The following is a 576,716-nucleotide window of genomic DNA, read 5'->3' as shown; positions in this document are numbered from 1 at the left end:
GGCTCACTGCAACCTCTGCTTTCTAGGTTCAAGAGGTTCTCGTGCCATAGCCTCCTAAGTAGCCGGGATTACAGGCGCGTGCCACCATGCCCAGCTAATTTTTGTATTTTTAATAGAGACGGGGTTTTGCCATGTTGGTCAGGCTGGTCTCGAATTCCTGACCTCAGGTGATCCACCCACCTCAGCTTCCCAAACACTTTCTTCACTCTGACCATTGGGAACCCACTGTCCTTTCTTTCTGGGCTCTCTCACTCTCTTGGCAAGTTCCTAATGAGTCAGCCTTTCCTTCAGCTGATCCCTGAATGCACTTCTTTCCTAACTGACCAGGTCTCTCAACTGGCATTCTCTTTCATAACTCCCTTTACAGTGTCTTCAACCTGGATCAAATTAGCATTCTTTCCAGGCCCCAATTTCCTGTTCTCTTCTTTGCTCTTCCTATTCCTGGTAACTTAAGCAGTCATGAAACGATCTGTTGATCTTAATTGCCACCCCGGTGTCCCTCCCAGACACCACAGAGGATGGGCAGATGTGTCTGTCTCCTGCACTTGACAAAGACCTTATCTTCTTTTTGTGTCAGCCCAGTGCCTAACTTTCAGAAGATGCTCTATACCTAACTTTTGGAAGATGCTCTATATTTGCTGAATGAATAAATGAATGAAGAAATAATTTCTGCCTTCAACAGGCTTACCATCTAGTTGGACAGATAGGTACAGCATGTCTTTCTCATTGGACATCACTGGGGGATTAAAAAAATTCTAGACAAGTGAATTTCCCAGATAAATGAAATTTATTCCTTTAAATATCTAATTATATTTCTTAGACATTTTAGATGAGAAAATTTAACTTCTTTTTTTAATTTCTTCTTATATCAGTTAGGACTCTTTATGTTCCCAGTAGTAGAAAACTTAATTGAAACTGGCTTTAATAATAAGAGAATTTTCTTATCTGAAAGCATTGGGTTCGCACTTAGAGGTGTGGATTGTTTCAGAGCCCAGACAATCTCATCAGGATGTAGTTGTTGTTGTTTTTTTCCCCTCTCCATCTCTGGTCTTTTCTTGCTAAATGTTTGCTTCATTCTCAGACAGGTTTCCCTTTGAAGTACAAAATGGTGCCAGCGGCTCCCAGGGCTACCCTCTGCCTTATTCATATTCAGTAGGAAGAGAAGAGGATCTCTGTTAGCTTTCATAAAAGGAAGAGGCTTGTCTTTACCTGCAGACTCAGGTAAACCAGTCCCTGACTGGTTTACATACCCATCTCTGAACCGATTGGTAGTAAGGAAATTGGAATACTGTGCTTTTTTTTTCCTTTCCTTTTTTTTCTTTTTCTTTTTTTTTTTTTTTTGGAGATGGAGTCTTGCTCTGTTGCCCAGGCTGGAGTGCAATGGCGAGATCTCCGCTTACTACAACCTCCACCTCTCGAGTTCAAGTGATTCTCCTGCCTCAGCCTCCCAAGTAGCTGGGACTACAGGCGCCTGCCACCATGCCTGGCTAATTCTTTGGACCAATCTAACCCACTCCTGGGGGTGGCATCAATCACACTCAATCAGCAGGGCTGACATGGGAAGGCTGGAGAGAGAAGGGGAAACAGATGCTGGAGAGCAACCAACCAGTATCTACTACCTCCTTCTCTTCCTTTCTCTCTTTCTTTATCATCTTCTCTACCTCTCCCCTCTATGAAAAGTTCTGTGCTAGGAGTAGAGGCTATAAACATGAGAATATATTCCCTGCCCCTGAGGTCCTCCTGGGTCAGTCAACGGGTAACATGTAAGAATGTAATTATAGCAATGGTAAAATGCTAATAATTGAGAAATGGGAACACAGCAGAGAGGTGGACAGTATTATTGTCCTGGGGAGGTCAAAGAAGGCTTTCCAAAACTGTTAGAACTTGAGCTGATTTTGTAGATTGCCTAAGAGGTAACCAAATAGTCAAGAACAGACACAGCATTCCTTTCAGAGGGAACAGAAAATCCCAATGCAAGTAGATGTGAAAGATGGAGGTGAACTCCAAGTGGTTCTGTATGGCTGTAAGAGAGGTGATAGGGCCTGGTGAGACAGGAAGGAACTAAGACAGACTGTTTGTCAGACACGCTACCGGGCATGGTAAACGCACCACCCTGTTTAGTTCTTACAATGACCCGATGTGTTCTGTAATGGATAAGCCACTGTTAATTCCTACAATGACCTGATGTATTCTGTCATGGATAAACCACTTCACAGCTGTCACTCCTCCTTAGTCCACTTGGCGTCATTCTCCACTCTCTATCCCCTGCCGCACCACCCCCCCCCCCCACCCCCCAACGTCTCTAAGTATAGAAAAGATGAAAGTGGCAGAAACAGATTTTTTTTTAGGGGAAAAGCAACAAAAACAGAAGAAATATAATCCCTGGACAGGCTGTTCTCTGTGAGAAGACGTGACTTCTCAGGCACTTGTCATGTGGGAGTCGCTGTGGTGAGGTTAAAGGGGATGCGAGTATAACCAGCTGCAACAGGGAAAGCTGGTGAGAAGGTTCTGTTAGGACGGAAGGGTAAGAGGCTCCCAAGAATGGAGTGCTAGAGCAGAGGACAGGGCAAGTGATTTAATGCATTTCTGTGAACTGAATTTTTGGACCCTGTATTCATTATATGCACCTAAGTATTGCAAAACTTGGCCTAAAATAATATAAATATTTATCTCACACAGTTTCAGTGGGTCAGGGGTTTGGTAGTAGCTTAGCTGGGAGGTTCTGGCTCAGAGTCCATCATGCAGTGAGGTATTGGCCAGGCTTGACTAGGCTGACAAGAGCCACTTTCATGATGACCTACCCACATGGCTGTGGGCAAGAGGCCTCAGTTCCCCACCACGTGGATCTCTCCACTGAGCATCCTCATGGCATGGTAACTTGCATCCCCCCACCCCCCCGCGCCCAGATTGAGTAATCCAGGAAATAGCAAGATGGATGTGGCAATGTCAGAAGTCACACACAGTCATTTTAGCAATATCCAACTAGTAACACAAGTCAGACCTCTCTGGTGTTGGGGGAAGGGACCTATATAAGAGTATGAATACCAGGAAGTGAGAATCACTGGGGGCCTTGGAGGCCAGCCGTCACAGAGATCCTTAAATGTTTGAGGAAGACCTGAAGAAAGAATTAAAACTTTTCATTATAGGCCACATTCATTAAATGCTTTGCTGCACGGAAACTGAACAATTTTGACTTCTGTCTTTATGCGCTCATTTTGGTGCCTTTAAAACCTATTTTACAGATGGAAAATATTAGTCTATGTCAATAACCATTAAGGAGTGGCTGACCTTGGTCCACCCAAATCCGAAACCCACATAGCTTCCACAGGGTGAGACTAAAGATAGGAAAATATGTTAAGAGGCTCTGCAGTGACAGTCCGTAGTTAAACAGTAAGTGGATTGCAGAACCAGGATGTGATCCCAGTTATTTCTTGCCCTCTAGTCCAAACTCATTCTATTGTTCTGGACAATAGAGTTTCTAAATTTCTCTTTCTCTCACTGTTTGTATTCATTTATTCAATGAATATTTTAGAAGCATAAAAACATTAACTTCTTCAAAGGAAAGGATTCTTTCTTATTAATGTTGCTATTCAAACATCAAAAACAATGTCTTGAACATAGTAGGTAATCAATATATCTTATTTTTTTATTGCTTTAATTTTATTATTAATGATTCATTACCTTGGGCAATGTATCAGTCATGGTTGTCAGGAAAATAGAAGTTACTGTAGGCATTTCAGGTTGGAAGCGAATTTAGTATGAGGAGATAGAGGCTTACACAATCCTTGGAAGGGCTGGGGAGCAATGATTGGGAAGACTGCTGCTCACTACCAAGGAATCTGTTTACCAGGAATCCTGGCAAAGCCGCTACCAGGACCTAGGCTACCCGCAGCACCTAGTGATGATTCTCAGGATGGTACCTAGAAACCCCGCAGCTGCCTCCAGAAAACAACGTCTTCCCCTTATTCATCTTCCAAATGTCATCTGAATATCTCTCATTGGCAGAGCCCCTGCTGGAAGGGACTCTGGGAAATCTAATTTCTAGGTTTTCAGTGTCTGTGGTACAAAAGACAGTGATGGGGAACATACTGACCGTCAAAAGACATTATCTGGTGTAGGGATTGACACTCAGATTCTTATGGCTAATCTTAAAGGGAACTTGCATTTGCTTATTATGATACGATATTCTTTGGAGGGCTAACAATTCACGTGACAGATAGTTAAGATCTTCAAAAGAATTATTAGTCTTGTCTTTAATAACATTAACTATTAACAGTAATTATTATTCATAGTGACAACAACAGCATAAGTCAATCAGTATGATCATGAGTTTTAGAATTCTAGAAACCTAGGTGTGAATGTCTGATCTGTGACTTTGGGGAAGTTGTTTAGCCTCCTGACCAGGATAAAGATTTCTCACTGGGATGGAGATAATAGAATCTTCCTTGTAGGCTTGTGGTGAGAATTAAATTAAGTAAAACCTATAAAATACCCAGGAGATACTTAAGAGGTGGGGGCTCTTTTTATTCAATACCAATCACAAAATACTTCAACATACATGATGACATGTGACTAGCCCAATTGGGAGGGGAAACATGAGGAGGAAGAGAAGAGTAAGAGACATGAATTCAAGGAAGGGTCTAGAAGGTTAGAGAGAAAGGCCGAGATGCAGGACCCCAGGTGAAGGGCTACAGTGGGGGTGGCCTGGCAGGCCCCAGGAGAACACTAGGCTTGGAGTTGGCATAACCATCATCTTGTCAACAGCCTCCTTCCTGCTGTCTCTGTTTAAATTGGAGGACAGGAAATAAAAACAAGTGCTGAGTCTATAAAGGCTCTGAATGCTAACATCTGAATGATGACCAAAGATTTAGATACTTTTTTTTTTGCCAAATATTAAAACAATAATGTAAACACTGAGGCTTTTCTTGGGCCCCGGCTCCAGCCCCGGAGGCTTCTGTGGCTCCATTTATAACTAACAGATGAAGAGCAGAGACTGTGGGCTTTGCTAGGCCCATTAACTTGGTCTAATTATTGGAAAATGTTTTTTTCCCAGTGATTAATCACAGATGAAATATTTCAACTCACTTCATGATTTTTTCCCTTACTGTTTCCGGAGCAAACATACTCACACACTTCTCTGTTCCTGTCCTTTGCTTTGGGAACAGACACTCCATCACGCACATCTCGGGCAGTCTTGGAGAAGCACCATGCTGCCCCCAAGGAGAGCAGGAATTCAGGGCCACACTTCTGAGAGGGCTACATCCTGGTCTTCAGCACCCCCAAAGCCACCCATTTCGGTGTCCTTAGTTTTTGATATGGGAACTCGATGTTTTCTCAATCAAGTCCAAGCATTTGTAGAAATAACTTTTGCAATTTGTATTAATTTTTAACACATTCTAACTTAAAGTAATGTGTTTGTTATACACATTTGGATTTAAGTCAGTTTCCTTTGCAACTAGGCTGCAACCCCTGATCCTGAATAGAAATTGAGGAGCTGGTGCTTTTCATCACAGCTCTGCCTCTTGTTAACTGTGTAGTTATCTATGTCACTTCTGTAGGCTTCAGTTTTGTCTTCTGTGAACATGGAATAACCTCCCCTATTTCTCGGAGTTGTTATGGATATTAAATAGGTAACATATAAAGCACACAGCATGGTATTTGACAAATAGAAAATGCTTAGTAAATAATTATCATCATAGCTAACCAGCATTAGTCCCAACATCATACAATTAGTAAAAGGCAGAATCAAAATTTGATCATATACATCAACCTAAGACATTTCTGTACAGCAAAGGAAACAATCAACAAAACAAAAAGGCAAACCATGGAATGGGAGAAAATGTTTGCAAACCATAGATCGATTAGGGGTTAATGTCCAAAATATATTAGGTACTCATACAACTCAATAGTAAAAAAAAAAAAAAAGTTTTTTAATGGGAGAAGAACCTGAACAGACATTTTTCAAAAAAAGATACACAAATGACCTACAGATTTATGAAAAAGCATTCAACATCATTAATCATCAGGGAAATGCAAATCAAGACCACAATGAGATACCACCTCACACCTGTTAGGATGACTGTTCTCAAAAGTCAAAGGGTAATAAGGGTTGACAAGGATGTAGAGAAAAAGGAAACATTTATACACTGGTTGATGAGAATGGTGATTCGTATAGCCATTATGGAAAACAGTAGAGAGGTTCCGCAAAAAATGAAAAGTAGAATTACCATGAGATTGATCTGGCAATCTCATTCCTGTGTATATAACCAAAGAAAATAAGATCACTACCCCAAAGAGATATCTGCACTCCCATGTTTATTGCAGCATTATTCACAATAGCCAAGATATGAAGACAACCTAAGTTTTCATTGGTGGATGATTAAAGAAAATGTGTATAGATCATGGAATATTTTTCAGTCTTAAAAATGTCGCCATTTGCGACAACATGGATAAAGCTGGAGAACATTATGCTAAGTGAAATAAGCCAGATGCAGAAAGACAAACACCTTATAATCTTGCAAATGTAGAATCTAAAAAAGTTGAACTCATAGAAGCAGAGAGTAGAAGCATGGTTATTAGGAGTCAGGGGGTGGGGAAAATAGGGAGATGTTGGTCAAAGTGTAAAAACTTTCAGTCATAACATGAATAAGTTCTGGAGACCTAATGTCCAGTATGATGACTATGGTTAGTAATAATGTATTATATACTCAAAATTTGCTAAGGGAATAGATCTTAAGAATTCTCACCATGCACACACAGAAATGGTAACTCTGTAAAGTGATAGATATGTTAATTAGCCTGATTGTGGCAATGATTTTACAATGTATGCATGTATCAAAACATCACAATGTGTACCTTAAATATATACATTTTTTTTTCTCTTTGAGACAGAGTCTTGCTCTGTTGCCCAGGCTGGAGTGCAGTGGCATGATCTTGGCTCACTGCAACCTCTGCCTCCTGGGTTCAAGTGATTTTCGTACCTCAGCTTACCAAGTAGCTGGGATTACAGGCGTGAGCCACCACGCCCAGCCTACAATTTTTATCTGTCAATTATACCTCAATAAATCTGGAAAAACAAAACAAATGATATACACACATACATGCATAATATGCAGCTGAGGAAATAGATCCATACAGGGAAGTAGATATCACTCTGTTAAAAATACTTATTGCTTGAAGGTGGGATAATAACAATTTTGTTTGATGGATTTTCAGATCTTCTATAATGTAAATAAAATAGTTATAAATAAGAAAGAAGCAAAAAAAGATTTGACCCCAGACAAGACTACGAAACCCTCTGCCCTTTCTACACAGAATTCTGCCTTCCAGCTGGGTGAAAGATTCAAGACTTGTTTCTTTGCTTTACATACTTGCCAGCCAGAAAAAGAACAAAGACTCGGTTATTTTCATCCAACAGGTGAGGTTGGGGGATAAACCAGACTCCAAAGAGCAATGAAAGGAAGCCCGTGATAAGAGGCCAAATAAGAGGAAAAGGAAGTACCAGGGTAGCACAGAGATGAGGGGAGGCTTAAATTAGGTTTAACTTGAGATTTGATAAGCAGACAGGAGGGAGCAAGGGGCTTCTTGTTTGCACTTATTCCCTTAATTGACGGACATCCTGGAGCCAAATCTTTCTCTTGAACTACGGTTGCAGACTTAGGTTGAAGTCCTGGCTTTGCACTTACCAGGTATGTGAACTTGGGGCATCACTTCACCTCAATCTGGGTCTCGGTATCCAGTTTAATAAAAAGAGGGAGTTAGACTCCCCTCAACTTCAGCTTGTCCTGGGAGAATGTAGTGCTATTTTCATGGTCCCACGACATTTTATAGGGTTATCTTGTTTTACTCTGGGTTTGTTGATTCTAAGTAAGAGAAACCCAATCAAAATCAGTTTAGAGGTCAGGTGCAGTGACTCATGCCTATAATCCCAGCACTTAGGACAGCCGAGGTGGGAGGATCACTTGAGCCCAGGAGTTTGAGACCAACCCTGGCACAGTAGCAAGTCCCTGTCTCTATAAAAAAAAAAAAAAAAAATTAGCCAGGCAGGCATGGTGGCACATGCCTGTTGTCTCAGCTACTCTGGAGGCTGAGGTGGGAGATCACTTGAGCCTAGGTGGTCGAGGGTACGGTGAGCAGTGATCACGTCACTGCATTCCAGTATGGGTGACAGAGCGAGACTGTCTAAAAAAAAATGTTTAGAGAGGTGAGGGGAAGTATATATTACATGACTCTAGGAATATATACCTCACTTTTACCCAAGAACAGAAAAACATTCTGGCTTCATAACTGGAAAAGCCCAAGGAGAATTCTCTCTCTCTCTCTGTTTGGCTCTATAGTTGCTGTTTCTTGCTACATGTCTGCTTGCCTCTCATTTCTCTTTGCAAACAAGATCTCTCTGCTTGTTCTTTAATATACAAAGCCTCAAAACATGCAGCCCACCCACAAAAAAACAACCCTGCCTTGGTTCCCATACTTCACAGATGCATCTCCTACCACTCACTAACTCAATTTGTGCCCCAATTCCACAGTCTTGGGAGGGAAATATGATTGGCCCACCCATGACCAGGGGAAGATGCTTGGTCTGACCATCTGTGAGTAATGATCCCACAGTGGAGGCTAGTCCCTGTCCTTTGGCAGAGTGCAGTAGGGGTAGGATGGGAAAACCATTCTGGTACTCATCCTTTCCTGGCGTTGGATCAACTTCAGTTCCATTGCTCCCACACCACACTGTGAGTTCCTCCTTCATCTTTGCATCTCCTGTGCCCAGCAGAGGGTCTCAGAAATCATAATACTTGTGAAACTGAAAGGATACAAAATAAAAACAACATTGAATGTCCACATAGCTCTTTACAGTTTACACTGCAGTCTTCATATGCATGATCTCATTGGACTCTCATAGAACTGCAAGAAGTAGGTATTATTATTACTCTCGGTTTACATCTGAGGAAAATAAAGCTAGCTCAAAGTCACATTACAATTAAGTGGTGGAATCAGGACTCAACTCTCAATATCATGGCTTGAAATCCCAGCATCCAACTAGATGGTACTAAGGATTCTCTGGTCCTAACATCAACCAATACCAGGACATTTATATCATTGTGTTTAAAAAACAAAAAACAAAAAACTCCACATTCCCATTTTTCTTGGTAATTATTTCCATCTCCCAATGTTAGCTTTGTTTCATTATATGGCCAATAAGATGTTGCACTTCTAAAAAGCATACCGCATTGGATCTCCTTTTATTCTCGAAGATATATTTCACTTGAAAATGGGGAGAATGGAGAGGAATTAAGACCCTCACAATAAAAAAGAGGAAGGCTCATGAAGAGTGGTCTGGCTAGTCTTTAATGAGAAGCATCAGACTCCACTATTGAGGCCATCTGGGGTGGGGGCTGGGAATCTGACTGAGGTTTCCAGTGTAACTGTAGTCACAGGCAGTCCCAGGCATCTGCATGGGTAGCCCTCTACTATTGAAATGTCAGGAATGCCTTTTATTTCATTGACTGGTATAGGCCATGTCTTTGGCTGACTTGGTAGTGTTTGAGTAAATCCTGACCAAGGCTTTCAGCTTTCATCCCTGGGGCACTGCTGCCTGGAGAATCGAATTCTTTCAGAGGTACTGCCTTTTTTTTTTTTTTTTTTTTTTTTTTTTTTTTTTTTTGAGACGGAGTCTCCCTCTTTCGCCCAGGCCGGACTGCAGTGGCGCTATCTCGGCTCACTGCAAGCTCCGCCTCCCGGGTTCACACCATTCTCCTGCCTCAGCCTCCTGAGTAGCTGGGACTACAGGCGCCCGCCACCAGGCCCGGCTAATATTTTTTGTATTTTTAGTAGAGATGGGGTTTCACCGTGTTAGCCAAGATGGTCTCGATCTCCTGACCTTGTGATCCGCCCGCCTCGGCCTCCCAAAGTGCTGGGATTACAGGCGTGAGCCACCATGCCCGGCCAGTTACTGCCTTTTAAGAGCAATAATACACATATTATTATTTATTGATTACCTTGTAATGTGTCAGGCAGGTAGTAAACAATTTATCTAATAATATTCATTTAATTTTCCTCACAACCCCATGAGATAGAGTAATATAGTCCCCATTTTATAGTCCCCATTCAGGGTCACTGAGATCTGCAAAAATAGAGCAAGATCCCACAGCTAATAAGTAGCAGAACTGTCATTTAATCAGTTAACCCAGATTTGGTTGGCCCCAAAGTGAATGCTCTTAACCATTGGGTTCAGGGTCTCCTAAGCCTGGAGTGGACATGTGGAGCAAAAGTTAGCTATGAACCCAATTTTACCTATTCCAAAACCTGTGCTTCAAAGAGAACACTCTGCTTTTATATGCTTTATAAATTTAGGTTCTACATAACATTGTTTTTTTAAAGCTTCAAAGCAAAAACTGTAATAATTGTTGTATTAAGCTGCTCTCGCATTGCTGTAAAGAAGTACCCAAGGCTGGGTAATTTATAAGGAAAAGAGGTATAATTGGCTTGTGGCTCTCATGCTCTACAGGATCTGCTTCTGGTGGGGCCCTCAGAAGCTTACAATCATGGCAGAAGGCAAAGCCAGTACAGACGTGTCACATGGAGAGAGTGGGAGTGAGAGAGAAGGGGAGGTGCCATACACTTTTAAACAACCAGAGCTCAGGTGAACTCAGAGTGAGAACTCATTCATCACCCAGGGATGGCACAAAGTCATTCATGAGGAATCTGCCCCCATAATCTGAACACTTCCCACCAGACCCCACCTCCAACACTGGGGATTACAATTCAACATGAGATTTGGAGGGGACAAATATCCAAACCATATCGATTGTGATAATGACTTTGAAATGTACTCCACTCCATTGTCATTCAGAATTCCTCCCAGTTGTTTCTCACCACCACATCCACCTATTTCCCTTCTTCCCAGGCATCCGGCTAGACCACCTGTCCCCACCTTCCATGTGCTTGAGTGGCCATGTGACTGAGTGCTGGCAGGTGGCCTCTCCAAATTGTTCTCTCTGAGGCAGAGAGAATGCTGTGTGCCACATCGGGCCCAGTGCTTCGCTTTCTCTCTTCCCTGTCTGCTGGCTGGATATCTGCCCCCAGGAGGACCTCAGAAGCCACATGTTGACAATGGCAGAGCCTCCATCAGTCTGGGTCCCTGAAAGATTCCATGAGGCAGAACACCCATCGTCATGCCCTCTACCAATTCAACTTTGCTAGAGTCAATGAAATTTCCTAGTTAATCCACAGCATACTCTCCCCCTCCTGCTGGAACTTGTTTATAAATAAAAGGCTCGTGTTTGAACCAGGCCTTGCTTCACAACGAGGCTCACACCATAATATTCTGAAACCTGGTCCAAGACCTCATTTACCTGTATGTAGTGATTAGCAACCTTTGGCTGCCACCATCCCAACTCTGTTATCACCCTAATTATTTGTTTTCTACTTATAGCCAAATTGATAACTGTGAAGCATTCTCTCCACTCTTGCTTAGAAGACAGCTTAAATTGATTTAGCCATTTTCTTCCTGCCTTTTGGCCACATGGTTCTCCCTCTTTTGTTTATGTCTAATTTTTCCATCCTCAGAGCTCTAGAGTAAGACTGTGCCAGAGAGGATCCCATTATTTTAAAGATTTCGCAGAGAAGTTTAAGATTCAATAGTCCACGTCTCTCATTTTACTGATGACAAAAGAGAGGCCCAGGAAGATAGTCACTTGCTATGGACATACAATAGTTAGTGACAGAAGTGGTGCTAGAACCCAGGGCCAGGGCTAGGGTAGGGTGAGCAAGGCACCCAGGATGTACAGTTCAGGGAGGCACTCACTCTCAGCTGCTAACCCTGGGTTCATGACCGAGAGCCCTCTGTGACGTTCTTTTCTGTAAGGAATAGCCATGTCTACAGCTGAGTAGTGTCCTCAGACTGCTTCTCACTCCTAAAAACTCAGGAGCAAAGAAACTTCTCTTTATTTTGAATTGTCACTGTCTGTTTTAGTTCATGCTAATGTAACTCCCTTGGAAACTTTGTACAAGAGTATAGCACACTCCATTAGACAAAAACTACACTCAACATTCTTTGCAAGGCAGACCTTTCTTTCTTGGCTTACTCATAGATATTTTGAGATTAGGCTTCTGTGACACTGTATCCTGAAGACCTGAATAGAACAAACCCTGGTGTGCCTGAATAAGAGAGAACTTCTGCCTGTCTTTAAGGTGGAACATCCATCTTTTCCTGCCCTTGGAACTTATGCTACCAGGAACTTATGGAACTTATGCTACCAGCTCTCCTTGTTCTCAGGCCTTCAGATTTGGAGTGGAACTTACAACATTGGCTCTCTTGGTTCTCAGGTTTTGGGACTCAGATTGTAACTACACCATTAGCTCTCCTGGGTCTCCAGCTTGCCGACTGAAGCTCTTGGGACTTCTCAACCTCCATATTTATGTGAGCCAATTCCTTATAATAAAGTTCTTTCCATATATACATATGCATTTTCATGTTATATGTTTTATAGCATATAAAACATATGGACTTGGTTGGTGCATGCACATTTATACATGTTTGGGTGTGCATATGCATATTCCTGTATATTCTTTTGGTTCTGTTCCCTGGAGAATACTGACTAATACTTCCAGTATTCCTGGAGCTGTGGGATGGGTACAGGGAATCATCATAATGCTTAACATTGATCAAGTGATTACACCCCAGGCAATGTTCTAAGTGGCTTACTTCTATTAACTTATTTAATTACCATAACAGTTCTACGATGTAGGCATTTTTATTGTAGCCAGTTAAAAAAGATGAATTGGAGATACAGAGTGGGTAAGTAACTTGCCCAAGGACACACAGCCACCAATGAAAGGTCTGAGTTTGCACCCAGGTGATCTGACTGTAGAATTTGAGATGTAACCACTATGCTTTACTGACTTTCTAAAAAGGAAAAGAAGTGGTGGGGAAATGAGCAAGACAGGGAGGAGCTAACGGATGGATACAAGAGAGGTCTTCAACGCCCAGATCATAACGAATTTTATGAGTGTCTGCAAAGTTCACATAACCCGTTTAAGTGTTTCTTTCAAACAGAGACTCTCAGGATCTATGTATGTGCACATTTTACCCCTCTCCCCTGGACCAGTTGGTTGAACTGGATCCAACTTGGGCCAATAGTAATCTTTTAGGAATTTGGAATTAGGACTGAGAAGTTCTGGATTGGTCTGGACAGGACTGTTAGAACTAAAGGGAGTATATTCAGGAATGGTGGGAGCCACGTTCTGCCCACCTGTGGCCTTGAGACACCTGGCCTTGACAGAAAAAGAACTATAAGTGCAGGGGAGAGCAGGGAAGATTGACGATGAGTCTCCTTCTGTTCTAGGTCCCAGCAGATCCCTGCATTCCAGCCTTCAGCTCTGTGAGGGCCTTCCAATTCCCCCTTTTCCTTCTTATATTAGGGCGCATTGATACGTGGCACTTGCTCCAAACTCCTAGGGATTTTGTACACCCAGAGCATGAGCTTAAACTGTATTTGAAGGTGACAGGGGCCCTCAGAACGATTTAAAAACAGGTAAGAGAAAGAGGGGACAAAACTGTCTTGTCTGTACCAAAGGGTGGAGATTACAGGGAGGCCAATCTGGACTCATAAAAAAGAAGAACTCCCTAAATTAATGCTGTCCAAAAACAGAATAACTTGATTCCTGAATTGTAAGATTCCCTGGCACTTTCTTGGTGCAAGCCCAGAATAATCAACCATGTGACAGAGGAAATTCAAGCTTCAGGAGGAGCAGGAGTGACCAGGGATGACGTCTGGTGTGGCTTCCACACTGAGGTTTTGTGATCCTGTGACTCTGGACTGAGGCCTGGACAGTTTTCAGCCGGCTCTTTGTTTCTGGTGAGGAAGGCATGCCTGGTGTAGAACACACAGTTGTACCAGCTGCCTATGCATGAGAGGGGCTGTGAGAAGATGCTGGCTGCATGGGCCCTGCACTGTCAGTGTGGAGGCAGGAGCCAGGGCCTTTCTTGTTTCAATAAACAGTGTTTCTTCCTCCCACCTGCCATGATGAGCTGGCCAGTTCCGTGGGCATGTTAATGAGCTTCTCTCTGGTGACCGAGACACAGCATACGACACAGCTCCTCTGGCCCCTGAAGGACAATTAAGTCCCAGTAGTGTCTGAGAGCCTGATGGCTGGCTTCTGGGACTCCACACACTCTTGCATACATATTCTCCTTCTCTCCATCCCCACAAATATTGTAGCTGTCTCAGGTTCTAAAAGCAATAATGACTTCTTAGTAAAGACATTCTGAAAAACCTAAAGAAAATAGAAATGATTCAAAATCCTACCGCTCAGAAATAGCTAGTACTCACTTTTTGGTGAACCCAAGGCCCCTCTCTCACACACATCTCTCATTTAATGATCTCATCCTTGGAGCTGTTGTGTAACCTGCTTTTTCACTTAATCACCTCTCCCAGACATGTTGTTATATGTCGATAAACACAGACAGCCCTGATGCTCCTCACTTCCCCCTCTTCTCGCTTCCTGATGGTTTTCCTGCTTCATGTGGATTGCCTGTCTAGCCCAGCCAGCCAAACAGGCTTCCTTCCCTGAGACATCAATAATTGAACAAAAGCCTCCACAGACTCGGGGCTGGGCACCAAGGCACCCGCCCACTGCCCAGAGGCTGCTCAACCCTTCTCTGCCACAACCTTCCTGCTGAGGCTTTGCAGAGACCGGCTGCCAGAAAATCACAGTGAAAGAAAGTGACAACAGAAATTTCTTTTGGCTCCTTGGCTGCCTTGTCTTGCTCCTTCTTTATGGAATTCCTGGTTTGTCTCTAATTATCTAGCACCCAGAGCTTCAGAGCAAAGCCATGCTTCCAACCACTTGTCAAGGGAATGTAGACACTATAGAAAATGGATGAACGTGGCTTTGGACCCATAGACGCTTGGCAGATGAGAGCTGTGGCTCCTCAGCAGGAGGAAGGGTGCCTGATTCACAGGGGAGATGCCTGATGGCGGGTGGGGGGCTGCTGTTGGCATCCCCACTGGAACGTTTGTCCTAATGGGGGCCTGGCTCCCTCATCAGTGGCTTGTCCCAAAACAACAACCAGTGTTCCCAAACCTATACTTCCTCTTTGGATTTTTGTTTTTCATCTAGTTGGAGGGAATAAAAATAGCCCATGATTTCTCAAGCTTGACACTATTGATATTTGGACTGCATAATTCTTTGTTGTGAGGGGCTATTGTATGCATTACATGACACTTAGAAGCATCCTGGTGTCTATCCACTAGATGCCAATAGTATGTCCCTCGGTGTAACAATCAAAAATATCTCCAGACATTTGCCAAATGTCCCTGGCAAGCAATGTCACCCCCGATTGAGAACCACTGGGATAGAGGTTAACAGGGTGAGCATTGCAGCCAGACCAGTCTGAGTCCAGGTACTGGCACTGACCCTTGCTTAACTGTGTGACCTTAGCAAGGTTATGTGAACAGTTTTGGTCCTCAATTTCCTCATCTTTACAATGGGGGAAGCAACTATATCTACCACAAGGGGTTGATGAGAGGATTAAATATTATGAGGGAAGTTCATTGCTTAACAAGAGACTCAGGCCAGGTGCAGTGGCTCACGCCTGTAATCCCAGCACTTTGGGAGGCTGAGGTGGGTGGATTACGAGGTCAGGAGTTCAAGACCAGCCTGGCCAAGATGGTGAAACCCCATCTGTACTGAAAATACAAAAAAATTAGCTGGGCATGGTGGCAGGTGCCTGTAGTCCCAGCTACTCTGGAAGCTGAGGCAGAGAATTGCTTGAACCCAGCAGGCAGAGGTTGCCGTGAGCTGAGATTGCGCCACTGCACTCCAGCCTGGGCGACAGAGCGAGACTCTGTCTCAAAAAAAAAAAAAAACCAACAACAACAAACAACGACAAGAGTCTTAAGGAATTATCCTATTTTGTTTTCAAAGTAATTGTTTGAGGTGGTTAATAACAATATCCCCATTTTTCAGAAGAGAAAATTGAAACTTAGGGACATTGGATGACTTCCATAATTAGTAAGTGGCCTATGATGTTAATTCCTAGAGAAAAGGAACTTCCCGACCACGCCTGGAATAGGTTACTGATATGCTGAGATACCAATTTTCTAAACTTAGGGGTGGCTGGCAGAGGCTGGTGTGCCAGACCCATGAACTAGTTATCTCAGTTTACCCAGCGTACTTCATAGATGTCATCATTTTCTCTGTATGCCAGATTGTACATGAAAGCCTTTTGTACTCCAAGGCATTGTGCAAATGCAAGCTGTTATTATGGTACAGACCTGTCCCTCTGAGAATGTAAATACACCAGGACAGGTGTCTTTACTCTGTAGAAATTGGACCTTATTGACCTTGAAAATCCTTTTTACTGCTTAGGATTTTATGGATCCAACATCTTACAAGTGAGGATGCTGAGAACCAGTGTTGATGATGGGGAAAAGGAAAGAAAGGCTGAGAGTAGCCAGAGCTGACGAGTTGGGAAGGGGCTAAGACCCCAAGACAAACAACAGGACAGAGTGCTTCCACAGATGTTCTGATGGGAGGCTGCTTCCTTTCTGAAGATAGGTCTCTCTTCTGCTCCATCCCAAACTTCCAGAATCAAGACTCAATTTTGGCCAGGTGTGGTGGCTCATGCCTGTTATCTCAGCACTTTGGGAGGCTGAGGCGGGCGGATCACCCGAGTTCAGGAGTTCAAGACCAGCCTGACCAACATGGTGAAACCCCATCTCTACAAAAAAATACAAAAATTAGCTGGGTATGGTGGCACATACCTGTAGTCCCAGCTACTTGGGAGGCTGAGGCAGAAGAATCGCTAGAACCTAGGAGGTGGAGGTTCCAGTGAGCCGAGATCAGGCCACTGCACTCCAGCCTGGGTGACAGAACAGGGCTCCGTTTCAAAAACACAAAAAGGATTCAATTGTGGGTGAACAGAGAAATGAATAGATAAGTGGTAAACACAGCAAAATGTTAATAATAGCATCTAAGTGGTGGGTGTATGGGTGTTCATTGTAATGTTATTTCACTTTACTGTATGTTTGAATTTTTTATATTAATAATAAAAAGGATTTCATCTCTGGTAGAATCAAATATAAAGTAAACAAGAGAAAGTATCCAGAGGCCAGAGACCCTGTCTGAGGGTATGTACAGGCATCAAGACCTCCTCTTCTTACTCTGAACCAATGAACTCCTGGGCAAGTGCTGCTGGGCTGTGGCTCCCCCCACTTCATTGCCATGTCTGTGGTCATGGAGTATAGGGGTGGCGTGGCAAGGGGCAGAGGAGAGGACAAAGCAAAAACTCATTGGGTCATGCTCCCAAATGCTACAATTTTTTATTTTTATTTTTTTGAGATGGAGTCTTGCTCTGTCATCCAGGCTGGAGTGCAGCGGCGTGATCTCGGCTCACTGCAACCTCCGCCTCCCAGGTTCAAGGAATTCTCCTGCCTCAGCCTCCTGAGTAGCTGGGATTAGGTGCCCACCACCATGTCCAGCTAATTTTATTTTTGTATTTTTAGTAGAGACGGGGTTTCACCCTGTTGGCCAGGCTGGTCTCCAACTCCTGACCTCAGGTGATTTGCCTGCTTTAGCCTCCCAAAGTGCTAGGATTACAGGCATGAGCCACCGCACCCGGCCAACTATGATTTGATTACTATGCTGTCTCATTTCTCCTTGCCCCTGTCTGCCTTCCCTCCCCCTGGAAGACACTTGCTCACTATGTGAGTGTGGAAAATCACAATCTCTCTGTGCCTCATTTTCCTTATCTATAAGATGACAATTCCTGCTTAATGTTGTTTTGAAAATGAGAAAATAATGTAGCTCTTCGTGATGTCTAGCACCAAGTACATTCTCAATTAATGGAAGCTATTAATATTATCATCACTATTATATTTCCCTATTATCCTTCAGCCCTTGTTTATAGACACCCAAATTTCCATATAATTGAAAGAATGGTTTACTTACATATAGAATTCTTTTTTTTTTTTTTTTATGCGGAGTCTCACTCTGTCACCCAGGCTGGAGTGCAGTGGCATGATCTTGGCTCACTGAAGCTTCCACCTCCCAGGCTCAAGCAATTCTCCTGCCTCAGCCTCCTGAGTAGCTGGAATTACAGGCGCGTACTACCACATTGGCTAATTTTTGTATTTTTAGTAGAGACGAGGTTTTGCCTTGTTGGCCAGGCTGGTCTCAAACTCCTGACCTCAAGTGATCCATCCACCTCAGCCTCCCAAAGTGCTGGGATTACAAGCGTGGGCCACCGTGCCTGTCCCATGTAGAATTTTTGACACTGGGAGGCACTGGCTGGCTGGCTGCTAAGTGCTATGGTAGCATTATCAGTCTCTCAGAAATTTATTTATATTAGTCAAGCTCAAAGAAGGCTGAAATATAAACCCAAATGTCAATTTGTTGATTTACTGAGAGAAATATAGCTGTCTCCCTTGTACAATAAAAAGAGAGAGAGAAAGAAATATAGATCAAAGGGTCTAAGGTCTAAGGTCTCTTAGCCATTTTCTAACTAAGAGAAGGGCTTTCCTGATTTATATAGTGATGAGTTGGTTTAACATAAGAATGGATGGTTGATTTGCAGTTTAAGAGAACAAATTTTTTTCCTACAACAATCATGCTAGGAGATTAATGAACAATAAGATGCTTATCAGCTTTCCAGCTTTTGTGGTCATTCCATGTTTTATAGTTGGAAGTTACTTTCCTGTTAGGTTAAACAGGAAGTCTGAAATGAAGAGTCTTAGAAGAATTTTTTGAAATCTTGAATATCTTTAGAATCTTCTTTTTTTTTTTTTTTTTTTTTTTTTAAAACATGGTCTCACCCTGTTGCCCAGGCTGGAGTGCAGTGGTGTGATCATGGCTCACTGCAGCCTCAACCTCCTGAGCTCAGGGAATCCTCTTGCCTCGGCCTCCAGAGTAGCAGGGCCACAGTTGTGTACTACCACACTCAGCTCATTTTTAAAATTTTTGTAGAGATTGGGTCTCTCCACGTTGCCTAGCCTGGTCTCCAACTACTGGGCTCAAGCAATCTTCCCACCTTGGCCTCCCAAAGTGCTTAGATTACAGGCATGAGCCACTGCAACCAGCCCTAGAAGCTTCTTGATACTTCTTGATAATGTAATATTTTTAAAAGTCATATTTATTTAAATGTATCATTCTAAATCTATCATTTACTATGTGGGTAGTATAGGCACATGATTAAAAAATCGAAAGTATAAATGGCATAGCAATCATGGGTCTCCTTTCTACCTGTGTAGAAGTCACCCACTCTCCCTTCTTCCGGGAAATCACTTCTGTTAGTTTTTTTTACCCATTCTTTCAGAGATATTTCATGCACACACAAGTAAACAGGCTATATTACAGTTAAATACATCCTCTTGCCCACCTGTCTAGACTCTGGGTCCTTGTGCTTCTGAGGACTCTGAAATGTAAATGTCTTCCAGCTGCCTTTCCTTATCTCACCGAGGAGGGAACTGACTAGCCCATTACTGTGAATGGTCATGGTACCTGTGTCAACAAGATGATTTCCTCTCAAGCCTTCCGATTAAATGCAATTGTGCCTTATGGCCTATATTTTCATTTAATTTTAGTGAAGGCTGAAAGAAAGATTTTAAGTTTATAATTTATGTTTCCACATACTGATATCAGACACAACAACATGCGACTTTGATTTTGAAGTGAGCAAAGAAAGAAATCAGCTTTCATTTTATTGGTGCTAAGTCAAGTTCCTCACACAGAAGGTGTATTGATTAAAGTATGCCGATTTTGCCAGGCACAGTGGCTCACGCCTGTAACCCTAGCACTTTGGGAGGCTGAGGCGGGTAGATCACCTGAGGTCAGGAGTTCGAGACCAGCCTGGCCAACATGGTGAAACCCCACTAAAAATACAAAAAAATTAGCCGGGTGTGGTGGCGGATGCCTGTAATCCCAGCCGCTCGGGAGGCTGAGGCAGGAGAATTGCTTGAACCCTGGGGGCAGAGGTTGCAGTGAGCCAAGATCACACCACTGCACCCCAGCCTGGGTGACAGAGTAAGACTCTGTCTCAAAAAAAAAAAAATTGCTGATTTTATAGTCTGTTTCTTAGAGAAAAATCTGATCTACTTTTTTTAAGGGTACAACCTAGTTAATTCCAAGTACTTTTTACACTATTATTTTTTATTTTGAACATATTATGAATATTTGTTTAAATATATTTTTAATGATGCAATGTCATAAACTCTGGTCTATTGTAGGGGAGACCATCTGAGACAAGATAGAAGTGGTAGGCTGTGTTTTCCACAGACGGTCAGCACAGTGTCTCCCATCCCACATGCTGCTTTACGACATGACCTTGCTATGCCCCCCATCAAGAGGTAGAGCCTCTCACTTAGAATCTGAGCTGGTCTATGAGTCAGTTACTAGTAACTAGTAGAATGCAGCAGAAGTGGTACTGTGTAATTTCCAAGGCTAAGTCAAAACACATCCTGTATCTTCCCCCTGGCTTTCTTAGGCTTCTCCTTGAGTAAGCCTTAACAAGAGCCTTGAGACCTCTGTGCTGGAGAGGCCACATGTAGACACTTCAGCTGACAATCACAGATGTGTCTAGTCTTCTAGCCATCCCCACTATGGCACCAAGCATGTTAATGAAACAGTCTCACACTCTTCAGACTAGCCCATCTGCCAGCTGAGTACTGCAGCCAGGGAGCAGAGGAGTGACCCAGCCATGCCCCACTGAAATACTTTGCCCACAGAATCCATAAGGTGTAATAAAGTGGATAATGTTTTAATCCTCTAAACTTTGAGTTTGTCCCACAGCACCAGTAACTGGAACGAGGAGCTTGGGGAACATTACAATTTTAAGAAACATTCAACTAATATAGTGTCATCTATATGTTGGGCACTATAAAAATTCTGGGGATTACAGCAAACAGTCAGATGAGACCCCTATTTGCAAGGAGCTTCTAGATCACTTAATGTAAGTCGACTTGCAGATAAGATAAATACAACCAAATAATTTTATAGGTGCTGTGGTAGAAATATATATGAAATAATATTGGGGGGCATAAAGTAGGAATGGGAAACAAGTCACTCATTCTAGAAGTTTTGCTACCTTTTCTTTCTTCTTTCTTTCTTCTTTCTCTTTCTTTCTTTCTTTTCTTTCTTTCTTTTTCTTCCTTTCTTTCTTTTTTTCTTTCTTTCCCTCCCTCCCTCCCTTCTTCTCTTCTCTTCTCTTCTTTCTCTTTTTCTTTTTCCTTTTCTTGACAAAATCTCACTTTTTACTCAGGCCTGAGTTCAGTGGCGTGATCTCAGCTCACTGCAACTTCCACCTCCCAGGTTCAAGTGAGTCTCCTGCCTCAGCCTCCCGAGTAGCTGGCATTACAGGTGCCCACCACGATGTCCAGCTAATTTTTGTATTTTTAGTAGAGATGGAGTTTCACCATGTTGGCCAGACTGATCTCGAACTCCTGACCTCAAGTGTGATCCACCAGCCTCGGCCTCCCAAGGTGCTGGGATTGCAGGCGTGAGCCACTGCACCCAGCTGCTACCTACTATTTCTTCTAGTCCTCAGCTTCTGACAAGAAAATGTTGACTAGAGGTAGGAATAGAAAACATCCTTGTCTCATTTCTAATCTCAGAGGAAAAGTTTTAAATACTGTAGAGGATGAGGTTTTTGTTTTCATTTTTGTTTTATGAATACCATATCAAACTAAGGAAATCCCCTCTATTTCTTAATATATTTAATCTTGAATGAGTATTGAATTTTGCCAAATGCTTTTTCTGTATTTATATGTATGATATGATTTTTTTCCTTTATTCTGTTAATGTAATGAATTACATTGATTTTCAATATTAAACCACCTTCACAATCCTGGAATAAATCTGATTTGATAATGACATACTTTTAATATGTTGCTGGATTTGATCTGCTAACATTTTAAGATTTTTTATATTTATGTTCAGGAGAGAGATTGGCCTGAATTTTCCTATCTTATAAGTAATGTTCTTGTAGTTGTTTATCTCAAGGCTATGTTGGCATCATAAGATGAGTTGGAAAGTATTCCCCTTTATTATTGTTATATAGGAAACTTGGTGCAAAATGGGATAATTTCTTCCTTTAATAATTGAAGAATTTACCAGTGAAGCCAGCTGGGCCTGTATATTTAATTGTGAGAATGTTTCTAAGTAAAAAATTAATTTCTTTATTAGGAATAGAACTATTCAGATTTTTTATTTCCTCTTGTGCCAGTTTGCTAGGCTGTGTTTTTCAAAGATGTCGGCCATTTTATTTAAAATGTCTACTTTGTTGGCATCAAGTACTTATCATATTATCTTTTTAATGTCTACTGAATTTGTAATGATCCCCTTTTCATTTCAGATTTTGTAATTTGTCTTTTTCTTTTCTTGATCACATTGCTAAAGGTTTTCAAAGAATATTTGGTTTTCTTGATTTTCTCTATTTTGCATTTGTTTTCTATTTAATCCATTCTCTGATTATTATTATTGTCTTCTATTTTCTTTAGGTTTACTTTGTTGTGTTTTTATATTCTTTTTTATTATTATTATACTTTAAGTTCTAGTGTACATGTGCACAACATGCAGGTTTGTTACATAGGTATACATGTGCCATGTTGGTTTGCTGCACCCATCACCTCGTCATTTACATTAGGTATTTCTCCTAATGCTATCCCTCTCCCAGCCCCTTTATATTCTTAAAGTTAAAAATTAGATTATTGATTGTTTTCACCCTTTATTTCTAATATATGCATTTCAGGCTCTAATAATATCTCAGCAATAGCTGCAAACTGGGTACAGAAATTATCTCAACCTGGCTACAGAAATTAGCCAGGCATGGTGGCGCACTCCTGTAATCCCAGCTACTCAGGAGGCTGAGGTGGGAGGGTCGCTTGAGCCCAGGAGGCAGAGGTTGCAGTGAGCTAAGATTGCACCACTGCACCCCAGCCTGGGCGACAGAGTGAGACACTGTCTCAGAAAAAAACTTCAATTCAATTTCTTCCTGCTTCAATCTTGGGAGTTTGTGTGTTTCCAGAAACCTATCCATGTCCTAGTTTGTGCACATAGAGATGTTCATAGTAGTCTCTGAGGATCATTTGTATATCTGTAGTATCAGTTGTAATGTCACCTTTGTCATTTCTGATCGTGCTTATTTGGATCTTCCCTGTTTTTTTCTTGATTAATTTAGCTACCAGTTTTTCAATCTTGTTTGTGCTTTCAAATAACCGACTTTCTTTTTCAAAGATTCTATGTTTTTTTGTTTGTTTGTTTTTGTTTTTGTTTTTTTGGTCTCAATTTCATTTCATATTGCTCTGGTCTTAGTTCTTTTCTTCTGCTAGGTTTGCATTTAGTTTGTTCTTGTTTTTCTAGCTCCTTTAGGTGCAACATTAGGTTGTTAATTTTTTCTTTCTTTTTTATGTAGGCATCTAGCACCATAAACTTTCCTCTTAACCCTGCTGTTGTTATATCCCAAAGGTTTTGGTATGTTGTGTCTCTACTTTCATTTGTTTCAAGGAATTGTTTGATTTCTGCCTTAATTTCATTGTTTCCCCAAAAATCATTCAAGAGCAAGTTGTTTAGTTTCCATGTATTTGTGTGGTTTTGAGAGTTCCTCTTGGCATTAATTTCTAATTTTATTTCACTGCAGTCGAGAGAAGATGTTTGAGATGATTTCAATCTTATTGAATTTATTGGGATTTGCTTTATGACCAAACGTGGTCAATCTTAGAGAATGTTCTATGTGCAGATGAGAAGAATTTATCTTCTTTGATTGTTGGGTGGATAATTCTATAGATGTCTGTTTATTAGGTCTATTTGGTAAAGTGCTGAATTCAAGTCCAGAGTTTGTTAGTTTTCTGCCTTGATGATCTGTCTAATGGTGTTGGTGGAATGTTAAAGTCCTCCACTATTATATGGCTATCTCTTTTCTTAGGTCTAGTCTTATTTGTTTTATAAATCTTGGTGCTCTGATGTTGGGTGCACACATATTTAGAATAGTTAAATCTCCTTGGACCAGGCACAGTGACTCACGTCTGTAATCCCAGCACTTTGCGGGGCTAATGCTGGAGGGTAGCTTAAGCCCAGGAGCTTGAGACCAGCCTAGACAACATAGTGAGATCTCATCTCTACAAATAATTTAAAAAAATTTTCTGGGCATGCTGTCCTGTGCCTGTGGTCTCAGCTACTAGGAGGCTTAGGTTGGAAGATCACTTGAGCCTGGGTAGTTAAGGCTGCAGTGAACTGTGATTCTGCCACTGCACTCCAGCCTGGGCAACAGAGACTCCATTTCAAATAAAAAATCTTTTTGTTGCATTGAACTCTTTATTATTACATAATGCCCTTCTTTGTCTTTTTTTTTTTTTTAAACTGTTGTTGGTTTACATCATTCTCAGCAAACTATCACAAGGACAGAAAACCAAACACTGCATGTTCTCACTCATAGGTGGGAATTGAACAATGAGAACACTTGGACACAGGAAGGGGAACATCACACACCAGGGCCTGTTGTGGGGTGGGGGAAGCGGGGAGGGATAGCATTAGGAGATATACCTAATGCAAATGACGAGTTAATGGGTGCAGCACACCAACATGGCACATGTATACATACGTAACAAACCTGCACGTTGTGCATATGTACCCTAGAACTTAAAGTATAATAAAAAATATATATATAAATAAAATAAACTATTGTTTGTTTAAAATCTGTTTTATCTGACACAGGAATAGAAACCTTTGTTCTCTTTTGTTTTCTATTTGCATGATAAAACTTTCTCCATCTCTTTACTTTGAGCCTATGGATGTAATTACATGTGAGATGAGTCTCTTAAAGGCAGCAGAAGATTCCACCTTGTTTTTTTCTAATTGGGTTTGTCACTCTATGTCTTTTAAGTGGAGCATTTTGGCCATTTATGTTCTAGGTTAATATTTATATGTGAGGTTTTGTTCCTGTCATAGTGTTGATAGCTAGTTGCTTTGTAGTCTTAATTGTGTAATTGCTTTATAGGGTCTGTGGGCTTTGTATTTATGTGTGCTTTTATGGCAGCAAGTATTATTTATTTGTTTCCATGTTTAGAACTTCTTTGAGCATTTCATATAGGACTGGTCTGGTAGTGACAAATTTTCTTAGTGTTTGCTTGCCTGGAAAAGACTTTATTTCTTCTTCATTTATGAAGCTCAGTTTATGAAGCTTCATTTATGAAGCTTAGGGATATGAAATTCTTGGCTGGCATTTTTTTTTTAAAGAAAGCTAAAAATATGCCCCCAATCTCCTCTGGCTTGTAAGGTTTCTGCTGAGAAGTCTGCTGTTAGTCTGATGGGATTTCCTTTTCATGTCATTTGGCCCTTTTCTCTAGCTGCCTTTAAGAGTTTTTCTTTTGCATTGACTTTGGATAGTCTGATGACTATATGTCTTGGGGATGGTCATCTTGAATAGTATCTCACAGAAGCTCTCTGAATTTCTCATATCCAGATGTTGATCTCTCTAGCAAGATTAGGGAAATTTTCCTGAATTATTCCCTCAAATATGTTCTCCAAGTTGCTTTTTCTTCTCTCTCAGGAATACCATTAAGTTATAGGTTCAGTCACTTTATATAATCCCATATTTCTCAAAGGCTTTGTCCTTTTAAAAATTATTTTTGTCTTACTGGGTTAATTTGAAAGACTGATCTTCAAGTTCTGAAATTCTTTCTTCTGCTTGGTCTAGTCTATTGCTCTAGCTTCAAACTGTACTTTGAAATTCCTATAGTAAGCTTTTCAATTACAGACACTTTATTTGTTTTTTCTTAATATAGCTATCTCGTCTTTCATAATCTGAATAATTTTTCTGATTTCTTTGTATTGGGCTTCAATTTTGTGTTGGATCTTGTTGACTTTCCTTGTAATCCATATTTTGAATTCTTTTTCTGTCATCTCAGACATTTCAGTCTGGTGAGGATTCATTGCTAGAGAGGTAGTGTGATCCTTTGGAGGTATTGAATCACTCTGGCTTTTTATACAGTTTGAGTTCTTGCATAGATTCCTTTTCACCTGAGGAAGCTGCCACTTCTTATCTCTGAATTTGCTATCATTTGATTGGGCTTTTAAAATTTTTAAATTATTTCTTCCCTTCAGGGTATGACTAAGGTGTATATTGTATATGGTGTATGTTGTATGGTGTGTGCTTGTTTGGCTTTGCTTCTGGTTGTTTTCAGAGAGCCAAGGCTCTGTATGTGTTCCTTTCTCAGATGCTGCTTGTAGCAATGTATTTGATGTAAGGGCTGACACACTATCTCCTGCAGGGTTGAGGGTGTAGAGGTCTCAGGAGGCTTATCTCATGGATTAGCACAAAGCCCTTGTGATAGCAGGCTTTTTTGTTTGGTGGTGCAGTTCAGGCTGCAGTCCAGACACTTAACAGTAAGAGCTAGCATGAAGGCCAGTGCTGAGTGGAAGCACCTGTTCTGACTAGGGTGGTAGGAAGGGATGATGATGGGGTGCACTAAGGTCTCAGGGTAAGGATGAGGGATGCACCAGCTCTTTGTCCTGAGCTGGTAGGAACACGATCTGCTTTCCTATTATGACACTGTCACAGGGCTCATGACCTGTTTATAAAGGCTTTGTCTTTTGATTCCCAGCTGCAATGTGGCCAGGAGCCATGGGTACACGACTCTGAGGGCTACTACTAATATGGGGCTTGGGGCAGAGCCTCTTCCTCCAGGGCTCACAACTCTGTAGTCTGTCCTCTGTTGTTGGGGTACTGCTGCTTTATGTACGGAGTGGGAGTTGGGCTTCATTCTTCATGGAAGTCCAGGCAGACATTTCAGCAGGGGTGGAGCCACGCAAAAAGTGTGGAAAGTGCTTTCTTTGAGTGCATGTTCACTGTCCCCAGCAGGAAGAACCACTGCTGCACCCACAATAGCGTATGGGGGTGGAGGCAGGAGATGACCCCGCCCTGCATCTGTTCCTGGACTTTGGTATTGCCACCTTCAGTGGTTGGTGTTGCGTTCACATTTCCTTTGTTTCAAGGGGGCTTTGGTGAGCTGCACTCCTTCCTCCCTTAGGGACAGCGCACACCAAAGGTTAGATCTCCACGGGTCCCACAACTCCCCAGGGCCCTGCCATGCTTGCCAAAGTCAGAGCAGGTTGCGGGGTATGTTTGTGGGGAATCTGGTGGTGTGGTGGCTTAAGGGTTTAAAATCCCCAGGTGGGGCAGTGGCACCACCACTATAGCACCTACCATCTCAGTTTGGGTCTGAGGGGTGTGTGAACCCACCAGAGTGGGCTGGACACCTGGTTCTGCCCTTGGGAAATCCTCAAATTGCCACTGACAGTATTGCCCTGGGTCATGAGGGCACAGGGGCTCCCCAACAGTTTAGCAGTCAGCAGAATGTCAGAGGAGTGAGGGGAACAGAGAAGAGAAGCACTCCCATCTACCCTTTCCATGTGGCTTTGAGCTCCTCAGGTGTTAATTCCCATAGACACGTGAACCCAACTTTTACTTCTTCAGTCTCATGACATTGTTGGAAGCTCTGTTGTATTCTCTTTCTATGTTTAGCTGTCTTCCACCCATCTTCTTAGCCTCTCAACTCACTCTTCAATATTTAGCAAATAGGAAAAAGTCCTGATCAATTGTCAGGTTCAAGTCAGTAATATTTCCTTCTTTCTAGGATCTTGATCCTTCATATCCTGGATGCCTCTTCAACTCTTATGGCTTCATGAATATTTTTTAATATAGCTTTTTTTTCCTTATCTTGATTGTGTTGCTGCAAGTTACTCCATTATAACCACAGTTAATTTAATTTTAATTGTAGAAAGATTCCACATACATGACTCATGTATTCCCTCATAAAGCCATCTATTAGTTCTGTCTTACAATAAAACCTCAAATATATACACAGAAATCTTAGATTCTCAGATTACCAGAATGAACTTGGATATAACCAAAGAGGTTCAAATAACTAGACACTATAAATGTTACCTAAGATGGGAAGTCTTAATAATACAGTTCCAAAAATGGCTCTGATGGTTTTAGGGCAAATTCTTTAAAAAAATCCATAAGGGGTAAAATTTTACCCATGAAAATTAATCTCACTTTACAGAGCAGTAAGTGAAAGAAAGAGGATTAGCCCAGTGCCTGATGTATGTGTGCCTAAAAATGTTTATAAAATAAATAAAAGAAAACGGGTTGGAGCTGACAAGCTTGTAAAGGGGATTCTGATACTGAAAAACCACAATGCTTGAGTTCTGCCAAAATTAAAAAAGAAACTGATAAGGACTGTGAAGATGATGATTCCTTTGAGTGAAAGAACAAGCTACTTTGATCTTTCATTCAGTGAATAATTTTACGGAAGGATGGTCATATTACTCTACACAAAAGTCATGCAACTGAAATTTCTCTCTACTTTTATGAGGAAAAAAATGGCAAGATAGCAACCAGATGGTAAGAAAAACAGGTTTAACAAACCTCAGATTAGCACTTAAATAACTCAGAATATAGATTCAACTGCTTTGACAGACCTAAAATAACATGCTTTCGATTACATAGATCAGGAGTCAGCAAACCATGGTTTTGGGAACAAATCTGGCCCACCACCTGTTTTTGTAAATAAATTTTTATTGGAATATAGCCACACCCGTTCTTTTATGAATCGTCTGTAGCTGTTGTAGAGGTGGTAGCTGTGATAGAGATTGTGTGGGCTGCAAAGCCTAAAATATTTACCATCTGATCTTTTACAGAAAATAGTTGCCAACCCCTGGTATAGCCATTTCTCTTTTGTGTAAACCTAGGAGCAGTTATAGGGGCTCTTCTTTGTGAAGTCCTCAGGGCCCCAGGATCTTTCTATCTCTTAACCTTCTGTAAGATGTTGCTTTTGTCTTCATAGTCCAGGCTCACCATGAGGTCTGCATGACGTTCCAGTCAATCTACATCTACAGTGTAATAAGCAAAATGGTCTTCCAGTTAAAAAAAAAGGTTAAACTAAGTTCAATATATCCTGTTTATTAAGGTAGAAAAGCAACATATTTTAAAAATACTTCCATTTTTAATTCTCTGTGCCTAAAGGGGAAACTGATCTTATATACCTCTCCCTCCAAGCATCATGGGTAAAGGATGTGTTGCAGTATAAAAGCTGGAGAAAGGATGTTCCTTGGAATCAGACAGAGATCAAGCTGAATTTCTCAACTTTGTCCCTAAGGAAGTCAATATTTTTTTTTTTTTTTTGAGACAGAGTTTCACTCTTGTTGCCCAGGCTGGAGTGCAATGGCGTGATCTCGGCTCACTGCAACCTCTGCCAAGCGATTCTCCTGCCTCAGCCTCCTGAGTAGCTTGGATTACAGGTGTGTGCTACCATGCCCAGCTAATTTTGTACTTTTAGTAGAGATGAGGTTTCTCCATGTTGGTCAGTCTGGTCTCAAACTCCTGACCTCAGGTGATCCACCCACCTCAGCCTCCCAAAGTGCTAGGATTACAGGCGTGAGCCACCGTGCCCGGCCGAAGGCCAATTTTTTAAGCCCTCTGTGCTTCAGTTTCTTTGTCTCTAAAAATAGGTTGCTGAGTGAGATAGTTTGGATATTTGCCCCACCTACATTTCATGTTGAAATTCAATCCACAGTGTTGGAGGTGGGGCCTGCTTGGAGGTGATTTGATAATGGAGGTAGACTTCTTATGAATGGTTTAGCACCACCCACTTGGTGCTGTGACTTCTCACAAGATCTGGCTGTTTGAAAGTGCAGCACCTTGCCTTCTCTTTGTCTTGTGCCTGCTTTCACTGTGTGATGTGCCTGCTCCCCCTCTGCTTTCTGCCCCTGTCATGATTGTAAGTTTCCTGAGGCCTCCCCAGAAGCTGAGCAGATGCCAGCATCATGCTTCCTGTACAACCTGCAGAACCATAAGCCAATTAAACCTCTTTTCTTTATAGATTACCCAGTCTCAAGTATTTCTTTATAGCAATGCGAGAACAGACTAATACACTGAGTAAGTAGTTTTGAAGAGTAAATCAGATGTATATGCTGTGCTGGTGGGTTCTCTATAGCTGTTGGCTTCTTTTCTTTTCACGAGTTTTTTACTTGTGCCAATACGAAGTTGATCCTTGGAAATGTTAAGCAGACTGAAATCTCATTGGTTCCCATCCATAGAAACATACCAGGCCCTGCACATATGCATATATTTATTATAACAACTTTGTGTAAATCTCATTTATGTATAAATAATTTGTGAAGAGCCTAACTGGGAAGTACATCTTTCTGCAGACACTAACACTCAAGAAGCCTATGACCATTCTTGGGTAGTGGGGCATTTGTATTGGAGAGCATCATTGTATACTCTATTTGAAAAGCCTATAATTAATATCTTAAACTATATAATATAGTGTGACAGGCTTCTTTTGTGTTAACAAGAAGTTACTCAGTAATTCATTTCCTAGTCCTCTTACTGGAAATCATGATAAAATAATGTGGTTTTAATAAGGCTCTAATATGCTTTTCCAAGGGAATTCTGCAGTGCTTTAACAATTATCATACCATGACTTTAAGGCACTATTGCTTCAGGAATGAGTATAGCTTGTTACCAAAGGAGATGACATGTTCAGGGCCAGGAATGGGAAGTCTCAAACATGTTATACATAGTTGCTGTGGAATATAGAGATTTAATTGATGAATGCTTAGAACAAAGACAAATCTGAGATTCTAGCACGTGAGATGAAACAATGGTTCCCCCTCCCTGAAAACTACTGTTCACTAAGGAAGAAATAAAACAAAGAAAAATATTAATGCTTTCAGCACTAATTGCTTTCAATGTAGTAACTAACCTATTTCAGGTGCTTAATAATATTCCTCTGCTCTTTGGGGACCTTTGTTCATCTTAATGGGACTAATTTTGTTTTGATGTTAATTGTCCTTTAATATTTTGTTTAATTGTGCAATATGTCTCTAGGTTTTTTGAAAAAGGGAGAGAATTAATTCTAAGCAGAAAGCCAAACAAACAAATGCATATGACTCATTTTCCCTGAAAACATCTGAGTATTGTTCTGTATATGACTAACTAGACTTATCCTTCAATGAGCCAAGTATTTTTCTTATACACACATTATAAAATTTAGCAACAAGGAGGATAAGTGACCACCAACATTGATTTAATTCGATAAACATTATTTAAGCACCTATTCAGTGAAGACAGAACAAGATGCAGCACATGAGGATACAAAGGTAGATAAATGGTTCTGTAATCTCATAGTATGATAGAGACAAATGCATACAAAAATGGTATTGATATATGGGCACCTATGAAAATATAATAACTTTCATTTCAATTATGCTTTTATGGTTCATGATATGGTTTGGCTCTGTGTCCCTACCCAAATCTCATCTTGAATTGTAATCCTCATGTGTTAAGGAGAAACCTGGTGGGAAGTAATTAGATCATGTGGTGGCTTCCCCCATACTGTTGTTCTCATGAAATCTGATGCTTTAAAAGTGCTTGGCATTTCCCCTGCCCGCCCCCACCCCGTCCACCACCAACACACTGCCACCACGTAATATGTACCCTGCTTCCCCTTCCCCTTTTGCCATGATTGTAAGTTTCCTGAGGCCTCCATAGCCATGCAGAACTGTGAGTCAATTAAACCTCTTTTCTTCATAAATTCCCAAGTATCATGTAGTATCTTTACAGCAGTGTGAGAACGAACTAATACAGTTTACAAAGGACTTTTATGTTCCATTCTTATTCATTTAGATCCCACAAAAATCCATGAAGTATATGAAGATTGTTATCTCAGTTTTACAGAACATTGTGGTTCAGAGTTTTTGACTACCCTAAGATTATATAACAAATAAGAAGGAGAGTCAGGCTCCAAGTCTTTCACTCAATTCTTTGTATTATTCTGCTTTTTGTATATAACATGAAAGGACAGGGCATTAGTGAGTTCTCTTTAAGTAATGCTATGGACTGAATTTTTGTTTCTCCAAAATTCATGTGTTGAAGCCCTAATTTCCAATGTGATGGTATTTCGAAGTGGGACATTTGGGACCCACTGGGAACCTTTGGGAGATAATTAAGTTTGTCTCCATGAGGGTAAAGCCCCATGATAGGATTCATGCCCTTATAAAAGAAGAAGAGACCAGAGCCCTCTCTCTCCACCATGTGAGGATACAGCAAGAAGGTGGCCATCTATGAACTAGGAAGAGGGTCCTCAGCAGGTGCCTAATCTGTCAGCACTTTGATCTTGGATTTCCCAGCATCGAGGACTATGAGAATAAATGCCTGTTATTCAAGCCATACAGTCTATGGTATTTTGCTACAGCAGCCCAAACTCACTAAAGCAAATGTTAAGTCCAAGAACATATGCATTTGTCCTGTCAGGGAAGGCTGACCTGCTTATGTCACATCCAAATCATTTTACCGGCTTCTCAAGCCCTGGATGAAGTCCAAGTTCCTGGACCTAGTAGATGAGGTCTTCCATCTCTGGTGGTTTTTGCCAGAAACTTTGGCTTTATGTTTGCCATTCTCATCCTTGAGCTCCCACAGTACATTGGCACTTGCAGTTCCTCATGCACTTCACATAGTTTCTCACCTTTGCCTAAGTTGTCTTCTCTGCCTGAAATGTATTTTTGTCCTATTTAACCAGACAACCTCCTATCATCTTTAAGACTTGGCTATTCTACTTCCTATTGGAAGCTTTACAGACTGTACCAGAATCAATTAGGTTTTCCTCCTCTATGTTTCCATAATATGCTAATTGTATTTTCCTCATTTTAGTATACTCATGTTTATGAGCCTCTTTCCTTTCTTAAACTGTAAGTCAAATGAGGGCAGGAACTAGGTTTTATTTTTCTCTGGCACCTCTCACATAGAAAGTGCTGAGGGCTGTACAAATGACCAGGTTCATTAAAAACATAATCACCCCTGAAGTGAGGCTCAGGACAGTATATGACAGACCATTATAGGTCTTATATATTTTAAGGGTTGCAATTGGTAGATAAGAGAAGTTGCTCACTGGTTACATCAGTCTGTCTGCCATCCCCCTTAGTCTGGACTGGAAGATGTAGTAAAGACAGAATACAGTAAAATCTTCCTAGTAAAGAAGAGGCAACTAAATAGCGATAGTCTGAAATGTTGAAATAAGCAAATTATACTTTTATTAAAAGAGAATAGTAATATTATAAAAAGTTTAAATCAAAGATGCTTTATTCCTAGAAGCAGATAATTAGAGGTAGATAAAACACAAACAATTGTCTAGGTCAGTCCTAAGGTGTAATTATTACACACACACACACACTCACACATGATACTGAATTTCACTACTAATGCAAACAATGAGAATAAGAGTAACATAGTAATCCTATTACTACATTTCTCTATTCCAGCAGTTACCCTTCCTTTCTCCTAGTTGGACAATTAGTACCTTTTCCTTTTATTTTTTCCTACTTCATTGAGAAAAGGGGTGTTGTACTAATAGTAGCACCTAGAACCCTGACTCCCCTGTTCAGGAATGGGGGTCGATTGTGCCACTTGCGTCACCAGGCAACCCAAAGAGAAACTCTGAGGCCATCTGGCCCACCATATTTTTCATCTTCTCCCAAACTTACCATGACCCAAGCTAAACTTCATTTCTCCCCAATTCCCAACCTGTTCCTCCTGCAATCCCTATCTCAGTAAACAAAAATTCTATCTTTTTAGTTGTTCAGGTCAAAAACCTTGGGGTCATTCTTGACTTGCCTATTTTTCTCATATCCTATATCCAAACCATTAGAAATCTTGTAAATTCTGCATTCAAAATATCTGACCACTGTCCTCATCTTCACTGCTACTACCCTGGTTGAAGCCATTACCATCCTTCCCTTAGATTTTTACACTAGTCTCCTAACTCAACTCACAGCTTTGCCTCTGCAGCCTATTCACTACCCAGCAGCTGGAGGGATCCTTTAAACTATGTCAGATCATGTCCTACCTCAGCTCAAAACATTCCAAAGGTTTTCATTTCACTTGTTTAAAATTTAAAAATGTACAGGGTTTTTACATGACCTCCTGCCACTGACCTCACTGTGTTCATTCTGCCTCAGCCATGTGGGCCTTCTCCTTGTTCTATTATAAAACACATGAATAGACTCCTGCCCCATGGTTTTCTTTCCTGCTCTTCTCTAGGCCAGGAAGGCTCTTCCCATAGACATATGCTTGGACCATTCTTTTTCTTCAGGTTTCTGTTCAAGTGTCTAAGATGAGAGAGGCGTCCTGTGCACAGTCTGCTAAGCTCCAGCCCTCTTTCCCTGAATTTCCTATCACTCTATTTTGTATAGTTAAAATAAGGGATAATCAAAGTATGATTTCACAAATCACAAAGAGTATTGCCATACAAAGATATTTTGTTTCTTTTTGAATCACCTAAAGAAGGGAAGAATAATGAGAACAAATCTAGAGGGAATACACTTGATAGATGACGTACATTAACCACAGAGTGAGTTCCAATTTTGTTAGAGCCCAGTTATTAGTCTAGTTGCTCAATTAGGATAGAAGCAGGGCCTCTGTGGAAAGCAAAGTCTAAGTGAAATTTGAGGCATACTGTCAAAGGACAGGTTCTCAAGAGAGATGACTTGACCAACACAGGAGAGATCCATGAAGGCACCTAAGGTCTCGCGATGCTAGAGGGCAGTGCTAGTGTCAGCTGAGGAGGCTTTAAGCTCAAAGGCTAACTAAGCACGGCCTTGTTACAGCCTGAGCCAGCAATCTTGAAGAAGTGACTGATAGAGTGTATACTGCCACAGGCTGAGCATTCAATGTCTGCCAAGCTCTTGAGTTTATATGTATTTTGGAGTCAGTAATTCATGGATGAGTTAAGGTCAGTAACTAATGGATGAGGTCTGATAATGTGTGACATAACATTGTCAAGGGGAAGGAGATTACACTTCAAATTCTTATCATAGCAAAACTTGTCACTCATGTAGCAAACTATGTAAGTGTTTGGAACAATTTCAAAGCTTATCTAGTTGTATTTTTCTTTATAACTCTTATTACCACCTGATCTGTTATATACACAGTATATATTTGTTATTACATTTATTACCTTTTACCTCTAAAACAAAATTAATATCTGTGTGGAAACAAACTTAGTATTTTACCCTGAAGTATCTGGAGGAACTAAAATGTACCTGGCACTTGGTAGGCACTCAGTACATATGTGTTGATTGAATAAATGAATGAATAAATGAACATATTACTTATCATACTGCAAAAATTGAAAAGATTAATAATACTTCATAATGGTGAGGATATGGAGAACTAGGATTATACTCCGTTGGAGGATGAATTATTTTAGATAGCTAATTGACACTTGGAAATATCCATCAAAATAAAACATAAATATTCCCTTTGCTCCAGCAACCGAATTTCTAGGAGTTTCCACCATAACAGTACTAGTTTACAAAGAAATATGGCCACACAATAGTTACAGAAGTATTTTAATGCCCATCAATAGGGAATTAGTTAAATAGATTTTGTTGTATTGGAAAACGGTTTTGAAAGCAAACAAGGCAGATCTCTATGTTAATGCTGCCTGGGATCTGGTGTTGAGGAAAAAAATAGTAGGTTGTAGAAGTACATGAATAGAATGGTCCTTCTTATTTTTTTCAAAGAGAACATTACATAGATTTACATGTACACATGCTTACACACATTAGATGGTAGGATGTCATCAGCTTGGACTGGTGATTATCTCTGAGGGGCGTGGGAGGGTGATTTTGCTCTCTGATTTGAGCACTTCTCAGCTATTTGAGTTTTTTCATCATTATTTTAAATGATGGAAATTAAACATTTTTACTTTATTTAAAAATTATTTTTCAATGCCAAGTTTCTCAGAAAGCCTAAAAGAGCAATAAAGATCGATATGAGGACTTGGTTTGAATATTGGCTCTGTAACTTACTAGCCATGTGACCTTTAGCTATCAATTTAATCTCTCTTGAAATCACATCCATTACTTGACAAGGAGGCAGGCAGCATATGACTCCCACCTGGTTGTACAATGGGGAACCTTTTTGGACACTGAACCACACTAAGGAATAGTAGATAACTGAATAGATGAGCTTTTGGAGAGGAGGTTAGCTTAATGCTGTTTCATGTCATTTGATATTGACATTAATAGGCTCCATAAAGCTTCTTCCCTTTTTATCCAGGATGTGAACCAGACATCTTTAAGATTGCAGCAGTTAATTTTATCCATTCAAGCTTCCCAATCAATGCTTTTACTTGGAAAATATTTATGCTTAGGATGCTGAAAAGCTTTCTCCGCAGTCAGGTCCCTAAGGCATTCTAATATCACTTTTTAGAGTTGAGTGCTGAGACCTTGGGCCCTTGAAGTGAGAAACAATAAATAATAATGACTACAGAACTTGGCAAATATAAAGCTCTAGGCAAAGTTGTAGAAAGAGTACTCAAGCGTGCAGAATAAACAAGATAATATATATAACTTTCTCAGTTTTTGATCCTAAAAATTAGAAGTAAAAACAGCAGCTGTAATTTTGAACGTTCAACAATCACATTGCAAGCATTTTGTATATCAACTGTCATTGCTTATTAGTGCACATTTCCTTTTCTTTTCAGTCTCTGTCTCTCTATTTCCATTTGCACTCTCCAACCTCATCCTGTAAAGCCCTGTTTACCCTCAGAATCAACTGCTGAGCTCTCTCTCTCAAGGTCCTCGCTGGTATCAATTTTCCATGTACCCCCAGAAGATTCAACTTTCCACATCACTAATTTCAACATGTCTGTCTTCTGCTTAAGTGTTTCCTAAGAGATGCAGAATAAAGTTTAACTTTGTAAAATTGGTACTCAAGGCTTCTTCTGTAATCTGTTTCCCTCATTTTGTCATAAGAGAAAGTAGAGTACGTGGTGTTTAGAGACCTGGGTTCAAGCTTCAACTATGATTAGCTTGTTTGGATTTCTTGATCTCTTTTAGCTTCAATTGTCTCATCCCTTTGTAAAATGAGATTTATAATAATGCCTATCTCTCAACGTTATTGTGAGGATCAAATGAATCCATGCTTGTGAAAGCACTCTAGACAGTAGGCACTGTAAAATACAATAATAGTAATAGCATTTATTGAATACTTGTATGAATCCAAACCTCACAGCAACCTAGAAGACTTATTACCATTTCCATTTTATAACAAATGAGGTACACTTGGGTTAAATAAGGCATCCTGGTTACACAGTCAGGCAGTGGCACAGCTAGAAGTCAAACCCAGGCGTGTGGCCCAGAGCCCATGCTCTCACCACTCTGTGGCACGGCCACTGGACGTGATGACTGCCCCTTCCTGACAAAGAGACATTCATTCAGGCTCCCATGCCAGTTAGTTCTCTGTTCTCAATCTTTTGGAGCATACACACTCATTAGATGGATCTATTAATAATTCCTCTGTTTTCCAGCATTCAACAAGATAGATGGTGCTCAATGATCATTTCTTGAATAAGTGAGTGTTATCTAATTCCGTATTCTTCAAACTTACCCATTTATAAGACTCACCCTGGGCACTTGTTAAAAATACACATTTCTTGCCCATTAAAGCCACAATGAGGTATCACCCCTCTCACCTCTCACAATGGCTACAATTAAGAAGACTGAAGATAACAAATGTTGACAAGGATGTGGAGAAAAGAAAATCCTTGTATACTGTTGGAGGGAATAGAAATTAGTACAGCGATTAGGGAAAACAGTATGGAGTTTCCTCAAAACGCTAAAAATAGAACCACCATGTAATCCAGGAATTCCTGGGTATATATTTAAAGGATATGAAATCAGTTTGTTGAGGAGATCTGCACTCCGATGTTCATTACAGCACTAGCCACAATAGCCAAGATTTAAAATCAACCTAAGTGTTTATCAAGGGATGAATGAATGAAGAAAATGTGGGATACATACACAATGGAATACCATTCAGCCTTAAAAAAGAAAGAAATCTTGTCATTTAAAACAACATAAACGGACATAAAGAACATAAGTGAAGGCTGGGCATGGTGGCTCAAGCCTGTACAGCACTTTGGCACGCCAAGGCGGGTGGATCACCAGATGTCAGGAGTTTGAGACCAGCCTGGCCAGCATGGTGAAACCCCATCTCTACTAAAAATACAAAGATTAGCCAGGGGTGGTGGCACATGCCTGTAATTCCAGATACTTGGGAGGCTGAGGCAGGAGAATCACTTGAACCTGGGAGGCAGAGGTTGCAGCGAGCAGAAATCGTGCCACTGCACTCCAGCCTGGGCAACGAGAGTGAAACTCTGTCTCAAAAAAAAGAAAAGAAAAGAAAAGAAAAGAAAAGTGAAATAAGCCAGGCACAGAAAGTCAAATGCTGCATGATCTCATTTTCATGGCAATCTAAAAAAGCTGAACTCAGAAGCTGAGAGCGGAATGGCAGTCACCAGATGCTAGGGGTTGGGGGCACCTGAGGGGATGTGGATCAAAAGGTACAGAACTTCAGGTAGAGAGGGGGACTAAGTTCAAGAAATCTATCGTACATCATGGTGACTATAGTTACTGACATATTTTGTCTACTTGAAAATTGCCAAGTGATTAGATTTTAAGTGTTCTCACCACAAAAAAAAAATGATAAATATGTGAGGAAATGCATATGTTAATTAGCTTGATTTAGCCATTCCACAATGTATACATATACCAAAATGCCATTCCATATGCAATAAATATATATAATTTATTTGTCATTTTTAGAAAAATAAAAGTATGCATTTCTGTGCTCTATGTGAGACCAGCTGTGAATCGGTAACTCTGGAGGTGGGTGGAATTAGATAAATCTAGTGTTTTATAAGTTCCTCAGGTGATTCTTTTAATCAGGTAAGGCTGGCAAGTACCAGTCTAATTCAATACATCTGAACCTCCCGGGAAGCTTTTCAAACCAGGCAAACCCATTTTTATCTCCATCTGCCTTCAGAGATTCTGAGTAAGTCTAGAATATGTATTGAAAAAACTTCTTAGGTGATTCTTATGCTTCCCTTTCCCATCCCTTCCTCAGTTAAAAACCCATTTCTACTTGTTTCACGTATAATATATACACTGTGGTCCACAACTTCACACTTCCACCCCAAAAGAGACTGAAATATGGATGCTTTGGGAGGCCAAGGCGGGCGGATCACGAGGTCAGGAGATCGAGACCATCCTGGCTAACACGGTGAAACCCTGTCTCTACTAAAAAATACAAAAAATTAGCCGGGCATGGTGGTGGAGCCTGTAGTCCCAGCTACTCGGGAGGCTGAGGCAGGAGAACGGCGTGAACCCGGGAGGCGGAGCTTGCAGTGAGCCAAGATGGCGCCACTGCACTCCAGCCTGGGCGACAGAGCGAGACTCCGTCGCAAAAAAAGAAAAAAGAAAAAGAAAAAGAAAATGAAATATGGATGGTAAGCTCTGTGTCTTATAATTTTGAATCCAACACATGCCAAGGACATAATGGCATAATGGTTGTTCAGTTGAATTAAAATTTCTGTTTTATTTCCTTATCCATCCCTGGGTTCAAGTTTAAACTATGATTAGCTTGTTTGGATTTCTTATTTACTCATTTTATAACTTAGTTACTCATTTTCTGCCTAACTACCTGGCCATGTGTCCAATATTTTGGTTTAATTCACTTGTGTCTTTTGCCACTTAGCTATCTCCCTGCCCTGGAATCCATAGTCAGTGCCTTCAAAACCCACCCTCATTGGAATCCTACATTATTTCGATTTGCACACCCTAATAATTCAGGCCATTCATTGACCCTCAATGCCAATAAGCCTCTGCGCTTGTCCTTCTTTTTTAAAAATATAATTTATTTGTTTTAATAAAAGTAGAGATGGAGTCTTGCTATGTTGCCCAGGCTGGCCTTGAACTCCTGGGCATAAGTGATCTTCCTGCCTTGGCCTCCTAAAGTGCTGGGATTACAGGCATGAGCTACTGCACCTGGCCATTGCCCTTCTTAATGATATATACCCAACAAGGTTTGTTCTGCTATAAATGAATCATGGATCACCCTATGATATGATCAAACACACGGAGTGCTCATGCAGAAAACATCTCCCCAACAGACCTGCCCAGGTGTCTAGAATTTCTAATACGATGCCTGTACATCTCTCCAGAACAATGCGAACATGACATGGGAGCATATTAACATCCTCATGAACACACTAGTTTATCCAGGCAGCTGAGAAGAAGGCCTAAGTGTAAAACATGGCTCTAGTCAGATGGCCTGTCTGGCACATAGGCAGAGACTCTAATAGGCACTACTCTGAGATACAAGCATTCATGACCCAAGAAGGACACAGAAAAGGGCAGAGATATTTGGTCAAGTTGAAAAAGGAAGACCCAAAACTTAGCTTGCCATGTAACACTTTCTGAGAATTAGAAATCTAACACTTTCTAGTCATTTGATTTATATAATTTCTAACTCCACAAACTCTCTTAATCTGATGATTTTAAGATGCCCATTCTTATTGCTGCTCATTTAGTTTTTTTCATCCTCTCATTCACTGTCTCAGACCCACTCTTATTTCTTTTCCTTGTCTCTAAAATCTTTTAAACATGCTCTTTTCCCTCAGGATTTTCCTGATTTTTACTTCTCCAACTCTCCTTGAATGTGAGATGTTGTTGGTAAAGAAAAAAAAAAAGACAGGGAAAAAAGATTTCAAGTTGGAATTCATTATTTGTCTGCTCTACTATTGTGTGTGTGTGTGTGTGCATGTGTGAGAAACTTTGAGACAGAGAGAAAAAGGAAACAGACAGAAAGGTTAATTGATTCTGTATTTTCCTTAAAGAGAATTAGAAGTTCACTGTGTTATGTAATTATATAATATAATTGGATTTATTTTTTTCTTTCACTTTTTTCTTTTCTTTTTGTCCCTCCCTTTTCCTTAAGTTGCTTTGAATTACAATAAAGGCTAAACAATCTGCCTTTGTATGCAATTTGTGCACAAGCTGCCAAGCTGGCTGCCAGGTTTAGTCCTGATGTGATCAAAAATGGTTGGGTTACAAAGCCACTGAAAAAACCGGTTTTCTACAGGAAATAGAAATTTATTAAAATCAGGCCTCCCCAAATGCCCTGGCTGTTAGGCTGGCAGCCTGCCAGGTCAGCAGGGCTGGAAGAGAAGGAGATGAGCAGATGTGATCGTGCAGCCCCTACTCAAGCCAGGCGGGAGGCGGGAAGCACTGCAGGGTCCTAGAGAAGCAACTGTCATACAAACAAAAGAATCTCCATCAAGAACACCAGAATTGTGGTTTCCCAATCCCTGACATTTTTAGGTGTTCTGGGGTGTGCCATTTGGATTCTGGCCATTCATGGGCTCCCAAATTATATTTCAAAATCTCTGATTTTTCCCAGCAGAATAAAATGTTAATACCCTTACAGGGTCTTGGGTTCTAACGTCAACAAAGATCCTTAACTTCTTTGAGCCTCAGTTACCTCATCTCTACATGGGGAATAATACCTACCCCATGAATTGTGAACTTAAATGAAATAACAACTGAGAACTGATAAGTATTGCCATTGTTATCTCCTTCCACCACAGGATGGGCTATCCCAGGCAACTGGCTGCCTCTCATTAACCACTGGTTTGGACGCTGCTTTGGTTCAGGGCACAAGGCCTAAAGAGGCACTGGCCTGGCTCTCCTGGGTTTCTTCTGACACTGTGATAACAGCTGACACTTACTCAGGGCTTACTTGAATTTGGACCAGCAATTGCTCTAGGTGCTTTAGAACTATTAATTCATTTAATCCTCACATAAAACTTCTTAGTGGTTACTACTCTTATCAGATTAGGAACCAGGACACAGAGAGTTGTTGCCCACCCAACGGCCAGTGTTTGGTGGTGTTCAGAGGGGAGTCCAGGCAGTGTGGCTCCAGAGCTGTGCACTTGAATGCAGTGCTGTAGAACCCAAACTCTTTCTTGTTGAAAGAAGGAAGTTTTTAATGTGTACTTTTCAGAGCATTACCATCTAATGCAGTGCTGGGGATTTGGGAAACAGATAAAAGACAGATACTGCAGGAGTAATAAGGGATTGGGGAGGAGACGCAGCTCAGATTGTTCCAGGGTGGGGAGCAAGCACATCTTGCGATCAGACTTTCACTGGGATGAAGTGCCTTGGCAAAAGTCTAGGGGTCAGAGCCCACTACATTTCCCCAGGCCTGGTCTCTTCCCCACTTCCCAAGCTTCCCGCCTAGCTCCACTCCTCTTAAGTTTTCTGAGCAGCCTTTGTGCCTAATTCTCTTGCCTCCTCTTTCCACCATCTTCACACACAATAATTCTAGCTAACATTTATTGAACCTGATACTGTGTGAAGCACTTTATATGCATTTTATTATTTAACTCCAATAATGACGCTGTGAAATATTATTCTTTTCTCCATTTTACAATGAGGGAGGTAAGGCTCAGAAAGCCTCTGTAATTTGTCTAGGATCACATCACATAGCTTGGCGCACGGGTCTGAACTGAATCTGGCTGAATCCAGAACCCAGCTTTTTCCATTTGGATTCAGATTAAAATGGATATTAAGTTTGGCCCTGGCAGGAAAAAATAGTCAGTCAGCCTGTCTGTGGGGATCTCAACTTATTAGCAATATCTTTTCCCATTCAAAATGTCTTAATCCTTTATTTTAGTAAATGGGTCCATCATCCCTCATGTCAACCAGAATCCCTGACTCCTCTCTCCTGGAGTCCAATTCATCACCAAGTCTTCTACGCAACCTGGAATCCATCCGCTTTTTGTCTTCTCTCTGCTCTGCCCTTGGCAGGTCTCCATCACTTCTCATGTGGTTCCTGTCTCAAGCATGGTCTGGCCCCTGCCTCTTTCTCTTACCTCATTTCTCTTATCTCTTGCCCATCAATTCTGCAATGCAGTTATAGCCAACTATTTTCAGGTCTTCTCAGGTGTTGTGTCCCCTCACCTGTGTCTGGTAGGTTGCAAGGCAAGCTGTTCCCTTGGCCCATGCACTCTTCCCCAATTCCCTTTATTGCCCAGTTAACTCCATTTATTATTCAGAGCTCAGATTAAATGCTGCTTCATGCAGGGAGCTTTTCCTGAGCTCTTAAATCTGGATTAAGTGTCCTCCTGCCCCCATGACTCCCAACCCAGCTTGAACTTCACCCATCACACCACTTCACTTTATTCCAACTCAATAAATATTTATTGAATATGTACATAAATGAGTGAATAAACAAAAGAATGAGCCGATGGTCCCTTGTCCCCTTCAAAGTCACTGCTGTTGGTCAGGAGTGAGAAAGTAAAACCTAGACTTGAAGTTCCTGAAGAATAAAAATGGAGTATCCGCTCTTCTGTTTGTTCTCTGCTATGACTGCCATATTCTCCAATTTACAAACACATTGATTCAAACACCAAAAATGTATGAGGCCAATCCCTTATCCTACCTCAGTTCCAGCCAACCGTAGCTGGGAATGGTGATCACTGCATCAGATGAGCAATATTTACTCTGCTACACTTCCTCTTATTAAATCATAACACCAGAAAAAAAGATTAAGCAACAAAAAAGAACAAAAATACTTGTATACACCAATGAGAACACATAGAATGATTCTGCCTCCACCACGAAAGCACCGTTGTCACTGCCTTCTCTTCTCTGCTGTCCATGTAGATGCATTACAAAGGGACTTGAAGGCCACATTTAAATAATTATTGAGTAGCTAGTACATGTCAGACACTGGTGAAGGTGCAAGGGCTACAGCACTGAGGAAAACAGAATTCCAGTCTGTATGGAACATAAATTCTAGAGCCAGGAGAAATGAAGGCAGATCTCCAAATATGGTTATTATGATCAATTTTTTAAAAAAAGATCTATACACATTAAAAATTAGAAGTGTCTTACTTTTTACCAAATAGACAAAGAACCTGTCTTGGCATAACATTTGGGGGCAAGTTGCTTCTAGTTATCTAGGACAGGCCTATCCTTTCACAATTCACATTGCATAGTAATGATCTATTATTATTATTATTATTTTTTAAATTTATCAAAATGTTTATAAATGTTTAAATGTTCTTTTTTTCTTTTTTTTTTAATTATTATTATACTTTAAGTTTTAGGGTACATGTGCACAATGTGCAGGTTAGTTACATATGTATACATGTGCCATGCTGGTGTGCTGCACCCATTAACTCGTCATTTAGCATTAGGTATATCTCCTAATGCTATCCCTCCCCCCTCCCCCCACCCCACAACAGTCCCCAGAGTGTGATGTTCCCCTTCCTGTGTCCATGTGTTCTCATTGTTCAATTCCCATCTATGAGTGAGAACATGCGGTGTTTGGTTTTTTGTCCTTGCGATAGCTTATTGAGAATTATGATTTCCAATTTCATCCATGTCCCTACAAAGGACATGAACTCATCATTTTTTATGGCTGCATAGTATTCCATGGTGTATATGTGCCACATTTTCTTAATCCAGTCTATCATTGTTGGACATTTGGGTTGGTTCCAAGTCTTTGCTATTGTGAATAGTGCCGCAATAAACATACGTGTGCATGTGTCTTTATAGCAGCATGATTTATAGTTCTTTGGGTATATACCCAGTAATGGGATGGCTGGGTCAAATGGTATTTCTAGTTCTAGATCCCTGAGGAATCGCCACACTGACTTCCACAATGGTTGAACTAGTTTACAGTCCCACCAACAGTGTAAAAGCCTTCCTATTTCTCCACATCCTCTCCAGCACCTGTTGTTTCCTGACTTTTTAATGATTGCCATTCTAACTGGTGTGAGATGGTATCTCATTGTGGTTTTGATTTGCATTTCTCTGATGGCCAGTGATGATGAGCATTTTTTCATGTGTCTTTTGGCTGCATAAATGTCTTCTTTTGAGAAGTGTCTGTTCATATCCTTTGCCCACTTATTGATGGGGTTGTTTGTTTTTTTCTTGTAAATTTGTTTGAGTTCTTTGTAGATTCTGGATATTAGCCCTTTGTCAGATGAGTAGGTTGCGAAAATTTTCTCCCATTTTGTAGGTTGCCTGTTCACTCTGATGGTAGTTTCTTTTGCTGTGCAGAAGCTCTTTAGTTTAATTAGATCCCATTTGTCAATTTTGGCTTTCATTGCCGTTGCTTTTGGTGTTTTAGACATGAAGTCCTTGCCCATGCCTATGTCCTGAATGGTAATGCCTAGGTTTTCTTCTAGGGTTTTTATGGTTTTAGGTCTAATGTTTAAGTCTTTAATCCATCTTGAATTAATTTTTGTATAAGGTGTAAGGAAGGGATCCAGTTTCAGCTTTCTACATATGGCTAGCCAGTTTTCCCAGCACCATTTATTAAATAGGGAATCCTTTCCCCATTGCTTGTTTTTCTCAGGTTTGTCAAAGATCAGATAGTTGTAGATATGCGGCGTTATTTCTGAGGGCTCTGTTCTGTTCCATTCATCTATATCTCTGTTTTGGTACCAGTATCATGCTGTTTTGGTTACTGTAGCCTTGTAGTATAGTTTGAAGTCAGGTAGCGTGATGCCTCCAGCTTTGTTCTTTTGGCTTAGGATTGACTTGGCGATGTGGGCTCTTTTTTGATTCCATATGAACTTTAAAGTAGTTTTTTCCAATTCTGTGAAGAAAGTCATTGGTAGCTTGATGGGGATGGCATTGAATCTATAAATTACCTTGGGCAGTATAGCCATTTTCACGATATTGATTCTTCCTACCCATGAGCATGGAATGTTCTTCCATTTGTTTGTATCCTCTTTTATTTCCTTGAGCAGTGGTTTGTAGTTCTCCTTGAAGAGGTCCTTCACGTCCCTTGTAAGTTGGATTCCTAAGTATTTTATTCTCTTTGAAGCAATTGTGATGGGAGTTCACTCATGATTTGGCTCTCTGTTTGTCTGTTATTGGTGTATAAGAATGCTTGTGATTTTTGTACATTGATTTTGTATCCTGAGACTTTGCCGAAGTTGCTTATCAGCTTAAGGAGATTTTGGGCTGAGACAATGGGGTTTTCTAGATATACAATCATGTCATCTGCAAACAGGGACAATTTGACTTCCTCTTTTCCTAATTGATTACCCTTTATTTCCTTCTTCTGCCTAATTGCCCTGGCCAGAACTTCCAACACTATGTTGAATAGGAGTGGTGAGAGAGGGCATCCCTGTCTTGTGCCAGTTTTCAAAGGGAATGCTTCCAGTTTTTGCCCATTCAGTATGATATTGGCTGTGGTTTTGTCATAGATAGCTCTTATTATTTTGAGATACGTCCCATAAATACCTAATTTATTGAGAGTTTTTAGCATGAAGGGTTGTTGAATTTTGTCAAAGGCCTTTTCTGCATCTATTGAGATAATCATGTGGCTTTTGTCTTTGGTTCTGTTTATATGCTGGATTACATTTATTGATTTGCGTATATTGAACCAGCCTTGCATCCCAGGGATGAAGCCCACTTGATCGTGGTGGATAAGCTTTTTGATGTGCTGCTGGATTCGGTTTGCCAGTATTTTATTGAGGATTTTTGCATCAATGTTCATCAAGGATATTGGTCTAAAATTCTCTTTTTTGGTTGTGTCTCTGCCAGGCTTTGGTATCAGGATGATGCTGGCCTCATAAAATGAGTCAGGGAGGATTCCCTCTTTTTCTATTGATTGGAATAGTTTCAGAAGGAATGGTACCATTTCCTCCTTGTACCTCTGGTAGAATTCGGCTGTGAATCCATCTGGTCCTGGAGTCTTTTTGGTTGGTAAGCTATTGATTATTGCCACAATTTCAGATCCTGTTATTGATTTATTCAGAGATTCAACTTTTTCCTGGTTTAGTCTTGGGAGAGTGTATGTGTCGAGGAATTTATCCATTTCTTCTAGATTTTCTAGTTTATTTGCATAGAGGTGTTTGTAGTATTCTCTGATGGTAGTTTGTATTTCTGTGGGATCGGTGGTGATATCCCCTTTATCATTTTTTATTGCATCTATTTGATTCTTCTCTCTTTTTTTCTTTATTAGTCTTGCTAGCGGTCTATCAATTTTGTTGATCCTTTCAAAAAACCAGCTCCTGGATTCATTAATTTTTTGAAGGGTTTTTTGTGTCTCTATTTCCTTCAGTTCTGCTCTGATTTTAGTTATTTCTTGCCTTCTGCTAGCTTTTGAAGTGTTTGCTCTTGCTTTTCTAGTTCTTTTAATTGTGATGTTAGGGTGTCAATTTTGGATCTTTCCTGCTTTCTCTTGTGGGCATTTAGTGCTATAAATTTCCCTCTACACACTGCTTTGAATGTGTACCAGAGATTCTGGTATGTTGTGTCTTTGTTCTCATTGGTTTCAAAGAACATCTTTATTTCTGCCTTCATTTCTTTATGTACCCAGTAGTCATTCAGGAGCAGGTTGTTCAGTTCCCATGTAGTTGAGCGGTTTTGAGTGAGTTTCTGAATCCTGAGTTCTAATTTGATTGCACTGTGTTCTAAGAGACAGTTTGTTATAATTTCTGTTCTTTTACATTTGCTGAGGAGAGCTTTACTTCCAAGTATGTGGTCAATTTTGGAATAGGTGTGGTGTGGTGCTGAAAAAATTGTATATTCTGTTGATTTGGGGTGGAGAGTTCTGTAGATGTCTATTAGGTCCACTTGGTGCAGAGCTGAGTTCAATTCCTGGGTATCCTTGTTAACTTTCTGTCTCATTGATCTGTCTAATGTTGACAGTGGGGTGTTAAAATCTCCCATTATTATTGTGTGGGAGTCTAAGTCTCTTTGTAGGTCACTAAGGACTTGCTTTATGAATCTGGGTGCTCCTGTATTTGGTGCATCTATATTTAGGATAGTTAGCTCTTCTTGTTGAATTGATCCCTTTACCATTATGTAATGGCCTTCTTTGTCTCTTTTGATCTTTGTTGGTTTAAAGTCTGTTTTATCAGAGACTAGGATTGCAACCCCTGCCTTTTTTTGTTTTCCATTTGCTTGGTAGATCTTCCTCCATCCTTTTATTTTGAGCCTATGTGTGTCTCTGCACATGAGATGGGTTTCCTGAACACAGCACACTGATGGGTCTTAACTCTTTATCCACTTTGCCAGTCTGTGTCTTTTAATTGGAGCATTTAGTCCATTTACATTTAAAGTTAATATCGTTATGTGTGAATTTGATCCTGTCATTATGATGTTAGCTGGTTATTTTGCTCGTTAGTTGATGCAGCTTCTTCCTAGTCTTGATGGTCTTTACATTTTGGCATGATTTTGCAGCAGCTGGTACCGGTTGTGCCTTTCCATGTTTAGTGCTTCCTTCAGGAGCTCTTTTAGGGCAGGCCTGGTGGTGATAAAATCTCTCAGCATTTGCTTGTCTGTAAAGTATTTTATTTCTCCTTCACTTGTGAAGCTTAGTTTGGCTGGATATGAAATTCTGGGTTGAAAATTCTTTTCTTTAAGAATGTTGAATATTGGCCCCCACTCTCTTCTGGCTTGTAGAGTTTCTGCCGAGAGATCCGCTGTTAGTCTGATGGGCTTCCCTTTGTGGGTAACCCGACCTTTCTCTCTGGCTGCCCTTAACATTTTTTCCTTCATTTCAACTTTGGTGAATCTGACAATTATGCGTCTTGGAGTTGCTCTTCTTGAGGAGTATCTTTGTGGCGTTCTCTGTATTTCCTGAATCTGAATGTTGGCCTGCCTTGCTAGATTGGGGAAGTTCTCCTGGATAATATCCTGCAGAGTGTTTTCCAACTTGGTTCCATTCTCCCTGTCACTTTCAGGTACACCAATCAGACGCAGATTTGGTCTTTTCACATAGTCCCATATTTCTTGGAGGCTTTGTTCATTTCTTTTTATTCTTTTTTCTCTAAACTTCCCTTCTCGCTTCATTTCATTCATTTCATCTTCCATCACCGATACCCTTTCTTCCAGTTGATCGCATCGGCTCCTGAGGCTTCTGCATTCTTCATGTAGTTCTCAAGCCTTGGCTTCCAGCTCCATGAGCTCCTTTAAGCACTTCTCTGTATTGGTTATTCTAGTTATACATTTGTCTAAATTTTTTTCAAAGTTTTCAACTTCTTTGCCTTTGGTTTGAATTTCCTTCTGTAGCTTGGAGTAGTTTGATCGTTTGAAGCCTTCTTCTCTCAACTCGTCAAAGTCATTCTCCATCCAGCTTTGTTCCGTTGCTGGTGAGGAACTGCGTTCCTTTGGAGGAGGAGAGGCGCTCTGCTTTTTAGAGTTTCCAGTTTTTCTGCTCTGTTTTTTCCCCATCTTTGTGGTTTTATCTACTTTTGGTCTTTGATGGTGGTGGTGTACAGATGGGTTTTTGGTGTGGATGTCCTTTCTGTTTGTTAGTTTTCCTTCTAACAGACAGGACCCTCAGCTGCAGGTCTGTTGGAGTTTGCTAGAGGTCCACTCCAGACCCTGTTTGCCTGGGTATCAGCAGCAGTGTCTGCAGAACCGTGGATTTTCGTGATCCGTGAATGCTGCTGTCTGATCGTTCCTCTGGAAGTTTTGTCTCAGAGGAGTACCTGGCCGTGTGAGGTGTCAGTCTGCCCCTACTGGGGGGTGCCTCCCAGTTAGGCTGCTCGGGGGTCAGGGGTCAGGGACCCACTTGAGGAAGCCGTCTGCCCGTTCTCAGATCTCCAGCTGCGTGCTGGGAGAACCACTGCTCTCTTCAAAGCTGTCAGACAGGGACATTTAAGTCTGCAGAGGTTACTGCTGTCTTTTTGTTTGTCTGTGCCCTGCCCCCAGAGGTGGAGCCTACAGAGACAGGCAGGCCTCCTTGAGCTGTGGTAGGCTCCACCCAGTTGGAGCTTCCAGGCTGCTTTGTTTACCTAAGCAAGCCTGGGCAATGGCGGGCGCCCCTCCCCCAGCCTCACTGCCACCTTGCAGTTTGATCTCAGACTGCTGTGCTAGCAGTCAGCGAGACTCCGTGGGCGTAGGACCCTCCGAGCCAGGTGCGGGATATAATCTCCTGGTGCGCCATTTCCTAAGCCCGTTGGAAAAGCACCATATTCGGGTGGGAGTGACCCGATTTTCCAGGTGCTGTCTGTCACCCCTTTCCTTGACCAGGAAAGGGAACTCCCTGATTCCTTGTGCTTCCCAAGAGAGGCAATGCCTTGCCCTGCTTCGGCTGGTGCACAGTGCACTGCACCCACTGTCCTGCACCCACTGTCTGGCACTCCCAAGTGAGATGAACCTGGTACCTCAGATGGAAATGCAGAAATCACCCGTCTTCTGCCTCGCTCACGCTGGGAGCTATAGACCGGAGCTGTTCCTATTCAGCCATCTTGGCTCCTCCCCCCGTAATGATCTATTATTGAAGTATCTCCTGGACTATCCCTATTGCCTAGTACAAGGCCTGGCACATAAATGAACAACTGGAGACTTTTTTTCACCCTAGTAGTAGAGAGAGGTTTATATTGATTTATCTATGTTTTCTGTACTAGATTGCAAAAGTAACCAAAATTCTTAACTCCTCCTTGCATTTATGTCCTTGGTAATATGGCTTTGTGGTCCTTCCTTAAAGAGTTTTCCTATAAAGACTCGATTCACCCTCCCCTCAAGTCTAGTCTGGACCTGTTTTGGCCAATAATTTAGCAGAAGTAATGATGTGCCAGTTCTGAACCCAGGCCTCAAGAGACCTTGAATATTTCCTCTCTCCCTCTGGATACCAGTCCAGTTGCCCCATGACCAAGCCTGTGCTAGTCTGTTGAAGGATGAAAGACCAAGACGAACAAAGACAAGCTGTCCCAGTTGAGTCCCCCTAGACCAGACAGACTTCAGCTAAGCTGGATGCTGACTGCAGATACATGGACGAGCCCCACTGCTACAATCTGAGAAGCTGACTCTGACCCAAATTGCTGATATGAAGGATTGTGAGTTAAATAAATGGCTGTTGTTCGAGCCACAAAGTTTGAGGGTGCTTTGTTACATAGCAAAAGTTAGCTTTTGTGATCAATAAATCCACTGCCATGCCCTTATAGATGTTAGGATGGATTAATGAGGATTTGTGTGTATCTAAAACCAGAGAACCCTTGTTCACAGAAAGATTGTACTTACGACTTAACTTTAGAACAAACTGAATGTGGGGAAAATTCAGATTTGGGGAAAATCGTGAGCTGGTTTTTTGAAGCATAGAAATTAATGTTTTTCTTTAAATTCACATGATCTCTTTTTAAACTGAAAGACAAATTGAGTTTGGAAGATTCCATCTACTTGGATCTAAGTTTCCCAAGCTTTGTAATAAAATTCAGACTAAAAAAAAGTCCAAATCTTTTATTCATAATTAATTGTGTATTTTTTTTTTTTTTTTTTTTGCCAGAAGGAGACAGGATATCATTTAGATGCTCAAACCAAACTCCTGGGGTGCTCCTGGTTCACATCCATTTAAGCTTTCTTGAGAGCCTAAGAACATTCTTTAGATTTCCTTTGATATGGCTCTCTTCTCACTTTTGGCCAAATTAATAAAATTCACATATTCAACCCCAAGTTAAAGATAAAAAAGAAGTATTGAACTTTTCTGATTCTTTCTTTGTGAAAATTAAATGTTTTACATGGGAAAATGGCACAGGACTTAAAATTTTATCGATCAGGCTATCAACTGGGGGTCCCCAGGTCTAGAGGAACTGGATACTTAAGTCTCAGAATGTTCTTATTGACAGAGTGAAATCAGCTGTGCAACTCAGAGCTTTTCTAACATGGCGAAGTCTTGAATGTTGAATCTTATTCCCCACCAAACCCCCAGGTCCAGAGCACTATAGTTTACTGCCCCTAGATATTAACCAAATTGCTCTTGATCATAGAGCTCCTGTTCTCCCAGGCCCTGTCTAGGTCTCTTGGATTCTAGACCTGCATCTTACGTTGAAGGCTGACATTAGGCCATCTCTTTCTGGGGCCACCTGGACTGACCAGCCTGACTGCTGCTACCTGTGTTCCAATGCGTTATGACCTAAGAACATCCTAGTTTATGAGGTGTTAATGGACTGTTTACACCATTGAAGCCTACAAATTCTGAAATGCAGCGTGGGCCTAATCATCCCACAGTTCATTTATTCTAACCTATTTTAAGACTGGGAAGAAAGTACTTAAAGGAAAACCCGGGATTAGGTCCCTTTTATGTTGATTAATTTCACAGAAAACCTTAGAAACCCCTGTCCTAGCCCACCCAGAATATTTGGTCACCTAACCAAGATGTACATGCCTAGAATTCTCTGTCTCCCATCCTCTTCAAAGTGAGTCAGACATTTCTGCAAGTGCAAAAATACAATAATGTAAAATATTATTTTTAAAAATATATAAAATTATCCTTTCTCTCACTTATCAATTATTAATGCATATTAAAATGTGGTAAAGGCTACTGTAAACTACCCATTGAATCATCAATGAATGACTAAATGAGTATGGATAAACTATATTATTAACAGAACCGACTTTTAAAAATTTTGCTACCAGTTTGGTTTCTAGCATTGAGGACACTGAGTCACCCTTTGCTCTAGAACAGAAGTAGCAGCCAGCATCACTTCCCTTCCCTCTTCTTCCCTTCCTCCTATCTTGAACAAACAGATGAAGTCTGGAACTGTATCAGCCATTTTTTTTTTTTTTTTTTTTTGTAAGACAGTCTTACTCTGTTGCCCAGGCTAGAGTGCAGTGGTGTATGATCATAACTTACTGCAACCTAGAGCTCTTGGGCTCAAGCTATCCTCCTGCCTCACCTTCCTGAGGTGCACACCACCATGCCCGGCTAACTGTAAAAAATTTTTTTAGTAGAAACAGGATCTCACTATGTTGCCTAGGTTGGTCTCAAACTCCTGGGCTCAAGCAATCCTTCTGCCTCGGTCTTCCAAGGTGCTGGGATTACAGGTGTGAGCCACTATGCCCAGCCTTCTAGCAGCCATCTTGTAATCAAGAAGCAAAAGGCATGGAGACAAAAGCCAACATCCTAAAAATGGTAGCGAGGAAAGAGAAAAAGCTTGGTCTTTGATGGCTTCATTGCCCAACTAGCTGAACCAATGCCAGCAACTGCCCACCTAAGGGCTCCTTATTTTGTGGAAAAAAAAAAGAGTCTCTACCTCTTTAATCCTCTAGTAGGTCTTTTGTTATTTGCCATGGAACGTAGGAAAAAGTTGACTCATATGACACAATATGAGAACTCAGAGTTATTTAAACAATTTTGAACACTAAAGTAATATCATCTTATTAGTAGCCCTCACTGGTGACATTGAGGTTTATTTTAGACATATTCTAAGTTAATTATTGTACATACACTTACTTAATGAGAACAATATCTTAGTTATGAAGTTTTACTTAAAAATGGATGGCAACTTGTGAACACATCTAGTATATACAATTTTCTCCTCTATAGAAAACATTTTTTTTATATCGGTGAAGGATTGTTAACATGAGCTAGTTATTGAGACATGCAAAAAGCCTCAGGAGATCAGGATGGATGTTGTAATTGTATTTGTTGAAACAGAATTCAACTTGTAAATATAATTACCCTTGGCTGTTCAAGTGATCACTTTTCATTTAGATTCCAGTCTGGTCCTTAGAACTTGAAAGTGAGATGAAGAGTCGGGGAGAGGGTTTGAACATTGAGAGGCCATAACAAAGAATGAAAAGGTCTGGGGTTGGTTAGTACAGATCGCAGAAGGGTATAGAACATTTAAAATTAGCCTTCAGATCTATTAAGGGATATTGCTCAGAAAATGAGAGCCAGCTGCACTCCATCTTTTATGATGAAAACCCCAAATCAAGTGGGCTTATACTTTTGCATCTAGGAATCAGATTAACCAAAAAGAACTCTCTTCTGGGAGGTGGTTAAATACTGGAGTTGAATATTTAGATAAGGTTTGAGATCTCACCCTCTGGAGAGAGTGGCTTAAATTTAACTCTGGGTCTCTGTATATTCTTAGTTAACTGCCAAATAACAGAGAGGCACAGGATCCCCCTTCATCTCCCAGCCAACACCATTGCTACCATCTCCTCGTTAGGGGCACCCATGGCCTGTAAGGGAGCAGCAGGGAGGCAAAGGAGGTCTAGGTGGCAGGCAGGCCCCAGAGAGCCTTCTAACTGTCAACCCCTAGGGAAGTCCCTCCCTCCCTCAGGTAGGAGAGGCAGCAGTTCTCAGTGGATGCACTGATGTCTGGAAGTCATTAAACAAAACTCAGGCTCATTCTCATCTACAAGAGGGTGGTTTCTGTGTGGTCCTGCCTGAAGCCAGTGGTGAGGACTGACTGATTTCTCCAGGTTGGCTCTATGATTTTATCAACGTGAGTAATTTGTAAGCTCTGGGCTATTTTTCTTTTAGTAAATCTTTCCTAGTACTGAGTAAACATCTTCCTTGGGAGGGAAAACAAAGTATTCCGCTCTTATAAAGTGGTCATGTGCCATACGAGCCTTTAAAAGCATAAGGAGGCTTGGTGCCTGGCTTCCAGTGAAGTGTCTCTTAAGACTGAAGTGCATGAAATAGCTAACTGGCGCCATCTGGAGGGGAAGTGGAGTCTAAACAACAACGCAAGTTTAAAAAACATTGACAATGACGTAAATGCAAAATTTTATAATATTTATTTTATTTACTTTTATTTTTATTTTATACTTTTAAGACGGAGTCCTGCTTTGTCGCCCAGTTTGGAGTGCAGTGGCGCGGTCTCTGCCCACTGCAACCTCCGCTTCCCGGGTTCAAGCGAATCTCGTGCCCCAGGCCTCCCTAGCAGCTGGGACTACAAGAATGCGCCACCACTCCCGGCTAATTCAGAACATTTTAAAAAATGAAATTCCCTGCTTCTCTCTTCTCCTCTCTTTTCAGAATCCATCCAGACTGATCACAAGGGGGCTGGGGCCTCGCGTTCCTATAGAACCTTAACTTCAGATCTGACGTCATATCCAGTGGAGGGTATGCGTCAGTTGTGGAGTTTTACTATACATGACACACTCCGTTATCAAATGGCACGATTTGGCATGCCATGTTAATCATATTTGAAATTAATCTCAGAATTACATTGTCTCAAAGTGTCATCCACTAATCATCTTCATCAGAATCAGCTGGTTTTTTTGTTTTTTTTTTTTTTGACGGAGTCTCCCTCTGTCGCCCAGGCTGGAGTGCAGTGGCGCGATCTCGGCTCACTGCAAGCTCCGCTTCCCGGGTTCACGCTATTCTGCTTCAGCCTCCCAAGTAGCTGGGACTACAGGCACCCGCCACCATGCCCGGCTAATTTTTTGTATCTTTAGTAGAGACGGGGTTTCACCGTGTTAGCCAGGATGGTCTCGATCTCCTGACCTCATGATCCGCCCGCCTCGGCCTCCCAAAGTTTTGGGATTACAGGCGTGAGCCACCACGCCTGGCCAGCTGGGGTAATTTTTAAAACTGCAGGTTTATAGACTTCAGTTCAGGCCCCCTGAATCTGAATTTCTTTCATAGTGCATGGGATCAATTAACTAAATAGAAGTAAATTTTGTTTTTTATTTGATCAAACACAAATATAGTGCTTACTATAGGCCAGGTGCTATTATTAGAACTTCATAAATATTAATGTATTGATGCATTTATTTGGTTTTTCTCAACAACCATAGAAACCTAGGTGTGTTTGTTCTGTTTTGTTTTGTTTTTTTTTTTTTTTGAGACAAGGTCTTGCTCTGTTGCCCAGAGTGGAGTGCAGTGACATGATCACAGATCACTGCAGCCTCGATCTCCCAGGCTCAAGCAATCCTCCCACCACAGCCTCCTGAGTAGCTAGGACTATGGGCATGTGCCACCAGAAAGCTCTACTACACATATCTGGTCTCTTGACACTTTCCTGGCTAGCTAAATATTTAGCTAAATATTGAACCCGGAAGGCAGATCAATAAATCTGACTGAGAAAAATGAGTGAATACTGGTGAGGCAAGCAGAGTTGGGGGTCAAAGGCAGAGACATATTTTAGAATAGGAGAGACCAAAGCACATGTGTAGGTTGAGACAATATGGCAAAAAGAGACAGAGAAAATAAAGTTATAAGAATACGAGGAGATAGGTCAAGGTTTAAGAGAAAATGGCACGTACTCTGGGATAAAACAGAAGAGAAACATTAGTAAATAGCGACATCTCATTCCTTGAATATGGAGGAAACAAGACAAGAAACTAGGCAGATGTAGGTCCATGTATAGATCCCGCTACTTGGGGTCATGTCCAGCCTCTGAAGCTTTTAATTGCTCCCCTCCTATCCCAACCTCTTTCTGACCCATTCTCTGCCTGCAAAAACTTGTGTCCAGTAGCCTAACAACTGTGGGAGTGTGACACCATTGATTGGCATATGGCAATGAACACCCCTAACTTTGGTAACTTTGTTCTAAAGGAGTAGCACTCAAAAAAGTCAAAGCAACATCTTTACTGATTTGTACTTATATTTCTAATTTGTACTTGCAGTGAGTGGGTGAGAACAACTTAAAAAAAATGAAATCCAAGTTCTGAGAGTCTTCCAAAATTGCTCCACAACGCTGGGCTATGGCGGAGGCTGTTTATTTTTTGAATCTGATAATGTTCTGCTTAATCTTCTGAAGTATTTGTATTGAGAGTATTGGTCCAGGAGATCAGATCTTCCACTTCCTCTTCCCTGGGCTCATCTGTGTCATTTTCATATAATGAAGTGTCACTCTTCCACCCCTCCTCTTCTGTTTCATAAATGTCTGTGATGCTATTTATTGCAGTTGGTGACTCAAGAAAAATTTCATCTGTGGTGGGAATTATAAAAAATAGAAATTTAATAGACATAATAAGAAAAACAATAAAAAGAGAAGTGTTCCTGCATTTGTAGGATAATGCCAAAGACCATCTGAATGAATGTGAGCAACCTTTTATACACTTTCTAAACTTCATGTTTTGTAAGTAACTTTATTTGTCAAAAATCATTCTTTCCATTTTGCTCAATCTTTTGATGCTTTGTTAGTTCATTCATTTAGCATATATATTTACTGGGTCTCTGCTAAGGGCCAGTTGATGTGCAAGGGAAAAGCTGCTTTGGGAGCACAGGGAGGGAATCACTGTGTCTAAGTGAAAACTGAGTCGGACTTTGAAACAGGAAGACCAGTTTGTTAGACAGAGAAGGGAGGTCAGAACATGTTAGATAGAAGAAACAGCACACATCGTATAAGCACAAAGGTATGAGAGGACTTGACAGGGTTAGGGGTGATCAGAATGGATTCTCCCGCGCTTCCACTGTGCCAGGTGCGGTGCTAACCCGTCGACAGCTATAATATTATTTAACTCAGACACAACCCTTGTGATGGGCAGGTATTATTATTCTTATTTTACAGATGAGGAAACTGAGGCTGAGCAACCTATAGTAACTTGATCAAAGATATCCAGCTAATAACAAGACTCGTCCCAGATCTGTCTATCCAAAAACACAATGTTATAGTATACAGAAAGTTTCGTGGAGCTGGAAGGGAGGCTGAAGCCAGATCAGGAAAGCCTCATATGTCATGCAAAGGACTTTCATCTTTATCTTATAGGCCTTGTAAACAGGGAAATAAACTGATTATACTTTTCAAAAGGAGAATATAGATATAATGTCTATATTTCTAGATGTATATTTCTACACAGCATGGGGACCTTGCTTTCTGGGGATGAACTCTAGCTGGTACTATTTATGTTCTGTTAACTCTAAAATCTCACTGCATTCTCTTCCCTTTTTCCTAGTTGTCACCGGATTCACTGCTGATTATGGGTTCCAGGACAAATTTTGTTTGCCTCATATGTTTATTTCCCTCACACATGAAATAAACCCTGTAATATTTGCTGTCTTCTAATGTTATAGACATGGGCTACAAGTGACTTGTTTTCCTTCTGTCTTTGGTTTATAGAAAGATACACAGACAGACCGGGCATGGTGGCTTACACCTGTAATCCCAGCATTTTGGGAAGCCAAGGCAGGTGGATCCCTTGAGGTCACGGGTTCGAGACCAGCCTGCCCAACATGGTGAAACCCTGTCTCTACTAAAATACAAAAATTAGCCGGGTGTGGTGGCAGGAGCCTGTAATCTCAGCTGCTCTGGAGGCTGAGGCAGGAGACTCACTTGAACCCGGAAGGCAGAGGTTGCAGTGAGCTGAGATTGACCCACTGCACTCCAGCCTGGGTGACAGAGTGAGACTCCCTCTCAAAACAAAACAAAGAGAGAAAGATACACAGAGAGATGTGAGTTTACACAGTCACCATTATCCTATGGTTATCCTGAGGCCCACAGTGATTTTTAATTTTTTGTACTTTCGGTACTAATATTTAGTTGTAATTAATTTAAAACTAAATTCTGTCTGTGCCTTGAGAAAAGCATCTATTTATTTTCCATGAACATATTATTGATGGACTAACTCCAGTTCTTTCTAACCATGCTTGGGCCTTTCTGACTCCACATGCTTTTGATTACAAGAAATATAAAGCCAAGTCAACCCAGTTTAAACAATAGGAGAGTGTTTTATCTCACATAAGAGAAAAGCCAGAGTGGAGAGCAAGACTGAATGTTTTCAGTGACTCCACAATGTCACGAAGGACACAGCTCTTCTTACTGCTTGCTTTGCTAACTGAGGTGTTGTCTTCATCTTCAGGTGCATAGCAAGAGAGCTACGGCCATTCTAGTAACCACACCGGACACAGCAACATCCAGGGGAAAAAGCGATCTTCTCACCAAGATCTCATTTTTAAGAGTGGACGGCAAAACCATCCCCTGAAGTGCCCAGCATATTTCCCCTCAAGCAGGATCCTGTCACATGCCATTTCTTTTATTTTAATTTAATTTAATTTTTTTTTTGAGGCAGGGTTTCACTCCCATTGTCCAGGCTGGAGTGCGGTGGCGTGCTTTCAGCTCACTGCAACCTCTGCCTCCTGGGATCAAGTGATTCTCTCACCTCAGCCTCCCAAGTAACTGGGACTATAGGCATTCACCACCATGCCCAGCTAATTTTTTTTTTAGTAGGGATGGGGTTTTACCATGTTGGCCAGGCTGGTCTCAAACTCCTGACCTCAGGTGATCCACCCACCTTGGCCTCCCAAAGTGTTGGGATTACAGGCGTGAGCCACTGCGCCCCGCCCCATTTCTAAACTAGTTACTGGGAAGGGAAATGGGATCACCATGATTGGCTGACGTGAGTTGCTGGCGTGGAATGAAAGTTGGGAATCAACCACCTTGACTATTTGCCTTCTTAGTTCCTGCCCTGTTAAAAACTCCCAGGAAGCATAAAAAGAAACCTGGCTAGATCAGCAGACTATAATGCAAAATAAATATAGAAATGTTTCTTTAGAACATAAAAAACAATATTATTTTGAATTTCTCTCCTCCAGGAAATCTTAAGCATTATAAATCTCTCTGAGACACCTTGGATTTGGTGGTTGGAATCAGTAATAAAGGTGGGGATTTTGTTACTATGTTAACAAAATAAGTTATGGAAGCACAAATTCTAACTGCCTTATATTTTCCATGCCTTTCTTGGGTTGGATCATGGAAACTCTGCCTCTGATAATTTATTTTTAATCTGAAAATAGTTTAGCTAATAAAGATATTAAAATCTGTGCTGACTGATGGGCTTTGATGATTGCCAAATGGTTTATTTCTATTCAGTCCTGTTTTCAGCCTGGGTTCAGTTAGGAAAACAGAGCCACTACAAGTAATACAAGAGTGAGAGTCTAACACAGGAATGTGGGATTATCCAGCTGTGGGAGGACCCAGGGGAGTGAAGATCTGGAAGCTACAGCTGGAGAATTGAAAAAAGAGTCGTGACCCACTTTAGTCTGATGCACTGACACGAGTGGGAAACCAGGAGCTCATAGAGTACAAGAGGCTGCACACATTTAGCCACCCAAAGTGGGACAAAAACAATGAGTTCATGGGGATATTTGTGCAGCCACCATGTCTGTGAAGTGAGGCTGTGGAGAGATGTGTGAAAATGCCATATCTGAGGAACCCGCCATGCCTGATATGAACAACTTCCCAAGCATAATGTCCTCAACTTCCCTCCCACCTGCCAAATCTCTGGTGAGTTTCTCCCACTGGCAAACTATGACATGCCATCCTTCTCTGCAAAAGAGGGACACACAATTCTTTCCTTTTCTGAGTCATACTTCCCTTTGATATCCTATATAAGTTCATTCTCGCTACATAATAACTCTCTTGCTACATAATAAACAACCACAAAATCTTAGTGACATACAGCAATAAGTATTTGTTTTGGTCACATGTCAGCAGGTCAATAGGTGGTTGGCTTCTTTGGCTGGGGAATGGCTGGGAAACGTGGGTGGGCAAGCTCAGATCTATGCCTTGAATCTTTCTCTGTGATCAGAGGGCCAGTCCAGGCACGCTCTGGTGATGATGGCAGAAGAGAAAAAGAGCAAGCCAAATCATGCAAACCCTTTCCAAACCCTGGGGGCACACTGCACCCACTAATATTCCACTGATGAAAACAGGTCACAGGGAAAAGCTCAAAGTCAAGGCACAAGGAAACATGTTTTGTTCATGTAGGTGGAGCAGGAATTAATATTTCTGAACAATAATCAAATTTACCACAACCTCTCAGGTATAGTTTCTTCCAGAGTAGACAGAAAGGAGTCTATTCCATGATTAAAGAGGACAAGGCTCAGCACTGGAGCGCTAACCAGTTTCTGGACATTAAACTTAAAATGTTGTCTCTTCCAACTTGCCTTTTCCCCACTTATCATGGGTTTTCACCTTTTTTTCCCCCAAATCACAAGGCAGATAAAAACATGACAATTTTACTTCATCCTACTATTTACTTACTCATTGATAGCTACTGTATGCCAACCACTGTGCTGTGGAAGACTGGGAGGTGAGCAGTCCCTTCCCTCAAGAATCTCACTCTTTTTCAAAGGAGACAGGCAGTAAAGAGAGTAATAACACAGCATGTGTGCCGGACAGACTCCAAGATGGCCCCTAGAATCCCTGCATCCTGGTATTTACACCTGAGTGTAAACTCCTCCTTTCTGAGTGTGGATAGGACCCATGACTTCTAACCAATAAAATAGGATGCAAGTGATAAGGTCTCACTCACATGATTATGTTACATCACATATGACTCCATCTTGCTATCAGACTTGCTCTAAAGACTCTTGCTGGATAAAGTAGGAGGCCAGGCTGGGAGAGCCCATATGGCAAGGAACTGTGTGCAGCCCTCAGCAGCTGAGGGAGGCCTCCCACATATACCCAGCCAGAAGCCAGGGCCCTCATTCCTAAAGACAGAAGAAAATGGATTCTGTCGACAACCTCACTGGGCTGGGAAGCAGATTCCTCCCCCATTCAAACCACTAGGATGAGAATGCAGCCCAGCCAAAGCCTTGATTGCAGCTTTCTGAGACCTTAAGCAGAGGATTCAGCTAAGCTGTGCCTGTACTCCAGGCCCACAGAAACAGTAAAATAATAAATGTGTGTTGTTTTAAACCATTCAATGTGTGCTAATTTGTGACACAGCAATAGAAAACAAATAGAGCATGATACGGCTATGGTAGAAGTGCTATGATAACCCACAAAGAAAGTTTCCTAAAAAAGGTAATACCCGAACTGAATCTCAAAGGATGCATAGGCATTAGAAAGTAAAGAAGGGGAGAGAAGAGCATTTAGAGTAGGGGTATGAGAAAACACAGTGTACTGCTCAAATTTTTTTATGAAATGAGGTAGGGAACAAACAATCATGACCCACTAGCTTAGTGTAGCATTTAGGTTGTGAAGGGGAGAGGGAGGGAATGTCACTGCAAAGACAGAGACAAGTATTAGAGCATTAAGGATTTTCTGTGTCAAAGAGTCTAAATTTTATCCTGAAGGAAAATGGGAAACAAAGTATTTTAGACCTGGTAAAAACATAAGCAGAGCTGAGCTATAGAGACATAGCTTTGTCACCAGTCTGACAAAGCATAGACAAAAATTACTGTAATCACATCAACTTAACCAACTGATCTCTTCCACTGGTGAACATGGTGGGGATGTTGAAAGACAGAGATTGCAGAGGGGAGTAGGGAAATCATGGAGAAAGCAAAGAGCAAGGCTGGAGAAGGCAACATTTCCTACCTCACAGGTACCCTGAAATCTGGAAGAAGGGAGAGTTGAATGGAGAAGGCTGAGGCTGATAATACAGAGGAGGAAATCTGCGTGGCACACCAAACAATTAGGAGGGAGAGAGGTGGATACTGAGCAGGGAAAAGAAACTTGGAGATACGGGGGCAGGGCCCTTGGAGAATCACTGAATGAAGGTGATTGCCTGTGCCTGGCATTTATATGCTGTTATGTTTAGTGGCCAGGTGACAGGAAAAAACAGTAACTATTTTTTTTTGTACTTTTCAGTTCACAAAGAAATTGTCTATACATGGAGTCACTTAGTCATAAGAATCCTGTGAGTAAGGGCAGATTTTTAGCAACTAGGATTTGTTGAACATCTTCCACATACACAGTACTAGCTAAGGATGAAAAAAACTAAGTTCAGAGGTTGAGTGACCTTTCCATAGTAGCACAGAACTGGAATCTGAACCTAAGTTCTCTATCCCCAAATGTCATGCTTTCCCCTCTATACCAGCTGACTTCCATGGTAAGTTACCAGCTCTCCCGGCTGAAGACTCACTCTCAACCTATCCCAACAAGTAAATGGTAATTTTTAAAAGAGCACGAAAAACAACTCAGCATTGTTTCTTTCTTTTCAACCATATTGCATATACCTTTGAATATACAATGAGTTTTAGGGATCAGTTTATTAGTGCTCTGTGTGTTTTGGCTGCTTTTTCATATTTTGAAACTTAGCCTTAAAATTTCAAATTGTATATCAACCTATTAAAGGGTAGTAAGCTTGAAAATATAAGTAACTCAATTCTGTCAAAGTTCCAATTCCTATGTGACTAATTTACCAAATTAATTTGGAAAGTCAGAAAAAGTTAAAGCAACCTTAAAAGGAGAACACAAGGATTAGCCCTCATATATTCCAACTTACTTAAATGGAAAAAAGTTTAAAGTTATGCATATTATGCATAATATGTTATTTATAAAAGCAAAACAAATAGAGTGAATCGATTTACTTAGAGTTGGGCAGAGCTTAATTTCTTCCATTGAGTGAGTGACTTCATGAGGCATTCTTTTTCTAGCAAGCCAACACTTGATAACGGAATACCTAGAAAGAGAAAAAGAAAACTAAATTCCCAAATGAATTTTGGTAAGGGTATATTTACTTCTGAGAAAAATAAGTGAAACAAATGAAATGAAACATAAAAGTAGAACAATAGGCTTTGAATATGGAACCATTCTGAGTCTTGACTAATTTAATGGTAAAGTAAAATTATTTCAATATGTGCTTTCCAACAGAATAGAAGTTGGAAAAGCAAATGAATATGACATGTTTACTACTTATGTCATAGTAAAAAACATCATAGTAAAAGTAATAAAAACATCATGTGGTATAGCAAGGTATATTAGTTTCCTTGGGCCACCTTAACAAATGACCACAAACTTGGTGACTTAAAATAACAGAAATGTATTCTCTCATAGTTCTGGAAGCTAGATGTTGGGGATCAAGGTGGCAGCAGGGCCTCCCTCCCTCGGAAAGCCCTAGGGAAGAATCTTCTATTGCCTCTTCCTAGCTTCTGCTGGCTGTCAGCAATCCTTTACATTGTATGGCTTATAGCTGCATCACTCCAGTCTCTGCTTCCAATGTCACATGACCTTTTCCGTGTGGGTCTCTGTAGTTCTGCTCTCTTATAAGGACAACAGTCATTGGACTCAGGGTCCACCTAAATCTAGTATAGCCTCATCTTAACTAATTACTATTTATATCTGCAAAGACCCTATTTTGAAATAAGGTCATATGCTGAGGTTCTGGGGGGACAGGTGTTTGTTTTGTGGGGACATGATTCAACCCACTACACAGGGGAGAAATTCTATCAGAAAAATTAATGACTCATCCTGGATAAAACAACAGGCTTATGGGAGACATCAATGAGCCCAAGTCAAGCTATTAGAGCATTTCCTTGGAGAAAGAGTTTACATATGGAAATCAAAAATTTTACAAAATTTTTTTGGGGGACGACTACTTTTTGGGGTACATAATGAAAAGAAAACTTTTGGCAACAAAGTTTTCTTGAAGAAAAGTAGGTGGCATAGAAATGTTTTTGTCAAAAACAAGAAATGGGGAAAGGATTCCCTATTTAATAAATGGTGCTGGGAAAACTGGCTAGCCATATGTAGAAAGCTGAAACTGGATCCCTTCCTTACATCTTATACAAAAATTAATTCAAGATGAATTAAAGACTTAAATGTTAGACCTAAAACCATAAAAACCCTAGAAGAAAATCTAGGCAATACCATTCAGGACATAGGCATGGGCAAGGACTTCATGACTAAAACACCAAAAGCAACGGCAACAAAAGCCAAACTTGACAAATGGGATCTAATTAAACTAAAGAGCTTCTGCACAGCAAAAGAAACTACCATCAGAGTGAACAGGCAACCTACAGAATGGGAGAACATTTTTGCAACCTACCCATCTGACAAAGGGGTAATGCCCAGAATCTACAAAGAACTTAAACAAATTTATAAGAAAAAAACAAACAACCCCGTCAAAAAGTGGGCAAAGGATATGAACAGACACTTCTCAAAAGAAGACATTTATGCAGCCAACAGACACTTAAAAAAATGCTCATCATCACTGGCCATCAGAGAAATGCAAATCAAAACCACAATGAGATACCATCTCACGCCAGTTAGAATGACGATCATTAAAAAGTCAGGAAACAACAGATGTTGGAGAGGATGTGGGGAAATAGAAACGCTTTTACACTGTTGGTGGGAGTGTAAACTAGTTCAACCATTGTGGAAGACAGTGTGGCGATTCCTCAAGGATCTAGAACTAGAAATACCATTTGATCCAGCAATCCCATTACTGGGTATATACCCAAAGGATTGTAAATCATGCTACTATAAAGACACAGGCACACATATGTTTATTGTGGCACTATTCACAATAGCAAAGACTTGGAACCAACCCAAATGTCCATCTATGATAGACTGGATTAAGAAAATGTGGCACATATATACCATGGAATACTATGCAACCATAAAAAAGGATGAGTTCATGTCCTTTGCAGGGACATGGATGAAGCTGGAAACTATCATTCTGAGCAAACTGTCACAAGGACAGAAAACCAAACACTGCATGTTCTCACTCATAGCTGGGAACTGAACAATGAGAACAACTGGACACGGGGCGGGGAACATCACACAAGGGGACCTGTCTTGGGGTGGGGGGATGGGGGAGGGATAGCATTAAGAGAAATACCTAATGTAAATGACGAGTTAATGGGTGCAGCAAAACAACACGGCACATGTATACCTATGTAACAAACCTGCACGTTGTGCACATGTACACTAGAACTTAAAGTATAAAAAAAAAAGAAACGTTTTTGTCACACAAGTGTACCTCACTTATACAATACTACCAGAAAGTTCATTCATTTAATAAATATTCATTGAACACCAACCTTGTGCCAGACACTATTTTAGGAGCTAATAATATAGGAAGAACAAGACAGACAAGGTCTCTGACTTCATGGAAGAGACAAAAATGAATAAATATAAAAATCAAGATAAATCAGTAGTGATACATGCTATAGTGAAAATAAAGCCTCCAATAAAATGTGTGAAAGTAGTGAGAACAGACATCCTTGCCTTGTTCCTGACATTCAGGGCAAACATTCAGTTTTTTTAGCATTATATATGATGTTGGCTATAGTTATGGAAATAAATATGCTTTATCAGGTTGAGGAAGTTCTTTCCTATTCTTAATTTACTGAGAGTTTTTTTTTTCAATGTGTGAAAATCTCCTTTATCTTTTATTTTAAAACTCTCTCCCATCTTTGAGAGATTTTAATTTTAATTTTATTTGAAAAGTTTATTGGGGTGAAATTCACATAACATATAATTAGTCTTTTTTATCTTCAACTTTTATTTTAAGTTCAGGGGTACATGTACAAGATGTGCAGGTTTGTTACATAGGTAAACGTGTGCCATGGTGGATTACTGCACAGATCATCCCATCACCTATGTACTAAGCCCAGCATCCATTAGCTATTCTTCCTGATGCTCTCCATCCCCCAACACACCCCCCTCACCAACAGGCCTCAGTGTGTGTTGTTCCCTGTCATGTGTCCATGAGCTCTCATCATTCAGCTCCCACTTCTAGGTGAGAACATATGGTGTTTGGTTTTCTGTTCCTGTGTTAGTTTGCTGAGGATAATGGCTTCCGACTCCATCCATGACCCTGCAAAGGACATGATCTCGTTCTTTTTTGTGGCTGCATAGTATTCCATGGTGTGTATGTACCACATTTTCTTTTTCCAGTCTATCATTGAAGGGCATTTGGGTTGATTCCATGTCTTTGCTCTTGTGAATAGTGCTGCAATGAACATAGGCATGCATGTGTCCTTATAACAGAATGATTTATATTCCTTTGGGTATATACCCAGGATTTGAACTGCTGAGTCAAATAGTATTTCTGCCTCTAGGTCTTTGAGGAATCACCACACTGTCTTCCACAATGGTTGAACTAATTTACACACCCACCAACAGTGTAAAAGTGTTCCTTTTTTTCTGCAAACTTGCCAGCATCTGTTGTTTTTTGACTTTTTAATAATCGCCATTCTGACTGGCATGAGCTGTGGTTTTGATTATCTCATTGTGGTTTTGATTTACATTTCTCTAATGATCAGTCAAGTTGAGCTTTTTTCCATATGTTTGTTGGCTGCATGTATATCTTCTTTTGAGAAGCTTCTGTTCATGTCCTTTGCCCATTTTTTAATGGTTTTTTTTTTCCTGTAAATTTGTTTAAGTCCCTTGTAGATGCTGGATAGACATCAGATGGATAGATGGCAAAATTTTTCTCCCTTTCTTTAGGTTGTCTGTTCACTCTGATGGTAGTTTCCTTTGCTGTGCAGAAGCTCTTTCATTAGATCCCATTTGTCAATTTTTGTTTTTGTTGCAATTGCTTTTGGCATTTTCATCATGAAATCTTTGCCCGTGCCTATGTCCTGAATGGTATTGCCTAGATTTTCATCTAGGGTTTTTATAGTTTTGGGTTTTACATTTAAGTCTCTAATCCATCTTGAGCTAATTTTTGTGTAAGGTGGAAGGAAGGGGTCCACTTTCAATTTTCTGCATATGGCTAGCTAGTTTTCCCAGCACCATTTATTAAATAGGGAATTCTTTCCCCATTGCTTGTTTTTGTCAGGTTTGTTGAAGATCAGACAGTTGTAGGTGTGTGGTCTTATTTCTGAGTTCTCTATTCTGTTCCATTGGTCTATGTCTCTGTTCTTGTACTAGTATCATGCTGTTTTGGTTACAGTAACCTTGCAGTGTAGTTTGAAGTTGGGTAGCATGATGCCTCCAGCTTTGTTCTTTTTGCTTAGGATTGTCTTGGCTACTTGGGTTCTTTTTTGGTCCATACATATTTTAAAATAGTTTCTTCTAATTCTGTGAAGAATGTCAATGGTAGTTTAATGGGAATAGCATTGAATCTATAAATCACTTTGGGCAGTATGGCCATTTTCACAATATTGATTCTGTCTATCCATGAGCATGGAATGTTTTTCCATTTGTTTGTGTCCTCTGATTTTTTTGAACAGTGGTTTGTGGTTCTCTGTGAAGAGGTCCTTCACTTCCCTTGTTAGCTGTATTCCTAGTATTTTATTCTTTTTGTAGCAATTGTGAATGGGAGTTCATTCATGATTTGACTCTCTGCTTGCCTGTTGATTGGTGTATAGGAATAATAGCAATTTTTGCACATTGATTTTGTATCCTGAGACTTCGCTGAAGTTGCTTATCAGCTTAAGAAGCTTTTGGGCTGAGACCATGGGGTTTTCTAGACATAGGATCATGGTATCGGCAAACAAAGATAATTTGAAGATAACTCCCTCTCTTCCTATTTGAATACCCTTTATTTCTTTCTCTTGCCTAATTGCCCTGGCCAGAACTTCCAATACTATGTTGAATAGGAGCGGTGAGAGAGGGCATCCTTGTCTTGTGATGGTTTTCAAGGGGAATGCTTCCAGCTTTTGCCTATTCAGTAGTTCTGTTTATGTGATGAATCACATTTATTGATTTGTGTATGTTGAGCCAACCTTGCACCCTAAGGATGAAGCCAACTTGATTGTGGTGGATAAGTTTTTTGATGTGCTGCTAGATTCAGTTGGCCAGTATTTTATTGAGGATTTTTGCATCAATGTTCATCAGGGACATTGGCCTGAAGTTTTCTTGTTTCTTGTTGTATCTCTGCCAGGTTTTGGTATCAGGATGATGCTGACTTCATAAAATGAGTTAAGGAGGAGTCTCTTCTTTTCAATTTTTTTTGGAATAGTTTCAGTAGAAATGGTACCAGCTCTTCTCTGTACCTCTGGTAGAATTCAGCTGTGAATCTGTCTGGTTCTGAGCTTTTTTTTTGGTTGGTAGGCTATTATTGCCTCAATTTCAGAACTCATTATTGGTCAATTCAGGGATTCGATTTCTTCCCGGTTCAGTCTTGGGAAGGTGTGTGTGTCCAGAAATTTATCCATTTCTTCTAGATTTTCCAGTTTATGTGCACAGGGGTGTTTATAGTATTCTCTGGTTGTTGTTTGTATTTCTGTGGGGTCAGTGGTGATATCTCCCTTATCATTTCTGACTGTGTTTATTTGATTCTACTCTCTTTTCTTCTTTATTAATCTAGCTAGTGGTCTATTTTATTAATTTTTTTTCAAAAACACAGCTCCTGAATTTGTTGATTTTTTAAGGGTTTTTTGTGTCTCTATCTCATTCAGTTCCACTCTGATCTTGGTTATTTCTTGTCTTCTATTAGCTTTGGGGTTTGTTTGCTCTTGGTTCTCTAGTTCTTTTAGTTGTGATGTTAGATTGTTAACAAGATCTTTCTAGCTTTTTGATGTGGGCATTTAGTGCTATAAATTTCCCTCTCAACACCACTTTAGCTGTATCCCAGAGACTCTGGTACATCATCTCTTGGTTCTTATTTCTTTCAAGTAACTTCTTGATTTCTCCCTTAATTTCTTTATTTACCCAGGAGTCATTCAAGAGCATGTTGTTCAATTTCAGGAGCAGGTTGCTCAATTTCCATTTAGTTGTATAATTTTGAGTGAATTTCTTAATCTTGAGTTCTAATTTGATTGTGCTGTGGTCTGAAAGTCTGTTATGACTTCAGTTCTTTTGCATTTGCTGAGTGTTTTACTTCTGATTATGCAATGAATTTTAAAGTAAGTGCTGTGTGGCAATGAGAACAATGTATATTTTGTTGTTTTTGGGTGGAGAGTTGTGTAGATATCTATTAGGTCCACCTGACCCAGAGCTGAATTCAGGTATTGAATATGTTTGTTATTTTTCTGTCTTGATGATATGTCTAATATTGCCAGTGGGGTGTTAAAGTCTCCCACTATTACTGTGTGGGAGTCTAAGTCTCTTTGTAGGCCTCTAAGAACTTGCTTTATGAATCTTGGTGCTCCTGTATTAGGTGGATATATATTTAGGATAATTAGCTCTTGTTGTCAAATTGAACCCTTTACCATTGTGTAATGCCCTTCTTTGTCTTTTGATCTTTGTTGGTTTAAAGTCTGTTTTCAGAAACTAGGATTGCAACCCCTGCCTTTTTCTGTTTTCCATTTGCTTGGTAAATTTTCCTCCATCCCTTTATTTTGAGCCTATGTGTATCCGTACATGTGAGATGGGTCTCTCGAAGACAGCATACCAATGGGTCTTGGCTCCTTATTCAGCTTGCCACTCTATGTCTTCTATTTGGGGCGTTTAGCACATTTGCATTTAAGATTAGTATTGTTATGTGTGATTTTGATCCTGTCATCATGATGCTAGCTGGTTATTTTGCAGACTTGTTTATGTGGTTGCTTCATAGTGTCACTGGTCTGTGTACTTCAGTATGTTTTTGTAGTGGCTGGTAATGATTTTTCCTTTCCATATTTAGTGCTTTCTTCAGGAGTTCTTGCAAGGCAGGCCTGGTGGTGATGAATTCCCTCAGCATTTGCTTTTCTGAAAAGGATCTTGTTTCTCCTTCACTTACGAAGGTTAGTTTAGGCAGATATGAAATTCTGGGTTGGAAATTCTTTTCTTTAAAAATGTTGAATATTGGTCCCCAATCTCTTCCAGTTTGTAGGGTTTCTGCTGAGAGGTCCACTGTTAGTCTGATGGGCTTCCCTACAGGTGCCTTGGCCTTTCTCTCTGTCTTCCCTGAACATTTTTTCCTTCATTTCGACCTTGGAGAATCTGATGATTATGTGTCTTGGGGTTGATCTTCCTGTGGAGTATCTTACTGGGGTTCTCTGGATTTCCTGAATTTGAATATTTGCCTGTCTTGCCAGGTTGGGGAAATTCTCCTGGATGATATCCTGAAGTATGTTTTCCAACTTGCTTCCATTCTCCTCATCTCTTTCAGTTACCCCAATCAGTTGTAGGTTTGGTGTCCCTACATAATCCCATATATCTCAGAGTTTTTGTTCATTCCTTTTTGTTCTTTTTTCTCTATTCTTATCTGCCTATCTTATTTCAGAAAGATAGACTTCAAGCTCTGAAATTCTACCCTCCACTTGATCTATTCTGCTATTGATACTTGTGATTGCGTTGTGAAGTTCTAAAGTTGTGTTTTTCAGCTCCATCAGGTTGTTTATGTTCCTCTCTAAACTGGATATTCTGGTTATCATCTTCTGTATTGTTTTATCATGATTCTCAGCTTCTTTGCGTTGGTTTACAACCTGTTCCTTTAGCTCAGTGAAGTTTGTTATAACCCACCTTCTGAAGCCTACTTCTGTCAATTCAACCATCTCAGCCTCAGCCCAGTTCTGTACCCTTGCTGGAAAGGTGTTGCAGTCATTTGGAGGAGAATAGACATGCTGGCTTTTTGAGTTTTCAGCATTTTTGTATTGACTTTTTCTCATCTTTATGGGCTCATCTACCTTTAATCTTTGAGGTTGCTGACCTTTGAATGAGGTTTTTGTGGGGTCTTTGTTGTTGTTGTTGTTTTCTGTTTGTTTGTTTTTCTTTTAACAGGTAGGCCACTGACTGTTAGCAAATGTAGGGCTGCTATGGTTTGCTGGGGGTCCACTCCAGAACCTAGTTGCCTCTGCTTTTCCTGTACTTGGAAGTATCACCAGTGCGGGCTGCAAAACAGCAAAGATGGCAGCCTGTTCCTTTCTCTGGAAGCTCCATCCTAGAGGGATACTGACCTATTGCTGTCCCAAACACTCCTGTAGGAGGTGACTGGAGACCCCTATTGGAAGGTCTCTCCCAGTCAGGAGGAACAGGATCAAGGACCCACTTATAGAAGCCATCTGGCTGCTTTTTAGTAGAGAAGATGTGCTGCATTGAGGGGGACCCTTCCTCGTCCAGACCACCTGGCCTCTCCAGAGCCAGCAGGCTGGAACAACTGAGTCAACTGAACCACAGAGATGGTGGCCACCCCTCCCCTCAGGAGCTCCATCCCAGGGTGAGATCAGAGTTCTGTCCATATAAGCCTGGCTAGAGTGACTGAAGGCCCCCTACAGGAGGTAGTGAAAAGGAATGGACTGGGATCTCGCTTAAAGAAGCAGTCTGGGCACAGTCTGGCAAAGCAGGTGTGTTGTGTTGGTGGGGAGACCCCTCCTCGTCTGGAATGCCTGGACTCTCCAGAGCTGGCAGGCTGGAATGCTGAGTCAACAGAACTGCAGAAATGGTGACCACATTTTCCCCCAGGAACTCCCTTCTGTCTTAAGCAGACTCAGCCTATTGCTGCTGGTTGGCTGGAGCTCCAAGCTAGCGGGCCCCAACTTGTGAGGTGCTGTGAAAGTGGGACCCTCAGGATGGTGCTGCTTGGCTCTCTGGATTCAGCCCCCTTCCTAGGGGAATGTATGGGTGGATCTGGTGCCTCACTGGAGGATTTTAGGACCAGATTATGTAAAACACCTGAGTCTCTGCTAAGATTACACACAGCTCTGTATATTGGACCCAAGGCCCTGGTAGCAGGGGCTCATGAGGGGATCTCCTGATCCACGAGTTGCAAAGATCCGTGGGAGAAGCATGGTTTCCTGGGCAGGGTCACACACTCACTCACTGCCTCCCTTGTCTTGGGGTGGGGATTTTGTTGGCGTCATGCTGCTCCTGGGTGGGCTCTCACCTCACCCTGCTTTTCTTTGCTCTCCATGGGTTGAACTGATTGCCTAGTCAGTCCCAATGTGAGAACCTGGATACTTCACTTGAACATGCCAAATTCACTCCCTGTTCTGAGTTTTCTCTTTTTTAAATCAGAAATGGATACAGAATTTCTTTTCATCTATTGAGAGGATCATATAGTTCTTCTTTCTTATACTAATTTACATTATTCGAAATTTTCAAATGTTAAACCAATGTTACATTTCTAGTATAAACTCCATATAGTCATGATGAATTATCATAATTATTTACAATTATTTATCATAATTAATCCTGACCAAGTATAGTTTATATCAGGAATGTAACCTTGATTTAACATTCAAAAAAACTAACACATTTTAAAACTATATTATATATGTTATATATATATTTAGATTAAATATACTAAAATTTTTGCATCTGTGTCTGTGAGGCATATTTATCTGTAGTTTTCTTTTTTTGGGGGGGCGGGGAAGGATTCCCTATTTATTGATTTATTTATTTTTTATTATACTTTAAGTTTTAGGGTACATGTGCACAACCTGCAGGTTGGTTACATATGTATACATGTGCCATGTTGGTGTGCTGCACCCATTAACTCGTCATTTAACATTAGGTGTATCTCCTAATGCTATACCTCCCCCCTCCCCCCACCCCACGACAGGCCTTGGTGTGTGATGTTCCCCTTCCTGTGTCCATGTGTTCTCATTGTTCAATTCCCACCTATGAGTGAGAACATATGGTGTTTGGTTTTTTGTCCTTGCAATAGTTTGCTGAGAATGATGGTTTCCAGCTTCATCCATGTCCCTACAAAGGACATGAACTCATCATTTTTTATGGCTGCATAGTATTCCATGGTGTATATGTGCCACATTTTCTTAATCCAGTCTATCATTGTTGGACATTTGGCTTGGTTCCAAGTCTTGGCTATTGTGAATAGTGCCACACTAAACATATGTGTGCATGTGTCTTTATAGCAGCATGATTTATAATCCTTTGGGTATATACCCGGTAATGGGATGGCTGGGCCAAATGGTATTTCCAGTTCTTGATTTGTAGTTTTCGTATACTGTCTTTGGTTTTGTTATTGAGGTAATGCTGACCCTGTAACGTGCTGGGAAGTGTTTCCTTCTTTTTTCTGAGTTTGTGTATATTCATGTTTTCCTTAAATGTGTGGGAAAATTCTCCAGTGAAGCCATCTGGGTTTAAAGTTGTCTTTGTGTGAAGGCTTTTAACTATAAATTCCTTTATTAGATACAGGATTACTCAGGTTGTTCATTTCTTTTTAAGTGAGGCTTGGTAGATGTTGCCTTTCAAGAAATGTGTTCATTTCAACTATGTGGTTGGATTTATTGGTCAAAAAACGTTTTTATTTTACCTTCATTTTAGAGAGAGCTTTTCACTGGTTATAAAATTCTATGTTTAATAATTTCTTTCAAGCACTCTGAAGTTGTCATTTATTATATTTTGACTTGCAAGGCTTCTGACATGAAGTTTTTGGCTATTCTTATCGTTGCTCCTTTATGTGTAACATGTGGGGTTTCTTTTTCTCCTTTGCTACTTTTAAGATTTTTCTCTTCATTTCTGAGTTTCAACAATTTGATTATGATGTGCTTTGGTATGGCTTCTTTATATTTCTGTTTCTTGGGATTCATTGAACTTCTTGGTCTGTGAATTTGCAGACTTCATCAAATTGGGAAAATTTTCAGTCATAATTATTTCTTCAAATATTTTTTCTCTCCCTTCCTCTGGAACACCATTTATATGTATCTTCTACCACTTGATATTGTCCCACAGCTCACTGAGGCTCTTTCGTTTCTTTTCAGTCTTTTTTTCTATCTTTTTTTAAAGAGATTATATTGCTACACTTTCAAGTTCATGGGTCATTTCTTCTGCAGTGTCTAACTTGCTGTTCTTCCCATTAAGTATATATATTTTTAAATATTTGATTTATTTTTATCTCTAGATATTCCACTGGTATATCTTCCATTTCTTTCATCATATTCATGTTTTTCTTTAGATAATTCAGTATATTTTATAAGATGTATAGTAGCTGCTTTAAAGTCTGTATCTGTTAATTCTATCCTCTCTATCACTTATGGATCTATTTGTATTGATGTAATTTCTTTTGGTTGTGGGTCATATTTTTCTGCTTATTTGTATGACTGGTGATTTTTTTTTTTTTTTTTTTTTGAGACAGAGTCTCACTCTGTCACCCAGGCTGGAGTGCAATGGCATGATCTCGGCTCACTGCAACCTCCGCCTCCCAGGTTCAAGCGATTCTCCTGCTTCAGCCTCCTGAGTAGCTAGGATTACAGGTGCCCACCACTGCGCCTGGCTAATTTTTTGTATTTTTAATAGAGACAGGGTTTTGCCATGTTGGCCAGGCTGGTTTCAAACTCCTGACCTCAGGTGATCTGTCCGCCTTGTCCTCCCAAAGTGCTGGGATAACTAACAGGCGTGAGCCACCGCGCCTGGCTGACTGGTGATTTTTCAATGGGTTGCTGGACATTGTAAATTTTAGGTTATTAGGTGCTAAATTTTGTTATGTTTCTTTAAATCTGATTGTTCTTCATTCTGGCTCACAGTTCAGTTTTTTGTGAAAATCAGTTTGATACCTAATATGGCCCCACTATAAAGCACAGCTCTTCTAAATTTTAGTCAATGTCTGTTAAATTATAGTGTCTCTCCACTCTAGCTGGCAGGATTTCCAGCTCTTTGTGAGGCTTGTGTAAGTTTAAAAAAACCGTTAGGATTTTATTTTCCTCAGGGCAAATATGACTTTAGAAAACAACATAACTTGATTTATACCTTTTCTTCCCTATTGACAAATCTTTGTCTTCAAAAAATTGTATAAGCAGTATTTCCTTCTTTATTCAACCATTTGCCTTTATATAATTAAAATGACAAACTATAAAAACAAAAATTTTTAATGTCACTAAAATATGCAAATCAAATGACTGTGAAGTAAAATGTCATAATATTAAGTAAAAAAAAAAAACAAGTAAAATGAAAAACCCTAATGCTTGTTCATTTTTAAGTTTCTCACATAGATTGGGGCACCACAAATTGTAACATGTTCTTGAAAAGGAGCTTTACATGTATAATAAGAAGAATAAAACTTACTGTATCCTTCCATTAGTAATTTGACTTTTGGTAACATTTTCTAAAGGAACTTTTTTGCTTCCTTCTCATTCCTGCCTTCTTCTGATAAAATGCAATCTCATATGACTCTGGGGAATATAGCCCTTCCCGCCTCAACCCTGCTCAGACAGAGAACCTGAGCAGGACCTAAGCCAACCCATGTATCGTATTTCTCTGGTCACAGGGAGGGGGACTGAGGGGAGAGAAAGAGGGACAGGAGAGGGAGCAAGGCCGTAGAGGGAGAGCGAACCCATTAAAATGTGGGAGCAGAACACCAAAGAAGGAGTTCTCCTAGGAAAAAAAATCATATGTATTTGTGACTCATATTAAAACTGTCTTAGTTCGTTTAGTGTTGCTACAAATACCTGGGAGTGGGTAATTTATAAGGAAAACAGGTTTATTTAGCTCACAATTCTGCTGGCTGGAAGACTGGGCATCTGGTGAAAGCTGTTTCCACTCATGGCAGAGGTAAAGGGGAGCCGGTGTGTGCAGAGGTCACAGGCGAGAGAGGAGGCAAGAGAGGGAGGGGAAATGTCAAGCTAATTTTTTTTTTTTTTTTTTTGTGAGACAGGTCTTGCTCTGTCACCCAGGCTGGAGTGCAGTGGCACAACCATGGTTCACTGCAGCCTCGACCTACTGGGCTCAAATGTTCCTCTCACCTCAGCCTCCCACTTAGCTAGGACCACAGGCATGTGCCATTATGCCTGGCTAAGTTTTTAATTTTTTGTAGAGATGAGGTCTCACTATATTGCTCAGGCTGGTCTCAAATACTGGCTTCAAGCATTCTTCTTGCCTTGGCCTCCCAAAGTGCTGGGATTACAGGCTTGAGCCTCCATTCCCAGCTGCCAAGCTCTTTTTAACAACTAGCACTCCCGGGAACTAATGGAGAACTTACTTATCCGCCATACTCCTCCACCCTCCTTCCCTGCCCAAGGGAAGGCATTAGTCTCTTCATAAGGGATCTGCCCCCATGACCCAAACACCTCCTATTTTCCAACACTGGGATCAAATATCAACATAAGATTTGGGGAACATCTAAACTAGCACCATATATGTTTGTGACTCATATTAAAATTCCGCTTTTTCAGGAGAGAGGAAGGGAGAAGCCCTAAGCCATGGTGTTTATAGTAGGGGTGGTTCCACTGGATTTTGTGCTACAACCAGAAATCCATGGTAACTTTTTGAGGCTACATTGGAGAGAGAAATTGATGGAATGAATTATATCCATAAGAGGGAACCAATAAAGAATACTGAATTCATAAAAATCAGCTGAAAGAACGGAGTGTGTTTATTCTAAAAAAGAGATGTAAGAGGAGGTAGGAGAAAGACATAACTATCTTCTGAGACTTCAAGGGCAATTTCACAAAGCAGAAATGGCCTTATTTGTGTTGTTTCCAAAGACAAGTGGCAATAGTTTCTTTTCTGCCCTAATAGCCTCCTTTGAATCCTGCCTTCCACCAATCCCCAAGGCCATCCCCAGGTCCTCAGTGTCTGACATGGTGCCTGCTTGATTTAAGGAAAAAAGCGTGGCTTGTGGTATCTGGCAGGCCTGCATTTGAATTTCAGCTTTGTTACTAAGTATATAACCTTAGGGAATTTTCTTTAACCTTTTCTGCACATCTTCTTTATGAAATGGAGCTAATTTCCCATTTCTGGAATGGTTGACTATCAAAAGGTGTTAGATACAAGCTAGAACTGAAGAAGATTAGAGCTATTTAATGCTTCTTGAATTACCAAGCTTCCTATCTCTAAAAACATCCAAGCAGAGACTAAATAGTTGCTTGGCAAAAGTCATTTTTTCCTAAAGGATTTTCCTCCCTTTGTTTATAATTTTTCCCACGTGTGTATTTAAAAATACAGGCAGTGTCCATTCTAATGCTAATTCACTTGTTAACCACAAGATGGCAGTCAAGGTTTAATTTTAGGGAATAAAGCTAGCACTCCTTAAAAAATGCATTAAATACATAATTAAGTAAACTTATAAAAAACATGTTTAAATTCAATAACCCTGAAAGGACAACACGAACATATATTAAAAGAATCTACTCAGCATGAACGTTTTCCATATAAAGGGGATCAAACATAGGTATACCAAAAGAAAGATTACTTATCTTTTGTGAGTTAAAACATGCTCACAAAATCAGACACCAAAGAAATGTAGAAAAAATATGTATTAGTCTCTTAATTTAAAAGACAGGACAACTAAGTCCAGAGTGGGATTTACAGATATAAGAAAGTTTTTTTATTGGTATTTGATATTGCACAGATGTTCTTTTTTTACATATAAGAAAAAAAAGAACTAACATTGTTTAATAATAGAATTTAATATTGAGAAAAAACACAACTTTTTCACAAAATGTACACTTGATTGTGCTTGCGATTGGATAGGCAATATTTTTACACTTACCTGAACAATTTAAACTTTTATTAAGTACATATTAGTAGGCAAGAAAGAAACAGTTTAGTTTTAATTTGCAAATAAAATTTATGTTTATCAGTAACCTCAGGAAAACTCGCTAATCTCTGTGCCTCCATTTCTCTCACTGGTAAACTAGAGATAATATCCATCTCCACCTTTACGGAATGTCTGGGGCGTCAGGGGTTGGGGGATGGGTCTTAGGAGCGGTTATCCATTGAAAAGGAGGTTAGGAATCAGGTCTTGGGCTGTCAACAAGGCAAGCAAAGTGGTCTGACTTGGAGTACAGGTTGATTTGTTGTGGCTTTGAAGGAGGCTGATGGGTATTATTGTGGGTTACACTTACACGTGTGACTGTCAACTCCACAGGATGGCCAACATGAATTAGGAAATGAAGGGAGAACGCCGGGCATACAGGAAGTACTCAGCCATGTTAGTTCCGGTTCCCTCTATACCTACTCGGTATAAACAAGAAGCAATATTCTTTTCTAAAGCTACACCGAATGTAAACCACCACCAGGACTGATAAGTTTTATTTAGACAACTTGCTAGCTGCCAAAGCTTAGAATACTGATAAAGATTTTTCTGTTGTCACAGAAGCAATCATTAGCTAGAGTATGGCACAAACATAGTTTTATATGTGCACAACCAAGAACACTCGAAAGAACAGCTTTCATTGCTTTCTGATTTTATATCTTTTACTATTTCTCTGGAGAACTTAAATACAAACTACTGATTAGATTACAGATTCGTATCCTTTAACGGAAAGAAAGCACTTTCATGAATACAAAAGACACTCAAGCCAATAGGAAAGAAAAAAGGCTTTAGAAAGGAACACCAAACCAAATAATTGATTAATGAATATTTATGAGCTGCTTATAATGACAATGTTTCTATTAATAGTAACAAAGACTTGCCAAATTAGAGATTTTGCATAAAATATTCATGAAAGCCATTTACATTTCCAGTTTTCAATCACTGTTTCCAACTACACCTTAGAACTCCCAAAATAGAATCCTAAATCTTTACATTAGAATGAACCTTAAAAGTTTGCAACTCAATTTTATTTTTCTAAAATGAACTTTCTTCACATTTAATCCTAATACTAATTGAGAAAACAGGGTGAGGATGCGTTTTTCAACTAACATTAATTGAGTGCCTACTATTTGCCAGGCACCATGCTAGGTACAGAGAATGCAAAGGGACACAAACATCCCTGCCCTGGTCCCTCTTCATGAACAGATGAATTTCCACATCACACATGCTGAAAGACATGGGAACAGAGAATATGGAGAGAGAGGATGGGGTAACTGTGAATGCCTGAGCTTGTCAGTGACTGTCTCTACAAAAAGACATTTGGGCCAGCTCTTCACAACATCTTTGTGAAGCACTTCACCAGGCAGAAGAAATGATGGAGGTGGAGTAGAGAAGGAAAAGGAACCAGAGGCATATAGGAACTACAATAAATGTAGTTATGATAGGTGTTGTTTTCTAACCTGAGAAAAGACAAATTTTACATGTTTCCAACAGATTGTTTTTATTCTCTGAAAAGTAGGGTGGCATGAACTTTCATCTCCTCCTCTCCCCAGGAACTAAAATTTATTGAATGCCTATGTGTGATGCTATATTAATTTTTATTTTATATATGTAACAGATATATAATATACACATTTTTATATAATTTTTATTTATATCTCGAATGAAATCATATATATAAAATAATAAGCGTCAAATGCAAAACAACTTTGCAAGATAGGTAAGGTTATCTCCATTTAACAGATAAAAAAACAAGTTCAGAGTGGTTAAGAATTTCTCCAACATCTGTTTGACTCTGAAGCTCATGCTCTTCCCCTATGCTGCTTCCAAAGAAAGATTTTTCATCTGCAAATTGAATGAGGGCCACAGTAAAGTTTTAAAAGCATGAATAATAGCGAACTTTATGAGTGCTTGCCATGCACCAGATACTGTTTGAAGCATTTTACATATATTAATTTATTTAATCCTCACACCTTCCCTGGGAGGTAGGTACACTTATTACTGCCACTTAACAGATAAATCTGAGGCACAAAAAAAATCAGTGACCTTGCTCAAGGTCACAGAGCTGGTAATTGGCAGAGCCAGAATTCAAATCCAGACAGTCTGGCTCCAGTGCCCCTGCGCTTAAGAGCTCCACATTCCACTTTTTAACTGACAAAATCCTAGCTCTACACCAGCAGCAAAGACCTTGCTGATCCGAGGCAGAAGGTACAACGTGGTAAGGAGGTCTTAGGTCCCCAAATAATAGTGAGAAAAAAGAATTCAGTGTGGCTTAAGAATAAGGTATTGATTGATGAGGGGAGGGAAGGAAGTAGCAGGAGAGACAGGTTTCTCTTTTTCTTCAATGCTATGCAAATACAGGGTTCTCAATTTACATTTCCTGTTTTTTTGAAACAGGAAATTTCAGCGTAAGGAAAGCATTTTCGAATATTAAAAACTGAGAGATGCTTAATATGGCATGCACAATATAGACCAATTACTCATGTGCATAGATCCCCAAACATTTTCTACTTGATTCTCTATGAATTGTCCTCTTTATCATACCCCATGTATTTTGATGAACACAAGACTTTTGATAATTATTTGAAGAGAAGTTGAATTTTGCCATTCTTTAGATTTTTTAGATTTTACTATACCTCTAACATTTGCATAGTCAATATTTATGCCACAATAAAATGCAGATAAATATAATATCTTTTTAAAACTGCATTTAAATAGTGGAGTTTTTGACTAATCAACACCAGCGTTTTGAAGCAGCAAATATCACTTGATCTAAATATATTCTCATCAACCACCAGATGGCATAAGGTGTGAGGGTTTTATTCTGACAGGGTCACTATGCACATGATAATTTGACCTGTAACTTTGAAATAATGTATTTGGAAAAATGTTCCAGCACTCAAACAGCTCACAATTATTTTAGCCATATGTAGAAGTGGATGGATAAATTGAAAATGACACGGTTCTACTTTTTCTAAATTTTTGGGTTCTGCAGGATGTTGGCATTACATAATGAATCGATGATCAAACAAATAAAACAGTTCTGTTAAAGGAAATAAAAAAGGAAGTCACGTCAAAGAAAAATTAACCTTATATTCTAAGTAGGTTTCTTCAACTCTAAAAGAAACTTAAAACATGCCTTCAGGAAAAAAACATGCTTATACTCCTTCAAATTTTGCTGGATAAAAAACTTTCTACTTCCTGTAATTTATCCTGAAAGCAGAAAAGTATATCAAATGCAAAAGCTTTTCTCTACTTTAGCTTGAAAGAAAGTTGTTACAGAATCAACAGAAGAAAGAAAATCCAACTGAAAAACTCAGTCTGAACTATATGATGTTAAAGGATAGGGAATTACATTTTAATATACTCAATTTAAAAAAATATATTCAATTCCTCAGTTGCTTCAGAAATTCAAAATACAGCACGTTATCTTTATTCATCGTGTATTTCCATCTAGAAAAGAGGGCACTTGGTTAACAGTAAACTGAAGAGCTAAAAATTGAGATAAATGAGATAAACACAAAAAATAGGATCTTTAATTCCCCTACCTTTATGGTCACACACTCAGAGTACCTTGGAATGAGCACACCAGAAAAAATGACTAGCACAACACAGCCAATACCACAGAACTGAAATGGCATCTTTGTTGTAACATGATGAAGCAGAAAAACTGCCTTCAGGGGTCAAAAGACCAAAGATGAGATTAAGGTTCCTTCCTTAATGTGGTCTAAGAGTCAATGATTTCTAAAGATATAATAATTTATGTTTGTATTTTACTATATCCTTCTTCATTAGATTTAATATATTTGGTCTTGAATGAGAAATCTGTGGGAGAAGAAACAATGTTTGGAGCTACAAAAAGGATGAAAAGCTAATTGATGATATATAGTTTTTTGCTTTTCTTTTTTTTAAAAAAAAAGCTATTTCTAAGTCACATGTTGATAAGGATGATGGAAATGAGAGTAAGAGAAATAATGGGAAGGATATTACGAGATTTCTTCACTGCAGATCATGTCCTATCTCCATCTTTGGCAGCAAATATGTAGCAAAGATATTTCCTACCTGGGTTCATATGAAAGCAAGAAATGATCATTTCTTTTATTCTTGTTCTTATACTGAGAAAAGGGTATAAGTTGTTATTTCCAAGGGTTTCTTCTGTTATTTCCAAGTTGGATAGTAGAAAGTGGAATAATAGACAATTCAAGTTAATGTACACATTCAAGGCACTTCATATTTCTTACTTTAAATTCCATTCTTTCTGATGCTGTAGATCCATTTTCTTCCATTTGTAATACTGTCCAATGAAATTTGGAACTTTGAGCACTGAAATTAGAATATTAAAAAAAGAAGCTATACATACATTCTTTAATAATAGTTAATAGTTAAAAGTTAAAAATCATTCACTTCTCATTAACTTGATATGTGGCAATAACATGCACTATATAATTCAAGTCATATTACAATCCTTAGAAACTTTCCAAATTACTTGCTTTTATTGGAACATCATAATATTAGATATTGTTTGAAATAGATTATGACTTGGAAGTTATTTTCATTATAATGAAAAACATTATATATCCTTTATCATGTTAAATAAAATTTATAGGAGACCATTGTTTTGGACTGAGCACCTACCTTAGGCATTAACAGACCAAACAAAATGGAGTTACTCATGCTAAGTGTCATGCAATAAAACTGAAACTTTAAGGAAGCAGGACAATCTTAAGCAGATCAGTTTTTTCAAAAGAAGAGATTCACAGCCACCAGTCAGAAGGGGCCCAGTCAACTTGAAGTGGCATGATAAGGAAGTCCCTGTGCTTTAACCCTTACAAGGAAAGTAACTGAAGTGCCTTATGTTAACCAATCCAATTTTTGTATTATTCTGTTTTCTTATTCCTGCTCTAGTTACCTTATAAAAACTAACTGTTCTGCTATGCTCAGTAGATCACTTATCTGTTTTTAAGATGAGATGCTGCCTGATTCATGAATCACTAATGCAAGCCAATTAGATCTTTAAATTTATTGAAATATAGCCTGGCCAATGTGGTGAAACCCCATCTCCACTAAAAATACAAAAATTAGCCAGGCGTGGTGGGACACACCCGTAATCCCAGCTACTCAGTAGTCAGAGGTTGCAGTGAGCTGAGATTGCGCCACTGCACTCCAGCCTGTGTGACAGAGTGAGACCCTGTCTCAAAAATAAATAAATAAAAATTTAAAAAGAGAAATTTTGTTTTGAGCAACAATAATGAAGAAAGTATTAAAATAACTCATATAAAACCAAGACATCATAGTTTAACAAAATTCTAATTCAGCACTTCAAGTAGAAAATTAGAATTTTGAAGTTGGAAATGACATTAAAGACCTTGCTTGATCCTTCACAAAGCAAGAATCTCCAACAGATGATCATCCAGGTTCTGAATGAATTACTTGCAAACTACAGAAAACACACCACTTTGTAGTTGGGAGACTGCCCATTCCATTGGCAGATAAGGGTTACAATGTCCTTCCTTAATCTGACTGCTGTGAGTTTCCACTGGTCTTAGTTCTAACCTCTGGAGCAATACTAAGTTCATCCCTCTCCCACAAGAGAGAGCCCTCTAATAGCTCACAGGGAAGCCTCAGTTCTTTTAACTTGTTCTTAGGATATGATTTTCTAGAAACTTAACCATCCTTAATGCCCTGGTGATAAACTCTTTTGATGTTCCTATTAAAGTTAGTGTCCCAAACTGGATCAGGACCTTGAATTGGTTTGAAGCAAAGATGCAAATGGGCTTACTACCTCCCTTGCTCTGTGGACTATCAATTCAGCTCAGACCTGCATTAGTATTTTCTGGAACTCATATTACATCACCACTGGCTCTTAAGTTTGTGGTTAATTACAAGCCTATACCTTCAATCAAATTCATATAAGATTTATTAAAAACCTACTATGATTAACAACAGGTGCTGGAGAGGATGTGGAGAAATAGGAACACTTTTACACTGTTGGTGGGACTGTAAACTAGTTCAACCATTGTGGAAAACAGTGTGGTGATTCCTCAAGGGTCTAGAACTAGAAATACCACTTGACCCAGCCATCCCATTACTGGGTGTATACCCCAAAGGATTATAAATCATGCTGCTATAAAGACACATGCACACGTATGTTTACTGTGGCACTATTCACAATAGCCAAGACTTGGAACCAACCCAAATGTCCACCAATGATAGACTGGATTAAGAAAATGTGACACATATACACCATGGAATACTATGCAGCCATAAAAAATGATGAGTTCATGTACTTTGTAGGGACACGGATGAAGCTGGAAACCATCATTCTCAGCAAACTATCACAAGGACAGAAAACCAAACACCGCATGTTCTCACTTACAGGTGGGAATTGAACAATGAGAACACTTGGACACAGGAAGGGGAACATCACACACCAAGGCCTGTCGTGGGGTGGGGGGAGGGGGGAGGGATAGCATTAGGAGATATACCTAATGTAAATGATAAGTTAATGGGTGCAGCACACCAACAGGCAAATGTATGCATATGTAACAAACCTGCACGTTGTGCACATCTACCCTAGAACTTAAAGTATAATAATAATTAAAAAAAACCCTACTATGTTTAAGGCACTGGTAATTTTTACATGAAATATTATTAAGCCAGATCATATGCTCATATATACTTTATCTATTTTCCTATTTCTTATTATTGTTCTGAGCTTAGCTTACAGTCGAACTATTTAACCAGCTAGATGCTCTCCACCAGTCTTGTCCTTGTCTGGGGCTTTCTTCTTCTTCTTCTTCTTCTTCTTCTTCTTCTTTCTTCTTCTTCTTCTTCTTCTTCTTCTTCTTCTTCTTCTTCTTCTTCTTCTTCTTCTTCTTCTTCCTCTTCCTCTTCCTCTTCCTCTTCCTCTTCTTCTTCTTCTTCTTCTTTTTGAGATGGGGGTCTCACTTTGTCACCCAGGCTGGAGTGCAGTGGCATGATCATCGCTCACTGCCACCTCCAGTTCCTGAGCTCAAGGGATCTTCCCACTCAAGCCTCCCAAGTAGCTGGGACTATAGGCACATGCCACCATGCCTGGCTAATTTTTAACTTTTTCGTAGAGATGGGGTCTCCCTATTTTGCCCAGGGTGATCTCAAATTCCTGGGCTCAAGAAATCCTCCTGCTTTGGCCTCCCAAAGTGTTGGGATTACAGATGTGAACCACTGTGCCCAGCCTGGCGCTTTCTTCTTAATAATGATGAACTTACCCCTTTTAGCTTGATGACATTTGCCATTGATAGAAAAAAAAATTTTTAACTGAATAGTTTCCTTTTTTACATGATTTTCACCAGTAATATTTTTGTCTGTTCCTTAATTTTCTTGCTTCAAACACATGTAAGCACACATACATACATATTCTTACAGACGTTATTAATACTTTTTATTGGTATTTGGATATATGCTCCTCCCTTCCATTAAAGAAGTAAATCTTAGCTCCCCAGAGTTCTTGTGAGGTCTCATTATTTCCTTTAGATGATTATAATAATTAACATTAGCAGATTTTTCTTTTTTATCTTTTCTTTTTTTTTTTTTTAAGATAGTCTCACTCTGTCACCCAGGCTGGAGTGCAGTGGTGCAATCTTGGCTCACTGCAACCTCCATCTTCCAGGTTCAAGTGATTCTCATGCCTCAGCCAGTGAGCAGCTGGAATTATAGGCATGCGCCACCATGCCGGGCTAATTTTTGTATTTTTAGTAGAGATGGGGTTTCGCCATGTTGGCCAGGCTGGTCTCAAACTCCTGGCCTCAACTGATCCACCTGTCTTGGCCTCCCAAAGTGCTGGGATTACAAGTGTAAGCCCGCTGTGTCCAGCCAGAATTTTTATTATATGCTAGGCACATGTAAAATAGATATGGTTACCATTAGAATACCCACTGTACAGATGGTCAAACAGACATAGAGAGGTTGAGTAATGTCTTCTCATTGGGACTCTTCATTACTCTTAGCCAAAATTTAAAATTTAATCTCTCACGAATGCTATTTCCTTTTGAGGTTTCTATTTAAGGATAATTCATATCTTTTCTTAAACTTTTTGAAATTGCCTTTCCTCATTTTATATTTGAATATGTATGGCTGTCTCTTCCTTATATATTATGAAACCCCAAATGACACGGTCATCTTTCCTGAATAGTCCTATTAGTTTTATATCATTGACTCATTTTCTTCATTGCTTTCTCCATCATCTGAGAGATGAAAATGCCACAGTACTTTGTACAAATTTTAACACATCTCATATTTTATCCCCATGGTTTTTTTTCACTCATCTGTCTCTTACCACTTGTCTGTAAACTCCTTGAAGAGCTTAGCACAATGTGTCTTCTTATCTCCCACACACAGCCAATTGTCTAGATATAGAAGGTGCTCAACGAATGACACTGATCGGAGAGAAACAATGAAAGAATGAGGACAGGAGAGAGACAGAGAGAAGAAAGGAACCATGTAATTTTAGCAGAAGTTTTGCACGTTGAAATTCCTTCATCACTACGATATCTTGCATTTGTGGCAATTTTGTAATCTGTGGTAGGAAAGCATCCTCTATTGCATCCACAGTATAGTTCTTCTTGCTTTTCTGTTGTGCCTTCTGCAGCTTCCAGGGCATTGCTTCTACTCTGCTTTTTTTTTTTTTTTTTTCTATGATACATCTCTTGTCCAACATCTGTACGGGTTGCCCTGAATTTTTTTTTTCCACTGCTAGGATGGTCACATCCAAAAAAACCAATAGTACCAACTTGCCTCAGCATGTTCTATTTTCACACATGCTAACCATAGAGCAACATAAAGGAGGATAGAATATTTTTGTCAATCAATAGAAATGAAAACCAAAGTACAAACAGTTAAGTGACTACCTTAAATTCACTTACCTGCACATGGCAAAACTGATACAGGGCTAAGGAGTTTCTAACTTCTGACATCATGCTTTTCCCACTAGGACCTTCCCAGCCTTGGTTGCACATTGTAGTCACCTGGGGAGCTTTAAAAACTACTACTGCCTGGTCCTACTCCCAGAGATCCTGATGTAATTGGTCTTGGGTGTGCCATCTATATTGAAAGTTTTACAAGCTCCTCAGGTGGTTCTCATGAGCAGTCAAGACTGAGAACCACTGCATTAGAGTCAGATGATACTGCTTCTTGCATCTAAATGTGTTTTGGAGACACTTGCCCTTATTGCTGGCTTAACGACTCAAAGAATAAAAGTCTCCTAGGGTGAAGCAAACATCCCCATCATGCTTCAGGCTGTTTGGTCTGTCTTGATGACAGCAAACAAACATCAGGAAGCCTAGGCTCAGTATTAAAGAGTACACTGGTCTGGAGGAATTCTTTTCCTCTAACATAAACATTTCCTTATGGGGATCATATTCTGTCATTAAGGCTCTGTTGCCCACAACCATATATATGTATTGGTTTGTTCTCTGCCAAACCTTTTACTTGCCATTCTATAGCAGTGGAGAGAGAACAGTGGATCCTTGGTACATTTTCCATACGATTGCCTATGCTTATGAACTAAAAATTATAATTATTTACAAATATGCTGCATGTACTTCCGAGTTTGAATTTAAATCTCATACATACAGAGATAAAAATTTGATGTCATATTACGGAGGCAGTAGAGTATCAGAGAAAGAGCAACAAATGTGGAGTGAGAAGATGTGGTTCCAGTCTCTGGACCACAGCCTACCGAATTAATTGAGAACACACTTATTGAGAACTTATTGTTCACTTATTGAGAACTCACTATATGCTGGGCACTGTTTTAAGTGCTTCAACCCTATAAAGTATGTGCTGTGATTATTCTTATTTTATGGATGAGAAAACTGGGACACAGAGAGGTTAAGAAACTTAACCAAAGTCACACAGCCAGTAAATGGCAGACCCAGGATGAAACTCTGGTAAATCTGACTCCAGGATGTACATTCTTTACCAACATATGATATTCTCCCTCACATGTGTAACCTTAGGTAAATTACTTAGCTTTTCTGTCTTAGTTTTCTCATCTTCAAACAAAGTAATAATAATAATAATGCCTGGCACGTAGGGTTGATATACCACCGTGCACGACATATATTAGGTGCTTAATAATGTTGGTTGAATAATTGAATAAAAGAATGATAGATTGAGATGGCTAAAAATATATAGGAGCATACTTCATAAACTGCATTATACAAGAATAAACTTACTATTATGATGATGCCAACGACTATGTATAGATTTGTGGCACAAGATAGGGAAAAGAGTTAATACCCCAAATCAAAATTTAACTACTTACCACTACTCATAAAAGATAAAGCTCTTAAAAATATGCACAAGAGTTTAATAATCTTTCTAATGCTAAGAATGTAACTGTAGAAAATGAAGTTATTAGAAGTTTCTCTTTTATTTCTGAGTTGTTGAAGAAGCATTCTATAATCTAAAAGCTTCATCTTTATTATTGCCAGGAAATTAGGCCATTAAAAAAAGATAGTGTTGGATCTCATCCAGCTGAACTATCAAAAGATAAAATGGCCAGCAGCACATGTAAAGTTTACATTTAATTTTTTTAAATTAAGTGCTGGTTATTATTCAAGGAAACTCTTGAAACATTCTTATAACAATTCCCTAGAAGAAGAAGAGGCAGGGTGATTGTGAAATCATGCACCAAGTGCTAGATTCAAAGTCTCAGAAATTCATCTGGGCTAGAGATAACAATGGCCAGTTATTACCTTTACAAACAGGGATGAATCACATACTAGGTTAGTGAAAGATGTAGAAACAACAAAATTAAACATTTTGGGGCCAAACTCTTTTTGAAGAAGAAACTGTGGTCAGTGGTGCCTTATTATTTCCTTCCATTTTTTAATTATTCTTTATTGCAAGACAATTATTCCCAAATCTCCTTAAGTTTTGGCACATGCTTCTATTTTTTTTTCCTCTAGCAGTTTGGAGTTTCCAAGTGGCCCTATATATTTACATGTTATTCTAGAAAGCACCCTCCTGTAACAATCTGTTTTTTGGTGGAAGGAGTTTGACTCTGAGTGGTTCCCTAGAGTGTGCCAATTAATGTCTCTCAACACAGTGTTTGTGTAATTAAGGGTTATTGCCCCTGCAGCCTATATGAGCTGCTCAGTGCCTCATACATAGTAGGTACACACAGCAGATGTGTTTGCTGAATTGACTAGGCAGCACTCAACAACAAATCTTTGACCTGAATTAACCATTCAGGTACTCTGGTATCAAAAATAATCAATATTTTATACTGATAGAGCTGCTAAAGATTGTATATCTTGATGTACCTTAAATTGTTTTGACCTATGAGTGAGGATGGTGATATATAATCACAAAATAATTAATAGCCAACCTCCTGAAAGAACATGTGATTTCTTAAAAGTTATTGATCTAATTTACCTTTTAAGGATATTTATTAAGCTTAGTACTATTTTTTGCCCTCATTTGTACCTTAAAACTTGATACTATTTTTCACTATAGGAAACTATCATAATGATGAGATGAAATATAAAGAGACTTCAAATTAAGGCAATGGTCATGGGGGTGTAGTAGAGTGGAAGCATTCATAATGTTGCAGCAGATAAAAATCAACAAGGCTTAATGAGAGAGATAAAGAGATGTAGGAAACATCTAAGATTCTGGCTTTGGTAAGAAAATGTAAAATTAGTGATCTACCACTAACCAAGAGAGGGAATAAAGGAAGAAAGATAGATTTGGGGGCAAGATGATGAATTCACTTTGAGATATCTTGAATATGAGATGCCTATAATACACATAGGTGAGATGTCCCCTGCACAGTTATAAATATGCATGGAAAATTCAGAAGAGGGATCTGGCTAGAGATGCAGCTTTAGGAATCGCTGGACTGTAAGCAAATGAAAACCATGGTAGTGGAAGAGGTCTTTCAGAGAGAGTAAGTAGAGAGGACTGAATGAAGAAGATATTGCCAAGGGAAGAGGCAGCAGTGTGCTTAGGAAGGGAGATGAAAAGCCATGGATGTATGGTATCATGTAAATCAAGGAGAGCACAGCTAATGGGAGTGCAAGTAAGAAGAGGACTAAAACGTAATCACTGCATCTGGGAATTCAGAAGTCTCTGCTACTGCAGAATGCACCATTTTAGAAGGATGGCTGAAGCAAAGTCGTATTTCAGTAAGTGTATGCAGACTGGACAACCTACTTTCATCCAGATAATGAAATAGTACTCTAAAGATCCAGTTAAATGGAACCGGAAAGTTGTCCAGCTCTCTCAATCTGTCTTTTTAGCTCCTGATGTATGATGGTAACAGATGATTTTTCCTTTTAGATTGATATAATTGAACAGCCCTATGTTCTTATGTTTTCTTGTTGAATTTCTACCTAATATTTCTTGTGGCTTAGAGGAGAAATAAAAAGGTTCTCTCTGGTGTGAAAGCTTTTCTCTGGGGTAAAGGAAGTAAAGTAAACCTCATAAGATTGGGAACTTTTCTGTTATTCCTCCAATTGACTATCTTTCTTTCTGGCTTTTAATCAGACTTCAGTCCAGGGCTCTATACAAAAGAACTTTGTATTCTTCTTTGAGAGGCTGAGGCGGGAGGATTGCTTTAGGCCAGGAGTTCCAAACCAGCCTGGACAACATAGTGAGACCCCATCTCTAAAAAGTAAAAATAAGGCCGGGTGTGGTGGCTCACGCCTGTAATCCCAGCACTTTGGGAGGCTGAGGCAGGCGGATCACGAGGTCAGGAGATCAAGACCATCCTGGCTAACACACTGAAACCCCGTCTCTATTAAAAATACAAAAAATTAGCTGGGCGTGGTGGCAGACACCTGTAGTCCCAGCTACTCGAGAGGCTGAGGCAGGAGAATGGCGTGAACCTGGGAGGCGGAGCTTGTAGTGAGCTGAGATTGCGTCACTGCACTCCAGCCTGGGCAACAGAGCCAGACTCCATCTCGAAAAAAAAAAAAAGTAAAAATAAAAAATTAGCCATGCATAGTGGCTTTTGCCTATAATCCTAGCTACTCAGGAGGCTGAAGCAGGAAGATCGCTTGAGTTCAGGAGTTTGAGGCTGCAGTTAGCTATTATTGTGCCACTGCACTCCAGCCTGGATGACAGAGTTAGACTCTGTCTCCAAGACAAAAAGTTAAAATTATTTTTTTTTGAAAAAAAGAACTAAAGTAATAGTTGTTGAATGAATAGTATATAGAGCCTACAGAGAAGTTTATCACTCTTACATAGCAGATGTGTGTCAATTAGTCTTTGAAACCAAGATAAATGTTAACAGATTAACATATACCAAAAGGACATAGGATAAGGATAGTTCACCTTACATGGAGTTCTGTAGTATTCTGTGGCTTTTGATGTAGCTATTCTGGACCATGTCTGGTAGTAATCACTAAATGAGGTTGTTTTAATTGGTCTGAAAATATAAATAAAAATCAGACGATGGGCAGTTTGTAAATTTTCTTTTTAAAATTATTGTACTGCTATATGGACTGTTCACATAATATCTTGTCACAAGATATTAAACTGACTTGCAAATTGTAACATGCATTTTTAACAATTGTATCCAATATACTGATTCCACCAATAATGAATACAAATAACGAAAAAGAAAATGTTCAAATCATATTTCAATGATAAATGTAAATATGGACCCACATGTATATTATAAAAAGAAAAATACAGGTTTAAGACATCTGCCTTTCATGACTAACATTAAAAAAGAACTCTAAGCAAAGCGTTATACCTGTCAATTTCTCATTCTATAAGAAACAATAAACATTTTTCTTGAACTTCAATGCCAAATTCTAGTAAAAAACCCTTATTTCTTATAATGGGGACAGAATACAAGTATTAGAATTGAGATTAGTTTAGTTTTTACAGAGAATCTGGCTATTTTCAAAGAGGGGAAAAACAGCTCTTTTCTAATACTCCTGGGTGCTACTTTCCCCTCCCTGTGCTAATATTAGTATGTCCTAATGGAGAGCAAAGATTGTTATAAGGTGTTAAATGAAAACTATAAAGCAGTCCCTTAAATAACTGCATTTCCAGGCATTTTTCCACAAACTTGCAGAGATTCTCAACACTCTATAAACAAAACATTACTTAAGCATATTTTTTCAGACATGTGAAATCACTAATTAACTGGCTTAAACAGCTGCTTAGACATCCAGTGCAATATGCCTTATGCCTGTTTTCCAATTGAAGTTCTTAGCTCTTTAGAAGAAGAAGCAAGTTTTCAGTCAGAACAAGTATATTAGCATTAGTTTTTAAAGGTAAATCATAGGTACCTTAAATTAAGTATTTGACTCAACTTTTAAATTAATGAGGCATTATCTAAATGTGTTAATTCATTCATTTATTTAAATAACAATTATGCACACCTAAGACTAACATTTTTCGAAAGTGTTGTTACTTTTACAATCACACTTAAGTAGAAATTTGAAACTTGAGGAAGATAAATTAATCATTACTATTATTGCTTCCAGAGCCGCATGCTGTGCTGTAGATGACTAAATGATATACTAAACTAACATGAATTTGCCAATGAAATGTCTCAGCATTTGGCAACAGAGGTAACAAAATGAAAGGCTGCATTATATCTCCTGCATGAAAAAGCTTGTGATCAATTTGCTGTCACAGATCATTTAGCAGACAACAATGACTCAAGAGGAAGGAAACTGTCAACACACTGTCTCGTGAAAAAAAATACACCATCTTCAGGCACAATCGTCTCCATTGTTTTTTGTCTGTTTGACCACGACCCATGACCTTTTCCCTTCCCAGGGTGTCCTGTTCAATTTCAAACTGTTAGCCTTCAGGGGCTTTCTGTTTTTTCCTCCATAATAATTAAAAATATTACCCTAAAAGGTATAACTTTAGTGTGGTTTGAATATACAAAGCAAAATGTCTTACACATTTGGGAGTATCTGAATTTTCAATTCTATAAAGGAAACAGCCCCTTAAAAAAAGAGAACTGTAACTATATTTTACTATTATTCAGATAAAGTAAGCTTACAGGGATACATGCAGCATAAAAATACATGTGTTTATAGTTTCAACCAATGATGGGAATTTACTGAGTATTATCATTGACGTCATGAATACAAAAAAGTAGAAGACATAATTTTAAACTGAACATTAGAGTTTGTTATCCTGTTGGAAAAAATAAGATATATACCTGGACTAGTGAATTGAACAGCTTTATATATTAACGCGATAAAGTGTTATATGGTTTAACGGAGACATTTGGAGAATACAAGAACAGATACTTCTCTCCTCTGGCAGTGGCAATAAGCAAAGAAGTCGGAGGAGGGAGATGTAATTTTTTTTCAGTCGTCAGGGAAAGAGTCATTTGGGATACAGGTCTGGAAAAAAAAAATAAGGGGGCACTGTAGGCCAAGGGAAGAGTAATAGTAATTGCTCAGATGGGAGAGAGCATGGCGTGCACATATGTACACACAGAGGATGTTGGGGGAAGAAATTATAGAACAATTGACTAGAATGGAGACTTCATATTCACAGGAGTTGGAATTGATAAGTGAAACTGGGCAGTGCAGGGTCCTCAAATTTAGGCAGAGAACGGTTTAAAGTTGATTCCGTAATCTTGATCTTGATTTGTTGGGTAATAGACAGCCATCAGTAGTTCTCGAATAAGGCAAGTAAATTATGAAATCCATGTTGGAGCAAGACTTTTCCTTGAAAGTAATAAGCAGGGTGGAGTATAGAAGGGAGATTAAATGCCAGGGGACCAGATAGGAAACAAACGCAGTAATTCAGGGATTAACTACTGAGAGCTAATAGCAGAGTGGCAGCAAATGTTATGAAAGGGAGGAGATGAGTTGAAGGCAATGCTAAAAAATTGACTGGACTGGTTGGTTGCCTGATAGGGTGTGAAAAGTGAAGGAATATTACAGTCAAATATTCTTCTAAAGCCCAGAAATCTGGTTCGTTTTGCTGTTAATAGAAAGCATCAAGAGAAACTGAAGTAAAATACGAGTTTAATTTTAGATATAGATTTCAGGTGCTGTTAGTACAGACAAGTCAAAATGATCTTCAGGAGTGTGATTAAGACACTGAGATTAGAAATAAGAGATTTGGGTCAAATCAACAAAATCATTGATAGAGGAAGCTACTAGAGAAAACCACCTCCAAAAAAGTTAGTAAGTATTTTGAAAAGAAAGAGCAGAAACCAACTTGTAATTAAGAGGAGCCAATGAAAGAAAGAAAGGTTCATTAGGGGAAGAAGAAAATCATGGCAGTGCTATTTCAAGGAAGCAACATCCCAGCCACAACGAAAGCCTAACAATTAAACCCCTAAATATCTCTGGTTGGAACCTTCCTGTCCATCATGACCTAGTTGTTTAGTATCATGGATACTCAGGGTCTGGAATCAGCTGGCCTGGGTTAAAACCCTCCGGCACTTCTACTTGTTAAGTGTGTGGCTCTGGAGCAAGTTATCTAACCTCTCCAGGTCTGTTTCCCCATCTATAAAATCAGGAGATAAAACTTTCTCAAGTGGTTGTTTTGAGCACTCAGTGAAATCATGCATGAAAAGAGCCAAGTTTAGCGCCTCTTCAGCACTTAGGTGTCAGCTGGTCTCCATTGCCTTGATAAGTACCTCATCATTTCTCTCCTATTAACTCTAAACAGCTTCCTTGTAGTTTTTCTACCCCTAGCTCTCCCTATTCTAGGTTATCATACCTCTGCTTGAAAACCATATTTGGTACTGAGGCGAGAGGATCACCTGAGGTCAGGAGTTCGAGACCAGCCTGGCCAACATGGTGAAACCCCGTCTCTATTAAAAATACAAAAATTAGGCCAGGCGCAGTGGCTCACGCCTGCAATCTGAGCACTTTGGGAAGCTGAGGCGGGCAGATCATGAGGTCAGGAGATCGCGACCATCCTGGCCAACATGGTGAAACCCTGTCTCTACTAAAAATACAAAAATAAGCTGAGCATGATGGCGTGTGCCTGTAATCCCAGCTACTCAGGAGGCTGAGACAGGAAAATTGCTTGAACCAGGGAGTCAGAGGTTGCCGTGAGCTGAGATCGCGCCACTACAATCCAGCCTGGAGACAGAGCGAGATTCTGTACTCAAAAAAAAAAAAAAAAAAAAAAATTACCTGGGCAAGGTGGCACGTGCCTGTAATCCCAGCCACTCAGGAGGCTGAGGCAGGAGAATCGCTTGAACCCAGAGGCAGAGGTTGCAGTGAGCTGAGATTATACCACTGCACTCCAACCTGGGCGACAGAGCAAGACTCTGTCTTAAAAAAAAAAAAAAAAAAAAAGAGAGAGAGAGAGAAAGAAAAGAAAAAGAAAACCATATTTGGTTATGTAATTCTATATGAAAACATCTAAATACTTTCAAATAGAACTTGAAGCTCTTCACCATCTGGCCATTTCCATCCTTTTCTTCTGTTATCCATCCCCACATCCAGAGGCTCCATCACACAGAATTTCTTACTAATCCAAGCACACCATGGTATTACACTCCTCCTTCTGTGAAAGCTGTTCTAGAGACTCCTGTCTCCTCTGTGCCTGTCAAACTCTTACTCATCAAAGTTTGGGTCCAGTAAAAATATTTTGCTTATGAAGGTTGTCACAGTGGACATTGTGGTTGCCTCCTCAACAGCTCTTGCATTCTTCCCCCGTTATGTAGATACCATACACTCTGATGGGACTGACCACACCTCTGGCTCTAAATTAGAGCCTGATGGGTTCAGGGCTGTCTGACCATGGTGCCTAATTCAGGAACACGAATTTGACCTAAAAAGATCCAATTAGAGCAAAGTTATAGTCGTTTTCTAGTACATCTTAATATCTAGGGGTATCTATGCTGTAACTTTGTTCTTCAAAATTGCTTTCTCATTCTATGTCCTTTGTGCTTTTAGATATATATTTAGAGCTTGCTTACAAATTTCCAGAAAAAAAACAACTGCTAAGATTTTGATTGAGACTGAATTTAATCTACAGTTTAATTTGGGAAGAATTGACAATATAATAATATTGAGTTTTTCCCAAGCCACAAACATTGGATATTTCTACTTCTTTAAGTCTTTTAAATTTTCTCTCAGAAATATTTGTGGTTTTCAGTATACATGTCTTGTACATGTTTCATTACATTTTGATGCTGTTGTAAATGGTATTTTATTATCATTTTTTTTTTTGTGAGATGAAGTTTTGTTCTTGTTGCCTAGGCTGGAGTGCAATGGTGTGATCTTGGCTCACTGCAGCAACCTCTGCCTCCCAGGTTCAAGTGATTCTCCTGCCTCAGCCTCCCGAGTAGCTGGGACCACAGGCATGTGCCACCCATGCCCGGCTAATTTTGTATTTTTAGTAGAGACAGGGTTTCTGCATGTTGGTTAGGCTGGTCTCAAACTCCCGACCTCAGATGATCTGCCCACCTTGGCCTCCCAAAGTGGTGGGATTACAGGCATGAGCCATGGCGCCTGGCCGTAAGTGGTATTTTTAAAATTTCAATTTCTATCTGTTGATTATGAGTATATAGAAACATAGTTAATTTTTAATCTTAACTTTGATCTTATACCATGAGTCTTTGCTAAATTCACTAATTAATTTTCAAGTTTTTTTATATTCATTTGGATTTCACTATGCACATAATCATGTTATCTATGAATAAAGACAATTTGCTTCATCCTTTCCAAACCTTAAAATTTTTATTTATTTTCCTTGCCTCATTGCACTGGCTAGAACCTCCAGTACAATGTTGAATAGAAGTGGTGGTAGTAGACATACTTACCTTATTCCAAAACTCAGGAGAAAAGCATTAAACATTTCACATTTTAGTATGAGGTTGGCTGTTGGACTTTTGTAGATTCCTATTACTGAAATAAGGGAATTTCTGTTTCAGTTTGCTAAGAATTTTTATCATGAATGGGTGTTAAATTTTAACAAATACTTTTGCTGGATTCACTGAGATAATTTTACGGCTTTTCCCTTTATTTGGCTAGTAAATGTGTTAAACAAATTGATGTTTGAATATTAAACCAACCTTGCTTTCTTATAATCAGACCCATTTGGTCATTGTTATCCCAATGTGGATTCAATTCGGTAATATTTTGATTAGAGTTTATGCATCTATGCTAATAAAAGGTATTGACCTATAATTTCCTTTCGTGTAGTAATCTCAGATTTTAGAATCTGAGTTTGGAGGTTTGGAAATGTAGACATTTTCTCTACTCACTGAAAAGGTTTGAATACCTTTTTTTTTTTTTTAAGTTTTATTTTGAAACAACTTTAGAAATATAAGAGAGTTGTAAAGATAATTGAATATCTTTTTCTTCTTTTAAGAGATGGGTCTCAATATATTGCCCAGGCTGGTCTTGAAATCCTGGGCTCAAGCAATCCTTCCACCTTGGCCAAATAGCTGGGATTACAGGCCCAAGCCATCTCACCTGGCTTGAATAGCTTTTTAAAATAAATTTTATTGCAGCATAATTTACACTCAATAAAATGCACACGTTTTAAGTGTACAGATTGATGAGTTTTGATACAAAAGTGTACATCTGCATAAGCATTACCTCATACAAGATGTAGAGTATTTTCATTATTCCAGAAAGTTTCCTACTGCCCCTTCCCAGTCAATCTCCCTTGACATTCTGGGCAATCACCGATCGGATTAATCTGACAGATTAGTTTTGCCTGTCCTAGAACTTCATATAAATTGAATCACATAGTATGTACTCTTTTGTTACTGTGGTTTTTTTCACTCAACATAATGCCTGCATACTTATTCCCTATTGTTGCATGTATCAATAATTAATTCATTTTTATTTGCTGATAGTATTCTATATATTAATAAAGCACAATTTATTTATGCATTCAACTGTTGATGGACATTTTGGTTGTTTCTAGTTTGCGATATTATAAATAAAGCTGCTACGAACATTTGTGTACAACTCTTCCTGTGAACATATATTTTTCATTTCTTTTAGGTATATACTTAGGAGTAGAATTACTGGATTACAGGAAAGGTAATGTTTGACATTATAAGAAACTTAAACTGTTTCAAACTGGTTGTGGGCATGTAAAGTGATAAAACAAGATATGCAGCAATGTACGAAAGCTCCAATTACTCCATATCTTTACCAACAAATGGAATTATTCATCTTAATTTGAGTCAATGATGTCTTCTTTCAATCTTCTCCATCTCAGTAAATGACAGCAGAACCCACCCAGTTCAACCCCAAATCTAGTAATTACCCTTGGTCCCACTTTTTCTCACAACTCACATCGAATCAGTAATTCTCCTTCGGCGCAAGCCTTGAATCCACTCATTTCTCCTCCTCCATACCTATGCCCAAACCCTTGACCGAACCACCATTGTCTTGCCCCTGATCAACCAAAATAACCTAATAACTCTTCTCTTTGCTTCCACCTTAGATCCTTCACAAACTATTGCCCTCATGGCAGTTAAAAGTACTCCTTTTAAAAGTTAAATCTGATTCTGTCTCTCCTTTTCCTAAAAGCTGTTCAACAGTGTCCCAATTTCCTTACCTGGTATAATAAAATTAATCTAAATTCCTTACACGGTTTATAAAGTCCTAAGTGATTTGGCCCAGCCTACTTCTCTTACCTCCAGCTACCTCTCTTCTCTTTTCCCCCTTGCTGTGTTCTAGCAACAGCAGCCTTCTTACTGATTCTCTCACAGCATACAAATACTAAATTTAGGGTCTTCACATTACTCTCCCAATTTTTTACTCATTTTTCCTTTCAATTTCACAAATCTTGATTTTTCAAGATAATACCATTTACAAGTTTACTTCATAATGGTTCTCGAGTTATCTTTGACTAAAGTTATTATAATTACTTTCTATGTACTTAACTCATTTAATCTTCATAGTAATTCTATGAAATCAGTACCATTATTACTAGCATTTAATATATAAAGAAACTGAGACACAGAGAAATTAACTTTTCTTAGTCACATAGTAAATGGAAGAATTGGGATTCTCTCACTTGCTATTCTAGAAATGCCTTTCAGTTGTGTGTGTGTGTGTGTGTGTGTGTGTGTGTGTGATAATATCCTATACAGTATTTTATAAGGCACTCTTTTCATTTATTTTTTATTGTGGCAAAACACATAACTTTATCATCTTAACCATTTCTAAGTGTACAGTTCAGTAGTGTTAAGTGTAGTTACATTGCTGTGCAAGAGATCTCTAGAACTTTTTAATCTTGCAACACTGAATTTCTGTGTCCAACTTTTCACTTAATTTTTTTTTTTTTTTTGACACAGAGTCTCGCTCTGTTGCCCAGGCTGGAGTGCAATGGCGCAATCTCGGCTCACTGCAACCTCCACCTCCCGGGTTCAAGCGATTCTCCTGACTCAGCCTCCTGAGTAGCTGGGATTACAGGCACGCGCCACCATGCCCAACTAATTTTTGTATTTTTAGTAGAGACGGGGTTTCATCATGTTGACCAGGCTGGTTTTAAACTGCTGACCTCAGGTGATCCACCCGCCTCGGCCTCCCAGAGTGCTGGGATTACAGGCAAGAGCCACTGCACCCGGCCCGCTTACTTTTAATGTTAGCAACTATGTCTCCAGAATCATACCCAAAGGCTGCTTTTTGGACATTATTGCCTAAACCAATGTTTACTTAATCAGTTTTGTTGGACATTCTGTTTTCAATTTCTCATGATGTATAATTCTATGATGAACATTTTTGGAATCTCTATATATTTGTTTAAATATATCTATAAAGATAAATTTCTAGAAGTGGAAATGCTGTGTCAAAGGCATGCATTTGTCTTAGGATTTTTAATATGAAATGCAAAAGTTACACTCTTCTGTCTGTATCCCTCAAGTTTTGTCTCGTGCCTGCCCCTTTAAATGATTTAGCCACTCGCATACAGGTGTATATTTAGCATGTTCACCATCTATGTTTCATTTTCATCTCCTCTCATGATTACCGAGCAACCAATCCTCCCCTCCCTTTCCTCTTCTAGTTTTTATCTCAGCTCCTGATAATCTTATTTTGGTTGCCCCTGGCATTCATGATTCATTTTAACTTTTTATTTAGGTTGTCAAAATGCATTCCCCTGTGTCAGGCTGTTGGAAAGATGTCCTGCTGTAGCTCCATTCCTGTTGAATGTGCTGTTCCCTCTGCCTAGGATCCCCTGGCCCCATAGTCTATCAGTGAATCCCCATTCTGCCTCTAGAAGCCACTTTGGCATCACCTCCTATGAAAACTTGTCTTTATATGTTCGTCTCCCAATCCCTGCCAAGCCTGAGTAAGATGTTTCTCCCTCTGTGCTCCCCCAGCATCTTGATCTTACGTCTGTCATAGCACTTACTATATTATATTTATGTACTACAACAATAAACAGTCATGGCCCAATAAAATGCTGATTGCATTTAAAAGAGGCAGTTCCACTTAAAAGAGGCCCCAGAGATGGATGACTTAGTGAAAAACTGAAGGCCTCTGAAGGAAGCCTAGAAAAAATAAAAACCACAGGGGAAAGTTTCTGCTAAATATGACTCATTTTAGATATGATTCAATCTGCCCTCAGCATTCTTCCCTTAGCCACGATCTTGATACCTTCCCTGTGGTCTTCCAACTACATTCTCTGGTGGCAAATACTGTCTACATTGACCTAATGGATCGACAGGCCTACTTCTTGCACTGTCTCCCTTTCAGAAGAGGAACATCTTCTGATACTGTGCAACAATTAATACAAAATAAAACAAATAATTTGTATTTATGGAATGGGGAAAAAAGAAGAGGGCTTCCAATGCTAGAATATAAATCTCGTGAGGTTAGGGATGACATATTAATCAGGTGTGTATCCTCACACTGGGGCACAATGCCTGGTATACAACATATGCTCAGTGAATTCATTCTAAGTACGTGGATGACTACAGTACATTCTAAGTACATTCTAAGTACTAGCTGTTCTCCCAAGGGCTGAAAACCTGTCTGTAAGTGGTATCCTATAGACCACTGCAAACATCCCAGATGACTAGCACAAGTTCAAGTCACCTTCAATTCCTGAACATCAACTAGATTCCCCCAACTATACTGTACCCAGTTGAATAGACCTTGCCTAAGTTTTGCTATGTCTTTTAGAAACCGGGGGTCCAACTGCCTGGATATATCTTTGGAATACATTTCTACAGCCAGGCCAGTTCTTCCAGCTCATGAAGTAATGCAAAGTTCTAAGCATATGGCACTAGACACACAATATTAACAGCAGCATCTTTCTTTGAATAATTTCTGCAAGATCTTATTGTGAATGCATTATTTAAAAACTAAGAACTAGACATAACTGAGCTCTGTTTCAGAGCAACTGTACCAGGGGCTAACATTAGAATTCACAGACACACAACGAAGTGCAGCCTGATACACAGCATGAGTCTAGCGTATCATTGAAATCTAGACTGCATTGCCTCAAATAAGTATTACCTAAAGGCTTCTCTAGGAAGTTCAGGCTGGCACAAGGTGAATACCACAAATCAGACCTGATTCTAGCATCATTTATCCTTGGTTTGGCTCAGAGGACCTGCTGAAGCTGAGACCACAGAAGGTCTTCTGCTCTGTTCTTACTGCCTTATTAGTAAACACGGGCACTGTATCTTTATGAACTGCAAATAACTATACCATAAAGAGTAATAACTTTTGATATCTAAGGACATTCATGTTTTAGGTGATAAAACCACCTTTATGCATTGAATATTTATCATAGGCCTATTTTATGCCAGGATGGTCAACCACATTGACACATTTAAGGGGTGGCAATGTCCTCTATTGAATACCAACTTAGTGTACCATTAACTAGATTATGCTTACCTTTCTGCAATTTTTCAACATTTTTTCATGAAGATAAGCCACTTAAGTTTTTGTGTTTTTTTTTTTTTTTTTTGAGATGGAGTCTCTCTCTGTCGCCCAGGCTGGAGTGCAGTGGCACCATCTCGGCTTGGCTCACTGCAAGCTCTGCCTCCTGGGTTCACACCATTCTCCTGCCTCAGCCTCCCGAGTAGCTGGGACTACAGGTGGCTGTCACCACGCTCGGCTAATTTTTTTGTATTTTTTAGTAGAGACAGGTTTCACCATGTTAGCCAGGATGGTCTCGATCTTCTGACCTCCTGATCCACCCGCCTTGGCCTCCCAAAGTGCTGGGATTACAGGCGTGAGCCACTGCTCTCGGCCATAAGTTATCTAATTTTACTCAACTTTTATACAGAGCTAGTCAAGGAAATATGAGCTAAAGTAAACACTGTTACAACACTAGTTAATTGGCTGTTTTCTAAATCTGATTGACTATCAAGATAAAGCTGATGGAAATGCTCAAGAAATTAAATGCCGCCGAACCGTATGTGTGTTTCTAGGCCTATACCTTGTTCAGGTGTTCAAGATGAACTGATGCCACATTTACAGACTGTCTCCCAAAAGGTACAATGGCTTCAGCCCTAACTCTTACCATTTTTATCTAGACCTTATCTTCTCCTAAATTGCTTGAATTTTTGTGATCTATAATGATCTGTGCTGATTTTGTTGACAATACATTCTTCTCTTTTCAAAAATATAAAAAAGGCAAGATCGGCCGGGCACAGTGGCTCACGTCTGTAATCCCAGCACTTTGGGAGGCCGAGGCGGGTGGATCACCTGAGGTCAGGAGTTCAAGACTAGCCTGACCAACATGGTGAAACCCCATCTCTACTAAAAATACAAAAAATTAGCCGGGTGTGGTGGAAGGTGCCTATAATTGCAGCTACTTGGGAGGCTGAGGCAGGAGAATCGCTTGAACCGTGGAGGCTGAGGTTGTGGTGAGCTGAGATTGCGCCATTGCATTCCAGCCTGGGCGACAAGAGCAAAACTCCATCTCAGAAGAAAAAAGCGAGATCATGTAGTTACATTTAATTTTAATTCAACTAGAAAGAATTCAAAATTTTCCATGTTCTTTCTGAAAACAATATTTTAAAAAGATATTATAAGATGTTTCTAAATTAAAAACAAACATTTAATTATGATGAAAAACATAAAGAGTTTAAATAAATAGTCCTTTTGGTAAATAAATCGACATAAATTGTATAAAGAAAAACTTACCTGATACATTTACGTGGGTCTTTAGGTAACTCCTGGCTGTCATCTTTCACTATAAAGAAAAAATATGAAAGGATTCTGGTTTACTTGGAGATTGAATATATGGCTTTATGTGCACTATTTCCAAAGCCTCAATAAAATGGTAATAAAGGAATAAAAATAAGATATAAAATCTCAAGGAGAGCAAAAGAAAGATGACAAGAAAATTTTTCAAGATAGAAAGCAGATGTCAAGTGGTAACTGTCTTAGCAGGCCATAGAAATTTGAAAAAAAAAACTGCTTGATGAGAGGAGACCAACGAAAAGCAAATGGATTCGCACTTCAGAACCTGTGAAACAGTTCAGGAATTGAATGTGCCAGATACCTCTGGAAGGAGGGGTAAGAGGGAGAGCACAGACAAAAAACTTATACCCTCATCTTGTGCAATCACATGATGACCACTGCTCACGCAAGAAGGAAGATATTTAACCTCTGGAAAAACTGGGCCAGAGAGACTCAGGACTGGAGGACAGTAGAAACAAAACAGGATGGAGTAAGAAACTGAAAATGGAATAAATCATATCGAACAGACAAGATTCCTGATTCTCTCCCCTCGTCCAGCTGTCAGAGTATTAGCAGTGCTCTCTCTCTCTCTTGCTTGCACTTGCTCTCTCTCTCTCTCTCTCTCTCCACAAGCCTGGCAGATTCCTCTCAGGAGAAATAGTTAAGTCTAATGAAATGGCCAGGTTCTCACTGAATAATTCTACAATGAAATAAAACTGTCAACAAGCCCAGCCTGTATTCAGAACTTCCAGTCTTTTTAATAGTCCATTCATCATATGTCCATCATAAGAATGGATAGTCAAAGATCACTAGACATTTGAGCAAGGTCAATACCATAAAAGAGAACAATCCTAACCACAAAAAAAGAGAAAAATAGGAAACAGAAACATTTTTCTCAAAATCTTCCAGAATATACAACGAACAAAGAGATGGATAATAGGAGAAATTTGGTTTTAAAAAATTAGAGGATTGGCTGCACGCAGTGGCTCATGCCTGTAATCCCAGCACTTTGGGAGGCCAAGGCAGGCAGATTATGAGGTCAGGAGATCGAGACCATCCTGGTTAACATGGTGAAACCTCATCTCTACTAAAAAAATACAAAAAAATTAGCCAGGTGTGGTGGCGGGCGCCTGTAGTCCCAGCTACTTGGGAGGCTGAGGCAGGAGAATGGCGTGAACCCAGGAGGTGGAGCTTGCAGTGAGCCCAGATTGCCGCACCACTGCACTCCAGCCTGGCAGCCTGGGAGACAGAGTGAGACTCCGTCTAAAAAAAAAAAAAAAAATTAGAGGATCAGATCAATAGACCCAACATTCAAATCAGAGCAGATCTAGAAGAGTCAATAGGGAAAATGAAGAGAGAAGAAATTATAAAAGATATCACATAAGAAAGTTTTCCAGAACTGAATGATTAGAGATTGAGATTTCAATAGCTTATCAAATGTCCTATGTAATGTGGAGGCAGGGAAGGGGAGGATACACAAAGAAATATTATCAAAAATTTCAAATCACTGGGAATAAAAAGAAGGTTTAAAAAGCTTCCAGAAAAAAAAAGAATAAATCACATGTGAAAAATTGGACATCGGAATGAAATTAGACTTCTCAAGAGCAACACTAGAAACTAAAATGTAGTAAAGTATTTACGATTTGGAAAGAAAACTATTTCCAAACTAAAATTTAACCAAACTATGAGCATATGACAGTAACGTAATTACATTTTTAGGCATGCAAAGTTATAAAAGGTTTAGCTCCCAGGTACTAGGAAGCTCCTAGAAGATGTACTCCAACAAAACAAAGGAGCAAAACCAACCACAAGGAAAATGGGGATTGAGCAGCAAGCAGGAGCTCCAACCCAGCAGGCACCAAAAAGGCCATCCCAGCACACCTGCAAGAGAACTGCCAATTCAGAAATGGAGAGGAAGGATAGAGTGCCACAGGAAAGAGGGCTCCCAAAACAAAACAGACTCGATGCTGACTGAATACCTAGTAGCTGTTTTATAGCTTTGTCAGAAAGTTTAGAAGAAGAAAAGATAGTACACACATAAAAAACAAAGGAATGTAAAATCAGACCTTTTGTACAAGAAAAGAAAGATAATCATTTATGGTTTATCTGTGGCAAGTATTTATAAAGTCATATTAATGTAACCAAATCATATTAGGAGGATGGGGGAGAGGAAATGTGGGTAGCAATAGTAGTATAAAAGCAAAATCTTTGTATTTTATAAGATGAAGTCTATAAATAATATCTAAAACCGAAAAGCCTAGAAATATTAGTATAGAATCAACTTAGAAATGTGGTGGTAAATGCCAGAGGAAACAGCTAAATGTGTTGAAAGCTATTGTTGCCTCTGGCAGGCAGCACTCAGGGATAGAGGACATATTTCATTAAAAACTGATTCCTATTATTTGTCCTCTAAAACTATCAACATATATTTCTTTGATAGAAAATAAATATTTAACATTTCTCGTTAAAACTAGCAACTTAGAAACTTTGCCGAAAAGTTACTGGACTATCTGGTATAATGAAATACAAACAGGAAAAAAGAGGTACGTAACTCGAGCAAATAGATCCACACTCTACCCTGCTGTTAAACTCAGTTTTTTAGTATCTTATGACATTTTTAAGTAACAGAATATCTGTAACAAAACTGTAATCATCAACAACAAAACTGGTTCTGAATGATGGTGCTAAAAAAGCTCATGTTCTTGAACAAGTAAGCAATGCTACTGGACTAAATTTTGTGTTCCCCCGACACCCACAAAGTATATTTCTCAGGGGAAGGGGTATACTTACACCTAACCAAAGAAGTATACTCACTTTAAAAAGAAACGGCAACCTGGAATCCTATGAGACACCACCTGCTTCAATTGTAGAGACAATTTGCTTTAAAATTGCTCTATTATTAAAAGGATTTTTTTAAACCCAGTGAACAAACTGGGAACTTGAATTGGAGAAGAATCAAATGTCTGTCACAACATTTTCTTAATCACAAGCAGAATATGATGTATTTGTAGAATTATCAGGTTTTTAAAAAGTATATCACACAAATTAGTATTACAATCTCCCTAATATTTCTATATTCTCCTTTATTCTAGTATTATGACTCAATGTCAATTATAGCTTATTTAGATGAGCATCTGAAATGTATTAGATGATCCTCCTTTTTTATCAAAAACTATAGGAATATACTTGGCTAAGAAAAAATAATTACCTCAGGCTTAGCTACCATCACTCAGCTTTACTCTTTTTATACTCTTGTATTTTTCTTCAACCAAAGGTTTTAAAAATGACACAAAACTTACATTTTAAAAAATCAAAGCAACTATGACAAACAGAAGATAAATATTACTTGATAATATAACTACATAGAAATCAACATTCACAAGGATGAACTGAAAAAAGGGGCAGATAATTGCTCATATGAAACCTATGAAAGCTCATAACAAATTAGAAAGTAAGTAGCAATACTCAGAATCTATGAGGCAAACAGTTGTTATACATTGTCTCCAGACCTTCCTCCTCTGAGTTTTCATAAACTAGTTGAACAATAGGTTGGAAGGTATTGAAAAGGCCCCCTTATCCAATTCTTGGCGCCAGAGCTTTTTATCAAAGAAGCTCTTTGATAACATCTCTGAAAAATGGTCATTTAGCTCTATCAAATAAACACTAGATACAAAGAATACCTTTAGTAATAGAGAGTTTACTAACTGCCAGCCTGGCCTTGTCCATTCTTTTAAGCAACTTGAATTATTTCAAACAATTCTTCCTCATGTTTGGCCAACTGGGACCTGGATGGACTTTACCATTAAGAATGGCACAACTATAGAGTCATTTGCTTTTAGGAAAGATCAGCTGGGCACCCAACTGGCTAGATAATCGTTTGTTCAAACTGGTACACTGCAAGTGAAAGGAGGTACTGGGAATAATTATACCAGGACTTTCCCAGGCAGTCTGGGGTATGTGAGTCCTCTAAGAAAGGAAAAGGGGCCAGGCCACAAGGAAAGGAGGCTGTCAGGAAATGGGAAGGTCATCAGACCTCCACACTGGGTTTGAGCTTAGAGCTTGGTCTTCTTGTCAATACACTGAGGCAAAGACCTAGCTATTCAGGGTAGGCAAACATAACAAATGTTGGGGAAAAGTTTGGGTAATGAGCGACATTTACATGTCTGCATATCACATACCAGGCTTAGACTTAGGACAATAAAATTAATTCCAGACAACTGATCACGGAGTAAAGTCCCTGATACATTTAAGGTATGTACTGACACGAGGCAGGGCCAAGCCTGCGTATGTGAACTTCAGTTCTGCTACAACCCAGCAGGCCCGGGAAAGTATGACTGACGTGTAACTTCAGTGTTTGTCCTATGTTAGTTTTCTGAAGCAACCCAGAAGAAATCTTTTTCCATAGGAAATCCCTTCGAATATTTGAAAACAGCTTTTACAACTGCCCTTTATCTTTTCTTCTGTTGGCTAAATATATACAGTTTCTTCAGCCTTTAGAAATGTGAGGTTCCAAGTGGAGCCTACTGGTATTCCAGATGAAAGCCCACCAAGCCAGAGAAGGGTAAAATGAGTATATAACACATACTTAGAAGAAGGGAATTTTCTATTACTGCTTCACCTTAAGCTTGTGATCAAATAGCTCCCCCAAGAACTTTGTCGTAGAATAAAGTTCTATGGTACTGGAAAAGATGCTTGATCAACACCATTTGATTTGTATCAGACCCAAAAACCCTGTGGAGGAGGAGCAATTGAACTTGGTCACAATTATACAGACCTAGCTAATGGACTGGGAGTCCTGGAAGGGAAACAGAAAAAGAAGCAATGTAAATCTGAGAGAAAAAGTACTATAAGAAATCAAGGCCTGTTGATTGGGAAGGTAATGATACCAGCTACTATGCAAGGTTGCTGTGTGCTACCAGAAGAAGGTGGGGCAGGATATAAAGGAAATAACTATGTCAGTAGGAGCCCAGCTCTCAGCTGTGGGAAACCCTTCTGTGCACAAGAAGCCAGAAGCAGTGCTCTACTACCTGGAGAGAAAGAGAGAGAGAGCGCACAGGGGCAATGGAGGCAATGGAGTTAGGAGTCATAACGAGGCTGCTGGCAGGATACCAAGGGTATCAGGAAAACACTGCTCAGTGGAGCAGAAAGACTGAAGAGCTTCAGGCTCTATTTCCACATGGATTCTTAGAAGGAATTCCTGGGGAGGGAACTCTCCGGAAAAAAATCATTGACATCTTGCTAATCAAGAAGAAAAGTGGTACAAATCAGTAAGATCTGGAGTACTGCAGGTGAAGTCTGGGAAATGTCCATTACAGATTGAAGAGTCAAAATTAGATGTCATACCTTTATGATGGGTGGACTAGTTTCATTTGGCACCATCCATGCATATGACCATAATATTTAAAGATACGGAGCTTGAGATCTTTGATGATCTTTAAAAAAGGATCACACTGATTGGTTTCACAAAGAGTTACAGTAGGAGAGATCTTAATACCATTCATTACTGAAAATGGATACAGAAAATATTTCAAATATTCCCTTATATAACAGTTATTTCCTAGATCACTATGCTATAAATGTTTAAAGTATAATTGATAATTGCCAAATAACAAAAAGTAGGTACTTCTTTTTTTTTTTGAGACAGAGTTTCACTCTCGTTGCCCGGGCTAGAGTGCAATGGCATGATCTCGGCTCACCGCAACTTCTGCCTCCCAGGTTCAAGTGATTCTCCTGCCTCAGGCTCCCGAGTAGGTGGGATTACTGGCATGTGCCACTACGCCCAGCTAATTCTGTATTTTAGTAGAGACAGGGTTTCTCCATGTTGGTCAGGCTGGTCTCGAACTCCGGACCTCAGATGATCCACCCACCTGAGCCTCCCAAAGTGTTGGGATTACAGGCGTGAGCCACTGCACCTAACAAAAGTAGATACTTCTTACTTTGTAATGGCCTGTTGAAAAGTCTTAGAATTGTTCTGTACAGAGATTCATCTTTAACCAGTATTCTGGCTGCTTCCAAATTCACTGGATTCTCTAGCACTGGATTAGAAAGCATAACCTATAGGAAAACACAGACAACATATAATTTCAGAAGTAAACTTTTTTTAGAGCAAAACGACAAACCAATATATACAACTTTCAATAAGCATGTATTAAATGCTTACTATGTATGGATCTGGAAATAGATTAAAAAATAACATGAGACATAGTCTGTACTCTCAAGAAACCTAACCTTAGGCTCATGAATGTACGGTATAAAACTGTGATAGATCAAAAAGCAAGTTACAAGTTCCTTTCTGTAACTTGTTCCTTCCTAGCATATACATTTACATTGAATTTAAATTAAGATTATAAAAATTTTAGTTGATGGTGGTTAGTGTATTTAAAATTCAAAATATTTTAACCAACATTTCAAGTACACTTCCCTTGAATAACAGTGTGATAATTGAAAATGTATCTAATTTGTTATCAAGAAAGAAGTAGTTAGTCATTATGGTCTCAACTTGTATTGCCCATCACTGTAGGCACAGTCACAGGTGGTTATTTACATTTAAAATAATTAAAATTAAATAAAATTAAAAATTCAGCTCCCTAGTCACAGTGGTAACATTTCAAGTGCTCAGTAGCCACATATGACTAGTAGGTACTGTATTGAACGGTGAGATATATTGGACATTTCCATCAATGCAGAAAGTGCTACTGCGCAGCACTGACCTTCAAAGGAATACTGAATAGCTATTAAAATATTGATTATAACCATATGGAAGTTACTTGAGAGACAATGTTAAGTGAAAAAGAAACAGGCTGTATAGTTTACATACTCACGTGCCACATAACAATGTTTCACTCAACAACAGACGGCATATATCATGGTGGTCCCATAAGATAATAATACCAAATTTTTACTGTACTTTTTCTATATTTAGATACACAAATATTTACCATTGTGTTACAATGGCCTATAGTGTTTAGTACAGTAACATGTTGTATAGGTTTGTAGCCTAGGAGCAACAGGCTATAACATAGCCTTCGTATGTATTAAGCTATACCATCTTGGTTTGTGTAAGTACGCTCCATGATTTTCAAACAACGATGAAATGTGTAACAACTCATTTCTCAGAATGTATCCTTGTTGCTAAGCACATGGCAATATACATACCATAATAGCAATAATGTAAAAATTCAGGTTCATTCATTCATTCATTTTATTTAATATCTACCAAATGTCAGCATTGTCTTTGGTATGCTCCAGGAAATCAAGGATGAATTAGACCTGTTTCCTGATTTTGGGGAGCTTGCAGTCCAATAGGGGAAGACAGATAAGTAAGCAGTGTGTGCTTTATAGTATTAGTGTTCTAACAGAAATCTGCTCAGGGTACTGTTGGGTGTGTAGCAAAGGAAGCTCCCCCAAAACCAAAGCTATTAATTCTCCCTAGGAAAATAAATCAGAAAAGGTATCCTAGAGGACGATTCATTTGTTCCAACTCTTACAACAACATGAACAACTGCTTGCTGGACAGACTGAGGAAGAGAAGAGGAGAAAATGAGTTGCCAGGCAGAGGGGAACTGGAGACTGACCATTTCTAAGGTAACTTTAGAACTCTATGAATGTTTTTTTTATCTGAATTGACCCAAGCAATGTGAGTGCAGAAAAGCATGAAGATATAAGTATGAGCAGGATTGCCTGGTGTGTTAGGGAGAGTCTAGGTGTGAGGATTAGATATGCAACAGAACTAGAGCTTACACCTGTGGAGAAGGTGGGATCCACTGAAAGATTTTAAACTGAAAAACAGGAGAAAAGAGCAGAAAGCTCTTTCCTAGTAACAGTAAAGTTAAGGGTTTTCTTTATAATTGTCAGTGATTTTCTTTTCCTTCCCATTATCTTAAAAATCTTTTGTAATGTGGGCATATTTGTTTTATTAATGTTTTCGAAAAATAAAAAGACAAAATTGTGTTATCTACTGGCTTTCCATGATATATTTGGCAACACTTTGGTGTCACTTTGCATTACTCTTTAATAGTAAGAACAATCATAATGTTAACTAACTAGAGGTTCAGCATCCTAAATCTGAAAATCTGAAATCCTAAATACCCCAGAATTCAAAACTTTTTGAGGACCGACATGATGTGCAAAGGAAATGCTCACTGGAGTATTTCAGATTTCAAATTTTCAAATTTGGGATGCTCAAATGGTAAGTATATGTAATGCAAATATTCAAAAATTGGAAAAATTTCCAATTCCTAAGCATTTCAGATAAGAAATACTCGACCTGTATTAACTATTGAGTTATTTTCTTGGACCAGGCACAGTTCCGAATTCTTTACACACATTAATTAATTTCCTCCTCACAGGTTACATGAGGTAACAACAGCCCCATTTTACTGATGAAGAAATTGAGACATTGAGAAGTGGAAAAATTTGTCCAATGATAGATACAAAGGTATCAAGTGGCAGAACCAGGATGTGAAGCCAAGCAAGCTAACTCAGAGCCCCACATTTTCCTTTTATCAAATTATTCTGCAATTCAAAATTTTCACCAGTTCATTCTGGTTTGCCCTTACTCATTACATTTTGGGATCATTTTGCTATTCTTAGGGCAGACTCTAGTTTAGGTGGATGAGATCAGAATATGTCTCAGTTTAAAGGAATCCAAAGGATTAACCCCAGATTTCTGCATATCACACTCACTCACTCCCTTAAATTTTTTGCTCAAATGTCTCCTTCCTAGAACACAACCTCACACAAGTAGATCCTCAATACATATTTGTAGAATGAATGAATGAACTGAACATTGAATCTTTCCTAAAGATTATATTTTACTTAGTATGCTAAGATGACTAGCCAGGAAAGTATTATTTTATTTATTTTCAAATACAAGAAATAGAAGAAATGCAATTTATATTATAATTCTATATTTAAAAACTCAATTATGCCAGAGTATTTTATATTCCAAGTATTCTAGATAATCAAAATGTAATTATTTATCTTCAGATATTATTGGTGATAAGTAGGTCATGGATAGATTATTGCTAAGCTAGCTCTAAGAGGTCAAAGCAAGTTCACTGAAATAATTCATTTTAGCATTAGATGAGAAAGGAGGCATTTTTAAGGACCAGAAATAACACAACACTGGGTGGATGTGGTGGCTCTTGCCTGTAATTCCAGCATTTTGGGAGGCTGAGGTGGGAGGATTGCTTGAGCCCAGGAGTTTGAGGCCAACCTGAGCAACATAGTGAGACCCCGTCTCTACAGAAAATTTAAAAAATTAGCCATCCATGGTAGGGCATGCCGGTGGTCCCAGCTACTTGAGGGGCTGAGGTGGGAGGATCACTTGAGCCCAGGAGGTTGAGGCTGCAGTGAGCCAGGATTGTGCCGTTGCACTCTAGCCTGGGTGACAGAGCAAGATCCTGTCTCAAAAAGAAAAAAAGAAAAGAAAAGAAATAGCACAACACTGAGGTATGCTTCTAAGGACCATGGGTCCAGTGGGTAAAGGTGGCATCTGAGAAACAGGCATCTGAGGAGAGGAGAAAATCCTTGGTATAAATTGTTCACTGGGTTTGATGTGAACACTATTGGGACAGAAAGTAGCTAACTAGCACTGTCAGAAACAAAAAACAAAAGTGAACATTTTAAGTTGTAGTCATTCGATCCACCTCTCTCAGGAAGGCAAGGTCCATAAATGAAGAAAGATCTAAAAGGCTTGCTCAACATCAGGAAGTGAAGTTAGGAACCAAAAGAAAACCTAAGGTTATATTTTCAGAATTGAAACCATCTAAATAATTATTTTATTCTTTTATAAGATATGCATTCTTTGGTCTTGAGGGGCCTTAACTATCAATTTCACTTTAAATAATAGTTTTTATAATTTAAGTAAGTTCCACTTTGTAGCCTTCATATAGAAGTATGGATTTAAATAAACTTCTCAAATTCTTTAAACACTTAAATATGCATTGTATATTTTAATCCTTGTAGTTTGAATAATTAGGGTAATTAAAAGTATTAAAGAGAGGATTATATGAAATCCATTCTTACCTGTAGGGCAAGTAAGATGCTGCTCAATGTATAGTTTGTATTCCACTTCTCAGGGTTGTCCAAAAAGTCTATACAGGGCTGACCAGTGTGTGGGTCTACTGTATTAAAATAATACATTAATATTTGCATTTATAATAAATTATTATTTAAAACTTACAAACATCAAAATGATAAGCCAGAAAAATTATCTGCATTTACTCTTCCTTTTTCCTAGTTCTTCTCTCTGTACTGAGAAGCACTATACCCATCCCTGGTTCCCACCCATTACCATGTTGTTTTAGCTGAATACATAGGTGCCCCTACAGTTTTTCCTATCCTCTCCTTTAGCAAGATGTGGCCTTGTGACTAAGTTTTTGTTGTGGGACATAAGGATAAGTGTGCAATTTCTGAGTCTTTTTTTAAAGGAAGCTGGCTTTCCTTCTTTTCTTCCCCCTTCCCCCAGACTGGAAATGGTGACAAACAGTAAATGCCTTAGTCCCAGAAATGGAATCTTCACATTGAGGATGGGCACAACCTCCCTCCAGCGTTGTCCTGTTATGTTAAGTTGGAAAGATGTACAGGAGCTTGGCATATGCCCTAACACAGTTAAGTAATTTAGTGTTTGAAAAAATAATAGAGTTAAATAAGAAAAATAAAACTGTAGAATGACTAGAAGAAACTTAAAATGACTATTTGATTTTCTTTTGGGAAAGGATCATCTAAGATGAAAGACAACTGCAAAAGCCTCAAAGGACAAGATTAATAGATCTTAAATATAAATTTATTTTAAATCATAAAAATCTCTAAATCCCAGATGTGAAAAAACAGCATAAACAAAGTTGAAAATTAATGACAAATTAGAGGAAATATTTGCAACATCTAGGACAATGTGATAGCACTGTCAATTGTATCATACGAGTCACAAAATAAGAATCAACAAAGGTGGGAAATGTTTACTTCTCAAGTATTCAAAGAAGTGCTTATTAAAATAATAGCAAGACTCTTACCAAATTGGCAAAAAAATTTTCTTCAAAGTTTCAATGGCCAGAATTGGAAGGTGCTAAAATAAGAACTTTATATGTACTTTTTGGTAGGAGTACAAATACCACCGAAAGGCAATTTGGCTTTTTATATAAAGACTTAAAACTGTACATAGCCATCTTTTGCGGGGCGGGCGGGGGCGGGGGTTGAAAGCTAGTAAATAACCCTTCTCTCCCCTCAAGTTCATATGTAATTATAAAATAGATCAAAGTATTGAAAGGTGGAAGTAAAAACATCAGCTTCATTGCACATAAGACTGAAATGGAGAACGCACTTGATGAATGGCTTTAATCAGGCTCCACAAAAGTCCCCCTGATTTAAACTTAACTCCCAAACCGAAGGCCTGCCTAAGTTTCCTGCCTGGAGCAAAAGAGACTATACCCAGTATGGTCAGAAGGAGAGAGTGTTGAGCAAGTTCTGGGCCACATATGCTCAATTCTTTCCTTCATCTCCCTAATCAGATAAGTGACTTCTAGGAGGAGTGATGGGGGAAAAAAAAAGAGCAGTCACAAGTTTTCCTATACCTTCCCCCTCCTAGAGACTAAAGTTCCCTCTACTTTATGGAAGTGGGAGGGATGAGGACTAGGGGATAAGAGTACCTCCCCCCATTGAATTTAATCCAATAATTCTAACTATTTTAAACAAATAAAGGCACACGTATGTAATTAATTTTGTGTTATAGATACCAAAAATAGGTTTTAATTACAATAAAATAATGTACTTGGGAAAAAAACATAAAAAATCTAATGTAAAATATGAATGTTCCCCTGCCTACTAATTCTACTATTCAAGACCAATATTACCAGTTGGTCTATACAAATATACACACAAACACATATATGTATACACACCCATATGTGTGTGTTTATTAAATGGGAATATATTTTACATTTTATTGTTCAATGTATTTTTTCACTTAACAATGTATTTTCAACATATTTCTGGACACAAATATTTATTCAAAAAATATCTGAATACCTACTATATGCCACGCAGTGAAGATTCTAAGGATATAGCAATGATCTAGACCTAAAAGGTTCGTAGACCTTCCTCGTTCTGTTTAGAAGCAATACACGTAACTGTAGGATATTTCACTTAAAATTCCTGTGTTAATGGAGATTGAAGTTATTTCCATTTTTCCTATTTCTAACATTGCTGTTGGGAATAAACATCTTTTTTTTTTTTTTTTTTTTTTTTTTTTTTTTTTTTTTTTTTTGAGACAGCGTCTTGTTCTGTTGCCCAGGCTGGAGTGCAATGGCACAATCATGGCTCACTGCAGCCTCGACCTCCTGGGCTCAAGCAATCCTCCTACCTCAGACCTGAAGTAGCTGGGACTACAGGCACATGCTACCATGCCAAGCTAATTTTTTTATTTTCTGTAGAGACAGGTCTCACTATGTTGCCCAGGCTGGTGTCAAACTCCTGGACCCAAGCAATACTCCCCACTGACCACCCAAAGTACTGGGATAACAGGCATAAGCCACTGAGCCTGGTGGGAATAAACGTCTTTAAATATAACACACTCTTGCACACTTGTGCTAATATTTCTACAGAATAGTTTATAAACATGGTATTACGGGAATTTAGGGATATATGCATTTTATACCTGATTAGAAACTGTCACACTACTTCCTCAAAAGGTCATGATTATATCAGAGGAACAATGTCTGCCCATGCCTACTAAATATGTATGTTATATTTTGACATTTTATGAATATGTGATAAATAACAATACTTTTTGTTTTAATTTGCTTTTATTTTCTTAGTAGTGAGATTGATAATCTTTTTATGTTTATTTTTGTTGTTTATTCTGTCCAGTGTTTGTTTATAGCCTTTCTCCATTTTTTAATTGCTTTATGTTCTTTTTATATTGATTGACAAGTGTTCTTCATATGGTATACATATTCTGTTACATGCATTGCAAATATTTTCCCTCAGTTTGCAAAAGTCAGTGTCTTTGACCTCTGAGTATAATGTCCTGGGCCGTAGAGAAGTTTTAACAGGTTTTGCAGTTTAATGTGTCATATTTTCCATACAGTTACTGGGTTTTATCATGCTGAGAAACGTCTTCCTCACCAAGCCCATAAAAATTCTATTAGATTTCCTTCTTTTCCAGCATTTAAAATTTTTAGATTTTTGATCCTTCAGGAATTGGTTTTGTGTATAACTTTAAGTAGCAATCTAACTTACCTTTTATTTAAAAAAAGTTAATCTGTCCAGTGCATCGTTTTTTTATAATAATGAAAAATTAGATCCAACTAAAATATTGAACAATACAGAAATGGTTAAGTGTATTGTTGAACCATTTAAGATGATCTTTTGAAGACTGTTTAATAATGCAGAAAAAAGACATATAGTTTTAAAATTAAAAACCTAGGCCAGGCGCAGTGGTTCACAGCTGTAATCCCAGCATTTTGGGAGGCCAAAGTGGGCGGATGGTCAGGAGTTCAAGACCAGCTTGGCCAACATGGTGAAACCCCATCTCTGCTAAAAATACAAAAACTAGCCAGGTGTGGTGGCGCATGCCTGTAGTCCCAGCTACTGGGGAGGCTGAGGCAGGAGAATCGATTGAACCTGGGAGGTGAAGGTTGCAGTGAGCCGAGATCACACCACTGCATTCCAGCCTGGGCGACAGAGAGAGACTCTGTCTCAAAAAAAACACCATAAAATAAATAAAATCAAAAACCTAGAGGCAAAACTTCATGCATAATACCTCAACTGTATAGAAAAAATTCATACTTAGAAAAAAGGAAAATAAATTTGGCAAAATGTTGACAGTATTTTCTCTTTGCATTAGGATTTAAGGTGATTGCTAATTTTTTCCAGCCTTTTCATATTTTCCCCAATGAGAGTTCTTACTTTTAGAATCATAATAAAGTTCTTAAAAAGAAACATGATTATTATAAGAAACAAGGATAATAGGGACAAAGCCTCTAATGATAAAAATGTCATTTAGTTCTTACCATTTGGATGAAACGGAATTGTTATAAATTTCACAACTGGAGGAGCATAGTTGTACTCCGATGTAAAATGTATTGTCAGTTGGAAGACTAAACCTATAATATAGAAATAAACATTTTTACTAAAGTGTCATGTTTATTGATTAACTGTAACCTGATTAACACTGGAGTTTCTCCCTATGGTTTAGTCTTTCCACAGTTTTATTTTTAAGTAAATTGATTCATAGAGTGCACCGACTCCTCTGGATAGTATAACAGACACTTCACAATCTATTATAATCATACGTTTTCAGTCTCTTTCCCACTAGTCCTTTCCATCTACTACCTTTGTCGCCCTAACATCCACCCCCTCTGTTGTATCTCGTATTGACTGAACTCATGTTCCCAAAATCTGCTACACCCTTTCTTGTCTACAAGTCTTTGCTGTGCTGTTTACTCTGCCCGAATTTCCTTATCCTTCTTCTGAACCTGGCAGATTCTTCAGGACTCAACTCAAATGTGATCTCCTTGGGAAGACATTCCTGACTCCCTCAGGCATAATTAACTAATCCTCTTCCTCTTTAGCATTCTGTTCAAAATCCATAATAATGTATATTTTATTGTAATTATCAGCTGATGTGTTTGTCTCCCCTACCTCACTCAAGGAATCTATCTTATTAATCCATAATTGAAAGAAAACATGAGCATTAAAGTTTATAGTGGCTTAGTGTTCTTGAGATTTTTTGATTTATGAAAATTTGGGGGAAAATCATAAAGGAAAAAATGAGAAGTAACTGTGGGGTTTTGAAGCCAATAGGAATTTTGATAGTTATTCCCTGATCTCACGGAAGGCAGACGATATTCTCTCAATTGATATGCTCTATTGTGTCTGCTTCTTAAAAATGTAATAAAATTAAGATTTGGCATAAAGAAAAATACCCCAAATTTCCATCTATGTTGACACATGGCAAAAAAGTCATAAATAAAAAAAATGGGAATATTTTTAGAATTTTAGACAACTGGTATAATGCAAACTTATGCATATGAAGAAGAATTTCAGGAAATTTATATAATGCGACCTTATCCTACATAAAAAGAGGATGGGCTAATAATGGTATAAAGACTTTTTTAAAAAATAGATTGGTTTTGAAAATACAAACCCTGCCAAACTGAATTCTGTAGACCTTCAATTTCAACTTCCCATTCCATCATATCTTCACTTACAGGCTTAGCAGTGATACCCTTGAAGTTAAAAACAAAATTAAATCAGAAAAAACTTATTAAGTATTTATTGAAGTTTTGAAAATCATATACCAGGTCACACTGAATTCTAAAAACTCTAAATTTTCTTTCCTTGATAAGTTTATTTATTTGCTGCTCTGGGGAAGTGTTACATGTCTTATTTCACGGAAGTTAATATAGATCCCAGAAAACATATGCAATAGTAATTAAAAATAAATCATAAGTGTGGAAATCACAAGTGGGACTAGAGAGTCAAGATTAGAATGTGTGGCTTATATACTGTTTGTGTAAATCAATAACCAATTTAATATTCAAATTTTAAAAGAAAGAAATAGTTGGAAAGTGCATGTTTCTTCAAAACATTTTAGAGCTATATGAATGCTATATGAAAGGCATGAAGTGGGAACATTTTCATTAAGAAAAAATCCAAAATTACACTTGTATATAAAAGCAAAGTTTTCCTATACTTGAGGAGTTGTTCCAATGGAGGGACAAGAATGTATTTCATAGAAAACCTTATGAATTACGTTAAGTAACACACTTACAAACACATAAAAACACTTCTGAGCATCCACATAGTTATTAAGTATGTTAGTGCTTGTCTGGGTGAGCCCTGTCTCTCTATTATCTATATTTACATATTCCTTCATTGGATTCTCTTTCAACAGAGAACTACAGAGCTCAGGATGAGCAGAAACAATATCAAATGTTAGGTCCATGCCCCAGGAATGTTCGCTGTTGGACTCCATAATTGTTCCTAACATCTCCAGTGAATGCAGTACTTTTATAGCAGAGGTAAAAAATGAACAATGCCACTGAACTACACCTGAAGCAACTGTGGGAAGCACTCTATACCTTTCATGGACAGCTTTCTTTCTGTTCTTTCTCTTAAGCACTCCCTCTTCGCCCCCTCTTCCATTTTTCATTTTCCGTAAATCAGCCTGTGGCAGCCATGGACATTGATAACCTCATTGGTGGCGTTTAAGCCCAAGGACATTGCTTCTTTTGTGTTAAAACTATAAAGGGAAGGCATTTATGTGTCATGCTGGTAAAAGTACACTAGACAGTAAGCAGTGGAACACAGGAATTAAGAACTAGGGCTTTGAAGTCCAAAAACCCTGTAATGGAATCATGGGGCAAAATCTTTACAGAATATTTCTGAGGCTTAGGTTTTTGGTAAGTAAAATGAAATACTACTTATTGTATAGTATTATAATTAATGAGCATAAGCCTGCACCTACTAGTCACTAACTACATGACAGACCCTGATATTCAGTGCCTAGATCCACATAAATTACTCTGCATAATATGTTCAATATTGTTAAGCATTATTATTTTGAAGTAATAATAATTGTTATTAATATGAAACACATTACTTCAGTGAAATGGATTTATTAAATAACAATACTGTAGTGGCAAATCAGGTTTAACTAAATTACTACTTATAGAATAAAATGGGTTAAACTGCCTCTTAAAAATTATTGCACAATGAAACACATCTCTCCACGTGCCCAGTACTTACCTTATAATTGTTCTCCTTGAGATCACAGAAGTCTCTGTGCAGCAAGAGGTAAGCTCTGCCGTGCATGATAGGCAGCGGAGGGTCTGACACTTGTCCCCAAATGCCTCAGGTTTACTCTGAGGCAGATGTTTGAAGTTATGGGTCACTTTCCCACACTTAGTAAACTGATATAAGTTACTTGCTTTCTAGAACCTCAGAACGGTACCAAGATAAGCGGCTTCTAAAGTTGGGATATAACAATGACTTTTTCTCCTGACTCCTCTAAACGAGAACTTCCCGAAGGAAGACTTGGGCACTTCCTCATCTGCGGCGTTTCACTGCAGTGCCGGCTCACAGCCCAGTCTCAAGACAAACTTGGATGAGTAACGGAGACAAGCCCATGTCGTCGGCGCGTGAGTGGGAGTGAGAGGTGTACGCCTATCAGGGTCCTAGCAGGTTGTCTTCGCTTCACAGGTGCAACCCCGCAGCCACGCACCGGAGGAAGCAAATCGGTTGCCAACCAACAGGCCCCCGTGGGGCCGCCGAGAGACGGAGGCAGGGGGTTGGCCGCTCTCACCCAATCAGCGACAGGGGGCAGGCCTCTTGCTATCTCCACAGCCAATCCTACAACAGTTTCCCCTTTGAAAGGCCAATGAGATTCGTGGTCAAGGCAACACCACGCCTTCTCAGGCCACGAACATGGACTGTACAAAACTAGTGTAGAGGATGGGGTGAGGTCCCAGGACCCAGCATGTAAGTCACAGAAGCCGTCCCACGAAGTCTTTCTTCGAAATTATCCTTCCTTTTTCTTTGACTATCAAAAGATATAGTAAGTGACTGGTAGGTACAGGTCTGCATAACAATATCTTAACTTACATGGCGAGTTACCATTCACAGTAGTGTGCATGCTATTATGTCATCAAACCCTACAATCACCCTGGGAAAGTGCTCCAGGAACAGGGAACTGCTTAAAATTTCTCTGATTCCCATCTCTTCCCGCACAGTTTCGCACCTGCTGTTCCTTCTACCTAGGAGTTTACCACATTCCTTCCACCCCTTCAGCCCTCATTTCCCCTTCACTCACTCATCCTTCAGATTTTAACGACTCTTTAAGGGATCCTTTCTTTTGTGATCCCACAGGACCTTCTATTTGCCTCCTAGTTAACATTTGCCATACGGCATCACAATTGTCTATTGTCTTCACCAGAGTGGGAACTACTGAAAGACACGGTTCCATTGCCAGCGCCAACTACAAAGCCTGGCATCTTTGTTCAGAATACTTTCTTTTTTTACTTTTTACTTACTAATTTTATAGAATCCGGATGTTCATTTAGTCCATTCATTTTACAAATATTTATTAAATACTTTTTTTTTACTTGAAAGATTCAAATGAAGTAAATGTCTTTATGGCTCCAATATACAATAAACAAGTATGCAAAACAAAAATCATGATTTCAGATGGTGATAAACGTTATGTGGACAATAATAAAACAGTACCATGATAGAGATTGGGGTAGGTCATTAAGGATTAGAAATGGTAGTCAGGAAATGCCTCTGTAAGGAATGGGGTTTTGAACTCATACATGAAAGATGAGAAGGAGCCTGCTACATGAAATATTGAGGGCAGAGAGTTCTAGGAAGAGGAAAACAAGATATTTTTGAGTCAGGAAAGAGCTTGTCTTGAAAAGGGAACAAGGGAAGGTCAGGGAGGTTGTGGAGGAGCCTGGGAGGGGTGTGATAAAGATGGGCACTATACAGTAGGAAGTTTGGGCTTTATTTGAATAGCTATGGGAATCCATTTAATGGGTTTAAACAGGAGAGTGTCATGCTCTGATTTATTTATTTATTTATTTATTTATTTATTTATTTTATTGATCATTCTTGGGTGTTTCTCGCAGAGGGGGATTTGGCAGGGTCATAGGACAATAGTGGAGGGAAGGTCAGCAGATAAACAAGTGAACAAAGGTCTCTGGTTTTCCTAGGCAGAGGACCCTGTGGCCTTCCGCAGTGTTTGTGTCCCTGGGTACTTAAGATTAGGGAGTGGTGATGACTCTTAACGAGCATGCTGCCTTCAAGCATCTGTTTAACAAAGCACATCTTGCACCGCCCTTAATCCATTTAACCCTGAGTGGACACAGCACATGTTTCAGAGAGCACAGGGTTGGGGGTAAGGTCACAGATCAACAGGATCCCAAGGCAAAAGAATTTTTCTTAGTACAGAACAAAATGAAAAGTCTCCCATGTCTACTTCTATCCACACAGACCCGGCAACCATCCGATTTCTCAATTTTTTCCCCACCCTTCCCGCCTTTCTATTCCACAAAACCGCCATTGTCATCATGGCCCGTTCTCAATGAGCCGCTGGGCACACCTCCCAGACGGGGTCGTGGCCGGGCAGAGGGGCTCCTCACTTCCCAGTAGGGGCGGCCGGGCAGAAGCGCCCCTCACCTCCCGGACGGGGCGGCTGGCCGGGCAGGGGGCTGACCCCCTCTCCCCCCTCCCGGACGGGGCGGCTGGCCGGGCGGGGGGCTGACCCCCCCACCTCCCTCCCGGACGGGGCGGCTGGCCGGGCAGAGGGGCTCCTCACTTCCCAGTAGGGGCGGCCGGGCAGAGGCGCCCCTCACCTCCCGGACGGGGCAGCTGGCCAGGCGGGGGGCTGACCCCCCCACCTCCCTCCCGGACGGGGCGGCTGTCTGGGCGGGGGGCTGACCCCCCCACCTCCCTCCTGGACGGGGCGACTGGCCGGGCAGAGGGGCTCCTCACTTCCCAGAGGGGGCGGCTGGCCGGGCGGGGGGCTGACCCCCCCCACCTCCCTCCCGGACGGGGTGGCTGCCGGGCGGAGACGCTCCTCACTTCCCAGACGGGGTGGCTGCCGGACGGAGGGGCTCCTCACTTCTCAGACGGGGCGGTTGCCAGGCAGAGGGTTTCCTCACTTCTCAGACGGGGCGGCCGGGCAGAGACGCTCCTCACCTCCCAGACAGGGCGGCGGGGCAGAGGTGCTCCCCACATCTCAGATGATGGGCGGCCGGGCAGAGACGCTCCTCACTTCCTAGATGGGATGGCGGCCGGGAAGAGGCGCTCCTCACTTCCTAGATGGGATGGCGGCGGGGAAAAGGCGCTCCTCGCTTCCTAGATGGGATGGCGGCCGGGCAGAGACGCTCCTCACTTTCCAGACTGGGCAGCCAGGCAGAGGGGCTCCTCACATCCCAGACGATGGGCGGCCAAGCAGAGACGCTCCTCACTTCCCAGACGGGGTGGCGGCCGGGCAGAGGCTGCAATCTCGGCTCTTTGGGAGGCCAAGGCAGGCGGCTGGGAGGTGGTTGTAGCGAGCCGAGATCACGCCACTGCACTCCAGCCTGGGCACCATTGAGCACTGAGTGAACGAGACTCCGTCTGCAATCCCGGCACCTCGGGAGGCCGAGGCTGGCGGATCACTCGCGGTTAGGAGCTGGAGACCAGCCCGGCCAACACAGCGAAACCCCGTCTCCACCAAAAAAATACGAAAACCAGTCAGGCGTGGCGGCGCGCGCCTGCAATCGCAGGCACTCGGCAGGCTGAGGCAGGAGAATCAGGCAGGGAGGTTGCAGTGAGCCGAGATGGCAGCAGTACAGTCCAGCTTTGGCTTGGCATCAGAGGGAGACCGTGGAAGGAGACCGTGGAGAGAGGGAGAGGGAGAGGGAGAGGGAGAGGGAGAGGGAGAGGGAGAGGGAGAGGGAGAGCATGCTCTGATTTATATTTACTTGATTACTCTGGCTGCTCTACGAAGAATGAATTGTTGGGGGGGACCACTTGGAAGGATCCCACAGTAAATTTCACCTCCAGGTATGGTAGCTTAGAAATCACCAACAACATATTCACTGTACTAAAATGCTGACACAATAAAATGCTATTATTCTATGTTTCCTAAAACTAAATAGAAAGGATTTTTTTCCTGTGAAAACATCAACAGGATCTGGGATTGAATATTTTGGCCCTTCTTTCCAGCCCATCAGATTTCAACATGGGCTTGCATAGGATTGGAAATATCAGGTGAAAGTGAGTAAAGGGCTACTTCAGTGAGAAGGGAATAGGCCCAATTTGGAGATCGTAACTAGGTTTGTCCATATCACTGTGGTCCCACAATCCTTTCTCCCACCCTAATGGATTATTGTGATAATGAATTCAGAATCTTTTGTATTTAAAAAATATATTTATTTATTTATCATGGAAAACATGATATTTTGAAATATGTATATGTTATGGAACGGCTAAATTGAGCTAATTAACATAAGCATTACCTCATATGTTGAGGAAACCTAAAATCTATTCTTATCTATTTTCAAAGATACAACATATTTTTATTAACTGTAGTCATCATGTCATACAATAAGAATCCTCCATCTTTTGTTTAGAATTTCATTCTAGGGAAAATTTTGTTAAAGTAAAAGAAAGATAAAAGTAAGTAAGGTAAAAGAAAATTAAGGTAAAGAAAAACATTTTTTGTTGTGAATTTTTAGAAGATGGCATTTATATGATACTTTAGCACAATGAAAATCAAGTTGGAAGATATTCATATGACTCCCCCCACAACAAACCTATATTACTAGCTTTGACCTCTTCTTGGGACTTCTGACTAGTATACCTACTAATTTATATCCAAATGCCTGGTTGTCACCCAGCTGTCTTGTCCCAAACACATTTCAAACTCAAATGTCCAAAAATCAACTCATTACTGTTTCTCTCAACCAAGCTTCTGTCCCAGTTGGAAATTTGAAGTCATCTCTGACTCCTCCTCGTCCTCATGACTCCTCCTCTTCCTCATGACTCACAAGACATGCTGTTGTCTTAGCTTCTTCTCAAGCCTTACCAATAATGCTCAATTTCATAACCTTGTCATCTCTTGCCTAGATACAGAACATCTTTGTATTGTACTCCCTGACTCCAGACTTGCTTGTCATGAAACGTGATAGTAATGTATTTAAACTAACATGTGATCATGAAATTCTCTACTTAAAATACTTTGAGGGATTCCCCTTCATCCCAACGTATCCCATCTTCAACATGTGGATTTACTTCCAGGGATGTAGGTGGGATGGCTGAAATCACAGGCAACTTTATATGTGTCCGTCTCTACATTTGTATGTGTATGCAAATGAACTTTTTTTTTTTACTTGATAAACCACACACTACAGAATTAAATCTAAGTTTCTTAACATGGAAAGCAGAGCATTCCATAATATTTTCCTATTTATGCCTACTTTTATTGACACTCACTCTGCTTCATACTTGAGGTACCCGCTCCATTAAACTGCATTATCTTTTTCCTGTATGTACCCATCTTGCCTAGGCTCATCATCTTTTCTCCCTGACCTTTCTTCCTCTTTTTAAATCTAATTAAAAACTGTTAGCACATCCTGAAAGAGATAAATGCCTCCTTGGAGCCATCCTGAACTGCCAGAATGGGTTGTGTTCTCATTTGACCTGGGTTCACCTTTGTATATTATCACCACATTATTTTGAAACTATTTGTTTATGGGGTTTTCTCACTCACTAGAATATAATTTCTTAAGGCCATGGAGACCTGTTTATTCATCGCTGCATTCCCAGCACCAAGCACCTGGCTCAGAGGTGGTATCAGTATATTCTGATTGAATTGAACTTAGCAGAATAGAAAGTTTTGGGGCCAGGAGAGTGACCTTCCATGAAAGAACTAGGCATAAGCAAAGGAAGAGGGTTGCAGAGATGTGAAAAGCTGGGTGATGTAGAGAAGCTCAGCCAGCTCCATGACACATAGGAGGCTAAAGTCTGAAGGACAGTGACAGAGTAGACAATGAATCAGAAGCACCCCTGAGAGCAAGAGCCACCAGAGCAGAAGGGGCTGCAGAGCTTCAGCCAAGGCACCTTTTATAAGCAAAATCCCCAGGACGCCAAAAAGGAAGGGAAAGACACTTATAAAGGTCCCACACCCGGAGGGGCTGAGGAGACAAACAGGTTAAGGTTTCCAGAAATATTTTGGGAATGAATTTTTTGAGAAATAAAAAGCTTCCTGCCAATGTGAGGGTTTGGTACTGTTGTGTTTGGAGATGCTAACTAAACAAGATCACAGATATACTCACTGGCTGGCCAGCATCTTGTATTTTTTCTATCTTTTTGTTTTTTAGAGAGTTTTCCTCTGTTGCTTAGGCTGGAGTGCCTTGGCGCAGTCATAGCATATCTTATCCTGTGCATGCATGTGTGCGTGTGTGCATGTGTGCGTGTGTGTGTGTGTGTGTGTGTGTGTGTGTGTACCTAGCATCTAGCATCTGTGTAGCAACTGGATAGGTTTGCCTCCTACAATTAATATTATAGCAGCAGGAGCTGAAAACTAATAGCATCAGCTGTTCAGCCATCTGAGTCACTCAAAATTGGAAATTTATAAGGAGAGGCCCATCTGAAAATATTTTCTCTGCATGGGATCACCTTCCATTTATTACAACAAATGTCAGTTTTAGTAAACTTTTCACATACATGATATTATTGCTGTCATAATCTTCTTGTCACTTCTCACTCCTGAGCGTTGTCTTTCTCTGCCTTGTTCATCAGCTTTGTTGTGTTTGGTTGTGAGTTAGACAAACCAACTCAACTGGGAAAATAAATCCCCATCTTCAGTTCTTCCACTGCGTTAATTTATTAGTAAGTCTGTTGATAAATAGAATGTGCCTTCAAGGCAGACCTGGGTTCTGTTCTGTGTCTTATTAACCCGTAAAGATAGTCTTGAAGAAGTTACTTAGCTTCCCTGTGCCTACAATGTTCTCACCTGTAATTTGCGGCCAATAGTAATACTTACTTTGCAGGATCATTATGAGGATTAAAAGATATAATCCCTGCCAATGACTCAGTCACACCTGGCATAGAGTAAGTAATAGCCAACACCTGCACTTTCCGTGTGCTGAGCATGCTGTTCTAAGTGCTCTATGGGAATTAATTTCATCCTCACTAATAACTCTGTACAGTAGGTACTCTTAAGATTCTAATTTACAGATGAGGAAAACCAAGGCACAGAGACACTGGATGATTTGCCCAAGGTTGCACAGCTGGAATGCAACAGAGCCAGGATGCAAACCTGAGTCCATACTTTTAGCCACTAAGCTACTCTGCCTCACAAGTATCTCATGTTCTACTAAGTGAGCTCTCCGGCCTTCAGTAAATTATTGCTACTCTCAATAGTTGTGAGAATATTTTTGTCCGGCTGTTATTTTTGTTTTTGTTAACTATTGTGGCTGCATTTCTACCTGCTGTTAAAACGTAAACCCAAGAAAGCCAGACCACTGCTGTATAAAATAGTGCCCATCCGTGGCTGGCCTTCTCCCAGGCTGGCTGGACCCCAGGGCCTGGCCCTGCCTGAGCCTCCTGTGCCAATACTGTGACTTAGAAACAATGTTAGTGCTGGGCAGCTCTACGTCCCTCCCCGTGCTGCCTGTGCCAGCCCCAGGCTGCTGGCAAGCAGAGGCCAGACCAGGGCCAGTCTGGGTACCCTGCCCCTCAGCTGGCCCTGCCCAGCCACCCAGCCACCCTGGATATGGCTCTGTCCCTCTGCCACACCCCAGGCCCTGTGAGGAGTCCCCAAGAGGAGCCCACTGTACCGTGGGGTTAATAACCTCTGCTGCCTGCCTGGGTATCTGGGCCTGGCCACCAGCCGTGTTCTTCATGTGTTGATTTTATTTGACCCCTGGAGTGGTGGGTCTCATCCTTCTCATCTTGGCAGAGAGCGGCAGAGGGCTGCCTCACTGCAAACCCTCCCTTCAGTGTCAGTGATGGTTGTCCTTGTCTCAGAATAACCAGGGGCCAGCCAGTGTCTGACCAAGGTCAAGGGGCAAGTGGAGGGGCGGCAGGGATGGCTCTGAAGCCAGAAATGCCTTAAACTGCAAAGCCCCATCCCCTCTCCAGCCCCAGCCCAGTCCCCTTAGGAGCAGGATCAGATAAAGAAGGCTGTGGGGAGGCTGGGCACCGCATTACTAACTCCAGTACATTTCCATGTTGATCCCTGTGAAACAAAGTCTGAAAACTTAAAAAAATTAAAACAGTGCCCAAATACATATCTGTTAACTAAATGTGTATCCTATCTTCTCTTTTAGATTGTAAATCCCTTGAGAACTGAGTTTGACCTCTGCAACTTATGAATACACTTATCATACGCTGTATGTAGCTCAGAAAATACCAACTATTATTATTTATAAAAATAATTTTAAGATGTTAACTTTTAGTAAATTTGTACCTTTAAGGGAAAGTAGATTTAATTAAGTCCTACTATATGTTTTCTTGGACTTTCTCTCCCAGTCCTTCCACCTAAAAATAGAACTACAAGTTTGAAAAGAAAAATCTTGCATTGTATTTTTATGGTAGGCAGGATTCTAAGATGACCTCCAGGATCCCTACTTGCTGTACAATCCTCAGGACTGTGAAGATGATGGATTTTACTGCTGTGATTAAGTTATATGGCGCATTCGACTTGAAGAAAGGGAGATTATTCTGGGTAAGCCTGACCTAATCAGGTGAGCCCTTAAATGGGACTAGGCCCTTCCTGAAGTCAGTGACTCAAAGCATGAGAGGGATTCCGTGTAAGGGAGACTGTCTGTTTCTAGCTTGGAAATGGAAGGGGCCACATGGCAAGGAATGTCGGTAGCCTGCAAGCGCTGAGAGTGACCACTGGCTGACAGCCAGCAAGAGAATTGGGGCCTTAGTCCTAGAGTTCCAAGGAACTGAATTTTGCCACAACCACATGAGCTAGGAAAAGGACCTGAATTCCAGATCACAGCAGAACCCAGCCAATACCTTGTAAGACCCTGCACAGAGAATCTAGTCAAGCCATGCCCAGATCAGACTGACAGAGTGAGCCAGGCAAGTGAGCAAGGCAAGGCAACTGACAGTGTAACTATTTCCCTTTTGTAATGTTACTGAGGCTGACTCCAGCTTTAACAACCAGGCATCCTCTCCCCTCTATGTAAAAATAATTCTTTCCCTCAGGACTCAAACAGATGTTTTCATTTTACTTAAACCGAAAGACTGTTTTCCTCCTCCACCAGGAATATGTAGCAGTACAAAGTGCTAACGTCGTGTGGATTTGAACCCCCATCCTCGAGAGCAAAAGAAGGCTGGGGATTGCCAAATGTCAACTGAGCTGTGAGAAGTGTTTTAAATCATATTTTGACGTAGGTTATGCTGTTAACTAGAAAATGAAGTGCAGCACACATGCTTCTAGTAACTCTAGTTTCAAATCCTATGATCTCTTCTTTGTCTTGAAGACCTTTTGATGTGAGTTCCCAATATTGAGTTTCTCTGCTTTTAATAATCTTATATTCCTTCCTCAATATAAATGTCATGAAAAATACTGAATGCTAATCTTCAAAGATCAAACAGGAAGAAGGAGGTGGGCAGCATAGTTCACTGACTTGAATTCCTGAAATTTCTCATTTAAACATTTTATTTTAGCTTATAAAAGCCTTGGCTCAAGAAATGCTTGGTTCCTCTTTTTAAAGTTGGAGTTGTGCACTCCCCCACATTTTCAGAAGTGTGTTAATTACAAAATAATTAGGCCTCTCTCTGTAAGGCACCTGACATGCAGGGGCCACTTAATCATTATTTGTATCTGTATTTGTGTTTACGGGGAGGAATTCAGAATCAATACTTACTGGTTTTTAGTTTGCTGTCTCTGCTTTAGCTAGGGTGACCAACACTCTTGGTTTGCCTGAGACAAAGAACTTTTCAGTGCTAAAACTGGGACAGTCCCTGGCAAACCAGCAGGGACTAACTTGGGCATCAAGGACCTTTTCAGAGTGGGAATTGTGTAAACAACTCGGCAAGAGCTGTTAACTTGTTTTGGGAGCTTGGTATTTAAAGGCACCCAATTTGGTTTCCGTGGCAGGCTGGTGCCCAAAGCCCGTGATCAATGTTATAAAAAATCTTGCTCAGAATTGTGTTAGGAGATGATTCTAGAGGTGTCTAGAAGGTGTCTAGAGGTGTCTAGAAGGAAAGCAGTGCCTGCTTGTGTGCTTTACATGCACTGAAGTGTTTTAGAAAAATCAGCTCTCCATTCATTTCCCCACATGAGAATCTCAATTGTTGAGCGATGCTGCATTCAATAACATCTATTTGTGACTATTCAGTGTGTGTATACAGGTGTTTAAAAGATGTAATTATTCTAGGCTCCTTTCATATATATCAGTTTAATATACCTTTTTACAGTGCTCTCAGTTGCCCCCAAGGGTAAACATGGAATTGGACGATGGAGAGACTTTGAGATGGCAATCATCTTGGAAGAGGGGGTTTAAGGGATGACATATGGTTTAGGGATGGCTTAGGGATGTGTCTTGAAGCTGTTTTACTTAGTTTATGTTTATTAGGGGTGGTCTGAAGGGAGACGATAGAACTGAATGAGGAGCTGGCTAACCCCACCCCCACCTCCTTAGCACCAATCTTCTGGGTGTTCTATGTGATGGCATATACATTAATAATTAAATGGAATATTTTGTTCTCTGTCTACCATACTAGAAAATATGTATCCCTTAGTAAAAGTTGTTTAAAACACATTGAATAATAACAATCTTACCACTCTTTGAGCACCTACTATGTGCCCAGATACCTCTCATATACTCACATATATTCTCATTAAATGCTCATACAAATTCGGAGAGATAAATATTATAGACAAAAATGATAAAATTAGATAGATATTGTGTTTTTAGAGGACTTTATGTCAGGTGCTCTTCTATTCAGATTACATGAATTATCTTGTCTAAATCTCATAACAATTCTGTAAAACAGATACTTTTTCAGGTGAAGAAACAGCAGTTCAGTAACTTGTCTGAGTTCACATGGTTACCAAGGTACGAAGGGGATATTTAAGCCAGACAATCTGACATCAGAACTCTTGGTGTTCAGAATGGTGTAAATGCTATATTTACACCATTTGATGCATAAGAAAATAGAGATTGCCTTACTTGCTCAATCAGCTAGCTCACCTTCCAGTGCAGCTGAAAAATACATGCTGTATGCTTGCATTCTCTTTGTCCAAGTCCCAGGAAGGAGGAGGAACTACAGATTACAGTGCTGTACGCTACGTGTCAGGGATTTATAGGAGATTTTCAAGGTAGCTTTTCTGGTACATTCTGGAATGGTCCTGAGAAGTTATAATTTTTAGGTTCTCCCCCAGACAATTGTGATAATAACCTGGTTTGACAACTATTGCCCCAGCACAGGGATGGCTAATAAGTTTTATTTCTAGTGCCATTTCTGAGTGGTAGGTTGTTCAGGCAACTATGTTGAAAATTTTAAGGCTAAGTCTGAGTTCAGTTGGGAAGAGCACCAATTAGTGATGTCTGCCATGAATTTGAGGAAAGAGAAGGACATGGGTGCCCTGGTGTCAGGTTCTAACTGAGGTCTGAGGGGAGTCAGTGGGTGAGTGGTAGGTAGCTGGAAAAACACTAGAGGAATTGTAGACAGTTTTGACATGGCTTTACTCTCTCTCTGGGCACAAGCGAGCCATATATACAGCGTTAGCAGGGTAATTGTATGTTTTACAGACAATAGTCCCTCCAAGCCAAGCACAAGCTCACATGGGTGATCACCTAATATGCCTCATGCGGTGTGGTTACATAATGTGCAGGGTTGTACGCCTGCGCTCCAAACCCACTGAGTCATGCTGCGCTAGAAGGCCGCCTTGGCCTACTTCTGAGTAAAGCACAGCCACTTCCCTTACACTCCACCAGCTAGGCTCAGGGCATCCTCTGGGCAGGGACACATGCCCATAGGGCGGAGCCCTGAATCCATAGCTCAAACAACAATACAGAGAGCAATAGCTCACTACTAGGATCCCAGTTATGCTACTTATGACTGTTAGGGCCCAGCATAGGCCAGAGCCCAGGAATACCCACCATAACTTCAGTGGAGTGACATGTATTATGTTTACACAGGCCATGACAGGTACCCATCCCGCAGTGGTGTTACCCCAGTGTTGCTGTATGCACCGCGGTGCCTGGGCTAGGGGTACTACATGTTCCCCCACTAGCCAGCCCCACCCATCATAAACACTACAGGCCAGCCAGGGGTGTGTGTGCCATGGGTCTTGCAGTGTCTTTTGTCCAAAGCTTGCTGCATTGCGTTCCAGGTGTCAGCCATGGGACCCCAAGTCTCCAGCCATGTCCAGTTCTCTGCAGACACTGAATGCATGTGCCAAGGCAAGCTGTCCACAACTGCTGCTGGAAGAGTGGTGCAGAGCCAACAGTTGGAAATATTGGTCACCTCAGCCTACGTGTGGGCCCAGTTCATGATGCAGTTGGAGCATGTTAACCTGTGGTTGAAATGACAGAGCAGGCATAGGTACTAACAGAGGTAAATCACGTCTCTCAAGCAAAATACAGGCTAACCTTTCATCCCTGGATAACAATGCAGCCAACAAGGGATTTTGCCCTGGATGATGGTACCACACCTTCTCAGCTCCCCATGGTTCTTTTGAGTCCTGTATCTGTGCCAAAGTCACAGGGGAACTCATAATAGGTCACACAAGCAATACATATATTCCCTGGAGGAGGGTGCCTTCCCTGGCCATTCCCCTACAAACAGTCAACTGCAGGGGCCATGTATTGAATACCCAAGGAGTGACATGCAAGTCATAGTGTATGCCCTACCCCCAGGGAGCTACGATGGCCAACCACTGGCAGTGGGGGGCTTGGAGGGTCCATGGCCACAGCCAGGTTTTCTGTTCCCCTGCCTTCAAGGGTGTTGGGGCTAGTAACAACAGGTTACTGTTCATCCCCATACCTGGTTGGAGGAGGTCACCCTTGGTATGTATCTGCAACCGGATGGGGATGGTGGCCCAGTGTAACAAAGCCACCATCAGAACTGGGCCAACTTTCTGTGGCTGTTAATTCAAGGATTGAAGTACCAGGTCCAGCCTGGAACTCCAGCCCCACAAAGACAGGGGTGTGACATGCAAGCATAACCCATTCTTTAAGAGCCTCTTATACCACTCAATTATATGTGCAGCTTGCGGGTTATATAGTACATGGAATCCCCACTTTATGTCCACTTGTTATGCCCATTTTTGTGCCTGTTATCCAGTGATATGTGTTCTCTTATCACTCTCGACAGCCAGAGGGTGATCATACAGGGCATATAAGTGTTGCAGGGCCTGGATGGTGTTCTGTTGGTTGGCCACTCTGCAAGCATAGGTGAACAACAGGCTCATGACTGTGTCCACAGCTGTTAACACATGCATATACCCTTGCAACTTCAGCAGCAGCCTAATGTAATCTACTTGCCACTTGGTTAAGGGCACTCACCCTATTGTCGTTTGTTGTGTAATATTGGGCCCCTGCCTCCATTTAGGGTGTGCCTGAGCATATGCCAGGCATTTCTGACAAGCCTCTCAAATGCCTTGCTTGGGCAGGAATAGACCCCAATGCTTATTGACCCGTTGCATCAGTTCACCCCCCGGCTTGTCCCAGTTTCCAGTGTAGCCACAAGGCCACATCTCATGTTGGTGCTGACTAACCATCGGATCTTAACCAAGGTATCTGCCTCATCATTGCCGGGGGTAGTGAAAGGCATATGGCCTGAGACATGATAAAGAGTTACCTCTTTCTGATGACCCATTTCCCAAAGGTCTTGCCACATGACTTGGCCCCAAATGGGTCAGTGGCTGACTAACCCCTTTTGTATTTTCCAGGTAGTTAACCATAAGGTTAAGCCTTGATAGACTGCCCAGCTACCGATACAGATAACTATAGGTGTCACCTCCTTGGTGATCACCATCCATACTACTCTAAGTTCAGCCCATTGGCTACTTTGTCCATACCTGGTTTCAAACCATACGGTGTCAGTACTAGGTTGGACTGCAACAGAAGTCCAGGCAGCAGTAGCACCTCGGCTAGACCCATCTGTGTACCATGTCCCATCGGGAATAGGGGGACACCCTTAAACAGTGAAAGCTCAGGGTTTAGGGGCACCTCAGGCCCCATGGCCTTATCTTACATTAGGACTACAGGTTCAGGTTTTAAGACCTCTTGCAACTCTGCTGCTAAGGGACTTGTACTCAGCGTTCTCCACTGCTCCAAGTAGGCACCCCACTTTGGCAAAGTGGATGTCTGAGCCATCCCAGTCCAGGAGGTCATTACCCATGAATGTACCCATCCTGCTATTAGGTAAGTCATCTGCATGATGACTGCAGCCCATCCTGTCACACTCTCACAAGCCTGAAAGGCGGCATACACAGCTGCTAGCTGTTTCTTTATCAAGGAATACCAGAGCTCAACTCCCTTCCATAGTTAGGACTAAAAGCCTACTGGCGTTCTCAAGCACTCCACGTGCTGCCACAGGCCCCAGCTGAAGCCATCTGTGGTCACATGCATACCAACTCAAACAGGCACCCCTGGTCAACTACCTGTAGGGCTTGTGCCTGCTGAATAGCCCATTTGGCTGCCAGGAAGGTGGTCTCAGCTGCATCATCCCAATCCCAAGTAGGTCCCTTTTTTATTAACCATGCAACCGTTTTATCATCCAAGCTAAATGGGGCACAGATGTCCAACAATATCCCATAACAATGTCCCACAAAAGTTTACAGCTGCTTCACCGTGGTGGGCCAGGGATATGCCTGAATCTTATCAATAATAGCCTCTGGGATGGCCTTTGTCTTACCCAACCAGATAACTCCCAAGAATCTGGCAGATAATCCAGGCCCTTGGACCTTGGATTCATTGACAGCCCAACCACATGCTGCCAAATGTTGCCACAAGAGGGGCATCACCGCTTCTAAATCTGCAAGAGAATCAGAGGTTAACCTAATATCAGTAATATAATGCAATAGGCAGACCCCTTCTGACATTGTCAGGTGGCTAAATCCGTGGCAACTAGACCATGACATATGGTGAGGCTATGCACATAGCCCTGTGGCAACACTGTAAAAGTCCACTGTTGCCCTTTCCACAAGAAGGTGAACTGTTCTGGTTCTCTGGAGCGATTTCTATGGAGAAAAATGCATTGGCCAAGTCCACTACATAGTGGTACTGTCCCAGTTCCATCGTCAAATGGTCCATGAAATCCATGATTGATGGTACAGCTGCATGCAAAGGGGGTGTTAATTTATGCAGTTCCTGATAGTCCACCGCCATCTGCCAAGTTCCATCAGGCTTTCTAACTGGCCACACTGGAGAATTGTAGGGGCTGTGGGTGCCATGCACTATCTGCACCTCCTCCCGCATCTTAATTGTCTCAGTTATCTCTGTATGCCCACCCAGCAAATGGTATTGACGGGTGGAAGTAACCCATTGGGGTTGTGGTAGGACCTGAGGCTGGTGATGTGTATGTCCACGCAGCACTGGCTTCACCACATGCACTCAGAGTCTGAATTCCGCGGCCATACTTTGTAACACCAGGCCATGTAAAATGTCCACCCCCAGAATGTATTCAGATGTGGGAGAGATACACACAGTATGTAAACGGAGAGCCAAACGGCCAATGCCAAGGTGCAGAGATACAGGTTTCACTTTCACTGACCAGCCTCCATAACCATCAATGTAAAAAGGTTTGCCCAGAGACTTATTTGGGTTCCTATAAACAAGGCTGCCATTGGCGCCAGTATCCACCAGTGCTGGCACCCGCTGTCCGTTGGATCGCTAATTCCACATGTGGCCTCTGGTTGTTTAGTGTCCCCCCAGGCTGGGCACCTTGGCCAGTTCCCTAATCGAAGAGAAAAGCCTCTACATTTCTGCCTGGTTGCAGCAAGTAGTCTTTAAGCTGAAGCGCCTGGGCAGGACTGGGTCACACAGCAATGTCCTTCTCCCCCTTGGACATTTTCTGGAATTGCTGCTCCGGAGACAACTGTCTCCACAAAGTTAAGAGTCCTTCATTGGGCTGCTTATGGATTTTCCCTCAGTCAACCCTGGCCAAAATCAAATCTATCCACATCTGTGTGTGTCACTCATTGGGGCCCTTTTCTCCCATGGTGGGGCACCCTTCAGGTGGAGCATCTTCCCCTTCTTTATGGCACAGACCCCTCAGTCCTGCGGATGGTCTTCAGCTTGCCTGAGACCTGCCATAGCAGTGGTCACTTCATGTACGCTGCGCTCTATGTACCGAGTGAAGACAGCAGCTAGGAAGCCAAAGGCACTCAGTGGGGCAGAACTCTATAAGAGATCCCTCATGTGGGAGGTGAAACTTTCATCATCTGGCCCCTGGGTATTCAGGCCAAACATAGCCTGCTGCATACCCATCTCCCAGATGACTTGCACCAAATCGGTATACGACTGCCATTTACTCATGGTTTTGGGTATTTCACCGGCATCATTCCACACAGTCCATATGGCTGCCCTTAGCCACTCAGTCAGGGTGTGGTCACCTTGCCCTTGTGGTGTGGTCACCTATTTACTTGCAGCTGCTGATGGAGGGAGGGGTGAGTCATGATACAGACCAGCTTTTCCATCTCAGACGTGGAATAGGAGATACTACCTGCTCCCTCATTCCACAAACAAAGCATCCATGTGGGCAGAGTTTGCCCTGGATGCTGTGGCACTGCTTGCCTAATTCCTGCAGCTCAGTTGGGGTACAAGCAGTATATGAAGTATGTTGTGTTACGGTGGGGGGGTCCCTGAGCCTGCCCTTGGGGCCGCAATGGCTCTTCATGATCTACCTTCTGATGAACCACTGGGCAAGCCCACAACGGAGGTTCTTCCTCCTTGGTATCAGACTAAGTGGGGGGTCTCCAGCCGAGACAACAGACCAGGCCTGGATTCACAGCAGCCTTGAATTACTTTTCCAAGCTCTGTAGCCAGCCTTCAAATGCCCCGCCTGCACCTAGAAGTCCCCATTCACGGCAGCTTCTAACTCTTTTTCTGAGCTGTGTAGCCGGGTGTTAGGTGACCCACCTGTGCCTGGAGTGCCCTGACCTGTGCTGCATCCCTCAGGGACTGGGTGTGTACTTCTTGTAGCACAGTCAAAAATGCCCATCCAACTCTGCGGGCAAAAGCTTGCTCCTTCTTGGTGTTCTGTGCTTCCACTGCTTCAGCACCTTCTCCATGCTCGTGGCAGACCCATCTACTGCCACCCAGGTTTCCTTCCACTGGAGCCTGTCTGAGCAGCACAGCTGCCACCGGGTACCACAACCCATGTTGCGGCCACATGGCCGACCCAGAATCAGAGGGGACAAAAGGCTCACTCACCTCAGGATCCTGTTTGTGACGCCAATTATCAGGTTCTAATTGAAGTCCGAGGGGAGTTGGTGGGTGAGTGGCAGGTAGCTGGAAAAACACTCGAGGAATTTTAGAGTTTCGACATGGCTTTACTCTCTTTCTGGGCATGAGTGAGCTGTATGTACAGCGTTAGCAGTGTAGTTAGATATTTTACAGACAATAGCGGCTCTGAGCCAAGCACGAGCTCACATGGGTAATCACCTAATGCGCCTCACGTAGCATGGTTACATAACATGCGGGGCTGTGCACCAGTGCTCCAAACCTGCTGATTCATGCTGTACCAGAAGGCCACCTCAACCTACCCCTGACTAAAGCACAGCCATTTCCCTTCCACCTGGGTTTGCTACACAGCCTCTATTCACTCAGGGATTCAGCTGCCTGGGGGATCATATTATTGTTCCCAACTATTCACTTCCTTTCCTGCAAGAAGATTCTATATTCCTGCTTATGACTATGCAACTGTCTGTACCTCTCCGCAGGCGGAGATATGTCCATGTCCTGCAGTCAGGTTTGGCCTCAGAATTTGTGTTGACTGAGAGGATGTGACATCTGACTTGTCTGCACAGAAGTTTTTGAGTGCTTGTGTTTCAGTTCTGCTCTTGCTGTTTTCCTCTGTCATGAGAACACTTTGTCCTTCAGAGACCTGGAGACAGGGCCACTGCAGCAGACCAACTCTGCTGATAGACATGAGTGAGAAATAATCATTTGCTCTTGAAAGGCAAGCCACTGAGATTTTGGAGTTATTGCTGCAGCCAAGCTGACCAATACAATCAACATTGGCCAATTTGGAATTGATCTGTTTGAAATCGATCAGTTAAAGTCAATTCCAGTGAACTCTGGAATGAAAAATAAGTCCTAAACTGTCATTTTGTCTGAATATTAGTTTTAGTCTGATTAGACTGACTCTTGGTAAACTACCTAGGTTATGCCATTAGGGAGTTTCAGTCCCTTTTAAGTGATTTTAATGCATGTAGACCCAAAAGAAGCCTTTCAGGGAATTGTGTTAAAATAGGCCCAAATGATAACTAGACTAATTTTTTTCTAATGCCCAAGGATTGCAGTAGGTAAGGAGCACCTGCCATAGGATAAGGTCTGTCCTGGACCTATTTCTGATGCAAGGTCCGTATGCCCGTACGGTTGGGCAGAGCTTAAGCATTAATCTATGGCTTTGTGTAGGTAGTTCTGTTGTTTTGTGTGTGTTTGGATTTACAATTGGGAGCACAAGTCCATGAAGATTGACATTTAAAACTGCTTTCCTTCAAATTGAATATTCTCTGAATTATCTTTATTTCAGGATGTCAAGATACTGTCCTTTTTCAAAGTGTAAGTAACGTCCCATCTAATTTTAAAGAGGGGCCTTTCTCTTAAGCATTATTAGATAAGAATTCAGTTCAGTAACACACAGCATAATGACATTCCAGTCAACAACAGGCCACATTTAAAACGGTAGTCCCAAAAGATACTAATGGAGCTGAAAAATTCCTATCACCTAGTGATGTCATGGCCATCGTAACATTGTGAGTGCAATGCATTACTCACATTTGTGGTGATGCTGGTATAAACAAAAGTACTGTGCTGCCAGTCGCATAAAAGTATAGCACATACAATTATGTATAGTACATAATACTTGATAATAATAAACAAGTGTTAGTGGCTTATGTACTTGCTGTACTATACTTTTGATTGTTATTTTAGATTGTACTCCTTCTACTTATTAAAAACAAAAAGTTAACTGTAAACAGCCTCAGGCAGATCCCTCAGGAGGAATTCCGGAAGAAGGCACTGTTAAAGGAGATGACAGCTCCATGTGTACTATCGTCCTTGAAGATCTTCCAGTGGGACAAGATGTGGGGGTGGAAGACAGCGATACTGATGATCCTAATCCTGTGTAGGCCTAGGCTAGTGTCTGTTTGTATCTCAGTATTTTTTTTTTTTTTTTTTTTGAGACGGAGTCTCGCTCTTTTGCTCAGGCCAGAGTGCAGTGGCGCTATCTCGGCTCACTGCAAGCTCCGCCTCCCGGGTTCATGCCATTCTCCTGCCTCAGCCTCCCGAGTAGCTGGGACTACAGGCGTCCGCCACCACACCTGGCTAATTTTTTTGTATTTTTAGTAGAGACGGGGTTTCACCGTGTTAGCCAGGATGGTCTCAATCTCCTGACCTCATGATCCGCCGGCCTCGGCCTCCCAAAGTGCTGGGATTACAGGTGTGAGCCACTGCGCCTGGCCTTGTATCTCAGTTTTTAACAAAGAAGTTTAAAAAGTAAATTAAAAAAACTAAAAATAGAAAAAAGCTTATAAAGATATAAAAAATATTTTTGTGCAGCTGTACATGTTTGAAGCTAAGTGTTATTACAAGAGTCAAAAAGTTAAAATAAAAAGTTCATAAATCAAAAGGTTAATTTATGATTGAAGAATTTTTAAATAAATTTAGTGTAGTTTAAGTGTACAGTGTTTATAAAGTCTACAGTAGTGTACAATACCCACCACTCACTCACTGACTCACCCAGAGCAACTTCCAGTTTTACAAGCTCCATTCATGATAAGTGCTTAGATTCACAAATACTTGCCATTGTATTACAGTTGCCTACAGTATTCAGTACTGTAACATGCTGTACAGGTTTGTAGCTTGGGAGCAGTATGCCATACTCTATGTAGCCTAGGTTTGTAGCAGTCTGTACTGTGTGTGTAATTGTACACCATAATGTTTGCACCGTGACGAAATCACCTAAGGACATTTCTCAGAATGTATCCCCTTCGTTAAGTAATGCATGACTGTATTTACTAACATAGTCATTTGGTAAGGTATCTTGCCAATCCCGGTCAGCAAATGTTATGGTACTCATTTGTGAGTAAGCAATTCATACGTGCTTAAGATTCAACTAGTCATAAATATGTCAGCAGACCTTCTCCCTCTATATGTCTATATTTTTAAGCCTTCCCAGCCTAATTTCCCAGAGGATTACATTGACCTTGAGTGCTTTGATGGTTTGTAAGACTCTCCTTTTCTTGAGCTAACAGCGTCCTATTACCATTGGCATTTACGGTAACAAACTTCAATGCAGTCATATTTTGGCTGCAAAAACCCTTTCTTGTGTGTGCTCCCTTGTTCTTTCTCCGCTAATCTGGCACTTCCTCTTTAGCATTAGAGCTATTGGCTGAAAAAAATGCGTATAAATTAAGAAGAGTATGAACTGCACCCCAGAACCTCCCTTGGATCCCTCTTTCTGTCCTTCCTCAGAGCTTTCAGCCCTTTAAAGGCAGAGGAGAGCAAAGTCCGGGCAGAAGAGCACTCATGGCCAGCCAGGGACTGATGATGGATTCCAGCTGGCCAAGGAAAACAGCAGAACAAGCCACAGGTGTCTGCATCCAGCCAGCTGGGTCAGGGCATCACAGGAAGTGCAAGGGAGGGAGGGGAGCCCCTGCAGCAGCTTCCTGCTTGATGCTTACTAGGGCTGAGCCTATCCCTCCTCCCAAAGACCAGCCTATCCTTGACCTTATCTTTGTTAAGTTGCAACATAGAAGGGATTTTTGTTTTGTTTTGTTTTGTCAATCATCAGTTCATGGGTCAAAAAAACGCGTACTAAGAGACCAACTTCTTTGAGTTTGTCCATATGAAGGAAAAAGCATTTGGCCACTATCCAAGAATTTAGGTCTCAGGTGAACTGGATGAGGAATATCTTCTTGACAAAGACTACATGTTGTCAGTTTTCTATCCAAGGGAACAACTTCAAAAAATATAGCTAATTGTCAAATGGCTAACACAAACAGCTTTTAGTGCTGAATTTTACAGTAAAACTTGATTTTCTTTAAAGGGGAATAAAGGGGCTAAAATGTTATTAAATGCTTACGTGCACATTACTAAGAATGTAATGATCGGCCTGGCGCGGTGTCTCATGCCTGTAATCCCAGCACTTTGGGAGGCTGAGGCGGGCAGATCACAAGGTCAGGAGATCGAGACCATCATGGCTAACACGGTGAAACCCCATCTCTACTAAAAATATAAAAAATTAGCCGGGCGCGGTGGTGAGTGCCTATAGTCCCAGCTACTCGGGAGGCTGAGGCAGGAGAATGGCGTGAACCCGGGAGGCTGAGCTTGCAGTGAGCTGAGATGGCGCCAGTGGACTCCAGCCTGGGTGACAGAGTGAGACTCCATCTCAAACAAACAAACAAACAAACAAAAGAATGTAATGATCACCCACCCCCGTGCCTTTAAATTAAGTCAGTTCTTGATCTTTAGAGTATATCAGAATCATGTGAGGCTTGCTAAAACACAAATTTCTGGGTCTCATCCCCAGGATTTCCTCTTTAGCATTTGAGCTATTAGCTGAAAAAAAAAAAATGCTGTCTAAATTAAGAGGATGAACTTCACCCCTAGCATCTCCCGTGGATCCCTTGATTTAGTACTTCAAAGTAGGGCTTGATAATTTGCATTTCTAACCAGTTCCAGGGTGCCGCTGTTTCTTTGCTCTGGGAACCACACTTTGAGAAGTACTGGGATAGGTAATCATCTTAGAAGATGTGTGGATAAAAGAGCTCCTCTTTATTCAGTATTGTAGTAGGCATTATGGGAAGGTGATGCTAGGAGTTTGCAGATGTTGGTGATTAGGGAATTAAGGGAATCTCAGAGTTGAAGGGATTGGGGATGGCAGGAGGGTCAAGAGCTGGGAGATAAAAGAAGGAAATGGGGGTAAAAGGCAGGCTGAGGAATTCAAGTGAGAGGGAGAAACCCAGCCTGACACGGATCTCACTGCCATGTGAAGGGATTGCTTTATTGAGTTTGATTGTTGAGGTGGTGACAAGAGCTGTACCTAAAACAGATGGATAAGGCCCTAAAGGTTTTATTGTATTCCTTTCTGTGTTAAATAGCAGATATGGACAACTTCTTTGAACTTTCATTATGGTACTCATTTTCCTTGACCATGTGTATTAATTGCCAGATGAGGAACTCTTTCTTTTGGGCAAATAAGGTCATAAAGATAAGTTGTGACAATTAAATGGCCCCATTTATTTTATCAGTATGTTTGGAAGCTAAGTTGGGCATGATAAGATGTACACAGCCTCTTCTTCTTTAGAGTCCAAAGAGGTGACTTTTGATATCTAAGATTATATGGAAATATTAAGGCAGAAAATGATGCAACTATATTCTTAAAATCAAATATTTTTTATATTCCATTGGTTGTAACTATTCAATATATTATTTTGATTTTAAAAATTCAAAGCTTGCCATATATAGGTGGATAGTATTCAGTTATGAAATCATTAGGATTCCCCTCTCCACCTATGGTTGCTAGCAAAATAATGCCCAAGTCTGTTTTAAAAGCCTACTGAAAAAAAAAAATTTAATGAAATAACAGCAAATAGGAATTGTGATTCCTCTTTCTATAAAATGTAAATGTTAAAATCCCCAAATACCTCTATGACAGCAATATTCAGGAAATAATATTTTATAGTAAACATTTTTAATAAACAGCAGCATAAAATAATCAGTGTTTAATATCATCTCTGGTGTGTGAAATACAAATGCATATATCCTTAATATAAAATAGCCTTTTTGTCATTACAATTCAATGCTTGCCTATTTGAAATGCCCATAATAACAAATCAAACATTAAGTAATACAGTGATTAAATGCATGCAGTGAAAATAAGGAAAGATATGGTAAGGTGAGATATCTGAAAATTGCCATTATATATTTGAAGAAAATCTATATCAAGTTAAAAACAAAGGAAACAAGAAAAACAGACCAGATATAAAAATGCAAAGATATATTTTCACTTCTGTGACACAAACCATAAGCATAGTTTTGTGCAAAAAAGGAGAAAAAGATCTGAAAATAAAGTCATCTTACAAAACATTGTCAACAAAGGAAAAGATATTTTTCAGCTTGTGAAAAAAATACTATTTTAATACAAAAGAGACTGTGTTATATAGTATCACAGTGCGATTATAAAATACATTATTACAAGTGGTTTTGAAATTTCATTTGCTCACTTTAATGTTTTCAGTTATTATAAAATGTTTAAAATAAATGTTATAGTTCTTTATAAAAAACTAACTTGAATTTACTTTTTAACCATAATAATGTTTTACCAGAGTAGGTATTTTACTGGCTCATGGAATGCTAATTTCCCTTTAAGGGACTCCTAGAAAAACTCAAGATTCACTGAAATTGTGTACTTAAAATAATAAATATTCTTGGAAAACAATTGATTGTCATATGATATACAAAATTGTGGTTTGAAGCTTCATCATTAAACAGTTGCATAGCAACAAAAGGATACAAATATTCTCCTCTACCTAAAGTTAAGAAATGTAACTTCTGAATCAGCTTATTTATGCCACAAAAATATGTTTTAATTTATCTCCCAGAAATCTGGATATAACCAATTCTTCTAGTTCACAGTACCTATAAGTTCATGTTTGTTATTTGAAGACTCAGGTTTGGGAAAATTGCAATGCATTTTGGTAAACATATTTTCTTGATTTCTCATGCTAGTTGTATTTTTTAAAAATGAAAACATCAATGTGTTTTTCATTCTCTTACATTCTCCTCATCAAATATCATTTCCAGGAATTACTTTTATATCCCGTAAGTCTCTTTAGAAGTCTCTTATACCTTTAAAGTAAAAATGAGACTTTGAGACATTGTTCTTAGAATAAAGGAGTTTTTTTTTAACAAGAGAAAAATCAAAAGTAAAATTACTTTCTATATAGAACTTGAAACGCATAAGAATTCTAAACTTGGCAAAAGATGGTCGGCAGGTAAATGCCATGAGCTGCACATTTGAAACCTCCCACTAAGGCAAAAATGGTCATGTTACTTCGGTTTGCTAGTTTAAAGAATTCAGTTCTTGGTAACTTTTGAAATGAGAACTCAGTACTTGTTTTTTAGGAAGACCATCATATTTTGCAAAATAGAATTAATTGCCTTTGGATTCCAACTGACTGTATGAATACATTGTTGTAATTCTTGGGGCGGGAATCAAATCTGTGAACATTTCCAGCACAGAAAAAAAGGGAAAGAAACTTTAAAATTACTAGACATTTGTATCATGATGGAGTTTCCTACTTCCCTAGAGCCCATTGACCATAAGCACTCCAATGCCTCGGACAACTTGTAAACAGGGAGTTGCAAGGGGTGGGCGTGCTCATCTGTAGCCACACACTTATTTTTCAGTGTTACTGGTTCCAGAAAACTCCTATGGGGGCTGTCCCCATGGGAACCCTTTTTCCTTTCCCACAGATGCTGATCTAGGCTGTGGGGCCATTTTCCTGGCTGTGCTTCCTTTGGCGCCTCATTCCTAATCCAGCAAAGAGAACTATCAACCAACAATCAATTCTAGCATCCACATCTAGCCTTCTTATGGTCTGATGCGCTGTGTTATTCCAAGGGCAGTGTAAACACACTGTGAGAAACTGTGGGAAAGACCCTCATGATCAGAGGAGGATTCACAAAAAGGCACACTCTACACCTTCCCAAAGAAGCACAACGACATAAAAGGCTTCAGGGCTTGTTATACTTCCCTTATGGCTCATTTCCCTCCAGGGTTTCAAATTTGGCCTGAAGTTTCTTCATGGATTCTGAACATCATTTCCATAAGAACATGCACAGAGTCTAAATTCAATCAATATAATTCCTGAACATCTGTCCTGAAGAAAAGACAGCAGGTAGACAAATGCTATGGTATATATACATCTGGGGGAGAGACCAGTCATGGTGACTGAAGGCTAAAACACAAAGCACCATTTGACTTTTGGTTTTATATTTAATCACAAGGTTCTTTTCCTCTTCACTGGTTTGCAGCTTTCAGTGCTCGAAACCACATGTTCCAATCCCAATGCCATGTCATGCACTCCAATGGAGTGCACATCCCACAATGTTTTTGTTTGCTTGTTTTTTTTTTTTTTTTTTTTTTCTGGCCGAGTGTCTGTCCTGCTTGGTAAGACACAGTGAAACTTCACAGAAGGTACTTGTTGCGATGTCTGCTAAATGAGAACCTTACTTTAATAAAAACATTTGAATATAAATCTTTTCTACGGCCGTCTAGTTTGTCCTGTATACCACATTTACAAAAGTTGTGCATTTTACAGTTCTGCAGAAATCATAGATTCGGTGTGTCCATGAATATTGGCGTCTCCTAGTAAAGATGCTTGCTTTGAGTCAATTTTGTAGGGTTTTTGAGATTTGTTGCCAAAAACGGTGATACCCATTCCACCAGGATGATTTGGAATTGACATGTGTGGTAGTAAAGGAATATTTGCTTCCTGATTGGATCCTGATGAGGGCAAGCTAGTCACATGGCCAGTGCTAGTCGACCCACTGGCACTGCTTGGGGACCGACTCTTGGGAGGTGGGCAGTGCTGAATCACTCTGGGAGGACCTGTTGGCTGGTAGTGGGCAGCTGGAAACGCTGCATATCCAGGAGGTATTGGGTATCCATTGATGGGAATGAATCGCTGGTTCTGAGGTATTGGCGGGCCAATGAAACCAGCAATCTGGCCCTGTGGTGTAATACCCTGGCTCGGGAACATGTAATTAGGATATCTGGGGTTACTGAGATTACTCACTGGGCTGGCACTGAGGGAGGTTGTCTGTGTGGTGGCATTTCCCCCTGAAGGAGTAGTAGAGCTTGTGTGACTTGAGAGTCCCTCCCAGGACCGAAGCCGGACGTGAATATCTTTAAATCTTGGTCTCCTAGAAGGAATCTCATTCCAGCACTCTGTCATGAGGCTGTACATTCTGGGTGGGCAGTCTTCAGAGCATGGTAAGAGCTGCCGTTTTCTCACCATCTCAATCACTTCCTGGTTACTGAATCCATAATATGGCTGGAGTCCAAAACTGAAAATCTCCCACAAGACAACCCCAAAGGACCAGATATCTGAATCAGAAGAGAATTTGCCATACATGATGGCTTCAGGGGGCATCCAGCGAATGGGCAGCAAGGACTTACTCTGGACCCTGTAGTAATCAGCGGAGTAAATTTCTCTGGAAAGCCCCAAGTCTGAAATCTTTACATGAAGTTGCTCTCCGATTAAAATATTGCGAGCTGCAAGGTCCTTGTGGACAAAGAAGTGACTAGACAGGTATTCCATGCCAGCTGCAATCTGAATTGCAATGTGCAGAAAATCTCCGTGGTCCAGGCTGGATTTCACAGTCCCATCTTCATCACTGCTGCAGCCAACATCAGAGTGTGGGGATCTCATGATGAGGAACTCATGGAGATCCCCCTGATTAATATACTCAAAAAGCATGCACACAGGTTGTTCCTGAGTGACGGCACCTAGAAGGCAGACAATATTGGGGTGGTGCAGTTCTGCCATTAGGGAGGCTTCTTGTTGAAATTCCGTCCATTGCTGGGGGTTGTTATAGTCTTTCAAGGTCTTGATAGCAACCAGCTGAGCATGGTCCATGCCTGGGAGATAGAGATGGCCTTTATAGATTTTTCCAAAGGCACACTCACCCAATTCTTCCATAAAGCGTACAGCAGAAAGAGGTAGCTCTTTAGCCTTGCTCTGTATGAAAGAGAGGAAAAACGTGGTTTAAAACATATCTTCAGGCAAGACAGCTTTGCATCCGAAAGGAGGGACGGGGCATATAGAAAAAGGTTCTATAAACAAATTCAATAAAATATTGTAGGTCTATATATCTTTCAAATCGTTGGCTGCAACTCAGGGGAGGTGCCATAGACAACTTTCCATCACTACCCTATCCCTTTCCCTCAACCCAGCCACAAAATGGTTTTTTGCTGTTGTCTAGAGTCTTGGTACTCAAACTGTGGTCTGGGGACCAGCAACATCAGCATCACCCAAACTTACTGCAAATGCAGACTCTTGGGCCCACCTCAGACCTACTGAATCTGCATGTGCATTTAACAAGACCCCAGTGGTTTCTGTGAAGATTAGGGTGTCAGAAGCACTACCACAGAGGCTACAGCCTGGTACTCAGAGCATTTGTAATCTGGTCCTAACTCACTTTCCTGACATGATCCCTTGCTACTTCTCTGTGTGATGGCATCACTTTAGTTAAATAGGTTTTCTCAATGTCCACTCCTGAAACCATTTACATTCTTGCCTAATACTTTTGTTCCTCCAATGTTCTGCCATTCTTCGAATATTTATTGTGCTAAAAGAGAAACCAAAACAAAAGATTGTCCTTCTGAAGTACTCACAATAGAGATGGGAAGGTCTGAAATGCGGTCTTCTCCATTGATTAAATCCTTTGTTTTCTAAAAAGCCTGTTTCAGGCCCCACTTCCCGCAAAACCTTCCCTGACCACTATGGTCATTTCTTTGCTAGACTCTTTTGCCTTTACTGTGAATGCCACCACATACACAAAGCAGTGTGGTGGCTGGTTACACAAGTGGCCTCCATAGCCAGTCTGAGTTGGAATCCTGCCTTCTCCACTTACCAGCTGTGTGACCCCAGATACAACATTTAACTTTTGCCTCAATTCCTTCATCTATAAAATGGGATGATAATAATTGTACTTACCATGTTATTGCAAACTTTTAATGAGTTAATGTTTGTAAAGCACTCAGACCTATGAGTTAAAGTTTGTAAAGCACTCAGACCTATGTCTGGCCCATGGTAAGTACTATTTAACTTTTTGTTATTATTATCAACTTGATGTTTCTGTTCTTTTTATGCATGTATTTTGTCCTCACAACGAGATTTCAAGGGAAATCTTATTGGAAGCACTGCCCTTCATACCAACGTATATCCCTAGGTCTTCGCAAGTGGGTTGTTTATTAATTGACCTTAAGACAGACAGGTGAAGGCATTAGCTCACAATGAAAATAAGTATTGAATCATGACATTTGATCTTGGCAAGTAAATGTCTATAATGTTATATGTTTTTACTATTTTAAAATGTACCTCAAATTTAGTCTGATGTTTCATTTAATTTGTTAGAAAAGAAAGTAATAAAAACAATGCATTTTACATACAACTGATTTTTCAAATAATCCCCATCCTTCAAATCCTTATTTTTTAAAAAAGAATACTACCCTGAAAATTCTAACTGAAACTGACAATGTTGAAATACATATGAAATCCAGAGCTCTCTGTACAGAGTTTAAAACAACAGTTTAGATAATTTGGTAAAAAAGTTCTCTTATCCAAACTCTACTAATTTAGAATTCATGATGATTAGATTTGTTCTAGGCTGATATTTTCCAGGGCAAAATGCCCACTAACCTAATTGTAAGTGTAAATAAACTTGCAGCAAAATACTCACTTAAAAGGACAAATTGGGATTGGGGATTTTGGAACATTAATTATTCTATGCAAATAAACTGTCTCATTATAAATTGGTCTTATTTGTTCATCAAAGCAGATTTTGTGAGGTTTATATTTGGAAATGAGTTTTAGAAAGTTTACTTGTGCTGAAAGTAATGGTAATTTGTTGCTTTAAACTTTCAGTAAATTAAATCTTATTGATCTAGTTCTATTCAATATAGTATTGTTTGTAATAGCAAAATATTATCAATGACCTCCATGTCCCTATAGAGAATATATTAAATCAATTACAGTGGAGCTAGTAAATAGAATATTCCACATTTGAAAAAAAAGAATGAGGACGTTTCGTATGTACTGGTATGGGAAGGTCTGCAAAATCCTTTGCTCAGCTAAAAATAAAAAGCAACAGAACAGTTAATGCTGGATGCTGCTTTTGTGTAAGAGAGAAGGAGAAAAAGAACACATGAAACATATTTCTTTGTATAAGAATAAAGAAACTACGAAAGGATACTTGGGAAATAGATAGCAGTGATTATTGGGGGTATGGAAGTAGAAACTAGAAAAAGGGGGGCAGAGGTTCTGCTTTTCTATGCTTTAAAATTTTTCAACCAGGTGAATATATTAAATTAAATAACTATTTAATTTATTAAATTACTATTTTTTTAAATTAAATAACTATTTTTTTAAAAAAAAAAAAACAATAGGCGAATCTTCCCATCTTACTGAACTAGGAAATATCTTTTGCAATTGTAAGTCCATCCACCATTTTTCCTTTTGCTTTTAGGGTCTGTATTCTTGTGGGAGCTTGTAGAATTCCTTTGAGAGAGCAAGGTGTGGGTGATGAGAAAGGTAACCAGTTGAGCCAACCCTACTTTTTTTGTCTTGTAGCACTCAGATGATTTTACTTTTGCTGGCAAGAGTAACTCAAGGTGAATTTTTCCTGCATGACATTAAGATTGGAGATTTCCATGAGAACTTTTCCTAATGATGTAAATAAATCCAGTTTAGGTGAAGGTCCCTTGAATGGCAAAGTAGACATCACTTACTTTTTGACAAAAATAAGATCTCTACGCTTTTGGAGACAGAGAACTTTAAGGGACTGAGTACTAAAACTTCTTTGTGGAAAATGGGAATTAGGAAGTAAACTCATGGAATATTAGGCTGGTATAATGAGGAGTTAGAAACCCAATACCCTCTCCTCCTTCACTGCTTGAAAAGTATCCATAGGCAGTATGGCATAATTCAAACTAAGTGAGCTTTGGACTCCTATAAATCTGGGTTTGCATCTTGAATCTGCTGCTTTTTATGAATAATAGTTAATACTTACATAGCACTTACTTTGTGCCAGATAATGTTCTAAGCACTTAGCAAATATTAACTTATTTAACACCATGATCCTGTGGCATAGGTCTTATAATATTAATCACTGACCTTGGGTGAATTTCTTAACTTTTCTGAACCTCTGTTTCCATATCTATGAACTAATGTACTATCTAGCTTGAGCTGTTGCAGTAGGAATTAAATACAACGATGTATGAACGTAATTCCCACCTAATAAGTGCCCTTTAAATCATTCTTATTATCCTTATTAGGAAAGTCATCCAGGAAGTAAAGTAATGCAAATGATTTAGATCCATTTAAGCCTTAAGTAGTTGCAGAGTGTTTAACTTTCTTCCTGTTAATCTTTCTCTGTTCTCCTGTAGTTGCTAGTTAAAAAAAAAAAATCCTTTAAAAATGACAGGGAATTTGTTTTGGAGCTTGAGGGTGGGTGAGAAGTTGAGTGGCCTGTAGCTGGCTCCTCTGAGATGTGAATGAAGGTGAAGGCAACAAGAACTCGTGTGGAAGAGTGGATGGTAGCAGATGGGTAAAGGAAGCAAGCCAGCCAAACTTCTGGAGGTGGGAAAAGAGGAAGAGGTGGACAGGACCTTGGCATCAGCCCTACACATGGCCTTGGGGCTTCGTGGCTAAGAAGGCCAGCTGCATTCCCCTCCACTGAGGTAAGCAAATTTGTTCTCATATACTTGCCTTTGGAAACAGAACGCCTAATTTTGCTATTTTACAGATGGAGAAAGGGGCTAAAGAAAGTATCAAGAATTTTCAGGAGAGCCGAAAGAGCCACACTTGCAACTCCAAGGCTCTCTGTTTTTCGGCCCCAGCATTCTGTTTGAAACCAGAGAAGCCTGCTGGCCAGCAATCCCAGATTGAAGCCGAATGTCTCTGGAGGCTCAGCCTGAGAGGCCTGCCACCTCACAGAGCTAGGTTAGCCTTCAGTATGTGGTCACTCTATGGAATTATAATTGTTCTTCCTCCCTGTTCAGACACATGAAAGAAAGTAGATTTTACCCCAAAGTGTATCTTGTCCTATCTCACCAATATCCAGTGGGCCATATAGCATATAATCCCAAGTCTTCTCCAAGGAGTCATTTACTAGAGCTACTGAAAACTAAATTTGGGGGGTTTGCTTTGCAAAGAGGCATGGAAAGCATCTAAAATGGCAGAGTCCACAAAATCTTCCCTTCGAACACCTGTGCAGCTGCCAGCAAAGAAGTGCCCAGAAAAAAAATGCTCCTAGCTTGGTTTCAGGGGAACAATTTCCACAGTGATTTGCATTTTTAAGGTGCTCAAGTTACTTGGTACAAATGAATCCTAACTATAGACTCATTTTCAAATTTTACATAAATCCTGAACTAGTTAAAAAATCATAAAAACCCTTAAAGAAGCAGTCAGTAGACTGTACGGTGATGGCAGGAAATTAGCTGTATTGTTGAGGAACAGATGGTTTACATTATACAAACCCTTTAGGCTAAACTTGTTTAGGTCTGGCATATTGTAAATTATATTTTAGTAATGAAAGTGAAATGACCTCTGCTTGACCTCAAGTGGAGTTTGTCTGTTTGAACCAATGTGGTGGAAAACTATGAAAGAAAATGAAGTCATAAAGTTTTGGCAGTTCAATTTTGGCTCATTTCAAGTTAAGGGGTTATAAATCTGTTTAGTTTTTGTTTGACAAGTATTTGTCATACAGGGATGTACAAAATGTAAAGAAGTGTAAAATACACATGAGGCATGGTGCCAAAGTAAACCAAGTACAAAGGAAAACTGGAATGAATAGGGTCCCGGGCTCCTATCTCTTTATCACTCCCTCCATTAGTTGAAGGACAAGATGGCCTCGGTTTATTATATGCTGTAAGGCAATTAAGTACCTTAAAACTGAAACAGGCTTTCAGTTTCAATGTTAACATTTTTACTTCTCAAAGTAAACACACATCTGCCTTTAAAAAATTATATAAAATTATTATATGAAATAAAAGTTGATGCAGAAGTTAATACATTGTTCCAAGATGCTTCTTTCTTTAGAAATTTTTGAAAAGCAACAGTATTAGAGTTTAAATGAACTCTTTACGGAAGGAAAATTAAGGAAAAACATTTTAGATGCGAGTCATTTAGATGTGAGTCAGATGGGAAAATTGTAGTACTTTCTAAACTGCTGATAAGAGAGACCAGGCTGATACTGGTGGCTTTTTTCACCTTAGTCATGACTGCTAAGTGGGGATGTGGGGGAACTTTTAGATCTCTTAACTTTAGATATGAAAGCAATGAACTATGAGTAGCGTTTTTAAAAACTGTAATTACCTTGGTGGCTGTAGATGGATAAAGAGGGCAGACTCAGTGGCTTTATCTCTTTCCATCTTTGGGAAGTTATACCTTAGGTGACAATACATTTGAAATGACTCCTGGTGAAGCAGCCTACTACTAACCTATTTCCTGCTTACTTTAAGGAAGTGATTACCATAGGATATGCGGTGAGGATTTTGCAATAGCTGCCAACATTTGTATGCAACATGAAGCCTGCTCTGTCACTTTTTGCCTTGAACATAATGTCATATAATTGCTCTACTTTTGAGTCTAACTTGAAGTAGACACACAGATGAAAAACAGAGCTACATTAGGGTGCAGGGAATCGAGCCCAGGGTGGTTCTCTGGGACAGAAACGGGGCTTTAACAACAGTAGGTGCTGAAACAGGATCCATATTCATAAGTCAGCTCCAAACCTCCCCCTGTGGTCCCTTTCACTCAAGGCCAGTTAATTCCCCATGTTCTAATGTCCCAAGACTGACTGCTGCCCTTTTTCAAATCTATGCTATTCTTTTGAAGCTGATTCTGGCTGGACACAAGTGTCTACAGAAGAATAGCAGGTTTCACATGGCATTTGTGCTTGCCTCATGATATGGTTTGGCTGTGTCCCCACTCACATCTCATCTTGAATTCCCACATGTTGTGGGAGGGACCTGGTGGGAGGTAATTGAGTCAGGGGGCAGATCTTTCCCATGCTGTTCTTGTGATAGTGACTAAGTCTCATGAGATCTGATGGTTCTATAAGGGGGAGTTTCCCTGCATAAGCTCTCTCTGTGCCTGCTGCCATCCACGTAAGATGTGACTTGCTCCTCCTTGCCTTCCGTCATGATTGTGAGGCGCTCCCAGCCATGTGGAACTGTAAGTCCATTAAGCCTCTTTTTCTTCCCAGTCTCAGGTGTGTCTTTATCAGCAGTGTGAAAATGGACTAATATTGTAAATTGGTACCAGTAGAGTGGGGTGCTGCTGAAAAGATACCCGAAAATGTGGAAGTGACTTTGGAACTGGGTAACAGGCAGAGGTTGGAACAGTTTGGAGGGCTTAGAAGAAGACAGGAAAATGTGGGAAAGTTTGGAACTCCCTGGAGACTTGTTGAATGGCTTTGACCAAAATGCTGATAATGATAAGGACAATGAAATCCAGACTTAGGTGGTCTCAGATGGAGATGAGGAACTTGTTGGGAACTGAAGCAGAGGTGACTCTTGTTATGTTTTAGCAAAGAGACTGGCGGCATTTTTCCCCTGCCCTAGAGATTTGTGGAACTTTGAACTTGAGAGAGATGATTTAGGGTATTTGGCGGAAGAAATTTCTAAGCAGCAAAGCATTCAAGAGGTGATTTGGGTGCTGTTAAAGGCATTCAGTTTTAAAAGGAAAACAGAACAAAAGCTTGGAATATTTGCAGCCTGACAATGCAATAGAAAATAAAATCCCATTTTTTGAGGAGAAATTCAAGCTGGCTGCAGAAATTTGCATAAGTAATGAGAAGCCAAATGTTAATCACCAAGATAATGGGGAAAATGTCTCCAAGGCATGTCAGAGGTCTTCACGGCAGCCCCTCCCATCACCCAGAGGTTTAGGAGGAGAAAATGGTTTTGTGGGCTGGGACCAGGGTCCCTCTGCTGTGTGCAGTCTAGGTACTTAGTGCCCTGTGTCCCAGCCACTCCAGCTATGACTAAAAGGGGTCAAGGTACAGCTCGTGCTGTGGCTTCAGAGGTTGGAGGTCCCAAGGCTTGGCAGCTTCCATGTGGTGTTGAGCCTGCAGGTGCACAGAAGTCAAGAATTGAGGTTTGGGAATCTCCACCTAGATTTCAGAGGATGTATGGAAATGCCTGGATGCCCAGGCAGAAGTTTGCTGCAGGGGTGAGGCCCTCATGGAGAACCTCTGCTAGGGCAGTGTAGAAGGGAAATGTGGGGTTGGAGCCTCCATAACAAGTCCCTAATGGGGCACTGCCTAGTGGACCTGTGAGAAGAGAGCCACTGTCCTCCAGACCCCAGAATGGTAGACCCACCAACAGCTTGCACTGTGAGTCTGGAAAAGTCCCAGACACTCAATGCCAGCCCATGAAAGCAGCCAGGAGGGGTACTCTACCCTGCAAAGGTGCAGAGGTGTCTGATGCACTGCTTGCATCAGAGTCACCTGGATGTGAGACATGGAGTCAAAGGAGATCATTTTGGAGCCTTAAGATTTGACTGCCCTGCTGGATTTTGGACTTGCATGGGGCCTGTAGCCCCTTTGTTTTTTGGCCAATTTCTCCCATTTGGAATGGCTGTATTTACCCAATGCCTGTACCCCCACTGTATCTGGGAAGTAACTAACTTGCTTTTGATTTTACAGGCTCATAGGCAGAAGGGACTTGCGTTGTCTTGGATGAGACTTTGGACTGTGGACTTCTGAGTTAATGCCGAAATGAGTTGAGACTTTGGGGGACTTTTGGGAGGGGATGATTGGTTTTAAAATGTAAGGAAATGAGATTTGAAAGGGACCAGGGGTCAAATGATATGGTTTGGCAGTGTCCCCACCCAAATCTCATCTTGAATTCCCATATGGTGTGGGAGGGACCCAGTGGGAGGTTATTGAATCATGGGGGCAGGTCTTTCCCATGCTGTTCTCGTGATAGTGAATAAGTCTCATGAGAGCTGATGGTTCTATAAGGGGGAGTTTCCCCGCACAAGCTCTCTCTTTGTCTGCTGCCATCCACATAAGATGTGACTTGGTCCTCCTTGCCTTCTGCCATGATTGTGAGGCCTCCCCAGCCATGTGGAACTGTAAGTCCATTAAACCTCTTTTTCTTTCCATTCTCAGGTATGTCTTTATCAGCAGTGTTCAAACAGACTAATACACCCCATCAGAGGAATGATGAGCAGACCCTGGCCCTACTAAAATTAGAGGAGTATTTTTGGTAATAGGAGGGCTATCCCAGGTCCTTTTTCTCTTTGGAAGCACAGTTTTCTCTGAGATTGGTATTCCCTATGGGCTGACTTGCTTCCTGAATCTCAAGTACTGACCAGCATAGTCTACATCAGAGCAGGCATCAGTGCCACTTGTTAAAGCACAGATTGCTGGGATTGCTGGGCTCCACCTCAAGAGTTCCTATGTGGGTCTGAGATTGTCCATTTCTGACAGTTCTCAGTTGAGGAGACTCCTGCTGGCCTAGAGGCCTCACTTTGAGAGCCCCTGGAATAAATGGATGTAGTTTTCTGGATCAGTCAATTCCTTAGTGATCTGGGTCCCTTCTCTCTGCATGATGAATGACCACAATGTGTCTGATGAACCTAGTTGGGCAATTTAAACTTATCCAACTGAGAGAAAACAATACTCTTGCTTGAAAAGATGCTTTGGAAATATCAGGTAGAGAAAAATATAAGAACCATTAACCAGCATTTATTAGGTTTATATACTACATGACTACTTGTAGTCATAGCTTGGGCCATATCACCAGTTTCCTTTAGTTTCAATTAGAGCCAATCATTTAGGATATATTTTAATAGCTAGTTGCATCAGTCAGTCAACTGATACTGTATATACAATATACTGAAGAATATACATACAGACTACTATATGAGGGGCCATGAAAGAACCATGAAGAGAGAAGACATGGCTCCTATCCTAGATATCTGTAATCTGAATTTAACAATACCTACCATTTATTAAATATCTGCCATGTGCCAGACACTGAGATCCTAATAATGGCTATGATTTTTTGAATGCTTATATGTTAGGCTGTAAGTACTTTACACATATTAGCTCCTTTCATCCTCACACTAACCCCATGAGATTGGTAACTATGACTCACACCTATTTTACAAATGGAAAAACCAAAGAACAGGTCAGTTAAGTGGTCTCACAGCTGGTAGGTGGTCAATTCAGACACCAGAGCCTGCCTTGCTAATGACCACACTATACTCCTTGTCTGCTCTCGGACATAAAGTGCTTAATGCATCAACCCATTTAATCCTTATCACAATTCTGTGAGATTCATATTACGACTGCCCCCATTTTATGGATAAGGACATAAGGCATTCAGTGGTTAAGTAGCCTGCCTAAAGAAGCACAACTATTAAGTGGTGATGCCAAGATTCAAATCCAAGAATGTCTGACACCAAAGTTGCAGAGCTTTCTGGGAAGAGGAGGCAGACTTTCCATCTGATCCTCAAAGGACTCTACATTTTAAAAGCATGAGGACCATTGATGCAAAAGTGAAATGCTCAAGGTATAAGAGCTCTCTGGTTTTTGAGTTAGACCTCACTCCGTTGATGCTCTGTTGTCTCTGCTAGCTAGTTGACTGGGATAGATGAACAAAACCTGTCCATGGCAACCTTCACCTGAATTGAGCATGAGAGCCCTGGAGAGTATATAGATGTAAGATTTCTTAGTACCTAGACTTGGCTGTTGACATGGATCTGCTTGACTCCAAAACCTATTTTCCTTTCTTGTGCATTTTACTGGTTCTTAGGTAAACAGTGTTAGAATTATGAAACAATTGACTCTACTCATAAATGGAAATGATTACATTTTAAAAGCTTAGAGGCCACAGCCATTTTGTTTTGGGAGGTTATGGACATTTTCAAAGACTACAGCTGGATTAAGTGCCTTCTGGCTTATGCAATCAAGTTCTAGAGGGAGTTTCAACCAATATTTTGCCACACTTGCTTGGAGTTCAGCTGCATTTCTCTGGAAGTGATTTAACTTCAGAAGCATTTCTTTTCTCTATAACGTAACTTTCTGATAGTTAGCTTGAATGTTTGGTGGTGAGCAGGGTTGATTCTGTGGTTGAGTTACTTTATAATGCCAATGGGAGAGGTTCTATTCTGCCTGGAAATAGACAGAACAGATGCCAGTAATTTTAATGTCAGCTTGAGCCATCACGTGCTCATAACTTGGGCTCATATATTTCAGTCAGCCTGAAAATAAAGGCAGTAGAGGCAAATAGAAAAGCACTGGGCTCTGCACCTGAGCAGACCTGGGTTCAAGTTTGGCTCTGTCACTTAATAATTTGTGACTTTGGGCCAATTCTGAATCTGAAGCCTCAGTTTTCTCATCCTAAAAATCAGACTTAAATTAGTACCTACTTCATAGGGTTATTACAAAGATTCTATTGAGATATTGAAGTACTTTAGTCCGTTTATGATGCCAATTTATAATATAGTCATTTATAGGACTTGTTTTTCCCAGAAGTAGAGTTTCTATAGACATTGGTTTAAGCTGAGGTTATGTACCGGGCAGCCTCCCAGCCCTCACTGTCAGACCTTCTCCACCCTGATGGATTTTATCCAGGATGTGAGCAGGGTGTGGGGCAGGAGAATGTATGCTAACAGGATGGACACAAGGAATACGAGAGCTGTCCAAAGAGCTACCTCTATAATCTTTGCTGGGATTCTCTTGCCTGTGTCCTCACCCCAGTTAATGCTGTGCATTGCTGGATCCTATAGCTTCCTCCCCAGCCCACAGTATCCTATGTTTGCACAGCATTTGCTTCATTAATCTATGTTTGCACAGCATTTGCTTCATTAAAAGAGCTGTAGTCAAAACACTGCTCAAAGAAATCAGAGATGACACAAACAAATGAAAAAACATTCCATGCTCATAGATTGGAAGAATCAATATCATTAAAATGGCCATACTGCCCAAAGCAATTTACAGATTAAATGCTATTCCTACTCAACTACCATTGATATTCTTCACAGAACTAGAGAAAACTATTTAAAAATTCACATGGAACTAAAAAAGAGCCCAAATAGCCAAGAAAAAAGAACAAAGCTGGAGGCATCATGCTAGCTGACTTCAAACTATACTACAGGGCTACAGTAACCAAAAGAGCATGGTACTGGTGCAGAAACAGACACATAGAACAATGGAACAGAATAGAGAACTCGGAAATTAGATTGCACACCTACAACTACCTGATCTTTAACAAACCTGACAAAAGCAAGCAGTGGGGAAAGAATTCCCTAGTAAAATAAATGGTTCTGGGATAACTGGCTAGCTATATGCAGAAGATTGAAACTGGACCCTTTCCTTATACTATGTACAAAAATTAATTCAAGATGGATGAAAGACTTAAATGTAAAACCCTAGTGGCTCATGCCTGTAATCCCAGCACTTTGGGAGGCCAAGGCAGGTGAATCACTTGAGGCCAGGAGTTTGAGACCAGCCTGGGAAATATGGCAAAACCTCATCTCTATGAAGAAAGACAAAAATTAGCCACGTGTGGTGGTACATGCCTGTAGTCCCAGCTACTCAGGAGGCTGAGGCATGATAATTGCTTAAACCCAGGAGGTGGAGGTTGCAGTGAGCTGAGATCACACCACTGCACTTCAGCCTGGGTGACAAAGCGAGATTCCATCTCAAAAAAAAAAAAAAAAAAAAAGTAAAACCCGAAATTATAAAAATCCTGGAAGACAACATAGGCAATACCATTCAGGATATAGGCACAGGCAAAGATTTCATGACGAAGACACCAAAAGCAATCAAAACCAGAGCAAAAATTGACAAATGGGATCTTATTAAACTAAAGAGTTTCTGCACAGCAAAAGAAACTATCAACAGAGTAACACAACCTACAGAATGGGAGAAAAATTTTGCAAACTATGCATCCGGTGAAAGTCTTATATCCAGCATTTCTAAGGAATTTAAAGAAAAACAACCCCATAAAAAGGACATGAACAGACACTTTTCAAAAGAAGACATACGTGTGGCCAACAAACATATGAAAAAAAGCTCAACATCACTGATTATTAGAGAAATGCAAATCAAAACCACAATGAGACACCATCTCACACCAGTCAGAATGGCCATTATTAAAAGGTCAAAAAACAACAGATTCTGGCGAGGTTGCAGAGAAAAAGGAACGCTTATACACTGTTGATGGGAGTGTAAATTAGTTCAGCCATTGTGGAAACCTAAAATATCTAAAGACAGAAATAGCATTTGACCTAGCAATTTAAATCCTGGGTATATACCCAAAGGAATATAACTGATTTTATTATAAGGACACATGCACATATACGTTCACTGCAGCACTATTCACAACAGCAAAGACATGGAATCAACCTAAAGGCCCATCAGTGATAGACTGGATAAAGAAAATGTGGTACATACAATATACTCCATGGAATACTATGTGGACATAAAAAAGAATAAGATCACATCCTTTGCAGGGACATGGATGGAGCTGGAGACCATTATCCTTAGCAAAGTAACACAGGAACAGAAAACTAAGTACCGCATGTTCTCACTTTTAAGTGAGAGCTAAATGTTGTTCTCATAGACACACAGAGGGGAACAACACACCCTGGGGCCTTTCAGAGGGTGGAGCTTGGGAGGAGGGAGAGGATCAGGAAAAATAACTAATGAGTACTGGGCTTAATACCTGGGTGATCAAATAATCTGTACAACAAACTCCCATGACACAAGTTTACCTACATAACAAACCTGCCCTTGTACACCTTAACTTAAAATAAAAGTTAAAAAAAAGATCTGTACTCATCAGTTATAACAATAATAGTAATTTCTGGTTATTAAGTACCTGTGAGGTGCCAGACATGCTATCTCAAAGTGTAAAAAATATCCCTTTTAAGTACTATTCTTATCCTTGCCTTATGGATGAGAAAATAAAAGGTTCAGAGAAGTTAGTTATTTGCTTAAGATCTTGTGGCCAGTTGACAGCAGAGCCAAGATTTGTAATCATATCTCTTTGTCTCTACACTCTTGCTCTTTGAAGTGTATCAGACTACTTTCCAGAAATAAACTAAGAGAAAAGTGTGGCTGGAAAGGTAAGCTAGGCCCCGATAGTATGGACTTTTGGGTGGCAGGATTTTGGTGGCAAGAATTTTATAACTTGAAACTGGGCCTTCCAGGTTGGGAAATCATTACACTCAAGGGGGAGCTAGAGCAATGCCAGAGGATGAAATCAGCTCAAGAGAATGAGAGAGGAAAAGAATGTCAGAGGATGCTCCCATTAAGGGAATTAAAAGAACTAGTGAAGGAAGTGTGGGAAGCAGATAGGAGGAAAGTCAAGGGGAAAAAAAAATATATTTCAGGATGGTGGTTAAGAATATCAAAGGCTCCAGAGAAATTAAAGGGGAGGAAGACTTGGCAAAGGTCACTGGATTAAATAACATCACTGGTGCTTCCCAAGAGGCCCATGTTAATAGAATGGTGAGCTCAGAAGTGTTGGGAGACAATAGCTTTAAGGAGTGAGTGGAAAAATTATCGAGGATATTTTAGCATGAAGTGTGGTGACATTTGGTAAGAACAGCAAATTAAAAAGGGTAGCCAGACTCCAGCAGGGCTTTTAGATGGAAGCATGTTGCTGGCAAAAGGGACAGGGCCAGAGAATGTAATCAAATTTCAGTATATTCAGCAACTACTTTGGCTGGAAAGGAAAACGGAGAGATGAATTGTCTGGAAGTGAAAAAGGAGAGAAGCTGGCAAGAGATGAGGGTAAATTGAGAAGTAAAACACAGCCATCAGCTTTGGAAAGCTGGGCCAGTCTTGCTTTCTTTCCCCTGCGATGTTCCTTACATCAGCCAGGAGCTGCAGGAGTTCGACTCATGGGGGCTGTCCAGGCTTTGGCTGCATCTCACACCCCTGGCCTGCCTTGACTCTTCCTCGCCCCCATTCTCAGACTCCTCCATCTTTTTTTCTTTTTTTGAGATGAGTCTCACTCTGTTGCCTAGGCTGGAGTGCAGTGGCATGATCTTAGCTCACTGCAGCCTCAAATTCCCAGGCTCAAGTAATCCTCCCACCTCAGCCTCCCGAGTAGCTCTGAGTATAGAGATGCACCACCATGCCTGGCGAATTGTGTGTGTGTGTGTGTGTGTGTGTGTGTGTGTGTGTGTGTGTGTTTGTAGAGATGGGGTTTCCCCATGTTGCCCAGGCTGGTCTTGAACTCCTGGGCTCAAGCGATCTGTCCAGCTTGGTTTCCTCAAATGCTGAGATTACAGGTGTGAGCAACCATGCCCCTCAGACTCCTCCATCTTTTAACCTCTCTGTCTGCCTAACCTCCAGGCAGGTGAGGAGCCAGGAGGCCTGGGCTGAATGGGACCCATCCTGTTCTTGAAGGGGAGACTCTGCCCCCTCCCTGCTCCCACAGTAGCACATACCACAGCTTCTCTCCCTTACCCAAGCAAGCTTACAGAATGCTGTTTTCCAGAGTCATACCTGGCAGGGGATGTAGGGGCAAGGGAAGGAGAAGCAAAGGAAAAGAAACAGAGAAGGGAATTTAGAGTTTCCAGGCTCCTCTGAGAAGGTTCAATTTCTGCTGTACTAAAAGAAGAAAAAACAACCTCACTCAGATTGTAAAATTTGTAATGCAATATAGAAAATCCTGCTTAGTTTAGGCAACACTACAGTACTCGTTAGAGGATTGAATGGCTTCAAATCTTTGGCTAAACAAAATAACAGGAAAATAAACAGTCTTATACTTGAATGCAGTCTACTTCTTCTCCTGAACAGCTGAGAAAATTGAACTGCAAAAAGCTAGATGGCTTCTCAGAGTCACAGAGCAGTTGGCATGGGAGCCAGGACATCTCCATCTTCCTGATTGTTCGGCGTTAAGGTGCCTCTCTGGTCCACTGGCTTCCTTTGCCCACAGATCAGAAGGAAACTCATGGCTCATCAAAAGCTTTTACTTCCAACTGCACTGTCCTACCTCTCTGGGGACCCAAGCCGGGCCTCGTCAGCCAGTCTGTCGGCAGCTCCCTATTGTCCTCTCTCAAGGGTATCAGTTTCTAATCTCCCACAGGAGCCTCTTCTTCTCAATCCAAACACTCAGGAGAATTTTAGCGGCTCAGCAAGTGAAGAGAGATGGAAGCAGAGAGTTTAAACCCTGAAGGGCACATTCATTTGGATAAATAAGAACCCTAGAGTCTCTGACTTTTGAATTGGCCAAGGGGAAAAAAGAATAAGGCTAGGGCAGACTGGCTTCTATCCTTCATTCCTTTTTCATCCTCGCCTCCAAATATTCTTTTGATTTTGCTCTGGTGGAGTGTTTGTTTTCAGGACTTTTCTTTGTTTCTTTCTTATGTGTGTCCTTTCCTTTTAGATTTTATAGGTACATGTAATATTTATGTGTCAGTGACCTTCCAAAGCAGTTTTAGAGATTTTCTGTTTACATTTAGGAATTTTCTTTAAGGTCTACAGAGTCCTTTGTGCTTTTTCCAGGAAAGGCACTCAGTAAGAACCAAAACAAACAATTGAATAACTCAAATTTGATCGGAGCCAAGTCCCTTAGAAGTGTAAGAAAAAAAAAAGTTAGCATTTGTTTTTGTTGTTTCCTTTCCCCTCCCCAACCCATTCAAATATTTAAGCCATTTCTACTTCTCTGGTTCAGGAGTTTAAGGCTAAGCTCTAAGCCTCATAGTGGACAAATCTTGACACTGGGAGATTTAGCAAGGCACACCTCAGAAATGATCCAGAAACTATGAAAACAATGTTTACTTCACCCAGTCTCTGGGAAAACTCATGCCAGTATATTTCACATTTGTCTCTGACCATGAAGGATGGGGAACTATTATTGCTCTAGCCAAATTGTACATGTCCCTGGCAGGGCTAGGGCTACATCATTCAGAGACTGCCATGCAGGCCCCTTAAATATTTGTCAGAAGCCAGGAGAATGCCTGTGGTTACTCTGAAGCACAAACTGACCAAATGGGATCACACTCAGTTGCTTGCCTAACCCTCCCTCCTCCTTCCCAACTTGATCTGTTCTGTGAAAAAGTTATCACGGATTCTGCAAGAGCAAGGGCCAGCTCTATTTAGAAAAGGTGAAAGATCCTGTATTCACATTTTATTGCTTCTAATAACTAGCTCTTGGACCTTGGGGAAGTTACTTAGTCTGTTTGTGTCTCAATTACCCTGGTTGTACAATAGTAATAATAATACCTGCCTTATATAATAGCTGTGAGGATTAAGTGTGATAATGGATGTAAAAGCTCCTGGTATTGTTCTTGACAGTTTGTATTCATCGATATATATATTAGCCTTTTTTCTATTTATGCCACAAAGCTCTCTGGAATTTCTGTTGGAGATCATGTGATATAAAACAAACCTCCACTAAAAATGTAATTCAATTGCAGATTAAGGCTAACCCACAAAATTGATAATTTCTAAAAATGGAAATGATTCTTCCATGGTTCCTGCCCTGGCAATGAGGAGTACATCTTTCCAGGATGGTGGCTACTGCACCAAACTGCCGTCTGCTGTAACCAAAATGATCTAGGTCTCTCCCCCGCCCAGAGTTCTGGTGTTTCTAAGACTTCTCAACATTTACCAACAGAAATGAAAGGGAAAGAGTCTCATGGAACAATGACTCTTACACTAGAAGCTTGAAGTCATGAGCTAGGTAAAAGTATCTGCCAGGTCAACTAGGTGAATGTGTAGCAATATTAACCCCCATCCATTTGCTTTCACTACTTTTATAGTAGCACTAAGTAGTAAGGATTAAATGTGATATTATATAAAATGCTATAATATATGTAAATCAGCTAGCTAGAAGCTGGGATGTCAAAAGAGTTGAATCCCTACCCTGCCCATCCTCCAGGCTACTGTGTGAACTCTATGGTCTTCAGGATTTGTAGGGTTTTTTTTTTGTTGTTTGCTTGTTTTTAATGATAAAAATTCACACTCAGCAAGAGATCAGTGGTTTTGCTGAATACAGAATATATACACTGAATTTTTAGCATTTAAGGAATTCCAAATCCTATTAATAAATATGACTTTATAATAGCAAAAATCTTTTCAAGATTTTTTAGATAAAAAAAATTTAAACAGTAAAGCAGAAAAAAAAATGAGGGCTCTGTGTCAGCCCAATTACGCTACTCCATTTATTAGATAAGAGGATTAGTTAATTTGAGTGTGAAGACTTTTTTTTCCTAAAATTTTATTAAAAGTGATGCTTCTCCTCTTTATGAGGATCAAAAGAATAATACAGTTACTAGTCCACAGGGAAGATAAATATTTGTTGAATGAATGAATGTTCTTATGGAATTGGAATAATTAGAAAAAAAAACAGGCTGTTAGATGCAAGAGTCTTAAATTATTTAAATGAAATCTTTTTGCTGAGAGGCCTGGGATTGTGGTGCTGGCTTTCCTGAAAGAAAGACTCTGTTGTATTTTAGTTCCAAGATGCAGTGCAGGGGCTCCATTTAAGGTAAGGGCCAGTGACCCTGGGTTCCTTGCCAGGACCTCGAGCAACTCAAACGTTGAAAGATGTGGATGAAAAGCAAAAGGGAAGGGGTTGATTTAGCTCAAAGTGGGGAAGGCTAAGGTTGGTTATCATAAAACAGCATTCGAAGACTATTGGAAGGACAACACTTCCTTAAAATATACTTAAGCCAAAGAAAAAGGGATGTAAGTTAGGCATACAAAGGATTTTTTTTAAATCGTGGTAAAAAAACACAACAAAATTTACTATCTTAATCATTTTTAAGTATATAGTACAGTGGTTTTAACTATTTGCATATTATGCAACGAAAAGGTTCTTGACAGTGAAGTTTGTGAACAATGATGGATCTTGTTCTCTCTTGCAATTTGGATGGAAAAGTATGAAATTTCCTCTTTGAAATTTTGAAAAATTGCTCACGTTCTGAGTCCTGACGGGCTGGTCAGGATGATTTCTTAGGGATCACTTCTAGCCCAATGACTCTATGGCAAGGCAGTGATATGGCTGGCTCAACACTGAAGTAGACATACTGATGAAAGTGTCTTGGTTTAGATAGAGGTAGGTAGTTCGTCTTTGCATTTGGTTAAAATGAACCTTAGCACTTATAAAACTCTGATTCCATATCATTCGATTTCCAAGCTTGGGAGGGTTATAACATGGTGCTTTAACTTGAAGCCCACGGAACAAATGTAGCTCTGTACTGCTAACATTACCTTGGGTTTATATGCATTCAGCATTGACATCTCTACATTTTGACCTCTGACGTGTTTTGGTTGCCTCTGGACTGGTGCCGACGATGACTTCTGGTTATTCCGACAGACGCAAATGAAGAAGAAGAGTAAAGCAATGGCCAGGGGAATGGCCACACTTGGCACTAGTATGTACAGGATTTCCATTTTATTCTTCTCCTTGGAATCCTTTGAATCTGGGTGCAGAAATGAAAAAGAGCAAAAGTTATACTCTTTAAAGTAACATGCATAATATTACATTGCATAGTTTAAAATGAACCACCTCTTCTATTCTTTTATACACACAAATCCACTGTGAGAAGAAAGGAATCCACTGCTTATTACCATTTGTTTCCATCAAACCTTCAACATAATTTATTGAAGTTTAAAAGTTTAAAGTTCAAATGTTTAAAAACTGCAGAGGGACATTATGAAGACTTTGTACGTGTGTGGGTCCTCCTCTGATGTTGCCTCTCTTTAGTGGCAGACCTACATTTCTCTAACACCTTAAAAGTTAAACGCCACGTGAATGGACTGTATACATCCAAGAGCCTTAATGTGGACCACAGGGCTCTTCTTCCATTGGCTGCCAGCCCAGATCAGCCCCCACAAGATGGTGTTCTAGAAATCATGACCTTGTCTTGGCTGGTTTGGACTTATGGGGCCAAGCCTGCATCTTCCAGAATCAACATTACTAAGGAATCCTGGTCCCAGTGTCCAAAAAGCCACTGGCCTGAGAATATGGGGGCCTGAAGTCAGGGTCAGTTTGATCTTTGATCAGCTGTGTGACCTTGAACAAATATTCACGTCTCTGGGCCTCATTTTTTACCTCTGCAAAAGTGAAGTGTCTGTTTTGGATGGTGTCTATAATTCCTTCCAGCATGGCAGCACTGTATAATCTGACACTTTATTGAAACCCCAGAATTCTTAAATGGTTTCATATGAGCCCAATAATTATGAGTGCTAACACTTTGAAGTATATTTTTGAAATCTTATATCCCATTGCTTGGAAAAGAATATAATATGTGTAGAACACGAGACATACTTGTCTTTTTATCAGTTTGAGCCTAACCATTGAAACCAAATACTTAGGCATATATTGTCATTAATGAATTATTTGACTGGTAAAACAAACACAGAATTATGGGATAGTAATTAGAGGGGTTACATAATGACATGCCCTGATAACGAAGATCAGCTATCTTTAAGAAAACTCAAAGTGTGAAAACTCAAATTGACACAAAATTCAGAGATGATTATTTACCTTACAAAAGAATTAACCATGCATTCATTCAATTACCCTTCCACTCATTCAGTAAGTCAATAAACAAAAGCTACTGCATGTCAGGCACTATTGTAGGTACTGGGAATACAAAATTAGGTATGACATGTCCTCTGCCCTTAAGGAGCTCATCGTCTGGTAAGGAAAATAGAAGAAAGATAATGACATGTCCTGTAAATGCTAAACTGGAAGTATAAAGATAGTGATGAAAAGACCCAAAAGGTCCTTTAAATGATGAGTTACCCTAGTACATGTAAATGAGAATAAACCATATGTAGTTTTTACTTGTACACACCTTGTTTGGGAACTGTTTGGCAGGTGAGATATGGCATATCAGTTATTCAAAAGGAATACCAAAACCTGGTTTTGGGACTGTGCCCTGTGAGTTAGCCCTCAGAAGAGCCTGGAGAGGGGTTAAATCTGGTTACAGAGTAGAATAAAAATAATACGAATTTTAGGCTGGGTGCAGTGGGTCATGTCTGTAATCCCAGCACTTTGGGAGGCTGAGGCAGGCAGGTTGCTTGAGCCTAGGAATTTGAGACCAGCCTAGGCAACATGGCGAAACCCCATCTCTACAAAAAATTAAAAAAATTAGCCAGGCATGGTGGTGCATGTCTGTAGTCCTGGCTACTTGAGAGGCTGAGGCGGAAGGATTACCTGAGCCCAGAAGGTTGAGGCTGCAGTGAGCTGTGATTGCGCCACTGCACTCCAGCCTGGGTGACAGAGTGAGACCTTGTCTCAAAAAAACAAAACAAAACGCAATTTTAATATTTATCAAATATTTTCTACTGGTGCAAAATCATGTTAGCTATTATTACTATGGACCAGGTGCTTTTCATAAACTCATTTTATGTCACAACCAACTCTATAAGGTAGATGACATCCTTATCCTAATTTTTATAGGTGAAGATGCTGGAAGACAGAGTGGTTAAGTAAGTTGCCCAAGGACATGCTGCTAGTAAGTCAAAAGCTGGGATTCCATCGTCGGTCTTGCTTTTTGCCCACCATTCTAGCTACTACACTTCACTGCCAATAATTGGAGAATTTTGCCCCTATTTTCTCATAGTAGGGTTCCTCTTGTTTCATGGAGGTAGGAAGGATGAGGGTGATCTGAAAGGAAGGGAATAACACTGAAGTTTTGCCAAATGTGATGCTTTTGAAATCCCTGCTTTTTTTTTTTTTTTTTTTTTGAGACGGAGTCTCGCTCTGTCACCAGGCTGGAGTGCAATGGTGCGATCTCGGCTCACTGCAACGTCCGCCTCCCGGGTTCAAGCGATTCACCTGCCTCAGCCCCCTGAGTAGCTGGGACTACAGGCACGTGCCACCACGCCCAGCTAATTTTTGTATTTTTAGTAGAGACAGGGTTTCACCATGTTGGCCAGGATGGTCTCGATCTCTTGACCTCGTGATCCGCCTGCCTCGGCCTCCCAAAGTGCTGGGATTACAGAAAATCCCTGCTTTATACACTGTTACAGGTAAATATATAACCCAGGCATCACTGGAGGCCGTCGTAGTCAGTGCTGGTTGCACCAGTAATGATTGTGTCTACATGCCTATAGATAGACAGAAAGGAATCACCTGAGTAGAAGACGGTCTGCCACAGGGCACCAAGTCAGAAACCTCTGAATAATGCCTTTTCATTATCTACGTGACCTTCAGTAGGCCCTTTGCCACTCCAAGCAAACTCATCTGTAAAATGGGAGTAATACCTACTTCACAGAATTGCTGTAAGCAACAAATCTATTCTAGTACCAGTTACCACTCAATGTTTACCCTTTACCCTTAGACTAGAGGGGGATTCACAGGTAAAAGTTTTGGGCTAGATAATCTTAAGCAAGAAACAATCTCTCTGATCTCCATTTCCTCATTTATTCAATGGAATAAATACGATTGGTAGAGCAGGAATAATAGTCCCTGCTCTACCAATCTTATTTGGTTCACCTGAGAATCAAATGAGATAATGTTCATGAAAGAACCTTGGATAATTGAAAATTGCCATACAGTTGTTGGATGTTATGGTTATTATTAACATTATAAACCATTTTCATATTTCTCAGTACCCTAGGGGGGTAAAGTCTCTGTTGTTATTCTTGGTTTTTCAGTGAAATCATTTTGAGGGTAATGATTACAAAAGCGATGAGGCTAATTTAGTACTAACGCAATGCTAGTCATTTTTCCAGGCCAGATTTTTAGCAACAAGAGAAAGTAGGGCCTCACCTGCCTGGCAAACAAAGGAGTCTATTCTGTATTCATGCCCTATCAGATTATTCATGGAAGGTCTTCTATTGTAAACGAGGGTCTGGGACAAATCCCCCTGTAGGTCTGCAGGAGAACAAACTTCAAGAAGCTGAATCCTTTAAACAGTCAAGCTTGGCTCCTTCTGATTACACTGAGGATATGCTAACAAGCACAAGGGGCCCAGTGTCTTTTTGCCAAGTGAAATAATCAAGGAGAACAATACATGGTCATGTTGGAAGTGACAGAAACACATTCAGGCCCATTGTAAGTCTTCCATACAAAGTGCTTCCTTCCCTACACAGCTCTCTGCATTTGGCCAGAAGGGGATTCAGTCTCTGCTGGCTCTGAAAATCTTCTATAAAAATATTCCATAGAACAATGAGCCTTCCAAATGAAAAATTAGAAAACTAATATCTGCCTAGGTTCTTTTTGAAGTCCGAGCATTTGTATTCCTCATTTTAACCCGGAAGGCACATTGGTGTTATCTTGACTTTACACACAGAGAAATTAAGACCGAGAAAGGAAAAATAACTTGTCAAAGCTACAAAGTAGCAAAGTCTGGGTTGGAATGCAAGCCTGTCTACCTTCAGTGCTTCTAGTAAATTATATTACTAATCAAAATTACCCTAAAACATTATATATATAATTGTTTTTCATCATTCTCCTTAAGAGTCCGAAGTTCTCTTTCAATGAAGACTAATATCTGGTGGGAATCATACTATTTTAAGAAAATCACTTTGGAACAATGGACATTATTCTTACTAGTCATTTTAAAGGGTAATGGACACCTCCAATGCATTACAGAGAAAATCGGCTGGAAATTAGAATGTTGAAGATTTTTAATACTTTGGAATAACTGTTTAAAAGTGAAATGCACATATTAGTTACATCAAGTTAAATACTTGAGATTTTTGAAACCAACCACTTAGTCCAGATCACATGATTAATTTCCTTTTAAAAATCAAACAATTTGGTATCACAGTTCACATCTGACATTCCTATTTTATTTTTACAATGATATTCAATACTTTGATTAGTAATTAAATATAATGGAGAAAATACTCCTTTCTTTCCCTGAAGCTTAAAGCAAAGTAATCATGATTTCTTATTAAAGAGGTACTTTTAATAAAGTGAAACATCATCTGGGATATTACTTTGAGTTAAAACAAGAAAAGGCTCTGGTTTTAAATATGGCAAAGGTGGGAAGAAATCTTACAGAACCTTAGAATTCAAGGGAAATTAAACAAGTTTAAATTATAACCTTGACTGAAAAAAATTTAAAAACCATAGAAAACAAACAGGAATCACTACCAATTTATTACTTGAAAACTATAAAATAAGCAGGTTGGTAGCACATAGGGGCCTGCACCAGTGATTTAGGCATATGCCTGGAAGGCGAGAGAGAGAGGTAATTAGGCCTTCAGTTGGCAGGCTGGGCCCAGGCATTCACTCTCTTGACTTGATGATGGAAATACTAAGTAGATGATCTATTGCCTTATGTATTCTCAAATGAATTCTTTAAAAAAAAATGCTGAATAGGCCATATACATTGATTAAAATTTTCCCTGCAGAAAAGGTTTTAACTACAATAAGTTAGGGAGAGCAACTCATTTGTGAGCATTTGGGAAAAATCTTAGTAACTGGAATCCACACAAGTTCACTAAAAGTTTCTGTAAACTCTCAGGGCCTCAGTTTCCTCCTCTATAAAAGAATTGGGCTAATCTTTTTTAATAATTAAAAAATGTTTAATTGTAAAAAATACCGTAAAATTTACCATCTTAACCATTTTTAATTTTACATTTCAATAATGTTACATATATTTATTCTTGTTGTGCAACCAATCTCCAGAACTTTTTCATGCTGCAAAACTAAAACTCTATGCCCATTGAATAACTCCCCATTTCCCCCCTTCCCCCAGCCCTGACAACCACCATGGTACTTTCTGTTTCTGATTTTGACTATTTTAGGTACTGCATATAAGTGGATCATTCAGTATCTATCTTTCTGTGACTGGTGTATTTTACTTAGTCTAATGTCCTCTAGGTTCATGATGCTGTACCATGTGACAGGATTTCCTTCTTTTTATGACTGAATAATATTCCATTGTTTGCATATACCATGTTTTCTTTATCCATTCATCCACTGATGGACATTTGGGTTGCTTCTGCCTTAAACGGCTATCATGAATAATGCTGCAGTGAACATGGGTGTACAAATATTTTGAGACCCCGACTTCAATTCTTTTGGATTAAATACTCAGAAATGGGATTGCTGCATCAGATGGTAATTCTATTTTTAATTTTTTTTAGGAACTTCCATTCTGTTTTCCATAGCAGCTGCACCATTTTACATTCCTATCAACAGATCACAATGGTTCCAATTTCTTCACACTTGCTATTTTTTTAATAGTGCATTCTAATGGGTGTGAAATGGTATCTCACTGGAGTTTTGATTTGCATTTCTCTAATTATTAGTGATATTGAACATCTTTTCATATGCTTTTGGCCATTTGTATATCTTCTTTGGAGGAATGTCTATTCAAGTCCTTTGCCCACTTTTTAATCGGGCCAATCTTTAACTGACAAAATTCTATAGGTTGTATAAAATTAAATCTCTTTCATTTTGATGAGATTATTAGTGACAGACTAAGCACATTTAAACTTTAGCAAAACATTTGATCAAATGACTCAAGTGACTTATGACATTCTTATGGACAAGATGAAAGGTTGAATAATAATATCATCAGATGTATTTGTAATTCATCATCTGCCTTTATTTAATAGTGTTAATCAGTCAATCAACATCAAATTGTAAAGGGCTATGCTTGAGGAATCCTGCCTGCTCAACATTATCATTGATGATATGTTTATCAAACTTGAAATGGCCAGAATCTAGGAAAGATACCTAACTGTTTAATTATGGAATAAAATTTTAGAGGATCGTACTCGACAGGCTAATATAATGAATCCAAACCAGAAGCTGAAATTTTAAAAATAAATATTATAAGTTGCTTTAAGGTTAAAGATCTTGTTTATAAAATCCATGATTAGACAAATCTACTAAATAATTGTTGATGTAACCAAACCCTAAAAACAAACAAAAGATTACTAATAAGTTTTACTGAAGATTTAAAGGCTCAGATGAACCCAGCAACAGCATGATGCAATTGCTCAAAAAATTTTACATATGGCACTTATAGCAACATAGTAGTATTCATTGGCAATACTGGGTAATGATCAAGAACATCGTGGTCCTCTTCTACCTGCTCTGGTTAAAAAGCACTGAAAGGTGTCTTCTAAGAGCCACATTTTTAAGGAGGGCTCTAAAGGACTAGGAAACACCTAGAGGAGAAGAATGGGGAAGGAAATGTAGGAGGACCCATGTGATCTTTAGGCCAAAGAGAAAATCAAATGAAGGATGTGACATATGTCTTCAAATTTGTGTAAGAAATTATCCAGAAGTTAAAATTTGGATCCAGTCCATAGACTTGTTCTTTATTAGGTTTTTTAAAAAATTGGAATCAGTGGCCAACATTTAAAAAAAATCAGATTTTGCATACGAGTTTTGGTTTCTAGCTTACAAAGGCAGAACTTTTGAGCAGTTGGAATCATTCCATAATCACTTTGAAGTGGAAGGATTTCTCTGTCTCTGGAGATGTCTGGCAATGTTCAAGTAGAGGCTGGATGATTTCTATGGTTGCTCCCAAGGTTCTCTGATTTTATAAATTCAGTTGAAATAACTTATTTAGGCCCTTACTGAACTTTTTTTTTTTTTTGAGACGGAGTGTCGCTCTGTCACCGAGGCTGGAGTGCAGTGGTGCAATCTCAGCTCGCTGTAACCTCCCCTCTGGGGTTCAAGCAATTCTCCTGCCTCAGCCTCCTGAGTAGCTGGGATTACAGGCACCCTCCACCACACCCGGCTAATTTTTTTTTTTTTTTTGTATTTTTAGTAGAGATGGGGTTTCACCATGTTGGCCAGGCTGGTTTTGAACTCCTGACCTTAAATGATCTGCCCGCCTCGGCCTCCCAAAGTGCTAGGATTACAGGCATAAGCCACCGAGCCCAGCCCATTTCTTTCTTGAAACAATTTATTTAAAGCTGACTCTTATGAAGCGATTTAAAGTCAGTGATGACATTTCCCCTGAGTATCCTCAGCCCACCAGATCCAGTCTCAGTCCTTTCTGACCAGCTCCTTGCTGAGGCCAACCTCTACTGATAGTGTCAATGGATACCTTTGACCTGTGGCTTCCAGTTAGGTTGAACCTATGGGAGTCATTTGCCAGAGATGAAAGGCAGGAGAAGAGTATGGGTTGAAACCCTTGTTCCTCTGGCTTCCTCCTTGCTGGGTTGCTGAGGGTTGACTATATCCCTCTACCAAAGGCCACAGCATGTGCTGGACAGCCCTCTCTTCAGTCTCAGCTATATTCTGCAAGGTAAGGTAACTGATCTAGGATGGTAATACCTCCCATTCATGTTAGCCCCAGGTCTCGCACCTTTCCTTAATGGTTTCTCCTAATTCTGCCAATGCCTCCCTAAATAATTACATTATAACATTTCCCTTAGTCTATCGGCTTGTGCCATGTGTTTCCTGCCAGAAGCTTAACCAAAAAACAGTTTGTTACAAAGCCAGTGGCAACAATCATTGTGGTATTATATCAGATTTCTGTCAGCAAAGGTTAAGACACCAACAAGCACTTCTTACTGGCATGGTGGTGAGCCCAAAAAGTTCAGAGGTTTCAGAAGCTTATTGCTAGAGCAGCTTACACACTGGGTAAATGACTCAATATATACTAGGAACAACAACAAAAAAACCTTTGAGAGAAATTATTTTATGGTTAAAAATGTTCATGGAACATGACTTAGCTATAAGTTTTGGGTCACTATTGTTCTTTACTTTGTTGTTGAAAATGTATAGAGACTGGAAATGAAAGCACATCTTGAAAATCTCTGCAGTATAAAAATAACTCTTCCAGAAAGCTTCAAACTATATAAAACAGTGCTATACTTCTTCCTCCTTTACCCCCTCCACCATCCAATTCACTGTAACGTTCAATTTTATTTTGAAGAAATGGCTGAAAGACAAATTGCCTTACAACAGGTCTTCTATGAAATATGGGAGAAGGCTGCTGACAGAGCAAGTTAAAAATGGCAGTGTTCACAATCTGGAAAACATCTGCCTTGCCCCGAACTGTAAACCACCACGTTGCAGAATATGGTTTGTGACAAACTGGAGCCCAGGGTGGGTGTTTGTAAGATTATAGGACAAGTCAAGGCTATTCAGGCACAAAACTGGGCAATGCGCCCTTTGGCAAATTGTTGCAAGCCAGTGACTTAAAAGGAAATACAAAAGCAATAGGCCAGGTATGAAAACTCCAAATGGAGCCAAATGGTTCACCACTTTTCTTATCATGGATACTCTTTGGTGAAGCTGGTTTAGGAGTAAAAACAATACTGCTGCTTGGAACTTTTATTTGGTAGAGGGAGAAACCTTTACTTAGAGGAGAAACAGACATGCTGGCATGGCTAGGAGAAGAAATGTGACCTCAGGATTTGATCAAGGGTAAAACAAAGGCCCATGGTTTAAATATAAAAATACCAATACGATTGAGATTCTGCCTTCCCATACAAATCAAGAAAGAAACAAATAGGGGATCTAAATGAGAGACAGAGAGAAAGAGAGAGAGAGAACATAAGTCTTGTGGTATTAATAAAATACAACCAAAGTAAAATGGACAGATTGTTGCAAAAGGAGTTCTCAGAGGTATTGACAGTTTCCACAGCTACACCCCCAGAGCTGCATAGAAAAGCAATGATAAAGGGCTACAGTGAAATGGTGAACCTAGGCAGTGTGCCTAGATGCCAGTTAGAAAGAACTTAGGCAAAATGCTTCTTTCTCAATTTAGTTTACACCCAACCCAAGATATTTGACTTGGAAGGTGACCACAACAAAAGGTGAAAGCATAGTGAATGAAGCTTTGCAGGCAGAGAAGATGGCCAACTTTGAGGACTGGAGGAGACATGGGGCTTCCAGAAAGAGAGGAGATGGGACTTAATGGGAGAAGGGCACACCCTGTGAGATGTGGGTGGAGCTGCTGGGGAGCTAATCTATATCAGGGCTGCATCTAAGAGGAGCACAGTAGGGTCTCTCAGAGTAGATATCTTTGTGGCTGGGGGCTTCATTCCTATATCCCTGGAGCTGCAAATAAGAATATCAATGGGCAGCATCCCAAAGACCCAGAGAGATCATAATGATCAAAGGGAAAGGGAAAATAATAAAGGAATGTGTGTTCCTCTGAAATAATCAGGACTCTATTGTTTAAGCAGTTATGGCATGGTAGATGGAGGAATGGATATGAAATTCTATGGAATTGGTTTGAATCTCGGCTTCAGTAAAAACAACATTGCCTGTTTTTCCTTTAGGAAAATGGAGATGACACCTTTATCTTGTGTTTACCGTGTGGATTAAACCAATTAATTCAACACATTTTATTGAGCACCAACTAAGTCCTAGGCTAGATGCCGGCACAGATATCTTAGCACAGTATTCAACAAGCAGTAGTCATCATTAAAATGCCACGCACATAAGAGCAGACATAAAACTGGGAACTATATGACAATACTTAATGTGATTCATATTTTTTTTTCCATCTGATTCCTTCATTAGATTGTAGGCTACACAAGGGCATGGTCTGATTTAGCTTGTTCACAGGGTCTGAGACACAGTAGAAGCTCAACATATATTGGTTTCTGTGAGTGAATGAATAAATAATTAGTAATTCTAATTGTTAGATGCCTGTGACATGAAAGAAAAGACATGGAGGATGAGAAGCCAGGTCTTGCCCAAACCAACTTTTGTCTTTTTTTTCACTTTCTCTAAGCACTGTCTGGGCATATGCATATAATCCTAGCCAAGCCAATTCCCAGAATTTACAACAGCCATATTTGATTGTACTTAATTTTATATTCTGCTCTGGAGTGAAGGTTCACAGATAAAACAATCTGCAGCAGACTGTTCTCAAGCGCCTTTATTAGAGAAAGTACAACAAACGTTCACATTTTCTATTTAATTAGGCCTATGCTTCTTTTAGCTCTACTTAGTTGAAACTAAAACAAAAGTTATCAGTAGGAAAATGAGAAACCCCATGGAGATTCTGAAATCTCCTTAACTTTGAGTTAGCTAAAGAATGCAGGAATTTTCCTATGAGACTCTGTCTCATTCAGGATGGAGGAGAAAAAGGGCTCATTTCAAATCTGCCCCACTAGCTTACAACTCACTGTAAAATGAAGTTATTCTCAAGTTTTATCTGTTTACACACACAAAAACACATACACAACATACATGCATAAACCACAGTTTAAAAGGCTGAGTACAGATGTGAGTCCTGGGTCCACTTCTTATTAACCATGTGACCTCGGACACATGTTACTTAACCTCTCCAAGTCTCAGTTTTCTTTCTTGGGTATAATAAAACCTACTCCTAGGGGGATAGAACTATTTAAACATGAGATAATGCCTAAAAGTGTCAGCAGAGTTTTCAGCTCATTGTAAGCATACAATAAATGATAATTACTATTGAATATTATTGTTATTCTATAGTTTACAATTGTACAGTGTAGAAAAGAGTTCCTCAACCCCAACATTCGACATTTTGGGCTAGATGATTCATTGTGTGGGCTGTTCTGGGTACTGCAGTGTATTTAGCAACATCCCTGACCTCTACACAACAGTTGCCAGTAGCATCCCCCAACCCCACCCACTTGTGATAACCAAAATCTCTCCAGAAATTGCCAAATGTTCCCTGGAAGATGAAATTGCCCCTGGTTGAGAATCACTGGTGTAGAACAAAGAGCAGTGGTCCTAGAGATAGGAGACCTGGTTTCCATGAATTCATTTGTGATCTTAGGTAAGCCTTCTCACTTCTCTGGGCCTTGATTTTCTCATATGGTAAAACAGGGCTGGAAATTCCTACTTGATCTTTCATGGTTTTGTGACAATGAAATGAGAAAAAAAAATCAAATGCCCCAAAGGAGTTATAAAAATAGGATTCCATGATGATCAGTTTGTTAGAGGTGGGCTGAGGGCGACTGGGAGAAGACACGCATACCCCTGAGCACAGCTGATGCTGACCTACTGTCTTCTCAGGAATCCCACCTGGGAGCTACTGGCCCTCCAGCAGCTTATTGATCATATGTCAAGGCTTCCCTGTTCCTTTAATGGATATATTCGTGGCTTGGCTTGAAGAATTCAAGAGGAACTGCTTTGTTTTAAAATAAAATGAAAATGTTCTTTAAAAAAAAATCTAAGTGGTGAAAACTGCCTTGTCATCTCTATATTTAACTTTCATCTAAATTCATCTCTCATGTGACTAGTATTAACCAGTCCTCAGGATTTTCACTGTGTCCTCTGCACATATATTCAGAAAAGAAATATTCCAAGGGTTTTCAACATTGCTATACTGATTAATACTAAGATAATAACACACTGAGTAATACTATGATAGAGTTCTTCATCAGCACGGGAAGATTTTGATGTCATATCATATAATGGAAATCGGCATGATGTAATCCAGAGGTGGAACCAATCATCATGCTTGTATTTATTTCAGAAAAATCTTCAAATGAGAGATAGCAGAGTGTCTGGTAAAAGAACATGAGCTTTGAGTTTGGTCAGAGCTCTATGCAGACAGTGGTTGGCTGTGTGATTTAGACAAGTCCTGTAGCCCCTTTGAACCTCAGTGAAATATGTTAATCATACCTACCCCACAGCATGGTTGTGAATTTTAAATGGAGATGAATATGTAAAGCACCAGGCACCATGCAGGCACATAGTAGGTATCCTGTAGATGTAAGTGATCTCCCTCTTTCTACTCAGTCTGAAAGACCTTTCGAAGGTTTCTTTCATCCCTCCTAGCATGGGTTTGATCTGGATGCTGCAGGAAGGGCATCGAAATGAAAACGAGTACTTTAGGTATAATTTGTAATCCTTGCTTAAACTAATCGTAATAGAGCTTGAGTCCTTGAATCAGAGTATCAATATGTCTTCCAGCTTCTGGACAAATTACTTCCCTACTTCTGATAGGCATTGGTTGGAAATTAAGGGTCAGAAGTCACCCAAAGAACAATAGTGTTTACCTAGGGTGGAACAAATAATGCTTTTCTTTTCTTTCTTTCTTTTTTCTTCTTGAGACTGAGTCTCGCTCTATCGCCCAGGCTGGAGTGCAGTGGTGCGATCTCGGCTCACTGCAACCTCCGCCTCCCAAGTTCAAGCGATTCTCATGCCTCAGCCTCCCAACTAGCTGGGATTACAGGTGCATGCCACCACACCTGGCTAATTTTTGTATTTTTGGTAGAGACGGGGTTTCACCATGTTGGCCAGGCTGGTCTTGAACTCCTGACCTCAAGTGATCTGCCTGCCACGGCCTCCCAAAGTGCTGAGATTACAGGCGTGAGCCACCAAGCCCAGCCCATTTCTTTCTTAAAACAATTCATTTAAAGCTGGGCATGGTGGTGCATGCCTGTAGTCCCAGGTACTCAGGAGGCCAAGGCAGAAAGATTTATTGGGCCCAGGAGTTAGAGACCAGCCTGGGCAACGTAGCAAGATCCTGTCTCAAAAAACAAAGAAACAAAACAAACCAGTTCATTTGGTTTCCTCTGTACATCAACCAATAACCCGAAGTAGCACAGAAGAGTAGCAAGAAGATGAGCTTGGAATCAGACAGACCTTCCATTTACTAGCTGGATGACCCTGGGGCTTTCTCAGCCTCAGCTTCTGTATCAGCAAAAATAGGGTTAATAATACCTGTCAGAGTATGAGGATGAGGATAAAGAAAGCATGTGAAAACCCTAGCACTGTGCCTGGTGCGTGGAAGGTGCTTAGTAAGTACTGCTTTTATCCTGGACTCTCTTGCAGACTCTCATACCTTACCTGGTTTAGGAGAAGGAATGGGGCAACTAAGTAAATCTATGTTTTGTTTTTATTCCTTTCTTATCACTGTTGAAAATAACACGGAAAATGTCATAAATGAAGTGCAAACCATTACAAAATACAGAATAATTTTCCTTGAAATGATCAACAATGGCTCTGCAAGAGGTTACTTTGTAATACGTATGAAAGTATATTAAAGCCCATATGAAGGTGTATGAAACCCGGCAACACAAAGGGGGTGTGGTGATCTTTCTAAAATTTGTTGTGTTCAACTTTCCGTAAAACCATTTTGCAAGTAAAGTCACTATAATAACAAGTAACAGGTAGGAACAAAATTATAGAATAAGGGTCTCTCAAATTTTCATCACTAGGGTTCTTTTCAATATTTTTAAAACTTTTTCTTATGGATTTCTTTAGTAATTTTTTAAGCCCTTCCCCTTCTTTGTTCCATAACATTTGTGCTAACTTCTATTGTATCATACATACTGCATTGTAACTGACATACCTCAAAAGCATGAATCATTTTATTCCTCTTATAACCTCCCTACTCCATGGTGGGCTCTCAAACAATATTTGCTGAGCTGAGAGCAAGCATTTATTTACATATGTTGACTATGTGATAATTCGAATCGATTTATCTTTATATATTGACTATATAATAATAGATAATGTGTACTGAACATTTACTATGTTCGGACATCATAGGGTTTTTCAGTTAACAACTAATTTATTCTCACAATAAATCCTAAGTGTATATCATTATTTTCTCATTTTACTGATAAGAAAAATGAGATTAGAAGGGGCTAAGAGCACACAGCTATTTCATTGAAGACCTGGGATTCAAACCCAGGCACTTAAACATGAGAACCCATGTCCTTACCTATTACAATAAACTGCTTTTACTACAAACTATATATTTATTGTTTACCTGTTATTGTTGCCATTAAGCAGATTCATTTTGCTCTCTAGAGAGAGAGTATGCTTAGTGGAAAGAGCCAACAGGTTTGGGAATCCGGCTGACCTGAGTTAAAATCATGATTCAGTCACTGATAGCTGAGTGTCTTTGAGCAAACCTCTTAATTCTTACTGAGTGTCAGTTTTCTTATCCATAACATGAGGATGATAGAAGCTGGATATGAAGATTGAATGAGGTGACAGAGGTAAGGTGTCTCACATAGGATCTGGCACATGGTAGCCACTCAGTTAGATCATTATTACATTAGGAACTGAGGCTACTGCCCCTGACCCAGAGTCTAAAGCTAGCTTTCATTGTCTTGCACTGACATTTCCTTCTCTTTTGTTAAGTAGATATGCTCCTCTTTCCTTCAGGTGTCATGGCCTTACATGCCATCTGTATGCCAACATTTCCTTCGTATCCATCTCATCCCAGACCCTGACTTGAACTTCAGTCTGTGATATAAAACTGCCTCCTCAGTATCTCTTTTTGGATTTCTAAAAGGCATCTCAAACTCAGCATGAACAAAAACTCTTGATTCCAGCTCCCACTAAATTTATTCCTCCTATAGTTTTCTCCGTCTCAGCAAAAGGCAATTCCATGGAGAAGCTCCGGAGTCACTCTTGATTCCTTCCATCATTTATATCCCACATCTGATCCATCAGTGACTCCTCTTGTCTCCAATTTCAACACATATCCAGAATCTGCCCACGTGTCCCTCCGTCTTCCACTCCTCCTCCTGTCAAGGCCACTTTATCTCTCCCCTGCATTCCTGCAGTAGCTTCCCAACTGATCTCCTTGCTTTTGCTCTTGCATCCTTCCCACAGGCTAGTCTCAACCCAGCAGCCCAGGTGAGCCTTCAAACATATAAGTCAGGTCATGTCACCCTTCTGCTCAAAACCCTCTCATGCTTTCCCAACTCATTCAGCGTCAAAGCTTAAGTCCTCCAATGGCCTACACAGCTTTACATGATTGGGTCCTGTTACTTTCCCGACCTAATCTTCTGCTACTCTCCCTTTTGCTTGTTCCGCCTCCATGACTCCTTGCTTCTTTGTGGATGTGCTATGCCTACTCCCTCCTTAGGGTCCCTGGCGTCTCCCCATGCTCGGATGAGTAAGTACTTGGCACTTAGTAGGTACTCAACAAATATTCTGAATGAATGGCTTGAATAATCATCTGGTTAAACACCGAGCTCACTTTGTATTGTGGGTCCCATGACTATTGCTCTTGTTTGCCCACCCTCCTACCCTGTAGCTTTTGCTTTTCCAGCAGTGACATCCTGACTCTCCCACTATGCCTGGGAAACTTGGCATTATCTATGATATCTATGAGAACTAGGATCAGGAAGATGAATTAGTTCCAAAATAGTTCCTAACTCCAGGTTTCACCAACATTTTCTTTTTTTTTTTTTCTTTTTTTTGGTAGAGATGGAGTCTCACTATGTTGCCTGGGCTGGTCTTGAACCCCTGGGCTCAAATGATCCTCCTGCCTCGGCCTTCCTAGAGTGTTGGGATTACAGGTATAAGCCACCATGCTTGGCCCATTTTCATTATTTTCTCCAAACATTTTCTAGAAAAAGGAACAGTTAACTGACTCAGGAATTCCATTTTCTTACTAGATACCTATATGCTTCTTCTGCAGTATTAACAGACATAACGAAGGACACAGTTTACCCACAGATTGTCCTGGATGACCGAGTAATGGTTGTAGATTCATCCTGCCTTGTGGTGTTCTTAAGGCATACAGAAAACAATTTCTTCCTGCTTCCAATATTCCTTTTTTTGCTGAAAAGGTCCACTTGGACGCAGACCATTCTGGGTAACATCTTTTTCTATAAAAATCAATGTGATAAACTGTCTCAACTGTGCCTCTGAAGGGCTGGGTCCCTGTTACATCCATGAGTGCAATGGCTGCAGGTATAAAGGCAGTTGACTTCTTGAGAACGTGTTTTGGTACCTTACGAGGTGTTTTATGTAGAAACGGCAAGGTTTACCCTAAAACCAGATTGAGATCAAGCAAATACTGTCCATTTTCTTTGCCCCCCTTATAGGATTCTCCTAAATAAGAGGGGTAGGATAGGGATCTTTAAAGATGATTGAATACATTAGGGGCAATGACTTCTATTTACCGCACGCTGGGATGTCACACAGATCAGACTTAAAGTTTTCATCCAAGGTGAAGCACCAGGGAGCTTCCTTTTGATTCCCTGGGTTGCGGCAGTAGGAATGGCCTCCATTCAGCTCTGGGAAACGAAGGGCGGTGAAAGTGTGTGTGTGGGGATACTGGGAATTCCATGGCTGGCACTGGCGCCCTGATTTGGTCACACTGACGGTCCCCCGGTAGTCCACACCTGTGCTGTTATAACACTTGTGATCTGAAAAACACACAAAAACCCAAACAATTAGAAAGAAACATAGGAGATGCTGGAGCTCTCCTCTAGCCAGCAGTTTCTGGAGGGGAGGGCAGGTAATTAACCTCGTGGCCACAGCTTCCCTGCTGGTCAGGGGCCATGCAGGACAGTCTCCCTGCTTTGCTGGGCTTGGACCCAGGGCCTGCCTTGCAGTTACATTCCTGGGAGGATTTAAAGCTTTTGCTTCAGGAATAAAATCAGTCTTCCAAAAGTATTTCTAACATTGAACACAGAAGAAATCGGAACTGGGGTGGGACCTGGGGGCACAGAAGTAATTTCCTAGTGAATGGTTCAAGGAAGGTTCAAGCCAAACTTTTCCTTCCATTCTGACTGACAGCCTTAGACATGAAATCATGTAATAAGGAATCTAGTTGGTATTGTAATTCACAGAACATGCTTATCAGAGGCTGTGCATTCTGGGTTTCTAACAAAAGTGGGGGCTATCTCTGTGCTGATGGGGTCGGCACCCTTGAGAAGCAGATCCCATTAAGAAGACCTCGCACGTGGCCAGAGGGGCTTAAAAGCACTGCAGAATCTACACAGTCGAACTGAACTGGAGTTTGGAGGAGTAATGACAATAATAATAATGTTGCTACTGAGCCCTTACCATGTGTTAAGCATTTTAGATGCACTCATTTACTTAACTCACAAAATAGTATTAACGATCAAAAGGAAACTGAAAAATTGCCGGTGAGATTAATTCTAGATGAAAGGGAAATGTACACTGAAATAGTCTTTTGCGTGGTGCTGCTGATGGGGTAGGGGATGGAGGCAAACCCATCTATATCTTTAAAATGGCGGTATGATATGGTTTGGGTCTGTGTCCCCACCAAATCTCATGTTGAATTGCAATCCCCAGGGTTGGAGGTGGGGCCTGGTGGGAGGTGACTGGATCACGGAAGCAGGGTTCTTGTGAATGGTTTAGCACAAACCCCCCGTGGTACTGTCCTTGGGATAGTAAGTTCTCATTCTCATGGCCGTTTAAAAGCATGTGGCACTTCCCCACTCACTCTCTTGCTCCTGCCATGTAAGAAGCTTGCTCTCCGTTCACCTTCTGCAGAAGCTGCTATACTCCCTGTACAGCCTGCAGAACCACACGTGAGCCAATTGAACTTCCTTTTTTTATCAATTACCCTGTCTCAGGTATTTCTTTATAGCAATGTGAGAATGTACTGATACATGCTATAATACACTTACCATTACATGTACCATTAGTGCATTTATTTAGTTCTTTCACAATATTGTACAACCTTCACCACTATAGGTTCTAGAACACTTATATTACCCTAAGAGGAAACCCCATATCTATTAAACAATCACTCTCCACTACCCCTAGCCTGGCCCCTGGTAACCGCTAATCTGAATTCTGTCTATATGGATTTATCTATTCTGGAAATTTCATATAAATGGATCATACAATGGTGTCTGGCTTCTTTTACTTAGTATAATGTTTTCCAGGTTCATCCAGGTTTGTAGCACGTATCTGTATTTCATTCCTTTTTATGGATAAATAATGTTTCACTGTCTGGATATACCACAATTTGTTTAACCGCTCCTCTACTGATGGCATTTGGGTCATTTCCACCTTTTGGCTATTGTAAATAGTGTTGTTATAAACATTCTCATATGAGTTTTTGTTTGAACATCTGTTTTCAGTTCTTTTGATTACATACTCAGGAGTAGAATTGCTAGGTCATATAGTAATTCTATGTTTAAGTTATTGAGAAACCAGCTCCAATATTTTAAAATTATTGTCTTCATGAAGCTTCTTGAAGATAACTATGTCTAATCCACCACTGAATGCTCAGGCACAGTACTCAGCCCATTGGAAAATAATTTGATTAACAGTATGAAAATCACTATGGGTCAAGGTCCAGTTTTCCCTGTGCCAACAGGTTGCTGACCCTTAGAAGAGCACAGAAGGTCAGGGGCTACCACTTACTTTTATTTATAGGATCTGCCATGGGAATTCCAATCCGGATACAGTTCGCAGCTTCTGGGCTCTCTGGCTGGGGGAGATCTTCACAGTTTGGCAGTTTCAGCCTCATCAGAATCATGGGATTTGATCTTGCAAAAATGTACTCTGTTTGACACAGGACATTCTCCAGGATTTCACATTCATCGCGACACAAGTCACGGGGCTTTGGGACGGATGAAGTTTCATCGCAGTACGGGAAGGCATAGTGGCACAGGGAAGGAATGGCGAACTGAGAACACTTATCAGATAAGTGACTGGAAGTGCCAATCATAGTGAAGGCAGCTGGAAAACAAACACAATTATTAACTCCCAGAGGCCAGGGTTTATCTTCTTTGGTTATCTAGTCAACGGATATCAGATATAAACACACATTGCAAGGAATCCGCCGTGCTGAAACAGACAAGGCCCAGAGAAGGAGATTCATTTCAGATGTCTAAGCAGCTTACTTTCACTGGCTTGAAAAAAACCATTTTGACTACAAAGTTAATAAAACAGGATTAAATTACATATGTACCATTTCCTAATAAAAAAATTAATTAAGTTAAAGTACAATATATTTTTCATTTTTTACTACAAAGCAATCGAACTTTGTGTTTCATCTGGTGCTTTTTATTAGTTTTGTGAGGCTTCTAAAACATTTGACAGCTGTAGGGACAGAACTTGTTTCCGCAGTGGCTGAGCCTGAGCACAGGATCCAGTTCTGTGTCTTGCTGGACGGCAAGAGTTGCTGGATGACTTAGGGTAACTTGCTTAATTTCTTTGTGGCTGGAATACTTTCTACTCCATCTTCTGAAAATGAGGCAACTCACTTGGAAGTTCTCAAAGAGCACAGTACAATTGTTCCAATGTGTATCATCGAATATTAGTGGTTCCTTAGCTTAATCTCTTACTAGTAGGGTAAGATGCACAAAAAGCGCACCAGCCTACCTTTGAATACCGCTATTGACAAGGAGCTTACACCTCACAAGGAAACCTAGGAGGTTGCTGATACATTATTTCCCCAAGTATGTTGCTCAGAACATTAATCATGTGAAATAGAATAGTGCTTGAGAAACAAGCCAACAAGTTTGGGAAACGCTGGGATAAACAAAGGTAAATGAATTTAAAAAAAAACTTTCCACCAGGCTGATACCCATTAGAAATCTCCAAGAGAGGATTTTTATAAATAGGTTACCAATTATTTACATCAAAACTTCCACTTTTTTTTTTTTTTTTTTTTTTTTTTTGAGACAGTCTCACTCTGTCGCCCAGGCTGGAGTGCAGGGTTACGCTCTCAGCTCAGTGCAACTTCTGCCTTCCAGTTTCAAGGGATTCTCATGCCTCAGCCTCCCACATAGCTGGGACTACAGGCATGTGCCACCACACCCAGCTGATATTTGTATTGTTTTTTAGTAGAGATGTGGTTTTGCTATGTAGGCCGGGCTGGTCTCGAACTCCTGGCCTCAAGTGATCTGCCCACCTCAGCTTCCCAAAGTGCTGGGATTACAGGAGTGAGCCACTGTGCCTGGCCCAAAATGTCTACTTGCTTTTGTGGATATTCAGTTAAAAGTACATTAAGGCATTCTTACATTAGGTTGAAATGGGTGTTTAACAGCTCCTCCCTGTCAGTCTTACTGCTCTTTGAAATTTCAGAATTCTCTTCCTGTTGAAATGAGGGCTTCAGAAAATGGCAACTACCTATTCCTACAGTTGCTTCTTTTGGTTGGTTAAAAAGTCCTCCAGGAGGCTGATGCAGGAGAATGGCATGAACCTAGGAAGCAGAGCTTGCAGTGAGCCGAGATCGCGCCACTGCATTCCAGCCTGGGTGACAGAGCGAGACTCCATCTCAAAAAAAAAAAAAAAAAGTCCTCCTCCCTCTTCCCCCCAGCCTCCTCTCAGTTCCTTCACATTCCTCATAGCACATAGCTTCCACATAGCTTCTGGGCCTTTTGCTGTTCTATGTTTCTGCCTTGGGTTTGTTCTTACCTCTCCTAGACCCTAGGGTTGCCAGATAAAGAAAAAGACAACGGTTACATTTTAATTTCAGATAAATATTTATGACATACTTATACTAAAAAATTATTCGTTGTTTATCTGAAATTCAAATGTTACTGGGTATCCTGAATTTTTATTTGCTAGATATGGCAACCTCATTAGAATGTCATGAAGACAATGTGAATGGATTGCAAAGGATACGTGACACAGAGGCATCATAACTACACTAATGGAAGGGGACAAAGCTGCTGTAACCACCAGAACGATGCGTGCAAAATCCTATGAGGCAGCCTATGCTACTTTAACTCATGTGTGCTAGTAAGTGCTTCGCTATTAGATTTCTATCAAAAGGATACTTTCAATTAAGAAAAATGAAGAGTGAAATATTGAAAGCTAGAGCAAGAAGAGACCAATGGTCATCTTGCTTCATCACTCATTTCACAGATGAAGAAGGGGACTTTTTGGGAAAGTAAGCGATTTCCCCAAAGTTCACTGTCATAATAGTTCTGGGATGAGTGTCCAGAACTCTAAACTCTAAATTCATCCCCTCTCAGTCGACATCATGTTGCTTCTAAACAGTAAGCTCTGTGAGGGCAGAGACGTACCTGGCTTATTTACACACCATCACCTCTCCCATTCAGATTCAGTTCCTGGTACGGTGAAAGCACTTAATAATATTTATTGAGTGTTTGAATGAATGTGAGATTTCACAAAGCTTCCTTTTCCTCTAAGAGCAACCTTCAATAAATTACTTTAATGTAAATTCCAGAGCACAGAGATCATGTCTCATGCTTTTTTATGGTCCTGCTCCCAACCTCCATGCTGAGCTTAATCCTTTGTCAAGAGAGGAGCTCAATAAAACTTTTGGCGAGAAAAATAGTTATTCAAGGGACAAATATAATTTCATTGGTGCTACCTACCTGTGATCTGATTTTCTATTTCCCCTTGCATGTGCAAAGACTCCATATAGACGGTGCGGTTGCCAATAAATCTTGCACATGCAATCCCTCTGTATGGCTGACAGAATCCATCTTCTTCATACTCATCTCTGAAAGAAAGCATAGACAGACATTAGCTGATGCACCACATACATACAGGGCACAGCAAGCTCTGACTGCGCGATACCCTAAATAGTCACTAGGGGGCACAGTTGGGCACAATATACAAAAGACTGGGCTAAGGAATTGGGCTTTTGCTCAGTTCTTAAAACATCTGTTGGTCACATTGGTCAAGTTTCCTACACCCCCAGAAAGTCATCCTGAAGCACAAAATCATCCTTAAATATGGGAGAAAATGCTTTTATTTTCGCAGCTGGTGGTGGGCTGGAAGATGATGTAGTTATAGGAGTAAAGAGGAAATGAGTTGGAAATCTGGGCACATGTTCTACAGTTTTTTGTTTTTTAAGCACAGATTATTTCTGCTTCATTTGCTACAAAGGCGTGGGCGAACAGATCCACTCCAACTGACACGTCAATTAGGGGGATCCATGGGGTGAGAAGCTGGGTGCAGCTGGAAAGAAACCCGAGGGTAGCCCAGTTAGGTGACTCTTCACTGCTGAACCTCCATTATCTCTACCCTGCCCAAAGAGGACCAGGGCAAACCATAGTCTGGAGAGTTTGAATTGAGTCACTAAATCCAAGGAAATCTAGAGAAAATGTCCATGGAAAGTTTGCTTTCATGCTTCTCTACAATTTAAAAAAATAGTCTTATTAAAATTTTGCGGCCTCAAAATTATAAGACTTTTTTTATAAGGAGGGGTAATAGATTTCATCTTGAAGACAGAGGGACACCAGAAATGACATGATTCATGTGCCAGGTAAAAGGACTGGAGATCTAAGGCTGGAGATGAAGACCCAAGATGGCAGGCTCAACCTGAAAGGGCAGAGGCTACCATCTCCCACGAGGGCCTACGATGAGCACAAGATCCCTCGAGTGCAGAACATCCAGCTGTTTCTCAAAGGCAGACCATAGCCAAACCAAAGTCTGCCTGCCACGTGTATAAGTTGACTTCAACCCTGGATGCTCCTCCTCAATATATCATCTCAAAAAAAAAAAAAAAAATACACCGTTTTTCCCCTTTGGTTTCTTCTAAGTAAAAATCCCTCAGAGCAAAGTCAGGAGAACAAAATTCTCTTCCTGAGTTTAACATTTGGGCATCCTTAGGCAAGCTGTCTGAGCCCTCTGAGCCACAATTTTCTCATCTACAAGTTGGACACAGTAACTGACTTCTCTGCCCTACATGGGAAAGTCATTATGATCCCATCAGATAATGTAAAAGCTTTTTTAAATTGTAGAGATAATATATGGCTATTCTTAAAGTATTTACAATGACCAAAGGGACATTTATTTAAAAGACAGTTATTTACTAAGCTCCCACATCGTAAGAGGCACTGCGGTTAGTGCTGTGGTGCTCACTTCCCAGCTTGAAGGTCTAGCGTAGGAGTCTAGAAAGTCAAAGTATAGGAGCAAACCAAGTGGAAAAATCACCTGATAGGACACTAATTTTCTGCTTCTCTCTACTCCCATTCATTAAAAGAATCATTTTAAAGGTGAAAGTGGGGGAAGTATCTTCAGTTTAGTACTGAAAATAGTTTGTGTTGCAAAGCTCTTAAAAACTTAACCTTTAAATACACATACAAATGAATATATCATATACCTGACATAAAGACATTGAAATTTTACTGTTGCACAATCCTGCAAGCACTCCACATGTTTACTTTCATAAATCCTAGAGTAATGCTGAAGCCTTTTTGGCTTAAATTTTACTTGGGTTGTAAAATTAACCCAACTTTTATTGGGTAACTAATACCATAAACCTATGGGGAGAAAGAAGGTTCTTGATGACCCACACTTGGATCTTGGAAACCTAAGTACAGAGACCAGAATACACCCCCATGCCACCCCCCTGCTATTACAGATGATGCTTTTCTATCCCTAGGCATTAGCAGAGCCCTGGATTTTTAAGGTGTCATTATGAGAACACTTCTTTCTCCCCCACATTAAACTCTCAAGGCTTCAATTTATATCTCTTGGGAGGACAAAACCCTGGAATTACCCCCAGATATAAATCCCCAACCTACTGGGAGTTCCCATATTTTATGTGTGAGGCTTAGGCTAAACTTCTTACCACCTTTCCAGTTCAAGACTCTTAAAAAGACTCTTTGAATACTTTTTTTCAGAATAAAATGGAATGCAATTCCTTGGCTGCACATTTCTTATCAAAGGCTTAGAACTGCAGGTGTATTAAATTTTTGACTATTCCCAGAATTCCTACTATCCTGTTCAGTCTCCTGGGAGACAGATTTTTTAAAAAAGAACACAAAAAAACCCCAAAACCAGTATGTACTGTTATCTGCTGGGGAGTGGTTCTGTCTTGGCTCCTTATGAGAATCGCCTTGGCAGCACACTGGGAGGCCGAGACGGGTGGATCATCTGAGGTCAGGAGTTCAAGACCAGCCTAGTCAACATGGTGAAACCCCATCTCTACTAAAAATACAAAAATTAGTTGGGTGTGGTGGCAGGTGCCTGTAATCCCAGCTAGTCAGGGGGCTGAGGTAGGAGAATCACTTGAACCCAGGAGGTGGAGGTTGCAGTGAGCCAAGATCATGCCACTTCACTCCAGCCTGGGTGACAGAGTGAGACTCCATCTCAAAAAAAAAAAAAAAAAAGAATGAAAGAATCTCCTTGAGAAGCTTTAGGAAATACGAATGCCCAGGCCCCACCTTAGACCTATTAAATCATAGTCTCTGGGGATGAGGCTTAGGTATCTATGCTTAAAGAAACCTATCAGGTGATTTGAATGTGGTTGAGAACCACAACACTGAAAAAAACCAAACATGTATTAAGTGTCTGCTGCTCTGGGCTGGGTACTGTGTTAGGTGCTTTCTTCAAAGCAGCCCCTGATGAGCTATTATCCTTATTTTACGAGAGAGAAACTCAAATTCAGAGAAGTTAAGTAACTTGCTCAAATTCACAAAGTCAGTCTGTGGTGGAGCTAGGATTTAAACTGAAACTCAAGATGAGGCCACTATCCCATGTTGTTAGATCTGTAACTATGTTCTGCGTTTCAATACTACTCTTAGTTAAATCAGCCTACTCGAGAAAGAGACCTTATAACGAGTCTTGATTCTGTATCAGATACTGCTAAGTTTTATATACTTACAAAACAGATACTAAGTCATTTTATCCCAACAACAATCTTATAAAAAAAGGTAAAGATGTAATTATTCCTGTTCTACAGATGAGAAAAGTGAGACTCAGAAAGCATAGAGAACTTATCCAAAGTTACGCAGCAAGTAGAAGAGCTAGATTTGCTCTAAATAGTGTTTCTAACCACACTCTATAACTTCTTTCCAAGTGGCTTGGCAATGGAGTTTTTGCACTGCTTAGAGGGGCTTTCTGCTGTGGAGAAGCTTTGGTGCATTCTGGGTGGTAAAAGGTTTTCTTTTAAACATAAAGTCAAAAACACATTTCTTTCTTTTCCATTTTTCCCCACTGGCTTTGGCTGGAGGGGAACAAATGCTCCTCCAGCATTAATCAGCTTTATGCTTTTTTCCAGCTCACACTTCTTTCATCATTGATGTCTTCCTGCCTTACTCCATGCTCAGCAAATTAAAAACATGAAGCAAGTGGCAAGGTAGCAAAAGTGCAAGGGCACTTGCAGTGAGCGTGCCCAAGGCTGCATTCAATGGAGAAGAAAAGTGCATTGTGAAAGGGCAAATGGAATTTGGCCATTCATCACAGTGGCTGGCACCAGCGTGCGCCGCTGCCTCACCATGATGTCAAGGTGCAGGGGTGCTTTGTGATGGGAGCTCATGTTTCTCATAAAGGTAATTGAGTTACCATGTTGCCAGCCTCTACAACCTGCCATATTCTCTGCCATGGGATTGGGAAACGCAAATGTGGTCTGTAATCCACCTCCAGGGTCTCCTCCTTCTCCAGGGCAAGGAGCTTATGAAGGATATTTGAAGAGTGCTAAGAGGGATCGTGGAACAGTGCGGCAGCAAAAGGAGTGCCCATCTAGGAACCACTGCAGAGCAAGGAAAGGAAATGCTGTTCTGCAGAGACTTCATAATCTAGTTCTTGCCAGTTTTTCCAGCTTCCTTCCCTGCCAGACAAGCCTACAAGCCTGATGGTATTAGTCATGTGGATGATCTTGCTAGTCTCAAACCACAGGATGCACTTCGATGCGGACATGGCTTGACCCATGCTCATCCTTAGGGCTGGCATGCCCTCCACCCCCTCGTTCTCCTTGTGAATGTTCTCATCTTTCAGACCCAAATGCCCCTACCTTCCCTGGAAAGTTAGTCACTCACTAACCCCACCCATTCCCAGTACTTTCATCAAACCATTCCACAGATTTCCAGTTTCATATACTATTTTATCTGTTTAGCGCCCACCTTACCACTGACAGGCCAATAGAACTAGAAGAGATGAGGAGACTATCCCAGGGTAGCCCACCAAAGTGGACCCTTCTCCATACCAGGAGTATCCTCTAATTGGAAGCGATTTTCTTCCTCATCAGAATATACAGGGCATGGGCAGACATAGCTGAACCGATCGGTACTGACAAATTTGGTCCTAAAATATTCTTTTTGGGGATAATTTCAGTTAAAATGCCTATCTCTCTCTCTTTTTTTTTTTTTTTTTTTTTTTTGAGATGGAGTCTCGCTCCCATTGCGCAGGCTGGAGTGCAGTGGCGCGATCTCAGCTCACTGAAACCTCCACCTCCTGGGTTCAAGCGATTCTCCTTCCTCAGCCTCCTGAGTAGCTGGGATTAGAGGCGTGTGCTACCATGCCTGGCTAATTTTTGTATTTTTAGTAGAGACAGGGTTTCACCATGTTGGCCAGGCTGGTCTTGAACTCCTGACCTCAGATGATCCACCTGCCTTGGCTTCCCAAAGTGCTAGGATTACAGGTGTGAGCCACCACGCCGGGTCTCCTACCTCTTCTTAATGAGAAGAGAATGGATGCAGAGGGACTTTCCTGACTGTAAAATCTCACTTAAACCAAAGAATTGAAAACAGGTACTCAAACACACACTTGTACACAAATGTGCAGAGCAGCACTATTCACAATAGTCCAAAGGTGGGAACAACTCAGGTGTTCATCAACAGATGAATGGATAGACAAAAGGTGGTAGATACATACAATAGACTATATTATTCAGCCATGAAAAATGAATGAGGTACTGAAACAGGTTACGATGTGGGAGAGCCTCAAAAACATGCTAAGTGAAATAAGCTGAACAAAAAGGGCACATATTGTATGATCCCATTTATATGAAATATTTAAAATAGGTAAGTCTTTAGAGAAAAGCAGATCGGTGGTTGCTAGGGGCTGGGGACAGGGAGGAATAAGAAGTAACTGCTTAGCGGGCAAGGAATTTTATTTTGGGATGATGAAAATGTTTTGGAAGTAGACAGATGTGGCGGTTATACAACATTATGAATATACTAACTACTATTGACTTATTCATTTTAATATGGTTAATTCTGGCTGGGTGCAGTGGCTCATGCCTATAATCCCCGCACTTTAGGAGATCAAGGTTGGGAGGATTGCTTGAGGCCTGGAGTTCAAGACCAGCCCGGACAACATAGTGAGACTCTGTGTCTACAAAATTAAAAATGAAAAAATTAGCAGGGCATGGTGGCACACACATGTAGTCCTATCTATTCAGGGGGCTGAGGCAGGAGGATTGCTTGAGTCCAGGAGTTTGAGGCTGTAGTTAGCCATGATCACATCACTGCACTCCAGCCTGGGTGACAGAGCAAGACCATCTCTTTAAAACATAACGATAACAAAATAAATAATAAAATAAAATGGTGAACTCTATGTTATGTGAATTCCACCTTAATTAAAAAAAAAATATCATTTACACAAGGGCCAAGGTAGAGGGACCTTGGGAGAGGGCCAATGGTTGCAAATTCAGGCCTCAAGGTGGGGGAGGTCGTGGGGGTAGCTTTGTAAGTCACTTCCAAGCAGACTAAACTGATATAAGCATGAGCAGTTTACTCAGTATCAGCAGGTTCTTTTGTTCTGATTCTCATGGCTCTTCAAATGGAATGCCGGGGACAGTGACTTGGCAATCCCACAGCATGGCAGCCTCATAGGGACAGAGAGCAGTGAAATAAATAGCCCAACACCTCTGACCTCTGAATTTATCCCCCCAGCCCCTTTCATACACCCTGTTTTGAGCCATGGAGAGGAAATCACATCAAGATGGCTGCCCCTAAAACCCTTGAAGGAAAGTCATCACACAGCTCAAAGAGATGGACGGTCCATAGGTTTGCTCAGTGAGCAGTTTATTAAAGTGGGAGTTATTTTCTGTCATATGGATAGCAATTTCTCTTTACCCAAGCAAACACAACTTACTAATGCTTTCCCAAAAGACCATCATGGCCATGAATAAATGGAAAACATCCCTTTTTAAAACTTGTGAATCGGGCCACCTATTAGCAGATCTGGTTAAAAGCATGGCCACATAATGGCTCTAGTAACCTCGAGCTGAGTGTGAAGCTTCCCACTTCAGAGGCAGCGTTCTTCTCCCTTGGGAGGGGCAAACAGATCTCTCAAGGTAAAATTAGCCCTGGCTTTTAATAAAAATGGGGCTACATTATAAAATTAAGGATCCAAGTAAAAGATGCAGAATTATTCCAATGTAGACAGAAGATCAGAGACATAGAAACTTTAAGAACAGATTATAATTGGAGGTGGTCTGAAAAGTTACCTCCTATTCCAACCTACCTCCTTCCTCTTCTGGAGGAGACTTCAAGCCTGGAAGCAACCTTAGTTAACTGCTAACCAGGAGGAGGGGGCATCACTTAAATCTTATCAGCCCTAGCTGCACACACCTTGAAATGATGGCCCTGGGAGAGGGAGCATCTCTGGACAGGTATAGGCAGAGACAAGGAAAGGGATGGCTGGGGAGGGTGAGGATCCAGGAAGGGGAGCTGTCGGGAGCACCAAAAGCAGACTTCACCTCAGGCTGGCTGTGGTCAAGAGATTACAGGTTAAATATGTGATCCTGAAGTTATCTCACAAACTCTGCTTTCTAAAGACCGGTCTGAAAGTGAGCATCAAAAAGTACATGTTAACATACTTGACCTTTAAGGTCAGTTTTGAAAGGGAGCCAATCAAGGCATGTCAACCCAGAGGGCCAACGACTCACAGAGAAGCCTTAAATCTATAGGGTTGAGAATTCAGCTAACCCTTACATCCCTTTTTCTTTTATTGGAATGCCTTTGTAAGCATAAGCAATTTTGAGGTGACTGTGTCGAATATCACATGCTGGTTCCCACATCTGGTCAGTGACAATTTGGTTAACATTTATTCGCTTAGCTAAAGAGTCCCTCGACCTGTTTCATACCACCTTTTTTTCTTTAAAAAATTAAATCAAAATTTTGAAGTTTTTTTCCCTTGGCTATTAAAACAAACAGATGAATAACGTTCTGTCATAGTTTCCAGAGCAGCACGGAAGAGTTACTTGTGTCCAACTCAGAAAAGGGAAGGTATTGGCTTTGCTTCATAGTGATGTTTGGAAACACAAGGGTTTGCATTTCACTTGGAACAGGAGCAGAATTACCCAGGCTTGTATCTCACAAACGTAATTTGAGGGAAAATTATGTGTGTAATATATTTTATTCCTATTTAAACACACATTTGAAATGATAGGACTGCACTAGTACAGTATTTGCAAGAATACAGAAGACTGCTAATCAAAAGAATGAGTGATTTTTTACTGTCTTCAATTTACTGAGGTTTTCATGATAGGGCGGCCTTGCACCTCTAAGAATGCTTTGGTTGTTTTTACTTTTCCTCTGTTAAGGGCCTGCTTTGCCCCCAAGGTTAGGCTGAAGCTGGAAATGCATAGGTGACACTTGGAGTCCCCGAGTTCAGCGCCCCCAAGTTCTTATTAGAGACCCCTTGGATGTGCTTTGAAAGTTCTCCAAATATCAGGCATTCAAACCACCCCCTAAAATTGCCTATTAAGAATAATGGGACTTTAGAATAATATGAAATTCACACATACCAATCTAGGCAGATTTTCTACCACAAGTGTTACTGGAATTGCTTTGATTTTTTTTTTCTTTCCTTTTATGCCTTTGGGCATGGATTGAAAAAGAGAAGGTTTGTGGAAAGAGTGGTAAATGGAATTCAGGGACATCTTAGAAGGGTTTTAATTTCATCTTACTACTCAGAAGTGGGGTGAAACCCAATCCCCAATTCTTGCTTTTCTGTCTCATCTCAGCTTTGTTTCCCATTCCTTCTGCTGATGGTGGTTAAAAAAAGACTACTGGCCTCCGTAAAAAGCAATGGTGAGTTTAATGCCTCTCTGTACCCTCAACTCCAGCACCCACCCAAAGGCAATACAGAGATGCCCATGTCACAGGTAGAATCTTACAAATTTTTATAATGGCAGAAGCAGCAATTCACATTAAAATAATGATTAATTTGTAATGCACAGATTTGTCCTGTTCCTCCTCTGTTTCAATCTTCCTAAAGGCTTCCCTTGTCATGCTAAGTAAAACTGGCATCTTTACAATATCCTTACATCATCTTCTCCTGCCTCACCTTGCCTCTCTGACCTCATGCCCTGCCACTTCCCCCCGACACTTACTTGATTATTACCTCTTGTGTTAATATTTAGTCTCATCAGGCATACTCTGTATTGATATATTCAATTGTTTATTGTTTATAAACAAACTTCATGGGACTAGGAACTTTGCTTTGGTCACTACTATGTCCCTAATGGCCAGAATAGTGCCTATTCAGTGTCAAGTTGTTGATACTTAATAAATAAACGTTCAATAAGTGAATTAAATCTCTCCCACTTTTTATTTTAATTTCTGTGTGGTGGCATCCTCTAGCAATCTGAAATGTGTAGTCAATCTCTCTACTTCCCCACCCCAGCCACCCAACCTCTCCATGCATTTTTCTTTATTTTTTGAGACAGGATCTCACTCTGTCACCTAGGCTGGAGTGCGGTGGTGAGACCACAGCTCACTGCAGCCTCAAACTTCCAGGCTTAAGTGATTCTCCTGCCTTAGCCTCCTGAGTAGCTGTAACTACAGGCTTGTGCCACCATGCTTGGCTAGTTTTTTTACTTTTTTTTTTTTTTTTTTTGTAGAGACAGGGTCTTGCTATGTTGCCCAGGCTGGTCTTGAACTCCTGGACTCAAGCAATCCTCCCACCTTGATCTCCCTAAGTGCTGAGATTACAGGCATGAGCCACCATACCTGGCCTCCCCATGCATTTAGTTTTGCTAAATGGAAGAAATAATGAGAAGAGGAAGAGGGGCAGCTTCTAAGAGTAGCAACCTTGAAAACTAAATTTGCTTCCAAAGGAATTCTTGAATTTGACCACTTTCTTCCCTCATGGCTCAGGTCCCACCACCTGTCAGCTGCCCCTCACTGAGAGCCCTGCCTCCAACCTTCCACTCTTCCAATCCATCCTCCAAAGGCTGCAAAAGGCCATCTAAGGTGGAAATCTGTGTGATTGCTGAGGCTGATGTTCTTCACAAGCCATCTGGCCGTTCTTGGGTCCACAGTAAGTGAATACTTGTTATTAGAATGCCTGTATGAGATTGGAAGCTCACGAGCATCTCAGCTAATTTGGTTTTCAAGTTAAGATGGTTTATTCTTTTTCTCCTCTTCATTTCTTCTTCCTACCATTATGCCCTATTGAGATTTTATTCTATGCTCAACAGTATTCTAGGCCTCGAGGTAGACATCAAAAAAATTACCTTTGAATTTCAGCATGGATATAATTTGTGATCATACATGTTTATGAAAATACTACATTGCCCCAAACCAGAAGCAACCAAGAGAGAGGAGACAGAGAAAGAGACAGACACACACAGCGGAAAGACAAAGAGAGAAAGAGGAGAGAGAGACAGAGAGAGAGAGAGACAGAGAGAGAGAGAGACAGAGAGAGGAGACAGAGAAAGAGACAGACACACACAGAGGAAAGAGAAAGAGGAGAGAGACAGAGAGAGACAGAGAAAGAGAGAGAGATGAAAGCTTACTATACGCCTACCTTGTACCAGGAACCCCTCAAGGTAGGTAGCATTATCTCCATTTTATAGTTGAAGAATTAGGTCCAGAGATTAAGTCTCTTTCCCAAAAGCTTAGGTCTTGCTCCAAATTTCTTGCAGTGTCCATTATAAGAAATATATAATAAAGCCAAGAGCTTTGAAATGTGTACATATATGATTTAGTGAAAAAGAGACAACACAAAACAGTATTTGCACAAATAACACCGCCATGTAAAGTGTGGAAGGAGTTTAGATGGAAACAGTTCGATTTTATTGGATTATTCATCCTCAAAATTGCCCAAGTGCTTAACAGTGATACAATAGTTAGGTTAAAATATTGAGGAAACAAACTTGAAAAAAGGTGCTAGGTTTTGTTCTACACTGCCTAGACTCAGCAGAAGGGAGAGAATTTGTAAGCAATGGCTGAAGAAGGATTTTTAGAGGAGAAGAAGAGGGTGGAAGATGTGGGAGGTACCTAAAGCCAGAAAGATAATGAACAGAAAAAGATCCCTCCCAGGCAGCCTGGCTGGATTCAAGGTCCCTCCATCCAACAAGGACTGTTCTCACTTCCTAGATATGGCCAGGAAAAATGCCAGCCAAGTACATTTCAAGTTTCTCTAGGGCATTCCCTAACTGAAGCATGATGCTGGGACTGAACTTGGCATTGCTGAGTGGAAAAGTCACCGGACTGGAAATGAGAAGACCAGGGTCTTGGTCCCACTTTGGCTGCCAACAAGGTTATTTCCATACAACCTTGGATAGGTCACTTACCTTCTTTGTCCTCACTTACTCCATTTGTATAATATGGAAGTTGAACTGTATAATATGTTCTTTCCAATTCTAACCTTTTATGGTTACTCTAGTGTAAGCTCTCAAAATATCCCACCAAGATGGCTGCAGGAGTCTCCTAACTGGTCTCTCTACCTCCATTCTTGGCCTGTAAATTGATCTTTCCTGTTGCCATAGAATGATGAGCTAATAGGTAGATTGCATTATCTCTTTCTCACAAATGTTCAGTGACTCTCTATTGTATAAAGTCCACTGGCAACAGTCCTAGCACATTAACAGCAATCACAAGGTCCCTATATAACTGCCCCATGGACATCTTCAGCCCAGTCTCCTGCATTGCCCCTCTTGGTTCTCAGGTCCTGGTATTAAAGAACAGCTTATAGTTTCTGAACATATCACACTGGCACTGATGTTTGTGCCTTGGCTATTTCCCTTCCAGGAAATCCATTCTCATTTTTCTTCACCTGGCTCTCTGTCCCTCATCCTTCCAGTTTCGGTTCAGTCTTATCTCCTTTAAGATGCTTTCCTGAAACTTTCAGATTAGTTCATGAGAAAATATGTTCTCTCTAGCATCCTTCACTGTATAATTATTATTTGTTGAGAAGTCTGTTCCTCTACCAGGCAGAATGTTCCAGAAATACAGCAACTGTTCTTACTTTTCCATGTAGTAGTAATGCAACCCCAGTCTCACTCCCAGCAGAGTCTAGTACATATAACTTGGTTTGTAGAAGGCACCAAATAAATGTTTATAAAAGCGCACTCTATGTTTCTCTGCTATGGCTACACAGACCTCCTACAGATTCCAACACCTTCAGCCTTTAGCAAGCCCTCATTTGAATACAATCCCAAAGGTGGAACAAGGCAAGTTCCATCCCTATTTCTTAAGTGCACTAGGCGAACTCCCCATAAGCCCTGCAACTTTAGTCTTTTAGTTTCGGGGCTGGCGGGTCCAAGGCAGGCTCATGGCTCCCCACCTCTCCCACTGATTAACCAGAAATGAAAAGGCTTCACAATCCCTGGGCCCAGGTTGCTGTTATGTGGGGCTCGTAGTACGGAATCGTATCTGACTCCATGAGAGTATTTGAAGCTTTACTAAACACCCCTAACCTATCAACTCCCAGCTTTGTAGTCATTTCCAGTTGGAATGTTTTTAGACTGCAAAAAGACAGGTTTGTGAAAAGACATAAACATCTTTGGTGAGAGGTGACATACGTTTTCTCCTAGTGAAAGCAAGACACTCCTGTAGATTCTGCAGTTTTTGGATACTGCACAAAATACATCTCTTAGGCAATTAATCTCCTGGCAGGCTTTGAGTGAAGCAATTACCCCATGTTTTTCTTTGTCATTGTTCGAAAGTTTAACAGTGCATCTATCTACTTTATTTGAGTCTGGAAAGCCAAAGCCCGCCTTAAAACCTCTACAGCAAACATACGTAAAAACGTTTAGTGTTCACACATTTGATTAATATATTGACAAATTTTTTCATTAGAACATTAAACCCTTCACTTTATTCATCTTAAATGCTTTCCAGGAGAGTGACTTCCCCCATTAGAATGACTCCTAGTAACTCAATACAAACTTTGCAAGCAAGAGACCATGGAACATGGTAGTCTATTGTGCTCACATTCTGTGGTGAGGCAGCTGTAACTGGTTATGAACCAGTGCTGGAAATAGTATTTGGAGCTTTCTTGGCAGATTTCTTACATCGTTATTCAATATGAACTGCAAATCATATGCTCATAGTTATGAAAATGTCAGAAACTCCTAGTGTTCATGCTTTGTTTGACAAAGCTATTTTCGAGTAGTGTTGGAAGGCAGAGGCATCCAGCACTTGGGATGCAGAAGGAAAGAACCCCTTCCCACCCCTGGCAGTTTTTGAGAAGTTGGTAATTTGCTCCTATATGACAAGAGCTCAACTCTGAACTGATGGACGTACGTTTCACATAGTCTTGATTAGTCCAGGATGTGTGTCAGGGCTACTAGAGGTCTGGAAGGAAATGCAAGAAACTTGTGCACTTCTTGCTCAGTTTGGTCAAATGAGCTTCAGACCAGGGTCAGCAAACTATTTGACTCTGAATCCTAGGGGCAGCTGAGCAATGCTCCCCATGGAAGGAGCAGGAAAAAACCGGGCCTAGAAGGAAAGGAGAGAATAGACAGTGAAGAAAAGAAAAAGGGGCAGATGGAGACAGAGAGGGAAGGAGAAAGGGAAGAAGGGAGAAAAAGAAAGGCAAAGCTTGAGATCAGTCTAATATCTAACAATAATACAATAAATGTGCATGATTTAATTTATAATTTAAATTTAGACTTTCATCACATTCTTATAAGATACCCCAGGGCATTCTCATTCCACCCTTTTAAAAATAATACTTGTTGTGGTAATTTTGAAGAATAGAAGCACAAAGAAGGGAATTAAAATCATCTACATCCACAAACCACAGATAATTAAGGTTAATATGTAGCATATATTCTGTACACATACATATAAACACACAAATTATTTTTGCAAATTGGAATTATACTAGACATAGTTTTTTCTTTTTAATGTAATATGTATTTTCCACATTATGAAGTATTCTTCTAAAATATTACTTTTAGTGACCACAATTACACAGTTACCATTATATTCAACTTATCATTATTTATAAAAATGTTGAGATAAACATCCTTGTAGATAGATCCTTATATACTGCTATGATTATTTTTCTAGGCTCAAAACAATAAGTGGAATTATTTTGGGGTAAAAGGTATGCACATTTTCAGGGTTTTTACATGAATTTATAAATATCTTTTAAGAAAACTGTTATGACTTATATTTCTACCATCAATGGGGAAGAGTATCTATTTTTCTGCACTCAATGCCTACAAGTGCCTGTTAAAGTACCTGCTAGGTAAAATCACTTTAAGATCATACCTCGTTTTTTATCCTTAGTAAAGTTAAACATCTTTTTCATATGTTCACCTTTGTAAAACTTTTGTACTAGTTATTACATGAACTGTTTGTACATTTTTAGCACTTTTTCTGTCCATTCTATGTTTATATTAGTATTCTTTATTAGATGAAAACACTGAGGTTTTATGAGATTAACCAACTTTCCCAAGATCACACAGCTAGTTAAGTGGCAAAAATGGGATTCAAATTTGGGTTTTCTAAGTTGGCTTCATGTCATGCCAGGCACAGTGTTCTTTTCTAAATTCCAAGAATAATGATGTCCTTAAATCCAACATGTCAAAGACAAATCCACTAAATGCCAAAATGAATAAAACCCCGGGAACTTACAATAGTATAACAAGACATAGTGTCCCTCCATGAGGATCAAACATTGTTTTGGTCTTTGATTATACTCACCAAACTATGCTTGGAATATTTGCAGAGACATAGAGGTAGCCTATTAACCAGTTCTATAATGTGTTTTATTTAAATGATCTCTGGTGTCCCTTCCAGAGTGGCAGGCTTAAAGCAAATCTGGATGGGAGACCATGTGAGGAGAGATACTGAGGAAGGAAGGGGAGGCTTGCTGTTGTTAATCAAGATGGTGCATCAGTTGGTAGTGTATTCTACTGGATCAGTGAGGGAATGTAGCTATCAAAAACCTGAGTGACATTAGGGGCACTTGTGACTAGGATGTATTCTCTGAAATGAGGGAGGAGCCATTCTTTCTTCCCTCTTACTGGTCAAACTTCAACTTCACCCGGAGCATCAGGCACCACTGTGGACACCAGATGTCATCAGGGCTATACATCAGTGATCATTCATTAAAAGCAAAAAGACTAGGTTGGGGAAGAGAACTAAAATGATGTCGCAAGAGGAATCATTGAAGGAGCTAGAGATGTGAGCCTGGAGAGGAGAAGATTCCAGGGAAATGAGAACATCGTTCAAATGCTTGAAGGACAGCTCTGTGTCCTCTACCAGACAGATGTGCTCTTTAAGCACCTTCTCCAGTTCCTCATCTCCAGTATCCTAGCATATGGGGGTCAGCCAGAACACAGATATTTATTGGTGGCCTACTGACAGCCCACTCCTCCCACTCTTGGGGCCACAGCAGTGGACAAGGCAGAACGCCCTGTCTTACAGAGCATGCATCCTAAGGGTTTCCAGTACATGACTGCTGAAGGATCGATGAATACATAAGTGGATGCCTCAAAGATTAAACATCAAAATGGGGAACCACAGAGGAACATTTGGATTGAGAGGGTAAACCAATGATACCCTCAGAAATGATGGAAGAACAGTGGAAATGCCAGTCCCCAGAAAGCTGAAGTCAAGAGGTCTGAAGAGAAAGGGCCAATTAGTTCCTTCTTCCCCATCCTCACATCACATAGTTACATTTTAATGAAAGTTCCACCTGGTTAAATTGCATTGATGACTCCTACTGTTTTTAGGATACAGTGTAAATTCCTTAACCTGACTCATAAGCTAGCTCACAAATTGGATCTTGACTGTATTTCCAGCCTCAACATCTCGGGTTCAGACAAAACAAAGAGAATCAGATAGAAAATTCCTGCTTGGAGTCAACTAAATGCAGGCTAAGTGAGGCTAAGGGGAGCAGCCTTCAATGAATTTTACTGGTTCCTTCAACTAGCACTAATTGAGCACCTGGTTGGTGGCCAGGTTGTGGCAGCTGGTGCAGGTTCTGGTGCTCAAAGAGCTCACAGTTTAAAGAGGAAGAAGTAGCTAACCATAATGAAATGCCATAAGGTCTACTACCTGGTGAGGGCTGCCTCTCCAAGGGTAGAAGTCAGGAAGAAATGGAAGGAAAAGAGGCAGAGGTAGATCTATTGGTTCATTCTGCAGATACTGAGTGCTTGCTATGAGTAGCCACTATTTTAGGTGCCAGGGCTCAGTGGTGTACCAAGGGCTGGGCAACAGAGCAGTCTGCTCTGGTGCAGCCAATATTGGATGCAGACTCTGTGGATAATATAAAAACAATAATGAGACCAATTATGTTAGTCCACTTTTATTACCGTTATGCACCGGCAATTCAAACAATGTTGTTTAAAATACTCTTCCCCGCCAGGGTGCATATTCCCACTGCCCAGCCCTTGGTACACCACTGCTGGGTCTACTACATTGAACAAAACATCCCAAAATCCCTGCCCTCATGGCAGTTTACATTCCGGGGGAGGGACAGTGGTGGAGACTTCTAGTTGTCCATCAAGATCTGCTCTTCTCTCCCAATTTTAATAGTAGAACTCCTTACATTAACTGACCACCAGCTGGAGACCACAGCTAGATATGGTCATGTGACTATGTTCTGATCAAGGAGGTGTTTACCTTCTGATCAAGGTGTACCACCTCTGGGTCAGGTCCTTACCAAAATAAAGAAACAGGAGGATGGAAGGAAGGAAGGAAGGAAGGAAGGAGGAAAGGAGGAAAGCAGGGGAGGAGGAGGGAGGGAGGAAGGAAGAAAGGAAGGAAGGGAGGGACAGGGAAAGAAAGAGAGGAGACAGGAAGGAAGGGAAGGGAAAGAAGAAAAGAAAGAAGATAGGGCTGAGCAAAAAAAAAAAAAAAAAAAAAAAAAAAAAAAAAAAAAAAGGGGTATCTCCCTGACTGGAGTGTGGCCATGAAGAGAAATGCTGAAGAAGTCATCCAGAACAAGGTAAACACTACAGGTTGAGGCTGGCAGAGGGATAAGATAGACTGAGGCTGGATGTTAATGTGAACACTGGGAACAGAGATACCCTTCCAGCTATGGAGAGCCTCCTCTAGACTGGAGGGAAATCCATTTCTACCTTGATTAAGCCATTCTCCATCCATCCATCCACCCATCCATCCATTTATTACACCAACTTAGACTGAACCCTAAATAATACTGGGAGGTAGACTATAAACAAATAAAGGAAATATATAGTCTGGCAGGTGTTAAGTGTATGCAGGAAAATGAAGTGGGGTGGAGGAGAGTGAGTGTTGCTGGGTCAAGGAGGCTGCAGTGCCATTGTTACCATTAGACCTACATGGTCCAGTATGGTAGCAACTAGCCACACGTGCCTGCTTTTGAGCATTTGAATGTGGTGGGCTCAAACTGAGATGTGTGGTAAGTGTAAAATACACTCTGGATTTCAAAGACTTAGTACCAAAGAAAAAAAAAAGAGTAAAATATCTCATTCATATTTTTATATTTATTACACATTAAAATGAAAATATTTTGGATCTTTGGGTTAAAAATAGCTTATTAAAATTACTTTCATTCATTTTTACTTTTTAAAATGTAGCTCTTAAAAACTGAAGATGACGTATGTGGTTCCACTGGACAATGCTGCTTTAGGCTCCCCGTAGCAATTCCTCACTGTGCCCCCACACAGCGCTCTCCATGAACCTACTGCCTCCTTTGTATTGTTGACTCCCTAGGCCTCCCCCAACTCCAGGCTTTCCATGGTCCTGTTCATGGGAAAGAATCCTGCTCTCTGGATATTAGACTTTATTAATAATAATCATCATCAGCCAGTAGGTTCCTTTAAAGACTCAGCAAAGGGAGTTCCCTACGTGGAGGCCCAGTGCACATTGCGTCTTTGGAGAACAGTCGAGAACCACCAAAAGGTTTTGCTTCTCAAAAATAACACACCATTTCCTGACTGGACTGCCACAATACACACATTTCCACCATTGAAAGTTCACCTTTTCTTAAAAGTTTTTATTTCTAGAAGACCCCTTTTTAAGAAAGTGGCATTTGAAAATCTCTAAGTCACAGCATCCAAGAGCAAGGGCTTTGGAATCAAATAAACCAGAGTTCAAATCCTAGCTCTGCCCTTTCTTACCCATGTGGCCTTAAATAATTACTTAGCCATTTAAGCATCCATTTCTTCATTTCCAAAGTCAGGATATTATCACCTACACCTTACATGGCTGTCCTGACCTACTATGGTTCCACCTTTAACACATGTGCCATGGATATAGGTCAGCTCAGATTATAGACTATAGGCCCCCAGCCATCACTTTTTTTTTTTTTTTTTTTTTTTGAGACGGAGCCTCGCTCTGTCACCCAGGCTGGAGTGCAATGGCGCAGTCTGGGCTCACTGCAACCTCCACCTCCTGGGTTCAAGTGATTCTCCTGCCTCAGCCTCCCAAGTAACTGGGATTACAGGCGCCTGCCACCACGCCTGGCTAATTTTCGTATTTTTAGTAGAGACGAGGTTTCACCATGTTGGCCAGGCCAGTCTGGAACTGCTGACCTCATGATCTTTCTGCCTCAGCCTCCCAAAGTGCTGGGATTACAGGCATGAGCCACTGTACCTGGCTGCCAGCCATCACTTTTAAAAAGCTGTTGAGAATCGTGAATAAGGATAAAAAAATACAACTATGGGGGTATATACTTTCCCTTCCACTGCCTCTCAGAAAAATTCAACTGGGGGGAGTGGGCTGAAAAAGGCAGTAAAAGGGGGACCACATTCCCCCAGAGGATAAACAATAAACGCCAAAATTCCTGTTGTGCACGTATAGCATTCTACTGGGAGGCCAAGGGGTCAGGATTATGTGTGAAAAAAATTAATTGAAATGGCTCTTTAAGAAGCAAGAAAAACAAGGCAACCCCATCATGTCCTCAGTGAAATGTCCTTTTCACATTGGCCCTTGGGTTACGCCAGCCAGAGATGACCTGTCAAGGTGAGGCTGGCTGACACACGATGAAGTGTTTCATTAATACTGTCAAACCATGACAACATTTATGGTCCACGTGCTGGACTTTCACGTGTCACCTAGACATGAAATCTTTTAAAATTTCCATAGCCCAGAACAGTTGAAATATCAACAGCTTTTATCTATGAGTCACATGGAGGAGAAAGTGCTATATATGCATTATCTCATTTCACTCTCACTGTGACACTGGGCTTGTTAACTGGGTGTTGTTAACTCTGATTTACCGAGGCCTAAAAAGCCTCCTCATTTTCCCCTTGATCTGAGCATCAGAACGAGCATTAGGATCAGGTCCATCTAATTCTTTTTTTTTTTTTTTTTTTTTTTTTTTTTGAGATGGAGTCTCGCTCTGTAGCTCAGGCTGGAGTGCAGTGGCGCAATCTTGGCTCACTGCTACCTCTGCCTCCCGAGTCCCGGTTCAAGCAATTCTCCTGACTCAGCCTCCGGAGTAGCTGGGATTACAGGCATGCACCACCATGCCCAGCTAATTTTTGTATTTTTAGTAGAGATGGGGTTTCACCGTGTTGGCCAGGCTGGTCTTGAACTCCTGACCTCATGATCTGCCTGCCTCGGCCTCCCAAAGTGCTGGGATTACAGGCGTGAGCCACAGCACCCGGCCAGGTCCATCTAATTCTTAACCATTTTGCTATACTGCTAAATACAGAAAGGCCAGGCTTACAATGTTTACATTTATTATGAATTATTAATGACTTATAAACTGAATGGGATCTTGCTTGAATGTTTTAATTATTATTATTATTTTGAGACAGGGTCTCATGCTGTCACCCAGGCAGGAGTGCTGTGGCACAATCACAGCTCACTGCAACCTTGACCTACTGGGCTTGGGTGATCCTCCCACCTTAGCCTCCCGGGTAGCTGGGACCATAAGTGCCACCACTAAACCCAGCAATTTTTGTGTGTTTTTTCTGTAGAGAAAAGGTTTCACCATGTTGCCCAGGCTGGTCTCAAATCCCTGGGCTCAAGTGATCTCCCCGCCTTGAACTCCCAAAGTGTTGGGATTACAGGCATGGGCCAAGGTACCCAGTCCCTGTTTTAATTATTTGTATGAAGACAAAATGCGTGAACTGATCTCCTTGACTAGGAAGTAGATGGTGATCATGTTTGTGACTGAGAATGTCTTGTGGGAGCTGCCTAATATTTGTACAGGAGAACCAGTGTGGTGTTGTGGAAAGAGGACAAGGCTGGAGGAAGGCAGGCACTGTCAGCCTGATAGGGTGATGTTGGGGCATTTTTAAAGCCTCTGTGAGTCTCAGTTTACTCATCAATGAAATGGGAATACTTACTTCCACAGTGCCTGTATCACAGGGTTTTTGTATGATAATGCATGTGAAAATGCTTTTGTGAGCTACAAAATCCTACATGAACACAACAGACAAATCAGGTGTGTGGCATGCAGCAGGTGATGTGAGAAAAAGGCAAATACTGGCAGATCAAACTTCTTACATAAGCTAGAGTAATTTCAGAAAATGTGATTTTTATCATTCTTCCCCCGCTCACTGGTTTGAGAGAAAAAAAAATACTTTTTTTCTTAACCCAAGCCAAATTGAAAATTGAAGCAATGAATAACATTACAAAGTGGGCTCCTGCATACAAAGAATTTTCCATATATTATCTCTATTTGATCCTCAAAATCATGCTAAGAGGAAGATATTTCAAAGATGAGGAAAATGAGGTCGAAGAGATCAAATAGGCTTTATTTGATAACTTGGTGATTAATTGGCCAGATGGGGACTCAATACCAGGTCTGTTATGTCTTTTCCTCTTTACTAAGTTTCCTCTGAGTTGAACTCCCATTCTCCCACACCCCTCTATCCCCTGCCCCAAAAATGTTTAGCAGAAGACAAAGTAACATCATTGACCAATCACTGGTTTTCTTAGTCAATCAGGACTTGGTTGAGGACATATTTATTTTATAGCACTACATAGAGGGTTCAAAAGGCAGGTTAGACTTGATTTCTTCCCTCAAGGAGCATGTAACGTTTCTGGAGAGACAAGATATAAAATGTTGAAATAACATTTCATATGTTATTTCATATGAGAGGCCATGTGTTAAATCATATACCATGGAATCTAAGTGTAACACATTCAGTGCAGGAAAATCCACCGTAGGCTGGGGTGGTCAGGGATAACTTCCTGGAGAAGGCGGAACTTGAGTTTCCTCTCAAAGTCATGGCAGAATGGAAGCCAGGGCCAGATCCCGAGTCCCAGCCAAGTGTTGTCTCACTACACGGATTGGTGCCAAAGGGAAGAGTAGATTATACATTTAAAACGCCCTTTTCCTTTCAATATACCCAGCTCTTCAAGCTGCTGGATGTAATTCCCAGCAAGCAGAGGCAATCTGTGAATGTTTGTTATCTAATAGATTCCTTCTTATGTTAGTTGAAATAACCATCACAATATCAGTAAAATCATCAAGGACAAGGCTTCAGAACAACATATTCCTTTCGTAAAAGAGCTATACTTTTTGAGGTAATACTCATTTAAAAAGGGGTATTCTTTTATGTGGCTTTCCCAAGAATGCAGCCTGGCAATTTAAAAGTCCAAGTAGTAAAGCTTCCCCTTTGGAAACCTCCTTTATATCTAACATGTGCACATTCGCCAGGCATAATGTTAAAAATATTGTGACACAAAATCACCGCCCCATCCTTTCAAGTTTGATGCAGCCAGTTTAATGTTCAATATCACTGTTCGCAGAAATGCTTTTTGATCTGAGGAGATATGAGACACAGCCATCCCACAGCTGGAATGTAAGGATTCTATAGAAGAGCATGGATTAACTTGAAAGTGCGGTGGAACGGGATGGTCTCATCTCATTAGTGACCAAGAGTTCACGAGAAACTTCCATTTGTTTCAACACATTGTAAATCTGGGTCCCCAGTGCCAAACTCTGTATCTGGCATAAAGCAAGTACTCAAGAGATAAATACTGAATCAATGAAGAGCTACGATCTTTCATGATCCGGCACTTTATAATGCTTTTAGAATCCTTATTCTAACCATAATCATGTTGACCATTTATTGGCAGGTGTGTATTAAGCACTTTATAAATATGATCTTATTTGTTCCATACAAGAATCATGCAGAGGCAGGTATTACTCCTCCCATTTAATAGATGAGGAAACTGAGGTTTAGAGAATGAAGCAATTTCCCCAAGTTCACATCCAGTTCCACACAATGCCTAAGCTCATGCTGCCACCCTCTGTTTACAATGCCGCTCAACCTTCAGGTGCATCAGGCAGGAATAGAGATAGAGCAAAAGCAGATGATAATAGCAGTATTAATAAAATAAATATATATTGAGTGCTTATTCTTTTTAAGTGATATATATATATACACATATATATACTTTATCTTATTTATTTATCGTTACAACCATAAGAGGTAAGTTCTATTTACCCTCTTATACAGATGAGTAAACTGAGGCATATATAAGAATTTAAGAAATGCACTTTGGGAGGCTAGGGTGGGAGAATTGCTTAAAGCCAGCAGTTCAAGACCAGCCTGGGCAATAAGACAAGACCTGTCTCTACAAAATAAATAAATAAATAAATAAAAATTAAAAATTAGCCAGGCATGGTGGCATGTGCCTGTAGCCCCAGCTCTTCGGGAGGCTGAGGCAAGAGGATCCCTTGAGCTCAGGAGTTCAAGGCTGCAGTGAGCTATGATTGCACCACTGCACTCCATCCTGGGCAACAGAGCAAGTTATAAAAATAAAAATAAAGAAATGTGTCCAGGGTCACCTAGTTAGTAAATGGTGGAGCAAGGTACCAGATGTGAAACTGTACATATTACTTAAAATCACTTCAATGAAAAAATCCCAACCTAACTGGGCACGTGCCTGTAGTCCCAGCTACTCGGGAGGCTGAGGTAGGGGGATTGCTTGAGTCCAAGAGGTAGACGCTGCAGTGAGCCATGATCGCACCACTGCAATCCAGCCTGGTGACAGAGTGAGACCTCGTCTCAAAAACAAGCAAACAAACAACCATCTTATTTTTACCTATTTTACCTCTACTTAACCAAAATTGGACTATAACAATATAAAAGGCAAACAAGTCTTGTTAACTGACTATTCCAGTTAATGGAGGATTTATCACATATCTGATGATGTCCTGAGCCTTGGCTTACCTCCCTGTGTAAAGAGGAGGTGGGACAAGATAAGGCTGATTCATGGTCCCTGCTAGGAATGCACTTGGATGGCCCTATGATTCCCTCATCGTTCACCACTTCTCAGTGGTACTGAAAGGCAGTTGATACCCGTTTGAATTGTGTCAATCAGAAAAGGCAATGTGCCGGGTTTGTTAATGCCAACCTAAACAACTTCTCAGTTGTTCTGTCAGCACTGTCAATACCCTGGGCCCTGTTGTGGAGCAGAAAAAAAAATGCTTAAGCATGTCTCCCTCACCCTTTCTTTAAAGGTGCTGCAGGGCTGTGGAGCCGGGGTTCTTTCAGTACTACCTGTATCAGGAAGCCAGCTTTGTTGTTCACACCTGCCCTGGGCACCTTTGCATAGTCAACTACTGAGTCTCTCTCCCATCAGTCACTCCTTTAGAAACTGCTCTCTCTCTTCTAAAATTAAGCCTTTGAGCTTTTGCTTCTCAACATTTCATACTGATAGTATCAAAAGGGCATTAACTTTCTAAGAAGCGACATATTAAGCTGAAGAATTCCGATGGTGTGATTTCAATGACCTAACTGCATGTCAGTCATGTTGCACGTTGAGATGGCCTCAAGCAGCTCTAAGAGGGCAGCAATTGTGCAAGAAGCTGACACTTCCAGCTTCAGTCATCAGCTTGGGCTTTCTACTCTCTACCCCTGGTAGGTGAGGCTCATCTTGGCCCCAAGTTCACCGGTCATGGTCCCACATATAGAAGGAGTTAAAGGCAGAGGCACAATTCAGGGGCAGAGGGAGAAAATGGACTGAGTTCCCATGCCAGGAGTCATGCCAAGCACTTTAAAATTTATCCTTTTAATCCACATATATCACCACGAGTAAGAGTGTTTTTATCTTCATTTTATAAATGGGGGCAGGGAGGCGATTGTTAAATGTTAAAGTTGGGCCTCCAACCCAGATCTGTCAGATTCCAAAAGAAAAATCCTTGGATCTGTTTAAACTTTATGCTTTCTTTTTTCTTTCTTTCTTTTTTTTTTTTTTAGGACGAAACACTGGAACTCTCCAGAATAAATTGGTACCTGGGTCTCTTCTGAAGTGAGCTGCTCTTAGGAGCTTCAAATGAGGGTCTTTGAAGCCACATGAAAATTGATGAGTGGTTGTAACATCCAAGCTACCAAATCAGACACACTTGTAATTGTTCCCAATGTGAGTTTTCACCCCAAAGTTCTCTTGTCTCTCTCCCTCATTTTTCCCGAGTACATGGGGGAGAAAGTCATGATGAGGGGATGATCTGCCTTCCAGTTTAAAATCATAAGAATGGCTTGGAAACTTAAGAGCAGTGAGATTCTGGACCATTAACGACCACACTAACTTGCAGCTTCCTCATCTGTACAATGGGGCTAATGACTCAACGGCTATCTCTTCGGCCTACTGCAGAATATAGGGATGGTACCTGTGAAGCCCTTTGTAAACTGCAGAGTGCTATGTCTACTTTCACTGATTCACTCTTTCCATAGATATGGTGTGCCTCTTTGTGAAATGCACGGTGTTAGGCTATTTAGTGAAAACCAATGAAGAAAATACAATCTCTTCCCTTAATGTATGCACATTCTTGAATAGAAAAGACATTTACAGAAATAACTATAAAAGAGTGTAGAAGAGAAGAAAACAGGCACCAGAACAAAGAGAAACAAAAGATGCAGGTTGAGGGGCACCTGAGAGCAGGGTTAAGTGAGGGGATTCAGAAAAACGGAAGAAAGTAGCTTAGGTAAGAGCAGTCTGGAAGATTAAATCTATGGAAGGTGGCAACTGTTTCATTAAATTATGCATTCTTTCATCTATTACCAATTTATCACATGCTTATTATGTACTGGCTACTGTGCAAATTAGTGCGGCAATGTGGAGAGGTGAAATAGGGAATGCTGGCAGGCTGTCCATAGGGAAATGTCCAATGGGAGGCTGGAAATGCAGGTCTTGCATTCGGGAAAAGAGTCAGGGTTGGCTGATAAATTTCAGTCATCCTTATAGAACTGCCAGTTGAACCTATAAGAATTGATGAGCACACTGGGTATGCAGGTGAGATTAGATGGTGAGGGAAGGAGGAAGGGCAGGGACAGAAACTTGTGGGGGAATCCACAAATATGAGGTTGAAAGAGGAAGAGAAGTCAACAAAGCACACTAAAAAGAGTCTCAAAGAGGTGGGAAAAAAGGGTGAAAGATGCTATGAAAGGGTAACCAGCTGCATCCTATTCTACAAAGTTCACTGGTGACTGAGAAGAAACCACTGGGCGTATCAATTAAGACACTGTTAGGGCTCTATGAGTCAGCATACAGATCTCCCAAGTCCAGGACAAGTTACTACAATCATCTGATTCGTGGCCACTAGTAATCATGATAGAATGCCTGGGTTGGAATTCTAGGCCTGCCACTTACTAGCTATGTGACTTGGACAAGTTAACTTTTTTTTTCTGTGCCCCAGTTGGAGATAATACCTTTACTGCTTCATGTGGTTATGATGAGGATCTGATAAACATCACAATAGCACTTACCCAATAGTACACACACAATAGCACATCACAATAGCACTCACCCACAATGGAACTTAGAACAATTATTGATATATGATCAGCTCTCAGTATGTGTAAACTATGACATGCAGGCCAATTCACCTAGAAAGGCCTATTTTCAAAAGCTCATGTCCTCTGAATTGAGGAACCACAGATCAGATCAGCCTCTTCAACCCCCCGCGAGGCTCCCATTCATGTAAGACACCCATGGCTTTGTAATGGCACCCAACGCTCTGGGCTGGCATGAAAATTGTGTGACTCACATCATGTGCCTCCCCAAGAAGGTGAGGCTGTTGCTGCAAAGCTGACTAGTTTGTGGAATGTAAGGACTTTTCATTGATTAGCTTTGGGGAAACCACTGTAAGCAAGTCTTAAACATCATCACATTTGATTGGTTTATAAGTTGTGGCAAGTGAACCCAGGTCTAACACTTAGGAACAAGGGAGAAAAAAAGGAAGATTTTGTTACTTGTAATCAGCTTTTTACTCCACAGATTTTCTGTGAGTTGGGTTCAAAACATTTAATTCCACTTTTTCCCTCTATGTGGCACCTCATTTGTTACCAGGATTTTACAGACGGAGACACAGAAATGTGAAATGAATAGCCCAAGGCTATCTTCTCCCACTACTCCCAGCCCTACCCTCCAGTGTGTAATTGTGGAGCCACGGACAATGTACCAAGGCAGCAAACATCACTGGCTTGAAGATGACTAGTAGCTGTGGTCAGCTTGCTGGGGACCCATGCTCCTGAGGGTTCTTAAGAAGTGTGGGAGGACTCCTAAAGCTGTTGTTGAAATCAGTTTAGATTATGGGACTAGGAACCCGAGGAAGCTAAATTTACTTTACAAGTCAACTGGATTAGCACTAAAGTAATTTTCCTTGTGTAAACCCAATTTTAGGTAATGGATGAGCTAAACTTGGAGCAGGGGGCTGAGACACAGATTTCCTGTGCTGTCGAGCTATTGCAGATCTCAGCAGATAACAAAGCTATTATCCTGGCAGAAATGGAAGCATCCTCAAATCCTGTCAGATGGCAGCATGGACAAAAATTACAAGCAAATGTATTTTTAAGCTGATGCACTTTCTTAAGTCTGGCTCCTAAAAGCAAAACATGCTCTTCTAGGAGAAGTTTTAGTAAAAACATAAGAATGCTGCTGGTAAGGAAATCTCTAGGTGATGCCAGGGACTGACAACAGAGGATTTCTGATAGAAGAAAGAGACAAGGATTTGGACCAAGTTTCTGAATGGAATCATTGTACTTTCTTTTTTTTTTTCTTCCTTCTCCCTCCCCGCTTCACCCCCGACCTCTAGAGTTTCTTAGCAGGCATTTTGGAGGAAAAGATTTGGATCAGAAATTCAGAAATTACCTGGGCTCACAAATATATGGTATGAAAGTATTTTTTAAATGGTTTCAAGTTAAAGGTCTTTACTCCACTGCTCCTAACAGAGTCCCTTAATTTCCTACCTACTCTCAGCCCCTCCAGCACCATCCTGCATTCTGCTTCCAAGATACATGAGCTTTCTGAAGAGCTGGTGAGAATGCTGAAACTTCCTGGCCTTGGTTTCCCATCTGGTAAAATGAGGAAGACCAAAGCTTAACTCTCACAAGGAATATGCAGGTAATGAACACTGTATGATTTAAGAGACCCTTGTGATATATTGAGTACTAACTTTGAAATTACAAACAGAAACAACCCTCCTTTGTTATCCTGTTTTTTAGGCAGGAAGCAAGCAGAAGAAAGATGAGGATGGGAATTAGATGGCTTGCGTTTTAATCTCAGCTGTGATACTTACCAGCTGCCTGTCCTCAGGGTTCAATGTTCAATTGACCTGAATGCAAAACCCAGCTCTATATCTGATAGGCTGTGTGACCTTAGAAAAGTTACTTGCTGCCTCTTACCTTCAGATTCCTCATCATCAAATGGAGAAGGAAGTACTTGCCTCTAGTGGTCTTCCTTCCCACTTTACAATACACTTATGCACATAAAATCTAGTTAAAACAGACAATATGAATAAAAGAATAATTTGATTTTAGAATAGGCATAGGAGAAAAGTGAGCTGCCTTCATTGCTTTGAATATTAGAAGGATTTATCCACTGATTCTAACTGCACTTGTTCATCAACTCCACGAATATTTGATTAAGAGTTATGTTCCTATTGTACATATGGACAATACCTGGCCTCATGGAACAGATAGTGCTATGTGATATGGACAAAGACAGGGAGACTGAGTGTGCAGAGGAGGTCATGTGACCTTTACTGGAGGGATATAGCAAAGGCTTCCTAGAGGAAGTGATGTCTAAATTGACAGGGTTAGCTCTGGTCTGAGTTGTGTCTGTTGGTAGGGCTAATTAATAAGACATTCGGACATCAGAAGCCCCCAAAAGACAACAAATTCCTGCCCATCCCACCCTACCATATAATAAAAGGAAGGCAGGAGGGCCTGAATGAGGTAACTCACACCTATAATCCCAGCACTTTGGAAGGCAGAGCGGAGGACTGCTTGAGCCCACGAGTTTGAGACCAGTCTAGGCAACAAAGTGAGACCCTGTTCTCTACAAAAAAATACAAAAATTAGCTGGGCATGCTGGTGTGTGTCTGTAGTCCAAGCTACTTGGGAGGCTGATGCACGAGGATTGGTTGAACCTGGGAGGTTGAGGTCGCAGTGAGCCGAGATTGTGATTTTTCAGAAAGGATAAGTAACTTTGCCTACAGGGCTCTTCTATAGCACAAGGAAGATTCTATGTGTGAAAGTGCTATCTAGGCACTGTGCACCACATCATAAGTGCAGGAATGGAGCTCAGGGCTTGAGTCAAAAAGATGTGATTTGAGCCCAAACTCTGCCACCTGCTCAGAGTGCTCAGAAAATACCCTGGAGAAGTTACTTATCCTTTCTGAACCTCATTTTCTTCACTTATAATTCCAGCTACAGCAGCCTCATAAGACTGTGAAGATTAAAATTAATAGGAAATGTGTAATTTTTAAGTAAACTTTAATGTAAGCTGTTTTCATGCCAATCTTGTGCATCGGAGCTGATCTATAAGGTCTAGAAGATTTGGCTACCTCTGCTCTGATAAAACTCAGAACAATAGTTGATGCCATGTCTCTCAAACTGGGGTGTCTGTAAGACACACCTAGAGGATGGACTAAAGATGCAGATTGCCAGGAACCACCCCCAGAGATCTAAGCCGGGGGTTTGTATCAGAAGTACCTGTGGAGCTTCTTTTGCATTCCGATTCCTGGCCCAAGCTCTAGAGACTGTGATTCAGTAGCTCTGGGGTGTGTCCAAGATACCTGTGGCCCTTTAAATAAATCATTTTCCCTGGGTTTTCTGGAGATTTGGATTTAGTAGGACTAGGACAGGGTCCTAAACATTATTTTTAACAATCCCCCAAGGGATGCTTACGACCCTGTAAGGGTGACCCATATAACAGAAGCTTGTTGAAACTTGTTGCCAAATGACTTTCTTCTGTATCTCTCTACACATAATCTCCAGAATACAGAATGTCCCTTTGAGACTTCATCTCTCTGACTTTTCCATTTTAGACTGTCATTGCTGAACACTCTTTTGCTAACTTTTTGTTGTAGAATGTTGTATTGGTGTGTGTGTGTGTTATGTGATGGGTGGAGTGGAGGCTCACTCAACCTGACTTGCCTAGGCACTGGGAGCCCCATAGTGATTCCCACGGCCAGCTCTGCCCTTGTCACTTAACTCTTTATCCCAGAAGTGGAGTGTTGAATACACCCAGCAATTTGAATGTTCTGGTTAATTGAGATTTTTAAAGACCACAGTGACTTCACATTTTGTGTCCTAGCACTTAAAGCTAAACAGTGATTTTTTTTTTTTTTTTTTTTTTTTTTTTTTTTTTTTTTAGATGGAGTCTCACTCTGTCGCCCATGCTGGAGTAAAGTGGTGTGATCTCGGCTCACTGCAACCTCTGCCTCCCAGGTTCAAGTGATTATCCTGGCTTAGCCTCCCTAGTAGCTGGGATTACAGGCATGTACCACCATGCCTGGCTAATTTTTGTATTTTTAGTAGAGATGGGGTTTCACCATGTTGGCTAGGCTGGTCTTGAACTCCTGACCTCAGGCCATCCACCCACCTTGGTCTCCCAAAGTGCTGAGATTACAGGCATGAGCCACCATGCCCAGCCTAAACAGTGATTTAAACACACACACACACACACACACACACACACACACACACAACAAGAAAACAAAAAAATCCAGATGTTAAAAATATGCTGCCCAGATCAAGACCAAAATTTATACATCCATATAAAATAATTAAACATGTCATTTATTCACCAGTAAAATGATTATGATTTAATGCAGAGCCAAACTCTGACCACCGATGCTGAATATTTATGGCTGGCTCCCTCAGAACACAGAGGTAGCTGCAGAAATATGCTCTTATTCTACCCTACCTTCACTTGATGAATGATTATTTTACTTAGAGTGAGTGAGACTGAATTTGAAAATACGTCAGAGGTGAGGCCCAGTAAAATTCTATTTATAAATAGGGGTTATTGTAATCAGCTCTAAGTGGGCTTAAAATAGAAATCTAAAAAGTGAATTGTTAAAAAAAAAAACCAATACAATCTTTACTAATCAGAAAAGCACTCAATTTCTGGCACTTTAATGTGCATTCTGAAAATCTATTAACAAAGCTTGACTTAAAAAAAAGACCCCTAGTTCCCTTATTTAAACTTGTGAAAAGAAAGAAAAAAACACAAAGGTGAAACATAATAGGTACTGCATAATGATCACAAGGATGGAACAGCAAAGACGATGAAAAAGGAATTTATGATGATTACCCTGTGAAAACTCTCTGAAGCACATAAAGCTTTTTAATCACCTAAACTAGCTATCATTGCTCATAATAATTCTCACATTTGTATAGCACTTGACAGAGAGCTTTGTGGTTAAGAGAGTCTGAGGCTTAGAGCCAGACATTCTAAGTTCAAATGCTGGCTCTGCTACTTACTGACCACCTGCACTCAAGTAAATTACACAACCTCTCAGTGCCTCACTTTTGTCGTCTGCAAAATGGGGGCAACAACTACTGAAAAGGTTATTCTAAAAATTAAATGAGATAATACGTGTAGAGCACTTAATATAACGCCCAGTACATAACACACATAATAAATTGTACCTCTGACTATTATTATTACTCTATGATCATTTCAACAATCATGTGAGGAAAGTGTTATCATCCTTGTTTTACAGATGAGGAAACCGAAGCTCTTGGGGTAACACGACTTGTGAAACTGCATGCTACTCCTCAGTGGCAGGGTGGGGACTCTGGACAGAGGAACTGGCAAGGTCTTCTAGACCTTTGACGTGCATAAACTGGCAGGTTTACAGAATAACGAGGAAAACAAAGTGAAACAAAAGACTGTACCCGTGTGCTAAGAATTTATTACCCGCACATCAAAAAACTTATCCATCACGATCAAGCTGGCTTCATCCCTGGGATGCAAAGCTGGCTCAGCATATGCAAATCAATAAACATAATCCGTCACATAAACAGAACCAAAGACAAAAACCACATGGTTATCTCAGTAGATGCAGAAAAGGCCTTTGATAAAATTCAACATCCCTTCATGTTAAAAACTCAATAAACTAGATATTGATGGAACATATCTCAAAATAAAAGAGCTGTTTATGACAAACCCACAGCCAATATCATATTGAATGGGCAAAAGCTGGAAGCATTCCCTTTGAATACTAGTACAAGGTAAGGATGCCCTCTTCTCACCACTCTATTCAACATAGTATTGAAGTTTTGGCCAGGGCAATCGGGCAAGAGAAAGACAAAAAGCATATTCTAATAGGAAGAGAGAGAGTCAAATTGTCTCTATTTGCAGACAACATGATTGTATATTTAGAAAACCCCATCATCTCACCCCAAAAACTCCTTAAGCTGGTGAGCAACTTCAGCAAAGTCTCAGGATACAAAATCAATGTGCTAAAATCACAAGCATTCCTTTACACCAACAATAGACAAGCAGGGAGCCAAATCATGAATGAAGTCCCATTCACAATTGCTACAAAGAGAATAAAATACCTAGGAATACAGCTAACAAGGGATGTGAAGGACCTTTTCAAGGAGAACTACAAACTACTGCTCAAGGAAATAAGAGAGGACACAAACAAATGGAAAAACATTCCATCCTCATGGATAGGAAGAATCAATATCATGAAAATGGCCATACTGTCCAACGTAATTTATAGATTCAATGCTATCCTCATCAAGCTACCATTGACGTTCTTCACAGAATTAGAAAAAAAACTACTTTAAATTTCATATGGAATCAAAGAAGACCCTGTATAGCTAAGACAAGCCTAAGCAAAAAGAACAAAGCTGGAGGCATCAAGCTACCTGACTTCAAACTATACTACAGGCTACAGTAACCAAAACAGCATGGTACTGGTACCAAAACAAACATATAGACCAATGGAACAGAACAGAGACCTCAGAAATAACACCACACATCTAAAACCATCTGATCTTTGACAAACCTGACAAAAACAAGCGATCGGGAAATGATCTCCTATTCATTAAATGTTTCTGGGAAAACTGTCTAGCCACGTGCAGAAAACTGAAACTGGATCACCCTTCCTTATACCTTATACAAAAATTAACTTAGGATGGATTAAAGACTTAAATGTAAAGCCCCAAACCATAAAAACCCTAGAAGAAAACCTAGGCAATACCATTCAGGACATAGGCATGGGCAAAGACTTCATAATGAAAACGCCAAAAGCAATTGCAGCAAAAGCCATAATTGACAAATGGGATGTAATTAAACTAAAGAGCTTCTGCACAGCAAAAGAAGCTATCATCAGAGTGAACAGGCAACCTACAGAATGGGAGAAAAATTTTGCGATCTATCCATCCAACAAAGGTCTAATATCCAGCATCTATAAGGAACTTAAACAAATTGACAAGAAAAAAATAACCCCATCAAAAAGTGGGTGAAAAATATGAACAGACACTTCTCAAAAGAAGACATTTACATGGCCAAGAAACATGAAAAAAGCTCAATATCACTGATCATTAGAGAAATGCAAATCAAAATCACAATGAGATACCATCTCACACCAGTCAGAATGGCGATTATTAAAAAGTCAAGAAACAATAGATGCTAGTGAGGTTGTGGAGAAATAGGAACACTTTTATACTGTTAATGGGAACGTAAATTAGTTCAACCATTGTGGAAGACAGTACAGCAATTCCTCAAGGACCTAGAACCAGAAATAACATTTGACCCAGCAGCCCCATTACTGGGTATATGCCCAAAGGAATATAAAATATTCTACTATAAAGACACATGCACACATATGTTTATTGCAGCACTATTTACAATAGCAAAGACATGGAACTAACCCAAATGCCCATCAATGATAGACTGGATAAAGAAAATGTGGTACATATACACCATGGAATACTATGCAGCCATAAAAAGGAATGAGATCATGCCCTTTGCAGGGTCATGGATGAAGCTGGAAGCCATCATTCTCAGCAAACTATCACAAGAACAGAAAACCAAACACCACATGTTCTCACTCATAAGTGGCAGCTGAACCATGATAACACATGGACACAGGGAGGGGAACAGCACACACCAGGGCCTATTGAAGGGTGGGGGTGAGGGGAGGGAACTTAGAGGACGGGTCAATAGGTGCAGCAAACCACCATGGCACATGTATGCCTGTGTAACAAATCTGCGTGTTCTATACATGTATCCCGGAACTTAAAGTAAAATAAAAAAAAAAAAGAATTTATTACCCATGAGGGGACAGGATGTATATGACTTCATGCTATATTGATTAGTAGAGGACTGGGCACACTTGTGATTTTCCTTTGGACTCATCAGCATCCTCCTTGCAAAGTCCTGTCACACATGGCTTTAAGTAAAAATAATAATGATAATAAATTAAAAACCACCTACAAGAGGACAGCTGAGTGTGGTAGAGACAGCTGCCCACAGCACCTAGGGTGTGGATAAGAACCCTGACTCTTCTATGTACTAGTTTTAGGATCTTGAACAAGTTGCTTCACCCCTCTAAGCCTGAGTTTCTTCATCTATAATAGGGGATAATAATAGTAAAGATGTTTTAAGAAATGTCCTAAGGGTAATATAAGATAACATAGATATATAGCCTAGTGCAGAGTTTCTCAATCTCAGCGCTATTGACGTTTGGGGCTGGAGAGTTGTTTGTTGGAGCGAGCTGGCCTGTGCACTGTACGATATTTAGCAGCATCTCTGGCCTTAACCTACTAGATGCTCATATAATACCTTTCCAGTTGTGATAACCAAAAATGTTTGTAGACATTGCAAAGTGTTCCCTGGAAGGCAAAATCCCCCTCACTAGAGAACTGCTGACCTTGCCCAAAGCCTGGCACAAATGGGTGGTCAATGAATGTTAATTCTTTCCCTCCTTTTAGATAGAAACCTTTTTTTTTTAAGGTGAAGTGAGACACAACTAACTTGGAGTCATGTTAATTCAGATAATGGGAGAACTGAAATCTATATTTTCAGTAATACAGAAAAATTAACAGTGTCCACAGTTATTTAGAGAACACTGTGTATTCACTTATGAAAACATACTACTTATAAGGACTCATTTGAAAGTCATTCACATTCAGTTAATATACTAAGTTCTCAAAGCCTCAGAAAACACCTTTAAATCACCAACCATTTCAGGCAAATTTTAATTGATAATTGCAGTTAAATATATTGAAATGGCAATTATATATTTTTTAAGAAACAAAGCAACTATTTCTGACTTTGTCCTCTACTGCAGATTAACTTTCCCTTTAAATAAGCAGCTTAATGAAGTTTTGTTTCACTCACATATCTAGAGGATATTTTATAAATGTTGCATTGAGATTTTCTAGTTCCTTACTTTTTTTTTTTTGCATTTGAACTTTTTTTTAAATTTTATTATTATTATACTTTAAGTTTTAGGGTACATGTGCACAACGTGCCATCCCCATCAAGCTACCAATGACTTTCTTCACAGAATTGGAAAATACTACTTTAAAGTTCATATGGAACCAAAAAAGAGCCCACATCGCCAAGTCAGTCCTTACTAACTTCTTAAGCAGGAAATTCTTTTCCATAGCGAACCTAACATCTTCCTGCTGCTTTTTTAGCCTGTTTCCTATTGTTCAAACTTCAGTGGAAAATGAGACCAGATGTTCATAAGAAGAGCCTCATTCTTGTGTACCTGGAGTTTGTAAGTAACACCAGGCCTGGCCTGGGACTTCCTCATCTGGACCAATGATTCTCAACAGGGGGGTGATTGTCATCCCAGGGGACAGCTGGCGCTGTCTGGAGACACTTTTGGTTGTCGAAATTGGGGAGAAAGGGGTTGCTGGCATCCAGTGCGTGGAGGCCAGGGATGCTGCTAAGCAGCCTGTAATACACAGGGCAGCCCCTACAACAAGGAATTATTATCCAGGTTCAAGTGTCAAGGTTAAAAAAATCCTGCCCTAGACCATGGCTCGGAGATGAATTGAGCAGATTAACAATGAAGGAACTGTTTTAAAAAAGCGAAGGCGATCAAACCCTACTTGTCTGGCTTTGAGATAGATACCTGTTGCATTCTTCAGGAAGATTTTTCTAAGCCCACCTTTGTGCATATTCCCATCACAGCACTTGTATCACCAGCACAATGCTGGCATACAGTGGACATTTATAAAAGACAGGTGAATAAAAGCACAGCTATGAGGCCCAACAATGAATCTCCAGGGTTCCTTAACCTCCCTCTCTGGACACATCAATGTAAGCTCTGAGGGACTGAGAGGGACTTCTCTTTGTGAGAAGAAAGGAAGTGGGTGTGAAGGAGCTGGGTTTGCTTGTCTCACCCTTCCACTGTCTACACCAGGAGTTGAAGTTTATTTTCCCTCTTTGCCTCACACTGACAGGGATAGAGGCAATAGATTTGGTTTCATTTACCATTTCACTTAATCGCCTGAAATGTAAAAACCGCACAAACAGATCTGATTCCATACTTTCCACGCTCCTTCTTGTGGTGCTGCTAAGCGGAGCTGTTAAAACAAACAGGAGAAATGTGGAGGTCAGGGTTCTGCTACCTACTTCTAGTCTACTTAGCTATTGGTGCCTCTGTCTCTCATTCTCTCCAGACCTCTCCCCAGCCCTATTTGCACCTCTTGAGAGCAGGACCTTCTTTTTCTCATCACCTGAATACAGGAAGTGTTATAGTTATTAATGGGGACCAGCTCTTAATGTTTGACCAATAACTATATAGCATACACCTAAAAGCAGGAGTCTGTAACAAGTTGAAAGGAGATGACAATTGATCTTAAAGCATTACCCAAGCAATTTCTAAGATGCCTTTTTATTCCTTGATTCTGCCAAACATGATTCTGTCACAAAGCTTTTAGGTTAGCTGTCCCGTTTGCCTGGAATTATCTGCCTCTCTCTCAGATAAACGTATGGCTCACTCTCTCACTTCATTCAAGCCTTTGCCCAAATGCCACCTTATCGGAGAGGCCTCCTCTAATCAACCCATGTAAAGTAGCAACCTCTACCACATCACTCTCTTTCTACTCATTGTGATTTCTGTCTCTTCTTAAGCATCCTTGGGTTCCCCCTCAAGAATGTAAGCTCCACAAGCAATAGAGCAGAATTTGTGCCTGTTTCACTGTCATATCCTTCGTTCTTAGAACAGGAGCTGGCTCACAGTAGGTGCTCAGTAAATATCTGTGGGCTGAAGGAAAATCTCAGGGCCCTTCTTCGTCAGGAGCTTGTACCATTATGTCTCTACCTCCTCCCCAACCCACCACGCATGATGGGTTATTTAGTGCATTAGTTAATCCCTCCTCTCTTAATCAATTCCACATGTCCATATCTGGTTATTACTTAGTGTTTATCAAAACAGCTTAACTATGGGCTCCCAAAGACTCCTTAGGAATGAGACAGGACCATGGTGAACAGAGACTCCCCTGTTCCCTACCCCGTGGCACTATTAGCCTCTCCACGGCCTCAGGCATGGAGTCCCTTGATGTCCCAGTTTAAGGTTTTTACTCTACTGTGGGCATAAAACTCTTCCCTGTTTACTTTCTGCACAGAGCAGCTCAACGGCTTTTTTAGAACCATTGTAGAAGGTAAAAGTAAAAATTTCTACCCATAAAACCATGTAAAATACCCTCATGATTTCATCTGTGACCCTGAACCTTTCTTTTTCTCCAAATCCCTTTTATTTTTGTAAAAGAATGCACTACGTGCCAGCATCTGGCTTGTAAAAATAAATACAGTGACTGGCTTTCCCAAGTAACTTGGCCTAATCATCCAGTGCTCCTGAAAAGACCCGTCTCCTGAGATGCAGCAATCTTATGAACGATCTATTCCATGGTCCAGGCACAGAGGGGGCACTTACATGGGTTGAATTACACACCCCAGAGTATCTGCATTTAGAATGAGGACTAACTCTTGACTCCTATAGAATTAGATGTTTTCCTGTGGTGGGTAGATTGCTAATGCTTGATATTCCCTTAAAACACATTTGTTACGACTCAGCTATGTGTAGGCTTGATCATTTGAGGGCAGGCACTAGTAGGGGTTTGATATATTCCCAGATGAGTTTTACATCTTTTACTTAAAAACAAAATGAAGGCTTGGAGTATTTATCAAAATTAAGTGATGCTGATATAAAGTAAATAGATATCACTATCTTTAAATCAAGGTATCAATTATTAACATTTGGGGATATTACTGATAGGCTTATTTTGTTTGCTTATTTCTTGAGACAAGGTCTTTCTCTGTCACCTAGGCTGGAGTGCAGTGGTGTGATCACAGCTCACTGCAGCCTCAACCTCCTGGGTTCAAGCGATCCTCCCACCTGTGCCTCCTGAGTAGCTGGGACTATATGAACACACTGCTATGCCTAGCTTATTTTTTATTTTTTATTTTTAGTAGAGATGAGGTCTTGCCATGTTGCCCAGGCTGGTCTCAAACTCCTGGTCTCAAGCTATCCTTCCAGCTCAGCTTTCCAAAGTGCTGGGATTACAGACACGAGCCACCACACATGGTCAACTTTTTTTTAAAAAAAATACCAAATCAATAAAGTCAACTGAATTGAATTTAACTCAACATCTATTGTGTATGATTTGTAATATTTTTAAATTTTTCCAAAATTTTAAAATAGCCAGTTAGCTGAAAAATAAACTCAACTTTTTGAGACAGAGTCTCACTCTGTTGCCCAGGCTGGACTGCAGTGGTGTGATCTTGGCTCACTGCAACCTCCACCTCCTGGGTTTAAGCAATTCTCCTGCCTCAGCCTCCTGAGTAGCTGGGACTACAGGCACGCGCCACCACGTCCAGCTAATTTTTGTATTTTTTAGTAGAGATGGGTTTTCACCATATTGGCCAGCTGGTCTTGGACTCTTGACCTTGTGATCCACCTGCCTCGGCCTCCCAAAGTGCTGGGATTACAGGCGTGAGCCACTGCACCCGGCCTATTTGATCTTTATTTTCAACAATAAACCCACAAACTTAGTTAAGCAAAATGAGCATGTGTTACTTGAAATTTTAATTATTTTACAAATAACTGTTAACTAAATTTACTGTCGGAAAAAGACATTACTCAATCTGCAAACTTTAAAGCATTAGGTCAGGCAACTAATTTATTTTTATCATTATTTCTTTATTTACAGCCAACTAGAAAATATAAACATTTTATTTTTGCTTTTATAGTTTCCATTTGGAACACAAATGCTCTGGAGCAGAATGTTCCTCTGGCGGCCTCTGATGAGTTCAGATGCTCCGATGACTTTTGTTATCCTTCTCACACCACCGTGACAAGTATAATAGCAGGTGGCATTGACTGAGCACTTAGCAGCTATTCATATTTACTGAGGGCTTCCTATGGACCAGGCACTGTGCTTTGCAACAAACCAGCATATTGGAAGGATCGCCAGAACTGAACACAGATTTAACATATCAATCTGTGGGGCTTTGGCAAGATTCTTCACCACTCTGAGGCTCAATTGCCTGATCCCTGATGTGGAGGTAGTATTAACAGTCTTGCCTGCCTCGGGGAGTTGTTTGTGATGACATGCACTGTGAGCAGGATATGGCTCCATGGTGGGAGTATACGCTAATGTGTAAGATTACAGGTTCACTCCTCAGCAGCCCCACTTTATAATCCCAGAAGAAGGCCTGCGAGAACACAATCTCTGCTTCACTTCCTGGTGTATCTCCAGCACTGGGGCCCGCCAGTAAACATTTCCTGATGACATGAATAACATGTGTGAAAGTGCTTTATGAACTGTAAAACAGGGCAAAATTCCATTATATTATTGATAACATTAAATTTCCTTCAGCAACTTATTTCACCCATAGCCCCGATATTTATTTTTCATCATTGTTGGGGCAACTATTTATTTAGTACTGAGAAAATTATTTCAGGCTGATGAAGTCCTGAAGTCTAAAAGGATCTATTTCAGTTCTTTATCAATATCACAGAGCTGATTCTGCCCCACAGTCAGCTGGGATGAAAGAAGAGGCCTGTAGTACCTTGGGGAACAGTAATCCCCTCTGGCTGGACTATGCAGGACTGATCCTGAAGAATCCCAAAGCCCTGGAACCACTATAAACAGGGAGGTGTGACTGACAACTGTGACAACATGGGACAAATTACACAGACTCATACCAAAGCCAGGTCTGCACCTAGCAAAGTGCTTTAAGTTCTGGGCTGCACTGGAGCCCTAGTTTGTGCTTAAGCTTAGTTTGCCTGAGAATTCTGGCATGTGGAGGGGCAGCAGAGGTGAGCCAGTGAGAGTCTTAAGAGAGACCGCGGAACCTCCAAGACCAGACCTCACACTAGGGGCCAAGTCAGAAACATGCTTTTCTATTTGCTGCAAGCACAAATGAAGACCTTGTGGTACCTGAACTGCACAGCCCGGGCCCCTTCTTCCCCATTTCAGAGGGGGTTTGGGACTGAGTTGGCAGGGAGCCTACCTCTGGGTGGGGACTCAGTGCATCTAAAAGCACAAATACTTGTGATAAGGGTCTTTCACCCTCACTTCTCACTCACAGCACAAGCCTCCAGATCCAGTAAATCAGGGGCTTTCACTTTATTTCATCACTGCCCTGGAGTCTCCTCAAATTACCTGGAACGAATTTGAAAGGGCTGAAGTTCCTGTCGAGTGGCAGAAATATTGATTTGTGACAAGCACATGATCCAGGCTGAGGGTTAAATATAGGGGAGTGTGAGGCAGATGCTAAGTCTTACAGATGAGTAGCAATTGTGTGTAAATTGACGGAGAACGCAGCCTTTTGCATAAATTTGTCCATGGACTAGCACTTACTATTCAGCAACTGCCAATCCTTCATCTCTCAAATCCTTCAATCTCTGAAACAAAACCCACCTAAATTCTCAAATTGTCCACCACAGCTCACCCTCCAGAGGTTCTGGAGCTTGAGGAACATGACAGCTGGGTTTAGGAAAACCACTTTTCACTGAATGAGAACACTGGGTTTGGAAATCTGGCTTCCAGTCCTGGCTCTGCCATAACCAGCTCCAGAAATGTAGGCAATTTGCTTCACCTTATTCTTTTTTTTTCCCTTGGTAAAATGGAAATAATTATACCTAGGACAAAATAACTTTGTTCTAGGTAAAGAAAGCATTGTCTCAAGGCCTTATATATATATATACTATATGAAATATGTATATATGTATGTATTTCAAAAATGCATAAATACAATCTTGTCTGTGATAAACAGAATAAAGGCCCCTAAAAATGTGAATGTCCTAATCCCCAGAGCATTTGAATATGTTACATGGCAAGTGGGAATTAAGGCTGCAGATGGCATTAAGATCAGTAATCAGCTGACCTCAAAATAAGGAGATTCTCCTGAATTTTTTGGGTGGGTCCAGTGGAATATAAACATCCTTTAAATATGGAGGAAAGAGGCAGAAAGTCAGAATGTTACAATGATGCAGTGTTCAGAAGGATTCCACTGTCTGTTGCTGACTGAATTTGGAAGAGGGCTGCTAGCCAAGAAATGCAAGTCACCTCTAAAGCCTGGAAATGACAAAAAAAAAATGGATTCTCCCCTTGAGCCTCCAAAAGGAACCTTAATTTTAGGCCAGTGAGGCCCATTTTGGACTTCTGACTTTCAAAACTGTAAGACAGTCAACAAGTTTGTGCTACTTTTTTAGAGTAGCCATTAAAAAATTAATTTAGCAAATGAGGAAACTAACATACCACCCATAAGACTGTACCATTGTCATCATTGTTTACATTGTCAGAATCCTTGACATCATCATCATTATCATCATCAAGACTTTATTTCATGGCTATTATTAAAAAAAAAAAAACAGATGCTGGTGAGGTTGTGGAGAAAAAAAGGAATGCGTATACACTGTTGGTGGGAGTGTAAATTAGTTCAACCACTGTGGAAGACAGTATGGTGATTCCTCAAAGACCTAAAGACAGAAATACCATTAGACTCAGCAATTCCATTACTAGGTATATACCCAAAGGAATATAAATCATTCTATTATAAAGACATGTGCATGAGTATGTTCATTACAGCACTATTCACAATAGCAAAGTCATGGAATCAACCCAAATACCCATCAATGATAGACTGGACAAAGAAAATGTGGCATGTATAATATACTCCATGGAATACAATGCAGCCATAAAAAAGAATGAGATCATATTCTTTGCAGGGCCATGGACGGAGCTGGAGGCCATTATCCTTAGCAAACCAATGCAGGAACAGAAAAGCAGATACCACATGTTCTCACTTGTAAGTAGGAGCTAAATGATGAGAACACATGGACACATGGAGGAGAACAACACACAGTGGGGCCTATTGGAGGGTGGAGAGTGGGAGGAGGGAGAGGATCAGGAAAAATAACTAATGTATACTAGGCTTAATATCTGGCTGACGAAATAATCTGTACAACAAACCCCATGACACACATTTACCTATGTAAAAACCCTGCACATCCTGCACAAGTACCCCTGAAATTTAAAGTAAAAAATTAAAAAAAAAAGACTTTATTTCAAATACATCCTGGGAATGAGATTTCAAGCAATGTATAATTTTGCCAAAATTTTCAGAAACCAAATCAGATGGTATCTCATGGAGTGAGTGACAAAGGGATTTTATCTTTAAGAATGATATCATATTGTTTCTATGCAAACACTGATGGTATTGTTCACATTATTTATTTATTTTACAAACCCTTTGTTCCTAGTACAAAAGTATACTTCAGAGCAAATTATTTTAGAATAGTATTAAGAGGTTTATTTAGAATATCTTTGTTAACATAGCTAAAAGATCTAAGGACTAATCTTGGCTCTACCAATTATAAACTTCATAATTTATAGCCTATCACTTTACTTCTTTGGCCACGGTCTCTCTTTCTGTAAAACATTTCATGTTTGAACTAGATACTCTTCCTTAGATCACTTCCAGTTTTAAGAATGTTGAGTTTAATTTCTTGTTTTATATAATGGGAGACCATGACCTAGAGGAAGTAAGTTTTATGTCTAATTTCTAATAATTCAGATATTTTTGGGGTAAGCTTTTACAATTGAAGTATAATATACATACATAATTCTGCACAAATGATAACTATAGAATTCAATTAATTTTTGCAAAGTGAACACAGCTCTGTAACTACCACCTAAATAAAGATATCAAATGTTATGGCACCCAGGAACCTCCCCTATGACTTTCCTGGTCATTCCCTTCAAGAGGTAACTATTATTTTGATTTCTATCACAAATGGGAATTAACATGGCATTCACCCATGTTGCTGCCTGTAACTATAATTCATTACTTTTTGTTGCTGTATATTATTTTGCTGTATGAATACATAGTACCATAATTATCTATCTTATTGCTAGTAGAAATTTGGGCTATTACCATTTGGAGACCATAATAACTTAGATTTCTCTTCTCAAGTTAATGTTTGTAAAATATAAAGCATTTTGTTCTATTTAATTGAACTTAGTATCCCTGGCTTATTTATTTTGAACGTTCCTATTTTACATTTTCTGTCCAGCAGGGAGAAGTCTAAGAGACAAAATCAATAAGGCTAGAGAAGATTGGCTTTCTCTGGATACTGTACCTTATCCATGTGAACAGGAGATTTTATAGTGACTTGTTTCAGTATAAACAAAGAGGACTGGAATAACTGATTGCTGAGGACTCCAATCATGGCAGCACTGTATGATATGAATGTAAAATAAGCATGACTGACTGCAACAAGAAGGCAGCCTGAATCTACCTGAAGAATCCTCAGGCCATCCGATTTGATGATATAGTCAGTAGGATTGTTTGGTTTGCTAGTAACATAAATTCAAAGCTTCAGGAAGGAGACTGGGCACAGCGGCTCATGCCTGTAATCCCAGCACTTTGGGAGGCCAAGGCGAGTGGATCATTTGAGGCCAGCAGTTCTAGACCAGCCTGGCCAATATGGTGAAACGCCGTCTCTACTAAAAATACAAAAATCAGCTGGGCATGGTGGCACATGCTTATAATCCCATCTACTCAGGAGGCTGAGGCATAAGAATCGCTTGAACCCAAGAGGTGGAGGTTGCAGTGAGCCAAGATTGTGCCACTATACTCCAGCCTGGGTGACAGAGCAAGACTCTGTCTCAAACAAAACAAAACAAAACAAAACAAAACAAAACAAAAACAACAAAACACACACACACAAACACCAAAGCTTCAGGAAAAAAAAGGCAGACTAAATTATATGGTAAGTAGGCTGTTTCATTGAACTGAAATGCAAAAGTAAACCGGAGATGTAAGTTGTCACAAGATCTCTCTTCTTGGTTCTCTTTCCACTGCTCAATCCATACAGTGAGTAAAATTTTACGTCTTAACTCTCTCCTGCTCCTCATTCCTAGCTTGGCCCACTCAAGACCAGACTTGAATTAAACATCAAAATCATGGTTTCTAGAGCCCCAGTTTCTGGATGAGATAGGGTAGAGGAATGACAGAGAATGATTCCCAGAGAAAGGGGTGTTGTTTGTTAAAGGCAAAACATGCTTGCAATAGACATAGAAAACTTTGGAGAGGGACAGTCTATGGTAGTTATTTAAGAAGAGTTACTTAGTATTTCATGAATTATGAGTCAGACTTTTTGAGTCAAACTTATGTTAAGAGAGGGTTTCATTTATGACAAGCAATAGTTGGCATTGTTTAATCCTGTGGTATAGTAGAAAGAACAGCTTTGAAATTTGATAGGCCTAGCTTTCAATGTAAGTTCTGCCACTTCTGGCTGAGTTTCACTGGATAAGTGATTTAACCTTTCTGTAAAATGGGCATAATAATAATGCCCACCTTGTAAAGTTGCTTTGAGAATTAAAGACAGATGTACAAGAATTGAGCACACTGGTACATAATTTTTTCTTCCTGCCCTTTTCCAGGGTTCAAAGGTGAAGTGGCATAATAAATTAGAGAGGGGTGGAGAGGAAGATTAAACCAGATTTAGAAGTGTTGCAGTCTGGCACTGAGATCTCTAGCTGTGGGGTCTTAGGCAAGTTACCGTATCTCACTGTTTTTCAGTTTCCTGACAAACAAAAAAAAAGAGGTTCAGGACCGGGGGTTTCTATTGCTTTTGGGAGGCCAAGGGTTCCCTAGAAGTGCTTAGGTATTGCTGAGTGTGTGTGTGTGTGGTAGGAGGTAGTATGGGGGGAGGATAAATAGCAAGGAAAGTACCATTTGGTAGAATTTCTCCTACCTCCCACCCCTCTTTTAAAAATCTGTTTTATAAATTGAGGTTTTGTGTCAGATTTGTATTGGGGAAAGAAAAGGTTTGCTGTTTAAAAAATTAAAAAGCATCTTGAAAAATACCAGATGAGATGCTCTCTCAAGTCTTTCTTGCTCTAAAACATGAGGCTCTGCTAAATGCCTTCCATTGTTAAGGCCGAGCTACCCCCAGAGCCAGAGGCAGCCTGGACATTTTCAGCAACCCATTAAGTCATCTATTCTGGGACAGCAGGAAAAACAAACCCTACAAAGGGCAGTGGCTAAAACAGAAAGAGAGAGAGACTCATCCAGCTTGTCCAGAAAACAAACCCAACACATCCTCTCAAGATGCATCCTTAATATAATATAGGAAATGTCATCAGGACCATAAAGTTGTCTCTTTCAAAGTGGATGAACAACCCGGCGTTGCTTAGATGACAGCTTAGGGTTTCCCGGCTTCAACAGAGGACAGCTCAAGAGCCCAAAGCTGTCCTAAGTGGTCACCCTTACTAAAACAGTTGGCCCTGTGTGGTAACTGTGAAAACATCTATGTCTGTCATAAGCCCCACCGATGATGGATGAGTCTAAACAGAAGATATTCACAGGGGAATAAGGGATCTAGCTTGGGCATTTTGTGCTCTGTTGAGCTAGGTAGGAAGCAGAATGAAAAGCAGATTATTCTCTTGATAAGAAATGCATTCTTAGAGCAACAACCACACGAGGAAAAGAAAGGCTCCATTATTTCTGTAAAGGAAGATCACACACAGATAATTTATATATTGAAGTCAGGTATGCTGGAAGGCACCTTAAAGATAATCCAGTCTGGTAGTTTTCAAACTTTTTTGGAGTAGGTTTTCTAGCAGAAAGCTTAAAAATGGGATACATTCAAAAAGTTTCACCAGAACATTAATTCAGGTTGAAGTAGGAATGAGGGACTCAGCCCTGCCTGATCTATGCAACCACCTCCTTCTCTACCATAACATCCCTTGTAGGACAGACTCTCAAGACACCTCCATGAATCTTTGAGGGCTCCCAGGAACAGTTTAAAAATCACTCATTAGTCCTACCTTCCCTATTTACAGATGACAAAACTAAGCACAGAGAGGCCAAGTGATCTGCCCAGAATTCCAGGCATACTGAAAAGGGAGACCAAAGCTAAAGCCAGGCCTCCTGATGTCAAGCTCAGTGTTCTCATTATTATATAACATGGGATCATTCCCAGAAGATTTTTGAAACCACCTGCGGTCACCTCTTAGGAGTCACATAGTTGGATATAAACTGCTTAAAGTCTCTGTGAAGTTTCTTTCTTTGCTTGTCTAAAGAATTTCTGGAAGGAAGGAAGGAATGGAAGAAGGGAGGAAGGGAGGTAGGGAGGCATGCAGGGAGGAAGGGAGGGAGGGAGGGAGGGAGGGAGGGAAGAATTACATCTCAGCTCCAAAAGCATGGGCAACTACCGCCACCCACCATAAACCCACACCCAAAATTGTAATAAGTAATTTGAAAGGGGAGAAGAAATGATATCAAAATGGCTATTTGTTCACTGAATAAAATGACTTCAACAAGTCTTGAAAGAAACACATGGTCAAAAGCCCCATCCATCCCTTGATCTGTCCATCCAACTAGTAGACACTGCTCATACCCATCGCTTCCTGCAGGGATATGGAGGTGAATGATCTTTGAGAAACTCAGTTTTGAGGAGAAAAGGCATGGCTTCATGCTAAATCTTATGTTGGGAACAGAGTAGGAGAAGAGACACATGGAGAAGAAAGGAAGCAAGGGCAGGGAAGGGGAGAAGAGGGAAGAAGAGAATATAATGGTGGCTGTGGTTAGTTGGGGAGTGTGGTGTGGAGTGAGAAGGAAGAATACCAGGTGGGCATTATGTGTGAGAGGGTAGGACATGAGAAGAAGTATTCCCATGGCTCAGAATGGGACACATGCCCAGGAACACCAAAGACCAGACTGGCTACCAGCAGGCTAAGGATGATTTTCGGGATCCCAGGGTACAATGGGATCAAAGATTGTCATTTCTTTTTCCTCTACATCAGCAACCTCACTTATTACATGTGATTACAAATATACTGAATCTTTGATAAATTAAAAAGGGGTTCTTAGGCTCCTCATGGTATATAATCCTAGGATTACAGTATTTCATCAGCTGTTTAGATTTGTTAATGTGAAATGTGAAAGAAACATGTTATTGTTTTAAGGCTGGGCACAATCTGTATTTCTACTCTAGTCAGACCTTTCCCACACTTATCCCATGATGCTAAACTGTGACTGGCCGGGGTATGGAGGAAACACCACCAGCTCATCCTTAATATTTTTTTTAAAAAAAGCATTTGTGGGTTAGATGCACTTGCACATGTGAGAATGGACTGCATGTTGCAGTGGGTTTGGGGATTAAGAGATAGGCTTCAGATCCAGACAGATGGGTATTTGAATCCTAGCTGCCTCTAACCATCTACAGGATCTTTAAAAAAGTATTTAACTTTTCTGATTCTCAAGAGAGGCTGATAACAATAAAGATACCAAACTATTAGGGCTGCTTTGAGGATTACTTGAATTATACATTAAAAAATGTCCATGATGACAATAGGCCCATGCTGAGTGTGGGAAGTGGAATGTTAGGGCCTCTAGACAGAACTGAGTTCTCTAAGCTCTGAAATCAGGAAAAGGAAATCCACCAGGGAAAAAAGGGCAACTTTAGTAATGCTGGTAAACTAAATAGCTTCCCTCCCCATCTCCCACCTATCTCTAGGCCTGGGAATAAGACATCACATTGATTTTCACTGAGGAAAACCATCCCAGCCATTTGCTTATCACCAGGACAACTTATTTTTTGTTTCTTCCTCTGTGTAATCAAGAGCAAACAAAATCCAGATTCTAGTCTGTAACAATGGCCACGTGGGGTCGGAACTAATTTCCTCTTGGAAACATTGAGCTTTTGGGTCATTTCCCTGTACTCTGATGACAGCATATCCCAATATGTTTATTTGTTTATCTTTAATTGTTGCTGTATGTACACTTGACAGCAATTGAAGGTGCTTACGTACTAAGCAGAGCATCAAAGAGTTTTTTTACAATTAAGGCAGCTTAGAATCCATGGGATATTTGACATAATCCATGTTTCAATGCATCAACTAATGTTCATCCAAATCTGACTTTTGAGATCCTCTGCTTTTCTTAATAATATTTATGAACACAATTATGTTTTTTTCCCAAGGCCTGTCACATGACTCACTGTCAGTGTTCCTTGAATGAACCATGAGACACCCCAGACTTGGAATAAATGCAATTGATCTGGACATTGAGAAGACAATAGGCTTTTTCTCTTCAATATGCAGAAGACTTCTGTATTAATCTGTTCTCATGCTGCTAATAAAGACACACCCAAGACTGGGTAATTTATAAAGAAAAAGAGGTTTAATGGACTCACAGTTCCAAGTGGCTAGGGAGGTCTCATAATCATGGTGGAAGATGAAAGGCACATCTTACATGGAGGCAGGCAAGAGGGAATGAGAACCAAGTGTCTTACATGGTGGCAGGCAAAAGGGAATGAGAACCTCATAAAACCATCAGATTTCATGAGACTTATTCATTATGACGAGAACAGTATGGGGGAAACTGCCCCGACGATTCAATTATCTCCCACCAGGTCTCTGCCACAACACGTGAGAATTACGGGAGCTACAATTCAGGATGAGATTTGGGTAGGGAAACAACCAAACCGTATCATCTTCTTACATTTCCCCTGTTCCACTGTGAATAACAAACCTTTTCCTGCATTCAAAAACTTTAAGTTTTGGCCAAATTTTCACATATTCTTTCCTCACTTATGAAAAGTATAGATATAGACACAGAGATGTGTCTCAGTTATTATTAACATTTTCAGAGAAGATGAAAAAGGAGTTCAATGTGTCCTTTCCAGCCACTTTATTCCCCAGTTAATGTCCCTCAACAGAGCTTATTTACACGAACAGTTCTTAATGTACTGCTTTGAGGCCTGGCGCGGTGGCTCACCCTTATAAAGCCAGCAATTTGGGAGGCTGAGGTGGGTGTATCACTTGAGCCCAGGAGTTCAAGGCCAGCTTGGGCAACATGGCAAATCCCTGACTCTACCAAAAATACGAAAAATTAGCTGGGCATTGTGGCATGTGCCTGTAGTCCCAGCTACTGGGGAGGCTGAGGTGGGAGGATCATCTGAGCCTGGGAAGTTGAGTCTGCAGTGAGCCATGATTATGCCACTACACTCCAGCCTGAGACACAGAGTGAGACCATGTCTCAAAAAAAAAAATACTGGTTCGATTATTTTACTATTATTGTCAAATCTTGCTAAAATAATAATCATTAGCTGAGAAAATAAAATAGCATTCTGAAGGTGAAACACATTACAATTTTGTATATAATAATTTCTCACCATCTTTGGAGTAATGCTCCTAAAATACCAATAAAAGTATTATAATAATATTTAATAACAATGAAAATATATTTTTATTATTTAAAGTATAGTAAAAAAAATTCTTAAAAAAATCACTGTGTCCAGAACAAACCAGATTTGTCATTTTAAAGCCCTGCTCTGGCAGGTAGGTGATACTTTCTCAGTTCTGCAGAAAACACTGTGGAGACTGATTCTCCCACAAGAATTATATTCTGCAGTCTGTATTGCTTTCCAAGGATTTCAAAACAACCCTTCATGTCTTGAGGTATACTGTCTTTTGCATAAGAATTATTTTTATGTCATTTAATTTATGGTTTGTATGCTTCTCCTAATTGTCAGATACTAAGGGTCATATTTCTCTGGGCCTGATTTAATTATTTATGTCACTCAGGACACTTGGTTACAAATGGTGGGATCAGAACTGGAGCTAGTTTAAGCAATAAAAGGATATTTATTAGCTCGCTAGCCCCGACCCCCCCGCCCCATGCATGGGAAAAGTGGAGCTGGCTCAGGGAAGACTAGATCCAAAGAATCAGATAATGCTATTTTTCATTTCCAGATCTTTCATGGCCATGGGCATTTTCAGATTTATATTGCAATTGCACACCTAAAAAATGCAGGAGAGCAATTTTGGCAGCTCTATATTAGAAAACATTTGTGGAAGAATTAGAATTTGCCTGGTTTTGTCATCTGCCTATCCTTGGACCAGTCTCTGTGGCAAGAATGTGAAGCACTGTGGTTGGCACCTGGTAAGACTCTAATAGTTACTCCTCAAAAGTAAGAAGAGCTATTCTGGACATACATAGCAATAATATCCATGATCCCTTTATGAGAAGGTGTATAATTATAGATCTTCCTTTTTGGATTATTCTATAGATTGTCTCATGCTCAATAGTACTGAAAAGCAATAATTGGTGTCAAATTCTTTTGAGCAAAGAGACTGAACTAAAATGTGCCCACAGGAAAAAGATCATGAATTTTAACTTTGGCATACAAATTTTAAGCCTTGTTATCTCAAAACCACAACTGGCAGAAATGTAGCTTGGTGTGTGTCACTCTTCCAGCAATCCCCAACGAAAGCAGGAGCCTTGCATCAAATAAACACAAGCATCCACAGGCCACCCAGTGTACTGGCCTTTCTCTGATGGTACTCACCAGTTGAGTCATTATCTACATAGAGAAACCCAGCAAAAGCCTAGTTATACATGTAACTCATTTGTTATCCAAATCTTCACATTCAGAAATTATCAGTTCCTTGTCGACAGACTGACTGATGAAAGTTCCAAAAGGATTAGGATTCATTTTCTTTAAAATTTTTTTGGTTTTCATTTTCAAAAACTCTTGTCATGCTGCAGGGCTCCCCTCCCTACATTTTTGTTTCTTTTTGCCCAGACCTTGGAAACTGTCTGCAGTTTCAGGGAGCACTGCTTTATATTAACACTACTGCTTATCACAAGACAATAATAAATACACTTCTGTGTAGATTGAAGAATGTAAATGAAGATTAAGCCCACATTACTTAAAGTGGAAACTATGCCATCAAAACAGAAATAAATGGTTCAGCTCCACCTAGTTACCAGGGTCCCTGGTGGCTCCAGTGTGGTTCTGATTTTCAGCAACTGGGCCATGCTCTGGCCTTGGTCTGCCATCTTTTCTCAGAATGAATGCCAACCGCATTGGCAGAACACAATCGCCATCCATTGTGTTCGTACTTACGTTTTGTATAAGCCAGTTATTACAAACAGGTGTGAACCTTCCACTACCCTCCTCATGCTAGTCAATCTCTGATTTGTCACCTTTCTAGGAACACAGGGATTCCTTTGAAAATTATTCTATTGAAAAAAGATAGCATTTTAAGAAGACCACAAAATAGAGGGTGGGGCAGGAGCCAAGATGCCACATGAATTTTACTATGAAGGTCTGAGTGATTGGAGTGACTGGATGAATCAATGGCTGGTATTAAATTCACCTTATGTATCATGTATATCATATCATAGGGTCTTTTGATATTCTCTATATGTTTCAGGTGGGCAAAGATTCCCTCACTGCTCAGGCTCAAGTACATGGTATACAGAAATTGGGCTTTTGAATTCAGCCACTGGCAGAATCCTAGCTTTTCTTCTTACTGACTCTAAGAACTCGGGCAAGTTTCTCAGCCCTCATAAGCCACAATTTCCTCAACTGTAAAATGGGTCTTATAGTTGGGTGGTGTCAGCACTAATGAGACAATATAAACATAACATTTGACAAAGCTCAATAACAGAAGCTGCAATAGCTAAGCTCTAAATAAAACCCCAAATGATCTTAAGATCACAGTAATAAAGATGTTCTACAGGAGAAAAAAAGCACTTATTTAATGGGTTGTGCTGGGTAGACTGTGAAAAAGAGAAATATTAGACAACAGCCCTGCCTTCACCAGGCTCATCATCTAGCTGGGGGAGCCAAAGGTAACACACCATACTCAAAGGTAATGTGCAATACTCAACAGCAAAATAAAATATCAAATTACAGATGCTGACTGTGCATGTGAAAGTAGGTTAGAAGAGAGGATGGTTATTGGAAGTTAGACTAGTGCTTCCTAAACTATAGGCCTTGTGATGGCAGGAACATTGTCAGTTGTGTCCAGGGCTCTATCCTCAACAACTAGACCAGCACCCGGCTCTTAGTGCATGGCCAATAACTATCTATTGAGTAAATGGATGAACAAATGAATTATTTGAATAACTAGTTGAAAAGACCTGGACTTGGAATATAAAGACGGGTTTGAACCTCTGCTTCATAGCTCTGTCGCCATAGATAACTTTCTTAACTTCTCTGAACCTCAGTTGCTTTGTCTGTAAAATGGTTGTATCATCCTTGCCCACTCCATTAGGTTGTCATACAAATAGACAACACATTTTGTGTGAAAGGAACTGATCCACAGCAGGCATTTGAAAAATGGCAGTAAAAATGCAGTTGTTAGGTGGAACTGGAAGCTTTAGAATGGGTAGAAATTTGGACAGGTGGAAAGGAGCAATTTTAAGACTGCATTCACCCATATGTCCCTTAACTTGGGTTCCAAGACTAATAACGGCATCCAGGGAATAAGGGATGGATGGCTGTTTTTCTTTCCCGCCATGATAACCAACGGCACATGCCCCGTTGCTGTTAACAAGATCAGTAAACTTGCCACATTCAGAAATCGACAATTAACCCCTTTTACAACACTTAAAGTCACAGGCCTTTCTGTTTTATATGGCCAAGCAGGCTGCTGAGCACATGGTTTTTATTATTGCCCTCCCCCAACTTAAAAAAAAACTAATAATAATTTAGCACCTTATAGAACCTGTCCCTTTCTTAATGATTTTGCAGGGAAGCTCTGTGCACTGCAGCTGTCTTTGCAAGGGCCACCTCCAGGTCTGCCCTCCTTGCTGCTTGGGGAAACTATATTATCTTTAGTCCTGCTTACCTTTCTAAATGTTTTATGGTTTACAGCTGTGGTGAAAAGCATTTTGGGGTCGGCAGAGATTTATTCCCCTTTTTAATGTTTTTACTAGGCTGAATAAACACATTCTCAAAGAATGAAACCTCTGGCCATGTTGGGAATATGGAAAGCTGGGCAACACTCTGTAATGGCAGCTCTCTTGTGACTGACACTTGCTTATAACAACGAATGCCATTGTTGGCTCTGCATGGGACTGTGGTCAGAAGCCCCTCAGTGGGTTCCATAGCACCCAACGCACGAGCCACTCTGTCACAATCCTACCTAAAACCACCTTCCTCTTTGCAGGATCCCATTAACACCTGTAGGAAAACGCTGCCTTTTAATGACTCTGGAAAGTCTGGAAGGTTGAGAATGCATAATTGATGCTATTGCTTTGGCACTTTTACATCCAGCATGTGCTCATTTAAATATTTTTGGCAAATGAGTTCAGATAAAGTGAGTCTTTCTCCCAAATTCAAACCAACCCTTAATTTTTATGAGGTTTGTAAAACTTCAGCAAAATGATTTCTTAAAAAGGAAAAAGAAAATTATTTCCTTAAGCATGCTCACTCCGTTGATTTTGGCCAAGACTGCTTGTAGAATTACTAGTATGCTATGAGAAAGATTATTCATAAAATTATTTGAAACTGGATGGAATCAGAAAGTATTATAAATCTCTTCTCATGACATTCCTGCAAACTCTGCCAGGGCTGGAATAAAACAGGCCTGGAAGCCAACAGCTAGCACACACCTGCACAGCCCACTGCAGGGCAAAAGCTGGCCTGTCGCGTTGACCTTCTCAAGGCATCCCCAAATTATACTTCAAAGTCAGCAGAATAAAGAGCTTTGTCTGTTGAAGGAGTTTGGGGGGTAATTAACAGGCATAAGTCATACTTGCAGACATAGACATATCAACTGGCAGCTTTGAAGAAACTGATGTGGCCAGCTCATTCCTTTCCAGTTTCAGTGCATTTCTCTTCACAAGACCAGGATGAGTCCTCTCCATAAAGAGCCACTTCTGGCTAAGACTAATGAGAAATGCCATGGATTTTGTCATTCAGCTCCTTTCAGGCTACTGCCCTTTGATCTGCTCTAACTGTAGAGTTGCATACCCAAGATAGCACAAGGTTGAATATATTATATTAATGAAACAATAATTTCAATGGGAAAAATACTTAAGAGCTTACAGACTTGCAGTAATCGTGATTTTTTCTGTAGAATATCAATAATAAAGTTTCCTTGATAGCTGTAAGTGTTGAGAGACCTGGACAGAGTTATAACGCCTAAAGACCACTGTACAAATCCAGTCTTTGAGTATCCAGAACGTTTGCTTCAGAGAGCATTTCTTCTCCAGTCAACCTAGTTCTGACATAGAGCATTGTGGTTCTTGGATATTTTTATCATCTTTATCACCCATTGTTATGATAAAGTACAGTGCCATTCAAACAAAGCAAATAAGTAGCTATATACTAGTTCCTTTTCTATGATTGTTGATAATTACAAAAGTGGACTGCGTAAAGCCAGTTTGTTTCTCTGAACACTTGAGTTATAGTTGAACTAGGAAAATTCAAGATGTAAGAGAAATGCCAGGACCTTATTAGTTCTTTCTTACCAATTAGAGTCACAGTCCTTTGGACCAGTACTTGACAGAGATCCAACTTCATGCATTTAAGGCAAGATTTTCCTTTGCCCCATCACATTTCTTAAGGAATAACAGTATGCTCACCAGCCATTCCTGATCATCTCCACTCTCTTTACACATTTTCCCCATCTCATTCTCTTATTCTTAGAGGTTGGTCTTGTTACTTTTGTACCAGGAACACATTCTAAGCGTGAGGTTCTTCACTCTCACCCCTTATATCTCTGTCATTTCTGCCATCTTCTTGTTGCCACGTTCCAGAAAAGAGGTTTCTCTCTTCCGTTTAAAATCTAACCCCTCCCTCTGGCCTCAGTAGCTTTTCTCTTCCCACTGCTTTCAGCATTTTAATTCTACAATGGTTGTTTTTTTTTTTTTCTCTCTCTCTCTCTAGCACCTTTAAAGCCCTCTTCTGGAAATGGTTAGGTGTTCCTAAAACACACACACTCAATCTTGGAAATTATTACTCTAATTAGCTCAATTTCCCTCCTCTCATTCATGGACAAACATTTTCAATGTGAGGTCTACTGTCATTACCTCCAGCTATTTCCCACTATGTTTCTTTTTCATTCCTGTAAACTTGGCACCTATTCTCATTCTTTCCCTGAAATAATCACTTGATGGCCAGCCAGCCACACTGTCAGTCTCTAAATACAAGACCTCAGTCCCTACTCAGATTTTCTTTGATGACATCTGCGCTGATTATCACCTGTTCCTAAAAAGCTCTCTCTCTATTTCATGTTCTATGATCCTACACTTCCCAGAGTTTCCTTCTACTTTTTCAATAACTTCCCCCCACCATCCTGAATTCTCTTCCCAATTACAAGACTAACTGTACTCTTTCCCAATTATGACTGTAACATAAGATTCAAACCTTGTCCTCCACTCCTCCCTCTAATTATGCTATTAGGGAGACTCTTGAGATTCAGTTATCCCTCAATCCTGATTGCTTTCAAGAACTGTACTATTTTCCTTCCACAATAATTTCTTTTGGATATGTAACCATCACTTGTGTTGGTTCTGGTCCTCTGGAAAGCAGATACCAAGATGGAATTCAAAGTGCAAGAGATTTACTGGGGGCAGTGTTTGTGGAAGAGAAAGAGGGAGAGAGAGAAGAGCAGGCAGGGAGAGCATTCAGACCATGATACAGACTTGATATCTGAGAAAGAAGAGTGGGAAGAAGGGAGATTGAATGGGAAGAGCTTAAACCAAGGTCAGCCCTCAGAATCTGGGTCAGCCTAGTGGGGAGCCCACGTGCAAGGACTGCCTACTTACTAGAGGAGGCTCGCATGGGCAGAGAGGATCAGCTCTAATGCTGCTTCTAAGCTTAGTCATGGCTGAGAGCTGCCTGGGCAGAGGGTGACCTCAGCTTGCATGGTATGGCCGATCCCCAAGGGGCTGCAGCTGGGGACTTTCAGATAACTGCACTTCTTAGAGCAGTTATTTTCTTGAAGAGAGATCTCAAACCCAACTCATACAAGACTAAGCCTAACCTCTTCCCCACTCCTACCATATATGCATCTCTTTCAACTATCCCATTGCTTTCCTTGATATCAGCATTCTTCCATATTCCAAACTAGAGAGGTTTAAGTAATATTTGGCTTTTCCATTACCCTCATCTTGTACATGTAATTTACAACCCTTAATTTATTTTAAAATGCCTATCAGCTTTATCATTCCCTTGCATGTCCCAACGCCACCATGGTAATCCATATAGGTTATTATCTCATATGGATTACTGCCACGAACTTATTCCCTTCTCTGGCTTGTCTTCCTCATCCATTCCCTAAATGTCAGTATTTCCCAGGGTTCAAGCCTTGGCTCTCATCTCTTCTCACTCTACAGGCTCATCCTAGGTGATCTTATCCAGTAATCAATCTCTACTAAAACATCTATGACTCCAAAATTTTATCTCTGGCCCCAGTTCTGTCTACAGCTGTAAATCAGTGTTTCTCAATCTTGAGAGTTATATGCTCTGCTTTTAAAGGGAAAAGAATTATTGTATACCTCAGCTTTATTTTTATTAAAAACGTTATAAACATACTAACATAAAACAAAGTATAAACTCTTGGTAATAGTTTGGTTTCCCTCCAGACTTTTTTCTATACATATTTTATAGAATTGAGATCATACTATAAGCATATAAATGTGTGTTTGTGTATGTGTGTGGGGGGTGTTATATTTTGCCGCTTTTTTTTTTTTTTTGACAGTGTCTCGCGCTGTCACCTAGGCTGGAGTGCAACGGTGCAATCATGGCTCACTGCAGCCTCGATCTCCCAGGCTCAAGCAATCCCCCCATCTCAACCTGCTGAGTAGCTGGCACCACAGGCATGGGCCACCAAACCTGGCTAATTTTTTTATTTTTTGTAGAGTCTCCCTATGTTGCTCAGGCTGGTCTCGAACTCCTGAGCCCAAGCAATCCTCCCACCTCAGCCTCCTAAAGTGCTGGGATTATAGGTGTGAGCCACCAAGCCCGGCCTGCTTCTTATTCTTGACATTAGAGCACAAGCATTTTTCACAGCCAATGAAACTCTTCATGTATATTATTTTTTCATGGGTACATAATGTTCCATTCTATAAATGTGTCATATTTAATCTATTTCACAATATGTCTAACATTAAATAATGAAGCAATAAGTAACTTTGTACATAAAATTATGTCCGTATTTGAGAGTACTTTTTCAATACAGGTTCCCAGAAATTGGAAGGTCGATGTCTTCATTTCAGAGATAAGAAAACCTAGGTTCTAAGAGTTTGAATGATTTCCCTATGACTGCTCAGCCTGAAAAACATAAGGGATGAGAAGGGAAATCTCAGCCTTGGGCTATTTCTGTTGGAGCAGGCTATCAATGCTGAGTCATGAAGTGTAGTAAGGGAGGCTTTCCTAGGATTCTTCAGGGGTAGGGGATCTTAGAGCTACAAAGGCCTAATTTATGATCTGGCTAACTGAAAACTTCAGCCTAATTTGGGACACAGAGGTGTAGGTACATGTTAGCATGTGCTGTGTGGGGATTCTCAGAGGGTCATAAGAGTAACCTAGTCAGGTACCATTTTCTCAGTCTGTATTTGTGCCAAAGTCACAGTTGCTTTCATACCACCGTCTTGGTCTTATCCTGGCTTGGAAAGGCTACAGGGGCCCTTCATGGCTGAGCTCTACTGTCCAATCTTTTAAAGACAGTGTGAGCTCCTACTCAAAAGCAAATGAAGGGCACCATGTGGCTGTATCTGTAGCTTGTCCTCCATCCGTACTCTTGGCCCAGAGTTGCTGCCATTGGGAAATGTCTGATGTTTTTTCTCTGCAAGCTGTGGCATCTCTGCCTTTATCCAGGGAGGGATGTGTTTCTTGTTTGGACCCTAACCAAAAGTGACTTTTCTGGTCAAAGGGAGTTTAAAATGTCCTTCTTATTGCTACAGCATGAAGAACGGGATGGGTGGGGGTAGAGTTCACAGAGACAGAGTATTCAACCACACAACAGTTCTTAAATTAGAAAATAAAAGTAGGCATCTGGGGTTTTACAGAGTGTATTGGTGGCAGCTGATTTAGAAGGAAGACTTAAAAACAGACCATGGTCTCTTAACCTCAGCACTATTGTCATTTTGGGCTGGCTGATTCTTTGTTGAGAGCGGCTGTCCTGTGCGCTGTAGGGCTTTGAGCAGCATCCCTGCCTTCTACCCACCAGATGCCAGCAGCATCCCTCTCCAGTCATGACAATCAAAAATATCTCTAGATATTGTCAAATGCCCTCTGAGGGTCAAAATCACCCTCAGTTGAGAACCACTGAAATAGTCTCATAGGTTCCAAAAAAGAAAGCAACCAATCCCAAATGCAGGGGGCAAATGAAAAGAAAGGTACAGGGCATGAAAGATGCGCAAACATCTTTCATGATGAGAAGAGGACTCCAAATCAGGTAAGAACAGAGGCTCCTCCTTTAGTCATCCCAGCTAAGGGTCCTCTCCAGATCCACAATGAGAAGGGATGGGCATTCTGCCTTAATTATAGAAAGAAGCCCTCTCCATAGTAAGTATTATATACACATCATGCCTGTTAACTCAATAATACCATGTGTATTTTTCTCAAACTAGAGCATGGCTTCTGCTAATCTTAACAAAAATCCTCCTGGAATAAAAAAAAAAATCAAGATTGTTTCCACAGTTCTTAAACTGCATAAATCTTACTGAAAATTCCAATCAAGGCCAGATACGGTGGCTCATGCTTATAATCCCAGCACTTTGGGAGGCCGAGGAGGGCAGATCACTTGAGGTCAGGAGTTCAAGACCAGCCTGGCCAACATGGTGAAACCCCGTTTCTACTAAAAATATAAAAACTAGCTGGGCGTGGTTGCAGGTGCCTGTAATCCCAGCTAATCCCAGCTACTTGGAAGGCTGAGGTGGGAGAATTGCTTGAACCTGGGAGGTGGAGGTTGCAGTGAGCCGAGACTGCGCCACTGTACTCCAGCCTGGCAACAAAGCGAGACTCTGTCTCCAAAAAAGAAAAAAAAAAAATCCCAATCAAGATTCTCTTGCTCAGACAGTGGGACAACCTGCAAGAATGCCAAAATTGGCTGCTATCTATTTCAATGCTCCATATATTAAGTATCTATGATATGTTAGTATTAAAAAAGATAGAAGAAGCCATCTAATTAAGCATACCAAATTTCCAGCACAACATCCTTGGCAGATGATTGAAATCCTTCAAGAGGCAGATTATTCCATTGCTGGATAGTGCTACTTACTTACACATTTTAATGTTTTTAATGTACACTTACTTACATGTTTTAATGTTTAATGTTTGGGGGTAGAGAATCTGTCTCCTAGGAATGACCACTTGTTGGACCTCGTTCTGTCTCCTGAAGCTGCATGGAATAGGTCCATGCCCTCATTCAGATGTCTGAACCTGAAATCACCTATTAAGTCTTCCCTTCATTACCTTTCGCCACTCTAATCAACGATTCTCAGCACACTCAACTATTTTCACATGCCATCCATCACCTTTCTCTCTAGCAGTCATTTTCCTCCTCCTCCTTTGAACACTCCTTCCTCGAAATCAAGAGTTTGTGTTATCAGCACCTCATCATCGTACTCAACAATGACTCCAAACTTTTACTCCTTTCACCAAGGCCTCTATAATACTCTGTCACCTCTCACTCTCCTTGTTGGACTTGCCTTTAACCTCAGAGACATCAGGCGTCATGCAGGTACAACTCTTAAGATCGTATCTTTTCCTTCTGCCCCCTCTTACCTGTGTTCTGCCTCCCAACACCTATTCTTAGAATGTGTCTATGTCTTTGGTTCTCTTCTTATCTTTCTTCCAATCAGAGGAGGGTGAGGTCCTGTCTCCACTAGTCACTCTCTGTCCGGCATTTTTAGTTTCTCCCTCTCATTGTTCCCTTCTCATAGCCTACCCTAGGAATAGGCTCTGCATCTCAAAAGTGAACCAACAAACGTGGCCATCCCTCCTTCTAACTGAAGCACTATCCTACCGAGTCTCCTTCCTCGACATCTTAGCTCTGCTTACAGTCTTCCACATTTGAAGCTTCATCCCACTTAGTTCTCACTTCACTGCAATCACTATTCTCACACGAGGCCCTGCATATTCCCTTTGCTCCACACATACCAAAGATCTGCAGTTCTCCAAACAGATCATTTTTGTTTCCTGTGCCCGCAATGATCTCCCCTGCTTGTCTAGTTGGCAAACTCCTATTCTTTTTCCAAGACCCTCACATGCCATTTTCTTTGCATGGCCTTTCCCAGAGAGATAGGAAGAGAATCAAACTACTATTATAGCTGTGTTTTAAGAATTAAATGAGATAATACACACTAAGTGCTTAGCACAGTGAGTGGCACACAGCAAATGCTTGATCAACTGTAGCAATGGTTATTATTGGCCCCTTATGTAGACTGTTTCTGCTTCTCCAGGTTTTTGTTATAGTGTCCAGATATTATGTTCTATTTGTCTTAGCAGGTGACAGTTTATTTGCCAGTACACCAGAGAGTTAAGGGCAGGGACATCATCTTTTCACCTCCATGTCCCTCACATTGAGCATCACATTGAGCACATAGTAGGAACTCAATTAATAGCTGATGAATGAGCAAATGACTGCATCAACATAAGGCAATGATTGTGTATTGTAATTAGCAAGGACATGCTGGTTCTACGCTGATGGCTCTGGCCTTTTCAGCAGTGATATCACATTTAAAACCTCTGACTTATCTTCATGAAATTAGAAATGGTTTAGAATGCCAAAGGCAGACAGAATGTTCCCTGAGGCTGCCTCCCCAGTGGGGAGAACCACCGTGCTGGATCTTGGGGTCTTGAGTGAACCCTTGGCTGGGCTTGGTGCTGTCTGTCCTTTGTGGGCCAGGGTTGCCCCGAGCAGCCAGCCTCTTTGAGTTCAGCTGTGGGCCAGACGCTAAAGGTGGAACAAAAGCGGCATTGATGCCCCACTCACAAAGCAGGCCCTTGGGCAAGGATCAGAGGACGTGCCTGCTTCTCTCTTCCCAGACACAGAGCTCAGCTCCACCTCTGCCTTCAGGGCCTGGGGTAAAGTCAGCCACTGAGGTTCAGGTGGAAAGGATACGTGAGGGTGTGAAAGCCCTCAAAAGAACGTTGCTTGGTAGTTAAGAAATGGAGATGAATCAGTGGACATTTCATTCTGATGACAGAGTTGAACATTGTTTTAAGTATCCAATGGAGTGATCAGAGCCAAAGAGCCATGCTCCAACCTTTTTATCAAAGAACCTTTAAAAACCTTACATCTCCCTGCCCTCAAGAACATATACTTGAAATGTTTTTTGTCTCATATATAAATTTGCAGTTTCTATGGGAAAATTATTTATCTATTGAACCATACTATGTGCCAGATACTTTGCCTCCGTACTATGTGCTTTGCATATTGTGTCTTTTTCCCCTATAACAGCCATATGAGGAGGGTATATTTTTTCTATATGAGGAAACTGAGGCTCAGGTAGTTTAAATACCTTATTTTAGACCAAACATCTTATAAATACCTGTATTAGTTAATCAGTTTTCCAACGTCACACAGCTTTTAAAATAATCTCAATTAACTAATAGCTAAGTAAAAAAGTAACTGTTCCTCTTACCATTATTAATATAAAAAATACTGCTGTAAGATATGTTAACCAAAATTTGTTAAAATTAGCATATAAATATATCAAAATATAATTGCCAAGGAAAGCTTATAACTTGCATGATAATAAATTTTATTTTTACTTAATTGATGTTATTCGAGACAGAAACAAAGAAATGTGTTACTCTGGTTATCCTGTGCTGCTGTTTAAAAACAGTAAGACATTTGAAATATGGTAAATAGTCTGTGGACTTCCACTACACCACACTATGAGGTCTGACACTTCCAGAATTGTACCACTATTTGTAAACTGGTTTTTAATGCACTGCACAAATGGCTGCATGCCAATTTTGTTCTTGGTGGCATTCTCTAAATTGAGGCAAGTTTCTTTCTATCAGGAAGGCATGCAGAGGTCTTTCCTTTGACCTGGATGCTTATCTGGAGAAAACACAATTTTAGGATTTCCTCAAGCTGTTTGTATAATCCCTGAAGGTGCAGATCATAAAGATTTCAAAGGCATTGTAGGACCTGAAGAAGAAATGAAAAGGTCACCTTTGCCCTTAGCTTTGTGTGTCCATCCACCAGGGAATCTATGGGCAAGGCTTACTGGTGACTCCAGGTGTGTACAGAAGGGTCCAATTTCAAAGTACTTGGGGAACTCTTGCTCTAAGACCCAAATAAGAGGTTGGGGCTTTGATTTGCAACAGAAAGACAGCCTCAAATTGTTTTGCAGATTCCTTGCTACTCCAAGAAATAAGATTCAGTGAGATCAGGAGAATAACCTCCAGCTAAAAGGTAGTGGGATTCTTCTTCCTCTGTCAGCAAGAAGGGTAGGAGAACTGAGCTGACAGGAAGACCCACAGTAACACCTCTTGATAGGTGAGGCACAGAATATCACACTGGAGGAAACCCACTGCTGGAAAAGTGACAATCATACTTTCCTGTGGTCACTTATCAAGCCAGCATAATCTGCAATTTGTCAAAGGCCTTTCCTGACTTGGGTGTCATTCATTCTCACCACATTCTGAAAAGGTGTGGGCAGAACCATAATTTGAACTCAAAGAGATGGTGCACTGAAACGTGAACTCTTAGAGCCATTAAGCGTAAAGGTGTGGAGTGTAGCATTACTTATACATGTTTTTAAAAGATGAAGCAAGAGCAAGTTGATACACTTAAAGTGATTTTAGGAGAACATATACATTAGGAATGAGGGACAGGGAGATCTTGTTACTTATAAAGATGCCTGAGATACAGTGTTAAGTGAAAAAATAAGGATGCAACTGCATATACACGGTTATTGCAATCACAGGGAAAATGTATAGGACAGTGACTGGAGGCATTCATAGGAGCTAACATTGATGGTGTATTATGTGTCAGATGCTCCATACAGCATGAATTATCACTCTTAAACCTTGCCAAAAACAAAACAAAAAACCCCTATGAAGAAGCTTCTAGAAACATCGTATAAGGACAGATGAGGAAACTAAGGCTGAGAGAAGATAAAGTAACTTGCCCCAGATCACACTGTGGTGATCTGGTGGGCCTAAAAGCAGATAATCTTAACCCCCTCTATATTAGAAAAACATGGTTCTGTTGTGGTTAGTGAAGTTATATGTACATTTTTTTTACTCTATTCTCTAGATGTTCTGAAGTGTAATTTTATTAAATTTAAAACATTTTAGGGTGTGTATTAAGAAATTAGAACTTGAATATTCAGATTATGTATTCAGCTCTCATTGGACAGTAAATGTCTGATAAGCTTATTGTTTGATCAAGCACAGGAATGACAAGGTTACCCCAAATCGGATTCAGCCAACATTTTTAAAGCACTGGCTATTGGGAGGATTAAATGAGATAAGGTATGTCAGGAGCTTAGCACAGTGCCTCGGGAACACTAATAAGCACTCAACAGATATTATCTACTATTATTATCATGTGCCAGGTACTATCCTAAGGGCTCCCACGTAGGTTATCTCATTTTATCCTCACAAACACTGAATGTCAGGTTATTATTTATCTTCATTGTGCAGATGGAAAAAAATTGAGATTTGGAGGTTAAGTAACTCCCCCATTGTTGCTCAGTTATTAAGTGGCGGAGCCAAGGTTAGTGCCCTGCCTGCACCTGTGCCAGTCTCTAACACAGGTAAGGCATAGAGTCATATACTTGCCCAAACTGGTAGCACAATCTGGTGTGGATTTTCCCCACCCATACATAAGTCCACACTGGGGAACTATCCAGGTAAGTTCAAACTTCTCATCCTGGGATTCCAAGTCCTCTGGCATTTTCCCTGCCTCTATTTGTCAAAACCCACTTTTCATTTCTTGTCCACAGATCTTCATTTTAACTGAGTTCTCCCTCCCTCTGTGCCTTGCACAGAGTTCTGCATTCTCTTGGTCTCACCTAATCCTCTCCATCCTTTAAGATCAGTTCAAGTTCAGCCTCTGCCAGGAAGCCCACCCACCCACATCAACCTCTCCCTCTCTTGACTTCCCACAGAGTTTAGTTTCTATCTAATTATACTTCATGCCATTTAATCCCTTAAATAGTTAATGTAGCTACTCCACCTTGCAGAAGCTGAAAAAGAAAAATGAGGGTTGAGGGGTAAAGGTGTTTATAGGCTTATGTAACTGACAAGTCCAGTGACTTTGGGGCACGGTTGGATACCCAAATACACTAACTGGGCTGGCTTGGTCATGTGGCCACCCTGATTTAGGTAAGGGTCAGCTCCACCTAGACAGAATGGGCATGAGGTGGTTTTCCGCAAAGGAAAAGCAAGCAGTTCTTGTAAAAAGAAGAATAAATGGACATTGGGCAAGCAAGCACAGCAGATGTCCCTGACCTTATTGAATTAAATTCCTCAGCACTTTAATAATAACTGTCCTTCACTGGTCAGGCACCAGACTGTAACCCCGTTAAGAACTGCCAAGCAGCAACAGAGGTCTTATTAACCTCATCTCCACTGAAGTGAGCCAGGCCCCAGGGCAGAGCTACAAAGGGGAGCTTACAAATCTCTGACACAGCATTTTAATGCCACAGGGGATTTTTTTTTCCTTTCCCACACATTGTGTTAACCCTTCGGGAACAGGGGGGAAACCCAGTGTAGAGCCCATTAGTGGCTTTCCTTCAGAGCTCTTCAAAGAGGCCCCATCATTTGCCAACATGATTTTTCTTAATATTGTGCAGATGGCAGGCTAATCCATCTTCAAATGATCTAATTGCATCTAACTTTCTCTGAAGAAACATTGCATGGAGTTGCGATGTCTTAATTGTGGGGTGTATGCAGAGTGTCTCCAAGATTACAGAGCCAAGCACTCAAACCAAAGCTGGGGAATTTCTAGTGGAAACTCTCAGGGGAAGAAAACAGAAGGTGAAGATTGGCAAACTGGTAAGCTTCATCATGTCCAGTTCTTAGGGCCCAGTCTTCAAAAAATTGAAGTCATGCTTTCACATACTGGCTGCGAATTTCCACTCAGGGCTTGTAGAGGCTCCCCTGTGCCTTCAAAGCCTTACACTTGCATTTACCATGGAGAAAAATGGGTAAAATAAAGGAGCACATGGAGCAGGAAGGGGCACACAGAGGAGTAGTTGGATCTTCTGACTGATTGGGCAAGAATGAGGACCCCCAAGTGGCTAGTATTTTCTCAGGGGTTCACTGACCTTCCACTCTCTTAGCCCAGATACCTTCACACACCTTACAAAAGGCCTAAATAAATAAAACAAATTTACATAGAGGAGGGAAGCTAAGCAAAGTAGGGGTTCAGGGTGGTGAGACTGGAGATGAAGCCTGGAATTTCAATGCTTCTGCATAGGTGAGAGAGGAGCACACAGAAGTGGGTGAGGCTACCATGAATACCAAAGGCTCTCTTGCAGTTAGCATTTCCTTTAAATCTTGTTTATTTTATTTATCTTGTTTTTTCATCACAACTACTCTAGTAGGGGTTGAATTCTTATCTGAATTTACATTTGGGAAAAACCAGGCTCCCAGCTAAGGTCTCTGCTACAAGCTGGTGTCTAGCAGAGGTGGAATCCAGACGTTGGGATCTGTGTGTTTGGAACTCAGAGTAGGATACTATCCACGAAGCCCCTCCCTCAGACATGCCATGGAGCTAGTTGGAAGCTGGGTCAGGATCATATACCAGTTGCCAGCACCCCTGAGGTTCCTGGCATGTGTGGGTACAGATAACCCCGGCTCTCCCATTCCCTGGCAGACCTGTGGGAACTATTATTTTTACTAGGATGACGTCATGTATTAAACACTAGCGTGGTTTCTGTCAACAACAGGCTTTGAGGTCTTTGTTCTCCTCTCCCCACAAACATATTTATATTGGCCCCAGTAAACAATATCCTGCTTTTCATTTGCCTTCACAATCCCTTATGTCTCATCTGGTACACAATACATGGGAAATCAGGCTGTCAGGGAACTGGCAGTAAACCTAAGGCACTTTGTTAATTCCACCGTCAAGCCCCTACTGCAGTGAGAACTGATAGAGCTTATTTGGGTCCCTGCACCAGAGTTCTTCTTTCCTCTTAGTCCAGAGCCCTCAAAGAGGCTCTGAGGGCCATTTACACACAGCAGCTCTTAAAGAAGCCATAGGAAGCAGGCCCTTAGTAATAGCAAACTTCTATCAAGGACTTGTCATATGCCAGGCATCATGCAAAGTGAATGACACAAATTATCTCTCATGATCCTTGCAATTCTTTGCATAGATGCTATTGTTATTCCTATCTTTATAAAAGAAAAAACTTCACAGGTTATTCTGCAACCTCAGAAGTTTCTCGGCTCTAAGACAAGAAGCACTGGTGTTTTCCGTTGCTCATTCAGTGTTTAGATATTAATCAAGGCCCTCTTTGTGCCAGGGGTAGTTCTCCTGTTTGGAGAACTAAACCATGGACCACAACATAGTGTAACATAGGGAAGCACCACGGTGGCGGGAGAGCAGAGGAAGGGAATCCCTTTCAGGCTGAGCTCTGGCAACTGAGAGAGAGGAGAGAACACCCTCCTTATTGGCTCTTCCCTCTCTCCTAGAACATGGCTAATTGCTTCATCCCACAGAACCCTGCTTCTCCATCATTGCTGAAGGCTATAGCTATTCTAAGAGACCAAGATTATAGAGGAATAGAAAATGGTAGACTTATTCTGTCTTCATGCTGTGAAAATCAGAGACACATCCACATCCTTCTCCCCGCAGTTGCCACTCATTCCTGATGATGGGAAAATCCAGATGAGGATGAAACCCATAAATACTTCTTCAAAAGCCACCAAGGTTTGTGTGTGTGTGTGTGTCTGTGTGTGTGTGTGTGTCTGTGTGGGTGGTGGGGCGGGGGGGAGTGGACCAGAACGGGACATGAGTTGATCACCGCCTCTGTTCTAAGCAGTTAGGCATTTTGGATGCAGATTCCATTTATCCTGTTTATTTATATAATTTAAACCTTCACACCTGCCTCCTCTTCAAGCCATCTCAAATCCTCTTACTTCTTTACAACTCACCTACCCCGACCTGGTCCAAGTCATCAAACCACCTATTTTCACATCTAGACTAGTGCAAAAACTTCCTTATTGCTCTTCCAGCTCCTGCTCATACTCTCGTCCACCCTCCGCACAGATGCCAGAGTGCTCTTCCCATTGTAAATGAGGACACATCACCTCTTTAGCTGAAACCCTCCCATGGCTTCCATGGCTCTTGGAATGAAGCCCAAACACTGGCTTGCACAGCTAAGTAACGCGTAGCTCCTGCTCGCCTTTCTAACCTGAAGTCATACTTCCCACAACTCGCTCATCCAATTTGGCCACGCTGGCCTTCTTTCTGTTCCATGATCGTGACAAAACCATTTTCCATGTCATGGTCTTTGTTCTTGCTGTTATTTTGCCTAGAATAATCTTTCTTTCCCTTGCTCTCTGCAAGCCTGGCTCACTCTGTTCCTCAGAGGTCAGCTCAAATGTCAGCCCCTTGGCAGAAAACCTTTACTCACCAAGCTGTTAAAGTTGCCCATTTCCTACCCCCAGACATTACTCTCTGACACATTAGACTTTCTTCTTCCTATCTTATTTATTGGTCTCCATGTTTATCGTCCATTTCTCCTGATAGAACCAAGTTCTATGAGCACAAAGAGTTTGCCTGGTATTGTTCACCACTATATCCGTGAAGCCTTGGCCTGGCACACAGTGGCTGCTCCATCACTATTTTTTGAATGAGCAAATGAACCCCCACAAGGATTCCTGAGATGAATATCATTTCCATTTTGCAGATGAAAAAACTAAAGCATAGGCCAGGTGTGGTGGCTCACACCTATAATCCCAGCACTTTGGGAGGCTGAGGTGCGAGGATGGTTTGAGGCAAGGAATTCGAGACCAGCCTGGGCAATATGGTGGGATCCCATCTCTATAAAAAATAAAAAAAAATTTTAACTGGGTGTGGTGGTGCACGCCTGTAGACCTAGCTACTTGGGACAATTACTTGAGCCCAGGAGGGTCAGGCTGCAGTAAGCCATGATTGCACCACTGCACTCCAGCCTAGGTGACAGAATGAGACCCTCTCTCAAAAAACAAAACAAAAAACTGAAGCTTAAAGGTGGGACAAGATTCAAATCCAGGTATGCATGGCTTCAATGCCAGGCCTCATTGCTATGCCAGGAAGTCTCTCAAGGTCATCAAAACACAAGGAAGACACAGGTCACAACATGGATGAACCTTGAACACATTATGCTAAGTGAAAGAAGCCAAACACAAAAGGCCACATACTGTGTATGATTCCATTTATATGAATTGTCATTTGGATCCTGGACATAGGCAGGATCATTTGCCTATATGAAATGTCCAGAGTAGACAAAACCGTAGAGACAGAAAGTAGATTAGTGGTTGCTAGGGGCTGGGAGTGGGAAAAGATGGGGAGTGACCACTTAATGGGTACAGGAGGAATTTTTGGAGTAATAAAAATGTTCTACAACTAGACAGTGGTAAGGATCATACCACACTGTGAATGTACTAAGTGCCACTGAACTGTGCACTTTAAAACGGCTAAAATTGTATATTTTATGTCATGTATAGTTTACCACAATAATAATAATAAAAATAAAGGGAGATTTCCCAGGAAAGCCAGGTACCCACACCTACTTGGAGACTGGGCCAGGAGTTGTGGCCTCCCTGGCTCCTCTGCAGCGCTGGCTGCCTTCTCCCATTGTCATGAACCTCTGCAGGGATCTGCCTGCTAGAGTGGTGGGCTGTTTCAAAATTAACCCTAATCTAAAAGAATAACATTTTACTTTGCAACTTCGTGGTGTTTCTTTTTGCAATTTACCCTTTCTCTTTAATCACGATGATCACCCAATCACACACATGAACACGTGTACACACACACACACACACACACATTTAACCCAAGAGGAAATGTAGTCTGCTGAATGCTGCTTTGAAATCCTATCAGACTGCTGCTCCTGTTTTCTGAATTTCTATTTTTAGCCCTAAACAGAAAATTGATTCAAACATGTACTATTGTGGAGAAGTTACGAGTTCTGTAGTGTTTGAGGCAAGGAAAGTCTCTCCGAAACAAAAAAGTAATGGAAAAAAGAGACGGGAAGAAGATATGCCACAAATTTCATAATGGATCATCACAAAAAAGTTTGTTGTGCAAAAAGAATTTTAAAGATAATAAAGTGGACAATAATAAAGAGACCCTTTTCAGCAAATACACAGTGATTTTGATTTTTTTTTTAAAGTTCCCCCCGCCACCAGTTAAAAAAAATTGATGAAATTGGTCACCTGAAATTAGAATTAAATAAATGTCCTACAAAAAAAAGTCTACACAATTTTAACAGAATCTGTGCTTGCAACTTTGTACAGCTATAAAACCACTTTCAGATACAGAGATGGTAAAAGAAATAATTATTTTAGCTATTATTTAGCTTATAGAATATAAAAATAAAATCAATTGATTAAAATTTTGAAAAATTGCAGAAACTTTTCTTCAGTTTTTGATGAGGCATGACATACAAGAGAAACTTGAAAAGATATATTTTGGGTATGTTTACTTTAAAGGACTTCCAAATTCACAAAGAAATGTCAATTTGCAGCCTGTAAAACGGAACTTGTGGAGTACTTTATAATCTCCTACATCTGTCAAAGAATTTCAGTTAGGTATGAAAAAAAAATTTCTATCACAATGGATGGTACTCTAGCCATTAGGTCAAAAAACTAGACTTAGTGGAATTGTAAAACAATACTGATGGTTCCCTTATTGCTTTGTTGTACTTTGTGATACAAACTGAAAATATATGTGCTCAGTTTTCTGAGACAGACTTTATAAATTAAGGTATCATGGATACAGTCGTTAAAATCATTTCATATATATGTGCAAATAGAATCATTGACAGTTTGCAGAGATGTTGAAAAAAATCAAAGGCAATGGATTTAATGATCTTATATTCTTTGCCAGTGCTTGCTGATTGACTGTAGAATAGTTTTACAAAGATTTACTGCACTGCTAACTCCACCTCAAGACTTTCTTGAAATGGAAGGATGGTTGCCAAATAATAATCAAAGTAAAAAAAAATGGCAATATGATTTACATTTTTGCACTGATACTATGTTGCATATGAACAAACTTAATATGCAGCTCCAGGAAAAGGAAAAGCTTATTGTAACCTAGCTAGACAGATATAAGAATGTATGTTGGAACTGAGGCTTTTCACAATACAAATAAACAATCATGACGTTTTTAGACATTTAACACGGATCAATATGCTGAAGATTTTAATTGTAATTGACAGCATTTTGTAAATTGCCTGCATAAACTGCAAGAAAAATTTAAATGTTTTGTTGACATTGATAAATTCAGTGTTGCTTTTCAATTTATGCAATATCCCTTTGAATTTGATATAAATAATACTGAGTTGATACAAGATATAGTGAATCACTTTGGGAGGCCAAGGTGGGCAGGTCACGAGGTCAGGAGATCGAGACCATCCTGGCTAACACAGTGAAACCCCGTCTCTACTAAAAATACAAAAAATTACCCGGGCGCGGTGGCAGGCGCCTGTAGTCCCAGCTACTCAGGAGGCTGAGGCAGGAGAATGGTTTGAACCCGGGAGGCGGAGCTTGCAGTGAGCCGAGGTCACACCACTGCACTCTAGCCTCGGTGACAGAGCGAGACTCCGTCTCAAAAAAAAAAAAAAAAAAAAGAATTTATTTAACTTGGATAGAAATAGTTTGAAAAATGATACATTGTGGTTCAAAGTCAATTCAATTATTCTAAAAATGATGAACCAATTTTGTCAATGTGGATGCAAAAATGAAAGAAAAATAATGTTTTGGTATTTGATTCAGTTACTAGAAAATTGAGTATATTTGAAATAACTTGGGAATGTGAACCTATGTTTTTAATTATTCATTTTATAAAATATAAGTACAGATCAAGTATGGCTTTTTTTTTTTTTTTTTTTTTTTTGAGACGGAGGCTCGCTCTGTCGCCCAGGCTGGAGTGCTGGGATTACAGGTGTGAGCCACCGCGACAGGCCTCCTTTTTATTTTATTTTATTTTTTTGTGAGACAGGGTCTCCCTCTGTTGCCCAGGCTGGAGTACAGTAGTGCAATTTTGGCTCACTGAACCTCTGCCTCCTGGGCTCATGATCCTCCCACATCAGCCTCCCAAATAGCTGGGACTACGGGCATGTGCCACCATGCCAGGCTAATTTTTGTATTTTTATTAGAGACTAGGTTTCGCCACATTGCCCAGGCTGGTCTCCAACTCCTGGGCTCAAGTGATCCACCCACCTCAGTCTCCCAAAGTGCTGGGATAACAGGCGTGAGCCACTGCGCCTGGCCTCAAGTATTTCCATGAAAATTTAGCATCTGAATTAAGATGTCCTGTAAATATAAACTACAGGTACACACTGGAGTTTGAAGACTTAGAAAAAAAAATATGAGATATTCCATTATAATAATTATTATACAATGTACATGTATATCAAAATACTACATTGTATACCTGAATTATATATAATTGTTACTTGTCAATTATATCTGAATAAAGCGGGTAATAATTTTATATTGATTTCATGTTGAAATAATATTTTGGATATGTTGGGTTAAATAAAATATATATTAAAATTAATTTTATGTTTCTTTTAACTTTTTAAAATGTATCTTAAGGCTAGTCCAAGTGCCATCGTGTTTACAACTGATTGATCACAAGCAATTGCAAATTTCTTTGTTCCTTCTCCACTCTCACTGCTTCATTTGACTAGCCTTTAAAAAATGTGGCTTAAAAGTGAGTTTAGGCTGGGCGTGGTGGCTCTCGCCTGTAATCCCAGCACTTTGGGAGGCCGAGGTAGGTGGATCACGAGGTCAGATCGAGACCATCCCGGCTAACACGGTGAAACCCCGTCTCTACTAAAAATACAAAAAATTAGTCAGGCATGGTGGTGGGCGCCTGTAGTCCCAGCTACTTGGGAGGCTGAGGCAGGAGAATGGCGTGAACTTGGGAGGTGGAGCTTGCAGTGAGCCAAGATGGCGCCACTGCACTCCAGCCAGGGCGACAGAGGGAGATTCCATATCAAAAAAAAAAAAAAAAAGTGAGTTTAAAATTACATATGTGCCCTGTATGATGTTTCTAGTGGACAGCATTGCTGCTCTAGAGACACAGATAAGTATCACAGCACTCATCATGTTATATTTTAACGGCCTTGAGAGAAAGTTGGGGTTTCATGTAAGCACATAGGACAGCTACCCAGCAGTCTTAGAATAATGAGTAGAAGACAAGGACATCAGAAGCTGGCCACAAAAATACCAGGCCATCCACTGAAGTAATAGACATTTGTAATGACTGAACCATGATAACTTTTCTGTTATCTATGGAACACGTCCCATCCCAGTGGCAAGTATTTATACCTGGATGACTTTACCATTGTTCAAGTTCTAGGAGTGGGTTCCTGACTTACATACTAAGCAAGGCCAAGCGGGTTGAAAGGCACAGGGTGATCCCAGCTGGCCTGAATTGACCCCAGACTAATCTTCAGAACCACTAACTATCGGCAATCACTATGAAATGTATTTACTAAAGATAAATGATGCTCTGAAACTATGAGTCTTCAAGTTGTTTGGGGTAGGATGTATGAGTCAGTTAGCATTATTTAGTAATAATAACTGGATGGTATGATTTGCACCTGGTTTCAGTGGAGTCCTGGGGCTTCAATCACTGAAGTGTATGTCACACAGCTGGAATGTGCCCATGTGATCAGCTCACTATAAGTGACCTCCACTACTGGACTTCTTGGAACTGAGGTTCTGCACATGTATGCCAGTAAACCTTCAAGACCTGGAGATAGAGTGCCCTGTGCAACCCAGTTTTAGGAGGATAAAGAAGCCTGTATCTGATATCTCTGGGACCCCTGCATTACCTATCTGTCTTCTGCTGTTGCTGTACTGTTTCCCTTGTCTGTAATAAAACTACCCCATGAGGATAAACCATTTGAGTGTTGTGAGTCCTTTCAGCAATCAAACACTTAAGGTGACTAAATTTGTAATTCAGGTAAGAGTTCATCAACTGATCATCTCCCCACAATAAGGACAGCTGGTATAGCAGACTGGCCAAAGTCTGAGCTCTGGAGTCCACCTGCATGGGCTCAAATCAAAGCTTCATCCTTTGCTGAGTCTCCTTGTGTGAGTAAATGGGGAAGTAATAGTCTATTAGTTTTTGTGCAAAGTTTTATAAAAAGGCCTGGCACAGAGTAGCACTTAGTAAGTGTTTGCCACAGTTAGCAAATTCTGTCTTTGGAGGCCCAGGAAGCAAATATCTAGAAGTTTACTGTCTCCATTTTCAGCCTTCAAAAGTTCATAAATATTGAGGTCTAGATCAGAGCACCCCTCTACACAATTAAAAAGTGCTTGTTATGATAAAGGGCAAGGGTATGATGATTTATCAATTTTTTATTTTTCTAGATAGAAAACAAAAATACCAGGGTATCTAGTCAAAGCTATTAGATGGCTCTAAGATCAAAGGAGAAAAGAAAAAATATTCTGAAAATTACAGACAGTACTATAAATAAAAGAGGTCTGCTTATTCTTGTTCCTTTTTAGTTTCTCTTGGGGAGTTTTACTCCCTTCAAAGTTTGTCCACCAACTTAGCCAAATGTACCACCATGTCTGCCCCCTCAGCCTTGACCTTTGCTCCAGGCCTCAGTTCCACAATCCAAACTGTCCACTGAATGTTCTACCTGAAGGTTGGGCAGGAATTGCAGCTTTGAATGCTTTGTCTTCTCCCCAGCCTGTTTCTTCAAGGCTGTCTGCAGGCTCGGCTTTCTAGTGGCATGGAAATCAATCTGGGGTATGAGTGCTGTTGCTGCACCTATTTGTCTTCAGATCCGTTCCTTGCCCGTTTCCTGCTTGGGTCAGCATCTGCAAGGCAGATGACCTCTGCAGGCTGTGATTCTCAGGCTCCCTGTGTCATATAGTTTCTTGCAGCATTCCCCTAATGGGAGAAACTGGCTGGCATTTGAAAGTGTGAAGGAAGACAGCAGCCAAGTTGTTTCTCCCATTTCTTTTTGCTTTGGGTGATAACCCCAGCAGTGGAAGCATCTTCTCATGACTCCAGTGCCCACAGAACAGACATGCCACCATTCCAGCCTCCAAAGATGACCCCAAACCTAGGCTCTGGTAATATTACCCCTTCTATTTTTCCCTCCAACCTAAGTGTAGCTGGGGCTTCTGTCTGTTGCTGATGCTGCATCACAATTTCTTGTTTGCTTTTTTGGCAAACTTCATCACCTGTGTAACCAATTCCCTATGTTAAATTCTCTGTGTTAAATAGTCCAGAATTTGTTCTGCTTTCCTGATTGGATCCTGATGATGCTGTAGGCATGTTGCCATCCAGGCACAGTTTCTGCTGCTGCAACTCCTTTGGTGTCTACAATATGGTGCTGGGGCAGAGAGAGAGAGAGAAAGGTAGAGCTGGGCTAATGCAAGTTCCTTTCAGGTGAGAAGGGGGATGGGAGAGGGTCCTATCTGGTTGCATGGACATGACATCACTTGGGGTGATTTGATAAAATATCATGACTGGGTACCACTCTGAGAGATTCTGATTTAACTTATCTAGGGTGTAGCCCAGGTACAGGTAATTTATAAAGCTCCCTGGGTGAGTCTAAGGTGGAGATGGAGTTGAGAAGCACTGCCCTAGATAATGAGAACCCAGCTGTTGTTGCTTCTGGAGCATGTGTGACTGTGTGAATGAGTGTGTTTGTGTGTGTATGGGAGAGAGAGAGAGAGACAGAGAAAGAGACATAGAGAGGACAGCAACAGATGATCTTTAATTTTTAAAAATAATTTTTTAAAAAAGAGGAGAGCAATTAGATAAAATTGTCAACACTGACACTGAAAAAAGCCAGAGGCTTAACAAAGAAGGAAGAAACCTGCACATTCCACTGAAGAAGTTGGAGGGGATTAGGATATGCCATCCCACATTATGATTCACTGGCATATTCACTATTTTGGGCTGAAGGCAACTGAGAAACAAAAGATTTAGGAAGGGCTGTCTTCCTCCTTTCTATCAAAAGTCAGGGCATACATTTCCTGTGAGAAAGATCTCCTCCCTAAACCACGAAGAAGAAAACATTCATACCACAGAAGATAATGAGTTGACGATGAGAGGAATCTGTACAAACAAACCTTGCTAACATAACACTTTTTTTCCATTAGTTTCCTCCATGCATTTTCTAGTCACTTTCCCACAATTTACCACCCTATCCCAAACCTCTTTTTCCTTTGCCTGATCATGTCTCCACAATTTATCATTCTTGGTTACAATGGTATATGAGCCCCTGGGTCTAACCATATCTTTGGGGTTTCACTTCTTTCTAAGAAACCCCCTGTGTCATGTAAAAATATTAACATCAAATAAAATGTGTATGTTTTTTCTTTTGTTAATCTGTCTTTTCAAAATTCATTTCATAGGCTCCAGCCACAGAACCTAAGAGGGTAGGGGAGTGTCTTTCCTACCCTACAAAGTCGAAGGCTAATTACATACAATATTTATGTGAAGAACTGATCATTATGCTTAGCCACCCTTTAACATCATCAAGATTATTCATAACATTTCATTAGCTATGTTTGTTGTGAGGTTCAGTTGTTTCCCTCAAAAAGCTCTATGAGTGTACAAGACGTGATGAATCAATAATGGACCTGCATTCACAAGTCACACATGCAAAGCCAGAAATCTTGTTTTTCTTATCAGCCTTCTGGGCCTACCAGTCAGGCAAAAAGGTCAGTGCTTTAAAAACACCCACATGGGCCGGGCACAGTGGCTCATGCCTGTAATCCCAGCACTTTGGGAGGTCGAGGTGGGCAGATTACGAGGTCAGGAGTTCGAGACCATCCTGGCTAACACGGTGAAACCCCATCTCTACTAAAAATACAAAAAATTAGCCAGGCATGGTGGCGGGCGCCTGTAGTCCCAGCTACCCGGGAGGCTGAGGCAGGAGAATGGCATGAACCCGGGAGGTGGAGCTTGCAGTGAGCCAAGATTGTGCCACTGCACTACAGCCTGGGCAACAGAGCAAGACTCCATCTAAAACAACAACAACAACAATAACAACAAAAACAACAAAAAACACCCACATGAAGACATTAAGAGGCTGAATCCACCACTGCACTGCCTCCTGCTACAATCCTTTCATTCAATTCAAAACACAGGCAGTCACCCAACATAGCAGGAGCCTAGTGAAGAAATATGGCAAGAAAATTCTGTTCTATTCAACAGGAGGCAAGTAGAGTCTGCTACTGACCAGCAAAAGGAGCAGTAACTTCCTCTGCACCCAGGAGCGCACAATATCACAGCCACTTCAGAATTTGAGGGAGAGTTTCCAGGTGAGAGTTCCCTGTAAAAATCTTTCACACTGTTTGAAAGTAACTAGATAAGATCTTGTTTAGAATGCACAGGATAGAAGCGCCTGACAGATAAAAGAGGGTGATTAACACCTCAGGGTACAGAAAGAGAATCTAGGAGCAAGTTGCATGAAATTCACAGCAATGAAAAGATCTTACTATAACAGAGGAAATGTTGAGTTTCAGTTAGTCATCAAATGTAGATAGAAAAAAAATCATAAAAGACATTAAGCCCAAGTGCTTCACTTTGCAAATAAAGAAACTTGGGACCCAGAGAAAGTAAGCAATTTGCCCAGGGTCACTGGCTAGTGAACTAGCAAATTACACAGAAAGAACTAGCATCTGGCCAGGCACCTCTTCTCTAAACCCCTGCTTCTCTAAGTGTGTGAACCAGCAGCACCAGCACCCCCTGGGAAAGTGTAAGAAATGCAGTCCCAGGCCCACTCCCAGACCTGCTCTTTTAGAATTTGCATTTTAATAACAACCCCAGGTGATCTATATGCACATTACAACTTGAGAAGCACTGCTTTAAACTACACTTTGATTTCTCTGGGGTTTTTGGTTCACCTACAGCTAGGGTTGGAATAGTCATTTTCTCCATTCCTTGAGCACCACTTGTTCTGGAACCTATTGTAGAAGCTGATATTAAAACTTATAAATATAGGAAGGGAAAGTGTAAATGATGTAGAATGAGGACTTTTGACTGGTTTTGTTCCCGACACCCATTTCTGTGACTTAAAAACAGCTAATCAAAAGACCTGGAACACAGAAAAAAACTTGGTAAAAATGTGTTGAACAAATAAAAAGCCTTGTAATATGTGAAGAAAAGCTTTCAGGACACAGACTTCCAACATTCAATTTAACACACATTTGTTAGGCATCTACTATGTGCTAGCTGCTGTGCTAAGTGGGAGATACATTCATTACTAACAGACTGAGAAACAGATAGACTGAGAAACTCACAGCCTGGTGAACAAGCTCTCAGAAAGTGTACTCCTAGAAGGCAAGGGTGTATCTTCACCCTTCTCCCTTTAAATGTACCCTGCACACAAAGATACCCCTTGCCAATATTCACAAGCACTGTTTTAATTGGAAACTTTCCAGGCTTTATTCATACAGTGGGGATTGTTGAGTGATGGGGGTGGATTGGTACATAAGAGCTTGGCTTCTCAAACTTCTGTACATTTTACTCGCTCCCCCACTAGATTAGAAATCCTTCTTATCTAATCTCTCCACACATTCCCTCCATCTGCTCCTTCTCTGCAGAGTGCTGAGTCTAGGATGGTTTGATGAAGAGATGGAGGTTAGCTGCTTTACTGGAGCAATGGCCCTCTGTGTGCTGGCCCAGCTGCCAAGTGACTTCCTGGTCTCCTCTCTACAAGATGCCTCCCCCCTGAACTGCTTGAGTAGCCGTGTTGAAAGTTATCCTTGAGTTTATCTTGGGTTGGATATTACATTATCACTTCTTGAGTTGGGCTAGCACCCAGCTACACTTCTTCACTATGGCTAACACTTGGAAATGGATAAAAGAGGAAAATAGTTCATCAAAAGCTGGTCACTTTGTTCTCTGCAGAAAGGAGACTTCAGCCAAAGGCCAATGAGAGAAAAGGAAATAAAGGCTTCAAGGTCTCTGGTTGGGGTTCACAGCTGGAAATATTATCCAACAGAAGAACTCTGGCTGGAAAGAAGGAACAGCCTCTTTGCTCAGATAGCATTGATGATGATACTGTTAGTAATATTATCAAGCTCCTAATATGCATCAGGTACAGTGCTAGCTACTATATATGCATCATCTTATTATGTCATTTAATCTTTTCAACAATGCTATGAGATAGATTTTTTTTTACCATGCCCTTTTTATAGACTGATTCTGCAGGAGACCACAGAAGATAAAAGAAAAGAAAGAAAGAAAGAAAACTTAAATTCATTCAATGCTAATTATACACCAAGTCCCATGTTAGGATTTCTCATATGTCATAAGATAGGTGAGGGAGTGGATATATAGGAAAAAAAAAACTAACGCTTGTTAAGAATGGAATTTTATGGCATTTTAATTTGCCGTTCTCATTTTCCTCTCTCAAGTTCTGTGGTAACCGTGAAAACTAGCACCCCAGCAGTCACTAGAGGAGGCAGGATGAATTTGGACCTCCTCAGTTAACCTAGTGATCAGTTAATGACTGGACAGAGGTTTCCTTAAACCTCTTGGCAAAGGGTAGGAGACTTACTGGTTTAAGGAAATTTCTGTCCAATCATTAACTAGTTACTAGGCTAACTGAGTAGAGACATCTCTTTTTTTTTTTTTTTTTTAAGATGGAGTCTCGCTGTGTCACCCAGGCTGGAATGTAGTGGAATGATCTCGGTTCACTGCAACCTCTGGCTCCCAGGTTCAAGATATTCTCCTGCCTCAGCCTCCTGAGTAGCTGGGATTACAGGCGCATGCCACCATGCCTGGCTAATTTTTGTATTTTTAGTAGAGACAGGGTTTCACCATGTTGGTCAGGCTGGCCTCGAACTCCTGACTTCATGATCCAGCTGCCCTGGCTTCCCAAAGTGCTGGGATTATAGGCATGAGCCACCGCACCTGGCTGAGACTTCTCTCTTTAAAGGGAGTACATGACAGAAAATACAGACTATACAGAATTAATTCAGGAAATTCACCAAACAAACGGCAAAAACAACACACAGCAACATCAGAGGAGAGGCAATCTGATTTCCACAGTTGTCACAATACTCTATTTCAATATCCAGTTTTCAACGAAAGTTAGTTCTTTGCCAACAAAATTGGCAAATCTTTAGTTAGACTAGCTAGTCTGACAAAGGAAAAAAAAAGACACAAATTATTAAAATTAGGAATAAAAAAGGGACTATCATTAATGATGTTACAGAAATTAAAAGAATGATAAAGGAATAAAATAACTTAGATAATCTCAATGAAATGGAAAAATTTCTAGAAAGACATAAACTACCAAAACTGACTCAAGAAGAAACAGAAAATTTAAATAGACCTATAACAAGTAAGAAAGTTGAATTAGTAATTTTAAAACTTCCCATGATGAAAATTCAGGCCCAGATTACTTTTCTGGTGATTATACCAAACATTTAAATAAAAATCCTTTACAAACTCTTCTTAAAAAATGGAAGAAAAAGGAATACTTCCCAATATATTCTGAGGCCAATATTACCCTTATATCAGAACTAGACAAAGCTATCACAAGAAATGCAAAGCACAGACCAATATATTTTATAAACATGGACTCAAAAATCCTCAACAAAATACCAGCAAGCTGAATCCAGCAAAAGATAAGAAGAAATTATATACCATGGCCAAGTAGGAATTATTCTAATACAAGCTTGGTTTAACATGCAAAAATCAATTAATGTGATATATCACATTAATATAATAAAGGACAAAAAAAAACCCACCACGATCATCTAAATGGACACACAAAGAGCACTTGAGAAAATCCAATAGCTTTTCATAGTAAAAAACATAGAAGAAAATAGGAATAATAGGGAATTTTCTCAATCTAATAAGTGGCATCTATGGAAAAACGCAGCTAACATCATATTCAATGGTGAAAGACTGAAATCTTTTCACTAAAGATAAGGTAAAAAAAAAACAGGATGTCCACTCTCACCACTTCTATTCAACATTGTACTGAGGGTTCTAGCCAGGGCAATAAAGCAAGAAAAATAAGTAAATGGCACCCAAATTGAAAAGAAAAAAGTAAAACAATCTCTTTTTGCAGATGACACAAGCTTGTAGATAGAAAATCCTAAAGAATTCACAAAAAAACTGCTAGAGCTAAGAAGCAAGTTAGCAAGGGTATAGGATATAAGATCAATATACAAAAATTAATTGTATCTCTATGTAGTAGCAATGAATAAACTGAGATGATATTAAGAAAAAATTCCATTTCCAATAGCATGAAAGATAATCAAATACTTAAGAATAAACTTAAGAAAAGAGAGCAAGACTTGCACACCAAAATCTACAAAACATCATTTAGAGAAGTTAAATAAATGGAAAGACATCCCATGTTCATGGATTAGATGACTTAATACTGTTGAGACAGCAGTACTCCCCAAATTAATCTACAGATTTAATGCCATCCTTATCAATATTCCAGCTGACTTTTTGGTGGCATAAATTAATAAGCTGACCCTAAAATTCATATGGAAATGCAAAGCACTCAGAATAACAACAACAACAAAAGTCTTGAAAAAGAACAATATAGAAAGAGGTGATGACTAGTTTTACATATCAACTGGCAAGGTACAGTCCTGAGTTATTCAAACACTAGTCTAGGTGTTGCTGTGAAAGTACTTTATAAATTTTATTAACATCTACAATCAACTGACTGGTTGTAGGAGGTCATCCTCAATAGTTTGGGTGGGCCTGATCCAATCAGATGAAAGGCCTTAAGAGGTATCTCTGAGGAAGAAGAAATTCTACCTGTGGACTATGGCATGAGCAACTGCCCAAAAGTTCCCAGCCTGTGCCTCCTGGCTCCCTGCCCTAAGGATTTTAGCAAATTCTTTGTAATATATCTCTTTATATATGTATACATACACAATTTTACTGGTTTTGTTTCTCCAGTGGAATACTAATACAGAGTACTCATATTTCCTGATTTCAAAACTTACTACAAACCTATAGTAATCAAGACTATGTAGAACTGAATAGGGATAGACACATAGACACATGTTTAATTGGTTTAACAGAGTGCCAAGACAATTCAATGGGTAAAGAATGGTCTTTTCATCAAATGATATTGGAACAACAGGATATCCACATGCAAAAGAATGAACCTGGACTCCCACCTCACACACTGTATACAAAAATTAATTCAAGATGGACCAAAAACCTAAATGTAAGAGCTAAAACTGTAAATAAAAACTTTTAGGAAAAAAACAGAGGAGTAAATCTTTGTACGCTTGCATCAGGCGATGGTTTTCAAAATCACAACCAACCAAAGAATGGGTAATAAATTGAATGTCATCAAAATGAAAAACTTTTGTGTTTCAAAGAACACTATCAAGAAAATGAAAAGACAATCCATAGAATGAAAATATTTGCAAATCATATATCTAATAAGGGTATATACCCAAAATAAGTAACTCTTACACCTCAAGAATAAAAAGACAATTAATTCAATTTAAAAAATGGGTAAAAAGTTTGAACAAACATTTCCCCAAAGAAAACATAAATGGCCAATATGCACATGAAAAGATGCTCAACATCATGAGTCATTAGGAAAATGCAAATCAAAACCACAATGAGATACCATTTCACACTCACGAGGATGGCTATAATAATGTTTGTTTTTTTTTTTTTTGGAGATAGAGTCTTGCTCTGCTGGCCAGGCTGGACTGCAATGGCATGATCTCAGCTCATTGCAACCTCTGCCTCCTGGGTTCAAGTGATTCTCCTGCCTCAGCCTCTCGAGTAGCTGGGATTACAGATGCTCGCCACCACACCTGGCTAATTTTTTGTATTTTTAGTAGATACGGGGTTTCACCATGTTGGCCAGGCTGGTCTCAAACTCCAGATCTCAGGTGATCCACCCGCCTTGGCCTCCCAAAGTGCTGCAATTACAGGCATGAACCACTGCGCCCGGCTGGCTATAATAAATTTTAAATAAATAAATAAATAAATAATTTTTAAATAAGGAAAATAAGTGTTGGAGAGCATGTGGAGAAATTGGAACCCATATACTATCCTTCTGCAAATACAAAATGCTGCAGCCTCTTTGGAAAACAGTTTTGCAGTTCCTCAAAAAGTTAAACATAGAATTACCATATAACCCAGGAATTCTATTTCTAGGTATATACCCAAGAGAATTGAAAACACATACCCCACAATGCACATGAATGGTCATGGCAGCATTATTCAGAATAAGCAAAAAGTAGAAGCAACCCAAATGTCCATCAACAGAAAAATGGATAAACGAAATGTGGTATAGCCATGCATGGACTGTTATTCAGCCATAAAAAGGATGAAGCACCGATGCATGCTATAATTTATATGAACCTCAACATCCTTATGCTAAGTGAAAGAAGGCAAACACAAAAGGACAAATATTGTCGGATTCTACTTATATGAAATGTCTAGAATAGGCAAATTCATAGGGATAGGAAGTAAATTAGAAGCTACTATAGCTGGGAGAAGTTTCTTTTTGAGATGATGAAAATGTTCTAAAATAAGATAGTAGTGAGAGTTGCAAAATTTTGTGAATATAGTAAAAAGACTGAGTCGCACACTTTAAAACAGTGAATTTTATGGTTAACTGTATCTTAATAAAACTGTTATTAAAAAAAGAGAGAAAGGTCCTGGCCCTGGGCCTACATACAAAAAATACACAGGGAATATATGTAATGAGAGTAAAGAGTACGCATGGAACCCTTTGCCTCTTGGGATCTGGCAATGAGTGCTCGCACAATGTAATCAAAACCTTAGACATCTATTTTTGTGACCAGCACTGTTCTGGCCCAGGGAACATTTCTCTACATGTCTTGCCCTCTGTCCTTGGAATAGAAGGTGACCACAACTGCATACTGTCAAAGTTTTGTGTATTGTGACACTGCCAGTGGAGGAGATGGACTCTTCTTAGAGCCTAGGAGAAACTACACTGGCAGAGCCACTTCAGCAGGAGAAAAGATAAATTAACCAATGTGTCAAATTCTTCTCTCAGTTTGAATGCAAAATATTCTTGCACAACAAACTATCATTCCCAATATTACCAAACATCTATTTTCATTATATTCCAACCAGCGCTTCTGAAAGCTCTCACACATTAGAATAACATTTGCAAGAGTTTTGCATGGCTGAGAAAAACTTTGCAATATCAAGTGTTATGGGTTGAACCATGTCCTCCCAAATATGTATCTTGAAGTCCTAATTTCCAGGTACCTTGGAATGTGATCTTATTTGGAAATAGGTCTTTACAGAGGTAATCAAGTTAAAATGAGGTCGTCACGGTGGATCCCAATACAGTATGACTGGTGTCCTTATGAAAAGGGGAAATTAAGGGCTACACATATAGGAAGACTATCATGTGAACACCAAGGCAGAGGTTGGGGAGATGCATCTATAAGCCAATGAATACGGAAAAATTCTGACACACTTCTGGAAAGGAGAAATCTTTCCTCATAGCCATAAGAAAGAACCAACCCCATGAACACATTGATCTCATACTTCTAGCCTCCAGAACTATGAGATACTAAATTTCTATTGTTTTTGCCATGCAGTTTGTGATACTTTCCAGCAGCCCAAGAAAATTAACACATTAAACAAGTCATATTATTCTTAAATTTGTACAAACCTAGGATAATGTATGAAGTATGATACTGATTTATATGATTAAATTGTAATATTTTGTAATATATTCTACAATAATGATTATTTGTCATATATGATTCCATTTCTGTGTTTGAACATGGCATGTATAATTCTTAGTTCATTTCCAAATTTAAGTATCACTTTAGGAATTTTATTGATAACTATAGCTGCCACTGGCTCCAGGGAGTGAAGTTTCTCCAAATTAAAATTAGTTTTACAGTGTAAGAATTACAACCAGGCATGTTGGCTGGCACCTGTAGTCCCAGCTACTCGGGAGGCTGAGGTGGGAGGATTGCTTGAATGCAGAGGCAGGGGTTGCAGTGAGCCAAGGTCATGCCACTGAACTCCAGCCTGGATGACAGAGCCAGAACCTGTCCAAAAAAAAAAGCAAGAATGACAAGGACTTAAGAAATTTGTTCAGGCCAGGTGCAGTACTTCAAGCCTGCAATCCCAGCACTTTGGGAGGCCAAGGTAGGTGGGTTGCTTGAGGCCAGGAGTTCGAGACCAGCCCGGCCAACATGGAGAAACCCCATCTCTGTAAAACATACAAAAATTTGCCAGGCACGGTAGTGCGTGCCTGTGGTCCCAGGTACTCAGAAGGCTGAGGTGAGAGGATGGCTTGAGCCCAGTAGGCAGAGGTTGCAGTGACCCAAGATCATACACCACTGCACTCCAGCCTGGGTGATAGAGCCAGACCTTGTTTCAAAATAAAATAAAATAAAATAAAACAAAAAGAAAAACAAATTTGTCTAATTTAGCGATGTTATCAATAGAATATACACTGTAAAAATCTTGCATAAAACAACTTAGGTAGTCATTTTCCTGAAAGGAAGGCAAACAAATTTTTATGGAACTAATATATAACAATCTATGAATTATATATGATATCTTTGGCCCATGAACAAAACATCCAGACATGCATAACAATGATTAAAATAGCCATTTTTCATAGTTCCTGGCTCTTAATCATTTAAAACACACCACAACTTTCTATGTATTTTAAAATTTTAACGTTAAAAAGGTATATTTGACACTGTGGGAAGATAGAACATATTTTATTCAACAATGTTGCTAGCTTGATTTATAACTTTTAAATATTTAGACATATGGTATGTGAACCTCTGCTTGTACTCATGCCCCAGGTCCTATAAGTGTTAGGGGTAGCCAGGACCCAGCAATGACAGAAGAAATGAAGCCTAAATCTATGAACGGAAACCAAACGAAAATATCAAGCTTGTTCCTACTGTAAACTAAAATATCATTCTGAAAGCTTCATGTGGAAACCTGATGCAGTCCCTCAGAGGAAGTGACAAGTGCCTTTCTGGGCCATAGTCCCAAGGGTCCCTACAAGCCCTTCCCAGGCAGGAGTTGTGTAGCCCTGTTGCCTCAGTGGACCTCAGCTCTCACCAGGTTTCATATGTCTAATGTATTTCACAGTCCTTACGTTCTGAATGTTAGAGTTGGGTCATAGATGCTCCTTTTATTTCTTTTGCAGTAACTCTGTGCCACTTTCAAATAAACAGAGCAATTTATAACTGTATTTCATTCCTCTTTTGGAAATAGTAGTGTACAATTTGACAAACAACCTTTAGAGGGACCTCAATGTTATGATATTCCCCATGGCTATCATTTTGTTATCTTCTGCCTGTCCCCTTGGAGAGAAGGTTGGCTGCCTATTGAGGGCTACTCCGAAGCTAGGCATGGGAACCAGCATTCTTTCTGGGAGTTAGTCTCAGGAAGTGAAGAACTCCTAGAGACAGGGGAAGTGGTGGCAATTAAGAGAAGAGATAAAGAGCAGGATGCATCACTGGGAAAGAAAAAAAAAAGGTACCAAAATGCCAACTAGGAATGCCAAAAACAGAATGGAGATGTAACTGCAAAAGGCCCCATGGGATTTCCAATTTGAATTGTATTTTATTGTAACTCCCTGCAAGCAAACATGGTAACTATACATTTCATGCTATTACCGACTAATGTAATAGATAATCTGACAGCTAATATAAAACAGAGATGCGTGATATCAAAGGATACTTTTTAGCTGTGGTTGAGCATCTTTAAGGAACTTCAATACCCTCTCCATAGATATCGGTTCACAACAGGGGTATAAAATCTTTGTATAAAATTAAAAACCACGAGAGACCTAGACTGGGTTCATCAGAAGGACAGCAGTGAAGAATGAAAACTTCAAGAAGAACATAGAAGGATATAATCATAATTTTGATAATAAAAAGAACTCTAATGCAAATACAACAGGCTGAAAGTCAACAACACAGTACTTAATAGTAAAGGCAGATTAGTGAACCACATTAATCAGCCTGGGATATAGATTATCAGCCACATTTGAAACACAGATTAACAGGAACAAATAAGGTACCAGGGTGGGAGACATTTTTACAAGTAACAAAAGTTTTCATCTTTGTTTAACTAAGACTTCAAAAGGATTCCACATATAACCAATGGTGAGACCATTGAAAAAAAAAAAAAAAAAGCAGATTAGCATCAAGAAATGCAAGGCAGAGTGACCAAATTTCTGACCTGTTTTAAGATCAATCAGCATTTTCTACCTGGGCAAGTAGAATGCAATTAGCACTTGAGTGATTTTAAAGACTCTTTTACAGTTGCCTTTAACTGGCTGATGAAATAGCAGAACTGTGTGGCTGAAGGCCAATGTTTATTTTTACCCATTACCTATTTCATTAATGGGATTGTGGGCCACTGGGCCTCCAGGCACACACAAATGTATTAAAATACCCCACACTGTAATTAAGTGGCACAGAGGGGATTGGAGCAAATTAAGTGGCTGTTATATTTGCCATAGGTGTAGTCTAGATCAAACATTTTGATGCTCTTGTGGCAGAGCCACAAAAATTTTATTTCAAAAGTCTACAGAGTATTGAGGATTTTTTTTTGTAGAGTAAGAGTTTTAATAAGTGGGTCCTTCCCCCAAAATAAAAATATAGATAAAGAAAAATGCCCCAAGTAGATACTCTTAAAGTGAAAGATGAGAATCCTTTAGCCAGAACAAATGACAAACGCATCAACAATAGCATTAGTGAAAGAAATTGGACCTTTAGACTCCATTAACGAGGGACTCAAAATGAATCAAACTTCCATGCAACTCTCAGTCCAAGCTTGGGACTTTCTTTCCCAGTGTAAGTTAGAACTTCAGCTTTTTTATTTTATTTTATTTTATTTTATTTTATTTTATTTTATTTTTTATTTTTGAGACGGAGTCTCACTCTGCTGCCCAGGCTGGAGTGCAGTGGCGCCATCTGGGCTCACTGCAAGCTCCGCCTCCCGGGTTCACGCCATTCTCCTGCCTCAGCCTCCCGAGTAGCTGGGACTACAGGCGCCCACCACGACGCACGGCTAATTTTTTGTATTTTTAGTAGAGACGGGTTTCACCATGTTAGCCAGGATGGTCTCAATCTCCTGACCTCGTGATCCACCCACCTCGGCCTCCCAAAGTGCTGGGATTACAGGCATGAGCCACCGCGCCCAGCCAGAACTTCTGCTTTTGAGTTCTTTAAAGGGAATAAAAAATAAAGTGATTACCTAATTGTTGCCCTGATCAATAATGAATTCATCAAAAATGCTTGCAGAAACATAGACCCTGAGAGTAAAGGTTCCTATGCCAGCACTATATCATTTTTTGTTTGATTTTACCAAATCAATCCATTGTTGCCACTAAATGTTAGATTCCTTCTAAAACAGTAAATGGAAGATTTTTGCTTTGATCATTCAGAATCAACATTACTACACTTGAGAATTCTGCCAATGGTGGTCTCCTGTGAATCTTTAGAGCAGAGAACAAGCAAAATGGAATGAGGGCAGGGCAAAATGGAATGACATCTGGAAGCCAGTATTTTGGCTTAAGAAGAGGACAACATTGCTTTTGCCCTAGAAAACCACGGAGAAACACTTAGAAATGACAAGAAAGGAGATAAAAGTACTTACGAGTATCCTGGACTTGCAGTGGGAGGGGGGCCTGAAGAAATGAAAGAAAAACAAAAGAAACAGTCAGTCTAGGTTATTGGAGGGTGAGTATGGATACAGTCAAATCATTACAAATTAAAGTTCTCAACCACCCAGAGGTAGTATTTATTTTTCTGGAATTTATTGTTTTGCTCTATTCCCCCAACCATCTCTATGAAAAAAAAAAAAAATACCAGTGAGAACGTGTCTATGTCTCACAATTCAGGGCCTGAAAATGCTAAGACAAGTGCTAAAAAAAGAGTTAATCGAGTAAGCATCTTCAAACTATGCAGGGAGTTTCCAATGGGCTGAGTGGTTGCATGAAGGTGTTGATTGCAACAGTGAGTGGGGCTTCCTTCTAGTCCTTGATGGCAGGAAAAGGGCCATGCACGCTGCGAACATTTCCAACTTCTTGGACAAGAAGCATCCTTGTTGAAAAGAGCTCAACGGCACGATGGTTTCAATTAGGGGCTCTGAGGTCAGAAAGATCCGGACCTCATTCCTGCTCTGCTGTTTACTAGCTGGGTAACATGGTAACTAACTGCTGGGCCTTAGTTTACTTATTTGTAAAATGGGTACAACCATACCAGGTTTAGGGTTGTGGGCACAGAGTACATTCTCACTAAGTGTGCATTCCTTCCTTCCTGTCCCTGTGGACTCTAGCCATCCTACCACATTGGGCTGAGGGCCAAAGTCCATCCCCAGTAGGGGTCTGCTTACCAAACTTGACAAACAAGACTCCAGTGGAAGAAACCACCTCCTTGCCGTTTGTTGCCACGCACTGGAAGTAGCCTGTGTCTGTGGTGTCGAGGTTTCTAATCCGCAGCCGAGAGCCATAGATGGTGGACCGAAAGGAGAGCCTCCGGGGCTCCTGGACCACAGGAGCATCATTTTTGAACCAGCGGATGGTGGGAGGTGGATTCCCAGAGACTTTGCAGTGCAGTTCTGCTGTCTGGCCCAGAGACGTGGTGATGTTATTCATTGGTTCATCGAGGGTCAGGTAAGAATCTGTGAGCACAGAGAGGAGGCAGGTGAGAGGGGCAGACAGCTTGAGAGGGCTTCCAAGCAGCCAAATCCCCTCCAGTGTACCCTTGGGATCACAGAGAGGCTGAGCAGGAGAGGCAGGTGAGACAGACAAGGAAAGAAACAATCACATTGATTAAGACCAGAGGACTGCTAAATAACCACCCATAGAGCCTGCTGCTTGGAAGAAAATTTGTCACTAATCAGAGTATAGAACCCAAAGTCTCCAAAAGACTACATGGATAAGCTTTTGTGCTTCAGATCAAAAAATCATATACACTCCTTGTTCCAAATTCCAGCATAGCAAAAGAGAGAAAATAAAGTTCACCTCAAATCTCCCCACCCAAAAATAACACCATTTTTAACATCCTGGCAAACATCCTTCCAGTTTGCTCACTTTTGATAAGAAAGAAAGCATCAAAAATTGGAAAAGTAGGAGCAACACATTCATATCCACATGGCACAAGATCAGAAAGGATGCCTGAAACTTTCATGTTACTGACAATATAAGGTTATGAAGGCCAGGTCAGAGGCAGACAGAGTAATAAAGCAATGGACATTTCCATAATATTACTGATATCAACCATAACATGTTACAATATGTAATTATTTTGATCACATATATATAGATTAATTCATATACAATACTGTGCAATATACAGATCTTAGTTATACAGTTCTATGAGTACAGGCAAATGCATATACTCATGTAACAAATGTCCCTATCTTGATAGAACATCAACAACCCAGAAAGTACCCCCACAATCTTTTGTAGTTGGTCCCTGCTCCCAACCACTCCCTCCCACCCCACCTTGAAGCAACTAAGGTTCTAATTTCTATTACCATAGGTTAATTTTGCCTGTTTCAGAACTTCATATAAATGGAATCATGCTGCATGTATATTTTGCTTTGGCTCCTCTTAAGATTTATTGCACTATGAATTTTAATAACAAAATAAGTTTTATTTAAGCTTATTCTTCAATCAAGTATTTAAACATCAATATTAATATTAGTTGTAGAATCCAATTGCAGATAAAATTATTTATTTATTTTTAATTAAGTTTGATTTCTTTTAAAAACGTGCTCTGTTATTCATGGGTAGGGAGCTTTCTTTGGTTTCATTTTTCCTAAGCACCCCTTCTTGGATAGATCCCCTGCCATACTTTCTCATTGTCCTATGTCCTTCCGTAGGTCCAAGTCTGGGGTAACTTGTTCAGCAGAGCTATCAGCCCCATAAGGGCAGGGATGGGAATGTTCTGGTCATCACTGCATCCTCAGTGTATACTACTGTCTAGCAGTGTTATCCACCAGAACTTTCTGCAATGATGGAAATGTTCTATAATCTGCACTGTCTGATTGATAGCCACTAGTCACACAGGGCTTACTGAATGCATGAAACATGGCTGGAGCAACTGAAAACTGAATTTTTAAATTTAAATAGCCACATGTGGCTAGTGGCTACTGTACTGGACAGCACAGGTAGAACGCCACAAATTTGTTGAATTTAATGGAAGTTTATTGAAAAGTAACATTTTTCTGAGCTATTTAACCGGGTAATTTAATTGCCCAAATGTCTGTAAAATGAGTTCATAAATGCTAAAAATAATTGATTCATTATTTGCTTTAATTTCCGTCCCCCCAAATTCAGAAGGAACATTGTTAATGTCTGGGCAGCCTCACAGGAGTGTGTCTCACATATGAATGGCATTTATCACATGTGCAGTAGGAAACAGATTAAGCATGACTACTGCATTACCATAATGACACTTTCCATCTCACTTAAGCCAATGAATAATTATCCTTCACAACAGATTCATGAGCCCATAAATGATCTTGCTAATGCTTTGCTTCCTAACATTTATATTTTGATCTCTATCTTTGGGCATGTTTCTCCAATCTATATACATCTATACTCAATCCACGAATGTGTTTGCTCATGGATATAAGCACATATGTTCCTAAGATGTTTGAGGTATGCCCAGAAAGGAGGGAGACTAATTAGCAGATGGCTCTATGGAGCCATTATCATGCCTTTATAGCCCCATATCATTCATTGAGAATAGATAACTATGTACCCTTTGTGGAGAGAAACTTAGAGATAGCAATCACATAACAATGCCACTATAAGCATAGTGATTAATACTGCATTGGACAGGTTCTGGAATTTGATTGGCTGGGTTTGAATTCAGGTCAGCCCCTTGCCTATCTGTGTGACTTTGGGCAAGTTACTTAACCTCTTTGTACCTCAGTTTAACCAACGGAAAAACCAAAATAATAAACAGGGCTCCATCTGAGGGAACTGTTAGAAGAGGATTAAAATGAAAGTGAGTGACATCTGGGAAGCACTTCAACCAGTGTTTGGCAAAAAGTAAGCACTCAAAAATGTTAATTAATGTTGTTACTATTGTTTTTATAACAATAACTTCTGTATACCACTTTTCACATGACAAAATGTTTTCACAGCCTCTGTCTCCTGTTATCCTCTAACAATCTAGAGAAGTAAGAAAGGCACATTAATTACTATGATTTCCAGTGCAGATGAGGAAGTCATGTCTCAGAGATTAGCAGACTTGCCCCATGGTTACTCAGGAAACTGCCCAAAGCTTCCATCACTAATGGCCTTTAATCCTCAGGCTCAGCCAAGCACCTAAAGAAAGTCCATTTGAGGCAGCTGGCCAGTTCTGGACCAATAATGGACTATTTTGAAATCCTACTATATGCTAGGGCTTTACTTTAGTATTCACCTGTATGCTAACTTTGCAAGGGAGAAGTCATTATCACTGTTTTACAATGAGGAAACCTAGGATCAGAGTGGTTTAGTGACTTGCCGGAGGCCTTGTGGCAGAACTGAGGTCCAATTTACATCTCTCTGGCTGCCAAGCCCAAATCTTTTCACTCCACCAGTCTGCTTTGGTACCATGAGACCCATTGAGGGCTGAGATTTGGTACCATGAGACCCATGGAGAGTTGGAATATCTCCCTAAACCAAGGTGGGCCGTGGACACACATATACCCACAGGGTTGTGCTCTTCCCCTAACTTCAGCCAAGACTGTCTGGTTAATGGGCCTAAGCTTTAGCCATGGGTGCTGGCTGATGTTCTTTCTGGTTTCCCTCCAGAGGCCAGGCACCTCACCTGATCTGCTCTATAAAATATCTATCTAAAAACAACATGAGGGTTGCAGGGCACCTTGAAATCAGTGTAGTAGATGACCCAAGCAGTGTGTTTCCAGAGAGAACAAAAGAAATGTAAATAGATCTTTGTGTTTACTGAACAAAGGAGCCTTGCCACAAACAGGGAATTTGGTTTTAACTTTTCACTGACGAAGAAGAAGTTTCAAATTTGTTGGCCATCTGTAGCTGCTTACTTAGTAAGCAGAACGAGAACACCTGGGCATCCCAGCAAAGGTGTCCAGTCCAGAGGGAATTCACACTAGACTCAAGTAGCAGTTCTGCCACTCTCTAGCGATGTGTGTCAGACCATCACTTCACCTCCCTGGGCTTTGGATTCATAATCTGGGCCTTTGGGGTTGGGTCTGCTTCTTCTGAGACAGTTTGTGTTTCTATATGGGCAGCTGCAGAACAACTGGATGACAGGCAGCAGGTGTCCAGTGAGCTTGAATGCCAGACAAAGCAATCTGGCTTTTATGTGTAAACCTGGCTGTTTGTACCTTTTTCAATGGTTTGATTCAGTAGCTCTGATGATATGTGCTTGAGCTATGGAAGATTTCTCATCTTTTTTTCCCTTCTTCCCTAGACTGCAAATGTCAAGATGGCAGATGGTAAGTGGGAGGTAGGGTATAGTCTGGCTTAAGGGAAAAGTTCCAGTCCCACTGAATCCACCTCTAGCTCTGTGTCCCTGAACAAATGATGCCTTCCAGTGCTAATACTAGTAATAATGATGATGATGACACTGACAACAATAATGATTTCATAATGATGGTGGTAATACCTAACACCTAAATGGTATTTATCATCATGACAGTTATTGTTATGAACATTTTACACATGGAAAACAGAGAGGGTAAGGCACAGAGAGGGTAAGAAAGTTGTCCAAGATCACACAGACAGTAAGTAGAAGTGAGATTTTAAACAAATTATTTTGGCTCCAGAGTCCATGCTGTAGGATAGAAGTTCTCAAATTCTTTGGTCTCAGGACTCCTAGATAATCCTTAAAATATTGATGCCACTGAGGGGAGAAAGTTTTAAAATATTTGTTTATTAACCTATTTAAAAATAAAAACAATCCCATTGCTTAACATAAATATTTTAATAAAATATTTAGTAAAATAATATTTTCCACACGCGTATACCAAAAATAGTGAGAAAAGTGGCATTTTTTTTTTATTATTGAATATCTATTATTGTCTTAAAACCAGACAGCTGAAGCCTCCTGTTTCAGCATTCAATCTGTTGAGGTATGTTGTTTTAGTTGAAGAAAATCTGGCTTCGCACAGTTGGAAAAGGGAAGGGTTTTTAATAGTCTTTCAGATAATTTAGGATATTCTTCTTTGATACTACACCAAAATTCGATAGGTGGTAGTTTCTTAAACGTTGGTTGCAATGTGAAATCTGAAATCATATCAATAAACTTTTCATAATCTATTAAATTATAATGGATTGATTTATCTTGTACTTTGAATGGTTATTCTACCTACATACGATTTTGTAACATCATGCATTGCCTGTTTAGAGAACACTGGTTTACTGAGTTACGTTCGTTTTCAAAATGTGGACACCCTTACTTATCTAATATAGAAAATTCAAATGCATTAATATCACCACCAGTGCCATCAGTTATGATTGGGAAGAAGTTGTCAAGCTCGTGATGGTGGCTAAAAGTTTCGCAAAATTCTAACTTTTTCTGGAAAGTTCAAATTTTATTATTGGCAATTAATACTACTGTTTCCTTCAAGCGGCAGGTTCATTTTCCTCATTTTAAAGAATATTCAAGAATAACTAACCATAATTTTTCTGTCGGTCATTCTTTAAAGTAAAAGTGGCTAGTTCAGCTCAGAACTCAAATGCTTTTCTTTGAGACAGTCATAGTACTTGGCAGGAGTACTTTACGTATACTGCCCATCTGCCATATGAAATATTAAAAATCTATGTATTCAAGGGTCAAGATTTAATACAATTAATAATTTTTACTGCTCCATGGAAGATATTCTTAAGTGCAATTGGCTTTTTTTTTCTTTTCAACTACAAGTATATGGCAGTGGAATGTACAGTGACCACTAGTTTGGTACCGTTGGTGCCATTGTCTGAATTTGTTTGAGCAGTTTCACCCACCATTGCTTTTGCACAATTAGGATGGGTAAACCGCAGTTCAGAGGACTTAACAGCCTATCCCAGAGTTCACAGCTAATAAAAGGCAAAGCCAGGATTTGGACACCAAGCCCAGCGCTGTTTCCATCACACTCCATAGCTGCCCTTTCCCAGCCCTCAGGGTCCTAGACTGGTGTAAGGCTTTCAGAACAAAATGGGTTAGCTCAGGCCCTGAACGGTATGAGTCAGAGAGCAGAGTGGCTTGGATGGCATGTTTTCTATTTCCGAACAAGCAGTTTGGGGCTTTGGGGCAATCCCAAGCGATTGTGTCAGATCTGGGCAAAAGTTTAGGACTCTGAATTAAAAAGGATTTGTTACCTTTACAATGTAGGAAAATGAAATGCCAGTATCCTTTTAGTGCCACCATCTTCTCCCATTAACAATGGAAAGTGATGATCATAGCTAACATTTTTCTGAGCATTTACAAAATGCCAGGCACTATTCTGAGCATCTTACACACTTTAATTTAAACTTGACAACAATCCTATGAGGTAGACTCTAAAACTGACCACATTTTAGAGATAAGGAAACTGAGACACAGAGAAGTTAAGGAATTTCCCAAAGTCACACAGCCAGAAAGCGGCAGAGCCAGGACCCAAACCCACGCCTTTGAACAGCAGAGACCATATTATGTTCTGATGCAATCAGATTCCCAATCAATCCAACCTGTAGTCTTTCATTGTCCTTTGCACCACTCATAACCTGAACTAAAAAATATTCTTGCCTTTTTATGAGTCCATCAAGCATGTGACAATACCCACTGGTACTGAAAACAACTAAATCACCACTAGTTGCTTATGACGTAACTGGAAGTCATCATTGAGAATGAGCTTTTTAAATACAGTGCAGGCATGGTCTGTACTGAGGCTTAATGAACCAGAAAAAGCAAACTGCAAGAAAAAAGTTATTTTATGACCTCTCTGGGAATTGAGACTCTATTTCCTCCTTTTTACATTTTTTGTATTCCCCTCAGCACTTCATGTGTTATTGTGAACTTCATAGGCATTTAATAAACGCTGGTTGATGAAGTAAATGGAAGGCTCAAGTGAATTTTAGGCAAATTAGCTTTGGAGACACCCCATTTATTATTTACCCACTTGACAAGATGTCACATCCACAAATCCACAAATCCTTCCCAACATTTATTACTTAATTTTCAAAGTGCCCCCATCTCTCCTCAGGGAGGAAGGTGGGGCCAAGTGTTATATTCCCATTTTGACAGGTGAGAGAAACTGAGATATAAAGAGTTGAGCAGTCCATTGCCATGGCAACCCAGCCAGTCAGCCGAGGAGCCAGTCACAATTAGGTTTAGGGCCTGGGTCTTGGTATCAAAAGAGGCACATGCCAAAATCCTAGCCTCCCACATGACTGATGCTTTTCAGAAGAGGGAGGAGGTTCCCAACATGAAATGAAATGCTTAGCTAAACATAAAGGAAGGCTGCCAAACACAGTTAGGTCATCGCATTTGACTTGGAGAGAACATTCTGTTCACGCTATCAACCTGCATTCACTTTCAGCACACTTCACCATAAATACTTCTGACTCACTATCTCGGGAAATATTTTTTATCTTAATAAACTCAATGCAAAGCATAATCTAAATCAGCTTGCACATTCTTGAGTTCAAGCCACAAGCTGAGTTTAATAAAATCAGCCGAAAATAGCGGGGGACTTCTGAATAACCACAGTTCATTATCTGATACAGGGCTGCTGGGAAGTCCTGAACACACAGAGCTGAAGGTAAAAGCAGGAGGTGGGTAACCTGAAGGTATGAAGGGACCGAAACCATCGGATGACCCCACCTGCTGGATCTTAGTTCTCACCGGACATCTCACTGGAGGCACTGCTTATAATAATAGACTGCGTCACACCAACCAAGAGCATGGGCTCTGGAGCTAGACTGCTTGGCTTCATATCTGAGCATCACCTTTTACTTGCTGTGATTTAACCTCTCTAAGCCTCAGTTTCCTCAAATGTGAAATGGGCTAATAATGATACCTACCCATTAGGGATGTTGTGGGGGTTAAAGGATTTAATCCATCTCTGGAATATCAAAAGTATTCCAGAAAAAAATACTGATACCTGGGTCCCACCCTTAGAGATTCTAATTTAATTGTTCGAGGATGGAATCCAGACATGAGCATTTTTAAAAGCCCTTCTCCAAATGATTCTCCTGTGTAGTGAATAAGAGAACACCTGGCTACAGTAACTATCACTACCATTTCCTGACCCCTGATTCTTGCCTGGCTTCCTGTTAAACCCTGTAATTAACTTATTCCTCAAAAATCCTCAGGAGTATTCTCCACTACAATCCCTTGTTTACAAGAAGAAACCAATGCTGAGACATTAAGTGTGTTGCCTAAGGTCACATAACTGATAAAGAGTGAAACCGCACCTCCAACCCAACCCTTCCTCTTGCACTCCCCAGTATCCAAACCTCTGCCCCAGGTTAAGTACCGAGGTGGCACAATGAAGATAAACATTTTCTGGGTGAATGAACCTGCTGGAAACCAGGGGATATGATGGTTAAAAGTGAAAAGAAAAGAAGTGCTGTGCTGGGCTGGGTGCTGGCCGAACACATTTTCTTGAAAACACAAGGACTAATGCATCAAGCTGAGCTTGGGCTATTGACTACAGAGTAGTAAGAGTGGGTTTAAAGAGTATCCACTGGACCAAAGACAACAAATGGCCAATAATGTGCCTCCTTTTTGGGGAGAGAACACACACACATTAAGAATGGTTCTGCAAATATGCACTTAGAGCAAAACCCCCTATAAATCAGGGTTAATGGGGAAAGACAGCCACCTTTATAGTTCTTTCCTTAGGAAGCCCAGTTAGCATGTGGTGCCACTCAAAGGAGTTTAAGAAAACTTGCACTTTGCTACTTAGAGGCTTATTTTAATGAATAGGTCTTTTTTACAAATAGACAAATTGTATGTAAATGCACTCTTAAAAGCTCAGGGAAACTACTTTTTCCTTTTAAGAAAAGATCTCTACCAAATTAGAGTGGCTGGTCTCCAGCATTTAGATTGTTTTATGTCTCAGGTATAATTAATAAAGGTGGGAGAAGAAGGGAAAAACATATATTAGGCACTGATTCTATCAGGCATTTTACATGTATTATTGCATTTTGTCATCACCAGAACCCTGTATATATACATAGGATTTTCCAGCCCCATTTTAAGGAAGATACCAAGGTTTATAGAGGTCTTAGCATAGCTAGACTGTACACAGGTTGGACTGGAACTCAGTTCCATTGACACTCTTCTCCTGTCCCTACTGCCAATCTGCATTTTATAACATACTGTCATTAAGAACTTTTCCCACTATTAATTGACTTGAGACCATCCAGATAAAACCTCCTTCCCACACCAAAGGTGCTATGATTTTTACCAGTCTTTATTTTTACCCCAGGAGCAGGTTATTTAATGGGATCCTTAGTAACCACAAATTAGGTTACTCTAAGAGACCTTTTGCTGATTATAAGCTTTTGTGGATATATGGTCTGAATGTTTGTGGCCCCCTAAAATGTATATGTTGAATGCTCAGGGTGAAGAGGTGGGGCCTTGGGAAGTGATTAGGTCATGAGGATGGTACCTTCACGAATGGGATTAGTCCCCTTATAAAATAGACCCCAGGGACATCCCCTGCCTCTCCTACCATGTGAGGACACAATGAGAAGACAGCTGTCTGTGAACCAGGAAATGAGCCCTCAACAGGGAGAACCTGACCATGCTGGTGTCCTGATCTTGAACTTCCAGCCTCCAGAACTGTAAGAAATAAGTTTCTGTTGTTTTATAAGCCACCCAGTCTATGGTAGTTTATTATAGCAGCTGAACAGACATAGAAAGTGTATTTTTGTATCTATTTTACCTCAAATTTTCAAGTGTTTTTATTATGAGAAGGTATCATTTTGTTACTTTATATTTATCATATGTGCACTTTTCACTTAAATTTCTAAGTGGGAATACTTAGAATTTATGAGCAGAAACAAACTTAACCATCAGGGAAATGACTTGATTTTTATATAATATGACCAAAGTCTTTTAACTAGAATTTTGAATACAAAGTTTCTGGCTTGAGAATTGGTCCTTGAGTTTTGGTGAAATATTCCCAATCTTGTTTCTAACTTTCTCAGCCTCATCCATCCCAATTTTAAAATGCTAAATTTTTAAAAACTAAACCCCCATCTTTAGCTGAATGCTAGGATGATAAGTAAATCTATAGTCCTAACAACTCTTTAGGTTTAGGGTACATCTACATTCCAAGAAGTCACTTGAAGCTTTTCCCATCCCTGTAAAACCAAACCAAATAATAATAACAAAACCACCAGCTATTACTTTGCTTCACTATAACTTAGTAAGGGCCTAACTTAAAAACAACAACAAAAAAGCAAAGTTTCTGACCCCGGGGCTTAAGCTTTATAGGTCACATTGCAGCCTAAAGACTGCATTCTCCTTTGTGGTTGAATTATAAACCTTTGAAAAATGCTGACAGACCTTAACTATAGCAGGACAGGATGAGTGGGTCCACGTAATGAACTTTTACATGACTGGAGATAGAATCTAGAAAGCCAAGCCTGAAATACATTTCTGGTTTGGGCTTTGGGCCAACACAAACAGAACACATCATAAGTCATCTCTGTGATTTCAGTACCATGCACAGGAGATGCCTCAGCATCAACACGACACATGATCCTCACTGTGGAAGCTTTTGGCTGCTTCTATGTCATGCAAATGCAACAGTTGTGCTTTCAGCTCTGGTAGAGAGCCCTGTGCTAGGAAGAACTAGGCCACATTCAGGTCATTCAAAGACAAAGTCCGTGTGTATTTTCACTACCCTGGCCTGACTCTTAGGCAGTGGCTTGCCCAGTCATAATAAATTCTCAAGCATTTGATGGCTCTAAGTGGAGCCTAGGTGGCTTTCAAAATAAAAGTTTGTCATTCTGGCCCATGAATTTCTATTCCTCTGGGGATCCATAAAGTCATACAATCTCAGTATTCTAAAGTCACATCTTGGTTAAACAGGACCAGAATCCCTTTGTGTGCCAGTCAGCATTCCAACTCAGTTCCACCAAGGCTGACACTCCAGTTTCATGTTTTCCCAGAATGTAAACTTCAAGGAGCACAAAAGGGCACACAAGCCATTCTTTCTCCCTTTCTCCATTCATTATGCAAGATCTGTATTTCAAAATTTAAAAGAATCTGCTGACTTGACCACAACTCAAGGTCTCCTGTTAGCAGGGCAGTGCAATGGTGAAGGCCCTGTCACTTGAATGTTCTCTCTCATGAATGGGGCGGTTTTGCCTTGAAATTTTGAACCAGATTCCTCAACAATTAGAAATTATCTGCTCTACTGCTTTTCAAGAAAACAGAAAAGCACTGAGAAATCTGGAGATGAAGACTGAAGGAGCTACTATTTTCTTTGTAGCAAGAGACAAAAATCAATTCAACACACAAGGCCGTGAACTTTGAGGATGGGACCATGCCTTTTTCATTTGCTGTGGCTCCTTAAACTGATCACAGGCTTGCTAAAGATAGACGTGTAAAATGCTAGATGAAGAGATGAACGGATCTATTTTTATTTTGCTATCTATTATAAATAGATAAACAAAAACCTAAGAGCCTGCACTCAAAGATCACTCATCCTGGCTACACAGTCATGCAGGTAAAGAGATAATCATGATAAAGTGTGATCTGGGTATGTTCAGGGTGGTAAAGAACCCTAGAAAGGGGAAACTTAACCCATTTTCCAGGCCAGAGGTGTCAGAGAAGGGTTTCCAAAGGAGGTAACACCTTGCAATCGGTGGAATTTTTTTAAAAAGAGGTGATGCGGCCTCTGTCCTTCAGGAGCCCCTTAAGATCTGGAAGGAAAGCAGAGCTATTCTAGGGATCTAATTTGGAAGTACAAGTCAGAGTGAGAGCAAAAGCCAAGTGTGTGGTCAAGATGCTGAGTGTTGAAGGCATTCACAAGATAGGGTGGAGAAAGGGAGGCTGAGATCAAAACAGGCTGGCCAAGGTTACTGAGGTGGTGGCAGAGAGGCCAGATGGTTCCCTGACTTTTATCAGGCAGAGTGGGCAAGACCCAGTGTGGAGTGGAGAGGCGGAGAAACCCCAGACTTCCTGTCCTCTTGCTGGAATGTGCAGGCATTTAGGGGAGGCGAGGAGTAGACAGGAGAGGGGAAACAGAAGATAAATAAGCAAATACTTATTAAATACTTGTGCGGACATGGAGGGGGGACCTGTCCCATCTCTCCTTGGCCTCGCAAAACAGTGATACAAAAGAAACATATGAAAATAATCAGAACAAGGAAAGAGGTAAGGAAAGGGCTGTTTTATGCTCAGGAGGGGGTGAACCTGTCCAGCTCTAGAAATCAGGGAAGGTGTGAGAGAGTAGGGGGTGCTTGCATTGGGCCTTGATGGAGAGCAAGGCTGCAGAGGGGAGAGGAAGGGCAGAAGCTGTGCAGTTGTTTTGGGGAGAGTGTGGCACACAAACCAGATGCCACCCTTGGTGACATGTACCATGCATATCTGCTGAGGACTCCACAGTGCACTTCTCACAGCTTCCCCACTTCACTGTGTTTCTGACATTAGGTCAGAAATTATTAGCATTTTTGGTAGGAAAGTTCCTCCTCCAGCAGGATTGCTAGCACATGGTAGCGTGTTTAACATCCTAAACCCCTATTCAATAAATGTCAACTGCACACCCTCATCATGGTGACAACTAAAAACAGAACCACTCATATATGACTACATTGAGGAACCCCAAGGCATCTTTTCATCACGGTCTTATTAACCATAGAGCCTAGCCAGTTCCCAGCACACAAGAATTGCATGATAAAACAAGGCCCTGATCCACCTTGCCTGCCCATGCTAACTCCTAGGCCACTAAAGTCCATAGTTAGCAAATTCTGTGAGTAACTGCAGCTCGGGCTAGCAAACTAGTTGCAATGGATGTAGCTGTCAGTGAAGCCAGAAACTATCAGTTGTCTGAAAATCATGGCTTCCAGCTGAAATGAAAGCTCCCTGAAAAGTGTTCATTTTTTCATATTTCTCATGCAGGAAGACATATCAAGCAGAGATGTAGAAAACTATCTGCAAATTGTTTGATGCTCCTTCTATGAGAAGGTGGAGTCTGTGTGCCCTTTCCTTGCACCTGGCAGGACCTCTGTGATCGTGTCTTTCTTGCATGTGGCAGGACCTCTGAGAACAGAATGTTGCAGAAGTGACACTGTGTGAGAGACTTCAGAGTCAGGTTTAAAAAAACTTGAGGCAATCCCTCTGGGAGCCTTCAGTCACCAGTTACCCTGAGGCCACCACATGGAGAGTGCTTGGAGAGAATAAAGAGAAGCTCTTGGACATCTCTTGTGCAAACAACACTTGTGTGTGAAACAGCCCCAGCTGTTCCAGACTCCAGCTGTTTTTGTCTTCTCAGTCGAGACACCAGACATGTGAATGACAAAGTCTTTAAGATGACCCTAGACCCAGCCACCATCTGACTGCAACCACATGAGAGACTCTGCACAAGAATCATCTAGCTGATCCCAGTCAACTCTCAGAACCAGGAGAGAGAATAATAATACATGATTGTTGCTGGAAGCTACTATGTTTGTTGTGGTTTGTTACCTAGCAGGAGCTAACTGATACACAGCTCTCACTTGAGATTCTAAGGAGTGAAGTAAATTCTCTAGAAAAGCAGACATTTATTGGAGAAGTATCTTGTGACAGATTCCGTGCTAGGAAGTAAAAGCAATGACTTACACACAGTCCCTGGTTTCAAGGATCTCCCAGGGGAGATTCAATATGAACATGGATTATCACAAATATTAGGAAAGAATAGACCCAAGAGGCACAGAGAATACATGATGGGAGTATATTCTGGGAGACTCCTGGATGAACTCGCTGTGATCGTGGGCTAGCAAAGTTAGTAAAGTGCCCTCCAGATGGGAAACCCCAGGGAATGAAGTAAAAATAAACATAAAGAACTTTGGTCCTTCCACACTGTGAGTTTGTTGAGGACAAAAAACATGTACCCCAGTACCTGTCATGTAGCAGAATCTTGCTCAGTTTATATTTACTGGATGGATGGGTGGATGGATGGATGGATGGCACTAGGGAGCCAGCCTAGAAAGAACATTGGCTGGCCTGAGGACCAGAAGGCTAGGGATCGAGTCCTAGCTGTGTGACCCTGGGTAAATCACTTATTTTACCTGTCTATAGTCTTCAGTTTCCATATCTGTCTAATGTGAGGATAAGGCTAGGAGATCTCTGAGGTTTGTTCCCAACTCAAACCTTCTAGGGTACCAAAGGGCAAGTATGAACATCCATCTATGTGTTTACTTGGCCATCTCTATAATCAAATACACACCAGAGAGGTATCAATCTGTCTTTGTTAAGACTCTTTGATTACATGCAACAGGAACTAACTCAAGCCAGTGTAAGAGGGTGAGGAAAAGCAGACGAGGTGGATGGGGAATTTAACACAGGATGCAAGGGTTTCTTGTGAAACTCTGGCAAGATGTCTGGCCAGGTTTCGGGAGGAACGAGAACCAAGAACTGGAAAGCTGCCGGGAACCAGATCAGGAATCTCCCTCCACCCCCAGACTCTAATTCTCTTTATGAATCTGCTTAAATCTCTCTTTGAAAACCAGCTTTCTTGGCTTTTCTATGCACACAGTAGAAGATCAACACTCTATGGCCCCCAGATTGATCTCTTGGCACTAACAGCAACTGACAAACACTAACAGGCTACCTCTGAGTTCCAATTGCAAATTCCTGGGAAAGAGACTCTGGCGTAACCTGGGCCAGGTGTCCTCTCCCTGGTCCAATCAACTCTCACCAGAAGGACAGGGTTATAAATTCAAACATGGCTGCTGAAGGCCCCTCATGATGGGTCGTGAAAGCAGCTATCAGACAACAGAGGGCTATTATGAGGTAGGCAGCCTCCCTGAAAGGTATCGCATATAAAGTCCAAGAAAATGAAATAAACAATTTTTGTATGGATTATTGATAAGGACAAACATTGTCTAACTTAAGCTTCCTCTTCGTGTGCAATGGAACCCTTTCCAAAGCCACTTTAGAAACTCTGACAAACTTGAGGAAAATCAGTTAATTTTCAAATTCATCTAGGTTGCACACAAGCATCACTATTTTCTAGCACCTTTAGGATGATCTCACAAACATTATGATGATGGAGACTCATGAGGGGGCCTTGTGCTCTGGACTGCTAGTGTGTGCCACAGCCTCCTTTCTCATCACTTTACCAAAAGATGTGATTTGAAAAACATATGAAAATATTGCCACTGAACTCCCACACCAATTCCTGAAGAGCTACTGAGGATTTTGGTGTCACTTTAGAAGTCACTCTATTTGTGAATAGCCCAGCAAGAGAATCAGGTCAAGCTATTAGGGAGAGTCTATGGAAAGGTAGGTATCTACCTCGAGATTAATGATACTGAATAAAGGAAAAGCAGTTATTTTTGACATTTTGACCATCACTTTAGGGTCTGGTTCTTATTAGTTCCATTTCTTCCTTTTAAAAGGCTTATTTATTTATATATTTTAATGGAAAATGTCAGGAAATTTGGAACAGAAACTTACAATAAAACACATCCCCTGACCCTCTGATCTATCAATCTTTCAAATAAACAAGAATACTTACAGAAGCCTGGAAGAAGGCACTTCTTGGTAGTTACCTGATATTAGCCACCATAATGGTCATTATCTAGCAATTGTTTTTTGGGAAATGGAGTAGAATGGAGAGAATAGGAAGGAAAGAGAATGCAGATGAGTGAGTGAGAGAGAGTATGAGAGAGAAAGAGGGGGGACTCAATAATTCATTTTTGCTATAAATGCTTAAAAAACTTACAGGTGCCAAACAAGACACCCTCGTTCATATTTTTTCTCCAATCATTCCATTTTGGAAGCTACATTATTCACAAATGAGACATTCAAGAAACAAAAATTCTGAAATAAAAATGGGCACACCACCAGTGGAAAAGCAAACAAAAGCAGCTAATGTACTGTGGCTAAAAAAATTTTCAAACAAAGTGGCAGTAATTTACTGCCCTTGCTCTTAGCTAGACCCCATGAACATAATCAGAACCCCCAGGACTGATGGGAAAGTGTGATTTACAGTAAGTCTCAGGATAATAAAAAAAAAAAAAAATGAAAAAGCAAATTGTGCATGAACATGAAAGCTGTATTTCTTCCATTTTCAGCAATGGAATCAAATTTCCAGCCAGAATTTCAGGGTAAAATTAGAAGTCTTCAAGAAGTAAACTATGAGCCAACCAGCATCCCTACTTGGACACTGCTCCAGCTGCCTGAATGACGTAACTAACATTTAGAGATAACAGTGAATAGAAAGACACACACGACACCATCTGAATCACAGTAAAGAGATGGGTGGACCTGGGTTTGAGTCCTGGCTGTGTCACTTGTTCTCATGTATCCTTGAGCAAATTATTTCACATCTCCAAGCTCTAGTATTACCTGTTGCTTCAGACTGTTACACGGATTAAATGAGATAAAGTGTATAAAGCACTTAGGAAAGTGTTTGGCACATGCAAGTCTCAATAAATTTCATTATACATTTTAAATACAAATAGTACATTTTGATAAATGAGTTAGTGTTCTTAAGGTACTTAGAACAGTACCTGGTGCACAGTGAAGTTCTATATAAGGGTTTGTCATTATTATTACTATATAGTAAAACCTCCATTAATCAGGATGTCTAGACAATGAGGTAACTAAGTTAACTTATTTTCATGCTTAAAACCTCTAAACCACTTCAAGTTTTTGAAAATCCTTTTAAAATGTGTTAGTCTCTTTTCTAAGATTAGTAAGTAAAATATGTTAAGTATCAACTTAGAACTTTTACACAGGATCATGCATGGCTCCAGGAATACATGTCAGAAGTCCTGGGTTCTAGTACCACTCTGTTACTTGTCAGCAGTGTAACTCTGAGCCTCAGTTTACTCATCTGTGAAATAAAAGATCAGTTATGCTTTTCTCCCAGTTTTGGTGACTGTCAGATGCAACCACGTATATGCAATTATTTTGAAAACAACAAAATTAAGGTGAATTAAAAATAGCATAAATTTGTTATTATCATTCTTTAGAATACGATATCCTGTTTCTGGGGATGCATGTGCATAGGGGTATGGAGATTCCAGATTATACCAAGGACGTTGCACTTTCTGAAAACTGTGGTAAAATATACGTGACAAAACGTACAATTTTAATTATTTTTAAGTGTTTAGCTCAGTGGCATTAAGTACAATCATATTGTTATGCAACCATCACCACCATCCATCCCAAAACTTTTTTCATCTTCTCAAACTGAAACCTCGTGCCCACTAAAGACTAACTCCCCATTCTCCTTTCCTCCCAATCCCTGGCAACCACCATCTTACTTTCTGTCTATCAATTTCACTACTCTAGGTACCTCATATAAGTGGTGTCATACAGAATATTGTTTTTTAAAAAAAGTCTCTTGTTTATTTTCTTACCTTTTCCATCTTTGACTTTAAAAGTTGAGTACAAAAAGCAGTGGAAATTGAGAATTTCCTTTTGTGGGTCCTAAATCCTTGAGGCTTACAATAGGACTGTGATTAAGAAGAAACAAACATACACTTCCCTGATAGCATCCTCCAAGCTCTGATGGGGCTGACTGCTTGGTCTGGTCTCCATTGCAATCTTAGGATACTTTTGAGAAGCTATGATGTTATAAGGCTGTGCAGTGAGGACCAGGGGATGGAGTCTGGTCCCACCTCTGCCACAAAGTACTCTTGATATTGTGTGAACCATTCTTTTCTTTGGGTCATGTCTGTTAAGCTTCAGGCACAATGGGCTACATTATTCCAAAGTAGTGTCAACTTCATATTCAAGTGTTTTGATGGTATTTATTCCTTGCAAGACACTGCAAAATATAATTCTCTTCCTCCCCCAATCTCCATGCAGGAACAACATATTTTGCTTTTTGCATTTTTTTTTTTTTTTTTTTTTTTGAGACGGAGTCTCACTTTGCCAACTGGGCTGGACTGCAGTGGCACAATCTCGGCTCACTGCAAGCTCCTCCTCCCGGGTTCACACCATTCTCCTGCCTCAGCCTCCTGAGTAGCTGGGACTACAGGCACCCACCACCATGCCCGGCTAATTTTTTTATGTTTAGTAGAGACGGGGTTTCACTGTGGTAGCCAGGATGGTCTCGATCTCCTGACCTCATGATCCGCCCGCCTCAGCCTCCCAAAGTGCTGGGATTACAGGCATGAGCCACCGCGCCCGGCCATATTTTGTATAATGAAAATGGAAGAGGAGGAAGATACCTGTGATATTTTTCCTAGGAAAAGAAACCAGGGGGTAATATTGAACTGGTTTTGGATGTTACTGGCAGTTGATTCAGTGTTGTCATCTTTCTTCTGACCAGAAAAAAAAAAAGAGTTTCATAGCACAAGCCAAAATGTTATAGTGCATGCACACGCACACACAAACACACACACACAAAAGCAAAAGCTGTGTTCAAATTCAAGGCTATGCCTTCACAAGAAAAAAGAAATAATGAGTTAAACCATCTGAATTTAGAAGACAGAAATACGTGATCATTTTTAAGTTATCTCTGAAGTCACACATACACCAGCTCCAGGATTCTAAGATCCAATTCTGTTGAGTAGAAAAAGCAATATAGTCAAATATAAGATGCCACAGACAAAAAGGGTTATGTATTTTGGAATGAGCAACTATCCTTAACATTCATAAACTTCCCAACTGGGATCCATTTGTATGAAGAGACTCTTCTGGTCTGATAAGAGCCTGGCTTTGGGAAAAAGAACAAGATGACCCAAATTCTTTTGGGGGAGACATTTTCACACATGAATCATCCAAGAAAAATGGCAGCTACATCAGAACATTGGCTGCCTGCCCCAGAAGCTGACCCTGGGGGGCTCAGGCTGCTGGGACCCACCTTCAGCATGGAATGTACTCAGGATAGCAAGGCTAAGTACCTCATCCATCTGACTTCTACAGTCGTGGACAACTCATGCATATTACCATTTTCTTCCCCAGACAGTGTAGCCTTTGGTTGAAAAATACAGCCTCTACTGGTCAGAACCAAGTCAATTTTGTTAGTATGGATATTTCCAAGCTGTGTCCTCCAAACAGCTTCATAAATACTAACTGACAGAAGCTGGGCGTGGTGGCTCATGCCTATAATCCCAGCATTTTGGGAGGCAGAGGCGGGCGGGTTGCTCAAGTCCAAGAGTTCAGGACCAGCCTGGGAAACATGGCAAAACTCTGTCTCTACAAAAATTAGGCAGGCATGGTGGTGTGTGCCTGGAATCCCAGCTACTCAGGAGGCTGAAGTGGGAAGATCGATTGAGGCCAGGAAATTGAGGCTGCAGTGAGCTGTGATCATGTCTGGGCGAAGAGTGAGATCCTGTCTCAAAACACACATACATATGTACACACACATACATACACACACACACCCCTAATTCACTGGACCAACATACATGAAACAATGTAAAGATAATTTGTAATAATCTAAATATAAGTTTTCTAATATATATTACCCACAAAGGGATGGGAGAAGTTAGGTTTTATAGGTCTATTTCCATTAAGTCTATGTCAGGGATAGAGAATTCCTGAGTCAGAAGACTTTAGAGATGAAAGAAAACTAAAATATTAGTTATACCAACACCCCCAGAGCATTCTCGATATAGCATTCCTGAAAACTGGTCATGCAGATGGCTTCAATTCCTCTAGAGAAAGGGAGATTACTTCTCCATGAAGGAATGAGTGACGGAGGTAGGCTACATGATCTTATATCAGATCTTTACACTTTTTGGAAATGTGGTTTTCTCATCTATAAAAGATGGGAACTATTTTATAGGACCATGTGGAAGTGGAAATTGTAAAGCAGCAGTTTAGCAACTGATTATCAATGAGTGTTAGTTTCCTTCACCTTTTTGTTATTTATTAAAAAGTTCTTCCATAAACTGGGCAGAAGTGTGCTTCTTTGTAACTTTTACCTGGTGGTCTCAGTCTAAACCCCTCAAGCAACATTTTTTCTGTCTTCTGTAAGGCATCACTTCCAACACTTGGAGATGGGCACAAGCATTTCTCTTATCTAGCCTACACCCACCCAATTGCCTCCATCATTCTTTAGAGCTAATGAAAAACTCAAGTCATAAATGTTATGGAGTACCAATAAAATTGGGAGCAAACTGGGAGCATATTAAGGCAGAGTCCCTAACTTCAAGGAGCTTAAGTATATAATGTAGTTTGGGTAAAATAGGGGCTCAATCAAAATACAGTCAAAAAAATCATTATTGAGTAGGTGAAAGGGCAACTAAATTTGACTGGAAAACCAGAGAAGGCTTCATGGGAAATGACATTTGAGTTGGGTAATGAATAATTGGAAAGATTTTAAAAGACAGAAAGCTTATGCTGGGAAAACAGCATAAGCAAAACCATGGAGAAATGAAAATACATGTGATGTTTTAAGAAAGGTACAATGGACTGAACTGTGTTCCTCCAAAATTTATATTGGAGTTAGGGTTGAAGCCCTAACCCCGATGTGACTGTATTTGGAGACAGGGTTTTTAGGAGATGACATTTAATGAGGTAATCAGGGTGGGGTCTTAATCTGATAAGATTGGTGGCCTCATAAAAATATAAGGACCTCTCTCTCTGTCAGTCTGTCTCTCTCTGCCATGTAAGGGCAGAGCAAGACGCCAGTGGCCATCTGTAAGGCAGAAAGAGAGCCCTTACCAGAAACTGATTCCTGCTGGACCTTGATCTTGGACTTTCCAGCCTCCAGAACTGTAATACAATACATTTCTGTTGTTTAAGTCACACAGCATGTGGTACTTTGTTATGGCAGCCCTAGCAGACTAATACGAAGGGCAATTACGAGGAGAATCAATGGGTAAAGACCAAGGAAGAGAGTCAGAGGGTATATTGACCAATGGGGTAGAATAAGAAAATGTAAATGGTCAGGCTTAGGAGACAGAGAAACCAATGTTCAAATCTGTTTTGCTGCTTGATTAGTTACATGACCTGAGGTTACTCAACCTCTCTGAGCTCAGATTTCTTCTTTGTTAATGGTAGAAGGAGATAATATATGCAAGGTACCATTCACAGGTATGATTCACAGGTACTATTCACAGAAGGATGGTAGGTTAAGTACCTTCCACCCAGCATGTGGAAGGTACTCTATAAATGTTAACAAATATTATTTTTATTAATATAAATATACGATAATTAATGATCATAAAACTAGTACTGAAACAAGACATAAGAGTGATATAGGATGTTCAATGATCTGAATACACCTTAAAAATTCCTCTGGGGCTTGTTTTGGCAGCACATATACTAAAATCAGAACAATAAAGAGAAGATTAGCATGGCCCCTGGGCAAAGATGACAGGCAAATTCATGAAGTGTTCCATATTTTTAAAACAATGAATAAGACTTAGTATTGATAGCACAACAGGGGTATTATAGGCAATAATAATTTAACTGTACATTTTAAATAACTAAAAGAGTATAACTGGATTATTTGTAACACAAAGGATAAATGCTTAAGGGAATAGATAACCAATTTTCCATGGTATGATTATTATGCATTGCACACCTGTACCAAAATATCTCAAAAACTCCATAAATATATACACCTACTATGTATCTAAAAAATTTTTTTTAAGTCCTCTTAGAATGGTGCATATTTTTTCTTCTTAGCATTTCTGGATGGCAATTGCATCTTCTAGAATGCCAAGAACAAAAATCTAATTGTGAATGAGAAAACACTGCTTTCAGAAAAACAGCAGCAACTGTGAGAGAAAATATGCATGCAATATTGGCATTCATGTGGGCTAAAGAGAGGAGATGTGGGTCATGGCCAGATGTGTCCTTGATCTGCTTCCTATTTAGCAAACGCCCATGCATCCTGTAATACCCAACTCAAATGTCACCTCCACAAAGTCTTACCCAAACTTCCCCAAACCTATTATGTGCCCAATTCATTTGATCTGTTTCTTCCACTAGACTGTGAGCATCTTGAGGACAGATGCATATTACTTATTTATGCACCTACCACAGTAACTGGCACATAGCTCATCAAATGCTTGTTGAGTGAATTAATGTGACAAAATGGGAATGCTGACCTTAAAGTTCAGAGAAACAGGAAGATGCTGAAATCAGTGAAAAGAATTTTTTTAAAAAATCTAAACTACATGCATTTGTAAGAGAAGAGAGGCAGTTCTCCACACTGGCAACAAGACAAGGTATAATCATGATAGAGGCTCTGTCTACATTGTTTTCCTGCCAACAGCCATATCAACATCTTAGATAGGAACTAAATTAAGGCCAGGCGCAGTGGCTCACACCTGTAATCCCAGCATTTTGGGAGGCCGAGGCAGGAAGATCATGAGGTCAGGAGATCAAGACTATCCTGGCCAACATGGTGAAACCCTATCTCTACTAAAAATACAAAAATTAGCTGGATGTGGTGGCAGGTGCCTGTAATCCCAGATACTCAGGAGGCTGAGGCAGGAGAATCACTTGAACCTGGGAGGCAGAGATTGCAGTGAGCTGAGACCAAGCCACTGCATTCCAGCCTGGCAACAGAGTGAGACTCTTTCAAAAAAAAAAAAAGAAAAAGAACGAAATTAATATCATACACAAAGTTGGGATGTTATGAGCATGCAAAATGATAGCATCAAATAATATGACAAATCTAACATGTTGAAATATAATAGGAATAGCTTCTAGTGAGTGCTGGGACACAAAACACCGATTATACAATGAGAGATGAGAATTAAACAATGAGTATGAGAAAAGGGAGATGCAAGTGAATGGTAAAAACCGCAAGAAACTCACAGGAGATTTAGTTAATTGCCATTGATTAAAAGTCAACAATAAGTTAATAAGTTGATGTTATGGAGCAGCAGATAATTTAGGTTGAGAAATAAAAGCATAAAATGAATTAGCAGAAAAAAAGTGCAAAATGAAGTGGCAGCACAAAGTATTCTGTGCTCACTCCAGGAGCCCACCTTTTATGAGGGAAGGATCTGGAAAACAAGCTAGGAAGGGGATAATGAAATGAATGGAAACTTTAGTCAGAGAAAGAAGAGATTCTGTGGGCAATAACATCATAATGAAAATGCACTATCAGAGCTCTGCATGATCTCCTGTAATTCTCAAATCAACCTCATGAGGTTTAGGTGTCCATATACCAGGTCCTCTACCTAAAAACAGACAAGGTCTGAAAGGCTATTTGTCATTTTATCCAAAGTTCAAAGGAACACTGGAACTAATGAGGACACATCTATGTAACAATAAGTTTCATAACAGATTGTTGGTATTAATATATTATGACACTGATTTTGATCCTTCTTGCTTCTTTTCAAAGTATTTACAATTTTATCTAGAGATATTGATATGGTTGGGGTCCCCACCCAAATGTCATCTGGAATTGTAATCCCCATAATCCCCATGTGTTGAGGGAGGGACCCAGTGGCAGGTGATTGGATCATGGGAGAGGTTCCCCATGCTGTTCTTCTGATAATGAAGGAGTTCTCATGAGATCTGATGGTTTTATAAGTGTTTGACAGTTTCCCGTTCACACACTCTCTCTCACATGCCGCCATGTAAGACATGCCTGCTTCCCCTTCAGCCATGATTGTAAACTTTCTGAGGCCTCCGCAGCCATGTGGAACCGTGAGTCAATTAAACCTCCTTTCTTTATAAATTACCAAGCCCAGGGCAGTTCTTTATAGCAGCGTGAAAATGGACTAGTACAGATATATTTTGGCTTTCTTTATTAAGCATAAATTATACTACAAGATACTGCTTTGAATACAGCATACACAGTTTAGAAGCATAGAACTAAAGGAAAACTTGAGTCATAATCAAGTCTAAAATGACCACACATAACTGCTAAATAAAATAGCATTGATGCCCACTTGCTCCAGCATTTAGCTTTGTCTGTCTCAAAGTTAGAATGTGTAATAATAGTAATTTTTGAACCCCCATTTCATAGATGATAAAACTATAGCTCAAAGTGATCAAGTAATTTACCCAAAGCCATACAGCTACTGAGTATAAGATTAGAAACTCAGGCCAATCTTACTGCAAAGTCCAGAGAACAGCCCCCAGCCACTTTCTGAGCAGAAGAGGGAATAAAACACAGAAGAGTGAGAATGAAGACAAGTTGGCTCAACATAAGAAAGGCCTACCTAATTTTAGAGTTTCTCAAAAAGAAGAATAGGTTATTCTTGTGTAATGTCACTTAAGAAAGTGTTGAGCTAGAAGGAAACGCCACTTAAAAAATTATTTCCATACCTTTTGGGGGAACAGGTGGTATTTGGTTACATGAGTAAGTGCTTTAGTGGTGATTTGAGATATTTTGGTGCACCCATCACCTAAGCAGTAAACATTGAACCCAATTAGTAGTCTTTTATCCCTCACCCACCTCCCACCCTTTCCCCCAAGTCTCCAGAGTCCATTGTATCATTCTTATGCCTTTGCATTCTCATAGCTTAGCTCCCACTTATGAGTGAGAACATACAAGGTTTAGTTTTCCATTCCTGTGTTACTTCACTTTGAATAACAGTCCCCATTTCCATCCAGGTTGCTTCAAATGTCATTAATTCATTCCTTTTTATGGCTGAGAAGTATTCTATCATATATATATGTGTATATGTGTGTATATATATATGTACATATGTGTGTATATGTGTATGTATATATACATATATATATATCTCACAATTTCTTTATACACTCATTGATTGATGGGCATTTGGACTGATACCACATTTTTTGCAACAGCAAATTGTGCTGCTATAAATATGTGTGTGTAAGTATCCTTTTTGTATAATGACTTCTTTTCCTCTGGGTAATGGGATTGCTGGATCAAATGGTAGTTCTATTTTTAGTTTTTTAAGGAATCTCCATGCTGTTTTTTCCATAGTGGTTGTACTAGTTTATACTCCCACCAGTAGTACAGAAGCGAGGAACCACCACTTATCAGGCTTCTGGAAGACGGGAATCACGTTATCAGCCAGGAGCTCACATTATACGACTTCTAGAGGTCATTCAACTTGGAGATTCCCTGAGTCTAGGTTGTGGAGAAAAGTTGTCTCTGGCACCAGACTAATCTGCTGCCCTTCCTAGGGGTGGAAATATTGCTCAATTTGATTCAGACTGAAAAGGAAGTGATTACTTATAACACCTTAAAGAAAATATAAGTGACTGTTTTGATCATCTTGGAGAATGGAAGGCTTTTCTAAGCATGACACCAAAGATTGATAGATTCAATTTCATAAAAATAAAATTTTTCCATGTTAAAATATACATGCAAACAAAATTAAAAGTTAAACTAGAAAAAATGCAGATTTCAAACAAAAGATCAGTATCTTAATAGTAGAATGAGAAAAATTAATATGTTAGAGATAAACTGGCTACTAAACATAAAAAATTCAACCTTAGTTATCAAAGAAATGGAATTTAAAATAACAATGACATACCATTTTTTTGCTTTTAAAATTGACAACAACCAAGAAAATGACAATACTTAGTTTGAGTGAAGGTAAGTAGTAGTAGAATAGGACATTCTCCTGCACTGTTGCTAGGGATGTAAATATGCAGAGAGATTTAAGAGAACACTGTGTAGTAGGTACCTCCATGAGGCCAGGTACTGTCCTGGGCCCTTTAAGGCATTTATCATCACCCTACTATTTATAACACAAAGCTAGAATAATTCTAACTTTTCAACAATAGGTGATAATAGGTTCAGTAAATTACTGAATACCTCTACAATGGAACACATTTGTTTTTGTTTTTTTTGTTTTTTGTTTTTTGTTTTTGAGATGGAGTCTCACTCTGTCTCCCAGGCTGGAGTGCAGTGGTGCAATCTCGGCTCACTGCAACCTCCGTCTCCCAGGTTCCAGTGATTCTCCTGCCTCAGCCTCCCAAGTAGCTGGGATTACAGGTGCATGCCACCATGCCCTACTAATTTTTGTATTTTTAGTACAGACAGGGTTTCACCATGTTGGCCAGGTTGGTCTCGAAATCCTGACCTTAGGTGATCCATTTGCCTCAGCCTCTCAAAGTGCTGGGATTACAGGCATGAGCCACTGCGCCCAGCTCCCATTTGTATTAGTCCATTTTCACACTGCTATAAAGAATTACCTGAGACTGGATAATTTATAAAGAAAAGAGATTTAATTGACTCACATTTCCACATGGCCGGGGAAACCTCAGGAAACTTAGAATCATGGCAGAAGGTGAAGGAGAAGCAAGCACTTTCTTTACAAGGTGACAGGAGAGAAAGAGAGAGAGGAACTGCCACACACTTTTAAACCAACACATCTCATGAGAACTCACTCACTATCACAAGAACAGCATGGGGAAAACCGCGCCCATGATCCAATCACCTCCTACCATGTCCCTCCCTTGACACGTGGGGATTACAATTTGGATTACAATTCAAGATAAGATTTGGGTGGGGACACAGAGCCAAACCATATCAACATTTAATATGGCCAATAAAAATGATGTTAAAAATATTTAATGACACAGAAAGATGCTTGCGAATTTGTTTCTAAGGGACAAATGTTGTTTACAAAAGAGAATGGCTCAATATGATTCCTTTTCAGTAAATATATCTGTAAAAATATATGCATTAAAAAGACAAACAGTATCTGTTAGCAGTAACATAATTTTGGCTTCATTTTACTTTCTAGATTTTCTACAATAAATAAATATGTTTAGATATTGCAAGAGCTAGTTTTTTGTTTTGTTTTGTTTTGTTTTTAAAGGAAGAAAATTATTTAAGGATAAGGGCAATAAACAGTACAGGTGACACATCAGGCCCACCTTACCTTAAAAGAGCTGAACAGCTGGGAGCCATCTCTCTTCCTGCTATTAGTCTCCTGCCTCAACTGGCCCTGGGAAAGAGGACCCAAGCTGTTTAGCTGGATTCTGAGGTGGTCTTTCAAGGTTTCCCCAGGTCTTCTCCAAATTCCTCTCTCAGTAGGATGAGGGCTGCTGAGAGCTAAGAAGGCACTGTCTAGCTAGTCTGGGTGGACTGGAGGGATGGGCTACAGTGAGCTCCTCTGACTCGATGCAGGATGCTAGCATCCTTCTGTTACTCAGCACCACTGCAAGGGCAGTATCTCAAGGTCTACCCAGGGTTTACCTGCGATCCAGCACAAAAGTCTGATTCTACTATCTTCAGCAGTATTTGATTCCTATTGGGAATCCTTAGCAGAAAAATGCCTGTCACCAGTAGAAAGGCTTTCCCTGAGCTCGTGTCTTCAATAGATGATCGCATTATTAGAGTTTTCCATTACCTCAACATTTCTCCTAGCCCCAGCCCAAACATTCCTTTTTATATAAATAAATGTTATTATAAAGTAAAAACAAAAACAAAACCCCCACAAACAAAAAACAGCAATGTCAACATCAACAGAAAGCATGGCCTCTAAATAGACACTTTACCAAGATTTCACCCCTTATGCTCACAGTTCTTTTAACACAGATGCTTGGTAAGCAGAGATAATTTCAGATCACCTACTGTTTCTTGATGTAAAAATAAAGAGACATATATTCAAGTCAATTTACATTTTACGAAGCACAACATTATCATATTAGGATCTGGGAATGACTTCGTGTAGACATTTTTACCCTTGTGTGACAACTGAGGACACAAGAAGTCCAGAGAGGTTTAGTGAATGGCCTGGGGTTACCTTATTAGTGGACATGCCAGGGCTCTTACGGGGAAATGGGGCTGTAGCACTAAGTAAAAACAGTTAGCGTTGCAATGTTAAATTCATTTTTGTAGCCCTCAGAGACCTGGCAGTACAGAAGAATAGCAAGACCAAAGCTCTTCATTGTGACTGTTTTGTTTATTTAGAGTTTTCTTATTTTTGTTTTATTTTGGCAAAAGTCACTTAACACAAAATTAACTGTTTTAAAGTGAACAATTTAGTGGCATTTAATATACTGACAATGTTGTACAACCACCATTTCTATCTAATTGGAAAACAGATCTGGCAGCCCAAAAGGAAAGTGTGTACCTATAAAGCAATTGCTCCCTTCTCCCACTCTAGCCAGCCCCTGGCAACCAATTCAACTTCTGCCTCTATGCATTTACCTCTTCTGAATATTTCACATGAATGAAATCATACACGTGACCTTTTAGGTCTGGCTTCTTTCACTCAGCATAGTGTTTTTGAGATTTATCCATGTTATGGCATGTATCAGAACTTCATTCCTTTTTATGGCCAAATAATATTCCATTGTATGTCTGTACCACTCTTTGTTTACCAGTCATCCCACTGATGGACATTTAGGCTGCTTCCATCTTTTGGCTATTGTGAGTAATACAGCTATGAATATGTGCGTACCTGCATTTGTTTGAATACCTGTTTTCAATTCTTTGGGGGTATATATGAGTTTTACAATTTTTATGTCTTCTACTTATTTTTTATCTGACTATAAGAGTATAGGATATTTATTAAAGAAAGTATGAAAATCAAAGAAAAAAGACAAATAAGAAAAACCACCTAAGGGTAATCAAGAATATCCCCTTCCAGAAAGGATATCCTACCAGCAAAAAGCCTTCTAAGCCTGTTCCTTCTTTCCTCCCTATACACACAGATTATTATTTTAGAAATAAATAGTCACTGAGAACATGGACTTGGTAGCCAGGAAAGCCTGGATTTGAATTCTGGCTCTGCCATTTACTAGCTGCGTCACTTTACCTTGAACTTGTTTTCCTGCCTGTGAAATGAACATAATAGTACCTACCTTGCAGAGTTTTTATGGCACATTAAATGGTGCTCAGGAAGTGTCAGGTATAATAGTACTTCCCACACAGGGATTTGCTAACTCCACCAGAAAGTGAGGTTCATGAGACAGGAATTTTGTATTTTCACCTCTGTATCAGCACAGTGCCTGCCACATGACTGGTACTCCATAAATACCTGTTGAATGTATAAGTGAATGTAACTATTGAGGACATTGGGGTTGAAATTAGAGTCCTAGGAAGGATCTTTGGGAAGAATTCAGGTCTCTGAGTTCAGAAGACAAGTAAAGACCATGGATAGAAAAATCTTGTAAGTCAGTTTTAATTCTATACAACCATAGTCCAACGGCCAGAGTTCGTCTGGTCTGACTTTGGGCCCACAGATAATGAAATCATGAGTTATTTGCAGCAATTAGGGCAGAGGCTAGGAGGCCTCTGAGGTATGCGGGGATTTGAACTTCCTAAGCTGCTAGATCAACTAAGGCTTGGGGCATTTTTTTTTTTTAAGCAAATAAGCATTTGACAGAATAAACCCAGACAAAGAGATACTTAAGCATGAAGCCTTGACAGAAACTTCCCTGAAGTAATATAGCTTGGAACTAAAGAGATGATTAGTGAGCTTCTCATGACCCTACAGGAAATCTTGCTTGGTACAGGAACACAACATTTTCGAAGTTTGTCTAAAAGAAGTTTTCACACACTCCACTGCCTCATAATAATGTCTGCAACGGGTTGCAGAGCTCGCCGTCTGCTGAATTCTTTACTGCCTTTCTTCTTTTGTGGGTCTTTATCCCCAAATAATCTGTTTGTGGACCAACTTCTGCAAGCTCAGGAGGGCTAAAGTGGAGCTGTAAGCCCTCAAACCCTCAGTAAACAGGCCAGAGGGAATGAAGAGCTGACCTCTACCTCAGCCATTAGCTGGGCCTACCTAGGATGGATCTGATCCTATATTCCAGGATAAGTCTTATTTTTTCATTCATCTCCTTTGCAGCACCTATCATTGCTGGAATTAAATGATTTTCAGTATTTCTGTGTATGTGAAAAACCTTGTCTAAAGTTTTTCTCTTCCACTAAATTGTAGAGTATCCAAAGGGAAGAATGTTTCTGCCTTTTTCATTTTTGTATCTTCAGCCAGTACAGGCCTCGTCCATGGTAGGCACTGAATAAACATTTGTTGAATAAATGAACCTAAGACATTTTATTACAAAGTTCAATTCAGCTTAAAGGCAACATAATATATTGATTAAGAACATGGGTTTGAATTCTGGGTTCACTGCTTTGTGACGTAGGGCAAGTTGCTTAAATCTCTCTTAGTTTCCTGATGTTACTTTAACAAATTATCACAAACTTAGTGGCTTAAAGCATCAGCAATTTATTCTTTCACATTTCTGGAGGCTAGAAGTACAAAATCCAGCAGAGCCACACTCTTTCTGGTGGCCCTGGAGTGGAATTCATTCCTTGTCTCTTAGTTTCTGAGGGCCCTGGCATTCTTGAGCTTGTGGCTGCATCACGTGATCTCTGCTTTCATTTTCACATTGCTTCCTCCTCTGTGGGTCCATCTAAAAACTCCCTCTGTCTCTGTCTTATAAGGACACTTGTAGGCATTTAGGCTTCTGGGGATAATGACGGATAATCTCATCTCAAGATCCTTAATTTAATTACATGTGCAAAACCCCTTTTCCAAATAAAGAAAAATTCACAGGTTCCAGAGTTTAGGACATGGACACATCTTTTGCAGGCAGGATGTCACTATTCAAAATACGACTTTTCCCTAAGGCTCAGTTTTTCATCTGTAAATCTGTCACAGTATCTCAGAATTTTTATGAGGATTAAATGTGACAATCCATGTAAATCACTTAACATGGTTCTTGGCATATCATAAGCCCTCGATAGATGGTAGCTATTAATAATTGGTATTATTTCATGAGAAAGGGAGGTGTTACTCCCGATGTCCATAAGGAACAAGTGATGGAGTTATGCCAACACATTCAGATATTTTAAAAATATATCAATATCACTATCAATCTACCCTTTTCTGTATTTATTTTATGAGTTCTGGGGCTTGTGCTTAGCCGTCTCACATATGTCATTACATTCTGTACTTACAACAACACTTGAAGGCTGGTATTCTCCCCATTTTACAGATGGGGGAAAAAATCCAGATCTTAATATTCAAGAATCTGGAGTTAGCCACAGAGCTTAAATATAAACCAAGGACTTCTCACTCCAAGCCCAGGTCTTGTCTACATTACCTCAGAAAATTGAGGACAGAAATTGACAAAGTGCCAAGCACCTATACTTGTATTAATCACTTGTTAGAATATCATGAAGAGTCAAACTACAAGGCAGGTTAGCCTAGAAGAACTCTAAAGCAGTGATTCTCAAACTTTGTTGCACACTAGAATCACCTGGAGACCTTTTAAACCTCTCAAATCACAGGCTATACACCAGACCAATAAAATAAGAATGAGGGGAGGAGGAGAACAGACCCAGGCATTAGTAATTTTTAAAATTCCCCAGGTGATACCAATTACAGCTGAGGTTAAGAATTACTGCTCTATCACTGGTCCTCAAACTTTAGTGGGCATCAGAGTCACCTGGAAGATGGTAACAATGGAGGGGAATAGGGTCTAGCCTGATTCAACGAACCCGGGTCTCTCCAAGTGACTCTAACACCCACCAAAGCTTGAGGACAGCTACTCTAAAGTAACTTTCGGCTCCCGTATTCTGATTTTCACCACTCATTCATTTCTCTCTTTATTCAAACAACTGCACTAGATGTTGGAGAGATAAGGATGCATAAAGAAGACATGACTTCTGATCTCAAGAAGTTCACAGCTTGACACGCTGTTCTTTTCTCTCTCAAAGCCCTCTCCATACTGCTTTTCCTGGTCAACCTCTCTTTGAATGGGAGACACATGAGGGCCTTGCTTGAAATGACGAAGATCTTCAATAAAATTTCTTGCATGAGGAAAGAAGAAGAATGGGGAGAAGAAGAGGAAGAACATACATGCAAACAAGCATCACCTGGCATGGGGAGGAACAAGGTGTGATCATCAGTGGGAGAAGGTGGAGTCAGGGAAGTCTTCTTGGAAGTGGTGAAGTGTGAGCTGGGTCTTTAACAATGACAAAAGGTTGGGGGAGGGTGTTCTCATCAGAGCAAATAGTAAGGTTTGCACAGATGCTTGAAATAGGATGTTGTGTTTTAGAGCACAACAAGCAAAGGTGGAGAAGGAGAAGCAGGAAACTGAGGGAGGAGCCCCATGGTAAAGCACTTTGTATAATCTCCGTTTCCCCTCCCTTTAGCCAAGCAGACCTTTTAAGTCCGAAAGTCCCAGCAAGTCTTTAGATAAGGTTAACCAAAGCTGTGGGCCCAGGGCTAGGAAAGACTTCCATGATCCCTGTGAGCAGGACCCTAGTCCATAGGTTTCTGGAAGTACCTTGAGGCCAAACTGTAAAGCCATTTTTGAAGTGGGTGCAACAGGAGGAGATAGGCTTAAATCCAAACTAAAAGACACACAGGCAAGGAAAAAACAGCCTGGGAAAAAGCCAGACACTCTTTCTCTGTGACTGCCTTATTATTTATGAGTCCAGAAATGTGCCTCGTCTTAGCCAGTAATTACTGAAAATAGTACCAAGGGAGTAAGGAATCTGAGACTCAAGATATAAGGTAGATAAGCTCTCTCCTCATTCTAAATGGTAAAAACAGGAGCACAAACACTTCCAAGCTTGCTCGGTTGCTCACCTGCCTGGGCTGGGGCAGCGGTTGCTGGGAGGATGGAGGTGGGGTTCTATGCTGCTCACACAGCCATCTGCAGAGCACCCACAGGGCCTCGTTCCTCTAGGCTGAATGCCCCCCTAACAGCACAGATGGGGAGATGAGGAATGATGGGAGGGCTTGGGTGCCAAGAGCTGGAATAACCGGCTGGAAAGACCCCTACATGGTGAGGAAGACCCTTTCTGCTCCATTGATGGCTGGATGGCAGGGGGGCTGATGGCAAATCTCTCCCCTTTGAGCAGGTTTTGAAGAATCAAGATGGACCATAAACGGTCATTTTCCCTCTATTTCCGGATAGAATTCCATATCCCTCATCTTGCCAATGCCTTTCCCTAAAGTGAATAGACTTGTCAAAAAGGATTAATACCGGTCTTAGAGAGAGAGAGCTGCTTGGTCAAAGGGAACTGATTTTCATGTTGCATGCTTCTATACTGGGTGTAAGCAAAGGGAATAAGAGCTGGTTGCCAGCAAAGGGATACAGGAGATATACAGCAGGCAAGAAGCTCCCCGCATATATCCAAATCCCTGCTCTCCTATCAGGAAGGTGTTCCTGGCTGAGTGTGGTGGCTCATGCTTGTAATCCCAGCACTTTGGGGGGCCGAGGGGGCAGATTGCTTGAGCCTAAAAGTTCAAGACAAGCCTGGGAAACATGGTGAGACCCCGTCTCTAAATACAAAAATTAGCTGGACATGGTGCACCTGTGGTCCCAGCGACTTGGAGGCTGAAGTGGGAGGATTGCTTGAGACTGAGAGATGGAGGCTGCAACGAGCCATGATCACATCACTGGACTCCAGCCTGGGCGACAGAATAAGATCTTGTCTCAAAAGAAAAAAAAAATAATAATCCCTATGTGTTTTTCGCCTTTTAACCCACAATATTTTTCTCCACAGATGAGAAATTACTCCAGATATTGCTTGTCTCTAATCATATTAGTGGTCAATTTGTAATCTAGTTATAATAATGATCAGACTATAATCAGTAATGATAATCCCTTACACATAAAATCTTTATATATATATATATAATTATATTTTAAGTTCTAGGGTACATAAAGCATTATATACACACACACAAACAAAATCAGTGTTTAGAAACATTTCTTTTTATAAAAAGTAGTTCCTAGAATTTTAAAGCTGGAATGGATATGAGAGCATTTCCTTTTGCTGCAAGGAGGAAACAGGTTACATTTACCTAAGGTTCCAGCAATTGTTTCCTGAGAGCAGCATTATCTAATAGAAATAAACTGTGAACCACAAATGTAAGTGAGAAGTGTAATTTTAAACTGTCTGCTAGCCACATTAAAAGGGATCAGGTACTATAAATTAATTTTAATGTATTTTACTAATTCAATATATGAAAATATCATTTCAACATGTAATCAATGTAAAAATTATTAGTAAGATATTTTCTTTTCTATATTAAGGCCTTGAGATCCAGTGTGTTTTACACTGATGCTACCCCTCACTTTGGACTGTCCACATTTCACATTCTCAATAGACATAGGTGGGTAGTGGCTACTATACTGGTTCACGCAGCATTGGAGTCTCAAAATGGGTAATGCAGCCAGAACAAGGATTGATGCCTCCCTTTCAACAGGTGAAAACCCTGAGGCCCAGAGCTTAAATAGGTCATTGACCTGGTGATGGAGCTGAGCTGGAACTAGAACCTAGATTCCTTGTTAAAGTGCTGTTTCCTCAAATCATGCTGCCCTCCCCTTGGGAAACAGAAGGGAGTTGGTGGGGAGGGGGCGGTCAAGAGAACTACCAGTAGTGAGCACCTATATATGCTAGAGACTGTGATGAGATTTATATTTTATTTAATTCATACACCAGCCCTTTCAAGTACATATCACTCCTCTATTTTCCATATGAGGTTAGAGAGGCTCTAAGTGTTTTAGTAGTTGATAATGGCAAGGTGACAACCTTTAAAGAAAATGGTGCTATCAATATTAGAAAGATGTTGCTTACGACCCCAACCAGCTACCAGTTTTGAAGCTGGAACACAAGGATGGATAAGCTCTCAGACACCCCAGTCCTAGGAAGACTGTTCATCAGCTTGCCACGTGCCAAGAGCCAAGGCAAGATCCAGTCTATCCTTACAATACCACCTTCAACCCATAGCTCCAAATATATACAATTAAAGCACAAGAAAACGACTCAGTCACCCCATTCTGACTAGCTAAGCATCAAGCTCTAAGCTATAGGCCAGTCAATACCATTTAAATAGACCATGTGCCAAGGACAAATCAAGTAACAGAGTGGGGACAAGAGGGAGCAAACCACTCCTGAGCTAGAGAACCTGGTCATAGGCCTTGATGGTGAAGCTTCGAGGGAAGAGGCAGGCCAGGGGGCTGAGTCTAAGATGTATCTGTATGTTGTGACCGAGCAAGCAGCTATCCTATCACAACATGGGCATGAATCCCATAGACATGCTAGTTGGCTAGGAAAACCACCTTAGGTAATTGATATGGTTTGAGTGTCTTAACCCAAATCTCATCTTGAATTGTGTCTCCCACAATTCCTATGTGACGTGGGAGGAACCTGGTGGGAGCTGATTGAACTATGGGGGCAGGTCTTTCTTGTGTTGTTCACGTGATAGTGAATGAGTTTCATGAGATCTGATGGTTTTAAAAACAGGAGTTTCTCTGCACAAGCTCTCTCTTTGCCTGCCACCATCCATGTAGGACTTGACTTGTTCCTCCTTGCCTTCTCCTATGATTGTGAGGCCTCCTCAGCCATGTGGGAATGTAAGTCCATTAAACCTCTTTTTCTTCCCAGTCTCGGGTATGTCTTTATCTGTAGCATGAAAATGGATTAATACAGTAACAGATACATATATCTCCATCCACAGGTGAGCAAAAGGAAGCTCAGAGTCATAGTAACTTTAGAGCCCATGTTTATAAGACCCACACTGCACACTTCCCTGCTAAAGCTCCAACCTGGTAAAGAAAGCCATTTGAAAAGGCAAACCAGGACAAAATGTGTATATATATATATATATATATATATATATATATAGTGTGCGTATGTGTATATATATATATAGTCTGTCAGCACAGAGAACTATTTGCAGTTGGAAACAGGCCTCAGTATTTTTTTTTTTTTAAGTAGTAGGTTCCCTCCATTTCTGCTGCCTATGGGAGCAATTTCCAGCCCCTTCTCCAAAAGAAACATTTGGCTTTCTATAGAGAACCTCTGAAACCTCTTGTGACTGAGTATGGTAGAAGGGGAAATAGGCCCTTATCACACCCACCCCAACACTCTTATGGGGAAGCTGAGGTTGAGCCCCTGTAGATCCATTTATTTTAGGCAGTATTTGGTTCTGAAGCAGTTGTTTCAGAAATTACCCCCTTGACCCATCAATAGTAGCTTTCAGCGGCTCTTCCAGGGTGGCCTTGTCTCTTTTAAATTTCATTTCCTGTTGGAAAGGATAGACAGGTAACTGGTTAATGCCAGTGACTGGACTCATGTAACAGAACACTGGGACCTGAGTGTGGCTGGGGAGCTGCTGTGGGACTGACAGGTGGAACACAGCAGCTGGGTGAAGAGGAAGGCATTAAAGCCCACCAAGAGATGGATTGTATTTTACTGCTTCTCCACGTGAGGGAACTTGCCCCACAGGAGGAGGGGATATGAATGCACTCAGTTGTCACAACAGACATGGTCCTTGGACCTGGCCCTGAGGCCTTGGTGGGAATCCTGGCACTTCCCCTCCATCAAATCCTTTAGCCCAAATGAGCCTCTGTTGCCTATCTGTTCTATTGCAAAGGGTGGTGTGAATTCAAATGATGCGTGCAACCTGCTTAGCAGGTGCCTCACGCCTGGTAGGCATTTACACACCATAACTGGGATTTGAACCCAAATAATTTAATGCCATGTTTCCTACTGCATGTTACCTACTGCATGGTGTTAGACAATAGATAAGGCAAACCCTGACTTTAAAGAGGCAGGCACGAAATAGATAATTTCAATACACCGAGGTAAGGATTCTGATCAAGATAGACATAGGCTAATACGGTACCCCATAATTTGGAGCACTGTTGATGTCATGGTCAAAGGGGTTGATGGAAGGATTTGTTAATCATCTGTCTCTTCCTCCAGGAGGTTCCAACAAGGAAGGAATACCACCTGTGTTATTCAGAAGTATGTCCATTAGGGGCACTGCGGGGAAATGGGGAAGGAGGGAATGTTCAAGGTGTGCTTAAGTAAAAGAGGGGTTAGCCAAGTGAAGAACAAACCCAGTCAGAGGAAGCTGCATGAACAAAGGTATAGAGGCTGGAAAGAGAATGGTATGTTTAGGGAATCGGAGGCAGATTATTGAAATAAATTGAATATTGAGTATGGGGACAGGAGGTAAGATAAGAAGAGTCAGTAGGGGTAAGACCATGGAGAATCTTGTGTTGCCAAGCTAAGAAGTATGTCACTTGTATGAATGAACACTAAAGTGTGGAAGGCCAGAAAGGGATGATTTATCAGAATCTAAGATGTCTACCCCAACCCTAAAATATGCCTGCCTTACCAGACTGTTGAAGTACGCATGATATTTTAATATCAAGCCCAAAGTAATAACCATATTAACCCAAAACAGCTATCACTTCTTACTCTCCAATGAGTTTATCAGATTTGCTGGCCAGGTGAATTTTCACAACAGCCCTATGCAGTAGGTGCTTTTCTTACCTCATCTTACAAATGAGAAGACCAAAGCAGATAGGTTGAGAGGCTTGCTAAAAGTCACACAGGAAACGCATAGTGGAGTCAAGATTCAAACCTAGTCAGTCACCCTGGCTCAAGTCCATTTTCTAAACCACCGTATTATCTCAAATCTGTCTCCCAGATCACTACTATTCTTGACCTGAGTGTATCACTTTAAGACCATTTGATAAACTTCTAATTTCCATAGCTCTATTCTTCAATTATATAATTTTGATTTAGTTATTTTGAAATATGCCTTTTTTGTCATATTATCTTGCATTTGCCCCATGGTTTCTACTTTTTCACCATGAAACGTTTTAAACATATATACTCTCTCAAATTGGTCCACTGTGTTTAGTTTCTAAGGTATGAGCTTTTCCATGTGTTTTGTCTGCTAACCCTTACTAATGGTGGCTTTCTTCCCCTCCCTTGTATGCATTATAATTTTTTAAAGTAAGCTCAACATCAGCAGGAGTTTGCCATTGTTGTTTTGTGGTTTTCATTTTTAAAATTTTGTCTTTGGTGGAAAACCTTCATGCATGAGGATGTTGAGACATTTTTAAGAGCTGGTTTTAGGTTTGCTGCTGTCAGTGTCTCCTAGTTTAATCAATTCCAGGCCAAGTTTTTATGTTACCATCTTGGTTTGTGGCTTGTGCAATACCTGAGAAGAACCTCAACCCCACTCCCACATGTAGTACAGGCTGAGGTTTTGATTTCTCCTGGGTGATCCCAATGGCCCAAGGTGCTTCATAGATTTCTGTATCACATCCTCAGCAGAATTTTCCTTATTTCATACTTAGGCCAGTCATTCTTCATTCATATCCTAACGCAGGGAGTTTGTTTCCTGTGGCTCCAACTCTTATCCCCATGGGATACCAAAACTCTAGGCCTTAGAGAGTACCCATAGTTTTCAAATTATCATGGACTCTTTTGCTTAATTCCTCCTCAAAGATCATTGTACTAGTATTGAACTTGTTCTTCATTTCTGGAACCTAGGGATTTCACCTCTTTGTGTACCAGCTTGGCAATGGATTATTTTCTTCATTGTATATTTCACTAGTATCTCTCTGTGATTGGAAGAAGTGTCTCTTGAAAGCTCAATCTACCAAATTGACCAGAAGGCTTTGATTATGCATTTAGCTATCAGTCTTTCCAAATAGTCTCTGAGTTCATGGAGGACAGGGGCCTTTGCCTGGTTTATCTTTATATCCTAATTTTCATAGAGTTCCTAGACCAGAGTAGGAATCGATAAGGTTTTGATCAACAAATGATCTTCCTCTCTCATTCAAAATGGAAATTAAAGAATATACACTAATTACCTTCTAGAGAAAGATGATGCCAAGCATCCTCGTACCTCCAGAAAGCCATCCATACTCTCTGGAAGTCTGTGTTGAACAAATAAAGGAGTCTGGGGCCTGCCTTTATCCTTCCCTTCAGCCAGCAGGTTCATACTATTGACACCACTACTTTCTTAATGGGCAACTACTACTAATTACAGTGCTGGTCTGGTAGAAATTCCAAGTCTGGCAGGCTGGGTTCTAGACTGCTGGCTCTGCTGCCTTTCTTAGCACACATTGATGCTTTTCTATTGCCATAACTGGAATCTGATCAATAACATGCAGTGTGCAATGATATAATTTTTCTGTTGGCACCATAAGGAACTTGCAGAATAAGTTCACAAAAAAGCACCCAGCACAGTGCCTGGCACAGAGCAGGTACTAAGTTAATGTTCAGGGTCTTTTATTTCTTCTTTTCCATTAAACATATTCTATAAATATTTGTTGAAAATCTGCTTTCTAGGCATTGTGGTTGATGCTGGAGGTGGAGAGGAGTAACATGGAGTGCCTGATTTAATATTTAATAGAAAAATAATGTCAGGTCAAATTTGGCAATAGAAAAAATATTCTAAATGTCCTTTGATTTAAGGTGAAAAGACATCTCACTTCATTCCACCATCCTAAAGTGCCTAGTAAAGTATAACCAGCAAAATAACTTCACCCATTGCTGTTTTATAAAATAAACTTATCTCTTCTCAGAGAGGAAATACAACTTACAGTGAATGTATTAGTAGATGTATTAGTTTGTTCTCATGCTGCTATAAAGAACTGCCCAAGACTGGGTAATTTATAAAGGAAAGAGGTTTAATTGACTCACAGTTCTACATGGCTGGGGAGGTCTCAGGAAAGTTACAATCATGACAGAAGGCACCTCTTCACAGGGCGGCAGGGGAGAGAATGAGTGCCCAGCGAAGGAGGAAGCCCCTTATAAAACCATCAGATCTCATGAGAACTAACTCATTATTATGAGAACAGGATGGGGGAAACCACCCTCATGATTCAATTATCTCCACCTGGTCCCTCTCACAACACGTAGGGATTATGGGAACTACAATTCAAGATGAGATTTGGGTGGGGACACAACCAAACTATGTCAGTAGACAATAGAGAGCTAATCATAAAAGACCATTTATGACAATGACTTTTGAGCTCCCTTTACCACTGTAATCTCAGAACCTTGAATCATGCCTGAACTAAAGTAGAAACTCAGTAAGTTTGCTGAATGTATTTGCACACAAATATGTATGGCTATGGCTTCTCACCAGGTAAGATGTGACTCATCATTCCACACACATTTATTGAGAATTTCCTACAAATAAGAGTTTGTGCTAGATTTTGTGATGGAGACCAAAAAAAAAAAAAAGTAAGATAGAAACCCTCCTACAAGGAACTTCTAAGCTTAAGGGTGAGATAAGTATATAAATCACCATAACATCATATAGAAAATGTGAAGAGAAGAACAGAGAAGAAAGAGAGCTATGGGAGTTTCAAAGAGGGAAAGGCCACTTCCAGCTGGAGGGATTAGACAAGACTGGATAATGTAAATTTTATGCTTGGTCTTGAGGGAGAAGTAATTTGTTGCCTTGCAAAAGGGGGAGAATGAGTATTGGCAAAGAAGAGAAGGCAATCCAGGTGAAAAGGTGAGAGCAGAGAGGCAGAAAAGCACAGGATGTATAAGAAGAAATCGAAATTTGGCTGGAAATGCATAAAGGGGAATAAAGATAACTAAGGCTAGAAAGGTAGATTGAGCCAGACTGCAGAGGTTTTGAATGTGTCCTGATGTACCACTCCAGGACATAGGGTCTTTATAAAATACCCAATGCTTAACATATGGCGGGGCTTAATTAATGCTAAACAACAATCTCCTAGCAGAAACCTGTTCCCCACGTGCACAAAGGAAGCTGCCATCCTTATGCACAGGCAATTACAAACATTCCAGATACTCGGTCCTGAACCCTGCAAGCACATCAAATGCTCATCGTGAAAGGTCACCGAGCAAACAGCTCTGATGAATCCTGGCTTGGGCTGAATCAAATCCCCTAAATAAGATCCACTAGATGTAGTGTCAGAAAGGTCAGAAATGACCCTATTTCACATCTTGAAGCATTTTTACCATGTGGAACATTTTAGAGGAAGAAGAAAAAGGAACGAGGGGGGGAAAGAAACTCTCCAGAAATAATAGAATCCCAAGTAATTCAATGTTAAATGATCACAAAGTAAGCTGGGGATTTATTTTGGCCCCCACCTCCTTGCAGTGATCTGAAAAACAGTTGATTTCAAAGAAGGTCATGCCAGGATTAAAAACAGTTCCACACCTCTTTCCTCGCCTCCCCTGTGTGCCCCCACTGTGTACCTTTGTTGAGTTCACTTGAGATGTTCCATGATGAGGTAGGCACTAATTCAGCACTGACTGACAGCTCTGTTTCTGAAAAGAAAAAGAAGGGAAGGGAGAAAGACAAGGGCAATATTAAATATAGTAATTTATAGGCTGTTAGAAGCATTAGAGGAGATTTCCAAAGGGCCTGCCTTTGGAGAGAGACCACGGCAATCCCATAGCTTATTAGACTGGAATGGTGGCTCTAGATGCCAGTAGAGGCGCCTGCATTTTAGATGCCATCCAAATGAACAATCTATTGGCCAGATTTGAAGATTTTTACTTCAAAACACTGGCTTGAAAATTAAAATGTAAAATATTACATTAACCCTCTCAACATCACTTACCACCAGAGAAATGCAAATCAAAACCACAATGAGATGCCATCTCATACTAGTCAGAATGGCTATCATTAAAAAGTCACGCTGGGCACAGTGGCTCACACCTGTAATACCAGCACTTTGGGAGGCCGAGGCAGGTGGATCACAAGGTCAGGAGTTCGAGACCAGCCTGACCAACATGATGAAACCCCGTCTCTACTAAAAATACAAAAATTAGCCCTGCCTGGTGGCATGCACCTGTAATCCCAGCTACTCAGGAGGCTGAGGCAGGAGAATCGCTTGAACCTGGGAGGCGGAGGTTGCAGTGAGCTGAAATGGTGCCACTGAAATCCAGCCTGGCTGACATAGCGAGACTCCATCTCAAAAAAAACAAAAAAAGTCAAAAAATAACAGATGCTGGCAAGGATGCAGAGAAAACGGAATGCTAATACACTGTTGGGGGAATGTAAATTAGTTCCACCACTGTGGAAAACAGTTGGGAGATTTCTCAAAGAGCTAAAAATAGACCTACCATTCAACCCAGCAATCACATTACAAGGTATATACCCCAAAGAAAATAAATTATTCTACCAAAAAGACACCTGCATCATATGTTCATCACAGCACTATTCATAATAGCGAAGACATGGAATCAACCTAGGTGCCCATCAACAGAGGACTGGATAAAGAGAATGTGGTACATATATACCATGGAATACTATGTAGCCATAAAAATAATGAAATCATGTCCTTTGTAGCAACATGGATGCAGATGGAGGCCATTAGCCTAAGTGAATTAACAGAGAAGCAGAAAACCAAATATCATGTGTTCTCACTTATAAGTGGGAGTAAAATCATAGGTACCATGGATAGGAGCAATAGACACTGGAATTACAAAAGGATAGAGGGAGTGGGGCAAGGGTTGAAAAACTACCTATTGGGTAGTATGTTCACTATCTGGGTGATGGGATCAATGGAAGCCCAAACCTCAGGATCATGCAATATACTCTCACAACAAGCCTGTACATGTACCCTCTGAATCTAAAATAAAAATGGAAATTGCAAAAAAAAAAAAAAAAGAACAAGGGCAAAATACACCTCGCCCCTAAAATACTACATTAACAAGAAAACAAATCTGCAGAAATGACCACACATAATCAAACATAAACTCCTTTTCTTGTTGAAAGACCAGTCTTAGACTAATAAATTTAATAGCCTTCCTAAGGAAGAACAACATTGCTCCTGTAACTAATTTCACTGGTCGTGTTTGGAATTGTTACCATTTCTGTGAATAGAGAAATTCGTTTCTCTACATTGGAATTTTAGGTCAAGACAAATGAAAGCTAAGTATTTGAATATAGAGAGTCATTTGTGGTAAATAACTTAAAATATAATTTTCAAAGCCATCATGAATCAAAGCAAACATACAAATCAATAATCTAAAGGACATAATACACTATGAAGTACTTATGGACTGTTAGAAGTACTTACGGGCTGTTAAAACTCTTTAATAATAGACTGTAATATACAAATAATCTTGGTTGTTGTTCTTGTTTTTTGAAAATTTAATCCACGCTACTAATATATTGTAATGGGGTTATACTAACCTCCCCTCAGGCTATGTCTACACACACACACACACACACACACACACACACTCAGAACATTACTAGAGAATATTAGGGCTGGACAGGACCTTAGAGGACCCAGGGTCATTAGCTATAAGGCATACAAGTTGTCAATCCCTCCTACTTCAATCCAGTGTAGGCATCTTTAATCAATTATGGCTCTGTTTACCTGTTAAGCCTGGGATCTGTCGTAGAGTCCTTTAAGCACAGTGCTCTAGGTAGCCACTAAAAATTGATCTGAGATAGAATGCAGGATGAACTTTATTAAGTGGAAGAATTGCAATTCAAACCCAGGTCTCTTTGACTCTAGCACTCCACACCTTCTGGCAGCCCATGCTGACCAGTACTCAAGCCTGTAAAACCTGGCTTTTTTTTTTCACCTTACCTCTGGCCTCACCTTTTCACAGAGATAAGCACATTTTTCGTATTTCCATATTTACTGATGGTGACTGTCTGCCAAATGGCCACATGTCATCGTCACTGACTAAGCTTGAACAAGAACAGGATGTTGACTCACTGAGACCTTGCAAAGGCATACTTCTAGTTTATCTCCCTGCCACAGCAGAGACAAAAGGATTGTTTGGTTTGTGCAGACCTCCTTGGCTTACCTCTTTCCTAGTCCTAGAAGCAGGTGGGAAAGAAGTAGATGAACCACACATACCCTCCCCACCTACAGTGGCCCTGGTTTCCTCCAACGTCCTGAGCCAAAAATAGCATAGACTCTTTCAAGGGGACCAGATGTCAGATAGGCAGTATGGCAGGGATCTTAATTCCAAAATATGAAAACAAAAAGAAAATTTTACCCAAGTAGGAGAAATGCTTACTACAAAGCCACAGTGGAAAGCAGTGCTTCTGTTATCAACCTCTTGTTTGGGGAACGGGTATTTCGTGCAGGTGCTTTCCCCAGAAGAGCTAATTGTCTACATTTCAGGGCCCTCCACATATGACTCCAACCCCAACTCCAGTCTGAGCCCCATGCTGCTGCCACCCACTTTGGCTCTTTCAATAATGACAGCCCTTGTTTTCAGTAGTATGGACTGCTGCGGTTCACCTATGAAAAGGCTCATCAAACACCCCGACACCCAGACTTCAGGGAGCTTGGGAATAGAAGGTTGGCAGCCAAGGCGGCATTTCAGGGAAGGAAGCATAGGTTGGAAAGTGGTGGGATTAAAATGAACCTTGACAGCATTTACATGCAATATTTTCATAGCTTCATCTTACTGCTGCTCACAGCCAGAAATATAGTTTCATTTTACAGTGTTAATTTTATAGACAGTTAGCTATATGTCACTTGGTTTTTCCAAGCTGAGTTGAATTGCTGATTGAATATAATTTGGGACCAATGACAAATGAATAGATTCTTGGCACTGCTAACACTGAAATTGTTCCCCACGTGTCCCTGGACACTAATTACCACTCAGTTCTTGGGCTGTAGCAAAGATAATTTCAATTCGCAAGCTCATTAAGTGATTGTGCTGATTCTGGGGAGTTTTGTTCTCAACTTCAAGATCCATTCCTTTAGATAACCACGTGTTCAGCTTCTCAGATAAAATGATAATAAAAACAGATAAAATATTTTAAAATATGAATAACTTCCCTGAAAAATAATATCTTCCAAGGCCATATTTTTTTAAAATAAAGGCTGATTATTTTATGTAGAAAGTTGAATATTAATAATCTCCCCTCACAAAGTGATGTTTAATAAGCTTTTTTTCTTCACTGAAAGGAAAACTGAAGTTTAAGTGAGAAAAATCAAGCACATCTCAGCTGAACTCCATCAATTCCATGGCCACCAGTGGCTTCAGAGAGAGACACGGCCACAAGTTTTGACCCTGTAGGATCTCCACTGATGGATTCCTATTCGCCTCACCACTGGCAAAAGCATGAGACATTTCCAGGTATATTTACCACCAGCCTGGCAGCCTCTCTTCACCAAAAGCATTATGGTAATAGCAAATGTGTATGTGCCATTTAGAAGACAGTAGACTATTTAATGGAAATACACACCAGATTTTAACACTACTATCTGACACTTATTAATTTTGTGATCATGAGAAAGTTACTGAACATCATTTAACTTCTATTTTCTCATCCATAAAATGGGAGCAGCAAAGGACTGAGGTAATGATTAACTAATGGACCAAAAGACTCCTGTACAGTGTCCAGCATAGAGACTCAAGGGCTTTCATACCTCTCCTTTGTCTAGTAAGGCAGACAGTGGCCATCCTCTGCATGGATGTACTTGGTTAGCTACTAAGTCACTGTCTGTATTTGAAATAACACATTTACCATGCTCTTAGAAAGACACTGCATTTCACATGCCTCACTAATCCAAGCCAGTCTTTTCATTTTGTGAGGTTTTCCTGAATTGGTCACCAGTTCTCTAAGAACATAAGTGTTTTTATATGGTTTTATCCAATTTGAGCAAACCAAGCATGTTTTAGAAAACTCCAACCCTTATCTTTCTCGACCTCTTTTAGGAGGGCAAACCTCAAAAGCTATTCTCCTCCCGATTTGATCAATAGGGGCTATTATCTTTGCAGTTTCTCGGAGGATTGACTTTTTGGCACTGATTCTGCAAACCATAAGGTTTTGGTATTTAAGCCTCAACAGTGGGAGTGTTATTTGGAAGGAAGGAAAAAGTAAGCCTTGAATCCTCCTCATTGATAAAAGCCTGTGCTCTCCGAAAGGATTACTGGTTCATCTCAGCAGTTGGCAGGTAAAGACCCAACATTCACAGGATGTGGAGGCCCTTCCAAGAAGCTCCCAGCCATGCCACATCCTGTATCCCCGATTCAGTGATGCGTGAGGTTACACAGGCATGCGCATACTCACAAGACCAGCGGCCAGCCCAGTAGCTGCAAAGGCTGAATGCAAGAGAAGCAAGTGGCTACCCCACTGCCTTTCTTGACCACTCACTGAGTCCTAGAATGTTATAACTGGGTGGGCCCTCAAGGCCCAAGACATATTTATCAAATTATATTCTTTGGATCCATGGGATTTTTTGGAGCTATTTATAGAGGAACATAAGAGGATTTGGGGTTCCAGAGGACAAGAGTACAGGCTCTAGACCCTCCTTCAAAAGGAACAACTCTACTTTTATCTATTTTATATATTGTTGTGTTTACAGGTACTGTGGAAAATGCCCCAATGTTTTAAACAATTGTTTAAAACATTATGTCATACAATCTCCTCATTTTTCAGAGGAAGCAAGTGAGGCCCCTGGTAGGGAAGTGGCTTCGCCAAAATCACAGAAGTTCTAAGATAGAGCCAGACTTTAGAGGTGGCTCAAAAGGAAATACATGCTGACTTCTCACTGAGCTGCATGTTCTGCCGTGTATAGCCATAAGATGTGGTATGTATTCTCAGAGGCCGAGCTTTGAGAGACACTCAAGGAATTTCCAAGCAGCCAGGGTCAGTCACATAGAAGGGGCACACTTTCTTCCTATGGTAAAAGAAGGCCTCCACTTGTGATCATTTGGAGGGTGGCGGGAAAACAGTCAAAGATGCTGATGGCTTTGAGACTGTTGGTTTTCAGTGTTACTTTAGATGTTGTTTGGTGAAGGCTTTTAGCCCTGTTTCTTTCCTCTCCCTAGTGCCTCAATGGAGACGCCCATAGCCAGGTAAATCACCTCAACCAAAGGCGCCTGTTTGGAAAAGTAAGAGTCTGCTGTAACTTAAAAGGACAGGCAGGCTACATTCCCCAGTAGTGCAAGGTCAGTCAACCTGAGCCATGCTCTAGCCCTAGGCTCACAATTGCCCCACATCTGGGGTCCTGAAGGAGGGGGCCTCTCCACACTAGGGACTCGGCTGACTTACTGAGGAGAGAGAAAATTTGGAGTTTTCTTCATCCTATATGGGATAGTCAGGACTGGAAAGTACTATGCTCAATGTCTACAAGGATCTTCTAGTCCTCAGTGACCTCAAATTTGGATTTCTGATGCAATCTCTAAATGAAGTTATCAATATAGTCACAAAGAAAGAAGATGGCACAATCCTGCAACTTTAAACCCCTGCTCAATTACCCAGTCACACTACCTATATTGCAGTACGAAATCACTTTTTAACCATGTAATTACATTGTAATCAGCATAATTCTTATATATGTGATGAATCCATTACTTTGTTGAAGAAAAATTCATAATATATCAAAATTTGTGCTATTATTTGTATTGTTATATGGTGAGATCTGCAGGAAAAAAAAGAAAAAGAAAAAAAAGGAAGGAAAAGGTGCCTAGGTTTTGTCAAAGTCCAAAAGACTCTGCTTGTGCTCAGAGATCTTCTCAACCGTCAACAGTCTATAAGGTAGGTACCTTTATTATCTTCATTTTATGATTGATGAACCTGAGGCAGAATGAAGGCAGCTGCCCAATCAGCTTGTCAGGGTAGGGAGGGGGATCATCATCAAATCCAGGAAGACTGAGGGCAAAGCCAGAGCATCTTCAACTGTGCCACATGGGGGATGGGGGAAGGAGCTGAGAGACATAACCACTTGCTCCCTGGCTTAAACCCCCTTCAGCCCCAGAGGTCCCCTGTGGAACTCTAAGCTCTGCAGTACATAGCTGGAGAACCAATACCAGAGGCCAAGCTCCTCAACGATCAATGTTTGTTTCACCAATTCTAAAATCCCCAAAGGATGGCACAGCACAAGGTGAGGAGAGGAAATACTTCTTGAATCACACTTAAATGCCTTTTTTTTTCCTCTTTGGAGATGCTGTTCCTTTTTTAAAATCTATTAAATTCAACCTATAGACCACATGCAGTTCTTGTATTTAAAGAAACTATGCTACAAAAAGCACCACAATGACACACATCTTTAAAGTGAATAAAAATAGACTGTATTCTTGAAAACTATATTACTTTAAAACTATCATACTTGGGCTCTCTTCCATGGAACTATAGAGATTGACTTATTCATTCATTATATATGCATATGTATTAGCACTTTCTATGTGTAAGAACTCGGATGAAAAAGCTCGAACCAGGCCGGGCGCAATGGCTCACGCCTGTAATCCCAGCACTTTAGGAGGCTAGGATCACAAGGTCAGGAGATCGAGATCATCCTGGCCAACATGGTGAAACCCCGTCTCTACTGAAAATACAAAAATTAGCTGGGCGTGGTGGTGCATGCCTGTAATCCCAGCTACTCGGGAGGCTGAGGCAGGAGAATCGCTTGAACCAGGGAGTCAGAGGTTGCAGCGAGCCAAGACTGTGCCACTGCACTCCAGCCTGGTGACAGAGCGAGACTCCGTCTCAAAAAAAAAAAAAAAAAAAAAGGTTGAACTGGTCCCTAACACCTTCTAAAACCTTACAGTCTGGTGGGAGAGGAGTACATGACCACAAACAGGCAATTATAAACAGCGTGATGGGGTTAACAATAAGACCTGACAAAAACAGCCTCCCTGTCCCCTAGCCACCACCCCCACCACAACGAGACTAAAAACTTGAAGAGTACTGAATAAAATGTCACAAGGAAATATATGATGCATAGCTGAGATGGAAAGAAAAGGAAATTCTTGGTGCCAAAAAGGATAACACAAAGTGGACGCCGATGCTGAAGGTGCCTATGAATATGGGCCCTGTGGACTGGGGCCTGCAGTTTTAATGTTCATTTAATAATCCAAGATGTAGCCCTAGGCCAGAGCGAAATCTGAGCTCCCTGCCTAAAGTCTTTACTAGAGCCTGGGAGAGCCGCCCTACCTGTGGGAAGGTGCTGGAAATACTTCTCCTAACAGTCCAGAGAAGCTGCTAGGACTCTTGAAAGTCCATTCAGGACTTGGGTGGGGTTGAGGGAAACGTCTCCATAAGACATCAAAAGCTGTGTAAAGACCAGAGAGATTCTGCACCCTTCACCCAGTTTCTCCCAATAGTTAACAGCTCACAGAATTATGGTATAATGTCAAAGCCAGGAATTTGACATTGTTAAAATATGTATATATAGTTCTGCCATTTCATTGCAAGCGTAGATTCGAGTAACCACTACCACAGTCAAGATAAAACAATTTTGTCACCACAAAGATTTCCTGTGTGCAACCCCTTTGCAGTCCTACCCATCTCCCTCCTCCCAACCATTCCTGACCACTGGCAACCACTAATCTGTTCTCCATTGCTATAATTTTGTTGTTTCAGGAATGTTGTATAAACAGACTCATTTAGTATGTGACCTTTTAAAAACTGGCTTCTTTTACTCAGCATAATGCCCTTGAGATTCATCTACTTTGTTGCATGTATCAATCGTTTGTTTGTTTTTATTGCTGTGTAGAGTATTCCATGGTATGGACATGCCACATTTTGTTTAACCATTCGCTGCAAACATTTGGTGGTTTCCATTTTCTGGCTGTTACAAATAAAGCTGTCATGAACCCATGCATAGACTTCTGTGCTAAATTATTCATTCCTGTAAAAAGGAAACTGCATTTAGAAGGAAGAGTTGTATGTAAGAAGCAATAATAAGCAAATACATTGGGAAATGTGTTTAATATTTTAAAATAAGCCATGGCTCTAAAAGTAAATATGTGATAAGAGGTAAATATGTGATCAGAGGTACAACAGAGGTAGGCACAGGGTTCTAAGACATCACTGAGGAAGAATACATATTCCCGTTTGGGGAGGAGGAATCCCAAAGGGCAGGAAGGTGGTCCTTTGAAAGATTGTTCTGGGTTAAGAGGAGACCTATGTATTAGAAAGACCATGGCACATTGGAGGAAGTGCAAATAACTCAGTAATGGTCTCACTCCACTACAGCCATAGCAACTTTTTCCAATCCAGGGCCTTCTAGTTCTTTTTGTCGTTATTTGTTTTGTTTGTTAAAGACAAGAAAGAAACATCCCAACTAGTTACTAAGGAGGCAGGATCTCCTTAGGGACAGTGGAAAGTCCTAAAATAAATTTCAAAATGGTTCATATCTTGCTTTTCCCCAAGGAGAAGTTCAAATGAGTGGACCCAAAGTTAACACTCCCTCATTCATCCATGGTGCCACTGGAGACTCAATGGATGCTTAATACAATAAAATAATTTGTTTATTTCTGGCCTCAGAAGAAGCTGGCAAAGACAGAGTATAAAAGGGAGGAGGCATGCTGCAGAATGCTTCGCTCAGAAACTGGTCTCAGCTCCCTACAGAGGTTCCATTTCATTTCCTTTCAGTAGCTGTGGACATCTCGGGTTTCCAATGACATCAACAAACTTTACTCTTTTTTTCCTATTTCCACTTGACTGCCCTTCCTTAAACATGCTTCCCCCAAAAAGTGCCTCCAGGCAATTTTTTCTTCTTACTCATCTTTCTGTGTCATCTGTCTTTGTCTTATGGAGTTTGCCATTTCATTTTCCCCTTTGTATGGCCCACGTACATTTTCATTTCATATTTTATAATCCATTTTATAATAAAAATCTATTACCTACTAATTGTCTCTGGCCAATTCAAAGTCACATGCCACTCAAAAGAAACAAGAGACACAAGGAAGATGCTTTCACAGCTGCAATTCCATGACAGACTGAGAGTTTGTTCTTGACTCTTTAAAAACAAGTGAAGTCTTGGTTAAGTCCTATACACAATGGGAATGAAGTTATACTGGGTGTTTCCTAAAGCCATAGTATATTAGCAGACAGTTTAGAAAACTATATTGCCACAAGGAGCTACACAACTCCTTATGTTCATTTGGAGTTTAATGATATTAAATTCATTTGTTTGTTCATTGATTTATCCATCCATCCATCCATCTAACAAATATTTATTGAGCACCTATTCTGTTCCAGACTAGCTAAGTGCTAGCCAGGTGCTAGGATATAATGGTGAACAAAATTGAGACAGTTCTTTACTTCATGGAGCTCATTTTCTGGTAGGAACACAGAGAAGCAAACAAAAAATTAAAGTATAATATGATAAATGCTGCAATAGGGGCCTGGGAAGGACAAAGGGCTTAGCACAGTTCTGGAGGATCTTGTCCTGACCAAAGATTTTGGTGATGAGGCTTATGTGGCTTATGGCAAACCAGATATTTAGATAGACATGGAATCCTGGATAATCTAATTTCTTCCTTTGAATAAAACAGAATTTTCCACCACAACTAAACAGTGAGCTGAGACCTGGTGAGGATAGCACCTCCCCAAGAAAGACTCCGATCTTCATAGAAAAGATGGTCTACAGTGGGTACATCTTCACCTGTCATAATCACGTATCTGTCTTTGCCTGCAAACTTGGATACTCAAAGGAGCCTTCTATTGGAAACAGAGAATGCCTCCCTCAGTTTTAGTGATTTGGCCTTGGCCATGTATACGTCTGTATTTCTGTATTAGTCTGTTTTCATGCTGCTGATAAAGACATACCCGAGACTGGGAAGAAAAACAGGTTTAATGGACTCACAATTCCACGTGGCTGGAGAGGCCTCGCAATCATGGAGGAAGGCGAAAGGTACTTCTTACAGTATGGCGTTGGCAAGAGAGGATGAGAGAGAAGCAAAAGTGGAAATCCCTTATAAAACCATCAGCTCTTGTGAGACTTAGTCACTACCACAAGAACAGTACAGGGGAAACCGTCCCCACGATTCAATTATCTCCCACTGGGTCCCTCAACACATGGAAATTATGAGAGTACAATTCAAGATGAGATTTGGGTGGGGACACAGAGCTAAACCATATCAACCTCCTAAATTGATTCTTCAATCAGAACTGAGTCTTTCTGGCTTTTATTTCCCTAGCAACATAAATATCTGCTGGGAATGGAGGGTTAGCCTAATGTACTTGTCTAAGACGTTCTAAACTTTCAGTTCCTTTTGTCTTTCTAGTTTACACTTAGCCCCTGAAAAAGATAAAATAATTGTCCATTCAACATGGTACTAGGTACAGGTTACATTATTTCTGCTCCAACCTGTGTGTTTAGAGACCAATGGCAAAATAGAATATGTAAAACAGAATATGTTGATGCACAAATTGCATCTCCTTGAAAGATTATAACACTGATATCAATAAAAATATTTTTCATGTTGGGACCTCAAACAGAAGGATGCTTCTGATTCACACTATGTTCAAATCACAGCAAAACAACCATGTAATTTAATAGGAAAGAAAATAAACCCCCTAATTCAATGATACTCAGTTTACTATTGAAAAGACAAAAAAAAAAAACCTTAAATTACCCTAATTTTCTACTTTACAATTTTCCACTTAATTTTATGTTCCTTTGGCCACCAGTGAGTATGTGTTCTTCCTTTCATTCTTCTCAGACAGTAAACTTCTTGAGAGGGAGGGTCATGTCTCATGCTTTCTTTGTGTCCTGCCTGACTACTAAATGATCCTGGAATAGGTTAGATGGGAGGCAGTTCAGCACAAGGATGAAAGGTGTCAGCTTTGTGTTGTTCAAACACAAATCCCAGCTCTGTTACACACCAGCTTAAAATTACTTCATACCTCTAAGACTCAGTTCCTCATTCATAAAATGGGCATAATAGTAATGACCTTGCAGGACTGTTATGAGGCTTAACTGGGATAATATTTGGAGATGACTTCAATGTCCAGCAGATGGTAAACTTTTAGCGAAGTAGCAGTTCTCACAATTGGGTAAAGACTTTTAAAAAAAAAAAACACTAATCATAGATACAGAAACTAACCATAGATACAGCCTGAAGAGTGTTTAATGTAATGATTCCCAAACTCAGCTGGGGAGCATGTTAAAAAAAATAATGATTTTTCGACCCCTGTCTCTAAACTATTGAATCTCCCTAGGTGAGTCTTAACATAACCTGCAGCCTAGCACCGATCCTCTACAAACCACCAGGGTAAGGAAACCCAGATAATATGTCTGTAAAAATAACTGAAAAACACAAAAAGCTTTAAATGAACTGAGAACTTTAATGTAATTTAAGAGTCTAGGGGAAAGGGAGTTAGCCAATTAAAATGTTACTTTTGCTTTTGTCATAAAATTTCAGTGTGGGCAGCAACCTCAACATTGAGACAGCTCAATGAATATTAACCAACAACAAAACTGGTACCTCTTGAACGTCTTTCAAAGCCAAATATTTAGGTCTAACTTGAAGGTTCTCTTAATTGGTTGACCACTGAATTAGACAACTATACTTTTACATAGAAAATTATTTTCCTGCAAAAAGCAGTGTGTAGTATTGTCTTAGCCTTTCTCTATTTTACATAGGATTTCAATGGCTGTGATGTCTGTGGAGCCCTCCATTATAAATGGGCAAATTGGGCAAGCCCTAAAAACGTGCAGCCATCCTACTCTAGGCATAGATGGGGAGAAAAACAAACCCCTTTTCAGCCTTGATTCTCAGCCACTTAAAGCATTTACAAAGAGAAGCCCACTTTGGCTGCAGTTGAGAAAGCTATTAAGATTCCAAGCACCTTACAGTAATACAAGTACCTTGTATTTAGGTAGCACTTTTCCTTTCAAGAAAGTCCGTACACAGAACAGACATTAGCTCATGACTCCACATGCAAAGGATCAAGGCCTGAGATAATCATACCCTGGTTGGACTTGAAGAAACCCAGACTCGGGCAGAGAACTTGCCTAAGGTCCCCTGACATGTCACCAACTGCCAGAACATAGCCATGATCTCTCCTCACCCAATCCTGGCTCCACTCAGGCTCTCTACTGCACTGCTGGTAAAGTCCCTTTCCCAGTTTTTGTTTTTGTCTAACCCCCTCTAGCGCACTGTTAATTCAATTATTTCAAAGCTCCAAACTGTGAGGCGTGAAAGGGGGGAAAAAAAGAACTATTTTCAGAAAAATATATTAAAAGTGTGATTTATACCTTCTGGCTGTCCCTGGAAATCAAGTGTTTAAGTTCATGGGATTGAGGGACTCCTGGATTAGTGGAAATTATCTTAATCAGAGAGATAAATTTAAGAGGATTACTATCATCCTGCAAGACAGTAAGATGGTTTTGCTCCAGCCATATTAGCCTGGGCGTGTAGAATCTGGATGGCTGGCAATGTTCAAATACTTAATTCACCTGAAATTGCACCAGTTTAAAATGTTTCGCCTGTCTGGACTGGGTTTCCTGCACCATGTCATTACTGATAGCCTGGGGAGATCAATAATCAAAGTTAAATCGAGGAAAACATTAGCAGAGCATAAGTTGGGACGAGAATCTCTTCCCAGAGCCTTTTAGTTTAATTTCTCCCTCTTCTGAAACCCCACAGTATTTTATCTGTTCCACTCTTAAGAGACTTTGCACTTTGTAAGGTGATCTACAGTTTCTTTGGGGGTACATCTTTTTAATAAGATTGTATGCTTCTTGAGGCTGGGGATGAGATTTTACTTTCTTCTACGTTACTCACAGTATCTCACAGTATCAATGTTGCACCAAACTCATAGTAGGTAGTCAATAGACGTTTTCTGAATGCATAGGTGATATGATAGCTGCATGCTCCCTATATTATCACATTTATTCCTATAAGGTAGTGTAGTAGACTATAAAATGCCCACAATTTATTCCTCCCTGTATCCACATCTTTTTGTATCTCCTCCAATGAAGAGGTGGAGTGTATTTCTGTACCATTGAATCTAGACTTGCTTTGGCTAATAGCATGTGCCGAGATCACCTTGGCTCAGTCCAGATCAGAGAACCGCCTAACCAATCTTTTTTGATAATAGCTATAATAATAAATAATAGCTCATTTATTCTTCAGCTAAATAAATGCTCATTGTTTTAAGACACTATATTTTGGGGTAATTTGTTATATAGAATTATTTGTGGGTAATACATGTCCATTTACAGATGAGAACTCTAAGGCTCAATGAGGTTAAGAACTAATCTAAAGCCATAGATTGACAAAGCCAAGATTTGAAATCCAGTCTTTCTGATTGCAAAGCCCATAATCATTCCACTAAATAAGCTGACCAGATTTCAAAAATCCTTGTGCATTCAGAAATAAGTTTGAGAAACTGAAGGCAAAAGACAAATGGAGGGAGGAACTTACTTTCATTGTTGTGAAGCGCTACGGAGAACTGCCTATTAGAGTCATCTTAGTCTGACAGGGTCTTGTGTTGGCAGCTCATTTAATCAAATTTGAGAGAGGCAAAAGTACAGGAGGTCTCTTTCAAACAATGATCCGGGAAGAATGATATTCTCACATCCAAAAGTACAGAGTTCAGCTAATAACAACTGCTATTTAAGCTTGGTGAGTTTGTCATTCCCTAATCCAGTATGTATTTTTTCATTATCTTATTAGAAAAAAAAATAATTTTCCATGTAATTAATTTTGCAACTCCTTTTCATTAGCCATCAACCTGCCAAGACTGTTCTGGCTTTTACATCTGATGGAAACAGTTTGACTTGGTTGCCGGGTGTCAATATCTACATCCAAAATGAAATGGCATTCCACCTGCAGCTTTTATAAACAACCTAGCTGTTTGTCGCTGCCTGCATAGGAACTTTCACAAAAATGCAAGACCACCTTTGGATTTGCCAAAGATCTGCCCATATGTGGAAAGGGAGGGCTCTCCCTCCTCCCACAGCTATCAGCATTTCAGGAGGCCTTTCCAGTCAACTGCAATGAACAGGAACGACCAAAGCTACTGTGCACTTGATGGATGAGGCAGCCTGTCTGATCCTGTGTATCTCCTTCTGAGATGGGCAACTTGATCTCTGGCTGATAAGAGGATGCTCAGAGGTGGTGTATACTTTTCCCATATGGAATGTGGTCATCCATTTTCAGTCAGGGATGACGGAGGTATTTGGGGGAATTTGCTGTGGCTGGTGGAAGCACTTGGGAGAGAGAAGCAATGCAATGAGTTTCACTTTACTACCTCTCCCTTAAGTTCATGTCACCGTCCCACACTGTGAGCTATTCCACTAGGAGGACCCTCTTCTTCAGGCCTTTCCCCACAAGCCTTCTCCATTGTCTGCATTTTTTCTGACCTGCTGCTTCAAGGTCCTTGTAGTGTGAAGACCTTTTCAAAGTTTGACACAAAAATCTATAAGCCTTTAAAAAGGTAATAAATTTGACCGTATTAACCATTTATGACTAGTGTTCCATTATTGGAAGGCTAAGCACGTGAGAGTTATTGATATCCTACTGCTCAAGGTCCCCGCCGAGGTCTGATTGCAAAAATTCAAAAAATTGCTACTTAGGCATAAATGGGTTATTAATATCAAAAGACATATGTCAAACTAGGGAGACAAAATTATTGCAGCTCAAAAGGCAAAGGGCTACAATATAGTAAGCAAAATTTCCTACCAATCAGAAAGAAAAAAAATCCAAGGAGGAAATAGATAAGTGGACAAAGGATATGAGTGCACAATTTACAGATAAGGAAATGTAAGTGGTCTTTAAACATATCAAACATGATAACCTGACTGATAATATAAAAAATGTTATATAAAACTTCAATGAGATGTTATTTCTCCCCAATCAGATTGGAAATATGAAGAGTTTGATAACTCACTATACTGAAAGGGATATGAACAATCAGGAACCCTTATATCAAAAGCAGCATAAATTGGTACAACTTGACAATATCTATGAAAGTTTAAAATGTTAATAACTGTGTGTACATCAATTCCACTTCTAGGAATTTAATCTGACAGATGCCCTCAAACATACATGAAATGATATTGTTACAACATTTTCATGGCAGTATTGTCTATAATATAAAATGATTGGAAACAACCTACTTGTCCAGCAATAGCAGACTACCTAAATAAATTATGGCTATCCAAAATTCACAATGAAATACAATGCAGCTGTTATAAAAAAACAAGGAAACTGTATGCACTGTATTTGGAACAATCACCAAAATAAATCATTAGGTTTAAAAATAAAAGCAAAGTACTCATAGTGTGTATACAACAATATAATTTATGCAAAAACAAAAATGTGCTTGTGTGTTCTTATACACAGATACATATGGAATGTATAATATGCATTATGTATGCATACTCTTACATGTATAAATATACATCTTTATAAAATATCTATAAAAGAGATGCCCCAAAATTGGGAACAGTGTCTACACCAGAGAAGGGGAACTGGTGGTTTCAAGTCAGGGGCAAGCAGGATGTTTTACTGTACATCTTTTTGCACTCTTAAAATTCTATACCATGTGCAAAATGGGAGAATTTTTATTAAAAAGAGTTCAATTCTCAAAGATTCCTCTGTCAAATGACAAGTGTTTCTTCTGAGGTATGCCCGGAGTTTTACGGGACTCCATAGAAAGAGCACCTCATAAGAGCGAGTAGGAGGGCAACAGAAATGAACATCTCAGGTTGCCAAGGGATACTGACTTTTGAGTTGAGTTTTAAGGATGAGTAGACATTAGAAATGTAGACAAAAGATTTTTCTGCCCCAGGGAGCCATACTAATTTGGGGAACTGTAAACAGTCACTTAGGTATCGCTGCATGTCCATATTTGTATATTTTGAGTACTGATCTTTAAATCCTTCGTGTTGGACACTTATTAGGTATCTAATATTTGCTGACTCTGACTGGCAGGCAGAAAAAGACATGGGTTAAGAGATGCAGAATCTACCCTAATGGCTCACAAATTCATAAGGGGTAGTTGTGACAGTAATGAGCAGGAAGAAGAGGCAGGAAGAAGAGGAGGAGGAGAACTTCAGCAAAGTCTACACTCATTAGCAGAGCAATCATACTAATAACATGCTATCTATCCATGAGAGTTTGCAAAGCACATTTATACATTTTCACAAACATTTGCTGATGTGTTATTATCTTCATTTTGGTGGTGACAAAACCAAGGATTAGAGGGTGATGTGCCAAATGTCACTGCTAAAAAGATGCCAAATTAAACTTGAACCAATAGTTCTTTCCCCTGTTCACCAGTGGCTTCTGTTTAAACTACCAGTAACTCAAGCCTTTTACTAGGATGTGTCTATACAGTCCATCTCTTTAAGCACAAATACCCTGAGCAGAAGTCTGCATTAAATAATTAACCTGGCCTGACACGGTGGCTCACGCCTGTAATCCCAGCACTTTGAGAGGCCAAGGCGGGTGGATCATGAGGTCAGGAGTTCAAGACCATCCTGGCCAACATGGTGAAACCTCATCCCTACCAAAAATACAAAAATTAACTGGGCGTGGTGGTGTGTGCCTGTAATCCCAGCTACTCGGGAGGCTGAGGCAGGAGAATCGCTTGAACCAGGGAGTCGGAAGTTGCAGTGAGCCGAGATTGCACCACTGCACTCCACCAGCCTGGCGACAGAGCAAGACTCCATCTCAAAAAATAAATAAATAAATAAATATAATAATAATAATAATAATTAACCTATTCCACAGATATTTGTTCCATTCTCTGCTATTTAATGTATCACACAGTACTAACAGACTCTGACATATACAAGGGTTGTCGGGTTTTTTTAAGTTCATAAAATAAAAACATGTATCAAAAGAAATTCTTCCCAAAAGTTACAATGTTAAAATATAAGGTCAGGGATTTTGGTCACACTAGACAGACATTACTACAGGTGTTTACATTCTCCTTTCCTATTCGTCACATTATGTTCTCCACACTGAATCATGAAATGTGAGTGGTAGAGTTAGTCAAGCGAGACAGGTGACAGAAGAGAGAAGGGTCATTGCATTTCATGACAACCACATTAGTGATGTTATACTGGCTTCTACAACACCCTTAAAGGTTAATAGCTACCTTCTTTGTTGCAAAGACACCTCTAGGCCTTTCTTTCTTCTCCTTAAAGAAACCCAACAGCATTAACTTCTGATGTTTTCCAACTTCCCCAGGTGGCAGATCACAAATAATTAATGTAAGAAAAGTGAAGTCTACCACACAGATAAACCAAACATAGCCCAAATTAGACCTGGAAGACAACAGGCCCATATGGGTGAAGAAGACCTGCCTCTTTCTGTCTTTCCTTGGAAATTGGTTATTTTTCTACGCCACCAAGTAATGCCTTTGTTGGGGTCTCACCAGGCAGTGTGGCATCATTCCAAATGCATATATGGCAAACAGGCAAACTAAGAAGGGACCACTTTGCCTTGACTTTGCAAAATAAGATCTGCATATCAGCAATCTGGCAACTGCACATATCTGAAAAATGGCTGTGATCTATAATATTTTTACAGCTTGTCAGTGTTCTGAGTGGTTAATGTAGAAGTCACAAAACTCATGCCATAAAGCTCATGTATGTCCATCATAAGTAAATCTACCAGTCCTTTACTAAAGATAGGGCTTTTAGGCTGGGCACGGTGGCTCAGTCTATAATTCTAGCACTTTGGGAGGCCAAGTCAGAAGGATCTTTTGGGGCCAGGAGTTCAAGACCAGCTTAGATAGCATAGTGAGACCCTGACTCTACAAAAAAGCAAAACAAAACAAAACAAAACAAAAAACAAACAAACAAAAAACCCTGGCATGGTGTCATGCACCTGTGGTCCAAGCTATTCAGGAGCCTGAGGCAGGAGGATCACTTGAACCCAGGAGTTCAAGGTTATAGTGAGCTGTTATTGCACCATTGCACTCCAGTCTAATAAATAAACAATTTTTAAAAGACAGAGTTTTTCATTTATACATAGTTTTAATATGCCTTTCAACTATAATAGTGCCTTATATTAGGAGGATTCTGGGTACTCTATTAAAATGCCAAGAAATGAGTTACTCCTCCCTCTCCTTCACTTTTTGTTTTGTTTTTGTTCTATTTTTAAAGAAAGGAAGAGAATCTGGCTTTTACCTTTTTTTAATGTAAACACATAACATGTGTTTGGGAGGATAATACATGAGGAACTAGGTTTTCAAACACACAGTGGAGGAGCTGGGACAGAGCACCATTCAAATATTTTATCTTTGACAAAATTACAACTTCCCTTCTCAGGAATAGAGGTTTGGGATTTTTGTTTTTAAAGGTAAAAAGGTTCATAATAAAACTGAAAAGTCTTCTTGGATGTCAACGAGCTCATAAAGAAAAGACATTTAGATGAGTTAGGCATGTAAATCCAGAATTCTTTCAACTGCTTGGGAACTTTCAGAAACAGCACTGGTATTTCTAAGGCACTCTATTCACCCTCCTAAGGGCAAATTTAGAAACTGATAATTTCGCTTGGCATTGAAGAGTCCAGGAATTACAGGACAGGGTGGGGTGGAGTGAAGCCCTCCCTACACTTTCATGTCTGAAGACCCACGTTCAAAGTGCTCCTTGGAGTTCCAGCCAAAATACTCTCCCACTCTAGCCTTCTCTTCCTGGGCAAGTCTTTAGGTATTCCCTTCAGCAACAGAAAAGGCTCAAACTCTAGCCAATGCCCTCTGTGGTTTTTGTGATTGTGTCAGAAGACACAGCTCCATGTCTCAGAGCGAAACTGAATTTTATTTCAAAAGTACAGCCTTCATGCCTGCTGGGTGCTAGTGGGACCATGAGGAAGGTACACGGGAACAGGTAGTCCTTGGTCTCTCTTAAGGAGCTGACAGGAGAGAAAAAACAAAATGGAGAAAATTTGAAATTATAATTGATCCTAAACTCAATGAAAGCAAGTGCTTTAGACATCAAGCACTCTGAGCAATGAGGAAGGGGAGAGGTTGAGTAAGAGATGGAAGCCATGGCCAAGGGCTCAATGTGTTGAACTGATTGAGAGACGCATATCCATGCATCTGTTCTTTCATGTGGACATCACAGTTTGGCAGGAAAGCCAAAATAAGGGGAGAGATGGTGTGATTTCCAATTATCCTATTCTACTAGACTGTAGTCCAGAATTGACTGATATACATGATGAGAGATCTAGAAACCACATCATTTAAGAAACAGTTGAAGGAAACCAGAGTGTTCGACCAAAGCAAGAGAAGACTAGTGAATACTTGATAGCTGCCTTCAAATATCAGACAGGTGACATGTGGGAGGGGGATATTATTTATCATGTGACATTGTAAAGAGCAGAGTCAGGAATGATGAATTAAAGGCAACTGTTACACAAGCTACAGGAGTTACACCAAAGTAGGTTTTAATTCAAAATGAAGAAGTCAGTCTAACATCAGAGTAGCCCTAAATTTAATGGACTAATCAATGACCACGAAAAAAACGAGAGCAAATATTCACTGATAGCCTCCTATTTTCAGATGGTGAACTAAGTATTTTTACATGAATTTTCTCATTTCATCCTCATAATTTTATAAAATTAATATTATCCATTACCCACATTTTCCAAAAAAACCCCTCAGGCTCAGAGAGAATAAATAATTTGTTCAAATTCCCACACCTAGTATGTGGCTGAGCCAGGTTTCAAAGCCAAAGTCCATGCCATTACAACGCTAAAGAGTTTAAAAAAAAAAAAAAACAAAAACAGAAAATGACAAGTGTTGGCAAAAATGTGGAGAAACTGGAATGCTTATGCACTGCTCGTAGGAATGTAAAATGGTACAGCCACTGTGGAAAACAATATGGCAGTTCCACAAAAAATTAAAAATAAAATTTCCATGTAATCTAGGAATTCCACTTCTGGAATTGCTTTTGGGAATATATACACAAAAGAATTGAAAGTAGGGACTCAAATATGCACACCCATACTCATGGCAGCATTTATAACAACCAAAAGGTAGAAGCAACCCAAATGTATATTGACAGATGAATGGATAAACAAAATGTGCATGTGCATACAATGTAATATTATTCAGCCTTAAAAAGGAAGAAAATTCTAGCACATGCTCTAACATGGATGAATCTTGACAATTATGATAACTGAAATAGGCCAGTCACAAAGGACAAATACTATATGATTCCACTTAAATGTGGCACATAGACTAGTCAAAATCATAGGGACAGAAAGTAGAATGATGGTTGCCAGGAGGCAGAGGCAGGGTGGGGTGGAATCGAGAGTTAGTGTTTAATGGGTCAGAGTTCTAGTTGGAGGAGATGAAAAATTTCTGGCATTGGATGGTGGTAATGATTACACAACAATGTGAAATGTACTTAACGCAGCTGAACTGCACACCTAAAATGGTTAAAAAGTAATTTTATGTTACATATGTTTAACCACAATTTTTTCTGAAAAAGGAGTGAGTTGCCCATGGCTAAAAGTATTCTAGAAGAGACTAGATGTCCATATGTCAGAGATACCAAGGAAGAAGTTATTTTCCAAGAAGGGGCTGGATTAAATGAATTCTGAGATCTCTTCCGACTTTAAAATTGTATGACAAGATAAGCACTTCATCAATTACGGAAGTAAAAAATTGTTTTATTTTTCCATAAAAATACAGACTACCTTTTATCCTGGAGCTTCCCAGCCTGGACCCTGAGACAGCTGGGTCCTGGAGTTGATTTACAATCAGATTCTCTCATTGTTTGTAAAGCACATTTCCAGAAAACCATTTTCAGTTCCATTTTAATGAGGAACAATTTGTTATTTTTTTTGGAAACTCCTGACTTCCATTGTTATAGAAAAGATACAAGAAAAGAAAATCTAGGTCTTGCAGTTCAAGAATTAATGAAGGCCCTGAAACAATTATGCCTTAAATATACAGAGGTCTTCTTAATGTAAATAGACTGTATTTCACAGCAAATCTTCTTAGAATAAGGAATCCATTTCAGCATGACAGAGTGGGCAATGCAGCAGGGCTACAGTCTGTACTCAATTTGCTATTTTACTTCCATTGACGTTGACTAATGTACAAATAGCCTGGCTTAAAGGATCTGGGAAACACTAGGTCACAGTGTGAAATATATGCTAATATAGCACAATTTATATAAAAATAGAGGAATGTAAATAGCTAACTGAAGCCAGAGGTAGTTGCTCCAGCCAAGTGGCGACTGAGGAACATTGATAATGCAAAGAGAATGTTGTTCTCGTTAAAACTTCTGAGAACAATACCCTCAGGTTTTCTTCCAGCTTCAATGCAATGATAAATTAAAACTGAATTTCTGCTGCTCTCTGAAAGCATGCATGTGTCTCTGCATTATGATTAGAATGACATGTTTAAATAATCTAACTTAAAAGTCACTATGATACAAAGATTAACATTCCCAGATCCCACAATTGAGGAGCTAACAGTACAGTGAAGATAAGCTGACAGCCCATATACCTTGAAAAAAGACCAAGTGCGTTAAGTTGGCAGGCAGTGTGACAGAGTGGAATAAGCACGGGTTAAAGACAATTGCTGTTTATTTAGTGCTTATGGGTCAGGCATGAAGATTTCACATGCATTATCTCATTTAATCCTCATGATGTGGGTTAAGAACCAGTACAACATGGAATATAATTCAGGCATTAATAAATTCCACTGACATAATTCTGCAGCAAAACTATGGCTGAGTCATCTATTAGCCCATTCCTGGGGTCAGGCAGCCTCTACTTGTTTCTGTAGGCTCTAATTGCTTGGATCTGTGTGACAGCATTCAAGGGAAAAGAGCAGAGGCAGAAACAACAGAAAAGCTATTGATGGATTCTGGGTAATTGAGGCAAAAAACCCAAAATTTAAGACCTAAAGTTGAAGTTGAAAATTACATGTCATTTATTAGATGTTGTGGGTTTGGTTCTCTGCTGCTGCCCACCTCCCATGCCACAATCCCCCATCATATGGTCACACTTCTTTTCTTTCCTTTTTTCTTTTTTTTTTTTGAGACAGGGTCTCACTCTGTCACCCAGGCTGGAGTGAGTCAAATATGGCTTGTTGCCGCCATGACCTCCTGGGCTCAAGTGATCCTCCTGCCTTAGCCTTCAGAGTAATTGGGACCACAGGTACACACCACCAAGTCTGGCTAATTAAAAAAAAATTTTCTGTGTAGAGAGAGTCTCCACCATGTTGACTAGACTGATCTTGAATTCCTGGGCTCAAGGGATCCTCTCACCTCCACCTCCCAAAGTGTTGGGATTACAGGCGTGAGCCACCACGCCCAGCCTGGTGACACTTTTCTAAGAACTCCTGGGTTAGAACCTTTGCTGGGCATCTCCTGCACATATAATAAAGTTTGAAGTCCTCAGCAGAGCATGCTTTACAACCTCCTTTCCCATAATTCCAGCCATGCTAAATGACAGCTCACCATTCCAAACACACCTGCCCTTTCGATCCGTGATTCTCTTTCTTGGGATGCCCATTTTCATTCCTCTTCCCTTTCTTTCTATTCATCCTTTATGTCAAAATGAGAACAGGAATTATATCTGCTTTATATGCTACTGCAATCTCAGTGAAAGGAATATAGTTTGTATTGAATAAGTGTTTATTGACTATAGGAACAAGAGAAATACAGAAAGACATAAATGAATTTTTAAAAGGGAGGTAGAGGGAGGGCAAATTATCTCCTCTTGCTTATGGTCTTTGATTCTTCTAAGCAGACATCATTCCCTTCTCTGTGCTATGCAGAACCTAGTCATGCACCCCTCTATACCATTTTTCAAGTTTATCTGCATATTTCTAAGTTTTTTTCCATCTAGACTTTCAGTATCCCAAAAGCAAGGACTATGTCTATCTAGGTGGCCAGTGCTTTGCTCAGTGCCTGGCAGTGAACAAGAAATGATTGAACAGACCTTTCTGAAGGCCTTGTAACATCCCACTTAAAGCCAGCACTTGGATAGTCCAGGTTGAGTATCCCTTATCCAAAAATCTTGCAATTAGAAGTGTTTTAGATTTTGGATTTTTTCAGATTTTAGAATATTTGCATACAAACAATGAGATATCTTAGGGATGGGACCTAAATCTAAACACAAAATTTATTTTTTATACACACATTATACACATAGTATAAAGGTAATCTTACTTTATATATATATAAAATAATAATAATTATTATTTTTTAAAGAGACAGGGTCTTTCTGTGTTGCCCAGAGTGGTCTCAAACTCCTGGACTCAAGTGATTCTCCTGCCTCAGCCTCCCAAAGTGCTGGGATTACATACATGTGTGAACCACCATGCCTGGCCCCTATATTTTTAATAATTTTGTGTATGAAACAAAGTTTTGACTCCAACCCATCACATGAGGTCAGGTGTGGAATTTTCCACCTGTGGCATCATGTTGGTGCTCAAATGTTTTAGGTTTTGGAGCATTTAGAATTTTTTGATTAGGGATGGGCAATCGGTGGTGATTTGGAAATTCGAATTAACATTTGGATTAGGTTCCTGAAACTCAAATTTGGCAGGATAGGTAAACAAATATCTGACAAAACAATGTCTGAGGCAGAATGCTTTCTGTTGTGGAGAATCAGCCCAGTTTGTTGCATTGAAGCTCTTACTCCTTAGAAAAGCTCAAGAGGTTTTCACTCAGAAGCTGTTTATACGTACTTTTCACAAGCTTCGTTATCAGATTTCCTAGTCTGGAGTTGACTAGACACAACAAATTGAGATCAGGAAAGGAGATGGAGGCAGATAAACTGGGAACTACTCAGGAGAAAGTGCGGAGACCCAGGGACTCAAAAAATTTAACAGCTTAGAGCAATTAGTCCAGAGTTCAACACACCCTGGGTATGTAGTAATATATATGACAGCACCATCCAAAAACTCACAATGAAGTCCAAGCAGTATTGTGAAAAGACAGCCCTCCTTCGGAAGACAGAGGTGCGTGGGTAATCCATTAGGAAAGATTTCCATTAAACAACAAACTGTTTGGCATTTAATGAGAAATGCTTCGATTAGTTGGAAAATTCACTTGGGTGGAACAGTTAATGAGCTGACAATGCCAGATAAATAATGTGTTACTATGGAAACCAAAGAGACTTCATATTGTATATCTGTCCATGTTCAGCTATCCAACGCATGGAATAGGACCAAAAGAAACACCAGAATGAAAATACATATTGAGTCAGGATCCTAAATGCAATTCCAGGAGACTGCATTCCCAGGCATCCCCAAATCAACTTCTAAAGGCTGCACGAGCCCTTAAATGGCACTCTGCAAAGAACTCTTTTGAGAGCTTGTGTTTGGTACAAAGAAGGTCAACATAAAGTTAATAGTAGCAGCTAGCTTGCACAGCCTAATAACATTTACAGGACTAGTATCTAATGTGCAATTAGCCAGGGACATTTCCCTGCCTGAGCCACAAAGCCATCACTATGCACTTAATATAATCCTATTCCACGTGGCACCCTCCCAAGGATGGACAAACCACAAGCTTTAAATGTGAATGGCTGTGGTCTGGCTTGTGGGGTAGAGGAGACAAATATTTTATTGGGGGAGGGCAGTATACAGGCACCAGTGCTCTGTTTCTCCTTGACCAGACCCCTTCCACTGCACAGTCTCCCTTATAAGCTTTCTTAAATTCAAGTTTCCCAGAGAAGTCTGGGTACGCTTCAGGAGAAAATATTACCAACATTCCTAGCTCCTACCATTCAGCCACCTTCTCATTCTTCCTTATTTAGAGCCCATTTTGTCCCAGGCAATAAGCTAGGTAATTCCACATAGATTATCTCATTTCTGTGGCAAAACTAGGAAAGGCATGTTTCAACTTGGTCTTCATGAACTATCAGGCACATAGAAAAAAAGTACAGTATGTTAATAAACAGGTCGAGGTGTGTTTAGAAAGGGTTATGTGTGCCTTGCTAAGAGAAAGGAAGGGAAGTAACATTTAGTAAGTACTCACTGTAAGCCACACCAGGTGTGGGGTACTTTGCGTCCCTTTGCATCTTATTTGATCTGGCAAGGAAGCATTATTTAGTAGATAAGGAAACTGTGGCTCTGAGAAATTTACCTTATCTCAAAATCATTCAGCTCATTGATGACAGAGCCAAGATTCAGATCTGTGCCTGTTAGGTTCTGAAGTCAAAACTTACTCCACTCAACCGCAATATTAAAGAATGAGGACATTGTCCTTTTGGACAATGAGGCGCTAAAGGCAGTTTTAATGCTGTGAACTGATGTGATGTCATCCTAAATCAACCCAGTTAGAAACCAGACCATTCTGGAGGGATTGCAGGGTACCAGCCACACTCCTGCCTTACCGAATGTTTCTAAAACCTTAAAATCTGGTTCAAAGCAGCTTCAAGAATAGCCCTAAGTGGGCTGAGTAACACTGACTCACTCCAGAACCCTGAAAAGGTGTGGAAAGTCCAGCCTGAAGTTTCTCAGCCATCACTTCTAGAGGGGTCCCGCTTCCCCTATTGCCCATCTCTCAGCAGCATAGGCACAGCTGAAACACTAGACAGTCCTCCCCATTCTCAAGACCAATCAGATCCAGGGCAGAGGACTTGCTGCTAGCTGCCAGGCTTTGGCAACTTGGGAAAGTAGTAAAGAATAAAAAAGTCTTAAAGAGCAATTCAGATGATCACACTGAGTCTTCCGGACTTCCGTTTCCATATCTGTAAAATGCGGAGGGGGAGAGTGAGAAAATCTCTCCCTGAGAGTTGTTATGATGATTAAAGAGATAATGTATATAAAGTATGGAGCATCATACCTGGCACATTGGAGGACCTTAGTTATTACAGCTGAAGTCAGTTTCTTTACCATTTTATTCTTATGTTGTTTGCAAATATTTTGTGTGCTTAAGAAAGCATAATAATAGCATGAGGTAACATTTACAGAGTACATACTATATATGGCAGGTGCAGTTCCAATTGCTCATTTAATCATCACAACAGCCTTTACAAGGTCGGTGCTATTACTACTCCCATTTTACCAACAAGAAAACTAAAGCACAGACAGATTAAATTATTTTCCAGGTTATATATCTAGTAGACCAGGAGTCTGGTTGGATAGCCAGTGTTCTTCACACTACTCCACTGGTTAAAATTACTGCTATTATTTTCTGTTATTATTATTACCGCTCCCTTTAGTACCAAAGGGATTCCCATTCAACTCCTTGAAAGCTACTCTTAGGAATATTCTAATGTATTGAAAGCATATATCTTAAACTCCCAGAGTCTGTAAGGGCATTTAATTATTTGACACTTAATGCGGTCTCTTCAATTTAACTTGACTATTTAAAGACCACTTGAGCTTGCTCCAAGTTTGCTGAGCCTACCCAGAAAACAAAACCTTACTAATGGCTTTGGTTTTGTGGACTTGATAAACATTCTTGGAATGATGAAAGGATCACATATGGTGTTATCTTATTGAATAATGGTTTGGTGTGTCTTCTCTTAAATGAAATGTTTGAGCAGTGTTTTTGTAGGCCCGTGATACATTAGAATAATACCATATATTTACATAGCGCTTTGCAATTTTCAAAGTGCTTTCCCAATTACTGTCTTATTTGATCCTCACCGCAGGCTTGCAAAGCAAGCAGGGCAACTGTTATTACCATCCCCATTTTATAGGCAATGTGGTCAAGTAGAGAGTAAGCCAGGCTTTGAAGGAACACAAAATAGCATTCTGTTCTCTGCTCCTCAATGTTCTAGCTGGGCGACCTTGAACTCGTTTCTTAACCTTTCCAAGCTTCAGTTTCTTCATCTGCCAATTGGGGATAATAATTTGTAAGGTTCTGCAGAGGATCAAATGAGATCATCTACATAAAGCAACTAGAATGGTGCTTGTTGCCAATTATTAGTAGTAGTATTTTATTATTTATTTTATTTTTATTTTTTATATTATTTGTTACTAGGACAAAACAGCCTTAAAAAGAGAAAACAAAAAGGGAGGCAAGCGAGAGCAACAAGCATTAACAACAAATTGGGCTGAGTGGGCTTGATTCACTTTTGAGCACTGCTTGCAAAAAGAAGAAGGGAGTATGTGACTCCAGTTGGATGGACTTTGAAGAGTATCAGAGTAAGAGAAACTAATATGGACTCACTGTGACAGCCCAGGAATCCCCTTTTCTATGCCAGGACTTCTGCTCTCTAGGAGCAAACTTAAACCGCTAGGCCAGGCCATCCTTCTTCTCCTGCCTTCCCAACACATCCTCCTACCCATGTGGACCAGCTGAACCTTCCAGCCCAGCCAAAGGATCCCAGGACACCAGCTCTCAAGACATCATGAAGCAGCCTTGACTCACTGCAGTCTGGCAGGATCCATGTCCTGATATATAATAGAATGCACTCCCTTCTTACCTGAGGGGATATTTCATAAGATAACATAGGCTTTCTCTCCAGGCAAGAAGAGAGAACAACCTCATCAAGGAAACCCTGCCCTTAAAATGGGCACCAATCTGGGCCTTGGGGACATTCCACTTAGCCCCACCTGGGAAGCTTCAGCCTTCCTGGGCTTCCACCCCAATGCCACCCTGTCTCAGGACAGACTTGGCTACTGCATTTGGGATGGAACCACTGTGAGGACAGGGCAGGAGCTGAGGAGGCTGTTAGACTGGGTCATTTTCTGGCTCTATTCTTGGCTAAGTTGCTTAACCTGTTTGACTTTGGTCTCTCTGCCAGCAAAATGCAAGGTTGTGTGAAAATGGAATGAGATCACGGATGCCAACCTTCAAGCACTGTACCTCCTACAGAGTAGGTAAACAAATGGTGGGGACAGATTTCATTATTACTATTACTACCGTTGTTGTTATGAACAACATCAAACTGATTCAGGTTTCTCCAATCTGGCAGCATGAGTGATTCAGACAAAGGTATATTTTTTCTTCCAGTAATTCCCAGAATCAAAAGTCTTATCTGTGCTCCTTGCACAAAGTGCTAAGAGGATCAGAACAGCTTTATGGAGCTTTTCCGTCTGTGCTGTCTCCTGAAAACTTAGCCTGCAGAGCTATGTAATGGAGAGGATTAGGTTTGTGGCAAGTACAGCCCCAGAGACAAGTGCCCTTGGAGGGGCAAGTGCTCCTTGGCCCTTTTACACAGGCCCAGTGTGACTAGGGCCATCCCTACCTCCTTCCCTTCCACAGCCATGTGGCTAAGGCCATCTTCCATCCCCTGTGGCTAAACCCAAGCCCTATTTTCTAAGGTTAACATAAACCATTGAGATGCCTGTAGACAGATGGAAAAGAAGGAGATTGAAAGCAACCTTGCAGATAACAGAGGAGGTATATGTCTATCCAGGCCTGACCTGACAATTACCTTGCTCCCAAAATGATGCCATTTACAGAAGGTTTAGCTAATGATAGGTATAAAGCCAATGGTAGTACTTTTCTAAAGTAAGTCCTCAAACTCGGAAAGCAGGATGTTTGGAGAATTTCTTCCCTGGTCCCAGGCAGGAGCACAAAAATGAACAGCAGTAATTTACATTCACACAGGCCTTAAATCACTGTATTGTGTGGATCAAATATCTCAATGAGGTGGGGTCATGACAATGTCACTGAAGAGAAGAATCTACATCAAGAATATCCATGGCGTCTCATTTCCTCAAGAGATCACCCACTACCTTCATAACCCTGGGCTAGTTCCTTGAACCCCTCAGGCCTCAAATTCCTCCAATCTGGCAGCATGAGTTAGATGGATAAGGTACCTCATCCATATAACAGAAAAATCAATACCAAATATATATATATATATGTTATATATTTTTTATAAATATATTTTTTTCTCATAAAGTTGGATCCTTAGTGCACGGAGTTGACTTAATCACTCTCCTCTGTTCATAGCACATTATCATCATTGGTCCATGAAAGACCTCTCTCTCCTTCTCATTTATTCCCTTTAATCCACATTACTTTCCTATACCACATGCAGCTATTCCACAGTGTTTGATGTGTATGCTTTTGTTCCCAAATAGTCTGGCAGATGTGCATTGTTGTTTTGTGCATATGTATTTTATTTTCATAACTAGAATTGTGTTTTAGATCTTTCTATTTGTTACCTTTTTCACCAAGCACTACGTTTTCAGATTCATCCATGTGGTTTTGAGCATATCTACTCCATCATTTCTAACTGCTGTATACTATTTATGATGGCCTTTCATCATGTGCCCTTTCCAGGCCACTGAGTCATTCCTTGCCCAGCTCTGTGCCCCTAAGGCTGATCTCTACAGACACATCACCCAGAGCCCCATGCCCACTGGCTTCTGGTTGTGTTTGACCAATGAGGGACACCCAAAGAAGACTGAAGGCCAGAAGAAAGAGGTCGGGTTTCAGGCTACCACCCTGGCCCCTCACCTATCCCTCCCTCTCTGCCTTATTGAGCATTTGGCAGTAGGTCTATTCCTTTATGGCCACAGCTTCTGGCAGGATGGCCCTCTTCTATGGCTCCAGTCTCACTGGATTCCAATTGCATCATTCTCTCCCCTTACCCTTCAAGCCTAGTTCCTAGTCCCTGGGTGCCTGTCTCTGCTGATTCCTTAACTTTGTTTACCATCGTAAGCAGCACCTTCATTAAATTCTTTTCAGTTGAACTCTTCTGAGCATACCATCTCTTTCTTCTTTGGAAGTTTATTTGATACAGTACCCCCGAGTCAGCAGCCATTAAATTTTACCTATATAATTTCACAGGGATGGTGCAATGGTTAGTTTTATGCATCAACTTGGCTGGGCCCAGATATGTGGTCAAACATTATTCTTGACATTTCTATGAGAGTGCTTTAGGATGAGATTAAAATGTAAATGGGTAGGTTCTGAATAAAGATTGCCCTCCATAATGTGGGTGGTCCTCATCTAATCAGTTAAAGGCCTGAATAGAACAAAAGGCTGACCTCCCCAGCGCAAGAGGGAATTACTCCAGCAGATGGCCTTCAGACTTGAACTACAACATTCACTCTTTCCCAGGTCTTCGGCCTGACAGCCTTTGGACTTGAAACTACAGCATCGGCCCTTTCCTGGTCTCCAACCTGCCAGCGCACCCCACAGACTTCAGATTTTCCAGGCTCCATAAGTGCATGAGCCAATTCCTGGTAATAAATCTCTTTATATATATTGGTTCTGTTTCTCTGGAGAACCTTGACTAATACAGATGTGTGTTCAGATTGTCTCCAATTCCCAGCTATCACCAACAATGCTGTGATGAACATGCTTATACATGTTCTCTTATAGAACCATATGAGGATTTCTTTGATTTATATAACCAGAAGTGAAATTTCTGGATCATAGAAGGATATAGCTACTTTTAATTTTACAAAGCATAACGCTATAACAAAACTACAACATGTTACAATTATTTACAAAGTGTTTACCATGTGCTGCCCACTATATTTGGGAATTGCAGACAGAATAATCTACAAAATAAATGTGATCCCAGCCCATACTGAATTTTCAGCAGAAAAGAACATAAATGATCTGTCACACAGGAAGTGTTCAATAAAAGTATAATTATTGTCAAAACCAAAATTATCCACACCACACAGCTTACTGAATACATTAATATGACTACCTTAATGACCATGACTTTACTCTTACAGAAAATTATTGTCTAGGAAGATAAAAGTTGTAAACAATCTCCTGAAACAAATCATTTAATAAACATCAAACTGATAACTTTTCCATAGATAACATGAATTTCCCGTTTACTTTCCTCTTCTCCTTCCCGGATGCAGAAATAAAAGAGGTCATTTGAGATTAAATCAAAATTCCTGGGTTCTAATCTTAGTTGGGCTACTAACCAGATAACCTCTAGTGTGCACCCGCCATGGATGGACAAATAACCTCCAAGGCCTCAGTAGTCTCATGGATAAAAGGAGGGGCCTGTTGTTGATGGTCCCTAAGGCACTCCCAACACTAAATAGTACGAAAATCTGTGCAGACTATCGTGATCAACAAAATTGGCAGTTTCTTAGGAGGTTGAACTTAAGTGCTCTTATAAAGATCTAAGATATGGAATAGAAGATACAAATATTTTCCTTCTACAAAAAAGGTAAAACATTTTGGTATAGATGTGCATGCCACCACTATTCAGCCTGAGGGGATGATGTGGATCATACTAAGTCAAATTGTGTCTCTCTGGCTCTATGCATTTCCTGAAGTAACATCAGAATTTTGATTCTTAAAGTTGGCCACTTTTCTCCCTCTGAAAAGTGAAACAGGAACAAGCAAGGCACAATCACATGGTGATGACGAGGCACCACAGAGGAAGATGCTTAAGTATGCCATAGCATTTGCCATGTGCCTGGCACTGTTCTAAGCTGCATGAACTTCTCTGATTTTTAGAATAATCCTACAAGGTCAGTACTATAATCATTTCCATTTTACTGATGAGGAAATTCAGTGCAGACAGGTAATTTTCCAGAGCTGCTGAGTGACAGCCAACTCACTACAGGTTGAGCATCCCTAACCCAAAAATCCAAAATCCAAAATGCTCCAAAACCCAAAACTTTTGGAGCGCCAACATGAAACCACAGGTGAAAAATTCCACACCCGACTTCATGTGATAGGTCACAGTCAAAATGCAGTCAAAATTTTGTTTCAGGCACAAAATTACTAAAAAATATTGTATAAATATTCAAGCTATGTGTGTAAGGTGTTGATATGGTTTGCCTGTGTCCTCACCCAAATCTCATCTTGAACTGTAGTTCCCATAATTCCCCATGTGTCATGGGAGGGACCCAATGGGAGGTAAATGAATCATGGGGGGCAATTACCTCCATGCTGTTCTCGTGATAGTGAGTGAGTTCCCATGAGATCTGATGGTTTTATAAGGGGCTTTCCCCCCACTTCACTCTCATTCTTCTCCTTGCTGCCATTATGTGAAGAAGAACATGTTTGCTTTCCCTTCTGCCATGATTCTAAGTTTCCTGAGGCTTCCCCAGATATGCGGAACTGTGAGTCAATTAAATCTCTTTTCTTTATAAATTACCCAGTCTGGGGTATGTCTTTATTAGCAGTGTGAGAATGGACTAATATAGGTGTATATGAAACATAATGAATTTTGTGTTTAGACCCATGTCCTGTGTCCTAGATATCTCACCATATATATGCAAATATTCCAAAATCCAAAAAATTCTGAACTCCAAAACACTTCTGGCCCAAGATTTTTGGATAAGGGATACTCAACCTGTAGTTTCATTTTCCTATATCCATTTGAAGGTGCTAATGAGCAATATGACCAAGTGACTGACAAAAGGAGGAAGAAAAAAGATGACACCGACAAACCAGGGATCTAGATTCTCCTTATGCTAGAAATTTCTCCAAAATGGTGGAAAGTTGGTTATGGTTTTATAGTACATAACAGTGTATATCTAGTTAATGAATGATGTTGACACTGGACTAGAAAGATGTGGACCACATTAGGTCAAATTATGTTTCTCTGGCATTACCTGGAGCAATATTGGAATTTTGATTCCTAAAGTTGGCCAATTTTCTCCCTCTGAGCATCAACAGTTTTCTGAAATCACCACTTTCATGCTTAAACATATAGAGAGATGGCTGTGGGGTAGCAGAAAGCAGAGTGCAAAAAGCATTATGAGATTTGCATTCAAGCCTAAATGCAATCCTTTCCTGGCTGTGCTTCCTCAGGTCGGCCTTTCCTACTTTTCTGTGGTTAAGTTTCTTCACTGGGAATGTAAGAGAATTAGACAAGATCACCCAACCAGAACTCACACTCCATGACATTACCTTTTGCTAGCTTTACCACTAGTGTATCACAGGGGTATCTAGTTTTTGTGCATGCTGTTAGTTAACTTAAAAATGCATGTCTTGGCTCTCTAAAGGACTGTAAATTCCTTGAGGGCAAAAGCTCTACCATAGACTTTGTTTTTGAAACCATATAAAATACATTTTTTCAAATTCCCCACAGCACTATTAGCCCAGTGAATGATCAAAAATACTTTCCAAATGAATGAATGTACCCACGAAAGTCGTGATTTACTCTTCAGCCAACAAATGCCGTCTGTTTTAGCAATCCCCAGCATGAATTTTGGAAAATGCAGGGTGCTGGATGTAGACTGAAATGATGGGAGCCTCTCTCCCCTCTCCCAATCACAGGTCTCTAATATTGACAAGATGTCACCCGCCAAGGAAGTGCCTGAAAGAGCTCAGCTTTAGCAGATTGTATAGCATAAACCTCAGACAGGATCACGGGAGCTCAAAGCCAGGGAGAAATTACATAACGCTCAGAAATTTGCTTTGGCACAGGGTGGGGACACTGTGGCACCGCTTCGTGTGTGTTCAGCAATTTCAGCATCCCATGATTTTTCTGTTTTATACTTCCGGGCATGAAAAAGAAAGGTTTCCGCATAACTGCTTAACTGGAAGACAGCTGACCCAAAGAAAAGTTGATTTCTGAGAGCTCATCCAGGCAGCTAATTATGCCATCTCAGTTATTAATTCAGTTTTTTAAAGACTGAAGAGCTCCCATATAAAAAAAATCCAGGTTTCATTGCTATTTCTAAGGCAGAAAGAAATAGACATAACTTAATCATGAATCTCTTCAGTCCAGTGCCAGCATGATTCTATTAACAAGATATATCGTACCATCGAACTATAGTACTATAAAAACATAATCAACTTTTATTCGTTTGGGAGATATTTTGAGCTTGAAGAGAATCCAAATTCCTTGCTCCAGTATCCTCTTTTTTCCTCTTCCTTCTGCCAGCCATTTGGTTTTACTGCTCGTTAGCACCTCCAAAGAACGTGAGAAGATGAAACCTGTAAGTTGGGCCACTGTAGAGCAGTTCTGGCCAATTGCCTACTGGGCAAAAGTGATATTTAATCTATGCTCTGACTGTTCTCAGTTTATTATAGATAATTTAAAAAAAGCTCCAATACAAAGACGTTGGGAGAAAACCTGTAAGTCTTTGAGTGCAATCCCACTTTACAGATTATAAAACTGAGGCACAATGAGGCAAAATGTCTTGTCAGAGATCACATCGATAGCTAAAGGCAGAGGTGGAACCCAAGTTCTGCACTGTCCCCCTCATACCTCAGTAAATGTAGTGAAAACATAACTCAGAGAAAGATATGAGAAATAAGAGTTGGTAGCCGGTGGTGATGGTGTGCACCTATATAGTTCTAGCTACTCAGGAGGCTGAGGCAGGAGGATTGCTTGAGCCCAGGAGTGTGCGGTTACAGTGGGCTACGATCATACCACTGCACTCCAGCCTGGGCAACAGCGCAAGATCCTATCTCTAAAAACAATAAAAAAGAAAAAAAAGGGTTTACATTTCTAACAAGTTTTAAAGGAGATTCAAGTAATGTCCACATTAAAAACTCATATTGGAGGCTGAGGCAGAAGAATTGCTTGAACCTGGGAAGCGAAGGTTGCATTGAGCTGAGATTGCGCCACTGCACTCCAGCCTGCGTGACAGGGGACTCTGTCTCAAAACAACAACAATGAAAAACACCTCATATTGAATTAATACTTCAGAAAGATTAGAGTAATATTTATATTCAATAATATTTCTTGACCACCTATTAAGTGTTCTTTTATTTTTTTTCTCATATGCTTTTCACCACAGCCTAGCTGAATTTGTTTTAATATTTCCATTTTGCTAAGAATGAAGCTAAAACTCAGAGAGATAGAGATTTGCTCAAGGCCACACAGCTAGTAAGAATTTAATTCAAGGTTTAAACCCAAATTCTTTGACTCAGTACAGAGCTTTTCCACTCATCTCAATGCTTTGCAAACTTGAATTTTCCCCATTCTACCCTCACAATGTTTGTTACCAGAATTAGTATTTATTTAATATTTCCCTTTAAATTGATTCACTATTTTTATTTAAATACATTTAGCCTTTACTTAAGCAATAATGTTGATGAACTTATGAGTGTTTAGTGGGTTTATTACACATATGAGTTTTATATGTAAGTTAAACACATAACTTTGAAATCTTTTTTAAAAAATGTCTCCGTGTAGCACCCAAAATAATTGCAAACAGTGATATCTACTCCACACTTAGAAAAACCAGTGTCTCATAGGCATGTTGTAAGAAATAAATACATAGCACTTAGAATACTTAGGGTTCTGTGTTCATTATTATCATTAGTTACAGGTTTCTAATCTTCACATATATCAGAATCTGCTGTGATTCTTGTTAAGATGCATATTCCCAGACCCCACCCCTAGATCTGGGATGAAGTTCAGGGATTGGGTTTTTTTTAACAAACATCCAGCAAGTCTGTTGCTGATGCCCCTAAAATTGTATTTTGAGCCACCCTGTGTCCCAATATTGGGGACTCTATGACTAGTCCCTGAAGCAGGAGTCACTTAGCACAACTATCTCCAGTCATATTTTACATGAGTGTTCTATTAATTTATAGTCACCAAATCACAAAGCTGAAGAGAAAATTCCAAACAGATTGTCACGGATTCTGTTTTCTGAGGTCTTCTTTACAAATCTCTATCTTCCCACTGGGACTGGGTAGAGGTATGGAGAGGGTAGATAAGTTCACTCTCTGCAGGCATCGCATTATCGTGGGTGGAACTTCCCAAAGCAGCAGTCATAAATATGCTCTGGGCAGCCCAGGGGGAGCGTTTGATCTTCTGCCCAGAGATCTCTGCTTGTCATCTGCTCAACCTCATTCATCGCAATAAAGACAAGGAGCTAAATTAGAGGGTGAGATCCAGTGTCGAGGATCTCTGCGAAGGAGACAGGGCAGTCACCACCCCTGACAGCAGGGAAAGAACGGGAGACAAGCTAGGAGGGCAGGGGCAAAGAGGTGGAGTATTGCTGCAAAGCCAAGACAGGCCTGCAGGTGGGTGAGACCCACATGGGGGCTAACAAGGAGAAGGAGAGAAGCAGCAGCCTGCCCTTCCTGAGCACTGGCTCCCTGCCTCAGAAGCGTGGGCACCACTGGCTGCATGGTTGGCTCAATCCTCAGCATTTCAAGGAGGTTAGTGGTAACCATGAGCCATGTATTGTTTAGCTGTTCAATTAAAAAATAAAAACAAATTAGTTGGCAACATTGACTATAAAGAAACTGTATAGTAAGTCTGGACTTCCAGCTTTTCTTGAAAAAATGGAAAATCTCAAAACACTAGGCCCATATTCCAACATGGCAATGATTAACTGGAATTAAGTTGTGGTCGCTTCCATTAGACAGTATTGATGTCCAGTTAGCAAGAGTCCCCATTACTTTTCAGTGGGTCATGCCCAACCTTCTTAACTCATTTTTACCTGCCCTGGTTGGGATTTGAGCTTATGAATCGTATGCCACCCACCTTACTAAGTAAAACAAAAATGTCCACATCCCTTCTTTCCTTCTTTTCTTCCACAAATATCTATGTTTGCTTAATGCTAGTACCCAAGACCTAACTAACACCTCATAGATACAATAAATGTAAGTTGAATAAATAAATAAAAAAACCTTACTGAGCCTAAAGCTGTGCTAGGCACTGCAGGGAGATACAAACTTGAGCAAGACATGACATAAGACTTCAAGGAGGGAGCCTGGGGCAGAGAAAAAATGCACCAAAGTTGGAGTCTGACTTAACTTTGCCTAAAACTTTGTGTTTTAGGCAAATCACGTAACCTCTCTGAGCCCTGGGTTCCTCATCGGAAAAGTGAGGATGAAAATGCTACATTCCTCATGGGGCTGTTTTAAGGTCTAAATAAAAGGATGGATGTGAAAACTTTAAGTATTTGAGAGCCCAGGTTAGATGGCAAATTCCTATAAGCACAACAAATATAGAAAGGGAAAACAGGCATGAGACGTAGGCATAGTGCAAAGGAAAAGAACACAGCCAGTAGAGTGCTAAGAAAAAACTTCAGGAATGAAATGGCTTTTAATCTGGGCCTCTTTAGGATTAGGTCTTACTCAGATAGGGTGAGAAAATTCTAAGCAAAAGAAAGGGTAAGTGTGGAACGGTATACAGTGGAAAGGTGGGTTTGATCAAGGCTGGAGAATAGCCCATGAATGCCAGGCTAGGGTCTGAGAACCTGATAACACACAATATACTGCTCTCCAACTGCTGGCATGAGCAAGACCGAGGACAAGGGCTTTATCATCTGCTGACTTTCCTGGAGCCTGAGCCAACTCCTCCTACTCATACCCATCAGGTAGATAAAAGGCCGTGATTCCGGTGACCACACACACTGCCAGACAGACCATTCCAGATCCTCCCTTTATAAGCATCCCCATTAGATTGTAGACAATGAAGGGCTTTAAACCAATCTGGGCAGCAATCTTTAAACTTGGCCCAACTTTTACAAGATTTATGAAAACCTTTCAAGTGGGGTTTTGCAGATGATTTATTTTTATCTTTCTGAGTAATACATATATATATTAAAGCCCATAATGAGATGAAAGAACTGGTAGGTATCTACCAGATATCTACAGCTCAATCAGTAGTTGAGCTAACCTGGTACTTAATCAAAGCACTCTAAGACCAGCTTGAGTAAATATTAACAAGATTATTTTAATTACAAAAATACTAATCAAAAAGTGGACTAAGCACACTTAGTGCTTATTGTGGGCCAAGCCTTGTTCTAAGTGTGTTACACATATATTAACTCCTTTAATCCTTATAATAGCTTATGGGTTAAGTAATATTATTAATATCCTCCTTGTATAAATGAGGAAAGTGAGGCCTAAGGGGTTTAAATAATTTGCCCAAGGTCATATACCTAATGAGTGAAAGGGTTGTGGTTTGCTCTCAGGTAGTCAGAATTCAGAGTCCACTTTTTAGCCACTGTGCTATACTGTCTCTCATGAACAGCATGAACATCTATCTAGGAAATAAGGATGTGATCACAGAGGGCTTAGAGGGGACTGACCCCCATCTGTACTGGCTGGGTCCTCCAGCAACCAGGGATACTGTCTGAGTGAGAGGAAGCCCTGCAATTGCAAATGCCTTATTAGCCAGGCTCGCTTTTGCTTTTGACAACCAGAGAAACATAGAAGGTTAGAGCTAAAGATTTTTTAGAGTTCATAGAGGGAGGCAGCAAGGGTGGTGACCATGGAATCAGACTGCCTGCATTGGTTCCACCACTTCTGCTCTGTGCCCTGAAGCTGGTTGCTTAACTTCTCTGGATCTCAGCTTTCTCATCTGTACAATGGAAATAATTATACTTTGCTCATAGCGTTGTTGGGAGGATCAAAATAATTCATGTAAAGTAGTTAGAAGGCGCCTGGCAGAAGACGCTGTCAGTGAATGTTAACTATTATTCTTACTTAGGCATTTTTCTCCTTTCTAATCAGAATCTTAGACAGCAGCCCATGTATGATTCCTTTTATACCAATGTATTTTTTTAAGTGCGGTTGATCTTAGGGTTCAGTGGCATGAACTACACAATGTGAGTTTGCCAGAGAGGTTGAAGAGCTTCCTAAAGGAAGCAAGAGTTATAACCAGAGTTTGGTCCAAGGAAGGACCAAGAGAACAAAACAATTGGTGTGTTATTATTATTACTGTGTAACCTTACTTTTATGTCCAGACTAATGTCATCCGGAGAAACAAAAATTTATCTTTTAATCAATATTTATTAAGTACCTACAATTACATATTACTGGGCTAGATTCTAGAAACACAAAAAGTGGTGGCCTCTGCCCTCACCAAGCCCATGGTCTTCTGGTGATAGCAAGGAGACCAAGCAGTGTCTTAATGGTGATGATGGAGGAGGTACAGGGTCTATGGCAACAGGAAGTAGAGGTGTCCAACCTAGACTTGGGAATTCGATAAAGATTTCCTGGAGGAAGTAGTGTCTGATTCAATATCTAAAGAATGAAATGGGGTGGTTCAGATAAATGAGGGAAGGAGTGGGGGAGGAAGACGCAAGGGAGAGAACATTCTAAACAGAGGTAACAGCATGCATGAAGATATAAAGGTCATAAGGTAAAATGAGTATGATATGGATAAAAGAAAGTAATGATTTATGACTAAAGTCTTAAGATTTGAGGAAAAAGAGGGCAGGTAATTAGACTGGAGAACTCAGGAGTGCCATATTAAAGAGAAAGGGCAGTGGGCAGCCAGGCAGGAGGCACTGTGCAGAGGAGTCATGTGATCAGAGTTACAAGGAGACAGATTCATCTGTCTGGAATGTGAAAGGGAGAAAGACAGGTGGCAGGGAAACCTCAAGAGAGGTAGTGGTTAGATTAAAAAGAAGGGGACTGAAATGAATGAGATCAACACGGGAGGGGGAATCCACAGAACTGGACGGTTCATCACACATGGAGGGGTGGAAAACACATGGAAGAGCGGAGATTTCTGGCTCGGACACTGGATGGACAATGGGGCCATTCATGGGGACAGGAAACACAGGAGAAGCCAGTTTGCAGGGAAGAGAAGTGGAGATGACACCAAACTCAGTTTTGAACAAGCCAACTTATACACAGTTGTTAGACTGCCAAGGGGAACTATCCAGCTGACTACCAGTGCTATGAGTCCATAGCTCAGGAGGGCACCCCAGCCTAGACTTATAGATGGCCAATCCTTCCTCAGTAAGCAGTATCTGCAAGGACAGGAGAGCCTGAAACTCTCAAGTGAGATTGCACAATGTGAGAGAAGGCCTGAGACCAAACTGGGAAGAACCAAAGAATTCAAGGAAAAGACAAAGAAAACAAGAGTTGCAACGAAGTGAAATATCTTGTCTGCATCTCCTTCCAACCCCAATGGGCATTAATCTTTATGACAGCAAGTCTTCCATCTTCTTCATTCTTTTATTCCCAGCACCTGGCACAAAAAGCAGCAACTCAGTAAATATTTTGTGAGTGAATGAGTAAACTGTCCAAGGTCACACAATCAGAAACTGGCATAACTACAGTAGTCTGGATGATTTCAGATAGGATTTCTTCTCCCACACCCCCCTGCAGGCTTAGAGAATCCAGGATTTGGAGTAAAGTGATACTGAGGGTTTGCTGCATTAATAGCATTCCAAGGAAGCTCCTATTTAATGCTCTCCATCACAAAACACTTAGTGGGAAATTAAATTCATTCATTTTATTATTTCCTGGGTCTGCACTCCCTTCTATAAACATTGAACTCTGTGTTGAACAAATTCCTGCACATTTAGACATATGCTGGCTGTGCTGCTGTGGTCATTGGCAGAAAAGTTTACAGGGTGACCTTCTCTTTCCGCCTTTAACCGTAGTGCCATGGACATGGAGCCCAGCCAGACAGTCCAACAGATGCTATAGTTAGGACCTTTCAAAGAAGGTCCTGATGCCAAGCATGAAACTAGTGGGTGTATACAATAAACTCGGGGGCAGAATAGTTTGATCCATCTCACTGTTTTCTGTCAAGGTATTTCCCACGCAGTGAAGAAACCTGCATTGACATTTTTGGTGTTTATTACCAGGATTGTCTATATTTCAGATGAGGTTTGAACTTTTAAATATAATTTTTCTCATACGAAAAATAATACTCATTGTAAAAAAAAACAGAAAGAGAAGTGTTAATAAGAGAATAAAAATATTTCATGATCCACTATCCAGTAATAACCATTATCATTTGGGGTTATTTCCTCTACTTTTTATATCTACTGTTCTAAATAGCTGAGGTGGAACAAAATATCTTTGTATATGGCTCTTTAGTATAAATATTCTTATCAAGTTTATATAATCATTCTCCTATTGCTGAGCATTTTATTTTGTATTCTGCTTGTCAGTACTGTAAATAAAATTGTTATAGTCACTTTATCCATAAATCGTTATCTACATTCCAGGCTATTTCGCTAGAACATATTCCTAAAAGTGGATGACTAGCTTCGGATACAACTATTTAACATTCTTGGATCTGACAGAAAAAATTCTTACCATCTATCTGTAAATTATAAACAGATGCAGAAGTATGCACAGGCATATGCACACAGACAACCCCACCAGTTTCCATAGGCCTTAAAGGAAACAAAATGTAAGAAGGAATTTGTGTATCTATTGTAAGAAGAACTTCCCAAACTAATTTCACTTTCCAGGATAAAAAACATGTGTAAAACTATACTTCATCCTCACATGAATGTTTATGCATAAAGTGTTCCAGCACACCACCAGTCAACAGAAACCCAAATGCCCCAAGGTGACATCAAGTTTCAGAGCCAGGAGGAACTCAGGAGATCCTAGAGTCCAAGCTCCCCCTCCAATTCTATGATTGAGGAAGCTGGGGCCCTGAGGGCAAACTCTGATTTTATCACTGACTTTAGTGATAAAGTCACACAAATAGTACATGGCAGAATTAGGACTGGGGCAGGTCACTTTAGAGCAGTTCAGTGCCAACGGAACATCTTCTAAATGCCAGGTACTGTATTCGATGCTGGAAATAGAGGTGAACCCAACAGGGTTGATGATGGTGGTAGGGATAGAGGAGGAGAACTCCTAAGATGAGTGGAGGCCAGGGGTGGTGGCATGCACCTGTAGTCCCAGCTACTCAGGAGACTGAGGCAGGAGGATCGATGGAGCCTAGGAGTTCAAAGGCCAGCCTGAGCATCATAGCGAGAATCCATTTCCAAATTTAAAAAAGTAAGAGGAGCCAGTAAAGGAAACTGTGTATTTTTTTTATGTTATAGGATAGTATCTTTAATATGTCACCCTTCACCTTGTATGCAGGAATGTTTTTTCTCAGTCTGGGTTCTCATGATGTCATTTCTCCAGAAGGAATGAAAAATTCTTATACTTATTCCCACAATTGGATACAGAATCTATCCAACAAGTTGCATAAAATGATGGAATAATAACAACCACCACAATTGCTAGCATTTATTGAGTGCTTATTATGTGCCAAGCACCATTCTAAATCTTTTACTTACAGTAATTCCTTTCATTTGAGCTTCTCCTAAATCATATCAAGTCCCCTTAAGAACTAATTTTAGAAAATCCCAAACCTGGTGGGCTCAAATAACTAAATTTGATTGAGTTTAAGAGTCCAGTCTGATGAGGCAGCACCTAACCAAAGTAGAATGCAAGCATATAAGCAGAGGAAATAAGGGTCATTGAAAAACAAGAGTGAAGGCCTCCTAGTAAGGTGATATCATTTGGTACAGGAAATTGATCTGAAGTAAGAGCTTTTCAAGCGATTGGTTCAATGCTTGGTCATTTTCCAGTAAAGAAGATGAGCCTCACCATATGCAATGCCAGTTCCCTCAGTTGAAAGGAAAGCTAAAACTTGACTGCCCTGAAACAGTATTTTCAGAGGCAGCCAAACAAACAGAAAAAGTAATTACAAAAAGACAAAACAAAGAAACAGGAAGCTCTAAGTTAAGACTGCTTAGTTGAGATGGGACAGAACTGTACTTAACAGCCTGAATGAGAGTTGAGGGTAAAACATTTGGGCATAATTCCATAAGAGACCCATTCAGCCTTTCCTTAACTTCTGTTGTAAAAACTCACCTTAGACTAGGTAACACTTTGTAGTTTCCAGATAGATCATACTTCTAGTACCAGATTACCCAGCAGGAAATTATACAAACCTTGCCATCTGTTTATCTCTGTACAAAACTCAAAAGCGTCCATCTACAATGAATGGTTCTCATTAAAAGCCATGGTGGTGACTATGTCGACATGCCGAGCTGGGATGTGCCCTGCCATCTGTGAGGAATCCACGCGGGAGACCCAGGAGGCACAGCCAACACTCCAGGAAGGGGATTCCGACTGTCGCTTTGACAGCTCTGAGTAACTGAACCAAGAGAGCGGCATCTCCAATTGCTGAGCATATTATGCCTGTCTCCTTGTTTGACAACTTCCGAGGGAACTAACTGGTTTTAACCACATTGGCGAAATTACATGATAGAACATAAAGATAAGAATGATAACGAACCATGAGTGGCAGGTGTTCAGCATTTGCCCTGTGTCAGGCACTACACCCAAGCTCTAACATCGGATTTAATCCTCATAACAATCCTACAAGGGGTTACTATCAGTAACAGTCCTATCCCCACTTTAAAGGGGAATAAACTGAGGCTTAGAGAGGTTTAGTGACTTGTATAAGATCACACAGTTAGTGAATAGAGGAGCCAGGTTTACCTGACTCCACAGTCCTTGCGGTATTCATTGATAGCACCACTGCCTCCCATGACGTTTATTTAGTTCAAGATCACCCCAAGCTTGTTCGTTACTTTGTCAACTAATCTGAAACTAAATAGTCTCCAAAAAAGGGCTATCCTCTTTAAAGCAATAAATCTCATCAAAACTGAGTCCCTAGACCAGGAAATAAAAGTGTAGAATTATACTGATTGAGGTGATAACAGCACAATAGAATAAAATAATGCTTTAAACACTTTCAATTCTCGGAGGCAACAACATGCAACTACGCAAGTCCCTGGTGGAAAGAGCCCTTCCACTGTCTTTATGGGATTTTGGAAACTCAGGGTTTAATTTTTCTTCCTTTAAAGAAAATATTACAAATTGTGGTCAGTTTGCTAAGACAGGTTTAACAAGTTGGTTTTTTTCCTAAGCAAATGTAATGTCTGGGGAGATGTTAAATGCAGAAACACTATTACTAAAGTTTCCAACGACAACACTCTTCATCGTAGTAACCAGTTAGTACTGGCAACTTTTGCCATGAGCAAGTGCCGAGAAGCAAGGTGGTCTCACTCTTCTGGTCCAGCCTCAATGAGGATGGATTGTAAATACACACATCTAAAGTAACCAAAGAAGGCGGGCCAGTTTAGTGTGGAGCTTTGGAGTCATATAGAGCTGGATTTGAGCTCTGCCATTTACCAGCTGTGTTAACGTTGGGCAAATTTCTTAACTTCTCTGAATCTCAGTTTTTTCATCTGTAAAATACAGATGATGATACTTCATGGAGTTCTTAGAATGAAATGATAGTATGTAAAGTGCATGCCATATTTAAAAGTGTTCAACAAACAATCATAATACTAGAACTTTCTTTTTATTTCCTTGTACCTGTTGAGAGATAAGGCCATAAGGAAAGTTGAACACAGACTTCACACCTAAGCAAACTCTTAGCACATCCCTTGCCTAGGTTTTCAACTGCGAAGCATCTTAAGGCCCAGCTTAGAAACTCATCCTCAGTTCTCAAAAAGTTGCTGAAGCTTCAGGTCATGCCTCTGGCCCACATAACCAGGTGCTCAGACACAGTAGGTGAAATGTGACAGCACACATCCAGAAACCAAGAATCACAACTTAAATCAGACCACCACGTGTTAATATCAGCACATGGTGTGCCATCAAAACTGCCCCACTGCTGAGGGTATGGGCTTTCTTTGAAAAGCCCAACTAATTTCATACAAACTGATAAAGTGGCATATTAATCTACTATCACCTCAGAATTAGGAAGGGAAATAAATTCGTCAGAACCCTCGAAGATCAACTGTAAGCTCCGAGTGGGGAAGGGAATGTGATTTATTTATTTTTGTTTATTTTTGTTTTCACTACTCCTGGCACAGTTCTAGACATACAATAAGATTTGTATAAATATTTGATGAAGAATTGGTGGAATGGGTAAGTTGAATTCAGACTGCTATGTCAGTTTTTATATAAACACACATATACATATGTAGGTATATGTATGAAGAAAGAGGATAGAATTGATTTTATTTATCCCAGGGAAGCCAACAAGACACTGAACTCTTGCTATGAAACCCAACCCAAAGCAGGTATAGAAACACAGTGCAGTTTGGGCGAATTCCATTTAATAAGCATTTGCTGTGTGCCTGCTAAGGGAAGTGGGATCTGGTAGCAAAGAGCTGTGAACTCTGTCAGAAGACTTAGGTGGCTATATGCCCCTAAAGAAATCAAATAATACCTCTGAATCTCAGTTTCCTCACTTGTCAAATAAGGATGATCATATCTTACAGAGTAGCTGTTAAAGTCAAAAGAGATTACATACCTGAACACTTCCTAAGTGTCCCAGTTAGGACTAGGCTCAGCTACATGTATCCAAAAAGTTAAAATTAAAGTAAGTAGTATAAATGGAAGTGTGTCTTTTGCTCAAAAAAATATAAGACTGATACAGTAGCTTCACGGTCAGAAAAGGCCAGATTTCTTCTATCTTACTGCTCTGCCATCCTTAGAAAGACGGATGCTGGTACCCCAGGCAGTGCGTCTGCATTCTAGACAGCAGGAAGGATGGAGAGGAGAGCAGCGGGGAGGGGCTGAAGGTTCTTCCTCTTCACCTTTTAGGAGTCTTTCTTGGGGTTCCAGAAAACACTTCTACTTGGATCTTCTTGGTGAGGACTTAGTCATATGACCACACCTATCCGTAAAGGAGCCTGGGAAATGTAGCTTTTCTTACACTGGAAAGCAAAGTACTCATCTACAAATCAGAATTCTTTTTTTTCTTCCTTTCTTTTTGTTTTGTTTTTTTTTTTGTTTTGTTTTGTTTTTTTGAGACAGAGTCTTGCTCTGTCACCCAGGCTGGAGTGCATTGGCAGGATATGGGCTCACTGCAACTTCCACCTCCCAGGTTCAAGCGATTCTCTTGCCTCAGCCTCCCAAGTAGCTGGGATTACAGGTGTGCACCACCATGCCTGGCTAATTTTTGTATTTTTTAGTAGAGATGGGGTTTCACCATGTTGGTCAGGCTGGTATCAAACTCCCGACCTCAGGTGATCCACCCACCTCGGCCTCCTAAAGTGTTGGGATTAAAGGCATGAGCCACTGCGCCCAGCCCAGAATTATTTTTCTAAAAGAGAAATAGATATTAGGAGAAAAAAAATAGCACTCTTTGTCACATATGGCACATTAAGTTACTATCATGAAATAATTTATTAATTAAAGCACTTGTTAAGAAAACAGTATTAAAGTTCAAACCTTACTAGGTATCAGATACTGATATAGAGATTAAGGGTGTAAAGATAACAGATGTCATCTATAACTGAGAAACTCACTGTCTAGTGTACACCAGGCACTATCGTCTATCTAGTCAACCAACCCGAACAAGAAGGAAGTCCTAATACTTCTCATATCTGTCCCTTCTTCTCCAATCTCTACCCTATATGTCCAAGTTCCAGCCTTCACCTGGTCTTGAGAACCATCTTGCCTGGTCTACTGAACAGCTCCTGAATTTTCTCCTTCCCCTCAGAGGTGCCCTTCACGCAGTTACCAGTCGGCCTCCTGCTTAAAATCCACGGGTGTATCCCATCACATCCAGATGGAACCCACATTCCTTCACTTGCTATACACTGTGTGGCCCCACTGACCTCACCTAGCATCATCTCCCATCAGACCCACCTTTGACTTTCCCACAGGTAGCTCAGCCTCCATCGTGACACTCTCCACTCCCGGCTCTGCTCACATTTGACCCTGCCTGAGGCACTCTCCCCGCTCCCTCATCTGATGGATGTCTGATCATTATTTGAGATGCAGTTAAATCATCACCAACTCCAGGGAGGCTTTTCTCAGTCCTCTTCTCCTCCTTCTGCAGTTAGGGGCAGACACCTACCCTCTCCCACTCCCTTAGCAGTTCTGTACTTACATCTCCAGGTACTTAACATCTCCAGATTGCAGTGAACCATTTGTCATTTTTCTTTTCTAGCTTATGTCTTTCATCTCCGTATTCTCAGTGCTTGGCACATTGTAATAACATTCATTTCTTCGTTCACTTATTCAAGAGGAGCTCTGTTAACAAGTTAGATCCATCTCCTATTCTTACAGACCTTATAATCTTTTTAAAAATAATTTTATTTCATTTATTTTTTGAGACAGTCTCACTCTGTCACCCAAGGTGGAGTCCAGTGGTGCAATCTCAGCTCACAGCAACCTCTGCCTCCTGGGCTCAAGCAATCCTTGAACCTCAGCCTCCCAAGTAGCTGGGACTATAGATGCACCCTAACATGCCCAGATAACTTTTGTATTTTTAGTAGACATGGGGTTTTGCCATGTTGCCCAGGCTGGTCTTGAACTCCTGGGCTCAACGGATCCTCCTGCCTGGGCCTCTCAAAGTGCTGGGTAATTTTATTTTTTAAATTTTTAAATGACACATAATAATTGTACATATTTATGAGATAAATGTCCTATTTCAATATATGTACACAATGCATAGTGATCAAATCAGGGTAGTTGGAATATCCATCATCTTAAACATTTGTCATTTATTTGGGTTTGGAACATTCAGTTTCTCTCTTCTAGTTATTTTGAAATGTACACTAAGCTGTTCTTAACTATGATCACCCTACTGTGCTGTCGAAAACTAGAACTTATTCCTCCTATCTAACCGTAATTTCATATCCATTAACTGTAATTTCATATCCCTCTCCACTCTCCCCTACCCTTCCCAGCCTCTGGTAACCACGATTCTACTCTCTGCTTCTAAGAGATCAACTTTTTTTAGCTTCCACATATGAGTGAGAACATGCGGTATTTGTCTTTCTGTGCTTGGCATATTCTACTTAATATAATGTCCTCCAGGCTCACCCATGTTGCCACAAATGACAAGATTTGATTATATTTACGTCTGAGTAATATTCCATTGTGTATATGTACCACATTTTCATTATTCATTCATCCATTGATGGACACTTAGGTTGATTCCATATTATGACTACTGTGAATACTGCAGCAATAAACATAGGAATGCAGACATCTCTTTAATGTACTGATTTTGTTTCCTTTGGATATGTACCCAGTAACAGGATTATTGGATCATATGGAAGTTCTAGTTTTAGTTTTGTGAGGAATCTCCATACTGTTTTCCATAATGGCTGTACTAATTTATATCTCCACCAACAGTGTATGGGTTCCCCGTTTTCCACATCCTTGCCAGTATTTGTTGTTTTTTTGTTCCAGACCTTATAATATTAAAGGAGCTTAAGGGGAGTTTAAAAAAAAAGAGGGAATGTCAAAAAGGAGGAAAGGATGAATGGAGGGAAGAAGGAAAGGGAAAAAGAGAAAGAAAAAAGAAAGGAAAGGTAAGAAAGAAAAGAAAATGCTAGTTCAGCCCTCTGGTACATCAAATTGCTTATCCTCATGACAGTCCCTAAAACATTTGAAAGCTGTTGTCATAGTCATGTTAATTCTCCTGTTTCCTAATTTAAAAAATATTTTCAGACTCCCTCCTCAACACATTCTCTAATACCACTTCTACACTTACTCTCTTCTTTCAAAATCACCTTACTTTCCAAGGTTGGTTCTCCTAATAATAAACATTTCTCCTCAAAAACCTAATCCTTTTTGTATTTTTTTAGAAAAATGAAATTTAAGCATATCAGTAATTGGCAATGAATGGAAAGGCTGAGAGTTCAAAGTTTTAAATCAGCCTTTTGAGGGGCTCTATAACACAGGACCCTTTTAAGGAGCCTTGACAGGAATGTTAATTACTTAAGCAAAGTCCGGCATGACACACACTTACACAAGTGTCTGGTCAAACTTGAGCAACAAATGTAACCTGAGGTCTCCGGCTCATCTTTCTGCTAAACAGAGCTCCAGGATTCAAACAGGATTAGTGCCAAGGACCTGTTCCTATTCAAAAATAAACCATTATAGAAAGCCCAGCATTTTATTCAAGTGGCTGATGATGTCTCATGAGTCCCTTCAGCTGCACAAACTAAGACCTTCTCCCTTGACGGTCTTGACCACAGAGCTGCTGTTGGGAACTTTAATATAACAGCAATTCCAAGCATGCTCGTGCTTCGACGAAGTAAGGAGATACCTTCATCACAACACGGCTGTGGGAAGGTCTCCCGTTCCCAAAAGATCTCCCCACCAGAGGGAAAATTCTTTTATTCTCTCTGTAGATCTAAGTACTGAAAGTTGTCATTCATTCTCTTTCATTCAACAATGAGTAACAACGTTTCTTTTAGATGTAAGAGGTTGTGTGGTAAATTTACTGTCCTGCCCTGGAAAAGTGCAGGGTCTACCTGGGGGAAATGGGCTTGTGTGTTAACTCTGATGACCCAGTGTGATACATGCTGTCACAGCAGTGCATTTGGGGGACTCTGTGACATCAAAAGCGGATAGTGATGCTAAGGGATTAGAGAGGCCTTCTCGTGGGAGGTGATGCTCAAAATGGGTCATTTAAAATGAGCAGAGAACGCTGGGAATGGGCTGCAGAAGAAGTGAAGGGATGAGGAGGACACTCCAGGTTGAAGGGGCTGCTGGTGCAAGTGTCTGGACTTATTGAAGGACATGAAGAATCCAAGGCAGGGGATTTGGCACAGCTGGAGGGTAAGGACTTGGAAGGGTAAGGAGGGCAATGGGAACTGGAGCTGGAATGGGAAGCCAGTGAATCCTAGCTCCTTAGCTCATGTTGATTCGGGTAGCAAGCCGGCTGTCTAACTGTGCCCAGCAAAGATGGTGCACACAACAGATAAGTTTTGAAGAAGAGGTTGAGAAAAAGAAACTTTAAACATGTGATATGCTTCTACATTATGGCCAAATGCTACACTGGGGTTCCCTGATCATTCAGGAGGCAAGATCCTTAGAAGGAAGGAGGAAGAAACCCAGACGATGGGGGAGGGTGAGGAAATCAACTGAAGCCATTGCACATCTCTGCTCTGAGTAGCAACTATTACCCATATGTCAGCACTCGGTGAAAGGAGAAATCCAAACCATGGATCAAATCACAAGAGACAGTTACTGCTAGCTGTCTACCCAGTATCATCTTGATATGGTTTGGCTGTGTCCCCACCCAAATCTTATCTTGTTCCCCTAATCCCCACGTGTCATTGGAGGGACCTAGTGGGACGTAATTGAATCATGGGGGTGGTTACCCTCCTGCTCTTCTCATGACAGTGAGTGAGTTCTCACAAGATCTGATGGTTTTATAAGGGGCTTTTCCCCCTTTTGTTCATTCTTCTTCTCCTTGCTGCTTGTGAAGAAGGACATGTTTGCTTCCCCTTCAGTCATGATTGTAAGTTTCCTGAGGCCTCCTAAGCCATGCTGAACTGTGAGTCAATTAAATCTCTTTCCTTTATAAATTACCGAGTCTCGGGTATGTCTTTATTAGCAGTGTGAGAACAGACTAATACACAACTCTTCCCTTATTCTTTACTAACAGATCTCTAGTTTTATTCAGGATGGCACTGTGCCTAGGTACAGGTAGATGTGGGCATGTGACCAAGTTCTGTTCAGTGAGATGCAAAAAGAAGTGTTATGTGGGATGCTGTGAAAGCTCCTAAAAAGGCAGACAGATAGCTGACACATGCTTCATTTGTCCTTTACCCTTTTACTTTTCCCTGCCTGGAATGTTGATGTGATGGATGGAGTGCCAGCAGCTATTTTGTGGTCCTAAGGGTAAAAACTACATACTACGGACATAGGTGTAGCAGAAAGATATGATTTCATAGATCCACTATATGAGCATTGGACTGCCACCTACATCCAGACCTCTTTTATGTAAGAGGATAAAACTTTAAATTGTGGAAGCTACCATATTCAGGATTTATCCTAACTGATCAACCACGTAATTTGACCCTCCTTCCCTTCCTCTTGGCAAAGAGAAATAATTTACAATTCTTTCTAAATATGTTCTCCTCTCACTTGGGACTCAGAGTATGCACTTAAGGAAGACATATGCACCTGGGGAATTGAAAATTTAACTGCCATTATTGCTGCTTCTTCCCCCGAAACCATAATCCTATGTTCTCGTTGTCAAATTGTTAAGCAAAGGATTACAGGCATACAGGAGGCATGGAGAGTATCTGCGGGACTCACAAAAAAGAATAAGTTAACTGTCATACTATTGATTGTACACTAGGTGACAAGTAAGGAAATTTGCAAAGGAAGAGGAAAGAAAACATAGGCAGAGGGCATAAAGTATTTTTCAGACATACTTGCATAATAATAAATAATTCATGTCAGTAAGAAAATGAGTAAATAAAATTTGATATAGCTATATGACAAAATTCTATACAGCTGTTAGAAAGAATGAGGAATTGTGGTAAGTGCTGCAATGGAAAGGTCATTAAGAGTTATTGAGGCAGGGTGCAGTGGCTCATGCCTGTAGTCCCAGCACTTTGAGAGGCCGAGGCAGGCAGATTATGAGATCAGAAGTTTGAGACCAGCCTGGCCAACATGGTGAAACCCCATCTCTACTAAAGATACAAAAAATTAGCTGGGTGTGGTGGCATGAGCCTATAATCCCAGCTACTCGGGAGGCTGAGGCAGGAGAATCATTTGAACCCCGGAGGCGGAAGTTGCAGTGAGCTGAGATTGCACCATTGCACTCCAGCCTGGGCAACAGGGTGAGACTCTGTCTCCAAAAAAAAAAAAAACAAAAAACAAACAAAAAAAGGGTTATCAATTGGTTAAAGAGCAAGTTACAAAACACTATGTAGACAAACGTTAGATGAATGAATGGCCAGATCAACTGACAGACAGACTGACAGACTTCATGCAGTGGAGATCATGTTTTGAAGATATGCAACCCATGTGCTTTCCATTCCCTTCCCAGCAGCCACTCTCCCACTCCCTCAGGGAAGGTGGGACAATGAGGGCAGGAGGAGAATAGGATGCAAGGGGGGGTCCTCATCCTCTGTTGTTGGGGCAACAGGAGAAGGAAAAAGAAGAGGTTTGCTTGTTGGCATCATGGATTCGCATCTCCCACATGGGAATGAAATTCCAGAAAGATGAAGAGGGTCAGAGTTATGTTTGTTAAGAGAAAGCTGCTTGGAGCATGTACCCTACTTCCCACTAGGAATTCCTCGGGGGACAGAGGGACCCCCATACCCAAAGATCCTGCAGTTGCATGAAATTACAACGACATAGTAACACTGGCAGTTGAGCACATTCAGGCTGCAGGAAGGTACTCCAAGGCTACCACTGTTCTCAGGAAAATGCAGAAGGAGCCGATGGTGATAGGAGATGTTTGCTACATTTGTCATTGCATATAATCTCTACCAGGAGAACTGCCTACAAGTTCACCAGCCATAGACTTCCTTAACAGACACCAGCCCAAGACGCCCAGCCAGACCTGAAGCAGAGGATGTCAAGTCCAGATGCCAGGGCTTAAATTCAACTCTATTACCCACTTCTATTGGCCCTCCCCAACTAGGAAGGAGGTAGCACTTGGGGAAAAGTAGTTAATTAATAAAATAGATGCTACATTTTCTTAGCATATCTGCAAGGTAGTGTTTTCAACTCCATTACATTAAAGTTTCAGAAGGATATCCAAGTAACCATTTTGAAGTTTAAGAAATAGGACTGAGAATTAGGGGAAAAGTGGGAGAAGACTTATTTCTTTATACTCTTCAGTCAGGTTCGAATTCTTTCACTACAGGCATCTATTGCTTTCAAAATATTTAAAAACTTAAGTTTTAAAAATGTCTTTCTCAACAGAGTTGGTTCCACAAGCATTTTCCACAAGGCATCACAATGTTTGTGAGTGATTCACAAAGTAAATCAATGCCAGTATTAAGGACCCCTCAGACACACTGAATTAGTGGGAATTAAGGGAATTTGGGCCACTGCCTTGGGTCCAGCTGATAATAAATAACAGCCAATGTTTCTTAAATGCTTACAATGTGCTATGTACTATGTCAAGCCCTTCACCTGCGTTAACTCACTCACTCCTCAATGACCCTACGAGTTAGCTTCCAGGGCTTGGGTAAGAATCTGGGATTGTTGCTCTTGGGGCCACTGGTTCCATCCACTTTCCTCTTCAGCTTCCTGAGGGCTGAGCTCTGCTGATCAGTGACTCCCTGGCCTCTTTAGAAATGAGCTCTGCTGGGACTGATCAGCTGAGGAGGACCAGCCACCCAGCTAGAGCGATACAGAAGAAATGTATTCAGAGACAGGGACTCACTGTGGGACTCAGACTAGTTGCCCACTCAATGCCTGTGAAACATCCGTGACAGTTCCTTTTCCTAACATCCAGTGTGTGTGTAAGCTCAGAGGCCTCAAACCCATCTCATCTGATCTCCAGACTGCACATGCTCTAACAGGGCTGGGAGCACCAGAACTACCACCACCTACATGGGCCTCATCCCCATGGGCTGAGGCCAGCAGAGCGAGTCACCAGGTGCAGGGAGTGCTGCAGCTGCCCTTCTGCCTTCTCTTCCCATATAAGTACTCAACGGACACATCTTTGCAGAGATAATTATGGGTCACGCACAAAGGCCTAGGACTCAGATGGCCTTCAAAACTAGGCTCAGAGGCCTTCTAGCCGAGAGAGCCCCTGAGTCACACTTGCTTGGCAATGTACTTGGGATAACGGTAAAAATGGAAACTGCTACGGTGGTGGGGGAAAGCTAGAGGGTGGAAGGAAGGATCCTGGAAGGCCATGCCATTCCCAGTTTCATTCCAGGTCTATTAAGGATTGTGAGCTGTGCTAAGTTCTCTTCTGGTCCTGGGGGATAAATGAAACTTTGGCATTTTTAGTTTCCCTTCAAAAGAAGAAGAATAAGAAGAAAAGAAACACAAAAACAGGAAGCAGCTGGATTTATTTCTCCAACTTTGATTTACGCCCCCTTTCAGCTCAAAATCATTATTTTTAAATTAATAATTTAACTGTCTCTCCTGAGAAAAACGAGGGATAACTTATCTGTTCTTAAAAAGAAAATAAGTCCAAAGGGCAAAGAATCTGCCCCCTTTGAAATAATTCTCTCCAGAAAAGCTATAAATAAGATTTCTGATTCAAAATTGAGATAAGGTTATCTGAGGGAGATGGGGAAAAAAACTGCCAAAGAAAAAATTTATGCTTATATTAGCAAACTCCCCAAAAGGATTAGGTCCTTGTAGTTAAGAGGATTTTTTTAAAGCTTCTTCCTAATTAGGAAAAAAAGTAAAATTAATATCTGTAAACCCCTTCAGACATTTGAACTTAATTTCACGTAACCTGGCTGGCCCTTGGAGTTTCCAAGGTCCTTGTGTTTGCCAAACCTCTCTAGCCTAATCCACGTCCACTGCCTCTAATTGTCTATGCCTTAACCTCTGCAGTCCAGACTTTGCTTGTCACCACCCAATATGTTACTAATCACCAAATGGAATTCTCTTGCATTTTGCAGGATCAGACACAGCTAACCACTGCTCCATCCCACAACCCACACCATCCCATTTTGCCTACTTGTCTATCTTCCATGTTTTTCGTTAACTTCTTAGGTCTTTCTCCATTGCCATAATGGAATCCAACTAATTACAGTCGTCCCTTGGTATCTTGGGGGATTGGTTCCAGGACCCCCAACAGATACCAAAATCCAAGGATGATCAAGTCCCTGACATAAAATGGCATACTATTTGGACATCACCTATGCACACGCTCCCATATACTTTAAGTCATCTCCAGGTTACTTATAATACATAATACAATGTTAATTTCATGTAAATAGCTGTTATACTGTATTGTTTAGGAAGTAATGACAAGAAAAAAATGCCTGTACAGACACAATGTTTTTTCCAATAATTTTGATCCCAGGTTGGTTGAATCCATGGATGCAAAAACCCATGGATACTGAGGGCAGACCATACTTCTGTCACACTCTTTTTCTCCATGTTCTCATCCAATCTCAGGTCTTTATTTAACACTGCTTATGGCAGAGATTGCTAGCTGTCCTGAATATCTGTTCTTCCCTCTTCCAAAATAATAGAACTGTAGCTAAGAATCAGGCCTCTTGGAATAAAGTATACATTGTCCAGCCTCCCTTGCAGCTAGGTGTGACCATATGACCAAGTCTGGCCTGCAGAATGTGAGAAGTTGGGTTTGCAGTATCTAGGTTGTGCCCTCAAATGAGCTGGGTGTGCCCTCACTTTTTCCCATCTCCCCCTCCCTGGGAGTGGAATGTAGGCACACTGACGTGCCACCTTGGCCCATTCAAATGAGGGCTACCAATTAGTAAAAGTGGAGCAAAAGGACAAGGATCCAAAGCCCTGCATGGATTACTCTGACATCTCTCTTACATATGTCACTGTTATCTGGGAGTCTTTGTTATAGCAACCAAGTTTGTATCCTGACTAGTATGCCATCACAGTGATATTAAAATCAATGTGTCTGCTTAGCCCAGGTCTCACTCCTGCAAACCACTGTATTCTCCAAATCTAGAGACTCTCTCCACTTGGCTGCTGCCCCAGATTCAACCTAAAGTGTGACTCCTTCCCCAGTCTACTTTCTTCCCAATTTTCCTTCTTGTTTGGGCATCTAGTTCCACATTTTCTCTGCTGAAGACCTTCATATTATCTTCACATTATCATCTTATCCTTCAGGACCCAAGTCCTATTCAAGATGTTCTTCCAAGCCTCTCAAAACTATCTCCTGCCCTACAAACCTCACCCTTGCCCTAATGAAGGCCCTTACTGTGGGAAATCTGTGCTGCCACAGTAACAACTTTCTGCCTACAGTACTCTCCATCTACTGCAACCCAGTAGGCGCCACCATTTATTGAGCACCTACTAGGTGCCAAGCACTGGGTTGGACACTGTATGCACATTCTCTCTAATCACAAGCACCACTAGGGTAGGCATGTTACAACAGTCCCCCTTTATCCACAGTTTCACTTTCTACTGTTTCAGTTACATGTGGTACAGTATAACAATCTTTTGAGAGAGAGGGATCATGACTGTATTCACACGACTTTTATTACGGTATATTAATATAATTGTCCTATCTTACTAGTTATTATTGTTGTCATAGGTACACATGTGTAGGAAACATAGTAAATATAGGGCTCAGTGTTATCCATGGTTTTTGGCATCCAGTGGGCATCTTGGAACATATCCCACACAGATAAGAGGGGACTGCTGGTATTATTATTCTATAGACAAGGAAACTGAGGTTCTAAGAGATTAAATAAAAGCTGCCCAAGATGACACAAGTAGTAAGTGGTAGGAACAGAGTGTGAACACAGGAATATACAAGTTCCATTCTGCCACTTGGCACATTGGAGTATTCATAAACAATTGCTAAGTGGATGAATGGATGAATGAGTGAATGCCTCCCCACACTCACTCTTGACCACCTTTCTAAATCACACCTTTCATTATGTAATTTTCATTCTCCCAGGACAGAGCCAAGGATTAATGCCCCATAATTTTCATTGATCCCCATCCCCTTAGTAACCCCAAATAGGATACCATCCAAGTAAAAACAGTGTGTTTGCTATGCAGTGTAGCTTTAGGGCAAGACCTCAAAACTTTACCACTGCCCTTTCCCAAAACCACCCTCAAGTAAATACACAACCTAGGTAAAATCTTTTGCTTGCTAGCTCTAAGACAGATCCTCTACCCCTTCCATCACCCCTACCCTCCACCTGAGAGCTATCCTTAAATTGCTCCTAGACAGAAATTTTGGAGTCCCCACTATTCTCAGGGCACTCAGGTATTCACATTAGTAAATATCAAATTCCCCTGGCCTGGCTTCAAGGCTCTCCATGCTTCAGGCAAAGGTACCTTTGCAACCTCATCCCCAGCACTCTCCCTCAGAGAACTCCAGCTCCAGGCAGCACTGGTCTGTCAAAGGCCCTCAGACAGGTTACCTTTCCTAGCTCCATGCCTGGGGCCCTGCAGTGGCTGCCACTGGCCTTCTTTCTATGCTGAACTCTGCCCACTGGATACTTCCAGGCCCATCTTAAAGTCAGCTGTGAGGCCTCTGATGTCCCATGCTCTCTCCTTCCCTAGACTTCTAGAGCACTGGCTGTCCAAAGGCTGCCCACAGCTCATAGAATGAAATCCAAATTCCTTACCTAGGTCCTCCATCACCTAGTTCTGCTTTTCTCAATTTCTAGGACCTTCCTCGAAAAGGCCCAGCATGTTCCTGTTTGGGGGCCTTTCTATTTGCTATTCCACCACCTGGAGTATTCTTCCCCCATATGGCCCACTCTCTCACCTCCTCCAGATCTCAGCTCAGACCAGAACTGTGAGAGCCCTTCCTTTCCCATCCCTTACAAAACAGCTACACTTTACCACCCCATCGTACCCTAACCCTATATCCCCCCTTGACCTATTTCATTTTTAACCATTGTCACCTGGGACATTATATAGGTATTTGTTTATTTTCTGTTTCTCTTTACTAGAATGGATGCTCCACTAGGACAGGGACCTTATTTTTTTCATAGTAGTGCCTGGCACTCAGTAAATTGATATTTAATAAATGAACCAATGAATGAATGAATCTACTATTAAACTCCATCTTAAGCACAGCTCGTCTACACCAATTTTCTTTTTTCTTAAGGCTCTTAGACTACACCAAGCTTGTTCCCTACTTCAGCATATTTGTACTTCTGGTTCTCAGGGGCAGATCCAGGTTTTATGGGGTCTAAAGCTTCTATAACTAGGTGTGGGTAGGCAGAGTGGGCAGCATGTGGGCTGGTGGTGAGGGGGGGGTGTCTTTAAGAGAAATTACAAATGCAAAATAGCTAAGGCCCCTCCTAGGCCCCTGGAGAGGCATAAAGGGTGGAGCCCAGAACGTCATCTTCATGGCTCCCTGGGAAATCCTCCCACACACATTCCTATTCCCTTTGCCTCTGTGTGAGAGATCATTCTCTCTCAGGTCTCCTGATGGCACCTGCTGTGCCAGCCAGGCCTCCGTTCAAAGTTGTCCCCTCCTCAGAGACGAGTTCTCCCCAGCCCCCCTCTTTTACCCTATTTTCCTCATATCACTTTCATTGACTGACATGATCTGTATTAGTATTTCATTTAGTTGCTTATTATCTGTCTTTACCACAAGAACGTCAGCTCTTAAGGGACTTTGGTGCAACAGTGTAGGGTGCCTGGAACAATGCCTGCCTCATAGTCATGCTCTAAAAAGCTTTGCTGCAAAAGAAAACAAGCCCAACAGCCACCTCCCACATTCTCTGAAAACCCAAATGATAAATTAGATCCTGGTAAAGAAATTAACTGTCCTCTTTACCTCCCTTCTCTGTGACCTCTGAGGTGAGCCATGGTCATTCTTTTGCTAACAACCACAGACAAGGAACCACTTACTGGCTCTTGCAGAGCTCCTTCTACTTCAGCCAATCCCCAAAGAGAACTTCCTGCTCCTAAAGGATGAAAAGTTCAGGGCTTTATTTCACATGTTATTTTTGAATTTGCTAGGATTTTCTAGTAAATGTAGTAAAGAGTATTGTTCGATGAAGGTTTTTGGTTGTATTTTCATCATCCTTTCCCATGATGAGTGGTAATCTCACCTGTGTAGGTGTATAGCTTTGATGAAATTTCAATGTCATTTTCTGCTCCCTTCACTGTGGTATCAAAATAGTTTAACTCTTGCAGGGAATCTCTCATGTATTCCCCTTAAAAGTGTTTGATAGCTCACTGGCTCCCAAATCTGGCTGCCCTTGCATTCACCTGTGGTGCTTGTTAAAAACAAACATTTGGGGAACTTGCCCTAGGTCTGTCAGAGGCCTTGGAACCAGAGTGACTCCATCTTGAATAGGCATTGGGTAAAATGAGGCTGAAAGCTCCTGCCCTGTATTCCCAGGAGGTTAAGCATTCAGAGTCACAGGATGACATTGGAGGTTGGCACAAAATACAGGTCACAAAAACCCTGCTACTAAAACAGGATGCAGTAAAGAAGGCAGCCAAAACCAAGATGGCGATGAAAGTGACCTCTGGTCGTCCTCACTGGTCATTATATGTGAATTATAATGCATTACCATACTTAAACTCCCACCAGCACCACAGCAGTTTACAAATGCCATGGCAACATCTGGAAGTTACCCTATATGGTCTGAAAGGAAGAATTCCCAGAAAACTCATGAATAATCCACCCCTAATATATCATATGATCAAGAAATAACCGTTAAAAACAGCCAAACAGCAGCCCTGGGGCTGCTCTGCCTATGGAGTGGTCATTCTTTTATTCCTTTAATTTCCTAATAAACTTGCTTTCACTTTAATCTGTGGACTTGCCTCGAATTCTGTCTTGCGCAAGATCCAAGAATCCTCTCATGGGGCCTGGATTGGGGCTGCTTTCTGGTAACTGGTCCACTTAATCAGAATCTCCAGAGGCTATCAGGACATTCCCTGTGTTTAACAAGCACCTCAGGTGATTCTGATGTTTAGCCAACTTTGGAAACTGCGGTGATTCTAACAGATTTGGATGAGAAAGGAATCTTCAAGATACTTACAAAACGAAGGTCAAGACAACTGGACCAACCCAGAAAACACAAGTATGTTTACGAATGTCGTCTAATGAAAAATGAAAACATTCACCCCACCTCCACCCCACACAAACCATTTTCCTTGATTTGTACAAGTTAGGGCACTGGCTGGACAGGGGCATTCAAGAAGGAAAAACTACTGAAGTCTCAAGTTCCCGGGCTACCCCCTTTGAGAAACTTAAGCATGTCTGAAAATGGCATGAAACCTTTTCAATTTTGAGACAATCAAGCAGGAGACTGAAGGAGTAAATTACTAAGCCCTTTGCACCTGGAGGAATTATGGCACTTTCCAGACACATTCTGTGAATGTGGGCCAGCTCCTGGAGGAGTGAAGCAGAAAGAAAATAGCACCCGTAAAAAGGAAACCCTCCAGGTAAGCTTGGGAAAGCTGCTGGAACACTCTAAGCCTCTGTTTCTTAATTCACAAAATGGGCAGAAAACCAGGCTATCTCACAGAATGAAATAAGTTCAGGTTTCTACAGAAACATTATTCAAATGTGGCTGTTCTCCTGCCTATCCCAAGCCAGGCTCAAATCTTCCACCTTAATGGAAGCTTACCCCATTACCTCCACTCAGGCAAAAACCTTTCCTTCTCTGGGGGGTGGGGAATGGAGTGGGAAAAAAGAAAGTCATTGGTAAGAAGGTAAGGAGCAATAGGTAATCAGGAAAAATCACCTGATGAAATTGAATTCGGACCTGATTTCGTCTATTTTAGCCTTTCCTTTTTTCTTTTCCATGTCCCCGACTTGCCCTAACCCCTTTCTGTGCAAGCACTCACTCCTGCCTTCTTTATATGGAATGGTTCAGATGCCTGAGCGGGGCTTGAGGAAAGTACACCTGGCTCACTGCAGTTCTGCACAGCACACTGGAGCACATGTAGGGTAGCTCATTAAGCATATTGTACAATGTCACAGAACATATCATGAGTTATAATGTCATAGCAATGAAAAATTTACTGTGTGTCTTAGTTCAGGCTGGCATAACAGAATATCATAGACCGTGTGGCTTATACACAACAGAAACTTAAATCTCACAGTTTTGGAGCCTGGGAAGTCTAAGATCAAGGCACCAGCAGAGGCAGATTCAGAGTCCAGTAAGGCCTCGCTTCCTGGTTCATACAGGGCTTTCTTTTTGCTGTAAATCTCATGGCAGAAAGAATAAGGGAGCTTTCTGGGCCTTCTTTTATAAGGACACTAATCCAATTCAGAAGGGCTTTGTCCTCATGACCTAATCACCTTCCAAAGGCCCCATCTCCTAATACCATCATATTGGGGGTTAGGGTTTCAATATAAGAATCCGTGGCAGCAGAGAGTGGACACAAACATTCAGTCAGCATTATGTATGTTCACTGGTTTCCAAACTTCATGGCCATCTTCTTTACTGAACATCTACTAGGCATTAGGGTTGGTACTGGGAATATGGTGGTGAGCAAATGAGACAAAAATATCTGGCTTATACCCTCTGGAAGTATCAGATTTCCCATAATATTATCAATATCAGTTATCAGGAAAAGAAACTCTCTTCTTTCCATTGAACTTTATAGTTAAGTATAGCAATCTCCAAATGTTTGTAAATCAGTAAAAAAAAAAAAAAAATTGGACCACAAACCTCTATTATATATGTATATTTATTTATTCAGAACTTACATACATGAAGTTCTGTACTATTATAGTATCTATTGTAAAACATCTACATAAAATAGAAATGTGTAGAGGATAAGATAATTTCTTTTCATTGTTTGTTTGTTTTATTATCTCAGGGGATCAACTTGCACAGGTCTAGAACAGTGTGGACTGGCTAAATCAATTTTAAATTCCACGTCAGTAACTTACTACCTGTGTGACCTTGGCCAAGTGATCTAACGATTCTGTGCGGCAGTTTTCTCTGTAAAGTGGAGAAAACAGCAGTACCCAATGCAGTGTTACTGACAGGGTAAAAATGAGATAATTTAGGTAAAGTATTTATTCCTGGCATATTATAAACACTCATAATGACAGCAACTATTAGCAACATAATATTATTATTACTAAGTGGTATCTGTTCACCAGCATGATTTCAGAAGACAGATTGTGTGTCTCCTAATATGAAATCCTAAAGGGTGGAGGATAGGCTTCATTGGTATCAGGTATCAGGAGGGCCAAGGGTTCAAGACCCAACTGGGGATCATATTCTCCACTGTAACAGATGCAGGTAGGACATTATGTCATGTGGTATATGTTCCCATTATAAATCTTCTTGCTTTAGCCCCCAGGAAGGTCTTCTAGCTGACACCAGCTCACACAGGTCTCAGCTATCACCTCCCGCCGGCCACCCCACCTCCTTCACAGTAAGCCCTCTTGGTTGATGGGGAGCCTGCAGTGGAGCTGGCTGGTACATACATTACAGGTTATTAAAGGGCATGGAAAAATGCTCAGGCTTCAATGCAGACCCAAGAGCAGTTTTCAAATTTCCCTGTTTGGATGGGAATGCTTTAACACTGAAGTATGTTTTCCTTGGCAGAGGTACCCTCCATTAGATGCAATTTCTTCCTGACATTTCAAGAATTGTTTTATGTCTGTGTTCTCTATAAGGAGTATCCATGGAGGTCAGAACGGAAATTATAGTTCTAAGAATGCCATATTAGCATAGATGGTAATGCATAAGCCCCAAGCTAAATATCCCCATTCTGGCTAGCCTGCCAGTGCGATGATTAACAAGTTGGGCTGCCATACAGGGGACTGTACTGGGCGCGCTCCCGGACTGCTGCTCCTGGGCCAACATGGGCAACGTGTGTTTAGTCTATCAGAGTATTTACTCAGGACGCCAATCACCGTGGAACCGAGACAGCAGTCTGAGAGAGGACTCCCTGAATCCCCTGGAGAACACGGGTCAGGAGAAGTAGATCTATTTTTTCACAAGATTCCTTTCCCAGCCTAATGTAGCCTCCACTGGCAGGAAGGATTTGGTATGCTGGTGAATCATGGTAGCTTCAGGCAAACCTGACTGTGAAAGGTATGGCTTCAGAAGGGTCAGAGGTCTGGTGAAGCCTTACTCCCTCCGTTAGGAGCCAGGCATGTGGTGGTATCCACCACCTCAACCCTTGACAAGATCACGTCTGGCATTAGGATATCCTTTGTACCAGTTTTTCTGTCTTGGATCCAACATGCCTTGAGGAAGCAAGGATGACCTGTGCCTGTCACAGATATACAGAGCCTGGATGTAGAAGAAAGAGGCCATGATTTAGAATCTAAATACCTGAATTCAAATCCTACCTCTGACCCTTAATAGTCATATAAATCATCTCACCCCTCTGAGCCTCTGTTACTTCCTTTATATAGTGGAAATTATATCTTTCTTCAAAGATTGCCTTAAAAATTACATGACAAAAACAAAAGTTGAGGTATATGCTCAATTAGTATATGTTGAAAATTGATTTAGCCATTCCACACTGTACCTATATATCAAAACATATGTTGTACACCACAAAAACATTTTTTTAACTTGAATACATTCGATTCTGTGCCACTGTCAAACAAAGTTAGAGGCAATATAGCATAAATTAAGCAGACACAAAACTGGTTAAACAGACATTGGGGAAAAACGCTGGGGGAGGTTTTCAGAGATAGTTATATCTGGAAGATGTTCTCTTCCTGCCCAAATTTATACCCAAACCTTCTAGTCCCCTTGGCAGTAAAGCAGAGAGGAGGAACCAATAGCTATTTGATTAGGTTGAATATTATAGTGTGTGTGTCCTGAGAGAGAACTATGAGCCTCAAGCACCTGCCCAGAGCCACACACCAGCCAACAGAAGCAGTACCAAGCCAGGGATAAAGAAATGTCACAGAGGATGTGTCTGGGCTATGACAGCCAAACTTTAATGAGTGCAGGAGAGAAGCTGAGAATTCTCTGTAGCTGAAACAAACTTACTTCTGATAGCACAATTGCCTAGGAGGACCAGGAAGCATGGAAGAAAAGATCCGGCAGAACAAGAGGGAGATGATTCCTCTATGATCTGGCCTGGGGGCTCCCCAGTTCTCCAAAGTAGAGGGACTAAAATTATCACTAGCACCATGTTGCAGCTAGAGCAACCTATGAACTGCACCTTCTTGTATTTTTGCTAAGAATCTATTTAGTAAACTATATGTAATTCAATTGACAATATGTCTTGAATTTGTTTAACAAATCTCATGTGAGGAATAAAGTATAATGTTTAAGATCTATCACTTCAGAGATTAGAATGCAGAAGAGAAGGCAAGGCTCTAAGTCACCCAATTAAGGGCCAAATAAGTGTAGAACCAGGACAACCCTGCTGGGTATGTTTGATGTAGCAAGTAAAGGTATAAAAGGGAGGGAGAGTGGGAAAGTCGATCCAGGCAACAGTAGACTGATTCTGGTACTAGAAGGAAACAACATTAAACAATGGGTGAGCCTGCTCCCCAGAAATAGGCCATCTCTTCATCAGTGTTTTTCAAACTATAGGTCAGGGGACTGTACAACAGATCATTAAATCAATTCCATGGCTCTGCACCCACATAAAATGAAAGAAATGAAATGGACTAGTTTAAACTGCAATGAAATGGAAAATAATAAAAAATATTAGAGTGAATCACACACAGAAAATATTGTTCCGTGAAAGCTGTATTTACATGGGACTGAGTGTATTTACATGTTATTGCATGTGTATACCGAGATATGATCTTTTTTAGTTTAACAGTCAAAAAAGTTTTAAGTCCACTGCCTTATAGACCCTTAACAAGTCTCCAAGTGACACCGTTTGAAAACTACAGAGGACCATACTAATGTGGGTCGTTTTAACCTTTTCCCATAATTTGCATTCTCAGGCCTTCCAATATATTATCGCCTGGATGTTCGATGATTTTCAACCCTTCTTCCACAATATAATCTCCTGGGATATAAAAAATTACCAAAGCCCAGGTCACCCTGGATTCTAACTGGTCTGGGTGGGGCCTGACAAAAGGTATTTTTTTAACACTTCCCCAGGTAATTTTAATATGCAAGAGAGGTTGAGAGACACTGAATTAGGTCATTTTATCCTTATAACACCCCTGTGGGAAAAGCAGAGAAGAGATGATTATCCCAACTTTTCAGACAAGGAAATTAAGGCCCAAGGCAATTAGGAGATTTGGCCAAGGATGTATCCATGATGTCAGTGTCAGAGCTGGGTGAGAAGCCAGGTCTCCTGACTCTGCATCCAGAGCACCCTCATCCCATGAACCACACTCACAATTTTATCCAACATCTTTCCATTTAAAACAAGGAGACCACTGAGAGGATAGAAGAAAAATGATTAGAATTTCAGCATTTCTTTGCACAATCATTCTCAGAAATGCATCAACAAATACAAGTTCCTCCTTACTGGAATAACGAAATAGACCACTTAAGTAAATCAAACCATTTGACATAGGCTAAGAGAGCTATTGATACTAGTTTGCCTGTCTCCAAGGAACAAAATACTGAAAGGCAAGGGCTTAAAATGAATGAAAATGTATCCAATGCACAATCAAATGAAAATGCTGTGGGCCCATGGCCAGGGATTATCTGCCGATTGGATCTCTTTCCGCACCCTAAATTTAACCAGCTGGGATTCTTTTTTTTCTTCTTCCTTTTTTTGTGAAGTGTCATCTTTTTCAACCTTCTGAAAGGAAGAGATTTTCCTTTTAATGGGAAATCTGTATTTCATCATAAAGATGAACACAACGTGCTTGGTTTAGCCAATCTCCTGGGAAGTAGGTTCTTTGTGTATCAAATGCTTGGCATAAAAGACTCACATTCCAGCAAGTTTATTTCAGGCATGAGAGACTAGAAGCATATATCTGTGGAATTTAAGGTATAATCTCACCTCCATTCCCAACATGCTAATAATACTTTATATTCCTAGATCATTCAACTGCTTTCACAAATCAATATAATCTCTAAATTTCCAAGCAATGAATGAAGTCTCCAAAATGCAATGAGTAAATGAAGGTGATGCTATGTTGTGTATGTGTGTGTATGTGTGTGTGCCTGTGTGCAGAAAAGACAGAGACGAAAGAATAAACTCTGGTATTTACAGTGATTATGTCTGAGCTGTATTATTGGTTTCTCTCTTTTCTTTTTGTTTGCATTATCATAACTTTTCTATAACAAATACTTAGTACTTTGCATCTTAGAAGAAAATTATTTTAATGGGAAAAGAACAATAATAAATCACAAGTGAAAATTAGGAATGCCTCTACCTATAATCAAATGACAAAGTCAAGGTTCTCTCTGCAAATGTGACCAGCCAGCTTGGTGGCGGGGAGCAGTTAACCACATGGCTCCACCTCCAGCCTGCAGAGACAGAGCTCTCACCCGGTATCTGCTCTGCTAATGCCAGCAGTTACCAGATGAGCTTTTTTCCCTTCCTGGGCCTGGGGAGAATGGCTCTCCAGGAAGGACTTGGAGACCACACTGGTGAGGGACCAGTGGAGCTGGGTTCCTCTACGGACTTCCTAAAGAGCAAGGCTGTGAAGCACAGGGGCTTGCCCTGAGCTGTATCCAAGCTGAGACCAATTGCTCTAACCTGGGAAGGGTAATTTGAGTTTGGGTGTCGGTGCCTGGGCTGAGGTTTAGCCTTCCCTTGGGCTTCACTCAAGGATTGCTACAGAGGAGCAACCATTCCCACAGTTCAACAAGCAGCCTTGGGATCATCTCTCAGGCTGAGTGAGTTGTGGCACAATGGGAGTCTGAAGTTTGAAAAGATAAAGGAATCCAGGAAGGAGGTGTCATCTGTGTACCTATTCATTCATTCAATATGTCCTGAGTAGCTCATAGGCATGGCTGCTGCACTTAATCTTTTTTTTTTTTTTTTTTTTTTTTAAAGACAGGGTTTTGCTCTGTTGCTCAGGCTGGAGTGCAGCGGTGGTGTAATCACAGCTTGCTGCAGTCTCTACCTCCTGGGCTCAAGTGATCCTCCCACTTCAGCCTCCTGAGTAGCTGGGACAATCGTCACGCTCCACCATGCCTGGCTAATTTTATTATTTTTTGTAGAGATAGAGTCTCACTGTATTGCCCAGGCTGCTCTCGAACTCCTGGGCTCATATGATCTTCTGGCCTCAGCTTCCCAATCTGCTGGAATTACAGGCATAAGCCACCATGCCAAGCCAACTTTATCATTTATTTTGCAGATTACACAAAATGCCCAGCGGTGGGGAAGAGTAGGAGGTAGAATATAGCTTCGTTGCCAAGCTGTGCCTCCTAAAAGAGAAATGTAACCCTCCAAGGACAGGGTGTCTTTTCTTCACATACTGGTATCTGCTGCACAGCTCTCCTCCCTGCAAAGCTTTTTCTAAAAGGAACCGCCTTTTTCTAAATTTCACCAAAGTGAGAGACGGGCTAGCAATGGCCCTACTCCTAAGGCCATGCATCATACAGAGCAATAAGGACACAAAGATGAAAATGGCGTGGCTCTTGCCCTTAAGAAAATCTAAGTGGAGGCACTTAAGTAAAATAAGTCATCACAAATATGAAAAAAAAATGGTACATAAAAATCATAATAGACACTAAAGAGGAGAAACACCTGGTTAAAAGTAGTATTAACATTATACACAAGGAAATGTTCAGAAGGAAAGATAAGAACAAAAAGACAAAGGAGAAGGAGAAGAATCATGACCATTTGTTAAATACCTCTTCTCTGCCAGGATTGTTTTTATCAAACATGGGAACCAAGGCTCAGAAAAGCTGAATGTAGAGACTGAAGAAAGAGTGAAGATTCTAGGTCAGGTCCTTTTAGTTGCAGAGCCCTTACACTTTCTAAACACTCTTTCCCACCATTCATTCTATAGACATTTATCAGGTCTGCACCAGACCGTGCCAGGCAGGGTGCTGGGCACAGGAGAAAAAGGTTTCACTGGAGGGCTCTGGCTGAGAGCATAAACTGAGAGTAGAATGCCTGAATTTGAATCTTCACTCTGCCTCCCCTTCTTGCCACGGTTTCCTCCTCTGTAAAATGGAGATAATTTTGTAAGGGTTAAATGAGATAACGCATGTAAAGTACTTAGAACAGTGTCTGGCACCCGGAGGCTCATGAGTACTATTCAAGCTGGAGTACTATGTAAGTGTCAGATATGATTATTACTTTTTAAGGCTAGCCAAGATGTTATTATTAATGGTACTGGTAGTAGTAGTATCATCTCCTCATGGTTTATAAACACAAGTGTCTAATACATAGAAGGGAACAAAGCCTTATGATCCATACAAAGCCCTGGAGGTATGGAAGGGTTTAGATGAAAATGTCACAGCTATGTCTACACATCTTTGCAGTTAGAATACCTGTCATGCACACAACCCTATAATGCAAAAAGAACTGATATTATGTTATCCCCACTTGAAAGGCAAGGAAACTGAGGGTTAGAAAGGCTCAGTGACTTGTCCAAAGTAAGACAGCTAAGTGGTGGCAGACAGCCGGGCTCCATTTATTTACTGTACTCCAATACTTAAAAAACCTTTTACTTTGAAATTATTTCAAACTTAGAGAACAATCCAGACAACGCCAGAGTAATCCAGACAACTCCTATATATCCTTTATCTACCCAGACTTGTGAATTTCAACATTTCAGCACAGCTGTATCATTCTGTGTGTGTATTTATTTTTTCTGAACTACAGATGAATAAGTTGCATATACCATATCCCTTTGCCCCTTAATATTTCAGTATGTATTTTTAAATATATGTGTATAATATTTATATATATCTAATCCAGAGGCCATATCCCAGTTTTTTCAATTGTTTCAATAATGTACTTCAGAGCATTTGTTTTTTCTACCCTCCAGCACAAAACCCAGTCCAGGGTTACCCATTGCATTTAGTGACCATGTCTCTTTAGTCTCCTTTAACTTAGAACAGTTCCTCAGCCTTTGCTTTTCATGACATTGGCCTATGACAAATACAGGACAGTTATTATGTGGAATGTTCTTCACTCAGTTTGCTTGATATTTCCTCCTGATTAAATTCGGGTTACGCAGTGTTGGTCAGAATACTACACAAATGATGCTGTGCCCTTCCCAGTGCATCACGTACCTGCATCTGGACACCTGGATGCCTTGTGATGTCCATCTGCTTCTCATTCATGATATTAACCTGATCATCTGGCTGAGATGTTGTCCATTTTTTCCACTGTATAGTTACCATTTGCCCAGTCTTAGCCAATAAGCAATATGTGGGGAGATACTTTAAACCCATACAAATATCCTGTTCCTTATCAACCCCTCTCTCTCTAGATTTAACATCCATTGATGATTTTTGCCCAACAATTCTAGGGTTGCAAAATGATGACTTTACAAATTCACTACTTCCTCCACATATATCACATGTCACATATGTCAGTTGGCATTACACTGTTAAGGAAGAGCCCTTTCCTTTCCTTCACATTATCTATCTATCTATCTATCTATCTATCTATCTATCTATCTATCTGTCTGTCTATCTATCTGTCTATCTATCTATCTACGTACTTACCTACCTGTCACCGAATAGACTTGTGGCTTCATATTTTATTCAATGCCTTATAATCCATTGCTGTCCTTATCTATTCCATCACTCAAAGTGTCCCAGATTTGGCCAGCAGAAGACCTTCAAGCTGGTTTCTCTCTGTCTTCTTGACATCACTGATCATGTTTGTATACTTTCTGGTACAACAAAGTGCTCCAGGCTTAATTTGTACCTTCCCTGCCCAAACCATGGAATTAGCCTTTTTACTTGAGGACCCCTGGTTCTTTAGAGTGGTCTGACACTCTTAACACTTCTCGGTCTGGCATGTAGCTGTTGCTCAAATGACTGAATGAATAAAAACCTGCCTTCCCTGTGTGGCTCATGAGTCACTACAGAGCCAGAAAATCATCATCCAACTCTTCCTAAAAGATGGATGGATCACAACAGTGCACTTTCAGACACTCCTGTATACAGGATACTCAGGTCCAACTCCTAACTTCCTCCCTTCCCACTCATGTTTCTTCCTTCACAAGAAAATGAGTGTAGAAACCCGTTGAATGAATTATCCTTGGTAACTGAGAAAGTACTTGGGGAAGTCAATCTCTCTAAACTTCAGGGATCCTTGTAGCAGGCTTGTCTGTGGTGACAGGTTTAGGAAAGAAAGCTGAATGCATTAACTCAAAACGTGCAGGAAAGAGAAGGAGAAATGGAGCCAACATTAAGTACTAGATCCTCCAAGGACATTCTTTCTAATCTTTGTAACACCCCTCCATGGTAGGTGTTTTCATCCCTAATTTTGCATGTTTCAGAGAGGTATAATGTTCCCTATTCGAGGTAACACAGCTGGCGAACTGTAAAATCAGAATCCAAATCCAAAGCACATACTTTGAAATATACTGTAGAAGCCCATTTGTATTTCGTTTAACTTACATTGTTTTTTGTGAATAACATTGTTTTTGATATGCCTGGAAATTTTTTCATTAAAATAGAATGTAGAATGTGTTCTCCAAAAGTATTTATTTAAGTTTTGTTTCTCTAGATTTCAGGAAAATAAGCAAAATTTTTACTTCTTAGGGGCTATATACCTGGCATACCACCCTCTCGAAAAAATAGTCCATACTCCTGTATTCCTTAACTTTGCTGCACATTAGGATCACCTAGGACCCTCAAAATATGCTCTCGTCCCCAAATATCTGATTTCATTGGCTTAAAGCTGACCTGGGCATGGGGATTTTTAAAAGATGCCTACACAATTCTAATGTGCAGCAAAGGTTGGAAACCACTGCCAGCCACAATGAAAAGAATCTGGGAAAGACAACTGCTTCTCAATTGGTTCAGAAACTTAAGGAGTGATTTGGGCATTCTGGAAATCAACCTGATCCTTCTTCCTTCAGACAATGACCCAGGGTATTATATGAAATGAATTTAAAGCAGAAATTTGCTCCTTAGTAAAATTCCAATTTTTATTTTTATTCATTTATTTATTGAGACAGGGTCTCCCTCCGTCACCCAAGCTGCAGTGCGGTGGCACAATCACTGCTCACTTCAGCCTCCACCTCCTGGGCCCCAGCAATCCTCTCACCTCAGCCTCCCAAGTAGCTGGGACTACAGGCATGTGCCACCACACCTATTTGTTTTATTTTGTTTTGTTGTAGAGACAGGGTCTCCCTATGTTGTTCAGGGTGGTGTTGACCTCCCAGGCTGAAGTGATCCTTCTGCCTTGGCCTCCCAAAGTGCTAGGTTTATGGGCACAAGCCACTGCACCCAGGCTAAATTCCAAATTTTAAAAATTAAAACAAAAAAATTACAAGGACAAACAAAAATTTGAAACCTACCTTAGTGAAAGATGTGATTAATATCATGGGCTTCACGGAGATTTCATTGAACAGCAATCCGATCAGTATTTGTGAAGCAACTCCCCCTGCAAGGCACTGGGAATACAGTGGGGAGCAAGTGGGCACACTCAGGCCTCAAGGGACCTTGAGTAAAAAGGTAATGGCCATAAATGGTGCTCAGTGTGGGGAAAGTCACTAAGGGGAGGTGCAGGGGGCTCTGGAGCACCAAGCCAGATACAGTCATCCTTCAGTATCATGGGAGATTAGTTCCAGGATCCCCTCAGATACCAAAATCTATGGATGCTCAAGACCGTGATATAAAATGGCTTAGTATTTGCATATAACCTATGCATATCCTCCTGTATACTTTAAATCATCTCCAGATTACTTATAATACCTAATAAAATGTAAGTGCTGTGTAAATAGATTCTATACTCTATTGTCTAGGGAATAATGAGAAGAAAAAATTCTGCTCATATAAAGCACAGACACATTTTTTTTCTGATATTTTCCATTTGACTTTGGTTGAATCCATGGATCCAGAACCCACGGATATGGGAGGCCAACTCTATATTCTCTGGGGGATATCAAAGAAGGCTTCCCTGAGGATGTAAAATCTCAGCTGAGACTGGAAACAGAAGAGGGAGCCAGGATTTGGAAGGAGGGCTAGGGAGAATCTGGTGGTGTTTAGGCAGAAGAGCACTGTAGTAGACCAACTGTGAACCTTCTGAATGTGTGATCAAGTCTAAATGCCTGTCTACACGGGCTCTACAGCAACAGGAAATATATTAACACTGGAACAAGTAACTAATCAACATCTACAGACTCAGTAGTTTCCTCCTTTGCAATCCATGTCACATGAACACTAAAAACACACTAATGAAATATTAACTTCCTCTATGACATATTTCTTCTTGCCTCTAGGTTCAGAAAACTCTCATTTCCCAAAACCACCTGCACCTTCAGGCTCTGATTTACAACTGTACTGCCAATGTGGCTCCTTCCTTTCTCTATTCAACGTTAGGACCACTCACTTCTCTGAGCCAGCCATGCCCAAGATGGCTATCCAGAGCAGCTTGCACTAGAAGATGAGATGTGGTCACCACACATGTATAAATGATTCAGCCATATAATTAAAAAAAAAAACAACTTCAATGACATCTGCAGAAGTTAGAAGGATGTCTGCGCTCTAAAGTGGGCAATAGAGATTATGCAATGAACTCACTGCAGAATGTAGAAGGGTCCATCTTGCAGTGTTGGTACCTGAAAGGGCATTCCTAGAGTGGAAGAAGAGCAAGTCCACAAACCTGCTGAAGTTCAGATCTCAATTCAGAACAGGGAGTGGCAATGGGTCTGGGATGGCAGTAAAAGGACGGCCCAGGGCCACTGAACATTCCATCCAGAAGCACTGCCGGCTCACTGAGAAGTGCAAAGCATTGTGCTAAACCTCAGTCACTAAGAGATAGAAAGATGAATGAGACATGACCCCTGGCCTGGAGGAGCTTATAGTCAAGTGAAGGAAGCCGAAAATTAATAACATCTTGGCCCAATTCCTTGGCCAATTATCAGACATCTCCTAATTGATATGTTTCTCAACCATATCATTGGCTTCTAGCTCTAAAAACTATCAAAGCTCCAGACAGGAAACACACTGGACACATAATAAAAACTGGGCTATTGATGAGATAAAGTTGTCTACTGGCTGATTGCCTCATTGAGTCAACAAATGGCCCTGTGTTTGGTAATGGCAATATGAAGAGGCCTAAATCAGAGACGGCCCCTGCCCTCAGGGAATTTATATTCACCACTGTACATTTGCTCAGTACTTTGCAAATGTTCAGAGGACTCTTATACATAGAACTTCATTTGTTCCTGATAGCAACTTTACAAGGAGCTAAGGAAAGTGCTCAGAAGGGTAACATCACCTGCCCCAGATCTCTAGCTAAAAATGGCATCGGCAGGATGTGTTATTCCAAGGCCAGTTCCCAGATCACTACATTGTGTGGTGTGTGACTTGAATGTAGACAAGGAAGGAAAGAAGGAAGAAGAAATATAATGGTGTCAAGTTAAATTTCTTTCTCTCCAATTAACTTCAACTTTCCCATAACATGCGTTAAAAAATAATTCTTAACTTAGTCATATATTCCTTAAATGCTGGAAGGTTAGCATTCCAGCAAAACCTTCAAGCATTTAAGGTAAGGGTGTTTTAGAAAACAGTCATTATTCCCCCCAAAGCATGCATTTTTTATGAAATACCACAATGACTGTTCTGTGGGAGAAGAGGAGAGACTTCAGAAAGCAGCTGAATCTAAGGTCTCCACCTTTTCACTTTAGAGCACCCCTTGCTTAGCTTTGATAAACCAAGGCAGAAAACGAATAGATTGCAAGTGCTCCGTGATAATGTGTTTGGAACCAATAGATCTTCTTCACTTATTTCTGGACAATAAGAGGTCAGCTGGAAAGCACCAATAGTAGAGTTCTTCATAGCAACTCATGACATAAAAGACAACTAATGGTAAGGCTGAAGGCATTAATCCTTTCTCCATAACGGTCTTTCAATCAGCAGGTAATGCCACTGGGATGCCAGTGTGTACTTAAATGGACTTTCCCATTTTATTCCTGGTTAATCTCCCTTTCACCCTCTCAGAAATGCCAGCAACATCCAACTTGGGATTTTTACCAAAGCTTTCATAATTTGAAGGACTTTTTTTTCTCCTTTACATTTGAAACCACAGCTACCTCATAAATAACTCCTTTTATCACAAGTGTGGATGTTCCTGTAATGCTACCTGCAATATGTCAAACGTTTCAAAAGTTATCTAATGTGCTAGACAGAAACTGCTTTTGACCTCTGGGTTAACCAAAGTTAACCAACAAATGTGACTGCTTTAAAGGCTCCTTCCTGCTCCAGCTGCTGTTTCAAGCTATAAATTACTGCCACTCAGGGCAGTGACAAGACAGGGTAGCAGGACTTTTTCTGACACTGTACAGTTTGTGATTAAATATAGTCTTGGTTTCCTTTCTCAGTAATCAAGTATGTGGACATTATATATAATCCTAAGAGGCCTTCTTGGTAAACTACCCACAGAATTTAAAAACCATGTGGTAAATGATTAGAGGGAGGTTGTGTTTTAATAACTTTTTGGGGTTTCCGTTAGAGAAATTTGATTTTACTTAGTTCAGCACACCTAGGCCTGATCTGTGCCACCCTCTACAATTAACCTGACCATTTCACTCTGTCTCTGACTTCCCATTAGCTGTACCTTGGCACAGGCTGTGCCCTCTGCTGGTAAACAGGACCTGGTCCTCAGCAGTTGCAGAACTGCATCTTAGCTCATCTGATGCTGACCAATGATCTCCTGGGCTTGCAGAACTAAGCTATAAGCATAAAGTTCATACAGCTCCCTCCATTCTGTTTTCCTAACCAAAGGCTGAAAATTAACTCTTGCTGTCCAGGAGCAGGGACATTAGTTTTTGTTTCTTTGGTGGTGGTGTTGGCAGGGGAGGGAGGTTGGGCAATGAATTACTGAACCATATTTTACACTGCAACAAAAAACCAACAGGCTACTTTTCAACATTTGGTTTACAATCATTCTCCCCTCTACCCAAAAAAAAAAAAAAAAAATTCTCCCAAATCAAACAGAGCTGGAGATGGATGGCAGATTGCTAAATTCTTGCAGAGTCAAAATGTAAAAGAAGCATGATAAATTGTTACTTGGCTCCCTCATCCTTCCTTTGAAAAAATAATTTACAATGTGGGATGGGTTAACTCCCCTTCACATCATCTAAATCCTCAGAAAATCTATGGCAGGCTCAGTCTGAAAGGCCAATTTGACCCCACAGACCTGTCTCTTACAGGATCTTCTCAGGCCCAGACATTAGACGTAAGCTGTCTGTCCCTCAAGACCCTGATATCTCAAAAGCCAAAATTGTAAAATATACTTTTTTAAAAAAAGGAAACCCTGACAAAGCCAACCCAAATGTTTTCTTTCTGTTAAATTTAAATAAGTGTTAAATTAGATTCCGCCTTGCAGTCCTTGCAAGTCCAAGTCACGGGGTAAGAATTTGGTAAACAGTTTTATCTGTCAAAACCATCCCACAGGATCCATTTAGGAAATAAATGAAGTTGAGGGTAAAATGTGGCCTTTGTGTCAATGATAGCACCTAATATTTGTTATATGCTTACTACAGGAGCCAGGTACTATGCTGAAGATTGTATGGGTCTGATACCATTTTGATCCACACAGCAAGTCCATGAGGTTGGTGTCACCAGCATCATGCCCATCTAACAGATGAGCAAACTGAGCCTTAATGAGTGTAAGTCTCTTGTCCAAAGTCACACAGAGGGTGACTGGTATGGCTCGGTTCAAACCAGGGGGGTCTAGCTCAGAGCCAGGCCCTTACTGGGAAGCTCAAGGCCTCTTGCTCCATACCGGCCACCCAGGTCCATACCAGTGGAGTTCACCTACAGGATCTTGACCTCGTTCTTATCATCAAATCCCTTATGTTCACCATAGGGGATTTACCATGAGGGATGTTTATCACTGCTTTATTGCTCTCCCTGACATACCTCCTCACCACCACCAACAACCCAAACTGAATCCTGCACCTGCAAAGCAGCAGCTAGCTGGAGGCCAAATCTGAGACAGAGCCCAGCTCCCAAGCCTTGGTGCTCCCATCAGCCCTCACCCTGCTTCTCTGTACTTCCTTATTCACTGTGGCTCATTGTGCAGAAGCTGTACTGACCCCACATCCAGACACGAAGGTGCGGAACTTGCTCTGGGTCTTGTATGTTCAGTCCAGGCAGAGGGCATGTCTCACCTGGGATGTGTATGTTCAACACTGCATGACATTTGCTGGTGGGAACACAGGCTTTATAGTCACAGCTCTGCCTACAGATCCCAACTTCACCAATTAGCTGGGTGACCTTGGTTTTCTCATTGAACCTCTCAAGGCCCTAATTTCTTCATTTAAATTACAGGCATAGTAAAGATTTTCAGAATTGTTGCAATTAGATAAAACGTACAAAGCAGTTGGTGTTCAATAAATGTTAGTATCTCTGCCCAAGAAATGGCAAGATCTTAATGGTCTCTTAACCCTTCTGCGATGGAGTTAGAAAACTTACGAAAGAGAGCAAAGCAACCATGCTTATTCATTCAGCAAATACTTATTGAGCACCTATTATATGCCAGACATTTGATTGAGGGTTTCATACTCCTACTGGGCTATTTAAGCCCACTTCTGGGGATGTAAAGGGACACTGATTAAGCTCCTGCCTAGTACCATGCAAGTAACATGGAGAATCTCAATGACTGTCACAACCATCTGAGGCCAGAATTATTAACCCTGTTTTACATATAAGGAAATGAAACGCACTGTGAAAGGTCCAGAAGCTTGGCCAAGGTCCCACAGCTATAAGATGCAGCAGGCACCACTACTATGCTGCCCTGTCTCTCAAGTTCCATCAGATGCCAGATGGATAATCCTTTCTCAGGACTCTTGGTCATTTTCCATTTGATCCCTCCACAGTGTTTAATTTAGGGAAAATTAAAAAGAGGGTCAGTTCTTATAATTTTCAACACAAGTCAATTAAGGCTGGCAAGATCCCTGGGCTCAATCTCAGGCCTTGCAACTGGGAAGGGAAGAGGCATCTTTCAGGACTCTTGGCAATTATTACAGAGATAAAGGGCTGTCAGACAGGTGGGCAAAGAAGGCTCAGAACTGTCACCACCCACTCTACCAGCTCTGGCCCTACACCTGCCATTCTACCACCCAGTTCCAGTCTTCAAGCTCCAGGTAAAAATCAGTGGAATGAATACCAAGCAAGCTGGGAGAATACCCATACACTGCCTCTCCTCTACAGCAAGAGCAACAGGATCAGCTGGATGCAGGTTCAAATCCTGCCTCTGTCACTTACTGGCTAAAGGAGTCACCTACCTCCTCTGGGACTGTTTTCCCTTCTATAAAGCAGGGAAAATAATGATAGATCATGATAACATCACTTGAGGACATCTGAGAATCAGGTAAGGTAATGTGTGTAAACTGCAGTTCCTTCTAAATGGGAAGAACCATCAGGGGCATCATTCTTCCTTGGCTTTGGGGGCAGTAGAAATGCTACCGACCAAGCCAGGATGGTAGAGAATTTACATGATGATGACTCTCATTGGTAGGCCTCACTTCTCATACAGCACCCAACAGCCTTTTTCTAGTTCAGAAGATGGGCTGAAGGAAGGGAGGCCGGGCTATTCTTGCCGAGACCTGAGTGCTGCCTTTTTTCCTCATTTTCCACCCAAGCAGAGGTCCCCTCTTTCTGCACACAATGGGACTCCATCAACCCACTTCCTCTCCATTCCCACTCAGCTGGGGCCCCCATAGGCCAGCCAAGAATCCTATCTATCACCCCTGCACCTTTTCCACCTCTTCCTCCCATGCCAGGCAACCTCCCCTTCACTCATTCTCCTCAGGTCTATTGAGCATCTTGCTACAGGCCAGTAACTGAGGTTAATAATACTGGCTTTATGTATTCGATGGCTCAGTGCCAGCCCCTGAGCTAGGTACTTTATAAATATTATCTAATTTAATCCTCACTGCAAGCATGTAAGGTAGGCATTATTATGAGTACATAATATGAGTATAGCAGTTTCCCCTCATCCAAAGGGGGTACGTTCCTAGACCCCAGTGGATGCCTGAAATCATGTATAGTACAGAACCCTATATATACAATTTTCCCCTATACACACATACCTGTGATAAAGTATCATTTATAAATTAGGAACAGTAAGAGATTAACAATAATAACTAATAATAAAACAGAACATAGTAATATGCCAGCATCACTACTCTTGCACTTTGAGGCCATTATTAAATAAAATAAGAGTTACTCAAACACAAGCACTGTGATACCAAGATGAGTATACACTGTGAGGATCTATCTGATAACCCAGATGGCTATGAAGTGACTAATAGGCTCTAGAAATTGTAGACAGCTTAGATACGCAGGACAAAGGAAGGATGCAGGTCCCAGGCAGAACTAAGCAGGAAGGCGTGAGATTTCACCATACTACTTGGGACAGCATGTAATTTTAAACCTAGAAGTTGTTTATTTCTGGAATCTTCCATTTAATATTTTTGGACCACAGTTGACTGAGGGTAACTGAAACCCTGGAAAGCAAAACCTTGGATAAAGGAAGACTACTGTACTCGAGGTTCTGAGATGTGGTCACTGGCCCACTGCCACAGAGAAGCTGGGATTCGAACCCATTTTGTCTGACCTCAGAGCTACGTACACCTCTTTCCACTGTTCTACACAACCTCTAAGCACTTCTGCTTATATTGTCTGTGATTTACTTTATTTTACTTTATGTTTTGAGACAGAGTCTCACTCTGTCACCCAGGTTGGAGTATGGTAGCGCCATCTCGGCTCACTGCAACCTCCGCCTCCCAGGTTCAAGTGATTCTCGTGCCTCAGCCTCCAGAGTAGCTGGGATTACAGGCACCCACCACCATGCCCAGCTAATTTTTGTCTTTTTAGTGGAGATGGGGTTTTGCTATGCTGACCAGACTGGTCTCAAACTCCTGACCTCAACTGATCCGCCTTTCTTGGCCTCCCCAGGTGTTGGGATCACAGGCGTAAGCTGAGCCACTGCATCCGGCCTTCTGTGATTTACTTTAAAGCTCTTGAGTACTGATATTGAGATGAACATGTGTGTTTCTAAGTTAAATTTAATCTAACTCTGAGGATGGATAGTTAACATTTGTGTAGCCTAAATAGGGACCTACATCCCTGCCATAGTTATTAACATTTCAAGTACACTAATTAGGAATTCACACATGTGAATAGAAGTTGGTAAGAATATAAAGGAGGAAACTGTAACCACTTCACATATTGCTATCTAAATCTGCATTTGAGGAGTCATTAATGAGGATCAGTTAATATGGGGCATTAGAAATAATTTTTCATTCATAAAATGAGCGATGGTCAGGAAATATGATTGGCTTACAACATCATATGGGCATCTCCACTCTAGCATGAACAAGAGGAGTCGTACCTAGGTCCAAACTTCTGTAAGGTCTTGTGTGTCCCACCCAGTAAGTCTACCACCTGATGCAGCTGGAAGACTGGCCAACCCTGATATCAGAATATTATGCTTGTCTTATCCTGAATTTTTTATGCAAGGATGGTTCATGGGGCTCAAGGACAGAAAGAAGGAATTACTTGGAGCCTAAAGAAAAGAGATTTACGATGATTTTTATGCTTGCTGGCTAATAAATGCTTGTACTTGTGAATAATTTAGCCTATGACTTGCTTTCATTGTAACTTGGGTTGCTGGGGAGGAAATGTGGTTCCCAAACCCACCAGAAAGAACCTGACCACTGTTGAACAGATAATGACTTTAGTCAGTTCACAGCAGAGTCCAATAAGCCGGAATCCCTGCCTTTAAAGTAAGAGAGAGGAGAACCCATTAAACAATGAAAACACATGGACTCAGGGAAGGGAACATCACACACTGGGGCCTGTCAGCGGGTGGGGGGCTAGAGGAGGGATAGCATTAGGAGAAATATCTAATGTAGATGACGGGTTCATGGGTGCAGCAAACAACCATGGCATGTGTATACTTATGTAACAAACCTGCACGTTCTGCACATGTATCCCAGAACTTAAATAATAATAATAATAAAAAAAAGTCCTAACACTCTGTCTACAGACTCACAGTGAGAGGCAGATTAATCTAGTTGTTAAGAGACCAGGTTCTGGGCCAGATTGCTGGATCTGAATTCTAGCATGAGTTACCCAAAACCTCCTTGTGCCTCTAGTCTCTTCATTTATAATCTGTTAATTATACTTCCTCCTAAGGCAGGATGATCACATGAGCTACTGAAGGAAAAAGCATACTGAACAAAAGAAAGCCTTTAGTAAATGTTAGTTATCATTACAGCAGAGAAGGAATAAGAACTGCTTTTCAAGAGGTACTCAGTGTTAGCTATTATTATTTACCATTTACATTTATTTACCATTTTGACCAATAAGCATACACTGCATCCCCAAGTACTAGAAGCTATGGAGATAAATAAGAACTATATAACATCCCTCTAGGCTGCTTTTCCATGGTCTCTGCCCTCAAGGGGCTCCTAATCTAATATGTGAGTCAGAGAAGCAGACAATCACATCTCCAATAAGGTAAAAGGCAAAGTTTTATGAAAGCAACCGAGAGAGAGAGAGAGAGAACTGAAACTCTGCTAGGAGAACTCTGGGAAAGCTTCCTAGGGGAGGTGATATTTGAGATGGGATTTAAAGAATAAATGGGATTTGGCCAGGGTAAACATGCTCACACATACGTGTCTATTTCCCAGCTTGCTTGTAACATTGCAAAATTCCCCAAGGTCAGGAATCATGACTTATCACACCAGCAATCCCAGTCCTCTACAGGATAGATGTCCAATATTCAGTGCTTACTGATGGGCAAAGGAAGCAAACATTATATTAAACAAGAAAAGGGAAGAAAGAGAAAACACACAGCAAAGCGGATTGTGGAGTCTGGAAAGGGTGGAAGCCCCATATCCCTGAGGCAGGAAGTGTCAATCTGCCTATTTGTGTGTTTGCTAGTATAAACTGTAACGGCTCTTTAAATACTAATCCTTTTCATCTGGGATGCCCCAGCTGGGTTAAATTTCCAAACCTCTCCCTCTGACTTTTATGAGCTTCGGCCTGTAACAGGGCCTGACAGAGGGCACACTGTGTCCTTTCATTGTTAGGATAAGGTAAAGAGCAGTCCGCAGCACAGCCCAGATCTTGGCCTCTCTAGAGGGTTATCCCAAGGACTCACTGAGCACTAAGTGCCAGGCACTGTTCTAAGAGCTTTATTTGTATTAACCCATTTATTCCTTGAAACAATTCTAGTAGGTAGATGCCATTAACATCCTTATTTTACAGATGAGAACAGGGAAGCTAGTCTTGTGATGACAAAGTCCCACAGCTAGTAATGGCAGAATTAGGATTCAAACACCACAGCCATGACCTAGGAGAGACTGAGAGCAGGTTTTTCAGGATGCAAGCCTATATAAGCTAAGTCTTATCACCACATTAGTGAAAGGTGTGCTATGTTTATAATTTGAGAATTTTGTGGGATACTGGGCATATCTGCTCCTCTTACCCTAATAACCATATTAGCGTCTTGCGTCTGCATAGGAGGCACTTCTGCCACGCCTGCTGTAAAATGACTAAGTTGCTAATAAAAGTAATGCTTCTCACTGTGACTGGTGCCAACCCCAGTCTCTGAGTGCCAATGGCCTCTTGGCTTTTCCCACCAACTTTTCTGGATGGCTCTAAGCAGACAAACCACCCAGACTGCTGCAAATGTTACTTGGAGAAGAGCACATGCCAGGAGCAACAAGAAAAGGGCCCACCCTCATTGCAGTTGGAGCTTTCCTAAGTAAATCCGTCCTCCAAAATAAGTTAATTACTCCTACCCAGGATTCTTATGGAGCTTGCGATTGCCAAGTGCTTCAAGATCAATTTCATGAGCATTTCCCCGACTCCCTGTATAAGATGGAATTGGCCATTTGACAAACGGTTTTGGTGACTTCCATGAGGACAAGGATGCAGGTACTCAGAGCAGCCTCACGGTTCAAAACCACGCAGTTGCCAGCATGCCAAATCATTAGGCTGGCTGGCAAAAAAAAAAAAAAAAAGGGAACCCCTTACATTTTGGTTTCTCACTTGTCAGTGGATCGCAAAGGACTATGGATAGTGAGATATTTTGTTAGGATTGAAAAGAGCATCAACCAAATTTTAACTCCTAAAAATCCAGAACAGGCCTAGTCGTTGAGGAAACAAAAGAAGCAAGATGGAATGTCCTGAAACTTAAATTCCTCATGATTGCAATGGAGTGGGTACACCTCTAGTTGTCTGAAAAGGGATGGGGCTTTGAGTCATGGATACATGGGCCTAACCCACCAATTACTAGTGGTGTGAATATGAACAATTCACCTTATTTCCATGAGCCACAGGTTCCTCGTCTAAAATGAGGATATCAACATCCCCCCAGGACTGCTGCTAGTTCAGAGAGGCTACTCTATTTTTTTTTTTTTTTTAAGAAAAAGAGGGAATCCTCTCTAACTCATTTTATGAGGCCAGCATCATTCTGATACCAAAGCCAGGCAGAGACACAACAAAAAAAGAGAATTTTAGACCAATATCCTTGATGAACATTGATGCAAAAATCCTCAATAAAATACTGGCAAAACAAATCCAGCAGCACATCAAAAAGCTTATCCACCATGATCAAGTGGGCTTCATCCCTGGGATGCAAGGCTGGTTCAATATACGCAAATCAATAAATGTAATCCAGCATATAAACAGAGCCAAAGACAAAAACCACATGATTATCTCAATAGATGCAGAAAAAGCCTTTGACAAAATTCAACAACCCTTCATGCTAAAAACTCTCAATAAATTAGGTATTGATGGGACGTATTTCAAAATAATAAGAGCTATCTATGACAAAACCACAGCCAATATCATACTGAATGGACAAAAACTGGAAGCATTCCCTTTGAAAACTGGCACAAGACAGGGATGCCCTCTCTCACCACTCCTATTCAACATAGTGTTGGAAGTTCTGGCCAGGGCAATCAGGCAGGAGAAGGAAATAAAGGGTATTCAATTAGGAAAAGAGGAAGTCAAATTGTCCCTGTTTGCAGACGACATGATTGTATATCTAGAAAACCCCATTGTCTCAGCCCAAAATCTCCTTAAGCTGATAAGCAACTTCAGCAAAGTCTCAGGATACAAAATCAATGTACAAAAATCACAAGCATTCTTATACATCAACAACAGACAAACAGAGAGCCAAATCATGACTGAACTCCCATTCACAATTGCTTCAAAGAGAATAAAATACCTAGGAATCCAACTTACAAGGGATGTGAAGGACCTCTTCAAGGAGAACTACAAACCACTGCTCAAGGAAATAAAAGAGGATACAAACAAATGGAAGAACATTCCATGCTCATGGGTAGGAAGAATCAATATCATGAAAATGGCCATACTGCCCAAGGTAATTTACAGATTCAATGCCATCCCCATCAAGCTACCAATGCCTTTCTTCACAGAATTGGAAAAAACTACTTTAAAGTTCATATGGAACCAAAAAAGAGCCCGCATCGCCAAGTCAATCCTAAGCTGAAAGAACAAAGCTGGAGGCATCACACTACCTGACTTCAAACTATACTACAAGGCTACAGTAACAGCATGGTACTGGTACCAAAACAGAGATATAGATCAATGGAACAGAACAGAGCCCTCAGAAATAACGCCACATATCTACAACTATCTGATCTTTGACAAACCTGAGAAAAACAAGCAATGGGGAAAGGATTCCCTATTTAATAAATGGTGCTGGGAAAACTGGCTAGCCATATGTAGAAAGCTGAAACTGGATCCCTTCCTTACACCTTATACAAAAATCAATTCAAGATGGATTAAAGACTTAAACGTTAGACCTAAAACCATAAAAACCCTAGAAGAAAACCTAGGCATTACCATTCAGGACTTAGGCATGGACAAGGACTTCATGTCTAAAACACCAAAAGCAATGGCAACAAAAGACAAAATTGACAAATGGGATCTAATTAAACTAAAGAGCTTCTGCACAGCAAAAGAAACTGCCATCAGAGTGAACAGGCAACCTACAGAATGGGAGAAAATTTTCGCAACCTACTCATCTGACAAAGGGCTAATATCCAGAATCTACAATGAACTCAAACAAATTTACAAGAAAAAAACAAACAACCCCATCAAAAAGTGGGCGATGGACATGAACAGACACTTCTCAAAAGAAGACATTTATGCAGCCAAAAAACACATGAAAAAATGCTCATCATCACTGGCCATCAGAGAAATGCAAATCAAAACCACAATGAGATACCATCTCACACCAGTTAGAATGGCAATCATTAAAAAGTCAGGAAACAACAGGTGCTGGAGAGGATGTGGAGAAATAGGAAAACTTTTACACTGTTGGTGGGACTGTAAACTAGTTCAACCATTGTGGAAGTCAGTGTGGCGATTCCTCAGGGATCTAGAACTGGAAATACCATTTGGCCCAGCCATCCCATTACTGGGTATATACCCAAAGGACTATAAATCATGCTGCTATAAAGACACATGCACACGTATGTTTATTGCGGCATTATTCACGATAGCAAAAACTTGGAACCAACCCAAATGTCCAACAATGATAGACTGGATTAAGAAAATGTGGCACATATACACCATGGAATACTATGCAGCCATAAAAAATGATGAGTTCATGTCCTTTGTAGGGACATGGATGAAATTGGAAATCATCATTCTCAGTAAACTATCGCAAGAACAAAAAACCAGACACCGCATATTCTCACTCATAGGTGAGAATTGAACAATGAGATCACATGGACACAGGAAGGGGAATATCACACTCTGGGGACTGTTGTGGGGTGGGGGGAAGGGGGAGGGATAGCATTGGGAGATATACCTAATGCTAGATGATGAGTTAGTGGGTGCAGCGCACCAGCATGGCACATGTATACATATGTAACTAACCTGCACAATGTGCACATGTACCCTAAAACTTAAAGTATAATAATAAAAAAATAAAAAATAAAAAATAAAGAAAGAAAAAGGTGTCATCTGGGTGGAGGAAGTTTTTTCTTAAAAAAAAAAAAAAAAAAAAAAAAGCATCCCCTTTGCTGGTCCAATCCGCAAAACCTTCCACCGTTCTCAAGGGCTGATGAGAAAATGTGGACAGGGTCAGGCATTCTCCAGATTTAGATTAGATGTCACTCCTTTAGAGATGACTCCCTGATCCTCCAGAAGAGGGCCTCCTACAAAATGCTCCCAGGCCCTCCTGTGCTGCTCTCTTGTTAAATACTTGTTTCAATGGAAAATTCTTGCACTCAGTGCCAGTCTTCACTGTCAAACTTTAAGCTCGGTAAAGGCAGAGCCAGGTCTTTCATGGTTAGTTGCTATGAGCCCAGAGTTCAGCACATAGAGCAGCACACAGTGAGCTCTTTTCAAATAACTGAACGAGTGAATGAAAGTATCGGGAGGCAGTAGGCTGTATGAGATGGTCTCTCACCATACCGCAATGCTCTGAAGACGAGTGATTCTTCCACCCACCCCTTCCCATCAGGCCTGTCCATGGCCACTGGATCCCAAACCTCGGCTTGAATATAGACATTGAAAGACTTCCCTCTTATTTTTAAAAATTCATTTCTACTTATTTTTAATATATAATAAAAAATGTATTCATTCAATCAATCAATATTTGCTGAGTGCCTCTTATACAGCAGACACTGGTTAGAACTAGTGCTGTAACCCTGGCCAGAGTTACCTTCTAGTGGGTGGAGATAAACTGTCAACAAATACATGAGAAAACTTCAAGTAGTGCTGAGTACATGAAGAAAATTAAAACACTGTAATGTGTTAGAAAGTCACTGGGGGAGAGAATGTGGTGAGTTTCTACGGAGAGGTCAGGTGGTTCTCTAAATGAAAACCTAAACCCATGCTATCTGCATCTGGAATAACCTGCACAAAGTGAACTGTTAACCAGATACCAGAGGTTGCTAGCTTTATAGTCTTATGAAATGGAAGAACCCCGTGTTTAGAGCTACAAAATTTCCAGCTATGCAAAGATCTTGGAGAATAGCATTCCAGGCAAAGGGGACAAACAGCACATGCAAAGGTCCTCAGGCCCCCTGGTTTTGGTGCATCCAAGGAAGAAAAAGAAGGCCGTCATGACCGAGGCACAGTGAGCTGGGTATCGAGGGGCATCCAGTGGAGGTGGGTAAGTGGGCAGGGACCACAGCAGGTGGCAGTTTGCAGGGTAAGGGGTACAGATTGATTCAAAGTGCAATTGGAAACCGCTGAAGAGTTTTACAAAAGCGAATGAATGATCTGGTTTATATTTTAATAAAATCACTCTAGATGCTCTGTCAAGTGGGAGTACAAGCAGAAGACCAGGTAAGAAGCTAGTATAGTAATCTAGGCTAGAGGTGAAGCTGATTTAGACTAAGGTGGTAGCTAGACACAATATAGATAGGCTTAAGGCATAATTTAGAAGTGTCAGAATTTGTGATGACTTCTGAGAGGAGAGGGAAAGAGAAAAATTAAGGATGATGTAATCCAGAAGAAAGTAAGCTACAACAATCCTCTTTGCCTGGGTACCTACTGTGATCTGGCACCACTGGCTCAATTAACCCTCACAACTCAGAGAACGGAGTACTATCCTTATTCCCACTTGCAGGTGAAAAACTGAGACTCAAAGACATTGAGTAACCAGCCCAAACCAACAGGACCTTGCGTCTCCAGTGTCAATCACCTTTTCAAGATTCCACATGGCCTGGGATCCTGTTCCAGAGTTACAAGGAAGTTTGCAGAAAGTTTTGGGGGGGAACCCAGCACTCTGTGGGTATATTAAATGCTTTCTGAGCCAAGAGGGGCTGAAGTGCCACGCTGGGAAGCCCAAGGGCAGGTGTCACACGCAATCTGTTTTACATCAGTCGCCCAGGGTTATTTCAGCCCCGTGATCTCACATGCCCCGTGACATGATGGGATGTGACAGGGCCAACCCAGGAGGCCCTACCAACAGCACAGGAAGCTGGCAGTTGTTTTCATTATTACTATCATTAGAATCAAGTAGCTCTTTTCCACTGAGAGCCACTGCTAATTTCTTAGCCGGATGGTCACTAACACTGGTTAATCCATGTAATACAGGGGAATATGGAAACAACCCTCAGAGTTGGAGCTGGAAAAACCAAGACTAAAGTCCACTTAGTCCTAAACACTTGGAATAGTTAGGCTGTGTATAAGTCTCTTAACCCTCTAAGTCTCTAGTTTCCTCTTCTCTAAAATATGGGTAACAAAACCATCAACATCACAGCACTACATGAGGATTACCTGGATAAGCTGTGTTAAAGCTCATCATCATCATCATCAATACTAAAAAGAAAAAGCCTGCTGTCTTCAGTTGCCGCTCTCCTCTATTCCTAGGAAAAGTGAGCTGTAGAACTCTTTATGAAATTCTGCAAATTAAGAATTCAAAGAATTCTGGAACAATTCTCCAATTCTGTTGCAAAGAGACGGATGTTTGGCACAAAATCCTGGGCTTCGACATAAACTCATGCTATCTACCTCTGGAATAACCTGCACAAAGTGAACTGTTAACCAGATACCAGAGGTTGCTAACTTTATAGTCTTATGAAAAGGAGAGAATCACGTGTTTTGACCTACTAAATTGAAAAGACTTACCTTTTACAAAGAGAAACAAAACCAAACCCCAGGCAAGTGAGCCTGTCTGAGCTTTAGGTGCCTCATCTATGAAATTGGAACAATTTCATAATTCAGACTACCTTCCTCCTAGGAGTGTTGTGAAGATTAAGTAAAATAACTCACATAAAATACTCAGTAAATGTTATGTCCCTCACTTCCACTCCCCAGCCCAGAGACTTTCTTTATTCTTAATGGGTTCAGTGCAAGAAGGACAAGCTGTGATAGTCTAGGGGTTTCTATTGGTAAAGAAAAGGCTGAAGTGGGCTGCTCTGAAACAGCATGAAGCCAGAAGCTCTATGCATCTCCTGAATACAGAATAGGCTGAGAAGCATAACAAGCCCTCAGAGAGACATAAACCAAAGTGGGAGCTCCTGAGATACCCCCTCTTTCCTGCCTACTGCTGAAGACAGACTCTATATTTTTTAATTATAAAAATGCACATTTGCAGTGTTTCTTTGGTTTTCCCAAGAGCTTTTGTGCATCCTGTCTCACTTCTGCAGTCCTGGGTGGGCAGAGCAGATGTTTACCAGTCTGCTTTGTAGATGAGGATATCGGGACACTGAAAGGCTCAGTGATTAAACTAGGTCACATAGCAAGTCTGTAAATGAGCCCTGATGAGAACACAGGTTTCCTGACTTCTAGCCTCCCACCCCACCCGCCCCACCCCACTCTCTCTGCCGCACCTTATCAGTCATGTTCCTAGGATAGCGTACATTCTTCCTTTAACTTTAAGGTGTGTTAGCATTGTAAACCGTGCCATTGGGCCTTAAGGTTCCAAGCTCTTAGATTCCTTTGGTGCACATGGTAGCGACAACAACCATAATGATCATGTTAAACTGGGGCCTGGGGCCAAATCCAGGCCTACTGCCTCTTCTGGTGTGAAAGTGACAATATGTTCCTGTCTTATCCTGCTTGTATTTCCTCTGCCATTTACTTGGTTCTCTAAGATCTTGCTACTTCAAGAGGTCACCTGGATGTGCAGCGTCGCCACCCCCATGAGCTTGTTAGAAATGCAAACTCGCAGGCTCCACCACAGCACTTTCAAATCGGAATCTGCATTTTACCATGATTCCCAGGCGATCCAAACGCACGCTGAATTTAATAAGCACTGCCCTGAAGAACTCAAAATGTGTTCAATAAACCGTCAACACAGAACATGGAAGGTGATAAAACACCCATACTGGCAGTTCAGAGGTGATTACCGAGTTACTTCGATTGTCCTTTAATCATGGTGTCTGGCACACAGTAAGCACTACATAAACATTTTTAGAACTAATTGCTGATTCATTATTTAATAATTTAGTCCGTTTGTAGGGTCTGTTCATCACCCTTCTCTCCTACTGCTCCCTCTTCTGGAGAGTTAAATGAATTTGGACATGTAAAGCACTGAGAACAGTGTCTCCCACAGAGTAAATGCCCAACAAGTGTCCAACATTCTTACTAACAGGCCATGAAGGTAGCTGCCTTCCTAACTGACCACTTTGGCTGTAAGAAGGAATGTGTAACACGGGCCACCTTGGGGCTTTGTGGGAATGCCACTTGGTTAAAGGAATGCAAACTTATCTTAAGAAATAGACACTCTGAAGCATACTTTGTAATGCATAAAAAAATTATTCCAGTGGATTCCAGGGAAATGATTAAGTGTCCAGGAGAGGTGGGCTGACAGATTATCAGTGTTGGTATGTAAACTATGTTTGGCAGAGTAGCGAAAAGCAAAGCACTTCCTCATATCTGTATCTGCCTCTCGTCTTGCTTTTGATTTGAAGATAAGAGACTCTGGAGTAATGAATCATGGTGGTGGAGAATGGCGTGATGGACAGGCCTCCTGAATCCGGTCAGACAGACACTTCTGTTTCAAAGGTAGCCTTAAGCATTAATGAGCCTTCACTTGCTAACCACTCCACCCTCTTGCCTTGTTCTTTGCCACTACACTGACTTTGCTCTTACCATTAAACCATACCTATGAGACGCCTTCCTGCTATTCTTTCCTTACCCATCCTTTGAAAAACCAGCTCAAATAAATCCCTCCTCCCATCACCAGTGCTTCAGCCTGAGGTCTTTCCTTCCTCACTTATTTGGCAGCTGGGTGCTGTTTTGTTGTTTAATTTTTTTTCCATTTAATTTTCCAAGTTACACCAAATATTCCACCAAAGCAGGGATTGCATCTGATATTTCTTTGAACTTTCCCATCCTGCCCAACAATGTTTCTCACACTGAACAGGGTCTTGGCATTTATGGGTTTACTGAGCTATTTTTACAAACAGATAAAAGAAAGACAGGAGATTACAGATGGATTTCCCATCACTTTTAATAAAAATAACTGCATTTCTATAACATGAGAAACAAAAGCAGCTTTCAGCATTTTCAGCTGCATTTAAGCTACATTTATTTTGCCTCTGCTAAGCGGATATTTGGTAGTTTTCCCGGATAGTTGAACCACCTTATTTTCTGCTGATTCCTATTACTATCAGATCATAAGAAGGCATATTCTGAGACGAAGCTTTAAGTTATAGATCACTGTGCATCGCTAATAATTAGTCAATACTCAATAAGTGCTGACAGCTGTGCTAAATGCTTTAGGTGCATTAATCATGACAGCATGATGACGGCGGCACTATTATGATCCCCAATTGAACAAAGAAACAGGCTCTGGAAGAGTAATTTACTCAAGGTCAGAAAGACAGGAAGTAGCAAGGCCAATGGAAACCAATATCTCGTCTTCCAAAAGAACCCAGATGCTTACCCATTATGCTCTGCTGTCTCTGTGTAAGTTTCCTCTATCTTGCTGAAACAATAAAAAGATTATCTAATAAATTAATATAGTTATCTAGTGCAAAAAAAAAAAAAAAAAGCCAATTCAATGAACACTGCTCATAGGAAAACTCTACCTTTAGGGGAATTCAGCCCAGGCTATAAAACACATTCTCTGGGCTGATTTTTGGCATAAAATGTCAAGGACAAAATAAATTTTTTGCTGATTAAAAGAAAAACCTCTCGGTAGCGGCCATTAAATTTTACAGCTGAAGAAAGAGGGCATTCATCGGCATTGGCTCTTTTTGGTCCTTAATCATAATGCCTAAGCTCCTATTAGTTTTAGAAAAACAAAAAGGAATTTTTTTCTCAATGTGTCAATATAATGCACTCCTTCCCAAAACAATGTTAAATAAAAATGAGGCATTTTTTTAAAATGCTTGAAGAGAACCAGTCCTACCCTTTGACCCTGTGCATTGAACCATCATTTCAAAGATGTTTCAAAGCATTTTAGTCCTGTTATTTACCCTCTAGATATTCCTGTCTTTTGGAAGATTTGTCAGTTTTTTAGAAAATCTCAAGATATGCATTAACATTCATTAATACTGAACTTTCAAGGCTAACTGGTTTTATTTGCTTAGCAAACTTATCTTTTTAAAAAGATGAATGGTTAAAGGTATTTCCTCATGCTGGTCATTGTCTCGCGGAGACAGCACTGCCCACCGATTTTGGGACCCAGATGAGGTCTCAGGACACTCTTCAGAGCCTAGGGCTAGCTATGGAACTGTTCCACGCACTCAGCCTCATGCCTCACTACTTGTGTGGGCAGCATTTGGCCCTCTCTCTATTTACACAAACTCCCTAACGGTCTCTGGCACCACTGACGTCTCAGAGGGAGGCACAGTATATAGAGTGTTTCACAAGAAAATTTTTAAACAAAAGGAATTAAAGAAAAGCCCTGTTTAATAGTAAGTTTTTACCAAGCTCCTAAATTCTCGAGAGCATGTGAAATATTAACTTTCCCCAAATGGGAGCACAGAGCTTGCCTTGTTTCAATTCATAGTGTTGGGTCACAAACGCTCTAGAGAGTACCACGCCCCGTTCTTAAGAACCTACTGAGATTCTTCATAAAGAGTGGTTTAAAAAGCAAAGGGTCTGGGCTCAGACAGACCTGCGTTCAAATTCTGGTTTTGACACTTTCCAAGTCTCAGGTACTTCATCTATAAGGTGGAGATCATAGTGGTAACTACTTCATTGCTTTGTTGTGAGATTCCTGTCGTATGATGTGCTGCTCATACCAAGCATTCAGTGCGTCGTGCTGGGTGGAATATAGTCAGCCTTCCACTATTCTGACTCAGGGAGGGACGCTTTGGCAGAAAGTACAACATGGTGAATCTCTAACATAAATTCCTAAAACTTCTCCTGTTCCAGGCACCCAAACGCAATCTGGGTCTAGCTTGGTTTACGGCAGGTGCCGGGGCACCCGAGTCAGGGCTAACAACAAGCATGGCCTCAAGGGGGCACTAGACAAGAGTCTGCGAGATGGCAGGTAGTGGTGACTCCTCACTTTGGAACAACAGTTGTCTCCCCAGAGCTGGCTTTCTCATCCTCTCTGCCCATCACTAGGATGGGAGAGCAGCATTAAGAAATTAGCCACCACCCTACTGCCTTCAGAAGCTCCTAGATAATCCCAAGACAGCCATTTTGCTCACCCACATCACTGAGCCTGCAGAGGCCCTGTCATTATGCCACGTGCTTTCCACAAAACAACATTTGCCTCCACCAGGGGCAGGTGGCAACTCCTTAACTGTCCAATACTTTCCCCTCTACCAACCACAGTCATTTCCTGTGGCCAGGGCTCTCCCCACGTGGTCTGCAGCTCCATCTGCCACATCTCCATTTTCCTGGACAGTCACTCTTGATTTCTCATCATATACTCCTTTTGGATAAAGTAAAATGCTGATTGAGAAGCAAAAATGATTTAATTTTTTATAATTTTGCATCGGTTTCCATGAAACAATAGATCATACAAATCTGATTTGAGTCTAGCAATAGGGGATTGGTTGAATAAAATGATGGCAAATTAAATTTAGTGGATGCTTAATCCTGTTTACCATACTATTAAGGGAAAATCATATTATTTTATAGAATAGAAAAAAAATTTTAAAGTATATGCCAAAAAATGGAAAGTGGCTTTTCTTTGGTTGTAGAACTGTGATTGCTTTTTTTCTTCCTGTTTGCTTATTTGCATCTTCTGATGTATCTGTGATACATTTAATAATTAATTTCTTAAACAAATACCCTTTGAGTACCTGCCAGGTGTCAGGCTTAGACTGAGTGCCAGAATTACCCTCATGGAATTCACAGTCCAGTGGAAGAGGAGACATTCATCAGGTAATCACACAAATGTATAATTATAAACTGGGACAGGAGCCACAGGGAAAGTATGGTGCCCAGTGACCAATGTAAGAGGTCACCTGATGTCTTCTGCTGTGAGGTTGGGTTCAGGGACAGTGTCCGTAAAGAAATAATATGTAATGTTGACTTAAGGAAAGAAGAATTGAAAGCTGAAGGGGAAGGGAGCAGAAGGGCTCACACGCAGAGGACAGCAAAGGCCCTGAGGCTGGACCCTGCACAGTAACAGTCTAGGAACTGAAAGTAGGCCTGAGCAACTGCAGAGAGAATGGTGAGACTTGAGCAAAAGGTAGGCCAGGGCTTTATAGGAGAAATTGAGGGTTTTGCTCTTTACCCTTAATGCAGTGAGTAACTTCAATGCAGGAGAGTAAAATGATCCACTTTAGCCATGAGATCACTGGCACCCTGGGCCACTGTCTCACTTCCCCCTACTCTGTCAATAGCCAAGGAGTCTCAGATGCAGGCCAGGTGGAAGCAGAGGTCTCACATCAGGAGGTGGGACCTTTGAGCTGATCAGAGCACTATGTTGTCTCTAAGGACTGTTCAGGAACAAAGTGTACAGTCTATGCCTGGGCAAAGGCAAATTACACTGGCACAATGTTCAAAACTCTATTTTATCTCAAAACCTGTAACCAGTGCTTCAGAGAACAAATGGCAGGTGTATTTACATTAAACATGAAACTCATTCAATCTTGTATTTGTGAAGCATGGGGCTCTTTTATTCCTGGTTTCACAGGGGTTTTGTAGTCTGTTATCTCCTATTACCATGTTATTAGGCTTTTCCTCAATCCCTACCACTCCCTTAACCCCTACTCCTTTCAAACTTTCTCCACAAGTATGTGCCACTTGGTTTTCCACCTTGATGAGCCCTTCTTGAGAAGGCGCCTGGCCCGATGAATGCTCTTTGTATCCTCTTGCCTTCAACAATGGTAGCCAGATCAGATGGATCATTTTGCAGTTATTGTTCATGCGAAGAGGAAACTTACAAAAATCTGCAAGGGCTGCCTATTCCTTAAATGACCTCAGAGCCAGAGGATATTTCAAGGGAAGAAAAATAGGGTAGAAATGTTTGTTTTCAGCTATAAGCTTTGGGAGTAGCATAAATAGCATGTTCTGGAGGTCAAGTATGTATAGGGATAAAACAACTGAACCATTCTAGAGTGTCTAGAGAGGTGCCAGGAACAGATTCATGTTTCCCAGAGGGACACTGCAGTGGCCCAGGGGAAAGTTTACATGTATACTTGTAGATGGGGGATCCCACACAGGAGATACTGGGTCTCCGGAGTGGGAGAATTATTCCCTGGGTAGGACTGATGCATCCATTACAAGATATTTAGTATATTTGGTTCAGGGAGCACCAAGTGCCAATTGTAGCACACCCCCCCGGCTTCACATGCATCCACCCCACCCCACCCCCTGCCAATCTTTCTGGCAAAATCAAAAATGCTTCCAAACCCAGGGAAGCAGTACTACTCTGTGTGAGAAGTTCTGTATAAGCATAGCTATCCCTAAATGCAGGCTAGCAACCATCTCCCATCATAAAAGACCAAGGATAGGGGGCAGAGGGTGGGAGATGTTGTGGGCTCTAAGTCCTTGGTAATAGTCATATGATTAAGATAGCCTTAGTCTCATACCCTTCTCTCCATTGCACTCTTCTTATACTCCACTAAGCATTTATTCATGTAGTTTCTGCCATTCCCTATTCTCTAAGTCTGCTATAAAAACCCTGCCCACTCCTCAAGGTGCAGGGAAGGAAAGCTCTCTCCACAAAGCCTCTTTATTGCTCTCCAAACACTTTTTATGTGCACCCTTCTTAGAGCCTGTATCCCACCTTAGACTATACACCAGGGGGCAGTGACTGCCTTATCTCCATCCCAGATTAGAAGCTTTAACAGCAAAGACCAGGTCTCCCTCACGTCTGCATTGCCCACAGGCCCAGAAAAATGGTGACATGGGTTGAGATGGTGGAGTCAGAACTGGGTTTAATGTAACTTTGCCACTTACTATTTAATGTGACCATGGGCAGCCCACTTCTTAACCTCTTAGAGACTCAGTTTTTGTATGTTTAAAAGAAAGATGACTATAATACCTACCTTCAAATGGTTGTTGTGAGGATTTGATGAGAAAATACCAAGCACGATGTATTCAATAAAGGGTAGCTATGAACACAGTGGTACAGTGCTTTGCAATTAACCACTGACTTTCACACATATTGTCTTGTATGATCCTGTGCCAGTGAACTCAGGAGGCTCTCCCAGACCCCATCTGCTCTCCCAAGCTGTGAGCATCAATTCTAACAGTGTCCATCAGCCAAGGTGCATGGAAGCAACAGAGAAGAGAGACTGATTCTGCCTTGGGGAGAGATGAAGCAGAAATGGGGGTGGAGGGGTACAGATTTAAACCAATTTTTTAAAATGGCTGATTACACTGATCACTTCTGAACTGGTTCTTGAAGGAGGGTTTAGAGTTTGCCAAGCAGAGAAGAGGGTTCCAACGGTCATGTGTACACAAAAGATTTGGTGTTTGGCCAGGTTAATAGAACAATCTGGAAAGATAAATTGGGATCAGACTTTAGACTGCCCAAGAGTCATCCGAAGGGATTTGAACTGTCTTCTTCCTACCTCGACTTACAGGTTCTCAGCTTTGCATAACAGCTCCCAACTCTTCCTCCTGGAGGCCTGCTGATTACCGGCATGAGCTGAAATACTGGGGACAGCCACAGCCTGAACTCAGCAGCACCCTGCAGCATGCTACTTTCTCTCTCCTCCTGCCTTCCTCTCCCTAGGAAGTGAAACCACACAATAAACCAGGCACGCAGGGTTCCTGTCCCTCCACTTTCCTAGACTGGGCCACACTTGATCATTCTTGAAGTCATCACAACCCTGCGGGTCTGTACTTGAAATTTCACATATAATTTGTCACAGCTAGAAAGCCTGTTTCTAATAAAACATTTTCCTCTTTGCTTCACCTTCTGAATACTCAAGTTCAGCTCAGGTTCTGGTTATTCAGCCAGTGCTGAAAAGGAGAAAGCAAGAGCTAGTGAAGTCTAACAATTTATTTTTTTTAATCTTAAAACTTTAAAAACAAAAACAAAAACACTAATGCGGCTTCCCAAACTTAGCCATCTCTTTTATACACCTAACCTAGAGCTCCTGACACAGGCATAGGAACTTCTGATATTTGTTCACAGAAGAAACAACCAGAACCTTCCCTGAATTTGAGGCTGCACTGCTAGGGAAGGCTCCCCGGGAGAGGCTGGCATTCACAGAGCCACCGTGTGAGGACGGCGTTTTAAACTGCAGACAATAAAGTGCTCATCATGTGTAAAAAGCCATTAAAAACCTCCAGTGCGAATCACCTTGGTCATGCCATCCTCCCGAGTTTATTATTGTCTTTCCCCTGCTCTTATCCAAACAGCCTGGACAGCTTGTTTATGGAGGGCTCTAGAGCAGCCTCGTAGCAAGGGAGGTGATGACAGAATCACGGGGTGTTGTGGCCACACTGAGCGCAGCTAAGAAAATCTCAGGGGGAGGCCGTGGGACAGGCAAGGGAATGCCTTTCAGTCCAAAATAAGCCTGTCCAGAAAGGTACAGCTGGTTGATGAATAGTTGCTCAATGAATACATGTAGAATGAATAATGAAAGAACCACCTGAATCTTACGGCAACTAGTGAAAGGTATCAGCAAGAAAGAAGCCAAATTCTTCCCAAAATACACAGCATACCCCCAATTTTATCCCTCCTCCTCCCAAGAAATCTGTTTTTGTTTCCAAGGTTGAGTACAGAGATCACACTCACTGAGAACTTTTGTTTAAAATATTTAAGATTTATTTTTCTCCCAGAAAAAATATAGAAATATATTTATAGAAATACAGAAGAAAATATAGAAATATAGAAAAAAACCTTGCAACCCAAAGGGCAATGTATATTACACATGTCTATTCTACATTAATATATCCATATTTTGTGTTTCTTTCATAAAATTTGAGATCTGGTTAGAGATAGTTTTGTTTCCTACATTTACACACTATACCCTTTATCAAGCATAGAAAAATCCAGAAGCTAAATTTTCTTCACCTACCAGAAGTAAAACCACACTGCATTCCTGAAGGTGGAGCCTTTTTTTTTTCCTAGAGATACAACAGCTTTTAAAGAGAGGGGGAAAATAAAAATAAATGGTCCCCAAGTAAAGACAGGGAAGATGTGGTGTCACTATCAGCAACCCCCGCCAAGTTTGCCCATTTCTTATCTGAAGCGCTTCTCCTCACACCCAAAGTTAATTTGTTTTGTTAATCCCAACTAAGATAAAGGATATCTGTGTCTCCCCATGACTGCTGGAAGATTTCTCCTCCTCTGCCCTTCCGTGGCCACAGTCCAACTCAAAAGAACAGGGAGAAGAGAAGCACAAGTATCAGATGAGAACAGCCCGTATCATTCCCTCCCTTTAAAATGTCCACAGCCTTCCTCAAACTAAAACAAGGCAACCCAGCCTCTTAGCCCAACAGTGTCAAGGATACAACTCCGGCTGAATGTTCTGCTTAACTGTCTCTCCCCAGCCCTATAACATAAGATGCCAGTCACAGCCAACATCATACCATTGTATTTTTGCATTGCTTTGCCTTTGTACATGTTATCTATCCTTCCTACCCCTCCTGAAGAACTCCTAACTCATCCAAGATCCGACCTAAATGGCAATAGCTCTGCCTTTCTCCACTTCCCTCAGACAGACCCCTATGCTCTCAGAGCGTTTTGTAAATGCTGCATTTAGAGTGGTTTCTCCTTGCATTATAATAAACTTTATCTTCCCTCAATAGAGTATGAAACCCTGAGAGTAGAGATCAGGACCATGTCTTCTGTTTTTTGTTTTTTTTTTTTTTTGAGATAGGGTCTCACTCTGTTGAACAGGCTGGAGTACAATGGTACCATCATGGCTTGCTGCAGCCTTGAATTTCTGGGTTCAAGTGATCTTCCCACCTCAGCCTCCAGAGTTGCTGGAACTATAGACACATGCCACCATGCTCAGCTAGCTAGTATTTTTTTTTTTTTTTTTTGTAAAGATGGGGATCTCACTCTGTTTCTCAGGTTGGTCTCAAACTTCTGGGCTCAAGTGAGCCTTCCACCTTGGTCTTCCAAAGTGCTGGGATTACAGGTGGCAGCCACTGTCCCTGACCCAGGATCACATCTTAATTCGCCTTTGTATACCCACACAGCACCTCCACACACACGTGGCAGGTGATGGGGTTTCCAGAAAGTTTGCTGAATGAGTAGAAAATCCACTGTCATTTTCACGGCCAAAGCCTGACACCTACAGCTTGAGAAGGAAGGAATTCCTTCCCCATGCCCCTCAGCATATCTCTTGTACAGGTCCAAGTGTTCCTATTAATGCTTTGTGGCTTAAACTTTTTATTCCTTCAGTTTTTTGTTTCTTCTCTTCCCTGGAACAAGAGTCTTAGTGATTTCACTAGTACAAACAACGTAATGACACAATACTACAACCAACAGTATCTACTATCTACAGCGGTCCTTAACCTTTTTGGCACTGAGGACCAGTTTCATGAAAGACAGTTTTTCTATGGACCAGGGTTGGGGGTGGGGGGGATGGTTTCGGGATCTATTCCATCTCAGATCATCAGGCATTAGTTAGATTCTCATAAGGATCACACAACCTAGGTCCCTGGCATGCACAGTTCACAATAGGGTTTGCACTTCTATGAGAATCTAATGCTGATCTGACAGGAGGCAGGGCTCAGGTAGTAATGCTCGCTCACCTGCCACTCACCTTCTGCTGTGAGGCTCGGCTCCTAACTAGCCCTGGACAGATGTTGAGGTTGGGGACCCCTGTACTAACGGATAGAGTATCATTCTAATGCCCAGAACAACAACTGTAAGAGGTGGTCATTGTTATGCCCATTTTACAGATGAGAACACTGAGGCATAAGGAGATTAGGCCACACCACAGAAATGAGTAATAGTCGAGGTTCAAACCCAGGTATGTTTAACTCCAGAGGTTATTCTACAAGGCTCCTCAGTTAAAGAATTGAGGCCACAAGTTTTTTGTCCAAGCATCATGGCAAAGGAGAGGTTCAAAGTGTCTATGATTTGATTCCTGTTCCATCAGACACCTGAAGGCCAGGCAATGAGCAAATAATCTTCCTGCAGTTCTCAAGTTGGAGAGAGACAGAGTCAATAACAATGACTTATACAAAAGTCATCTCTTTTTCTCTGACGTAAAAAACCAAAACTGTTAAATAGAATGCAGCCCAGGGCTGGTGAGAAGGGATGTGGCCACATCTTTTTCAGGGCATCACTCTTCAACCCACTGCACTACAAAGGCTGGATGCACGTCCTTGTTGTTCTGAACCTTTGGGTTGGAACGTCTACTTCGACAGGCATTTGTGCAGTGGCCTGAGTGCAAGGCAGTCTGGGAGTCACATGGATGAACCAGAAAAAGCGCAGCCCTCACAGACATGACTTAGTATCTAGAGGACGGTATCAGGAAGAACACAAATGGCCATGCAGGAGCACACCAGGATAAAGGTCCCAACACAGGGCTATGGGGTCATAGGAGGTTAGTTAACTGGTTCAGGGATCAGGAAAAGCTTCCTGGAGGGGACAGGCCTCAAAAGTGACACTAAATTTCAAGAGGCAAAGACTGGAACTCAGAATTCACAGTCCATAGGTCCACTGTCTCATCCCCTTTCATCCCTATAAGGCCCTGGACACAGCCTTCCTTCACCAGTCCTGCCTTCATTGACCCCTCTCTTCTTGGTTTCTGTTTAAACCAGCCAATGAGCCCTTTCTGTGAATGCAACCCATGAGCTCTGCCTGAACAATGTCCATTGTACAAACAAGGACATTGTCTTGGTCAGTAATTTGTCCATATATAAATCATTTTTCTAGCATTTATTCTTTGTAACATGGGCATCTTGTGCAACTCACCATAATTGACTTAGCTAGCTGAAAAGTTCACCAACCACCTCATCATTCAAAGAGTGCAGCTAGTACCTGTTAAATGTAGCACTGTTGGAGAGTGCAAAGATGTACAAGACAGCATCCCTGGCCTTGAGAAACAAAAGAAAGCCCCGTGAATACTGCTTCATAGATTAAGTGCACTGAATTATATAATAGATTAAGTGCCTTGTTAAGAGAATGTTAATCAGCACAAGAGGTCCCGTCCCTTGAGACTAGTTTCTCCCTGTTTTCCTCACTCTCCCACACACTTCCAGGCCAGGAAGCACAGTGTAAAATTCTTTCATATTAGAGAACAGACCATATTTTTTGCAGCACGCCAAACAACTCAAAAGATTGTTCAAACCCTTTGAATGCTTTAAAATAAGCCAGGAAGTGAGACTGAGGCGAATAAACAACTGCAGATCACTTTCTAGCATTTCCAACATATTTATTTCATTTTCTCCGTGGTCTCATGTAGCAGTTACTCACACTGATTGACTTTATATATTTAAAAAAAAAGAAAACTGGAATAAAGCTGACCCAGATGTGTACAGTGCCTCACCCTGAGAAAACGTGTGCAGACTTCAAAACTTCACGCACTTGAAAGGCAGCTGGAGGAAGAGACTGGATGGACTGAGGTTTCTGTCTGAGAGTCTTTAACTACAGCACGAAGGTCAAGTTGAGGGTAAAATAGCTATGATGACCTGTATCTCACCTAAACAACCCAACTGTGGCTTCTTCTTGAGGACATGCAGGTAGAGAGAGGCACAGAGTGGCTTCAAGGAATCCTTTAATTCACCTATCACCAAATGGCATCTGAAGATAACATCAATATACTACTTTTCTTCAAGTGCATACAGATGCTATTGTAATTAATAAAATCCATTCACTAAAAGCAATTGAATTTTTGTTTGTAAGTACTTACTGAACAGAGATACTATAAATGTAATGACCATCAGCTCAGTTTCCTAAGTTAAAAAAGAGAAAAGAAGGAGCTGAGGAAAAGTATTCGTGCTCAAGCTTTATCGGGGCAGGGGTGGGGTTCCCAGGGTGGAAAGCAGGTGCGCAGGGGGCAGGAGGAGGTGAGGTAGACATCAAGATAGAGCAAATATAGAGTGGTGCATTAGTTACTAAGCTGTCACAACTTCACAAAAAAGTGCCTGTTTGCTAGGTCACCAAGACAAAGGCTATATGGAAACCACATATGGGTCAGAACAGTCTCCTGCGCTTCTATCTCCCCTTGGCCAAGGTTCACCTGTGGGCCTTAACTCCCTGCACTTCTGCATTGTATCAGTAGCTATGGAGGCCACTGGAGACACCACTTCCCACTCCCTGGCACATTCTTCATCTGAGTCCTGGCATGGTGGGAGAAGTCAGGGCTTTCATGGTAGGGGCCGGATCAGGCCTGGCTGCTGGCACTGCTGGGTTCTGCTGCACCAGGAGCTACGCAGACTGAGCTGCAGTTTTCCCCTGGGGAGTGAGGTAGTACAAGGTGGTAGTAACAACTTTCTAGCAAAATTCAGCAAGAGGCAGGCAGGATAAGCCTATCAGGGGAGATGCAAAATCTAGATCCCATACAACTATCTGTGGGCAATCCACCATGTTTTGTTAGTAAAGATGGGTTCTCAACAGTATGTGCAAATTAAGAACATTCTGGTGAATACACATCCCTATACATATAAATACATAAACAGGGGAGCGAAGAGGTTAAGACACCAAAATGTTAACACTAATAATCACCAGAGTATTAACATATTTCTCTTTTGCACATCTGTATTTTGCCTGTGTAATAAAATAATAAACTTCTGTTTACCAAAGAAAAATAGGCCCTCATATAAAAAGATGTTGGGAATCACAGATCTGAGCCTGTGGGTCATGAAGGAACCAGCATTTCCATATCCTATTTCCAACTGTGACCTCATTTTTTGCTTTGTCACTCCTCATTCATAAACAAAATACTCTGGCACTTTAGAGGGAGCTTGCTTCAGGGGGAGAAATGTGTGTTTTGCAGTGAAAGACATGAGTATGTAACCCATATCCGACAACTCTTGGCTATATGATCTCAGCAAATCCAGCCTTCAGTTTCCTTATCTGTGAATTGGGGGTGATAACAGACCTGCCACATGGAATTGTTCTGAGGAGCAAGTGAGTGTAATTATATAAATCAAAGTACTCTGGAAGCAACCATGCATTATCTATGCATTAGATAATATTATTGTAAAGGAGTGAAGAAGATCAGAAAAGTTTCAGATGCAGAATAATATAGATTTTGGATATGAAAGGATTTTTTGATTCATAAATAAGACTGAGGAGCCATAAAGCAGATTTATTTCTCTAGCTTTGGTATCAGGACAAAAAGAACTGCCCAAGACCTAAGATTTGCTAGTAACTCACCTGGGCACTGGGATAAGTCACTGCCCAGGATTGGAACACATGTTTTCACCTTTCAAATGATTAATTACATTGAAATCCATGCACAAGAAGTGTTTCAAGTTCTAGTAACCTCCTGGTAAGAATTTAATCTGAACTTTGGCAACCTTGCACACTGCTAGGCACAGAAACTATTCTTCCAGTGAACTAATGCTTAAGAGGGGATTCAAAGGCTCAGTGAACTTTAGAAGTAGAAGGGACTATAGCTCTAAATTTCACATTTTATATGAGAAAACCACAGCCCAGCCACCTACATGGCCTGACTTACTCAATGTCACATATCTGGTTTGTGGCAAAGCTATCTTTTTAAATAATAAAATAACAGCTACCACTTAAGTGTAATGTGCCTGGCAAGCACTGAACACTTAGCATAGCTGGTTTCATTTCATCTTTAAAATAACCCCAGGAGGTGGGAATCAATGGCCTCTTTACAGAGAAGGAAACTGAGGCTCAGAAAGCTTAAGTAATTTGCCTGGCTTAAGCAATCACCAGCCGGCCGCCCAAGCCCCATGCTTATTATTTGCCAACATCGCCAAGTCCCTGTCCAACGTGCTGCTCCCACACCATACTCCTGGGCAAAATATTATAACAACCACTCTCAGCCTAGAATGTCCTAGCCTCTGAGATACGACAGATATTCTAGCATCATGAGACCCAAAGTATCTGGGGGCGAAAGCTGTGGAGAGAGCTGTCCATAATCTAAGCAGTTTAATATTTTGCCTTTTAAACCATTTTACCTTCTCTTCTCCCAAATCCAACCAACAAACAACAGTTAAATATTCATTTCTGGGGCGATCATTTTGTTTTCCTCCTGGTCTTTCCTGAATTGATTTTCACAACTTTTCTCTCCTGCCTGTGGCTCTGGATAAAGTAATATTGAAGCATTCACTTTGCTTTGGATTTGGGAAACTTAGGACTTTTCTTTTGACAAAAAAATAAGAATAAAGTTTCACGTGTAACAAAAGAGGGTCTTTGGATTTGTACATATGCCTCAGTGGTGAGCAAAATGGAGAATGGTATTTCAGAAACTTAAAATAAAACTAAAGCACATATGTTCTGTAAAAAGCATTGTTTGACAAGATCAAATTACCCCAAGAGAGGGAACTGATTTCACTAACTGCCTCTCTTGCACATCTGAATCTCCCCCATGAATCTGGCAGACAGGGTGGGGGTGAAAGGGGTTAAACCCCACCCAGATGCACCTGGGTAATTACCCTCTGGACACTTACTAAAGAGCAGACTGCAGCGCTTAACCTTGAGCAGGCACAGGAGGGGTTACGGGAACTGACACAGCTGGATTTGCATTGAAGAAAAATCCATGGAACAGGCCTGAATAGCCACAAGCTGTGCAAGATTCTTGGAAAGGTCATTCGCAGGCATACATAAAATGTCTTTTACAAACACACACATACACACAAATCTTGATAGCACGTGCGCTTCTGAGGTGAAACCAGATGTTTACAAAATGATCCTTGCTTTCTACAAAAGAGGACACAGGAGGAGAGATCACTCCTGTAATCCATACCAAAGCATAGGACTTCGGGTTATCAGGACCCGTATCTATGAGGCTGAGGGTGTGTAGAACAGGCAGTTGACTCTGAAACGTTCACAGAGGTGGATGATTTTTCATCTAGTTTGTTTTGGTTAGTGCCCTAGAACAAGGCCTCAAAACAATCCCATTTGCCAAGATCTGTTCTTCCCCATATTATAAGCATGTTGTATTCCACCTTTGCTTATAAAATGTCTATAGGAAATAACAAGAATCCAGATTACCTAAAAACATTCTAAATGGAACCGTTTGATTACATTTAGCTAATTATCAGTAATAATTATGATATTCCCTGATCTATGAAGTCCCAATAACCTCAAGTACATTATTTTATGTTAATTATTATCGAGTTAAGTAACTAAAAATTCCTGTTACTTGAGGAATTGAGCTATAAATTACAGCAAAATTTTCGCATTTTTCTTATGAGACTATTTGGTTGTTTTGTTTATAATTTTTGAATTTAGTTCCTTTTTTCTAATTTTAAGTTAGACTCTTATCTGCACCTTCTTCTTCCTAAGGTCAAGCTAGAACGTCAATAGGATGAGCTTTTCCATGATGGTGCATGTCTATTACCATGTATGCTTTGCCATGACCCAAACAACAGATTATAGATATCTTGTGACAGCTTTTTCCATCCTCAACTTAACTAGTGTTTTCACATTTTATTATCTTAAAAACTACATCCGTTTCTGCATGCTATATGTCAATTAATATAAACTTGTATACCCTTTGTTTCATTACCATCTGCATTAGAAAGTTGATTAGTTTTCTTCACATACAGAGGAACTTAAAGCATAAGGAAGAAAATTAAAACTCATAATCCCATCACCTGATTTTTAAAACTTGTTAATATCCTGGGTATATTAAGGTCTGTAGTAAGGCAAAACATTTGAGAATATTAAAAAAGCTAAAAAGCATAATTTTAAAAAATACCTTTAAATCCCTGAGTATGCACTTAAAATCAACAAATAGTTTGTGTCCACATTGCTTATAGAATTGAGGAGATGGAAATGGCTTCAGAGATTCCTAGTTCAACTGCACTATTGAATCCAGAAGGTTAGGCAATTTATTTTCTTGGCCAGTGAGTGGCTCCATCAGACTCCCAATCTGCCCTCCATGTTCTCTGCACTAAGACAAACTCCCCTCCACTACTCTCTTGCCTCTGAAGCAGTGTGGCTGAGTAGGTGACATAAGATAGGGCCCAGGGAAGGCTCTTAACAACAGGAAGGATGAGGAGCTGTAACAAGCAGGAGCTAAGACACCAGCCTGGGTGTGCGATCCCACGAGGAGCCAGTTAAAATGTAGGTTAAGGCATGGGCTGATATGCTAGGGCTGCTATAACCAAGTGCCACAGAATCAAACAACAGGAATTTGTCTCACAATTCTGGAAATTAGGAGTCTGAGATCAAGATATCAGCAGGTTGGCCTCCTCTGAAGCTTCCCTCCTTGGCTTACAGATGGCTGTCTTCTGTCCTCTCCTCGCATCTTCACTGGTCTTTCTTCTGTAGGGATGAGTTTCCTAATCTCCTCGTCTTATAAGGACAACAGTCAAATAGGATTAGGGCTCACCCTAATGACTTCATTTTAACTTAATCTGTTTAACAGCCCCATCTCCAAATATAGTCTCTTCCTAAGGAGTTAGGCTTAGGCCTTCAATATACGAATTTAAAGAGAAGGAGGAAGGGACACACCTCAATTCATAACAGGCTGGTTTAAAGTTGCTGTTAGTCTGGTTGGATTTGGAGACTTGGGACTAAATGAATTGAGAAGTCCAGACACAAGCTGGCAAAGGAAAAACTGCCAGGTCTATGAAGCACAGGGGCCACCTTACATCCTGGGGAAATCCTGAGGAAAAGAGCCTGGGACTGTGAGTCAAGGGCATGGCTCTTCCAACTCTGCCAACATCTGGCTATGAGACCTTGAGCAAGATCCTTGTTTATCTGGGCCTCAGTTTCCTCCTCTATAACATGGGCACACAACGTCAGTTTAAAATGAATCACTAGATGATGTCTAAATTCTCTAGAAACCCGTAATCCACAAAAAGCACACAACACTCAGATTTCACTTCCTGTATCATCGCAATCTTGTCACACTCTTCCCTAGAGACTTGAGTTCTTCAGCTCCATCATGGGGCTCCCCTGAACTGATGCCCCTGACCTGGCCCCGCTTCCCTACCATTCCCTGACTGTTCTCCTCTTCTATCAATGTCTAGAAAAATCCTTCCCTTTCCTGCCATATCCCCCATTCTCAAGACTCTGCTCAAATGCAGCCTCCTTCATAAAACCTTTCCTAAGCAGAGGTCTCTCCCTTGTATTGTTTGGTTTTACCTCTTTTACTGGACACCTGTCATTCTCCCTGGTCTCATGATTATTTCGTTTCTTATAACTATCTACATAGACTCTTGAGTAAAGAATATCTAAAGTATGCTACCTGCTGTGTAAGAAAAAAAGAGAATGAGAAAATATATCTATATATAAAAATATATCTATATGTCATACAACTATATAGATATATATAGTTATGTTTATATATGCTTATATAGCTATATAGTTATATAATCTGTGCACATTTTGCAAAAGCAAATACAGTAAAGTTAAACCAGAAACAAATGAGACTGAGCACCTATGGACATGGGGTGAGCAGGAATGAGGTGGAAATGATGGGAGGGTGGAAAGGAGCAGAAGGAAGATGAGAGGGACATGTCTTTGAGTATTTCTTTTTGTATCATTCTGACTTCCAAAACATATGAATGTTTCACACATAAACAGACAAACACATAAATAAAATCAGTGAAGTGGGTAAAAAAAAAAACCTAAAATGGAAGACAAACTAAATAAATGAACCCAACTATATTTCAAATGAATGACATCATCAAGTGGGAGTGGAAGGGAGAAATATCCCTGGCACTCCAACCCGAAATTCAACTAAAGAAAATATACTTTAATCTGAACCTAGGTCTGTGAAGATTTAATGAAGAAAAGGCAGGGAGGGTGCATTCAAAAAAGTTAGCTAACTGCCGATTAAGTTTATTTCCCAGCTGATAGGGCAGAGATTAGTAGACTCCTACCTGATATCCAGCCCCTCCTTTTCCCTTATCTTAACAGAACCCTGATTTTATTGGGGGCAACAATGTGCTCAGCTAAAAAGCTTTTTCCAGCCTCCCTGGCAGCTGAGGGTGGTCATGTGACATGGTTTTGGCACATGAGATGGACTGGGAAGTGACTAGGTAGGGTTTCTGAGCAAGCTTTTGAAAGAGGGCTGATTCAGCTTGTGCCTACACTTTGCCCATCTCATTCTTCTAACAAGAACATGGACGTGAGGCAGAAGGAGGATCAGCAAACTTAGGACTACAGATGAGAAGCACACACTAAGGATGACTGGCGGAAACAGAAAAGGTGTCTGGGTCCCAGAAGACATTATGGGATGGAAATGTCAGTTTCCATGGAAATGTCTACTGCCTATCTCCTGTTTTCATTACATGAGAGAATTAAAACATGAGTTTTAGGAACTCTCCATAACTTATTAAGCCAATACTTTTCAGGTGTCTGAACTCACAGCTGAATGCAGATTGTAATACAGCTGTGGCTAGTGATGGAGCTAGATTTATAATCCACATCTTTTGGCTGGGCAACGGTGGCTCATGCCTGTAATCTCAGCACTTTGGGGGGCTGAGGCAGGAGGACTGCTGGAGCCAGGAGTTCGAGACCAGCCTGGGAATCCTGGTGGGTCCTTGTCTCTACAATAAGTAAATTAAAAAAAAAATAGCTGGGCATGGTGGCATGTGCCTGTGGTCCCAACTATTCAGGAGGCTGAGGTGAGAGGATCACTGAAGCTTGGGAGGTCGAGGCTGCAGTATCTCATGATTAAGCCACTGCCCTCCTGCCTGGGCAACAGAGCAAGACTCTTAAAAGAAAAAAAAAAGGTCTGTTATTGTCTACTAGGGTCTGACCACACTAAGGTTCGGAAGTTTCCCTGGTTACTGTTAATTCCACTAATTCACATGAAACTATGAATTATATTTAAAATGTTGCATATGACAATTCTTCCTTCTTTTCCATTTAAATAGCTATGAACAAAGAATTTTTTAAAGCTAAGGATAAGCTCTTTTCCTATTATCTGCAGACTTAAACTGAATATATTCAAAAAAGCCTTGAAGTCCAACCATCGAAAATATAACTTAAATATATCATGGTTTGGATGTTTCAATAACGTCACCATAAAAAAAGATATTTCCTTATTCCCAAGTTCATACTCAACCTTTCTCCACTATACTGTATTGCAGTATTTAGAGTCGTGTATCCTTTGTTTACTCTTTATCCATATGTCTTAGGATAAATAAAGAAACAGAACAGAGTATCTTTGTTTATTTATCTTTCTCACTAGCTTGCTAGCTTCTTGAGGTCAGGGCCTATCTAGTTTGTACACTAGCTAGCACAATCTCCATCTAAAGGGAGTTGTATTCATTAATATATGATAGAAGGAAGTATGTATAACCCATACAGAATAGGTTATGCTGGACCCCAGAAAAGCAAAAGATATAATTAAAAGGGCTAATGTATCCTTTAAGAAAAAAAAATTAATAAAGAGAGGTTTTACTCTACAAGGAGGAAAGTATGTATCTGGGTGGTTTTTTTTTTTCCAAATTAAATTCCCTCAGAATCAAATTCTGTTCACTGATTTAGGACAAAATCTCTAAAGACATCATTAGAATCTGAAAAGTGAGATGAACTTATACTGAGTTCATTTGGCTAGAAATCCCAAAACACATCAAGGAACACTCCAGGCCCTTGAGCACAGTGCTATTACACTGCTATTACAGCTACAGACATGGAATCTTGACTTAGTGAAAGTGTGTAAACTGGGGATAATGGGGAACCGGACAACAACTCCCAAGGCCAAGTGTAAAACTGCTGTGTCATAACCTCTGCACACCTGTAGGTGATCGGTGGTTCAGAAACATTGTCAGGATAGAGCTCTGCTGGCCGTAGAACCTTCAGGAAATAAACACATGCCAAGTGTGAATCAGCACCATTCCCCAAACCAGGAAGACCCTGTTCTCATGCACCATGTCAGTCTTTTAAACACCAGTATTCATTCAGCACACACGTTTGCTAGCTTACAGCGGGCCAGGCCAGGTCCCGGGAGACAGAAAAGTCATACAGAATGGGTGACCATTCTGGCTCTGCCACTTCCTAACTGCATGACCCTGCAGGTTATGTAACCCCTCTGGGCCTCAGCATCCTCACCTGTAACATGACGGTAATAATGCTACCACCTCAGAAGCTCATTATGAGGATATGTGAGTTACTGTTTGTAATGTGCATAGGAGAATGCCTGGCCCACAGAGCCATGTTAAGTGTTAGTGATTATCATTTGTTAAATAAATGAAGAATGCAACCATAACATGAGGCATGTTCATGATATATTTAGATTTTTTTTAAATTACATTTCAAAACAGATACATACAGCAAGATGTTAAATTAATATATAATGCATACGAATAGAAAATAGATGAGTGGTAAATAAAAATATTAATAGGGGCTTCCTTTAGACATGGAATTGCAGATCACCTGTGTCTTTTTCTCTATGGTTTTTAATATATTTTAATGTAAGAAAAATGGTAATAATTATTCATATTAATTACACAGACCTCAATTTCCTAATCCATGGGATGGGGGCAGCATTCCATGCTCTCTAAGGCACCTCACAGGCTTCACCTTCTGATACATGGTTACCAGATGCCCAGCTAAAGAAAATTAAATCATTAACTTTTCCTTTTTTTTTTTTTTTTTGAGATGGAGTCTCACTCTGTTGTCCAGGCTGGAGTGCAACGCCACCACCTTGGCTCACTGCAACTTCCACCTCCCAGGCTCAAGCGATTATCCTGCCTCAGCCTCCCAAGTAGCTGGGACTACAGGTGCCTGCCACCATACCCAACTAATTTTTGTATTTTTAGTAGAGACAAGGTTTCACTATGTTGGCCAGGGTGATCTCGAACTCCTGACCTCAGGTGATCTGCCCGCCTTGGCCTCCCAAGGTGCTGGGATTACAAGCATGAGTCACCACGCCCGGCCAACTTTTCCTTTCTATAATGTTAAGAACAGATTCTTAGAAATAGCTTTCTTCAAACTAATCAGAGTCAGTGGTAAGCATGAAAATTAGTATAAAAAGTAAACAGACTTGTCTTACAAAGCTAATTCAGCAACACTAGTCTCACTAAATCCTAAATCCCTCCATAGTAACTGGAATCTAGAGGGAGAAATAACACACTGTTTTTAAAGGAGGAAAGGGGAGTAAAAAGCCTCCCATATGGTGTCTGTTCGGATATTTAAGTCATTTTTCCCTTCTGTAACATTAAGTTCCTCCCTCCCTTTTACCTGGTTTGATATTTAAAACCAAGAGTAACAGTTATGGTTTTAGCAACTTTACCAAAACTGCATTGTCCAATCGCACATAAAAATTAGAAGAACTTTGTAAAACCCAAGCAAGCAGAAGAGGAATCTATACAGAGAGCAAAGAACATTTCCTTTTCTCCTTTGGTGTTGAATTCACTTAGAATTTGGTCATGGAAATACTGCTTAGGTTTCCTGGTGCCAATGTAACCTATATGCCTGAGTGCTGTTTTGAATTCACAAGTACATCTTTGACAGGGCTGCAGCACTGTTGAAAAGAGGCTTGGGCTTAAGGCTCGGAGCAATTCAGACTGATGCCAGGCAGCATAAACAAGACACTGAAACTTTCTGAGCCTCAGATCCCTCATCTATAAAATGGGCATATTAATATCGTTTTGAAGAATTGCTACAAAGTATGCAAATTTAGGAGATACAAAGGGGAAAATGTTAAAGGCACAAAAGGAAAGAAAAGGCAAAAGATTCCACTGTGTATATGGCAAGGACACAACTATCAACGTGCTGGGTTTGTGGTCGGGAGACTCTGGCAGGCATCTGGGCACAGTATACTCATGGCTGTGTATGCTGCTACAGTCAGTCAAATTACTGAAAATCTTCTGAATGTGGATTTTGTGGAGAAACTCAGTGAGTTAGGAATGAAAGAGACTGATGAGGAAGGCAAAGTAAACAGAGTATTCTTAGGGCCTCTGGCACCACCTGGTCCACACCCCAGATCTGAACAACTGTGTCTGGGCTGCACAGAACCTGGCCTGAGAAACTGTAGGCTTGAAGAAGCAGGTCCTGTGTGATGGAGAGCTTTGCCCGTCCCGGTGCTTCTTGGTGGGTGGCAGGAGTACTTTATGTACTGTTTCCATGGAGAAGCACAAACTTTCCAGGAGATTTATTAACTTCATTTCCCCATCAGACAACAGGGAGATATTTTTGTCCTCTATTGGGGTGGGCAGATCATAAAGTTGCAGAAATTAGGCCAGAAGGACCAAGAAAAGCAGAAGCCAAAGAGCAAGGTCTCTCTGGGAAGCCTTCCCTGACCTCCTAGGCAGGGGGAAAAACTCCCTCTGCAGTGAGTACGGCGCCACACAACTTACCTCTCAGGAACCTCCTGTGTTCTCGTTCTCTCTCTCTTCCCTCTTTTCTCTCCCTCTCTCACTTCATTCCCTGTTCTTCCTCTTGTTCAACTTCTCTTTCACCCCCTTCTTTCCTCTGTCTCCTTTCTACTTTCCCTCTCTTCTTTCCTTTTTATTTTTTCTCTCTCTCTTTCCTTCCTTCCTTCTTTCTTTCCCTCCTCCTTTGTCCTTTCATTCTCTTTCTCTTCTTTTTCTTTCCCTTTTTTTCAATATGTGTTTCTTGAACACCTACCATCCTGGAACCCGGTACCATGCTTTGCAGATCTTTATTATAGCAAATGGTTTCTTCTTCTTTTATTCTTTCCTTTTTTTAAAAAAAAAACCTCCTTTATCCAAAAAAAAAAATGTAAGCATCTATTATGGTGCCCGACATCCAACAGAAAAACGATTTTTTTACTTTCAATTCAGAAAACATCTATTTACCTGCTGTACTATACTAGGAACTAGGGATAACAGAATTGAATAATATATAGCCTTTGACCCCAAGGAGCTCACAGGTCATGAAAGACCCACATGTGAACAGAAAACAAATGGCATTTTGTCCATAAGGCAGAGATGGCCAGCTGTTCAAAGATTTGTGCACTCCTTTCAATATGCAAAATTATTGCTGGGATGAGACCAGCAAGGATCTACATTTCTTGCCCCAACCCCTCCAGTTGTCTAAATGTAGCAGACAACAGAATGAGCTCCGGCCAAAAAGGCCCTTTTGGAACCCTCCACGCCTTCCCTCTCCTCTGTCTCCTGGCTGGAGATTGGCAGTAAGTTAACTAAAGAAGACACAGGTTGAAGATGGCAGAACCTCTGCAGGCTGGGTCCCTGAATGACTGTATGGAGCAGGGTCATTCAATCTACTTCAAGTTGGGCTTTACATGAGCAAGAAATGTACTTTTATTTTATTAAGCTGAGTTTGAGTTACCAAGGATTATCAGTTATGACAGCTAGTATTAACTAATAAAATGTGACAGTTCATTTGATAAATATTTATTAAGCACTTCTATGTAGCAGATATTGTCTGGGAATATATCAGTGAACAAAAGAGACAAATATCTCTGCCCTTCTGCTGCTGATGTCCTGTTGGGTACCTAGCTCCACAGTAGGTGTTCAAAAAATATTTATGGAAGACATAGCTTAAAGACTCATTGAGCTTACATTTTAGGAAAAAGAAAGAAGGAACCGAGAAACAAGGAAACTTTATGTGGAAAACAGTAAACACTTTCAGAACATAGCCTCGATTTCACTAAGTGGAAAAGCCTCTCTTCCCTTTTTCCTGTTTATTGAATATGAACACTGCCATCTGTGCCCACTCTCAGATAGGGAGATGTCTCATGGCAAGGGTTGTCTTATTCGTCTGGGTATCCCCAGGACCTGGTACAATGTCAAGCATTTCATAGGTTCTCAATAAATGTTGACTAAAACAGTCTTATGCTTTAAAATTTATGTATGTTATGCATATCCTTTTATTTTGTCGAAGGTTACATTTTTAAAAATAGTACAAAATTAAAAATATGAAAGCCATAAACTTGCTAGAGAGAAAATTTCTATCCAGGGGAAGGGCTGACCAGCATCACAGATGAATACGTGAAAGGGCCAAAGGGCAGTACCAATAGTGAATAAGAGAAATGCAAAATCCTGAGAGCTGGAATAGCCAGGAAAATTTTACAGAAAATACTGTTAATAACAACAGCTTGACTTTTTATGACCTTGTAGAGTTTACAAAGCATTCCCATACCTATTACTTCATTTGACACATTTAATAGCTCTCTGGGGTAGTTATTATTAACCTCAAAGAGATTAAGGGATTTACCCAAGCTCAACAGCTAATAATTAATAGAGAGTCAGAACTCGAACTCTGGTCTTTTTATTCTGCATCTGAAATAAGGCTCCAAGGTGAGATGTGGGTGTGCAAGGCATACATAAGGGGCTTTCCAGAAAGCAGCCCCCCAATGCCCCCCAAATCAAGGGTTAGATGTGTTCACACACGAGTCTACATTTTCAGTGACCTGCTCCCCTCTGCTTATAAGCAATTTCAGGCTGTCTTCTAAGGAAACTGTAGACTAGTCAGTTTTTCCCCAGTGTCCTGCCAGTCATTTCCGGTGCTTCGCCAATATCACCATCTTACTGTGATTACATTATTGAGAAACAGAATCCAGCTCCTTGATTAGATGAGAAAGGAACTGTTAAGTCCAACAAGTCAGTTTATAATGAAGGAGAAGGTGGAGGAAGCATTCTTTAGTGTCTACCAAGTGTTATGGAAATCTTTCAGAGTAAAGGAGGGACCCAGCACATACTTTGGAGAAGGCTTCAGATGGCATGGAGTTCAAGTTACTGAACACAGATTCTAGAACACTGGAGGGGTCATTAGTCACATTTTCAGAAATGCCACCAGAATCCAAGCAAAATCCTCACAATCCAGGCACCAAAGCCATTGTTTAAAAATTCCACCTGCTATCAAAGGAGCTATCAAAACAACTTCAGAAAGGGTATATTTATATTATTTTTTAACAAAATATCCTTATTTTTTAACAATCTGATAGAAGTCATTGAATAAATATGATATGATATGAAATCTAATATGTAATGATGGGAGTGGCTTTTTTGGTTAAGGAGGAAGCACATTGTGAATGAAAGACTCAAGCAGGGGTTAGCCACTCATCTAGGGCACTGTAGGTGGAAGCGTTCATCTTAGAGGAGGCTGGATATCAGGACCTCCAAGTCCATCTAGCGACCTGTGAGCCCTTTTACTGAACAGAGGGTATCCAGAACTTAGAGGGGTCATAGTTCTAATCTCACAGATGCCAACTCCAAGACACCACTGGGTATTATTTTCTGAGCACAAAACACTCAGTATCAAATCAAATAAAAAAGGCAAGACAAAATAGAAAGAAAATCATAGGGCACCTAGAATCAAGACGAAAAGAAAAAATTGTAAAATTTTTCAACAGTTATCAAAGAACATATCTATTTAACAGCTGGTAAATGTTCACGGTTAATGATCTCAACTCTGAGACTTGGTTCCTTCGTGGGAAAATGACAGGGAGAAGAGATTGACAGAGCACCTCAAAATTCACTATCAGCCCAGTCTGTGAATCAATGACTTCAAGAAAGGCTAATGATATGCCAGGTACCTAATCGAGATGTGTGAATATCAATTCTTGGCCTTCATCTTTTCTGTCTGGGAGACTAAACATGCCAAAACCTCACCCTGACTTCACACTACCTCCACTTCAAATTCCACCTTGGTCAACAGAGATCATCCTCTTTCTCAGGTCTAACCATCTTCTTCATGAAACCAAGATACATGGTTTATTTTCTTAAGTGAGTGTTAGCCTTTACCCACAGTTTCAAGCCCAGCAGTGTAGCCAAACTAAAGACAATACTATATCCCACTGTCTAACAGAGACAATGAAGAAAAATGCAGATAACTAGTATTTCTAAATCTGAGTAATAGTCCTGTGTTCAAAGAAGAACAAGAATATATTACAAGAATGCAACATTCTGTTAAATTGTCCAGTGACCTTTATTGGCCAACTATCCCGCCATTAAATGCCATCTCTATCTTGAGAGATTACAAAATTATATCTAAAAAGCTTGATAAACTTTTCTAAGCCCTGATCAAATCACATACTTACATAAAACACAAGCATGCCATAACTTTCTCCATGTCATGTGTCATCCAAATATGTTTTATAAAGAGCATTCTAAGATCTAAAAGCTCCTGTAATCCACGTCCAGGAGTTTTTCTAGACTGAGAGAAAACATGTGCTGTAGGATTTCCCACACCTCTGTCAAAGATTTGAAGGTCTTTAGTCTACTTGGCAAAATAAAGTACACTTAAGATGCATCACTCTTGCCAAAGAAAGGGTTTTGACCTTTTGGCCAAGCAGATTCCAACCTAATGGCCAACTCAAATGAAAACCAGTGTTTATTCTAACAATTTGTAGAATATTTGTAACTACCAGTTTCGTCTTTCTCACTTTGCCAACTCACTACCCAGTGCCCAGAAGGAGGGATTATGCATAAGGCAGTGGTTTTGGTGTATAAACAATAAAGAATCAAGTCCTTTTTGCTCTTCCTTCCTTATATTTCTCTTACCCACCTGTCCCAAAAACCTCCCCTGTGCTACAGGAGCCCCATCCTGAACATGATCAGTATAAACATCAGCTTCACAAAAATCAAGTGCACAAATGTAAGGTGTCTGTGGTGTGTGAAGATGATGGGAGGCTATATGTCTATGTATGAGGAATGCATTAATGAATGGGAAGGGTTTTTGCAGAGATCAATGCAATGGCATTTGATATCACCATCAAATTGCTTTCTCTTATAAACTTTTAGAATATAGTAGTCTCCCCCCTTATCTGTAGTTTTGGTTTCCATGGTTTTAGTTACCCAAGGTACCATGGTCTGAAAATATGGAATGGAAAATTGCAGAAATAATTCGTAAGTTTTAAATTATACACCATTCTCAGTAGCATAATGAAATCTTGGGCCATCCTGCTCCATCCTGCCCAGAATGTGAGTCACCCCTTTGTCCAGCATATTCCCACTTTCTATGCTACCTGCCCATGAGTCACTTAGTAGCTGTCTTGGTGATCAGATCGACTGCCACAATATCACGCACTTATGTTCAAGTAACCTTAATTTTACTTACTAAGAGTCCAAAAGCACAAGAGTAGTGATGCTGGCATTTGGATTTGCCAATAAACTATAAAGTGATAAGGTAAAAGATTGAAGTGAAAAGGTGAAAAAGATCTTGACTTAATGAGGAAAGAAAAAAATCGTATGCTGAGGTCACTAAGATCTACAGTAAAAATGAATCTTCTATGCATGAAATTGTAAAAAAGGAAAAAGAAATTCATGTTTAGTATATATAGAATTTGGTACTATCTGCAGTTTAGGCATCTACCAAGAATCCTGGAACATATTCCCAGGACACAGATAAGGGGGGACCACTGTATATCTCTTGACCCACTTTGTATAGCACCATCCAGAGATTACCGATACTTTTGATACCATTAATTGATGAAAAGACAGCTGCTTCGTTTCTTAGAAACACGGAAGCCTGTAAATGTAGCAAAGGCAACCAGAAAAAAAATAAGAGTCCATATGTCCACGCCCAGTCAGTAAACAACAAAATTAAGAAACCCACAAAAACCTTTTAACCTGGACATCATGAAGGATACTCTTGAAATGGTGTCATCAAAAATCAGCCTCTTTTCTATTCATATGGCATATTAGCAAGCACAGCAAACAAGTAAATAACCATCTTCAAGGCCAAATTTAATGAATTCTTTTTTTACCCCCCTCTTTTATCCCAGTCTCTATCTCTGCACTTCCAGGAGCTAGGTTTTCTCATGGCTGCTGCTCCTCTCCCACATGATGTAAGCAGAGAGCTGGAGAAACAGGGCCCTAAGCTGGGGACTGTGAGCAGCAAGCCTCTGACATCACTGGGTAGCAGGAAGTACCACAGGAGTCTGAGGTTTCACGCCTCACTGCCCTCTCAATACAAAAATCCTCCCAGTGACACTGTGCCCAGAAGATGTTTACTGCCTAAGCACACAGTCAATCTCCCCTCGAAGAAACATGCACAATCTCCCCTCGAAGAAACACAGTGGTAGACTGTGTCCACCACTCTAGAGACAGGGAAACCGCACCCTCTGCGGCTGACACCATAGAAATGAACTCATCTTTAAATCTGCCGTGCTGCTTTTTGCTTTCTTCTGCCAGCTGGTCCTTGGCAAAGCTACTTGATAAATCCAAACACATCAGTTTCACTGGCCACTGAAGGGCCTGTGCTTTTGGGAAACAGGCTTGCCATAAAGCTAGTCTTTGTGACGGCAGCTTCTGGTCTCTCCTGTCACCCCTATTGCCCTTCCCTGTTCTGTCTCTAGAAATCACAGACTGCATAGCTAGAAGGGCCTCAAGTCCTACTCCCTCCACTCTGCAGATGAGAAAGCCTAAGTTTAGAGAAGGTTGGCAACTTGTCCGAGTTTACAGGGCTCATTAGTGGTGGCAGAGCTTAGCCAAACCCAAGACTGCTGTCCAGTATGGACTTCCATAAGCATGGGTTTTACTGTAAGAAAAAAAATACTGGGTTTCAGTCCTCAGTGGCTAATCACTGGTTGGTGACCTAGGGCAAGTAACATTTATCTATCTGCCTTCTCAGGCTTTCACATCTGTAAAATAGACAATAAATATACAATAAACATAGTTACAGCTCACTACATGGATGTGAAACTGTGATACTTTCAAGTGTTTACAGGAATATGATTTGTGCTTTTTGTACAAATCATACCTTATAAACCACACTCAAGTCTCCTTAATGTGCTTAAAGACCCATGAAACCTCTGGGTCAGACAGATTCTTAACTCATCTTTTCAGATCCAATTTGTTATCATCTCCTTCAGAGCCTCCTCTGCCCTCCCAGATGCAGCGAAGTGCCCAGCTCCCCCGTACACATCTATCTTTGCACCATAGTATAACCGTTCCTTGTACCTTTTCCCCTATTCAATTGTGAGATTCAAGGAAATGAACTGTGTCTTAATCATAGTCCATTAATCTTTGCATTTCCAGCACCTAGCACTATTCATGGTCCATTAGAAGTGAATTAATGAATGCTTATTGAATTAAAGTAGAAGTGAATAAAATCACTAAGTAGTAGGGACAAACTAAAGGTGAATATACTTTCCTCCTTTGACTTGCTGAATTAGAGTTCTCCAGTGAACCAGAACCAAGAAGATATATATATGTAGAAATTCATTATGGGGGTTGGGTCATACAATCATGGAGGCTGAGCAATCCGACAATATGCCATCTCCAAAAGCCAAGTGAGAGAACCAGAAAGTCAGTGGTATAATGTAGTCTGAGTCCAAAGGTCTGAGAACCAGGATTAGGGTAGCACAGGTGTAAGTCCCAGCGTCCAAAGGCCCAAGAACTAGGATCTTTGATGTCCACAGACAGAAGAAGATAAGTGTCCTAGCTCAAGGTGACATCAAATTCACCCATCTTCCATCTTTCTGTTCTACCGGGCCCTCTGCAGATTGGATGATGCATACTCGAGGCATGAATATCTGAGGGCAGATATTCTGTACTCAGTCTACTGATTCAAATGCTAATTTCTTCTGGAAATCTTCACAGGCACACCCAGAAATAATGCTTTACCAGTTACCTGGGCCTCCCTTAGCCTAGTCAAGTTGACACCTAAAATTAACATCACACTTACCAATCCTGAAATGACATTCCTAGGCAACCGCTCACACCTGCAAGTCTTCCCATGAGGTGCATTTCCAGGCAACACACCTTCAACAGCTCTAAGTGCCTCAGACAAAGGAGTCCTCACCACCATCCTGTAGTCAGGAGGCATGAAATAATATTTCTGAAATATTTTCACATCCCTCTTTGACAGTCTCTAGGGTATTTCCAATTTACCACAACGAAAAGAGAAATACTTTTATTTTGCTGTTTCTTGTAACAACAGGGCCCTAATGATGCAAAGAGATGGAAACAATAATATAACCAATCAGGCATAGGAGAATTTCTTAGCAAACTGGAACTTGTGACTGCTGCAAATCTCAAGAACAGTGAGGGAATCAGCATTTTGTGTATTTGATTAGCAAAAGTAGTTTGACATGTGACATTCCCATACCTGACTCATGGTGAGCCCATGTGACATGTCCCAGATATGTCCCCAAGGGTCATGATGAACACCAGGCAGAAAAATATAGTTTTAAAACACTATTAGTCATGGCATTGAGAATAAGTTTTGAGCTCCTTGTCATACACTATATTTTGGGTGATAAATGATACAACATTTGGATGAGAACGGGCATGTTCAGCGTGGTATGGCCGTAGACAACATTTGGATTTGGAACAGTCCTAGAAAAACATTCTAGTTTCTGAGACTCTGGAAGGTAGAGATACAAACATCAATTATGGCCCAATTTCTTGCTCCAAAATGGACCAGGCTGTCTCTCACTTTTATGCCTTTGTGAATGATTTCTTCTACCTGAAACTCCTCCACCACCACCCCAAACTTTCATTTCCCTTCCTTGCTTCTTCTTTTAGCAAACTCCCCCTCATCCTTCTAGATCCATCATCACCCAAGATAAATCTTTCAGTACTCCCTAACCAGAGTAAATTACTCTTTCCTGCATGACTCCTGACAAATCAAAGATTACCTTGAGTTGTAACCTTCTTTCTCTTTGTTGAATCTCCCATTGGACTATGAGCTCCCTGAGGGCAGGAAATTAGTCTTTTTCATCTTTTTTCCCCTCATATCTAGTATGGAATTTTATACCTATTACATGTAGCACAGGACAGGTATGAAATAAGTGTTAAATGAGTAAATGAGTAGAATGAATAACAAATTCCCTTAACCTAGGCAGGACAGATTAGCAAATTAATAAGAAAAATGAGTTGGTAAACAGGACTAGAAAGGTGACATTTTCCTGTTTCTATAAAATAGTCCGAGATCTCCAAAGAAAAGGAGCTTCAGAAGTATGTGTAACTTTGATTATTTGCTTGGTATGGACATTAAAAAGCAGATAGATGTTTACATTTTTAATAGGCCAGCTACAGACCATATAATCTTCCTGAATTCTTTCCCTAAAATGAAATTCCCTTAAGTAGGTCACGACAGGAAGATGTATCTCAGTGGTCAGGTCCTCTTGCAGTGGAGGCAACTATAAAAATGCCCTTTTCTGGATGTGGTAAGCCAGGATGGCTTGGGATGGTCTGGGAAAACACCATCTATACACCAACCACCTAGAATCTTAAACATAACTAGACTTTCACATGGTTTATTAGTATCCTTCTTGGATCTCAAAATATTTTTAAATAAGATTGAATTCCACATTTACTCTAGAAGAGAAAAACAAAATCTTCCCTTCAGGGTAGTTTCATTCACCCACAATTGCAATACTACTGGTATACTCCACTACCTGAATGCTTATTTAAAAGCCAATGATAAATCACCAAGTGATACAGGAAGATATAAGCAGAAGTCCCTTAAATATTGAACTTCCATCATGAATCTGAAATGAATTGAATTTGCAAATCTTTGGTTTATGCCCTGCTCTTCAGGGACATACTAACTATATAAAGATAGGTATCTGTGAGCAAACAGCCATCCGGGGGCACCCTCAGAAACATGCTAGAATACCCAAAGCCAGGGTTGCATGCACTTCGTTCTTCCAGGACTCTCTGCATTGGGTATTCATTCTGGAAAGCATACAGGCAGTGCAGTTCACCAGATCAGTGTTCAAATCCCAGCCTGCTCACTTCCTGGGTAGATGACTTTGGGAACTTATGGAACCTCTCTGAGCATGCATTTCTCAGCAGTAAAATGGGGCTAATAATGCCTATGGTAACCAGCCTTCAAGATAGCCCTAGTGTTTCCACCTCCTGGCTTTCACATCCTTGTGTAGTCCCTCCTATATTTACCACAGTCAAACTCTATGACTAATAGTATATGGTAGAAGTGATGGCATGTCACTTCTGTAAATTAGGTTATAAAAGACTGTGACTTCCATCTTGGGCTCTCTCTCTCCTCCTCTGTCATATGACTCACTGGGAAAGCCATGTCTTAAGCAGACTCATGGATTCCTTGCTCATATGTCAAGGAATTTTCCTACCAAAAGTCACTGAGTGAGCCTGGAAGCAGAACTTCCAGCCCTGGTCAGGCCTTTAGAGACTGCAGATGCAGCTGACAGCATGACGGCAATCTCATGAACCACTCAGCCAAGTTGCATGTGGATTCTTGACCCTTAGAAACTATATGAGATAATGAACTTTTATGGGTTTAACCTGCTAAATTTTGGGGTTATTGGTTATACAGCAATAGATAACTAATACAATGTCTCTTATGCATTATATGTTGAAATAATATATGTCAAATGCTGAGCATATGCTTGGCACATATTAGGAACTCAAATGATAGCTATAAAAATTTAAATTATATCACTGATAATTATATCAATTAATATTTCACTTTATTGTCATTTATATTTATAAATAATATTTACAGATCCATCACAATGCTTTTCTGTGGGAAAGAAACAAGTAGAAGGAGCATCAGTCTTTTTTTGTTTTTTGGAGACATGGTCTTGCCCTGTCACCCACACTGGAGTGCAGTGGTACAATTATAGCGCACTGCAGTCTTGATCTCCTGAGCTCAACTGATCCTCCTGTCTCAGCCTCCCAAGTAGCTGGGACCACAGGCACATGCACCATGCCCAGCTAATTTTTAAAGTTTTTTTTGTAAAGATGGGATCTCCCTATCTGGAGTTTGCCCAGGCTGGTCTCAAACTCCTGGGCTCAAGCAGTCCTCCCACCTCATCTTCCCAAAGTGCTAGGATTACAGGTATGAACCACCGTGCCCAGCTGGGCATCAGTCTTAACGACAGACTTTTTTTCATGTTTCCTGTTGGTAGCACAAGGCTTAAACTTAGTACCCACAGTTCTAATTTGCAGATACCCACTGATGTCAAGCATTCTGAAAACTAGATTTTTTTCTATGTAAATATTTAAAAGGTAATAAAATAGAAAAAAAGGAAGACTGTCCTCTCTGACCAATAGATACTGCTTTTAAAATAATAATGACCTCTGCTTAGCTGCTACTTCAGTTCACAAGAGTCCGTCTCTCATAGGCCTGCTCTAGGTTAAAGCCCTGGACACAAAGGCTCCTGATTTGAATTATGACTGACTGCTCTGTGGCCCTAAGCAAGTTACTTCCCCTCTGAAAGCTCTGGTTTCGCCATGTGTTAAAATAGAAAAAATGGTACACATCTCAAGGTGTCATTCTGAAGATTAAATAAGATAATGAAGTAAAATGTTCAGAAGAGTGAAGTGGTCAATAACAGTATGCAGCTATTATTATCATTTTCTGCTATGTGGTAGGAATTATTATTATAATTGTTTTAGAGATCAGGTCACCTAGGCCCATCATTGTCAAAGATTTGTTCAAGGTATGGGAGAAAGCTGCTTCTAGCTCCAGCCTTCTGATTTTTTTAAAAACAGTCCCCAAAGAACTGTAACCCTTTTTGGATTTACACAGGTTGCAGTGAATACACGCTTTTTAAAATTACCCTGTGTATAAACTATGGTGATAGAAGCCAGAAAGTGATTGCCTCTGGGTAGAGGTGTGGGAGTAGGGATGGGAGGCAGGGTAGTACAATTGACTAGAAAGGAGCACAAGGGAACTTTCTGAAATAACGCAAATGTTCTATAGCTTGCTTTAGGTAGTTTCATGAGTGGACATGACTATTAAGACTGATGGAACCAAACACATAATTCATCTATATTAATTATACCTCAACAGCAAGAATAAAGTAAACAAAAACCCAAAAAATTACCTCATGTATTCAAAATAAGCATTAGCCCCATCACAATTTCAAGCCCACCCTCCTCTTCTTTCTTCAGACATTGTTATGGGAAGAAAGGACAGCAACTCAGGGTGAACAAGCATGGCCTATACATCCCCAAACCCCCCCATCCCAAAACGCAAAACAAAACAGGAAATAGTAGGGCAAAGGAAGGTGAGCTCCTAAAGGGGCCCTCAGACAACCGCCCCTTTGTCCCTCAAAGGTGGTCTGTGCCCACTTTCCACAGACATGCTGCAAGCCACCCACATAGGCCATGGTCTGACCTGCCCAGGTGGAGACACAAGGTCTCCTGGGCTGTCAATCCTGCACCTTGAACAAATAGGAAATTCTTTTGGGAGGAGGACAGAGTGTGGAAGAGTGAGGATCCTTCTAGCCCACTTTATACACAGCAGAAAAACATCATATATCCAGGTAACTGCAATAATTCAAAAGTTGCTCAAACTTCAACTCCCATTCCTATCCCACCTGCCTGGAAGAAAAGTCCACAGCCCGGCTCAGGGTGAGCTGACGGTTCTGATTTAGGCTGGATTTGTGCCAGTGTGGAGGTGGGTGGTCGAGTATGGAGGGTTTTCTCTCCTAATAGTTTAAATAAAAGCCGCTATGGAAGAAGAGAGAAATATGAGCTCTAGTAGAAAAACTTTTCTTCTCTAAATCTAAGGGAAAATGATGTAGCAGCCAACCTTCAACATTCTGAAGGAGAAGATGCAGAGACCTTTGCAACCTCAGTTAGTAAGTGCCAGGAACTGAGTGTGGAGATTGGGTGATCAGCTAAGTTGACTCACCAGCCATGTGACTCCTTCTGGCCAAATCCTTGCCTCAGCAGAATTATAAATTACCGGGTGCCACAGACCTTCCCGGATCCCTGGCAAGTAGCAAAAACCATGTGTATAATATCCATAATACCAGGGCCCAAGAACAAGAATGTTTGTGCTAAGAAGGGACCTTAAGAACCATGCATTGCAACCACCTCATTTTCCAAAAAAGAATGCAGCCCATATGAAATGGTCTAACACAGGGGTCCCCAGCTTCCAGGGCCACGACTAGTACTAGTCCATGGCCTGTTAGGAACGGGGTTGCACAGCAGGAGGTGAGCGGTGGGAGAGTGACCAAAGCTTCATCTGTATTTATAGCCACTCCTCATCGCTCACATCACCACCTGAGCTCCACTTCCTGTCAGATCAGCCAGCGATGGCATTAGATTCTCATAGGAGCGTGAACTCTACTGTGAACTGCGCATGCGAGGGATCTAGGTTGCATGCTCCTTATGAGAATCTAATGTCTGATGATCTGACACTGTCTCCCATCACCCCAGATGGGATCATCTAGTTGTGGGAAAACAAGCTCAGGGCTCCCACCGATTCTACATTATGGTGAGTTGTGTAATTATTTCATTATTTACTACAATGTAATAATAATAGAGAGTGCAAAATAAACGTAATGTGCTTGGATCATTCCAAAAGCATCCCCCCACCACTGTGGAAGAACTACCTTTCATGAAACTAGTCCCTGGTGCCAAAAAGGTTGGGGACCACTGATCTAACATATGAGGGTTCACGTTTGGAGGAATCAATCTGCTCGGTTGCATTGATCCTATACCCAAGGGCATCTCTGGGCACCTACTCTTGGGAGAAAAATGCTTTCAGGAAGCAAATAATTAGGTAAGAGATGCTAAAGAGGTGAGGAGAGAAAATTGGAACCAGATGACAACATCTTAAGATACTGGTCTCTCTCCTCTTTCCCAAAAGAGAAACCTCGTTGTTGCACCTCTTCAGGGCACAGGCATCTGTGGGCACACGTCCCCACTTCTGGAAGGAAGCTCCTTCAGAACAAAAGCCATACCCAGAAACCACCACTGATCCCCCAAAGCCCCAGACACTGCCATATCCCCCTGTTTGTTCAACAGAACAATATTCACCCCTCTGTGGCCCCAACTTAGATAAAACCATGAAGGAAAAAAGAAATGCTAGCCTTCTGGCTTTCTTCTTCCCCAAATCCCTTCTCATCCACTGCTTCCAGACTGTACCCGTCCATTCCCATCTACGTGCCTGGTTTCCCTAGGAGCCCCAAGCAAAACCAGCATCTTTCACTGGCAACTATGCTAACATTTCTAAATCTTTGGTCACCATTGAAACATAAGGATCTGTCTCATTACTCAGCATACTATTCAAATACAGCTCTTGAAATAATAATAATAATGATAGCTATTATGTTTTTTTCTATATGCCAATACACTTTTAAAGTGTTTTCCATGTATTAACCCACTGAACTCCTACAATAAATCTAGGAGATAAGTATTATCAATTTCCTCACATTTTTAGAGTGGAAATTAGAGACACAAAAAGCAACTTGCCCAGAGTTACTCAGCAGGTGAGCAGCAGCGCTTGGATTCACATGAAGGCAGTCTGGTTCCAGAGCCCATTTCCTGGGTCACTATGCTATTTTATGTCTCCAGGTTACCTTGGTGCCTTTTCTGACTCTCCTCAAAAAAAAAAACACACCATAACCAAAACACAAGTCAGGCACTTTTCCCGGAGAAGGGAAAGAATAGCCTTCTATTCTTACCTCCATTTACCAGCACTTTCCACATTGAGTTAATTTGTATAATCCCCTGTCTCCTCCCCAGGTCTATGAGTTGTTTGTGGAGACAGACTTTATTCATCTCTGTCACAGTTCAATAAATATTTGCTGAATTTCTGAATAAATAAATATATTCATTTAAAAAAGGGCAATGCTTTAACCTAGGAGAGAAAAAGGATCCCTGGTTTATGAATCAAAAGGCTGAGGCTGCAGTCCCTGTCACCAACTAGCTGCGTGACCTTGAGCAATTTCCTTCACCTCTTTAGTCCTTTGTTTCCTCATTGCCAAAATGAAAGGGGTCAGGCTTGATGACCTCTGAGTTCCCTTTCAGCTGTGGTATCCTCAGATCATGGCACCGGGGCAGGCCAGTGAGAGAAGAGACTACAGCAAACTGGTCTCCATGTGTCCCTCACATAACACCCACAAGTGCAGGCACCAACAGTCTGACTTTACCAAGAGTCACCAGGAACAGCAGGTGGGAATGCTAACTGGGAAGGTGGGGTGGCAGACTGCAACCAAGCCCAGTGGCACCACCCTCCACGTGGGAATCACCCAAGAGGGGACATCAAAGGGGTACGAAGAGTCCAACTGCTTTCTGGGGGCTGCTGGCCATTGGTGTGAAAAGAATGAGACCAGCCACTCTGTCTGCACCAAAGCCACCGAAATGCCTGTAAATCAGGAAGGGATTACTCCACTTGAGTAAAACCTGTGATGTTCCTTTCACTGCTTTTCCCCCTACTATCATTACCCAGTCAAGCATGCTTGGCAATGTAAACAGGTGATTAACAGGCAGGTTTTGGAAGAAACCAGGAGTAGGAGCTGGATCTCTGCTCAGCACATGCACTGTGTTCTTCCTCACCTCCTCGCCTCTGAGCAGGAACCCATTTAGCCACATGGCTGCCCATCCCTCTGGAGGAAGATTTCTCCTAGGGGCAGGGGAAGGTGTATCGTGATGGTGGGAAACTCCTTTATTCAGCAACACCAAGATGAAGCTGGCATGAGAAATCAGACTCAGAACTCAAGCTGGCAAAACATCTGATGGGGTGCTGGCGGCCAGAGACAACAACATGGGTTATGGAGAGTCACCAATGGCAGAGGATGCCAATCAGCCAAAGGATTCCCTGTGTTTTCTGGCCTGTTCTCTGAGGCCAGCTCATTTCACCCAGTCATAACACAGGTTTTAACAAAAGCTCAGAGCTGAGAAATAAGGCTTTTGTGTCTTGTCCTCCAGGTTATAGGTATTTTTATTGGAAGGTGCCTTCTTTCCCGGGCAAATATTTTATGGGGTGTCTTTGAGTGAGTGGCCCAGAAAACAGAGGAAGGAGATGTTAAAAAAATAAAAAGAGAGAGAGAGGACTTTTAAGATTACAAGTAAAGTCCAGATGAGGGATAGAAAGGCTCCACTGTCATCACAGCAAGTCAAGAAACCTGCCCCAACAAGAGACACAACTTAAAGGTTGGGCTCAAATTTATAGATGTTCTTTTTCTGGCTTCAAAGACAGTACAGTGTAGGGATATTTTTTTTCCTCTAGAATGAAAAAAATCTCAGAGTTGGAAGGACCTTTGAGCCCAAACAATATCTAATACATAAATCCCTTCTACAATCTTTCCAACAAGTGTTAACCCATTCTCTGCATCCTCACTTCTCGGACAGGAAACTTATTATTTGCCCTTTCCACTTCAAAGAAGCTCCCATCATTGGAGGCTTCATTGAGAACCTGAGCTGAAATTTGCTTTCCAGAAATGTCTACCCATTTTTCATCACTCCATACAACATAAGCCTAAGTGCTAGGCTACTGATTATCTTCAAAATATTTGAAGACAGTCCTTAATTTTCTCTTTCTGGGTTTAGTAACCCTAAAATCATCAACCAAAATATCTCCTCAGCCTAGATGTTTTCCTCTGGACTCATGCCAGCTAATTTTTATCTTAACATCTTTACCAAAATGAACACTCCTTTTGTAGTAGGCCCATGACAGAAGGAGACAGGATGATTAGAACTTTTTTAGAACTCTTCATGCCCATCATTACTATTTTCTCAGTGTGGACATGTCACATTGTAGACTGGTGACATTTGTAACCAAAATCTAACTCTTGTCACACATATTATTGCCAGGCTAAATATTCTTCCATCCTGCTCTTGTACAATTGGTTGTTTCAGCCAGAGTACAGAATTTATATTTTCCCTAGCAAATATCCTCTGGTTTGGAATTGTTCAAGCTGTTTGAGACATCTGGTTTCAGATTAAGTCACCCACAGGCTCACAAAACTTCCAAACATTGTGTCTTCTATTAATCTGATCAACATGCACGTCATCTTTGTCTAACCAAGCCATCAGTATAGAGGTTGAACAGAACAGACCAGAGGCCAGAGCTCTAAAGGGTGCCTGCCATCAGTGCCTTCTTTTCAGATTAATATTTTTCAAGGATCGGTATTTTTTTAGTGTTGTCTCACAGTCCTCCAAGGCTCCTGGGCCTAACATCCAAATCCTTCAGTGAGATCTGGTCTTGGCAAAGTTTCCCAGTACAAAGAACAATTTGCCTTTCCCAACACATCCTACCATTGCTTGCTTCCAGGTCCAACTTTGCTTCTTTGCCTAAAATGCACTTCTCTTGTTTATTCACCGGGGGGGATCTCCTACTAATTTTCAGGTCTCAGTTCAAAGTTTCAACCGCCTGTGATGCTATTTTCTGCTCCATGTGCAGAATTAGGTGTTCCCAGAGTATCCTATATGATCCCCTCCTATAGTACCTAACATATGGAGCTGCAACTGCCTGCCGGTCTCTCAGAAGACTAGGTACAGAAAATGGGTGGTACATCTACCATTATCCCCTTTCTATCCTCAAGGAAGATTGTTCTAATCAATCACTGTGTCCAGACAAAGCCTCAGAATTCTCCCCAACACAATCCTCCAGGCAGCCACTACCAATTAATAGATTGGATCTGACACTTAAGTTGAAACTCTATACTATTTTATATTTCCTTAGGGGCAATGCCATGCCTCATTCACCTTGTATCACTAGGCCTAGCAAAGTGTCTGGCGTAAAATTAACTCAATAAACACCTGGTGAGTGAATGACTTTGTTTCCCAGAGAGTAGCATTTAAAAAATAAATTTTCCCATGCTCATATAAGATCTCTATATACAAAATAATTCTGGTAGTGGCAAGAGGTAGTCTTTTGCACTAATTGTGATTAATATTCAAGAATAATAATTGACTACTGCTTAAGAATGTTCTCCACCTGATTCTGAGCAGAGCTTCCTGAAAAGCCTGGCCTGATTGGTCTTGGTGTCCATAGCCCTCATGTGATACTTATGCATGCAGGGCCTTAGTGGCCGGGAACCAATTTGACTGCCTTCCCAGCTTTCTATATCCTAAATCTCTATTAGCTGATAGCAATTTTAGGAGGTCTGAATGCCAGGGTTGAAAATGGATCTGCCAAAGTTTTATCTATTAAAAAAATGTATATCATGAGGATTGTTTTCCCATGGAACACTCTTCAGAGACAGTGCCTGAACAAAAAGAAAAATTCCTAGAGAAACTCATTTATTATCACACTCTAGTGTTGATAAAGATAGCCCCTGGGATGAGCCCAGAGGCAGCTGTGCTTATGTAAAGGTCAAATAAGGGCCAGCAGCATCACCAGCTATTATTAATTATTTAGTAATTAGCCATTCTTTACCTATCTCTGCCTATGGACAGGGTATTTTAGATCTACATTTAATCTAGTCTCCAACACTACTCTTACAGAGTCACAGTGTACACAGAACAGAACTTGTAAATTAGGAGGATAAGAAAATAAGACAGAACAGTCTCCGTCATTTTCATAAGTAACTTTCAGAGGCCTAAAGAATTCCTAGTGCTATATTTAAACCACATTTGGGGGCTTTGTGAGGATGCTTCATAAATTGGAAGTGGTTAGTAGTACTTGACTGATAAATATTTACTGCGTGGATGGATGGATGGATGGAAGGATAGATGGATAGATGGATGGATATGCAACTTCATGTATGAAGCAACTAGAAAACCAGACATTCTATCACTTGATTCAACTGCTTAGAAACCGAAAAGAACCTGGCATAATCAACAAACAGAGCCAACACCTCAAACAGAGCTCAAATTAAATCACGAGTAAGTTTACTAGATTCAGATTCTTTTACAGGCAGAGTCTTTTAAAGAAATAATATAAAAGATTATAAAGAAAGACTTTGGGTTCAGCCATCGGGGCTACTTATGATTATTGATTTGGACGTACTTGCATACAGCATGACTTCCACAGCAGTACTGCAGGAACACACATTGTGGTTCTCTCTCCTTGTATGAAGACTCAGGTTTTTCTCCAGCTGGGAAACTATTACCCCATCAGCTTCTAAACATATTATCATTTGCCTCAAGCTGGAAAAGGCCCCATGAGAAGAATATTTTGGCTATTAGACATTTCTAGATTTTGCTCTGAGTAAAGGGCTCCAATCTTTCCATGCTTATTAATTCCTTGGCATTCTTTAATCAGCAATACTAATAGCTAACATTTATTAAGCTCTTACTTTGAACCAGGCACTGTTCTCAGCATTATACATGCATCATCACATTTAATTCTTAGAAGAGCTCTTGTAGTCATTACTATTATTACCCACATTTCACAGGTGAGGAAGGAGGCACTGTGATGGTAGGCAATTTCTTATGTCATCCAGCTAAAACATGGTAGACCCTGAACTCACACCCAGTAGCCTGTCCTCCTAACCACCAAAACCCTCCATTAAATGACACGGGTCCATACCATTTTCATAAAGGAAAGATCCTCACTCCCTTAATCCTTACTTTTTGGGGACCCCTACTCCAACCACTACTATAATAAAACACACACAAAAAAATCTATTTCAGCTTAGATCATTCTATTTCTATTTCAAAGTAGAAATGTTTCTACAAAGATAATTGAGTTTCTCTACCTTGATCTCATGCTGGTACTTCTTGTTCTCTCCAACTCCTAAATTAGCATTACTCAGGTCTGTTTTGAGGGAAGTTCTATGATTATGTTTTCTGAGGTCAAATAAGCTTGAAAAATGGTGGATTAAACAGCTAAACATCTCTTCACTATAAGACTCTCACTTCTCAGGGTCTTTATTTATTGGTATGCATTATACAACTTCAAGGGTGGGCCAGGATATAATACGCAGTGTTTTGCAAACCTATCTGACTAGAGAACCCTTTTGTCACAGAATACCTTGAAGGCCCCCCAGAATACACACAGGAAAATGCTGCCAGAAAGGAAAGGGGTCCCCATGTCTGTGGCATCGGCCCTCATCTCAGACCACAGGCTATCTTTCTAGTTTGCCCCAAGTTCTCTCTAAATTATATACAGGCTTTCATCTCCACCTCATCTCAACTCACTCCCTCTCACAAACTCTGTCCCTTCGGCAAACTACAATAGAAGACATCATCCATAATGGGAGCAGGAGGGTATTTTTTATTCTGTATGGATTCATTTTATAATTTTCAGGTCAAATTTAGTGCCAGGAAAAAGTCATCACTCCAGATGAGCTTCCTCTCAGCAGATAATAGGAACCAAGTCATCTGCTTGGGTTTCCTTTTTCTGCCTTCCTTATGAGACTCCTATTTAAATAAATAAAGCTTTCCTCAAAGCTTGCGTTCCTGCTCAGCTGTAAGATCTGACTCATTCCAAGTTTCTGGGGCTTCTATCTCTCCCTCTTCTAACAGTTTATTTTCCTTTAAATTGTCCTTTCAACATAAGCCTTAATAGTTGGGGTTTCAAACCCTTTAGAGGAAATTAATTAATTGGTTAATTAATTAATGAAATTATTCAACAAATGGAGGCTCAGGACCTGTAATGCAACAGGCTTCATATACCATGAGGACTGAACAGGCTGCGGTCTGCACTCTCCTGAAGTTTGCAGCCTTGTGAGGGAGACTGGCAAGAAATAAGTACATAACTATGCAGTAGTAACAAATTGTGAAAAGGCCTCACAGTACTTATAAAAAGAGAATGAATGCCCTGGATGAGAGTAACCAGGGCAGCAGATGGAGCAGACAGGGCTCCACCTTTAGGTTTTCTGGAAAGAGGGAAGGATGAAAGATGAATAGGTTGGTGCTGAGGAGCAAAGTCAGCAGAGGCTAGACCCACAGAGTCCTGTAAGCCAAGCCATGGCAAGGATTTCAGCCCTAAACCTGTAAGCAAATGGCAGCCGTGAAGGAGTTTTAAACCAAGAAAGCTCATGATCAGATTTCTGTTTAAAAAAAAAAAAATCACTCCAGCTACAATGTGGTGAATAGATTAGAAGGGGACAGAGAAAATGTACAGAGACCGTCAGGAGACTGCTGCAAGTTGCAGGTCTTGAAACTGTTAAGCAAATAACAATTAGGTTTATTTCCGATCAGTTCCTCATCGTCAAGGAATGGTAATGGTGTTGTCAAAGCAAAATGGAAGTAAAGGTATATAAAAACGCTTGCAAATACTCAGGGATATTTGGAAATAATGCATTCACAAGCATTCCACATGAGTCCTGTAAGGCCCTTCACCTCCCTGGTCCTTCACGGGCAGACCCTGCTATACACTCCATGCTACTGAAGGACACCAAGGCCCTTCTGGAGTCCCCAAGGCCACACCATCTGCCCACACTTAGCTGGGTGCCAAAGTGGGGCAAGGAAGCAGATGTAAAGGAGAAAAAGATGGCATGTGATTGAGCCAGATGCCGGAGAGGTCCTTGAAGGAAAGCACTCTAGAAGCACTACTCACTCAGGAGGAATGTTTCTATGGTCAGAATCCAGGCTTGAGGTTAAGAAAACTTTTACCCTCACCCACAAGCAGCCTGCAAAGCCTCACCTGCGCACATTAACAATGAGCCTCTTTGTCTTGTTTGATATGTTCTTACTAATTCATCAGATAGTTTATAAACTTTGACAGCATACATCAAATGGGACCAGTCTCATTCATTCACTGTTTCCCCCCCAAAATGTCTAATAAATATATAGGAGCTGATAAATTTTCCTCTTTAAAATTAAAATATAAATCTTCCCTTTAAAAATCAATATCCCTTAAATTTTCTCTAATAAAGAAAAATATAGAGATCTCCTCCGGCCTGCTGTAAGAAGCAATGCTATTTACTTACTGAGTCTTCAGCCATCCTGTACATTTCTATTGTCCTCCCTGTAACCTTGTGCTACCTTCCTGAAAATGCCACCTCACCCTACTCCCTCCAGGGCCAATCCCTTTACCACAATTTTACAAATGAAGAGTAAAAAGTATAGGCTAAAATGCATTTTACTCTTGCCAAGTGCCAGATCTTACACGAGTGCCTTATACACATTGTCAGGCAATTATTACAACGTCAGGTGATGTGCGTTATGATCCCCATCAGACAGATGAGGAAACTTGAGACTTGAGTTCAGCAATTTGCCCTCATCACACATTGAGCAGCAGAGGCACATCTGAATCTATGTTGATCTGGCTCCGAAGCCTAACTTTTTAACCACTATGGCCTTCCACACGCAGAGGAATTTAACTCTGTACCCAGAGGAATTTTTCTTTCAACTCTGGGCAAAGTTATTAACTGATTGGGTCTTGGTAGCTGAATATGAACAAAACTGAAAGCCAGGCCCTTTCCATTAAACCAAGCATGTAAGGGGAAATAACTCTGCCTCACTAGAAAATCTTAAGTTGGACACATGAAAGAGAAAGTTAGCGCTAATCATTGTGTGCCCTCGTTTTCTAAGAAAGTTTTTCCTTTCCAAGAAAGGAAAAACAATGCACATGGCATACCAGGTAGAGTTGTTTAATGTTATTTCATTGCAGAAAAGTTATTGCTTTCTAAGACAAAGCTATTTATTTTTTTTCTGGCAACTCAATGGCAAGTAAGAATATAATACATGAGATTCTCACTGGATGAGCTAAGCAGTCTTCTACTTGCTGTATTTTGGCTTTAGGGGATGAGGCTGTGTAGTGCAACCTCATTGCTGTATAGCCAACCTAAAACATAGCCTTGAAACGACAAAAAGAAGAGGAAGAAAGAGAACGAATGAAAGAACTGACCTAAACACATGTTCTCACACACACACGCGCACACACACACACACACACACACACACACACACACACCCCTTTCGTGGAAACACATGCATACATACTCTTTCATGGAAACAGCTTCCAATTTGTTTCATAATTGCATTGAGTCATCTGGGCTAACATTCAGACCATTTCTCAAATTCACCATGCCCCTTACAGACATAAAAATTAGGCATTTAAGGAAATTTCCCTCCTCTCCATCTAATATATTTCACTTTAGGTAGTTGGATGGAGGTGGTTGGGGGAAGAGGGGGCAGAAGTTTTGGAAATCAGAGTTGATGAATTGCAAACGTGTGCAAGTGATGCACAGGGTGGGAGGAAGTAAAAAATGAAATTCTTCTGTGAAAATAATGCACATGTCCCAGGAAAATCAGTCACACATTTTTTATGAATCAATAGACCAGTGCTTTCTTTATATGTGTGCCAAGCAGCATTCCTGGATAACTGTTCCATGTCTCATGAGGTGTAAGCCACTTCACTCCATCTTATTAGAAACATTCAAAACAAGGCAAAGATTTTGAAACCCATAAAATTTATGAAATCCTAAGCATACCAAAGACAGAATGAACGAGGGACTCCTCTATTTAACTGGCTTTAACTTACATTCACTTTCGCAGCTTAACCCACCTTTAAAATCCCACCAAGATTTGAAAACATTAATAACTATAAACCATTTTAAAATATAGTCTCCCACTTTCTCAACAACCTCAAAACTCACTTGCTTAAAACTTCAAGGACACAAAAATAAATCCCAGAGTGCCAGGAAAATTGACTATAACCTTTGTCACTCACCTGATTGCTTACCCACCTCACAGGCCATTTGCAAGATTAGTAGGCAATGTAGCTACCAGACTTTGTATTCCCTCTAAATTCCAGACAGTAGTTAATGAGGAGAGAAGTGATCAAGGAAGCCTATTTATTCTGAAGCCCAGTTCATGGTGGCAAGCAGAATACATTCTTCAGAACAACCAATCAATACACCACCATAAACTTGTGAGTGTGCAGTTTTAAGTAACATAGAAGTATTTAATTTTTCTACTACAAGGTAGACTGAAGGGAAAACTCAGTTTAAATATTTACTATTTTAATTTAGCAGTGATTATAAACATGGCATACCAGGTAAAGTTAAGAAAGAAGAAAAAAAGCAAGTGTAAACCATGGCTCTGCCCTCAAGGTTCTTAATTAGGGCTCAGAAATTCAACTGATTTTATTCTTTAATGCCCTTTTCACAGACGAGGAAACAGAAGCTTAGAAAGGCAAAGTAATTTCCCCCAAAACACACAGCAGAGCTAAGATTTAAACATAGCCCTGTCTAATTCTAAAGCCTTGCTGAAAAAACTAACTGCACTTCAGATAGTAAGACCTGGACGTTTTTCATTGTAAATTCAATAAAAGCTAACACAGAGTGCTTATTTCACTCCAGGCATTGTTGTAGGCACTCAGCACAAACTAATTTATTTACTCCTTATAATAACTGTATAAATAAGTACTATGATTACCCCTGACTTTACAAATGAAGACAAGTTTACAGAGAGGTTAAACAACTTGCCTAGGGTCAAACATTTCATAAATGGTAAGTCTGAATTCAAACCAAGACAGCCGGCTTCAGGCTGTTCTCTATGCCATTCCATTATCTACCTGTCTAAGGCATGGTGGCCCCAAAAGGTCCAGCAAATGCTGGTTCCATTAGTAGGATAATAACAATACCCAGAACCTTAAAAGAAATGCTCCACCATACTCTATGCTTATCAGATTATACCTGGTCTACTTCATTCAGATATCTTTACAGTATTTTACAAAAAAAAATTGATGAAATGAAACTTGCCCTGTGGAGAGCAAGAAGGAGAGAAAATGTGGAAGCAATGTCCAAAGATCATGGAGAAATTGGGGCTGTTTGACCTGGACAAGGAAACTTCAAGGGCACACATTTATCATCCTCCAAAAATGTCAAGAGGGCCTTAACCACTCTAAGAAGAAGTAGGAAGCAGCCCAGGGACCTTACTCATTCATCATTCATTTGCTTTTTTACTGAGTGGCCTGTAGGTGTCAAATGGAGAAAATGCTCCCTAGCTTAATAACTTTTGTACTTCAGAAGTGGAAGTACAGCTCACTCATCAATGAAATTCTTTTCCCAGAATGTATCCAGCAGAAGTGGGAAGAACAGATAACAGAGACCAACCATCTCAGCACCCGGTGGAAAGTTGGACAAGTGATCTATGAGACCTTGCTAATAAGCAGATGCTATGATTCATGTATCCTGTCCTGCACTACCACTGCCAAAAAATGCCATCAAAATCCTCACAAATTACAGCTCTTAATTATCTTTAAGAGGCCAAAAGAAGCAACCTTCAAAAAAGAAGGAAAAAAAAGTCTTAAATGGCTTTTACATTGAGAATTTGACAAGTTTAAACAAAAGTGAAACATACCACACTTTGAAAATATGCCAAAGGACTACTTGTGTTCTAAAACAAGAGAGTAATTATGCAGGAAAAATGCAATTTCTCTCCTCCATTTCCTTTATCTCAAGTTCCTCTCTCATTAATTTATTCATGAACATATCTCAATAATAACTATCTTGTACTTAGAGAGTATCTTGCCCATTTTTAAATGTTTTTACATAAACAAGAAACTGGCATCAGCATCATGGTTCTCTCTGAGCGACGAGACCAGTTCTTAACAGGTTAGCCCTGAGCAACATACAGCAGTAGCGGTCTCTCACCACTGGCTACTCTAGCAAAACATTTTACAATTTCTGAGTCAGGAGAAGTATCTAAGGTCAAGATCTATAAACACATTCCAGAATATGAGCACTTCCAAGTAAAAAAACCAATCAAACCCACTGCAATGGGCAGACAATCCTTCCCATGGACTACTGTAATCTTTGTTAAAATTAAGATTCATGCTTATTTTAGTTTTGCTATTAGTGTGGCTTTTTAAAATTTCTTTTTTCTTGAACCATGTATTACTTGGAAAAAAAACATAATAAAAATATTCTGCTATTTCAAGACATCCTTCTAGATAGGATAATGAATTTTCCATAGATAAAGAATATTCTACCTGCACCAGTCCTGTGAGTTTTTAGTGATACTTTTTCTTTTGACTTGATCAATGGACTGAGAGATTGCATGAATCAGTCAAAACAATTTAAATGAATCTACGAAGAGACAGTAACAGGATTCTACCATGTCAGGATAAGACTCCAGCCTAGGCCTGCTCACTCCTTCTGGGTGTTGCTTCAATGCAAGTTTTTGTTTGTTGGTTTTGTTTTGTTTTTTAAAGAACGGGTTGGAGGAGTGGGGTGGGAGATAATACACACTAAGAAGAAAAACAAACTCTCCCAACAACAACAAGAAAATTCTTACTCTATAGTTTACAATACTATTGGAAACAGAAATATCATTTAGCTGTAGCCAGAATCACTCAAACAGGCACTCAGCCCTGAATCAAGGAGCAAACATATCAGTGGAAGGTACGTGTCTCCATGTAGCCTTGATGACTCCAGAACTAAGAACAAAGAGAAATCATAGCAGGATCTGGTGACAGCAGTTCACAGCAGGTCTCTCACATCACTTACAACCTCGATTTGGGGGGAGGAGAGAGAAGAGAAAAAAGAAAAGAGAAGACAGAATACCTCTCTATTGGAACACTGTCTCCAAAAAAATAAAATCATAAATATATCTGAAAATCCTGGGAATGTAAATACCCTCTCAAATCATCTCCCACCCTCTCACTGTCCTTCTTTGGGTTTGAGGAACCAAAAGAGATTATAAAAACCACAACATATTCTTGCTATTGTGGGATTTGAAGAAACCAAGAGATTGTGACTAACAAAGTCTATGAAGATAATTGTGTTTCCATTAGCACCACTAATGAAGAGAAGTGAGAGATAAATAATGGACAATCCAAAAACCATTTGTATTTGATCCTACAGTAAGATAGATGAGTTCTCTTGCATTAGGCTAGGCTTCCTAAATATTTCCCCACTTTTTAAGCCAAGGATAAAATCAGACTGCCTTCAAGAACACACACTAACCAATGATGGAAGAAAAGGCCAAGAAAGGCTGGGTGGCCTTGGACAAATCTGAGAGGAATTCAACTTGGTGGTGTGTATATCTTTCAATCTATCCTTTAGGGAACACCAACTATATGTCAGGAGCTACGTTCACTACTTACATTATCACCTCTACTAAGTGTTTGGATAGCACTGCCCTATAAGTACTACCAACCCCATGTTGCAGGGAGAAAAAAAAAATAAGCAAAAGGAGGTTAAAGAACTTACCTGGCCACCAACTGGGAGCTGGGCTCAGGCCTAAATATATGTGTCACCAGTGCCTATATTCTTTCTACTATGCCTTGCTGCTTCCCATTTTTAAGAGACAATTCTCACAGTGGAGAATTCCCAGGCAGATCATCAAAAGAGGATGTGTACAGCATTTCACAACAGACACAAAAGTATTCAGATTTACCAGGGAAGGGTGATATTTAACCGTTTACTAATGGGAACTACTGTAGACCACCCTGGCATAAAATATGAATTTCTTCAGAGATGTGTATGTTGACAGTTTCTGCTGAAAGCATGCAGTTTGTTTGTTGCTACTTCTCCACCAAGTTTATTTAATAGAATATTTTGCAAAGCTACATTTCAGGTTAGCTCTTACACTTTGACAAATGCAGTATAAGATTGGCGTTAAATCTCAACAGCATCTCATTAGTGTAAATTAGGGACTCAATATTTACAACTAGAAAACAAGTGGTTAAGAGACCCCAGCTAAGACAAGTTTCATTAAAACTATAATGACTTAATACACATTATGCCCAGTTTCAGAGAGCTTCAAGCTCCCTAATCATTTTCTGGATGGTTTCCATTCCAACCAGCTTCCATGTTGGTGTAAACCCATCAGTCTCCAGTAGGGATAAGCATGGGAAAATGAACATAGTGTTAAGTCTACAGAGACCTTGTTGCAATGTCAAAATCAAGTTTTGTCAGTTTAAATTACAGCTTTACAAAATAGGCACTGTCAAGGCAAATGTCTCCTGGAGCCTGTATGGTTGCCTGGAGCAAATGTTCTACCAAGTTGGGTAGAGAAACCGGTTTCCATTTGTCTGGCAGTTTTCTCACTGCTTCCAAGGTGCTTGGCAGTGATAACACATTCTACAAACTGGTAAACATGACAGAGCAACTGGGGTCTCCAGAGTGCATCAACTTCTGATGCTCCACAGGGGAACGATCTCTCATAGCAACCAATCAAGTTCTTTGCTCACAACATCCCTCTATTTACTCCCATTGTAACTGGAAACCCACAAGCTTTCACTGAAGCACTTGCTAACTTCCTCAGCTCGAGGCCTCAACTTTTCAACACAAAGGACCCCTTCTGGATTCTTCCCCTGTGGGTACCATGTTTCAAAGACTCCATCTGTCATGTACTTATTATGGTGACCAGAACTGTCTCCTTTTCATAGATTTTGAAATACTGAAAATAGCTCACAGACTCCACTACTACCTAAGTTCGGAGACATCAGTCTGGAAAGCAATAAAATTATAATGTGAAGCAGGAAATAACAACCATAACATTTCACATTTATTGAGTGCTTATTATTTATGCCAGGTGTTGTGCTAAGTGCATTATTTGCATTATCCAGTTTAATACCGACCACAACCAAGTGAGGTGGGCAATGTAATTATCTTCCTCATGGAAAGATTCAGAAACATTAAGTAATTTGCCCAAGGCCACCAAGCTAGTGCCAGAGCAAAGTTTTGAATTCTTGCTCTGTGACTTCAAGCCACTACTATCCTCTACTCCACTGGTTCCCCAGCCTCTCACTCCCAGTGGCACTTCCAGATCCCTCTTCTCCTTTTGGAGAATTTCATATGCACTGTACACACTTTGGGGACTCTTGGAAAGGTTTGAGTTATCATTTTACACCCCTCAACATTTCCATCCTCAGTCTGGGAAGGGATACTACTTACCCTCACAGGAGAATGACAGGCAGATGACAGACAGAGACAGCAAGAACACCTAGAGCATCAGACACATTCAGCCCAAGTCAAGAGCATTCCAGAATACACCAAACTGCTAGGTGTTTAGTTACTATTAATATATACCCACACCTAACTTGGTCTACTCAGAGTAATAATGTTGGAACCTTTCTCCTGGGCATCTTAGAGTCTTTCAAATATTTCCTTCTAAATTCTCTTCTTTTAATGAGAAAGGCAAAAAGGCTTTAATAGGCGATGCCTCAAGATTTATGATGAAAATACTAACATAGCCTTGGACAATGAAGCCTGGGAACTCTTGCTACCTAATTCCTATTCTCACCACAAGGGGAAAAGAAAGTACCTAAGTGGGCTGGGGGCAGCAGCTTCCTCTAGATGCTCAGAGTTCAAATTATGGGCTCTCTAAGGATAGCTAAATGTCCGCATGCAGACATGATTAAACTTGAGAGCATACATGAATAATATTATGGTGTATGGGGAGAGGAGAATGGGGAGAACAGAACACCCAATGGTATCTTCAGTATGATTTCCACTGTGTGCAAAAGTTATGAATTCATGGATAAGGACTATGAGTGAACACACAAATATATTAAAAGTTTTACTCGTACAAATGGTGAGCCCACACACATTTTTCCTTGTGTTTTGAGTTCAGTTTCTGTTGTAATATTTGTGCAATAAATAATAATTTCAAAAGCATATTATGTACAGAGTGTATAATTATGTGGCACAACTATAAACAAATTAGCTTTATAACATGCCAGTCAAGCATTAACATTTGGAAAATAAGAGTTAGGATACTTATGTGAGGTTACTTACTTACCTCTGTCTCTGTCTAAAGAAACTATGTCCAGTTGCAAGATTCCTTTTGATCATTCTCTGTGCCATCAGGCACAAATCTGGTGGACAGCACTCTGCCTCTACCAGGAGCTCAACAAGTGCTCTAGAATAACTGAATGAGGACTTCCATGAGTGTTGTTTTGCAACTCAGACAAAGACCAGCAAGATTACAACTACAGTGGATACAAGTTGGGTTCCTTAATAACCCAGCACCACAAAGCTAAGTTCTGTACTGGGGAAAAAATGTGTATGGAGGAGAGGATGATTCTTCAGTGCAAAGTGCAAAGAGGAGAGAGTACTGTGAATCAGGTTTGTGGTGAGGGCTTCCTATTGGTCCTTGATCTGCAGGACACAAGCCCCCTTCTTAGCAGGCCTGACAAAAAATAGTAAGGTGCACAGCATCTCAAGGACTTGGCAGGTTGGCATAGAAGCCAGGCACAAAGGCCAAAGTTGGCCCAGTCACAATGAGCTGCAGGCCAGTGTGGAAGGACACTGGGCTGATACCAGTATATTCAGACTCCCTGAGGAGCAGCGTGTCTTTGACCAATTTAAATTCTGGATTATTAGAAGTTACAAATAATCAGTAATAGTAACAACTGCCATAATCATTGTCGAGGGCTTGCCATGCATATTAGGGACATCCTGCCATAACATCTCTAGGCTTTCATGGTTCCAAAAAACAACAGAGAACTTGGGAACCAGATACCTTCTCTAAAACACATTTGATCCTAACAAGGAATTGGAAGGGTGTCCCCACTAATGCAGAGATTCCAACACAACCAAGTCATGAGACTCTGCAATCACTTAATAGATGCTGTTCAGAGAAGGTTGTGGGGGACAACAAAAGAAAGCAGAAGAAAGAAATACACAACTGTTGGCACTGGGATTCATGCTAAGGCTTAAGTAATCTCACAATTTGATTGCATACTGCAAATAAAAATGATGCAAAATAAGTGCCTATTTGCTAAAAACAAAACAAAATGTGTAAAAACCTATGTCTTGAATAAAGTTTCTTCTCTATTCTCCTTCACGACGTTCCCAGATCCTACTCATTCTCCCAAGCTCAGTGCAGAGGCATGTGCCCCATGAAACTCCTGATCCCCTTGCTGATCCTCTCACTTCTGTCCACGGGGTGGAGACTGCCTCCCCTGAACTCACATGGTTATCAGCACCTCGCCAGAGATAATAAAATAATAAGAGCAGCCATTTGTCAAGTGCTAACTCTAGGCCAGGCCCTTTTCACAGCTTATTTCAAATCCTAAAACAACCCTTCCAGGACGCTGTGTATTATGCACAATCAAAGATTTAGAAACTGAAGTTCAAGATTAAGTAAATTGCCCAAAGCCAAATGTGCTCATAAGTGGTAGAGCCTGAATTTGATCCCAGGTCTATCAGACTCTGGAGCTCTTTGCTCTGCATCCTGCCATATCCTATGGCCCAGCCTCCCTCTGCCTCATATTTCTCTGTCTCTTACTAGGTGACAAGATCCTTGAGGACCCGACTCATTCCTGAGTCATCGCACACTCATTGATGCTTTAAGTAATCCCTGAACTATGGTCAACAGCACACAGGTAAGCAGCACACAGAAAGTAGAGATTTAATAAACACTTGTTTAATGAGTGATAAAATGACAGAAAACCCACGGGAACAGGTAGAAAGAGCAATTGTCATAGCGTTGGCAAAAACAAAAAAACAAAACAACAACAACAACAACAAAAACTGCGCTAGTATTTCTCTGAATCTTTAATTATAGAATGTCCTCCTTTTTGCTTGATTCGTCCTGACCTGCCATGGCTGCTTTTTCATTAGCAGCTTCACTCCAGCCACGCCTGGGATCTCTTCAGTGTGGTGCCAAGGCGTGTGGCCCTCCAGGCAGGGAGAGCAACAGCTTGTTTCCAAAGGGAACTAACGACATGGCCATGCTCGGCAGTAACCCTCATGCCACAAGCTTCAGCATCCCCCAGACAGCCGGAATCGGGAAAAGAGAAGCAGATCAAGGAAGGTGGGATATTTGGCCCCTGCCCATCATTTCCATGGTCCAACAGTAACCTATGGATCTTATCCTAGATTTATTTTTTCTTTTAAAGGATAAAGGACAAGTGGTCAGGGGCAGGCCCATAAATTTGCTCTGACTTTTATTAGATGGGGAATATTTTCGTCGGCGAGGTCAGCATAACTTGGAAGAAAAGACAGAAAACTCTCCACAAGTGAACCACCTCGTTACCCCTGACATAACACAGGCCTGCTGCCTACTGACAAGGGAGTCGCCTGCTATCATGCACAGTTAGAACTCCTTAAAAGTCATCAAAATAGGTTAATTTTTCCCATTCAACATTATCTTTTCATGGATTTCACATCTCATACACAGATTCTAGGGGGAAAGGAACATGACTGGGACTATTAAGTAATGGAGCTGAATCCTTTCAAGATGAAAGAAAACTGGGCTCGCCATCTCCACCATCTCGTAGACAGGAAACACAGCATAGACACAAGCTAAGGAAAAGGTCAAAGACATAGGAGGAAGGCCAATAAACCTCCGTGAGCGCTTTGTTTTGTGAAACCACCTGGTCTAACACTCAAGTTCTGTACAAATGTCTTATTCATTTGTTCATTTTTTAAAAGTATTAATTATGTGTCTATTATAGTGGAATGCACTAGGAATACTCTAATGAACAAGGCTTTGTCCCTGTTCTCCAGGAGTTTACAGTCCAGCAGGAGTGAGACTGTCTAAGAAAGAGGTCCCCATACAGTATAAGTACAGGAGCCAAACAGTGTAGCAGCTACTACATGGCAGCCTTCAGCTGCATAGCTGGCTGTACAAACACTGTAGCTAGATTAATTAAAATAATGGTTTTCACTATGCCTATCCAGTGATTTCATCTATGTTATCTGATTTCATCCTCAATTAATCTATCACAAGAACATATTCTTCTTAGGGAAAAAAAAAACCTGGACTATCAAATCTATTCCTTTCAAGTCTATGTAAAAGAACACCTGGAATTTCACAGAAAATAACTTTCTGTACAGAAAGGAAACAATCTATGACAAACTCAGATATTTCATGAGATAAACCAAAGCTTCTCTATAAAGCCTTCTTAATAAAATCGTTTCCAGCCACTGAGCAGGCCTAGTCTAAAACAATAGATCCATAACTATATCTAATGAAAGATACTTTTTTTTATTTCAGAAGGAAATATATAAGGAAAGGAGAATGAAACAAAATAAAACCAAAAAAAAAGGCTAGGTCCCTAGAACTTCAAGGGAAGGAGGAAAGCTTTCTTCTCCTAAATTTGACTGACAAGAGGAAATTCAGCCAATTCCCATCTATACTTGGTGTAGGAAAAGTAGAGCTCTTGTTTTCAAAAGAAACCACTTATTCAAGATGATCAAGTGGATGTAACATTCCAAGTCATTTGGGGAGATGTCGTAGACACCTTGGTGGGTTTTGCAATGAGCAGCCACATTTGCCTTGCCCATATTTCTTAATGTTTGATACTTGGATTACCCCAGCAGGAAACGAGCAGTCTTTGAATGGAGGGTTTTGTTCAGAATTCTAATAGCTTCCAGCATTTGCTCCAGACCACAAGAAGTACACCAAATTTACTTAGACATCCAGGCCAGACGTGAAGAATTTCTCTGTCAGATCTAGTAAGCTCCATCAATTTAACATTTTGGCTTCTCTGGGGCAAAGAGAAGACTGCCAAACAGCACTGGTGCTGGGGGGGCACCACTGGTGACATGTGGCAGTTCTTGAAAGAAAATTAATGAACATGACCAGTAACCTCTCTGCCCCTCTCTACTCCTTATTCAAGGAAGAGAAGGAAAATTTCAGCAATTGGGGTGACTAGGCAACTGCTACTCTTTAAAACAGCTTCAAGATTGTTGGGTTTTTTTCTCCACCAGACTTGCCACATTTCATCATTTGCATTCAAGACCACTTCACTATGAAATTCATTGACTTAAAGGTAGAGCCATCAGTTGTTCTGTTCAACAATTTCCTCCTTGTTAATCTACTGAGCAAAAAGCTACCCCTGGCAACCTCTGATTCAGTCACAAGCGCTATGTACAATCAAATCCAATAAAATATTTGTTTAGTGCCCGCTATGTGCCAAGCACTGTACCTAGCCTATTACACATATTAATGATGATGATGACAATCAATAACACGAGCATCATTTATCAAGTGCTTACTCTGCAAAACGCCAGAGTGAAACATATAAACATGCCTGACCTCACTCCTCATAACCCTTTGAGCAACATGTAATTATTGTTTTCCCCTTGTATGGGAAAAAAAAGGACTCCACAAAATTAAATAAACTTGCTCAAAGTCATATGGTTTGTAAGTAACAGAGCTGAGACTTGAACTTAAGCCTGTGTCGAGGGCAATGCCTGAACTGCAATTGAAATAATATCAGAAGTTTGTTGCAGTATATAAGGATGAGATAGATGGTAAAAGTTTTCCAGAGTACAGCAAAAATGACACTGGACATGCTAGTTGTATTACTCATTTAGACCAAAAGCATGACAAAACTACTTTGTAATAGAATTTTATCATCTCTCTAACACTGGGACCACTGTGATATGTGTGACCTATTTTCAGTCCTAAAAAGACCTACCTAGAGTAATCAACTATAAAGACTAGGACCAAACAGGTAATACAAATAACAAAACTACCAATAACATTTAAAAAAAAATTCCCTTGCAGATGCACTCAATTTCTATGAAGCTAAATTGCCTGGGGAAAAATGTATATGTATGTTTGTGTTTCCACTTGGATTTTCTAGTTTTAACACTTCGTTTTTATGTTTGTATATAGTGAAACATTCTTTACAGGGGTTTGAAAGGACTCATCTTAACAAAGAAAACATTCATAAAAGTTAAATGGGAAACTGAACTCACAGATTGGATGAGTAATAAAAAGCTTATTGATACCTGATTTCTGAACAAAGCCAGAAAGGAGAAGGTAAAACAAAAGGAAAAAAAATAAAAAAATTAAAAAAAAAAACCTTGAAATTTTGAGGTTCCAAAATTTGGAGGCAAAAAAAAAAAAGATTGAAAGATTTGGAAAGCTTCAAAGAGAGAAAAGGACATCGTACAACTGCTCCACAGCAGCAGAGTTCCAAGGGGTGGGAGGACATTTGGAAAGCCTGGTTCTTCCAAGATCCTATAGCCACTCACTTGTTCAATGGGGAGCTATATCCTAATTCCCAGCCCAGAATCTTGATTTAGATTTAGGCTGACAAACGCCTGCACAGCTAGGATCCTGCCAGTGACAGAGTAGAGGCTCTGCTGATACTGTGCAGAAAACCACCAAACCGCCTACCCCCCGTCATACCAACACAACACACATGGACTCATAAATGCATTTGGCACACAATTTCCAAGGGTTCATGAGTCACCTGAGACATGAATCCAGACTGAGAACACCTGTGCATAGTAAGAATCCTTAGACTTGAGGATCTGGCCAAGTTTAGAGCCACAAGTAAGCTGATACAACTGCTTTCTTAGCCTGTGGCCTCATAACAAGGCCAGTTTCTCCAGGTTCTCAATAGGCTGAGAGTGAGCAGCTTTCATTTAGGCAATGGTCCAGCCATGAAACATGAGGCTGCCTGAGGCTGACCGCCTGAGTTTGAATCCTGCCTCCATCTCTTAATAGCTGTGTAATCTTGAATAAGTTTTACTTAATTTCTTGTACCTCGGTTGTCTTATCTCTAAAATAGGGATGATAATAATGCCTACTTCAAAATGCTGCAAAGATTACATGAATTTTTATATGGGAAGCACTTAAAACAACACTTACCTATCACACAGGAAAACACCAAATAAATGCTAGCTGCTATTATGCTATGGTCCTTTTTAGGAAAAAAAGAAGGTGGTTTAATACAAAGGTTCCTATCAGAAAAACACTGCAGAAAGGCCGAGAATAGTAGTTAATGCTAGCATTGATTTTTGTGTCCTGTATTAAATCATCATGAGATGTCCACTTCTGCTATTTTTGCAAAGTTGACCATTTGGTTAACTGAACAAGTATCGCCATCTATGATACAATACAATACAATACAATACAATACAATACAATACAATACAATACAATACAATACAATACAATACAATACAATACAATACAATACAATACAATGGCAGTGTTGAATGCTGGAAAATGTAGTCTGTGAAACTTATCACAAATAAAGAAAAATACGCCATCAGATTAATAGCTTTCCTTCATTTCAGTTTGTGAAATGAATTAATCACTTTCCTTCATTTCAGTTTCAGCTGGCAAGCACACAGCTTTGCATTATCACAGACCCATAGATGGTGACAAATTAGAAGGAACCTCAGTGATCACGATCATTCTGTACATCTAGTCCAGGACCTCAATGTGCAGCTGGGAAACCTGAGCCCAAAGACAGGCATGACTTGCCCAGATAGACCCTGTGTGTAAGGGCCAGCACCAGAAACTCAGGCTCCGAAGTGTCTATCTGTTTACTCATTTACCTCCTTTCACTAGACTTGACAGCCCCTTAGAGGCCAGAATCTATCATACTTGTCACCTTCCTGCCAGCTCAGCACGCCTAGACACAGAAGGCAACAGCAAATGAAGGCTGAAAAGAACTAAAGTGATAGTGTTCTTTGCTTCTACTAAGGTATTATTTTAACTCAAGAAAGAAGAGATAGTTACCTCCTTCACTGAAAGATGACCCAAGTGGTAAAGCAAGGCAGAAATCACAACTAAGCATCCTGCTGGTGTGGGAGTCAGGAGATCAGGGCTTTTGCCCTACCTCTACCCTAACTTGCTTTGTGACATTGGACAAGCATCTAACTTTTCTAAAACAAAAAGTGATTAGGCAAGATGCTGTCCTTGATAGAGCTGAAAGGAATCAAATTTTATGAGGTCACAAAGTGAAATTCAATTTATTATTGATTATAATTCATTGTATGTCACTATGCTTATACTATACTCCAATATTAATTTTTAAAAGTCTTCTTTGTACATTATCACTTAATCCTCACGGTAACCTTAAGTAGGTCAGAAAATACCTTATAACCCCATTTTACAGACAATGACACTGAGGCGCAGTGTTCCCATGTTTATGTCAGAGTTAAATTAACAAATACCACCTATACTGAGAGGCAGAATTCACACCAAGAAAGAAAAAGATATGCTCAGCAGTAGATCAAGGGCCCAAGAAGAGGCAGTATGTGGCTTGAAGGTGAAATTAACAAGGAGCCATGGAACCTGGTCATCTCTCCCTAACTCTCGGGTTTCTTTACTCAAAATTCTGCTTTCAAAGATATACTTCTTTCACAGCTACATGAAGAACAGATGGGTTATGGGAAATACAAAGCCAAGATATTTGGCGGAGATCAGACAGAGAAGGTGAAGTAAGCCTCTTGAAATGTATCCTGCCTGCAATAAAACAAAATGTATTTCTTTTTTTTTTTTTTTTTTTTTTTGAGACAGTCTCACTCTGTCTCCCAGGGTGGAATACAGTGGTATGATCTTGGCTCACTGCAACCTCTGCCTCCTGGGTTCAAGCGATTCTCCTGTCTCAGCCTCCCAAGTTGCTGGGATTACAAGCATGTGCCACCATACCTGGCTAATTTTGTGTATTTTTAGTAGAGACAGGGTTTCACCATGTTGGCTAGGCTGGTCTCGAACTCCTGAGCTCAAGTGATCCACCTGCCTCGGTCTCCCAAAGTGCTGGGATTACAGGCATGAGCCACTGCACCTGGCCAGGAAAATGTAGTTCTAAGCATTTTATTGAAACTTCACAGTAAGACAGACCCTGAAATAAGGTAAAGAATAATAAATAAAAATTATGTGATAACCATTATTTATTGCTTAAGCTTAATTAAAATACCATTAATATTATTTTTCCTTATAGAATATGCCATTTTTTATTTTAATAAATCTTAGCAAATACATAAAATCAACCCTAGACTTGTCAGGAAAGGCGTCTCCACTCTAAAGTCCTATATTATCACAGAAACCCTAAGAAGACTGACCTACTGGCTCAATTGGAATGGGCATTTATCTTTCAAGACTTCCTAAAACCTTTTGAACCCTTTCTTAACATCCTGATATTGTAGTTTCCCACTGCATTGACGAGTACCATTATTTCAAAGTAGAATCCCCAAAAACCATATTTCCTATGTTTCCAACAGCAAGGCAATCATATGCCCCTCTGCAAATCACAGATGCAGAAAGACATACCTTCCAGTAAGCCTACTGGTGAAGTATTCCTGAGCACAGTCAGTTCAACGTGCTCGGCTGCAGTGGCAGTGGTATTTCCTACAGACCTGTCTTGTGGCAAAACCAGGCACTGCTACACAATGTTCTTGGCTATGTAACATCCAAACCTGGTGTTCTGGCCTTCCTAGAGACACAACACTCAAGCAGGCTATGACAGAGCAATGCCTAAAAGGAGAAAGAAATAAATAAAATCCAAGGGAAAACCAAAGGAATGACTATTGGCAAAATGGAAAATGTTACTGCCAATTTTTACATTTGCAACATTTAATTATTTCTCCCCAAACTCAAGAGAACCATAAAAATAAAAGTTCTGGCAGCCACGTCTCAGCGTGCAGCTTTGTTTCATCACAGACTTTAATAACATTCTTTTTCTGCTGGTGAAACACTGGGGAAAGGGTGGAGAAGGATCGAAGTTTCTGGACTCAACAGTCCCGGATTCCTCCTGGACAGCTGTGTTCTTCCCTGGAGTAAAGCCCCTTTCCAAAGAGAGAAAACCTTTTTATTTTCTGGCCCAGCTATTTTCAAGACAACCTAATTTAACTCACTCAAAACTCCATCAGGCAAAACAGAATCTTGGCCATTACCAACCGTGTGTCAAGAGAAGGGAAGGATGTCAGAAGGACAAATTTGTTTCTAAACTTTAAAGATTGCACACCCTCCTATCTGTTCATCATTGTTATAAGGGATGGCCACATAACTGATTTGTCATGTCTATTTCTTTTACTCAAAAACACTATTTGCTAGACAGAATATTTTCAAATGGTGTCTACCACCAGATTGTACCCTTCCATTCTTCTTCTTCTTTTTTTTTTTTTTTTTTCCCCGAGACAGACTCTTGCTCTGTTGCCCAGGCTGGAGTGCAGTGGTGCGATCTCTGCTCACTGCAACCTCCACCTCCCAGGTCCAAGCGATTCTCCTACCTCACCCTCTTGAGTAGCTGGGATTACAGGCTCGTGCCACCACACCTGGCTATTTTGTGTGTGTGTATGTGTGTGTGTGTGTGTGTGTGTGTGTGTGTGTGTGTGTGTGTATTTTTAGTAGAGATGGGGTTTTACCGTGTTGGCCAGGCTGGTCTCGAACTCTTGACCTCGTGATCTGCCCACCTCGGCCTCCCAAAGTGCTGGGATTACAGGTGTGAGCCACTGCGCCCAGCCTCCATTCTTCTTATTAAAAACTTCTTTCCAGCTTTCTAATACAGAATCTCATAAACTGGTTTGCCTCTCTGGTTGTTATTTTATATTTTCATAACTTCCCCCATTTTAAGATATTCTATTGAGCATTTCTCCTTACAGATAGGAAAGTTAACCACCTTCCCACACATAAAATTCATAACCAATTAAATCCAATAAAGTTTTATTGAACAGCTACAATATATATTACTCAGTGTCAGTGTGGTGAAGAAAGGCCTGAATTTTAGAACAATAATAGTAATAAGAATAATAGCTACTATTTGCTCTGATCCTGTGTGCCAGGAATCGTAACATGTCTGGACAGATAACATAGCATGACACTGCATAACAGTGAAGAATGTGGCCTCTGCTCTCTAATAGGCCTGGGTTCAGTGAAAAGCTCTACCACTTAGGCCAGTTTCTTCACCCTTCTGTGCCTCAGGCTCCTCATCTATAAAATACAGATATTAACAAGACACACCTCACAGGGCTGTTTGAGGATTTCATAAAATCACAGGAGTAAAGAACTTAGCCCAGGGCCTAATTAACAATGACACTTTGCAACTACCCTATTATTCCCATTTTAAGAGGAAGAGACTGAAGCTCAGAGCTAGTCCACAACACAGCTGGGATTCAAATCCACACTCATCCAACACTGAAGCCTTTGCACTTTCTAGTGCCATGCATTGACCAGCTGTACAGTGAGGGAGGGCACACTAGAAGCCTAGAGTCTGACAACTGGGAGGGCCTTACAGTCAGTCCACCCTCCAAGCATGGCATCTCTCCAGTGAACTGGCAGGCGACTGACCCCGCTACTTATACACAAGCTCCAAGCTTTACCCATGTCTGTATCCCAGATCTGGAGAACAGCCTACAGGGGGGACATTTGCTTATTGCATGAATGATTAAGGCAATTTAAATAAACTAATAATTATAGCTAAGTATTGAGCAGAAACTATGTGCTGGGCACTAGAATCAACATGTACTAACATATTTACTATTAAATTTTAAAAACTCAAGTAAGCTTTGCAGAATGTGGTGAGGGAGGTACATATTTTCATTAAATCAGACTCTGGAGAGACAGATAAAAGCATCACAAAAGTGTCCCCAAAATAGAAGAGGGGATCTTCATCTTCACAGGGCCTGCACTTCAAGAAAACATTGAGTAGGATAAGGTGACTGTCTTACTTAAAAGCGCTCAACACCAAAACCCCCAGCCAGCCAGAAAATGAAAGTCAGAGGGTCTTCATACAACTGTGTTGGTTGTACCCTGCAGAGGGGCGCCCAACCCAGGGAGCAAGTGAGGACAGAAACACACCAGGACTCCTCCAGTCATGCTGAGCATCATGACATGGGTCAGCACACACACAACAGAAGGGGCAGTTTGTACAAAGGTACCATAAAAACTTTGACTACCTTAACACACACAGGCTAATTTCTTATTCAATTATCCCATCTCACATCCCAAGACGGAACACATTTAAATCAGTAACTATATAAATATATTGATTTATTCACATTTATTCAAACATGTGAGTATACATTCACATACTCACACATTTCTTTATGTGCCGAGTAGTACACTTAGTATAGTGGGAGATAACAGAGATTACCATCTAATAGACATAATTACAAGTATCATAAACAATAGGGCCAAAGAGAATAAATATCTTAATTAGCATTCTGGACAGCATCAAAAAACTTGCTGCCTAGGTCACTGAGGCACTAGGGGTCAGGGAAGTGAAGAAAATACCCTCATCTAAACAAGACAAAAGGAAAAACAACACTATCATCAGATTTAAATACAAAGTACACTTGAAAGTTAAATTCAACTAGTAGTTTTAGAAGCAACACAGTTTACACTTTAAGCAAAAAGTCAGATTTTTTAAAGTGGTAGGGTCTAATCTTGGTTTAGCCACAGAATCACTGTGTCATTCTAGGAAAATATGCAAAATACACCCAGTCTTAATTTGTGCATCAGGGAAAGGTTTCATCAATAGCTGAGAGGTAGAATGAGAAATTCCACTCTACTTAACTAATGCAAAGTGCTGTTGTTAGTTAAAGCCACCCCCAGTCTGGGCCATAGATTTGAAAGGGAAAGGATAGGGAAGGATGGAGATGTCTTTAAACAACAGGATCACCAGGCAAGAGCAGTGAAAAAAGAATAAAAAAGCAAAGATTGTACTTTAAGTCAAGAAGACACCATTTCAGGAAAATAAACATGGGGCCTAAAAGCAAAGGAACACACATTAAACCTTCAAGGAAAAGCTGATAAGTGAAAGATACAGATACAATAACTCCATATGTCTTTAATGTTAGTAACCACTCAGCACAATTCAACTTCAGAGGCTGATGGCTATCTTTTCAATTAAGTTTGGGGGAATGGGGAGAGGGTTCCCATGTGCCTGAAACTGTGATAGGCAACTAACATTTATTACTTCATTTATTCCTCATAGCAACCTGACAAATTACATCTTATCCTACTTATATCCTACTGCACAGATGAAAACACTGAATCTGAAAGAACAAGAACCTCAAGCCATTTCCATCATGCCAACTGTGCAGGATGGGGACTTGGAGGTGGGGCTCCAGAGTCACCTTTGGTAACCAAGAGCTGCTGAGGAAATGGAGCAAGACAGTCTTCAGAGGCTTACCAAATATGGTTCATTCTACCGACTCTTAAAGATCCAAATATAGTATGAACTTGCACTTGACCATAACTCTAGTGGCACATATCCACTGTCAATTGTCTCCAGTTGATAAGAATGCAACGACTCACAGCTATTTATTCTCCATGACAGAGAAAACACTTTTATGTGCTCTCCCCATGCCTGGGGAACCATGAGGTTTTCCAATGCCAAATCCATAGAGCTATTTGCAGACCATCTGAGTCTACCTGGATAAAAGGCATCTAAGTACATCCAACATGGAAAAGGCACTTCAGATAAGAACAACCTCCTGGCAGACTTGGGATATACCACATCTGAGGGTCCATCATAAAACAGATACCTAAAAGTTAGTCTTCATTTTGTTTGTTTATAGAATATGGCTATTCTATTCTTGGTCCCTTTACCTCCACATGTTGTTTCAAGCATCAACTAGGTGGCTTTTATTAACACCTTCTAAGGAGAGGCTACAAAAAATAAATAGGTAAAAACCATGTCCAAGCCATCAACAACAACTGATTATCTAGAAATTTAAGAGAGATTTCAATTGCATATATGAAGATGCATATCTAATCTCATTTCTGTAAAAAAAAAAAAAAACTTCTGAAAGTTGTTCAACAACAGATACTTTGAAAATTGAATCCTATTTATTTATTAATTCATTCATTCAACAAGTACTTATTGAGCAACTGTTACACACCTGAGTCTATGTTAGGTGTTAGAAATCCCGAGATTAAAGACATTCCCTGTCCTCAAGGAAACAAAATCTAACGAGAAAAGAGAGGGTAAAAAAAAATGCAAGAACAACGCAGGGAGAGGAGTGCCGCACTAAATTACTGTAAGCACAGGTATGATGAGAGACCAGAGAAAGGGCTCCTAACACAGTCACATGGAGTCAAGGATGGCAGTTTTTAAACATTGGGGATGGAGGATTATTTCAGACAGAAAGAATAAAATGTATCACTTCCATTTCTGGCCAAGTTGGAGTAACAGGATAATTGTCAAGACTGGTATAACAGTCAGTAAAGGGCAGTGATCCCTGGAAGAAGGAAGGCAAATGAAACGAATCCTACGAGTCCTCCAGCTTACTGCCTGAGAGAATTTCCAGCTCAAGGTGTCTGGAGGAAAGGGAGAACTCAGGCAGAGCTCAGTGAACTGCCTGAGTTGAGTGAATTGAGCTAACAGTCCAGGGAGACCAAGGCAACTAGAGTTTGCAAGGCCAAGTATCAGAGAAAAGAGAGCTGCAGAAAGAGCCACAGAGAATCCCCCTCAAGTATTCAGCAGAGTGCTGATCAGTGCATACATGTGTGGCAACTACCCAGCACTGGGGAAAGAAATATCCAAAAAGATATTTCCAGATTGGAAAACCTCATGATTCCCCACGCCACGAGGAGAGCACATAGAAGAGTGTTTTCACTGTCATGGAGAATAATTAGTTATAGACTAAGTACAACTATTTCAGTCTTCCAAATCTTCAAAGCAAGACTTTCCAAAAGGATCAAACTGCTTCTAAACAACTTAAACACATTCCAGAACAAAGTTCAAAAATATTTGTAGGAATACAAAAATAGCCAGTACCCAACAAGGAAAATTCACAATGTCTGGCATCTAATCAAAAATTACCAGGCATTCATAAAGCAGGGAAATATAACCCCTGATGAGGAGGAAAAAAAAAAAAGTCAATCAAAACTGACACAGATGTTAGAATTAGCAGACAGAACATTAAAATGGTTATTATAACTATATTCCCTAAGTTCAAAAAGTAAGTGGAGACACTGAAGATATGAAAAAGAGCTACATCAGCAGGGCGTGGTAGCTCACACCTGTAATCCCAGCACTTTGGGAGGCCGAGGTGGGCGGGTCACGAGGTCAAGAGATCAAGACCATCCTGGCCGACATGGTGAAACGCCGTCTCTACTAAAAATACAGAAAAAAAAAAAAATTAGTGGGGCGTGGTGGCATGCGCCTATAGTCCCAGCTACTTGGGAGGCTGAGGCAGGAGAATCACTTGAACCAGGGAGGCGGAGGTTGCAGTGAGCCGAGATCATACCACTGCACTCCAGCCTGACAACAGAGCAAGACTACGTCTCAAAAAAAAAAAAAGAGCTACATCAAACTTCTAGAGGTGAAATCTACAATGTATGCGATGAAAAATACTCTGGATGGGATTAACATCAGATTAGACATTGCAGAGGATAAATATTAGTAAACTCAAAAACACAAAAATCAAAACTATCCAAAATAAGATACAGAGGGAAAAAGGGAATTAAAAAAGTAAACAGAATCAGTGAGTTGAGGAACAACTTCAACTGGCCTAATATACATGTAACTGGAGCCCCCAAAGGAGAGGAGCGAATTAAGTATCAAATATAGTATTTAATAATTGCCCTTGCCTCCAAGAATTTACAATCTTGATGGGAAAACAAATTGTAATAAAAAACAAAGTCATAAGGTATTTGAAAATCAAAAAGTATTATAAGAACAGAAACAAATGTCATGAGTCAGTACATAATTAATTACCAAACACATAGTACACATAACTGTTTAGAGGAGAGGAACAGATTACTTCAAGTTGGGAGGTCAGGTTAAGAACAGTCAAAGAGGAAACATTTGAACTGTCCATTTCATAAATGGGTATTTTCATATAATCCAAAGTAGTGTTCATTAGTATATATAGTCAGCCCTCCATATCCCCAGGTTCCACACCCATGGATTCAATCAACCACAGATCAAAAATATTTGGAAAAATAAGTAAATAAATAATAATAATAAATAATACAAATTTTAAAATACAGTGTAACAACTATTTACATAGCATTTATATTATATTAGGTATTATAAGTAACCTAGAGATAATTTAAAGTATACAGGAGAATGTATGTAGGTTAGATGCAAACACTATGCCATTTTATATCAGAGACTTGAGCATCCAAGGATTTTGGCATCCATCAGGGTCCTGGAACGAATGTGCCACAGATACCAAGAGACGACTGTAGTTTTTCTTCTTTCATCACTTTTTCTTCTTTATTCATTCATTCACCATTAAGTGAGCAATCTGTATGTGCCAGATACTATCTAAGCACAGACATGTTCTATCTCTACCTATGATGGGTTTAGAATCCAGAAGAGGTAAAAGAGAGAAATGGCTATTGCTCACACTGCTAGATACTCTGTGATGGAAGTACGTTCGGATTGTTGTAGGAAGGAGGCAGTTAACTCCACTAGGGAAAGGAAATAGAAGAAATTCATGAGACAAACAACTGTCACCTATTTGTAAAACCTCCATCCTGCCCTGTTTCCAGACTTGGCTGTCAAAAAGAACTGTTGGAAAATATGTAGAAAAGTCTACCTACCATGGAAGGAAGCAGAAAGCCAAGCAGTTTTTCCCTTGATTTCAATTCACTAATACACAGGAGGAAGAAAATGCAGGAACCTCCTCCTGCCAAGCAATCAGCCACACGTAAGTGGTGCTAAGATTTAGATAAGCCCTGACAAGTCTACTGAAGAATGCCTTAAATAGATGGGCAGCAGAGCAGTAATACGTCACATATTTTTATATGACATAAAGCCTCAGTGAATAAAAAAAAATTCATTGGAATCAGGTTGGTGATCTGATATTTCCATTGAAAACGTTTTATTTTTCCTGAAGCTAGCAGTCATGCACTATGCAATATACAAAGCTAGAAGGAACATTCATTATCACAGAGGCCAATGCTCACATTCTACAGATGGGCCCACTGAGATCCAGAAAGAGTAAGAGGCTAGGCCACAGTCACAGCAGCATTAGTTAAAATTCCCATCATCCTAGTTCTGGGAAGCTGGTGATCTTTACATGAAACCGTATGGTTTTTATCCATCTCTTAGAGTGAATGAATTTCAGCTGTGATTTTAGTAGAGAATTATGCTAATACAGGAGAGGTATATTTGGATGTGGAATGATCCTTTATCATAAGCCTTGGTTTAATAGTTTTTCCTAAAAATAGTGTTTCACTAAGGAAACCTCATATTTGGAAACTTTCATTCATGCTCCATTGGTAATGAAAGATTCCTTACTGTGTCCCCAGTGCACTGTTTAATGTTCAATTTACAGACTATTTTGCTGAAGAAAGAAACAAGATATAAGAGCAAAGCATAAGCTAGACTCTCACTCTACTATATACAAGATACAGGTTGAGTATCCCTTACCCAAAATGCTTGAGATCAGACATGTTTCAGATGTCTTCAAGATTCTGGAATATATGCGTTTATACCAGCTGAGCATTCCTAATCCAAAAATCCAAAATCTGAATGCTCCAAGGAGCACCTTTGAGCATCATGTTGGCATGCAAAACGTTTCAGATTTTGGTGCATTTTGGGTTTTGGATTCTCAGATTAGGGATACCCAACCTATATATGATCTTGGGCAGAATACTTAACCTCTCAGTTTTTTCATCTATAAAACGAGGCTAACAATAGTACTTACTAGGGTATATGTAGTGTGTTCTCAAGTTTTGAGAATGAACTAGCTGATATAAAGTACATCACCAGGCATACCACAGGAGTTCAAAAAACATTAGCAGCAGCTGTTGCCACAGTTGGTGACTATGATGCTGGGAGCAGGGGATAGGTGTAATCATTGTTAGTGTCTTGAGGTTAAATCATATTAGACATCTTTTCCCTTATGATTCTCAAAGAGAACTCAGATACATATATTTATGCCAGGTACTGATAATGATACAACATCTCAGTCTTAGAACTCTCCTTAAAGAGTGTGTACCTGTCCCTAAGTTTAAATCTTACTTATAATAATAATAGTTACTCTTCCAAATCTGAGTGGAGCTAAATTATTTGCCACCTTATGCTGTAAACCCTGGGCCACAGAACTTGGTAATAAAATGTAAGAGTATCATACTTTCTCCATCTGTATAAAGTCCTTACAGAAAAGCAGGAGTCTATTGCAAATGTCACCCTAGGTTTCCCATGGTTAATACATGTGGTAAGACTGAACTGTCATGCTACAGATTTGTCCTAAAAGTAGAATGTGAATTCAACAACTACACTCTCCCAGTGAAAATGATCTGTTTCATTTTTTAGTGTTTTTCCTTCCATCAATACTCAAAGGAACTGGTTTGCATTAGTGAGTGTCTACAAAGGTTTCTTCCTCTTCTGGACAATTAATTTGTATCATATAAGACAAATATTGGCACATCTGGACAAACTCAGCATGAGTCTAAAAACCATGAAATTTCTCAAGGCATCTGTGAATAAAAACACCTCTCTGAGCTTTTCCAAGATGACAGACCGAAGAGGGGAGAAGTGGAGAAATGGACACAATAGCCCTCTTTGAAGATCAGAAAGGCTGTTGTGCGAAAGAGGGAGCAGACTTCTAAGGCTGGGTGCTCAGGAGGGCAGGATGAGAATAAATACATAGGAAAGTTGCAGGGGGCTGCTTTCAGCTCTACAAAAGGAAGAGTTTGCCAGGGCAAGGGTACACATACATGTATGCCCCGGCAGAGTGAAACAGATGGTGGCTGAGTCCAGGCAGCACCACTGATGAGCTGTGCATATGGGGCAAGTTTCTTAAACTATCTGATCTCTCCCCTGTCAGTCAGTACAGTTATTCCCACATTCACAGCTATTCCAGAATTGAAAAATATATGTATATTTAATGCTTAATATATTGTAGGCATTATGATTACTTCAACTCTGAAGGATTTGTCATATGCCTTTGGAATAGGAATATCTACGTGACCTAATGAATAAAATCTCTTTAGTTCTGCCTTTTCTTTTGGTCTTAAAATCCAATGAGCGAAGCTCAAATTATTCTACCACCTGCTGTGCCACTGCTTTTAGGTAAGATGCCAGTCTACTTGTCTTCCATCTTCCCTGGATCTTTCCAGCAGCAAAACCTAAAGAAAAACACTTATCATCCACCAACCCTTAACCCAAGGAAGGATTATAGGATTATTTACAAAATCATTACAAATCATTTTTCATATACAGGTGTTCTCCCCTTTGCCCAGCACATGTTTTGTATAAATCACATTCTTATTTTCCTACCAAATGAGCTTATAATTGTTTGCATATGCTTATTATTTTATTCCAAGAATATTACTCCATGACCATTAAAAAAGATTTGGAAAACAGAAAAATAGGGCAATGAGGGGAATAATCACCCACAGTCTATTCATTGTAATTTTTCCCTGTCATCTTTATACATGAGTGATGGTGGTCTTTTTTTACATAATTTTAATTAGATTAGAATTTTGCAGGTGACTTCTTAGCATTTTTTAACTGCTCTTCACTTAGTGGTGGCTCCTGCATTAAGTTCCTCTGTTCTCAATACCAATTAAGTATCAGTGATTTTTAAGACGTTTTAAAGCACCAAGGGTCAACGCCACTTAGAAGCATGGAATTTTGAAAGCAGAAAAGAAAATCTGCTCTTGAAGAAGGAATGACTAATGCAATCTCTCATTTTATGGACATTAAAACCCAAAAAGCGGCCGGGCGCAGTGGCTCACGCCTGTAATCCCAGTACTTTAGGAGGCCGAGGCTAGCGGATCACCAGGTCAAGAAATTGAGACCATCCTGGCCAACATGGTGAAACCCCGTCTCTACTAAAAATACAAAAAATAGCTGGGCGTGGTGGCACACGCCTATAGTCCCAGCTACTCAGGAGGCTGAGGCAGGACAATTGATTGAACTCGGGAGACGGAGGTTGCAGTGAGCCTAGATCGTGCCACTGCACTCCAGCTTGGAGACAGAGCAAGATTCTGTCTCAAACAAACAAACAAACAAAAAGCAAACAAAACAAAAAACCAAAAAACCACACAGGCAGCAATCTCTGCTGATATAGAGAGCAAGGTCCCTGAATTCACTGGCCAGTGCAATGAACCTACTGTAAATTGGGCCCCAGTATCTCCTGCTATGCACCCCCAACATAGGTTCTATAAGTTTGGACTTTGTCTCTTCAATTCCTTAGAAATGTACATAATGTGTTCTGTGTACAATGGATGTATAGCAAACTAATTAGGGCCAAAGTAGGCTTTGATGAGGATAATTCTACCCAAGCAGAAACTCAAATCTGCCCTATAATATAGCTAGAACAATACAGCTAGAACAGGAGGAAAAGGAAAAAAAAATCTCCAGTCTTTGCTCTAACATCTTTACTCAACTTGACATATCTTTATACATCCAAACTGTGATAGTTTCTCATACCTGTTGAATAAGCAAAATCTAAAAATACTTCCAATATCAAGAGTTAGAAAGGGTAAAGAGCAACGGGAACTTATATCCTGTAGGAAGGAGCTCGCACTGGCATAAGGCCGTTGGAGAGCAATTCCACAGCACCTAGGGAAGCCGAAGACATGCATACTCTATTCTATTCCTAGGTATTTGGCCTAGAAAAACTTCACACATTTTTACAGAAAGATAAGTCAAAGTTTTCATGGCAAAATTGTTTATAATACACAAAAAAATGAAGGCAGGAGAATGGGTACATTAATTGTGAAATGGTCATACAATAGCATACTTACTGCACAGCAACTAAAATAACTTCTTAGATCAACATGCAATTCCTAAATTAACAAGGTTAATACCAAAAACACAACATTGAGCAAAAATAGCAAGATGTATGACAGGTACAGTAAGTTCCCATTTATACACAATTTTAAAATAGGCAAAGCACTATTTTTAGTAGCACTCAGTGCATTTATGCACAGAGAGCAAAAATATAAAAACATGCATGGGAATGAAAAGACATCACATTTAAAGGACAGATTATCTCTGGAGAAGAAAAGAGACAGGATTTAGGAGGGGTACACTGGGAGCTTTTGTTGTATCTATAATGTTTTATTTCTTTTAAAAATCTGAAACAAATAAAAAATATTTGTATCTGAAATGGGTTTTGTCACTTTTGTCTGCTTTTCTGTACACTTAAAACATTTCAAAGTTTAAAAAAGAAAACAAAGCACGATGGCTTAGCAATGGATTGGTCTAGATATCCAGGAATCTGAGATGGTAGGAAAAACAAAAATCCATCCACTGTTGTGGAGCACTTTAGTTATTTTTATTTATTTTTTTGAGACAGGGTCTCATTCTGTCCCTCAGGCTGTAGTGTGGGGTACCATCACTGCTCACTGCAGCCTTGACGTCCTGGGCTCAAGTGACCTTCCCAACTCAGTCTCTGGAGTAGCTGGGACCACAGGCGCCCACCCCACACCCCGCCAACTTTTTTTATTTTTTGTAGAGATGAGGTGTCACTATGTTGCCAAGGCTGGTCTCAAACTCCTGAGCTCAAGTGATCCTTCAGCCTCAGCCTCCAAAAATGCTGGGATTACAGGTGTTAGCCACTGCTCCTGACCCTATTTTAGGCATTTTAAATAAGACTGGTGGCCATCACAAACTCCTCTGCATCCCTGTGCTTGGCATGGTGCCAAGCCAAAAGTAAATACAAGCTAAATACTGAAGAATTAATGAACAAATCAATAAACAAATGAACTGAATGGGTTGTTATACATGCCTTTGGTTAATGAAAACAGAAAACAACAATTACCATTAATAATTTGAAATTCAAAACACTTCTAAACGTGGGCCCATGGACAGCCTGAAAGGCATCATTAATTAAAAAACATTGAAAACTAGTGGGCAAAGAAACCCGTAAAGACTTTAAGATCCTTAACATTCCATGTTTTTTCTTTATCTCAGAGCCAGGCATAGCACACTCATCCCATTCTTGTCACCTAAGGACCAGGAATTCATTGCCATAACAGACCCCAGGATGCCGCCCACAGCCTGACATATCAATAAGTCTTTGGTATCTAAGTGAATTAAAGAGCTCTTCTGAGCCTATGTGAAGAATTCCCAGCATTTTTCTGCTCTGTTCACTCGGTTTACTGAGTACATTAAGATTCTAAATCATTCTGTCTTCACAAATGTAGGTTTGTCCCTTTGGGGACAAAAAATTTCCAGGATGATAACCACGATTTCAAACTCCTTACCATTATAGGGGAATATACAGGCTTGATGAAATCAAGCAGAAATCCACTACCAGACGTTTTTGCCATTATTGATTTTTTTTAATTCCAAGTGAATTTAAAAAGAACCAAAATAAGATGCATGGCACATTCATCTAAGCCTAGTAATTAAATCCAAAAAAGCAGTTTATAGTAGTTTAAGCAAAAAGAATAATTTTAGAAAGTACCACAGGCCTCCACTATCTGAAATAAATTAGGTGTTTTTTAGTTTCCTTATGTTATTAAAATATTAATTTACTTTAAAATATAATCCTGAAGCTTCCTTCGAAATACCTTCTTCAAGGAAAGGGGCATATATTTATAGTGTTCTTTTAAAGTTTAACAAAAGAAGGATTCAAACTGAGTTACCTCCACTCTGCAAAAGTCTTTTTTTCAAATGTGTAACAGGATCTTATTGCAGTCACTTGGTCTGCTCTCCACACAAAGAAAGACTGGAAAGCATTTGTGTTATGCTTCTGGAGTTAAAAATGAAGACGCCTTTTTGCTTCCATCAGTTCTTTTTTATTAATAAGGTGGCCACACCAAGTCAGAAATTATAACCATCTGCTTTAGCCATTAAATACAGATTCAAAGGCCTAATGATAAAGTGACCTCTTTATTAATAACAGAGAGCGACAAGTGGCCATTTTCCCAGAGTGTTCACAGAAATAAATCAATCCGTAAGTCCAGGTATCAGCTATATCGGTTCTTAAGTTTTCTCTTCGATTTGGCCTTTATTGTTTTAAATCACTTAGGAAACAAAAAGGGAGCTCAGGAAGTACCTTTTCCATGAGTTTTGTTTTTATCTCTGCTCTTGATGAGATGTCACTTAGCCACCTCACATAACTTGAAGACACGATCTTTCATTCTCCACATCACAGAAGAATCATCCCCATGCACCATCTAACCGATGAGTAGACACATGGGACTTATCAGCAGCAGGGAGTATATCTGAATCAAAGCCTCAAACAAAGGTGTGTAGGAAAACCACAGCTCTGTCAAAGGAAACAATAGTGGAATCACTGCAGCTGTATTTTAATATGGCAGGAACACAGCCCCTTGTTTTCTTTAATTCACATATTAGAATTTTAATTATCAAGTTGCTAAAGTGTGGTGGCTTTCAATTGAAGTGGGTTTTACCGACCCAGCCTCGCAGGGCAGACAGAAGTCCTTTGTTGCGCTGCCAGATGCACAGAGACGCCAGCATGGCACCATCCACGTCCTCTGCCTCAGATCCTTCTGGCAGGAAGCCTCTACCACCACCTAGAGCACAGGAGTCTCTGGGAGATGAATCTCCCTGGCCCTTGTCCAAGGGGCTTTATTACTGGAAGGACCAGAAAGATCTCTTTACAAACCTGATCTTTCTCCTTACCCAATCCATAGGCTGGTACCAGAAGAAACAGCAGAAGACTGAACTGCTACGATAGAAGTAGACCGTGAAGGATGAGTAGTTCTTGCGGGGAATACTTTGTGAAGGCTGTGGAGAAAACTCCTGTCCCACCACAGGGAGAATTCCTCCAAGTCCCGTCTTTACTACAAAGTTAAAACCCTCTAGAAACCCACAACACCAAGGCACGGAGCCAGCACATACAGCCCCAACACCTCTTGCTCCTCTCCCTGGCTTCCTGTTTCCTGATTTCCCCTCACTGTTTCCCTCACTCCTACCACTGTGGAGAAGGCAGTCACCATCTGTCAGGTGGAAGAAGACCTCTGCAGGGCTGTGGGGACAGAGGCAAGAACACTGGACTGATAGTTCAACAGAGGCCCACGGAAGCCAGCCTGGAGGAGATAGCGGGTGAGCTCTTGTAACCAGCCAAATCCTACAGATCCCCCTTAGTGACTTCACCTCCAAGGCCGCTGTCCTGGGCCTGTGGTCAGTAGAGTCCTTGCTCTGCAGTAACGCGCTGTGCCGCATTAGGAGTGTTAGTGAGCTTCTAGAGGCCTTACTATTCTTCCCCCAAAACATAAGAGCGCAGAGTTACGTCATGTCAAAAGTCCCTTGAAGGTTTGGCATTTATAACTTTACATCACTTCCTGTATCTATTGCCTCAGTTCCCTCAAGTATCAAGCCGCGCAGTTGCAGATGATTTCAAGGCCCTTTCCAACACAGAGGCTCTGTGATTCCGTTGATGAAGCCAGATCACAAGCAAGGATCATGCTTTTAATCTCAGTGGCTCTTTCTTTGCCAAATAATGATAGGAATGTACTTCAGCTGAATGCCCCCATCTCAGCTACCAGTACATCTGGTTGGGAAACCTACATCTATCTGCCCACTTGCCAACACGGAAATCTTCAAACAAAGACAAGATGATTCATGGCATCTTTAATAGGGCCCCCACCTTGACATTAAGTCTTGGGCTGAGGTTATCGAAAACAGCAAGTATACAAAGAATTTACTCACAGCCTGAGAGCAAGCCAGAGACCGCGCAGGTGGCTGGAGGGAAAATTGACAAGAATTACAAAGAAAAGGTGCATTGAGTTAATAGAAAATAACTCTGGTATTGAGGAACAGGGGCTGAAAACAGATGTGAGGGGTAGGCCACCTCCTCACCATGAGGAGTGAAAGCAAGAACCACAGCTGCTGATTTCTCAAACACACACACACACACACACACACACACACACACACACACACACACACACACATTCTCTCTCTCTCTGTCAAATAAAAAATATAAAATTCACTATGCTGGCCCAAGGTTGTGGGTTGCGGTGCCCTTCAAGGAATATTGTAGAGCTGAAAGCTGATTAGACACAGCACCCAAAAATCAGTATTCCAGAAGGAGTCAGAAGCTAAAGATGACAGTTTCACATACTAGAGGGGGTGCTGAGTATAAAAACATAAGTTCAGGCTCCATCTAAGCTTCATGATCTTTTATAAATTACTAAATCTCTACACCAAATAAATTCCTCATCTGTGACATGGAGACTACAAATATCCAGTCTATCCGAAAAGAGATTTTTAAAGCAGGTAAAACACATACAACTATCTGGGGCACAGCAGACACTCCCAAAAGTTGGAAGTTACTATGAAGATGCATGCAGGTATCAGAGATCAGAACACAATAATGGGTCAATCCAGAGAGACAAACAGAAATCAAGAAAAGGCAGGCAGTGGCAAACAAGGCAAAACAGTGGGTCAAGGATTGAAACAGGAACCTAAAAGAAATACTCCAGCATCATCACTTTTAATAAATATCTATTGATGTTAAGGAGAAGAAAGCAGATTGCCAGATGAGTGATAAAAGATGACCTCATTCATTGAAAGAGAAAGAGAAGCAAAGACACAAAGCCAAGGAAGACAGACTACAGAGATATACTCCAAATACTATTGTATAGTAGTTACCACTACTACTAGTAGGGTTAGTTCAGGTTTTTTTGTTTGTTCGTTTATCAGTATTTTCCAAATATTTCAGTTTTTATTTCAAAGTTAAAAAATGATACCTTAAACATTTAATAATAGGCCCTGAGTAGCTGTTCTTTCAGGGAAGCTGAAGCCCTGGAGAAGATCACTGGCATTCTGAAATTCAGGCTGTGCTCTAATTATTTGAAAGTTCTTAACACATATATGGAGAAACTCAGCCAGTCTATAAATATATGTAGAAGCCCTTCTTAATTCAAAAGCATGACATTAAACATTTCAGGGAAAAAAACATAAACTCCCAAAGAGTCTCCATCTCATTAGAGAATTAGATACGCTCACGTTAAATTATAACTCACAAAGCAGGGTGCACTAGTGTAACAATGAATTCAAGGAGAGTGATTTGAGCCAGGCTGAGGACAACTGGAAGACTTCAAAAGGCAGGATAAAGTCACTTTCTGCTGCAGAGACAATTTAATTAAAAAGAAGCTCCTTTCTACCCCTCCTCCAGGTAATAGAGAATTCATTGTATTCTGAGAAATTGAAGATCTTACAAGAAGGCAGATTGCATGACCTTCCATTTGCAATATATTCTTTCAGGAAAGGGAGTAATTAGGATTGCCTAGAAGGGGCTGCTTTATTTCATTGAGGAGATAACTTTAAACAGGCTTCCTCACTACATGCACCACACTCAACAAGCAAACTCCCTACACTGGACTCCTATAGGGCCTAATTCTCACCTCAGCCCCAGCTTTACCCAGATTCTCTAACCTGTTATTATTAAGCTACTTAGCTGCCTTCCACCCTTCATCCCTAGACCCCAAACACCCTAGTAGACTGTGAATTCCTTTTATTCTTTCATGTATTCATTCACCATTTTTTTCAACACATGCTATGTGCTAGCAACACAAAGATAAATAAAACACCCCCCATCCCCATAAAGTTGATAGTCTAGCAGCAGTAACTGACTTATTAGTAGATATTTACAGCTCAATGGCCGACACATGCATGGAGCATCCAAGAGAAGGAAGAGGATGTGCCTAACCAGCGTGAAGCCAGGCAACAGGGTTTGGAGGACATTGCAAGAAGAGTGGGTGGCAGGAATAAAGGCACTAACCATGGTGAAAAGGGACACAGAGTCAGCAGAAAACCATGTAGCCAGATCTTAAAGTGCGAGGCAGAGAGTGGAAAGACACAACCATAACAGCCAACGTTTACTGAGGGCTAACCATGTGTGAGCTGATTAATTCCTCACCAACCCATGAGGTAGGTTTTATCATCCTAATGTTAGCAATGAGGAAACAGGCTACAAAGGTTAAGTCACTGGGAGAGTAAGGGAGATAATCACTCTGATATGCTGCCCCCCTAAGGCTAGAGGGATTAGCAAGGGCTGGTCTGAAAATCCCTTTGGTGTCATGCTAAGGAGCTTGGGCCTTTCCTATAGATAATAGGCAGGCAGTAAATGGCTTTAAGCAGGGAAGAGTCAGATTTATGTCTCAGGAGGCTACTTCAGCAAGGTGTGGAGGACTAATATGAAGAGGGACCCACCCAGAGTTAGGGAAATCAGCTAAAAAGTTGTTGCAATCTTCCTATGAGCAATGTGCAGCCTGATCTAATGGTGCAAAGAAGGAACAGAGTGCAGTCGGGTCCCAGCAGCGGCTGCAGTGCTCTTGTCTTCTGCGGCTCTCCATGCCCTCTCCTTTTCACTTCTGGAAACATGGCCTCTGGTGTGGCTGTCTGATGGTGTCATGAACATGTTCAACGACATGAAGTTGCATAAGTCTTCAATGCCAGAGGAGGTGAAGAAGCTCAAGAAGGTGGTGCTCTTCTGCCTTAGTGAGGACAAGAAGAACATCATCCTGGAGGAGACCAAGAAGATCCTGGTGGGCGATGTGAGCCAGACCATCGACGACCCCTACACCACCTTTGTCAGGATGCTGCCAGATAAGGACTGCCACTACACCCTCTGTGACACAACCTACGAGACCAAGGAGAGCAAGGAGGAGGACCTGGTGTTTATCTTCTGGGTCCCTGAGTCTGCTCCCCTTAAAAGCAAAATGATCTATGCCAGCTCCAAGGACGCCGTCAAGAAGCTGACAGGGATCAAGCATGAATTACACACAAACTGCTACAAGGAGGTCAAGGACCGCTGCACCCTGGCAGAGAAGCTGGGGGGCAGTGCGGTCATCTCCCTAGAGGACAAGCCTTTGTGAGCCGGTTCTGGCCACCTGCCTGGAGCATCTGGCAGCCCCACATCTGCCCTCGGGGGTTGCAGGCCGTCCCCTTCCTCCCAGACCAGAGGGGCTGGGGGGATCCCAGCAGGGGGAGGGCAATCCCTTCACTCCAGTTGCCAAACAGATCCCCCCACTCCCTGGATTTTCCTCCTCCCTCCATCCCTGACGGTTCTGGTCTTGCCAAACTGCTTTTGATCTTCTTATTCCTCTTGGGTTGAAGCAAACCAAATTCCCCCCAGGCACCCCAGTTGTGGAGAGGGGCCTATATTTTTAACAACACCCCCACATCCAACCTGTTCCTCCCCCTTCCCATGCTGCCAACTTCTAACCACAATAGTGACTCTATGCTTGCTGTTCAGTTCTGTGTATAAATGGAATGTTGTGGAGATGACCCCTCCCTGTGCTGGCTGGTTCCTCTCCCTTTTCCCCTGGTCACTGCTACTCATGGAAGCAGGACCAGTAAGGCACTTTCGATTAAAAAAAAAAAGAAGGAGCAAAGGGAACAGATGCAAGATATATTTGTTGGGAGACATTCTCCATGAGTCCCTTCCGTTTCTGCACATCTTGTGAGCAAAGCACTGGCTGCCCTTGGTTCCAGACTAACTTTTCAAAGATGTTTATGTGGAGAGCAGCCTTGGAAGAAATGATCTCCCTCTGGAGCAAAGGTGAAGCATCTTTGTTGCCCAATATAAAAGATTTGGGTTCCCTAAGTTCAGAGTTTCTCTCCTGTAACGCAATGCACTTCATGTATGGATGTCACCTGGCCCTCTTCATGACATCCTATGGGAGTTGGGTCTTGGAGAAACAGTGAATAAATATGTTGATACTCTGGCTATTGCTATTGCTATGACTAATAAATTTCTTTGTCTCTAACCCACGAATCCTTCTGCCAGCATCTATGGAACTGTGGCAGGCAAGTTCATTTGCAAGTAAGATAAAGTCTCAAATCCTTCACAGTTCTTGATGATATTTAGGGGAAAAAAATCAGTAGGATTGGTGAATGGCCAAATGTAGAATGTTAGGGAGAAAAAAGGAATCAAATATTACTTCTGGTTTTTTTGTTTGTTTGTTTGTTTGAAGGTTGAAGTTTGGACAGTGGTTTGAATGGTTACTTTAGACAGTGGTGTCACCAACAGAGGTGAAATATATAACAGGTACAAGAATGTAATATATAATGAGGCATAGTGGGTGCTGGGGATGAGATAATAAATTCAGTTTGGAGGCCTATGAGACATCCATGTGGAAGTATCCAACATAGAGCTGAATAATGAAGGCAAAAGGAGAAGAGTTGGATTAAAGATATATAGGGGTCATTAGCATCAGGGCATAGGTAAACCCATGATATTGGATAAAATCCTCTTTCATACAGAAACCATCATATTCATCCTTAAACCCTTAGTCCCCTGCAGAGGGCTTTGCACAATGTATATGCTCAATAAATGTCTGTTAAATAAATGGCTAAAAACAGATCCAGAATTAGTTGTATCCTTTATTTAAATTAAAATTGCTTCAATGGTTACTTGTGTAATGCTAATCCAGGTTTTCTCAAATCAGAGTCTCAAATACAGGGTATGTACTTTTGTTTCACATGAAATACAACCAGTTTCATACACAAATAATTACAAACTCTTACATGTAACATGGAAGCAGAACAGAATTCTAAGACTCATAATATCATGTCATTAAAAAGCAATATTGTTGGTTTTCTTATTGGAGAAAAAAGTTCTATTATCCACAGGATCACTCCTACCTTCATTCATTCAACATAACAAAAAACTTACTGAGGACCTACTATGTTTAAGGAACAGTGCTGAAATCTGTAAGGGATCTAAAAAGCACAAAAGTCCCTTCCTTAAAGGAATTTACAAAAGCAGGGTGGTGGCACATACACCAGACCGGAATTTAGTTCCAAGTTCCACATTTAGCAATTTTATGACCTTGAGCAAGTTACTTAACCTCTACAACCTTTAGTTACTAAACTTGTAAAAAGAAAACAGTGAAAATGCATACCTCATAAATGGCAATGAGACGTACATTTTGTAATACATGTAGAGTATGTATTATAATACTCCATCAAAAATGGTGGCCAGTATTATAACCATCATGATAAACTAGTTGGGGAAGAAATACTCATAGAAATACTCATAGAAAAACCACTCAGTTAGAGATAATGCAGAACATTATAAATGCCATTGAAGTGCTAAAGCGCTAGAAACACAGACCCTTAGGAACCTGTTGAAAACAGTAGTAGTTAACACTGTGTTTTAACTTATTTAAACCAGCCCAACAAACCTATGAATGAATAGTATTATTCCCATTTTCTAGATGAGAAAACTGACACCTAGACAAGTCAAGTAACTTACTCCGGTTCACCCAGCAGAAAGTGGTGGGGCAGGAAATAAACCCAGTCTGTCTGGCTCCAGAGTCTGATGCCAAGCTGGCTCCTCAGGGAGAATCATGCATTTTTATGACTTATATGTTGAAGACAAAAGAACTGAACTCTTTGAAACTATTTGCCTTCAACTCACAACTATTATACAAATACTATTTACTCAGAATTGGAAGATTATTTTAAAATATCTAAACAAGGCCAGGTGCAGTGGCTCACACCTGTAATCCCAGCACTTTGGGATGCCAAGGCGGGCAGATCACCTGAGGTCAAGAGTTCGAGACCAGCCTGGCCAACACGGTGAAACCCTGTCTCTACTAAAAATACAAAAAAATTAGCTAGGCGTGGTGGCGTGTACCTGTAGTCCCAGCTACTCAGGAGGCTGAGGCAGGAGACTCACTCGAACCCCGGAGGCAGAGGTTGCAGTGAGCCGAGATCGCACCATTGCACCCCAGCCTGGGCAACAAGAGTGAAACTCCATCTCAAAAAAAAAAAAAAACTAAACGACAAGCAGAGAGACTTTTCTAGGTTAGCTCAGGTCCTATTTCACAGATTCTGAAAACTGTAAAGGGAGGAAGATTTAATGCTTCATACCAAACACAGTGTAAGACAAAATCACAGTGCATCATGGATGGATGCACAAAATCCAAAGTGACTCAAAGTGTAGGGCTTTGGGCTTAAAGCTCTGAGGCACCTTTATGAAATAAAATGACTCCATTTACCAACTCTCATTTCCTACTGTTCATAAGCACTTCCTTAAGCTTAATATATACTCCTCTCAGATGCAGAGTTTTGGGGGTTGTTTTTCCATTTCCATGAGAATAATGTAACAGACTGATGAGATATATTCAGCCACTGTGTTGGGCCACCTTGGATTTTCATCAAATTTTGTTTTATTTAATTTTCAAAGAAAATAATGATGAAATACCCTAAATATCCAATCACTGAGTGATGGCTAAATAAAAGAAATAAAAGAAAAGAAAAACAATATCTATAAAGACTTGGAAAAAATAGTATTATGTATTAAGTGAAAAAAAAGCTTGCTACAAAATAACATAGACAAGATGATTACATTTATGGATAAAAATGTATGCATAGGGCAAAAAAGCCTGCAAGGAAATGTACCCAAAATATTAAAAGTGATTTTTTGTGTGTTTATAATATGAGCCCTAGTCTTTCACTTTCTCAGTGTTTCTTTATTTTCTGAATTTTCTTTGGTACATATATTATTTGCACCTTTTTTAATTGCAATAAGCCAATATAAAAACAAAAAAAAAGTTCAATGTGCTATCCATTGCACTACAGAGCCTTCTTATACTTTTTAAATGTTTGGAATATTTGTATTACAGACAGATTAATGGATAAATAGATGCCAAATTAGATAGATAGATAGATAGATAGATAGATAGATAGATAGATAGATAGATAGATAGATGATATGGAGACAGACATTCTTTTACCAAAACATTACAGAACAGCTCCTCTTAGAAATATGGTCAAAATCTGGCTTCCCCGTCCAATTCAGCTGTCTCTTTCTTTAAACCAATCAACCATCTATTTCTTTAAGGTAAATGTTACTTAAAAGCATCTTAGATGGACAGATCTGACTTTTGAAGCCCTAAACAGAGGGTACAAGTAACCAATTAATGCATGAATTACAGCCATGCGTCACTTAACAACAGATATGTTCTGAGAAAAGCATTCTTAGTTGATATGCTTGTTGTCATGTGAACATCACAGAGCGTACTTACACAAACTTAGATGGTATAGCCTACTACACACCTAGGCTTTATGATATGGCCTATTGCTCCTAGGCTACAAACTTGTACAGCATGTTACCATACTGAATACTGTAGGCGACTGTCACACAATGGTATCTGTATAGCTAAACATACCTAAACATATAAAAGATGCAGTAAAAATACAGTATAAAAGATTAAAAATGTTACACCTGTAGAGAGCACTTATCATGAATGGAGCTTGCAGGAATTAGAAGTTGTTCTGGGTGAATCAGTGTGAGTGAAAGTGAAAGCCTAGGACATTACTATACACTACTGTAGGCTTTATAAACACTGTACCCCTAGGCTACACTAGATTTATAAAGTATTTTCTTTCTTCAATAGAAATTGGACAGCTTACTGTAACTTTTTTATTTTATAAACTTTTTATTTTTTTAACTCTGGACTCTTTTGTAATAATGCTTAGCTTAAAACATAAACACATTGTATAGCTGTACAAAAATATTTTCTTTATATCCTTATTCCATAAGCTTTTTTCTATTTAAACATTTTTAAGTTAAAAATTAAGACACAAACACACACATTAGCCTAGGCCTACACAGGGTCAGGATCATCAATATCACTGTCTTCCACCTCCACATCTTGTCCCCTGGAAGCTCTTCAAGGGGCAATAACAGGCATGGAGCTGTCATCTGCTATGATAACAATGCCTTCTTCTGAAATACCTCCTGAAGGACCTGCCTTCAGGTCCTTCAGGAGGCTGTTTTACAGATAATGTTTTATTTTAGAAGCAAAAGCAGTACACTCTAAAATAATAATAATAAAAAGTATAGTAAATACGTAGACCACTAACATAGTTGTTTATTACTATTATCAAGTATACTTACTATTATCACAAATATACTTACTATTATCATTATACAATTAGGTATACTGCATATAACTGGAGGTGCCATAGTTTTACAGGACTGGCAGGGCAGGTTTGTTTACACCAGCATCACCACAAACACATGAGTAATACACTGTACTACAACATTACAATAACTACAGCCTCTCTAGGAGTTTTTCAGCTCCATTATAACCCTATTGGACCACCATTTATATGCAGTTCTAACGCTGACTGAAAGATGATTATGCAGTGCCTGACTGTAGCTACCATACAAATGTGACAGGAAGAGTAACTTAGCTCATACACAATTACATACATACTTATTTTTTAAGAGACGGAATCTCGTTTCTGTCACCCAGGCTAAAGTGCAGTGGCACAATCACGGTTCACTGCAGCCTCAACCTCCTGGGCTCAACTGATCCTCCTACTCCAGCCTCCCAAGTAGCTGGGACTACAGGAACACGCCACCGTGTCCAGCTAATTGTTGTATTGTTTGTAGAAACAACGTCTCACTATGTTGGCCAAGCTGGTCTGGAACTCCTGGCCTCAAGCAAAGATACACACTTTCTTTTGACAGCCACAAACAATTAATTATCAATATAAATGTCAATATGACACACTGAAATTGCTTTTCAGAAAAGGTTATCCAAATTTAATTTTGTCAAAGAAAAAAACCTGCTCTACTGGCCAGAAAGTACTGAGTTCAGTCTAATGAAATGAGTAGAATAGGTACACAAACTACATAGGGAACTTTGAGGGCTGTTTCCATCTGGAAATGTGCATCATGTACACATTACTCCACATGCAACCAGTCATCCTTTAACCACTTTCAAAACACCAGCCATAACACAATCTGAAAAAGAATAATAGTATGCATATTTTTTAAAAGAATACAATTATTGGAAGAGCTTTGGGAAATGAATGCAGCCCTACTGTGGAGGTCAAATTCATACGTAGTAATAAAATGAAAACAAATCTGACATACTGAACACTTGTCATGTGGCTCTCACTGAAAGGGTAAGCAGAATTTTCAAAGCAGGATAGAAACTGGAGTTCAGTGGAAAGTACAGACGCTTGACTACCTTTCTTTATGGGGAACAGAAACATTCTATTAGCCCCCTGCTGCTTTGGCCAAGTTAAGCTCAGCCTCCCCTGCCATTCATCCAAGACAGGGAACCGATGTCTTGATGCTGGTTAACAGATAATTCAAACACGCACACACACTTCATCGCTATAAGAGGTACCTCTATGTGGTTGTCAGCCTTTAGCAATATCAACTCAACAGGCCCACAAGCTTTTTACAAAATAAACATAAATTAATTGGGAGACAAAGATGGAGGGATAGGAGGGGGCATTCTTAAAAAGATGGAAAGTCAATTGCATTAGTGGTCACAAAAGAACCAGGGGTGTTTTTGTTTGGCAGTGGAGCAGCTACATGCAGAATGTTAACCTCTTTAAATAAGGCATTGGTGATTTTAAGAAATTAATTTTAGGTCTGATTAGTGCCAAGTGCAGAATTTCTGCAAGAAGAAGTCATGGAGTAGAGAAAAATCTACAGTGTCTGTTCCTCTTTCTGTTTATAACCTCTGGACTTTAGTATCGTCTCTTGGGCTACCTGCAGAGGCCTTTTTATACTCATCAACTCAGAATTCCCCCCTGCTAATTATGAAATCTTAAGAAACTGGGTATAGGAAAACACAACTTTTGGTCATAACTTTTTGTTCCTATTTATTAATATATCCTAACTCACTTGGCATTCCACATCTATAGACACTATTTATGGTTCGTAAATTTAGTTTTTCCACTGGTTCAGATAAACAGGTCCTAAAAATGATTTAAGATGTGCTTTTTTCTACAAAGTCTCAAAAGCCATCAGACACTACAATGAGTGTGAATCATGGACGGACTATGGTGTTGAGGCTTAGGGCTTGGACTCTGGAATCAGGCAAACCTGGATTCAAATCCTGACTTTGTATGTCAAGTTGTGTAACTTTGAGCAAGTTCTTTAAGTTCAAAATGGTCCTGACCCCAGTGGGGCTATTGGGAGGAAGGAATGCAATAGTTTACAAAAAGCAAGCAGCAAATCTGAAAATCTACCTCTTGGGGCTACCTAAGGAACAATGTTTTCAAATTATAAAATCTCTGCTGGGAGACAATAGAATCAAGAAGAAAGAGAGTGTTTTCACTTTAGTCACTACACAAATTAAAGTTTCTGTGGGGCTAGTGTCAGCTTTACTTTAACCTAAATGTGTGACGTATTAACCACTCCCAAGCTCCATTTCCTCTAAAAGGAGACGGTTGTCTCAATGAAGCTCTATCAAGATCTGAATACTTGCAAAAATGAAATCCACATTACTGTGTGCACCCTATATTGTCCAACAACACAAGTGCCTTTTAACAATGAGATCATATTCTCTTTCTATCTACTTCTCCCATACTTTAGTATATTTTACTGCACTATGAGCTTCTCAAAAGGAAGGACAATGTCTTGCCTGTTGTTTCTACCCATAGTGCTTCTAACAGTATCTGGCACACGACTGATGACCGATGAATAAATGAGTGACTGAATCATCTCAGTATCCTCCCCAAAGGCACATAAATTTTGCACACAGTAGGTATCAAAATACGTTTGTTGGAAAAATGGATTTTAGCAAAACTGGGAGTGCCTTTATAGGTAGGGACTTCCTCTTACTCATCTCTGCAGCCCCTGGGCCTGGGCAGAACCTGGCACAAAAAGAAAGGAGGATCATCTAATCTTTTTGCTCTGGAGACATGCTGGCAATTGACCTACTCAAAAAGTAATTGGTAAGGTGTGTGTGGATTCCAGTTCCAGAAGGCTTTCTCTGTGTCTGGCACTGTACCAGATGGTTTGCATGATGTTTTCTTAACAGCTCTGAAAGGGATGAGTGACATCATTTTAAAATGAGTGAGCAAGGGCTCAGAGAGATTAAGTCACTTGCCCAAAATCACAAAGCTGATAAATAACAGAGCTGAGATTTAAAACCAGGCTTCTGGAACCTGTGCTTTTTCCATTATGGGAGGTTAAGAAAGAAGGGAAAGCACCAAAATAGATGGGACCACCTTATTTGAAGCTGTGTGACTTTAGGGGAGGATGGAGGAGGCAGCAACAGGTAAATAGGGCTCAAGGAGTGAGGTTGACCAGTGGGGCCAACCGCCCCAGCCAATTATTGATCCATGAGCCTGCCACCTGCAGCCATGAACAGCAGGTCTAGAAGAATGTTGATTAGAGCCATTTCCCAAGCAGAATTGATCAGGTAGTGGCTGGCGGTAATGGCAGTGCAGACCAATTCCTTCTGGTCATTATATACAAGTTCAGGCGAGCCCAACGACATGCCTTGGGCCCAGATCTTGGAACAGTAGTCCACTTGCCATCTTGGAACCAATGCACAAAGCACAAGAGCTCCCACATGGAAAGACTAACCACATTTTCCAGACTGAGTGCTAGAAGAGGAGGAGGCCTGAATACTTTGTCTCAGAGGAAGAAATGTAATAACTCTTGGTTTTGGAAAAATCCATTTTAAGAGTAAGCCTAAGTCCCATGTGCTCATCATAGAAACAAAAAGAGATAACATTAATTGTCAAAGCATCAGAACAGAAGAGCTGCCATTTTTTAAAAATGCTATTTTATAGTTTTGCTAAGATTCAGCATGTAAACAGCAGTACCCCTCCTATGACTACAGGGAAAACTAATTTAATAAAATCAAATATGTTTGAACATCTTCTGTTTTTAACAGTAACATCAACTAGAAACCTGGAATCTTATACATCCGTATACAGGCAAGATAAAACACTCAGTATAATTACTTTTTAATTCATCTAAGGGTACAAAAGTAATTCTTCTAGAGACACCACACTAGACTCTCTAGTTTGCAGGCTCAGAGTAACCCACTTTAAATATCTGAAGCAGATCCTGCCATCCCTCAGCTCAAATGCCCCATGCTTCCGGAGGCTTCTCCATCTCAGCTCCACCGAGAGGGTCTAAGCCCAGGGTAACATCTTTCTTACTACAAGAGCTTAACAGCCTGCTTAGATGGAGAGGACAAAAGCTACACAGGATGTTAGAGAGAAAGCAATGCCAGGTCAGTAACTAACTGAGCTTTTTCCCTGAGTTGGAAACAAACAAACAAAAAAAAAAAAAAAAGAAGAAGAAGAAAAGTCAAAAAAAAGCCCTCGAGACGGAAAGCATTGATGTAATTTCACTATTCCTAAGCATGCCAGAAGCCATAAATATTTGTAAAGCATAGTCTTTATATTTGCAACATTCAAGGGCATAACTAGAAAAAAAACCAGTGCGTAAATATGCACATGTGCTAACTATTCTCTTAGATCACCCAAAAGAAAAAAAAACGCAAGCAGGCAAGCAGAAGTCCAAATACTGCTGGAAAAGTTTGGGTTGTTTCTGTCTGAAATTTACTCTGATCAGCAGAATCTGTCTTTGCACACTACCTTGAAGGAAAAAAAAAAATGAAAAGGAACTTTATAGATAGAACCTCCAAACCCGTGCTTGACTCTTCTCTGTCCTCTCCCCTCCCAGAGCAGCCAATCAGAGCTTGGAGAACACATCACCCCCAGGGACTATTCTGAGGCTCGTCCCCGAGCTAGCCAGAACCCTGGGCCCTGGGAGCTTCCCCTTGTCACCCTGAAGACCCACAAAACAAAGCAATCCTTCTTCCAAGATGGCCCTCTAACTATTTAAAGATCATTCTCATGTCTTCTCCTTTTCTGGCTTGCTCTTTTCTGGACATACCTGGTTTGTCACTGTTAATACCCCAAGGGTGGTCTGACCAGCACACACTTAGAAAAGATAAAAGCACCAAAACCCTTCCACTCAGGCAGTCCATTTCACTTAACACTACTAATCAAAGCAGCTAAACATTGTAACTAGGGATCCCTGCCCCAACCCACAATTGTACTTAAGTGGATTAATATTAATAATAAAACAGCTACCTGTTACTGAGTGTCTGCTGTCTGCCAGGAATTGTGTTAGACAGAGTCAGTTCTGCTATAACACAACATATGAGTTCTGAGAAATCACCACACTATGCAAAATTGTGCAGTAAAAACAGCAGAGTTTATGGGAAAACAAGATTGGAACACACTACTACTTTCTTGTGGAAATGGGCATTGTAAGGGTTACAGCTTATGGGTTATTGTGAAGTGGTGGGTGGGGGGCTGGTTATCAGAAAATGGACAGAAAGTTGTAATGGCAGATGTGGATGAGTGTAACTCGAGTGTAACTCAACACACCTGGTGAACTGAGGAGCTGGTAGATGTTTCAGGTGTGTGTGTTTGTATATTGCCATGCATCTCACTTTAGCTGAGTGCCGTCTTCTGAGTCCACCTAGTACTTTTCGTGGATAAAACTGACTATGTAAGTAAACATAAAATTTGCATTATTCTCAAATTTTTCTGAATACATCAATCAGCTTTGAAAAAATGTGTGTGTTTTCAAAACAACTGTTATAGCAGCACTGACTGTGCTTTATCTCATTGAATCCTAGCAACACTGAAAAATCAGTAGTACTAATTCCATGTTCCAGAAAAGGAAACAGAGGTTCAGGGAAGTTAAGTGATTCCCAAAGCCACATCACTGGTTGATACGGTTTGGCTCTGTGTCCCCACCCAAATCTCATCTCGAATTGTAATCCCCACATGTCAAGGGAGGAGACTGCTTCTCCTTCACCTTCCACCATAATTGTAAGTTTCCTGAGGCCTCCCCACCCATGCAGAACTGTGAGTCAATTAAACCTCTTTTGCTTATACATTACCCAGTCTCAGGCAGTTCTTTATAACAGTGTGAAAACAGACTAACACAGAAAATTGGTCCTGATAGAAGTGGGGCATTGCTATAGAGATATCTGAAAATGTGGAAGTGATTTAGGAACTGGGTAACGGGCAGAGAATAAAAAAATTTGAAGGGCTCAGAAGAAGACAGGAAGATGTGGGAAAGTTTGGAACTTCCTAGAGACTTGTTTAATGATTTTTACCAAAATGCTCATTGTGATATGGACAATGAGGTCCAGTCTGAGGTGGTCTCAGGTGGAAATGAGGAACTTATTATGAACTGGAGCAAAGGTCACTCTTCCTATGCTTTAGCAAAGAGACCGGTGGCATTTTGCCCCTGCTCTAGAGATCTGTGTAACCTTAAACTTGAGAGAGATGGTTTGGATATCTGGCAGAAGAAATTTCCAAGCAGCAAAGCATTCAAGATGTGACCTGGCTTTTTCTGAAAGCATACAGTCATAGACATTCACAGACAGATGGTCTGAAATTGGGATTTATGTTTAAAAGGGAAGCAGAGTAGAAAAGTTTAGAACACCTGTAGCCTGACCATGTTGTAGAAAAGAAAAATCTATTTTCTGGGGAGAAATTCAAGCTACCAGCTGCAGAAATTTGCATAAATAAAGAGAAGCTGAATGTTGATAGCCAAGACAATGGGGAAAATGTCTCCAGGGCAATTCAGAGATCTTCATGGCAGCCCCTCCCATCACAGGCCCAGAGGCCTAGAAGGGAAAACTGGTTTTGTGGGCCAGGGGTCCCTCCTGCACTCCCTGTTCTGTGCAGCCTCAGGACATGGCACCTTGAGTCTCAGCCACTCCAGTTCCAGCCATGGCTAAAAGGGGCCAAAGTACAGCTCAGGCATTGCTTCAGAGGGTGGGAGCCCCAAGCCTTGGCAGCTTCCACCTGGTGTTGGGCCTGCGAGTGCACATAAGACAAAAGTTGAGCTTCAGAAGCCTTTGCCTAGATTTCAGAGGATCTATGGAAATGTCTGGATGTCCAGGAAGACGTCTGCTGCAGGAGTGGAGTCCTCATGGAGAACCTCTACTAGGGCAGGCAGAGGGGGAAAATGGAGTTGGAGCCCCCACACAGAGTCCCCACTGGGAAACTGCCTAGTAGAGCTGAGAGAAGAGGGCCACCAGCCTCTAGATCCCAGAATGGTAGATCCACTGGTAGCTTGCACTGTGCACCTGGAAAAGGTGCAGGCACTCAATGCCAGCCCATGAAAGCAGCTGTGTGTCAGGGGTGCTGTATCCTGCAGAGCCATAGGGGCAGAGCTTCCCAAGGCCTTGGGAGCCCACCTCTTGCATCAGCATGCCCTGGATGTGAGACATAGAGTCAAAGGAGATTATTTTGGAGCTTTAAGATTTAATGGCTGCCCTGCTGCGTTTTGGACTTGGTGCAGGGCCTGCAGCCCCTTTGTTTTGACCAATTTCTCCTATTCGGAATGGGAACATTTACCAAATTCCTGTATCCCCATTGTATCTTGGAAGTAATTAACTTGCTTGTGATTTTACAGGCTCATAGGTGGAAAGAACTTGCCTTGTCTCAGATGAGACTTTGGACTTGGACTTTTGGGTTAATGCTGGAATGAGTTAAGACTTTGGGGGACTGTTGGGAAGGCACGATTAGCTTTTAAATGTGAAAAAGACATGAGCTTTGAAAGGGGCCAGGAGTAAAATGATATGGTTTGGTTCTGTGTCCCCACCCAAATCTCATCCCAAATTGTAATCCCCACATGTCAAGGGAGGGACCTGGTGGGAGGTGATTGGATCATGGGGGTGCTTTCCCCCATGCTGTTCTCACGATAGTGGTTGTTTTAAACCAACAAGATCTGATGGTTTAAAAGTGGCACTTCTCTCTTAGCACTCTCTCTCTCCTCCTCTGCCATGTAAGACATGCCTCGCTTCCCCTTCACCTTCTGCCATGATTTTAAGTTTCCTGAGACCCCCCAGCCATGCAGAAGTCTGAGTCAATTAAACCTCTTTTGTGTTTATAAATTACCCAGTCTCGGGTAGTTCTTTATAGCAGTGTAAGGTGCAAAGCAAGAATATGGCCAAGGTCTACCCAGCCTCTTCTCCACCACCTTATGCCCTATTGTTACCACTTTCTTTTACTTTGGCAACCAGTGCTGGGTAGGAGGTACTGTGACACTCTCTGGGACTTAAAAGCAGATTCAAAACTGCTCTGACTCCTCCACTCCTGCTTTAATTGTCTGCCCCACAGTGGCGTAAAAGTTAATGCAAACATATATGTCTCTAGCGTTACCCATGTCCCTTCCCTCAAGTATGAGCTACGGCCTCAAAGATAATTAAGTTTTTATGAAGGTTTTTTTTTTTGGCCTCATTGCTATGATATTCACCAGTCAGATTCAAACAGAATTTAAGCTAATTTCATGGAGCTTAAGGATTTACTTTCTGGAAGGCCCTTTCACTGTTTTCACAACCTCCCTTCCTGGGAGCTTGTGTTCAAGTTCCTTGGCGAGGAAATAAGCTGTCTTACTCCATAAAATGACTGTTGAAAATGAAAGTCAGACCAAGTCACTCCTTTCTTGGAAGACTTCCATGGCTCCACACTGTCCTTAGGATCAAGTCCAAGCTCCCCAGCATGGCCTGCAAAGCGCTCCTTGATCTGTCCCCAGACTATATCACGAGCCACATCCCTATCCACTTATCTGTCCCCACACTGGATATTCCAGAAAGATTGAATTACTTTCAGTTCCACCAGTACTCTATGGTTCTGCACTTCCAGACTCTGTACATTATTCCTCCTACCTGCAATACTCTCCATGCCATCAATTACATCACACTCCCTTCGCCTGTTGAATGCCCATTCCATCCCCAGATCTCAGCTTCTATGTTCCTTCCTCCTGGAAGCCTTCCAGGGTCCTGTCCCCACATCTGAATTAGGAATCCCTCGTGACGGTGCTCCCATAGCACGCTGCACATTCCCTATCACACTATCCCTATCACCCGCATTCCCACTTTGGTGAAATTACTTATTTGTCCAATTATTAAGCTCTGTGAAGGCAGGAACTGCATCTGGTTGATTAAATGAATAAATAAGTGAATACATTTGCATAACACATAGCATAAAAGAGCTTTCATGTGCAACATCTCATCTGACCCACATATGCCATATGAAACAAATGGGGAATCAAACAAAGGATCCAAGGGAGCAAATGCATTAGCTATTACCACACAGCCAGTACGTGGCGGAACATCCAAGTAAATTATAGCAACTATGTTCTAGGCACTAGGTATACAGCAATAACCAAATCAGACAGAAACACCTGTCCTGGTGGAGCTCACATTCCCAAATAAATAAGTCAATATATCAGTACATCAATATATCAGTTTATCAGATGGCGATGATATGATGGAAAAATAAAGAAAGAAAGGAAGGAGATAGTTAGGGCCTCACTGAGATGGTATAATCTGAACAAAGACCCAGAAGAGGAGAGGGAGTGATCCCTGCTGGTCTGTGGTCTCCAAAGTGCTGAAGCAGGAGTAGCCTGGCAAGTTCAAGGAGGAGCAGCAAGGACAGGACAGCTGGAGAGGAACAGCTGCATCTTGGAGAGGAGAATAGTAGCTAATATTTCCTGAACACCTACTATGTGCCAGGGGAATAGAGTAAAAAACCAGAAAGACAAATTCTGTTTTTACAGACCTTACAATCTAGTTGCTTAGGTTTAAATATGCTGGAATCAAATAACATGCTCTGAAATAAACCATGCATGTAAAGGTCAGTTCACTCCTTAGCCTATCAGGAGGATGTTGATCAACTGAAAACTGCTTTGCAAACCTTCTACTAAATGAAAAAACAGGTAGTGAAAGTTGCCCCCATCAGTAATTTTTGTGTTGGCCTCCCAGGGATGAACAAGAAGTCATCCTCTATATATAAACAGTGACAGCTGCCACATCACAGGGGTTTATGAACTGTGGCTTTCTGATCAAATGTATGAAATTAACAGAAAAATGTTTTAAAACATATTATTGCTAGGGAAATTACATAATAAAGACAAAAGCCCTATTACTTAAAGTAATGAAAACAAAAATAAGGATTTATAAGCTTCCCAGCTCTGACCTAAATTTGCTATGCATTATTTTTCTACATCTCTTTCTACTTTAGAAAAACCGCTACTAATTGCATTCACATTACACAGTATCAACCAAACCTGGATTTGGGTTTCCTCCAAGACCACCAACAGGCTCAAGTTACTGCAAGTTTATTAAGTGGAATTTTTTTTCTCTTTTGTACAAAAACTAGAATGCTGTTACCTTTTGGGGTGGCTTAGCAGATAAATGCTTGATGTGTAACATTTTAAGAAAATCCTGAACATATAAATAAGGGGAATATGCACATTCTCTTAACTTGCAAAATAATACAGGATTTTTTAAAGCCTACAGTTTATTGGTGGCTGGGAGCCTGAAGCTAATGAGAAAAACATTTACAAGTTTGGTTTCCACAATTTTATTCTGTGTTCTCTAGGTGCAGATGCTCCTGGCTGTACTCTAGGAAAACCTGGAACTTGGCTGGAAATGGAGAACACAAGCAATTGGAAACCAGTTCAGTTTCACCCAGTTTAAATTTCCCTGCAGTGAGTAGGGCACCAGCTCTCCCCTCGGAAGCCAAACGTGAAAACTTACTATTTTCATGGCAATATCCAGCCTCGGTCTTCCTTTAATAGGCTGTCCTCTCATACTTCAGAACAAGAAACCTAGATAGTTTCCTGGTGATTAAATCATCCAAATTGTGTGTCATCAACGCCTTGGCAAGTGTTGAGGCCAAGCAGAATGCTTCCAGTTTACAGAACAAATTCCATCCAACCCCTTGTCAGCATTGCCATCTCCCCTGAGTCCCCTCCAATTTCTTACCTTCTTCTTTGTATTGATTACCTCAGAACCCCACCCACAGTTCTTACTGACTTCCCACCAGCAAAAGAAAGGGAGTGGGGTGAGGTTGGGACAGGGGTGTAAATAAACAGCACCTGTAGGCAAAGGTTTCATGACAAAGGCACCAAAAGCAATTGCAACAAAGCAAAAATTGACAAATGGGGTCTAATTAAACTAAAGAGCTTCTCTGCAGCAAAAGAAACTACGACAGAGTAAACAGACTACCTACAGAATGGGAGAAAATTTTCACAAACTATGCACCCAGCAAAGGTCTAATATCCAGCATCTATAAGAAACTTAAATTTACAAGAAAAAAACAACAACCCCATTAAAAAGTGGACAAAGGCCATGAACAGACACTTCTCAAAAGACATACATGCAGCCAGCAACCATTATGAAAAAAAGGATAACGGCTTCCAGCACCATCCATGTCCCTGCAAAGGACATGATCTCATTCCTTGTTATGGCTGCACAGTGTTCCATGGTGTATACGTACCAAATTTTTTTTATCCAGTCTATCATGTGGCCAATAAATGTGTGAAAAAAAGTTCAACATCACTGATCATTAGAAAAATGCAAGTCAAAACCACAGTGAGATACCATCTCACACCAGTCAGAATGGCTATTACTAAAAAGTCAAAAAATAACTGATGCTGGTGAGGTTGTGGAGAAAAAGGAATGCTTTTTCTCCACAATGTACCATTGTGAGGTTGTGGAGAAAGCATTCCTTTTTCTCCACAATGTACCATTGGTGGGAGTGTAAATTAGTTCAACCATTGTGAATCACAGTGTGGTGACTCCTCAAAGACCTAAAAATGGAAATACCATTCAATCCAGCAATCCCACTACTGGGTATGTACCCAAAGGAATAGAAATCATTCTATTATAAAGACACAGGCATGCATATATTCATTGCAACACTATCCACAATAGCAAAGACATGGAATCAACACAAATACCCATCAATGATAGACTAGATAAAGAAAATGTGGTATGTATACACCATGGAATACTATGCAGCCCTAAAAAAGAATGAGATCATGTCCTTTGCAAGTACATGGATGGAGCTGGAGGCCATTATCCTTAGCCAACTAACTCAGGAATAGAAAACCAAATATAACATGTCCTCACTTGTAAGTGGGAGCTAAATGATGTGAACACATAAACACATAGAGGGGAACAACACACTAGGGCATATAGGAAGGTGGAGGGTGGGAGGAAGGAGAGCATCGGGAAAAATAACTAATGAGTCCTAGGCTTAATACCCAGGTGATGAAATAATCTGTACAACAAACCCCCATGACACAAGTTTACCTAGGTAACAAACCTGTGCATGTACCCCTGAACTTAAAAGCTAAAAAATAAAAATAAAAATAATCAGTGCCTGGCCTCCTACTTTTAGGGAAATCAGTCTTATTCATTACTGCCACTACTATGTTTTCTATTTCTAATCCTCTATTCCCTGGAACCCAGTATTTCCTTGTATTTATTTCTGTCCTAGATCTTATAGATGAGGGAACTGAGGTCCACCCAGCTGGAGGCAGGATTGAGACCACGCTAGGTTTCTTGACAACTGGATTGGGATTCATTCCTCTGAATCATTCTTGTTTAAGTCCAATGGCTCAAATTGAACCTACTGAATATGGATTTTGGCGTAAAAGGAAATAAACACTGAATATTTCTCCCAAGTCATCCAGGATAAAGAAATAAAACATTCACATGATGGAATAATATGACACTATTAAAAATTCAGCTTTCAAAGAATATTTTTACCAGTTATATTTAGGTATAATTCACATAACATTCACCCATTTAGTGTACAGTTCAATAATTTTAGTAAATATATACAGTCGTGCAATCACCACATTCGACTTTTAAAACATTTCCGTCATCCCCAAAAGTTCTGCTGCTCCTAGAAGTGACGCTAACCATTCCCACCTTGCCTGAGGCAAACACTGATCTGCTTTCTGTCTCTAGTTTTTTGCCTTTTCTAGAAATGTAATGTACATGCAATCACACAATATGTGGTCTTTTGTGCTTAACTTCTTTCACTTAGCATAATGTTTTTGAGGTTTATCCATGTGGTAGCCTCTCTTTATTTTGCTCCTTTTAATTACTAAATAGTATTCTATTGTATAGATATACCACATTTTGTTTATCCATTCACCAGTTGATGAACATTTAGGTTGTTTCTAATTTTTGGCTATTATAAATAATGCTGCTTTGAATATCTGCATACCTATCGTTGTGTGGGCATGTGTTTTCATTTCTTTTGGATAAATACCTAGGACTGGAGCTCCTGGGTCATATGCTAAGTTTAATTTTTAAAGAAACTGCCAAATTGTTGTCCAAAGTGGCTGCACCATTTTAGATTCCTACCAGAAATGGATGAGGATTTCAGTTTCTCTACATCCTTACCAATGCTTGGTATTGTTAGTTGTTTTTTTAATCATAGCCATTCTGTGGGTATGTAGTGGTATTTTATTGTGGTTTCAGTTTATATTTGAATATTCAACAACACTGACAAATATTTACCATATATTATTAAGAGAAATAAAGCAGGATTCAACAGTGTTTGTAAAGAAAGACATTATACATACGTAAGCCCTATATATACATGAAGACTGAAAAAAGACACATCAAAATATTGACAAAGGATAGGAAAGCGTTTTTTCTTTGCTCATAACTGTAAAATTTTTATGAGTAAATATATAATAAAAGTATTTTTAGAAGCTTAAAATATTGCTAACACACTAAGAATTATGTATTGCCAGTCATTAAGAGGTAGGATACATATCCAAGCCTCAGCTAAACTCAATTCTATTATTCATTTATGAATCATCCATTGTGGGGTTGTTTGTAGCAAATTTGCAAAACCAGATTAGCTCCTCAAAGCCTCAAAGCATGCTTCTGAGACCCTACCCCAGGGATCAGCAAACTGCAAACCCCAGGCCAAATCCAGCTCACTGTCTATTTTTGTATGGCCTACAAACTTAAGAATGGTTTTTAAATTTTTAAGTGACTGGGGGAAAAAAAAAGACAAATAATATTTTGTGACAAATGAAAGCTGTATGAAATTTAAATTTTATTTCTATATATAAATTTTCATTGGAACAAAGCCATGCTCATTTGTTTACAAATTATCTATGGCTGCTTTCCTGCTTTTAGAGCAGAGTGGAATAGTTGCAACAGAGTCTATATGGCCTGCAAAGCCTGAAATCTTTACTATCCAGACTTTTACAGAAAACATTTGTTGATTTCTGTCTACCCAACCCTGCTGGGTGCACAGAAAAGACAAGATCAGTTCCATTACCCAAAGGAAAACTCATTAGGAGAAAAAAAACTTTTTGGATTAGTTGCTCATTGTATTAATTCATATTAATATGTCTTTTCTTAAAAGGTAAGATTTGGGGCTGGGCACGGTAGCTCACGCCTGTAATTCCAATACTTTGGGAGGCCGAGGTGGGTGGATCACCTGAGGTCAGGAGTTCAAGACCAGCCTGGCCAACATGGTGAAACCCCATCTCTACTAAAAATACAAAAATGAACCAGGAGTGGTGGCTCATGCCTGTAATCTCAGCTACTAGAGAGGCTGAGACAGGAGAATGGCTTGAACCCGGGAGGCAGAGGTTGCAGTAAGCCGGGATTGCACCCTGGGCGACAGATCGAGACTTCGTCTCAAAAAAAAAAAAAAGTTTAAGATTTTGACTGGGTGTGGGGGCTCATGCCTGTAATTCCAACACTTTGGGAGGCTGAGGTGAGAGAATTCCTTGAAGCCAGGAGTTCAGGACCAGCCTGTGCAACATAGCAAGACCCCCTTATCTCCACAAAAAATAAAACAATTAGCTGGGTGTGGTGGCACGGACTCCTAGTCCCAGATACTCAGGAAGCTGAGGCAGGAAGATCACTTGGGCCCAGAAGTCTGAGGTTACAACGAGCTATGATAGCACCACTGCAATCCAGCCTGGATGGCAGAGTGAGACCCTATCTCAAAAAAAAAAAAAAAAAAAAAAGTAATGTCTGTAGTTAGCAGCAATATCAAAAAAACTTTCAAAGCGCTATCTTAAATTATAAACCTTGTATCTATTAGGTCCTCCATACTCATTGAATGAATCAACATATAAATCGATGGATGGATGGGTGAGTGGGTAGATGAATGAGTGGGTGGATGGGAGGATTCAACATTTACTGGGGCTAACTGTGGACAAATTCCATAGCAAGTCCCATCATGGATTGGGAGGGACCAAGGAAAGAAGATCTGTCCTCGAGTCTCTGAGTAAGAAAATGGATATAAACCAGTAACTTGCAAAAGAAGAAATACAAATGACAAAAAATATTTTAAAAGATTTTTAACATCACCAGTAATCAAAAGTATATTAACTTAAATAACAATAATATTCCCTTTTTTAACCCAGAAAGTTGTTTTTTTTTTAAATGACAATACATGGCATCAGTTATGTGTAAACAAAAAAACCACTTTATTTCCACAGAACACAGAGAGGGGAATACATTTCTGTAACCTTTATGGTAGCCACAATGATTGTGTAGATCAAAAGACTTTTACCTTTGACTCAATAATTCCACTTCAAAGGGTTATTGCCAAGAAAATAATCATGGATATGCACAAAAATTAACAGATAATCATAGCATTGTTTATACTAATGAAACAGAGAGAGGAGTAATGCCCAACAATTCAACAATAGGGATTAAGAAAACTATGATGCAATCACACACAATGCTAAATTGTGTGATTAAAAATTGATGATTTGAGAACAGTGTATTTTGATATGGAAAGCTGTTCACAATAACACTGATAAGTGGGAGGAAAGCAAGTTATAAAATCAACTTGCAAGAGAATTAAACTCATTTTTTAAAATCAGGTATTTACATGGAAAAAGTTTCTAATGATATAAGCTTAAATTAAAATAATTATTGTCTCAATTATTTTTCTTTTTACATCTTTGCTCTTTTCTCATTTTCTACAACAAACACATCACATGTTTACCTTTTTAAATAATAAAAAGAATTAAAGATATCCTAATAAAATTGAGGACTTCTGGATGCTCATATAAGTAGAATAAAGGAATAAAATCATTCATTAATTAATAATTAGTTGATTAATTAATGCAAGCAAACTAGGTTGTAAGCTGTTATGGGCAGAGACATACTCACTTGTTCAACAAATATCTATTTCGCATCCACTATGTGCCAGACACTGTTACATATACCACAGTTTCATCAGAAAACAAAATAGGCAAATCGCTGCCTTCATGGAGATTCCATTCTAGTGTTTCACATGTCTCATAATCTCTGAACCCCCACATCAGCAAGCACAGTGCTGGGCACGTGGGACAGTCCTACATTCAAAATTAATGTTGGTTAATTTCTTAACAAAAGGATTCATCACGGCAAGCTTCCCAGTACATTTACTAAATGCTTTTATCATCACAAGAAAATGTCTGCACCAAATATGGCTTTTCATGAAGCTGTCCAGTGTGCAAAGTAGAGCAAACCTGGAATACCAAAATCCCATATGAGAACACAGGTTTCTGGGGCAATTGTGACTCACTCCCCAGCCACTTGAGGAGAAGGGGGAGCTGTCAGATAATATTTCATGAATAGCTGGGCTTAAGTCACTTGAACCAGCTGGGACTTTTCTTAAGCTACATTTTCCTCCGGCCAAAATATCCTCACGGCTGAAGCTGCCTGTTCAGTATCATGCCACAGAGAAATGGGTCTTTCTGTTTTCCTCATAACTGCAAACGCTGCTTCTTTTTCAGGTTAGGGAAACCCACGGACCTGGTATTCAGCTTATGTAATAACTGGCTCCCTGCTGAGGTAAGCCACTAAGAGACCTGCACTCAATTTCAGAAGACAGATTTTTCTCCTTTTGGGCCAAAGTTGTTCATAAAGTATTGACTCCAAATAAGTACACACGGGTGCTCTCAGTTTCCCAGAAGTCCTGAATCACTAACACATCAACTCACTATGATTTTCTTCCAAATGCAGCAGTGAAAAGTGTTGGCAGTTTCCAATGGATACCAAATGCTATCAACCATCAACAATTGTAAGGGTCTTTGAAATTAAAACCACAAATGCCATCGCAGGACTGTCAGGGAGAAGTCATTGAAAACCGAAGAGGAAGGCAAGGTGGTGGACTCATTCTGTGTTCAAATTTCACCATCAGAACTTCCTCTGTGGGTGAAACTGGGGTCAAGGAACCTGACTTTCTGAAGCTCATCAATGAAATAAGGATAAGGACAGCATGGTTAAATGTGAGAATTATGCAGAGCACCTTGCTTTAATCTAGGTACAATGTGAACACTTAATTCACGGTAGTTCTAGTGCTTCCTCCCCCCAGCATAATCTTGAGAATAAAAAGGGCTGTGTGGATGCAAAGTGAACACAAAAAATCTTTCCCTTTTCCTTGCTCCCAGAGGCTCCTTATAGAGCATTAACAAGCACAGCTTGTTACAAGAGAAGCCTGTAACAGAGATAGCATATTCCACCACAATTGCTGGAAGGGCTTACATGTCAGAGATTTGAATTCAAGTCCCATCTCTGCCACTTCCTAGCTGTACCACCTCACACAGGTTATTGAACTTCTCCATTCCTCATCTGTTTCTCCATCTGCACAATAGCAATAAAAACAATACTTATCTCTAAGGCTTGTTATAAGGATGATGTGAGAAAAAGACTTATAAAGTCCTAACACTATCACTACACAACCACTCCAGGCAGAGGATGCATACAGAACCTTACCTGACCTTTGAATTTTACTGTCAACCCTTAGTATGTTCATTCTTTTATCCACATCTTCCCCAAGGCCATGAAAGAACTAATTCCAGCTAAACTCAAAATTCACATCAAACCTGAATCTGCATATAGCAGAAATGACTGCAAGGTAGCAGAGAAAAAAAAGAAGGCAAAATTCACTCTTTTCAGGTGCTAGACTAGGATTTCAGTTCTACTGGGGCATTTTCCTTCTCCTAATCTCCCAACAGTCCTCCATAAACTAAAAGCAAAACAAAACAAACAATGAAAGCCTTCTACAGTGCAATCACAACTTCAGTTTCCAAAATCCACCTTACTGAACACTGTTCTTTGTGGCCTGCAGCAGTACAGGGGGGTAGATTTCATGAAACAACCAAACAAGTGTGTAGAAAATGCAGCCAGATTGCAGGGCTTGCAGGGGGACAGGGAGAGCCACCAATGACGTGCCCTGTGGAGATCACTAAAACATTACAATGGCTTCAAATGTGTCACCCAGCTTAGCAATTCCACCCTTGGTTCTTGCCAACTTGAGCTTCAACCAAAATGATATCTGATATTTTGATATCTTATCAATGACATTTTACTGAACAATTTGGAACTTTTGGCTCAAAAAGTTAACCACCTTTGCCTTATTAAAAGAAAGAAGAGTTTTGGGTTTCAACCATGCTTCTTGATGCCTGCATAGTGTTCCATGGTGATATTTGTAAAATACTTTCAGAACTGGACCATTTTACGCATCCAAATCCTACTCAGGTTTCAAGGTGTACCTCAGTTTCCCCATTTCCTACTTCTAAGAGATATCTTTTATCGCCAAGTACTATGAACTACTGTTAGGAGATTTACATACATTATGTAAACTTTATCCTTACAATAAGACTATGATGTAGGTATTAATAATCCCACTTTATGATGAAACTTAATGACCAAAGAGGCTAATTTATACAGCTACTGATGGACAGTGCTGGTATTCGAAGGAAACTTTAAGTTCCAGGCAATTTTTATTCCTCCAATCAACTATTTCAACCAACAGGTATTTTTCTTCTCTCTACTGCCTTTCTCTAGCAATTCCTATCTATGCCATGTCCTCAGTTTTCAGCAGCATCCTCTTCATGGGCTCCTGAGGAATATTACATTTTCTAATGGAAAGAACTCTATCCATACCTTTTTTCCATCTCCCTCACAATAATAACTGCTGCAGGGATGCCAAGAGTTTAAGAAGCTTATGTGACTTGCTCAAGATCACACTCAACAAGGAAGCAGGTTCAAGCATAAACACATCAAAAAGCACCCATTCTTTTTCAAGTTTCATCCCTTACAAAAGGTATGCACCTGCCCTCATAAGTCAGTGCCTGCAGAAACCATCTTCTTCCCCAGGAAGAAAAGATGTCACTTGTATAGGTCTAAGGAGGCCATAGATGATCCTACCATGAAAAGAAAACAACATTAACCAACTGATAAACCAAAGGTAAGTGTTTGGATTTTCTTCTAAGCTGGAGAAGAAGATGTGAATCAGTCATGAGAAATTCCGAAAGCCACAGAAACTTTCTATGACACTCTGGGGAGAGCAGAACATCTCCCCACCCCCTGGAAACTGTCTGACAAGGATCCTCAGAGGAATGAGGTCTAGTCCCAGAGAATCTTTACAAGGTTCTGGTAGCCTTCAATTTCCAGGGCTTTAGCAATTTTTCCTTATTAGTAGTAACCTTCTAGGGCCTCCCACTGAGACCCTGGAACAAAAATATAGGGAAGCATAATTTGAAATGCAGAGAAATCACACCATAGTCTCTACACACCAGTCTCAAATCCCAGCTCAGAAATCAACCTCTCTAGGCTGTTTGCTCATCTGTAAATTAGGAATGTTGAAATGATCAATGAGATAAGGTTACTAAGCAGTCAGCATCATGCCTGGTGCATAGAAGACAGTAATAATAGGTTATACCTTATGTATTCACCATCAGCCTCATTATAATTATTTCTGTCAGATCCTTTAAACAACAGACCTAGGGGAGGGGAAAAATGCCCATTTTGGGCTCTACCTAAACATAAGAACAATTTTCTCTTTTTCCTAAAAAAAAGATTGTTCTAAGCACTGTACTTTCCCTCTGGTTTTGTGAATTACTTCCCATCAGGCCATTGCCATCAATCAAAGGAACAGAAGGGCAGAGAGAAAAGATGTTCTAACAAATATAAATAGATCTTAGAGGTTAGATGGAGAAACAAGTGATAAAGTAAATAGAATAAAACAGCAATAGTAGAATGTAGGTGGTGTTCAACTTTTCAATCTGTCTGACATTTTTCATGATACAATATTTGTAGGAAAAAAATACATTTCTATGCTCATTCTACCAAAGAGCCAACACTGAAGGGCCTCTGCGAAAGAAAAACAGAGCTAATCTGGTAAGAAGCCCCTAGAAATAATTTCCCAAGATTCATGTTAGGCAAATTTTCAAGCTTTTTTGAAAACTCAGATCCTTTCCTTCCCCAGGCCCTTATTAGGGTATATGAGAAGAGTAAGAATCTTTCCAAGGAACAGAACTGGGTTCTAACCCCAGCTCAGATACTCACTGGCTACAGATACTTTAATCTTTTTGCATCTCAGTATTCTCATCCTCAAAACAGCAATAATAATACGTATCTCACAGGGTTACTGTAAAGGCTGAATATGCATATGTAAAGTGCCTCACTGATAACAGAGCCTCTGTAAATGCCCACCATTATAACATTTCAGTTACTACAGTGGGTTCCGTAGAGACACTCTGCATTTCTCTATGGGCTTCAGAGGTGGGCTTCTCCCATGAGCCGTACTGCCAAGAGGGAGGAATGCAGAAGAAGCACGAGGCTTAAACCAGGGTATCCCACAAACCAGCCAGCCCTGGCCTCCAAAACTCTCCCAGAGTCTAGAGCAAAATAACCCAAACAAATGAAATTGAGACAAGAAATCGGAATTCTGCCCTCCCTTTAACCCTTCTCGAGTGAGTCCCAGTAACTGCACTTTGATTTTGATTAGAAAGCTCGTTGTGCTTCCCTGCACCCTTGCAGCCCCCAAAGCCCCATCCTAAACAGGGATGGCCTCTTATTAAAGACAATCGTGCTTTAATCTATGTACCAGAGCATGCTAATGATACTGTACTGAGTTTTGGTCTTCTGCCAAAGAGCAAACAGTGCCAACATTTTGTAGACTTCCAACAGGAAATTAAATAACTGCCCTGCTGGAAATATGAACCAATTTATGGTGGTCAAACTTGAATCTTCCAAAACACTGGCATGGTTTATGCACATCAAGCACAAACGTTTGAGGAAGGAGATGAGGAAAATTTTAAGTTAAAGCTCAACAAAGTCTTCAAGAGAGGCTTTGAAAATAGTCCTTTCTCTCCCTCTGCCCCGGCTATACCCTTCTTGTAGATAAGAGACCACGGGGCGTTGACATCATGCTGCCCTGGGAAATATTAACTGCTGAAACCTCAGGCAGGGCAGCATTACAGCCACAAATTCAAAAGCACAAGCAGGCAGGAAATGCAAAACTCCAGTTCCCTCCCAGAAGACACATTCCACATTCTACCCACTGTGTTATAAAATACATATTTAGAAGGCATCCTATAACATTAAAGCTTTCCTCTTAAATATACAGAGAAGGGTAATGCTTTGAAAACTTTCTCTTAGAGCTTTCTCTTTGTTAAGCGCAGTGAGGTCAGGAACGATGCCTATCTTTCCCCTCTGTTGTAGTCCAGTGCCCAGCACAGTGCCTGGCACACAGTAAGCACTCAATAAAGAGAGCTCCTTCTATTGTCATTATCACCACCATTTGCTCTGCAAGGTACTATGCAGGGTGCAAGGGGTTTTTCTTACATGAGCACACGCAATCCTTACAAAAAGCCCATAAAACAGGTGCTCTTATTCTCATCTTACAAATGAAGACATGGCTGCTCAAGGAGGCTTCACAAGGTTGGTAAGACAAAGGCAGCACTTGAGCCCGTCTCTTCTCCCTCAACAACCTCAAGGTGTGTACCATTAGCCCATATACTGCAGACAAAGAAACCGAGGCTAAAGAAACCCATGCTGGTGAAACTCATTAAATCACTCTATTAGTCCATTTTCATGCTGCTGATAAAGACACACCCGAGACTGGGAAGAAAAAGAGGTTTAATGGACTTACAATGCCAAATGGCTGGGGAGGCCTCACAATTATGGCAGAAGGCAAAGAGGAGCAAGTCACATCTTACATGGATGGCAGCAGGCAAAGAGAGAAAGAGCTTGTGCAGGGAAACTCCCATTTTTAAAACCATCACGTTTCATGAGACTTACTCACTGTCATGAGAACAGCATGGGAAAGACCTGCTCCTATGATTCAATTATCTCCCACTGGGTCTCTCCCACAACACGTGGGAGTTATGGGAGCTACTACATGAGATTTGGGTGGGGACACAGAGCCAAACCATATCAATCACTCTCCTCAGACCACAACTCCTGAATCCAGTTGAAGGCCCACTCTCCTTCAAGGGGCTAGTAACACATTTCTCTAGTGATGGAACTGGTTTAAATGACTACATGAGCTAAAGGGTGGGAAGACTGTCTAGCGGCCACCAGTGGGCACACAGCAAATGTTTGGTTGCTGTTAAAATAATGAATAAAGTGCAGCCTGTGGCCAGCTTCCAAAAGGGACTGTCACTGTGTGTTCTGCATGATTCCAAGAAGGGTCATCATCACTCTCCTTGGGTCCTAGTCACAGATGTGGCAGCCCCTACTACCCCAGGCAGGTGACTGCAATGCATTTCCCCAATCCCCAGAGGGTCCAGCTGAGGAAGTCCCAGGAAGTTTTCCAAGTGGGCAGGTCCCCCACCCCAGGACTGTGTCAGTAGGTCCTGGGCAGGACCTGGGTATGTGTAATTCATGGCGGTTCCCCACATGATTCCATACTCACCCCTGAACAAGAACCACTGGGATGGGGTCTCTCAAATTCACCCACACAATTAGAAAAGCTCCCACAGATCCATCATCACCACAGGAGATAGCCCTGAAATCACCTTGCCAACTGATAGAGTAAGTTCATAAAAGGAGTTGTTTTGAAAGGTTAAAGCATTTCACCACTGAAGGGTGGTATTAATGTTATTATTGGTTTTATCTTCATACACAAGCAAGTATATTATTAGACCCAAACATTCTTATGGTTTCCTTTCATGAGTACTCAAAAAAAAAAAAAAAAGAAAAAGAAAAGAAAAGAAAAGAAAAAGAAAAAAAAAATCCAGTCCTGGATATATAAGGGCAGGCATTCTTTCCTTAATACAAAATTATAGTCCACCACCCAGAAACAAAAAGACAACCAAACTTCAAAAACAACAGAATTGCTTATCCAAAAATGTATATTTGAAGACTTAATGCTCTCAGATTAGCATAATTACTGGTATCCCTCTGGTTCTGCTTCTCTCCATATCCAAAAAGTCTTCATTGCTCGGAGACTCTCACCAACATTAATTAAAGAAATGGGCAAAACTATAGAATGACCTGGGGGAACTAGGGCTGTTGAGGGAGGGTCAGGTAGCCTCAGGCTAGCCAAAAGACCAACCACAAATCATAGTGCATTTGCAAAAACAAACAGAGGCAGTAATAATACCCCAGTGCCCTTTTTTCCAAAGAGATCAAAGCTAATAGGCAAAAAGTGAAGGCAATTCAGTGAAAGGAAAAAGGCTGGCAGGACAGAACTGGGCAAAGCAGATTCAAACTCCTAGCGGAATAGGAGGGAATTGAGGGGAATAGAGACACTCCACCAGAAGTACTAAGAGGCTATGAAAAGCACTGGCCACTGTCCTGGTCCCTTAGGCCAGGGTCTCCTACTGGTCCATGGCCTGTTAGGAACCTGGCTGCACAGCAGGAGGAGAGCTGTGGGCAAGTGAGCGAAGCTTCATCTGTATTTACAGCTGCTCCCCCTCACTTGCATTACCGCCTGAGCTCCACCTCCTGTCAGATCAGTGGTGGCATTAGATTCTCATAGGAGCGAACCCTGTTGTGAACTGCATATGCGAGGTATCTAAGTTGCGTGCTCCTTATGAGAGTCTAATGCCTGATGATCTGGCACTGTCTCCCATCACCCCCAGATGGGACCATCTAGTTGCAGGAAAACAAGCTCAGGGCTCCCACTGATTCTACATTATTGTGAGTTATATAATTATTTCATTATATATTACAATATAATAATAACAGAAATAAAGTGCACAATAAATGTAATGTGCTTGAATCATCTCCAAACCACCACCCCCACCCCATCGGTGGAAGAACTATCTTCCACAAAACTGGTCCCTGGTGCTAAAAAGGTTGGGGACCACTGCCTTAGGCAGCCTGAATAGCTGCATTAAAAGAGGTGCCTGAAATGATATGCAACAAATCAAGAAAGGAGTATGTGCAAGAACTGTGGAAGCTGTTTTAAGGAGTTGCTCCAGTCTGAGATTTTGATGAACGACTTTGCTTTTCTGGTTGCCAGAGGGCGCAGAAGGTGCCCAGAGAGAGTTCCAGGCCAACTTCTTCCACGGAAACAAAAGCAGAAGGGCATTTCTGACCCTGACCTGACTCAAACAGGCCCCAGAGCAGCTGCCTGACTCCCAAAAGCTAAAATGTACACAGAAACTATTTGGATGTTGCTACCTCAGTAATCCAAAACAGCATGCAAAATAATAGGTCAGATGTAAAACACAAAGGAGATAAACAATGAATTGGCAACAGAAGAAGCAGATAGGGGAAAAAATTCTGAGTCAGAGCCACATGGACTGTGAAAGTTTCACTGAAAAGCTAAGCATGTGAGCTTTCACCAACCCACAGACTAGCAATTAAGTAGGAAGAAAAAATAGCTCATGACCTTATGTGACTATATCTTCCAGAGTGAAAGAAACAAATATGACTTCTATCTAAAGCAATAAATATGCTTTTCTTTGTCTTTGTTGGACATTTCCACCCTCAATATAAATGTGGGTCTCAATCAATGCCCTTAGACAGAGAGAAGTCCATCTGATCATCGTGCTAGTTTTCAATGGGCCATTCACTCAGCTGCAAAGCTTTAGGGGCCACAAAATAATTTGGGGGCCACAGCATAATTCCACAAATGTTCATTGAGCATCTACTCAGTTCCAGCCCTGTGCTAGGTAGGTACCATAAGGGGTACAAAGAAGTGGGCAGGGTACCAGTGCTCTTCTAGTGCTTATGCTATAATAGGTAAGGGCACACATTCACATAAAACCAAGTATACTGGAAGGCAATATGTGTGAAATGCTAGAAGGTACTAATTCATTCATTCAATCAATATTTATTGAATGTCTGCTATGTGCTAGGTACCCAGTTCCAAGTGATGTGCGGAATTGGCAGAAGGTTTCTGGGAGAAGGCAGCATTTGAATGTGTATTACCACTACGTACACCATTGCTAAACAAATGAAAATTCTACAAATCCCTAAAACTTACCTATTTTGTTTTTCCCAAAGAAAACATGCTCCCCCATTTAGTTTTTTCCATGAAGCACACTGAGCTGAACCTTAAGGAAGAGAATTTTTTAAAGTGCACTTCTAATGATGAGTAACTTCACAGTTTTCTAAATCACATAAATGGTTTAAAAGATTTGATAACCAACTTTTTTTTTTTTTGCCATTTGTTTCTATCTTGAAGACCCCTCTCCAAAATTGATATCTGTCTCTTTTATTTAAAAAAGTGGTGGGAAGCACCTAACAGCACTCAGAAGCAATGGGGCATGATGGGAAGCCTTTAGAACCAGACACCCTGGAGTTGGACCCTGTGCTCAATGCCTTACCAGCTCTGTGACCTCAGCAAGTAACTCAGCCTCTCTGGACTCAGCTCTGTCATCTATAAACTAGGATCAATAATTCCTCCCTCACAGTGGGTGGCGGTGAGGACTAAAAGAGGTAATAAAAATAAAGCTCTTAATAAAGTGCTCAACACATACAAAGCTTCATAGATGGTAGTTATATTTTTAATAGCATTTTAAACACCCAAAGTTATATTATGGGAAATAATCCTCCTAAGTACTGCCTGTTTCATAGGTAGCACTGTTCTTATTTTATTTAAAGGGAAAATGGAACCTGAAGTGTGTCATTAAAAGTCTGCTGTCAAATTACATATCCAACAAATTCCAATTTCCTGACCATTCATTCATTCATCCATTCATTCATTCATTCATTCAGTCAAAACTTACTGACTACCTTCAATGTCCCCAGCCCTCCTAGAGTTTATGATCTAGGACAGGTTAGTTAGCAAAATTCTTCTGTAAAGGGCTAGCTAGTAAATATTTTCACCTTTGCAGCCCACATGGTCTCTGTTACAACCACTCAACTCTGACATGGTAGCATGGAAGCAATCACAGATGATATGTAAATGCATGTGGGTGAATGTGTTCCAACAAAACTTTATTTATAAAAACAGGCCTCAGGCCAAATTTGGCCTGCAGGCCTTGGTTAGCGAACTCCAGCACTTTGGGAAGCTGAGGCGGACAGATCACTAGGTCAGGAGTTCGAGACCAGCCTGGCCAACGTGGTGAAATCCTGTCTCTACTAAAGATACAAAAAATTAGCCAGGCGTGGCGGCACACACCTATAATCCCAACTACTGGAGAGGCTGAGGCAGGAGAATTGCTTGAACCCGGGAGGTGGCGGTTGCAGTGAGCTGAGATCACACCATTGCACTGCAGCCTGGGAGACAGGGCGAGACTCTGTCTCAAAAAAAAAAAAAAAAAACACCTCTGGTTTTATTTCCCGAAAGCCTTCTTTAGCTTATTGGACTTGATCCCAACCTGGACCTAAGGACATAGAGCCCAAAGTGAGGCAGCTCTTCTCACACCCACTGCCTGAGCCACCCAGACCTTTCTAAATCATATGCACTCACTGAGTATACAGGGAAAACTCAAAACAGGCCAGAAAGGGGAGTGGAACCTTAGCTTATCAATGTCATAAGAAACACTGAGTCTCTGAATGTTTTTACCTCACAGATGAGGAGACAGAAAGAAGTACCATTCTATGTTCACCAGGGAACTAGCAGAACCTTACTTACTTCCAGCTAACCACACCTCCAGTCCCAAAGGCCAGGGTCCTTCCTGCTACATCTCAGTGTAGGAAGGAGGGGAAAAAAAAGATGGAGTGAGGGGTTTCCCTATAAGGTCTACTAAAATCAGCTGCCCACAGAAGCTTGCAACATTTTGGCACAAGGGCAGGCTAGTAGTCTCTCCTTGGCCACATGGGGTTTGTGACAACTCACTCCCCTGACAAAACACAAAATTTTGATCTCAAAAGTAACCTAAACAGCTGGACCAATTTCTCATAATCAGCTGCCTATGTGACAATTTTAGGGGCACTGATCATTAACTCCTCTCCAATCAGGGGCTGTCCAGCACAGGCATCTCAGCTCCTGGACGCTCCGAGTCTGAGCTTTTCAGGCACTGGTCCAAACTGTGTGAAAAATGTTTCTTTCTCTGTGTGTGCAGCCCACTTTAAAGGAAAGGGTGCTCAGAGCACACAATTATAAACAGATGAGTATGAACTTAACATTTTGCCACTCTCCTTATTCCACATTCACCCAAGTTAAAGCAAATTATATATTAACCTCAATCCCACAGTTTTCTACAGTCGGTTGGGTCTGTATCCTCTCACTACTTCCTGTCTCTCTTAGGGTCAGTTTCTAGGCAAAATTCAGGTCTTTGATGTCCTTGCAGAACCTGGGGGAGACCAGATAGTACATGTGAGTTCCTGGGGTCCACATTCAGGAGTTCTGGCCTTTTTGACAAGCATGTCTTTCTTTACCGTTTGTAGTTACTTTCCTACAGAGAAGTTATTTACTTCTTAAAAGATTAAGTTTAGATTTGTAGACTAGCAAGCATATCAGGCCATTTGCAATCCAGTATTATTTCCCAAAATAGCCTCCATGGGCCTCCCAAAACCCGTGTTCCAGCTAAATGAGACATCCCCTAGAGGCATCATGTTTCACACCTCCATGCCTTTGCATACGTGGATACCTCCATCTGGTCTGCCCTTTCCTCCCTTCTTCCTGGCAATCACCTTCAAGATCCTTCAGTATCCAGCTCAAATATAATCTTTTCTGTGAAGGCTTCTCTAATGTCCTCTGGACAGTTCATCTGTTCCTCTTCTCCAAAACCACAAGCCTTTACACCACTTATGGCATTACATTACATTATTTAGATTACATGTGTGTTTCCCCCTCCTGCCTAGCAGTTCATTAAAGGCTGAAGTGTGTCTGTTCATCTCCAGAACTCAACAATGGTTCTGGACACATAGTTAAGTAAAGAAATGATGCGTGCCTTCTACCGCTATGTAATTCCCCAATGCACATAAGAGATTCAGGGCTAGACAACTTGGAAGCCATCAACAAAAAAGAGGAAAGAGAATGCCTTAGAATGTTCCCAAAAATATCTTTTGCCTCCTCTGGCTGTTTCCCAAGAAGCAACATTCCTCCCCCAAATCAACCCAAAGGCTTTGTGACCAAATCCATTCATTTGCCGATAATTTCCCAACACACCTGTAAAATGAACATATGCACTAAATTCTCAAAATGGGTTTCTCGTTTCTTATTTGAATACATTTTTCCTGAGCAGGACAATGTTTTTCCTTCCCCTACACAAACACCTGGCCTTTAAACTCCATTGAACCTGGGCAAGCTGCCTGCATCCATCCTGCTTGTTGCATTGGAATCCAAGGGTTGGCAACTTAAACCACTGATAAGTTTACTTTGTTTTATGAAATTTCTCTGGTAAAATGAGTTCCACAGAATTGAATTTCATGCTTCTTCTTTGCCAACATGTCAATGCACCTTCTTTGATCTTCTTGTGTGCCTTGCTTTAAGAAAATCCAAAACCTAAAATGTTAAATGTCCAACGTATTCTTGACTTTGGAAAGGTGTGGAAGAGGATTTTTGTTTGCAAAGATTTTCTGACACAGATATTTTCAGGATCCCATGCCCCTTGCCTGAAGTGACATATATTCATGAGCAACTTTCTTTCTTTAATCGAAAGGAGAAACACTCAATTCTTAAAACTTGGCCTTTCCATGGTCTCTCTGCTTAGATGCCACATTGGAAGTACATTCACGTTTGCTTAAGCGTCTCCCCTAGACAGAGAAAAGGACAATGCTTCAACTCTAGACTTCTTTGAAACTCTCCATTCCCCAGAGTAACAAGTACAATGTATATATGATACACAAGATGCTAATTTAAACCCAATTTGGAAGCAGACTATATATTTCAGACCCACTGTTTTAGAATCTCTTTAGAAATTAAATATAGAGGCTCCAGGTACCTCCTATTGCTCTTCCAGGGAAACTTTCTGTCTTGTTCTCCCGCTTTGTTCCCAATACTCTTCACAGACATTCTATATGGCATTCATTACCCTGTGGGGGACTCATCAGTTTATCTCTTCATCTCCCTCTTGATGGCAGAGAGATCATTTATGGGATTCCCTGGTACCTAGCATTGCTGGTGCACAGAAGTACTTAAGTATTTGCTGAGGGTTTCTGACTGCCCTGACACTACCTTTTCCATATCACCTACAAACTATGGGATTGCCATGCCTTGCCTGGAATTGGCTGTGGCCCCAAAGAAAGCATTTAAGACACTGAAGCACCAGGTGGCCTCAGCATCAACATCCATCCCATTGTAGACAGTTCCAAATGGCCATGAATCAAGTTGTGTGACAAGATGACTACATCTAGCCCCAAGGTCCACGCTGATAATTATCTACTCTTTTGAAAACATCTTGTCTTCCCAAAATCTGGTTCAACTAGGATAAGAAGTACATCTCTTCTTGGCAATACTCAAATTAGGTGGCTTATATTCTTTAAAAAAAAAAAAACATAAATGAAAACTAATTTTCTTATATGTGACTGCTGATAGGTACTATAGATTGGTTCACTCATTCCTCCTTTTTCCTACCCCTTTTCTGCCTTCTTCATCTACAGTGACTGGAAAATAAAACTCACATCCACAGCCTCCTTGCAGCCAGAGAGACCCACATGACACATTTCTGGCCAATGAAATACGGTGAAAGTCACCTGGGAAACCTCCTTTCTCAATTTAAATGTATGCGCTGACCACTATTAAAGCTGCTCAATAATAAGGGAAGGCAGAAATTCATTCATCCATTTAACAGACATTTATCAATACCTCCTGAATTGATCAGAATACAGACTAGGCAGCTATAATAAGTGCCTTTTGTACCCAAAGGTAGAAAAGTTTAAACAAGATAGAAGTATATTTGTCTCTCATGTAAATGTTACTTTACAAATAAAAACAGTTCAGTTATTCAGTCTAGGGTCATGGCAACAGCTCAGCAAGGATGAGGACCCAGGCTCCTTCCACTTTGTTGCTCTGCCATCCCAAAAGTGTGACCTTTATTCATATGGTCAAAGATAGAGCTGTGCTCCAGCCCAACAGAAGGAGAAAAAGGAGATGGCCCACTGCTTTCCTTTTAAAGCACAAGTTGGAAGTTACAATTATCACCTCTGTTTATGTCTCTTTCACCAGAACCTCACATGACCATATTCAGCTGCAAGGAAAGCTGGCAAACGTGCCCAGGTAAAGTTCCTATTACTATTGGAGGAGGAGGAAGAAGAGGAAGAAAGAGAAGGAGAGTAGGAGTTGGAGGAAGAGGAAGAAAGAGAGAAGGAGAGGGAAAACTACTATTAATACTATTACTACAACTACCACTAATAATAATAATATTGGGAAGAACAAGTAGCAGCCTCTGCCACAGTTCAATATGCCAGGTACAGTGTTGGAGAGACATGAATAAATTTCAGTCCCTCCCCTCAAGAAACTCAGTTATTACTATGAACTGAAAAGTGTCCACGCATCTTTGTATCTCCAGAGACCAGCACAGATCCCTCCACTCTATTTACCAAATACTGATGCCAACCAGCAGCAACAATAAATATCCCCACCCCAGGACCAATATGCACCTGGTACTGAACAGTAACTTGAGAAACAACCATGCGTAGGGCATCATCCCTGCCTTCAGGAGTGCCCAGTCTACACAAGGAGACAAGATGGGGCTTACACATGGAAAGATGATATAACAAAATATTGCAAAGACCTATGCCAAGTGAGGGAAATCGCTCTAAAGCCTGGGACAGCCAGAAATGGCTCTGGATGAGGAAGAATGACATTACTTGGCTCATGTCAGCAGGACACATCTTAGATGAGATGCTGGGGTATGTGAAGGCAGGGCAATGAAAAGACTGATGCTAGCACAAACTCAGCACATGTGAGAGTCCTCCTTCACCCACCTGAGTGGAGGAAGGCATTGTCCCCTTCTCTCATCAGACAGAAACTGTCCTAGGTAATCCTGGCTCACAGCAGCTGCTCCCCCCAGAGAGACAGGCACTGAACCTTAATTTCCCAAACACAAACCAGCCACCCCCACCTTGCCCATCATTAGTGATTTCATGCTCCCAGTTAAAACAGCATTTCCGTAAAGCAATTTTCCCAGAAGTGGCAGAAGGGCAGAGATTAGCTGCAGGTTGCCATGGAGAGTCTCAGAAGACCATCTGTCCTGGCTGGTTTAGACTTTCATCTCCCTGGAGGTTATTTCTTAGGGTCAGATGCTCTCAAAAGTCCCTCCCAGTTGTAAGACTCTGAGAAACTAAATTAGAACCGTGAGATCTAAAACCTCCTAGGACAAAACTGAGGAACACCTTGATCACATTAAGGAAGAAATCATTTATGCAAAGAACCCAGTACCATGCCTGAAAAATGACAGGCCCTCAAAAAAGAGTTGTTATTGTAATTTTATTAGTTTGTTTTTGTTTCTTAATTATATTCATAGCCCATCTCAATCCAGGCAGATTCTGAAATGGCTTATGATACAACAAGCAATACAGTAACAAGAATTTTTAAGTCAGGGCCTGTGAATCTGTCAAGACAAGGAAAGAAAACTTGAAAAACAATACAAAGATACAAAGGTCACAGTATTCTAAAATGGAAACTAACCATGAGGTACAAATTTTCCTTGAGTTTCCTTGAGGCCAAAACAAAAACAAAAACAAAACACTAAATTATTTACAAAAATTAAATAGTCTGGGCCAGGCGCGGTGGCTCACGCCTGTAATCCCAGCACTTTGGGAGGCCAGGGCGGGCGGATCACAAGGTCAGGAGATCGAGACCATCCTGGCTAACGCAGTGAAACTCCGTCTCTACTAAAAATACAAACAATTAGCAGGGCGTGGTGGCGGGCACCTGTAGTCCCAGCTACTCAGGAGGCTGTGGCAGGAGAGTGGCGTGAACCTGGGAGGTGGAGCTTGCAGTGGGCTGGGATTGTGCCACTGCACTCCAGCCTGGGCGACAGAGCGAGACTCCATCTCAAAAAAAAAAAAAAAAAAATAGTCTGACAGTCACAAACAAGCTAACAACAAAACCCCAGGAACTCAGTTCAGAATTCTGCAGAGCAGTACCCTTGTTCCAGCGCACTTGACCAGGCTATGTAACAAGTTAGGAGGAAGTCACAGGGCACAGGAGAGGGGTCCATGGATAATAAACTAAGGAGTTACTGAACTAAACAAAGTAAAACGGATTTCTTTGTTGCAGGATTTTTCCAAAACTTTAATGTGCTCATTATAAATCTCCAAAAGGGCAATAAAATATGTCTTATACAGCCAAGGAGCATTTTTATTTATTTTTTGAGACAGCGTCTCGCTTTGTTGCCCAGCCTTGAGTGCAGTCATGCAATCATATTGGGCTGCAGCCTTGAACTCCTGGGCTCAAGCAGTCTTCCCACCTCAGCCTTCCTAGTATTTGGGACTACAGGTGCATTCCACTGCACCAGGCTAATTTTTTAAATATATTTTATAGAGACAGGATCTTGCTATGTTGCCCAGGCTGGTCATGAACTCCTGTCCTTAAAAGATCCTCCTGCTTCCACCTTCCAAAGTGGCTGGGCTTACAGGCATGAGCCACTGTACCCGGCCTGTAATGAAGCATCTTATACTTTGGAATGCTCGGATCCCAAGTGGATAAATGGACAGTCACCACAGTAATTCTATTCTTATCACGACAAAACATGTCAAACTTCTACTCTTTACCAAGACATCACCTTTTTGTGCTTTTTAAAAAAGATACAAGAACAGAGTTCTGCATCTTCCCCTCTTTCCTCTCTTACACTCTGGCTAGTTTCACTCCAGTTGATGCATTAGGAGCAATCATTTATAAACTGCATTATACTTTTTTATAGTGCATTTTATACTTTCATAGATTTGCCCCCATCTTCTTTCTGCTGTCTACATGTTTCTGGAGGTAGGAAGGATCTATACTACCATCTCCATTTTAAAAGGATGAGAAAACAAATCCCACAGAGGCTGAGCTCCAAGGTCACACTGAGCCAGTGGCTGACCTGATCCTGGGCCACGGGCTTCCCAACTCCGGGCTACACCCACGGCCAAGCCTGTCCCTCTCCCTCCTCGTTCCTTCCCCTCCCTGATCAGGTGCTGCTTTTATCCTATTGTGTGTCTGCAGGTGGGTGGCAATGCTGCTGACTCTTTTTTGGCTCCATTTGGGCCCTTTTCTTTCATCCACTAATTAAATCATGCACTTTTCTTACAGGGGAGCAGAATCTTCAAAAGAGGAAAAGGAACCCTCCCTTTCAGCGCATTCAGGGATTAAAGTTCATCTGGCTATGAAATACTCACCAGGGACTAAATGCATTACTGAGAGGCAACTGCTGAAAGCCAGTGACACATTAATATGAAAATGTGAAGAGCAAGTGACAAGATCTCAGGCTCTAGCATTCCCAAGGTGGGGTCAAACAGCCCAATGGCACCTCAGGGGACATTCTGATTCAGGAGCCTAGAGATGGCATCCTCTGCTGCAGTGACCTTAACAAGAAACTGGAACAAGAATGGGGTCCCTTCTTATTTAGGGGAGAGATTGCAGCTAGGCCACAACCATTCCCCTCTGCACTGAGATAAGCCCAGCCCCAAGCTTGTAGAAAAAGCAGCCCTGCACATGTATACCTATGTAACAAACCTACACGTTCTGCACTTGTATCCCAGAACTTAAAGTATAATTAAAAATAAATAAAGAACGGTAAAAATAAAATAAAATTAAAAGGGTCCCTGAACAGATGTCCACGCTCATCCTCATTCATACATCTTCACTGGGGTTCTTCACTGTAGAGTTCTAGGAAGGAGGCTTTACAAATAATAGAACATCTATTCAAGCACCAGGCTTTTATTTAATTTGAAATAAGTATAGATTGAGAGGAAGTTACAAAAATAGCACAGAGAGGTCTCACATACCCGTCATCCAGTTTTGCCCTCTGGTAACATCTTCTATAACACTAATACAATAGAAAAATCAGGAAATCAGCATTGGTACATCCATAGGCCTTACTCAGATTGGACCAGTTTGACATGCACTCATGTGTGTTTGTGTGTGAGTGTGTGCGTTCTGTGCAATTTTATCACATATAGGTTCATGTAACCACCATTACAATTACAATACAGGACTGTTCCACCACCACAGAGTTGCCTCATGATCCTCCTTCACAGCCACAGCCATCCCCCTCCCAGGACGCCCCCCTCCTGAGTCCCTAACCCTGGCAACCATTAATCTGTTCTCTATTTCTTCAATTTTGTTATTTTGGGAATGTTCTATAAATATAACCTTTAGAGATTACTCAGCATAATCTCAAAAGGGTACTTTTTTTAATGTCTCATAATTTTTTACCCAGTAAAACATTATTTTCACTGAGTTTTGCTGAGTCTTTGTTCACTCAGCACAATTCCCTTTGGACCCATCCAAGTTGTTGAGTGCATCGACAGTTCATTTATTTTTATTGTGAAGTAGTATTCCACGGTATGGATGTAGCACAGTTTGTTTAACCATTCACCCACTGAAGGGCATTTGGTTTGTTTCTAGATTTTGGCTATTACAAGCAAGGCTGCCATGAACAATCCTGTAAAGGCTTTTATGTGGACATAAGTTTTCATTTCTCTGGGACAAATGTCCAGGAGTACAATGGCTGGGTTATATGTCAAACCTTTTTTAAAAATATTTTTGGGCCGGGCGCGGTGGCTCACGCCTGTAATCCCCACATTTTGGGAGGCCAAGGCGGGTAGATCACGAGGTCAGGAGTTTAAGACCAGCCTCGCCAGCATGGTGAAACCCCATCTCTACTAAAAATATTAAGAATTAGGCGGGCATGGTGGCACACGCCTTGTAGTCCCAGCTACTCAGGAGACTGAGGCAGGAGAATTGCTTGAACCCAGCAGGCAGAGGTTGCAGTGAGCCGATATTGCGCCACTGCACTCCAGCCTGGGCGACAGAGCGAGAGTCCATCTCAAAAAAAAAAAAAAATTTGATGGAGAGTTTTCTAAATACATATTTCATACCATACTCGGCCCTCTTAAATACAATGTAGATAATTTAATCTTATTTTTAATGATTTGGAGTCATTATTAGGAGCCACCGAAATCTGTAAAACTATTTGTCTCGAAATTAAATGGCCCCAAAGTATTAGAGGCTTGTATCTCCAAGTGTTCACATGCCTGCATTTGTTACAATATTCTTCTTAAAGTTCAGAGGTGTGTTGTTCAACATATGTGGCAAGTGAGCACCTGAAATATGGCTAGTCTGAGATAAGCTGTGCTGTAAAGCAATTTACACACCTGATTTGAAAGACTTAGTACAAAAAGAAGAGTGCAAAATATCACAAGAAGAATTTTTATAAAGATTGCATGTTGAAATGATGATATTTTGGATTTACTGGGTTAAAGAAAATATACAATTAATTTTATTTGTTTCTTTTTTGTTTTGTAATGTGCCCAAAGGAAAATTTCAAACTACATATGTGGCTCAAATTATAATTTTATTGGACAGTGCTGGTCCAGAGGAGTTTTGTCTCTTTATTTGCTTGTAGGTTGCTAGAGGTGATTAAATGTCTAACATTGACATATGTAGTATGTTACTATTACTGATATGCCCTATGATGGTAACATAATGCTATAAGAAAATTATAAATATCTAAATAAAATCAAAGTCTCATCACTGCTTTCAAAACAGCAAGAAAAGAGGCAATCGAGAAGAGAGGGTAGAGATCTGGCTTAAGACTGAAAAATCTGAACTCTGCTTCCAACGCACCTTCAAGGAAATTACTTATTCATAGTCACACAATTCAACTTCTATGAACCTCCATTTTCCCACCTCTAAATTCTTGCCTTGCTTATTTCATGAGCATTGTAAAAATTAAATGAGAAAATCAATTTGAAAGTACTTCAAGAACTGTAAAGTAGCATGCAAATAAACAAATATAGAAGTTTTTTTAACCAACCTCCACATAACTAACTCACTAGATCGGGCAGGGCTCTCCATTCCCTCTATAGAGCACCCCACCTAGTGTCCAAGGATGCTCCGTGGATGCTCCTGGACAAGCCATGCACTATTCCCACCTCTTGAGTTCTATTCTGACAAGATTCAGTAGGGTTTGATCCCAAAGCTTGTTATACAGTTTCAGCTATATAATTTTTTGGAAATTGTGTACTTTACAGAATTTAAATTAATAAAACAAGAGTATAAGACGAGTTGTTGCTTCTGTGAAAATTAAGCCCAATTCTTTGGAAAGTGAAATAAAAATAACCTCCTCCCCTCCCCCAACCAAATAATTACCACTGTGTTAACTCTAAGACAAGGATAAACACATGGGGGGGCATTATACGTATCTAAAAGAATTCCCCATTTACAGTGCTTTACTTGTGTCTTTCAGCTTCTATCCACTTTAGAGAAAACAAAGCTGGATACCACAGAAAATGTATTACAGGTTAGGTGTGGTTGTGAAAGAAGACAGCACCCTCCAAACATCAGACCCAGCTCAAAGGAAAAGCTACATGATTAAATGAATGTACAGCTAGGCAGTTAAAGTGAGATAAAATAGTTAATTTCATTTCTTCACTATTTCCTCACTCCCTATTTTAACTAACCTTTTTCATTAACTGTCTAATGAGTGCTGGATAAAAAGGCTACTTAATCATTATTATCAGAATAAATGGGAGGAAGAAATCTCCAAAATGAAATATAAGTGATTCAGTGGTGTTTAAAAAATACATGATACCCGGCCAGGCACAGTGGCTCACATCTGTAATCCCAACACTTTGGGAGGCTGAGGCGGGCGGATCACTTGGGGTCAGGAGTTCAAGACCAGCCTGGCCAACATGGTGAAACCCCGTCTTTACTAAAAATACAAAAATTATCCAGGTGTGGTGGTGGGTGCCTGTAATCCAAGCTACTCAGGAGGCTGAGGCAGGAGAATTGTTTAAACCCAGGAGACAGAAGTTGCAGTAAGCCGAGATCATGCCACTGCTCTCCAGCCTGGGTGACAGAGCGAGACTCTGTCTCAAAAAAAAGACCAAAAACATGATACCCATAAATACAGCCACATAATACGTCCATGTTATGAGTAGAAGATTCAAAAACAGGTTAAAACAAGAGGTCAAAAGCATGCAAATGCTTTTTAATTCTTTAAGAATACTCATTAAATCATATAAATGACATAAAACTAATGCAAAATTACAACATTGTAATCATAATAATACAGCAATTTTCTCCTATCATAATAAATAAATAAACCATCTACACCAGGGCTCAGATAAAATAACAAAATCAGCAATAAGTAATATTTATTAAGTTCCTACTATATGCCAAGAGCATTATATTATTTCATTTAATCCTCACCAAAAAAAAAAAACCTAGCAAAATACCCAACATATACTTTTTATAGATGAAAAACATCTGAGATTAAAAAGGTTAATTAATATCCCCACAGTGGCAGCTCTGGGATTCAAGGTCAGTCAAACTTCACCATGCTACATCCTAGAATTACGAAAATCCAGACTATCGAGTCTCAAGGTTGAGGAAGTTCCCAGATTTTTCTCATCAGAGCAGCACATCTCAGATGTTAATGTGCAGATGAATTACCTGAGGATCTTGATGAACTGCAGTGTCTGATTCAGTAAGTCTGGAGCACATCTGAGATTCTGCATTTCCAGCAAGCTCCCAGGTAATGTGGATGCTGCCAGTACTCAGACCTCCTGTCCTGCAGCACATCCAATCATTGTCTGTCTCAGAGGGCCTGATTTCCTTCCAGTGGCAGAAACATTCAGAACATCATTGCCTTTTCTGCCTCCCCAGCTCCTAGTCCTCAGCAGTTTCCTACACCCAGGAAAGGGCCAACTCTGCTGAGGCCAAGTGAATAAGAACTCCAGGTATCACATCTTTTAAGGGCCTGCTCTGTGTCAGGCACAGGAGCACCAAGAAGAATAAGAAAAAGACCCACACTTCTTAGGGCTTTTAATCTCAAATTAAAAGTACAAAACATACTCCTGAAAATATGCCATTATAATCAATTCACAAACAAGTGATAATTTTATAGGTAACAGCAAAATCACCTTAAAGGGGTTGACATTGTCATCAGAATATCTTAAGGAATTAACACTCTTCATTCACATTTTCAACATCCATGCGGAGAAACATTAAAGCAAAAATGGACCCAGGGTAACCCTGGGACTCAGTCCTCCTAAGTCAAACCTTCTCATCTGTCTATGAAGCATCCCCATCTTTGAGCCTGGCTGCCTGCCCATCTCCTGAGCTAAGGAAAGGAAAATATTCACAAGCCTGCCTTCGTTACTAGGGGAAATGTTAGCTCCTGCTTTTAATTAAGCATTTTATACTGATTTTCTTCTTTGACCATAAAAGATAACCAACTGCATATTTTCTAAATGATCCATACAGATCTAATAAACAATGTTTTTCCAATAAAAAGGCAGCTCCCACTGTCTCCCTCGTCTGCCATAAAAACTTGAGCTTTCCAATATTCATCAGTTTGACAAATATTTAATGAGTGTCTCTTTGATTTGTGCCAGGCTCAATGTGCTGAACACTGAAGATATACATGAGAATTAAACACCATTCCTCCTCACCCAGACCTCACAGTCCAGAGACAGAGACAAACATATAAACAAATAATCCCAAAAGAGTGACACTAGCTGTTTAAAAACAAAAAAAAAAACAGGAGAGGAAAAATGGGTGTTTTTTTTCCTCTTCCTGAGTCAAATGCAAAACCATAATCCATTTCCAATTTGAAGGAACTAAGAGCTATAAACAAATGGGAAAAAAGCAGAATTGCACAATATTCCTGAAATACACTGTGATTAGCAACCAGCCATACAGACACTATGACAGGCATGCTCCTAGGCACTCAAGTGATAACATGGAATTCTGTCGCCAAGGAGGTTCCAGTGGCCTGGGGAACAAGACACAGCTAGCATTGGAGAAGTTTTTAAACACTGGTGAGAGAAGTCAGACAATGTAGGCTATGGCTAGATCATGATGAGCTTTGATCCACCATGGCCATGGCAATGGGGAGCCATTGAAGATATTTTTGAGGAAGGGAAATGACACAATGAAAGCTGTTTGTATGTCAACTTTATAATAAGAAAAGTGACTTGAACACCTACTACGTGCCAGTCACTATTATTCCAGGGGCTTTACATGTATTATCTCTAGTTTTCCTAGCAGCCTTTTAAGGTAGACATGATCATCTCTTCTTTACAGATGAGGCAAATGAGACTCAGAAACATTAAGCAAAAGTATTTAAGATTACGTGGCTAATAAATGATGATGCTGGGGAAGTTAATCCAGCTGTTGAATCAATAAAAGAAAGAGGTTACTAGCAGGGAAATTGACGTTAAGCCCCTGAATAGCCAAGATATAAAGTATGGTGCTGACACCAAAAATAGGAAAGTTTATAATGCATCTCACACAACACTTCATCTATTTTTTCAAAGTAGTCCAGAGATGAACCAGAGATACTTTTGCTTAACGTTTCTGAGTCTCAGTTGCCTCATCTGTAAAGAAGGGACGATCATGTCTACCTTGAAAGGCTGTCAGAAAAACTAGAGATAATACATGTAAAGCCCCTGGAATAATGGTTCATCTCTGGACTACTTTAGAGCAGCAATAAAGTAAATAGCCACAATGTGTTAAGTGATTACTATGTGCTGGGTACTATGTGTGATCAGGGCTGGGGATACAAAGGAGACATGCAGAGCAGTTAGTGTCTTGTCTATACTTACAAGGCAAAGTGATGGGTGGACAAGACAACAAACCACCCTGCTTACCTCCTCTCTATGGCAGCGGACTGCATGCTGCCTGGCTCAAGCCCATGTATAATACTAGGACCCATCACAAGGAGTCAGGTCTGTGGCCTCCTCCTCCTCCCCCAAAAACTGCAACCCCCACTGACTTGTTCCTCACAGGCTCTTGGTCCTGTTCTAGATTATTCTAACCAAGAGTACCTACTTAAGTTGATGGGCCCAGTGCAAAATAAAAAAGTGGGGCGTCTTATTGAAAATAATATCAAGAATTCCAATTTCCCTGCAGAGCGTCAAATCAACCAGGGGGCTCCAATGTGGATGGTCTGCGCAGTTGCACAGGTTGCATACCTATGAAGCTGGCTCTGATTCTAAACCAGTTCCTACTTCTCTAGATTGGTAACAATTGTATGCAGAGTGGAAAAATGCCTGACTGAGTCTCAGAAAATGTCTGTTCCATTCAAATCTTCATGATCAGGAGACCTACTGCCAAAAAGATAGCTTCTCAGCTCAATGAGAGCTGGCTGGCATGGCATGGGCTCATAAGATGAAGAATGCAGCCTCTCAAAAGGGCAACTTTCTCCCTTGCCAGTATATGGCTTCCAATGATTATGTGGTGCAGTATTTAGTGAAAAGGAATTTGGTCGTCTGTCCTCTCAAAGGTTATCCTGAAGATAGAGAACATGGAAAAAAAAAAAAAAAGACAAGACTACAATCAGTCCTGCTTTAAAACAACAACAACAAAGGTGTCCCTAAATTTAATATGTGAAGCTTAGTAAAAATGATAACCATAACAAACATCATTTGAGTGTTTATCAACTACCAGTGGCTATGCTGAATCCTTTTTAAAGATATATATAGCCCTCACAGCAACCTGAGATACAATATTCAAAACCGTGTTCATTTGCTTTCATAGAAGGGCTTGTTTCACTTGTTCAAATAGAGCTGAATTTCAGGTAGAGGAAGACCAGAACAAATAAACCCTACTAATTGTTTGACCTTGAGCAAGTTCCCTTCCCTTGCTGGGCTGGATGTGTTCACCTGTAAATGGAGTTTGTGGCCTGCATGCTTTTGAAAGTCCTCCGGACTCTGATAGTCTGTGATTCCCAGAGGAGGAACTCGGGAAAATTCATGACTCTCCGTTCAGCCTTCCCACACATGCTACTCCAGAGCACCAGAGAGACAAACCACAAAATCGGGCACAGCAGAAAAAAAGCTGGCCCCACAGCCAGGACACTGGGTTTCTAGCCTGGATCCACCAATTACTCATAGGATGACTGGGAGCAAGTCACTTCACCACTCTGAGCCTTGGTTTCCTTATCCATAAATTAATTAACAGATGCCCAAAGTCCTTTTTTGCAAGGCACAGTGCCTGGCACCTAGAAAGTTCTCGGCATGTGTTAGTTATTGTCATCATTATTAATTATTACGCCCTCTTCCAATAGTTCCCACCAGCTTCAAGTAAGAAAGAACCCTTTTAATGCAAAAATGAACTAGAGTCCTCTTCCCATCTAATAGGTTTAACATCTAGAATCAATTAATTAGAAAAAATATAGAACATCAAAAAATCACTATGAATTGTTATTCAATTCATCAAAGCACTTTCATATATGCTTGAAAAATGTGAAACATTTTTCTCATCACCGATGATGTTGGATTCTCAAAACCCTTGCAATGATACTGAGGAGCTGGGCTGGGGCCCGCTGCTCTCTGGACCACCTGCCAGCTCAGGGCTCGGTGCATTGCCATTTCCACCTTCAGTCACCTCGACTCTGCAACTCCTCCTCTCCTCTCTCCACCGCTGCCCTTACCACACTGTCAAGGCCCAAAACACAAAGGAGGCAAAAGGAAGAAATATGTATATCTAGCACTGGAACTGAATGTACGACTGCTTGTGCCTGTTTCTGCCTTTAAACCTTTTTTCTCACAAAGTACAAACTTTTAAAGGGTAAGAGATGATACACCCATTTTATGTAGAATGTTTGATGCAGTCTTGGATAAATTCTTCGTAACTATATTTTAATATGCATTTGGAAAAAAACACAAAATAATACATTACTAGAGCAGGAATGGTTCTTTAAAGCCATGGTTCTTTAATTTGCATATAAATCACCTGGGATCATGTTAAAATGCAGCTTCTGATCCAGTAGTTCTGGAGAGGAGCCTGAGACTCTGCATTTCTAACAAGCTCCCAGGTGATGTTGACACTGCCACTACACAGGGCTTGGTCCAACCTTATTGCTTTGCAGATGAGAACCTGAGGATCAGAGAAGGCAAGTGTTTTGTGTGGGGCCACACAGCTAGTTAGAGGTAGGGCTAGGAGATAAACTCAAGTTTATTGACTTTCAGTCCAGAGCTCTTTCTGCTATGCCCTGATGTCATCCTTTGTAGAAGGGAAAAATGTTTCTGAAAAAAAAAAATCCCATCGTCCTTTCCCATATAAGACAATACTACACACATATAAATATGCACATACATACAGGACAAGAGCTAAACTCTCTCTCTCCCAGTTTCCAGCACAGAATGTTGCCAACAAAAGATACTCAAAATACTATGTGTCGACAGATTAGTCTGATGGGGGTTTTAATGAAATGTTCTGATTAGAGTAATGCTTTTACCTTTGTCATCTCTAAAGACTCCCTTCTGAGCAGCCACCCCCATCTCCAAAACCTTCTGTACTTACATACTAAGTTTCCCCTAATGGCATTTTCTAAATTAAAATTTAATTTATGGGGAGAAAGTTCAAAACAAGCTATTGTTCTAAATCAATATTGAGGCAGAAGATAAGGCTATTCCAGTAGCGGCAAGATATTTTATGTTCCTGCATATCCTTTGCACTAGACCATCTAAGGCACGTGAAGTGTTTGAAGAGTAGTACTTAGCAGTCTAAGTGTTCAAACAGCATTCAAAGCCTCTCTGCCCTCCCACCATTCAGAATCACTCCAAAGGGCTTCTGTGGCTTGGAACTGTATTTTCACGATCTTAAGAGTTCAAGAGAGCTTACTCCATGAGCTTGCTCAGCTCAGGCCCAAGCACACGGCAGGTCCACAATATGTCCCTGACCCAGTGTCAGATCCAGCACCTAGAGTCACAAGTTTTCAAGGTTTCGACAGGATTTTCCTTAAAAGGTCAGAAAACATACCCTCCAAGGGAAGAAAAAATGGCTGTTTAGACTTCTTATTCTATTCTACCACTGGTTGAAATTAACAAATTCAATGCAAATACTTTGGATTTGAATCTTGCCACACTAGGAAACCAAGAGGACAGGAGGATAACACTTAAAGGCACAGCCAATTTTTCCCCTTGCAAGAGGGAACCTCCGGCATAGCTCCAAAGCCACAAGAGCCCTCTCAGCGGGGCTTCTGATGATTTCTAACTCGAAGAATGTAATCCATCAGCCCTCTGGAGCACCAGCCTGGCTGCCAACCCTCCCACCAGAACCTTCCTGAACCTGCCCTCCCAACCACAAAGTCCGCTTCCCTGGATGCAGGGTTCCAACCTCCCTTCACTGCATGGCATTCGAGGCTCTGCACACACAGGCAGCCTCGTCTGGGGTCCACAAGTCACTGTGCAGATCTCTCTTAAGGCATGTACCAAAACAAATTCTAATTCCTCCGGTTATTATGTCTCTCCACCCACCCCAAACGACTGCACCCCACCACTATCACCAGTTTCATGAGTGCGTGAGCCCCTAGAAAATGGATAATGTTCTGGACCCTGTGTATCCCAGCACAGTCCCGGGCATACAGTCAGGACTTACAAAATGGGAGCTATTATTCTTACATCATATTGATATGTTCCCTCCGCTGCTCCCTTCTTGCTCGCTGCTTCCTCCAGTGGGCTTCCTAAAACAAATTTAGGGCTGGAAGGGGCAGTCAAGCCACTGCATTTTACAGATGAGGAAATTGAAGAAGACCTTCAGGTGATTCCATCACTGCGGTCCTGCTAGCAGTCTAGCTGGAGAGCCGCCCTCTGGCCTCTGATAACAGGTCCTGAGCTCCTCCTCATTCTGTCTCTCTGGACCCAGCCAGCAGGGCACAGCAGGCCACCACCAGTGAGAGAAAGAAGCTGGTTCCTTCGTGGCCTAGTGCTGGAGGCCGGGGAAGCCAGTTTCGATGCCAGACTCAGGCACTGAGGAATTCAGGGTGGTTATTTCTGATCAAGGCCAGGGTGGGCCTCGGGTTCCTCACCTGGAACATGGTCATCTGAGCTCTTGTTGATGGACGACTCACCATGCACACTCAGGACATGCCAGTGACCGTCAGCATTGTCTGATTTTTGCCCTCACCAAAAGGTAATGAGGTAGATATGATTAGTACCCCAATTTTTACAGATGGGGAAACCGAAGCTTTGAGGTTTGCCTAAGATCACAGTTAGTTGAATGGGTTTGGCTGACTCTCGGAGCCCATATTTTGACTTTGGTCACATTAGCTTTGTCAGAGGCCCCTTTGGCCCTAGGAAGCGGTGACAGTGAGGACGTCCTTCACTGAGAGCAGATGGGAAGCTCACCCTGTGCTTCCTGGTTCCCCAGCAACCAGGGCCCTTGCCTTTACCTAACTGCATTAGCGGCAGTTCTATCTAATCCTAGGTGCACACAACGGAGACAGGAGTCTTTCCCTGGGGTCTCTGCTTCTCCTGAGATTAGCCACAGTCCCCAGGAGGCTGTTATCCCAACCCCAGCGGGGAGGGCAGCACAACCAAGATGGAGCTTACTGCAGGAAACCACTGCTGCACTGGGAAAAACAAAGCTCAGACTGGATGGCTCGGCTCTGATCACAGGCACCAGATGTGCCAGCTACACAGGTATATACCTGCCAGTCATCACCAAGTGACCGCTGAAGCAACCACCACTTCTTTCTGGAGGTCCTGGGAGGGGAATCAGCAAGCATTCCAAATAAAAAAACATACCCTGAGCTTCTCCTAAGGGCATTCCCTAGAGCAAGCACCCAGGTCCCTGTCTCATTCACCACTGCATTGCCAGCACCCAGCACTGTGCCTGGCACATAGTAGGTGTTCATCGATCATTTGGTTAACTTTTTTTATTGACACATAATAGATGTACATATTTTCAGAGCACATGTGATATTTTGGTACATTCATAGAATGCGTAAAGATCAAATCAGGGTAACTGGGATAGCCATAATGTTATGCTAGGAACATTCTAATTATTCTCTTCTAGCTATTTTGAAATATATAATAGATTATTATTAACTGTCATCACCCTACTGCCAATCGATCATTTGATTGACAAATGAGCTTACCATCGCCATCATGGTAGAAGCCAACGATGCCTCACCAGATTTGAGAATGAGTATCCAGGCTCACCATCAATTATGAAGTTTGGGATAACTTCCTTCACCTGAGTTTTTCCATTCTGTAGCCCCAGATAATAATACCCATCTCGCCTAATCCAGTAGGATTTAGCCATTCATCCCACAAGACTCTGGGACAAATGCATAGAATAATTTTAAAGGGCAGCACTATTTGAGGCCACTTACTTTTTTGGGTAGCTAATCTACACAATGTGAAATCAGAGAAAGCTGTCATAAGATTCTGGGTCTGAGGATTACAGGTTGTCTGGTATTGTGGAAGAGTGGACTGGGAGTCCTAGCACCTCAAGTGATTCCTTTAGAAATGTGAGAATCCTCGGCACCAACTTTATCTCACAGTCCCTTCATCTTTCAGCAAAATACTTAATTCAACTGGATACTCTAGTTAATTCACTCCCACAGACATTAGTAGAAAATAAGTTTTCAGGGAAAGAACCAAGGAAGTTAAGTAAGTTGCAAGTTTCCATTTTTCTCTCATTCTCTCTCTTTGCAAGAGGCAAGGAATGAGAATTGGCGTAATAAGAAGAAGAATAAAGTGATATTCTCATGGTGCCCTGCAGTTTGAAACATTCTTTCACTTGGATCTCTCACTTAATATACATAATAATCCTCTGAGATTTTATTAGCCCATTTTATAAATCAGGAAACAGAAGCCCAGAGAGGTGAAACATCTTGCCCTAGCAGCAGATGAGTAGCAGGCCAGGCCCAAACTGAGATTTTTTTTCTTTCCAAACCATACACTGTTCCCTCTGTGCAGGGCTGTGACTTATACACTCCCCATGTAAATGAGAACTGCTCCCTCTTCGTATTATCTGGATGCTTGGTTTGTTCTAAGAATGCCTCATCTGTGACATGGGGGAAGGATAAAAATAGGACCTACCGAATAGGGTTGTCGCGGCACCTGAATACTGCCTGGCACACAGTATAGACTCTATAAATATTACCAGTGGTAGTAGAAGCAATTGCTGGTTGTACTGTAAACTGATAACACTCCCATTTCAAGGCATTTGCTTTGAATGCCTCTGCACTCACTGCTCCTCCCTCAGACAGTCTCAGGGGTCACCCTTTCCCTTCACACAGGTCTCTCTGCTCAAATCCCCTAAACCTAGAGGCCTGCCAGACTGCCCCATGCGACAGCACCCACCCCACCTCCTTTACAAGCTCTTTACCCTGCTCATTCTTCTTGGCCCTTCCTGTTACCTGCTGTCATGTATATTTCTGTATTTCCTGACTCCTCCATGACCAGGGTCTTTGTTTTGTTCACAGCTTTACCCTCAGTATCAAGAATGATGCCTGCCACGTAAATATCTGTTGAGTGAATAAAGGAGGCCTCATGGATCCTTCTTCACCAAGAAATGAAGACAAAATGGTACTTGCCATCTAAATCCTCGATCTCAGATAGGATTTTAGGTTTACAAGGTGACTTTATAGCCTTTACCTCCTATAATCTTCCATAATCTTCAGGGAATGGATTATAATTCCCATTATAGAGATAAAGAAACTAAGACCTCTTATCCCCAGAAAGGGCAGAGCAACATTCTGGGAAGACAGATGCTAGGTAAGGTCCTGAACCCCACCCTCATGCCCATCCACCATGCCCATCGATTAGCAATGAGGCATGGGGGTCTCAGCCTCCTTCTGAGTTGCTTTGACTCTGGTGGAGCAGCTGAGGTTCAAGGGGATGGTGGGAACTGGCTTACAGAAAGGGGCCTGGGAAGTGAGTTTTATCCCTCAGTCAAGAATCAACATTACAGGCAGCACAATTTTGTGAACTCATTTGTCCAAATAAACCCCTACATTATTACTAATATCATTTTAAAACACATAATGGGCTCTTGTTTTAGTGCCTCCCAGACATATTTTTTTCCAGTGAAAAAAAGGTGACTCCCCTGAGTCACCTTTCCTGATTCTGTCTCCAGCACTCTAACAGGAGCCTGCATTGGCTGCTCCCTCTCCACACCTTCCAGGACCTGTGCCCAGACTCTCACTGTGTCACCATCATTGTTTTCACGCTGCCCACAAGGCCAGACTTTGAGGTCCTAGCAGATAATCCTGTAGCCCCAACACCTGCCCAATGCCTGGCACCCAGCAGGCCTCCATGTGCCTGCTGACCAAGGACCACTCCTGACTCATAGCAGGTGCAAGAAATAAAACAGCCCAGGCTTCTCTCCTCCCCACTACTGCCTCAGGCCCCAAGAAACCCCAGCAAAATTTTATTAAGCTCCCCTTTCTCCTGCATGAAGGAAAGATGTCCCAGCCTGAAGCAGATGGTACTGGGAGGCTAAGGCAGAGTTGCTGTAGGAAATCCAGAGACAAGGGGGCATTTCTGGCCATCTTTGCATCCAGATGGCTTGCAGGTTCAAAACTGAGAACACTTTCCCCTCTACTCATTGAGAGAAAGAAGAGAGAGGAAGAGCTCCCCAGGGGATATTTCCCTAGTAATGAGACCTCTTTCAAAATTCCTGAGAAAAGACAGGGAAGGGCAGAGCAACAGGGAGGGAGAAAAAGGTGCTGAGGGCCGGCAGCCAGCATTCACCACCTCTATTCCCAGCTTGCAGGTGCACCGTCCCTGTAGCACAGTGCCAGGATTTTCCACACCTTCTCTCAAACACAGTCCACACGAAAAAGGAGAAAGAGGAGGATTGTAAGGGAGAATCTGAATTGGTTGCCAATTAAGAGCAGGGTGACCCTAATTTATAGCAGCAAAACCCAGTTATCACAGACTCCATGTTGGGAAAACAGCCCAGCTCTGGAGCTGCCCATTGCTCTCCTGCAAACAGAACTCACAGCAGGTGTCATTTAGCCTGATTGACTTTTTACAGGGCTGGATTCCTCAACTGTTGGAAGAGATAGCCTGGAGATTTTCAGTTGTTCGAAGACGCGTTTTTAAATTCCTAGATAGTCACACCAAGGTAAGCTGGAGTTATCTCGGCCTCTAGGAAGGAAGAACAATGCTTAGTAAAAGTAAAAGCAGAATCCATTCAACTGGCCCAGGCTCAGGAGATCCAGAACCAGACCCTACTGTAAGGAGCATCCAACCCAGTGATAGAGAAGATCCCAAAAAATAGTCATTACACAAATAAATATTCAATGACAAATTATAATGAAGGTTATTTAAGAACACAAAGTGCTAGGAGAGCATGTGAGTGGAAATCTAATCTCACCTGTTGAGTCAGGGATGTGACATCTGAGCCAAGACAGAAGGACTGTAGCTGATGGGTGGGGGAAAGGTGCTTCTGTGGGAGGGAACAGCCCATGAAAAGCCAATATGTGCATAGGTGCCCTATGAGACCACAGAGGGGGTTGTAGACAGCTTGGGAGGGCCTGCCTGAAAGTCATGTCAGTGGATCCTTGCTTTGAAAAATATTTAATGAGTGTCTCTTTGATTTGTGCCAGGCTTAATGTGCTGAACACTGAAGATATGCATGAAAATTAAACACCATTCCTCCTCACCCAGATCTCACAGTGCAGAGGGAGAGACAAACATATAAATAAGTAATCCCAAAAGAGAGTGACAGTGCCTGTTTAAAGACAAAAAAAAAAAAAAAAAAAAAAGGAGAGGAAGGATGGGTGTTTTTTTCCTCCTCCTGATTCAAATGCAAAACCACAATCCACTGTTGTGCCCCCACCCTCCTTCTCCTCCACTCTATTTCTTTAGGTCTTAATTTCCTGGCACCCTGTTACCTGCCAACTTCCTTCTAGATACCATAAGTCTCTTCCTCTGTCCCTCTTTGCCATGTTCACATTGACTTATTTTCACTTCAGAAAAGCTCAAAAGTAATCATTGTCTTAGGCAGTGCCCAGTCCCGACAGCAGGCAGTGCTCAGGTGTCCCCATTCACTGGCTTTGCCCACTCAGAGGCCACTTAATGGGAGGAATCAAGTCAATATTAGATCACTCACCTTTCACTGCTATGGTCACAGCCATGAGTATGCTCAGGCTTCAGAAGAGGCTTGCCTCTAGGGTCCTCCCCTGTGGCAAGAAGAAGGTCTGGTTGGACCCCAATGAAACCAATGAAATCTCCAATGCCAACTCCTGTCAGCAGATCTGGAAGCTGATCAAAGATGGGCTGATGATCCGCAAGCCAATGACTGTCCATTCCCAGGCTCGATGCCAGGAAAACACCTTGGCCTACCGGAAGGGCAGGCACATGGGCATAGGTAAGCGAAAGGGTACAACCAATGCCCGGATGCCAGAGAAGGTCACGTGGATGAGGAGAATGAGGATTCTGTGCTGGCTGCTCAGAAGATACCGCATATCTAAGAAGATTGATCACCTCATGTATCACAGCCTGTACCTGAAGGTTAAGGGGAACGTGTTCAAAAACAAGCGATTCTCATGGAACACATCCACAAGCTGAAGGCAGATAAGGCTCGCATGAAGCTCCTGGCTAACCAGGTTGAGGCCCAGAGGTCTAAGACCAAGGAAGCATGCAAGCGCCATAAAGAGTGCCTCCAGGTCAAGAAGGAGGAAATCATCAAGACCTTGTCCAAGGAGGAAGAGACAAGGAAATAAAAACTTCCACTTTGTCTGTACATACTGGCTTCTGTGATTATATAGATCAGCCATTAAAATAAAACAAGCCTTAAAATATATATATATATATAACATATAATATATATATTAGATCACTCTGTCAAGCCCCACCTCCTTCAGAAAACCCTCCCAGTAATTCCAATCAATGCCGGCCTCTTTCCTTCTTGATCCACAAAACCTACTGCCTGTAACTCCCTGTGGCACTTAATTACATTGAATTTAACAGACAGTCAACACGTTTTAGTGATTTGCACTGGTTTTGACCCTAGAGGAGTTACTTAACATCTCTGAGCCTCAGTTTTCTTTTGGGAATAAAAGCATAACCTCCTTTTATAAATCCACGTGTATAAACACAATCAGAAGTTATCTCTGAATGGTAGGATAATGGGTGAAATTTGTTTTCATTATACATTTCTGAATTTGCTTTTAATGGATATAAATGTTCTCATCAGAAAAAGCAATCAAACTGCTTCCTCTTAGCTTTAAAAAAAGGATAACACCCACTTCATTTTGTTATGAGGATTAGTGAGGTGAGGCTGTGTGCATTGTAGGAACACAATAACCTCATGAAAGCAGCGTCTACTGGCTCAGATAAGGAAACCCCAGGGAGGTGGAAAAGAGATTGGCAGGCTGTCAGACCTCTTCTGCCTCTCAGGAGTGCCTGCTCTGGATATGAAGTCATTCTCTCCTACACACCAGCTTCTTTCCTGGGCTCAGACATGACCAAGGGCATCTCTCAGCTTCCCCATCCCAGAAGGGCTGCCCCTAAATCCCAAGGAAAGACTATGATTAGTTCCTTTTGAAACTGATGAAGGGGCATTTCCCAGAATGAGGGAGTGACAGATGAGGGATTGAAATCAGGGCGATAGGCCGGGTGCAGTGGCTTATGCCTGTAATCCCAACATTTTAGGAGGCCAAGGTGGGTGGATCACTTGAGGCCAGGATTTTGAGACCAGCCTGGCCAACATGGCAAAACCCGTCTCTACTAAATATACAAAAATTAGGCAAGCATGGTGGCAGGTGCCTGTAATTCCAGCTACTCAGGAGGCTGAGGCTGGAGAATTGCTTGAACCTGGGAGGCGGAGGTTGTAGTGAGCTGAGATCGCACCATTGCACTCCAGCTTGGGCAACAAGAGTGAAACTCCATCAAAAAAGAAAAAAAAAAAAAAGAGAAGGAAGGAAAGAAAGGAAGTCAGGAAGGCAGGAAGGCAGGAAGGAAGGAAGGAAGGAAGGAAGGAAGGAAGGAAGGAAGGAAAGAAAGGCAATAGTTCTACAGGGAGAAAATAATATGATTCCACTACAAAATACAAAATGCCTTGCCAGGTGCTGGGTCCACAGTCAATGCTTAATACTTGACAGTGACAATTATTGCAAAGGTGTTGGGCTAAATCAGCATAAGCAGGTGTGATTTAGACGGCCTATGTGAGAATACTGGTGGAAGGTGAGACGACAAAAGAAGGACTGACAGGCTGAAACAGGCCAGGGTGCCTTCCTGGATGTGGATGCAATACAGTTTGAAGAACAAGAATTCAGCAAGAAGAAATGAAAAGAGGAAAGAGTCTGAGCTGGATATGCCAGGGAGGTAGGCCGGTGTGAGGGTAGAAATTCCTGGAGGCTTCAAGATAGGCAAAGGGCCCTAAACCAAGGGCAGGCCACTGACATTTGGATCAATTCATTATTCCCATACCGTTTGGGGTGTATCAGTCTTGCCTCCCTAACAAAAACAGTAAACTTCTTACTGGAGAGGATATTGCCATATTTCTCCTGCATCCCTTTCAGTTGCTAAATCAGTATTTAACCAAACCGAAGCACCAGTGACTTCTTGTTAGTTTACACAGGACGTCTCCCTCGGGCAGGTGGAGCTGCGCCTCTTGGGCCCCTCCTTTCCTTCCCTCCCATCCACCAGCACTCAGATCAATTGCTCTGTGTATTTGATGAGTCTGGGGGAAGCCACTTTCACCCACATCCTGGGATGGCTAAGAAACTTTCTAAACCTAAGCCCTCAGGAAAGATGTGGGAGGATTATTTCTAAAAGGTTTTGACCACCTTATCTACATAGTTTTAACCCCAACACAACCATCAAATCTGACAATTGCTCCTTAAAAAAAAAAAAAAAAAAAAAGGCCAGGCGCGGTGGCTCACGCCTGTAATCCCAGCACTCTGGGAGGCCGAGGCGGGAGGATCACGGGGTCAGGAGATCGAGACCATCCTGGCTAACACGGTGAAACCCCGTCTCTATTAAAAATACAAAAAATTAGCTGGCCGTGGTGGCGGGTGCCTGTAGTCCCAGCTACTGAGGAGGCTGAGGCAGGAGAATGGCGTGAACCCGGGAGGCGGAGCTTGCAGTGAGCAGAGATTGTGCCACTGCACTCCAGCCTGGGCGACAGAGCGAGACTCTGTCTCAAAAAAAAAAAAAAAAAAAAAAAAAAAAAAAAAATCAAGTTGTAGCCAGCGTAAGGGGGGAAATGCTTTATTCCCTGTGCCAGGTGCTTTCTTTCTGGGGAGGAAGACTAATCAGTGTTAAGTCCTGGACTTTCTCTGCACCTTTACTAACTCCTCCTTGCAGAGGCCCGGAGCACAGTCCTAGGCAGCAACTTAGGGATGAGCTGGGTAGCACAGACTGGACATGCTCAGTTCAGCTCCCCCCTTCCTCAGTGGGGAAAAAGGACATTAGTTATCACGTGTCCCCTGGGAGGCCCTGACAGCAGACTCTAACCCACTGAAGACTACCTGGTCACAGGCAAAGTTTTCAATGCTTTGACTTAGGGACACCAGATGTGAGTGGGCAAAGCGCTATGAGCCGCACAGAGAAAAAGAGGTTTAAATCACTGGTGGATTAAGAACATCATCGAAAATTGTTGCTGCGTAGGCCGGGCGCGGTGGCTTACGCCTGTAATCCCAGCACTTTGGGAAGCTGAGCGGGGCAGATCACTTGAGGTCAGGAGTTCAAGACCAGCCTGGCCAACATGGTGAAACCCTGTCTCTACTAAAAATACAAAAATTAGCCGGGCGTGGTGGCAGGCGCCTGTAATCCAAGCTGCTCGGGAGGCTGAGCCAGCAGAATCACTTAAAAAACCCAGGAGGCAGAAGTTGCAGTGAGCTGAGATCGTGCCACTGCACTCCAGCTTGGGCCACAGAGTGAGACTCCGTCTCAAAAAAAAAATTAAATAAATAAATAAATAAATAAATAAATAAAATATATATATATATAGTTGCTGCTTGTTTTCAGTGGTCTACACACCACTGGTCTCCAACAGGCAATATCTTGGGACTGAAAATCCCCATACAACACACAACAGTTCTCTGAAGGGAGGAGATAAAACAGTCATGACTGGGTTAAGCATTACCTCTTTAAGGTAGGCATATGAAAGGCTAATACAGTCCATCACCACAATGGAAGTTCAGGCAGAAAAAAGAAAAACAGCCAATACTCTCCAGGGGGTGTGAAAATTATGTAAAAACTTTGAAACACCCCAGTTGGAGTGAAATCCTAGAAGCAAGGCTATAATCTCTCTTATGGAGAAAAAGTAGAATAAGTTGCTTTCATGTACATTGTCTAAACCCATCCGGAAATGGTGTCAGTTTCCCATGAAGAACAGATAAGAGCCTTTCCAGGGTATCTAGGATTTCAGGCAGCATGTTCTATTTTTACCTTATGATGTTTAACCTTCACAGAGCATAAGAAAGTCCCTGCCCTTGAGAAACAATATAATTATAACCTAAGATTTCCAGGTGCTAAGAAAGTCCGTGTCAGAGATAACTGTATTATAAAATCATGCCTAACAAGGCGCTGAGAACTAGCAATTTTGCCCCATCCCATCCTGTGAAAAATCTTAAAGGAAGAATTGCTGCTCTCCATTCAATTGAGAGATGTAGCTTCGATCACACACCAACAACCAACTATGGCCCAGGCACTGTGCCAAACACTACCCATGGTCCTTCCCCCTCTGTCATGGTAGGCACCATTATGGCTCCCATTTTACACGTGAGGAAAGCCAGTCTCAGAGGTTACGTAGTTTGCTGACCTGGCAGAGCAGTAGTGAGCCTAGTCCATCTGATGCCAAAGTCCTTCTCTTCCTGGCTCCTCTCCCTGCCACAATCACCAACCACTTAGGAAAATCCTGTTTTTAAGTAACTTCTCTGTCTTTTTGCAAGTAAATTTTCCCAGGTTACAGAAATCCCAGAGCCAGGTCCCATCTACAAATGCCTTTCAACTGTTTCTAAAGACAACAGCTATTTGAAGATTTTGTGGATGAAACAAGTGAAAATCAGGCAAATTCACCTTTTGGTGAAACAGTAGTGAAAATAGTCATATATCAGTATATTAGAGGCACAAATTCCAAACAAAAGTAGTCTTTAGAGCAGAAAGTTCAATGGGCCCTAAGTCCAAGGGGCTGGGTTTTAGACAGGCCCTGACAGCTACAGAGTGACCTTGTGTGAGCTGCCAAACTCACCTGCCTACTTTTAAAAGGAAGAGAGAAATAAATCCTATTTAACTGTATTTTTTGGAAAATTAAAGGTAATACTGTACATAAAATGATTTTGTAAGCTGCAAAGCCCTATACAAATGGAGGATTTAATTATAATTATTTTGACTCAGCTATTTGGCTGGGATCTTACAGAGAATTTTAATCATCAGACAGAGTTGAAAAAAAAAACTGCAATGCAGTTTGGCATAATAATGATTAGGAACAAAACTCAGGCCTTAGGATATGCAGGTTCAAATCCTAGTTTTCCCATTTAACTCTCTGTGTGGTCTTGGGCAGGTTACTTACTTCTCTGTGCCTCAGTTTCCTTATCTGGAAAATGGGGATATCGTGGAACACACTGAGCACCCTGCCACATGCATTGTGAGTGTTCAAGGAGTGTTCAGCAGCCGGTGAAAGACCTGGTCAGGATTAATCTGCTTCTAAAGCCCATATACTCTTGCTCTGCTGTGCACCTTTTCAACAGACATGTGGTCGTTGGAAGAGTAAGTAGTTGTGTAGTTACCAAATAGAAGGGAAGACACCAAGACAGTTCGTCTTGTATTTTCTCCCATCTGCCCTTATCCTGGCTTTTAGCCTGGATTCTGCTTTGGGCATGGTGGAGGATTCACACAGGTGTGGAGCTGGAGAGAATCAAGATGCCTAATAGTGAACAATAATGCTCCTAGAACTCTGGCTTACCTCATAGGGTCGTCCTGAAGACTATGCAAGTTAAATCGCTTAAAGAACTTAGAATAGTACTTGGCCCACAGTATGCTCAGTGTGTTAATTATTAGTATACTATTATTCTTTTCATCAAGCAGACAAGAGGGGGAATAGAATTAAGTAGCCTGCACTATAAGAGAAAATGGCTGCATTAGAGACAATAAGACACCATCATATACCTTTGACAAGCAGCCCTGAAATGCACAACATTTTTAACTCCCTGGGACACCCTTTGGGAAGAAAGACAAGTCTTCAGGCTCCCAGTGAAACTGCTTCCTTCTCTCTCCTCCTCCACCCTTCATATGCTAAAAACACAACAGGCTTCATTCAACGCTGTCTTTCTTTTCTTCACTCTCCCATCCCCTGGAGATCAGCTTCATTCCACAGTGAAGGCCTGGTTTAAGAACTCAGGATAGTCTCAGCGAGTCCATGGAGACCCCCAGAGCAGCTGCAGGCTGCTGTGGAACTCCAGCCCTTTTCCAGCAGTGAAATGTCCAACTCCTCTTCCCATCTCCCATCCTTCAATCCCGCACCCTCTCAATCCTTCCTTCAAGGCTCACATCATATCACACTTCCTCCCGAAAGACCCACCCTTCTAGGGATTCTGCATATATAATTGCCAACTCTGTACTCACTGGCTGTATAAAGTGCCTATTTTACTGCCCCTAAAAGGTAAACTCCCCAAGGGTAAAGGCCACCCTTCATTCTTCTAGATTCTCTACAGTGCTAGAGGCACCCTATGTGTGCCATAAATTATTTGGGAAGGGGTTTAATTTACTGGATGGAGCCCCAGGTCTGCATGAAGTGGTCAGACACAAACCAGGTTTCCTATTTTATTCTATCTAAAAATGCTGGTCCTAACCCACTAAATTGATCTCACCACACACTGATTTACAACCTCATGTTAGTTAAGGTAACATTAGCAGCTGTAACAAAAAAAAAAACAAAAAAAAAAAACCTCAAAATCTCAGCCTTAACAATGGACACTTGTTTTTGGTTCACATAAAACCTAAACAAGTGTGGCTTCCACCACACAGTGATTAAGGGAGAGTCTCAGGCTCTTTCCACGTTGTGACACTTTCAACACATGACTTCTAAGGTTGTCAAGCCACCGAAGAAGGATCATACCGATTCTGCCTGGGGAGTTTTTTATGGGTCAAGCCTACAAGCGACAAAAATTACCTCCAATTTCATTTAATTGGCTAGTATTTAGTCACATGGCTTCACTTAACTGTGAGAAAGCTGAGAAATGTTGTCTAGTCATATGACCGGAAGAGATGGAAACATATTTGGTGATCAGCTAGCAATCTCTGCCATAAATCTGTCATTTGAAAAACCCTCCAAGGCAATGATCTAACCTTATTCATCTTTACATCTCCAGTGAGACTATCAGAATATTTGGTTCACTGTAAGTGCATAGAAAATGTATGATCAATGAATGAATGAGGGCAGGTGGTAAATCCTGGCCAGAGTTCTAGGAGCGCTATAGTTCATGATGAGACATCTTGATTCTTTCCAACCCCACATCTATCCAAATCCCCTCCCATACCCAAAGCAGTCCAGTCCTAAAAGCCAGGATTAGGGCAGGTGGTGAATATACCAGAGCAACTGTATTGGTGTCTTCCCTTTCATTTGGTGACTGCACAGTTACTTACTCTTCCAACAATCACATGTCTGTTTAAAAAGTGCACAGGGGAGCAAGAGTACATGGGTTTTAGAGGCAGATAAATCCTGATCAGGCCTCTCACTGGCTACATAACTATAGCAGAACACTCACTGAGCGCTCACTATGCACAGTCTGAGTGTGTTCCATGAATTATTTCATTGACTCTTCACAATAAGCCTATGAAGGAGGCACTCATGTTCTTCCTCTGACCCTCTAATCCCCTGAGAATTAATGTATTCTTCCCCATGTTCCCACAGCATTTTTTCCACAACTCTTTCCTATAATTCACTTGTGGGAGAGATAGTTGCCTGTGGTACCACATCTGCTCATTGGTGTCTCCCCAATCACACTTTAAGGATAACAAAAAGAGCATACATCTGAGAGTCAAAATACCTAGATTCAAATCCCAAATCCCAACTTAATCATTGTACGAATTTGGCTGAGATACTTACCTTCCTGAGCCTCGATTTTCTTATCTGTAAAATAGGATCAGAAGTCCAAACTCCAAGGAGTGCTGAGAAGCATAAATTTAATAGCTTTAAAAAAATGATACCTGGCATATAGCAGGTGCTCAAAAAAGTGAGAATTTTTCTCCTCTCTCCTTGAGGGCAAAGTTAATACTTTATTCCTGGACACGAATACTGTATCTTTCATGTGATAAATATATAATAAATGTTAGTTGAAATACACTGAGTGACAAGCTTCACTGTTGAAAAATAAAATATCAAACCCAACCTCTGCTTTGTCTTTAGAAGTCCTCTTTATCACCCCTCCTGCTTCCCACACGCTTCATTACTCTTCTCTCTTTGGGTAACATGAACTTTTTTTCTTCTACTCAGAAAATTTAAATGGCAAACAGAGCACCTCAGGATCCTTTCCTCCGGCCATTATCCTTCTCTTTCAAGTTGTGCTCAGCAAGATTATTTGGATATTGGAGCTAAAAACGGTCAGATTACAAGTGGAGGTCCCTGAAATGTAACATTCCCCATTGTAGGATTCTGGAATTACACTAAGCACCTGGGAGGGGTTGCTCTTCCCCAAAGAGCTTGCTGTTCTGAAAAAAGCCTTTGTTTTAAGGCATTGCAAAACTGCACTGTGGAATCCCTTCCATCCAGGTCCCCAGCACTGGCCTGGGTACTGCTCAGATCTAGAGCATCTGCATGCTCCCTATAAAACAAAACACTCTGGAGTCCTAAAACCTTGTAAAACTTGCTATTCTCTGAGCCTTGGTTGCTACCTTGCAGCAGGACCATCGTTTTGAAGCCAGATTTTCAAATTTCTTCAGTAAGCCCTTGATAATGATGGTGGCTAACATACTTCACGTTCACTAAGTCCATGGTGCTGTGTTAGGCGCTATAAGTTCATAACATCCTTTTATTCTCACAAAACCCCCCAGTAAGCCACATATTATTGTTATTCCCATTTTACAGATAAGAAAACAGAGGCTCAAAAGTTTAGGTAACTTTGCCCAAGAAGGCAACAAAGCCCCAATTCAAACCCCCATTCCCTATCAGGCTCAAATCCCATTCTATTTCCATTACTCCACGCCACCTCTTTAAGCAGCTATCAAAGGAAGTCCATCCTGTATAGAAATACTTGAAAAAAATAAAGTTTGGACTGTTGATCTTTTTTTTAGTCCCCCTCTCTCTCTTAAAAAAAAAAAAATCTATGGTTCTATGGAGAGAAGCAGGAAAAGGAAATGTAAGGAGGCCAAACATTATGAGGCTTGGCTTATCAGTATTTCATAACAGCTTTTGGATCAAGACTGTACAAAACCTTATTTATGGACAGACAGTTACTGTTAAGCAGAGCCTTTTTATACAACCTTTTCATCTGAGGATGTTGTAGCCTTCTGCTGCCTTTCTATTAGTGAGAGATGAGGTGTGAAATTTGCTGGCCCTGCCAAGATTATCCCATTAAATTATCTGCCCTCTTCCAATGTAATTCACTCAGGGGCAACTGTTTGAGACTCAGGTCCTATGGATGTCCATGCCTGGGTGTTCTGGGGGGTGTGGCTGGGGGCAGGGGATGAAGGAAAAAGTTCAGATGGTGGTAGCATCCCAATCACATAACATTAATCCACGTTTCACTGCCTTACCAAAATAAAGTGGATGCCACAATTATCCCATTCCTAAACAAACTGAAAACCCCAACTGAGCTTACTGCAACAAAGAGAGAGCCTTTTTACTGCTGTTTATTTTTATTTTGTATTCGTTAGCTTTTTAGATATTCCTGGCATGCAAGTCAGTCTCCGTGTAACAAGCAGCTGCATTTAGTTAAGGATTTTCGAAGAGTTGCCCCCATCCCCTCCCCCTTCAACTCCAGAGAACTTTCTCAGACTCTCCTTTCTCTTCCAGTTTCTACCGAACAGTCTCTCCCGTCACACCCCAGGGAATGGGTGAAGCCAGGCTAAGGCCCTTCTGTTTGAGAAAGAGGCCTTGAAGACGTGAGTGTTTCTCAGCTGGAGCTGGATTTGCCAGGGTCTGGTCCTCACTGGGACCTTGAGCTGGCAAGCCAGCTGTCCCACTAGACAGCACTCTAATAAATCCCCGCCTTCTCAGCCTACAACCACAGTTGTCCACCAAGATGCAAATACAAAGTCACTTCATCAAAATATAGCTTATTGATAGTTGGAAAAAACTGGCGAGCACACTTCTCAAACCACATCAAAGTTGAAGCTCATTACAAAAATGTAATTCTTCCAGAACCAGAGATCCAGGCCATCCAACAAGGTGCTTCCAGTCTATCTCTGAGTTTCAGCAAGACCGTCTTAGGGAACTCCAGCACTCGAAGGGAAATTGAAATTGGCTGTCTCCAATAATTTCTTATAACCTCTAGATTACAGCTAAGCAAGCTTCCCTTTGCTGCTGTTGGAAAACCTTGGGAAATACCACCTTTGTTCCATACATTAAAAGAATATAAATTGTAAGAATTAAACAAGGAAAGAATGTCTAGGACAGCCACTAAGGTAAGAGCATGAACTGTTAGGGCTTGTAAGCCCAGTAATGCCACTTTTTAGCAGTGTAACCTAAAGAAAGTAACTTAACCTCTCTGTGCCTAAGTTTACCCATCAGTAAAATGAGCTAATTATGCTATCTCCCTTATAGGGTTGTTGTGAGGATTCAGTGAGTTAATACTTGCAAAAGGCTTAGAAGAGTGATTGGCCCATTGTAAGGATTAGATAAGTGTTTGTTAAATAAACTGTACAAATTGCATCTCAGAATGCTTGGATTCAGAGACATATTTTCTTACTTGAGGTCACAAGGACTTGGCACCATTCTTCAGCTTCTCTCAGGCCCAATTAACAGCCTGCCTGGTGGAAGGGAAACTGGGAGGTGAGAAGTGGGGCCTCCATGGAGTGTGTTAACCTGGGATAAGGCCTAGAACTAGCCACCAACACTCAACTCCTTTCAGCCTCCCCAGGAAGACAACCCATTGCCTCAGGCATCAAACACTCCAAGTCAGCAGTTCCTATCGTTCAGAGGTTGACACTTTTCTTGGAAAATAAGATTATAGCTATAGCTATAAATACAGAACCGTAAAAATGCATATAAAATTGTGTATATTATTTCTGGAAGTTCACATATCCTTAATTTCATGTACCCCAAATTAATTTCACGCACTCACCTCTTGGCTGGGTGCTGTTCTCCAGTACTTTACATGCATGACCTCACTTCAATCTCATAACACTCTTGAAAGGCTCAGGAAAACTGACACACCCACTATACAACAGAGAAAAGATTCAAATCCAGGTCTGTTAAATGCCAAAGCCTGTGCTTGTAACCATTTAGCTTTACTGTCAAGTTCTGCTACACTACACTTCTTTCATACTAGAAGATGGGACAAGAAAAGGAAAAATCCTTGAAAATATGCCATGTTGCATTTTTACTAAGCAAAGCATATATCAGAATTTTGCATACAACCGAAAAAGTTATTCTCCATTCATTCAACAAATATCTATGGACCACTTACTATATATGTGTGTATATACATATGCTATCTGTACATATACATTTACATCAAAGTACATATAGCTTACAAAGTGTTCCATTCTCCATAGGATGCTGTGTAAAATTTTCAGAAATATTTGAAATGGGGTAGATGTTCACCATCAAACCACCAGCCAAACCTGATACTAATTTCAGAGCAAGTGACACTTTCAGAAACTTTCCAAAAGTCTAACTGGGGGCCTATGCTCAAGATACAGAAGAGAAAGGGTGCTATAGGGCAAAGCTGACCCCTCACTAAATATCAGGCAGATTATCCCAGGCATCAGAGAAGCAAAACAGCCTACCATGTATACTGAATCTATATTGGAAATTAAATATTTCCAAAACTGAAGGAGACAATTTGACCACACCCTTTGCCCATCCCACCTTGGTTCGGCTCCCCCTAGCCAGCCAGGGAGGATTTTCAGGCATCTCTAATAAAGTTGGGACTAGTGGACTTGGGCTCTCAGTGTTTTCACCAGAAAAGCTCACAGTCTTATTGCCTTCAAGACACTTCTATTCTAAAAGTACAGACAAATACCTATTTAAATGGCAACGGAAGGTTTACAAAATGATAGCAAACACAGTAGCAAGCCACCTCCCTCTGGCTCCCAGCAGCCAAACCACAGAATCTATAAGATTTTGAGAAAGGCCAGGTAGGTTCCTAAAGCCCTGGGCTTGGGTGCAGTTATAAGGTAAGCTTCAGGTTCCTAAAGAAGTTGAGCTTTGCATAGGGAGGGGGTAGATGAGAAATCAACAATGGACAGACCAGAAAAAATAAATTTAAAGGTTTTCTTCTCCTGGCTAACAAAATAGAAAAATGATGGGAGAAATGTTTTGTATCTTTTTAAATAAATACATGAAACATATCTCCGCTTAAGCTGATTTCCTGAGCCACTGGCTGGGCTACCTTAGGAATCTTGAGTCCAAGAGGAGAAAGTAAACGTGAGTTCTACCAGAAGTCTTGACCCCAGAGAAAAGATCAAACATTCACAAAATGGAAAGGGATTTATAAAACAACAAATAAGACAATAATAACAGATTTGAGCTCATTACTAAAGAGTATGGTGAGAGAAGAGAGACAGACCCTCTCATATTGTTTTATATTGTTTTATACTCAGAAAAGGAAAGAGAAGCGAAATTAAAGGCAGGTAGCCCGGCACCTAGGAACCAGACCTGAAACCAAGGAACCAGACCCGAAACCAGGCCTGGGCCTGCCTGACCTAAGCCTGGTACTTAAAGATCGACCCCTGACATAACTGGTTATGTTATCTATAGATTCCAGACATTGTATGGAAAGACAGTGTAAAAATCCCTATCCTGTTCTGTTTCGTTCTGATTACCAGTGCATGCAGCCCCCAGTCATGTACCCATCATGACCCTCTCACGTGGACCCCCTTAGAGTTGTGAGCCCTTAAAAGGGACAGGAATTGCTCACTGGGTGTCTGAGGAGTTTTGTCTGTGGCTCCTCCTGCTACAATGGAATAGGCAATACCTTTTTTAAACAACTCTAAAAGGCTGTAAACAGTTAAAGGAGACAGAATTGGGGTGGCTGCTGATAAGAAGGGTGTTTACAGTGAGCAAAATCAATGCAGGGACATGTATTTAAAGGTAAGTGACCCCCACCCCCACAAGGGGCTATGATCTAAAAGCAACTATTGTTGAAAGGTGAAGTACAAAGTAAAGGAGTCCACAGGGGAAATAACTGAATTAACCAAAGCCCCAAGCCAGGAGTCCCACCTTAGTTAAAATCACCCTGCTTATCTCCACCTCAATTTGCTGGGCAACCCAACTTGAGAAGGATGTTTACATTACTTAGGCAGCATGGCCCATTTTTACTTTTCACCCAGGTGTTGTGGCGCAAGGCCAGATGTTTGGCATCACCAAGCAAAACATCTATGTGACCAAGCTGTTTACATTTCATTAGGATTTTTCATCAGGAAGGTGCACTCCCTGCTGATGCACATCTTAATTACAATTAGGAGCTCTATTTACCCCCAGGAGCTTTCAGATTAGCACGACCACATTATAGGATCCGTTTCAGAAATCATCCTCAGAAAATGCTACTCTAGCTTCCAAAAACCATCTCTAAGAAATCAAAATTTCACACAACTTCCTTCCAGAGTGTGTTTTCTACCAAGAAAGTCAGCTAACTTTTAGTAAAAACTAATTCTGCATTCGTAGTCTATGTAGTGAATACATCTTTTTCCTCTCAACTGCTAAGTAGCGCAGAACTTTTTCTTTTCCTAAACACAGTGCTAACTTAAAAATGAAAGATGCATGATAAAAGAGCAGAGATCTATTTATCCGCTCAGGTTTAGGGCTGGGAGTGGGGGAGGGCAGAATCCAAAGGCTCCTCACCCCCTCAAGGGATGCATGTTAAAAGTGAGGCCCGAGACCCCGGAGACTTTAATCAACTTTCCCCCTCCAACCTCCAAAGAATGAATCGGTTGTCTCCACAGGCTCAGCCGGGCTCTTCCCTCTCATTGTGTACCGGCTCAGACGCAGCAAGGACCCCAGCTTCCCGCAGCGAACTAAGACGCTCCGGCTTGCGGTGAAGTCTTTCTCTAACTGTTGCGATTGTCTTTAGAGATTACCAAAATCAAATATGCATTAGATGGCTTTTCCCCCTCTTGTTTGTAACACGCACACACACACGCGCGCGCGCGCGCGTGCACACCCAAAGCACTTTGGAGCCGCAGGCCGCCTCTGACAGCACATTTTGCACAAAGTGGCAGCGGCTGCAGCGGCGCACAAGTTTTGGCCTCTATGATGACTCTCGGGAGGGCCGGAGGGCCGGGGGCGGTGGCGATGCGAGGCCGCCGGAGCCCCAGGAGGACAGGGCTTTTGTTTGCGTCGATCCGCGAGCCGCCTGGGCTCTGGCGAGCACCACTGAAAATCCAAACTCCCTCCTGGACCGCGCCTTCCGGGCCGGCTCGCAACTTGGGGGCAGGATAGACTTGCCTGAACACCGGCTGGGGCGCGCTAGAGGTCCAGGGAGACAAGGGGGGACGCCCTGCACAGAAGTGCCCCGATCACCCCCAGGACCCTCAAACCCCTCCACGCTTCCTGTCAGCGCTGACAATCGCTGCTGCGCACCGAGGAACGAGTCCCTGGGCGCGCCCCGGCCCGCCGCGGGGCTCCGGGGCAAACCCTGGCCTGGCGGGGCTCCGGGGCAAACCCTGGCCTGGCGGCGCCGGCGAGCCCCGTGGCGGGTGGCCGGACGCGCCCCGGAGCCAGCGCGGCGCTTCCTGCGTGTCCCGCGCCCGGCTGGACGGCGGAAGGGTGGCCACGGGTCAGGGGGTCTGGGCGGGCGGGGGCCGGCGGGCGCCTCTTACCTTGGGCAGCAGCCCCGCGTGCGGCCAGCAGCAGCGCGGCCAGCAGCGCCAGGAGCGGCGGGCGCGTCCCGCGGCGGCGCGGCCGGTGCATTCCTCCTCTCGCTGAGGCGGCGGCGGCGGCGGCTCCCAGGCCGCGCGCAGAACATCCACGGGCTCTTCCCGGGCTCCCGGCCGCCTCGTCCCGGCCGCTGGCGCTCGCAGGACGCCGGGGACGTCTGCAAAGCTCTTTGTCCCTCTAACCTGCTCCCTCGCCTCCGCCTGGCCGCCTCTGGATGCCGCGAGCGCGATCCCTTCCCAGCCCTCTGGCTGCAGCCTCGCCTGGGCCGGCGGGTCAGTCCCAGGCTGTCCGGGTCGCACCAGTGGGCGTGAGTCGCCCTGGGTCGGACTCCGAGAACAGCGCACCCTGCGCCCAGGGGCTGCCGTCCCGGGGCTCCCTCGGCGGCGGCGGTGGCGGCTGCTCCAGCTCTCCACGCTCCCTCTCTCGCTCAACTTGTCACTTTCCACCAACTCTCCAGCCCAGCGCCCCAGCCCCGACCAATGGGAGACGCGGCCCAGGCTGGCGACCCAGCGCCCTCTGCTGCAGCCTCTCAACGCCCGCACCCTCCCCGACTTCGCAGAAAGCGGTCGCGGCTCCCGCGTCTCGGGCACGCTCCCTCCCCTCCCCTCCCCCACACTCCTCAAACTCGCCACCGAACCGAGCGCCGGGGACCTTCGAGGCTACTTGACAGAAGGGGAAACCGAGGCTCAGAGAGACTTATCCGGGATCTCAAGCCAGTTCGTGGCTGGACGACAGTAGACCCAGGTTCTAGCAGCCTCAGCTGTGTCACTGTTAGCTGTGTGACTCTGGGTAATGGCACATTTATTGCTATCATACAATTTCCCTTTTGCTTTCTTCTTGGACCCAAGAGTTGAGAGAGTTCTTACACAAGTAATTTATACTTCGCCTTTTTGTCTTTAATTTGTAGTCTCACTGAATTCAATGTCATCTGTACTGCCTCCTGGCAAGATTTATTGAGGATTATCTGTGGTTATTTTTGCCAATGTCCCATGGTTTTTTGAAAGGTGTTTTTGTCTTCCGAATGTGAAGATAGAATACTGTATCGATTTATCTTCTTTGTATTCATTATTTTTTCAGGCCTTCTGAATCTTTGCATGTTTGTTTGTTTGTTTGTTTTTTGTCTAGCTGCTCTGCCATGAGCCAAGGGATCATTAAAGACCTCTACAATGAGTGTGTTTTTGTCCATTTCTCCTGGTTTAACTTTATGGATTTTGTAATTCATAAATACCCATAATGATTTGACTTTCCCTGTAGAGACTGCCTTTGATCATAAAAAGTGGTGAGCGCCTGCTGTTTTCAGGGCTGTGCTCTAGGCTCTGAAGATGCAAGGGTAATAGGACACCTGTCAGTCTTGCTCTGGAGGAACAGGAAGAAGCCCATAGTCTCTCAATAATCACGTGGCCACTTACTAAATACCTCCTGTTTGCCTTGTGTTTTATATGCATTTGCTCACAAATCCTCCATTGACACTAAAAAGAGTCATTAAAAGTATATACTTCTTAGCTGTTTTACATATATTATCCCCATATTACAGTTTTAGAAATTGAAACTCAAAGGGAAAGTAAATGACTTGCCCACAGTCTCACAGACATGGGGTAGCCAAGCCAGCACTCAGGCTGTTTCCACTGAGAGAGTTAAAGCCTGTAACCAGAGCCTGGCACATGATAAGCACTCACTCGGGAGTTGTTGCTGTTGCAGTAGCCTCTAAGAACCCAGCTTTAGGGTTTTAAAATGAACAGTCACTTCATGGAGGGCGAGGACTCTGTCTCAATCATCTAGGTATCTTGCTGGCCTCTAACAGTACCTGGAATGCAATAGGAGCTCAATTAATGAACAAAGGTTAGGTCACCATTTGGAAAATATTAATTTCTCATCATATTTGTTTTATAGGGGTGCATGGAGGAGGGACAAAATTTCATCCATACTCCTTGGCACCAGGAAAAGCAGATCCCTGAGAGCTGAGACATTAGAAGGGGGAAAAAATGCAGCCCAAAGTATGTCCCAGCAGGTCATGGACTCCAGACTCCCAGCCCTTTGCCTTCAGGCAGGTGAATGACTAACCCATGCGGGACAAACAGTCACTTATTCTTCTCCAGGACTTCATGGCAGGAGCTGTGTCGGTAGTTTTCCCCCTTTCTATCGCTCTGACCTGAGGTCAAAAAATGATAGACAGAGAGGCCTTGGGTCAACCAGTTCATTACCTACATTGATCTGTCCCCCAAGTTTCTCTGCCTGAGATCTATTCAATCCTGTCCCAATTATCTCGCTTCTTGCCTGAGGAACTTACTGCACAAGGTTCTCTTGTTGGGAAACAGTCTTTGATGGTCAGTCTTAGTATATCACAGCCCAGAAATCAGAGGATACTCAGTTACACTGCACAGTGCTGGGCAGTCCTCTGTTGTCTACAGTCAATACACACAGTTGTCAGACAAGGAGCCTTTCTCATCCACCCACCCTGCCCCCAGCCCCCACCCTATAACTCCTAGGCCCAGGTATCTTAGGTAACAGACAGCTGCTAGTGCTGAGTATACAGAACTTAATGGCACTTTTATCAGTACTTAAACTTCCAGGAACTTAATCACAGAATCATAGACATAAGGAATGTGAGACCTGGAAAGGGCTTTGGAAATTAACTAGTACACCCCCCTCAACATTTTATACAGGAGACATGTGGGACTTAGGAGAGTGAAACCGCCTTGCCCAAAGCTGGCCAGAGCCAAAACTAGGACCTAGACCTACCAGTCCAGACCTGGGTAAGGACCATCATCAAATCATCCCAGATTCCTTCAGTTTAGCTATAGCACACAAGTTTCCAAAGAAAAGGTTAGCAATGGCCTGGCACGGTTGCTCATGCCTGTAATCCCAACACTTTGGGAGGCCAAGGTGGGTGAATTGCTTGAGATCAGGAGTTCGAGACCGTCCTGGCCAACATGGTGAAACTCCATCTCTACAAAAAAATACAAAATATTAGCCAGACGTGGTGACACACCTGTAATCCCTGCTACTCGGGAGGCTGAGGCATGAGAATTACTTGAGCCTGAGAGGCAGAGGTTGCAGTGAGTGGATATAGCGTCACTGCACTCTAGCCTGGGCAACAGAGCAAGACTCCATCTCAAAAAAAAAAAAAAAATGCTGGGGTGGGGGGGTGTTAGAAAAGGCTTTTCCTGTTTAAAAAAGTAAAAGAGGTAAAATATATATAATATGCAAAATATATATATGTGTATATGTATATTTATTTATTTATGCAAGTTCAGTAAATGCCAATGTTTAAGAGCACAGGCTGGGGAGCTGGGCTGCTTGGTCTCAAGCTTCAGCTTCTCTGGTTTCTGCTGAGTGACTATGGACAAATATCTTAGTTGCCTGTACTTTTGTTTCTCACCTGTAAAATGATGATGATAATAATAGCACCTATTTCATGCTGTGGTTAGTGTTAATTGAGTTAACTCTTAGAAAGTGCTTTTATGAGTATCTGGCACAGAGAGACACCTAATAAATGGCAGATATTATCGTTATTATTATTTACTGCATGAACCTACTTATATCATCAAAATAAGGTTGGTCTTAGCCCATTTTTAACAAATGGGCTAAGTGAAGTGAGTTTTTAAAACTTGCCCAGAGTCAAAAAATTAAAGCAAAAAGGCAGGACTCCATCCCAAGTCAAATATCTCTCTACACTATACACCACTGTCTCAAACCCCTGGTGGGCTATGATAAAAGCTCCAAGCAATCTAAATGTTCCTCTCACAAGCCTCTTTTGGCCATGCCCTCTCTTTTAGGAAGCCAGAAGTTGACACAAATGGATAAGAGAACCCAGGTGAAGCTACTCACTTCCCAGGGGCCTGGCACAACCTGAGGTACTGGCTGAGGCTCCTGCTACTTACAGAGGCACTCATCTCCCCTGGCCTCTTGCACTGGCACACACGGTTCTGTTTATTATCACTGTAAGGCATAGTGGGAAAATGGAACAAGAGCAGGGCAATAGTAAATCATTGGGGTCAGGTGCCAAGGGGAGCATTAAATAGAAAACTATCTTTCATTTCAAAAACTTGCTGGTGGGAGAGACTCATTTGGGCCATCCGCTTGATTTACCCAACAAATACAACCATTAATTATTCTTGGAGAAACGGTGTAGTGTGATGCTTACCAGGAAGAGTTCAGGAGCCAGACTGCATGGATTCAAATCCTGCTCTGCTCTTAATAGTTGTGAGTACTGGGTCCCTGTATTTTAGTTTCTTCATCTGTAAAGAGGCATAATAATAATACCTACCTGTAGCTTTGTTCTGAAGATTAAATTAGTTAATACCTGTAAAGAATTTAACATAGTACCAGTTACACAGTAAGCAGCCAATATTTATTAGCTACTATTGTTAGTGATTAAGAGAATGGACTCGGGCTGGGCGTAGTGGCTCACGCCTGTAATCCCAGCACTTTGGGAGGCCGAAGCAGGCGGATCACGAGGTCAGGAGTTCGAGACCTGCCTGACCAACATAGTGAAACCCCATCTCTACTAAAAACAAAAAAATAGAAAAATTAGCCAGGCATGGTGGTGTGTGCCTGTAATCCCAGCTACTTAGGAGGCTGAGGCAGGAGAATGGTGTAAACCCAGGAGGAAGAGCTTGCAGTAGGCCGAGATTGCACCACTGCACTCCAGCCTGGGCGACAGAGCGAGACTCCATCTCAAAAAAAAAAAGAGAGAGAGAATGGACTCTAACATCAAACGGAGCTGGCTAGATGACCTGAACAAGTTGTTTAATTTCTTTATGATACAACATTCTCACCTGCTAAAAGGAGAGAGAGACAGATAATAGAACCAATCATATAAAGTCATTTTTAGTATAAAATAATGTACTTTATACTTTGAATACAAAAGTCACAAAACAGTGTTTGGGGAGCTGGGCATGGTGACTTGTGCCTATAATCCCAGCTACTAGGGAGACTAAGGTGAGAGGATCTCTTGAGCCTAGGAGTTTGAGACCAGCCTGGGCAATATAGCAAGACCCTCATCTCTGTAGAAATATATATTTTTTTAAAAAAAGTGTTTAGCATGTTACTTACTCAAAAAATTGTTATTATTATTGTTTTTTCTCTAAACTATATTATGAGATAGGAGAGAAGCATAAATTTGGTGATCATACAACCTGAATTTCTAGCACAATCTTGATTTCATATATTTTGTTCCATTAGCCTCTTAGGTCTATTTGTACATGAGTAGAAAAGAAGACTAAAAATAATATGTGTAGTGTCATCAGAAATTCATAAGTAAGAAACTTAAGAATAAGGGATTGTTAGTGAAGCTATTACAAGACGTTATAGACTATAATACTTCAGAAAGCATTGGAGAAAATCTTAGAAAATCTTGGATTTGGAAAAGATTTTTGACATCACAAAAACCATGAAGTATAAAAGAAAAATTTGATAAGGCCAGGCACAGTGGCTCATGCCTATAATCCCAGCACTTTGGGAGGCCGAGGTGGGCAGATTGCTTGAGCTCAAGAGTTTGAGACCAGCCTGGGCAACATGCCGAAACCCTATCTCTACAAAAACACACAAAAAGTAGCTGGGTGTGGTGGTGGGCACCTGTAGTTCCAGCTACTCAAAAGGCTGAGATGGGAGAATCACTTGAGCCCAGGAGGTAGAGGTTGCAGTGAGCCAAGATGGTGTCAGACAGAGTGAGACAAAGAAGGAGGGAAGAAAGGAAGGAAAGAAGGAAGGAAGGAAGGAAGGAAGGAAGGAAGGAAGGAAGGAAGACTTGATAAACTGGACTTATTCAAAATTAAAATCTTTTGCTTTTCAAAAGACATTGTTTGAGAACACATGGATACAGGGAGGGGAACATCATATACCGGGGCCCATTGGAGGTTGGGGGAAAGGGGAGGGAGAGCATTAGGACAAATACCTAATGCATGCGGGGCTTAAAACCTAGATGGCAGGTTGATAGGTGCCGCAAACCACCATGGCACATGTATACCTATGTAACAACCCTGCACGTCCAGCACATGTATCCCAGAACTTAAATTAAAAAAAAAAAAAAACATGAAATTGCTATACAAATAAAAAGGTAAGCCACAGACTAGGGGAAAATATTTTAAAGACTTATGTCTGACTAAGAACTTACATCTGCAACATACAAAGAACTCTTAACCACTCAATGATAGGAAGACTAAAAACCTGACTTTTAAAAATGGGCAATATAATTGAAGTGACACCACCAATGAAGATATATGGATGGCAAAAAATATACATTTAAAGATGCTCAACAACATTAATGATCAGGGAAATGCAAATTAAAACCATAATCAGAAACTACTATATACCTAATACAGTGACTAAAATTAAAGAGATAACCCATATCAAGTTTTGGCCAGGATGTGGAGCAACTGGATCTTTCATATATTGCTAATGAGGATATAAAATGGTATAGACACTTTGGGAAACAGTTTTGCAGTTAAAAGCTAAATCTATATCTACTATATAATCCAGCCATTCCACTCCTAGGTATTAACCCAAGGGAAATGAAAGCATATGTCCACACAAAGACTTACACATGAAAATACACAGTAGTTACATGTGTAATGGCCCAAAAATTGGAAACAACCCAAATGTTCATCAACAAGTGAGTGGAAAAACTCTGGTATAGACATATAATAAAACTCAGCAAACACAATAAATAAATTATAATGTATGTAATAGTGTAGTTGAATAACAAAATAATTATGCTGAGTGAAAGAAGTTAGAGTTTTAAAAGAATATATACTACACGATTTCATTTATATAAAATTCTAGAAAATGCAAACTAATCTACTGTGACCAAACAATAGGTCATTGTTTACCTGGGGTCAAAGAAATGGAAGGATGAATGACAGATGGGCATAGAGACATTCATTTATGGGGGTGATGGATTTGTTCATTATCTTGATTGTGATGATGTTTCACAGGTATATACCTGTGTCAAAATTTACTGTAGTAATCTGGGTCCAATCAGGAGATAGAAACCACACAGTAGATAAAGCAGAAGTTTAACAGAAAGAAAGAAATATTAACTATGATATAAAGAATAATCATACAATATAAAGCAACTATCTATGGTACCCTAAGGGAGATTCCTTAAAGAATTACACACTTGGAAAGGGTTCAGACCTCATTGGAGAAGGCATGGTCAACCACTGGACAGTAAGGGAGTTTGCCGATATCGCCAGAGTAAGGCAAATGATAGGTCACCCTCAGGAGAAATGCAAAGGGAATTTCCTAAATTTCTAGCTGGGGAGCAGCAACTAATGGCATGGGCATGCAGTGAAAGTCTGGTGTGGGCAGGAGGCCTTCAAAACATGTGGGCAATGTGGAGCTTGCAAAGAAGCAGCAGCTTCTGTGTGTACTCTTCCCACCCTGTGGCTGCAGGTGGGCTCTAGGGACTTACAGAAGAAGCAGCTTCTCAGTGTGTGACCCCCTCAACCACTGATGACTGCATGCAAGCCACACTCAGGCTCTGGTTTTCTTTCTTTCTTTTTATTTTTTTCTGTGAGACAGGGTCTCTCTCTGTTGCCCAGGCTGGAGTGCGATGGCGCGATATAGGCTTACTGCAACCTCTGCCTCCTGGGTTCAAGTGATTCTCTTGCCTCAGCCTCCCAAGTAGCTGGGATTACAGGCACACAATTAGCCACCACACCTGGCTAATTTTTTGTATTTTTAGTCGAGATGAGGTTTCACCATGTTGGCCAGGCTGGTTTCCAGCTCCTGACCTCAGGTGATCTGCCCGCCTGGGCCTCCCAAAGTGCTGGGATTGCAGGCGTGAGCCACTGTGCCTGGCGAGGCTCTGGTTTTCATGTCAAGAAGGCTGTGAGAAATATTATCACCAGGCCAAGGCTAGAAGATTGCAGAGAAAGTGGGTTCTGGGCCTGAGGCTGAGGCAGCCTCCATCAAATGTTCTCACACCCACACCACTTGGCCCATGCTGGAAACTGCAAGAAGGCTTTTCCTCTTGCAATATCCCTCCAGAGCCCTCTATTTTAAAAGCTCACTTTAAAGGAGAAATGCTTAAAGAAATTCCATTGTTTATCATAAAGCATATATTAAAGGGTGAACTTGGAGCTGAGAATAATATCTATCTTCAAAACGAGCAGTGTAGCATCTTCAACTCTCTCTGCTTCCATCTTCACAATGCCTTCTCTCTTACAAGGACTCTTCAAATTACATAGGACCCACTTGGATAATCCAGGATAATATCACCATCACAAGATTTTTACCTTAATCACATCTGCAAAGTCTCTTTTGCTGTATAAGACAGCATACTAACAAGTTTCAAGGATTCAGATATGGAGATCTCAGCCTACCATACACCCTTTCTAAAGACACTAACAGAGGATAAACTAGCTACTCAAGAAAGCAACACTTTCCCCCACCAAAAAAAAAAAAAACAAAAAAAAAAAACATGAAATCTAGGAAAAAGATAAGTGAAGGAAATTCCCAAAGTGATAAGAAGGAAGGGAGGTTCCAGGAAGAAACCAAAATAACAAATTAGAGAAAATTAGCCAAGATTGGAACAGGTCTAAGGCTCTGGGAGAGAAGTCACCATTGAATAGACTACTAGATGGATTTAGGCCTGAAAGAGACTTTCACTTTTGAGGAAGAGTTTTGGAATGAAGTAGTAATGAGCATATAGATATCACTAAACAAACACAAATATAAGACAATTATTAGTTCCATGGAATACAAGAAGTTATACAAAAAAGACAAATGTAAACATAGTATATTACATGGCTTAGCTGTCGATAGAGATTGCATAGACATACTATTATAAACACTGAATCTAACCAAAATTATGATCTAATTATAATGGGAGCACAGAAGGATGGGAAGTGTATGGTGGTGGTGGTGGTGGTGGTGGTTGTAAAAGAGAGGTCATATTTTATAGTGGAAAGTCAATAGGTAATACCTGCCACTGAAATATTAAGATGTAGCTATATGTTATTTAAGGTCATGAAGCTAAATATTGAAAGCATTGAAATCACGAAATAGATGTGGAAAAGCGGACTGGATTATGGGAGACACTGGCATCACTGAGAAGCTCAGTAGTGGCTCTCCTCTGTAGGCCAGGCCAGAGCTTAAGGTAGGAAATGCTGTTATGAAACTGGGATTGCTAATAGTAATAAGGATGATAATATCCCAAAATAAAGGCCAGGTGAAAGCAGCATGGACACAATCAATGTGATGAGCAGTGAGATTGGAGAGGCCACCAGGGTAGCCTGGAGATATTAATAGAACACAGCATTCCTAGGGGCAAGATATATGGATGTGTAGGCAGCCAACAAGGGCATTGTTCAAACCATTTGGCTAAAAGAAATCAAGGAGGTGGAAGACAGCTTCCCTAGTAAAATATCACGGTAGTTTATCGGTTCTAGGCCAGGACCAGTTTTCTGACCCAGAATACACTGAGTAAATGAAAGGTCAGACGCTCAGAAGAAGTTCCCTATGACACAGCGAGTGCATTAAAGAAAAAGCTCTTCCACAGAACCAAGCCATGGTATGAGTTGTTGTCCAACTTGTTGCTGCTTTGGCCCATTTAAGCCAGGAACCCCTTTGTTATTGGAGGGTGTCTGCAGTGGGGAAAGATGTTATATGAAATTAATGGCAACCATCAATCAGAGAATCACAGGATAGATCTCTAAAGGTTCTGTGTGGTCATGCCATGTGTAGCAAAGAATTACTGTCCAAAAAACAGCATCCCCTTGCTGATGATTGGGGTAATTACTCTTGCAAGGATGGTAATTCCTTTATTCAGTGATGGGTCTCTTGGCATGAGGAATCTAAGTAACTGGATGGACTGCAGGTATAGCTTTCAAATTTGATGGGGTCTTGTTGTGAGCTTCGTGGAAGGGTTCTTTCAATGGGAGCAGAGTCCAAGGTTATTGGGAGGGGAAGTACAGGTTCTATGTGCAGCATTCAAGAGATCATACAGATGAAATATAAAGACATAGGCTGAAAGCAAAAGCATAAAAAAAGATGTACCATACAAACAGTAATCATTTAAAAAACTATCATAGCTCTAATATCATCAGAGAGAACAGTACATTACATGTATCACATCATCACTATGTACTCCATAAATTGTACAACTATTATGTGTCAACTTAGAATTTTTAAAATAAAATTAAAAAGAGACACTGTTAAAAACACAAAAAGAAAGAAGACAAAGAGTTAAAAATCAATTCATTAAGATCACATAAAAATCCTAAATTTTCGTGTGTTTATATGTATGTTCCTAAAAATAGAGCTTAAAAAGCAAAAATTGACAAAAGGGAGAATAGAAAATGAACAATCACAGTTGGAGACTTGAGTACTTTTCTCTCAGTAAATGATAGAGCAAGAATATAGAAAATCAGTAAGTATGTAAGCGATGGGAACACTATCAATTAACTTGATTTAGTAGATGTTTATGAAACGCTACATCCAACAGCTAAAGAACACACATTCTTTTCAAGCACTCACATAACATTCATCAAGATAGACCATCTGCTAAGCCATACAATGTCTCAGTAAATTTCAAAAGATTGAAATCATAGACTATATTCTCTGGCCACAAGTCAAGTAAATTAGAAATCAATAGCAAAAAGATATGTAGAAAATCCATCTACATTTAAAAATTAATCGACATTTTTAATAACTCTGGAACCAGAGAATAATTCACAAGAAAAATTAGAAAATATGTAAACTAAATGATAAGGAAATCATAGCCTATTGAAATTTGAGAGATGCAGCTAAAGCGGTATGAAGGGGAAAATTCATGATTTTAAATATTTATATTAGAAAACAAGAAAGAGCTAAAATCATGATTTAAGTATCCATATTAGCAAGTTTAAAAAGGAAGGGCAAAGCAAATCCAAAATAAGCAGAAGAAAGTAATGAGGATAAGAAGAAAATTTAATGAAATAGAAAACAAGTAAATAATAAACAAAAATCAACAAAGATGAAAGTTTGTTCTTTGAAAATATTAATACAATCGGGAAACTCCTAGTGATATCAAAGAAAATAAGAGGAGAAAAAAACCTACAAATTACCAACATAGGGCATGAGAGAGAGAGACTATAACCACAGGGTCTACAGACAATAGAGGACAACAAGGGACTATTATGAATAACTTTATGCCAACACATAAAGTTGTAGATGAAATGGACAAATTCCTTGAAAAACACAACTCACCACAATGGATAGATAGAAGAATAAATAAAAGACATAAATAGCTATGTACCTATAAAAGACAATTGAAATCTTAATTTAAAACATTTTCACAAGGAAAATCCCTAGCCCAGATGACTTTACAAGTGAATTCTATCAAGTATTTTAGGAAGAAATAATTCCAACATTGGGCAAACTCTTTCACAAAAGAGAGGAGGGAACAATTCCTAATTCATTGTATAAGCTTCTATGTCCCAAACACCAAAACATTATGATAAAAGACGTTTCAAGAAAAGAAAATCACCCAATGATGACTGCAAAATAGCACTTGAAAAAGAATCCAGCACCCATTTATATATTTTAAAATAGTTCCCATAAAACTAGAAATACAAGAGAACCTCTGAAAAATCTGATAAAAGGGGTCAAGCACAGTGGCTCATGCCTGTAATCCCAGCACTGTGGGAGGCTGAGGCAGGCAGATCACTTCAGGCCAGGAGTTTGAGACTAGCCTGGTCAACATGGTGAAACCCTGTCTCTACTAAAAATACAAAAATTAGCCAGGCGTGGTGGTGCACACCTGTAATCCCAACTACTTGGGAGGCTGAGGCACAAGAATTGCTTGAACCCAGGAGGTGGAGATCGCAGTGAGCCGAGATCACGCACTGCCCTCCAGCCTGTGTGACAGAGAGAGGCTGCCTTAAAAAAAAAAAATGGCTTCTAAGGAAAACCTAGAGTTAACATCATAATTGATGGTGAAATATTAAAAATGGTCCACATAATGTAAGGGACAAGGCAAAGGATGTAAACTTTCACCATTTATATTTAATATCACACTGGAGGTATTCGCCATGTCATGCATGTGTTGCATAAGGCAAGAAAGAGAAATAAAAGGCAAAAATATTGAGAAAGTAGTAAAATTCTATTTTTTTTTTTGTAGGTAATGATAGTGGACGCAGAAAATTCAAAAGAATCAACACAACAACATTTTGGGGTTTTGGTGTTGTGTGTGTGTGTGTGTGTGTGTGTGTGTGTGTGTGTGTGTTCTTTTTGAGACAGGGTTTCGCTGTGTCACACAGGGTGGAGTACAGTGGTGTGACCACAGCTCACTGCAGCTCAAACTCCTGGGCTCAAGGGATTCTCCCACCTCAGCCTCCCAAGTAGCTGAGACTCCAGGCACGGGCCACACTGCACCTGGCTAATTTTTTTTTTAATTTTTAATAGAGAAGGGGTATTGCTTTGCTGCCCAAGCTGGTCTTGAACTCTTGGCAACAAGTGATCCTCCTGCCTTGGCCTCCCAAAATGCCAGAATTAGGTGTGACCTACCTCACATGGCCTAACACAACAACATTTTTAAAACCCTACTACTAAATTGATAAGTGAATTTAGCAGGGCCTCAGGATACATGTTCAATATACAAAAATCCATCATATGTCTATATATTAGCAATAAACAATTGGAAATAAAATTTTAAAATAAATTTTATTTACAATAGCACCAAAAACCATAAAGAACCTACAAATAAAGTTTATGAAAGAATTAAAAAGACCCCTACACTGAAAATCTACAAAATATTATTGACAGACATGAAAGAAGACCTAAATAAGGGGAGAGCTATATACACCTTAAAAGATTCAATACTATAAATATGCCATAAAGGCAGAAAAGCGTATCCATAGAACAGAATACAGAGTACAGAAATAGGATCACACATATATAGACAATGATTTTTCTGCAAAGGCACCAATATAATTCAATGAAAAAATAAAAGTCTAACAAATTATGCTGAACCAACTGGGAAAAAAATGAACCTTAATCTGTACTCCATAGCATAAAGAAAAATTAACTTGAGATAAATTAAAGCATAAATGTAAAAGCTAAAACTGTGAAACTCAAGGAATAATTAAAAAACAAACAACACAATAAAAATAAGCAAAAGACTCAGATACATCTCCAAAGAAGATATACAGATGGCAAATAAACACATGAAAAGATGCTCAACATCATTAATTATTAAGGAACTTCAAATTAAAATTATAATAAGGTACACTGCTTACATATTAGAATGGAAAAAAAGACTGCATCCAAGTGTTGACAAGAATTGGGAGAAACTGGAACTCTTCTTACACTGCTGGTGGGAAACTAAGATGGTAGAACTTTGAAAAATATTTTGGCAGTTTCTTACAAGGTTAAATACACACCTACAATAGGACCCAGCCAAATCACTCCTAGGCTTTTTCTCCAGAGTAATGAAAGGATATGTTCATACAAAGACGTATACTCAAAAGGTCATAGCAGCTATATTTTTAATAGCCCCAACCTGGTACAACCCAAATGTTCATCAACAAGTGAGTGAATAACAAACTATGGTACATTCATATAGTGGAATACTACTCAGCAATCAAAAGAAATGAACCAATAATGATATACACCATAGCATGGATAGCAAAATATTTAAGCTTATTGAAAGAAGCCAGACATAAAGAAAAGTACATTCTATATGATCCCATTTGTGTAAAACAAATAAATGTATAGCGAAAGAAAACAGATCCATGGTGACCTGGGGACAAGGTGTGGAGAGACACAGATGGATCACAGAAGGTCATAAGGAAGCTTTTGGGGGTGATAGATATGTTCATTATCCTGATTGTGGCGATGGTTTTATGGGTGTGTTCATGTGATGAAATTTATCAAAGTGTACACTTAAAATATGTTGCTTTATATTATGTCAGCTATATATAAATAACCTGCTTTTTAAAAAAATGCATGGCCAGGCATGGTGGCTCATGCCTGTAATCCCAACACTTTGGGAGGCCGAGGCGGGCAGATCACGAGGTCAGGAGATGGAGACTATCCTGGCTAACACGATGAAACCCCATCTCTACTAAAAATACAAAAAATTAGCAGGGCTTGGTGGCGGACGCCTGTAGTCCCAGCTGCTTGGGAGGCTGAGGCAGGAGAATGGCGTGAACCCGGGAGGCAAAGCTTGCAGTGAGCCGAGATCGCACCACTGCACTCCAGCCTGGGCAACACAGTGAGACTCTGTCTCAAAAAAAAAAAAAAAAATGCGTTTAGGCCCAACCAAACACTACTAAGCTAAATACAGCCCTCAAAATGCAAATTTGCCTCTGCTCAAGTTTTGCTCCTGCCATTTAAGAGTTAAGAACATTGAGACCTATAGAGATATAGTAGCTTGACCTGGTCAGGTTCTGTTTATAAAGTCAGTATTTAGAGGCTGGATAAGAAAAGGGCAAAATAATGTTGCTGTTGTTGTTGTTGTTGATGATGATGATGATGATGATGATGATGATGATGATGATTTAAATGGATTTTAGCTTTTTATCTATTTTAAGAATTGCTTTTGCAATGGAAAGCAGAACTAAAAATCAGAAGGTCTGGTCTGAATTTCCACTCCATCACCAATTAGCTCTATGACCTTGAGCAATTTCCTTAGTTTGCAGAATCTGTTTCTTTATCTCTACACATATGTTAGAAATATCTACCTCATAAAGACTTCTTGAGGGTTAAATAAAATAGGATATGCTCAAGTACATTTTCAATAAATATCAGTTGGGTGAATTTAATCTGTGAGATAGTAGTGAAATATATATTATGAATTGATAGATTTATAAAGCCAAGGATGTAAGAAATTAAGGGCTTGCCCTGGGTCATGAAGTTAGGAAATGGAGAGTTGGCATATCCAGCCTCCCAACTCCTAGTCTAGTGTTCTGTTATAAAAAAAAAAACACCCACTGAGGTTTCTGGGGGGAAAAAAAAAGCTAAAAAGCCTGTAAGTGGGAAGTCAGGAGGTTCTTTTCTTCTCAAAGAATCGCCTAATTCAGGGGTCTCAAAATGGCAGCCAGTGGCCATATATGGCCTTCTGAAGTCTTTAGACTCTGAGTGCATTGTGTTTTAAGAAATTCAAGCCAACATTTAGAGTTTGAGAGATTTCAAATAAAAGTCTGAATTTCCTGCTTGTTTTGCAAAAAATTAACAGATCAGGCAACACGGAGCCCTCATGGAGGAAGGGCAAGGGAGAGCCAGAGCTGAGGAGCAGGTGCCCCTTCAGATGAGGCGGGTCCCCTCAGATCCTCACAGTCCCCATCATTTCCTCACGCCTTGACACCAGGCCCACCTCACTCATTATCACAGGAACCTAGCCTCTGCAGGCATTGATTTTTGCAACCCACGTTTTACACCATTCTGCCCCATGCAGTTAACCTTCATTTCTAGGGACCAACCGTGTTTATGATTTGTTATCTAGAAATGACAATTAGCTGTGTTGACATTCGGCCAACCACTCAACAGAAATCACTCCCTTTAGGCTGCATATGTAAGCAGTTTATACACACACCAATTGAAGTGGAGATCTGGCAACCTTCCGGCATGTTACAGAATGTAGATATGCAGTCAGGATTTTTTTTTTTTTAACACCAAAGTGGATATATTTTGGAGGTCCTGACTCTCAAATAATCCAACGTGACATTCTAACTTAATCAAATTTACCTGGCAACTGCCCTGTTTCCATGGACCTGTGCTCCAACAGTGGAATTTAAGAGCCACATTAAATTTCCTAAGGAAACTTATGGGTGTAAAAACCAGTGCAGCCTAGGACTTGAGATAGCTCCACATTCAACCTTAAATGAGCCCATGAAGTAAACACACAAAATACAGGAAGAGAGAGGGGAAACCCAACAGCAGTAACACATCAAACATTATTTTTATATGCAAAACCTACCAAACCACCTACAATTAGTGAATACAGATCACTTTTCGGCTCTGAGATAGTCCATCACTGCATACAAATTAAGTTAAAACGTGTGCTTGAGACCTTGGAGTACATCGGCTCTTGATTCTCTGTCAGTACAAAATATTTTTCCTCTTTCAATGTAAACATTGAATCAGGAAGCCTGCAATGAAACTATATAGTACTATCCAATCTAAAAACATGTTTGGAAACCAAATTCTGGAAACAGATACATATTCCCATTTGTCCGTCCTCATAACTACAAAACACAAAGAATAACCTAAAGTTTTAAGTATTCTGATTATACTGGATTTTGCCACTATTAAACAGGTTACTATGAGAATAATTGCCCTAGACAGTTATACACAACTACGGAAGAGCCACCCATGGGAGGAGAATCAGCTGATTCTTTGTGTTCTACAATTTTTGTTTTGTTAAACAGTGAAATGTTTGTGGTCAATATTATTCTGGATTTCATTCCCCCAGAGAAAATGTACTATATACAAAACCCATTTTCTATTATTACTTTTTAGTAATGGAGTTAAAGATCTATTGTCTGGTGTGATTTGTAAACACTATCAAGCCGGGAAGGGAGCTCCTCAAAATCCAATGATCATTTTAAGGATACCTGTTATAAATTTTAAATAGTAAACACAGGTACCACCAGACCCAAGGTAGAAGTTGGTATTGGGGTACAGAAATGTTTCTATTTTCCTTTTCTTGTTGTACTCAGAGTCCACTATTTACTCCAGACTTCCCTATCTCTCTAATAAGTGCCAGATTTTTATTGACACATTTCTTCTGCTTTCTGCCACAGACACCAAAAACTCTGGAATGTGGGGATATCTTTTCCAGCTACCATCATCTCCACACATTTTCAGAGAGATCACTATTATCATTCTCCAGGGCTCTTGACTTTGTTTTTAAAACATAGTCCCATTACACACACAGTACATCTGTTTTCCTCTCAGAAGAGAAGCATTCTTGATTACTCTGCCTTTTCCCCTCAGAGAACTGTACTACACACAGATGACAGAAATCTTTTGATCAACAAGCTTCCAAAGAGATACAGATTTGTTCTCCACAATGAGCAAGGAAGCTGTATTCATTTTTTTTTCTTTATTACAAAAAAAAAGGAGAGATGTGTGTAGGGAATCCTAAAAAAAAAAAAAAAAAAAAAAAAAAAAACCAAACTGAGAGGACTGCCTTTAAAGAAAAGAGGAGAAAAACATTTACAAGATCACCCTAGGAACTTGCACAGAAATTGATTCCCCATATTTACGCACAAACTACCACAGTTTGAGCAGAGAGAACATTGGGCTTTTCCTCTTGGATGCTGTATCTTTTTTTTTTTTTTAATTTTAATTTCATGGAACTCTGAGCTATAGATTCACAGCAACACTAGGCATGCATTGTCACTACAGGGTTTTTCATCTCTCTGTAACTTTACAGACCAGCTCAAAGAATCCCTGGGCTAGAGGGAATTATTTGGATTCCTGTTTACAGCTGAAGAAACTGAAGAAGAGAAGCAGAGAGTTTCCCACTGAGATACAGAGAGAGTCTGTTTGAGGGAATCAGTCTTCAGGGTTTCAGAGTTCAAACACCCCCTCAGAGCACTGCAACAGGGGAACAGGCAGCTTCTAAATCTAGCATGAAATGCCAGATTTTGTTCTTCTCTCTATATAATGCCATAGAGCATATTTGCATGGACAGGAGCAGCAACAACAGAAAAACATGGTCAGAGGGTAGCTAGATCCAAAATAGACTTTATTATACATAACTGAATATGATATAAGAAATACAGTCATTCCCTCCTGCCATAAACATTAGTTAAACCCTTGGTGCCAGAATCATCTAAATCCTTCCATTTTATAGTGTACTTGATAGCAGCTTGTTCTCACCATCTAAAAAAGAAATCTTTTGGGTATAGCTCAGCTATAGACTAAATTCCTCTTGGAAGGTGAGGTTTTTAGTATAGACAGCAAAAACTTTTCGTTCACTACACTTTTTTTGGGGGGGGCATATAAGTTTACAAAAATTTCCAATTATAATATGACATCTTTATTTCATGTACAGAAAATTCCCATAATGATGATTTATTAATCCTACCAGAGACCACCAAGGGTAATAGAGAGTTAGTTGGATGGCTAGGATAACCTGCTTCTAGTCCTGGTAAGTAATAATAATAGTCATGGTATCTATAATCTAGTGAGCACTTTATACGCATTTTCTGAATTAATCCATACAACATTTCTTTGAGTTCAGTATTATTCTCTGTATTTTACAGATGAGAAAATTTAAGATTGGAGGGGCAAAGAAGCTAACTCGTGATTACATTTAGTGCCAGTGTGGTTAACAAGTAGTATTCTGGAATCAGGGAGACTTGGGAATCTGAAAACATTTACCTACCCATTGTGAGTGACCAATCATCCTGACTTGCTCAGGACTCAGGAGTTTCCTGGGAGGGGAGAATTTCAGTGCAAATTAGGATGGGTAGTCACTCTAGGAGTAGTGCAACCTCAGAAAAGTACCTCCACTGTCTGGACCAAGAGGAATTTGGACCAGAATGACGGCTAAGATTCTGTGGAGAGCGCTGAAGTCTGGTTTTGCTCTATAGAAAATGACACAGGGTCATCTAATAATAACTTAAGGACTCTGTAGTATCATTTTTGCTCTTCCCTTTTTTTTTTTTTTTTTAAGATAGAGTTTTGCTCTGTCACCCAGGCTGGAGTGCAATGGCGCGGTCTCGGCTCACTGCAACCTCCGCCTCCTGGGTTCAAGCGATTCTCCTGCTTCAGCCTCCCGAGTAGCTGGGATTACAGGCACCTGCCACCATGCCCGGCTAATTTTTGTATTTTTAGTAGAGACGGGGTTTCACCATTTTGGCCAGGCTGGTCTCGAACTCCTGACCTCAGGTGATCTACCTGCCTTGGCCTCCCAAAGTGCTGAGATTACAGGCTACAGGTTACCGCGCCCAGCCTGCTCTTCCTTTTTTATGACAGCACAGTTGTAACAGAGTGAGCCTGTTTATTCTGGCAAGTACCTCTGACTGAATCTACACAGAATCAGAACTCGTACAGCACAGCTGTCTAGGAAACAAGCCTGAGCGTGACAACCCCCATGTCCATCTGCCTCAACATGCTAATGGGCGCTTCACACTGATCACATGCACTCAGTCCCCCTCGGCCTGTTCCCCCATCAAAATGGGGATAACAAATAACAGCATCCCCCAAGTTCATGGGACTCAAGTGAGACCAAAGATATGAAAGTGCTTCTGTAAACTGCAGAGAAATATTTTTTTTAAGTTTTTTTCTTATGATTATATTTTGTCTTCAAAACAACACTGGGACGCAAGCAGAGCCTGCATTTCTAGGCCCATTTTCTAGATGAGGAGGTGAAGGTTTAGGGAGCTGAAGAGATGGGCTTGAAGTCACACAGCTATTAAAGAAAAGTCCATTTGTCCTTTTATGTACTCATTTACTCCTTCATTCATTCAACATATAGGTTTTGAGCACGTACCATGTATCAAACGCTTGTGCCAACTACTGGGGATACAATGGGTGAGCAAAAGCGCAGTCCTTGCTTTGAGAAACTAGCAGTCTAAAGGTCAGAATGGGACCAGATGTGACAGAGATGGCTGGGTGCCCCCCAAAATCTGCTCTTTCTTTCTTCCATCCATGGTAATAGTTTCTGACTGGAATGTGGCTGCCCAGACCTCTTTGCATCTAGTGTGGCCTTGTGACCACGTTCTGTCCAAGTGAGGTTGGCCTCTTCCACTGCCTTCTAAAACTCCCCACTTCCTGGTAGCTGTCATAGCATGACCAGGGCTGCCTGCTCAATGCAGTTAGCAGTCTTGGAAGTCACTCATTGAAGTGGCCAAGCTACCATTAGCCTAGTTCTCTGAATAACTATGGAGTGGAACCACTTGCTGGCCTCAAACACTCACTGCAGAGTGTTACATGCGAAACAGCATCAATATTCTTTAAGTCATTCTTCATTGCAGTCTCTTTGCAAAAGCAGCTACTGTTAACTCAACTAACACAAATTATACTGTTGTGGAGACAGAACATTACTCATGCAACCAACCAAAAGTTAGTTAGAAAAACCTTTGCTGCTCAATGTGAAGAATGAAGGTACCATCTACACTGCCTGGATTAGTTTCCTATTGCTGCTGTAACAAATTTGGTGGCTTACAACAGCACCAATCTATTATTTCACAGTTCTGGAGGTCCAAAGTCTAAAATGGGTCATCAGAGCTGTGTTCCTTCTGGAGGAGCTGTCTCTTACTCTGATCTCTGCTTTCATTGTCACATCCTCTTCTCTGACTCTGACACTCCTGCCTCCCTCTTATAAAGATTCTTGTGATGACATTAGGGTCACCTACTGGATAATCTCCCATCCCAACATCCTTAATTTAATCACATCTGCAAAGTCCCTTTTGCCACATAAAGTAGCATACGTATAGATTTCAGGGATAAGAATGTAGACATCCTTGGGGGGTCATTATTATAACTACCTGATATGGTTTGGCTGTGTCCTCATCCAAATCTCATCTTGAATTGTAGTCCCCATAATTCCCACGTGTTGTGGGAGGGACCTGATGGGAGGTAATTGAATCATGGGGGCAGTTACCCCAATGCTGTTCTCATGATAGCGAATGAGTTCTCACGAGATCTGATGTTTTTATAAGGGATCTTTCCCCCTTTGCTTGGCACTTCTCTCTCCTGCTGCCCTGTGAAGAATGATGTGTTTACTTCCAGTTCCGCTATGATTGTACGTTTCCTGAGGCCTTCCCAGCCATGCAGAACTGTGAGTCAATTAAACATCTTTCCTTTATAAATTACCCAGTCTCGGGCAGTTCTTTCTAGCAGTGTGACAATGGACTAATACACTACCAGAGTGCCCATGAACCCCATGGTACTGACTTTCTTCAGTGCTTCTGGCCTGTACTAGTTACACACTTCATTTTTCATGGATCTAGAGAAATAGTGTGGGGACCAACAAAGTTCCAGTGGACAGACTGTATGATGCACTAATAATAACCATCTCTAAATGCTGGGTAATTAATGAGTAGCTGAGTCTTTCTTTCTTTAATAAAATAATAATTTTTTAAAACTTCTGTCATGTAGAGTGTATGTGACAGCATTTTGCTTTGTTCTTTATATACATTATTTCATTTCATTCTTACCAACATCTTATGACTCCCTTTTTGCAAATGAGACAACAGAGGATATATAATTCTAATATTGCACAGCAGGGAAAGAATTTGGCACCAGGCTGCTTTACCCCAAAGCTTGTGCTCCTAAAATCCATATTCTACTGAATTCTGGACCCATTCTTCCTTTTCTATTTTCACTTCCACTCCCTAATTCAGACACCCTCACATTCCTGCCAGAATTACTGTAATCTCCTCCTCACGATTTTGTTTCTCTCTCCCTTCCTCTGTCCATACTCTGCACTGACACCTGACTACACTTCCTCCCTAGCCGTCACCATGGCTCTCGCAATCAGAACCCTTAGCAGTTCACCACTGCATCCTGAACTCCTCCTGGCCTCAAAGGCCTCCACCAACCTGGCTCCACCCCGCCCCATGTTAACATAGTGCATCAGTCGCACAAGGCCTTTGGCCACCCTCTGGTACATACTTAGAGTATTTGTGTCTCTGCTTATATGCCCATGCCATATCCTCCACCTGGGATGCCCTCTCTGACAACAGAAATACTGACAGTCATTCAAGGCCCACCTCAAATTCCATCCATCCCCTCTGGAAAGTTGCCCTGACTACTCTAGTAGTAATACAGTATCTTCCCAGAACTCCCAGGGTGCTATTATTCATTTATGCAGGCATATATTAACACTTAAGAAATATTTACTTAATACCTACTATATCCAAGGTACAGTTTTAGAAACTGATGATACAGAGATCAAACACATTTACACTCACACACAGTCCATCTCTCAGAGAGCCCAAACTTTGTTTATGTCATTTCTGAAACGTGTCCTGTGCTGCCTCTTCTCAGAGTGCATATACACAGTTCCCCAGCCCACCAGCACAGAGCCCAGGGAGACTATGTCTCCCTCCACATGCTTGTCTCACACAGCACTTAACCTAGTATAGACTGTTGAAGGGAGAATTTTATATTCAAGGTTGTGAATCTCTTCTTATTTTGGCCACAATTCCAGATGTTTCCTAGCCATCAGGAAACAGGAAACTTGTTCTATGCATCAAAGTTGGAGATGGAAATTTAGAAGAATAAGGCATGAGAATCACTCAGACTGGTGGATAATATGAGCAAATTAGTTAAAATATTTAGATGAGAAAAAAGGACACTAATCCCTTATGGTGTTCAATTATCTAATCTTCTAGATAGGCAAAGTTGTTCATACCTTCTGTAATTCATAGAGGTATTTTGAAGATCAAATGAAGCATGGATGGGAAGGGCCTTGATGAGAAGGGCCTTTCAAAAGCAGACAAAGGAGCTGGGTATGGTGGCTCATGTTTGTGATGCCAGTTCTTTGGGAGGCTGAGGCACGAAGATCCCTAGAGATCAGGAGTTCAAGACCAGCCTGGGCAACATAGTGAGACCCCCATCCCCACACAAAAAATTTAAAAATTAGCTGGGCGTAGTGGCACACACCTGTAATCCCAGCTACTCAGGAGGCTGAGGTGGGGGAATCACTTGAGCCTGGGAGATCAAGACTGAAGAGAGCTGTGATTGTGCCACTACATTCCAGCCCAGGCAACAGAGTGAGACTGTGTCTCAAAATAAATAAAAACAAAAGCAGCCAAAGGACTCTACAAATTGAAGTGCTAGGTGTACTCATGATCATGAATATAAATGACAGAAGTATATTTCATCTAGTCCAAATGGGAAAATGAGGAGCCAGACAGAGTTAGTAACTTGCCCAAAAGCACATGGTCAGGAAGCAAAATGAAAACTTAAATCCCTTGACATTCAGTCCAGTGCTCATGAATCATAGGGATTGCCTTACTTTGGGGTTCCACAGAAGTGGACTCCAAGGCAAAGATTCAAATGCAAGTGGCTTATTTGAGAAGTTATTCCACGGAACACTGGTTGAGCAGCAGAAGTGAGACAGGCAAGAGAAGAAAACAATGAAACAAGTTTCCACCAACTGGAGCTTCATCCTGCTGAGAACTCTGAGAAACAGCATAGAGCATGCACCCCAGAGTTATCCCATGAGGGGCAAGAGGGCCAGGGCATTTATCCCATCAGGCATTCCATGTCAGTTGCCGGGGGAAGTGATTATTCCCTGGTCACTTCCAGTATGCAAGTAGGTGGGCTCCAATGACCAGAGAATCCCGTAGGCAAAGATTCACAGGATTTGGCAATTGAGGCTGGTTCAGCACACCCAGCAGAGGTGCAAGTAGGGGGACACTGCCGGATACTGACAGCATCTCCTCTGCCAAAGGATGCTCAGGATGAGTTAAGGAAGCTGGGTCCTTGGTTGAATCGCCTCTAATAGAAAGCTCTTCCCGACACCAACTTCCTGTTTTCCTACCATGGATCAAGTTTCTCTGGGATCAAAAATGAATAAATCTATTTTCCTGGACCTAACAGTCCTTCATATATTTTTTTGGATAGCTATTGTTATTCTTGGTTTCCATAGCTGCCCTCTCATGACATGGTTTTTAGATGTTTTTCTATCCTAGTAGTGGGAAGGACATGCATTTAGGAGTCAGCCCTTTCACTTTCAGTGGGAGCGATCTTAGGCAAGTTTCTTCCAAAAAAAAAAAGAAAAAACTCTTTTTTTTTAGAATAATAAAAAACATTTCAGCATTGATGTGAAGATTAACCGAGACCATATAGGTAAAACCCTAGCTCGGTGTCTACTACATGATGGAAAGCCTCACAAAGGTGAATTCTTTCCAGTGCTGAGTCCGAGGCCTCTGGTTATGCTCCAGCTTGTCCATACAATGTGAAAATAAGACGTTCAGAAAGAAGCCTTTCTATGCATCTGTCTTAAGTACAGAATACAGAGTGACTATACCATTCCTCATTTTGAGGGCTTTAAAACACTTGCTTGAGTTCCTCAGCCAGTTTGTGAAAGGGTCAGGACTAGAAAGTAATGCTTTATTTATTTATTTATTTATTTATTTATTTATTTATTTATTGAGACAGTCTTGCTGTGTCGCCCAGGCTGGAATGCAGTGGCACGATCTCGGCTCACTGCAACCTCCATCTCCCAGGTTCAAGCGATTCTCCAGCCTCAGCCTCCCAAGTAGCTGGTCTGTTGGTCAGGGGTTTCACCATGTTGGTCAAGCTGGTCTTGAAATCCTGACCTCAGGTCATCTGCCTGCCTTGGCCTCCCACAGTGCTGGGATTACAGGTGTAGCCACCACACCTGGCTGAGACTAAAAAGTAAGTCTTAACTCACTCTGTATTTGTCAGAGTTTTCCAAGGAAACAGAACCAATAGGATATATATAGATATATAAGAGGGGATTATGGGAATTGGCTCACACAATTATGGAAGCCAAGAAGTATCATCATATGCTGTCTGCAAGTTGGAGAAGCAGGAAAGCCAGTGGTATAATTCAGTCTAAGTCCAAAGGCATGGGAACCTGGAAGGAGAGGTGCCACTGGTATAAGTCCCAGTTTGAAGACCCGCAACCAGGATTTCTGATGTTCAAGGGCAGGGGAAGATGGCTGTCCCAGCTCAAGAAGAGAGAGAGTGAATTCATCCTTCCCCCACCTTTCTGTTCTATTTGGGCCTTCAATGGATGGGATGATGCCCACTCATATTGGTAAGGTGGATCGTCTGTGCTCAGACTACATATTCAAAGACTAATCTCTTCTGGAAACACCCTCACAGACACACCCAGAAATCATGTTTTGCAAACTATCTGGGCATTCCTAGTCCAGTCAAATTGACATAAAATATTAGCCACCACACATTTTCAGAATGCAATTGGTTTTTAGACAAATCCATAGCACTATTATTTCTTATTGAGCTTATACAACTAAAACCTCAAGGTCATTTTTGTGTGAACGATTCTACTTACCCTGCACTGGGTACAGTTGATGTTTTGAACCTAACTGTGGGACTTTCCATTGATCTTTATTGATTTCTTCCTTAGTAATTCCCTCTCCCCACAACACCACACCTGCCACTAGACCAGACAAGACCACCTGGGAGAGCTCTATGGTGCCTTCCTTGTTTTTCTGCTCACATCACCATTTGGTGGCAGATCCTTTAAAGATGAATAGGAGACAGGGAGATGGAGAGCTGTCTACCAATTTTATGACTTTTTAGCTGCTCTTTTCTGCAAATGGAAACCAGGAATCCACTAGATAGTTGTGGAGAGTGTGCATTCACCTTATCTAAACTCTTTTTGACCCTTAATTCCACAGATACAAGAGAAGCAGCAGTTTAATAAATGGAACCAAGCAATGAGAGGATAATCCTAAAACACAAACTCTAAGGAATATCAGAAAATCAGCCCAGTAAAGTAGCTAATGTGCTGGACTGTAAGGCTGAGGAATTGATTTCAAGTCCTGACTGTCATGAACTAGCTGTGGGACTCGAGAAAGTTTTTTTAACCTCTCTAGGATTCTGTTTTCTCATCTAAAAAAAATGAAAGGAGTTGGTCTAAAAAGAGAACTATTTCCATATGTTAAATAATAACAGCACCACATATGTCCTATCATTCATTTCCCACAGACAGGCATTCTCGTTTGCTCCATTTTACAAATGAGGAAACTGGGAAGCCAAGCGCCAGAGATGGGACTTGCACCTAGATCTTCTGACTGCAAGCTCAGGGTTCTTTGCGTTTCACCATACTGCCTACCGCCCAGATCTCAAATCCTATAAGCATTTTCTTGGAAATAAGTATGCACTTATTTAGTGTCCAGAATACATAGGACACTCTCTAAAGAAAAAAAAGAAAAAAAAACAACCTCTTATTTATTTTGAGCTAGTCACAGTTTATGCAGTTTATATAGAAGGCAGCAAAATAGAATGATTAAGAGTATCGGCTTTAGGGTCATTTACTAGGTATATAACTCCTGGCAAGTTAACATCTCTGAGCCTCAGTTTCCTCATTTGAAGCTGGGAGTAATTTAGAAAATGGAAGTGATGATAGTACTTCCTTTCCAGGAATCTTGTCAGAACTGTGAGAGATAGGGCGTGTCAAGCATTCAGCACATGGCTTGGCATAAAATAGGGCTAAAGAAAGTTCATTTACTGTTACTTGTGAGTGCATTGGGCAGGCAGTGAGAAGCAGTATAGCATGGTAGTTACAAGTAAGGAGGCCCTGGGTTCAAATCCCAGCTCTGCCACGTATTAGCTGTTTACCTTAGACAAGTTACTTACAGTCTCTGTGATTTCATGTTCTTATCTGTGTAAACGGGACAGGTCACACTAGTACCTACCTTGTAAGACTGTTGTGAGGTGTAAATAAACAAATGCACTTAAGATGCTAAGGCCAGTGTCTGGCACACATAAGAAACCATTGTACATGTTAGCTGTTGAGATTGTCCTCTTGGATGACTCTCTTTCCTTCAGCAAATCCCTAGTCTGTAATTGCAAACAATTGTAAGACCACTTTGGAATATATTCCCACTGCCTTCAAACCCATGTCAAAGGAGACGGCCCTCATGATTGTCACCTCACTCACCTTTGACTTGAGATTTTGATCCCATCTGTTCTGATAAGTGTGCTATAATTGTCTCAACTAACTTTGCAGATTGGTGGTGCCAGGATTCCTCTCTGAAGCAAAACGCCAGTAGCAAGTGCTGAGCCAGCTCTGGGATGGACAGCAGGAGTTGGCAAGGCTAGCCAGAGTCAGCTGAGGCTTGCACCGCAGGGCCCTGTGGAGTCCAAGTTACAATTTAAAGATCTTGGACCTCCTGAAAGGCACAGAGAGGAGAATGCTCCCTGGCTGACAGTGGGACTCCTCCCCAAGACTCTTCCAAGAGAGAGCTGCCTGGAGGGTGACGTAAGGTATGGCATAGAGTTACAACAATTCCGAGCCCCTAAATCTTGTGTTCCGACCCCTCGGCTGAGCTCCACACACAGCTGGTCTTCTGGCTGTGCCTGCTTCCATCACTGATTCCTGCTTAAAGCACATGTTTTCTGCTCTGCAAGTGCACTCAGTGCATCTGGGAATGCACGAAAGCTCCTGCCTCCAGCCTCTCAAGATACTAAACACACCTTACAAACATGTGTCTTTCCATTGTCAAAGAATGCAGCATGGAATGTTTGGGACATATGGTTTAAAAGAAGCCTCAGTCAACAATACCAACTAAAAAACCACCTTACTGAGGTGGGGGCTCAATAAAGCATTTCTCCAGGCAGTCGCATGTAGGCCACACACTCATCTTCCACACTGGTTGAAAGCATCTAGAACCTGGTGCCACGGGCTCCTGAAGTCACCCAAGGCTAAGCAAAGCCATCTTCCTGAAACATTTATTTTATCTAAGGGAAGCAAAAATAAAAAGCTTCACCTTTACCTTAAGAATATAAAATATATTTAATATAAATGTGGCAATTAATATAACAAACTTCATAGTTCAAATGAAATTTTTAGATAAGACGCAAGATTTGGTAGTAAGTTTGCATCGGAGGTAGTAAGTTTGCTGCCATAAGGGGTGTTTCTACAGGAAAGCTTTAAACATGTTGGGCCTTACTCATGGTCTGAAGTGCAAGAGAGAAGGCGGCACC

At 40.8% G+C, this 576,716-nt stretch overlaps 2 protein-coding genes, 3 long non-coding RNA genes and 3 pseudogenes across 23 annotated transcripts, besides 16 other annotated features; 6 read left to right on the top strand and 2 right to left on the bottom strand.

Moving 5' to 3' along the window:
* Positions 1–56,201: 56,201 nt before the first annotated feature.
* UBE2U (ubiquitin conjugating enzyme E2 U) lies at positions 56,202–119,947 on the bottom strand. Of its 14 annotated transcripts, none has more exons than NM_001366232.2 (10): positions 119,454–119,947; positions 117,850–117,931; positions 116,714–116,806; positions 112,731–112,828; positions 108,638–108,755; positions 102,663–102,711; positions 90,921–91,009; positions 81,837–81,918; positions 62,876–62,967; positions 56,202–56,546 (listed from the first exon to the last, which is right to left on the bottom strand). In NM_001366232.2, exons 1-10 carry the CDS (start codon positions 119,517–119,519, stop codon positions 56,362–56,364), a joined length of 954 nt encoding a protein of 317 aa, NP_001353161.1. In that variant the 5' UTR covers positions 119,520–119,947; the 3' UTR covers positions 56,202–56,361. The 14 variants fall into 14 exon arrangements, 12 of the variants coding, with proteins under 12 accessions (NP_001353161.1, NP_001353162.1, XP_006710442.1 ...); NM_001366233.2 differs by having other exon boundaries at positions 112,731–112,825; XM_006710379.4 differs by lacking the exon at positions 119,454–119,947 and adding an exon at positions 118,787–119,029.
* Positions 59,740–60,939: an enhancer, noted in NCBI's record as "P300/CBP strongly-dependent group 1 enhancer chr1:64728314-64729513 (GRCh37/hg19 assembly coordinates)". NCBI's record gives its function as "activates an origin of replication core promoter dependent on BRD2, BRD4, P300/CBP, MED14 and CDK7 cofactors, with strong dependence on P300/CBP, by STARR-seq in HCT116 cells {active_cell/tissue: HCT116}" and the evidence as "EXISTENCE:reporter gene assay evidence [ECO:0000049][PMID:35650434]".
* Positions 92,170–92,464: an enhancer, noted in NCBI's record as "tiled region #11272; HepG2 Activating DNase matched - State 9:DNaseU". NCBI's record gives its function as "activates a minimal TATA promoter and a strong SV40 promoter by Sharpr-MPRA in HepG2 cells {active_cell/tissue: HepG2}" and the evidence as "EXISTENCE:reporter gene assay evidence [ECO:0000049][PMID:27701403]".
* Positions 126,514–127,014: an enhancer, noted in NCBI's record as "H3K4me1 hESC enhancer chr1:64662239-64662739 (GRCh37/hg19 assembly coordinates)". NCBI's record gives its function as "activates a minimal SCP1, AML or CMV promoter by ChIP-STARR-seq in naive H9 embryonic stem cells {active_cell/tissue: H9 hESC(naive)}" and the evidence as "EXISTENCE:reporter gene assay evidence [ECO:0000049][PMID:30033119]".
* Positions 127,015–127,515: an enhancer, noted in NCBI's record as "H3K4me1 hESC enhancer chr1:64661738-64662238 (GRCh37/hg19 assembly coordinates)". NCBI's record gives its function as "activates a minimal SCP1, AML or CMV promoter by ChIP-STARR-seq in naive H9 embryonic stem cells {active_cell/tissue: H9 hESC(naive)}" and the evidence as "EXISTENCE:reporter gene assay evidence [ECO:0000049][PMID:30033119]".
* Positions 127,525–131,635, top strand: LOC105378773 (uncharacterized). The gene is made up of 4 exons (XR_947459.3): positions 127,525–127,588; positions 127,794–127,923; positions 128,474–128,570; positions 131,554–131,635. It is a non-coding gene; the product is annotated as an uncharacterized LOC105378773 (long non-coding RNA).
* On the bottom strand, positions 142,072–549,553 carry ROR1 (receptor tyrosine kinase like orphan receptor 1). Of its 5 annotated transcripts, XM_017001377.2 has the most exons (10): positions 314,194–314,265; positions 300,107–300,172; positions 296,273–296,302; positions 273,592–273,879; positions 272,854–272,884; positions 186,074–186,201; positions 183,144–183,461; positions 180,920–181,165; positions 164,378–164,589; positions 142,072–146,142 (listed from the first exon to the last, which is right to left on the bottom strand). In XM_017001377.2, the coding sequence occupies exons 4-10, from the start codon at positions 273,851–273,853 to the stop codon at positions 144,715–144,717; spliced, it is 2,625 nt and encodes an 874-aa protein (XP_016856866.1). In that variant the 5' UTR covers positions 273,854–273,879; positions 296,273–296,302; positions 300,107–300,172; positions 314,194–314,265; the 3' UTR covers positions 142,072–144,714. The 5 variants fall into 5 exon arrangements, with proteins under 5 accessions (XP_016856866.1, NP_005003.2, XP_011539828.1 ...); NM_005012.4 differs by lacking the exons at positions 296,273–296,302; positions 300,107–300,172 and adding an exon at positions 549,062–549,553; XM_011541526.2 differs by lacking the exons at positions 296,273–296,302; positions 300,107–300,172 and adding an exon at positions 432,078–479,702.
* Positions 167,839–168,389: an enhancer, noted in NCBI's record as "NANOG hESC enhancer chr1:64620864-64621414 (GRCh37/hg19 assembly coordinates)". NCBI's record gives its function as "activates a minimal SCP1, AML or CMV promoter by ChIP-STARR-seq in naive H9 embryonic stem cells {active_cell/tissue: H9 hESC(naive)}" and the evidence as "EXISTENCE:reporter gene assay evidence [ECO:0000049][PMID:30033119]".
* On the top strand, positions 209,779–229,128 carry ROR1-AS1 (ROR1 antisense RNA 1). Of its 2 annotated transcripts, NR_110666.1 has the most exons (6): positions 211,365–211,624; positions 212,201–212,458; positions 212,613–212,687; positions 212,777–212,920; positions 215,177–215,250; positions 228,366–229,128. It is a non-coding gene; the product is annotated as an ROR1 antisense RNA 1 (long non-coding RNA). The 2 variants fall into 2 exon arrangements; NR_110665.1 differs by lacking the exons at positions 211,365–211,624; positions 212,201–212,458; positions 215,177–215,250; positions 228,366–229,128 and adding exons at positions 209,779–209,941; positions 216,531–218,248.
* Positions 288,557–289,635, top strand: LOC105378772 (uncharacterized). Its single transcript, XR_947458.3, has 2 exons — positions 288,557–288,644; positions 289,439–289,635. It is a non-coding gene; the product is annotated as an uncharacterized LOC105378772 (long non-coding RNA).
* RNU6-809P (RNA, U6 small nuclear 809, pseudogene) lies at positions 294,570–294,676 on the top strand (annotated as a pseudogene).
* Positions 316,559–316,853: an enhancer, noted in NCBI's record as "tiled region #8799; HepG2 Activating non-DNase unmatched - State 24:Quies, and K562 Activating DNase unmatched - State 9:DNaseU". NCBI's record gives its function as "activates a minimal TATA promoter and a strong SV40 promoter by Sharpr-MPRA in HepG2 and K562 cells {active_cell/tissue: HepG2 | K562}" and the evidence as "EXISTENCE:reporter gene assay evidence [ECO:0000049][PMID:27701403]".
* Positions 405,439–405,508: a silencer, noted in NCBI's record as "silent region_954". NCBI's record gives its function as "represses an Ori minimal core promoter by ATAC-STARR-seq in GM12878 lymphoblastoid cells {active_cell/tissue: GM12878}" and the evidence as "EXISTENCE:reporter gene assay evidence [ECO:0000049][PMID:35858748]".
* Positions 416,817–417,341: an enhancer, noted in NCBI's record as "OCT4-NANOG hESC enhancer chr1:64371900-64372424 (GRCh37/hg19 assembly coordinates)". NCBI's record gives its function as "activates a minimal SCP1, AML or CMV promoter by ChIP-STARR-seq in naive H9 embryonic stem cells {active_cell/tissue: H9 hESC(naive)}" and the evidence as "EXISTENCE:reporter gene assay evidence [ECO:0000049][PMID:30033119]".
* Positions 430,260–430,429: a silencer, noted in NCBI's record as "silent region_953". NCBI's record gives its function as "represses an Ori minimal core promoter by ATAC-STARR-seq in GM12878 lymphoblastoid cells {active_cell/tissue: GM12878}" and the evidence as "EXISTENCE:reporter gene assay evidence [ECO:0000049][PMID:35858748]".
* CFL1P3 (cofilin 1 pseudogene 3) lies at positions 479,803–480,879 on the top strand (annotated as a pseudogene).
* Positions 528,127–528,786: an enhancer, noted in NCBI's record as "OCT4-NANOG-H3K27ac-H3K4me1 hESC enhancer chr1:64260455-64261114 (GRCh37/hg19 assembly coordinates)". NCBI's record gives its function as "activates a minimal SCP1, AML or CMV promoter by ChIP-STARR-seq in naive H9 embryonic stem cells {active_cell/tissue: H9 hESC(naive)}" and the evidence as "EXISTENCE:reporter gene assay evidence [ECO:0000049][PMID:30033119]".
* RPL19P3 (ribosomal protein L19 pseudogene 3) lies at positions 534,236–534,929 on the top strand (annotated as a pseudogene).
* Positions 542,465–543,020: an enhancer, noted in NCBI's record as "OCT4-NANOG hESC enhancer chr1:64246221-64246776 (GRCh37/hg19 assembly coordinates)". NCBI's record gives its function as "activates a minimal SCP1, AML or CMV promoter by ChIP-STARR-seq in primed H9 embryonic stem cells {active_cell/tissue: H9 hESC(primed)}" and the evidence as "EXISTENCE:reporter gene assay evidence [ECO:0000049][PMID:30033119]".
* Positions 543,998–544,292: a silencer, noted in NCBI's record as "tiled region #321; K562 Repressive non-DNase unmatched - State 23:Low". NCBI's record gives its function as "represses a minimal TATA promoter and a strong SV40 promoter by Sharpr-MPRA in K562 cells {active_cell/tissue: K562}" and the evidence as "EXISTENCE:reporter gene assay evidence [ECO:0000049][PMID:27701403]".
* Positions 547,929–548,492: an enhancer, noted in NCBI's record as "OCT4-NANOG hESC enhancer chr1:64240749-64241312 (GRCh37/hg19 assembly coordinates)". NCBI's record gives its function as "activates a minimal SCP1, AML or CMV promoter by ChIP-STARR-seq in naive H9 embryonic stem cells {active_cell/tissue: H9 hESC(naive)}" and the evidence as "EXISTENCE:reporter gene assay evidence [ECO:0000049][PMID:30033119]".
* Positions 547,929–548,652: a biological region, named in NCBI's record as "Sharpr-MPRA regulatory region 13784".
* Positions 548,358–548,652: a silencer, noted in NCBI's record as "tiled region #13784; K562 Repressive non-DNase unmatched - State 10:DNaseD". NCBI's record gives its function as "represses a minimal TATA promoter and a strong SV40 promoter by Sharpr-MPRA in K562 cells {active_cell/tissue: K562}" and the evidence as "EXISTENCE:reporter gene assay evidence [ECO:0000049][PMID:27701403]".
* Positions 549,437–549,486: a silencer, noted in NCBI's record as "silent region_952". NCBI's record gives its function as "represses an Ori minimal core promoter by ATAC-STARR-seq in GM12878 lymphoblastoid cells {active_cell/tissue: GM12878}" and the evidence as "EXISTENCE:reporter gene assay evidence [ECO:0000049][PMID:35858748]".

Source organism: Homo sapiens, chromosome 1, assembly GCF_000001405.40.
Source record: "Homo sapiens chromosome 1, GRCh38.p14 Primary Assembly".
NCBI lineage: Eukaryota > Metazoa > Chordata > Mammalia > Primates > Hominidae > Homo > Homo sapiens.
This window is presented reverse-complemented; position numbering and strand designations above follow the sequence as displayed.

What these genes read in the sequence shown, in the direction of transcription:
- UBE2U (NM_001366232.2), bottom strand. Translation starts at nt 119,519, where the DNA reads ATGCACGGCAGAGCTTACCTCTTGCTGCACAGAGACTTCTGTGATCTC. An exon ending in TTTCAACAGGCCATTACAAA is followed by an intron (nt 102,712 to 108,637) that starts GTAAGAAGTATC and finishes TTTTCTTTATAG; the next exon opens with TGAAAGATGACAGCCAGGAG. An exon ending in GACCCACGTAAATGTATCAG is followed by an intron (nt 91,010 to 102,662) that starts GTAAGTTTTTCT and finishes TTATATTTTCAG; the next exon opens with ACCAATTAAAACAACCTCAT.
- ROR1 (NM_005012.4), bottom strand. Translation starts at nt 549,152, where the DNA reads ATGCACCGGCCGCGCCGCCGCGGGACGCGCCCGCCGCTCCTGGCGCTG. An exon ending in CTCAAGTGAACTCAACAAAG is followed by an intron (nt 273,880 to 314,193) that starts GTACACAGTGGG and finishes CTGTGCTCACAG; the next exon opens with ATTCTTACCTGACCCTCGAT. An exon ending in TGAATGCATATAAACCCAAG is followed by an intron (nt 146,143 to 164,377) that starts GTAATGTTAGCA and finishes TCTTTCATACAG; the next exon opens with AGCAAGGCTAAAGAGCTACC.